Source organism: Syngnathus typhle, linkage group LG13, assembly GCF_033458585.1.
Source record: "Syngnathus typhle isolate RoL2023-S1 ecotype Sweden linkage group LG13, RoL_Styp_1.0, whole genome shotgun sequence".
Lineage (NCBI taxonomy): Eukaryota > Metazoa > Chordata > Actinopteri > Syngnathiformes > Syngnathidae > Syngnathus > Syngnathus typhle.
This window is the reverse complement of record NC_083750.1, coordinates 11,128,787-11,672,065: the sequence shown is the minus strand read 5'-3', so window position 1 is coordinate 11,672,065 and position 543,279 is coordinate 11,128,787. Positions and strand designations below refer to the sequence as shown.

Sequence of the window (543,279 nt, the reverse complement as noted above, 5' to 3'; positions counted from 1 at the left end):
AAAGCATCGGAGTCGCTGTTCAAATTCCCGCCGCTGCCATCACAAGTTTGCAGTCATATCTTCAAATTACCTTTGGTAAATTCTTCTGAAATGCTTGTAGACTTAGAATCAAGGGTGCAGCAAGAGTCCAGTTATAATATCTGCGTGTCGAGAACCAGTTGATTGCATGAAGTCGGTTGCATCGATTTCAGTAGAGAAAACAGAATCATGCTTACCTATTTCCTATCTTAACGACAAGGTTGGGGTTATCGATGATTGCTGGATTTTCAGCAAATTCGTGGTAGGTGATGATGTGCTCCATGAACTTTTCTGGAGAGACAAGAGAACATTTGCAGTGGTTCGAAAAAGCTTTGACAGCTGACTTTGGTCGTCCCCGCCCCGCCCCCCACCCACACACAATCTACTGCCGGAGCGTGTCTTTGGTTGCCATGACAACAAGTACCTTTGGATATCTCCGCGTTCTCCGTCAGGCCTCCGCACAGCGACAGCGTGACGTCCGGGAGGTCGCTCGCTGAGTCCGACAGACACTCGGTGCCGCTGTCGGCGGCGGCGCTGCCCACCGACTGCGGCGACTGCGAACCCGAGCAAATCTCAGTTTCCATCCAGTGCTTGCCGGCCGCCTCCGCCTCGCTGCAACGCGAGAAACGCCAGTTACGATCACGCTGAGCGACGTATTTTTAGCACTGTGGGCAGGCGTACCTTTTGGGAAAGTATCTGGCAGCTACATCGGGCTCAAGTGCGTTCAGGTCATCCAGGTAGATGTCCTCGGGACCCTGATGATGGCTCCTCTTCGGGACACCTGCATTCAACGAGCGGTCGACGCAAATGAATCAATCAACCCGATTATTTCCGAGCCAAACACTCAATCAAAGCAACCTTTCTTCTTGGAGGGGGAGTCGCTCTGCTGGCTGCTGCCGGGGGTGGAGGTGACCACGTCGTACGGCAGCAACTCCGCCGGCTGCGCGAGAGCGTCCGGACTCTCACGCGCGGTCACGGAAGCGCTCGTGAGCGTGCGCGGCTCGGGCTTGACGACGGCGCACACGTGGCGGTCGCCATCGTCCGTTTCGCTGTAGTCCTCCATGGCCTCGGAGCTGAGGATAACGCGGAAATGGGTGCTCTCGGAAGGGGTGATGGTCACGGTTTTAAGTAGCTCCGCTCTGTCTTTTTTGGTCACCTGGATATCGGGAGGACGGCCATTTTTTCCAACACTAAACATCACAGGTAAACGGTCATTTTGAAGATGGCTTTCTTACCTTCGCCGTTTCCGGAAACTCTCCCCAGGTCCACTGCATGTGCGACTCGGCTCGCAGCAGAGTCTCCGACGGTCTCACCATCAGTTCGGAATCACTCTTTGGAGAAAAGGCCTGGGATAAGCCTTGGCTGCAAGTACAAAGAAATACATACATAAGGAGACGTTTATTTCATTTTAAAATCACTGGCAGAAAAAAAATAACACCTGTCATTTGTTGCCCAGTCACCATCAGACAGTGCATAGCCATCCAAGCTATGTCTGGCCGCAGGTAGTCTGGGGTCAACATCTCGTATGGTGGACGTTGAAGGCGATCTGGACACGTGAGGCAGCGAGGCATCCTCATCGGAGCTTAGGTCCATCTCGAACATTTCCTCGGTGGTGGTAGCAGCAGGTGTGGTAGCAGCGGCGGGGGTGACCGACGTGGGGGGAGTCAGCTCTTCTCTGCGAGGGTCCCCTTTGTGCTTCTTCCTCCGTTTTTTCTTCTTTTTGGTGGAGACGGTCGCGGGCGTCGGCGGATCGGGGGGATACTCCCGGTCGGCCGGGTCGTCGTCTTGCAAGTCTTTCGAGGACCGGTGCTCCACTTCTGAGATCCAGAAAAGGTGACTCTCTGTTGGGATTGGGGATGTGGCCAGGTGGGCGGGAACAATCTGCTGGAGGACAGAGAAGGCACAAAAGGAGACGCATGCTTTTTTTTTTTTTTTAACTAACACGTCTGACATGCTTTCATCAAATGATGAGCTAAGGGGTTGGAGGTGGCTAGTTAATTATTTTAAGAATCGCTGAATCAGATAAAGAATAAAAATAGTTTCTATCCCATTTTCATAATTACTATTAAAAAATAATCACGTCATACGAACATTCTCCTGTTCGGTTTCCTGGACGAAAAAAGCCTCGCCATTGTCGCCGAGTTTCATTTGCAACTCCACAGGCTCCCCATTCACTTCAATGTCAATCTGGAAGAAAAAGAACAAAAAAAAGTAAGACATATATCATGATGCCCATAGAGCAACATGAAAGATAGACTTGAATTATTGTCATTTGGATTTTGTTTCGATGAAGCCTAGCCCCATTTTATTTGTCAAAGAACTACACATCTTTTTGGAAAGTGGGAGAAAAACCAGGATCGAAAGCCAGATCCTCTGGACTGTGAAGCAGACGTGCGAACCAAGACGTGCTGCGTTGAAAATGGGGCTCGCTTGGCAGTCACAAGATTTCATTTCCCACCCTCGGGGACCTTTTACGCAAGGCAAGGGATGACGACGACCGAGTTTCGTGCTGAATTAACTAACGAGGCAGAATAAATGAGGGCCCTCTTTAACCCTGTTAAGCTCCCAGGCAGCTCCACCACAGCAGGCTCAATATTGTACATTTAAAAATAACTGCAAAGATGATGTTTTATAATCACCCTTGGTTTTGGTGCAGTCGGAGGCTGGTTGCAAAACAGCCCTTAGCCGCAAGCCCCCTGCAGTTTCCTCTCCTGCCCACGCATTCAAGTTGTAGTGCTTGTTGCTATGGGAATGACTCATTCATTCATTCATTCCTCCCTCCGAGTCCATCAGCATTCTAGGGAGCGGGTGAGAAAGTACCAACCTCTCACTAATCCACCCCCCATCCCACCCCGCTGACCATTCATCAAGTGCAAAAAATACTACTGACAAAAGTCCAACAAGGGGAAAAAAAGAACATTTTTGGGGTTCTGGTTCTCGAACCATCAAGGGCACTCACCACTTTCTCTTTGGAACGCAGCACACCGAGCTTGCCGAAGCGCACGTGGAAAGGCGAACACTGGTAGGTGCCGTCCCGCTGGCGGACCACCACCACGTCGATGCATCCGGACAGCGTGGCCTGGTTGATGCCCTTGTACAGCTCCTTGACGGTGACCAGCACCTGCCCGGCCAGCTGACCAACGTAGTTCATGGTGTCCACCTGAGAACAAAATACAACGTCTAGTCAGCCGGGCAGGTTTACAAAGAATTTATAAAAAAAATAAATAAACACAGAGGAAGAGTTACAAGATGGCTACTTAACGGCAATGCAAGGGACGTAAACAAAAGGGAGTGAGTCAGGCCAGGGTCGAGTTTCATGGACCTTGTAAACTCCTCGCCTTTGTTGACATTACCCGAAATGTTTACATCTCATCCTGAACTTTAGTTCGGGCCATGGGAGAAAGGAGGTGCTTGAGGATGAAAAGCATGTGTGCACACAACGATCCGCGACCAGTTCAAAGTTCACGGGTAAACTTCCTGCCTTGGAGGAAAAAAAAAAAAACGACTCACCAAGTTCCAAGAGGATTTTAACGATGTTAAATCATCCAACTCACTGCTGTCAGTGTTATCCTTCGTGCTGGTGGTTCCTGAGGATCTTCATGGTGACCACAAGACCTCATGACACTCCACCGCGACCACGGCAAGCTTCTTGCATAATTTAACTCAACCATCCTGAACGTGTTCTTAATATATCCTCCGACTTATCACCTGCTCTTATGAAACGCTGTCATAAACTTTACAATTCATGCCTCCGCCAGCGGACAGCATCGTCAGTTGAGCCAATGAGATGCCAGCCGACGGCTGATAAGGTGACACTCGCCACGAGGTGTTTTTGCTGCTGATAATGAGGTGTTCTCTGCGGCGTGACGTTCGCACGCACTGGCGCGTGAACGATACGATCGTTGCTGCTTGTTATTGTGACTAATCATGGAAGCTTGTGGCATTCGGTCTTGCGCCAATAGGATCAATTAGCACAATGGCTGGTAGTTACCGCGGCGCAAGAACTAATCTACATTCAAAACATGTGACTACAAGTACAGAACAATGAGAGGACTGTAAAGTGTAATCCCCGAGGGATTATTCCATTTACAGACCGATAATGTAAACTAAAATGTGTATAGCATTTCACATTATTATTAGCATTTAAACTTATTAGTGTGGCCTGACTAAAAAAATATATACGATGGTGAGTAATACGAAATTGTCGGTCTACATATGATGCTGCACCATTAGTAAACGCCGTTAACAGCTTTTTGTTCACCATAAGCCAAAGTGGTATTTAGTGGGCTGCTTTGACGGGCATCATCCAGCACTCAAGTCTGCGTTCGCAAGTAGCAGAAAAACAAAAAAATGCCTCGAATGTTTTACGGCTAACACTTGAGCATCCTAACAATATTACTATTGTTTGTCCTGGGATGCCTGGCTGATTGAGGGACAACAACAATCTGTCCTAGCAGGCTAACAAGACCCAAGCCACAAGGATCATGTTTCACACATTTGAGCTCAAGGTTACGCCATCAACAAGCGTGCGGAGTGGAAATATCGAGAGACACAGGCGGACAACAGCGGTTCGCCAATCATTGACAGCGATCTGAAAAGCTCAATATTTGAACATGAAAAATCACAAAAAGTCACACAAATATGTTGGAACTCAATCATTAACAAACTGAACACAAAGGTTGGTCTGGAAATGTTTGCTACTATCAAGGGGAATTAAAAAAAAAAACAGGAAGCTGAAACCGACCAAAAGAAAACAAGAAGCAGCGTAAACAAAGTGGTCTGAGAAGCGCAGAGAGTCTCGTCAAGGCTTTGGGAATGAGAATCCATTAACACAGGAAGTAGAAACCTACCAAAATGAAACTGACAGCAGCACAAACTAATGGACTCAAATGCAAGAAATGCGAGTAAAAGTCCTTTGTTGACAAAACACTGGTCGATAGCAGAGTCCTCTCAGACCAATACAGGAACAGGAACAAAACATCAAGTGCCAAATTAAAGAACCAGGAGCAACACTGATACAGGAACAAAACATCACGTACCAAATTAAAGAACCAGGAGCAACACTGATACACTCGTTCTCACAAGACAAAAGTAAAGGGACACCAACATTGCCGCTCACCTCACGCTCACGTTAGTTCTGGCCGAAATGAAGTCCAGTGGCGTGCGAAGACATCATCGAAAGATTTGCAAATGTTGGCTAATACACGCTGACTAAGATATTTTGACTGGCCTCGGTCTTGTGTAACTTGCAGATTAGGAAAACACAAATGCTCATGTGACGCTTTACATGAAAAGCCCGAGGAAGAACGTCATTGTGCAAACGCCGACACCCCCGGGTCGTTGTTTTTCTTTTACCTCCTTCATAATTAATATTTCTTCCATGAAGATAGATGGTTGTACATATTTCAAGTTGGGTTTTACCAAAGTTTGGTTTACGCTAACAACCGAAAAACCCGTTGGTTAGGTCACCCGTATTTCAAGGCATCAGCGTGTTTGCATTTTTAGTCAAAAAAGGTTTTGTATACCGGCAGCTTCGTAGGACTAGTTAGTACATCTTCACCGTTGAGAGATCCTCCTCCAGAAGTTATGGAGCATTTTTTTTTTGTCAATTAAATGATCTGACGGCTATTTATTTTTTTACACTAATATAAAAGGCAGCAGGAAGTCATCTGGAAGTTTTGGTTGTGCTTTTGAACCGGGCAATTAGTTGGATAGAAGTCTCATGTTAGATGAATATTACAATGTTTTTGGATAGCAAGAGTGGGTGATCTTGTTATTGTCTCGATAACAGTTAGCAATATCGCATAGCATCAGAAAGTCTGACAACACGTGATCAAATCATTGCGCAATAATAGGTCCAAATTCCAAAATGGGAAGCACAACTACTGTTTATCCGGCCCTTTCCAGACTTCAGCTTCTTCGCATTGGCTCACAACACAAACGCGCCACATTTTGTACAAATGTTTTTTTTTCTAGATTCCAAAAATGTCATTCGGCGAATAAAGCTATGTGGGTCAATTAAAGCTAATATGACTCACGAACGTCACCCCGGCATTGGAACGTCACGGCAGACGTTTTGTGGGTTGGATAACAGCACTTATGTCGGGAGGAGAAAAAGAGCTTTTTACGGTGGCTAATGGTGGACGTTGGAGACACAAGTGTGCCAAGTTGAAATGGGAGAAGCCCAAAATGAATGAGCCGTGCTCGAGAGTCAGCTAACTGCTAGTGACTCAATAAACGGCTCTCTGATCAGTCCCGAAAACAAGCGTTTTTTATTCCTCTAAGTGGATTTATTTCACAAATCCATTCTCTGATTTGGAATAAAACTAAATGAATCATTCGAAGCTGGGGGAAAAAAATGTCAGCTAGCTTCGATGCTAAGTGCCGCTAGCTACCTTAGCGATGTGACAAGATGACAAACGTTGCTTTTAAAAGATATGTTCATCTTTTAAAATAAAATGAGATATAAATGTATATCTATTCTTTTGAATTTACCTTCTGTTGTCTTCGGTGGAGGTTTGTTGTTTTTGAATCAGCGAGTCCCCGTGTCCTCCATGTCTGATGTTGTCCCCGTGGGTAAAACTATGACTAGTACTACTACTTACTATTACTACTGCTACTTGTCCCGAGCCTCCCCGACCGAATGACGTGTACGCGGCCGGGACCACCAAGCTGGTCAGCGGAGGCGAGCGGAGGTGAAGTGCCGCTGTTGTGCGGCTCTCCGAGATGATGACGACGATGGCAGCAGCAGGACGCGCGCATGCGCACACTCATAGTTGGTTTTCACGTGTGTATATATTTACTAAATAATAATAAATTCCCAAAAATAAATATATTTTAAAATATTTATTTATCAAAAGGCGATCATTATTCCCCCAGCTCCCCCGTACTAAAACCAAAATATTATTTATTCAGTATATTTTAAGTCATATTTCTGGATATTTTCTAGGTTATATCTATTTTAGTATTTTTTTTCCCAGTAATGTCTTTGTATATTCTAATATTTCATCTAATATGTTGTGTATTATTTTCTTGCCCACCCCTAAATGCACATGTTAAATGACAAAACAAATGAAGATATCAGTTCTTTTATTGTTTCCTTTCTTCACAGAACCAACTTGTTCGAAAAAGTTACTTAAAATACTGACATGCTAAGAAAACTTTGCTTGCCTTTGCACTGCCGTCCATCACTCGTGAATTCACTCTTCCACCCTCAGTCCTACTTCTTCTCTTCCTCCACGGTTTCATCCTCCTCCGGGTTGTACACGCTGACCGTAAACTGGCCGGCCTCCGTCCCGTACTTGTTGCGCACCACTAGCGCGTACTTGCCCGAGTCGGCACGGGTGACTGTGTCGATGGCAATGCTGGCGTACTTGCCGTGCTCAAACTTGAGCACGTAGCGTTTGTCGGCCACCAGCTCCCGCTCGTTCTTGGTCCAGCTCACCTCGGGTGTGGGCTCGCCCCACACGTTGCCGGTCAGGTTAAGGGACTGAAGTAGGGGGGTAAAAAATGACATAGTGAGGAAAATAATTAGCGTACTATGAAAGAAGTCAGATGACTTTACCTTGCCCTCTTGGATAGCAACCACATCTGGCAGTCCTCCAATAACACGAGCGCGATCTAAACAGAACAGATTAATGGCATTTCCATTCATTTCAATGGGGAGAGATGATTTAAGATACTTTGGCTCAACTTACTTCTCTCTGCGATGGCTGCCGCCCTACAGGAGGAAGGAAAGAAGAGTCAGAATGTCAAAGAATGAAAAAGCATTCATTTTTTACTATTATTATTACTATTATTAGTCACATGAGTTTGTTTACTCACTTGAGCTTTTGGAATTCCTCAAATGCTTCTTCCCATGCTGCATGAAAGAATCACACGCACATATTATTAATATCTAGAAACAAATAACCCTAGAATTGAATTTGGAATCAGAAAAAAAAAACATCTCACCTTGCCCAGACAGTTCAAACATGCGCTTGACACCATCCTTGCCATCAAACAAGTTGACGGCGTATCTGCCCTTGTCCTTCTCTGTGGGCTCGTTGATCTTCAGCCACAACTGCTCGCCGGTCACTCCTGCCTTCACACGTTCTGAAGCGGTGATCTTGGCGTCCCTTAGTGGTGCAGGAAGAAAACCACCATTTTTTTTTAGCCTAATAAAGAATTGATCATTCCGGTACAGTGGCGCCTTGAGGTTTAATTTGACCACTGGCGTAACTCAAACTTTTAAATCTCCACGGACGTACTTGTGCAGCCAGTTGATGGACTGTTCCTCGTGATAGTACGTGACGTCGGAGGACAGGATGATGCCGTGCTCCGTGCTGGTGACTTGAATTTGAGTGGAAGAGTTGGCTGGAGGGAGAAAAATCAAACGACACATTTTAATACACACTTCTTTCGGTGTATGCGTCCATTATTAGGAGCTTGTGTGTGTGCGTGAGACTCACCAATCACTCGGAACAACTCGTTCATCACAGCGTGGTAGCCTGGAGAGGAACGGATGGATCGATTTGTAATGTCGGAAAGTAACGCGCAGAACGAACACGGCAAACTTACCTTCATTAGTCATATCGAACCTGCTCTTATCTTGGCCTCTGTCATCCCTCAGGTACACTTCGTAGATGCCGACGTCATTTTTGGAAATCTGAGGTGCGAAACGTTAACGTTAAAGAGACAAGAGTGACGTCCGCCGAGCCTTCCGGAATTGCACAGTCGGCTGAACAGACAACGCTGCGGACGAGACATGATGGCAAATAATGGAATGGTAGCATGGAGTAAATGCGAAAGATAAAATGCATGGTCCAGACTTTGGGTCTTGGAGGTAGCGGCGAAGCGTCCTCAGCGGGCGGCTCTATCGTGTCCTGCTTAATAACCCACTGCAAATTAAGACACATGAGCACATTAATAGCAACAGACAAGCAGCACATGATGGACGATGATGTGACTTTTTGGAAACAGTGTTAATGATGCGGAAATAAAAGAAGAAATGGACAAAAGTATTGGGACACCTAGCACCAAATGATGCTCATGAAAGAAAAATGATAGATGGGTCATGTTCCAATACTTATGGCCAAAGATTGCTTGTTATGAGTTTCACGAGAAGCAGTAAAGTATGGACAAAACAGAAGCACATTGCACTGTGATGGCCAACCTTTCCGATATTAAAGGTCAGCACGTCCCCCTCCTTCTCCAGCTTCTTGGCGGCTTCGTCACGCTCGCCGATCGAGAGGCTATCCTTGTACCAGATGATTTGCGTGTCCGCCTTCATGTTTCCTACCTGAGCAGAGAAATGCGTTTTCACCAAAAAAAAAAAAATCATCGCTTCATTCTTTGCTGCTTTTTATCTTTACCGTGCATCGCAGCAGGACGTCACACTGCGACGTGATGGTGAAGTCCAGGTACTTGACAAAGTGAGGACCTGTGGATGAAAAGATGTCACGCAAACACATACACTGATGTGTGAGGAAGCAAACATACCTTGTTTCCTGAGCCATTCTGCTCTTTCAAACTGGGACTTCTTCTGCAGCGCCGTGAACTCTGCAGAGGTAATAGCAAAGTTTCAGAAAGGAAATATGATCTTCTACTGCCCCTCAATGGACATAGACGTTCACTACAGAAGAAAAAAAAGGTGCCTGGTACCTTCTCCTATGAGCACCAGGCTGGTGGCACCCTTGGCTTTGCCGTCCACCAGATTGAAAGTGAACGTTCCCTGGTCTGTGACTTCCAGGGAATCCATGAACATTTCGATGATGCCGGTGGTCTTGTCAAACTTCATGTTGTATTTCTAGAGGCCGGCGGGGGGATTATAATTTGTTTGTGGGAGAAATGGAGGGGGAAATACACAAGCAGGTCTGGCTCTTACGTCTCCTTGTTGAAGGATGGTGTCGTTGAAAACATACTCGACTTGACAGTCCTTGCTGAACTTCTCCACCTGAGTCCAGAAGCGCACGCGGCCCTTCTCTTGCAACTCCATGGCCATTTCGTTCACAAAAGGAATAACTGAGGACAAAAAAAAAAAAAAAAAAGCAGCATGCTTGGATTTATGCTTTACACACTTGTATCTTGTTACTGCTTTTAATGGACTCATGTCAAATTGTAAAAATGAGCAAAAAAATTAAGTAGAGAAAGGATAAAAAGTGATTTATAGATGGAAAAAAATATAACTAAAAGGAATAAAATAAAATAATAAAATAAAAAAGAACTAAATAAACGACAAAATAATAAAAACTATATATATATATATGCGTGTGTATGTATATAATAAATATAGCGTATTACAGAAAATACAAATAAATGAATAGCAGATTTACAAGTACTAAATAACTAGAAAAAAACAACCAGTAAAATAAATAATAACTTAAAATGATAAGTAGATACACGTAGAAATAACTACTTAAATAAAGCAACATCAATGTACTGTTTTGATCATTGTCACGGAATGGATCGTGATGGAATTTTACGGTAGCACTCTGGTGAAAATGTATTACTGATGGTGCGGCGTATATTCACCAGGGAACTTGTGGTCGTGGCTAATGTCCAACAGACGCATCAGATCTGTCAACAACAAGAGCAGAATTAAAATGGCCATTGTCAGCACCTCAGAGTGCAACTTTCCATTTGCCTGGCAGCTGGGAATTGAGTGTATCACTTACAAAGCGTCTCTCCGCATACCCAGCAAAGCGCAATTGCATTAAGGAGACACGGCTCACCTTCCTCCGTGAGCTGGTAGCTGGATGAGACCCCTTCCATGTTGGTGACGACGCAGGAGAAAATGCCCAGATCCTCCAGGGACGGGTTGTTGAAGATAGCTCTGGACCTGGAAAATGGATCACACCGAATACAAAGCTGATGAGAGGTAACCCGCGTTTGATGGTCCATATTTCCACCATGGGACACTCCAGTCCATTAATGGGCCGAACCCTGCGGCGCACCTTTGAGAACTGGAAATGGATGCCTACCTGCCCTTCTCCTTGACGATGGTCAGTCTGGAGGTGTCTGTGATAGCCTGGTAGTTCTTAGACCAAACAAACTCGCAGCCTTCACTCATCTCGGGGCACTCGAAGACCATAGAGATCACGCCGTCGTCGTCCACGTCCACGTAGATCTCCTTGGTGCCTGACGGGACAGTAAATGCTACTTTACATATCCTTCATTCGAAATGATCAATATTTATAGTTATTGTGAAGCTGTATACTTTAGGGACATAATACTGGCGCTCACCGGGTCGACTCTCGGCCAGGATGGGACCCAAGACCTCCGAGGGATTCCCCACACCTGCGAGGTTTTGAGCACGCACGCGGAAGACATAGGATGTAGCAGCTTGTAGCCCGCTCACCTGAATCAATAACATCAGTCAAAAGGAGCTTCTCTCTTTTCATTTCCAAATGTGCTCCTCACTTTCATGAACGTGGACTCGTTGGTCTCCTCGTGGGCAGCCGTCCAGCCTTCGTCCCCGGCTGACACCTCCTTGAAGTCCAAATAGTAGCCGTTGACGGGAGAGCGGCCGTCGAACAAAGGCGGCTCCCACAGGATCACCATGGAGGAGTCCCGGATCTCCAGAACGTGAAGACCAACGGGACCACCTTGGATGAAAAAAAACAAACTTGGATGAGAAACCAGGGGTGAGCATTTTAAAGATACTTTTTTTTTTTTATCCATCTCAGGGGTCGGCCATTTTGCCACTGGATGTTGACACCGTGTTGGGCGTCACCTACCCGGCACCGTAAGAGTCCACTCATTGCACTTCAGAGCCACACTGGGCACCGAGCCATCGCTGACTCCCGCCATGTTCATGGCGCGTACCTGGAACTCGTAAACCACATTCTCCTTCAGGTTCTCCACCTGAGAGGAAACAGATCCAGTTGAGTTGAGCAGCAAAATCAGACAAGCGGAAGAAGTCACTGGACTCGAGCTCACCTTATAGGAGGTAGTGGTCAAGGCTTGGAGGTTGAGCTCATTCCACTTGCTAACCACGCGTCCCTTCACGGTCCTGTAGTCCACAAAGTATCCTCGGACGTCAGCTCCTCCGTTGTTGGTGGGCTCGCTCCAGCCCACCACCATGGTGTCCCTGTGAGCTTCCAGTAGGTGCACATCCGTCGGCGCGGTGGGGACGGCTGAGACGTATTACAGAATCACACGTTTGTTTCATTATGAGACGGATGGATGGGCCGGCAGAACTCACTGGCAGAACTTTCAACAATACACTTTTGGTCTACTACAGCATGGTTTGAGCACACACACACACATGCACGCCTTTGAAGAGTCCATCATGATGGATAAAGTACTTACACAGAAGCTTGACTCATAAGCTTCATGCTTTTTTTATGTTTTTGTCCATGCACCAACCAGGCCTCCTGAAGAGTTAGCTATGTCCACATCTAAGCCACACAGACATGGCCCAGAAAAAAAAAGACAAGATTTAGCGATGCGCATGCACATAACGTTAGTCTTCAAGGACGTATTGAGATCTTTTCATAATTTTATATAGCTTCCATGGCTGTAGCTTCTTTATGAAGAAACCAACACAAACTATTGAATACAAGCAATTAAAGAAACCATTTAAAATTCCCCTTAACGAGCAGAAGCAAGCAGAACAATCCATGGCAGACCATATTAAGTCAGAAGAAAGCAGTTAAAAATGATTTCTTTCCCAACCATGACCAAATAAATTGGAGGGCAGTCAAAGCACAAGAAGAACATGTTCTCAGGTTGATGAAGTCGGAGCGGAGGTGGTGAGAGAGAAAGAGCGAGAGCGGCGAAAGGTCAGTCAAATAACGGCGAGGAGACTCACAAACGGCCGCCCGCACCAGCTCTGGCAGCGAAGCCGTTGAACTCAAGCTGTAGCCGGCGGCGTTGACCGCCTTCACTCGGAACACGCAGGTGGTCTCGCTGGTGAGGGCGTGACACACGAACCTGAACGCAGATTCAGAAATGTTTCTTTTGCAATTCTAAAGTGTGACACAGTAGACCAACATCATCATCATTCTTTTGGACTTTTTGGGAAGTAATGTAATGAATGAGGGTCAGATGTCCCAATACTTTTGTCCAAATAACAAACAGCATGATTTCTACTAAAGTGTTTGACCTGGTTTGCTTGACAGGCTTGTTGTTGCACGGGATCCAGACGTCGGTGCCCACCACGCTGTAGTCGATGTAGTAGCCCACCAGGTTCTTGACATCCTTGGAGGCCGCCCAGGAGACCACCATGGAGGTGCTTGTGTTCCTGCTCGCCACGGGCATGCCCGGAGAAGAAGGCAGGTCTGTCGAGAAACACAGCGCCGATGTTCATTTCGATCATTGTGAAATGAATATGTAACGATATCGCCGCACCGAGAAGGTCTCCCACGGTGATGTCGCCGGTGGCTTCGGATGCTTCGCCCACACCCGCCGAGTTGCAGCAGCGCACGCGGAATCTGTAGGACTTCCCTTCGCACAGATCAAACAGGGCGAAGCGAGGAGACTTGACGGGCATGCTGGTGTTGACCCTCTGCCAAGTGTCCGAGCCTGAAACGCACTGAAACAGCCAGCAGCTATTTTTAAATCAATTTTAAAAATACCAGTAAGAAGAACTATTCTGACCTTCTCAATGTAATACATCACTCCTTCATGACCCCTTTGGACGGGGGGCTTCCAGGCGAGCACCACGTAGCTCTTGGTTGCCTCTGTAACCTCAACTTCAGTGGGTTCTCCAGGTACTACTCCAGCTGGGGGCACATCATAAAGATGATGATCAGAGAAGAGACTTGGACAATTGCACCATTCTTACTTTTTTCCACAGTTCATATTATAGCAATGTAGTGCTTTGCCGCCACCTTGTGGCATATGTTGGTACTGCACAATCATTTTTTAGGGCGGGGTTGGTAGATTTTCACTATTAGCAAATAAAATGTGGAAAAGCGTTGTGCAGACTTTCCAGATAAATACCGGTGTGGTCCTCCTCCGTGAACTTGATCATGCCAGTCCAAGGGGCGGAAGGTCCTGGTGAAAAAGAGCATCATTATTTTGGAGGTTCACTGTTTAGTTAGAACCGCCTAGATTGTTCCTCACCAAGGAGGCGGGCCCGGTCAAAGGGATCCATGGCGACCACCGTCTCGGAGATACGTGAGGCGCGGCTCACCCCCGCCTTGTTGAGGGCCGTCACCCTGAAGACGTACGAGCGGCCCTCCACCAGGCCCGTGACGGGGAAGCGGGCGTACCTGACCGGTGTGTCGTTGCACTGCGCCCAGTGTTGGGTTCCAACCTCACACCTAACAAAACACACCACTTGAGTTTGAATCCAGCGGTGCCACGTTTCTTCTCTACCTGTCCACGTAGTAGCCCAGGATGGGGCTGCTGCCTTCCACGGCGGGCTGCTTCCAGGTCACCACCACGTAATCTTTGTTGACATCATGGCAGCGTACATCCAGGGGGGCTACGGGGACCCCCTCCACCTCCACGTCAGCATCTGGCAAAATGAAAACACATATGTGAGTAGTTATGTTTCTCAATCTGTCCAGTATCTGACCTACTTTTTGGACAAAAGTCTTGGGACACAATCCCAGCTAACTTCCTTAATCATTCAGGTGGAGAAGAACATGACCTACCATTGACAAACACGTAGGCCGAGTAGGTGTCATAGCCCGACTTGGTGACGACACGCATGGTGTACATGCCCTCGTCTTCCTTGTTGAGGTGAGTCAGTGTTAGGGTGGCCCGCTGCCCGGCCCATTGTGTATGCACCCATGGAGATGCCTTCAGGGGCACACCTGATTGTGGGGAAAGTCAAAAGATTTCAGATTCAACATTCAGAACAGCATTGTCCCGCCAGTGGGTGGACTCACCGTTTCGGTACCACACCACGTCGGGCTTGTAGTTCTTGACGGTGGGATAAACGATGATGGTGCAACCGATGCTCACTGTCTCGCCCTCGCGACCGAACGCCACGTTGAATTTGTCCAGGATGGTCGTCTGGAACGTGACGCCGTGCTCAGAGCTGAAGCCGCCTGTGACACAGAAGACGCTTTTCACGGACATACGCAGAACCCTTTTCTCCTTTTAGATCAATATTTTGCATAACTGTAATTCCCCAAAATAATATTATTAAGCAGATGGACTCACGAGGTTGGCTCACTATCGTTTCTCTTTCCTCATCATGGAAACCTGCAGAAGGAAAAAAAATAGTTCATTAAAAGAAAAAAACACACTTGCATGGATGGAACTTTGACTTACGTTTTACAACCACCGTGGCCACGCAGGACATTTCTCCTTTCACGTTGAGCGCGGACACCCGATACGCGGCCGTGTCGAGGAAGTCGCAGCTGGGGTGCAAAAACGACGCAAATTCAGCTTCATCCGACGGGAATTTCCGGGGCCCGCGTCAACGAGGCTTGGTGATTACCTACTTCTTGATCTCCAGGTAATGCATGTTGTAAGTGCTCTCCACGGTGTATTTCTCGGAGTGCGCCTTGGCGTCGATCAGCACGTTGTTTTTGTACCTGGAATGCAGCACCAACACAATACCGTCAAATCGGAACCGACAACATTTCAGAGTAGCAACAATCCTGTAATCCAACTTGTATGATGACATTTTGAATGCTTCCAGTACCAGGCAATCCTTGGTCTGGGCCACCCCGCCACGGTGCAGTGCAGCCGGATGGTCTCGCCTTCCCACACGGTCAGTCCACGAGGCTTGGTGGTCATCTCCGGGGGATGCATCAGGCAATCTGGGTTCATTTTTTTGCGGAACTCTGTCCACTCATCCAACTGTAGCCACACAATTTGTATTAGGCTATTTAATGTGATAGATTTTCTTTTTTTTTAAGGATTCCTTACAGTCCTACTCAGTTGCACGCGCTCGGCGGACTCTCGGATTTCTGTAGTCCTGGATTTTTTCTCCACCCTGACCTCCATCGCCTCCCTGGCCTCCCGGACAAACAGGCTCCTCATGGCCACATAGTTGATACCCTCCTCGGTCACATCGTCCTCGCGGGCCTCCATCAACCCGCGCACCTCTTCGTGGCTTCACAATCAAAACGTCTTTTTCACACAAATCCAAAACGTCTAAATTACACTCGGGCGACTTTTCAGAAGGAATCATTACTTGGCTCTGAAGATCGGAATCACGTAGCCGATGACGTCCTTGTCCAAGTCAGTGGCCAGGTAGGTGCGCCTGGCTCGCTTGGGTAGTGGACTCAACGACTTCACCACCTGCTCCAGCTCCTTCTTCTCACTCTTCACGGTGGTTTTCACGCTTGAAAGGAAGGCAGAAATCAGTGGTGCCTTGACATACAAGTTGAATTCCTCACCTGAGCGCACTTGTAACTCAAAACATTTCGATCTCGAAATCATCTTTCTAAATTGAATGAATCCGCTTCAGCCTCCATACAAAAACAAAACATTGACGCTAAACATTAGCATGTCAAGTTAGCATTGTTAGCAATAAGTCAAGCAAACTTCCCTAAGGCAAATATAATTTCTAAATTCGGGGTTCGCTAGGATAGATGGATTCTATGCTTGTCCATGCTTGTCTCTTTATTACAATGACTGAAATGTGCATTGGTTTATTTTAGGGGCTCCGACATGCATGCAAGTATATTTTGTTGGCACTGCATGTAAAAATGAAATATGTATTTCAGTCCACCTAAGCCTGATCCTGAACACCATTTGGTTAGCCGTTTATAAATACAGAACAGGATAACACAAAGATTGAAAGATAATAGGAATCTGAAACCTTTATTTGGCTCTATCACAAAAATATTTTGGCTTACTGAAATGCATTGGAGGGGGAAAATAACAATAAAAGCCTCCAACCCGAGGGAGGTTCCCTTCAGTGTCATACAGTAAAGTGGCCTGCTCAGCTTTCATAAATAGCCCAGCTGGTCATGAATGTATCTGGCAGCACTCAACCAGCTCAAATTCCTTCCCTGGCCTCTTTATAGAGATAGTGACACACTTAGGACAAGACAATACATGTTGTCCTAAATTGACTTGTGTCATATGCGCTTTGACGCCTAACAATGAGGCAGCAGCTGCTAAGCTGGAGATTTTCCATCAGTCTTTTCTAATCAATACTTAGGGATGAAACGATTCCTGAAATTGAAGATAAAACAAGAGCACGTCAGAATGATGATGTAGTATTCACGGAGTTGACTGAAGTATAACGTTGAAGAGACTCCTTTTAGAATATGACATTGATGGTCTACATGTGTTGCAGCAGCTTTTGTGTTCAGATCTCCATTGCAACAACACCGCTATAGAAATGCTAATTGTTAGCATAGGCTCTCAATATTTTATTTCAGACTGTCTTACCGACGGGTGGTGGTCTTGGAAGTGGAGAAGGACTGTTTGCTAACGGAGGACTTGGCGCTCAAGTGACTGCTGCTCTCATAGTGATGCTGCTGCTGTTGCTGATGTCGTTGATGGTGACGAAGCTCCTTCTGATGCTGCTCCTTGCGATGCTGGAGCTGCTGCTCCTTCTGTGACACTTGGACTGATCCTGACATCTTGGGGGCCGCTCCGCAATGTCACACACTTAGTCTGGATCAGTTCTAGAAAGAAACAGTATTGTTACACCGTGGATATATTGATGACCATTGTAGATTGATTTACGAGCGCACGGGATGTTTGCAGGTCAATTGAAGTCCTAGGTTTGCCTGATATATATGTGTGAATTGATTTATTAACTTAAATTTGTATTTGTGATCTCCGCATGTAATCTTGCAGTGGAAGACAATAATAAAGGGAAAAAAAAGTTCAACCTTAAAAAAAGAAACTAAAATGTGCTTAAATATAAGGATATACATAAGTATACATATCTATATACCTGTGTAAGATAGAATTAATATATTAATATAATAATATAACTATATAAACATGAATAAAGTCCAAAGTTGAGGAGAAATAATATATAAATTGTATGTCATTTAAAAACAACGAAAAATACAGCATGTCATGTTAACATTCCCAATAAAAATGTTACATGACTAACCAGCCTTCTAATTTATAGATGACACAATTTAGCCCGCAAAGTTCTTGTTAATTTAAGAAATAAACAGGGCTTACCACAAAGAAGTCTCCAGGAATCTAACAATGAATAAATATGAGGTGTTCAAAATGTTAAGTCAAGCAAATCCAGGACGAGGGAAGGCAAGCAGGGGTGAAGGCCAGTGGACAAGAGAGTGGCCCACAGACCAAAAATAATGCTGCCACTCTGCAGAACGCACAAGACACCCTCAGGACCTTTTAAGGCTGGGACACATTTAAATTTAGATCCCAAGGAGAAAGAGAGGTGCTCCTTGGCTTACCCCACTACCTCTTTATAGTGGCTCGTAATTACTGTGTCATTACATTCAATTCATTTCACTCATGATCAAGTCGTTTTTTGAGATGTAATGGTGCATGTTCGTTACGAAATACATGAATTATTTACATGTTTAGATGTTTAACCATGTTTCTCTACCTAAAGTTGACACCGCCGCTTAGTGGCGAAAGTAATGTGATTACTTCTTCTCCCTTGTCCAATGCCATCTTATATGTGCAATAGCGCCCCCTAAAGCACTGGAGTGTAGAAGGGAGACCGCCTCTCTGATTGGTCCGTTAGGTAAACAGGAAGTAAAACACCACCGGCCAAGTTTATGATTGGTCCATTTAGTAAACAGGAAGTACACCACTAGTCCCGCCTTCTAAACATTCCCAGGACGCACTGGCACTTCTGCGTGACTAATAATTATTCGTCAATATTCCAAGGTGCGTGGGTTTATTTGCAAATATTTGACGCATTTAATCGAAAGCGTAATTGTGCGCCTTTTTTACCACCTCCATCGGCGGTTTAAATAGGTTATCGTAGCTAGCTAACGTACTGAGATGATGCTGTGCAGCGTCATGACACATGATTGAATGAACCATCGCTGTAATTGCGGTGCAAAACTGGAAGAACCCAATTAAATAAATTAAATGCATTGTGCATATTGTGAATTTGTGCGTTCCAGTAGGTGGAGAAGAGGACTTTGGATTCGCCAACATGTCGAGCAAAAGGGCCAAGGGCAAGAACACAAAGAAGCGCCCTCAACGGGCCACCTCCAACGTGTTTGCTATGTTTGATCAGTCCCAGATCCAGGAGTTTAAGGAGGCCTTCAACATGATTGACCAAAACAGGGATGGCTTCATCGACAAGGAGGACCTGCACGACATGTTGGCCTCTCTAGGTAGACGCTAAACACAAAAACAACTTATGACTAGTTAACTCACGGTCGTTTTTCTTCAGGTAAAAACCCCAATGACAACTACCTGGAGGCCATGATGAACGAAGCTCCGGGTCCCATCAACTTCACCATGTTCCTCACCATGTTCGGGGAGAAGCTGAACGGCACCGACCCCGAGGACGTCATCCGTAATGCCTTCGCCTGCTTTGACGAGGAAGGCACCGGTGAGTGCGTTTGAAGACTTTATTCCTTAATGGAGAGGAGCCACGGAACAGATCAGGTATTGACCCAAGTTGCATCTCCTTGGTCCTTGTCAGAAATCCCATTAATGAGACAAGGAGAATTACAGTAGATATACTTTTATTCGTCCCACAACAAATTAAAAGTAGGTAATTAATTTGTTGTTTGTGAAACTTTGTTTAGCTGTACAGGTGGTGAGTAACATTTCAAAGGATGAATACTGTATTTGTTACATTACGAGTAAAACATGATGATCCCTTTGCGGCTCCCGCAGGTATGATCCAGGAGGAACAGCTGCGTGAGCTGCTGACTACCATGGGCGACAGGTTCACGGACGAGGAAGTGGACGAGCTCTTCCGGGAGGCGCCCATCGACAAGAAGGGCAACTTCAACTATGTGGCGTTCACGCGTATCCTCAAACACGGTGCCAAGGACAAGGACGATTAGCCGCCCGACTCGACCCAACCAACAAGTGGAGGAGTTCTCCGTTCTGTGTTTTGTATAGCCCGCTGGAAGGTTGTCACGTAGCGGCTTCCTGCTCATTTGCACATCACTAAGACGCTGACCAAACTTGAACATGATGTCATGCACATGTCACAAAGGGCACATTACTGTGACTGGTTATTGTTATCGATCGATCACCCCTTGATGCAATAGGCCGGGTTTTTAATTAATGCAGCAGGAACATTTCAACTCGTACAAGAGTAAAAAAAAAAAATACGTTAACTGCTGCTTCTGAGGATTTGGATGTTTTAATAAAAAAAAAACGCCACTTTCTGTTGAGTATCACACACACGCTGTAAAGAAACTGATGAGAATCGTGAAGCACACTACAATCCAAAACGCTAAAGGACAGAGCACGCTTCAGTGGCGCTTTGAGATACGAGTGACATTTGTTCCATGGCTATGCTCAGGACTCAAATCATCTTTCTCCAATGAAATGAATGGAAATGCTATAAATCCATCCTTATGCTAGCTTACAGCATTCATATCTCAAAAAGTGCGCTCAAGTTTAATAAAAAAAAAAAATTCCAAATGAGTTTTCATATTTCCAACAACTTGTTTGCAGGGTCACTCGTGTCTCAAGGCGCTGTTGTAATAAATAGAACAGAGACTACAGAGGTGCTCTTTGTACACAGCACAGTAGTTGCTCACAGAGCAAGAACAAAAATATGAATATCTCTTCAGTCCGCTAGGGCCAGATTTTTAGACTGGATCTTTGTCAGGTGGTCTGATATGCAAGCCTCCATCTTGTCACACTGGGCCAAGAAATCCTGATGGGAGGACATCTTGTGTGAAACACTGGAAGATTTTCTTTCTGTTGTCTTAACGGAGGAAATGAAGTCGAGCACTCACCTGCACCATCTTCACAAGGCCCTTTTTCTTCTGCCGGCAGTCGTTGAAGTTTTCCGGGATGGTCTGATGGCAAATAAAACAGCTTTTTCACTTGGTTCATTTTGAGTTGTTAGCAAGAATTGAAGTTACGATCGCTAGCTATGCTGTTGGCTTAGTAAAAAACATATTAGAAAAACTTTGGTGCACTTTTGCATTCATTTTGGGGAAAGATGATTTGAGATTCCAAATGTGTTCAGTTGGGAATGTGCCCGAATTAAAACTCATGAGTCAAGGAAACGCTGTCCTACTTTTGTCATGGATTCAATTGCAAGTATGAAATAGCCTACCAGAGCATCGATCTGCTCCAGGATCTTCATGAACTGTTCGGACGCAACTTTCACTCTGTGGTCCAGTTTGCCCAGAGCATCAGCCTGAAGATCTTTGGCCAAGAATCCCTGTTTTTAAAAAAAAAAAAAAAAAAAGGCTATGCTGTGAAAAAATAATAGGGATTAAAGTCGAAATCTGACAAGGGGGGGGGGGGGGATTATTTGAGAGATGAAGTTTTTTTCCTTGAAATTACATTTTTTCTGGAAAGTTTCTTTCTTTAATGCAAAACCATTGCCCTAAAAAATGAGTAGACAAATGCACATACATTCTTGAGTCCGGTCAACTCCCCGTCGACCTTCTCCAGCTTTTTTGCCGTTTGCTCCACCGTTTTTTCGATATCTTTCAGCTTCCTCAGCTCAGCTTCTTCCTCAGGACTGTTCTGTTGACAGAATTCACCTTTATACACCATTGCATACTCATTCACAAAGAGTCGAGTCCTCACCCTCTTTCCAATCATCATGAGCTTGCATCCATTCTTTATCCCGAAGCTGGACAGTGTCTGCTCCATGTCCTTCAGCGACTTTCCTGCAAGGTCAGCAGAATGAGAAGCAATGGCACGGACATTGGTCCTAAAGTCAACTATACCCTTGAAGATGAGCTTCTGAGAGGCCGGAGGGATTCCGGTGATTTGATTGAGACAATCTGACAGGTCTTTGACAGTGGGACACATTCCATCCTCTTGACTGGTCACCGTGATGCTGTGCTTTGTAGAACCTGGAGTCGGGAATTGACAATAACAATAAACGCCTATCCTTTTGTTTCGGGTTTGTCCATATTAAAAGCCAGGAGGTCAACTTGAAGCTATCCCAGCCGACACACATTTCTATATCATTTAAAATACGAGAGGCGGGGCATGTGTTACGAGGCTATTTATGCCCTTTCAATTAAACATTTGCCCCGATAGCAAACACGCTAGCAAGCCATTTATTTCCGAGGACTGTTATTCACCCACAACATGAAGTATAATTATTTCTATGGAATATCTAATAAGAATTGGAATGTTATATTACCGTAAGCGACAATGACGGTGATATCTTGCGTCGACATGTTTAAATTTCGTCGTTTAAATTAAACGCCGCATGAATGACTGCTAAGCGCTAATAGTAAGATAACTACTTCCGGGTAACCAGAAGCACTTTGCCCCGCCCACTCTCTCCACGAAAGAGAGATATTATTTAAACGATATTAAATAGTATATATTATTGTGATATTAAATAATGTCACAATAAATCATAACATACAGTCACAAACAAAAATAAAATAAATGTAATGAATTAAAAATACTGTCTCACAGCAAACTTTCGTTGAATATCGCGAGAATATAATAGCTTTATTCACCACTTTTGCAACACAAACGTTGCTTTATTCGAAGCAATGGCAACCGTACAATAAGAGTCTGGAATATTTGAATTAGTGTGAGTCAAATCGCACCATCAATAGGCTCTGTAGCGCAATGGACAGCGCATTGGACTTCTAGCACGAATACTAGGGGAGTAATTCAAAGGTTGTGGGTTCGAGTCCCACCAGAGTCGTGTTTTGAGAGAGAACTGATATGTGGACATTGGTGGGCAATACCCGGAAGGTCCACATGACTAATAATGATTGTCTATGTAAATTATCTGATTTATTTTGATTTCTGATATGAGACTTTTTTTTTTTTTAAATTAACAAATCAATGTAATCTTTAAACCTCTTTGATGAATTAATTTGAAAAGACAATTTCTCATACCTAACTCCTCTAACTGAAAGAAATGACAGTTGAACTACAATAACCAACAAATTAAGATTTAATTCAAACAGTAAATCTCCAGAGGCTCTCAATCCCACTCACAAATCAGAAAAACAATACTGTCAATATCAATCAATGAATTAACTGTCGAACATGTGCTGAAATTATGTTTATCAGTGCGATAATGAGTATGTACGAAGTAGTAGCTATCAATTATGACATTAAAAATTAAATAAATAAATATTAAGTGCAGCAGACGCGTGCATTTAACTGGCGGGAATCTGCGGGAGGCCAAACTCGTCCACCAAGACGCCATCCTGCAAACACAAGAAACAAGTGACTATTGTATGTGCGTGTACATTATGTATGATCGAAGAATGAATCGCTCACATCTACCTTGTCTGTCTTGCTTTCTCCGGGAATGCCCTCAGGGATGGAAGGAGCGGTCGAAGCATCATCCAAGTAAGAAGTGTCTTCGTCCTGCAGCAGCTCATCACCCAGTGCGTCCAGCTCTGAAAACGCACATGCCAATCACGACTTTTAAATAAAATCACTTTCAGTCGGACTGCTCATTCTGATGTGGGCACTTTGGCAACCTGGAGGCAATAAAAAAAAGAGGCATCAAACTGCATTGCTAACTGCCGCTGAAGCATACCGGCTTCCAGATCCTCCTCATCAATATCAGGAGTGCCGTAGCTGCGACTCATGGCCTCCTGAACCTCGTTGGCGTCCTCCATGAGGTCCTCCAGTTGGTCTTGCAGGTCCTGGACAAGATAGATGGACAGGTAGATAAACAGGGTGCTAGATCGATAGAAATCAAAAGGGATGGATGGATGGATGGATGGATGGATGGATGGATGGATGGATGGATGGATGGATGGATGGATGGATGGATGGATGGATGGATGGATGGATGGAGATAAATAGACATACATCAATCTGGTCCAATTTGACTTCCTTGTAGGCTCTTTTCATCTCCTTGGCGCCCATCTTCATGGCGTCCACCTGTCCAAAAAAACAACAAAGGGTGATGTCGTCATGATTTGCAAAGAAGGAAGAGGAAAGATTGCCCCGGCACACATGCACAGAAAGAAGGCAGCAAGTCTTACGGTGGACTTGGTGTCCTTCAGTGTCTGGAGCGTGTAGTTGGCCTGCTCCATGTTGAAAGCCTGCTGAGCTAGCTGCTCTCGCTGACTCTCGTACCTGTGTGACAGAAATACAAATATCGGAAACTTTTCATGTGGCTCCATTGGTGCTGTTTTCGAATCAATTATAATAACTAATTCAGCCCGCCCTGTGCATTTATATGAGGGTGGTGTTGAAATTTCAGAGTGTGAGGGTGACTTTGTGTGTGTGTGTACTCACATCTTCTTTTGCTTCAGCACTCGCATGGCTTTCTGCTTCACCATGTTCTAAAAAGAAAGGAAAATAAAGACCACGTCTGGTTTATTCAGTTTCCATTGATGGCCGTTTAGTATCTTCCACCTTGGAGGGCCCATCCTTCAGCTTCTTCAACTGGTCCTTGTACTTGGCCAGCTCCGCATCCAGCATGCCTATCTTCTTCTCGATGGACTCACCTCTGGCGTCCACCTGAGAAATCATCAAAGCTTTAAATCTACCCACACCATTTTTACTACTCATACACCTTGATATATCTTTATATCTTGATATATTTTTATATCAGGGTGATCGGGGCACTTTTAAATAACTAAAACAACAGATAATTAACACTGTAGTTAGGTGTTCATTATAAATAGCCCGGCGCGTCACCCTATGAGAAAAAAATTAACGGAATAATGAATAATAAACTCCTCCCACTGTCACCTACTGATCATCAGTCTTTATAGCAGGATGATCGGAGCACGTTGAAATAACTCATAAATAACACTGTACTTAAGAGATTAATTACAAATAGCCCGGCGAGTCACAATGCGAGAAAATAAAGAGAAGCCATAATAAACTACTCACATTGCCGATACACTCGGAAAGATCCGGACCAGGTCCTCTTGATCTACTGCGTCCAAATATTCTGTTCATTTTTTGCGGGGAAAACAAGCGTTAATTTCGATTCAAAACACACAATATCGCCCGTCAAACGTGAACGGATTTATCCATTGAAGACACCCGGAAGTGGGAGGCGGCGGTGATCAATTGCAATTGGTCGCTGTGAGAGGAACAGCCAATGAGCGTTGAGGTAGCTTTCGCCTTCGCTTTTGTTCCCGTTCGCTTTGTTTGACATCATGAACAGCTCTTTACTTTTGCTACATTTGCCTCACATGAACGTCATAAAGTTGCATTTTTGACAAATGTTTTTTTGAACAACATAAATAGTAGGCCTAATTGAATTTTTCTATCTGAATTTTGGATCATTATTATGTAATACAAAAAAAAAAGAACAATCTCAATAAGGAATATTTTTTTGTTTTTAAGGAATTTAACAAATGTCATCCTGATCATCTTTATTAAAGCATTTATTTGCAGTTTCCTCTCCAAGGCTAAGTGTTTTTCACAGCGGCGTCGCCGTGGAAACACCGCGTCTTTGGTGAATAGCGTCGTTGCTCGGGAATTGACGATAAACTAGCCGCGTGGAAGTTCGCGTGGTGACCATGAAATGGATCAAACAGTCATAATGTTAAGATTTATTATGGCTAATATGGCACGGTGATATTGATACAGCAAAGAGCAATATAGTGGATACACTGACAATTCCTCTGGTAATATGTCACAATATGAAAGACATTATTTGTATTACATTTCACACTGATGGAAAAATGGTCTTAGAAGCTCATTTACAGTATGTATGAGACCAGAATGCAGCAGCCGTGAAGTTATTTAAAGCAGACTCCAAATGTGGAAATGAATTCATCATTTCAGGGTGCCTTATGATACAAGTTGAATTTTCCTATTGAAATGAAAGGAATTCTCATTTTTATCTTCTGACCCCCTAAAAAAAACAAGAATTGTTACAATGTGTATTTTGAGGAGGTCACTCCATAATATTGTACTCCATAAAAACATACAGTAATACAGCCCCATGATTAGAGATCATTACAATTTAGGAAATCGTTTTTGTCAGACTCCCAAAAAATGACATTGAAGCCACGCATACATTTTGTTCGATGGTTATATCATATTTTTGCATCATGTCGCATTTACATGTAAAAGAGTGGCAACTCTGTAAAAAATGATTCATGATGCTCTCAGTGCTGTTTTTTTTTTTTAATTAATATTTACACGCTAAAATAATACTGGTACCGCAATTTAGCATAAATGTCCGCTTTACAGCCAAGTCTGCTTTGTAGCTGCGGGAAAGAAATCAACTGGGACACGCCGTGCTACTAAGAGTTATTGTCAAGCTAATTACAGCCATGTCATTTTTCTCAGGTGAAACCATGGATACGTAGACCGCATCACAACTTGTGGACCACCATGACTTGTAGACCATGATTGCAGACCACTGTAGTGACATCACAAGTTTCTGGTAACCATGGTGACATCACAATGCACACACCATCAAGTTCTTGATCACCTTGGTCGATGACCATCGGCGTGGCATATGAGTGGACCACTACGATGTGTCGCAATGAGTGGACCACCATGGTGACATCATCAACACGGTTTGTATCACAAGTTTAGGACCACACTGGTGACACCACAATTAGCACGGTGACATTAGGACCATGGTGTCGTCACAAGCAGACCACCATGTCTTCACAGATGAGGTTCAGACAGCGGTGGTGACCTGCGTCAAGCACAAATCATTGGAGTCCTCTAGTTCCGGCACAGAGGACATGTCCATGGCTAGTCATACGGGCCTGGCCTGCCTGGGGCCGCCGCGGTTGTCCGGGGGACACGAGTGGTCCCTCAGAGTGCTCCTTACCCGGCTCACCCCCTGGCAGTCCCTCCGGGCGCCGCGGCAGCAGAAGTCCCGGAAGCATTTCTTAAAGTTCTCGTCCAGGAATGCGTAGAGGATGGGGTTGAGGCTGCTGTTGGTGTAGCCCAGCGCTACGCAGAAGAAGTAGGCGGCCATGACCGGCGTGGTCTCGGGCACGTGGGGCGACAGAGCCTTGACCAGGATGAAGATGTGGATGGGGGTCCAGCACACCACAAAAACGGCTACCACCACCAGGACCAGGCGAGCGATGCGTCGCAGGTTACGGTCCTTCTCGCGCGAGCCCGACAAGAGGCGGACGCTCTTGAGGCGCAGGATCATCAGCGTGTAACACACGCTGATGATGATGACGGGCACCACGAAGGCGAAGATGAACACGCAGATCTTCATCAGCGTGTCCCAGTAGCTGTACGGCTCTGGGAACTGGAGAGCACATTCCGTTGTCCCTGGTGGTCAGAAATATGAGACGTACAGCAGCTTCACTTTTCAGAGATACTGACCAATCCAAGGAAACGAATGCCTCACCGTATTTGGTGGAGATACTGAAAAGCATATTGCGGACCTACCATTGTTGGTCTTTGTGCTGCCCAGGATCATAGCGGGCACGCCGGCGGCGGATGACAGCACCCAGATGAGCACGTTGATGACTTTGGCCTTGACAGGCGTGCGGAAGTCCAGGGCCTTGACGGGGTGGCACACGGCCACGTAACGGTCCACGCTCATCATGGTGAGCGTGAAGATGCTAATGAACATGTTGTAGTAATCGATGGAGATGAACACCTTGCACGCCACCTCGCCGAAAGGCCAAGAGCTGAGAAGGTAGTCGGTGCTCTGGAAGGGCATTGTGCTGGTCACCAGCGCGTCCGCCACCGCCAGGTTTAGGATGTAGATGTTGGTGGCCGTCTTCATCTTGGTGTACCTGATGCATGTGCAAAATAAATATATCATTCTGCAGCACTTAAATGAAAAAATAAAAAAATAAAATGTTATTCCAGTTCAGATTTTTGCTGTTGAAAAGGATATTTTGTCTATTACACGTTACAAGAGTGCCATCTCGTGGCGAAGATGGAATTACACCCAATCTACTCAACTTTTATTTTGTCAACTTTTCTTCCAAAGTGATGGAAAGCATTTAATTTTTGCAAGAAAGCAGAAAAACCTTGTGTCATCGATTAGAACGACTGACCTGATGATGACGTACATGACCAAGCAGTTGCCCACCAGGCCCACCACGAACACCAGCGAGTACACGGCCACGATGACGGGGATGATGGGTGACATGGGCTCGCCGTCGTCGGCCTCGCCTTCCCATGTCCCGTTGAAGGCGTCCAAGGCCGAGGAGGAGGCGGTGGATGTGGGCAAGGTGCACCCCCCAGCCGTCGCCTCTCCTTTCCCCTCCCAGGGACACATTTCCTCCGGTGCAGCTCCTCGTTGGATGTGCACCACGCCGGTCTCCATGGAGATGCGTCCTTGATCACTGCCTTAAAAAAAAAGATAAAAACATCCAGGATGGCATTCTACACAACAAATGGATGCGACATTAATAACGACCAATACAGCAAACATATTTGGTTTATTTTAGAGATAGAAAGTCTCCAGAATGACTTGATGGACTTTTAGTGATACTAAAAACAGGGACATATTTGAAAAGACCATGCTTGTGTTTATTTTTGGAGCTACAGAAAAGAAATAGCAAGATTTGTAAACTACCACAATAAACGACTTTAGAAACATTTAGTGATTCTTGCCAAATATAAGAAAAAAAAATGTTTTAAAGATGTTTTTAAAATGTTCTAGAGACATGAAAGGTGTATGGAGACGTTGCGGCGGAAAAGGAAGAGTGCGCTTAATTGTTTTGCAGGTCGAATTGCGCTTTTTGAAAACATTTGCGACAGTGATGCGAGCAGAAGTGATTATTATATTTCGAGTCTTTCAAGACAGTATAGGGAGACTTCTAATGAGAATGCATGCCAAAAAGCCATTTTATACATTGTGGTGACAAATAAAGCAAATATATATATATATATATATATATATATATATATATATATATATATATATATATATATATATATATATATATATATATATATATATATATATATATATATATATATATATATATATATATATATATATATCAAAAAGACATCACACCATTGACATGCTGGACCAACACGAGCTTACCTTTGTCCCAGCTCCCCGCAAAGTTGATGCAAATATACTACAAAGCTGACAGAGTGATTGATAATATAATGTAATAATTCGCAATAATAATTTTGAGGCTTGCAGAAGGAGATGGAGCGGATGGAGTGAACGTAGCTCAGTGTGCCGCTTGCTTAAGCGCTGGTGCTCTAATGACGTCATCGGCAACGGCTTGACAACCAACTCACCTTTTTTCTTTTTTTCTTTTTTTTAAATACAGTCTTACTGTTAGAAATTGTTTGCATATTACAAACGCATGTTGCGGTCACAACAGGAATAAAAATTTCAATTTCACAATATAGTTATGGCTCAATTGCATTAAAATGTAAAAAATATATAATTTACGCTTTAATGCGATACATTTCATGTTTTAACGTGATAAGTTTCACGTTTGAACGTAATGAGTTAACGTGGTAAGTTTAGTTTCGATTCAACAAAAAGCAATTCCTATAGGAGTCTTAAAAAAAATAAAATAACAGATCCTGCTCTTTGTGAGAGAAGTAGTTTGTCACTTAGCACCGGTTGCTCGGAGACATATCACACTTATTGACGGTGGAAAGGAAAAAAAAAAAATAAGAAAAATCAACCAAGGCCGCATGGTATACACAATATTGCACAAAGTGAATTTACTCTGAATTTTGCCCACAAGGAGAGTGAAAGAGTGAAACCTTCACACAGTTATATAATAAAAGAATGATTATCACTGAGGTCCAAGTTTTGCCACCTTGTTACAGCAAAAACACTGGAAAAAAAAGAAAAAACTGACACACAAGTAATAAAGCGGTTTGCTTTTGGTTAGTGTGTTGCTAATTAGCATTGATCCAAATCAATCAATAGTTGTCTATTGCAGCCCATTTCTAATATTGTTGGGCAGTAGCATTTTATATTTTCCATTTCAATAATAATAAAAGATCCAGGTGCTTTCACCTGGCCCTGACCACTGGTACCATTAGAATAAAACCGCCTGGTTGCAAGAATGGGCTCCACCATCTGTTTGAGAGAGCAGAGTTCACCACTGTAAATAGCACTTGAAGAGCAGAGCGGCAGCCGGGATCTATCATTTCATTCTCTGGAACAATATTGACACTCTCTCGGTGTGCACGCATGTGGGCGGGCGGGCGGGCGTGTGCGTGGGCTCACCTTCCACACGTCAACGCATCAAGGACGAGCATTCCTTTTTTTTTTTTTGGAACGCTGAATGATGTTGAAATGTCCGCCATGTGTTTATTGACTCAAATGGGGAAGATGAGTTTGTGATCAAGATAATGATGCAGTGATCTACAAGTAAGATGATTTGGTTGAAAATCAAAACTCATCCGCAATTGTCTGCTGAGCATCATGTTGCATCATCAAAAGAATATTGAGCCCATTCTAGAAGCATAATGTTCCCTCTCTCCTGAGAAGTCCATATTGAGTCTTTTTTCCCCTCTGAAATGAAATGCGCGAGACGTTAAGACCTCCTCAGAGGTGACCTTCAAAATATGTGATGACTAAATTTGATTCTGATATTAGTTTTCCACACACACTTGTCTTGCATCTCCTCATCCTTGTCATTCAATGCCCACGCTAACCTTTCCCAAAGATATTCTTCAATACGGCTGGAGAAACTTTTTTTTCTTTGCGTTTGAAGTGACATTTTCAAGTTAGACTTTTAACAAAAGACGAATAAGGCCTCCGTCATTGTGTGCGTAATTAATCTCCCGTTCTTTTTTTTAGTCTTCTCGATCTTTTTCCAATTGTGGAGTTTTTTTTCGTACTCTTATTTCAAGACATAATGGAATTCCAAATACTGTATTGGAAAGAACATGACAAGCTCCATCTTGTCACCTCCTGCGCTCTCCACACAAAAAGCACTTAAAGCTAAGCTGATTGGGAAATTGATTCATTTTAAAAGTGGGCACCTCCCGTCGCTGTAGCAACACCTCAAGTGCGGACAACGGATGGACCGAGGCACACAGAAGTGGCGCACTTTTTTCTTTATTCGAGCTCGATTCTTTTTTCAACTTACGTAACCTTTTATACATTTAATCACAGACATCGCACGACACGACACGAGAGGCTATTGAGGAATGATGCCTTGCTTCATCTTGCGAGTCATTAAATAGAGAACACGCATACACGCACGGTTAACACACACAAACACACACACACGCACGAGAGCAATTCAGCTTCGAGCCACCACCGCCGGAGCTTGCTGCTGGTCGCCGGACTGCAGCTGTCTGCCCAGGTACTCCCTGAGAAACAAAGCCGGCTGGGAATGAGCACTTTCGTTATTTTCTCTTGGAAACTCATCGCTTTGAACGCTCGATATTTGAATGTATTCCACTTGAAAAGTGCGATGCGGTGTCATCAAGTAGTGAACTTTACGCTATGATTGGAAAGATCACTCCCGCTGGTGAGTAACATTTGCGCAAGCGGCTCGACGACGCTCGGGTAGAAATATCAAAATGTCTCTGACGACGCTGGAGGTTGGGCCAATGCGTTCGCTCCGGAAGATCTGGCATTTATCCACCTCCATCTTGCCACGTTACGGGATTTGATAATGATTGCGGCGTGAATATAAAAACGTTTTTTCCCATTGCAGTTATTTCTAAAATCATCCGTGTCAACTGGGGGTGCGGGTGTGCTCGTACCAGTTGTGGACCATCAGCTTCTGCACGGCCAGCAGGGCGTTGTAGCGCACAAGCTGGTCCTCGTGGTGCATGTGGTTCATCACGAGCTGCTTCCCGCCCAGCTGCTCAATCACCCTGAAAGGCAAGAAGAAGAGAATGAGGAGGATAAAAGGGGGCAGGGAGCAAAACAGAAGTCAGCGTCTCACCGTTTGCCACGTGGGTAGTGGCGCACGTACTCGCCGACATCGTGGGCCGCCACCGCTATGACTTGAGGATCGTCAGACACTTCCAGGAGCCTGGTTAAGATCCTGAAGAGGGAGAACTCTACCTTTGAACACTCATTGACATCGAGTATGGAGGAGTGCAATGATGCTACTTATGTTTCAAAGACTCCGAGAGAAAAAAAGCATCCGGGTCTTACTTGAGCAGCTCGTAATTCTTCTCGTTGAGGCGAACAGCGTTTTCCCGCCAGAACTTCTCAGACTTGTGCACCGGGCTCCATTCTAGGCGGCCTGATTTGAGTTCGGAGCTATATTCGTCGAACGAGCTGCGGCGCGTATAAAAGATGCGTGACCTTTCGAGTTGAACGGCTTATACGGAAGGTGGGAATTATGTGCTCGTCATAACTCGAGTCTTAACCTTCTCGTTTCCAAACAAGTTACTGCCGCCAAACGTCACTGTCAAGTCTCGCATAAATTAAAGCCGAGCAAGTCTAAAATTGACAAAAGCCACCTGAGATCCTGCACGCTCTCCCCCAGCCTCTCCAGCAGGAACTTGACGTCCTCCGTGATGTCCTCGTCGTCGTACTTCTGCTGCTCGAGGTTCTCCAGCTGCTTCAGCACTTTACACTGGATCATAGCCAGCGCGTACTCCTGGCGGGTCTCCCTGTCTGACGACTTCTCCAGGAGATTCTGGAATGGCATTGGGAATAAATACAGGTGCACCGTCCACCTTTTGTCTCATATTCATGTTTGGATGGGAAAGACCTCACGTAAAAATGGGCTTCGGTAAGGGGGCTGACCGAAGGCGCTCTGACAGAATCCCGAAAATGAATTGAGCCGGTGACCGGACAGCAGGACAGCTTTTGTGTGTCCAAGATGATGGACCTGACAGTCTCATCCGCTAATGAGCCCATTTGGGAGAAAACAGCGAGCTGAACATTTGGATGGAAAGAATTCAGAGACCCCTGCGGTCTCTTTGAAAATCAAATATTTATGTAAGGGAGAGACACAACGAAGCAGCGAGATGAACATCTGCTTGGTCACCGTTCGCCGCTCGCTGTCGTTTTTAATGAGGCGCGCGGCGGCGGCGCCGGTCATAATGCAAACGTCCCTCGTGGATGAATTGCTGAATGGCGAGGTGGGGGCGCTTCTCGTTCACGTTACACGGAGTTCGGTTCATGTAATCATCCGCTATTCAGCCCGGCTTTTGTGTGCCGCGCGACAGGGTCGTCTGGACAAAGCTCTCAAATAAGCAAGGACGCCCCCCCCACCCCCCCATTTTTTTTCTTTCCACATCTCAAAATGCAAGCCTTTCTATTTCCCCTGGTATTTGATGTAGCAAGCAATCAGTTTGCAGCAGACGTGATTCTTAAGCAGCCTTGTGATGCAGCCGACAAGAATTAATGAGAACAGAAAAAAAAAAATCGAAACTGATTTGGAACCGAGCGAGTTGTTGTTGAAGGTGAAGTACCCCCCCCTCCCCCCCATCATTACTGTGGGAATGAGGCAATGAGGTGAAGAAAGACAAAGAGATGCAATTTTAAAGCAGTACTTGCTTGCTTAGTGGAGTGCATCTGCCTCACAAGTTCTGGGTTTGAATCCCGAGTGGAATTTGCTTTCCTTTCGTCGGACCATGAAGGAATCCCTGATGGGTTTTTCAAAGTAGTGCGGTCAATAACTTGTGCGGTTTGTGATGTGCTGCCATTTCCATTAGCGACACAGTTCAAATGAACTCGCCCCCTTAATGTCCATGTGTGACAGGGTCTATAAACTGAGGTTATTAGATTTTTCTGAAGGGGAAAGGATTTTGCCATTATTAGAGGACATACATTAATGTTCCATTTTGATCCGAAAAGGCATTATTATGTGTAATAGTGCTCTTCGCGTTCAAGGCCATCACTGATTTAAAGCTAAATTGCATAGTTGCTAGGTAACAGTAAATCAAAGAACAAAATAATGACATAAAACATTTCTTAGATCCGGAAATGAACTGGTTAGGCATTTTGAACTCACATCTGCTTTTTGCGGCTCCACAATTGGAGGGCAGCACAGGGGAGTCGTTGAACCGTTTGACATTCACATATTCGGTCATTTCAAAACTTGGGGGTTGGGGGGGGGGGGCATTTCTGCTTTCCCAAAGCGTCTCGCCATGAAATATTCAGCAATGTCAGCAGGCAGCTGCTTGAGCAGCGTGTTGGTATAAATTGTATTAAGTATGTATCTTTTATGGATTTGAGTTTCTTTTATCGCCTTTCTCCTTTGTTTCATTGAGTCGTTTCGGTCAGGCTCCCCAGAGGCCATTAACCGCAAATCCCAATTACAAGTTGAAAGTGCTGTGCAAGACCTTCGGAATTATTTCGGTGCACTTTTGGCGGTACCGCCGCGCATTACCCTGAATGCGGCCAGGATGATCCGGGTGACCTTCTCCTTGACAGATTCCTGGAGGATGTCAGAGAGCGCGGGCACCACGTTGTAGCGCCGCAGCTGCTCGCACAGCTGCGGGCTAAAGGCCAGGAGCCAGACGCAGAAGATCATCTGGTACTGGAGCTGGAAGCCGCACTTGTTGCTCAGCACCGCCGTTATGCTGGGGAGAGAGGCGGAGGGGGGGGGGGGGGGGGGGGGTGAGCAACAACAACAAATGCTGATGAGCCGCTTCCCTGCGCCGCGCGGATGTGCTAATGGCCGAGGTCCGTGGCGGTGCGCCTCCATGCTGCTGTGCCATTACGCCTAATGACCGAGCGGGAATACGACACGCCGACTCAGCCACGAATGCAAATGTAACAGCGGGACTGCCAAAGGACTCCGAACTGAACTGGGACGGAGCCACGGCAACGATGGCCGGCCTATTTTACAAGCAAAGGTCTACGGATGATTCGATGGACTATAAATATTTGCGTGACTTTCCAAATCATGTTCGGTCCAGTGAATCGGCCGCAGACGGGCTCAAAAACAACCGATTCTCATTTGACACTTGTCAGAACGATCAGAATGTCAGAACGTCAGCAATCAAACGGGCAGGACTCACCAGTTCACCCCGTCGGCCTCCACCCAGGCGAACCTGTACTCGTTGATCCTCAGCATGAGTTGAAGGCATCCGGCCACGCACTGGACGTACTGAGAGCTCTGCAAAGAACAACGCAAATGTTTTTTCTCTACGCTCGGCATCGTGAGCTCGAGGAAAATATTTTGCTTAGAAGTCGGCAGACACAGTGCACTCGACAAGCAGAAGGAGGAAATGTTCTTGAGAATCCATTAAACATTTTTTTTTTTGCTCCCATCACACCGGAGTGACTATAGAGATTGGAAGAGGAGGAAGAAGAAGTTAATTGGGTGAGTAAAAGCAAAAGGAGTCCAGAACAGAAGGATGGAAGAGTGGAGGTTACCTGGCCGGAAAACATAGGTTAATATACACACCCTGAGTACGTTCCACGGTATAATTAGTGATTACTAAGAGGGAAGAGGGAGCAGTGAGTGACAGTAAATCCACTGATGGATGCCGCCGCCACGCTAAGTGCTTCTCCAATTGTCGTGCGCTTTTAACGTGAGGTGAAATGCAAGCAGCGGCAGCAAACAACATGTCGACCCCCCACCCCGGGTGCCGCACAGCACTGCAATCCGGAATCGTCCACGGAGAGAACAAAGAGGTGAAAATCCCAAGGCGTGCTGAGGGCTGATTTTTCCATGCAGCTCGCACATACTCACTTCACTGGGGGAAATGGTTCCCGCTCCCGAGCCTGTGTCTGGACCTGTACCGTGAAGGTTCTAATGAGAGATAAACAAAATCAACAAAGGAAGCAATCAATGCCTCGGAGCCCAGAGTGCTGCTGGGAGCACAAAGAAAGATCAAGAAGGGGATAGAAATTCAAATTCTGCTTCATCTGAATGAGAAATAATACGAGACATTGGTGTCCAATCTTCTGCCTTTGCCATTTTGCCTTATTCATCACAAATGAAACCTAGTCGTCGTACCTGTGAGCTGAGCTGGCTTTTGATCCAGTTGAAATAGTAGTTCAGATCACTTCCCTCCATCAGGTCACGGCCCCAAGCGGCCAACTTGGCGATGATCCTCGCCGCCTGCGTGTGGAGATTGTGGAATGGGAGAAGACACAAACGGCATATCGTATTTTTATCGATTAGTCCGTTGATTAATTGGATGCAAATTTATTTTGCATTATCAAACGCACTAACATGTGCATGTATTATTTTTGTCCACAAGGGGGTTAGGGCATCCTATCGTGTCTGCAATGAAGGATGAACAGCAATAAAAAAAAAAAACGCCTGCCTGGTGGGTGACGTGGGCGCCATTGAAAAAGAATGTCGAGCAATCTGTTTGTTTTACGTGATTATTTTAGACTTATTCAAGTTATTGTTCTGACTACTTTTCTTTCATGACCAGACGGACGGGTACCAATCATTCAGCGTCTGCCAAAGCTCGCCGAGATCTTCAGAAATGAAATGAAATCTGCCACTTGAAATAAAATAGGATATTAAATGGGACTCCTGCACATCCTGCCCAAATCATTCAATGGATGGCGCTTCTAATGACTATGCCGCCAGCGTCTTATTTTAGCGCAGGCTGGGATGGCGCCGGGTGGTCCTCAGCCATTTCTAAAGGTTGCCAGGGTAACATCACGTTAATTGCCTGTTTTTGACAAGAGGTTGTGTTTTGTGAGGAATTATTAATGACCGCATGATGAGGAAGCCTGGGTGGTTCGATTCGGGCGGCGGACAAAGGTTAATTTGCTGAAAATGGCCGATAAAGACGTTCAGGATGACGGCTGACCTAACGGGCTCTTGTTATCGAAGATAAACGACCAACTCACCATGTGGACGGTGAAGAGGTCCTGGCGATTCAGCATGGGGAGAAAATAGGACCAGGCTGTGTTCTTTGTCTTCTTTGCATAGTCAAAGAAGATGCTCACCCTCTGATGGTTCTCCTGCGGCACATTCAAGATTTTAATTAGCAGCCGTTCAATTCACTATCTGAAGATGATTGCTGCCGTATCGTTACTTTGAGACGTATTTGGACATAGGTACCAAGTTTAAATTAAATGACTGAGGAGATTTCACTGAATTATGGCATTACATTGCAGGACTGGCAGCTGTTTTACACAAAGTAGCCCACTTCAATTTGAAAGTTAGGGATATCATTAATGGACAAGAACAAAAAATACAGATATTTTCACAATGAACTGGTCGGAGCCAAATAAATTATTAGATAAAAAGCATTTAATTAAAAATGACGCAGCATATTGGCTGTATTATTATGAACAGGGCATCTGCAAAATACATATTTGACATTTTCCAGATTTGATGTTAAAAATGGTATTTTTATTTTTTCCCCCCAATAAAGAAATCTACAAAAAATACCCTGTAATAACAATGTGTGTTTTGATGGTAACAAAACAGAATGTGGAAAAAGTGAGGCACTATAAATACTTTCCAGATGCGCTGGAGATTGTACAAATACTTTTGTCCCTAGTCATTCACAATACCTGCAGAGTGTCATCAATGAGCGTCAAGATGTACTGGACAGTCTGCTCCTTGGAGATGTGAGCCATCAGGTTCAGAAATGTCTTTGCACACTGTATGGGGGGAAAAAAAGGTAGCATAGAATGATTCAAACAGCACATGTGTGTTATGTTGAGCAAACTCAAATACCTGATGTCCTTCATTGGTCAGGATGACCTGCTTCTCCTCAGAGTTGGCCACCTCAAACTTCTTGATGAACTCACAGTCCTCTGCTGAGATCATCTGACTCCTAAAAAAGGAAGTTGTCAAAAAACGAAAGTCAGTCAGATGAAATGTTCTATAGAACGTCCAACTCACTCACAAAAATTGTTTTCAAGCATGTTGAAGCCACCATAAAAGCCATTCATCACGCCAATTTCATAAATAGGAAGTTCCCCCTCAAGACTGTGACTCAGTTTCCTCACCATTTTGACGTGTGTTACTTACTGCAAGTACGACTGCCAGTTGACCAGATTGGCGCGGACCTCCGCCGCCTTGGCAGCGATGATGTTGGTGGGGACAGCGGCGTCCACGGCCCCGCGGATGTCCATCCTCTGTGGCTTCTGGATGCAATTCTTTGTTGAGACAGACTACGAGGTGGACACCATCTGGATCGGAAAAAAACCGAGGCATCACATATGAAGTCATTTTCCCCTTCTAGTCCTCTGTAACTTACAATGATCTTATTTAGGGCCCATGAATAACTGACACATGGCAGTTGGCACCAAAATGCCACAAGGTGGCAGTAAAGCACGACTTCAATCTAATTAAAGCTCCTCAATTTATTCCAACATAATTCAAAACCCAACATTGTAGGCAATAGCTGTTTTTTGTGGGGGGTTATTTTGCACTGAAATAGAACATATGATAGATTTGAAACCCTTAGAGATAACGTACGGCCTGTTTTTTTCCATAAAAGCGCATGTATGGACATGTCCCGACCTACGTACTTTTTCGGTTTCGTCATCACGTCGTATGGCGAGGACCATTTGTTCAGTGCAGTGTACATGGAGAAGGTCAAGACTAACAAACACCAGAAAGCTAGATACTCAATGTCAACGTATGTCAACGTGATTTGGCATTTGGTTATTGAAGAACCCAAAAAGCAATACTCCATAAAGATGTGGCTATGCACGGGAAAAAAAAAAAGGGTATTAGCATCTTGTCGAACCAGCTAGCAAAACAAGCAAAGGATGCTAAACCACAACATTCTCGTGCCAGGCAGGACTAATTTGCGATAACAACAAGAAACTAATCACATAACGCATAATAATGGTGCAAAACGGAGTGTAAATATGACCGTTTTTAAAGAAGATAGGGCTGAATCACTCACCCGACGAGCTCTTGAGCTCAGCTGACAGTGACGTCACGTTGAATCATGTGACTGCAAACGGCCAATGGTCACGTGCACGTCCGCGGAAAAAACAGACGGAACTCGTTTTTTTAACCGTTGTTGTTTTTTTACTATATTAATAATGGATTTTAGAAGACATGTTATTGTCGGAGTATTATTACAATATTATATATACATAATTCATTGAAGGATAAAACTGACAAACGTGAACCGTGACGTCATAAGTGTCACGTGAGTCTGTCTTCCTGCAGAGTTAATCTGTCCTAAGCACACAACATCGTCTTAATACCCATCTGCCCTCCCTCCACCCGCACCAAACACTTTCCTTCATCATTCCGCCTCTCTTCCATCATCGCTATGCACAACAGGACGCACCCGGCCACGAAGTGCCAGGGGCAGCGTGGATTTCCCATGATGCTGAGCGGCGGCGAGGCCTCGCCGTGGGACCATGACGCACCCTAGAAGGGCCAAAGGGTGGGAGATCAGGCCCACGTCGATCCTGAGGTGGATCCGCCGCCGCCGCGTCCTCATGTGGCAAAGTATCCAGAGGCTCACCCGGGCGTGCCACCGTGGCGTTGGTTGTTCCGTCAGCTACAATGAACACGACCACGATGAGCAGGATATGGTGTGCCTTGAGGTACGCATCCATGACACGCTCCCGAATTACCCACCCAACTACCTCCCATCTACAACCAAAAGCGACCCCACTGTTATTATCCGCCCACCACCAACCCACTCACCTTAATTTCCAATCCACCCAACCTGTCTAGGAACTTAGCAACCTACCCATCGATCCGCCCACCTCCTTAAATAGCTGCCTACAACTGTACAGCACAACCCAACAATCCGTAGCTCTACCACATACCCAACTGGCAAAAATGTACCCATACTAATATCTCCCCACCTTCTGTGAATCCCAACTTTAGCTACATTTTTGTTCTTGTTGGTGGCCTGGCTCGCTGGAGTGGCTTCCCGTCAAACATCTATTTGCGGCGACTAAAGCACGTCTGATTGGAGGCTTACGAAGATTAAAAGAGAAAGTGTTGTGTCTCCAAATGGCTTCCGGTTGATGTCATTTCTACAACACAAAGTGCATCTATACAATCGAATGGCAATAGTTAGACTCCTCTTTCCACTTCTCCCGTTACTGCCTGATTCAAACCGCTGTGACCTTCTTCCCGTGAGGCGCCGGGATCAAACACTTATCCCGAATCCGTCGTCATTCTCCGTAAGCCTCCAGCAAAACCTGGCAATCCTGCTTTAATCGCACGCCCCCGGTTTTCATTATTCTGCACTCGAACCCAAATCCGTCCCAACACACACACACTCACACAGTCCCAGGAGTCAGAGGGTATGGTGCACAGTCACGTGGCCATTTTGTGGGTCGGTGTTGCGTAACCCGGTGTAGGATAAAGTGTTAAATGAACTGTTGTCGAGCAGGTCACATGTCTACGTCTCTGGGGTGCCAATGCAACTATTGCATCTTGACAGAGGGGACTTTTCAGTTTTTATAGCAGTGGCAGTATGGTCGCATGCACGTCATTTCAAGTATTATAGATTAAATATTTTATATATATATATTTTAATATAATTAAAATATTTAAATATTATATATATATATATATATATATATATATATATATATATATATATATATATATATATATATATATATATATATATATATATATATATATATATATATATATATATACATGCTGTACGTCGAGATGCCTCTAGGTGCCAGTGTTGTTACGCACACAGTATTTCAGAATATATCAATATAATTATCCTAAATTTGCAAACGTTTTTACAACATGAAGTGAAACATGTGAAACAAAGCAGTACTTATTTTTGATATTTGAATCCAAGTAGATAGATATACATCTGTATATCCTGCAGCCCCATCTCGCAAAGCTCAATTTAAGAGGTGTCGCCATCTTTGATTGGGGCAATGTGTGCACACGAACTTCCACTTTCTGCACTGGGGGTCTTCGGCTACTACGAGAACGTGCGCATGCGCAGTGACTCGGAGCAGCCGGTCGGGGAGGAGGAGAAGGTGGAGGGGAGGAGAGGAGAGGGGGGGGGCAAAAGAAGCGCTTTGCCATCGGATGTAATCAAGAGAAGCGTGTCCTTTTCTACACATTATCTGATTTTTAACTGCTTGTCGCTGTGCATACATGGTGGAATTGTAAGTATGGCGCGTTTCGCGTGTGCGTGTGTCTGTGTGCGCGCGCGCGCGCGCGCTAAGAATGGAGGATGCTGGATTGAAGAAGAGAGGAGGAGTATGGGGGGCATTAAATTCACCCTTTTTTGTGTGTGTGTGCAACGATTTATGATTCAGAGAGGAATCATTTGATGATGAAGCCAGAGTGCAGTGCGGTGGATACCCCAAGCGCCCCCTCCTCTTTTTCTGCCCTCTCCACCATTCAATTGTATTTGGAGAAACGCACGCATCATTTTTGTTAAATAGAGAAAAGAAAAGATCCTGTATCAATTGCATACATCAATCAAATATCCTGTATCTATTGCATCCCTGCATAATAACATCCATTTATCTTTGCCGACGATACAGCAATTCACCCCCACCCCACCCCCTTGTGTCAGGTAGTGTGTGTGTGTGTGTTACATAAATCATATGACAGGATTTGTTAGTGTCTGACCTGATGATGACACCTTTTCTTGGCACGTTAGGGCCTTTCGCCGCATGCATCTGCTAAAAACACACAGAAATATTGGCATTAATATTCATAATATACAGCGAATACTTGACATAGCGTCGTCGGGCCGATTCTTTTGCTTTGATTCGGGTGCGCGGACTCGAGATTGGAGTGCTGCGAGGCGACAGCAAAGTCGCTTGACTTTCAGGCTTCATGCTAACGCTAATTTGCATCTTTGTTGCAGCACTATATTCTTTCAGCGTTGAACACAAACGATGCAGCAACACGTAAAGACAATATTGCAGTACTCGCATCTATTCTTTATCCTCTGCAATGAATGACACATATGGATAGAATTGGATCAATAGAAACGCATACAACACTTGCACGTTAGACGCACAACGTAGCGAAAAGCCCTTCAGCTTCTTTTTTCTATCCCCCACTCATTTAGCACATGAGCCAAAAGTAAAAAAAAAAAAAAACAGTCAATATTTGTGCTTACTGCAAAGCGTACTACTGTTCAACTCCCACAGCCCATGGGATCAGAGCCGATGGAGATGCGAAAGAGGCAGATGTCGGTGCAGCAGGAATCGGCAGCGGGCGGGACTGCACTGGCCCACCAGGGCCAGCCGGGCCAGGCCAACCCGCGGGGTTCCAACGCCTGCTGCTTCTGTTGGTGCTGCTGCTGTAGCTGCTCTTGGTAGGCTCCTGCAGCCCCTCACACCAATGATAAATAGCACATTTAGCACTATCGGCACCATACTTTTGCAATGAGTCCAAATGGGTTGCCATATTGTTAGGGTTGCCATATACAACAAATTTGCTAGCGAGCTATCTAGCTAGCTAATGCCATGATGCTGTCCGATTGTCAGGAACGAGGACAGAGACGAGAGGAATCGGAAGACCTCGTACGATGTCAAGGAAGGGACCGCGGACTGTGAAGACTGGTGGGTGGAGAGTCACCTCGTGGTTTGTCATGGGCGAGCGTGTGGCGTCTAATGGTTTTGTTTTGTCGCAGCCCCAAGCCCACGCTGGAGGAGGTGAGCTCTTGGGCCCAGTCCTTTGACAAGCTCATGAGCTGCCCGGCCGGACGCAACTCTTTCCGTCAATTCCTGCGCACCGAGTTCAGCGAGGAGAACATGTTATTCTGGCTCGCCTGCCAGGAGTTCGCCAAGGAGAGCAACAAGGGCTCAGTGGAGGAGAAGGCCCGTGCCATCTACGAGGACTACATCTCCATCCTCTCCCCGAAAGAGGTCATAATTTACCACGTCGCATCTTTCCAAGCTACGCTTGCTACCGTACGATTCCATCGAATCGACGTGGCGTGGTGTCTAGTGAATCGTATTTGTTTTGATCCCACTCCTCAGGTGAGTCTGGACTCCCGAGTGCGGGAATCCATCAATCGCAACATGCAGGAGCCCACGTCGCACACGTTCGACGACGCCCAGCTCCAGATCTACACGCTCATGCAAAGAGACTCGTACCCTCGCTACATGAACTCCCAGGCCTACAGAAACCTGCTCAACGCTCTGTCCGAGCAGTCACCTGAATCGTAGAAAAAAAAATAATAATCAAGACCTGTGATCCGCCATTTTTTTTTTGTATTGCCCCACCCTCTCGTGTCCAGTGCAGGATTTACACCGACCAAGCGGGCCGCCGCAAAACTGGGGGAATTCTCAGCAGTAGACACTCAGGTCTCAACATCTTGCGAGGGCTCCACATCAATAAGTACTCCAGCAGAGCAACCTAATACTCCAAAGGAACTTCTCTTACTTTGACTCCTTTCTTTTCAAAGATGTAATCTATTTTAGTTGACCTTTTTTTTTTAAATTCTTTTTTCTCAAGGGACAGGGAGGGGTGAACGATTCCTACTTGAGACGACATATATAAATATATATTTATGAGTTTGTAAATAATACAAATGGAATTGTGGGTATTTTACATGGAGATATTTAACTGCGAGACGAGAATCAAAGTTCAAAGGCAATGGCGACACGCTAGCTTGACCTTTGGTTTCACCTTAATTTTTTTTTTTTTTTAATCATCTCTTTTGTGTAACTTTAGTAATTGTGATGTATTTATTTGCCGCTACCGGTATTTTTTTTACTCATCCAAAGTGTAATATTGAAACATTTGCTTGCTTTGTACACCCCCAGCAAAAACAAAACACAAAAGCTGGGTTGTTTTCGTACAAAACAAGCTCCCCAAAATTTGGTGGGTTATTTATTTGATCCAACTTTTCCTAATTCTATTTAAAACCACTCGTGACCAATTTTGGACTGCACTAGAAGAGCGGCTAGCCAATTGGATGATCATTTGAAAATGCCAGTCTGCCCAAAATGTCACCACGTCCGTTTGTGCTGTCGCCACGACGGTGCGATGCTTTTGAGTGTTCCCTTTTGACTTTTGTTGCCTCACGAAAAGATGAGCTGCTCACATGGGGAGGGGAGGGGGGGGGTAGGGGAAGTGCCTTGACATTCCGTTTGGACGACTTTTCACGGGCAAACTCTCGCCATAAAGGTGCTTTTTTGGGGGGGGGGGGGCCGAGCACAACAGCCAGCTGTCCCTCGCATGGGCTGAACTCGATGTTTTTAGCGACGACTACCAAACTGGATGTCGAGGGAACGGGGCTGGCTGATTGACGTCTTTGCTGAGCGCAGAAGAACCTCAAACGCACCAAACTGCGGTTTTGGCGCGATGCCTATTCAATCTATTTTTTGTTTTTGTTTACACTATATGGGATGTGTTCATTTTTGCGCTGCGTTTTCTGAGAGAAAAAAGAAAAGAAGACATTTTTAAAATAATAACAATAAAAAGAATAATGTGAATGTTTACAGTGTATGGTATTAGAGTTTTTGGTTTTATGCTACTCTCCAAGAACATGATGACTTGTGGGCATTTTGAGTGAGAAAAAAATAAAATAAAGCACAATGATTTTAAAAGGCTCTGGAATGTTTCTTTTGCTAAATGAAGCGAATTGATTCAGTCTATTGGCGCTACGATGATGCCGTGGTTGAAATTGCCTCAGATACTGTTCACAACCAGGAGGGGTCATGTTTGCACAGTATTTGTGGCATCAACTTTTTACTGTGAGATAAGGAAGACAACAGAATGACTGGCTTATATAATAATAATTAAGATTATTTTTTTTAAAATCAAGTTTCTTGTATCCTCAGGGCACCACTGTATTAATAATTACTTGAGAAAAATTCAGATTAGGTTTCAATCTCATGCGATTAACTGGAATCCGTCAAGATGATCGTGATCAACTTTTTTTGTTTTTTTTAATCAAATGGATTACACTTTATTGGGTAATTAAATAAAACAATGTGGTGCTGTTGTGGAGGGGAAAGCATAGCGAAACTGTCAACGGTGTTAAATCTACAAATATAAAAAAAAAAAGAAAATGCTGATAAAAGAACGAGTCAAGCTTGATTGCATACATCTAATTATTTGGAAACGACTATTAACAATATTAAAAGATTGCATTTGTCGGCGGTGGGGTTGGTCGGCAGAGAGAACGGGGCTTACGATGATCTCAGGAGATTTTAGTCCAACTCAAAGCCACAAGGCATCCTTAACACAACGCCCGGTGTACAACGTATCCACCAGATGATAAAAAAAGAAACATAAAAAAAGAAAAAGCTCCAATCTGCCGCCCGTCGACAGGATCTGGTCCAGGAATTTTGCTACTCAAGGAAGATGCCTGCCCGCTCAACAGAACTACGACAAACACAGAAAAAGTCCGATTAGCTGATGTTTGTGGAAAAACGACCCGACGGGTGGTTAGTGAACAAAACAAACCTTCCATCTATTTCCGCACTCATTGCAGAAGACAAACGTGGTCATGGGCTCATCAGCGCTGCGAGTTTGAACCTGCGGCAGATGCAAAAGTTGAATGGCGACCCATTCAGGCGCCAGAAGCGGAGTGAAAGCCAGCTGGGGCACATGTACCTGCGTGTAGGTGCAGCATTTGCCCTTGCACTTGCCGCAAGTGAACAGATCTGTCTGCGTGCCCCCCGTGGTGGCCATCTGGTGGTCTCGGACAGCCTCTTTGGTCAAGTTCTTCCGCATCTCTTTCAGCTCGTCACTGGCCATTTCCTGCTCAGAGGAGGACAGAGATGACGTCAACCACTCGACCGTTCCAAAGTCAACCGAAAAATACACTCATGAATCAAAGTTGGTTTAATGTTCACCTTAACACTGCATATCAGTATTTCATTTTCATAGACAGTCATTTCAATATTTTTTTCCTTTATTAATTATAATAATCTCTATTTACCTGATAAAAGATTGCACAATACAGATTTTACCATGCGCTGGAATTTCGAGCTCCAGTAAAAAATTCCACCTGTTGCTGCCCTAACCCTCAGATATTAGGTATTAATAATAATAATTAATTAACATAATCATCAATTAAATTATTTAAACATTTGATTTAAAACAAATTGTGTAATATTACACATACGGTGTTTTTGCCTTGAGATTCAAATTTAATTTGTTCGGGGATCACGCTCACAACACAAAGTATTTGAAATCATCCGTCGCCATGGAGATGAACGGACATGTACCATTAAGTGGTTTGTGGCCCACTTCCAGAAAAGAAGGGAAAATTGCACTCCCACCACAGTTGAAAATCGGCGCTGGCTGCTGACAAATATGCTAAACACTAATCGGAGAACATTTTGGATCCTGCAGGCCACAATGTGCGCAAAGAGCACAAAGAGTTTTTCTGGTCAATGAACGCACCTCGGCGGTCATCTTGGCCATGCGCTCGGGGGTGACGCTCCCGCAGAGCACCGTCCTCCTCAAGTTGGGATTCTTCACGTCCTTGAGGTTGGAGATTCGGCTGCGCACGCGGTTCTTGTACTTCATGTCCGTGTTTTTGAACTCTTGGAATATGCGTGAGGAGCGGCGGTCAAGGCAATAAGGCAACTGGATTTGCTCAACAAAAAAAACCGAAACAAAACAAGACCCCAGGCCGGAACGTCGTCTGTCTGACAAGGATATATTCCTCAATCTGCGCTCCGAGCTCGTCGCAGTCGGCACCGATGGCGATGTGGTCGTCTGCAAGGGGAGGGAGAACCTACTGCGTGAATAGAATAAAAAAAAGCCCAACGCCCAGCGACTAGTACCGCTGCTACTGCTACTAATGATAATACTGCTAATATCGATTACCTCCAGTCTGTAAAGCGTTGGACAGCATCCCTCGACACTTAATGCGTATGGAGTCGCCGGTGCCGGGAGCACGAGGGAAAGTGTTGATTAGCGAGTTGCCGGAAACGTCTGCGTGCTCGCTCTTGCCGCTGGAGTTACTGCTGGAGCTGCTGATGGGAGGGAAGGAAGCAAGACGACAAACCTCAACACTCGAAAAGAACACGAGCGGAGAACAGGTTACCTTTCTTCTTTCGCCTCTGGACTTCCCTGGGCGGGAGATACAGGGGCCGTGTCTTTCCTCTTGTCATCTGAGGATTTGTCCCCGCTCGCGGGCTCGTCTGGAAATATCAAGATGGGGGATAAGCTGATGACAACTTCCTGGTGGCTTGACAGTGAACAGCAGCACGAGGAAGGATTTGGACGTACCCAAAAGCTTCTTCCATGATTTGATCAAAGACTTGGCTAGGGATGTCACTTCTTCATCTGTGCTCTGCTTGCGGATGGCGTTGACAGACATTCCGATTCTGGTCGACTGGCGGTGGCAAAACAATCGAATGGTGTATTTAAAAAGATACCTACATTCCTTCCACAGTCGTGCCTTGAGATATGAGTAATATGTCCTACGATTAAGCTCATAAATCAAAGCGCTAAAACGTCGTTTCCCACTGAAATGAGCGGGAGAAGATATGAATCTGTTCCTCTTTGGCAGAATAGAGTAGATGCCAGGAAGTATCAATGTTCTTACATCATCTACCTGCATGTGTTGCTCCACCGTTGATGTTTACATCTTTTGTTGCTTGAAGGCTTTGAAAACTGACTGGCATTGAACTTCTTAAAAAGTCTTTTTTGAAGAATTGTTCATGACTGAGCGACCAAACTTAGGGATGTCTGATGAGGTCATAAACGCCGAAACACCGTATGTGTGCTTTTTCAAGGTACCTGCAATAGTTCCAGGGTCATCGGTACGCTGCGTAGCTCCTTGAGCAGATCCAGAGCACCAGACTGTGGAGCATAAGACCGCAGTTAAACACAAGACTGCTCTTATCAAGGAAGTCCCGAATCTGATAAACACCCGAAACTCTATTTGGTCAATAGTTCACCCCGTTAGTGGAGTTCGGTGACGTTGTTGTTGCTAGCGGCTAACAGTTAGCTCAAGGCTAAGCGTTAAACCATAACAACAGGTACGTTCGCTCCCACCAAGGCGGCTTTTGGACCACCGTTGGACGTTTGTGGCTATGCAAACGGTCCAAACTATAACGAAAAAGTCGGCATGGAGAAGCGTTTTGTTGAAACGTTTTCTTCTTCATGTCTAACCGCTTCTATCGGTGGCCGTTTAGCCTGCCTGGCTGGCTGGCATTCATTCACATTGCAGCGCCGCTCACCCCGTTTTTCTTCTGCGCCATTTTGTCCATTTTCTTGGCGATTCTAATGATCTCCTCTTCCTCCCGCTTGCCCATGGCGACCGGGGAGACGAAAACGAAGCGCAGTGAGAATGGGGGTGAAAAGAAAAAGAGAAAAAAAGGCTATCCTCGATGGAGAGCACGCCACTCCGATGAAGGCAGCGGTGCTGGAGCTGCGAGGCGGCGGATCCCGGAGCCTCCACTGTGTAGCAGACCTTACTAATCGATTCACGATGGACGCAGGGAAAGATAATCGAGACAGATAAACAAACGACTCCGAAGTCCGAAACGACTGCGAAGTCCAAAACGACTTCATTTTCACGTATTCTCCTCTTGAAATGGATTGAAAAAGACTAAAGAATAAGAAAAACGTTTGATGATCGTTTGGTATTTTGTTAAAATTAATTAATTTACTCAGCATTTATCACCCCGTCTATAGAGGGCGCCAAATCACCAGATTTGACTCAAGTCATTGTAAGACATTTCCATAAATAGATTCGAGATTGATTAATTGATTGCACAAACATTTTTCAAATTTATTTTTATTTATTAGCTAAATTAAAAAAAAGACATGTGCATCAATGAAAACAGACAGTTAAAATGAAAGTAAAAAGAGGGAAGTATAAATACTTACAGGAAAAGAATTACGTTTCACATTCAAATTTCCCTTTTAGCGTCTCTATTCAAATAAATCACCAAAATCTCCTGAATGATTATCAACCTATTGTGCGGATCATTGTATTAATATTTTTATAATGATATATAAAACAATTTTAACAACAAAACAAAACAGATGAAAGAAATCCTTAGATATTGCTTATAAATATTGGTGACACAGTGCTTTCAGTCCGTGCCCTAACTTTACTCATGCTAGTGCGCAAAATCTCCCAGCTAATCCCTATTAGGCCCAAGAAATCTTCAATCTGATTATGCAACCTATTTGTGAATAGTAACTGTTCAAGTCACCTCTGCTGTCTCCTGTGCAAGAGAGTGACTTCCTTCAAAATATTGTTTGAGCTGAAAACAACATTCACATTGCAAAACTCTCCATGTTAATTTCACGACACCATTTTGTGGCCAATGAGATTAGAAATGAGTTTTCTTTTTTTTTTAATTGAGCTAGATAATTGGGTTCCTAAGTATTCACGCGCTTGCCGAAACAAGTATAAGCCAATTTTAATTTCCATTCTCTATTGTTTGTGTGTTGCCTTATGTTAAAATGCTGAGACAAGATTAAGCAAATTGGCCACAGTGCTGCCAGTCCTAAAATAGCCCTTGCACACAAGCACACACACACACACACACACACACACACGACTGAGAGGCTTTCCCTCGCTCGGACAAGGACGAATACACACTCTTTTAAATTGGGCGCAATGTGAGAAAATAGGTAAGACCCTTCAATTCATGCACCTTTTTCTCCCTGTAGTACCCCAGATCCTCTTTTATACCATTTGACTTTTTTTTTTTTTTCTTTTGAGGCTTGTTGTATTGGTCAATGTAGCGGAGGTGGTTATCATGTTACCTTCTCAGTAAGGTTATTCTTTTGGTATGTAGATCTTTATGAAAGTCTGTGTTGCGTCACAGCCAATAGGTTCTTCGTCTCAATCTAGGTCCTTCGTGGTGTGTTCTACCAGTACTTGTGTATATTTTCTGCGGGTACTCCAATACAGTAGTGTAGTAGGTAATGAGGATTCAAAATGGGGCAGAGGTTCTAAAAGATTGAATGCAACAATTTGCACAGGAATTTTGTGCACTCCTATTCACTTGATCAACCATAGTCCCACACTTTGTGTTTTCTCCAAAGCCACTCAACATGAGCAACACACCCACTCAGGAGAACCCCGTCCAGGCATGTTCCCCAGCCAGTGGGCCTACACAACCCTCCCGATCCATCCAGCCGATGTCCGACCCCTCAGTGCCAAAACGATTGTGCTTCTACAAAAGCGGCGATCATACATTCGGCGGGCACCGCTTGGTCATCAACGCCCGCACCTTCAAGACCTTTGACGCCCTGCTGGATGCCCTTTCCAAAAAAGTGCCTCTGCCTTTTGGGGTGCGAACTATCACTACACCCCGAGGGACCCACCAAGTGAAAGGGTTGGACGATTTACAGGACGGCGGGGCCTACCTGTGCTCCGACCAGAAGAGAGTAAAGCCGGTCAACTTGGAGGAGGTCCACCGGCGCCAGGTGCCCTGGAACATGGCCAGAGGCTTCACCGCGGGTCGGCGGAAGCGCCAGGGACTCCAGTTTGGTTCCCTGGGGAGGGGTGAGGATAACAGCGGCAGGCCGGCTAAGGTTCCGGAGCGAGTGGCTGTCAGGACGCCGAGGAGGCTGGTGGTCATCAAGAACAAGGATCCCGACATGAAGCGCACAATTGTGCTGCAGAAAAGGACGGCGCCCACCTTTGACGCTTTGCTGGATTACCTCTCGCAGATTCTGCAATTTCCAGTGCTCAAACTCTACTCTATCGACGGAAGAAGAGTGAGTACTTGACGAATTTAGATGTTGATGAATTCCAGGGCTCGTATTTTGACAGGAATTCGGAAGCAGCTCTCCTAGATCTGTGATTCCTGAGCAATCAATTTCCCCAAATAACTGTTGGTGCGGTCAAACATCTTTCCGTTCCTTGCAGATCGGAGGTCTTGCTGCTCTGATCTTGTGCTCTGGATTCCTCGTGGCGGCAGGCAATGAGCCCTTTCGGCTCAGCAACCACGCTCTCCAAAGGACAAGCCAGACAGTCCAGGCGTTGTTCATGGAAACGGGGCAACCGTCCATGCAGCGGCATCAAGCTCGTAAGTGGTCATCTCGGTCCGAAAAAAACTCAAGAGTTTAATAGCTAAGGTCAGAGCAGTGTTACGCAATCACCTCAAAGATAAGTCTCACTGGATGTCTTGCTGTTGCCGCAGGTTAATCTCATTCTCGACAAAACCTTGCGCTTCGCATTTGTAATGAAGATTATTTTCCCGATAATGAATCAATTAATTATGGAATTTCTGTCCCAAAAGACAGCCAAAGATCCAGTGGAAGATGCTCCAGGAATTTCTCTCTGTCATCCGAGCAGTATATCATCAAGCAGATAAACAATTCTCGGAAGGGAAGTGCGAACAGTCACCCCCGATCACCCAAAGTGGACCCGGCCTGCTTGAAGACGTGCGGATCCACCACAGTGGCTCGCCAGCGCAACGCTTGCATCTTACCTCAGGACGACGACATTGAGAAATCCTTCCGGGTGAACCAAGATGGCAGCATGACCGTGGAGATGAAAGTGCGTCTTACCATCAAGGAGGAGGAGATCCTTCACTGGAGTACCACAGTTAGCCGCTCCAGCCTTAGGAGGAGAAATGTTTGTGGCTCAGTCACAGAGACAAGCAACATCTCACCTGACTCAAACTTCTACGTTGCCAATGGACCTTCTGACTTATGTGAAGATGAGGCAAAAGAGGAAAACCAACCTCCAGCTACTGCAGAGGAGGTTGGATTTCAAAAAGTAAGGGAAGCAAAAAAAAGGTTCAGACGTGCCCAAACTCCAGGCCCTCATCGTGTAATGAGGGAAGAGTCTTTTGAGAGTGTGAAGATGCTGACAGAGTCCGCCATCCAAGGGAACACCCTGGGCCATTCCTCATATTTGGAGAGGATGACTGAAGGAGACACAATGGAGGGATACTGTAAGATCAGACATAGCAGCAGTTGCCAACTTCTCCCAAAGCATCGGGAAACTCTTCTGGAAGGTAACAACACCTCATTCCTGAGATCCTCAGGAGTAGCCGAAGTACTCAAGATAGAAAACGATGGGCTCGAGGTTCGAGAGACCGTGATGCGTATTTATGAGAGTCACAATTACCTTCCAAATGCGGATGCGGATCCTTCCTTGCATGGTTCCCCTCCAGTGCCACAAAGCCACCAGTCCACAGCCTCAGGGATTTGTTCATCCAGCACTGACATCGACTTCAGCTTGCAGCAGCCTACTGCTGACTCGCTCCAAAGACAGAAAGAGGAGATGTTGTCATTGTCATCGGAGCCAATGTCTCCAACGCTCCAGGTGACAAACAAACCGTCTTCAGTGTCAAAGAATGAAGGCAAAAAGATCGAGACGAAAAAGAGCTCCAAGTCAAGGTTCGTGGAGAGAAATCGTAAATCAGCAGATAACCACGGTGGCAATGCTAACGCTAGAAAAAAGAGCCTCGCTACCACAGAAAAAGAGAAACGTGGACTAAGCCCAAAGCGAGTTGAAAAATCGTACACAAATACCCGTGGAAGGGAATCGGAAACATTATTTCGAACCTCAACCAAGGACCAAAACATGAATAAAGCATCTGCTAGGTATAATGGCCACAATGTTGATACCCCATCTGTCAGGCCTCCTATGAAGAAGAACGTGTCAGATCTTTTAAAGCTCCAAAAGTTGTCAGGAAAAAAGACAAGCGGCAAGTCCATTCCCACGACTGACAACCGGCTGTTATCCTCACGTTTGGATCAACGGAACGTTTCAAAGATTTCTCTCAATCGGTCCCACTCTGAAATCCAACAGTATGTTGAGAACTGGTTGGAGGAGGTCATTTCAAATCCAGTGGTGTACATGGTAACCTCAGATGTTCCAGAACCGCCCCAAAAGGTTTTATTTCAGATTGGTGGTGATTCAGAAACGGAGGAAACGAAGGAAACCCAGACCCATGCAGATGAGCAGAAGACTCCTTCTGACACTTTGAGCGCGACGGGTTCTTGTCTCTCGGTCCCCCTCCGGTCCAAAGAACAGAAACCGACAGATGTTGAACCCGCCCACCAGCAGACTTGGCCAAGCAATGAATCTCAAATGGATATTTCAAGCCCCAAAGAAAAGCTGAAATCAGTCTCACAGGAACTTTGCTCGTTAATTCAATCAATGCGAATTACGTCTGACCAATCAAGGAGTCGACTTCATTTTTCATCTGAGGTGGCTTCAGTATTTGGCACCTCTTGCAGCGCCTTGCTTTCGTTTTTGTCGGTAATGGCTCTGAGAGACGGTCTAAGGGGTGAAAGCACTGATTCAGAAAAGGCCTCTGAAGCCATGCTCCTCTTGAAGTTCCTGCAGAACATTTCTGCCATTGAAGACCAGGACGAGCAACGGGCGAGTCTGATTGATTTGCACAGTGGAGTGTCTCCCAAGTTCATGAAAGATTGGATGGATTTCCAAACTTGTAAGGAAAAGCTGCAGACAGAATCACTCATTCCCAAATTTCAAGACACCCGAGATTCCGTTTGGGTCCAGGATGTTGATCAGCTAATAAAAGAGCTGCCCTACGACCTCAGGATGGAGATTTCCTCAGCGCTTCAGCAGCCTCCTGAAGAAGAGTGCACTGTTGTCGAGCCTAAGGGCGATTCCTCAGAATCAGCAGATGAGAAGGTTTTGCAAGACAGCGACTTAAAACAATGCTGTGATAATTCCTCCATTCATGTAAACACAAACGATAAGAACGATGGCTCATCATGGACTGGAGAGATGGAAGATCAACCTGATCAGGAAATAGGCCGTGACAGGAAAGAACCAATAGCAGGGGAGCACCAAGTTAATGAAGGAAATATAAAGGATACAGAAGATCACATGGAGGAATCAAAAGAGGCAATGGATGAAGGTGAGATGGAACGAAAAGGTAGTGAGGAGTATGTAGAGGAAGAGGCAGTATCTAAAGATGATGATGAAGATGACATTGAGGAAAAGAAGGAAGCAGAAGGGACAGAGGTCTTAGACGAGGACCACAATGAAAAGCTCAATGGAGACATACTTGGACCTATTATGGATGAGAAGAAACAGACAGAGAAGTTGGAAGAGGATGAGGATGATAGTCAAGAAACCTTTCCTGAGGAAAAAGACAGATTAGGATGTTCCTTAGAACCAAACCCATTGGTAGAAGGAACAACAAAAGAAGCAACAGAGGTCTTAAGTGAGGACCCGCACAATACGGCTCATGATAATATGGACACACCCGAACCTACTACAGATGAGGAAGAAGATGAAATACAACAGATGGAGGATGCAAGGGTAACAACTTCAGAAGAAGAATCTACAGACAAAGTGGAAAAGCCAAGTTGTACAACAAGGGAAGCAGAAAGTGAAGATGACTTGGGATGTTGGCAAGAACCAAACCCAGAGGTAGAAGGTCAAGCAAGTCTCCCTGACATTGATGATGAAGAAGAAGGAAACAAGGGGGAAAATGATGCTGTAGACATACCTGAATCTACTTCAGAAAACGTAGATCTACAGAAGCAGGAGGAGAATGAGGATACTCGAGAAACCAGTCCAGAGGAAACATTTATGGATCAAGTAGACGTGGCTGGCCAGACACCCGCTGAAGCACAGAGCGAAGACGACCTGGAGATAGAGGCGAGTCCCCATGACGAGGGAATTGAAGAAATTGAAGAAGATGAAAAGGACAATGATGAAATTGAAAGGATTGTTGAAAGTATCGTTACCAATCCAGAACCTACTCTAGAAAAGAAATCGGAAATTGAGCAGACAGTTGAGCCGGAGGAGATTGAAGAGGGCAATTTTCCCAAGGAAGAATCTGAAGAAGTGAAGTCAAGTGGGACACCAACTGAACAAGCGAGTGAAGATGACCTTAAATGCTTTCAAGAACCAAATCCAGAAGTCCAGGTTTCGGACGAGGAACAAGAACATTTACCAGAACAGACAGAGAAACTAGATGAAGACACGTGTCCTGAGGAAGAATCCGGAGAGGAAGTGGAGAAGACAAACCTTACAGCCAGTGAGACCTTTTGTACAAGCCCACAGATGGAAAAAGATCATTTCAACAAGGAACATGGCACTGAATCATCACTGGAGCATGAGCGCTTTGAGGAGAACACAGCTCTTGAAAATGAGGTAGAGATCTTTCCTCAGGGCCAAAGCAACAATCTCACCCACCCGGTGGAAATATCCCAAGACCTCCTGGACTTTGTTAACTCTGCCCTACAGTCCTCCTCACTCATATTTATGTACGACAATCACGGCAACATTAGAATCGAGCAGGATCGTACTCAAATCGGAAAAATGAAGAAAACACTCAACCCAACGAGCCAAAGACTTTCTAGCTATGGTTCCAGATGCCTCCAGAGCCCGATCACCTCAGATTTATCAGACTACAGACCCGAAAGTTTGGAAAGCGGTGGATATCAAAGCCAAGACTCTGTAGCCATCATTTCGGAGAGTAACGAAGATGAAGGCTCGATTAAAAGAGCTAATCTAGAGTTGACTACCTCCAAGATATCCACAAGTCATTCCGAAGGTGGCAATTCCTTTTCAGGTGACTCAAAAGGCTCAAAGGCAACTTTGTCTTGTCTCAGAAAGGAGGACAACGACCCAGCCCCGAAGACAGAACAGAATCCGGAACCCGGCAACGGGGTCTTGATTGACCAAGGTCGATGGTTGCTCAAGGAAAACCACCTGATCAGAAATTCACCACCTGTCTCTGAGGGCATGTACAGAGATTTGGACAGCACCTCCCAAGACACAAGGAACTCCAGCGAGGAGTCACAGAACCACCAAATAAACCAGACCACCCTCCTCGAAGCTATATCCTCCTCTGAACTGGAAGAACTTGCCAAGCCTCAACCCCCAAGATGCAACTACTTCACCATGCCACACGGAAGCGACTCAGACCCATTCCTGGACAACGATAGCGACCAAAGCCAGAGCAAAGAAACAAACCGGGCGAAAGGGAGCGGCTTCAGGGTGGCGCCGGTGGTTGACACCTCCAAAACGTGGGCCAGCAAGAATGGCAGCCTTTCATCTTTTGCATCGGTGGAGTTTAAAATAGCAGATAGAAAAGTGTATCCCGAGGGAGGGGAGTCCTCCACCGGGGTAGAAGCACGAGGAGGGAACTCAAGGCACCAATCACAAGACTCCACAGATGCAATGAGTTTGAGGTGCGGACAATATTGCCAAATTCTATAACTGGTCACACAAACTTATTTTTGAAAATGTAAGACTTTGATATTCATCTCAAGAATTGAAAATATTCTTTCTTGAACGATTTCATAACAAAACAAGAACCACTTTGTAAGTGAAGAAATGAAATGACCTCACATTATATGTTCTTTCAATTGACTGTCTGCCAATACAGGATATTTTATAGGCTGCTAATTTCATTGTACTGTACTGCCTTTTTCTCCACTGCACAATAGAGTGAAGAGTGGTTTATCAGAATTTTTTTAAAACAAACTGTGAAAGGAATCAATTATTTAAAAATAAAAATATTTTTTTATTTGTACCGACTGATATTTTTCAGTTTGTATTTATTTCTTATATTGGAATAAAAGATTATTATTATTATTATTATTATTATTATTATTATTATTATTATTATTATTATTATTATTATTATTATTATTATTATTATTATTATTATTATTATTATTATTATTATTATCCCGTACGACTCGCTGAAATTACTTCAGGAAAATGTAAAAACATGAAGTACATCTAAAAAAAAAAGTGCCTTCACGCTGAACTGAAAAGCACGTTGGGGATGTCAGCTGTTGTTGTCACCGGCTCAAGGTGGCCGATGCTCCCCGACGCTGTCCGACACATGCGATTGACATTTGACTCGAGCACCGATTGAGAGGGTTTGGTGCTAATGCTAATGCTAAGGTTGGGAAATGAGTCCACCCAGAGTGAGAGTGCGAAGCTCCGCCTCCGTCACCCACACACCCACAAAGAGAGTTGGGGTTCATTATAAAGTGACCATTTTGGATTCCTTCCAAGCTTTTAGTTTGTCACTATGGTGATTTAGTGAAAAGCCCTCATTCATCTATTGTTGTTATGACCCGAAAAGTAGAGCAAAGAAGCTCAAAATGAATACCGTTTTCATTCCAACATGGACGAAACTTCCTGTATGAAGATGAAAAAAAGGAATTCCGTGCCATAAAAGCGACACGGCTTTTGAATTGACATCCTTTTATATCCTCACATTTAGACTTCCTCTCATTTTAAAAGTGCTCAGGGCAAGCCCCTTCTTTCTATGTTTAAAACTATGTCGGGGGTGGTCGCTATGACGACCGTGCACAAGATTAGCCATCATGGGAGATGCAACAAAGAGCAGGCTTTTTGGAGGCCCTCAAGGATTGTGCTTTTTCAAGTCATATGGCAGAAGAGAAGTTTCATGAAGATTTGACATGAGGTAAGATCTGTGACAGGACAGAACGAGGCAGGACCAGATGGTATTGGACAGAAATCCAAATCCTGACACAAACGGAACAGATTGTCCATTGGGCGATGATTGAACAGTCCACAAAAACAAGCTCCTTGGCAGAGGTGAACCCGTGATCCATTCCCGCGCGGAATGAAAACTATTTGGCCCAAACAGTGACAACGGCAAACACCGGTGGGGGCCCGACAAACAATACTTAGCGCCGACTGTCTACATTCTGCTCGCTGACAAGTCAGCAATACACAATCCCTGCTTGGCTGCTTCATAAAGAGGCCTGGGAGCAGGATTTCTTTTTTTTTTACATCACCCCCCCCCCCCCCCCTCCCTCCTCGCTCACTCCCAGCCTCCAAGTGAGTTGATCATGTGAACGTTCATTGTCAAGGGCGCCACTGTTTACTCACATTGAGGCCTCTGGGTGCAAATGTTTGATTCTCTGTTGTTTATTTTTAACAACTTTTGCTACATCCACTCAAATAGGAGTAACAATTTTGTCTTTATATTTAAAAGATTAATGGTTCTTAATTGCTCACAATTTCCAATGATTGCAAAATGGTGACCCACTTTCATAGAAGACCAACAATGAACACGCTTTGCTAAAAAAAAAAAAAATGTGTCTGAAAATTCAAACTCGTAAACTGTAACTAATCAATGAGACTGTTTTCCAGCTTTGGTGCTGCTGTTTTGGCTAGCAACAGATTTGGAAATGGACTCAGGGGAGAAATTGGAAAGCATCTCAACCAGCAGCTGTCATTCACAATGATTCGAAGCTTTTCTTCCTTTGCACAAAAAAAAGCAAGTCTAGGTTATTGACTTAATAAATTGACCAAGGGTCGGGAGAAACACGCCTGGTCACGTTCTTGTTCATGTTGGACCTAAAACGTGATTGGACGCATCAACTGCCGCTCCATCCGCCTCGCTCATTTGCATAAAGAGCAGAGTATAAATGCGCACGCGCGAGTTGGGTGATGCTGTCAGGACTTGCACGCAGCTTCTACCCCGGGGACCGACCAGCAAGCATGTCTACTTTCAGAGCAGCACCTCCTCAGTCCTCCTACAGGAAGATGTTCGGCGGAGATAGAACCGTGAGAAGCAGCTACTCCAGCCGCCAGTATTCCGCTCCCATGCGCACCAACCGGGTGTTGTCTTATGGAGCAGCCGGGGGCGCCGGCGGCAGGGTCTTCGCCACCAAGACGCAGCGTCTGCGCAGCAGCAGCGCGGCCATGCCCCGGCTGGCGTCGGAGCAGCTGGACTTCTCGCTGTCCGACGCCATCAACAGCGAGTTCATCGCCAACCGCACCAGCGAGAAGGTCCAGATGCAGTCGCTCAACGACCGCTTCGCCAGCTACATCGAGAAGGTGCGCTTTCTGGAGCAGCAGAATAAGATCTTGCTCGCCGAGCTGGAGCAGCTCCGCGGCAAAGGCACGTCGCGAGTCGGCGATCTGTACGAGGACCAGATGAGGGAGCTGAGGCGCCAGGTGGACCAGCTGAGCAACGAGAAGGCTCGGGTGGAAGTGCATCGGGACAACTTGGCCGATGACATCGGGAGGCTCAGGGACAAGTAGGCTCACTTACACGGTCACTTCATTAGAGACACCTTATCATAGCCAGAACGCGAGATGTACTGAAACCTTTTTCACCTCAAAAATGTTCTTAGCATGTTCTTCTTGTGTTTTTTCCTCGTGCTAGTGATTTTCCTCCAAGTTCCAAAATGTTAAGTTTTAGACTAAAGACTAAATTATGCTTAGGTGTCAATGTGAGTGCCCTGGAATTATAAATAAATATTTAAATATAAATATTATAAATATAAATATTTGGATGAATAAATGCAAATTTGTGTACAATAAACACTGAACTATACATTAACGTAAGAGACTGGATTTAAAAAATATATATTAATGTATTATTTAGTGGTGTCAACATGACGCCCCAAAACTCTGTAGTCCGAGCAACTTGATCTTTTTTCCACATTTGTTTCCTCCTAAGCCCCAAAACCCATTTTAAGAAAACTTTGTGAGGTGTACCTAATGAAAGCGACTTGGACACGTTCCAGTTCCTTGCCTAATGTACCGTCTCTCATGCCAGGTTGCAGGATGAGATGTCCCTGAGGGAAGAGGCCGAGGCAAACATGCAGGGCTTCCGTCAGGTAAACGTAGAAACCGAACCATTGCACGACGGGTGATTTAAAAGTGAAACGGACTCGAGTCTATGGGTGTCTCCTTTCTCCCTGGCTAGACAGGAATGTGTCCCCTGTGGTGGCACAACAGCGGATTGTAGTCATGATCCCAAAAAGCCGGAGAGCAGGGTCCGCTAGGACAAGACACGGTTGGATGCTTGGTTGCTTGGCTGCGACTGTTATGTTCAATCAGGCCTGCAAGGAGAGACGCTCTTTTTAAGTCTGACTGGTCACGCTGAATGAGCCGGTCTGGGGCAACAACAGTGTGGGCCCAATGTGGTTATCAGAGCGAGAGGGCAAGCCACCGTGAGATCCGTCCGCCTGGCAATGGTAGTCATTACATGTAAGGGATTAATGTCAAGCCAACGACGCATCACGACAATGAGTCATGAAACTAGCAGCTGCGGTACAGGCACGTCTCTAGTGATAAGAGGGTGTGCACACTTATGCAACTATATCTTTTTTAACCTCCCTTTAAAAAAAAGTTTTTAGTTGAGTTGTTATGAAACTAATAGCTGCAAGACAGGCACATCTCCAGTGATAAGAGGGTGTGCACACTTATGCAACTATATTTTCTTTTGCTCTTCTTTAAAAAAAAAATTTCAGTTGAGTTGTACAGGTTGTAAGAAGAAGTTTGGAAATGATTTTGGTGTAGTTGATCCATATCAAACGCTGGCAAACATCTGCAGCGGCTGCTTGCGTGGGCAGCCCGTATACGATGTTGTATAAGAATGGCAGGAAGGAACTCGGTGTGGCATGCCAACGATGAGGCATTCGCCGTCTGCACGACGGCCCGCTCAGTCAGGCAGACAGTCACCCTCCCAGCCCCCGGCCCGTTTAGGATACCCGGGTTGAATAGTGCGCTTTGTTTGTGGTATTAGCGCCGGGCGGGCAAAGCTGCTCCATTTGCTGATACCTCATTTGACGACCTGCCAATGTTGGAAGGACAAAGCTTAGCAGTGTGGCGTCACCAAAACTCTGAAACAAACACTAATTTATAACGGACAATGTCATGTTTTTATTCTCAGGTGAGACACGCAGGGCTGCTAAATTAAGCGATCACAGGTTTGCCCGAATAAACAAACAAACAAGTGGGATTAAGGTCACCATAATTTTCGGGCATAGTAGGAGGCTGAAAAGCATCCAGTGTGGTATCCACAAGAGTTTACTAAGTTAGTTTGTGGGCGTCATGGTGCAGGATGTGGACAACGCTGCCCTTGCCAGACTGGACCTAGAGAGGAAGGTGGAATCCCTCCAGGAGGAAATCGACTTCCTCAAGAAGCTGCATGATGAGGTAAGCCTCTTTTTTCTGTGACTACTGAGGAAATGATGCTCATAAAGGGATCTATTGTGTATCTGCTGAGGGGTCAAATCAATACAAGATACTTTGAATGAGACATCTCTGGCTTTTTTGTGACAGGAAATAGTGGAGCTGCAGAACCAGATCCACATGCAGCAGCATGTGCAGGTGGACATGGACGTGGCCAAGCCGGACTTGACGGCCGCTCTGAGGGACGTCCGCCTGCAGTATGAGAACCTGGCTTCCAAAAACATCCAGGAGTCTGAGGAGTGGTACAAATCCAAGGTTTGGATTGAGCTGGAATATTCTTATGCCCAAAAATCAGCCTCCTCCATATTTTGTTTGAACTTTTTTGACATTTAAACATTTCTGATTTAATGTTATGCTTCTGGTGGTATCAATAATGGACAGAAATGATAGTTTACTGCCCCCTGTAGGAGAAAGAGAGTACTGCAGTTTGAACGACTCACTCTCACAAAGACCAAAGGCAAGTTTGTTTTAAGAAATTTTATGATTTTAGTTTGCTGACCTCACTGAAGCGGCCGTTCGCAACAATGAAGCTCTGAGGCTGGCCAAGCAGGAGGCCAACGACTACAGACGCCAGGTTCAGGCTGTCACCTGTGAGGCTGATGCTCTCAAGGGGACCGTGAGTAGCCTTCGATTGCTTACCGTCAGGCTTACGACGATGGCTGCAACGCTTGCCGGTTCCTCCCCAGAACGAGTCGCTGGAGCGGCAGATGCGAGAGATAGAAGACAATTTCTCAGCCGAGACGGCGGGCTATCAAGAGACGGTGGCTCGCCTGGAGGATGATATTCATAACATGAAGGATGAGATGGCTCGCCACCTGCGGGAGTACCAGGACCTCCTCAACGTCAAGATGGCCCTGGACATCGAGATCGCCACCTACAGGAAGCTGCTGGAAGGAGAGGAAAGCAGGTAACCATTGTGTGGGTTTTTTTTCTTCCCATTTTTATATCTGATGTTATTGTATATTTGTGTATTTTTGGCCAACAATTGAGTATTTTCTCATTTTCCTATTTTCCAGAATCTCCACCCCAATGCCGAACCTCTCCTCTCTCAACCTGAGAGGTAAGTTGACACATTTTTACACCACTAACACGACTTTGATTGATATTGCCATTTTCACAGAAACCATGATTGACTACAAACCTCAAGTGGAAACCTCAACCACCAAGAAGGTTTTCATCAAGACCATCGAGACCAGAGACGGTCAGGTACGAGACCCGTAATGCTTTTTAAAGGAAGCTTCACATTGATTCTGATGCGTCCTCCATGAAGGTGATCAACGAGTCCACCCAGAACCACGATGACATGGAGTAATAAGACCCTGGCTGAAAACAAAACGCACAAACAAATATGAAGATGTTCACTGGCTCTGCACTCATAGCTCTTAAAAGTGCCTTTTATATGTCATGATTTGGTAAGCTTAGTTTGAAACGATGTTTTTAGCCATTTCTGTTCTTTTTCTCGTCTCGGACACAATAAATTGCTACTGTCCACACATAATCACACAAAAGATCTCAGTTGTAGTCAACCTTTCGCTAGATTCAGTATGCACACGACCAAATGCTAAACACGCCACCGTTGCCTCGTATTCAGCAATAAACTAATGAGACCGTCAGTGACGTGTGATCATTCTGTGGTGCACTTTCATTCTCAAATGCTAATAATAAATGAACTAGTCATTAAACGCTGACACGTGATCCGAGGCAAGTGTTCCTAATGGACTCCTACCTCATTAACACCTGTATTTTCCCCACAGTCATGTCATGTTAAATAACTTCATGACAAGAGGCGTGAAATCCCGCTGGAAAGTGAGAAATATGATTACTGCGCTTCTATCCTTTTTTGGCTGCACCTAAAAGCAGCAAAAGATTAAAAGAAGAATGCCCTTTTTTCGTGACGCCGCGAGCTTGTACCACAAAAAACACTGGTATTATCTTTGCCCATTGAAATGAGTGGAAATGCCCAATAAATAAATAAATAAATAAATAAATAGTAAAAGAAAACACTGATGAACATTCAATATGGATATAATTTAATGGGAAAACCCAATTGACATGCTAACGTTTACCATCGGTAGTCACGAGATTTGCACCCTTTTTGGAGCTACAATATGTTTTTTAAACTATAATTTATATGATGCGTTTTTGTTGTAATTAGTCATCAAAATATTTTACTACTATTATCCACTGTGTACGCCACGTGACTACGAATGTTCCAATTTAAGACGAACCAAATCTCGCGATATCAACCGAAAACAACACTTGGGTTAATCCAGTGCTTCTCAATTATTTTCTGTTACGCCCCCCCCCCCCCTAGCAAGAAGAAAACTATTCGCGCCCCCCCTCCCCACCGTGACTATCCTAACTTGTCTTGTAAGTCGTAAAATGTTGCACTGTCGCAAACGTGACAGAAGTAACAATGAGAGCGCCACTGCCCCCTGCTGTAGTAAACGCGCAATTACACTTTATTCTAGTACTGCCAAAAAAAAAGCCTGTTCCCCAAGGTCACACGCGCCCCCCCAGGAATAGCACCGCGCCCCCCAAGGGGGGCGCGCCCCACTATTTGAGAAGCACTGGGTTAATCGATAAACGTCACTTATCCCCCCCCCCACCATCAGGAGATTGTTCTATATTTTTTATTTTAAAAAATATGTATATGTATCGATTGTAGAGCACTGTATCGTGAATGAATCACAGCAGGGTTTAAGATATCGGCAAATATTGTATCGTAGTTGTTTGTATCGATATGATATCGTGACAAAACCCGCGATTTACACCCCTAGTACATATATATATTTTTTAAATAAAAAATATAGAACAATATCCTGATTTATAACAATTCATACGCAAAATCAACAAGGTACTTCAAACTCTTTATTTAGGAAATTACAAGAGTATTGTAGTATACAAAGTGCTTATTTTAACACTGAACTTTGATGTCGTGTTTTGTCTTTAATCGGGATTTGTGGTCCCTGAATATTTGATCACCGCATGGCAGGGTTTACAAACTGCACGTGTTTTGTCCGTTGACTCGTCGAGTCATCTTTTCTTTGGAATCCAAAGTGCTTCCAAAGAATCACTTGAAGCCTAAAAGGGAGCCAATTTCCTCGTCTTTTTGGACACTAGCCATAGCACCAGCCCAGGAGCCGCGTACTACAAACTACTACAAAACATTCTAAAGTTTTTTTTTTTTTATTGTATACACAGCAATACAGAGGATACTCAAAAATACGTACACATTTAGTCAGGAATAGTTAAGGTTCGGAATTTTTGGGGTGTAGTATAAAAGGAATAGCAGTGAACGGTAAATGGTCTTTCACTATATACGCACTTTTCCGGTTGGACTGGTCCATTGAGCCATCTTTTCTTTGGAATCCAAAGTGCTTCCAAAGAATGACTTGAAGCCTAAAGGGGAGCCAATTTCCTCGTCTTTTTGGACACTAGCCATAGCACCAGCCCAGGAGCCGCGTACTAGTTGATTGATCGATATAAGGCTCCACGATTTATTGGCATCGATGCTAAACGTAAACATCGATTTATATCGCCGTGTTTGACCGCGGACATTAGACGTGACTTTATTTTGAAATCCAGTTCATTGTTGCTTGCTTCCTCATTCCGGGAGCAGTGAGCGGCGTGTTGTGTTGTGAGCAGAGCAGGCACGTGAAAGGGGAGTCGACAACTAGTACGCGGCACCTGGGCTGGTGCTATGGCTAGTGTCCAAAAAGATGAGGAAATCTCCTCCCCTTTAGGCTTCAAGTCATTCTTTGGAACCACTTTGGATTCCAAAGAAAAGATGGCTCAATGGACCAGTCCAACCGGAAAAGTGCGTATATAGTCCGCCTCGCTCATTTGCATAAAGAGCAGAGTATAAATGCGCACGCGCGAGTTGGGTGATGCTGTCAGGACTTGCACGCAGCTTATACCCCGGGGACCGACCAGCAAGCATGTCTACTTTCAGAGCAGCACCTCCTCAGCCCTTCTACAGGGAGATGTTCGGCGGAGATAGAACCGTGAGAAGCAGCTACTCCATCTGTCAGTATCCCGCTCCCACGCGCGCGTCTTATGGAGCAGCCGGGGGCGCCGGCGGCATGGTCTTCGCCACCAATATGGGGTGGCGTCGGCGCAGCAGCAGCGCGGCCTGGCCGTGTGGGATGGACGAGCCGGACATCTCGGTGTCCGACGGCATCAACATCGCCAACCGCACCAGCGAGAAGGTCCAGATGCAGTTGCTCAACGACCGCTTCGCCAGCTACATCGAGAAGGTGCGCATTCTGGAGCAGCAGAATACGAACTATCTCGCCGAGCTGGAGCAGCTCCGCGGCAAAGGCACGTCGCGAGTAGGTGATCTGTACGAGGACCAGATGAGGGAGCTGAGGCGCCAGGTGGACCAGCTGAGCAACGAGAATGCTCGGGTGGAAGTGCATCGGGACAACTTGCTCGATGACAACGGGAGGCTCAGGGACAAGTAGGCTCACTTACACGGTCACTTCATTAGAGACACCTTATCATAGCCAGAACGCGAGATGTACTGAAACTTTTTACACCTCAAAAATGTTCTTGGCATGTTCTTCTTGTGCTTTTTCCTCGTGCTAGTGATTTTCCTCCAAGTTCCAAAATGTTAAGTTTTAGACTAAAGACTAAATTATGCTTAGGTGTCAATGTGAGTGCCCTGGAATTGTACACAAATAAATATTTGGATGAATAAATGCAAATTTGTGTACAATAAACACTGAACTGTACATTAACGTAAGATACTGGATTTAAAAAACATATATTAATGTATTATTTAGTGGTGTCAACATGACGCCCCAAAACTCTGTAGTCCGAGCAACTTGATATTTTTTCCACATTTGTTTCCTCCTAAACCCCAAAACCCATTTCAAGAAAACTTTGTGAGATTTTGCAGGTGTACCTAATGAAAGCGACTTGGACACGTTCCAGTTCCTTGCCTAATGTACCGTTTCTCATGCCAGGTTGCAGTATGAGATATCCCAGAGGGAAGAGGCCGAGGCAAACTCGCAGGACCTCCGTAAGGTAAACGTAGAAACCGAACCATTGCACGACGGGTGATTTAAAAGTGATGCGGACCTATTAAACGGACTCGAGTCTATGCGTGTCTCCTTTCTCCCTGGCTAGACAGGAATGTGCCCCCTGTGGTGGCACAACAGCGGATTGTAGCCATGATCCCAAAAAGCCGGAGAGCAGGGTTCGCTAGGACAAGACACGGTTGGATGCTTGGTTGCGACTGTTATGTTCAATCAGGCCTGCAAGGAGAGACGCTCTTTTTAAGTCTGACTGGTCACGCTGAATGAGCCAGTCTGGGGCAACAACAGTGTGGGCCCAATGTGGTTATCAGAGTGAGAAGGCAAGCCACCGTGATATCCGTCATTACATGTAAGGGATTAATGTCAAGCCAACGACGCATCACGACAATGAGTCATGAAACTAGCAGCTGCGGTACATGCACGTTTCTAGTGATAAGAGGGTGTGCACACTTATGCAACTATATCTTTTTTAACCTCCCTTTAAAAAAAAAGTTTTTAGTTGAGTTGTTATGAAACTAATAGCTGCAAGACAGGCACATCTCAAGTGATAAGAGGGTGTGCACACTTATGCAACTATATTTTCTTTTACTCTTCTTTAAAATATTTTTTTTCAGTTGAGTTGTACAGGTTGTAAGAAGAAGTTTGGAAATGATTTTGGTGTAGTTGATCCATATCAAACGCTGGCAAACATCTGCAGCGGCTGCTTGCGTGGGCAGCCCGTATACGATGTTGTATAAGAATGGCAGGAAGGAACTCGGTGTGGCATGCCAACAATGAGGCATTCGCCGTCGGCACGATGGCCCGCTCAGTCAGGCAGACAGTCACCCTCCCAGCCCCCGGCCCGTTTAGGATACCCGGGCTGAATAGTGCGCTTTGTTTGTGGTATTAGCGCCGGGCGGGCAAAGCTGCTCCATTTGCTGATACCTCATTTGACGACCTGCCAATGTTGGAAGGACAAAGCTTAGCAGTGTGGCGTCACCAAAACTCTGAAACAAACACTAATTTATAATGGACAATGTCATGTTCTTATTCTCAGGTGAGACACGCAGGGCTGCTAAATTAAGCGATCACAGGTTTGCCCGAATAAACAAACAAACAAGTGGGATTAAGGTCACCACAATTTTCGGGCATAGTAGCGTAGAGGACGCTGAAAAGCATCCACAAGAGTTTTTTTTTTCACTAGTGTCAGCAAAAATGCAATTTATAATTCACGTCACCTTCAGAAGTCCGCTTACTAAGTTAGTTTGTGGGCGTCATGGTGCAGGAGGCGGACGAGGCTGCCCTTGCCAAAAAGTACCTAGAGAGGAAGGTGGAATCCCTCCAGGAGTACATCAACTCCCGCAAGAAGCTGCATGATGAGGTAAGCCTCTTTTTTCTGTGACTACTGAGGAAATGATGCTCATACACTATAAAGAGATCGATTGTGTATCTGCTGAGGGGACAAATCAATACAAGATACTTTGAATGAGACATCTCTGGCTTTTTTGTGACAGCAAATAGTGGAGCTGCAGAAGGTGATCCGCATGCCGAAGTATGGGGAGTCGCAAACGGACTCGGTCAAGGCAGAGCTGACGGCCGCTCTGAGGGACATCCGCCTGCAGTATGAGAACCTGGCTTCCAAAAACATCCACGAGTATGAGGAGTGGTACAAATCCGAGGTTTGGATTGAGCTGGAATATTTTGATGCCCAAAAATCAGCCTCCTCCATATTTTGTCTGAACTTTTTTGACATTTAAACATTTCTGATTTAATGTTATGCTTCTGCTGGTATCAATAATGGACAGAAATAATAGTTTACTGTCCCCTGTAGGAGAAAGAGAGTACTGCAGTTTAAACGACTCACTCTCACAAAGACCAAACGCAAGTTTGTTTCAAGAAATTTCATGATTTTAGTTTGCTGACCTCACTGAAGCGGCCGTTCGCAACAATGAAGCTCTGAGGCTGGCCAAGCAGGAGGCCAACGACTACAGATGCGAGGTTCAGGCTGTCACCTGTGAGGCTGAGGCTCTCAAGGGGATCGTGAGTAGCCTTTGATTGCTTACCGTCAAGCTTACAACGGAGGCTGCAACGCTTGCCGGTTCCTCCCCAGAAAGAGTTGCTGGAGCGGCAGAAGCAAGAGATAGAGGACAATTTCTCAGCCGAGAGGGCGGGCTATCAAGAGACGGTGGCTCGCCTGGAGATTGAGATTCATAACTTGAAGCATGACATGGCTCGCCGCCTGCGGGAGTACCAGGACCTCCTCAGCGTCAAGATTGCCCTGGACACCGAGATCGCCACCTACAGGAAGCTGCTGGAAGTAGAGGAAAGCAGGTAACCATTCACCCCATTGTGTGTGTTTTTTTTTTCTTCCCATTTTTATATCTGATGTTATTGAATATTTGTGTATTTTTGGCCAATAATTGAGTATTTTCTCATTTTCCTCATTTCCAGAATCTCCATCCCAATGCCGAACTCCCCTTGTCTCATCCTGAGTGGTAAGTAGACACATTTTTACACCACTAATACAACTTTGATTGATATTGCAATTTTCACAGGAACCACGATTGACTACAAACCTCAAGTGGAAACCTCAACCACCAAGACGGTTTCCTTCGAGACCAGAGACAGTCAGGTATGAGACCCGTAATGCTTTTTAAAGGAAGCTTCACATTGATTCTGATGCGTCCTCCATGAAGGTGATCATCGGGTCGACCCAGAACCACGATGACATGGAGTAATAAGACCCTGGCTGAAAACAAAACGCACAAACAAATATGAAGATGTTCACTGGCTCTGCACTCATAGCTCTTAAAAGTGCCTTTTATATGTCATGATTTGGTAAGCTAGTTAGTTTGAAACAATGTTTTTAGCTTCCATTTCTGTTCTTTTTCTCGTCTCGGACACAATAAATTGCTACTGTCCACACATAATCACACAAAAGATCTCAGTTGTAGTCAACCTTTCGCTAGATTCACTATGCACACAACCAAATGCTAAACACGCCACCGTTGCCTCGTATTCAGCAATAAACTAATGAGACCGTCAGTGACGTGTGATCCTTCTGTGGTGCACTTTCATTCTCAAATGCTAATAATAAATGAACTAGTCATTAAACGCTGACACGTGATCCGAGGCAAGTGTTCCTAATGGACTCCTACCTCATTAACACCTGTATTTTCCCCACAGTCATGTCATGTTAAGTAACTTCATGACAAGAGGCGTGAAATCCCGCTGGAAAGTGAGAAATATGATTACTGCGCTTCTATCCTTTTTTGGCTGCATCTAGAAGCAGCAAAAGATTAAAAGAAGAATGCACTTTTTTTTGTGACGCCGCGAGCTTGTACCACAAAAAACACTGGTATTATCTTTGAAATGAGTGGAAATGCCCAATAAATAAATAAATAAATAAATAAATAAATAAATAGTAAAAGAAAACACTGATGAACATTCAATATGGATATAATTTAATGGGAAAACCCAATTGACATGCTAACGTTTACCATCGGTAGTCACGAGATTTGCACCCTTTTTGGAGCTACAATATGTTTTTTAAACTATAATTTATATGATGCGTTTTTGTTGTAATTAGTAATCAAAATATTTTACTATTATTATCCACTGTGTACGCCACGTGACTACGAATGTTCCAATTTAAGATGAACCAAATCTCGCGATATCAACCGAAAACAACACTTGGGTTAATCGATAAACGTCACTTATCCCCCCCCCACCTGTGCGCAAATTAGGTCGTGTTTCATATTTATGTAAATAATAACGCTTAGCGCTCGATGAAAATGGTTCGCTTCCGGAACGGGTTTCCCTCTCGAGAGCGGGGTTCGTTGACGGGGCAACTTTCTCCTCGAGTGACGCGTCTGAGGCGGAAAGGCACACCGAGGGAGACGCCGCTGACATGACCCGACTGAACTCTGTTGTGTGCCTTGATTGAAATCACGCTTTGTCTCCATAAGAGGCTAAATTTCACGATTTGGCGAGTTGGACTCAAATCTCAGGTGAGAACCTGGACCCCGAGTATTTGAGCTAAAAAGTGGGCATCCCTCGCTCACCTCCGCCCTCCTCACGATGGGCTCTGTGACTTCCGCGCTGACGAGGACACGCCACGCGCTGGTCAAAGTGGGCACGGAACCGGAGAGTCACGACCCGGAGAGGAGCCACTCGTCGGCTCGGAAGAGGAGTCACAAGCCGCCCAGCCAAGTCGCTCGACAGACTTCCCGGCAGGTGCTCGTCTTGAACCGGGAGGACTCCAACGGAGCCAAGAAGGCAACCGAATTTCCACCGAACAAACTGTGCGGTGAGTACTTGGACCGAAGCTAACCTGTTGCCTTCAAAAGTTTGCCTCGTCGTTCTTGAACAAACTTTCTTCAAGTACAAACCATACATCATTAATTATCGCCCTATTATTTATATAAGCTATAATTAAGTGACCCGTAATTAATTAATTAACCGACTATTTCATTAAATGTGACATTTAGAAGTCAAACTGTTTTATTTTGAATAAATTAATTGGCTAAGTAATATAATGAATTAAAAATGTTAATAGTCCAGTGGTGCCTTGAGATATGCGTTGAATTTGTTCTGCGACCACGCTTATGAGGATGATTTTTCAAATCATAAAAGATTTTTATAAATCTGTGACCGAACCCCACACTTTTAGGAATTTAGAAAATGAGGAATTCGACACTTTTAGTTCTAATGTGTGTGGTGCGCTCGGAGAGTTCGGCACACATTAAGATTCTGTTCTTCCATTGCTTTTGAAATCTCATGTGATGTTACCCAAGTAGCTTGCTCGATGCACGGGCCCAATGGCTGTTTTTATTTTTTATTTTTAATGTCATCATTGTCTTTTTGTCTGGAGAGACAACATAAGTGATTTAAAAGGGTTGACATTTTCTCTCTCTTCAGAGGTAGAAAAAAATGCTCAAGTAGGAAGCAGCACTTGTGTTTTTGTTGTATACTCATCAGCTGAAGGTCATGCAAGAGGTTCATCTTCGAGTTAAAGCATCACAATTACAGTGCCAAAACTGGTATCATGGAAACAGAAAAAGGTGCCTCAGAGGAGACAAGCCCAAGGGCGCAGCTCTTTTGCACTCCGACTGTCACTTGGCAAATACAATAACAACCAAAAAAAATAGAATTTTCGAATTTTGCAAGGGCATCCAGTTCCTACCGAATACAGTCTGTTGTGTTATTTCCTGCGGCTGGCTGGCTGGTTGCGTGCTTGCATCTGTAGATAAGAGCAAGTGGTTACATCAGAGGGAGGGTTTTGCATATTCTCCTTGAAAGTAGCTATTCACCCAATGAACACCACACGGCTTTGAAGGCCAACCTTTCAGCATATCTCCACTAGTGCTCACTACAGGTGTCCTTGAGACGGGAATAAAAAGGACCACCGCCACTCGTATGCTTGTAAAGTTAAGTTGTGTTAACTTTAATAGCCTCAAAAAAAACAAAACGGTAAGTTGAAATTTAGTTTGGGAAGATCTTGCATTGTTATGGCGGCGCTGAACTCACCGCACCTAATAATCGAAGCGCAAATCGTAAACAGTTAATCAAACTATAGGCAGTTGAAGTTTACTGTCCACGTAAACATAAAACAAAGAGAAATAACACGTTTTTGCATTTAAAACAGCCAAAGGTTGCTAATTAGCATTTAGTTTCACCATTTAAGTCACGGCCTAAAACCAAATCACATGTCCATGCCAATATAATTAATGACATTCAAATATCCCTTTTTCGATGTGTAGAATCAATAATTAGTGCTGTACTGATGAGCCAAGAGAGGCGTTGAGGTGTTTGAATCCCACTATTGGAAGGACACACCCAACTGCAAGATGATTGGCTGCTGCATTCTACTTCCTGTTTACAACCCACTGGTGCCTCAAACGCCTTTACTCCCCCCCGAAGGGAAGGACCTTCCCCGGACGACTCCAAAAATATCATCTCCGCGGTGTCGTTTCCATGACTGTGTCAGACCGTAGACTCCCTTCGACTTTCAGTTGAACTTCCCCCTAGGCCGGTGATGATGCTCAGGCGTCTCCTACCTGAAGTCCCCAATTCCTGTTTGTTAAAATAAAAAGTTAGTAATAGTTGTTAATACATGTTGCAGGCTCATGCATTACGAATAAGAAGTGTTGCTATTGTTGATTTAGAAATATTCAAATGTCTAGTTAGCGGTTGAAGGCAGCCGCTCATCAGCTAGCCGGTTTTGGCGTCAATCAAACGTGACGGATTTACATGCAGCTTAAGTCCGTCGGGAGGGAAAGAAGTGACGCCGTGGGTTCTTATTTTTTGCTTCAGTTGACCCAACACTGCCAAATGCGTCTGCCTCATTTAGAACTGCAGCCATGCTTGTCCCCAAACAAAAAGTCATTAGCCACCCTTGACATTTGTTTGGCCATGTTTCCGTCAGGATGTCGATGCGGCTGGCGTCACACGCGGCGCCTTGTCAGCCAGTTCCCTCAGGTTCCCCATATTACCTTTTGAAAGGTGCCTCTAATGAGCATTTAGCAGGAGAAAACAAAGGTGCCCGGTCTCTGGGTGTCTTAATTACAAGACTTTGTCACTGGGGTGACAGCGGTGTGGGGAGTGAAAAGGCCCGCGTCATTCCACAGTTCTGCGGGGGAAACCTCTAATGAGCTTGTTTTTACGCTTTGATTGTTCTTGACATATTTACATTATGACGCTTTACAAATTTTCCGACAGACGAGGCGCTTCGAACTTGTGGGAGGACGAGCCCGCAGCGCAAAGAAAATAGCGAGTGGCAAAAATAGTCAACAAAAGCATCGCTCGTGTGGAGAAAGTATTTCCTCACCAAGCCGCAGGATTACACACTGTAGTGGATTTAATAGTTGGTTGTGTAATTTCACGCTTGATGGGTGGACAAACACTCTCAAAGCAATATAGAAGCAATTAAAGACTCCATTTTGAAGGGGAAAAAAAACAATGTTTATTGTCTTTATAGGAAAGCGAATCTGCGGCCTTTTAATTGTCAAAACACGCAATTCATTTAAATCATGCGTACCGTAATTTTCGGACTATAAGTCGCGTTTTTTTTCAGTTTGGGTGGGGTGGCGACTTATACTCAGGAGCGATTTATACACATGTTTTTTTTCACTTTTTTGGGCATTTTACGGCTGGTGCGACTTATACTCCGGTGCGACTTATAGTCCGAAAATTACGGTAATACCCAACCTTCCCATGTTGATCCTGTCTCCTTCCAATTGAGCGATTTGAAGATTTTTTTCATTTCAGTTCGTCGTTACCAGTGTCTGCATTTTCACAGTTGAGAGTGAAAACACATATTGCAGTTGACTGAAGAGTGACTGGGGGGTTGGGCACACAATGGCTTGGTTGAGTGCGTTATGCAATGTCCTCGGCAACTTGTAAAATGTATTGCGTAACGCCAAATGTATTGAATGTAAATAGAAAGGAAATGTATCCGAACAAAACTGCCGCATGTGATCGACAATCTCTGCACACTGCCTGAAGCTTTGATTGAAAGAATTTAATCGGGTTTTGTAAAAGTTCTTTTATGGGTGCTCCCGTCACATTCTTGGACCATACTTCCTGAGAACCACCCGTAACAATGTTTCGGAAATTCTTGTGGCCTAGTACTCTGTTTGGTAGGTCACCCTTGTGAACACTAGCTACTACGAACCGAGATGATTACCTACTATGTTTCTTGATAATTGTCTATTTTTAGGGAGGTGTTTATCTCAAGTGGATGACGCACCAGTGTCTATTCGAGGGACCACCATATAATCCAAGTCCTAGGTGGAAGACAAAAATGTGGTTCAGGCTAGATTACGAAACATGGATCCCTAGAAAGTGGAATGACATTAACGATATATCACGTGGCGCATCCCTTCTGAGAGAAAATAATAAGAGAAAATGAAAAAGCAGTGGCATTGATTCAGGGACTCGCCGGGACTCGACACATCTGTCACTCCTGTTCACTTTGCCGTGACGCTACACATGTCTTGATAGAATCTTTTTTTTTTTTCAGGGGAGGGGGCATTTTTGTTTAGCAAGCAAAACCGGAATAGATTTAGGCAGGATTTTATCACGTTGAAAATTCTTCCTAGTAGGAGGAGTCATGTGCTTTTAAAGATCTCCAGAGATGTCCTCCCCTCCCGACCGCCCACTATACACCTACCATACCGCTTAGGGGACGGAGCGAGAGAGAGAGAGAGCGCGAGAGAGAAAGAGATAGTCAAGAGCCACAAGTTGAAATGAGCTTGTGGAGCTGTGAGGAAACGTCAAGCGAGAGGGAGAAAATAAAGTCGGGGGGGTGGTGGCGATGGAGAGGAAGGAGGTCTGTCCCTGAAACGGTGACCAGTGTGAGAGTTCTCCGCCAGCAGTGGAGTCCGCCGACTGTTTTTTTATTATTTTTTTATATGTTGACAGTTAATGAACTGAGAAATAAAAGCGCAGACCAAAGGCGCTGAGCTTCTTGAGGTTATGGAGGCAAACTCCAAGAAGCATCGCTTCCGAAAGGGTCGGAGCGCCACTTTCAGCATTGACGGCTTCAACATCACCATAGGTAAGACTTAGTGTGCGTGTCACATTCGAGACCGTCCGCTCAACTCGGCGCATTAGTGCACTGGGCTGAAGTTGATGCTTGCCGCTGCGCTGCGAGCCCTCCATGGAAACAAGCGAGCTGACGTCACCTGGGATTCAGGCTATTGTCCTGACAACCCGAGTGTGGATGAACTTATGTGCTTAAAGGGGGGGCGGGAGGCAAAAAATAAATGAAAACAAATCCGGCATCAGTTCAAAAGAACGCTGTTTTGGCACACGTTTGTCAAATTACGACTTTTCCTGTCCGTTCAGTGAGGCAAGAGTTGCGGCAGGACAACTGGAGCTGCGAAGGATTCTGAGTTGGGGAAACTTTACTCCCACACTTTGTGCATTTGGGATCATCCTTGATGTCAAGAAATAATCATGGGTATTTGGTGTGCATCTTAAGATCAACCAATCAGAATGCTAAGCACATCTGAACCAATCAGGATGGAAAAATGCCAATGTCACTAGGCCACTGGTCACAATATTCTGAAGACTTTGGGAAAATGACAAAACACAAAGAAGCTGAAATCTGATTGGACAAAACAAAATCAATTCCACTCAGGAGTGACTACCCAGAGTGTTTATGATCTCATCGAATTGGTCTTTCTGTCGACATGCTAGTAGAGCTCCAAATCCACTCTTGTCACACGCGGCCTATATTACAATGCCGGCGCTCTCGGCAAGCATGGGCAGTTGCCAAGGCAACGCTGAAGAATCACAATCAATGGCTCGGCCGGGCCTGGGTTCTCGGGGGGCGCGCTTCGACAATCACCTCCTCTGGAGCGTGACCGTGAAGCACCGCTCCCTCATCGCCCCTCACGTCCCGCGCTCTATTAACGTGGAGACCCGGAGCTGATGTTTGGACTCCCGACTGGGGTGTGCTTATTAGTGCCGCAATGTCGGTATTGATACACTGCCGTGTAAACATATTTGAACTTCACAGTCAGTTTAAAGAGAAACTATTTCTTTTGTTGCTGTTTTTTTTAAGACCATTTATTGAGTCATTTTTATCTTGTTCAAACGAATGTAACAAGTGCGTTCAGGTGACACATTGGGGGATACAATTTTGGGGGTGTAGGCATAGCTAGCTAGCTGGTGATGAGTGACTCGTGCCGGGCTTCATGAATGCAAAATTGAAACGTGATAAAACGCTGAATCAATTCTCGACAACATCATTCTGTGTTTTCAGCAATTGTCAAATCTCTGAATGACTTTACAAGGTCTATTTTCAAAATGTTCAAATAAAAACAATTAAAAAAAAATATATATATATATATAATTATAATATCTACCAGCTCGTTGTTAACCCCCTGCACTCTCCAAATATTGCCCCCCCTCACTCCCATTTAACATCAAAACAATACCTATTTTTCGCTTCTCTCAGGCTGTTTTCCTTCCTAGAATCATGACAAAAGAAAACACACCTCGCTGCCCCTTAGATCAATACTCTGCTTCCGAAATACACAAATCGCCAGGAGATATGTTGCGATAAACCTGGGAGTTCAAGGTGTGTGGTGTCTCTGTACAAAGCTGGCTCATTTTCCAGTGAGCCACATCGCCATGGTAACAAGCTTCTGTTCTGTGATGCTGCCGAGTGGCTTTTTTTTTTGGGAAAAATAACTTCAGCTCATTAGTTTTCCTCAATAACCAATCACCGTAAGGTCCTTTAAACAAAACTAAATGTATCACCGTTTTCGGCGATATTGCGCAGCTTTGTCAATTTCCTGACGTTTTTTTTTTTTTTTTTTTTAGTGCTCTCAACTGGGTTCCCTTTATCACTTTTTGTTTTTCTTCTTTCCAGTGGCAAACGAAGATGGAGAAAGCTCAAGTCGACCGCAGGCCAGTTTTGCACGTACGTTTATGAAGTGTAAAAGAGTTTTTATGATGGAGCTAATGTTTCCTGCTGCAACTTTTTGGCTGTTACATCACACCCCCACATGATGGCAGCATCAGAACGCTACTCCGCTCCCCTCAAGCATCTTGAGCTTCCGTCAACAAACCCAAGCTCCCCGTGTACAGCTACATACATATATAATGCATCTCTTATTATACTTGCAGGCTCCAAGTCCCAAAGTGCTTTATGGAACGCCATCACAGCAGGGATGGGCATCAAAGGCAGAGAGCAGAAGACCCCCCAGAATGACCTCAGGACACCTGAGGAGATTCTGGCAGATGAGCTCCCCCTGACGGACGAGGGGGATGTCACAGAGAAGACGGCCATCAGGTAGGATCTTTGTCGCGCTGACCACGCATACACTGGATATCAATTTCACATGATGATTGATTTAACCCCGAGAGTTGATAATTGTCATAATTCATCCTTTAATCGTCACCGCACACTAATTGCTACGTATGGACGCTGACCTCGAGGGATGCAGGCGAGATGATCCTATTTTGGGTCTCTGTTTTTTTTCTGCTATCTAAAAATGTTTTTAATTTTGATTGCCGATAATCGTGCCTCTGTGATACAAACGTTCATTTCGCTGAAGAGGAGAAAAAGTTAGTTTCTGACACTTGCTCCTATATATAAAAAAAAAAAAAGAGAAAAAACGAACTTGGATAGAATTTCAAGTTGGGCAATTCAACAAAATATTGAAGTTTTGCTAATTTTACCAAGGAAGGAGATTGGCGTCCCAGACTTCTAGTTCACACGACCCAACGTTTGACTTCAGAGGCCCGCATGGCTTTTGCGGTCAGCGCTGTGATTTTCCTGCCTGTTAATTGGACGGCGAGCAACGCAGTCGATTAAAACGCACGCCTCTGTTGTAGCCCCCGGTTTGGCCTGCCGACTCCTCCTTTGGCTACCGCTGCTTTCATCACAAGCCCCGCCGAGCGGCTAATGAGCCTCCACTGGTTTGTGAGTGTGCGTGAGCGAGAGTGCTTGCGCATCGACCGACTGCGGCGTCACCTCGCGGTCGGACGTTAAATTTGCCTGCCTGAGGCCCCGTCGTTTTGGTTTTGGCTTTTAATACATTTACGCTGCATCAACAGTTTGTGCCCAGGTCCCCGAAATCCAAATGCTTGCTATTGTTTTGCTTATTCTACATATATTTCATCAATGTTGCTCGAGAAAGGCTTTTAACCTTTGCTGGAATCAATATGTTTGTCCCCGTGTATGTTGGACCTCGAAGCCCTGCTAATTACATTTTGGGAACGGATTCAAAATATACTTCGGTAGAGCCTTTTTTTGATTATAGTAACAGTTGACCTGTTGATACTAGCCCATCAATTCTGGCCTTTCCAGAACATGTTGATGTCCTGTACAAAAATAATCAATAAGGACGGAACGGGATGTTCCGAGGAGAACCCGACCATCACTTCACCAATGCGTTTGTGTTGTACAATCGTCTTTTAACTCAAGTCAGTTTTTGCTCGGCCACTCTGGCATCCAGCGAGGGAGGCACTTTGGGTGAAGGTGTAAATCTGTAGGGATCTTTGGCACTTTTACATGTTCGAGTTACCGCCAGCCCGCCGCTTGCCAAAACCTTGACCCTGAAGTGAACTCTGGGGAAACAGAAAATGGCCGCCCGGAAGAGTGTTTACAAGAGAGAGATGAGCCGGGGTTGGGATGATGCCTTGTGTCTGGCTCGATATCATCGAGGCAATAAAGACACCTACTGAGTGATGCCATTTACAGGTTGCTCTCATCAACACCAGAGCGGCAGCTATTTATAACGTCAAAACTGCTATTGGACGATTTTGCGACAAACAAGAGTGCTTTTAAAACCTTTCAATTCATTTGGGGAAAAAAAACCCGGAGTGAAATGTCATAAGAGTGCAAATACAAAATAACAAATATCAAAAAACAAATAGCTTATCGTGTGCTAGCTTAATGCTAACATGAAATAGCGTCTGCTAGCTTAATGCTAACATTAAATAACATCTACGATGCTGTGCTATGAATCTTTTCGATGTACCGTAACAATGCAGCGGTATTTTGGCATATATTCTTTATCCTCTGCAAAGAATGACCACTATTAGCGCTGCACTGATGAGCTGGGATGTGCTGAGACACGTCGATGAACAATATGGCGCTATTTTTCTTCATTGAAACATACATTTTAACAATTGTTATCTTCTTTAGTCGGTGTCCAACTGTCCACGTTCAGTCTGTTGGAATTTGACGTCCCGTCAGTAGCCGGATGCCGCAACCTTGGACTCATCCAATGCCGAGATTGCAAGTTAGGTTTTATGACGGATAATGATACCAAAGTGCGACTATTACTGGCACCCGCAATTTCTATTTCAATGCCTAGATAGCCTTATCGACTTGCTTGGGAATTTTAATGAGATCTGAATTTTTTATGTGCCTCCGAATGGCCGGTGACGTTGACGTCGTGATTGCGATACGTGAGCTTTAAGGAGCTCGGGTGATGTGACGTCAATAGCTTAGCCGAGTGGAATTATCACAATGACCAGCAGTGTCATTCTACACCCGGGTCAGAGTCATTCTAGCGCAGCTGAATTGTTGAGGCCTTTTCATGAAGCAAAAGAAAAAAAATGATTCGTGTGAATTTTGTGTTTCACTTTCTGCCAGTACACACTTTTCATTTTTTAACTACCACCGTCTTCGGGATGATTGTGGATCCTTGTAAGGCACGGCTTTTAATTTTCCGTATGAACTGCAGTGGCAAAAAAACCAACCCCAAAAAACAATCATAATTTTCTCTTTTTCCATCAGCAAGGATATTTGCTATCATTATTCTCCGACCTTGGCAGAGGTCTGGGCTCAGCTGATTGCCTTTGTTCCACTCTGTCTGCTCTTGTGCGATATCGAATCTTGCTGCATTTTGCACAACTAATGTGGTGCGCCATTCACTAAAGATAAACCAACAGCTTTCTTGAATACAAGGCAGCTTTTTTTTTTTTTTTTTTTTTTGGAAGCAAAATAGCAGTATGTGGCAATCATCTGACATGCTGCAAAATGCTTCTTCATTCGCAGCTAACACTCAAGTCAGAGTGCTGACCTTTCGGGACCTTCCAAGCTTTTTTTTGACATAGCCGTTGTCAAATTTACACTTCTCGGGTGTGCAAAAAGGTGAAATTGCCAAGCGGTGGCTGTCGACGCTCTTCCCCTCTCGCCGACCCGTAGTCACCCGCCGGCCGCCGCGGGTCCCCGGAGAGGGCGTCACAGTTCTGCGAAAAAAGCCGCAATGAAGAGTGCATTTCGGCGAGCCGAAAAATAAGACGCCGGCGCGCCTTTGAAGAGAGCATCAGCGGGTTTCTCGATGCCCGGGGTGAACCTCTTGCACCAGAGCCATCACGGAAGATGAAAGGGAGATGCGTGCTTGAGGTGGAGACCAGGCTTTATCCCGGCATCAAGTAATTGAAAGACCGCAGAGTGTGGCGGGCGGGGAGGGGGGCGCCGAGTAAACCCGGGCTGAGTCATTCTTGCGAGATTCACAGCAAAGAATTTGAAGCTCGATGGTCTTGTCATCTTATTTGTCGTCAGAGAAAAGAAGAAGCTATACTGTCACCGGTCCCAAATAAGAAAAAGATCCATTCAAGACGAAACGATTGTTGTCGATTCATCGTCTTTGTTGTTTTTATACTCGGTCACCAGCAAGAGCAGGCGGGATTGACATGATTACTCGCCACAATGCCGCTTGTGTTTGCGGGCTGCCCCTGCGGGATGCAGAGATGCTCCCGTTGGATCAGCGTAATCTCGTTCGGCCTTGAATATTCAACCCAGTAGATGTATAATCTGCATGTTCAGATGACAACAGGCTGTGTTGCCTGACATTTCAATCAGATCACGTCATGGCTGGCAACTGAACTGTAGATTATTGTAGTTTCAGTCACGTTAATCTGTGGGATTGTCTACACACAAAAAAATACAAAGAAACCTATTGAGCATTTTCCTCCCAAAAACTAATACAAAAGCTTTCAGATCTTCATTCAAATCTTCAAAATATCCCTTTGATATCTTTCTGTCATTTTTTAGTTGTCGTTATCCTGTGAACATTTTGTAATCCTGCTCATTCAAGACCATCATCCGCTCCCCCCCCCCCTCCATTGCCAGAAACAGAACACGGGTTTGTCATTATGAGCCGTGACTCCTCCCACTTCCACTGCCACTGTTCCTCCTCTCCCTCCCCGGTGTGTGTGAAGAGCTCGGCCGGCGGTAGTGCGCGTTAATCCCGGATTGCGCTGCCCTGCCGTCTCCATCCCGTCATTGCTAAGCGAGCATGGCACGGCTCCAGGACCCCCGTACCCCCGCAGGAGCCTCCTGAAGAGTTGGCAAATCGCCCAACTACCTCAGCTTTTAAGACTCTCTCGTGGAATCAAACAAGGGACAGAAGAGATTAACAAGGGGGGGTGGAGATGGAAACATGCCGGCCGGCGCATCGCAGTCTTGGGCGGCGGTGTGAATGAAGAGGCGACCTCCGGTCACACGTTGCCATCTCGCTCTCTCTCGTACGTGAGGGATTAAAGTTTTCCTTCTTCGCCGCCGCTGATCTCCCCGTTGGCACGAGTGTCGTCACTCTTGAGTTGCGAGTGTGTGACATGGAGTCTCCCACCAAAGAGATCGAGGAGTTTGAAAGCACGGCCCTTCAGTACCTCCAGCCGGAACAAATTGAGAAGATTTGGCTCAGGCTCCGAGGACTGTGAGTAGAACCACTTTTGCTTTTGTCTACAAGTGTGTGTGCGTGTGTGCGTGAGAATAATACCAGACGGAGCTCACAAATCATAACAATTGGGATGACTATTGTAATGTGGGTGATTTATGATCAGGAAAAGCGAGGTTGATTTGTAAAAGTACAATTTGCGAACCGAAGAATGACCTCAACGAGCCGATAAAGGAGGTTGAGGCGTCCACGTTCCCCGATAACCTCTTAATCCCCGTAACAAATGGAAAGCCCTCTCTTGGTTTCCCGACATTACAAATGGACGTTTCTCTTTTGGATTTCACATAAGGAGATTTTTACGAGCTATTTTCAAACCGCTGCCTGTTTGGCAAGCAATCAACACCTTCCCTGACCTTTCCTGGCACCCAGAACTCAGCGTTGTTCTCTACGCTCAAGATGGAGTGGCAATTAGCTTTCATGCACTCCGAGTTCTTGTCATTGCGACCCAGACAGCAACGGGGGATGTTAAGAGTTATCAGAAAGGTTCCTTATTGTCCTTTATTCCCTTTCCCTCTCTCTTCTGCTGCCCTCGAGCGACCATCATCCCCTGCCACATTGAGTTTCCTCGGCCCACTTCCATTTTGTCACCGTCCTAAATTTGCCGTCACAAGGCTCTGTCCCGTCCCGATATTTGACATTTGACGTGTCAGGCCGTCCACGCCGTTCCTCAGACGTCACATTAGTCACCGTTTGAAGCAAGGGAGCTTGCCACAGATGTTGACAAGGCGTCAATGGCCAGCCGTGTTGCATCGTTCGAGTCCAGACGAGTTGAGACCAGAACCGGCCACAGCCTCACTTGCTCAATTTGATCACAGCTGCTTTTAACTAACGTCTGTAGCCGTCAATGGCAGTGAATGAGTTTCATTTAGAAGAAGATCATTGATTTTGAGACCTATTATGCAATTTCCCTATGTTTAAAACTACGTCCTCACTAAATTTCTCAACCCCACTCAAGTTTAAAGGCTCAGTCTCGTTTAACGATGCCGCACTCGATTGCGGGGCCTTTGCCAACATCGGCTTTCACCAATCACGCGTATATAGAAGGTCAGCGTGTTGCCTTCCGACACTCCTTGTCCTTGCTTTGTAGTCAATTATGCAGCATGTTGGGCTTAACTAACCCCCGACCCCCCCCCCCCCCCCCACCACCACCTCCCCCCTCCCTTCTTGACAAATTCTCCCTTTTCTGCTTTGGCATTGTTTCCAAAGGATTTTCATAAATAAATCACATGTCCGCCCCGGGCTGACCTCCCTGTCGCCTTCCCCGATTAAAGGAAATCAATGAATTATTTCATCGCTTTATCAAGAGTTCATCTTCGAAGGCTCCCTTTAGAGATAGGTGACTTTGGCTCAAGGTGGCGCCATAGACGTCACAGGTCCTTTACTCGCTGGACGTAGGCCAGATGGTAGATAATTTTCTATCGATGGAGTTTCTCAACTCAAGGATGGAGCAAATCAAACTAAGTGCCCGCAATTGTGTCCGAGCGGCATTTCCGATCCAAGCCTACGTGTTGTGAAGTGGGACCCCCTTCGACTCGCCGATGACAAGCGCCCGTGCGTACGGATTCGGCTTTTAGAGGTACGCCGGCGGAGGCGTGGGTGTTTGTTGTATTAAAGTAGGCGGGATGGAGTGGATGTGTGTGTGCGTTTGTGTACGCGGATGCTCATGTTTTATTCATGCCGTCCCCCTAAATGATCTGCCTAAGTAATTGCACTCTTGTTGATTTTACTGTCTACTTGACAGCTCATGCTATTTCTGTGATATAAATAAATTAATCTCATTCCCGAATTGCTTCTGTAGTCTTAACGTTCACCTCCTTTTGAAGTCTGTAATTCTTAGTTACTATCTTGTAGCTATTTTTCTTTTACTTTTCAGTCAATCCGAATGTAACTTGGTGTTTATCTCTGACAGGCGCAAGTACAAGAAGACGTCGCAGAGGTAAGACTTGGAATTTTGGAATGCCGTCATCACATCCCGGATGATTTTTCCCCCTCCATCAATGACATTCCTCTAAATGGATGCTCTCTCCGCAGGTTAGGCGTCAATTCTTTGAGTCCAATTCATCTGCTCAAATTCTGAAGCACTCTATCTTATCCGCTTGTCTTCTTTCAATTGTCCCGGTGATGGATGGCTGCTTGTCGGGCAGGCATTAAGAGAGTGTATTTATCTGTGAAGGCGCAAACAACCTCACCCACGCTTGACAAATAACTCTGGTGCCACGTTGTCGACGCCCGGATGAAACTTTCATTTATTTGGCCCCTGTTGGAGATGCCCGAGGGAAATCGGGCCCTCTATTAACTTGACTTCAATGCATCGTGTTACAAGCGCATTCATTAATGCCACGGAACGAGTAGGTAATGGATATTTAAGTATCATTTATAAAGGCCGCGTCTTTATTGATCTCAAGCATGCTGTCGGCGGCCATTTTTCCTTTCACATCGTTCAAGTGATTATTTGCTCAGAACAAATTGCCTAGAGCCAAGCGGGCGGATTTTAATTAGGACGTTTTAATTCTTTCTAAACTCTTGTGTTGAAGTAGCAGCAGACGATGGATTTAAAAAAATATACTCTTTCCCCACTTGAATGAACTTCATAATAAATTTCCACGGATCTGATCAGTAAAATGTTTTTTGGAACACATTAATGACACTTGCATTCATTTTAGTGGCAAACAGTGATTTGAAACATGAATGTTTTGATTTCCAAGCATGGTCACGGAAGAGATGAAACTCGCATCCCAAGCCACGTATGCTCTTTCGTCGCAAATTGAATTCGCTGCTGGCTGCCATCTGCGGCGTGCGTTGGCGCAAAGTGCATTAAGCTAGTAAACGGAACATCGCAAAGCTAGCAGCAAACAAATAAAGCTTCGCCGGGCGCCGCTCGGTTGTCGTTTCCCACGCGAGCCGTGGGATTGTTCACGCAGTCGAGCGTAATTGAGCGACTTGCTACTGGTCGGCACAGTCTGTGGTCTCGCTCTCTCGCTTGGTGGCGGGTGGGAGAGTTCCTGTGTGGAGGAGCGCCGTGACTGACAGCGCCACATGTGTCCGTGTAATTACGGCCGGGCTAATTGTCAGAGAGGAACATTGTCATTACTGACACACCAGGACAGCCTCTCATGGAGATGGAGAGAGAGCTGTTCTTGCCGTGACGAAACGAAAGAGATGATTTGTGCGGGTCTCTTATGTGGGTTGGCCGTTGGTGGAACACAAACTGGTTAGCGGTTGCTATTTTAAATGGTACTGGTGGTCATGCCAACGCCAGATCAAAAATATTTAAAAAATAAATATAAAAATATAAAATATAAAAAATATTTATTCAAAGCGTTGCGGCCTCGAGATCACATGGCCATGCGTCTGGTTGCTACGCTAACACGTAGCTTTGAGAGTGAGTCATTTTTAATTTGTTGTAGTTGTGCGAGTGAAAAAAGAACGAAATTCCCAAAGAGTGTCAATTTTTGTCCGATTTTGTTCATTTGCAATCATTCAAATATCAGTAATACAGTATTTATATCTTATTGTGCCTTTTTGGCTCAATGGGATTGTTTTGACAGCCACGTTAGCGCGGCCTCCATTGCACTGCTGCTGTTTGTTCACATGGTGACGACTTTTTTTTTCTTTTTTCAGAGGCGGTCGTGACTCTGCTCTCTGGCATTTTCAGTCGACTTCACTCAATCTTTGTAATTATGAGTTTGAGCGGGCAGCGTTATATTGAGAATCGGAGGAGTGCGTTTCAGTGCGCGCGATTCGTCTTTGACATTTGAGTCGACGCGGTTGCGTCCGTGTCAAATGGCGTCGGAACAAATGAAGTCAAATAACCTTCAGACAAAGTCAAATTGCAAAGCTATTATTGTCTTCCACGATTGTAAAAAAAAAAATACTTCAATTTAACGGATAATGAGTGAAGTACAGTAATCCATCCGTCTTCTTTTTTGCCAACTTTTTTTTTTTTTTTTAAATCCCACCAAGGAGCATTTCAGTCTTCGCCATACGATTAGCATACATAAAAATAGCAACAAGAGGGCACAATGAATAAATGAAGACGTTGACAAAGACGAGTGTGATGGGGGAGCAGGAAAGCGGAGAATTGAACTCTGGCTAATGTCAGTAATCGAGGAGAAAATCTTGCAGGCATTGGCTGCCTTCAAGAGCAAGCCATTAGACGCTATTAGCCAATGCCTCTTGTGTCTCCTCGCCATTCCTCGGTCAGTCACCGCAGCTACCGGGGCTATTTACTGGAGAGCGTTCGTTACCCATGCCACGCTGTCCTGATTTCGTTCTCGCGTTCCGATTAGCTGGCAGCTCCGGCCAAACGCTGCGATTGTCGTAAAGCAAATAATTGCTTGGCATGAATTACTTTGGCGTTAAAGACGATGATGTCGTTCAATAATGAGGGAATTTATATGATGTGTTTTTTTTTTTTATCAAAAAATAATCAGTCTGGCTTGACATGCGAATTTAATTTGTTCCGTGATCACGCTCGTAACTCAAAAGCTCATCCAGTATTTCAAATCATTTTCTCCCATTGAAATCAATGTCAACGCCATTAATCCGTTCCAACATCGATATTTTATATTTCAACTGGGAAGAAGTCGTCACAAACTCGGCAAAGTTCAGCGTGCAAAACTCAATGTATGAAAGATGACCTTTTTGGATGGCGTGAGTAGGAAAAGTTGGCAATGCCGTCAAACGGTATCCCATTAGAAATCAGTAAATATTAAAGAAGCCAATGTGTCATTTCTTCGAAAGATTGAAGATCAACTCAGGAAGCTCAAGACCTCAATTTCAGCCATGACTGACGTTGTCCTTTCTGCAATCGTCCTAATAAATAATGCATGTGTTAGGGTCTTGCGCTGGTTCCACATTATTTCCTATTTTACCCCGTGCGTACAGTCTTACACCACTAACATTTTTGTTTTTTTTCCCCCCTTTGGACTCCTGAATGCTCCATTGTGGTGAAAATGTGTTTTCCCATAGCTCACAGCACTGATTAGGACTCCTGGCTGTTGTTTCTTTCGTCGCCTTTGTCTTTCTCCATTTATTTCTTCCTCCTGTTGCCACATCTCCTCCTCTCTCCTACCACCTGATGATTACTGGGGTAATTGCCCTGTTCACACCAATCTCAGAGCTCCTACTAATTATAGAGGTTATTTTTTCCCCTGCTTAGTCTCCATTTATCCTTCTTCCCCCTTCATTTTATTTTTGGTATTGCCATCAGTGATGAACTCTTTTGATTCGAATTTACTTCTGACATAGATATTGGACCGCAACAATATTGACACAGTGTGATATGTTGAAATATCAATATTTTTTCCCCCCACCCCAACTTGGACTGTACTGCGACAATATCAATATTTCGATGTGGCGTATTTAACATAGTACGTTGAGAGCCAATGATGCGATTATATTGAAATAGACATATCGATACTTCGCCATTAGAATGAATGATTCCAGTTGGCGGCGTCACTATTTAGTGCACCATAATCACACATTCAAGTGCATGTCTAAGTATGCACAAGTATTTGCATCCCCCCCCCATGCTGATTACTTCCATGCTGATGATTTTCAACTCTTTAGCAAGACTCGGAAAGTGTTATTGAGCCAAGTGCACGCCGCCGTTCCCGTGATTGATTCCGAGGCTTTCAAGTGTTCATCTCCGGGTTTAGGCTACGGCCGGCGATAATAAAACATCACAGGGCGCTCCTGGTGTCAGTCCAGCTCTCCTGAGCTTCGCCTTCCTGCCGCCCACAGCAGATAATATTGCAGATTTATGGTGGAGATTGTCTCCTTAATCTGGTTGTTTATATCCACCAAGCCCTGCTTCTGCTTTACCACTGTGGCTTCCCGCTGGCTGTTGGTCCACAAACTGCAGGTAGACGAAGGCGGAGGAATTAGGAGCAGGAATGATTTTTTTTTTTTTTTTTTCCTGTGCCATAACAAGAAGTATCTGTCACAGTTTGAGATATCATGGGGCGAGGGGGGGGTTCTTGCTTAGTATGCAGAATGTGTGTGCGTGATAACCGTCAGCCATCTGCTTGCATGTGCGTTTCCATTCCGCTCACCTCATTCATCTCCAGCGAACTCGGTCCTCGTCGAAGTCGCAGCTTCTCATATAGTGTATTCAAATAAATTGCCTTCTGTGACTTCAGAATTGAATGAATACACTCAAGTAGAACACTCCAGAAGCCATTTTTATGCAACACCCGGAGTAATTGTCGGAAGTCTCGGCTGCCTTTATTCCTTCGTTTCTGTGTGAGTTTATCAGAAACAAATCCCACAACTGATAAATTCATAAAGCTCTCCCCTCTTAATCCTAATCCCAGTCTCTTAACCCTTGACCCTAAACACAGGACCATGTAGCACAGTTGATTAGCTCAGTCTCCCACCAATCGGACGAAAAGATTCAATTGGAGGTCTGCAGTGGTCTCCAAAGAGCTTAATGACGCGGACTCGAGACATACTTGCATCGTTCATTTTCGAGTCCCCTCTCGGGGACTCGGCGTTACAAGCTAGCCTATCTCGCTCGTGATTTGAGGAGAGTTCCTCTACTTTCCGACAAAGCAATTACACTCAGTCGGATGGAAATATCTTGGAGAGGAACATGACAAATGGGGCCCACTTGGCTCCGGCTCATTAGCAGAGTTTAATTTAGTAGCAGTTTTGCAATTTCTGGAGTGCAATGATCTTTCTTTTGCTGAATATATGAAGCTCGGAGCAATCGGCATTGTAACTAACGCTCGTTTTCATTAGCGGCATTAACTGAATTGTTGACGATGATTAAAAATGATTCCCATTGTTCTTCTCAGCTCCTGCAAGATCTTTTCACGGAGTAGCTGTAGCCGTAACAAAAAAGTCAAGTTGCGTTTTTGCCTTCACCGTTTATTACAGGTTGAGGGACGGACGACTGGTGAGGTCAGCTGCCTCCTCCCCATTTGTTGCTTTTACAATTAGCCACCTGAACCATTTTCCCCCTGTGCCGTTTTGAACGGACGGCTATATCCGCCATCGCCGTTGCTCAGCCCAGGAGGATCGGCCTCGACTGTATTCGTACATGTCAAGACCTGATGCACCAGCTGTTTTATCACTGGCAGATGCCCGCTACCTGGATTACCGTTGTAATAATCCGACCGAACGATCTACTATCTTTCATTACATCTCCAGGATTAGCATCAACCCGATAATCTCATTGATTGCGACGGTTTTAGCTCACTGGTCCACACATGAGCGGCTGCCATCCTTCACGAGTTTTCTTTTAATAGCCTTCCAGGTTCTGCAGCCATTTTGTTTCACAAACCAGGGAATTTGAAAGGTTTCTTTTGTTCTGCGAAGTATTTTCTCCCCATTGAAATACATGGAAGTGCTGTTAATCCGTTCCAGCCCCACAAAAAACGACAACAAACCATCGGACGGATTCGTAACAAATGAGTTCATAATAATGCCCATTTCTGTTGAAATTGTTTTCGTGGTCAGAAAAGTTCAGTTGGTTAAAACTAATTATAGGAATAAGAAAAAAAAAAGATTTTCTCCGATGCCACCGTGTTTGTTCCCTATCATCTCATTGATTTAGGTTTTTTTTAAAAAATCTTTTTTAGCTTTGTGGCAGTTCGAGCTTGCCGTGCCTGACAGATTGTGATGGCAGGGAGTGAGAAGAGGGAAAAAAAAAAAAAAAGAATCAATGTTGAAATCATTATTCCAGCATCAGATTTTGGCAGCGACGACACCTGTTGTTGGCAACCAGCGTGGCGCTTGCAAATCAACATCCCGCAGCTACCATGTTTTGAATGGACTAAATGCTCTTCTCAAAATCATTACTTGGATGGCATGTTTTATTGTCGATGAATTGAGACGAGATTTTGTTTTTCTTCTTCCAAGCATATACTGAGGTGCCTTGAAATACGAGTGACCCGATTTGCTCGCTTTTTGAGATATTATTTATTTGTTTGTTTCAATGTGTGAAAAACTGATTTCGAATGACGGGCGAGGTCACGGAACACCGCCGTTCCGACAATCGACAATCATGACACCTTCTTGACTTTGGATAACCGCCTCGCCTCCGTTCCACCTGTTTTCTTGGCCTCTTATTTCTAAGGCTCCACTTCATATACTTACCTTGGATCATATATTTTTGGCAGTACATTGACCCCCCCCCCTCCCTCTGCGTATTTGTAGTTTGGCACTGAATTTTTGGAACTTTTCTGTTCGTATTTGGGATTATACTTTAAAGCGTGGGCAAATATCATCGGCGAATGCATGTTTGACAGGACAGGACAGCTTGCGTCGCTGGACGCACATCAAGAGGCGGGATTTGTGAGATTATGGATGATGTGCTGCTTTTAAACGATCCCCTCATAAGCATCCATTTGACGTGCCGTTCTGTTAAAGAACAAAACATACGGTCTACGTTCCAGGTTGTTTTATTTTATTGACAGCTGATGTTCTGTATAGAACATGTTGAAAAACTAAAAAAAAAAGTGCGTGTTGATCTTGTCCCAGTTGAAGGGACAGAAAATATGTTGCTAGGTCAATTCATGCAGTCGGTTTGTTTTGTATCAGGCCACTGAACTGAACCGAGCTAGTCTCTCAATGTGACTATTTATCGTTTCCCGTAATTTGACAGTCTGTTGCGTTTGAATGGACTCCAGTTTCCTCTCTGCTGGCTTTGCTAATCAGGTAAAGATGCCAGCGAAAATGAAATGTGAAATTATTTTTCTTTATCCGCTGCGAAAACCATCTAATATTGCTGCAGCTTACCGCCGAGTTGACATCATCAGCATTGTTTTCCCTCATGACATTTTGACCCCTGCCCCACCATTGTGACTTTGCCAGACCATGAAACAGTACTCTATTAAATTCTGTTTTTTTTTTTTTTTTAATATCCCTTGTCGAACAAATGACTTTTTTTTTTCTTCTTCTCAGAACTGTCAAATTGCTCACAGGGATTAAAGGAAAAACATAGTTGAGAATCTGGACACAAATGCATGCAGACGAAGAGGCAAAACAAAACATTGAACAAAAAAAACCTTTGCCATATTTCAGGGCCTGATGGCCGTTTGATTTTTTTTTTTTTTTAGCTCTCTGGATATTAAACCCAAACACCGTGGCGTCGTTATGACAATTTATGGTGCTTTCTTGGCTGCAGAGCTGTGCAGCTTCATATGTCAGATGAATGCAGTTGCTTTTCATCCATTTGTTAGTTTTATTGCAACTTTCAAGCTTTGCCCGGCAGATGTTTGTCAAACTCAATACGGTCATCATACCACTTTGCATTCATTTGGCTTTTTTTTACATTTTTTTTAAATTAAGTTGGAATCTCAGCCTTGGTCTTTTAACTTTTTTAGGTGCGTTTGCTTGAGACGTTGACACGAGTGGGCTGCGTTCAGCCTCCCACTGATCTTTTTTAAGGATTCTTCTGTCGTTCGCTGCTCTCATCACATCTGTCACGCGGCGCCCGCCTCCCACGGGAAAGGCTTTGTTTAGCAACGCGTATCGGAGATTTTCAAGGAGTCGCCACTGTTGTTCAATGAAGCGGCCACCACAAAAAAAAACTTCATTTAATTAGAGCGGTGGAAGCATTTTAGTCCGCACAGCAGCTGGTCCTCCATCATGTTTATTTACGTAACACAACACGGAATGAGTTCCTTGGTTCCATTAGGCCTGCTTTTATTTTTCTGATGATCACGCAGCAGGTCGACATCTCTGCTGGTTCTCCGCATTCACAATCGTGATGCAGCATCGGAACCTCAGCTCGGTGATGTTTTTACAGTCCGCTTATCTTATCGCAAAACACCTCTGCGTGTTCTCCCGAGCGCACACGCTAATCTCCACGGCTGATTACATTGACCCCGGGCCATTGATTAGACACCGTTGCGGCCGGAATGTCCTTGGAAAATGCAAGCGGTGACCAATTGCTAGATCAAGGGGAGGGATTTAACCACAATAATATCGTTAGCCTGACTATGGAGTATTGAATTATGTCGGCAATAAGCTGGCAAACTTTCCCAAGTTTTGTGGTGGATGGATTACGGGTTCTTTTTATTTCACAAAGTTTGTAAATAATCATGAAGAACTCGCCTTCTCTTTGAAAAATCGGTTCCTCTCCGTTGCTTGTAGAATTCTCCGCCACCATTACGCGACGCAAATCTTTGCTATCAACTCAAGGCGATCGAGCGACGTGTTGTTTCGGGAGAAACTCAAGTGTCAGCTCACTCCTAAATTCAGGTACCTCTGTATCAACAAAATGTAATTAGTGAAATAACACTTTCACCGTGAGGTACACTGCGTTCTCGTGAGACATCTGCCATACGTGTGCTTGTGAGCATCTGGCGTGTGACGCGTGATTAAAGCACATCTACAGAGGGTCAAGTGCTTCCAGGCCAGTGTGCCTGATCTCAGCTGTCAGAGCAATATTAAACACACACACACTGCACAAATATGAAATACCTTATAGTCATGTAGACGTTGGGTTAGACCAGTTGTCTCAAATCATCTTTTCCTATTGAAATGGATGAAAATGCCTGTAATCCGTTCCAGCCTCTGTAATAAAATTAGATTTTAATGAGTTAGATCAATTTGTCAATTTAGGAGCAGTGTAAGATAGACGTATGGGATTCATTGAAACGTAGGAACTCAACTCATCAGTATTGTAATTTTGCCTGCTCAAAAGACACTTTGAAGCACATAATAGCCCCATGCCTACAAACAAAGGGAAAAGAAAATTGGGCTGGGGACGGTGCCTTGCTCAAGGGCACCTCAACAGTAGACTAAATACTAGTTGACATTTCTGCTTTTTAATTCTTGCTTTTTTGTTTTTGGTTCGCTGTGTGACTCCCCTTTATCTCCCGCCACTCTCATTTTCTCCCTTGGCTCTGAGCCCAGCAGTTACTTTAGGCCATTGTAGCTATATTTCTCTATCCAGGCCTATTAAGCCCCCTGACAGTAGGTAGAATGAGGCCGTTTTGTTTCCTTTGGTGATTGCGTCAATTACTTAGACATCCTGGCACTAATGTTGTGTAATACAGATAAAATGTTATACCCTAACATAGGTAATATTTTAGCCTCACATATATATACACTATATATCCTGATGTTATGGTTTTTCCCTAAAATGACTTGAAACGAGTGGCAATTTTCTTCTTTCTTTTTTTCTTGATTGCATGAGGGAACACATTTCAAAGAGTAAAAGCGATAAAATGCATAAATATGAATGAAATGTATTTCGTGCGCCGTATTTTCCGGACTATAAGGCGCACGTAAAACGTAACATTTTCTCATAAACCGACAGTGCACCTTATATATGGACCACATTCCTAAATTTAAACTGTCCTGAAGCATTGTGTCATGAAATCAATCATAAGTGACCCGCTGAAGACTATGAATCAAAAAGACTATGGATCATTATTTTGTGATTACAAAGTCATTTGTTGCGTCTGAAGTTAAAATAAAATAAAATGGAGAATGATTTGATTTGGATTAAAAATCTGACATGATGCATTAAATTGTGCGCCTTATAGTCCGGTGCACCTTATATAAGGACAAAGTTTTAAAATGAGCCATTCATTGAAGGTGCGCCTTATAGTCCGGTGCGCCTTATAGTCCGGAAAACACGGTATATTTTTTAAAACATACACTCAAAATGACACATTTGAATCTTTTTCGAATCGGTGATACGGTGTTTATGATTTTTGCTTATCGTCAATATGAGCGGGAAAGCTCTGTGGCATACAGCTGCTCTTAATAACCATCATTAGCTTCCCCAAATCACATGTAGTGACGCTCCAAACTCTTAAAATAGCCGTATAGCACAACACGGGAAGAAGCAGCTGTGAACAGACATGTAGCTTATTAGAAGTTAGACGTTTGCTGGCAAACATGATTCACTACAAAGTATCACAACTTGACAATGAAATTGTTCATTCCGAGCACTTCCTTACATCACACATGTGAACTGACTTCAAAAGATCTTTTATTAGTCACTCCGTTTTCTCTAGCCATCCCCCTTCGTCAGCCTGAAGCTCGGCATGATGGATTTGCGACACGATAAACCGGAATCGTCAGGGGTCCATCTGCTTTTCAAGGTTAATTTGCCCACCCACTTGAGCCGGCCGGGTAAAACAATAAACGGATAAGAATCAGCTGCCGACGTTGGATAAATGTTGCCCCTAGCTTTCGGCGTTGGCGGTCGACTGCTATTTCAGATCTTTATCCAATTGGTGCAACTACATGAATCCGGCGACATTCGAGTGGTGCATGCCGAAGCCTTCGGTTAGGAGGGAAAAGACGGCCACTGTCAGGGTACCGAATCAATGAGAGCATCTGAAACCTTCCCTCTTAATAATTCAACAACACCCGTAGCCAGCATGGGCTTTCACGATGACTGATCACATGACCCTCCAGCTAGCAGCAGGTGGCATCCTGCAAGAGGCAACTGTGCACAACACCAATAAAGTTGATTCACTTCTGTTTGTGTGCTGGCATTTTTATCAATCGATAGAATCCTTGATAGAAATATTCAGTCGTGAAAAACAAAAAAATGAGGCAACCACGAGAAAAAGAATGCCCGAAACTTCCAGCGCTCAATAAAAGAGCAATGAGATGAACTTCAACTGCCGTTGACAGATGCGGAAAGGCAAGTACACGCTCGAGGTTAACGACGGCCGATCCCATCAAGCGTGACTGTCAAAGTCGTCTTCCTGGATAGAACATTCGCAGATGGAAGGAAGGCAGCTATATTTAATGTTTTTAATTACCCCGTGTTTGACCCTCGGAGTGTCCCTGGAGTCGCTAAATGACACTGACTGACTTTGACTTAGCCTGAACCATTTTACAAACAAGCAGCCAAAGTAAAGCAGATGACTCTGATATTAGCCAGTGAATGGATCATGTCAACATGGCCGAGGAGTTAATCCAGTTTGTTGACTGGCTTGTTGAATGTCTGTTTTAGATTAAGATGTCTGGTCAAACAACTGGAGAGAGGCGAAGCTTCCCTCGCCGACCTCAAGAAGAACCTCGAGTATGCCGCGTCTGTGCTGGAATCGGTCTACATCGAGGAGACCAGGTGAGCTTTGATATACCTGTCGGTGCTTTTTATTCATACACGGATTTGGACGAGATGTTGTGTGAGAGTTTTTGAGAGAATTTTGTTGGCCGGAGTACGAGATATGTCCAGGATTATGGAATTATGTAAACCTCTCCGTCATGTGGGTCCAAGCAGATTAGTGGCGGCGATAGCACGAGCACCCGAATTGTGCTGGCTTTGACGGTACATGGCAAGAAAAACACTGGCGAGAATATTGTCACACATCAGGGCATTTTAAGAAGCCAACTTATGTAAGATGTGATGAAATTCGATGGATGTAGCTCGCTAGGATTTGGCTTTCATCCCCTTGTCAGACCGCCGCTAGCCGAATTTGAAATTCTCATTTCAGGCGCTTGGTGGACACGGAGGATGAGCTCAGCGACATCCAGTCCGAGTCGGTACCGTCGGAAGTGCGTGACTGGCTGGCCTCCACCTTCACGCGCCAGATGGGCCTGATGCTGCGACGCAATGAGGAGAAACCTCGTTTTCGAAGCATCGTCCATGCCGTCCAGGCGGGAATATTTGTTGAGAGGTAAAATGAAGGACAGTGTTCCTCAACTCAGCTGCTTGCTGGGGGGAAAAAAAAAGAAAAAAAAATCACCCACCCAAACCATGTCTAATATAAAAGTATTGCTTTGACGTCATATTGTGACATCATTTGTCCCAATTCATATTTTATTACATTTTTTTGACCTTCAAGCTATTTAATGCCACTCCCAGTTGAAGTTTCCTGTCAAACTAAACATCCAAAAAAGAGAAGCAAATGTCAAGTATTTCAAACTACTACTATTTGCCTTGAGAAGTTCTGCTTAGTGTGAATGCTAACACACAAGTCAAAACACCATTGACATGCTAACAGCTAGCTTCGGCGGTTGTCGTTTTAGAAGCAACACATTATTTATACGTTCATAATAATATAATATAACAAGACTCACGGGCACATATTCTGTATACTACTTCACATATGTAGTGTCATTGTGTTTTATCTCCTCCAAACAGGATGTACCGACGCACCTCCAATTTGGTGGGACTCAGCTACCCCCCTACCGTTATATCCGTGCTGAAGGTATTAACGCATGCCCTGCAAAAACAAACCTAAGCAAATAAGGAATAACATTTTGCACACAGTATGGGATCACTCGAATTCGGGCGGAAAATACGCTTAATATTTTGTCACACTAGGCTTGATCCGCACCTCTGTTATTTTATTTGAGCAATTTCAATATTTGAACAACGCTTGAGAAAAGATCAATTAACACCCTTGGGGGGGGAGCAGAGTGACACATTTTTTCTTCTTCTCCCACAGAATGTTGACAAGTGGTCATTTGACGTGTTTGCTCTGAACGAGGCCAGTGGCGAGCACGCGCTTAAATTCATTTTCTACGAGTTGCTCACCAGATACGACCTCATCAGCCGTTTTAAGGTACAGCGCTGCCCTTATCGCCGTATTTTAAAAAAAGAAATCAAGAATACTGTACTACTGAAATGATTCACGTATACAAAAGGAATAGCAAACAAGCAAAGAAAGATTTGTTGTCATTTTACACACGACGCTATCTTTTTTACTCTAATAGCTCAGGACACTCCATGTAGTGACAGTACGCGAGTGTAAATGATGAAGGCAATGAAGCTTGCATAAATGTGTAATCACACTCCAAATGGTGCACAATCCATTTTACGAGTTGCTGTGGGGCAATGGTCTATAACACCATGCGTGTGTACCAGTCAGATGAATCGGAAAATCCGTTTATCAGTGTCACCCAGCAACACAACATTGCGTCTGCCCGTCTTGTCATGAGATGCAAATCGACACAATTGCCATTTGGACCATTTCTGGGCATCCTTCAAAAGCGTTTCCTCATATTGCCACATGTTTCAAGATGTGGGCGGAGCATGTCATGGAATCAAATGCATTCGGATTCGCCGCGATGAAAGTTCGACTCCAACAGCAGTTTCAGCGATCCATCCAAATTCCATTTCATCGCTACTCCCAGCATAAGCTAACTTAATTTTCTCTGCTCACCAGATCCCCATTTCTGCGGTTGTGTCGTTTGTCGAGGCCTTGGAAGTGGGATACAGCAAGCATAAAAACCCCTACCACAACTTGATGCATGCTGCTGATGTCACGCAGACTGTTCATTATTTATTACTCAAGACCGGCATGGTGGTGAGTATGTCGGACTTTTATTGATCAGGCCTCAGCGCAAAGCCAATAACCAAAGAAGAAAAGAAAAGCAATGAACAGGCCTCATAAAAAGAATCCATCCAAATTTGCAAATGCTAGACCACAATTATGTTTTTCCTCCACGCAAAAAAACGGCACTAGAGTCCATTGAGGCACCCCTCGCTTTTCTTTCATCACCCTAATAAGATGGCCGTGACAGCCAGCCAGCAGGCCGGCCGGCGACGTGCTGCTTTTTCTGCGGGCTGTGACCGGCGCAGGAAAACCGCATTAGCGCCGTGACCACAGGGCTCCCGGGAGAGCCGCAATGCAAGAGCATTTGTCATTCCGCACGCCCTCCAGACTCCATTAAATCAACAATCAACAGGTCATTCATAAAGCAGGCAGGCCTACGTGCAAATACACAAGGGGCACCTTTTGGCTCCCTCTTATTCTTGTTACGCTATTCGGATTAATAAGTCATAATAATCGTAAAAGATGGTGTTGCATACCCAGATGACAAACCTGATTTTGTTTAAAAAAAAAAAAAAAAAAAAAGGTTAAAAGTGTGGCATTCTCCTCCAGGGGCTAGTCATTCAACTAAATGCAAAAATGTCACGTTTAGTATCTAACTTGTCTTCTCTAAACTCTCTTGTGACCTTCCCCCCTTGTCTTCTCCATCACCCGTTTGTTTCCATCCATCCATCCCAACCCGTAATGTATTCCCGCCTCCTCCGCCTCTTCAAAATGGAACCTTCCATTCACTGCCTCCCCCATTTCTCATCGCTTCATTGCTGTCTATTATTCCCTCCTCTGCGCATTCTTTTTTCATTCACGACTGCCCTTTCCATCCATCGTATCAACCCTCACTTGCCCGCCACCCCAAGCATTGGTTAACTGAGCTGGAGATCTTTGCCATGATCTTCGCAGCGGCCGTGCACGACTACGAGCACACGGGGACTACAAACAACTTCCACATTCAGACAAGGTAATGGATCATAAAATCAAAAGCGCCCGGCTCTTGACGCCGAGATCGATGCCCTCATTTACCAAGGCGAGAAGGGCCCGGCTGCTGGTGCAGCAATAACATAAGAGGAAGGACCAGAACCCAAATCGAGCTGCACGCCTTGTAAAATAAAGAATTATTTTAATCTGTGAGGGAAGGGCATTCAAAGAAATGTTCTTGCTACTTTAACATGAATGCTTTTTTTTTTCTTTTTCGATGGAATCGTTCATCCCGCCGAGTGATTAATGAAACCCCCTACCTTGCTTAATAAAAAAAAATAAGACTTGAAATTAGTGTCAAACACAGGAATATTATATTACTGCAATGTGGTATGGTGACGTCTTATAAATTATGCAATTGTCCTGAGGGTTATTAATGATAACTAAAAAGTTGAAATGAGTCAAATCAACTCAAAGTCAGGCAAGTTCCAGTCACGTTGAAGTGATAATTGTCACGTAATATCTTATCGAGTAGCGCCTCGTTTAAGGAGCCAAAGAAATGAACAAAGTCGTATAAAATCACAAATTTACACATTTAACAATAGTACAGCTTGGCATTGCGCAATAGAAATGAGCCGCAAAGATGTGTCGAATCGTGACGTGATTTCCATTCAGGCAGCAAAGTAGTTAGGCCGCCATTGCAGTCCGTTAAGTCTTCACGCCATTTAACCTCATTGATATCAACATTCGACTGATCTAATTCCATGAGGACCATTCAAATTCCCGAACGATTCAAAAATCCTGAGATGAGTTTCAAATATTATCAAAGCTATCTCTCTAATTAAAAGGAGAATGGGTGAGTCGGGTCATAAAGATGATAATGGACTATTTGCTTGGCGTCCTCCCCCAGGTCCGACACGGCTATCTTGTACAACGACCGCTCGGTGTTGGAGAGCCACCACGTGAGCGCCGCCTACCGCCTGCTGCAGGACGACGACGAGATGAACATCTTGTACAATCTCTCCAAGGATGACTGGAGGTCAGAACGAACGAACGAGAGGGAGCCGGGGAAATAAAAAAAAGAGTAAATACAATTAAGAGAATAAATAATAGGAAGCGGCGATACAAAAGTCCAGGGGCAGGAACTCCGCGTGCACATTTTGCATTCATCGCGAACTCGCTTTTTGTTCCGCGGCAACTGACAAGCGCTTTCAAGGTCCAACAGTTTTGCACTCGCTGAAACTGTGATCATATATTAAAGCGGACAGCAGCAATCCAATTTTCGTAGTATGAGCTTGGACCTGTCAAAGGAAGACATTTATAAATAGCTCGCAAAGTCTGCGCCGGTTGCCGGCTTTTTGCTCCAGCAGTTCTTTTTTAATTTTTTTTTTAACCCCTACCCAGGTTTGTATAACACTTTTTTCATTTGGTGTTTTTCTGGCAGGGAGCTGCGTGCTTTGGTGGTGGAGATGGTGCTGGCCACTGACATGTCCTGCCACTTCCAGCAGGTGAAGGCCATGAAGAACTTCCTGCAACAGCCTGAGGGGTCAGTTGACTTTATCCTGCAGTTTCAATCCACAAGCTCCACTTGGGGGAAGATAGAATAATCGTGAGTGAGTGAAGAGTGCTGACTGGATGGTATCCTCCCATCTCACACACACACACACACACGCATGAGAGATTGCACTTTGTAATGCTGAATGGACTGTAAAGTAATTCGAGGCCGGCTGCTGCAGGCCTGACGCAAATGGGATGAGGTGGAGAAATGCGAGCTGGTCTTTTTAGCACCCCCCTTCTTCCTTCCCTTGATGTTTAACCTTCCATGTGTGTTTTTCTTCTGTCTCCTTTCCATTTTTGCGCGGAATCCATTTGTCACGCATGACCAGTTTTTAATACTATCAGAGGCAGCAGTCATGGCCGATAATGTGAAATGATCTTCACAGCGTATTGCAGTGAAACAGACGATTAGTCTTGAGCGGTTTTTGTTGTTGTTGACCACATCGTGGATTGAAGAACTGTCAAGGCAATATTTTGGTGCAGGTGTTGTGTGTTCCGCCAACTGTCTTCCTAATTTCTCCCGAGTCTTGCCTTATGTTGGCCCACCTGTCTCTTTTTGCTTTTATTCATTGTACGCTCTGAAATGCCCATTTGGATTTAAGTGACGTTTCATTTATTGCCGTCTGCAGCATCGATAAGCCCAAAGCCCTGTCCTTACTGCTGCACACCGCCGACATCAGCCACCCGGCCAAAAGTTGGGACCTTCACCACCGCTGGACCACCTCTTTGCTGGAGGAGTTCTTCAGACAGGTGAGCACCTTCTTTTGGAGTAAATGTTGTGTGTGAAATGTATTTCAGAGGGCCACCGCCATTTGCTCTGGCAATGGTAACAAGAAAAGATGATGGCTGGGGAGGTCAAATGAACAATGTGCCCTCATTTCACTCTCCTCCATTATCTAACACTCCTGTTGTCAATATGGCTCCTTTTGTTATTGCGGTTTGGGTTGCTATCGCAAGATTTTTTTTTTTTCTTGCCTCGAGGGACACGTTTTGTAAATAAACAGCTTCTGCGCACAAGGCCAACTCCCACCTCTATTTCTTGTGTGTTCAAAAAGGGAAAATGAAGCAATTTTTTTCCCCCAAAGGCGGTCGGCGTGCCGAGCAGGTCATCAAGCCTGTTGAACGGCGTAGCGAGAGCAGGGCCGCCCCCTCCCTTAAGAACATGGGGCTTCGTACACTGCGAGGCTGGCACATTTTGGACCAGGCGGGACGCATTTGCAGAGTCGTAAAATGTCGCCCTGAGCAAGAGCGTGCTTTTCACAAATGATGCTTGTGCCACCCAGGGGGACAAAGAAGCCGAGCTCGGCATTTCCTTCTCGCCGCTCTGCGACCGAAAGTCCACAATGGTGGCCCAGTCCCAGATCGGTGAGTCACAACAGCATCTGTGTAACAATCGGGATGAAAAGTTCACCAGCAATTCATCCCAAAATGAATGCCCCACCTCTAATCGATGTGATAACTTCCGGCGCAGGTTTCATCGACTTCATCGTGGTGCCCACTTTCACCGTACTGAGCGACATGATGGAGCGCATTGTCACGCCGCTCATCGACGAGGCCTCGCACTCGGGTCTGGCGGGCTTCCGGCGCTCCAGGTGGGCACCATTTTAAGAGGGTCTTCTTTCAAAAGTTCCACTTGTTCACAACTTGTTTCTGGAATTGCCCTCATCTTTCATTCAGCGCAAGCACGCGTCTCAAAAGTCATTATAGTTTTGATTTTTCTGGGATTGAAATGGCAATGTGGAAAGCTGCATCGAGTCCGTGACCACCCCCCTCCCCAAAAATCCATCTAATGACTAACTACTAACTAGAGTGTCCTAATGAAAAAAAATGATCTGTGTAAAAGTCCGCATTAAGCCTCCCTTCAGCTTTCACATCAATATCGGCCTGCTTATCCGTGCGCTCAGCAGCCGCCTTAACTGAGCATAAATCTCACATGGCCGTGGCCATTTCTGCTCACCTGATGGGCTGAAAGGCGTCAAGTCTCTTCATCTTCCATCATGCCGCTTATTGCCGCTTTCGGTTATCTGTAACTGTCTGGCCGTTATTGCTCGGCGCTCAGACGCTGGCGTCAAGACCAAAGTGAATCATCTCGACGCACGCCGGATGGATTGCTTTGCCTCGCTCGCGCGTCTTGGCACGTTCCCCTCGCCCGAAGGATGAACGCTGCCGATTTCAGGGACGTCCCGTCTTCTCTAATCCCATCACAGAGCTGTCACATGATAGGATGCCGCTTTTACTAATCTATTCTATTGATGTCGGGGTGGGGAGGCCTACGAAAGCGATTTAATCTAATCACAAGTTAACAGGAAATGATACAAGTTAGGCACTCGACTGGACTACACACGCCCACGCACGTCTGGCCCAAATTGCGTCGCGCTTTCCGAGCATGAACATTCACTTCTTCAGTGGGATTGAGGTCTGGGCTTTGTGTCGTCCAATGACCGATGTGTGCTTTGGGTCATTGTGTAGTCAGAAGACCCAGCCATGAGGTCTAGCTAGGATGGACCACGAGCTGATTTCGGCATATTATCTATCCCTCAAAATGTCAACTTGATTTTCTATTTTGACTGGTGTCATGTGAAAAATGTGCCTGGTTCGTGGTCCGAGTTCCTCTGCTTTGTCTGAACAGTCTGAACAGTATTAGCTCGGAGGAGGCCAAAAGGCACAGCGTCAAGAGCTTGGCCTGCGACAGCTGCTCGTCGGGTCAGAGCCCCCTGCTGGCCGTGGACATGAAGAACTTCAAAGCGCTGTGGAACGAGGAGGTCACCCAGAACAGGGAGCGATGGAAAGCGCAGGCCACCAAAGGTGCAGCTTTTTCTATATTTTAAATATTTTGAGTTTCAGTCCATCACGAAGAACTGCTCGAGTTTTTTGTTTTTTTATTTGCCCTTTGTGTTTAGTATTTACAGTAGTAGATTTAACATCTTGCATATGTTGACCTTGCCAAAGTCGCTCCCTAACCTGTCAGCAATGTCTATCTGACCTCAGAGGCGGAGGAACGAGCCAAAAGGGAGGCGGAGGAGCGAGCCCAGCAGGATAACGCCATGGAACCTCAGGAGGACAGCGCCGACTCGACCGAGTCCAAAGACGACCAACAAGAAGCGGGAGACCAGGAGGCGGAGTCAAAGCCAGACGCCGATGAAGCGACATCGCCGCCTGGGGGCGCCGCACATAAGAGTCCCTCGCTGCAGAACGGTAAGCTTGGGCTTGGTGAAGCAGCGTGTGGCTCACTAAATATTGTCATGATATCATTTTGTGTTTGGACTCACCATGTTGAGTTCAAGTGGGACAGCAGCTGCCATATTAGTCTGAGGACCTTGTTTACTGCACTCGAACTACTTGGCGTAAAATCTTTGCTTTCTTGCCAGGAATACACTAACCGACGGATTTTCATGCATTTGAAATTTAATCCAAAATCCAAGTGTTTGGATTTATGAACATTGGTCAGCCAACGTATAAAAGTTGTATTTCAATGCATCGCTTGCTTTTGATGGCTTAGGAGAGTTGTCTGAAGGCGCAGACTCTCCGGGAAGGGAAGAGACCAAAAACATGGCGATTGATGGTGAGTGGATGAAAATATTTGATGATGTCCAAACACACACACACTGGGAAAAAACAAACCTATTCAGGGGTGAGCTGGAATGTGTCCACATGCGGGAAATGTTTATACGCAGGTTCCAGTACACTGCCAAAATTTAGATTATTTGCTGCATATCATAATTCAATTCCTCGTGTTTTCCATTGTGTTTGACACAGCGGAGGTGGCTATGGAATGAGAACACCGACCTGGACCACGGAGGGTGGGAAAAGCCAATTACTTGGACTTTGTCGCCCTCTAGAGGATCACGCGACTGACGGCTTCACTTTAGGAGTTTTTGTTTTGTACATATTCCACCACGATTTTGTCCCCTGGACATCTTAGCAACTTTTACTTTGTAGTTCTCCATAGTTTCAAGCTTGGTGAAATGTTACATTTAAACTGCAAAGAGGGAAAAATGTTTGTTCTTTTTTTTGTGTGTGCATCCTATTCATTCTTTTTTTTTTTTAAGTAAATGGCTCCTATTGCTAACGCAACCTGTCACGTAAAACACTTTTTTCTTTCCAAAACAACATATCGCACATTTGTTTTTGAACTTATTTGTTCTTCTGAATGCCTTGTCTTGTTTTTTTTAAATGTGCTGCTTTTCCCCTGCTCTGCAACTCTAAGATGCAAATATTGCTGACTGTGCATATGTAAAATAATATTTCTCTGCTTTAGCTGTTATTGTAAATGCATACTTGTAGTTAAGCGCAAGAACAATGGGCAGTATTTGCATTCCCTATTTAACATAATTGTGCACTTGTGCAATATTATTTGGGTATAAATCCATAGTGCCAAGATGTTGGCATGCGGTATGCTTCTTTTTGGAGAATAGACACAAAAAGGGAGAATTGAACTGACACATTTCTAGGAATGAGAGTAAAACAATTCTTTTTTAACCTTAATTTTCCTTTTTGACATGTTTTTTTTATGATAGGGCGACGTCACGTGCTGTGAAAAGTTACTTTTCTCTCGATCTACCTGTGTGCCTCTTACTGTTACATGTAACTGCACCTGTCGGAAGCAGCCGTCATTGTTCCTGCAACTCGCTGATAATGTTTTATGTGCTCTTTTCGTGCTGTAACAGTTCCCTTTCTCTTTGCCTTCCGTTTTGCCATTGGTTTTAATTTATTTTACTTTTATTTTTGCGTGGCTTGTTTTTTGATGTGTTTTTTTCCCCCTTCCTCATTATTCTTTTGAATGTTTTTTTCGCATTTAACTTGTGTATTTTCATATTTAAAATTTCATATTTTCTTTCATTGACTTCACTTTCAATTTGTTTTGTTTGTGCTTCACAGTTTTTCCAATGTGTTTTTCATTCTTATTGTTTATTTACTAATAATAATATATTGGGTTGCTTTGTTAATTTATATTTTATGTATTCATTGTTTTCATTTATTGTATAGTGGGTTTCATTTTTTTTTTTTTTTTTTTTTTTTTTTTTTTACTCTGCCCCCCATATTTTTTCATTCACTTAAAACATTTTATTTCTTTTGTCTAGTACCTGTTGACACTTTTCTCGTTCTGTACCAATGTGTTTATTTTTTTACAAGTGTATTGTGTGTACGTGTGTGTGCTCTATAATTTCCTCCTCGTGTTTAGAGCAAACGCTTGTGACATTGTCAAGTAATCTGTTTGTTGTGCTTTTCCATGCTCTTGCTGTATTTAGCAGGCGTCGTCGACATCATTGTTGGATTTCTTCTCCACGTGGTGTTGTTTTAGTAACAATCTGTTCCCCACGCTCGCACCCCAGCTTAGATGATTGATCTCAAAAGTCTCGAGGTCAGGTGGGTGCGTGAGGTTTAAGAAGAAAACAATGCCGGTAAATACTTAATGTGTATTTCTGATCTCCTCACTGTGACCTGCTCAGATTATGACCTGTGTGCGTGTCGAGAGAGATGTGGTGGACTGCTTCGCTTTTCAGGTATTTGTAAGAGACCTTTTTGTGTCATTCCGTTTTTATTTGCTCCTCATTTTGATTGTTCATTAATGGTTGAATATTCATTTGTAACATGGTTGTCAGCAGTGTGGCCTAAAATAGCAACACAAAATCCAACGGATAATTGTGCCTTCAGATAAGAGTGTCTCCACTTAGGAGTTTTTCAATGCAAGTCCATCACTTAAACTATTTTTTGATTTTTTTTTGCATTGATTTGCGAGCACAAACAAGTGTTGTTGGCGCCAGTGAATTGTCCAACTAAACCTAAAAAAAGCAAGATGTAAACATCTTGTGTGTTGAAAACAACCACAAAAACTCCCTCTAGGAAAATCTTAGCTTCATGCTAGCATATATTGAGAAATTCCATTGATGGGCTAGCACATAGCATCGATAGTTGTAGTTTTAGAACCATTGAATGTTTTCACACAAATGGTGGAGCAACACGTGCACGCAAATAATCTAAAAGTACTCATAGGTACTTTATATATTTATCCTCTATGAAAAGATATCACTTTTTTGAAGTGGTAGGCACAAATAAGTTTAGGGCCTTTTAAAATAGCGGGAATGTTTGTTGCTCGATTACACAATCACAAGATGGATGCCAAACAGTCCGCCAAATCTCTCGGGTGAGTGGGTGGGTGGGTGAGTGGGTGAGTGGGTGAGTGGGTGAGTGAGTGAGTGAGTGAGTGAGTGAGTGAGTGAGTGAGTGAGTGAGTGAGTGAGTGAGTGAGTGAGTGAGTGAGTGAGTGAGTGAGTGAGTGAGTGAGTGAGTGAGTGCAGGTGTGTGTGTCACTGTTTCATCGCGGGTGTGTGCCACCATGCTATGTGACTGCACAGCTGTATCAATAAAGTGGACTCAAAGGGCTCAGATCCTGTCGGTATGTCTTTATTCGAAACGTCTCACTCAGGTGGACATGCGAGGAGGTAAGATGTGCCTTATATGGATATCGCACAGGTGTCAAACTCAAGGCCCCGGGGCCGCCACATCATTTTATGTGGCCCGCAAAAACAAATCGTGCATCAAATTCCTGTCATTACTAGAATTGCAAATTGTCTTCACTTTTAATATCTTTTTAAAAAAAATATTTGACCAGTTTTTACTTGCCTGATTTGAAAACGTGTTATTTGTTTGTCTAGTAGCTTTTACTGTATATACATAATATGAGGTGCTCATATATTTATTTGGATTGGCAGTCATAAATGCCCTCCGAAAGAAGCTATGACTACAGTGCGGCCCGCAAAAAAAAAAATTAGGTATATCGGATCTGAAACGTAAAGGCAGTGGTTGTTTTTTGCTCCCCCGCTAGAGGGAGCCAACGCACCACCGTTGCTACCAAGTCACGCTCCGCAACAATCCATAGTGGTCGGCATGCATATTCATGTTGATGTGCGGAGATGGCGGAGGGCGACAAGCAGAAGGCCAATGTTAATTCAATTACACGCCAGCTGTTCCCCTAAAAGCTCGTGTTTGCACTGGAACACACGTCTTCTATTAGGCCAGGAGCCCCTGCAGCAGTAGACTGCCAGGATGCCACCACTCCTTCTTCTCCTTCTTCTTCTTCTTTGGGCTTGCGGCTGATTTACGGAGCCTTTGTTTTGCACCATTACTCTATTTAATAGTCAATCTGCTCGCAAGTGAGATGTGCAAATGAGCTTGTACTCTTCTTTCCAAACATGCTGTGTGTGTACGTGTGATAGGAAATAAAAGCGTGCACGCGCGCACACACACGTACACTTAGCTTCTATGGATGTGAGTTCACTGGCTTTATCCGTTGCACGCTTAATAAAGCAAACACATATTTCACACTCGACGTTGCTGCTTTACATGTGCAATTGCGCTCCAACCATCCATCCGTGCCAGTATGGGGGGGGGGGGGGGGGTCCTTTGTGCTCCACCCTACCTCCTGTCCCGTGCAAGAGGAAGATCAGGGATGGCGAGAAGGTGTCCTCCACCAGTCTGTCCTTCTCTTGCACTTATGTGTTCTGCTCTTCCTATATATCTTTGCAGCACCGGCTTTGCCTTTTCTATTCCAAACTTTATTATGTGTTTAGATTAGATAGAACTTTATTTATCCCACAGTGGGAAATAATGTTTATTCCCACTTTTCAGGCCCAGTTGCCTTTTTCATGTGTGCATCAAAGACAAAATAAGGCGAGTGAATTCAGTCCACATGTCCAGCGTGTAAAGGAGTGTAGATGAATTCAATTTGCAATGAGTGATGGACGCTGAGTGTGCATGTGTGTGTGTCATTGTGAATTGGCTGCAGTGTTTAAGAGGCGAGTGAGTGGGGAGGAACGAGGAAGTGCTTCTGTTGGCAGCCCAGCTTTTACTTCCTGGAAGCTTTTCAGGTTGCAAACGGGGCTTGCTTGCCAACTCTTCTCCATCCGCCATTCCGACAGTAGGGAGGGAAGACCCCCAACTTGTTCTCATGCAGACGTCAGATGTCGCCTGCCAATCCATGTAAGATCTCACTTCATGTTTGTTGGAGTGCACTATTTGATGTGATCATATTGATTAATCGATCCGTGGCCTTTGCACACTTCTCCTGTCCTTAGAAGGACCGAGCTCGTCCCGCTTTTTCAACGTCCTTCGAATTCCTGTTTTGTAGTTAGATTGATTTCAATTAAGTGTTTCCTATGCGACTGGTGACAGATGCTAAGGTTAGAAGTCTGTCACGTGACTTCGTTAGTGGCCTCTAAAGTGAAAGTGTGCCTCACATTAAAAGATCACTTGATGTCACACTTTTTTTTTTCAGACGAAGAGGAGGAAGACGAGGACACTTGATGAGAAGCGTGGAGGAAGTAGGGGATTCGCACATCAACGCCTAGAGTGTCGATTAGGTGAGAAGACGCCTGTCAGTCATCTCAGCATCAGGTCAAAAAAAAGAATTTCCATAAAAAATGTAAAGTTAGTGGAGTGCTTTTTGTCCTTATGAGGGAAACTTCAACTTTCCATGTCACTGCACTATAGTTTATCCCCGCACACTTTAAGCAGTTCAAGTTGTTATGACGCACCTTTTAAAGCATTTCTTAGTTTCATTCAAACCAACCCTAACCCTCCCTATTTCTAAATAAGTTCCAAATTAATGGTAATTAACATCTATTTTGCAGTGCTCAACTCTTTTGCAACGGATTGGTGCAACAAGATGTAGACATATAATCTAGTACTCACAGGTATCCTTTATCCCCTGTATAGAACAACTAATATTAGTGCCGTACTGATAAGCACAGAGTTGAGACATTTCTATGATTGCCTCCAGAGTTGTAAATAAAACACGCCCGCCCCCGCTGCAATATGATTGGCTGCTGCATGAAAGTTAGGCCTAAAACTCAAAAAAGTGATCTGAGATACAAATACGATGACGCAATGAATTAACGACGTATCTCAGGGCTTCACTGTTTTTGCACACAAGCTATTAAAAACTTAATCTTGCGCAATTTGTCTCCCAGATCTGCATGTTTATCGCACGTTTACGTTGTCACTGCAATTCATCATCGACTTTATGGAAACCCTACATAAAACTCATTAGCAAAAACTCACTTAAATAGGAGAAGCTGACACATTTTAGCCCAAAAAAAAACAACCAAAAAGTATTTATCTTGTCGCTCGGTGAAGCGACAGATTGAGCGTGTGTGAACAGATTGCTTTCGCTTTGAGGGAGGAAAAAAAAAAAAAAGGGTGGCGCGCCCCCGGCAACATCTCGCACGTCTTGCGACAAACATCTTTACATTCTACATTTTCAACAACACATCCATTATGCATGACACCAGCCTGCACACCCACGCAAATACCTGACTGCCATCTACTCCATTGTCATATAGAAATTGTGTGTGTGTGTGTGTGTGTTTGTGAGTGGGAGGTGTGGCCGGCCCGAGTTCCACAGCATATGGAGCTTCTAATTGGCTAGAACAGCACAGCTGGACGACACCGGTGCAGTGCAAGGCCTGACCCTCTGCTAATCATTCCCACAATCCTCGGAGCTCCTCCTCCTCCTCGCCAGCGGGTGGGCAGGTGTGTGTCAGAGTGTAGCAAAGCGACGGCCGCCAAAAACCTCTCCGGTGCTTCACAACTGGAATTGTTCTTTTTCCCTCTCTCTTTGATTAGGTTGAAATTCAAGCGACAGTATATAATATGACTTGGCTAGCCAGGTTAGCAATAGCATTGATGCTAACGATACCGCTGTTAAACCGCCCGCCAATAATTCGTCCTACCTGTTGGCGAACGTGACAGAATAGAAATTGAGTAGAAAAATCTGACATAATCTGTGTTTTTGATTCGATTTATATTTGGTTTTATGTTATGTCTTGTCTTTTTGTAGTGTCTCTTTAATCAGGTCCATCTCATATGATTTTTGGGTCGGGCCTGAGTCACATCAGTTTGCTTGTATTCCCTGATTTGATGTCTTTTTCTTTTTTGACTTTTCCCACGACCATAACTGTCCCAATGCTTACTCTTGCATGCTTGTCCTCTTTTTTTAAAAACATCTTTTTTTTTATCGTCTTGTCATTTTCGCTGACTCGATCGCGCCGCTTCACGCCTCGCTCCCGCCCGCCCGCCTCCCCTCGGCGTTGACATCCATTGAGTAAAATGCGGCGTAAAAGCTGATAATGTGATAATTAAAAGCGCTGACAGGCGGGAACGCATCTCCACCCTCTCCCCACGAGTGACATCTCCTTAAAGCGGCGCCGTCACTTTTTGGGTGATTGACGGCCGTCGACCTGGCACTTACCAACCTGGCCCAGGCGGAAAAAAAAAATCGGTCTCTCACGCTTTCTTCCCCCTCTTCTCGAGCACACAGTGATTTATTACCTGAACAGACAAGAGAACTAATTAGCGGAGTAATTAATTAATATAAATTTGCATATTTGCATTTGCAATTAGTGCAGTCGACTGATTAGTCTGAAATGGGGAGTTGGACTCATCAGATGCTGCTGAAACACACACGCACGCACACACACACACACATTGTATTTGTATGACGGTATATCTTTTGTCCTCATGTCTTGTAATGTCCAATACAGAAAGATTGATACTGGGCTTTAATTGATTCTCCTTGTAACAAGGTCATTGGCTGGCATACGCGTGCGTGTGCGCGTGTGTGTGTTCCGCATAGCTGAGGAGCGCATGCAACCATATCGAGTGGCAGCTGTGCCCCCGGTGTGATGTTGGCAGCGTGCCACAGAGCGTTCTTTTTTCTTTTCTTTTATATATTTCTATCTTCGGGGTGCACTTAATGTTTGGAGTCCCGAGGAGCTCCGGTCATCATGCACAAATGTGACTCTCAATGTAAAACTTGAAGAAACGTGCATAGTTTAGCCTATAGCGTAAAGCTAATGCTAACACATCATGTAAAAGGCTTTTGTAATCCCCTTTAAGCAACTGACATTTGAACCCCACACTCAATAGGATTGTCATATATTCTTTATCCTATCCAAGGAGCTGAAAGGTCAATCATATACTGACCCCAAGTGGCTAAGGCCGGCAACAGCACAATGGTCATTGATTTAAAGCGTGTCCAAATTGTTTTATTGTATGTATTTCTATCGATGTGGGTCATTGCCGTCACAAAAAGATGGAGTTTGATCTCAAGCCACTCGCCGGCCACAATTTTAGGTACACCTGCACCCAAATATTCTGCCACGGGAGCAGGCAACAAATATATTGCATCTGCTCGCTTCCTTTTATGATTGCACCTTGCTCACGGTAGAGTATGTAAGGATTTACAAGGTCTATCAAAGGCTCCATTGGAATCATTTATGTGGAAGCAACAAGGAGTGAACAGAAGGACCACCTTCACGCCATCCTTCTTTTGGTTTTATTTTCCCTCGTAAACGTGCCTTCATATGACTTGATATAAACGTAAGGCCGTGTGTTTATCACCCCGCATTGACTACCGAGTGACGTGTGAGCATTTGGATTTCGTGTAAAAGTTGATTTCTCACATGTACACAGATGTGCAAACGTACCTGTTGACAATGCAGACGTGGACTCCTAAAATCCCTTTTGCACGCGTCTTGCTTGTTATCTTCTCGCTGCCGCTCTGCACCATGCAGGACGGTCCCCAGGGACCCGGCGAGCACGTGGTCCGGGCTGCCATGAGACGTCAGCGGCAGATGGCACCAGCAGCCCCATGCATACCGGCTGCTGGCACCAGTGGCAGACAGTCCTGAAGAAGACAGCGAAGAGGAGGAGGAGGAGGAGCAGAGAGGAAGCCTGGGTGTGCTCTTGTCATTATTGCTGTCATCTTTTTGGGGGGCGCATGAGCGACAGGAGGTTTGGGAACATGCAGGCTGCACGCTGACCCCCCCTCCCTGCATGGTGAGTGTCTTTTGGTGTTAAACTCGGGCTTTTTGTCATCTAAAAAAAAAAAAGAGAGAGTTTGAATGCAGTGCCTTTGGGATTGCAAAGGTGCCTGCATGCTGGAAAGTTTTTTTTTCGGGAGTGGAATTGCAAAGTAGTTCAGAAGAAACGTTCAAGCCACTTAAAATGTTTGTTTTTTTGGTGTTATTTCTTTTTTTCTTTTTTTTGCAGGAATTATGTTGACTCTGCCATTCGACGACGCGCACACGATGTGTGAGCCACGCTTCGGCGCCAGTTACCCCCGCGGAGGTGCCCCCGAAGAGCGAGCTTCCCCTCGCCCTCCTCACCATCTCCACGATGACGACGAAGACGACGACGACGAGCCGTGCAGGTCCACCGGAGACGACGGCGCCTCCTCGGATCGGGACTACGAGCAAGAGGACGGCGGCCTCCTGCTGCACAAGAAGCGCGGGCCCCGGAAGAAGAAAGCCAATAAGGAGCCGCACGATCGCTCCAGGATGCGGCGGCAGGAGGCCAACGCCCGGGAGAGGAGCCGCATGCACGGCCTCAACGCCGCCTTGGAGAGCCTCCGCAAAGTGGTGCCCTGCTACTCCAAAACGCAAAAGCTGTCCAAAATCGAGACCCTGCGCCTGGCTAAGAACTACATCTGGGCTTTGTCCGAGACCCTAAGCGCCGGCAAGAGACCCGACCTGCTGGCGTTTGTGCAGACCCTCTGCAAAGGATTATCGCAGCCCACCACCAACCTGGTGGCGGGCTGCCTGCAGCTCAACGCCCGGAACTTCCTCACCGACCACAACGGGGAAGTGGTGTTCTCCGGGCGCTCTCCGTACGACCCGCTCTACTCCTCGTCCGCCTACCCGGGTTCCGAGGTGAGCGCTCCCACCGCCGGGCACGGCAGCTCCGGCCCGTCGGACCCGGCAGGCAAGCCGTTCCGCCACTACGGCTACTCGGGCGCCTACGAGCCGTCCTACGCGTCCCCGGAGGCCGGCAGCCCGCACTTTGAGAGCCAGCTGAGTCCTCCCGTGAACCTGAACGGCATTTTCGCTTTCAAGCATGACGAGCCGCCGGACTACGTCAAAGGGGGTCACCACTACGGGGTGCGCTACTGCGGCGCGAGCGGACGCGCGGCCCTGGCGCACGGCTCCATGTACCGGGTGGCCCCGGAGGCCCGCTACCCGTACGACCTGCACGTCCGCGGCCAGTCCTTCCAAGCGCAGGGGGAGCTCAACGCCTCGTACCACAATTAATTCTGAACAAAGTTCTTCGTCTTTTCCCCTCAGATCAAAAGTCTGTACTTTGGACGCCGAAGCACAACAAACTTTGACCGTCCGCCACAAGTCAATGAAAATGTCCAAATCCACATCACAATTCGTTGTATGATTTACGTGTCATTTGGGGGGTCGTATTAGGTTATTATCAATTTACAATTGAGCAATAACATAGCAATGAAGCTATGCAAATGGCGGTTAAACATCTAAATTGTTCCAGGACAATTCAAAATACATGTGCGTGAGTGTGGAGTCAATTGTGTTTTAATAGAGTGACTGTAAATTATGAGTACTTATTTATTGGTTGATTTATTTATTTATTTGAGCCTATTTATTGACAGTGGATTATATATGATAGAATTATTGTACATTTCAAAACAGTGTTATGTGAAGGATTTTATGTTGTTGTTGTCATCCATTGGCTTGAGAAGGGGTTTAATATTCCCACGTGTCACATTCCTTAAAAAGGCACCACCGTTAATATGCAATGACATTCATTTTGTCATTTGTTAACAAATTATGGCATTTTGGGGGCGGGGAAATGGCCAAACCTTTACTCGTTATGAATCCAAGTAATGTTCATGTTGTGATGCGCTTGTATCATTGACCACAATTGAATGAATAAATGAATTATAGGGGGAAATCAAAAGGTATTAATTTATTGATTTGTTTGGAAGGGAATCCAAATGTTGGTTGTTTTTTTAATCCTCTTTTGGGCGAATTGTGCATTTGCAGGTAAACTCAATCCCCGCGCTTGGATGAGTTATTGGAGTTGCTGGATTCGGGCCAGACTGCACAGACTGTGCTCTCCCAGTCTTCCCAGTCTGCAGTTTGCATCCCAACAAAAAGGTAAAAATTGTGTTGTTACATTTTTAAACTTCTCGAATGGCCATTTGAATGCAGAAGTCTAAAATGCTAAAATTCGCGACGCGCAAATTTAGCTGAACGTCTTTTGGCAGCCTTACAAGAGTGATCTTGATTTTTAAAACTAGACAGTCTAATAAAAAAAAGAACCCAATAATAAAATAGTAATTGTTTAGGGTGAGATAAACGAAGAAAAACAGCACCCTCCCAAAAGTTTTTGCTAGTTTTAACGAGAATTGATAGGGCATCTACTATTCCAATGTTTTTATTTAATATTTAATTTAAGTGTAACATACATAACGTAACATGACACACATTTTTATTCCTCTTTTTTTCGGTCATAGCTTTATTTATGCCACCATTTAAAAATTAAAACCAAATTACGTATTAGCTCTTGACACTGCTAAATAAATTTTAAGTAAAAAGAAAAGTTATATAAATATAATAATATAATATAATAATATATATAATATAATATAATATAAATGTTATTTATACAAGGTCATATTTCCGCTTAATAACTTTTGAATAATAAACAACGTCATTTTTTATTATTGTAAAGCAAATTGAGAAACTTCAAAAACGATATCTGAACTATTTTCTTCCTCATAAATTGAATAAAGCATCCACATCAACTAACACAATTGCCGTGCGTTTTTTCGGGACCTACTCATTGTGTTTCGTGTATTTTTTTGTGTGCGTGTACAAACACAAGTGGGAAAATGGTTTAAAATATTCTTAAAAGAACAACATATTTCATAGAATGGCTAATTTGGGAGACACGACGTGATGAGAAAAGCTGTTATTTTCTCCTGTCTCATCATTAAAAGCGGTGGTCCCTCGAGGGACCTGCAAGCACCTCTTTAGCCCCCCCCCCCCCCCCCCCCCCCCCCCCCACACACACACACACACACCTCAAACTCCACATTTGTCCCACTCAGTGTCACTCCCTCCGGCTTGTTACTGTGCATGTGTTTGGACAGGATCGGGGAAGTAGGTGGGTGCGTCTGCCCACGTGCTTCATGGGCAAGCAAGCGATAGTTTAACACGGGGTCAAACGTGTACGTGTCCCCAACCTCCCCCCCACCCTACCCCCTCTCCCCGCCAATGCGTTCACATGCTCGTTATACACGCAGCATCTGTCCCACTTGTGTGGGTGCCGCACGAAGACGAACGCACTCGATCTATTGTTTGTGTACACTATTTATATAGTGGGGGAATGAAGCAGTTGGACACTTTAAATCAACTAATTGATGAATGGAAGCAGAGCTGAAAGCATGGAAGGACAATGGGAGGGAGGGAGGTAAGGGAGGGAGGGAGGGAGGGAGGGAGGGAGGGAGGCAGGGATGGATGGATGGATGGATGGAAGGAAGGAAGGAGGGAAGGAAGGAGGGAAGGAGGGAAGGAAGGAGGGAAGGAAGGAAGGAAAGAAGGGAAAAGATTTGGCACACATAGACGGCGTAAAGTGTTTTAAGAATGTGGGAGGAAGGTGAAGAAAGATGAAATTTGACCCTGGCGCATTTTAGTTCAACACCAAGGTGGCTTTTTCCTGAGACAAACTATGTCGCCAAACTTTAAAGTTGGTGGCGACATATCCAAAATAAGAGTTGATTTTCTGTTTTTGTTGCATTCTTGAGCTTCCATAGCCTCAAATGTTGACCAATGGCGCCCCTCACTCATCCCGTCAACAAGGGTCTTCAAAATTCCATGCCATTCCCAAGCCCCAGATGGCGATGGTGGCGGGACAGGGACACGTTTTCCCCATTAAATTCCTAATAATCATTTGGAATTGCGGATGGGAGGGGGTGGTGTCTGGTGTGTGTGTGTGTGTGTGTGTGTGTGTGTGTGTGTGTGTGTGTGTGTGTGTGTTTGTGTGCATGCGTGCGGTGGATGTCTTGCAAATGAGGATGGGGCTGGTGGGTGAGGGGAGTAGAGGGATTTGGTGGTTTAATTAGACAGATTTAAGGAGATGAACCCCCCATGCTACCAGCCCCCTCCTCCCAATGTGCGGATGCATGTGTGAAAGAATTAAACACATGCATGTGTGTGTGTCATCCGTCAGGTCATAGTGGCGCAGTGTCGAGGAGCTCCGACGCCAGGCCGGGATCTCATTAAGGTGTCAGATTGGTGGATCAGCCCTTCTGGCATCCGACCCGAAGCCCATTCAGCAAGCACCTTCTCTGGCTTGGCGACGCCGGCGTGGGCCCGCTTGGATGGTGGTGAGCATTTATTAGCAGATTTGAGAATTGAACCACAACTACGATGTAGCCTGCCACAAAAATGAGTTTGACAGCCCTGATATGGAACCGTTGAACGAATTTGGACTCACTTAGGAAGCAAAACAAACCCAGGCCGTGAGTTTTGGATTCCGGATTAGGCACTCGGCCTTTGCGCGTTCCTTGAAGAAGGCAGAAAAAGTTTTCAAGTTGTTGAGCAATGTGATAAAGAGATAGGATGAGGAATGAGAAGAACTGTCAAAAATGAAATCAAAGTAAGTGAGAAAAAACTCCCGTGTCACAGATAGATCCATTTCCATTTTGGAAATGAGGAATGGCCGACATTAAACATGTAAGAACAAGTATAGGAACTTTCCTGGACTAATCACACCGGAGTCATTAGCTCCATAATTAACTCCGTATTAGCACGGAGAAAGAATCCATTCGTAACATCCACTCTTCTTTTGTGCCCCGCTGACGTATTGTTCCATAATCACGCCGTCCTCGAGAAATGAAGGATCTCCTTAGCCCCTCCACAATATCAATTGTATATCGATCACATGCTTGGCGTGTCGGCGTTGCGGCACAGGCAGTGGCGTGGAGCGCACCGAGCGTGCAAGATGTCTCCTCCGCTATCTCCTTTTAGTATTCATCTCCACTGTGCGCCATCGCCAATCTGTCCCATACTGCCTTTCAAGCATTTCCTGTGGGACTCATGCTGTGTTCACACACACGCAACACACACACACACAGAGCGCAGAGGGAAAAGTGAGCTGTCTGCCGAGGGTTGGATTGTTGGTGCCGGTCCAAAAATGTGTCACCGGGGACACGCGTGGCCTGCTGGAGGCTGGGATTCTGCCGCTAATGGGCCCCGCAGCCGTCACCACCACCTGGGGATACATGCATGCGAGACGCCATGCGTGGATGGATGGATGGATGGATGGAGAGATGGAGGGGAGATGGAGGAGGGAGAGAAAGACACAACAAACAGGATCTCTCTATCTCTCTCTATCTCTCTCTATTTCTCTCTATCTCTCTCTATCTCTCTCTATCTCTCTCTATCTCTCTCTATCTCTCTCTATCTCTCTCTATCTCTCTCTATCTCTCTCTATCTCTCTCTATCTCTATCTATCTATCTATCTATCTATCTATCTATCTATCTATCTATCTATCTATCTATCTATCTATCTATCTATCTATCTATCTATCTAGCCATCTGTTGATAGCGTCAGTCCGTCTCTCCCTCTGTCCATTCGTTCGTCCTTCTGTCAGTCGTATCTTGAGACAGTTCCATCAATCTGTCCGTCCATCCATCACTCCATGGGTTCATCACTCCATCCATTCATCAGTAGAGTCCATCTAAGGTTAAGAAGTACAACGGTTGTTGTCAGTTGATTGAAACGAGCACCCGCGTTAAGAAAGACTTTCAAAAGTCCATTTGCGACATTAAAGCCGTCGTTTGCATGCAATGCGTTGTTTGAAGTTGTGGAACTAATGCGTTTAGCGGGAAAAGTCGACGTTGCTTCCTGGCTGCCATGAAAGGCGGCTTATAAAAACAAGAAAAAAAGAAGAAGAAGTGAAGGCATAAACAGGCGGGGCAGGTGTTGACGATGCAAATGAAACGGATGACAGATGGCGAGCCTCCCGATTGCTCACTGTGCAGATAATGGATGGAGGTAATCAAATTCCTCCGAGGCTTCGGGACTTTTTCTTCGCAACTTGCCCATCAATTGCGCCATCAAACGCTAGCATCGTCAAACGAAGACCCCCCACCGAACCCCCCCCCCCCCACACACGCACACACACAATCCAAAAGATGCCTTACAAAGAACTTACAAGATGTTTTCTCATCAATAATTTAGTCACAAATTCGACAAAAATGTAACATCACTGCTCATCTTTGAGCTTTGTGTACATCCCAAACATGCCAGCACTTGCATCAAAATAAAGGAACGCCATATAAAATACAGGATGACATCGTGTGTATTGAAAATAACCACAGCTTGGCCTTTTGGTATGCTAGTTTGATGCTAACGCTAAAGAGCATGGTTGTCGCGGTGCTACACAATAACCGTTGAAGGTTGAAAACAAAAAAGTGCAGCAACACATGTAGACAGACAATATACCAATGATCATGGTTTTCTTTTCTTAGGCTTATCCTATAAAATAATGGCTCCGTGTTTTGGTGTCGATGTTGTTCATACGTGTAAACAAGCATGGGTGTTATTAATAATGTGCCACAGCTGCTGACGGGAAGCGGCGCTCCCACGGCGGATCTGCGGGGGAAGCGTCTGCTCCCCCTCCCCAAACAAACTTTTTCATGTTCTCTGATCTGATGCAATTTGATGAATTCTTTTATTCGCGCCACACAAAATGTGAGATTGATTCATGCACTATACTTTTCATTCATGTATTCATCTTCATGTTTGTTTTATTTCACTCAGGAATACATTGGTTGCTCTGATTTGAAACCACGGCCGTCCGTCCTCATCATCAGCCGCTTGAGGTTCAGTTGTCGTCTGAAGGTCAGTTTAATGGGCCGTTTGCGCGGAAGCCTCCAAACAAACGAGTCACGGTCGGCGCCATAAACGGGTCGTTAAAAACTTCCACCGAGCGTGAAATCTGTGACGTTCCGTGGCCATCCCGTGCGCAACGGACGGCGTTCACACTTTTTTTCGCAGCCGCGCTCACAGCTTACGGCGCGGCGTCACGCCGAGTGTCGCAGGGGCAAAGCGAGGAAAGGAAAGTTGTCAGCTGAAGCTATTTTCTTCTGAAAATATGTCTACATTTTGCCTGCATCGACGTGTTAATTGCAAGTGCCAAATCTCAGGACGGCCTTGCACCATATTGCTCGTGTTCAAGGTGCAAAAAAAAAAAAAAGAGTGCCGGCGTTCCTTTTGTTTTTCCTGCATCTCGGATGGCGTTAATGGAGGCCTGGCGGCTTGTCGGTTGGCAGTGAAGCTTGCCAAGCTGCTGTGTAGCAACGATACGCAATAAGAACGCATCGACCATGATGTGGTCTTTCCATATGCTCCTGCCGACGCAACTCTCAACATAAACTTACACTCTGGAGGCGTTTCTAGACTGTTTTGAGTTTGCTGGGATATTTTTTTCTTGGCACAATCGAGAAGGACCAATAATATTTCAGGGGGTCGGAAAAGCTACCCTAAATTCTTCAGAAAACGCTCCTATTTACTAAATGTCAACTGCAGGTATAAATGTTACCCATAAAAATCAGCAATCCTATAAAATCAAGCATTTTGGGGTGTCCAATCATTTTTCAGGGGGTCAGTGCCCCTGCAGCCCACCCTTAGCTCTGCCAGTTATAGCCACGTTTAGTGTGGAACACCCCCCCCAAAAAAATTCCACTTCATCAAAACAAAAGCCTTGCGCCTGTAATGCACGCTTCTGTGAGCGTGGCATAGATGAGGCATGAGAAAGGCACACGGAGGCCGAGCGCGGGCGGGGCCCCTCGCCGTGGTGCCCGCTCACGGCTGACGGAGCGTTGCTGTCCTTGGGCGGCGGCTGCCAGGCTGCCAGTCTGTTCCGTCACACCTTGCCGCCTTTAAAGATTGCCCTGCAGAGACACGGAGGAGCAGAGGAGTGGGGGTGTGCCCACGGGTACCCAGGGGGTGGCGGGGAGGGGCTCAGGTTTTTAACAGGCTGGCAGCCCTGGGAGAGTTTACGAGGCAGGATGGGTGCCAAGAAGGACGTGGCGAAGGTGCGGGGGTCAGCGTGTGTCACATTGAGCTTCGTGGGCATGAATATGTAGGCGGGGGGGGGGGGGTATGGTTGTCAGCTGGGCCTCCGATTTGGGTGCGCGGGCGGCCAACAAACGGCCACGTCAAATCAATTCATTCGGCTCACGTGTTAAGAAAACGAGCGGCGCGTGCACGCCGTTCCACGCCAAGCGCGCCGCTCTCTCAGTAATGCGCGTAAATGGCGCTGGATGGCAGAATGTAAATGAGCTGGTTATTACGCAGCAACCAACGTTCATCAAGCTGAGCTGGAAAGACTTCAATGGCCCTGATGAATATGCATGCAAATTTGTTAATTAAGTTAATTATTCCGCTGAAAATTCATTTGTCTTCCCAAGGACGTTTCCGCGATGATTTTTTAACACGCTGCCATTAGTTATGCACGCCGCGGTGGAAAATCGCTCGGTGGCTCACCTTTCGCAAAGTTACGACCAAGCCCAACCCCCCAAAAAGGGAGGAGAAGAAGGAAAGCAAGTACGCTACGCCAGGCAGAGCCGGTGGAACGTGCGGGTCGCAAGTAGACAGCAGCTGGTGCAGCCTGAGGACAAGGAGGGCAAAGCCAAAAAAAAAGGCCCAGTCTGCAGAATGGTGAGCTGGGGAAGGGGGTCGGTGCCAGTGCCTGGAAAATGTTTGTACATACATAAACACGTAATTGCACACAAAGAACAGTAAAATATGCACAGACGCGCATCTGAGGTTCTTGCGGTGCAATACGCGGTTTTACGTCATCCAAGCGGAGGACACGCCGGGCTATGGTTGTATGATGACGTCAGCATCCAATACAAGATTGTGTTACACAGCACGGTAAGTTCATTAGGACTCATGACATCATTGTGTTTATTCCCTGACATATTATCTGGTTGTTGAAATGAAAAGTTAAGGCAGGGAATAGTTAAATCGGGAACATTATTTACAATTAAAATAAATAAATAAAATCAAACAACTGAAATAATGATTTGAAAAAAAAAAAGAAAAGAAAAACAATGGCCAGATGGGGACATTTTCTATGGAGGATGCCGTGTTTGAGGCATCACATAACCAATCTTACTAGAGGCGTCTAAGCCTACCGGCCATGTCCAGATGTTTGATTCGATAATTAACTCTCCATGGTAGTTAATCGCTGTAGTTTTTTGTTGTTGTTGTTTTTTTACAAGGACCGTGTCTTGATCATTGGATATGACGTTTAGAAGCAGTTATTATATAGCCGTTATGGAAATTGAAACGACGACTGTGTTTCTCATTTGTTCTTCGTGCGTTTTTTTTTTTTTTTTCAGAGGGTGCAGGGGGGGGGGGCGCTCGGAAAATGTCTCGCTCATTCAGTGCACATCCGCCAGGATACAAAAACAATGGCGCGTACAATTGTTTTGGACTCCCGGAAGTTATCATTAGCAGCGTGTATCACACTGACCATCACTTCCTAAAGTGATTGGTTCTTTTTTCAGTTCATATGACTCCAACCAGTAGGTGTCAGTAATGCGCATGGAAGCTGGTGCCACCTCGTCGTAGAACAAAACGAAGAAGAAAATGACGTACTTCCTGTTCATGAACAAGTCTTGAATTGCATTTCCTGTTCCTTCACTGAACGAACGGATTTGTGAGTGAACGAGTCAGTGAGTGGGAGTGATTTGCATTTCCAGTTCATTGCGAGAACGAACCAGTGAGGGAATGAATCCCGAGTTTCCCGTTCGCGAACGAGTTAATGGCTCAACTGCCTTCCTTCCCATGCGTGCATCAACGGATCAGTTAGCGAACGTGTTGCGTCGTCTCCCTCCTGGCGTGAACTATGTAAGCCAGAATGTCGATTGACGATTTACCAAGGAAAGAAAGAACCGCTCACTGAAACACAGCTTCTTTTATGCACGTTTCTCCAAGCTAACGGCTAACTTTATTTCAGGAAGGGATGCGCCGTTATGCAACAACGGGGAGAGTATGCTTCTCTTTGGTTATCTCCACTTCTTTTATGCACGTTTTCTCCAAGCTAACGGCTAACTTTATTGCATGAAGGGATGCACCGTTATGCAACAACGGGGAAATTATGCTTCTCTTTGGGTCATCTTGATTTTATAACACTTAAAATAACGTGTATGCATATATACGCCTAAATATTGTCATCCAATATATCGACTGCAATTTCACATTAGATTGCTGGTTTGAAATCTACTGTTATTTTAATAAACATATATGTTCAAACTTGTCTGGTGTATTATTCCTTGCTTTTATGTTCGCCAATTAAAACATAAAAATCAGACATTTGCTTAACTGTATAATACTGTAATATGACGTTGTGTTTTACGCTTTTGAGTGAACAGATTCTAAAGATTCAATTCATCTAAGAGCTGGAATGCACATCGCTAGGACAAAACAATACACACGGCCATGATTTACCAGGTTGAAATAGCCGACTGGTCAGTGACATGGGCTCTTGCTCGGTAGGGTCTGGTTCGATCCCAGGCGTGAGCATATCCTTATGCTTTTAGAATTGAAACCTCGCTTTGTATGCATATGCAAACAAATGCAAGTATTTATGTGTAAATACATAAGGTGGCCCCGCCCCCAAGTAGGCAGAGCAAACTTACTTGCTAACTTGCAAAACACATTGGAACGTGGCCCCGAGGACTACAGCTTGACACCTGTGACCTTTGACCATATGTCCCTAATAAAGTGGGCTGTTATTAGGTACACTTGAAAATGGCGGTGTACCTAATGGAGTGTCCGTGTGTTTCCCTCGTTAAGTGCACCTGCGGGAAAACTTTTAGCTCCTGCGGAACGTGAAAGTGGCTAAAAGTTTTCACGCAGGTGCACTTAACGAGGGTAACTTGCAAAACATATTGGAACGCGGCCCCGAGGATTAGAGCTTGACACCTGTGACCTTTGACCATGATATGTCCCTAATAAAGTGGCCTGTTATGAGGTACACTTGAAAATGGCGGTGTACCTAATGGAGTGTCCGTGTGATTCCCTCGTTAAGTGCACCTGCGGGAAAACTTGTCCCGCACTGTCGACCTCCAGTCGTTCATTTGTCTTGGATTATTCCCAGAAGTTATCATTGACAGCATTTCTAATACTGGCCAGGAGATGGCGACAGTGTGGCGTCTTGAGACAACACAACATAGTGTTCTGTAATAAGTACACACACTGATGTCATTCTATTCGTCATCAAGAAGGTAGTTACATTTACTTGAATGCACATAGTACAGTGGCTTAGCACATCTGAATGACAGGGCTCAAGTTTCTGGTTCTTTTTGCACACGTTTTCTCCAGATGCTCCCACATTCTCAAAAGATATTGAGCTCATCCATATGTTAGGATGTCAATGCCTGTGTTTGTCAAGGTCCTCTGGCTGACTGACAACCAGTCCAGGACGGAAACACTTCAGCTAAGGCAGTGCTTCTCAATTATTTTCTGGTACGCCCCCCCCTAGCAAGAAGAAAACTATTCGCGCCCCCCCTCCCCACCGTGACTATCCTAACTTGTCTTGTAAATCGTAAAAGGGGGGCGCGCCCCACTATTTGAGAAGCACTGGCCTAGGTGACTGATTCACAATTTGGGTTTGTCTGATATCAGAGATTAAATAAAGAAAACCAACTGGCTGATTGATTTGTTTTAATTGAGAGGGAAAAAAAACAGCAAAAGTATTTCACTAGATGACCAGGAGATGGCGACAGCGTGGCATCTGAAGACCATGGATTGTTTGTTCTGCTATAGCCTAGGATGGAAGTAAGATGGCGGCGCGTGCACACGCAGCGGCCTCTCTCTGTCCCGAACGGTGTTTTGTTTTGTCGTTTAATGTGGGTTTGTCCGACAGTTTTGTGTGTTCGTCTCGTCGCACCGGGTTGTGCTACAAGTACAGCGGGCTGGTTCAGCTCGACATCGGCGGAAGCGAGTTTTGTGGCGATCTGGACTTTGAAGCAGGGACATTAAAGGCGCTCGGTCTGCTCCGTCCTGAAGCGAGAGCGGGGGCGTCCGGGCCAGGCTGGCGGCCAACCCAGCTCGACCGGCCGTGCCTTCCTTTCTTCGGGCGAACGTTCGATCGCTGGGCATCAACATGCCTGCTGAGATCTATGAAACGGACAGTGCGTAACTGCTGTGCATCTGGAGCGGCTAGCGTGCTATCGGGCGGACCGGGCCATTGTACGAGGGGGAACATCGCGAGGAGGTGGAATGCGTGTCTACATCCGTGACGAATGGTGCCGGGACTCTGTGGTGGGATGCAAGCACTGCTCGCCTCTGGCGAAGTTTGTGATCTTCAGGCTTTTGGCGTCCTGAACTCTCTCCCCCGTTGTTTACTTGTATGTTACTCGTGTACTGTGTCTCGTCACCGTGGGATGGAGGAAACGTAAATTCGATTTCTTTGTGTGTCTTGGCATGAAGGAATTGACAATAAAGCTGACTCTGACTCTCTGACTCTCTAGGTGACTGATTCACAATTTGGTTTTGTCTGATATCAAATATTAAATATAGAAAACCAACTGGCTGATTGATTTGTTTTAATTGAGAGGGGAAAAAAACAGCAAAAGCATTTCACTAGCTGACCAGGAGATGGCGACAGCGTGGCATCTGAAGACCATGGATTGTTTGTTCTGCTATAGCCTAGGTGACTGATTCACAATTTGGTTTTGTCTGATATCAGATATTAAATAAAGAAAGCCAACTGGCTGATTGATTTGTTTTAATTGAGAGGGAAAAAAAACAGCAAAAGCATTTCACTAGCTGACCAGGAGATGGCGACAGCGTGGCATCTGAAGACCATGGATTGTTTGTTCTGCTATAGCCTAGGTGACTGATTCACAATTTGGTTTTGTCTGATAATAGATATTAAATAAAGAAAACCAACTGGCTAATTGATTTGTTTTAATTGAGAGAAAAAAAAACATCAGCAAAAGCATTTCACTAACTGACCAGGAGATGGCGACAGCGCGGCATCTGAAGACCATGGATCGTTCTGCTATGCCGGTTTAAAAAAAAAAAAAAAAAACGTAATTAGCTAGGGGTCAAAGGTCAAAGTTTACGGTTCAAAGTTCACCCAGGGGTCAAAGGTCGGTTCAAAGTTCACCCAGGGGTCAAAGGTCGGTTCAAAGTTCACGGGGTCATGTGCACATTTTCGATTTATAACTAGAGTTGAAAGTTCAGGGTTCAAAGGTCACCCAGGGGTCACCACGGGGTCACCACGGGGTCACCGCGGGGTCACCGCGGTCACCACGGGGTCACCGCGGGTTCAAAGTTCAGGGTTCAGGTTTTTTTTTTTTTTTTTTTTTTAGGTTAACCTTTATTTAACCCAGTGCTTCTCAATTATTTTCTGTTACGCCCCCCCCTAGCAAGAAGAAAACTATTCGCGCCCCCCCTCCCCACCGTGACTATCCTAACTTGTCTTGTAAGTCGTAAAATGTTGCACTGTCGCAAACGTGACAGAAGTAACAATGAGAGCGCCACTGCCCCCTGCTGTAGTAAACCCGCAATTACACTTTATTCTAGTACTGCCAAAGAAAAGCCTGTTCCCCAGGGTCACACGCGCCCCCCCAGGAATAGCACCGCGCCCCCCTTGCCCCACTATTTGAGAAGCACTGAGCTAAGGTGTGACACTCCAGAGGACAAACACTGTAGAAAATGAATCGATGCACGTAGTTAAGTAAAAGCACTTTTATTTAAATTACAATAAAAAACAAAAAAATATGACATTTAATCAGACTACTGGCAACATCTAAACTCTTAACATGATAGAGCTTGATACATATTTTTGAAGTTGGGAAACACTATAAAAAATAGGCTGTGATCTGTACATTTTCCCAAAGATAAAAAAAAAAATGTAATGACGTGTCACATGATTTACTTTGTATGGAAGAGATTAGTGACAGGTTATATGGCCATCACTATGAAATTATTAGAAGATAGAACATGAAGTCCAGCACAAAAAGAATAAATGTAACAATATGAACTTTCATGTACCCAACTTGGTGTCGAAAGAGCGCAACATTTAAAATCGTATAACACTATACAGCGAGTATGGAAATGTATCCAACGTGAAATGACTTGTCGACAATACTGCAGAGCAACAGGCCGCGGCTGGCGACTGAAAGGTTCATGCAAGGTGGCCAAGCACGGTTGGGTCAGGTTGCTCGGGTAACTTATGTACAACATGTCGGTGGGGAAAGGGGGCAGTTGGAACAGTAGGTAATAAAGGGTGGCTGTCAAAGATGATGCGGTGCTACTCTTGGGCTTCTTTTCCAGTCATCTTGTAGATCTCAGTGGGACCGTCGACGTGAGTGATGGTCGTAGTCAGCTGGATGTCTTCGCCGCTGCTTGCCGCAGTATCGCCTGCACAAACGGATACGGCCAAAGTTTTGGAGTCCAGGAAATACTTACAGGAGAGAGATTGGTACAAAAGTTTGCATTTTTTTTTGCAGCCGGTGACTCGACAGAACTAAAGTGAAGTAAATCAACACGGCGGTGTGAAAGACGCATCTCATCAGGCCGGTTGATGCATTTTTGGGAAAGCCTCCAAAAAATCTCAATGCTTCTGACACTGAATTGTGAGAGATGAATGCTTTTCATTACTCGCTAAACTTACTTTGAGAGGCTGGAAGGTAGCCACTGAATTGCTACTTTCCAAAAAAAGTCTCCGGGAATTCCCCCCCCACCAAATGATTCATTGTGTTAACACTTGCCGTGTTTCAAATACCCCAAACTAAATGGAGAGAGATTTCAGCCTTGAATTGACTATCCTGGACCACGTAAGCATTCTTATTCAAGAAACGTCGTTACCGGTGATGCTTTGTCCACTTGACTGGTCGTCTCCGTATCGCTTGTGAGAGGGGGCGTACAAGAACATGATGGCGAATACGTAGAGATTCCACATTCCGTAGATACCCGTGAAGAAGGCACTGTTCACCTCAACGGTGTGTTCCCCCCAGTGCCAGTGACCCTCATTCACCTGGACAAACATATCATCCGCTGTTGAGAAACACAACGGAAAGGGCAACTTGATCATCATACCACCCACCTGACTGATGATGAAGAAGATGACCGTCATGGCGGCACAGGCCAACGTGACCAACATGAGGAATTTGAAACGAAAAATCAAACCCTGAAAATGAGAGCGTGGTTATTATTTTCAGAGCACAAATGAAGAAAAAAACGACAATACCAACCTCGTAGTGCAGGCGTCTGGCCTTGGACATGGCAGGCAGTGAAGACCTCTTACCGCTGATGTTGCGGAAGACTTGGAAAACCATGAAGCAGAGGAAGAGGAAGTAGAGGCAAGCGCAGATCCCGGCTACTATTATGAAAGCCATCTGAGCAAGCGGCGGTCAAGGGAGGAACAGCTTCACTTCGCTAGCTAGCTAAACATTTCAAGGGTTTCCCATCATTTTAGCACTAGTATATATATATATATATATATTTTTAAATGATGTTAATTCTAGCAAGCACCAAAAATAAACAAGAAGAAAAACCATCCATTCCAGGCTAGTGCCAACATATGGCGTTAGTGAATTATTCCTCCTCTTATTAGTCAAGGGAACTCATCTGTGTGAAAACAACAAGAAACCATGAAAAATGCAGTGCACCTTCAAAAAGCAAAATGGTGTCCGTTTAATTATGTACATATATTTCGAAGCAGATGAGAGACTATCAAAGGCGAAATATGGTTTTGGATACAGCCAGCTCAGTTCCGACATCAGATGCCCAGATGCTGTAGAAGGGGTTTGTTAACTGGACACCTCTGGTCAAAAGGAACAAAACAGTGCATTTATTTCCGATATCACAAAGCAGATATTTCACCTTCATCCTTTTTAAAATAATACTTTCTCACCTCTCACACATGTCGAAGATGAAGAGACAGAAGGACCCAAACACGATGGGCCCGACTTGTTTCCAATACACCGAGAAACGATTCCTCTCCGTTTGGTCCTGAAAGAAGAAAGCAAAATGGATTTGTTCAACATGACACGTCAGCAAGCAAGGGTTGAGCCAAGCTTAATTAAAAAAAAAAAAAAAAAAGTAAAAAAAAAAGTTGAGAGCCAGGCACAGTACCATGAGGTGCTCTCCGCAGAAGATGATCCAGAAGGAAAGCAACATGGAGTAGAAAATGCCTTGTCGGATGTCTCCAAAAAGCAACATCCAGGTCCAGTTGAAGCCAATGGAGAACCACTCCACTGGGATGTTGATGAACGTCATGGAGATGCCCAGAGCAAAGATCACTCTGCAAGAGTAAAACATTTGTATTTGTCATTAAAAACAAATCAAAACTGAAACCATTCTACCTCCTCTCCCTGAAATCTTAAAATGAATGAATGTAGGTCAATTAAAGTTTCAACGAGACCAAACGGAGATTGCTTTTGTGGTCTCAGCACGTCCCAACATGCCACCAGCAGATGAAAGGTTATAAAATAAATAATTACAGCCTTTGTGGGAAGACTTCCAGCGTGAACGCATCTAGCTTAACCAGCTATCAGAAATCTTTCTATAATATGAAATTGAATCGACACACTGGAAATACTGAAGAAAGCTAACCATCAGGACATTCAGGGTCAGGTGGACACTTTGAAGTAATAGAACCTTTCTAACTCATTGGCCTCAGCAAGGCTTTATGAAGTGAACAAGTGAAACCTGACTCGGGTGGTATGCGAGGAATGTGCCCCGCGCAAAACCAACAGAGTGAAGAGCACGCTGCGGGGTTGTGTGTGTAGCCATGAAGGTTGGAAGAGTGTTTTGGACACATGAAATGCAGGAGGGAAAATCCCAGTGGAAGGAAATGAACTTGTCTGACACACATTTTAAGTGTAGGACTGCAAAAAGCTTTGGGTGCAAGTCCCACTTTCCAAAGAGCTCATTGGGGAAAACGAGCCGTGAGTCACCGCGAGCAAAAAAGAGACCCCGACTGACTGGCGAGTCCGTGTGTGTGTGTGTGTGTATAGTCTGTCAGTTGAGTCCCAGCAGATTTTTTTCTAACGTGTTTCACACTTCACTAGGCTCCATTGCTAGAGTGGCAGGATAACAGAACTGGCTTTTTTGGGGCATTCATTATGTGTGTTATCATAACATTCGGTTTTTAAAGTAACGTTTCTCCAGTTCATCAGCAAAAAAATAAAAAATAATTGATGTAAAAAGGAGGTGACTTTGTTTGCTCGTCACCCGACTGGTGAAGTTACGTAAACGCAATGCGCCTCAGACGTGACGCTCTTACTGACCTTAGTGAAGTGCGCAGACTTTGCATGACCCACTTGCAAAATTTCATTCATAGTTAATGTGAACGCGTCGGGCGCCTTGCGAGGAAACGATTCCGGCTGCAGCACAACGAAAAAAATAAAGCCGCCTTGATGATCATCGCCCTTACTTCTCCAGCAGCACAGGAGGTCTCGTCATGAGCGTGATGCGCCTCCAGTACCATATCATGATGATGAGGATGCTGGGTGTGAGGAACGTCTTCATGGCAAACCAAACCTTAGTGAAGCCGCCATTTTGGTGGATGCCCTTGGAACAGAAAACAAGGCGGGGAAAACTCTCACGTCCAAAGAATCCTTCTAGGAAGCGACGCGAAAAGAACCATGTGCGCTTTTGAGGCTCCTCACATTGAAGTGGCAATAAGAAGTCGACTTACAACCAAGCGAATGTCCTTGATTTCTCCGATGCCCACGTTGATCTTCTTGCGCTCATTGACCGGCAGACGAACGTTGAGAAGATAGTACTTGTGGGCCACGCTGCCGACCTCCATGAAGGGCAGGAGGTCACACTCGTAGTAACGGCCCTCGTTTTCAAAAGTCTGGAAAAGGCACAACACGCTGTCATGCATCTGAAAACCAAGTACAATCTGTAATAATATTAAAAACATCTATTAAAACTTACCTTGGCAGTGGTGAAGTTGCAGCTGAGCTTCCGTTGTTCAAATGAGTGCGCCATCTCGGTCCACTCGCTGACTGTATCATCTCTGTAGGCCAGGCCCACGTCAACGGTGACCATGGCTCCGTCCTCTGGACACAAAATAAATAGCTGCTTTGAACCCAACTTGGTCAACTGTTTAGTGGTCCAAACTCCAAAAACCAGTAAGGTCAGCCTGGGATGTGAGCTCACTTCACGCAACATTCCACTGGAGTCCAGTGGCCATCACCACGGAAACTAAGCCTCCTCAACAGCTGTGTTGTTGCTGGAGCTCGGCCAAAGGGTGCTGCAGGTGGGTGGAACTCATAATGAGGGTAAAGCTCTTCTTTGGCACGACACGGTGATCCAGACATGGTTGTTGACCAAGGCGATGGCTTGCCAAGCAGAATTTCCTAACCTCTCATTAATTGTGCTGAAGTTACCGTGGCATGACTGTTTAGACAAGCGAGGCCACAGAGGTTGGCTCGTAAATAATGACAAGCATTCAAACTTTTTTTTTTTTTTGCCCTCCAGAAATCCGATACTCGAGAGCAGCATGTGAATTTATGTGTCAAATCAGTGCATAGTCGATAAAAACGGGAGTTATTTAAAGCCTGCGTGCCCTGCTGGAGTGTTCCAAAGTGACGCGTCCTGAACTCCACCACCCTGATCAAGAGTGCTGACGTGGAGTTTACAATAAACACTCGGCTTGGAGGGTAATTAGAGCAAGTCAAATACAAAGAACTGCAATAGTCTGGCCTAATAAAAGTGAGAATGTCGAAATGAAATGACTCGTGTCATAAAAGTCGGTGGAGTGATGACATCATCAAGGAGGTGTTTGTCACCTATCTGGTTGTACATCTTGAAGGCGATGTCAAACTGCAAGATGACCAGCATGAACTGGAACCAGGGGCTCATCTCCTTGTTGGGCAGAGGAATGTGGACGGCAAACACAATGTTGTTGGCCTCAATCATCTTAGCCGGGGCCTCGTCGAAGGAGCGGATTTTGTCGCATTGATTGGGACCCCACGGCATGAACCATTTGGCTTCCTGCCGGTGCTTGGCGGTGTCCACGCATTTGGTGGCCAGGTAGTGGATTGCCGTGGTGGGGCTGGGAGCTGAGGAGACACAGGGAGCAGAGGTTAACATTGGTTTCAAATCTTTCTTGCGGACCATCATTTCTAATTTTGTCAGACGCCAAAGTGAGTCAAATCCAGTTATCTGAATCCCCTCGGAGTTCAATTATCTAGTGACCCCCGATCCCAGCGGTGGCTTCGGAGTCCACAACAGTGAATCCAGAATAATGGCCATCCCCGCAGCTCGCCAACCCCAAGCCTACTCTAGACGTTTGTTGGGAAACGAGGGTGCGGGGGGGCCCCTTTCTTCCTAATTGTCCCCGGTGCCCCGGGGCCACCGAGCAAACACAAAGGAATCCGGCGTCATTAAAACCATCTTAGCCAGACGGGAAGCAAACGGGCTAATTTGTCAGCAAGAGGGACGTTTGCAGATTAAACCGGTATGCAGGAAAGCTCTTCAACTGGGCTCAACTTGTGTGTGCATGAGCGTGGTTGGATTTGAAGAAATTTGACAGTGAACCTAACACAGCCCCCTGAAGACGGGGATGGAACTTCAGCAGCCGTGTGCGTGTCCCCGTGCTTCGATGCAGCTAAAAGTAGAGGCAAAACACGAAAGCGCTGCCTGGGAGGCCACTGGGATTTGGGGAGAGTGAGATCCACACAAGGTGGGGGTTAGCGGAAGGTGGAGATGCTGCCTGAGGCCTCGAACAGCACAGACATGGATGGCATGAGGGAGGAGGGGTAAAGAGGATTGCGAGAATTTGGATTAAAGAATTCAAAATAGCTGGCTGTAATTTATGATATGATGGCAAGCAGATGTTCGCTCCATTTTTTAATGTATGCTTGTTTTGCAACTAATACATATGAGAGTTTTGCATGAGTTTTTCTTTTCCTTAAATTTAACATGAGCACCAGCAAACAACTTGAGCCACCCAGGAATTACATCAATTGATTTCATCAGGAACTCAGGCTGGAGCTCCAAAGAGTATTCTGTTTGGATTCAAGGATTATTCATAAAATATAGAAAAAATGGAGAATGGCAACAACTCAAGCAGAAGGGACAACAATTTAGGACATCTAACAGGTAAGATAGTGGTATAGTGGACGAAATGACAAGACAACAAGTGAGAAGTGTCAATAATCAATATATTTCTTTCAAATTCAATTTCCAACCGTTCCACAAATCGACAGTGGAGAAAACGCAGTTATGATGCATTTACTAATTTGGTCCATTATTTATTTTTAATGAATGCAAAGATAAGACTACAGAAATCTGATCTTTTCTGCGGAAAAGCTCAAATTCTGAGCATTTGGACCATTTTCAATTCAAAAAAGTGATCTAAACGATTGAGAAATCATTGACTCATTTGATAATCGATTGGTTGTCGATGGATTTTTCTAGAATGTTTCAGTTATCATTCGCTAATTTGGGATTTCTTTGTCAGTTCACAATGTTAGAAAAGCTCTCTATACTTCTTACATGTACTTTCACTACATCTTCCCTGTTTTTATTTATTTTTTATTTCTTTTTAAGTTTTTAAATCACTAGTGGAGTGTAGAGAAGAACATAGCAGTGATTTAGCTAAAAGTTCTGTGCTGCGTTTAAAGGCCAGGCTAAAGAAGGGGAACGAACACTCAGCGCGTACAATCTTTTCTTTGTCAGAAAAAAAAAAAGCGTATTAACACTGCCATGGAGGCACAACTACCTAACTTTGCGCTTTCGTCATTTTGCATTCGACACTGAAAAGAGAATCATAAACGTGAGCGATAAGGAGGTAGGAGGAGGGGGCGACAAAAAAAACTTACCAATTAACCCACCGACCATGAAAGCGAACGCCTGGAACAAAAGCAGTATAACTCCCACGATCACCAACTTTTTGGTGCTCATGTTCTCGATAATTGCCCCCGCCATCGTGATGGAGGGTTAAAATGGACAATGTGGCTCCTCAAAAGAGACGAAGTCGTTGCATCCGCGACGAGTGGGAGAAGGTAGCAAAGTAGTGGCTCGCTTCCGCCGCTCCAGTTTTGCCTTTCAACTTCGAAGGAAGAAAAAGAGAGGGGGGGGGGGGGGTCACATGACCGCGCTCGGATTTATCCCCTGTGAGGAGCAGAGCGCGCCGCCGCATTACATTATCCAGGTTAGCATGTTTGTCATAGCGTGCTTGTTGTGTCGCTCCTATTTAAAGAGGCTTGGTCCAAGTCCCTTCTCATTTTGTTTTGTACTTGATGACCCGCGAGCCATCCACTAACAACTTCACCAAATTTGACAGCTGCTTCCTATCCATCACCATTTTTTTTTTTTTTTGCATTACAGTACAGTTATCCTACTATTTACAAAGTCACCTATTCACAGTCCCTTCCTTGGATCCTGTTTGGCTACTCTTTTTGAAATGCAGAAAGATGCCACAAGATGGCGCCAAAGTCATGCGTTAATGAGAACATAGTACAATTTGTGAATCTTGTGTTCTGGACTGCGATTATGTGCTGCATTTATAGATTGTAATTGGTATTAATTGTCCTGTCAGATCAGGGGCCAGTATAATCCAAACACAAATGGAAAGGCATTTCACAGTGACTCCATAAAATGCAGTAATGTTGTTTTTCGTCAACTACCAAAGAAAAAAATCTTTAGTCCTTCAGCTAACTAGTGGACGCCAGCACATTCTGTCTTCCTTGGATTAATAAAGTGTGGGCTTCTGATTTCCGCCATACACGTACCTGTGTTTTAACTCAAAAGAGTTTTATTTTAAAGCCACCCATGAGAGTATTTCATGGACACAGTGCTTAATGTGTGCATGCATATACTTCGACACGTTTTACAGCAGGATAAAAATGCAGCATGCAACTTCTAGTAAGCGCAACAATCCGGCATGAACTAAAGTGTGGAAACAATGGATCGAATGGTGTGTATGGTGGTAAAAAAGTAGGTTGATATTAACTAAGTGCACTGTCTAAAATTATTTTGCATAGCATAAAGTTTTTTTTTTTTAAAACAATAAAAAGTGGTCAAATGAGGATGACTCATTGTTGAATGCAAAAAATAAAAATAAAAAATCCAATTGTCAAAAGCATCATTTTCTAAAAAGCACTCCCCGCCTTTAAATCTGATTACATCTTTGCTTTTGGCACTTCGGGATTAGAGGTAAAACAACCAAAATGGCAAATGGAGCTAAATAAGTGCAAAGTTGGCGAAAGATTTTGCTGTTCAGAATCGAGCGCGGATTCTGTCCAAGGGATCCGTCTCCCACATCTTGGGGTCCCAGGCGTGGAACCAGCCGGTGAAAATTGGCGGCTCCGCTCCCTGCTTGATGGTGGTGATGGGCAGCCCCTTGCGGCCGGACGGGTCTGAATCCAGATATTCCCTTGCTGGAGGAGATGGGCGAAAAAATAGGCATTAAAAACAAACTAACATCATTTTCATTTATCCTCCTTGGCATACAGCATGGAGGGGGAAATCAGCAGAGCATTTACGTCATGAGCAATCTCTCGCTCTCCACTTAGGGGGCAAGACTGAAAAACAGCATTTGAAAGCCTGCGACCTTCAAATCCCCGAGGGAGGGAGCACTCCCATAATAAGCAAACATCTATGAAGGATAGCTGCTTGGACTCGGGAAGAAAAAATATTATACAATAGTGTCTGCCACACTGCAGAGACACAATGTTGACTTCTCTTGACAAGTGCGCTCATGGACATTGTTGGCCTCGAGCAAAAGTGCAAAAGGGCCATGGACATTTGCCGCTCAAAAGGCCATCATGTGACAATACTGCGTTTAGTGCCAAAGGCAAGATGGCTAACGTGCGAGTCGCAAAGGTTTTAAGAATCATTAGGCACGGTCGTCGTTGTTTTTTGGAAAAGTTAATAGCTAAGGGATAATTCAACTGGACATTTTTTGTACAACCAACCTAATTTGGGAGCTCCGGTCCTTTCCTGTGCGTTCGCTTCATTGCCGATCCAAAGGAAGAGCTGGACACAAACAACGGATGTCATCAAGGCTATTTGGTCAGGGCACAAATGAGAATTCTCCAAAGCCAACCAAAACAAAACAGTAGAGCCATCTTACTTGGGTCCAAGTATCTAGAATCATGACATCATCCGTGGCCAAGTCAGTCTGAGTGAAATCTCCAGGAACTTCTTCAACCTGCGAGAAGGCTGTCGTCATAATGTGCCCAAGCGCAATTCATTCATATCATGATGTCACACGTACAGTGAGTCGTCCGGTTTTGTTGGAGCAGCCAAACAGGCGTGGTGGCTTGATCATGTTCTGCAGAGTCTTGGATGTCTGGTATTCCTTTTTGCCACCCAGAGCGGTCCAGAATGCAGCTGAGAAGAAGAAGAATTGATATATAATCACAAGCTACTTTTTTGGGTGGAATCCACAGAGATGTTATTTGCTTAAAAATTCAGCATGTCTAATAAAAGGTGCTGGCATCTTGCATGGGGCCCAAGCAACTATGCTGAAATGAGGGGCGGGGCTTTATTTAGTCCGTCTTTGCTGTCATCTTCTGGTGACTAAAGGTGGGCATCAATGAATTTTTCTTCTATATTGTCAATGGATTAACAGAGGACACCCACCTGGCTCTTTTCCCTCGGCAACATGGCTGGCGCTTCCTCCGAGGAAGCCCACCACGTGCTTGGCGGCCTCCATCTCGTTGTCGCTGGCGCCCACGCCTCGCCACACAAACAGACCGCTCGGTGACTTCAGCACAAACACGTCATTGGTGTTCAGGTTGGAAGCGGAAACATCAACCTGAAGGATGAAATGAAGAGCGGTGAGAAGTGGGAGACTTTTCGGCGGGTTGAATAAAAGCGCTCGTCACCTCCACGGCCCGGGTAGCGTGGGAGGTGCTCTGGCGGATGTGGAAGAGGCGAGTGCTGCCAGATTGGGTCTGTCCACCTTTACGTGATGTTCCTCCGCTGTGGATGATCATGGGTCTGCCCTTGAACAGGCTCATCAAGTGAGGGGGCTCCTGGCCCTGAGTCACTCTCACCTGTAGAACACAACAGGACTCAATAATTAAGGCCAATTTCTAAATAAAATAAAAAAATCTTTTTACAGCAATTATCAAATTTAAAAATTAAAAAATTTTTTTTAGCGAGTTTATTCACGTATAATATATAATTTTCAGTATTTCTAATCAGTCATTTATCAGAAATCCGACTTGTAGCTACAGGGCCACGTTAGAATTAATAGAACAGCGCCCTCTGCTGGTTATTTGAAGGTGGTGTATTTTTTGATGAAGAAAGTTGCAGTTGACGTTCAATCTCTCACCAAATAGATGTTTTTTGAGCTCACAATTAACCTTGGCTATCTATTCCTGATATCATCCTGATTTTAAGAATACCGGCAGGTGGTTAAGTAGAAAAAAAGATATAAAGGCGTTGGTATCTGTCGACAAGCTCGAACCTGAACTGGTGATCCTCCCATTGAGTCATCCAACTTGACGGTGAGAAACGCTGAAGCAGTCAATTCATCCTGCGTCGCCTTCAGCCCCTGCCTGACAAAGTCACGTCGACATAGTCAGAATACGTTTGACGAGTTAAGCCGAAAGTCAAACGCCAATAACACACACCAAGTGTAAATCAGTTGTCCTGTCTTGTAGGTGTAGAGGATGATGTAACAGTCGCCGCCATAGAAGTGGCCGTACGATGCAGGATCTACAGGAACCATTTCACCGTTCTCCGCACGCCAAATCTAAAAGAGACAAAGTCATTGAAACTGTCAAGTAGGGGAGAAGAAGAGTTGGCCTTGCTCAACAACTGGTTGTCACTGATTTGCTGATGGGAAAGAGTTAAAGAGAAGGGGCCCCAGGATGGAACCTTGGGGCACACCTGTGGTGACCGGGGACAGCTAGGAGGTGAATGAGTCAAGTTGAAGGTAGTTTTACCTGGAACTTGCCCGTGCCATCGTCGACCATGCCATGCTGAGCTGCCATGGCCTTATTGGAGTGCAGGCTGGAGGCGTCAAAGGGCACCTGATCCACTTTAGCGATGCGGCCAATAGTGTAAGCCTGACTCGGCCCGGTGGTCTGGTCTTTGTCCTTCCAGTCACTGAAGAACTGCTTGAAGAGGATTGTCTCGGCTCCTGCGGGAAGCACTTGCAGCTGCAAGGAGCATGAAGAACGTTTTTTTTTTGTGCGGTTCGACTACAGAAGATCATCTCCAAAATGTACCTGGCACTTGTTGCTGTACCCTTTGTCTTTAATGAACTTCTGGCCTGCTGACATGGCGGCTTTGCGCTCTGACACGTTGGCCTTTGGACCTGATTGAAGGCAATGATAGGCAGATGAGACAAACGTATATCCAGTCCATTCACTGGACACTTCATTAGGTACACTTGCACAATCAAATCTGATTCAATCAAATATTGTAATATTACTTGTGTGAATTTGGATGACTTGATTACCTTTCCAAACAAATATGTTCTTGTCCACTCCGTTATCCAGAATGTAACACTCGTCGGATGACAACATGGCCTGTTTGAAGGGGCTGGATGCGGCCACCACAGTCAACTTCATGGAACCCGAAGCATCGGAGATCTGGAAAGCAAAAGGAAATTTCAAATACAATAGCTGTCATCACAATTAGCAGAAAACAAAAAAGCTTTCTCACCATGTAGAGGGCGCCCTTCTTCCTATTGGAGGCCTCCACCTTCTCATCATCAGGAGTGCTTGGTGCAATGGCAGGTTTGGGTCCCAGCACCTTGAACGATTGAGACAAGTCCATTGTAGTTTATCATTAAGACTACAAGGTTGTTGTTTTTTTAGACTTTGATGTCTGTACAAATCTATTTTTGGATAAAGAAATTAAATAAAGTAGACATTTTTAGAATTTCTCTAAACAGAAAGACAAAAAAAAATAATCTAGGGCTCTTGTATCATCTCATTAGTCTTCTGTGTCCTCCCTTCACGTGTTTACAAGGCAGAGAGTTGGCCCCAATTTGGCCCGCTAGCAGCTCATTACAAACGACAGCATTGTGCATGCTTGTTCCCACGCTGCCTATCTCACACGCATCATTACAGCTTACAGCTTCGGCTCACAGGAGACCTTTGGGCTCAAACATCAAGTGCCAGGCTGAGAAAACGAATTGCACCTCCGTGATGGCCTGCGGCTCTTGGCCCTCGTCCACCATGTGCAGCTTAGCTCGGCCGTTCCTCTCGTTGTCTCGGATGTGGATGGCCATGTGGGAGGCCTTCAGCCTCTCGTAGCGGTTGCACTCGCTGCCGCACCACTGGTAGATATCCTGGCGACAAACAACATTGTGACAGACATCTGAGGCGGGTGGAAGTACTCAAAAAAATGTGACCAATGAAGATAATTATAAATGATCTTGAGAGCAAGCAATCCAGTGTGACGCAAATCAAGGGCTCACCTTTCCCAGATCAATAATGAAGCAGTCCCCCTTGTTGAAGCTAGCCCAGGTCATCTCAACCTCGGTGGCTCTGATGGCCCGGCGACCTTTGATGTGAAGCAGTCGTTTCACGTTGGCGTCGTTGGTCACCACGTGTTGAAAGCCGGACGCCACACCACCTTTCTGTGAGAACACGGGGCGATTGTTAGTCATCTGACGTAGTGGATTCATTTGAATTGCATTTCTTGTCACAGTACTTCCCTGACACCAAATACTAATTTCCTATTAGGTGGGGCTTTGGCGCCATCTTGTGGCATTTAAGGGTATTACAGAAATACCACTTTGCGCTCATGTTGGATCTGCTCCTTCTCCTTGCTCTGCTCCTTCTTAATTGAGTTGCTCTTTGAACTAAGTGAGTTGAGGAGTTTCATTTAAAAAAAGTAGTACCGTAATTTTGGGACTATAAATCGCACCGGAGTATAAATCGCACCAGCCATAAAATGCCCGAAAAAGTGAAAAAAAACATATATGTATATAAGTCACTCCTGAGTATGAGTCGCCCCCCCACCCAAACTATGAAAATAAACGCGACTTATAGTCCGAAATTTACGGTAGTTTACCGCCCGTCATGGCATTTTGGCCTGTGACCAAATGAATTGGATGGATCATTTGGGGATTAACTAAACCATACATGGCAGGGTTGAAGGTTTGTTTCACAAGTGGGATGATTTCACAAGTTCACAACTGAGAATGATTTGAACTTTACACAGCAATGTGGACCAAGACAACTGCCAGATAAAAAAGATAACTGTCAATGATCAAATCGTGTCAAGGAGGAGGACCTTCGTTGTACCTTGGAAGTGGAATTGTCCCGTAAAGTGCCGTCCTTTGAGAAGCCGTCAAAGCAGAACAAATGAAACTTATAAATCATGCAAATTGGAATTACAACATATCGCCAAGACAGAATGCTCATTAGTGGGAGGATGGAGACAAATGAACGGGTTCTTGCGACAAACAACATTTCTTCTCGCTGAACAAAGTACCAGTATGCTGACAGGGTCTCGCCACAATCTGGAGGAGTGGCTTCGAAATGAAGACCACATTTAGCCTTCTCAAGAACCACTCTGTAAAATTTTCCGTGGTAACAATGTGTCCTGTGTTTGTTCTGATGGAAAGATTGCTTCCTGAAGGACTCGCCAAAGCTATGAGAGGACTGGAAGTTCTCCCGATGAAAATAGAAAAACAAAAAACAAAAACTAGCTTAAAAACAAAAAAAAGAGTAATAAAACAAGGATTATATTACGTAAATTTGGCAAGAATATTTTACGTTTTGTGAATTAGCCTGTAAGGATTTGCATATGTTAAACAAACATTATTATATAACATCATGTGCTTTTGGTCAAAGTCCTTGCAAAAAGAAAAGAATGTTTAGTGGGATAATTACAGGCAGACAAAATTAGAGGAGGAAATTTCGGCTCAAAACAACTCAAAACAGATGGGCAGCGGAAAGGCTGGACGCGCCCTGGCATGGAAATTTTGAAGAAGGCAATTTGTCGGTGAACTTCAGACTCATCTGAGGCTGACAATCATTAAACCACGCTCATATAGTTGAGTCACAGAAGTTACCCTTTTACAAAGTGCCGTTTAAAATCCAAGCGTGGCTCAGTTGCCATGGCGACAGCATGGTAGGAGAAGTTGCTCTCATTTCCTAACAAGTTCTTCATTCCAATTCATCCTCAACTTTAATTATTAGCATGACAACTAGCCATTGGGTCAGTTAAACGAAAAGTTAGGTCAAATATCCGCACCTTGTATGTGATGCCCGTCTTGAAGTAGCCGAGGAAGGTGTTGGATTCGCAGGCCTGAATCTCCCGGAACTGCACCGGCCCGCCACCCAGGAAGTCGTCCAGCTGAGTGGCGAAGATGGCGGCGGCGCCGCTCTCGTCCTGCGAGCACTCCTCGCCTGGAAGGGAGTCGCAAATCGTCGAAAATTTGCGATTGTTATCGCTGCCACAAGATGGCGGCAAAGCACTTTTCTGCAATTAGACAAGGTTATGGCCTGACTAAATTAAGCTCCTCCTCACACTTTTTTTGCTAAAGCCGTTTTTTGTTCTGGACCTGGCTTTTGGTTTGGAAAAAAAGGATGTGTGTCTTTAAGGGGCGTGGCCATACGTGTGACATCATGAGTCAGTGAGCGTTGAATGAAAATATGGCGCTTGTGAGTCAGGCACGGAGACACTGACTCACTTCAACCACAGCTGCTGGATGCATCCGACTTAATGAAACAAATCAAACTTTCCCTCAAATCCACAACATTCCAAATCCCTAAAACCCATTCGAGACGGAGTCAGCATTTTTTTTTCGCTCTTATGTAAGTACGGCAATCGATTCAGAACTTTTGGTTCTTTTACTCAATTATATAATTCTACTTTAGTGTTCTGGCAAAAGACTCTTGCAAGTCTAACATGTTGGTTGCAGAGGCCCGTCTGACTCCCAGCAAACAAGTACAAGCTGGTTCTTGTCCCCCGGCGGCCCGTGGAAGTTTTCCCGAAGTGACTCGTACTGATTTGGCCAAGATTTAAAGAGCGTGAGAAAAGCTCACCAGATGTCACCCGCGTGCCACAATGGTTTGAATGTGAAGAGACCTAAGACTAAGAGCACAGAAAAGAGAGAAGTGCGGATTCTCACAAACAGCTGCAACTTTTTGAGTTGTGCAGCTATATAGCGGTTGTGGTATGTGTTCCAGCGGTGACGCTGGCATGCACTCAGGAACCCACATGTGTTACGTGACATTCCGGACGCACACAAAGCTGTACTGCTCGGAGAAATCGAAATGAGATTGCGGGCGCTGTGTTTTACCGAGCCACATGTGGATGCTGTAGGAGGGGGCGGAAGTGGTGAAAAGCAACAAGTAGGCATCTCCGCTGTAGAAGTTTCCATGCAGAGCCTTGGGAACGGGCTTCAGGTCCAAGTTCTCGATGCGCCACACTTGCAGGCCAGGCTGCTTCCCTGCGTTTGCAAACTCCTTATGGGACACCATGATGGATCTAAAAGGGCGGGGGGACACAAAGAAAGATGTTAAATGAAGGATTTTGCATTGCAAAATTGGGGGGTGGCCATTTAACGATCACAAAAAAACATTTTTGAGGTGCTATGTTTTTCTTTCTCATTCACACAAACAAAAAATATATGAAACATGTTCATGAAAATCAAATTTTGCCAAGCAAGCATGACAAGAATTTAATTTGGCCCGTTCTACTTTTGCATAATCCATCTACCGCGCACATACGGGCAGAGTAGAGAAACTGTAATCTGTCATACCGCCGAAGATACCAAATCACTCGGATTATTTATTCACCCACCATGTTTACACGAGATCCAGATTACAAATTACTTTGAGGCAGTCGCATTATTATTGAGGGTTTCTTTTTTAATATCCTCACATACAAACTCTTTTTGAGAACAAACTCTTACTTGCATTTAGAAAGAACATTTCAAACAGTTGTGATGGTAAGGCACTCACTAATGTGTCTAAATCGCGGGTGGGTGGTTTTATTGCACTGATCGGGTTACAGATGCAGGAAAACGCTTGGTAGAGTAGCCGGAACAGGGCTGATCAATATAGTCTGAAGCAAACACTCATCTTGGCTTTGAGACGACTGCATTAAAAAGTTATTATTAAAGTGCGCCAGCCACTTCATCATATGTAGCTGCATCTAGGCAACAAGAACTACAAAAAATAATAATTTGGGAACAATGTAATTATTTCATATAAACTCATTTTTGTTGCAGGCCACATCGGAGTTATTGTTTCCCTCGTGTGGCCATTTATGACAATTTTCTAATTTATTTTGAAATTTGGATTTTAACAAAAATGTTACAACATTTCACTGTTGTTAAAAAAAAGACACTTTATAGAGTTTTGGTATTTTAACAAGAAACATTGAATTGACACTCATGATTTTGCGGGCCACATAAAATGATGTAACAACTATTTGCTAATTATTGGCCTCGAGGTGCGCAAGAGAGACTGACTTGTCCCAACACATCCGGACGTCTGGTAAAACAAATGAAGCGCACCTTCGCTGGGCACTCCGGTAAACCTTGAAATTGTTTCTATAAAAGGTGCCCTTCATTTGCGTACCTAGCTGTCCAAAGAGTACATAACATTATCGGCCAAAATGTAGCATTTCGTGCGTTAAATTCTCACTACATAGTAATAATGGATATTTAGTCAAATCAATTCTCGTGATATTGTGTGCACGGACATCATTGTTGTCGCTTCGATTTCAATGAAGAATCTCACAGTACTTTACGAGACCAACAAGACTCTGCAACATTAAAGCTTTTAATTATCACGGACGAACTGGTCCTATGTTACGTAACGTTGCTCTTTGATTAACACTCCCTTTGTTGTGTCTTTTTGAATCTTCTAATCTTAAAAGTAAAGGATTCAAAGAATATATCATAGTTTTATGTGGGGGGGAAAAAAACAATCGGATACTTTGCAATGGGTGAACCGGAGGAAAAAGAAAACAATGACAGAAATAAAGTGACTAATAAAATAATACTTACATGTATATGTGATGATGGGTGGAAGAAGAGAAGTGTTGTCGGCGGAGGCTGCAGATGTGGGAGTGATCCGATTCAGAGGCGCAAATGGGGAGTGCCAAGGGGGAGGGAGCCGCGGAGGTTGTCTGTCGGAAAATACCACGCTCTGATTGGTTGACAGCAGCAAGCCAAAACAAATACACATCCAGATGCTCTTCTAATCTAATATAACAACAGACACACACGCACCAAGTCATCAATTTACTCATGGCAGATGATGGCGACTTCCTGCTCTTTTCCGGATATAAAATGTGTTCAAACAGGGAGGGTACATAGTTCGCTGGGTTGACTTTAAACACAAAAGTAGCAAACGTGGGGTTGTTTGCTTTTGGGAATTAGATTGACAAGTCATATGCGTCCATCTTTTTAAAAAGTAAATCCAAAATCTTGCCTACCAATGATAGCTGGTACAGAAACAAATCCATACGGAGACTTACAATAAAAGGTTATTAGATGTACAGGGCGGGCCAAATAAAAAAAAAAACAGGTTGAAAGCCCAAATGAATAAACTGTATGGCAAGAACCTGAGATCATTTGTTTACGTTAGTCTAGCTAACCGGTGCTAGAGTGGTGAATGTTTTCATTGAACAGGGAGGCCCCACCAGCAGGCTGGAGACAGCTGATGGTGCACATCCTCAACCACAATGGATTACAATCTTATCATGTCGGGCTAATCTGGGACACAAAAGGAGAAAAGGGACATGAGGGAGAACTGGGACCCCACTTTGATACTGTTGGAAATATATACATTCAGATTTGTTACCATATACAATTTCATCTTTTTTTTCCCTTACATTTAATTTTCTTTCAATTCCTTCTCAAGGTTGCTTTCTGTATTGATTTGTACCTTATGCTTGTTTTATATTATTAGAAGCATCTAATTACAAACCAGGTCGTTGTTTGTTTATCCGCAAGTCACATGTTTAATTAAAGCACATCAACACGCTTTGCGTGTCTACGGCCGGCCGCACTTTCAACTAATGACTCCCTGCAGCCGTTTGAGCTTTGCATCTTTGAAGGCCTTTTCCAAACACGGCCAGCTGCGACACTCGTCCATCTCGTTCGTCCAGTCTCGAAAAATACATAATGACACTGTTATTATGACGGCCACATGTCAGCTCGTACATCCGCCACAATCGTAGTATATGCACATACTAGGCCGAGAACTATACTATAAAGTTGCACAGAGACAAAACAAGTCACATTTTCGCAAAATGGAGGGTAACATTGAAAATTAGGAGATAGATCATATGTAACTGGCAACTTAAAAATAAGACAAACATAGGAAGTTGAACAGAGGAACTAGAGCGCAAGAGTGACGCTATCGCAGCAGGCCACAAAACTAACCACATCCTCACTTTACAAAGAGCTTAACATGTAAACGTCAAGATACCCTTCCTGAAAATGTAAATGCTCTTAAGACATATGATTACTTCAGACAAACAGGGCACAGTATTAAAAGCAAAACATGTTTTGCAAGTTTCTGTTTTGTTGGTTCAACGAGGAAAAGCGACCGACGTCTGGCAATTTGCATGTCACAAAGTCGGAGTTGGAATTACTGAAAGGGAAGTTGTGCTGAAATTGACAAAAGGTTTGTATTTCAGTACACTGTACACACACTTTGTGAGATTTTTCTAATTGCGTCAATAAAAGTTTGGAAACAGTGTTAAAGTGGCTTTTTTTTTTTTTTTTAAAGAGACAGTACACGTTTCCACTAAGCTAGAAATAATTGGCTTAGAATGCAATTTTAAGCAGAGGCTTTCAAAAGTAACTCATGCATTGGTGGGCCCCTGACCTTACGACCCCATGAGGGGGGTACCACGCAGTTTACTCAGAGAACAGTTAAAACGACAGCCGTTTCTGTGGTTTTGTCAAAAATGACATTAATTGTGTTCTTGTTACGTAAGTCAGATCCCAAATCTTTTTCTCGGCTTTCTCGTTGACCGTCGCTGAGGCAAAAATCCCTTTCTTGGATTGGAAAGTGACAATTCTCATGCGACTGGTTGACCGAGGGATCTTGTTAGTTTGCAACCAAGATTGAAAGGTCTCTGGAGAATGACACTAGTAAAAATAAGAACATTTATTGAAGTATTAAAAATGAAAACTCAAATGTTTTAATCTATATAAACACCAGTCACAGGCTGTCAGACAAAAACCACTTCAACACAGCACTACTTGAATAACTTACATTATAAGAGATACGTTGACGATATAAACTGGAACGTTGTTCAAGCCTCCCCGGTGTCCATCTGAGGGCAGACAAAAATGCGACCAGATGAAATCGAATGGAATGTGCCAGCCTTGTCTTACATAAGGGCAATAAAACGTTTGTGCCAACTCGGTTTCTCTGTCACTGCTGGATTTAATTTCGATTTCATCAGTCACTTGGTGAATGAATGGTGAGCCTTAATTGAGGGTTGTGTAGCACAGAAGTCCAATAGTTTCCATTTCTCTTGCCTCTATTCGAGCCAACTTTCGGAATATTTGGTATTTTCATGAAAAAAGAAGTTGGCTCCACACAACAAAAGTTATATAATTTTAAGAATATTTGTTTATATAAAACGACTGGAAGTAAAAAAAAAAAAAAAATCCACTGGTACTCTATGAGCCTGTGAGTATTGTCTGTCTACATGTGTTGCTCCACACTTTGTGTTCAAATATCTAAATTACAATAATACCACTGATATAATAAGACCAAATGCAGCCTATGTTTGATTCGATTCCATCACTGTGCTGCTGTTACCTGAAGGTCCGGTCCACTCTGCGATGACCCCTCAGAGCTCCACAAGGACGGATCGTCCTGATTGGCTAAAGTCTGATTGACGAACCGCAACATTCCCTTCAATGAGTTCATGTGCTCGTTCGGGCTGCTCGCCCCTACTCGCTCGTTATCTCCTTCCTCCGTGATAGTAGGCTCGGAGCTGGAGCTGGTGTCTCCCGTCACGTAGGTGAGGGGGTCGAAGGAGAGCTCGCAGCTCGACGGCGGCTCGGTGCTGCTGAGTCCCTGCCAGCTGTGGTCTACGGAGTCCGAGTTGGACGACTCCCACGGCTGCTGACTCAGCGCCTCCCTCAGCGTGGCCTTGAGGCTCGGAGGAAGTTCTAAGGACAGGTCGTTGCTACAGCTCTGGAGAAGCATCTGGAGGCCCGCATCAGACGGAGGTGAGGTTCCAGTTGCGGAGGGAGGGGAAGTCCTGGGAGCGAGGGATGGAGAGATGGTGGTTGTTGGATACCTAGTGGGAGAGGAAGGAGGGCACGGCGAGGATGAGGAGTCCTCTTGGGGATGGACGGATGGCAAGGAGCCATTTGGATCGCACGCAGCTGGATGGTGACGTTCAGTTGCTCGCTCCAGACTGGAGATGAGACGAGTTACCTCACACTCCTGCTTAGAAGTTGCCAAAATGAGCAGATTGTTAACTTGCATCAAAAAATAATAATAATCACTGGACACTAACAAAATATGTGACCGTAACCATCGCTAACATTTCGGATGGTGAAATATAAAAAAGAAAAATAATAATAATAACTGAAAAATGTATTTAAACCCTTGAATGCAGAAATTAAGTCATCAGAAAATAAATATTCCAGTTCAGATAGCTTCAAAATCTTCTTCGGTACAGCAACAATAAGTGGTGACTTTAGCCTTGCATTAAAGTGCATTACCTCGAGCTCACTGGAGGTCTCGGCGGACCCCTGAGAGGATTCAAGCTGAGTGCAGCGCTGAGCAGATTTGTCCCTGGCTTCTTTCCACTGAGCACTAAGCTGCTCCAGCTGGACTTGGAGGTGCCTCTTCTGAGCCTTGACTTTCTCGTACAAATTCCGGCTCCTCTCCAGCTGAGTCTCAGTCTGCAGGAGCCCGTTCTGGCTCTGCTCTAGCCGAGTCTGGAGATGACTGGCTTCGGCCTTGGTGCGATCCAACTCCGTCTTTGCGTGTTCCAGCTCACTTTTAGCCTGGTCCAGCTGGATCTCCTGCTGCTGGAGTTTAGAGGTGAGCTTCTCCTGCGAGGATGACATGTGCGAGGACACTTTGAGGAGCTGACCTCGGGTCTCCTGCAGGGACTCCAGCTGACCAAGAAGAAAGAAAACACATCTTAGCATACACTGAATAAGTTTCAATACTTAATTTAATCCCCTCAGTGTTTCTTCAAGTGTGGTAGAGGAGGGCTCCCTCTAGTGGTACATAAAATAATCTATACATTTTAATTGATTTAATGTTGAGCAATGCAATCTACGTACGTACTGAATTGTTTAGAATTGTCGCTAGTACTTGCTAATAATATGGCGTACCTCCTTGTTATGTTGCTCCCGCTCCAGATCCAGCTCCCGCTCTAAAGAAGCCAGCGTGTTCTGCAAGGTGACCTCGGAGCGTTGCCAGCGTGTCTCTTTCAGAGCCAGCTCTTCCTTTGCGTGGCACAGCTTCTCAACCTACACGGCAGCCATGACAGTATAACCACGATCCGAGCAGCTAGCGTGTGAAAACATCTGAATGGTGCTTACCAAGTCCTTCTCCTGCAGCTTGATGGCGTCCAGTTGTGACGTGAGAACTTTACAGTGGCACTGAGCTTTTTCAAGTTCCTGCAGCAATGTCTCAAGTCTGTGCTGATGGGATTCCTGAAACACGAACCACAGGATATATTTTCTCTCCAAAAAAAAAATGTTCCTTGTGTTCACTGTTCTCTTTCCAGGATGTCACGTGTTGAACTTTTTCAATTTGACCTACAGGACATTGTGACCCGATTGGCTTTTGTCTTATTTGCATGACCTTGCTCACATTCCTTGATGCACCTCTCTCTACCTTTGTCTCCTCGAGCTCCTTCTGAGTGTCTCTCACTTCTTCCTCTCTGACCTCCAGACTTTGCTGCAGTGCCTTCACCTTGCTCTCCATCTCCTGCTTGTGCTCCCGGATGGCCACATCCAGCTGGCCCAGCTGAGGAACAAACGAAAGTGTGTCAAAGCGTTGCCTTCCAAACACACCCTGGAGGCTTCTTTCATACCAGCGTTGCTCTTTGCTGGAGCTCCCCCTGTCTTTCTTTCAATGCATCGTCCATGTCTAAAACTTCATGAGTCCTCTCTTCCAACTCCTTCTGGGTCTCGCTGTGAACACGCACATACACCTTATAAATAAATCATATTATGTAATGGATTCTGAACATTAAGAAAAGTTTATAAAAACATTTATTGATTTAATTATTATGCAGAAAGAATGCAAACTAGATTTATTATTATTTTTGTGTATAGAAAAATCAGTGCGGCATTTTTTAGAAACTTTTTTTTCACGTTATTTTTAGGGGAGGGCTCTGACAATAACGTGGATTGTGAAGACCAATGAACTCAAGTCTTGCGGTTGTACAGACAAATCTTTATATTGTTGGTGTGTGTGTGTTCCCTTGAGTGCTTTGTGTACAGTAGCTGCAGGCGATAATTACAAAAAAGCTTTTATAGCTCAGTGGCACAGAATGTACTATCTTAAAATAGCAAATGATGACATCACAAAAGAAATGATCCGTAAAATGGACACGTTTGTCACACAAAGATGATGCACAGACATAAGTATAAAAGTATCAAATTCTCATGACATGGTTTCAACCATGACACAATGACTCCATCACGTCCGTAGAAGAGTTCACGAAGCCTCACCTGAGACGTATACTCAGTTTTTCCACCTCCGCTTGCCGCTCGTCAGCAACGCTTTGGGTCCTCTGCAGGACGTCTTGAAGCAAGTGGAGCTGCGTCAAAGTCTCGGCCAGCTCCTCCTGCACCGTCTGCAGCTGGCCCTCCAGGAGCTGCACCTTCTGGATGCAGTTGTGCTTGTCTGCCTCGCAACGATGGAGCTTCTCTTCCAGGTCCGCCACTAAAGAAGAGCGAGGGAAAGTGTTGAAGGTGTCTAGCGTCAAAACGAATGTGGCTTGGGTGCATTTGCTTACCCAAGTCATTCTTGCTTTCAAGCGCGCTCCTTGTTTGCTGCAGGTTCTTGTCCATGACGCTGATCTGAGATGTCTTGACGGTGATGTCTTTCCGCAGACTCTGCAGCTCCGACTCTTTGGACACGAGCTCCACTTGGTATTTTTTTGCGTCTGTTGTCGCTTGGCTACAAAAACATGAAAAGTAACAAGCTTGTTATGATTATTATTTTTTTTTTTAGCAATAGCATGACATCCAAATATGAAACATTTACTCGCCTCACCTTATCGTGAGCATGGCACCCATTTCTGATATGGAGAGAACCTTCAGCAATTTTTAGGAATTTAGCAAAAAAAATGGGTCACATGAAGAAAATGAAGTAATTTAAGACGTCACGATCCGGCCGAAAGAAATGTCGGCAAACCGAAGCTAAGCCTCGCTTATATATTAACGGAGGCGAGAGGCGGAGCAAGAGGGACGGCGTCACGCTTACTGCTTGTTGTGGTGGAATCATAAGACACAATCTGATTATCTGATTTTCAAATGGGACAACATATGATGCAATTATCTCAATGGTAAAAAAAAAAAATGCGTGGGAAACAAGCTGTTGATGATTCTACTCATGCCACGGCACAGCTGCCCTTACTCGAGTGTCTCGGACAGTTTCGTGTTCTTTTCCTTCACGTCATGCAGGTCCTTGTCTTTCTCCACATTGTCTTCCCGTCTGCTCCTCAACTCATCCTGCAGAGACGCTCGAGCTCGCTCCAGCTGATGCTCGAGTGTGGACACCTACGTCAAAGACAAGAACGTCACCAATTATTTTTCCCCCCCAAGGTCACCAAGGTGGTAACATTAAATTCCAACACAATGAATTAGATCCATTTTTTTTGCTAAGTCTGTGCTCCATTCCGTAAAGCTCAGCGCACTGAATGGACAACATTGTCTTAAGAGTTGGGACACAAAGTTACAAGCTAAGAAGACATTCTGTGCTATTTATGCCATCACAAGATTAGACCGCTTATTCCCCGAAACCAATGCTTTGTTTTCTCGTGATGAACGAACCCTTCTCGGATTTCGTTACGTAAACAAATGGACGGCATCTTCTCTTTGCACTAGCCAACTCGGTCGCTCACCTGTTGCTGCAGCTGACTTTGGCTCTCCTCCAGTTCGGCGATGCGAGCCGTGCTCTCGCTCAGCATGGTCTGCTGCTGCTGCAAAGAAAGCTGAAGCTGCAGGTTTTGCTCACTGGAACTCTGAGCCACCCGAGTGACACCGTGAAGCTTTTCTTGCTGAGAACACACCTGAAGCGGGGAGAAGAAGAAAAAAAAAAACCAGGAGTATTTAGCGCTATTATTATCATTTTTGAAAATTGCTCAGTCTGACTGTCTACCCGGTGTTTGGATCTCTGCAGCTCGGACTCGTAGCTTTTTTTCATCTCCTCCATCTGCTGAAGATGCCACGTCAGCTGGTCCCGGCACGCTGACAGAGACGACTGGAGCTCACACACCTGACACACGCCCAGACAAAGAGTCAACACTCACACAAAGTGCCACTTTTACACTGGATGGACTGAAATATTTGGTTCTTCTAGTCATCCTTAAAGCAATGTCCCATGTTGTTCCACCGACCTTGGCTGCCTGCTCTTTTAAACTCTGGAGCAACTCCTTGCTGTGTCTCGCTTCAATCTGCTTCTCCTGAAGCCGGGACAAAATGCATCAAGTCCTCAACTAAGCTTGTTTTAAAAACAAGAGTCCTTCCTTACCTGCGTGAGCTGTTCCACGGAGGTCTGCAGCCGTAAAGTTGCAGCCTGAGCCTCATCTCTTTCTCTCTGGAGACAACTCAGTTCCTGCTCCATGTCTAAGACTCGAGAATGAGCCTCCTCCACTGACAGCTGTAGCTGAAAATGTGAGAAAATGCTCACTTTATATTTATAACTATTTTATATTTATAGTTATAATGAACGACTAAAATGACTGACACTGGTAAAAAAAAAAAAAAGAACAACCCTATCATGAATATTTAAAAAAAAAAAAAAAAGCACAGATGTCAATTCAAGTCACCATGTCTATTCTGTGTTGGTGCTCGGTGCATTGCTGACTTTGTGATTGTTTGGTCTTTTCCAAAGTTTGCTGGTACTCCCTTTGCTTTTTGCTCATCAGTGTTTGGTAGTGTTGAAGAGTGCCAATGGTCTCCTGCATTGAATACAAGAAGAACAAAAATAGCATCTTCAAAAAGTGCTGGATGACTGAGTAATGGAGACTGTTAGTATATATTATATTACGATGTATTATACACCCCCAGTGACCAAGTCATATGAGAAGGAGCGTACCTGCAGCTGATTCTCCAGCTCCGTATTCCTCAGTGCAGCCTGACTGTAGGCCGACGTTTTCTCCTGTAACTGTTTCTCCAGCGCAGCAGCTCGAGCGCTCTTTCGCTTTAACTGATTTGAAACCGAGAGCAAAGCCAAGCTTGTGAAACCACGTTGCAAAATCAAGTGTCACATTTGTTGGATGACCAACAGACGCAGAATAAGAGAAAATTGCTATACTTCTTTTTCTGAGGCCATGGCTTGGTTGGCTTTGTCCATCAGCTCCGTCTGGAGATTCTGGTAGTTGGAAGCTCTTTGGGCCAAGGAAGCTTGCAGGGCGGAAATTTCCTCCTGAGCTCGGTTCACGCGGTCCTGAAGCCTTTCGACCAGGCTGCATTGTTTAGTCCTTTCAGCCTCCTTCACCTGAAGAACTTGCAATAGATGCTGGTAACCTTCACCTGAGAAGATCCATAAATAATAAGACTGGAAAGGGTTGACATTGATGATGGGAATGTTACATTGGCGGGCTTTTCTTTTGTGCTTTTGTTTATATCAAAATGCAGATGAAAAAACGTGAACCTGGTTTCAGTTTCAGCATTTGTGCAGTTGTTGAATAGTCCGCCGGAGGCAGCATGCAGGGCCTGACGCACAATGGTCCTACGGCATCCTAAAAAAAATATTATATCATCTGAATCATCTGACATATGTCGGTTACATCACTTTGGCTTTGGGCACCATAAGGAAAATCATATGACGTGTAAATCTCCCCACCTCTCGAAGATGCAGCAGAGATAATATGGCCTCCAGGCTGGCTGCCTCGGCCTGGCTCTGCTGCGTTGCTCTGTTGCTGTGGGCCAGACACAGCTCCTGGTTCTTGGTCAGAGTGCGCAGATCTTCCAGTTCCTTGCGCAGAGTAATCAGCTCCCCGCATTCAGCGTTGCGTTCCGTCAGCTGCCTCTGGAGGTCTGAGCTCCGCCGCCCGGCATCCTCCAGCTTTGCCTGGAGATCTGAACACTCAGCGGCTAAAGTCTTTGCCTGCCTCACGTCTTCCTTTAGCTGGCTGCAAGGGCCCGTGAAGAGGTCATGGTAAGGATGAGGAAGCACTCATGATGGGAACGAAAGCGAGCCATGCTAACCTGATTGTACGACTCTGATCGGCCTTGTCTCTCTCCAGCGCAGTACACTGAAGTTCTAACGCTTCTTTATCTTGATCACACTCAATCAGACTGTCTTTTAATTTGATTTCATTTTCCATCACCTGGAATGCAGACACAGCAATTGTCTTACAATGACATCACTTTCAGCCTGGAACACTTTTGACAACCTTTGAGATTCCAAAGTTGAAAATGACCTTTTGAAATTTGATGGCAACGGTGGCCTTGTACTCTTTGAAAGCTTCTTTGAGTTTCTCAGCATTTTCGAGGGCTTGGTTTCTTTGTTGCTCCGCCCTGTTATGTAGAATATAGCACATTCAGTGTAGACTACATCATAAATGAATTGCAGAATTACATGGAACATAATGCCCAAACTGAAATATAATAAAACACTGTTCAATCCAGTCAATTTACCTTTTAGCCAAAGCGCTTTTGTTTGCCAGCTCTTCTCTGAGAGTGTTTAGTTTTTCCGTCAGAGTTGTGATCATGATGTCGCCGTGAGTTGCTTCCTCCTGACAACGTTCTGCTCTCAGCTCTGCCGCCCTAAGAAACACAAAGACAAACTGGCTTCCAGGATATCATGTACGTCGGCATGACTTACTTTAGTTCTTTAGCTTTGGTCTCCACTTCTGTTTCGAGGTGTACGATTTGCTCCTTCATGACTGAGATGTTACGAGATCTCCCACTGGAGCATCGCAGGTGGCCCTGAAAGTGAAAATGTCCTTCATTATGCATAAAGTTGTACGATATAACAATATGGCCAATATAAAACACCTATCGTTCCATGGAACCGTGTTTATAATGTCCTTTTTTTTTTTTTTATGGACAGTGTGCACATATAATATGTACGAGAAAAACCATGGAGATGTTTGCACCAGTACAAGCAGAAAAGACCATTTCCATATGCCTCAGGATGGCTCTTTCACCTGAGAGCTGGAGGAAAGGAGTTCATACGGTGTGGCATCCAGGTCAGTGATGAGTTCAACATCCTGCGTGGCAAGACGGGCATTTTCTTGGCGTGCGTAACCCATTTTTCGCTTCATAGGAACAGAATCCATTTCATGGATGACATGAAGTCAAGTGAACTGGATAAGAATGGAAACAAGCAAGATGTTTTTCTCTTGTTAGCATAATGGATTATTTGTTGTTCCATTTACCATTTTAAATGAATGTAATGATTCCTAACAGTGTGGAGTAAGAAATTATCTAAGCAAAAGTGCACCAGGTGAAATGAATAGGTCCAAAATGAATATTTATTAGAAAAAACAAAATTGTTCAATAACCAATAGCAGCGACATAATGTGCCAGACAGAACAATTAAATGTTCTTCCACTAGATGGCAGAAGATAGTACAAAGTCATTTAGTGGTTTGAAGAAGACAATTTTACAAACGTATTCTTGATTTATGCAGATTAATCGAACATAGATTGAAACATAGTTGAAGTCTCGAAAAATGGCATTAATGACTTAATTCACGAATAGAGCAGTGGATTAAAACAAGTTGTGGTGGACTCACCCAGTTGCAGTCTTGGCAGATTCATCAAGTGTCTAATCTTCGTCATTGACATTTGATTCTGAAGAGTACATACGACTAGTTAAGTAATCATAACTTTTTACAGTGGTCAACTGTCGGCTGCGGTGGTACTTGTCGATCACTTTCAAGAATAAACGACACATGACTGTCAATGAGGTAGTAGCATGTTAGCAGGGCAAATGTAAACAACTCTTGCTAATCAACAAGTGGCTAGCCGAGAGATGTAACGTCGCTGCGGTCTGGTAAAAGAAAGCCCCAAAAACAGCCTAAATTAGATATTAGCTTGGTGGTGGTAGTTGTTTTGTTTTTTAATACGCTGATTTCATCTTGTCATTCCGTTTTAGTCGATGTGTTAGCATTACCCACCAAAAACTTAACCAAGTTGTCTCCGCCCCTGTTTTTTTTAATCCGTTAGTGATTGGATGAAAGCAATCGACACTACACGACGATTGGTTGAAACGTCTGATACGCACACGAGCGCGAAGAGTGGCGGAAGGATGAAATAGCCAATGGCAAGCGTGGAAGTGATCTAAATAGCCAATCGCAATCGTGAAAAATAGCCCAAGCACCAGCTCAGTGGACTAGTGGTAGAGTGTCCGCCCTGAGACTGGAGGATTCTGGGTTCAAACCCCGGCCGCGTCATACCAAAAACTATATAAATGACCAATTTCTTCCCGGCTCGGAACTCAGTGTAACGGTTTGGAATTAGGTCTCCCCCCCACTCTGGATCAAACTCACATAGGGATGGGTTAAATGCAGAGGACATATGAGTTTTTTCACTTTTTATTTTTTGATTATCAAAACAAGAAAAAAACAAAAACGTTATAGGTCCTTAAGGATTTAAATCACACCACTTAAAATAAGTTGCCAAAAAGGTGGAGCCTGAAATTAAGCACAACGCACGCACGTGTCTTCTAGAATGGCCTAAACACAGCCCGCTGAAGAACCTTTGTTGTCAAGAATACAAGTATAGAGAGACATTAGAACTCTGCACTGTACAAAAATAAACCTTATCCAAGTGGACACAAAAGATTCACGGTGCAACATCAGTGGCAAAACAAAACTTCCCCCTTCTTCTTGACCCAGATTGGCAAGTTCAACGGGCTACATTCCGTGGGAAAAAAAAATGTAGTTTTATACTCGGCTGGTTTGAAATTGACAAGTAAATACAAACTGACCTTAAAAATAAAACATATCTTTGTAAGCCTAAGGAGCAGTGCATTGAACAGTTTTATGCATAACTGAGGGCTTGTTGTAAACATTCCAAGTAAAGCAATTAAAAAAAAAAAAAAACGGCTAAAGAGCAAAGAGATACAAATATGCCAAAGCCTCGTATATACCAACAAAGTTTTACATACCAACTGTAGATATGTTTGAACGTATTATTCACAGTGAGCTGCACTGAACCAGTAGGCTTTACAGAAAGCTTCATAACGCTGCAGTATAAACTGAAAAGGGACATATTTCGTTAGCCTATTAGCATAATTGCCAGAGTCATTTTTTTACCTAAAAAAAAAAAACCACAATATGTTTGCCAAATATAAATTCTTAATGTCTGGGTACATTCTCAGTCATCACAGTAATGTGGAATTTACGCAACCGAACTCTTTTCCCTTCCTTTCTGAAAAATGACACGTGGTAATTATGCTAGAAGGAGAACGTCAACTCTGATTACAAGATGGGTGTGCGGTCAAGACGCCAATCTAGGAGGCGGTGACCCCCTCCCACTGCACCAGATACTCCACCTTGCCGTCCAAGGTGACCCTTCGAGCGAGCACTTTGTACTTCTCCCCGCAAGCCAGCCTTCCCGCTGCACCAAAATAGGTGCTGATTGAGCTCTTGAGGTGGGACAGCTGGCTGTTGGGGTCCATGCCGTGAACTATGTCTGCAGAGTGCAGTCCCGGAAGCGGAGTTGCGACATCGGCGCCGGAAGGGATGGGGTGCGCTTGGCCAGGCGGAAGACTCTCGGGTTTGTGCGGCGGCGGGACCCGCCGCGGCCGCCCGCGTTTTCTTTTTAAGGGTGGAGGGGAAAGGGGCAGGGTGGAAGTCGTCGTCTGGGTCCTGTTGGAGCTGCACAGGCTACAGGGATAGGATCGCACGAGTTGAGTTTGAAAGCAGCGGTTATTATTATTCAAACACAAGTGGCCCCTCCCTCTCTATCATCTAAGCTGACGTCGCCGGCTCACCTGGACGGCCTCGAGAGGCTTGAGGTAGTTTCCGAGGTGCTCAGGGCGCCAATCGACTCTGCGTCTGAGGTTTGGGACGACAGTAAAGACCGCTCGCTCCTGGAGCACCGAGTGAGAGAGACGAAAAAGACAAAACGTTCAAATGGAAGAATTGGTCATCTCAAAGACCGTGATTGGCAGCATGTTCCCTTACTTGACGGACGAAAAGCGCTCCAGTGAGGGAGATTCTAGTGCTGTGGGCTTTCTTAGTTCCTGTCGGATGATAAAAACAAGTTGTCGTTTCTTGTACGACAAGTTTTTCTTCCGAAACAAACAATACAGTGATACTCGCCTTCGGTCAAACTATGTGCAGTTCCTGCCCACTACTAGATACGAATGTACACACCTGGGACAGGAGTTCACCGGAACATCTGCGTTTGGCCTGCCGCTCCAGTGAATGACTTGCTTGCTTCCTCTTCCTGGACTTCTTCTGTGCTCTGGTTAGCGAAGATGGTAAAAGTAACAGTTCACGCAGAGTAAAATAGTTTCATCATTAATGTGAGAAATAAGACGTAAACATGAGATCTATTTGTAGTATAAAGCATCTTACCTCAGGCCAGACAGCGATTTGTTTGAGTCGATGCCATGTGAGGGGCGCCCCATCAGTCTGCTTACCGGATGCTCTCCGCTGGGGGGAGTGGGAGGGAATCGAACCCTCAGCCCAAACAAGTGCTTCTTCTTCTTTACCTCCTTTCCTGACATGAACCTAGCAGAGGCAAAAAAAGGAATGGTTACTTTTAGGCCTTTTCTTTCAGTATCAGAAATGCAGGCCGAAATAAGAAGAACCTACTTGGTTGTGTTGCTGTTTAAAGCCTCAAGAACATACGCAAATCGCGTTGATCTTGGAGTGTCGGCAAGCTGTTGACGTGACAAAGGAGACAATGCAGGTTTTAAAAGGTGTGGAAGTCAGAACGTACATTCAAAAGAGCAAACATCAGACGGTTTCTGGACTTTGATGAAAATGCAACCTGTGATTACGGTCCTTACTTCACCAAGCTGCAGCAGCTCCCAGTTGTTGTTGATGTAGGCCATCAGGTCCAGCTCGGAATCAAAGTACTTCTTCTTGTGGATCATTGTCAGGTTGTACAGGCTCAGGTGGGTCACATCCTCCCTGCAGCATTTCCGTTAGTTATGTAGCCACATCCACCATTTCATTTTCGATTCCATTTTGCGAGTCAACTTTGAAGCTTTTCCCGTACAGTCAGTAGATGGCGACAAAGCACATTTTAACGTGTTTGATTTTGAAAACCTGGAAAGAGGATCTTACCATCCGAGAGGCAGTCGGCTCAGATACTCAGGTCCACTGTTGCAAACGGAGCAAATGAAGAGATAAAATCTGAAGGCAAAGGAAAAACAAATGCTGGGTTACATCTGGCTGAAAAAAAAAAACACTAAAGTATTGTGGCTCTGGAATTTGATGTCTGGCTAAGCAATTGGTTAATAAATCCTCTCACCTGTCTCCGTAAAGCATCGGCATGGGTAAGCAACGGAGGCAGGCTTCGTGGAACCACTGCTCACAACCATTGCACTGCAGCATCTTCAGGTACCAGCTATTTTCATACGGTACACGAGGAGACAAAGGAAAACGTCGATTGCGTGGAGGGGGCTCCTGCTGTGACAAATTTGATTTCATCTCGTCAGGCCACTCACTTTCCTGGCCCTCCACAGTAGCAGTAGCACTGTTGCAAGTTGGTCCGGTGGTCTTCATCCCACACCAGTTCCTCCGGTGCGTATGGGAAGGACAGATCCATGGTTTCTGTCTCCTCCTGCTTCAAAAAAAAAAAAAAATTAGTCAAAGAAATATAATAAATAAAGGGTGTTCCTTGTGATGAATGCGGTTTTTGGTGCCCTTAAATTCTAAACGGGCTGTACCTTTGGGAAAGAAGTGAGCTGACATGCACAGCAAAGCCATTTGTCGTCCGAGTCGATGACAGCAGCGTCAATGACGGGCGAGTGGCAGAGCTGATGGTAGCCTGAAGGACGACAAGCACATTAGAATTATTAAAGTGAAGCAAAAAAAAGAAAACTTACCGGTTCATCCCAATGTAAGGCATACCTTGCCCACACTTGTCACAAATGACTATCTCATTGGGCTCCTCGGAGGTTTCATGCCGACATATGGAGCACACGATGTCATCGTGCTCGTCATCGTCTTCATCTTCGTCTCCTGAATTGAACAACAATGAAAATAATCAATAAGTACTTGAAGCCAAAGAAATTGATGTTAAGATGTTTACATGTTAAGAGAAACAAAAGAGTGATTGAGAAGATGGGGACGTATTGAGTAAAGTTGAAATCAATGGAAAAATCAATTATTTGAGATATTTTGACTTTTATGGCCCATTTCAAAGTACACAACTAATTGGCTCCTGCTTACCTGTTTGAATATCTTTCCAGAGAACCCAAGATTTGGATCGATCCTCAAACACCACAAAGCATCGCTGCTTGTCTCGATCGATCTGCAAGAGTCGGGAAAAACGATCAGTTTTGTCTTCTTTTTTTTGTGTGGGAGAGAAAGAAAAAAAAATGAATTCGGACACTCGTAAGTCCGGGTGTCTCTGTTCGTCCTCGCACACCAACCTTAGCGATTGTTCCCAAGTAGATCAAGCCATCCGACCAGCGGGCCAAGACATCCTGTCCCTCGGTGAATCTGTCCTGCTCTCCATAAGCCACCCTTTCTTGCCTCGTGGGGGACAAGGGAACAGCCTGCTGCCGTGAGGGGTGGGATCCCTGATGGACGGACAGATGACTCAGAACGCCCGAGTCTCTGGGGACGGACAGGTGGAGGGGGGACATGGATTAGCAAAAAACATATTTGAAATGTTTCACTCCATAAAATAAGGTGATGCTCACTTACTCCATCTCTATATTAGTTAATAATTTGAGCGGTGCATTTCTCACATAACTATTTCATCCTGTTTTGCCATTTTTGTGGGTTACTGGTTTTTAACCATCAAGTGACTTCACAACCATTTGGTCCTAAGTATTTGATGTGTTGTAAATAAAAGATGATTTAGGGAGGGGGGGTGATTTAATCTCAAAGCGCCTTCTTGTCACACTGACCAATCAGTACAGACGTTACAGTACTTAGTTACTTGAATTTTTGTATTACACGTTTCGTAACGGCTATTAACACAACATAGGTTTGAAAAAGATTCGTTGTTTATTCGGATGTTCTTTCAGGACTGCCTCTTTGTTTGAATGGTTGTTAGTGTTCGGCCACATGTAAAATTTGAAAACCGCCCGGCTAAAGGCGACAACGAGGAAGCAAAATGCGGATTATTTCATGGTTGGAGCCGCAAATAGAGACGAAGTGTTTGCATAATTAATCTAATGAGCTACGTTTTAAAGTAAGACACAAGACGAGTGAGTCGGACCCACACCCCCACATTACAGGAAAACATGACAACAATACCTCATTCGGGCACCTCCGCTTCTACAGCTCACCAGAGTAGTAAACAAAGTCAGTATTCGCGTGTGGCTCTCGTGTTTCTTGGGTCACTTCGATTTGTTTGGTTTTGCAACAAACGAGAGCGACCCGAACGTCTGGACTTTGCTTCTTTCTCAGAAAATAACAAACGGCTCATTTAGCCCGAGCATGTTCGCCATTTTGGTTTCCCGCTGACGGCTAGGCTATTGCATTGTGGGAAGAGAAGAGTTGCAACACCCGCGTCGGTTCCTCATCCGTTTATTTGCATTCTAGAAATAATTTCATTTACCCCATCAAACTATTTTCGACCTGGGTTATGCAAAAGGGGTTGAGATCAAACAGTTGTTACTAAGAAAAAAACCACCATGTGAAATGTGGCTTTACTTTTAACGGAAGTACAAAAGGAACAATGATGCTTTTATTGTGAAAGACTACGGAAATTAACTCACGCTGAAACAGCTTGTAATTAACAGAAATATCAATTTTCACATATTGGAGCCGCAGATAAATGTACTCTAGCAAACATTTTAAATTGATTTCATGCAGACTAGAAATGACCTTTTTTTAAATAAAATAAAAAGAAGAAAAAACTGCTTCGTACTCACTGCGCCTGCGCACTGACCCAATCCTGCGCTGCTGTTTTTTTGCCTTTGGGTCGATCGGATTTGCTTGGGAAACTTGGGTTTGCTCGGGGAAAGCAACTACCGGAGCTGCCGTGACTGTGCCGACAGACAGAGCACCGCATGGCACAAAAAGCAACATTTGCTAAATGAACTAAGGTGCATTCATCATTTGTATTCGTTGTGCATGCGAGGCGAGACCATTGATCCTGCGGTGGCTGATGTTCTCCAGTTTTGAGATGATCTATTTTTGTGATGGCGAAGGCACTGTTTCCACGGGCCTGGGTAAAGAGGTCATTCTATTTCCAGGTATTTCCAGCTCTCTGTATATTTGGATGTGTGTGTGTGTTTTGTGTGTAATCTGTCACATCAGGGTTGACAGCTGGCAGGAGGTAAACGATCGAGTCGTTCCTCGATTAATGCTCTTGACCCAAAAGCTTCAATAATCACATCCGAGATATTTGTGCATTGTGAGTGGTGTCATGGCTGACGTCACTCAAGGTAGATTTCAAACCCAAAGGATTAGTTTCCCGTCAATCCAGGCCAGATGATCAAGTGTGTGAGAAGAACTTCACCATGACACCTCTCACACTGCAAAGGAAGAACAGTGAAGCGTTCAAGATGAAAGACACCAAGGAACGCAACTAAAACGGTTACAAAATGTCAAAAGGTAGGAGGAGAGGGAAGAATTTCGGTCGTTGGTGTTCAGTTCAATGTCGAAACCTCCTCGGGGTTCTGAACAACAGGTTGCTCGGCAACGCGCGGACATGATACCGATGGCCTTTTGTCTTTGCCGCCATAGTCCGCTGAACGCTCCTGAGGGTTGGTACCGAAAACAGAACAGCATGGTGAACTAGCGCTTAATGATACCTTGACTTATCCATTTTCAAGATGCGAGGGAAAATTGGAGTCATGTTCTCGCTCTTCTCTCTTTGCAGGCTCGTATTTCCTTCGTAAGGGTGAAGTACTTGTTCCTCACCTGGCTGACGGTGCTGGTGGGGAGCTGGGTACTATACGTGCAATACTCGGCCTACACGGAGCTGTGCAGAGGACACCAGTGCAAAAACGCCATTGTGAGTTATCGATTAGCTTCCGCTCGTTGCGACCGCGGTGTGGGATTCTTATTGATTAAACGGCACACGCCGCAATGTTGTGATCGCTCGGTGATGTTCTTACACAATACGTCGGGCTGGTCGTCAATATTGTTTTATAGGCCTTTAGAATGGTGATTGCAGTTTAACTCATTTATTAACTTTCAAGATGCTGGTTAAGGTTCACGAGGTAAACACACCTTAGACCTGATTGTTTTAAAATCCTTTTACAGTACCGTAATTTTTGGACTATAAGTCGCGGGTTTTTTTTCATAGTTAACCCTAACCCTAACCTATACTCAAGAGCGACTTATATACGCTTTTTGCGACTTATAGTCCGAAAATTACGGTATACGTTTTTTATTCTGGAAATGACGCATTTATTCTGAAACACAATTAAACAAATGCGCAGATAGGAAGCAGCAAATAAATATCTTAATCCAAATATTTGTTTAAGGTCGCAGGTGGTTAGTTGTGCTTACCAGACCTGTTTGTGACTAAGACAATTTGACTGATTCATTTGTGGTCTTTGGAATCCTGTTTGTGGATCAACTTGACAGACTGGAACGTGTGTGTGTGTGTGTGTGTGCTTTTTGCCCTCAAGTGTGACAAATACAAGCGAGGAATCATTGATGGCTCGGCCTGTAGCAGCCTGTGTGACAAAGACACATTCTACATGAGCAGATGTCTGTCAACGCTCCCGAACAACCAGGTGGGGAACCATCCGCAAAGTTGATCCTTATCACCCACATTGACAACTTGTTCCAAATCAACCCAAATATTTTGCCGTTTTTAAATCAGGTGTACACCGGAAGTTGGGGGGATCACGAAGGGATCATTCGCTGTCATTTGGGGAAAGTGGCGCACTATGAGATTGGCGAAGAGCCGCAGCCACACCGTGAGGTGCCTATCTTCGATACTCCTACCAAAGGCACGTCGGTGGAGAAGTTCCGGGAAATGGTTTTTAATCACATCAAGGTAGTATTTTCTTCAAATGCATACAATTGATCCCCGAGCGATGGGAAATGATTTCATTTAATTGGTTGAAAAATCATAACGATGTCATCGGCGGCGCTAATGACGTACGTGTGTGTGTGCGTGACCTTTCTAGTCCAAGCTTGGAGATCAGCCCAACCTCAGCGCCCTGGTGAACGTGATCTTGTCCGTGGCGGACGGCAACAAAGACGGAAAAGTGTCCCTGCCGGAAGCTCGCTCCATGTGGGCCCTCCTGCAGATTGATGAGGTCATTGTAGTAGTGTTGGGAACTAGCAAACAACAATTACTTGGCTACTTGTACTTGACTTGAATTTTCTCACAGGTGCTTCTGGGCCTGCTGCTTCAGGAACGCGGGCACACGCCGCGCCTCCTCGGCTACTGCGGCGACCTCTACATGACCGAAAGGGTTCCTCACAAGCCCCTGTACGGCTTCTCCGTCCCCTGGCCGCTGGTCTCCTGGGTCCCGGGTGGCTTACAGCGCACCATGGACCAGTGGTTTACCCCCTCGTGGCCTCGCAAAGCCAAGATCTCCATGGGTCTCCTGGAGCTGGTGGAGGACGTCTTCCACGGCACGTACGGCAGCTTCCTCATCTGCGACCTGGCGGCGGTCCGCTTCGGCTACACCGACGGTCACGAGCTGCGTCTCACCGACGCCCGGGCGGTGGTGCCGGAAAGCCAGTTCCGGCGGGGTATGCGGGCGCGGCGCTGCGAGACCGACGCCGACTGCGTGTACGGCGCAGACTGCCGGACGTCGTGCGACGGCGTCGTGAAACGCTGCAGGGAGGAGCCCGTCCGGCCCAATTTGGCCAAAGCGTGCAGTACGCTGAAGGACTACCTGCTGCACGGGGCGCCATCCACCCTGCGGGAGGAGCTGGAGAGGCAGCTGTACGCTTGCATGGCCCTCAAGGGCGACGCCGGCCAGTTGAACATGGAGCACTCGCTGCTCCTCAACAACTTGAAGGCTCTGCTGTGGAGGCAGATCTCGCACACCAAGGACTCGTGACCGCGTCTCATCTGACCATGCTGTGATACTAGAGCACATTGAATGAAGTGATTACACTACTCATCCAAAAATGTCGATTGAGTTCTCACCTTTTGCACCGACTTGTCCAACTGTTCAATAAGAGCTGAGCAAAAGGAATCACAATAGATTAACCACACACATACACACAATTGGGAAAACTGAAAACACTCCAATTCATGTGTCTTAATTTGTTTTAATTAATTTGGGTTTGTGTAGTATCAACTAAATGTAAGGTCCCCATTTAATGTGATGACTTTTGCATGTTTATTTTTGTCAACGTAGTCCTGCCTATGTTGAAAGTTAGCAGGTTAGGTACTCATGGAAAAATGTCTTGTGTATCCGTTCTAATTCTTTTTTGGAAGTGTCAAAACTAACAGTGATTCATGATGGTTTCGTTCCACATTTGGAAGCCAAATGCTTCTTCATTGTCACATTTTTATTGGATTTGGTACTCAGTGGGACTTTTTGGACTTTGCGAAGCAACTGGGCGGTCCATTTACAATATAGAAGCACAATGATTGCCTTGTGACACTAAAAAGTGTTTCCTTCTCGGTTTCGGGCCTTGAGTATTTGGACTACGCATTAACTCACAGATCTTTATAATCATTTGTGAATGTTAGCTGCTCGTTTTTTTCCTCGAGAAAAAGAACGAGCTCGTGATCATACTGCGTCCGTTTTAGCTTTCACCCATCACTGTGCCGTAAAACGTGAAGTAGTTGTCCGAACGTGCCGAGTGAAGATCCGCGGCTTCACTTGAAGGCGAAAAATGCACGAGGTCCTTTGAAGTAACTTTTGAAAATTCATCTGTGGAAAAAGCTGAAGGAGTGTTCAATGCTGCTGTGTTCAAACAGAATAATACATTGCATGATTTTGCACAACTGCGAATACAGTACACACTATTTTGCTGTCTTTAACCACACGCCTGTTTTTTTTTTTTTTTTTTTGAGTCACTAGATGGGAAAACTAAACAGGATGAAGCGGGACTAAAATAAACTTACGGCGCTCGTTCCACAAACTATCAAATGACAAACACCGAAGTTGATTTTGCACTGCTGTCGATTTATTTGTGATGCGCCAAAGCGCTACCCGTCCCCGGCCTCTAGCTCTTGCGCTCGTAAGAAGGTGGCTTTTTTCTGCCGGACGCGGTCCTTCCTTTGTGCCAGGGACATTTTGGGCCGGTTCCATCTGCCCCAGAGAAGAGCAAAGAGCGGCACCATTAATATTCAATCGTCGGATGAGAGCTCAGCGGGCGGTTAAAAATTAAATCACCAGGAGTATGATGGATTTTGCTTATCAAATAATAATAAAACCCCCACCTCTTTTTGTTCAAGACTTCTTTTTTGGGTTTCTTTTCGTGAACGGGATTGGCTCGGATGGCGGCGTGCGCTTTTTTGTACATTTCCTCGATCTGAAAAGTGTGCAAAAAAAACGCAATATCTGTTCAACAGTCGCTAAGGAAAACTTCCCACACAATTCACAATTTCGTGTTTTGGCTGAAAATTCGTACCGTGTCCGGTGCGACTCCGTTCTTGATGAAGCGCGAAAACTGTTTCTTGTAGGCATCCTCGTCCTCCTCCATCAGGTACGACATGTAGTCGGCCACGTTCATGCCCAGGATGTGCTTCCGATGCAGCTCGGCGTTAAACTCTTTGCTCTCGGCGTCGTAACCGGGGAAGCGTTTCAGACTGTGAATGACGGACGGACAGGCAGACGAGACCTCAGCGTAGATTTTCTAACCAAATACTGGATTATTAATAATCCAGGATCCAATTTGGATTATTTGCTCAAACATAGTTAGTACAAAGTATCCTTGTTGATCTACATGCAATAAGTGACGTGCATAACTATCGAACATAGATTTTACAATTCAAATTTCCAGTATCACATCCACCCTGACCCAAGACTGACTTAATCGATATTGATCAAATCAGCTCGGATGATTCTGTTGCCTCTCTCAGCCCCGTCTTGAAAGGACAATAAACATCAGCCAATGCAAACGAAGGACCAACTACGTTTTGCTCAGCGTGCTTGGGATCATCATCAAGATGCAAAGAACCACCTGATCAATCCGTCACCACAAGATTGGAAAGATCTCCAGAAATCCTCCACCACTGACCTGTGAGGAATGGCCAAGCCTCCGTCTACCGCCCCCTTCAGCGCTCCAAACACTTTGTTGCCCGTGCTGGTTCTGGCCAGCCCCGCATCCAGGTAGCAGGTGAAGGCTCCCGGCTGACCGTCTACGCTCTCCACGTTGAACTCATCGCCCGTCACCTCCACCTGACCCTCGTACACCTGATCCATGCCGAACTTGTGCAACAGCTAGGACAAAGAGAACGTTCCAACTCGTTTGCAATCAAATACGTCACATTCGTTTATTTTTAACACGAGTGTGAAACGATGCAACAATAGCTAGGAACATAAAAAGCACGATTAGAAATGCTTTCGTTCTTACCCGGCGGGCAAGCAGCAGTCCGGTGCAATAGGCGGCGGCATAGTTTGTGAGACCTACAGCGATGCCGTATTTAGGCAACTCGTGGGAATAAGCGGCGGACACAATGTGGTCTCCCTCGATCTTCGCGTAGGCAATCTGTTAAGAGACGGAATAGTTAAGAGAGTCATCAGAGTATTTGAGACCTACTCGCGGCAGACCTGGCAGCAGATATCCCTGTTGGACAAGCGGACGATCAATCGGTATTTGGGTGTGTTGTACTTATTCTTGTCCTGTACAACCAGCCGTTTGCGAGCGTAGTAGTCCGTTTTGCCCTCTGGAACACAAAATGGTTACTTTGACAGATGGTAATTACAACTGGGGTGCATTTATGTACACGTACACAAAGTCAATTTGATGTTTGAATTCTTCGCTTTGTTGTTTAAACATGGTCGTCATTATTTCAGCATATATACTTTTATTAAATGATAGAATACAAGAAGCAGAAAACCAACATGCATAATACTCAAGTACAAATAATAAGTAGATTTGACATATATCTGTACTTGATTGTTATTTTTATTGGGGGGGGGGGTTCCCTACATTTGAAAACCACCTGTACTTTCCATGCTGGACTTTAAATCAGCAAATACATTTGTAAAGTTGTAAATTCATTTATACCTCTCCTTCGCCTGAATTTGACTTCATATCTCTTGAAGTAAGCCTTGCTCTTCACCACTTTCACGAAACCCTGAAAAGAACCGAAGCGTTCAGATCCAAACACGGTTTGGCTAAAATCAGGTCAGCTCGTCCAGCGATGATGTTAATGCCACGCTGGAAGTAAACACTCGGGATCTATCAAACGCCATCCGACCACCAAACCACCGCAAACACCCGTTTAACATAAAAATCCCCACGTATACATACACAAGGGTTGAAAATCTTTCAAAATTATAAAGGTTAACTCACCATTTCAAAGGGTTTTTTAACTTTTTGCACTCCGATTCAATGACACTATATGGTACGGTGAAGCGGAAACTAGCCGTTGATTTAATCAAGGCCCGTTACGGTACAGGAGCGCCCCCTACAGCATTGGCGGTAACACGACAAACCAACAGAGGGCAGCACAATACAAACATACACGCCATTCCTGCGTTGTTCCGTTTTGTTTTAAATGATTGAGACAGAATTAAACAAAAAAAATCGATATATTACAGACTTTTGCATTTGCAAGGTCAGTTTGGGACCAGTGACAGAAAGGGTTTTATTCCTTCTGAGCTTCTGCTTCGACTTCAGTAGACCATTTAGAGATTTAAAAAATGACACATTTAAAAAAAAAAAGAAATCTAAAGTACACAGAGCACCAATGGAGGAAGGCCAGAATAATATTTATATGCTCTCTGCGTTCTACAAAAATCTTTCCTTCATCAAATGATGAAATATGAACGATGAATTGACAAAACCGAATTAAACCAAAAAGCAGAACAAAAATCTTCTGCTTTACAGTTGCAGTCCGATAAAGTACCTCCGTGTCATTCGCTGCCATTGTCATAGAGTGATAAGAAAAGTCAAAGTCACGCTTGCGGGCCGCTTTTTCAAAGATGTTCAACCTTGGTTTCTGCAGAACTGATTTCACAATCAGGAGAAAGCAAATTTCCAGTCATCTGACTGCTGAAGCAATTACACAGCAAACGGTACGACTTAAAATATACCAAAGTTTGTTGAGAGAAAATAAACACCTGTATAAACATATGAACGAGCCACAGTCATGACCTCTGACCTTTCAAACACCCCCGCAACGCTATCCAAAAGACACGCACAGAGACACACAATGACCAGGAAGTAGCGCGCAGCTTTCTTCACATCCACACCTCAACGTTCCCTGGATGAGGTCCGAAGCGGGGGTTGATTTACAACCAGAAACGGGCTGCTTGCAAACAAGGGGAGCTGCCGATCACAGTGATGGATGAGGGGGGGGGCTGATTTGTAGACTGTTTAAATCATAAATCCCAGCATCCAGTTTGGTGTGGAGTGTTTCTTCCGTTGTTCACACTTTCAAGGATCTGACCTATGCTGGGTCGACGAATCCAAGAGCAGAGGTGGGAAAAGTACTGATACAGATACTTGTGTGCATGCAAAAGAAATAAACGCAGCTCCCGTGTAAAAGAAGAAGAAGTGTCTGGTGGTCAGCGACATCCAGAAAATCATATTCACTGCGTTCACACTGCGGTTTGCAGTTGGGCCAACTGAAAGGTTGGCTGTGAAATTGTACTACCGTTTTTTTCCATGTATAATGCGCAAAATTTAACTAATTTATTGTCCTAAAATCTGAGCGCATTATACATGGGTACAGTTTTTTTTTTTTTTAATCCGGATATGATATGGAGGTCGCCATTACAGATGCGCTTTTATTATTCATGGGGGCGCATTATTCATGGAAAAACCGGTAATTCATTCCATTTCTGTTTTTCATGCTTACTGAAGTAAAATGCCCAACTTACCATTGCAGGTTGCTCACAGGGGGAAAGGAGTCAAATCAGAATGGAGTGTCGTGCAGAGATGGTGGTGGGGGGGGGGGGTGTTAAGGCGGTTGCCAGACTGCGGTTAGGCTGCAGCAGTCAAAGGAACCTGTGAGAGGATGAGATAGCGATTTGTGGTTTGCATTGAGATGCAGGACAAACGGACTACACAAAAACTCCGACCAGGGAGGATCAGTTTGACAGTTCAGGCTTTTGGTTCATAAATCCTGTGTGTGTTTATTAAAAAAAATCTGTTTCATGAAGGCTCTTGGTAGCTTATCAGGCAGAATAATTTCTTTATTTGCTTTAAAATGGCTTCCAGTGAGAGCATGGATTGCTGCCAGTTCTCGTTCAAATATTCCATCTCATGTAAGGCTACTAGCTTAATGCTAACACACTATGCAAAACACCACAGATGGGCTCATGAAACTAGCATTGAAGCTGAAATAATTCCAAACAGCGTTTATTGCAGCTTTGTTGTTAGCGTCTCCATCTATCACTATGTACCTGTTGTACCGCCACCTAGTGGCCAAGGTGTGCACACCAAGAGGAGAAGCACAATGTCTATTAAGATGCAGTTTAGTTTTTCACATTCCATTTTTTTATTACAAGTCTTTTTGGGTGATGTTTTATGGGGAACAGATTAATTGCATTATTCCCAATTTTAATGCAGTAAATGATTTTTTTTCTTTGCTTTGCACTTTAGCACCATCCCTTGAAAACAAGTCGGCATCTTTGGTGTGTGTGTGTGTGTGTGTGTGTCGGCTGCAGTATCAGTGCACTGTGAGTACGGGGCCATGTGTTGTATATCATGCTTGCGTCAGCTGCATCAAACAACCTCGCTTCCCACACGGAACACAAATCCACACCACTTTGACCTTGGCCGTACAGCCCAAATCTCTGATAGGATTTGAAACTGACAGATTTCTTAACAAATATTATGTTGTACTTCCATATTTGTGTCCCACTCCAATCGGCAAGGCAGGCTAATTGAAGGGGGGGGGGGGGGCTTTAATAGTGTAAAACAATCAGGCTGAAGTCAGTGCTGGTAAGATGAAGCAGAGCAACTGTAAAGTTACACCACAAGTCTCCACCGGCAGGCTGTTGCGCAAGGCTGCCGACCGGGCGACCGGCTCATTAACAGGATCGCCTTACGAGCAGCCAAACAACGAGGCCTCTATGGATCAACCTGCTTGGGTCATCCATGATACACACACAAGCTCATTTTAGGTCTGATTGTATTCATATGTCACTTACTCTCTATTTGTCTTAGCCTCATTTTAGCCTTTTTGGACTAGAACTGCAATGTACAGGAAGTGCATTTCACAACATTGTAAATATATGTTTTTCATTTGATTAGACTTAGATATTATTATTATATATATAGATATTATATATTCTATTGTAACGTGATGCAGTCATACATTACAGTAAAGTGCAACCCCGATAATAAATATCTACACACATAAACCATGTCGTGAAATACATCATAACTTATGACCACAATGTGTATTTCACAACGTGGTAGTTAGCGAATAAAATACTGAAGAAAAAAAAAATCAACCTGATTCTTTATCATAGTAACAGTAATCATAGGCTACTGCACACGTCAAAAATAATAATAAATAATATAGTGAGTATAAAATAACTGTTCCTAATGTGATGGCTCTGACCGAGTGTGTATATATATATATATATAAATATATATAAATATATATAAATATATATAAATATAAATATATATATATATATATAAATAAATCTATATATATCAATTGATTTTGATTTAGTCAACCATGAGTAAATGTACCTGTGTGTACATTCTAGGAGGGAGGAGATTTGGCCACCTGCCACGCAACACCTGGCAAGCACTGCGGTCTCTCTACGCATGCGTAATGGCCCCCCAAAAAAAAAAAAATCCCAAAGAGCTAAGACGCACTCCGGTCAAGTGAGAGGTAGTGACACAGTACACACAGAGTTGACTCACTGTAAGCAAGATGCCGAGGTCTTTCCTGGTGAAAAGTAAGCGGGCCCACAGCTACCACCAGCCCCGATATCTGGATGACGTCTGCGTCGGTTTGGATACGCTTCTGGCTCATATAAGCGCAGGTTGGTCATGCGTAATTACGCACGGAATGACGCACCAATTCGTATTCCACCTACAATCAACGAGATTTTTAAATTCAATATCAAAGGAATCGACAATGTCTTCTGTTCGTAACTTTAGAGACAAAATGTCAAGCGGACTCGAGTTTGGAGGCCGTGACTACGGGCAGGCTGTCCCCGGGGCCCCAGGTCCTGTCCCCGGGTTCACTGCCGTCCAGCTCGCCGCTGAGCTACGGAGCGAGCGACAGAGCCTCGGACTGTGATTTGTGGCGTCCCCCGTCGCCGTCCTACTCTCCAGGTCTCGTTCAAATTATGCCGTGTTTATTTAAAATTTTTACCGAAATTTACAGACAAGCTAAACTGGCATAATTACTAATCGTGAAAACTTTCAATTTGGACTTGGAGATGAGGGTAAACTGTTAAAATGTTGAGGCTTTACCAAATAAAATACTATATATAAATAGTATACATAATAACACTAAGAAATGTAGGTTATGTGCTCGAATATAAAAATTGCAAATAACACAAAGTCCAAAACTCTCATTTTTAGTTTTACATTGTTTTCCTATTATTTTTATTTACTCACTCTTTGACTGGCTGTAACGCATGATTTTATTTATGTATTTATTTTGTTTAGACTAATGCTGTCCTTTATGCTACCGAAACTTAAAGTTAAAGTTAACTTTAACTTTAATGCAGTGCTAATTATTTAACTTAAATCATTGAACTTGTATCGATTAGTATCAAATAAGCACCAAAATCAAAATGAAATATAATCGGCCGTATCACATTTTTGAGAATGTTTCAGTTCATGCCATTTCATTATATTTTATTTCTATTTTTTTCCCATTTAATTCATTGTAACATGTCACTATACACCTAAATCAAAATGGAATACATCGCCAGTTAAAGAGAAAGAATATGCTTGTGTTTAATATAAACATGATGAATCTAAAATATTGTATAATAGACAACTTTTAACAGTTGACCTTAACTTCCAGATCAAAACTTAATAAAAGGATGTTTAGTTTTGTCACTCCAGAATTGGAGGACAATTTAGGCAACAGTTTTATAAATAAAACTATTTCTCATAATGTGTTGCATTAGTTTGAGTCACACATTTCCTCAAACTATTGAAGAAAATAGAAGAGATGACTTACTTTGGTCAATAATCCAATGAACGATGATTCCATTTTTTTCTATTTCTCTAGATGGCTAAATCTTAGATTATTTGTGTCAAATCTTCTTTGGCTGTTGGAATGAAAGGAAAGCTTTTAATCTGTTTCACTCTCCATCCCCAAAACAAAACATTTTCTAATGTAATTTTGAATCAGGAAAATATCACTCTCCCTTATCATAAAAACATAACTTAATAACACAATTCAATGGAACACAAAGAATTATCCACTTTTTGCATCGTGTGGCTCCTTGTGGTGTATGCGACTTGGCCACCGGAGGGCAGTATCACAGTCATGATGAGTATTTCTTTGTAGAAGATGAAGAATATATGCGATTGAGTAGTTAATGTATAATGTTTACATGTGTTGCTGCACTATTTGTGATCAAATATCTGTTGCTTGAAGAGTCAGCAGCAGTAAATGCACCTCTCCACTCACATTTGACACCATTTCAGATTCTGAGGAAAGCTCAACACCCACCGTGAAGGACGGACACCACTTCAAAATGTCCCTCTTCCCCGCTTACCCCTGGTCCTCCTATCCCATGTCAGACCTGAGGGACACGGTCCCGGCTCCGTACCACCGGCGCTTGCACCAGCTGGAGCTGCAGCGCGGCCGCCCAGAACCTCAAACCAAAGGATGCTACGGGGACTGTTCAGCTCCGATCCAAATCCAACGGATGTGCGGGATGAGGAATGCTGACATGTTTGGGGATCTAAAAGAGAAGCAGCATGGGTCTGAAATCATCAAGAGTGAGGAGGAGTTTATGTGCATCAACCAGATCGATCCTGAAGGCTCCTATAAGTGCCTCAAGTGTTACAAGGTAATGTTACCTTACCTGCCATAATACAAAGATAGATACACTTGATGGCAGCAAGTCGGTTCTTTCCCTTGAGGTCAGTCATTTTTTTGCCAAAAGGTGTTCTCCACGCCTCACGGCCTGGAGGTACACGTCAGGCGGTCACACAGTGGGACGCGTCCCTTCGAGTGCGGGATTTGCGGTAAAACCTTCGGCCATGCGGTCAGCCTGGACCAACACAGGGCGGTACACTCGCAGGTGTGTGGCTAATACATTGGGAGTATCACGGGATTTTTATAGATAAGCATTATATTGCAGCACATGTACAGTTAATATAAAAAGTCTACACACCCCTGTTGATTTATCCTGATCTCATTCTTTATCACTAAAACTTGGCATTTGAAATGGGGGGGGGGGGGTGTAGACTTTCTATAACTACTGTACTTTTGTGGACATTTTCATAAGGTGGGGTGGTGTAAATCTTTTCTCATGTAAATGTGCTCTGACTCAAAGGTTGTGAAAGATCAACTTCCTTTTAAAAGTGAGGCTTGCATGTCTGCTTGTGTGAAAAACCGAAATATATCTCGCGTGCACAGGAAAGAAGCTTCAGCTGCAAAATCTGCGGCAAAAGCTTCAAGCGCTCATCCACCCTGTCCACGCACCTTCTCATCCACTCGGACACGCGGCCGTACCCGTGTCAGTACTGCGGGAAGAGGTTCCATCAGAAGTCCGACATGAAAAAGCACACGTTCATCCACACAGGTAAACACGGAAATGCTTTGTTCTTACGAGAAGCACAAAACATGTTCCAAAAATGGCGGCCAGCAAAGAGACGTGTGAAAGACGCCTTCCCTTTTGCGTGCAGGCGAGAAGCCGCACAAGTGCCAAGTGTGCGGCAAGGCCTTCAGCCAGAGTTCCAACTTGATCACGCACAGCCGAAAGCACACAGGATTCAAGCCTTTCGCCTGCGACCTCTGCACAAAAGGCTTCCAGAGGAAAGTGGACCTCAGGAGGCACAAGGAGACTCAGCACGGACTCAAATAACGCCGTCCTTTCAAAGCCTTAGTTGCACTTTTTGTTCTTTCACGTAGTTATTGCTAATCGATTGTGTTGTTGACTATTTATTATTATTATTTAGCCTGGCAATACTGCACGAGGTGTTATTATTCTTGTTTTATTAAGCTTGTATCCATTCATTAAATTATCTGTCAAAACAATTGACATTTTAAGATTAGAATGCATTTTTAGTTAAGTGTTGTTAAATTAAAAAAAAAAAGTGTTAAGCTATGTGACGCATCAATCACGTTCCCAGTCTCACTGACAAGTCATATCACCTGAACTAAAGGGTCCGACTGCCATCTGGTCAAAATCAAATAGCATACCCGTACAAATAAAGCAATTAGTGCCATAAAGCAGCCTGTGAAGGAAGTCAACTGGACTCGCCTCACTTTTACGACCATTGTTAAATATCCTCCATCGTCATTTTGTGCTGGGAAATCTCGGGTGTGATTTGTTTCGACACGCATGCGATATTCCAAGTTCTCAAAAGTTCCTAGGAAGTGATTTCCGAGCTAACGCTGCCCAATATTTTATCTAATGACATGGCAAAACACACACACAATAAATAACATACATCGGACTCACCAGGGATGCTGATTATTAAATGTATGGATTTTTTCCAGATCACTACAGAAATGTTTTTCTTGTCAAACTGGACTCTTGAGTTTTGCTCCTCCCGACCAATTAGAGGAAAGAAAAATTCTGCCCCTGTCAGGATGAATATGAACATTGATTAATAAAATATTCCTATTGCTAACAAAGTTTACATGGACCAGCAAAAATAATTCTGAAGGACCTGGGCAGATTCAAATAACATGGCAACACACAGAAACTGACATCTGATTGGATTAAAAATCTTACTACAAATGATGTAATACAAGAAAAAACACCAAATCATTTTGGAATAAACAAAAAAGATGGAAAATATTTTTATTTGGTTCAACGACAGAACCCGTTTTAGTCGTTCCCTGAATTGTTTTGTATTGTACGTCAGCGCGGCGGGGGTGTAAATGCCTGGAGTAGGTTCAAGAGGTCTCGCTGCTGGAGGCCCAATTCCTCCATGAGGGTGTTTACGTACGAGACTGACGACGGCGTCTTCAAGGCTTCGGCAACCACTGGAGACACACATGACAACCTGGATGGGGGTGGATTTTTTTCTATGATTAAAAATGATATTAACATGTAACAATATTTTGATGAATCATTTTGACCGTCTCTTCTGTATTAAATCTAAATGTAGCTAATTAGGAAGATGACAATGAGTCCACATAGCCAACTTGTTCGTTCCATCTCTAGTTGTCTATGTATCTGCTTGGAGTTCTGCGGTTCTCCTCAGGTTCCCGTGTTGCAAAGGGGGGGGGGGGGGGGTGCATCCATTATTCAACCGACTTGAACAATGGTGGCCAGACGAGCTCCGCAGCTGCCGAGCAGCAGATAGATAACCACACCGCGCCAAATTATTCATGGCGGAGAAATAGTAGCTTGGATTTGAATGGGGTCTGATGAAATCATGTGCTACCACTGGCACTGGTTCCTCTACTGTGCTACGTGGAATGAAAGAGAAGAGAGGAGTCCATCTAAATCGAGATGGAGAAATGATTGGCGAATTTTTAGCACGCCACGGAACGAATCCAACTCGTACGCCGAGGCGCTGCATTCGAAATAACAGCGTGTTGTTATGTAGGTCAGCTCGGACGTTGACGTGGGTTATTTGGGTCTCATAAATCAGAGCCAGTTGAAATCAGATGAACCTTTTCTCAAGTGCCAGTTTACCGTGTGTGTGTGTGTTTAACATGAGAGGTGAGTTGTGTGTTTTCCGTCCTCCATAGCGGATCTGGAGTGGGAAAATGTGGGTGAGATAAGGCCGCCGAGCTCGAGTGTGTACTCAGATGGGAGGAGCGCGGAACTGTTTGAGAATTGCCATCCCCGTGAGCGTACGCCCGTGCACCCCTCGCACGCCATATGGCGCGGGCCAGACGATACCACATACACCGTCATGCGGTAGAAACTGGATCATATGGTTTTAAAAAGATAGGGTTGCGGTTATTGAATATTTTGCGAATTTACAACTTATTTCCTTGACACTAGTTAAATGAGTTCTATTTCAATCCTTGCAGTTTGGGGAACTCGTTTAAGTAAAAGCCACACTTACAGATGAAGAAGCACGACAGCAATGAGGGTCCACTCTGGAGGTTTGTGGATAATGTTGGTGTTGGTAAACCTGTTGGTATCATAAAAACAGGTGGTCAGTCACCCAATGCTGGCTGTCTTTGCAAGTGCAAATTGTGAGGATGAATTGAATGCGTAAACAGTCGGAGCCAAGCGGCACAAACGTGGCTTCTGCTGTACAAGTTCTCCGGATGCATGTCTCTCTGGCAGCAACGCGTATCCTTTAGTTTTTCTTCAAGTGTGTCAGCGGGGCCTCTCGGTACGAAACAATAGAATTCCTGGACGCCGGACTTCTCTTAAATCACCTACACGGTGATTTAATCGCAAACTTGTTGAAAGCGACTTCACCGACGAAAGAGAACAAACTGATTTTTTTTTTGGGTGCAATTTCCATTCGTTAATTTCCCGCATCGACGTAATCATCTCTTTTTGACAGCACAGACTCGCTGCGTTTACAAATGACATGAATAATGTATGAATTGATTTCTTTAATCCCAATTATCCAAGAGTATAGTTGTATTGCTCGCATTTTGCAGCGCATCCCGTAACATGAGTAATGAGCTGGCATCGGTCGCCACTGTGAAACATGAATACGTCCCCGCGGAGGTGCGTCACGTGTGCCGTGCGTGTTGCACTGACCTGAACGTCCTCACCAGGTTGTTGAGGTCACTGGTGATGTCACTCAGGGTGAGACTCAGCGGGCCCACAATGTTTCTGAGACTGCACGTCAAAAATGGGCAGAAATGAAATACATCCAGTAAGTTGCCTTACCAATGTTTTTTTTTCTTTTTAACCTTTGTTGGTAACAATGTGGTAAAAAATATTTGCAATAACAATCAGTGTCTAACATGCGGAAGATTGTGGACACGAACCAGCTGGCCAGTTTCTCCACTGTGATTCGCTTCTGGATGAGGTGCTGTGCCTTGGAGTCGACCAGTGGCAGAGCTGGAGAGTCACCTGTGGTCTGGTCCTGGAAGGTCAACCAATGAGATAAACTAACATGAGTTTTTTTTTAAAACATAGTCTTTTAAAATGTGTTTCTGATGAATGTACTTGAAGCACAAAACCACGGAGGAGGGCGGGGAATAAATAAATAATCGCTGAAACATCAGTGGCCCTTACTTTCCTCTCTATACATAACCCCAAAGCGCGACCAATGTTTTTGTCTGGCGCCCCCTTGTGGTTTCTAACTTTCACGCATGTGTGTCCCATTGCTCACCTCGTTTCCATTCTTCTTCTCTGCCTCCCAGGTGCCTTTGTAAAACTCTCTGACTTTGAGCACCATCTGCTGGGTTTCCCTTTTGAGGGCCTCAAAGTCAGGAACCGGCGCCGTGGCTCTCCCCCGCTCCATTCTTTCGTTTCCCTCAGTGATGTCATCCTCAATGTCATCTTCATCCAGTTCCTCCTCCTCCTCTTCTACTTTCGTGTACGTAGAAGGAGAGTCGAGCGCACAATCAGCTCCGTGCAGGAATTGAAGGCTCTCAGCTGTGAGCCATTCGTTCAGTATCGCTCTTAAGGATTCCAGGAGATTCTGTCCAATCGAGCTGTGCTTTGCTTGGAGGGTGTGGTTCTTGAGAAGTAACCCTGTCGCCCCTCGCTTGCTCATCCCCACCTGGACGATGGTGAGGTTCGGCCGGCCGTCGGCATTTAACTCGGTTAGATCTCGGCTGTTTTGTGAATCTGTGTCGCTTGGGCGAGTTGATTCAGCGATAGGAGAGGTTGGAGGTGTCGGCGTGGTGCGGAGGCTGGATGAATTCAGTCGATCCGTCACCTCTTCCACATTGGCTTCTCCATGGTTGTTCTTAGGTGCAACGTCTGCTTTCTGCCTTCGTGGACATCGTCCGCTAGCTACCTTCCTACGCTCGGCCTCCACTCGTCCAACTCCCTCGCCTTCATTTTTACGTTTGGGCCGGTCACCCCAGTGCACCCTGGGTCTTTGTTCCCGGGAGACCACGCTGGAAACAAAGTCTTGCTCCCGTTCGTCGTCGCTGCTGCTGTCGCTGTGGCCGGTAGTGAAGCCACTCTCCTGATGGTCCTCAGATGGAGTACTCAGCGGTTGTTCAATGTCCTCCTCCAGGAGGCACTTTGCTGTCAGACACACCTCTTCACCAGAACTCCCGCTGGACACACCAGTACATATTTTTGATGGTTTTGTACACTGTACATTTTCACTGAAGCAAATACATACGTGTCCCCTTTCGTCGTCAGCTTGATTTCTGCCAGTCTGCAAGAGAATCCAGTGATTTTTCACTTCATTGTTGTGCACAAAATTCAGGCCACTAAAACTAAATCATAGAATCAAAAGAATAATGGGGAACCCCAGACATGCCATGGAAGGGAAAATAAAATGGTGGCCACAACCACAACAATTGAAAGAGGAAAAAAGTGTTCATACCCCTCATCCTGCCTGAGCCAAAGTGGTGTCTTTGATATCTGTAGCTCAAATTCTTTGGATGCTCGGTAGCAAAAGTGACTGCAAAAACACTACGCAGAGAGAAGGCACATTTTAAAACAGTGCAAAACATCCTGCATATCTCACAAACTATTCTTTTCTGCCGCATGTAGCAGCACTCACCTTGCGCTCTGTGATGTCATACACCTTATTGGTCTTTGTTGAAATTTTAAACTGTTGCTTTGGAATCTGTAAGGTAAACAATCTCCAGCATATGAACGTATAAACATGTATAAACGACGGGATGTAGATACCTTGTTCAGTTTATTTGAACATAAAGGATAACCACACAATTTGGTGATGAATCTTTCCTCCACAGCATCTTTGTAATTAGCACTGGTGATAAACTTGGCCTGTATTGGGAAAACATAGAGTTTAAAACACATTAGAAGTCGGAAGCATTGAATAGTTACTCATGAGTTGAAATGGGAGGTAAGGCACTTGTACGCACGCAGTCGAGCAAGAAGTCATCAGACACGCTGTCCTCTAGGAGACGCTCCACCACTTGCAAAGCTCTTTTCTCCAATTCCAGTCTGTCCCTCAGAGTCTCCCGGATCGCCTCTCGCCTGTCGAATAGACATTTCAAGTACAGTAGCAAAGCCAATTGAACAACAAACAACCCAATCCTTAAATAATCAACATCCCTTAATCGGTTTGAAAAGTAATGTATTTATTTGATCTAGATCAGCAAACTATAGTGACAGGCAAGCAATTGTACATTGTCTGTACTTTTTATTAATACTAAATATAGGATCGGTTATTGTACTTAGAGATACTTCTAACACACACAAATTTAAAGCCTTTATAAAAACCTTCTCGCTTCTGCTTCCGCAATCAACATCTTGGCGTGCTTTCCATCTGCAACGACAAATAGATATCACGTTGAATGAAAGGTAAGTTATCCGTCAAAAGAAATGGTTAAATGACCTTTTTTAGTCGCTTTCGAGGTAGTTGTTCTCGCTATCGACTCCATGTTGTTCCTGTTTTGGCACGATTTCAACTCTGACCCGTGACGTCACAGAGCTACGGGAAGTCAGATGAGTCGAATCGTATCAACGGATTTCCCCCGACCCGGTGTGGCTTTTATTTGGACCCTGAAGTTCAACTTTGTTTCGTCGTAGTTCTCACATATTCGGTACACAATTAGTAATTGATGTAAGTATTTAAAAATTTGCTTACAAAGTTAAGAGATTATGTATATTTGTCTTTTTATACCTAGTAGCTAAGCTAATGATGTGTCAACGCTAGCATTAACTCGTCTGTTAACGGTTACCAATGTCATTTTCTTTCTTTTCGTATGATGAGCATAAGCACAATATTCTTCCATGATTGTTCATCCTATTTATTTAAAGAGTGCCTCTGAAGACAAAGGGAATGGCTTTGGATCAATTCAGTGATGTGGTGCAGAGATGTGTGAGTCAACCTGGATGTTTTTTTTTTTAAACAAGATCAAAGTCACACATTTTCATTATGTTTTCTAATCTGACCAGTTAATTGAAATGGAATCGTTTTCAATTAATTGGTCATATGACATGTTTCTCATCCATTGTTGTCTCTTTCATCTAGCAAGCCCTGCCATGTGACAGCTACACCACCGAAGATCACTCCATCTTTCTGACCGCTGGTCGGTCATGCATCGAGGAGGGAAACTGTGCTCAAGTGCTCAGTATTGTCTTGGATGACACAAATCAGGTAAATAAACATCTGAATCGAAATAGAGCCATGGGGACCTTCTCTGCCTCTTCCACCTTGTTAAAATGTGCAACTCCAAATACCTGGTAAATGTCTTCTTCTTTGTAGGAGATTGTGAGATGTATGGGGTGGAACCTGCTGCCTCCTCTGATTCAAGTTCTATTGAAGAAGGACGACAAGAACCTTCTTCACTGTCTGGCCATTTTCAATCACCTAATTGAGGTTAAAATATGTGAAATATGTGCCTTTGTTTTTGAACACACGTCAATTTCATAGGTGTTGAATTTTAGACGTGCAGACCTAAAGAGTTGCTGATCGGCCTGTTGGAGCAGTTGGAGCAGGAGGAGCCCGTCGCCATCGCGGAGAGCCTCCATTTGCTGTTGAAACCTTTACAGAAAGGTGAGGAATTTCATCCGCTTTGGATCATTTTCCGTGGCACGCTGATCACTTTTGCTACGTCGTGTCTTGACGCCGTCAGTGCTGCTGCGCCTGGGCAATCGTAAGGCGTCGTCTTTGGGCATGGCCTTGTCCTCCGTTTTGGACCAGGTGGCCAAACTGCCCGTCCCTCAAAGCAAAGAGCAGGAGGACAACACTTTCCCGCTCTGTCGTTGCTGCTATGATCTGACTGCCTTTGTCAAGCCCTTTGTCCAAGAAGCCAAACGGGAGTTCTGCAACGGTGACGCCAAGCCAAGCGAAAGCTCCAAAAAGTTGACCGCGTTCGACCGAGCGGATCAAGAGGAGCTGAGGACAGAACTTGTCAAATTGTGAGTGATGAGGTCTCTCTTCCTTCGCCATGTTGACTCCTTATCTGTCCATCTTGCAGCTGCATGAGCTCTTTGAGCCGTCCTCTTCTGGAGGTGCAACTGAAAGATCCCGAGGCTTTGGCTTCGTCTCCTCTGAGGGATTTTGCAACAGAGATTCTGGTACGACGTTCTCCCACCTCACAATTGAAATTCCCAGCTGAGCGTTCTTGCACGTTTCTCGCAGAACAACCTGGCCGCTATCGGAGAGTTTAAGCCGAGCCTGGTGTATCGGCCTCTGTGCAAGAGGAAAGAGGTGGCAGGCCTTTTAGAGGAGGACGCGCGCTATCCCAAAGAGTCGCAAGCCAGCCTGGCTCACCTGGTGTTTGTTCACCACCTCGCCGCCGACATCTTCCCCTACGTCTTCAAGTAAGACCCGAACGTCAAACAGCAAGTCCGAGAAATTGTATTCATGCTTACGCCGTCTTGCAGTCCCATGTTCAGCCTTCGGTGTAATATGGATCATGTCGACCTCCTGCTGTCCAGGTGAGTTCGTTCCTCCGCTCCTTAAATATGGTCGGGCCATCTTGAAGTCTGCGGAAAAACGTTTGACCTTTGATGTTAGAAATCGACTTCATTCGAAATATGGCGCACAATTTGGAGCTTTGACTTCTGAAAGACAATATTAGATAAAAATCATTTGGATTGATGTTATTGTTTTTTTTAGAAGTGAAGAGTTCCGGATCCAGAAAGGACTAGTGAGTTATTTCTTTTGAATTTTTTATGAAACCCGATGTTGTTGAATATATATATTTATTTATTATTATTTAGTTATTTATTGTGCCTTCTTGTTTTTATTTTGGGTCGTCTACTTGTATGTTTATCGTGTACTGTGTCTCGTCACCGTGGAATGGAGGAAACGGAATTTCGGTTTCTTTGTGTTTTGACATATGAAGGGATTGACAATAAAGCTGACTTTGATCATGCAGGAGCTTTATGAAAATAGTCTCGTGCGTGTGGAGGATAACAGTTTGCCGACAGAACTACTGGAACTCAAAATCTTCCGCACCGTGCCTCAGGTAAACAGAAATAAAAGCAACTCGGATTTTTATTTGCCAAAAGTACTTGCTGTTAATTTCTTATCTTTGTTTATAGAACTTAACCAAGGTCATGACCATCTGTCCAAAACACGAGTTGGTAAGTGAATCGTTTCTCGGTCCCATCGTCCAACCACTTTTTTAACCGTAATAAGAGCCTGTATCAAATATTGGGAACGAGATGAATCCTAAATTTATACGTGGCGTGTTTCGGTTCATGTGCTCATGTTCAAATCAATCCCATGCTTACCATCTCAGAGATGCAAAGGTTTGAAGGTGTTCCAGCTAAGCCTTGACAAGTTTAATCTTGAAGCCAAGTACAATTTTTTCAAGTAAGTCAACCGTGAAGCGCTTTTCCAGATGCACTTTATATTCCAGTGGCAGATTTGAACCCGATGGCCTCATTTCAGGTACATGCTGAAAACGAGCAATCACTCCGGAGTAGAAGGCTACGTCATCAAAAACATCCGAAGTCAGATCCACGCGGCCTTGGAGGTGAGGCTGCACGTTTTAAAAACGTCACATCCTGGTATTTTATCGCTCATGACCGTTTGTCTTGTACGCAGCCCGGGAACAGTAACGTTTGGTTTGAGGGTTTTCGCTTGATGCCCCTGCTGTGGTTGGTCTTCACTCTCCCCGACGGCCCTGAGACCGACCTTCTGCAGTACCTGGACAGGCACGCTTGTTCTTCTCACTGTTAAGAAGATTTAGCTCACTAGAACAGCTAGAAGTAGAGTCGCTGTTTTTTTCCACTCATCTTTTTTTTAGACAGAGATGTTTTGGGTGGTCTAAATTCTAATCGCATAGTTTCCCTATTTTGGCCGTGTTGTTTTTTCCCCCCCAGACTCATGGAGGCTCTGAACTTGCTGCGTTACCTCGTCATAAGAGATAAAGTGACGGAGAACAAGGTGAGCGTCTGTTCCATCCTCACTACGTTAGTGTCTCAAACTACGTATCAACTTCACAGACTGGGATCTGGACAGCGCTGTCTAAAATAGAAGATGTGTTCTTGAAGCCCCTTCGTGTCGGAATTAACATGTCGAGAGCTCACTACGAGAGGGAGCTCAGCACCACCGTGGAGAACAAGAGAAATGTCAAAGGTCAGCCCCAACGGCCGCAACGGGTCGAAAGTGATAGTAATCATGCAGTACCTTCCTTTCCAGACACGTCTGTGGTTTCCTTGTCCGTCGGTGATGAGAAGCTGCCAAATATGTCCTTCGAGTCTCAGGTTGAGGTGAGTGGCTGTTATGTTTTTGGTGGAATTGAAGAGAACTGTGATGATGACATGATTGGAATTCATGTTCCCCCACCAGGCCCTCCGTTCGGCCCTGCACACCTTTGACATGATGGAGAGCGTACTGGTGCGAATAGAGGAGCTCACGGAGGTGAAGAGCTCCATCTAAACTTCACAATGAAACATTGACGTATAATTCAGTGCGCTTACACTTGTTTTCCACAAATAAATTATGGTTATTTGGAACAAAGCATCTGTGTCAAAATGTATGTCATCGCTGCACACACAGGATAACACATGGTTGTTGTTTTTTTCATTTTATGAGAAAAGTACATTAAGACAGACAAGTTTTTCTTAAATAAATTAGCTGAACTAGTCTCTTAAATGAGATTTGATGCAGAGTGGACTACACTGACCAGACATTTCTTTAGGCAAGGTTGCAAAAAAAGGAACAATTTGAAATTGATATGAACAGATGGGCCAGCTCATTTTGCAGATTACCTGAAAATGTGTTCATCCAAGCCAAACCTTGACGGGGGTGTTTTACAAGTCCTTAAAGAGCGGGTGCTCCAGGGCCTGTGCTGCTGTAATTCTGCTATTCGGGTTGAGATCCAGTAAAAGGTCCAATAGGTCGTAAGCCTCGTCGGGAACTGTGTCCCAGCCCCGTTCATCATGGACCAGACAGTCCCGCTGAGAGGAAGGTTTCAGGGTTTTTGGATGTGGACGAGGAGTCTCGCAAGCTTGCTTTTGAGCTCCTTCATCCGTAGTTTCAGGTTTGGTTTTGCTGATTGGCTTGGCGTCTTTATTGGGTCTCTGTCCTCTGAGCGTCTCGCAGAGGACCCTGAGATCTAGCTGAGGAACTTCTTGACTACACAGCACCACCTTGCCTAGACGAGTGATTGATGGCGGGTTAAGCCGCAATTCCATTTCACAATCATGTTGATACGCACCGAATGCCTTGGCTGCTTTTACGGTCTCCCTGGAGCCTCGTATAGTCATGATCTGAGCGAGAGCCACCAAATCGTCGCTGGCTTTGAAGAACGGGTAGCGTCCACTGAGCAGGGAGAGGAAGATGACTCCGGCTGACCACACATCAATGGCTGAGTACAGGACCAAACAATTCATGTTTAGTTCGACAGTAAACTCCCAACTGGTTGCTATGTGCTCACGACACCCACCTGTTCCTTGGTCTGGACACTTGGTGAGTATCTCCGGTGCTCGGAAACCTGGCGTTCCCGCTCTGGGAGCCACCTGCTGCTTCCTGTGGAAGCGCAAGGGGAGCAGGTCACGTTAACATTGTTAGAAAACAAAAAGCACGCTAAAACATTAAGACCTTCACCTGGACAGGCAGATATTGCAGACGCGCTCTGTCTGGAAGCAGTTACAAGTGAGAGGTTGATGAAGACCTCGATGAGTTTTCAGAGCTCTGACAGTTGCTGGTCCCCCTCGGCCTGAAAGGAACCTTCGGCTTGAGAGCTCCCCGGTTTTCGCGGGTTTTACCAGCTGAACAAAAGAGGACAAGAATAATATAAACATTTCCTAAACACGGCACAACTGCAAAGTGATTGACAACGGACGGATGGGTGTTGTAAATCTGACTTGGCAACAGGCTTACTTGTGTCTTTATTTCTCGTTTAGTGGCGGCGGCGGCGGTTGAATTGCTGCCGTTTAGGTTCTTCTCGCTAAACACGGGTCTTGGCGCTTTGCGTAAAGCCACTAAATCCTACAGACAGCAAATACTGATGGTGAACTCACGACTATATATATGCAGCACATGATAGTGGATAGGGAGTGAACACAGCCAGCTAGCCAGCCCGAGGAAATTAAGTGATCATTTCAGTGCAGACACCTTCGTGTGCTTTGTGCGAGACGTAGAGGCCCCCGCCGTGGTCGTGACAACGCGTGTTTTTTTCATCGGCGCTTTCCAAGTGGCTGAGGAGATGGTGGTGGTGGATGAGGAAAAAGGTGGGTGAGCCGTGGATGGCTGCGGAGGTAGTGAGGTGGGGGCTGTGTTGGTAATGACGAGTCTAGGTGGCGCGTTGTCTCGTGTATTTTTGGAGCTTTCAGCTTTTGCCGCTGACAACTTCTGTCTGACTACCTTGAGCAGCTCGATTTGAGTGTTGGACGTTCCCTGAGCCAAGCCGAAGTCCACCAGGGCAAACCTGCGCATAAGGACCAATTATTAGTATTATTATGAACAAGGATAAAAATAAAACGCTATACGTTGGTATGTGGTAAACAATTAATACACTGTAGTCTAATTTTAAGATTTTGATATTGTAGTTGACTAAATGATTTTTTTTTTACATTGTTACTACTCACGTCTTGGCCTTTCTGTTGTAGAGAAAGTTGTTTGGTTTGATGTCTCGATGGATTATGCCAAACTGATGAATGTGTCTGAGTGCCTTCAGCAGATGATACATGTACAGACGAACCTCTTCGAAGCTCAATGAGCCGATGATGTCCTGGTTGGAACATTTGGACCACACCAAATGAGTTGAAAGAAAAATGTGCTTCTGGTTTGTGACCCCAAACTTCTATTCTATTTCTTACCACTATTGCTTGATGTTCCATATAAGGCATGACAATCACAACATGATCCTCATTCCTGAAGCAATACTCCACACCCATCACATTTTCCCTGCCCCTGAAAAATTTGTTTTCAGATTCAAGCAACAAGTAGAATCCAGAATGTTCACATTGAAATCAACGAACCCAGCAACGGTGAGACATTGGAGCTCCGCAGCAATGCGAGTTGGATGACTGGTAGGAATGAGATGTTTGAGGGCAAACATCTCTCTGCTACCATCCCGCATCCGAGCCTCACCAAGGTAGACTGAACTGAATGTCCCTGGTGCGCAAGTTACAAAACACATCGACAACAAGTCAAATAAAAATGATAATCGCATGAGTGCAAACGGAAAGTGTAAAGTATATAAACCACCTTCGCCGATTTTCTCGATGATGCGAAAAGTCTTGGCAAGCTGAGGAACCGCCTTGCAGAGGGATTCGATTTCTGACTCCACATCCCCTGAAAGAAAACACCAAACAAGTTATCTTTTGTAACTCTTCAATATTATATTTTATAAACCCATATTATTTTGCCCAATCACTTCAGTCAGGGGTGTCAAACTTTTTTTTTCACAGGCTGCATTGCAGTCAGTTTTTTTTTGGAGGGCCATTATGTCAACCCAAATAGATGTCTGAGCACCTCATGTTATTTACAGTATAAGCTACAAAACTGACAAAAAACTCATTTTCAAATCAGACTAGTAAAAACTGGTCAAATACTTAAAAAAATTTTTTAAAGTGAAGACAATTTGCAATTCTAGTAATAACACACGAATTTGATGTACAATTTGTCTTCGCAGGCCCCTCAAAATGATGTGGCGGGCCGTATCTGGCCCCGGGGCCTTGTGTTTGACACCTGTGGGATAAAGCGACACACTTCAACTCACTTGAAATAGTTTTCTTGTTTGTAGACTTGACACTACCGTCTGTCGCAACATTATCAGTGCAGATGACCGAAGAATCCATCTAAAAAAATCAGGAAAAGAAAAATGGGATTCAACATAACACTGACATTATTTCAGCGCTATTTAGTAGGCTGCGGGAGGAACACCGAACAAAGGAAAACTCACCTCATGGGTTGGAAGTAAATGGCGGCGGTGTCCAAAGAAAACACAAAAGTATATTGTATTTCGAAACTCACTTCGAACTCGTCGGAATAAACAGAAACGTTTCACACTTTTGACGACCGACTGGACTTCTTTTCCGCCAACAAACTCCCCGCGAAAATGACGTCACAACAGTCAAATGTCGCGATAAGGCACGAGATGCCGTGGGAACAGTGAATTGCGTTATGGCTACGCTTTTAAAAAATAATTTACACAAACCAAAATCACGCTCATTCATATAAGAAATTCAACATTACATAGAATTATTACTTTTGCTTACTTGATTGGTTATTAAAAAACGCTAAGCAAAATATATGAATTGAAATTGAATTTATTGACACAAGTCTTATCTCGGTCATAAGTTTAATGCATAAATAACTAAGAAATATGATGAAATGGAAACAATGCCATTTCATTACCAGTGTTCTCTTCTTGAGAAGAAAAAATAAACACAAACTGCCACTGTACTGAAGAAACAACTGAACAATTAGATAATACACAAACTCGTACCTGGGAAATCAACAACGTCCCACAACATCCATGAATGCTAAAGAACATTTCTGGAATTTTGTCATCCAGAACTTTTAAAATATACCATCAAAAATTCCAAGAAAAGCTTCCTCTTCTTTGCTGTTGCCACTGAGAAGATGGGGAAATAGGCAGCTATTCAGTTAAATTTGAAATTTGCAAGGGAAAAAATGATCCTTTACCAGTCAGTTGCAACGGCATCAAGCAATACACCCATTGGTGAGAAGAATTTGAATATTTGAGGAGGTGGGGCGGCAATGTTTGAAGTTGTTTTTCTATCTGGTGACTTTGTTGCGATCCCAGCGCCGAACATTCCTGGATTCTGCACATGAAGGAAACAATGAATCATTTCCAGACACGCTCATTTTATTTATGGTGAGTAGAATTACGATTTCAGTGAAATGCATACAACTGTTTTGCTTACATTTATCGACAGATAATAGAGGTAGCACTCCTCAAATAAAACGTTACCATGAAGTGTAATAACAAAAACTATGACTGATTGTTACTACTAAAATACATACTACGATTCTCACATACATGTTGAGTAATTTATTTCTAAATTGATAGTTTACGCTCTTCAGTTATCAACATGTCATGTACTGTCTGTATATAGCATACACATACCTTTGTTTGATTTAGCTGTCCAGCAATAAAAGGAGAGGGCTCAGGAATGTTGAGTTTGTTTGGGAAAATTGATCTGAGGGGGAAAAAAAAAAAGAATCAAAATGTAAATTAAAAACAAATACAATTACAAACATAAACCAATCAATATAAAAGTAAATGTATTCAACTAAACTTTCCCCCCTGGGCTGAATTTCAGGTATGGATAATAGCATTTGCGACAAGATAAATACTCTGCAGCTGCAGTAAAGCTTCGTGAAAATTTTACTTGAAATAAAATTTGAAGGGACACAATTGCAGTGTATGTACCCTACCTCACTGCAATGGCAGAGGGGCGGCATGGTGATTTAGCCACATGAGCTGCATAAACAAACATGAATGTCATTGTGGTGCTTTAACAACGTTTAAAACACACACACAAACAACAACAACAGTACCTGATTTGTTGCATTTAGGTGACCGAGCTTGAGTCAGAAACGTGTCAACCGCAATGTCGTCGTCCAAGTCGCTCCAGTCATCCCAATCATTTCCGAGGTCAAAGCTGACACTTGGTATTTGGGACAATGTCTCATCGTTGCTGCGAGTGTTTCGATTCGACACTTGCCAGGGTCTCTGCGAAACAGGACATGCCAGGTAGAGTTGCCGGTGTTGGTTGAGCTCATGAGCGCTTTGAGGTTCGAACTCACAGCAACATGTGGTTCGGCGTTCCTCCACCCAACGGAAGCTGAACATCCATCAACACAGATGAGAGACGGTATTAGTTTTGCACAGAGGTTGGCCTAAAATGTGGACATTTACGATTGAGATTTAACATGTATGACCTTGCTGGGTACGGGGTGTGATATTAGCTCGGGCTGGCTTCTCCATTGTTTGGTGCATGTCCATAAATACGGCATCATCTAAAGAAGGAGGACCAGATACAAAAAAAGTATGGCTACACAACATACATGAAACACAAAAAGTAAGGAAAAGTGTAAATGTTTTTGTCAATACTCAACACTGCAATGACAGGAATGTGAAGAAATTTCAGGACTGATATCGGTACCATTGTCAAAGTCGTCCATATGGTGCTCATACTGGGAGGAACTGCCTGCGCTCGGATCCATCATTGCACTTTGCTGGTATCCGTCATCGCTTCAAGCAGGATATAACCGGTGAAATGAAACCTCTTAAATTTCATGAGTATTGATTATCGTCTCACAGGATCACCTGGTTTGTCGTTGCTTAGCATTGTATAAAAACTGCTGCATGTTGACACCCGAAAAGTTCTCCTTCATTTTCACCTAACAAGAAAACAAAATTCAAGCATCAAATACACCGTGAGGAGGATCCTCTTGCAAAAATGAATCTCTTTCTATTTCACCTTGAGTCGCTTGACTGGAGTGGGTGGAAGTGTGTCACATCTTCTTCTCAGATCGCTCAGATATGAAGAAAAACAATTGGCTTTGGCTGCCGGCTTCTTCCGGACCACAGTCACACCGCTTTTACCTTGGGGGCAGATGACGGATGCTCAGTAAAAAAAAAAAAAAAAAAACCCAGATAAATAATATTCAGACACATAGAATGATGAATGACTGTACTTACAACACTCATGGCCGCACTGCTCCTTATTCTTGCAGAGATGGTTGCACTGTCTTTTATTGCCTTCATTTGATCAACAATAAAAAGGAGGTTATTGTTTTAGATTTTCATCAATCCTGATGTTTTTCGTACCTTGCTCCCGAGATGTTACGTTTCCCTTTAGAGGCGCAGTCTCAGACCTGTCTTTTCCCGAGTAGAACACGTTGAACTTCTGCTGGATGTCTAGGCCAACTGTCAAAGCCAAAATTGAAAAGAAATCACATGATCGATTGTAGATACTTTTGAACGTGAAGTTCAAATGAAACACGAGGTCACCATATTCCGAACTGATGAGATTAACGCTGATCTCATCTCCCGTCGAGGCCTTTGTCACTTCGATCTTCTTTGACCAGCTGCTGCACTTCAACAGCAACAGGTCACTGGGTGGGGAAGATAAAGGTTTTTTTTTTTTTTTTGGAAATGATGTTCCAACGTGTCCAAAATCCCCTACGTGAATTTCTGCTGGAAGACGCAATTGTTGTCAGAGTCTCCAACGAGCAGAGAAACATAGTGACTGTCCGGAGCCGTTCTCTTGCTCAGCAGCACTTCTCGGTTTTTGAGGCCAACCTTGACGAGAATCTCTGCCGTACTGCAACTGTATCTTGGCAGCTGCCAAATGCAGCGGTGGCGTGAAAACAACTCATTGGGATCTTAAACTTGAAACGTTTTACCTGCTCCAAGGTGACCTCGTACTTGGGAAGGTGCAGGACAAATTCCTTGATTTGGTTTCCAAATGGTGGGTGTCTGTTGAGAATCTGAATATGATTCATAATTATTATTAAGAACTATCTTGTCCAAAGAAAAACATGTTCTATAAGGACTTGAAGCAGACTGACCATTTCAATCTCCCTCGGGTTGGTTTGCTCAATCTTGCTGAAGGTGGTGAGTCCGGCATTCACCATAGCAGTTGACAGCGTTTGGCCTGAAGCACATTTTGAAATATTCCACGTGGACCGTTTGCGCGAGTGTGTTTTCGCGGCGGACTCACCGATCTTGTCAACCTGTTTGGAGACATACGGAGAGTTCTCCCAAAGTTTTGCTCGGAAACATTTGGCCAGGATCAGAGAGTTGAGCAGAATACTGAAACCCATCTTGGAATGCTGACTCAGGTATTCGGAAAGGCCTGGTTGAAGTCGAAAGACATTTCAAGTTGGAGTTTGTTTTGAAAGAAGCGTCTCTCCTTTGTCTGACGTACACTTGCTGATGCGCATCCCGATCCGGAATATTCTGGCTGTATCCTGTGTGAGGCCGAACTCTTGAATTGAGATGGACCCCAGCTGAGCTTGAATCAAGCTGCAAGGCGAGAAAAGCACAAACTTGGAATACCGTTCAAAGTATGCTAAAGGGAGAGAAAGGACCCACCAGTTGACTTTCATATCATTGCTTTTGATCTTTCCTTCCATCGGAAACCTGAGAAACACAATATGGTCGGTGGCGAGAAGAACAGAAAATGTTTCTCTGTCTCGATATGTGAACCTGATGGTTGTTCTGTTCTTGTCCAGGTTCAAGGTATTCAAGGACCTCTTCTCAGTCACCCTCAGCTGAATGTCACTGAACTCTTTGCTCTTCGACACCAGCTTAATCTACACAAAGAGATATTTCCGATTGATATTTGGAACCCATGGGAATTCCGTCAAAGACAAAATTGTAATTGCCTACCACGTCCGAGAGGTTTTCCGTGCCAGATACTTTGCTGTACTGCAGCATGGTATTGAAGGCAACGCAGTACCTTGCCATCAACCTGCCGGCCTCTGAAAACACAAAGAATCAAAAGGAAACATTCGGGGCATGTTGAGCACACAGAACTTTGCAAATAATTCATCACCAGACACTACCTGTAGGTTTAATATTGATGTCTTCATCCATAGTGATCAGGTTGATCGAAGACAGAGAGTTGAGGTTCTTCAGACACAGTTCTAAAATTGAAGCGGAGTGACATCGTTTGACATGACAAAGTCCTCCAAAGTAACAAAGAGGAAGATTCTATGAAGCGGTTTGAATCATCTCCATTTATCCACACAATGGATCATTCATCCAAAAGTCCTAGCTAGTCTTCAATGAAACTCACATTATGGAATGTGGGAGGATGGCCATGAAGAATTCAGTCCAAGAAAAGAAAAAAAAAAGAGCCAAGGCCTACCTTGAAGTTTTGCTTCAATTCCACATCTGTCTATGTTAGCAGAGAATCCTGAAGGGGTGAGTTACAAATGGCTATTCGAGAACAACAACTTTAAAGATCCCCCCCCTTACGGTGAGAGAGCTAACCATAGTGTTTTGGGTTCTTCAGCGCTCGGATGTAGAGAAAGGTGGAACGTATCCAGTCCAGAGCCATGTTGACGTCGCTGATGGTTTGGAGAACGATCTCGGCGTTCAGGTGCTCTACTAGGTGAGTGTGCAAACTGTTCAAAACAAATTTCAAACTCTATTTTGTTGTTGCTCTCGCTTTATGGCTTATTTTCCATTTCCTATTTTGTCCAAAAAATGTATCCACAAAAAAAAAAAAAACGCTGTTTGACTTTAAGGCTGCCGTATCATCTTTCACTCAGAGAAAAATTCAATACCTGCTTTCGATAATCTCCATCCCATTCATGACTTTCATAAGCTTGTCTCTGGTTTGCATTTTGGTCATGATCACTGCTGTGGCAGATGTGTCAAACTAAGACAAGAAGATTGACAAGGTAGTAGAAGATCCAGCGACCATTCTATTTTTTGGGAAATATTCCAAGGAGTAAGCTTGACTAACTAATTCTGACTCTACCTGAGGTCTTCCAGCCCGGCCAATCATCTGCAGCAGGTCCGAATCACTGTACTCCTCACAGGAGCCTGCAACATACTGCATGGTGGACTTGATCACCACCAAGTGAGCAGGCAGGTTCACTCCCATGGCCAGAGTGCGCGTCGTAACTACAAGATGGAAGTATCGCATCATAAATGCTCCATCGAGACAAACGGGATCACGTGTGACGCGCGGTCGGTCTCACAAAGGACAGGCAGGTCTCCGAGAGCGAAGGCCTTCTCGATCAATTTTCTGTCTGATGCGTCGACTCCAGCGTGGTGGAAACCGACTCCCACTCTCACCAGCTCTGAAGGCCAAACATAATGTTAACATTCATCCGACTGCCCGGTGAATTGATAGATCACCTTTTAATTGTGAATCCAGAATGGACTGTGCGTATTCCATCAACCTGGAAGTCAAGGAGATGAAGATCTGACATCCTTCCAAAGGTTTTTTTTTTACCTAATATATACGTTTTTTTTTTTTTAAATGTACACCTTTGCTTGTGTTCCACGGTCATAATAAAGCGTGTATCCTTTGCCAGAACAGCAGCTGACTGCTGGGTTCCTTTTCTGGTGGAGCAAAACTATAGAAGAAGAACAACAAGAACTATACCAACCCAACCAGACTAAAGTGATGGCTTTACTTTCAGAGGACACGCACCACTAAAGCAGGCTTCTGGTCGGAGTAGGTCTGTATGATTTTGGCCATCTTGTAATTGAGAGACAAGTCGAACTTGAACTCTGTTTGGTTCGGGGTACAAGGGAATCCGAGCACCACTTTCTTCAGTTTCACCGGGCGGTGGATCTCACCCAACGCCAGATAGGTAGCCGGACCCTTCTCGCTGGACAACCAGTCGGCAATCTAAACCCAAGGAGTTGAGAAGAGCGGTCGTAAGCAAGCTCCACGGGAGTCACAAAAGAGAACGGAGAAGGCTGCCCTTACGTCGGAAACATTAGGTACGGTGGCCGACACAGCCACGAACCTCATCGAGACGCCCGCGTCGTGACTCTGGATTGTTCTGAAGGCGTGGATAGCCTTCATCCTGCTAACTACCACTTCGAGAGTGGCACCACGGGTTGCATCCTTCACTACATGAACCTGGGTGGACCAAAAGATCATCTTGAATGATGCTTGGTAGAATACTAAAAATGGACACACGGACCTCATCTATAAGGAAGAGTCTGACCAACTGCAGCAGAGAGTTGTGCTTCCACTTTCTTGTCATGCTGTCCCATTTTTCCTGGGTAAAAAAATAATCATCGTTATACGACATACTCTACTAAATCTTTTTTTTTTTTTCCTGCTGCACTGCTGTCACACACTGGAGTGGTCAAGATGATATGGGAGTTCATAATTTCAAATAAGTCGTCAATCTCGGTGTCGCCTGTCAGCTCCTTGCAGCTTATCCCCAGAGGACCAAACTTCTTGGTCCAGTTCTCAAAGCACTGACTGCAGAGAGCTTTGATGGGGGCCACTGGCAAGCAAAAACAAAACAAAGATATAAAATGACTTTTTGACATGAAGATATTCTACTGCTCTGAATTCTGCACATGTACACTTACTGTATACAGCTTTGACGCCTCTCCAAGGCGCTGAGGTCTCCATTAACATGTGGATGATGGCCAGTTCAAACAGCACAGTTTTACCAGATCCGGTAGGAGCGCATGCCACAAAGTTCTTGTCTGTGTAGAGAATCTGAGATGTCCACATTATCAAAAGCACTTCTCGACAAAGACTCGGTTGAAATAATGCTTACGTCATCTAGGGCCTTAGACTGGACGTAGTTAAAAACGGGGAACTCGCTGAAGACGGGTCTGAATTTTTCTGCTGTTAGCTTGGGTCAGGAATTTATGACAACCTCAAAGTAAAACGTTTCATTTAAAGGCCCTTGAAGGTTTTCCATCTCTTACATTTATTTTGGGCGGGGGGGGGGGTCATGGTTAGTGTGTTAAATGTAGGAGACTGACTGTGCTTTTAAAAAGCAAACGAAAAAAAGGATACGGATTTCGGAGACTGGGCGCAAAACGGCAGATCCTGAAGATCCTGCAATGCATACAATCCAGCCATTCAAATTTCATGTCAAAATGGATAGGACATTCAAATTTACTGTCAAATAAACAAACAGCCCTTTTCTACCACCTAGTGGTGAGCATGTTTACCTCCAACTAGACAGTTACTAGAGGAGCTCACTTGGGTTCACCTCATTTCAACCCAAGCACACTGTGCTAGTTGCGACCATGGCTGCACAATTCCATGGTCGTTAGCAATGACCTTATGTACAGTAATCAGCAGGGGTGATCTTTGGAGGTGTTTTTTTTTTTAAAAGGTGTTTTCGCAGTACAGCACCTTGGAGGTGGAGCGGCTGACGCACAGCGGGTGCAACCAAGGCTCTCGTTGTGCCCTTGTTCTGCCTGCTCGTTGCTGATGAGACCAGAGGAGGGGGTAGGAAGGGGGAAGGAGGAGCAGCCTGGCTAAATGTCGCCCTTAGTGACTGAAGAGGAGGATGAGGCGCTGTTGCCATGGAGACGGGACTGGGGAAAGTTTGAGGTCTAGATGCTGTGTGACTACTATAGAGGTCGTTTGGGTTTGACGAGTCACCTCCGCGCCTTGACACGGGAACCTTGAACAAGCTGTTTGGGGCGGGAGAAGAGCATAGCAAAAAGATGTAACTGCTATCCAGTGTGAGGGTTACTTATGTGCAGCGACAATAAATATGGACTGAAACTTGCCTTCTCTGCAGAGGTAGGCCTTTTCTGTCACCCACAGAAGAATACTTCAAGCTGGTGGTTCCTCCATCAGTATCTTGCAGACTGTCATCTTTTGCGTCTATGCTACTTTGACGGGGATCATGACAGAGATCCCGAAAACCTTGACATTCCCAAAGGTCATCGAGCGTACTGGTGCTGTCTTGAAACTCTTCATTCAGTCTTTGTTGGAAACCTGTGAATTCAAAAACTGATGTGAATTTCTCCTAAAATAACTTAGCCCAATTTGTTTACAAGGTAAAAAGTTTTTCAAGGCTGTTAAAGACCCAGTTAAATATAGTTGGACGTCAATTTCCCAGCTAGGAAGTAGTTTCCAGAAGTCAAGTGAAAATGAATTCAACTTAATCTAGAACAAAACCTACTGTGCTCGGTAGCGATAGACTCTGCCTCTTCCTGCATAACGTGAGTATCTGGAATCTGGAAAAGAGATTGTGGCGCTTCCAACTGCTGTGGACTCAGACTGACCTCATGGTTCAGCGGCTTTCTGTTGATTACGACCCAAAAGGGGCACAATATCCTTTTAAATAAATGAGATGGAAGCAAGTTTCAAGGCGTTCTTGTTGTACTCACACTTTGTGGACGATTGGCTTCTCAAAAAAAAGATTGTCCAAGGACAAGGTGCAGTCATTTGAGTCCAACATCTTGGTCATTTATGCAGTACTTTTCAACCTTTATTGAGTCAAGAAAGATTAGACATTAGGAAATTTGAATTGTAAATTACATTGTTATTTCTATCAATAGATAAGATGATAAATAATTAAATACTAACAACTAATAATAATAAACTAATAAGTAAATATAATCCTTTGGGGGGTGATAGGGCAGATAATTTTCAGAGCAGACTGAAAATTAGCGTTGCTAAATGCTAACAATAAACTAATATGCTAACAGTACGGAATGTCTATAGTTAGCATTTTAAATCAATTTTAGAAGCATTAGGGGAAAACATGTATTTAAACTTAACATTCAATGTATATATTTTCCTAAATTATCATTTTCTGATTACCTCCGCTCATAAATGGTTCCCTTTTTTGGATGCTACAATTATCCGAATCTGACGGAGATCTTAGTAGTCGTCAGTCTTGCCGGTTTGAATAAGATTAACTCAAAATCACCGTCCAACTGATTATTCGGTTGTTTAGTGTTTAGTGAGAAAGCAGTTGAATTTTATTAACTATATCATCTGTATATTAAATAATACAATGGATTTTTTTTAAATGAGGGTGTAAATCAGGCATGTTTAGGACTACTATTGAAAGGCCCCATAACTAAATTGTCCTAACAATAATAATGGAATTTCATTGATATCCAGCATTAAACGTGACCAAATAATAAGACTGTACATATAACCAATAAAATAATGAAGATAAAGTCCATATAGCAGTTTAATAAAATTAAAATATATATAGCTGGGTTGAACACACAACATAGATCATCCAGGGTTCATCATGAGAGAATAAAGTTTATTTACATAATCCAATGGTTTTATTTAATTGGAAGACACTGTTGAAAGCTAATATTTACGAAACTGTTGCAAACCAATGCCCCCCCCCCCCTCCGTTAAAATCAATTTATTAACCATTATCAAGCTCCTAAAAATCTGTCACCAAAAAGATTCATTAACTCATTTTTATGCCTCCTATTGGAACAAACCATTAGTACGTTTCGCGGGGGTGCATGCACCGATTCGTAGTATTGCGTGTCTAAATTAAACTCATCACTCTCTTTATCTGGAAATTCTTTGTCCACTTCTCACGGCTGGAAATGCTACTAATGGTCAGTTTGTTGCTTTTATCGCCGGGCAGATAGAAGTATTCACGTTTACCCAGTTTTTTGTAAAAAAAATGATCTGTGCCACACCAGACCACCACGGAAAATGGCGACTGTGAAGTAGATGGAAGACGAAAGTCAGAAATGATCATATGCACGATATTCTTCGCCTCCAGCCTCCATCTACTCCATTGAGGGGTAATGTGCGCTTGTTTTTCCCACCTCCCAGCATTTCGTTGCTATGCGTGTCGAGTAGGGTTTTGTCATTAGCTCTAGTTTAGCCTAGGTAATGAGGTTTTTCTTTTTTTGAGGGGGGGGGGGGGTAGCCTTGTTGGAAATGGTCTGCAGCTCATGCCAAGCAGCATCCAACAATACAAGCGAATGTTTGTGCTAAATATGAAGCTAAATATGAAGAAACAAAACAAAGGGAATCAGCAACGCTTCTCTGGAAACGGATGTCAATTACATTGTGAGCCGGTACTGTATATAAACTAGTACGACGTAAGTTTCGGGTTTTCACACTATTCACTGACGTTTGGCGATGCAAATGTATGTGATTTAACACAATTTTGGATGCTACGTGCTTGGTTGTGGCTTACTCAATTGTTATGACACATTTATTACTGTTCAGTTCAGATACCCCCCTGCTCCGACCTTTAGAAAATGATATTGCACTGCTTGGAAGTCCCTCCGAAAAAAGAAAAGAACTATTTTCCAGTTATTAAATTTGATTAATTTGATAATTGATAAGTTGTGGATTGATTTTGACAGCTTGATGCGTGACAAGACGGTTATTGATACCTTGACTTTTGAAATGGTGGCAAGTGATCTGAACCGTCCAAGGAATTTTATTGATGTGATCGAATAACGTCATAATGTTTTTTTTATTTATTTCCAGGTCATGGCAGCTGAAATGTCATGTCTGGCTGGTGTTGATGGAGATGACAAAGATGCCGATCCTGACATCAGTGCCCTCATCCTCCTGCAAGATTCTGTGAAAATGACCGAAGAATCAACCCCTTGCAATGATTCTTTTTACAAACCTTCCCAAAAGCAATCCAGTGTCCTGGATGTTCTGTCAAACGCCGATATGTTGTCTCCAATTGGCTTGGGAAACGGACTGTCTTCACGTGAGGCGATTCGGGTCGATGAGGTCAACAGCATGACCATCGAGAAAGATGAGGAAAAAAGCATCACTCAGTTAAAAACAGTGCAAGAAATCGACACGACTGGAATTTGGGGTTTTGATGTCGAATCACCTGAGAAATCATCCGATGATTTAAGTTGGTACCCCCGTAGTGAGTTCATGCACTTTGCGTGGGAGAATCACAACGATCGCTCTGGTGAAGAGCCTAAAAAGGAAGTGTATTCTCTAAATAGCCAGGGCAGAAGAAAACGCAAAATGGACATGGTCACAATGGTGGATCCCTCAGAAGACCTCCGCTCTGATTTATCTCACAAATTATCCGATTTTTTATCCGATAAAGAGGACCATGCCGACTCCATTTCTTTTAACGTCAGACAGTCAAGGACTGTCTCCAAGTTGCAGACATCCCAGGTGGAGAACGTCCCAAATTATCCCAACGGAACCTTGAAGGCTATCAAGCAAGTCCTCTGCAGTGCCCCTGAGAGACATTCGCAGGATGACCACCCAAGTGTCGCGCTCACACTGAATTCCCATCCCGATGAGGGAAAAGCGTCCCACCCGTGCATAAAATGCAAGATCGTTTTCAAAAAGAGATCGACTTGGCAGCGCCATATGAAAAGTCACGAAGACGGGCCCAATCATTTGCCAAAGATGTTTATCTGCAGAGAATGCGGCGAGTCTTTCAGTCACAGTAGCGTACTCATCGAGCACGCCAACACGCACCACGGCAAAAGATCGACGCTAACCGGCAAACTGAAGAAATGGACCGACGGGAAGAACGAGGATAACGGCGCCAAGCTTTTCTGCCCTCAGTGCCCGTTTGGAACGAGCTGCCCCAACACGTTTGTTCAACACGCAAAAAGTCACGCGAAAGAAAAGAAAAACTTCAAATGCGACAAATGTAACTTCCGGGCGACGAGTTGGCACGAACTTCGACGCCACATCATCCTGCACTCGCAACACGTCGTCAAAAAGCAAAGCCGGGTCAGTCAGTACGATACTTTCTCTTGTAATATTTGTACTTATAGAGCTCTTAGCAAAACCATTTTTAAAAATCACCTCTGGCGTCGCCACCAGCTCGAAATGAAGGAGTACGAAATGGAGCAGTACGGCAAGGAGGCGGCTCCGCCTCCCCCGGATCTTTACATTCCCCCTTTCTCAACCATGGAAGACGCAGAGTTGACGTCCAAAATCCTCATCGAGGACGAGGTCTCTTCTCCCACCGAGTCCAACGCCATTTCGGATTTATTCAAAAGTCATCACCTCAAGCGAGGTTTCAAGTCCAAACTCAGCGAATCCAAACTGGACAAATCCATTAACGTTCTGCTATCCCGACAAAAACAGGGACAGAAGAGCGCCCAGCAGAGGAAACCTTCTCACCATGCAGCCAATGGGAATAAAGATCCGGCGACATCCGGCAAGGACGATACGACGCAATCTCCAAACGGCCTCACGGGACCTAACAGAAGCAGCCCGCCCGTCAAGAAGTCGCCATCGAAACGAAAGATGTCAACACCGTACCGCAACACGTCTGACCAAGAGTCACGCTCGGTCTCGTCAAAAGCTCTTCCAAGCCCGACCGGACGAAACCAAGGAGAAGACAAAAGAGACATTTTCCAAGTGAAAGTGGAAGACCATCTCGACAACGGTGTCGGTCCAGAAAGTCATAATTTAATTTATTCCTATAGCAGGAGAATGTCGCTATGCGGCGCTCTGCAGGCATCAAAGAGGCTCTTTGAGAAAGTGAAGAACGAAGAGCGCGACAACGAGCCCGCCATCAAAGAAGAATGCGTCGAAACGCAAGTGTTCCAAGGAACCTTCGATCCGCGCCAGACGCCGTCGCTCGACTCCTTTGCCGACCAAATGCCCAAATTGGACTTGGACTGCAAGAACTGTCCGTACTGCCCGGCTGTCTTCCAGTCGGGAGTGGGCTTGTCCAATCACGTGAGAGGACATCTTCACAGGGTCGGACTGACCTACACGGCGCGCCACGTTCTGACTCCTGAGAAAGTGGCTTGTGAAGACAGGCCCAAAATCCGACGGAAGATCGCGGCGTTTCGCAAAATCAAAAAAGGTAATCCTCATGTCGTAAAAATGTATTTCCAAACAAATCCCTGACTTTCCATTGCCGTTTGTTGCAGTGCTGGAGTTGCCGCCCGAATCGGAGGACACCGAGACCGACATCCACTCCTGTCCGTTATGCGGGGACATGTTCGACAATAGGAAAGGACAGTCCAACCACGTACGCGGCCACCTCAAAAAAATCGGTCGAGCCCATTATTCGAAGAACAAGTCGCCGTTAAATGTCCTCAAGGAGTTGATGCGCAACAAGAAGGAGTACACCAGGGCCGTTCACATTCTGGGAAAGAGACGAAATCATTTCCACTACGGAGCAAATTATTTCATGCCATCCGCTTTTGAATTCGATGACTCGGACTCCAACGCGTGGGCCGACGTGAAACCGCCCGTGCCTCCGCTCTCGGAAACAGACTCGCCGCTGTCGGCGTTGGAACAAGATTCGCTCACCGACACGGCCGCATTGATCGGAATTCTAAAGAAGAGGAAATGCCAGGAAGACAGCAAACCCAAAACATCGGCGCCCGTCGCAAAGTACTCCGGGGCTCTTTTTACAAACGGAGAACAAAGTTCAGGGCCGAGAGTCGCGTCTTCGCTGCCGATCCCGATATCAGGTGAGCGGCCTTGGAAAATTTTGCCGAGCCACACTTATATTTTGGCCCGGAAATGTGAACGATCCCAATTGAGCGAACGCGCCTTTTACAGAGAAAGGTGAATTCAACCGAAAGGTGTGCGTCCACTGCAACGCAACGTTCCACAGCGGCGTTAGCCTCTCGAACCACCTGCGTGCGTGCGCAAAACGGAAAAGAAACGCCTTGCTCGAGGGAACGGGTAAGTGCAAAAATGAATTTATGGCTTTAGTTTACGTTTAGTTCATAAAAAAAAAAAAACATCTAGAACAACTCACCCTTGCATGAAGATTCCAGAAGTCTGAGTGACATCATGATGGCTTGAGATCCAGCTTTTTTTTTTTCCTGGTAATTCTAGATTTTGTTCCAAAAAAAGGCAGTTTATAATCAATCGAAACATTTTTTTTATATTATTATATATATTTTTTAAATTCTAATTTATTTCAGAGTTTGATTGTAAACCGAGAAGACAGCGTTTAAGGCCCAGCTCAAAGAAGAAGGTGCTTCCGTTAACACAAACTCCAGAAGAAACGTACAGACTTACATGCAGGTCAGCGTATTCCGGAAACACTCGGATTCAAAATAACGTGCGGCTTCTGAATTTTATTGATTGATTTTTTTGGGTTCCAGGTTCTGCGACTTGGTCTTTCAGGGTCCCTTGTCTGTCCAGGAGGACTGGATCAAGCATTTACAGAGACACATTATGAATACGAGTATCCCCCGTACCGGACTGGCCATGGTGGAGGTCTCTTCGCTCCCCACCGCCGATTTGGCGTCTTGCGTCAAGACGGACCCGGAAAGCTCGCAGCCGGCCGCCGCACTTGACACCTCCTGAAGACAAAAGGCACCTTTCTTTCGTTGTTAGACTTGGACAAAAACTCTATGTGTATGTACATTTTTCACTTTTTTTTTAGTCAAACAAGTACTTGGCAAAAGTACACACTCGTTGGTCTTCAAGAGCATCGGTTACGCCAATTCTTTTGGATCTTGCCCTCTTTCTGTTTTGACATCTTCCGCCTTTTTGGAGTACATTTCCAAACAGGACAGTTTAGGTTCATGCAGTAGACAACTTTTACCTCACCCTTTTTTCAAAATTTGGGAGCACTGCTACTGTATCGATTTTTAAAATATGAAGAGGAAAAAGAAAAAGCGTCGTTTTCTACTCCCTTAAAACACATTTTATGGCACAGAATTTGAGTACTTTAAGTATCTGGAAATTCGAAGAAAAAAAAAAAAAAACATGACAGGAACCTATGAACTTGAACCTCGTTTTGTTTTGTTAAAGCATTTCGGTAACTTTGTTACTAATTAAACGCATTTTTAAAAAACAAGAAAAACAAACTAACACTTAAAGCATTGTCTATACTATTTAATGATGAAATATACAGTTTCTAAATTAATTTTGAAATGTACAGTATCACAAATACAGGACTGAAAACATCTGTGGTCTAAATAAAAAAAATTTAAAAATGGACACGTTGCTTTTCCCTCCTCGCCGGTACTTTTACTCACGAAGTTTGGCTCGGGCAGACGAGAAGCGATGAGCAAAACGAATCTGTTGATTAATCTCTAAAGTTCTGTGGCACGGCTCGGCGATAGAGCGGTCGACGTTCCCCGGCCGGCCGGCCAAGTATCATTGAGCAAAATAATGAGCCCGAAGTTGCTCCTGATCCTGCATTGGGGGGCCTTAAAAGCCAGTAAAAGACCACATACGTGGTTCTGAAGTTCTGGTTTTGTTCACTTGTGGCAGATAGCACCAAGTTCATCTTTTGACGGCTGCTTTCAATCAAAGTGGCTGAAACCCTGAGCAAAAAAAAAAAAAAAAAATCATTAGTAAGAAAATGGCAGTCATGAAATGACTGCAGATGGTCCAAACATTTTCATTTTACCTTGATGAAATTTTCAAACTGAGGCTGCAACTCTTTCATGATGGTATCTGCTTTGTTGAGTGAAGCCTGTCTCCGCTGCGCGTCGAATTCCTTCGAGAAACGGCGGCATTTCCGGAGCAAACTTTTAACATCCGCCGACGGCCTCCAAAAAATGAAGACGGACGTTAGTTACTTTGGTGTTGGAGAGGTGTTCCATAGAGGTGATGTGACTCTGCACGGCCGCTTCTGCCGTGGACACCAGCACCTGGCACGCCGCGCAGTGGAACAATGCCACCTTTGTCATGTGGTCCTTCTCCTGGAGAACTGACAAAATAGCTTATTGCGAAACGATGGTCAGAAAAGCAGCTATTGACACGTTGGGCTTTGGAAGAACGTTTTTTTTTAGTCCTGCCAAGTCAATTCATACCTTGAAGAGCACAGTGTTCAATGGCTCGGCTGCATTTGATGCTTTTATACACCATGACGTCCTGCAAATATATACATTTAAAAAAAAAAAAGAAAATTGTGTGGGGGGGGGGGACGCTAACCTGCAGAAAGGCAATGGTCAGGTCATCGTAGTTATTCTGCTCCTGGATGTGCTCCATGGTGTCCCAGTGAATTTTACTTTGCAAATGTTTCTCCAGCTCCTGCCCGTTGCTTAGTTCAATGTCACACAGGTCACAGTTGATGGTTATCCTTCAAAGAGACAACATTTGTAATCTCCTTTGTCAAACGCAATTCTACAAGCAAAGCCACATCTTCGGCTTCACGCCATGGAGGAACATTTTTGTTACTCACTGATCCATTTTGACAGATTTTCTCATTTTCCTTTTTATCCTCGTCGTCGGTGGCCTGCGCTCCGGTTCTGCAAAGCAGTTAAAAACGTACATTGGGACTTAAAACACATGGCGATTTCTCGGGCAAATTTAAAACTGCTATTCACCTGCTTCATCGGGCTCCTTAATTTCATAGTCCCGCTCCAACCTGGGCGAGGATAACCGAACTCGTGGGATCATCTGCGAATGTGGAAACGAAGCAGTCGGTTTGGACAATGCTCAGTTTATAAACAGATTAATGCAGAAAAATCAGATGAGGCCATGTTTGGTCATAATTGTCTACTCCAGTCCTGTAGGTGGCAGTAATGAGCTTTTTTTTGGATGCAACAGTGATATTGAGTAATTACCAGAGTTTGTGTCCCTGACTTTACCGTACCGGGGTTCTGTACTCGGCCCTGGTCATCTCTTCCTTTCCGTTGATCCTCTCTTCCGCGTAAGGCCCAGAATACCGTTGACTAGATGAGCCATCCAAACGCCTGTCGGGGCTGAAAGATATTCGAGTCGATTCATAACTCCGACGCTCAATTGATTTCAAGTCTGGGCTGTAGGACTGTTGCTCAGACAGCCGAAGGTGACTTGGATTTTCGTCGCGTCTTCTCTCAAAGCTGAAGTCGTGTATGTCCAAGGCTCGGCCCAACATCCACGGGGGAACGTTGCGGCTTCTTCTATCCGGAGACATAGGTTGCCACTCATCCTGCTTGGGCGGGGAACGCTGCCACGCAAGATTGCCATCCTGCTCGGACGGGGAACGTTGCCACTCAAGGTTGTCATCCTGCTCGGGGGGGGAACGTTGCCACTCAAGGTTGTCATCTTGCTCGGACGGGGAACGTTGCCACTCAACGTTGTCGTCTTGCTCGGACGGGGAAGGTTGCCACTCAACGTTGTCATCTTCCTCGAACGGGGAACTTTGCCACTCAACGTTGTCATCCTTCTCGGGCGGGGAACTTTGCCACTCAACGTTGTCATCCTTCTCGGGCGAGTTTTCATCCCCAGGTGGGGAGTCGCAGCTAATGTCCCCTAAGGTGGCATTGGGCAAGTCTTCCATCGGTGGGTCAAAGGGGTCGTAGATGTCAGTCCTGAAAGCGACAGAGGATGACCGCTAGTGTTAGCTACATGGCATTGTGACTTTCAGTCATTTTAGGAAAACATTATTTTTCTTAATACACCATTGCCTTGAGGTTCGATCTAATTTCGAAACACAAACGCTTGATGGTGATAAGTATGATGTGGGACTTGCCTTTCTTCAGTGCTTTGCTTCTGTGATTCATCTTCAGGGTCTTCCCCATCGATCGGTTTGAATGAAGACTTCCATTTACCAGGAGTGGATTTCACTAAAAAGTCAAATAAAATGAGTGTTATCTTGAGTCGATGACTTCATAGATGGATGGATAGGTAGTGTTATATCAACCATTTAATTTCCCAATATTACAGCTGAATACATAACTTTTTAGTTTGAAATGGAAAGTTTTGTTACCTGGTCTAGTCTGAGAATGGGCTGCCATCATTTTAACACTTGCGCTTTTAGTATTGGACTCGGGTTTGGGTCTCATTGGCATGTGCACCACGTTTTCTCGGAAGTCTCCAGGTACTCTAATAATCATTTGGAGGGGGAATAAATTAGAAGCCGACATAACTGGTCAAACCTACGAGGCAAAACGCAGGTTATCGTTGTATCAAGGCTAAGTACAACTCTAGCTAGCATCTAAGCTTGTTTGCTTTAGCCACAAAGCTCCATACACAATCGAAATAAAACACCATTGTGGTTTTACCATGCTAGCTAAACAATAAATTGACATGTTATTAGATAAGTCATGTTTTTGTTCCATGAAATGTGGCCTAACAGGCTGCTGTTAATCGAGTATAAAATTACCTAGTCGGTGGATGGTCACTGAATCGGCTAACTCGTTCCCGAGTCCCCGTCACTGCTAACCGTGAAGTGTTGCTATAAGCAACATTTTGGTGGGGATTCATGGTTTGGTTTGCTTTTTTGCAGGAAAGATCCCGAAATGACCGAGTAGTATGTGCATATAGGCACTGAACAGTGAACGCTCCCTCAAGAGTTCCCTATGTGACCAGTAGGTGGTGCTACAGTACACGTTTAGGATTCGTGATAACGTACAGAGGGGTACTCGGGTTACGACGGTTTCCCGTTTCTACGGTTACAATGATACAAATAAAATTGAATTTTCACTGACGTTGGGCACTGTATGATGTCTTAAAAAGATTTTTTTTTCCACTAGGAAGAAAAAAGAACGATTTCTAGAATTAATTAAGAAACGGTATTAAAATTATATAAAGTTATAATCCGCATTTGTTTTTAGAGAATAAACTATGAAAGAAATAACACTCAAGTATCTTTTCGGTGATTTTTATTTAGTCATGAAAACTGTGAATATAGGACACTGAGGTGATACAGCAACTATGAATACATGAAACTAAAGTATACAAAAATACACTGGGGGGGGCAAACATGGAGAAAACATTTAAAAGGTCCAGCCCGTCAAGGAAAACAGGATCTGAGAACATTCATGGATTTTTTTTTATGCAAGTGAATTGCATACATTTATAACATTGTAGTTTAAAAGGTAATATCTAGTGATTTAGTCAATTCTGGAATTGCTATGTTCTTCATGACATTGCTAAACAAACACCACTAATAACCTGAATCACAGAAGATATCCTTCAAGTAGTGAGCACAACAAACACTGGAGAAGATAATGTGATTTTATTTTGGCCCGCAAGTGAAGAAAAAAGGTAAAGCCATTTGGATTAAAAAAAAAATAATTTTTTAAACCATTTAAATTTTCATCCACGCTTCTATTTGTTCCTGAGACAAAAATATCAAAGGTCTACATTACAAGTAATAATTTAAAAAAATGGTCTGACATGCTTGATGCAAAAAAAAAAAAAGAAAAGAATGAGCAATTGAGACTCGTCATTAATGTCATCATTCATTGGCCAGCCCTTGGCGTTTGGTGCTTTCTCCACTCATCAGTGGAATAAAAACAAACAATCAAAAGGTTTGGAACACCACCACTCAGGCACACCGTTACATTATTTGTGTCACAACAAGATTATCTTCGGCTGGTCGAGCGTCTGTAAAATTAACACTGTTTTAAAATGACTGTAATTTAAAAAAAAAAAAAATCAAATATGTTTTTATGAAAGATAATTTAATGCCACAATGGGTGGATGAATTTATTTTGTGCCCAAAAAAATCAAACAAAAACTGGAAATCCATTTTCCAGATTTGAGTTGCTACAAGATGGTAACAAAGAAATACTTTTAATACTTTGGCCACAACACCGACTTTTTAGGGGTTGATTGGGGGAAAAAAAAAATCTCCCTGTCCGGACCCAAAAAGTTTGAGCCCTGCTGCTACAAGACACTTGTACTGGCGATGTTGCTGTCTCGGGCGATGCTCTCCCTGACTTCCACGGGCAGGGTCATGTAGAGGTGATCCTCCACCAGGAACTCACTTCTGAGGAGCCGGCGGCAGTTTCCGAGCTGCGCGGGGAGCCTTTCCAGACTGTTGCCCTTCAGCTCCAGATGGTTGAGCAGAACCAGGTCTCCAACAGCCTCTGACAGTTCCCTCAGGTCGTTGTGGGCCAAGCAAAGCACTCTCAGCTTGGTGCACTTGAACAAATTCTTGGGCAAGGTCTCCAGCTTGTTGGAAGTCATGTCCAGGTCCAGCAGGTCCAGCAGAAGACCGACACCCTGAGGGAGCACCTGGATGAAGTTGTGGGCCAAATTCAAAGATTGCAGTTTAGGTAGTCTGAACAACGCCGGCGGCAGGGACTGCAACTTATTGTGCGAGAGGTGGAGAGCCTCCAGCGACTTGCCCTGGACGATGGAGGAGGGGATTGACGTGATTTTGTTGTGCCACAACTTGAGACACGTCAGTCTCTTGAGGTGCTGCAGGCTGACAATCTCCTCGATGGTCCGGATGTTGTTGGACTTCAGATCGAGCTCCTGCAGGTTGAGCAAGCTGAAGATAGCGTGAGGGATCTTCTCCAGCTCGCAACTGTGCAACTCCAGGTCGATGAGGTTGGTCATTTTTTTCAGAGTATTCAGCCCGAAGAGTCTGGTGCCGTCGTTGTGCACCATCAATTTCACCAGGTGCTGCGACACGTCGGTGATGTTGGTGGGCAATTTTGGGAGGTTGCTCTTCAGGTACAAAATCTTTAAATGCCTCAAGTCCCGCATGGACTCTAAACCGAAGATCCTGTTATTTTCCGAGCTCAGGTTGCCGACGATGTAGAGCTGTCGCAGATTCCTCAGCAGGAATATCCACGTCGGGATCTGGGCGACATCTGTGAAACTGATGTGAAGGCTGTGAAGATGATCGCGGAGGAAAGCGAAACCGGTCTGCTCCACTTTGGCGAGACACTCGTAGAGGTGCAGCTCCCTCAGACTGGTCATCTGGGACACGTTAGCGGTGAATCTGACTTCGGGAATCTTCTCCAGCTTGAGCACCTCCAAGTCGGTGAGGTCAAAGACCACGTTCGGAAGACCGAAGAGATTCTTCAGGTGCAGCTCTTGCTGATCCTGCGCGTTGCGAGTCACGCATTTCCGGGCTTTTTTGAAGTTCCACTCGTGATTGAGGCTGATCTCCCTCAGCTTGTTCTCGCTCACCTCGGACAGGAAGACGCCGAAGCGTTTGGAGTAGAGCTGGTCGTACTGGTCGACCATGTGTAGGAGGAAAGCAAAGTCGTTTTTGACATCCGGAATGTCACTAAAGCTGCTCTCTTCCCTGACTTTCTCAAAGGAATACTCTTTCAGAGGTCCTCGGAATACCCAGAAGAGCGAGTAGAGACACACCATCCCGTACAAGATCATCAGAGCTATGTAGCAGAAGAGCACCTTCTCTAACATGAAGGCCATGTTGTGCGTACAATAGAAGCGTCCGTAGCCCACCAGCGCTTTGACGTCAGTCTCGCAAATATGCTCGAAATGAATTTTCACCAAAAAGCTGGAGGTGTAGGAGAGCATTGAGATGAAGGTGGCCGTTTTGAAGATGGTCTGAGCCGCGTAGAACCTGTAGATGAAATCCTTGTCCTCCACGTGAGCTCGGAACTTGCGCACTTTCTCAAACAGGGCTTTGGCCTGCTCCCCGTCCTTTTTATCCAAGATGGGCATGGTGGCCGTCGGGGCTTCGGCGATGGGGTTATCGGCCGACACCACGCCTTCCAGCATGGGGGAGGTGGTCATGGAACCCGGGCCTTCCTCGTTGCCCTCTAAAGACGCGGTGTGACGGGCGAGAGAGGTGCCGCTCAACCTCTGCTTGTTCTTCTCCGACTCTTCGCAGGCTGTTTCCGACACGGCCTTGGTGGTCCACGGAGACTCGAAACAGCGACACAGAATGGAGACAAAGTGTTCTATTTTCGAGCTCGTCTTGGGAAATTTGAACCAGAAGTTGCTGCTGACCATCAGGATGACGGTGTTGATCAGGATGAGATAAGGGAAGAATTTGGAATACCAGGGCAACACAAGGTGATAACACATTTGGTTGATGAACACGTACTGCTGAAAGTCCAAATTGGTCTTGATCCCCGGTGCTTGATGCCCATCGCGACAATTCTCTTCTCTCTTATCGGTATCTTCATCATACTGGGGCTGAAGGTTTTGCACGCCACTCTTGATGTTTATCGCGGCAGCTACTTGCTGAGCATTCTGCGCCGGGTCGGAGTCATTTCGAGAGTCCTCCTGCGGTTCGTCCATGAAAGGAAGGCACGCTAGCTGGTCCTTGGTGATCTGCATGGTCATGGCGAATAGGGCCAACATGAGCATGACCAAGCTCAAATAGTCCATGAAGACATCCCACCATGGCTTCAAGATGCGGTACGTTGGATGGACGTCATTCAAGGACGCAAACTCCGTCACTGTGAACATCACTGAAACGAGAGGAAGGGCAATCGGTTTTGAGTATTTACATTTGGGTGTAGCGCGACAGCAATGCAGATAAAGCTCATTGATTACGTCAAGTTGGAACCTTCTGCTTTGAAAATGGATGTTCAATCAATCGCAGGCCTGCTTTCAATTGCCTTGTCAAATGCTCTTACTTGTTACTTCCTGTCCAATACGAATAGTCCTCCCCGTTCAGCATGTCGCTTTGTTTTTGTCAAGCCTAAAGCAAACCCGTCAAAGGGTTATACCAACAGGTGCATAAAAAAAAAATAATAAAAAGTTTAAAAACCAGGAGCTCCATTTAAAAAGTGTGAATGAGTAACTTTTCACATTGCCTAACAAATCTGTTTTAATCCAATTAAAGTTTGAGTCATAGTGGTACCGTGACCTTTGGGTTGAATCTGTTCCATGGCAATACTTTTAAGTTAATTGGATTTGAAATGGATTGAAGTGCCAGCTACCCAAAAACACTTTTATTTCATATTAACAGAGGAAAATGTTAATCAAACGGGAACAGAACGCGATAGAATCAATAAGTCACATACCCCCATTGGTTAGTTTAGTGACAATTGGTTGCAATGTTGTACACAACCGCGTTATAATGTGACGTCACCAAACTTTTATTAATGACGTGCGCTCTGACGTCATTCTTTGTTTAGCCCATTTGGGACGAAGAGATGCGGGATGGATGTTTGTATGTCGTCACATCACATTATATATTCTTATCATATGGAAAAACGGCACTTCATTTCTTACAGACTTTTAGACTTTTAGTGACGTCATTTTTAGCCCAAAAGTGATCGTTATTGGTGTCAATAAAGAGACCCGAGAAATTAATGATTTTTTTTTTTCCTCTGAAAGTAAACACAAGATGCGTGCGAATAAAATCCACGTATCCACCATTACGTATCCGCAGCCTTATTTATTAATAAATAAGAGGAACAATACATGCGAAGAATAGAACAGCTGGTCTTTTTTTCCTCTTGAGATCAGGGTAGACTTTGCAACGTTTACAGGATGAAGTGCAATTATGTTTTGAGGCAGGTTACTTGTTGACTTTGTAATGTATTGTAGTGTTTGCAGCAAAAAAAAGTCCTCCAAAAGCCATACTTGTTAACTAGCAAGGACTTAATGATTACAAGTATACTGTGATACATCACTTACTGACGGTGCGGCGTTAAAGGACCCCGGTTATTCCTTGCTCAACCGGCGTTCCACATTTCGCCGATTCCGCGGTTCACACATTTGTCGGTGAGAGTGGCGGCTACATCCATCAAGTGTTCGTTCCCCACTGAACAGAGCTCAGTTCAAGCCTGTTGGTCCCGGACAAAGTGCGCAGACGAACAACAGGAGAGAGGAGGCAGGTGAAGGAGAGACAAGAGGCTGAACCAACATGGAGCCGTTGTGCTTTGGTCGCCTCTGATTGGACGATGAAAGGACGGCTACTTCCTGAAGACTCCGCTTTGCCTACGAACTTTATCCCATGTTGCATTCAAGGGAAAACGGGAAAAAGAAAGTCACACAGACGCTGGTTAATTCGATTATCAGTAGTTTAGTTCATCTGTAAGGTTGAGTTGGATTTAACTTTTAATTACGATACATGCATTTTTTTATTTTTGGAACAATTTATTTTCAAACACTTAAGTTACAATTTGTTGTTTTGTTTCTTGAGCCAGTCAGTATTAAACTCGATGCTCTCCAGATGATGCACCCGACAGAGAAAGCGCTCCATTGTTGCTATCAATACAGGTTCTAACCGGTCTTGGGCTGCTGGTTGCTATTTACCAGCGCTCTGTTCTCACGATACTCATGTACAGTACTTTGATTTGGGGGGGGGGGGGGTGGGGGGCTGAAGAAGGGAAAAGAAAGCAAGCATTGCATTGTGTGATGCCCTGACTCTGTGGTACAAGATCAAATATAGACGTCATTAAAGATGGCAAATGCAATTCTTTTTTCCAATTTGTCTCTTTATGTATGATAAGCAATAAAAGGGATTTCCTCCTTTTAATTAGAGGAGCTCAGATGAAGCTAACAACTAGCTCTCTATTATTCACATGCTGTATTATGCTTGTACCTCACTCTCTGGTTGATGTGCATTTACATGGAGTTCCAAACGACTTGTAATTGCAGTTACCGTGTCCCATATTTAACATGTACATGCAACCAACTTCATGCTAACAATTTGAACAGTGTTTCCTAAACTGAGGTCCTAATTTGCTATAGATGATCATGTTGTTTCATTAAAGAAAAGAAAAAAAGACGAATTCCTTCCTTCCTGGCTTCCTTCCTTCTACCTTAGCTCAAAGAAGTTGGTAGAAATAGGAATGGTACGGTCATTTTAGTTTATATAAATAGGTGATTCGTGCTCTCTGACTTGCCGTACCCAAAAGGCCACGTGATCAAAAATCTATAAATAAGAGTACTTCAGCTCCAAGTGGTTTGTTTCTTTGACCGACTTACACTTGTGTCATGGCGTCAACAAGCCGGTGAGTAGGGCGCTCATTCTTCGTCACAAATAACTCAACGACGTGACTTTTGAGCTAAAGACACCGAAAACAAAGAGACGGCCCTCGCTCGATGAGGTAGCATATTTTTGGTTAGTGTAGCGTGCTAGCTTAGCGGTCGTTATGCCCACACGCTGTTGTTTTTTCGTAGACTTATGGAATAAGAGCTAATTCACTAAAAGTTGTCACTGATGTTAAAAAAAATATTGTTTCCCGTCCCAAATATAGAATATAATGCCGGGATCGCTAGCTGTGTGGCTAATGCAGTGGCTGCCCAGTTATCTAATAACAGGCTTGCGCAGCGTCATCACATTCATTGGAACATTTTTGTGTTTTTTAAAGGCAGGGTTGTCAAACTTGTTTTTTTTTAAATTCATTTACTCTGATTCCGGTTCACATTAAGTTTTTGTATAAATAATCACACGCGGTGTGAAATCACGGCTACGTACCTTACCCCCAGTTTGGTATGGTAACAAGACGGATCATATTTGTATCCATGATGATCATTTTGCTTCCACAGTGGAGATGGATCGACCTTGCCCAGGGTTCACTGTCCCAACCACCCCGATGCTATCCTGGTGGAAGACTACCGAGCAGGAGACATGATTTGCCCCGAGTGTGGTCTTGTTGTAGGTAAGCACAGCTGCACCCCTGAATTTTGCAAAGAGAAAGTGGACCATTAGCAGAAGGCTAAACTAACCTTAATTATTAGGAAAAGTATATTGTCTTGTTTCCATAGTCTGTGATGCATTAAAGCTCTGGTGGATCGGAGCGCTCTCTAATGAGCCTCCTGAGCACAGAGCTTTAACCAGGAGGGAGATGATGCATACCAGCTGGTACTGATGCAAGGGCCCAGTAGACGCGTGTCATCAAACAGGATTGCACCTCAAGGTTTTTTTTTTTGGTCCTGTTCAAAGTGTCCTTTTGTGGGGGCGTGGTTTTTCCTCAGGTGACCGTGTGATCGACGTTGGGTCAGAGTGGAGGACGTTTTCCAACGAGAAAGCCCTCAAAGATCCATCCAGAGTGGGCGACGCCCAGAACCCGCTGCTGAATGGAGGAGATCTCACCACCATGATTAGCAAGGTCAGCAAATACCTTCCCTGTAAGGTGTCCTTGGACCTGAAACGTTTGAGGACCTCCTCCACTCCAATTCTCTTACGCTGATATAGTGATGGTGACATTGAAGTTCTTTGTTTCCATCACAGGGAACGGGGGCGGCTAGTTTTGACGAGTTCGGCAACTCCAAGTACCAGAACCGCCGCACCATGAGCAGCTCGGACCGGGCCATGCTCAACGCCTTCAAAGAGATCACCACCATGGCTGATCGCATTAATTTGCCAAGGAACATTATAGTAAGGGAACGACTATGAGGATTTAGGGGGTTCTTCTGTGAGTGGTGGGCAGCCCGTTGGGTGGGTAGCGCTTCTTTTCACCTTGTCAATGTTGGCCCGGCAGGACAGAACCAACAACCTATTCAAGCAAGTTTACGAACAAAAGAGCCTGAAGGGCCGAGCCAACGACGCCATCGCTTCTGCCTGCCTCTACATTGCCTGCAGACAAGAAGGCGTCCCCAGAACGTTTAAAGGTCATACCACTAACATCCCCGTCGACTACCGAACGCAACGTACGGCGACCCGATTTCGTTTTGACGAGTAACACGGCGTCCGTGTTGATCCTCAGAAATCTGCGCAGTGTCCCGCATCTCCAAAAAGGAGATCGGCCGCTGCTTCAAGCTGATCCTGAAGGCCCTGGAGACCAGCGTGGACCTCATCACCACAGGGGACTTCATGTCCCGCTTCTGTTCCAATCTTGGCCTGCCCAAGCAGGTGCAGATGGCCGCCACGTACATCGCCATGAAGGCCGTGGAGCTGGACCTGGTGCCCGGCAGGAGCCCCATCTCCGTGGCCGCCGCCGCCATCTACATGGCCTCGCAGGCCTCTGCCGAGAAGAAGACACAGAAAGGTAAGATGAGGCAATTTGTCCAGAGATATTTAAGTAGATCTACAAATGTCTTCCATGCGCCACTAAAGAAATCGGAGACACCGCCGGTGTTGCGGACGTGACCATCCGACAGTCGTACCGGCTCATCTACCCTCGCGCCGCTGAACTTTTCCCTTTGGACTTCAAATTCGACACACCTGTCGACAAGCTGCCCCAACTGTGAAAAGATCCCCTTCGCCTCCAACCCCCAGCAGTACGACAGCGTCTGCTACTTTTTTTTTTTTTTTGTGGTTGGTTTCTCTTGTCCCTAAGATTTCAAGGCAGCCTCACAGCAGTAAGATGGACACACATTCCAGTGATCACTAAAGAACTCTCCCTACCAGACGGGTCATGTTCAAGTGAGGATGATGTTTTCAATTTTAGGCTGCTTTCATACTGTATACATGCATTTTTTGTAGGAAAATGATCTGCTTATATTTTGTTAGTTTGTTTGAACTGTAATTTAAAAAAATAAAAAACTTTTCATTGGAAACGAAACTACAGATTCAGGGGAATGGCTTTTCAACCTTATGTCGCTGATTTCTGGAAAATTAGCCAACTTCACTCAATAGCATCTAGGCCAGCAACATATAATGACAGGCAGAACAATTCAATGCAGGAAAACCAAATATTCTATGACATGGAGTAATCAGACAGAAAAAAATTCACATTATTCAGCAACATTATGAGGTTTCTCATCAAATAGATTTTACATTAATACAATAAAAGCAAGTGGCTAACATTGCGCCATGGCATTTTTCGATTTTAAAATACGTGCCTGCTCACGCACATTTACACGAGCGATAAGATGTACTACACGTAATTCAACTATTACATGTTTAATTTGTGGATGCATGATAGGCGACTCAATGACTGGGGAAAAATTACTTTTTTTTTTTTACACCAGGGTGAAGATCATCAGTCGTGACTTGAATTATATATTGCTGTACCATCCATTGAGTTTGTATCCATTATGGTCACATGCACAATGAGTAAAAAACAAAACTGTACAATCTATGTCCATTGAAATTATGACAATTATGTAAATCTATTGATAAAACGTAGTGCTTTCAGCTTCCTTGTGTACATTATGTATACTAAAAAATAATTCGCATTCATGAAGAGTTGTCTGTTACTTCAACTCCGATTTGGTGGCGTAGCTGAGAGTCACGTTAATTGAGGTAAGAGGAAAAAAGTCGCAACTCTGCTAACCCAGTATTACAAAACCAAACTAAACGATCCGCAAACTTGTTGGGCCAGGGGGATTCTGATTCCGAATCGGTAGTTTAAAAAATATATATTTTTTTCTTACAGTATTGTGTCCTAACACTGGATGGACAGCTGCTGAATTCATATGCGAGCTTGTATGAACAAGACGAAAATAAAATTTAAACTAGACACGAAAAAAAGAAAATAACAGTAGTAGTAGTCAAGATGTGTTGTTGGGCTTCAGTGATGCTTTTAGCAAAATTTTTGCCAGTTTTGAGAGGGATTATATTTCTTGAGCACAAAAACAATGCAATAAAATATCCCACCGAAGAAACTGTACATATTCAAAGCAAAATAAACATGAATAAATGTCAATGAGTGTTCGGGACTGCCGTCTCCAGTCTCGGAGTTCATATGAAAAACATTCTCAGTGGTCAGACAGCATTGCTCCATCCTCCATTAGTTTCTCCAACAAGTTTTTCCTCATAAAGAAATCTTCATGGTTTCTTTCTTTTTAATAAAAAAAAAAGTGGGATTCCTCAGGGAAGCGTCTTAGATCCCTCAAACCTTTGTACGGAAGAGTTCTGAGCGCTGCCGTTGCACCCGTGGCGCTAACACCAGTCGGCAATGTAATCAAAGTCGGAGAACATGTTCTGCTCGTCCGAGTTGAGCGCCCGCGGCTCCCTGGGCGGGGTCAGAATAGGCGCCTCGGAGGTGAATTCGTCGTCGAAATTGCTGACGTCGTTGGCGCCTTGGATGGTGGGCACAAACGGGGGCTTCACTTTCTTGGACAGGAGGCCGTTCCAGTCCATGTTCTGGACATACACATGGAGAATGGAACAGGATAATCAGATTTTTATTTCGTGGACCTTATATAGTTCTAAAACAGAATCCTCCAAAATATATCGATTCGAGAGTAGGGAATGAATGACAGATTTTTTAGCAGCCTCAGTAAGCCTTTGTGGATTTTAATTGAGCTCCTCACCCTAAAGAATAAGTGTTTCTTGACTTCCTCGGCATCCCTTTCTCCTGCTCCAAGACGACGCTCCGGGCTTCTCCTTAAAAGCTGAACACAGATAGACAATGAATGCTAAAAAAGTTACAGCATCTAGGGTGCATCTAAAAAAAAGAAAACTGTAGCAAATTTTATTGACTATACTTCAGAAACTAAATTGAAAAAGTGAACTTCTAAAATCCAGAAGGCCAACTTTGACCTAATTCTTTAAGTTAAATTGTTTTTGATGTCATATTACATTTCTTGAGCGGCAATTTCTCATTTTTGTGAAATGATTTCTCTCAGTCACACTGGTTTTAGCAACATACCCTCCTCATGATGGAGATGGCTTCAGTGGAGAGGAATCGTGGGTATCGCACCTCATCGTTCACGATACTGTCAAACACCTCCTCCTCATCATCGCCGGGGAACGGCGACTGAAAGAAATGACACGGAGATGCCGTTAGATGGCGCCGGGACAAAGCAAGCCAAACGCGCACTCACCTCCCCCACCAGCATCTCAAAAATGAGCACGCCCAGCCCCCACCAGTCCACGGCGCGGGTGTACGACGTTTCAGTCAAGACCTCGGGGGCCAAAAATTCTGGGGTTCCGCAGAAAGTGCTGGTTCTGTCCCTGAAGCCCATCCCTGACCACAACAAATACTATTGTAATATAATCAAAGACATAATTGACTATTGACACATTATTTTATTTAGCTTTGGTGCCATCTTATGGTAAGTTAGAACATTACACATGAGTTGTTGTTTTTTTTTACCCTTCATGTTTTAGCGTTTGTGATGGATTACATTGAGTTATATTCTAAACTTAAATGTGGCCCATCAGCGCACAAGTTCCCTTTCCGTTCATTTTACCTTCCTTGCAAAGGCCAAAGTCGGCAATCTTCACGTAACCCTCGGTGTCCAGGAGCAGGTTGTCTAGCTTCAAGTCTCTGCCAAACAAAAACGATTCGTGTTTTTCTTTTTTTTCTTTTAACAGCACAACTACATTTTCGAAATAAATGTCCCGCCGAATGGCTCACCTGTACACAATCTTGTGGTCATGTAAATACTGTAATCCCAACACGACACAGGCAGCATAAAATCTAAAAATAAATTTAAAAAAACACAGAAAAGGTCTCAATTGATTAATATGCTACAATGGGAAGAAAAAAAAATCCGTCTGTGAAATGCCTACCCACTGGCCTCGTGTCACACTTACATGGCCCGCGGCTCGGAGAAGACGTCGGCGTGAATGTGCATCATCAGATCGCCTCCCGCCGCGTACTCCATGACAAAACACACGTGCTCCTGCGTCTGGAAGCACGCAAACAAGTTGACCAGGAACGGGTGGCGCACACTGTTGACCGTCTCAAAAATTCGCTTTTCGCACATCAAACTGGAGAAAGAAGAAGAAGACGAGGTCAAGGCTTTGTGCGCTTGGCTAACATTTGGCACGGGCGGCGCTTCTTACCTGTCGACTTCATCGCGAGCCACAATGTCGCCTTTCTTCAGAGCTTTGATGGCGAACATTTCGCCCGTACTTTTGTACTCGGCTAACAACACCTGGGGAAAAGAATACAGAAAGGCCTCAGACGTCCTGGATGTGGAACACTCAAGCTACGGGGATGGGGACAAAACTTGTGTCGTCAAAGGAAATCAAATCAAGCGGACCTTTCCAAAGTGGCCGCGTCCAAGGACCGCAACGCACTTGAAGTCTTTGAGGCTGAAGTGAAACTGCTCTTCTTCCCTGAAAAACAATTTGAAGTAGACGTTACTCCACATTGTTGTGATTTGTGAAGTCCTTTCTTCACCACAAACATCAAAACAGCAGAGATTATGAATTCCTACGAGAAGTTCCAGGTCTACCTTATCTCGGTATCTTTTGGGAAGGCCGTGAGCTCCAGGTCCGGATGTTGAATCTCCGTCTCTGCCACCAGTTCCAGATCGGGCTTCACCGCCATGCTGTTCCTATTGTTCAGGAAGTCGAAGGAGGCCAACGCGTCCTGGAATGATGGACCCAAAGGCCGAACGTGAGGTGAAATGAATCCGTGGTCTTTCTTGCTAAATCATTCACAACCTCATCAAAACAAAACTTTTCAATACCTGCACTTCCTCCTTGTCAGGAAGAATGCTGTGTTGCTCCGGCGGTTCTCGTATGGTGTCGGGCGTCGGGTAGAACTTGGGTCCTGGCGTTGGCTCTCTGTCAAAGTCCAGCTTGGTCACCAGGGGGTCGCTGTGGAAAAGGATAGCGTTTAGAAGTGATAAAAGCACGTCAGGTTCCGTTGACGTTGCGGTGCCTCGGCTTGCCTGCTTGGTGTGGGGGAACCCGGGATACCGCTGGACCCGGTCTCAGCGGCCTGCGGACTGAAGGAGTTGGTGCTCACGGTCGGAATGGCTCTTCTCACCAGACGGCCCCACGTGGCGATGTTGATGTTCATCTGAGGGGCTCGCAGGAAAGTCTTACCTTGGGGGGGGGATAAAAAGAGGAATAAGGAGTCATTGTCTCTGATTGGGGGAAGAAAGAACAACTGTCGGGGAATGAGATGATCGGGCTCCCTTACCTTGCTGCTTTGAGAAAATCTTCTTTTGCCTTTGCAACTTTGGCCGTCTCTCGATGACGGGATTGAAGAAGGTTACCTGAACAAGAAAAGCAAGGATGGAATGGCAAGCTTCATCATTTGCATTTTTGAATTTCCAATGTATTTGAGAGTGACTATGAGCCCAAACCTCAGCAAAGAGCATGCCCTGCGGCTCCAGGTACAAACACATGCCGTGACGCTGGTTGTCCAGGAAGTCCTCAAGACGCAGGAACTTGACCGCGCAAAGTGAGCGCCAGTCTCGCCAGTACACCGAGATCTCCAGTTCGCGCGACTAGACGGGGGGACGGCCATTGGTAAGAAACACGTCGGAGCGTGTCGGCCGTACGCGAAGCGATCGTGTTGGTTACCCGGTCCAGCTCCAGCGTAAACTTGTGGTCCCAGGCCTGGTTGCCGACCGGCCTCCAGCTGGTTTGACCAACGACCGTGTTGTCCAACTTTAAAACTGCACTGATCTCATCTAAGAAAACACAGGCCCAACTTACAAATACTGCCCGCCTTGCATGACGTCATCAATTACAGCGGTACTTCGACGTGGGAGTCCACTTGATTCTTCAGGCCGTCGCGACCAATCGATCTGATCCCGAATCGATTTTGCGAGCAAGGTGCTGCATTTTTTTGTACGCAGCCCCAAGTCAAAGTACCGCCATTCATCATTAGCGTCACCCCCCCCGATGAGACGAACTTACTCGAGAGCTCCTCGCTTTTCGCCACGCTCCGTGAACTCACGCTGCGGTTCCGGTTGGCTCTGCTTATGAAGGACGAACGGGTTTCGCTGGGGCTCCAGCCGGGCAGGGGGACAGATGCGGCTTTGGAGCGCCCGGGAACATTTTCCAGCAGGTCTTGACACCCCATGAGCCTGACGTCTAAGGTGCCTGGTGGCGGAGGCCGACAAGTACGTTTATGAAGTACAGTTCAGTTGTCTTTAACTTTAAAGAATATATTTCATCCGTTACTACGGATTATTTGTTTCACGGTGGCACTTTCCCTAACGCCGATCCCATTTTCCCAAAGCTTGCCGTACCTGTCAGCGCGGCGGGCTTGGTGACCGTGCTGTATTGGTTCTGCGCCGAGATGATGCTGGATCGTGGGCTGAGGACTGGCGCGGACAGAAGTGACAGCTCTTCCACGATGCTGCTGTTGCGCGGGTGGTTCTTAGGCAGCTCGCTGAGGCGCTGCTCCAACGAGTAGCGAAGGAGGTCCAGCTTTTGGTTGGATTCGTTAAAGCGAGCCTGGGCCTAGATTGGAGGAGAGAAAGAGCAGATAGAAACGAATCGTTTCAGTGCAGTTATAAAACCGTGAGCGATTAAAAAAAAAAAAAAAAAAAGCAGAAAGCTTGTTTATCTTCGCCACGTCATTGAATTACTGCTGAGCTGCAGATGTAATCTTCTACCTCTAAATGTGCTCTCTTTTCAGTGACTTTCCCGGTGCCCAAGAGTCTCATAACATTCTTGGCGCCTTCTGCCACCGCAGACTCGATCCTGGCATGGTGACAAAGCTCCTCCACCCGAAGGTCCAAAGGGCTGATGATGGCCTTGTCTGGCAGACGATGAACAACTTGAATCTCTGACATCATTTTTTTTTTTTTTTTTTTATGGTGGCAACATGAATCTTTCGCCTTACCAATCACGTCATTGCTCTCAAAGCTCAACTCATTGGCCTGGCTTGCCTTGAGGATCTGCATCCTGATGAACTCGATCTTCATCTTGCTGTCCTGAAGCAACTGCTGCGCCGTCGCCAGCAGCTTGCGATCCTAGCGGCAAAAAATGGCCACATTCATCTCAGCTGGAAGATTACAAGAGGCCAAATTGAGCCAATGGGTTCAAATCGGCTCGATCTTTATTTGCCGAAACCGCAGACGTGTCATTGTGTGCGTAATAGCTGGCTTTTTTTGTTTTGTTTGTTTGTTTTGGAAAAACATACGCAGACAGACTTTTGAATTCCTCAGGTCACCGATGGCGGCAACCCGGAGGAAAAGGACCCTCTCCGACAGGAATTTCCTCTCATTCTGTATTTCAACACGTCCATTCATTTCACAACGTTTCGGTTCGGCGGCAGCCGTCTGGGCTTTCCCGCAAATCTGTCGAGAAATTGCTTCTTCGCCCAATTTCACATTTCTATCTCTCGTAAACGAAACCCACCCACGCAGGGCGGCCCAATTAAAGCTCATCGTGTCACTCCGAGCGTGACGGCCGGCGACAATACCCGTAAATGTTTTGTGAACAAACAGCTGTGAACATGACACACCATGTATCAGCACATGTTTCCTCCTCCCGCGGAGAAGCGGCTCAAAACAAAACCCGCTCTCATTCCGCCATCGGCAAAGCGGAGTCGTGCTGCTTCTGTAATCTCGGCAAACGGGCGGGTTGTCAAGACACTCAAGGTGTGTCTTGTTATTATTGTAAGACAAAACCAGTGCTGCTTTTAAAACGACTCGATAGGTTGTAGAGAACGGAAAGAAAATCCCGCCCGTCGAAACCATTTGCTCCATTTGAACCCCAAATACTCGATCCAGTTTGCGTAGCTACCTTTGAGGGCCCGTTGGAGTACATCTGAATCATGTTCTCCGCGCCCTGTTTGACCTTGAGCTCAATGTCGTTCTGTCTTTTCAGGGCGGCCAGCCGGCTGCTGCTTGCGCACGTTCGGCTCTCGCTGTTCGGGGTATCTGGGGTCAGGGGGCATTCTGAGGAGGAAGATAGAAAAAGGAAGCGTTACGTTCTCAGAGGGGTTGGTGGACAAGCGGTGCTACAGGATGTGACTTCTGCTGGAACTTGTCAGGAATAGACTTGAAACTGAACTCTGCTTGTACGCGCTATTTCTGGCATGCCGCCATGTTGAGGTTAGCTAAACAATCCCGCAGGCTCGCACCATTACTTCAAAGTTTGCTTACGGAAAAGCTGTCAGGTGGCAACGTCAGGGAGTTCGGAATTTGGTATTACAGGAGTACATTAGTTTGAAGAACAAAGAAGGGAGACGGGGAAATATAACATTTCACCATGCGGCGCAAAGAATATTTGGGGGCTGTAATGTTTGGAAGATTGTTTGAATCTCGACAGGAACTTTCTGGGAATCGGTGAGCTGAAAAATTTTCAAAATTCCACTGGTGTACTTGAAGCGTGGAAATCTTTTCCCAGGTAGAGCTGAACATTACACGTACGCACAGTCGACAAGAAAACCGGCCTGACTTCTCCCAAACACGATTTGCAAGTTCAGTTTCAGTTTCTGTGTGCTTTGAGTCATAGGAGTATTCCTCCTGAAGAAGAGAGAGAGGAAAAAAAAGAAAAAATAGCGCGCTAACTTCAAAACTGCTGTTTAACTGGTTTCGGCCAGTAAATAATAAATAAACCAGCCAGTAAGTCCACTCTCTAGTCACTCATAAAAACAACGCAAGTGTTTGGAATACTTCTCTCTAGTTGGTCAAAGTTGAATCAAATTGAGAATTTCCTCCTCCCTCTTAACGCGGTCCGGCCCCCGCCGGACAGGGAGGACAAGACACTGAGCTACCGAATGGCTACCAGGAGTGATGTCAACGCTGGACAGCTGACAAGGGCGGCCCTCCCCTCGCTTTCGGCGAAAGGGGAAGAGATGACATTGTAGCAAAAGCAGAGTGCTGGTCACCTCATGGCAGGTACATCACTTAGAATATTAAGCCTTATCTTGCCAGAACCTAAAATCCGACATGATTCATCGAAACACAGATGCTGCTGCTGTAGATTGTCAAAACACAAGACATGACAGGAACTGATTAACAGCATTTCCATTCATTTCAATGGGCAATGATGATTTGAGATGAGAGAGCGCCGTAATAAATTCAACTCGCAAGTCAAGGCGACACCACTGTCGAACGCTGTTTCGGATTAATTTGGGGCAACAAGCGTTGAGAGGTTGTCCCGTGACTGCCGGGTGGAGACGTGCTAAATTCCCAGCTCTCCTGTCATTTCGCCACGGTCAGCGACATTCCCCTGGGTGACGTGTCACACCCAAAGAAAGAAAGACCTTGTTCATCAGACAGAGGGGTCACGGAGTCGGGCCAAATTTGTTCCCACTCCAGATAACCATTTCCCAAGGCAACGCCGCTTCCCCTCCCCCAAAACACACGTCCAACTTCCCCGCTTCGCCTTTGGACGAGAGGCTCGCGGGTCCTCCGGTGTAAGGCCACCACGCTGAACAAACGCCCCCGACTCTTTGTTTGGGAGTTTAGGGAGCCAGCTCTCAACACCTCTGGAGGGAAACAATCGTCATCTCATTGTAACTGTCGGTGGAATGCGGAATGCAACAACGTCGGTCTCCGGAGAGTGAGTCACCTCCGAAGAGTGACTGAGGAGATGTACGTGCTGATGTTTAGACTAGCGTGTTCCGACACAACACTGTCAGAATGACTTAGCGAGTGCTACTTGGCATTCAAAGTGCCCAGTAAGGTAGCCTAAACACTTTGCTGCTAATGAAGTCGTCGAAGTGAGTCGAAGGAACGACAAAAAGAAAATGCAAGCGCTGCCTGGAGATATGAGCTTCCTTGGTTGCATGACAACGCTCGTATCTCAAAACGTCGTTCCCTGGTGAAATAAATGGAAAGGCCAACAATTCCACCCCCCTTTAAAAAAAAGACCTTGCAGTGTTTTTTAATAAGAAAACTCACACTATAATATTTTTGGATTATTTTAAAAAATCCTTGCTTTTTCTTGTCATCAAATCAATGATTCGTTTTTAATTTTGCTGAGGAACTTCTTGATAAAAAAAAAAAGCCCAACAACTATTTGCATAGAGAGGGAACACGGATTCCTTTTGTCACCTTGCAGCTCTTCAGGGTCTTTAACCACTATGTGGGCGTCGAGCTCCTGCAGCTCCTGGTGAAGCTCCTCGACCTTCTTGTTGGATTTTTTCAGCATGTTGTCCACATAAGCCAGGCTCTTCTTGTCTGTGGTGACCTGAAGAGAATCGGCGAGAGTCCAATCGTGACAAAGTCTCCGTCAGAATGGAGCTGAAAAGCGAAAATGCCGGTACTGGTTGTGCGGAACCCAGTCAGAGCGAGCGCGGCGTACCTTGCGCAGATTCTCTGCACCTTCTTTGATCTTAAGCTCCTTTCGGATCTCACGCCGAATCTGCTCCTTGATCTCTTCCAGTTTCTGTTGGACCATGGTGTCTGACAGGTCCAGATTGTTGCCAAGGCCCAGCCGCTCTGACACCAGGTGGCCCCTGGCATCCCCCTACAAGAGGAGAGAGGCAAGAAATACATAAATAACAGAGATTGCCCTGGGCCCCCGGTTTTGCAAGTCAAGACCGCAGCTCACGCTTCAACTGAACGGAGACATGCCGACAAACGACAACAACGAAGGAAAGAAAAATGGATCTTAGCATGAGGCTCAACAACGAAGCATTTACTCAAGCGAACTTGTTAAGGCGTTGGCGTGTTAGCCACCTCATGGGTGTAAATTTAACAATGAGATACCGGGGGATTAAGTACTTGGCGCTCTTTGCTAGACTGTGACGTCCAAGCGAAGCGGATCCACGTGGGCAGCGGACACCATACGAGCTGCCTTGTTGTTGTTTTTTCTCCCTCACTAGAACGAGTTCTGCCTGGCCGCGACAAGAATGGCATCAGAGCAAATGGGAGGGTCAGACTGTCAACATGAATATTCAGCAGTGTTTTCGGTCACTGCTGACGGGAGTTCTAGAAGCCTCTACGTTGGTGACTGAAGGATTAGGAAGCACTTCCTTTTCAGTGTCAGAGGTCATCGTGAAAGCAGCGGGGACACGCCACAAGCAGATGGCATTATACGGAGTCCATTTGCATCGCTGATTTTATGGCAAATCAAAGTAGTGTTTAAAATTGCAGAAGAGTTCAACAGGGTGCGTCCCAGAAATTTGGCTGCTTTCCAGGACCCAAATTTCCTGAATGATGTCATCAACTGCCGTCGTAAAAACGTACAGATCAAATGTAAGACTTTTGGGAAACTCTGCAGTATTTCTAAGCCTGATTTACTCAACTTAAACGGAATAATCCATTTAGAATGATGTTTTGAGATGCAAGCTTTCAAAATTTGAAACACGGGCGAGTGGACTCCACTTCACTTCTTCTATAGAGGCCGTTTCAAGTCACTCCAAGTTGCGCAAATGTTCCAATGTCTTTCCCTTACCGTGACATCATCAGCTTCAGCCAGTTCCATCTCAAAATCAGCTGACCAAACCATCCCACGCATGTTGTACTGACAAGTCAGATGTTCGTCCAAAGTGCCCCACTGAAGTTCTGCCATTGCGAAGCGCGACGAAGACGTTTGACTATCCAGTCAAAGCCACTCTCATTCATTCACTTTGGCGGATTTTCTCCTGCCGTCTCATTTTGTCTCCCTCAACCGCGGCGGTGACATAAACGGGGGAAGATAAACCGTCTGAGCGGCGACGGCCAAATCCCGATTAGCTTCTCGCTCTGTGAGGTCAGAGCGGCCCAGAATGGGTCCTAATCTCGCTGCGGTGGTCTAAAATTAACCCAAGTTAAAAACATAACATCCATCCTGACCTCCCGCAAACAAACAACCATTTAAGATAACAATTCAGCCTACTGATGAGAGCGCCGTTCAAATGGCGCCGCAAATGAAGGTGCTTCTTTAAAAAAAAAAAACTCCATCTGTGCAATCGCAGAAAATTGAGCGGCATAAACGAGAATTAGTTCCGAAGCTTAATACCGCGGCGGAGTGGGAACATTTTGGATTCGAGCCAATTGAACGCAGAGCTGCCCTGCTGACTTACAATTGAGAAACCTTCTGTTGCTCAATTTAAGGAAACTATACTTTGTATATTTCCTGGTCAAGACGCTGCCTGATGACTCATAGGTGAAAAAGAGGTCAAACGCCGGGAACTGAGAAGAGTGGCGATATGGAAAAAAAGCTTTGCTGCCCTGTGAAACTTATTTGCTCTGCACTATAGCCATATTTGCCCAGCTGGACAGCATGAGGACACCCAGAAAGGCCCATTTTACTGTGCCACAATGCTCGGAAAGCACAATCAGATAGGATGGAAATAAAAGGGCTAGTAAAACATGCAAAGATATTTAGTTTAATTTAACATTAAACAGAAATTACATTAAAAAAAAAGAGCTAGGACTGAACGTGTACAAGCTGCTGACCAGCTGGTGCATCTTTCGACTTTTCCACCATTACATAAAAAGTGTGTGAGCACTTCTCTTCTCTCCTACGAAGTGAGCAGGTTATGTGGATTATTTGAAATGACCCCAAAGGAAAAAAAAAAGCTTTGTAAGTGTTTATTTTTTATTTTTTTACAACTGGGAGTAGCAATAAACAGCCTCGGCTACTCATATCTCGGGAAATTCCAAAGTCGATTCATCTGTAAGTCGTGGCCCCACTATATGCTGATAAAATACATAACTCATGCATATATAATATTCCTAAACTAAAAGCGGTGAAGCAAACAGATTCAAACAATTCTGGGAAATACAAATATCAAAAAGAGTCTGGCTGTAAATGTGTGTATTTCAATGTATTCAATGATATAGAAGTACAATATGTATACAGCGTATAACAAAAGGTTCCTGTTGGGATTTAGGTCGAGAAGGCCACGCACACGGTGAAAACAATACCAGCCATATGCTGCAGCAGCTGTTAAAAATATACATCTATAAGTGACTTGCAGACAGCCACCAAGGGTACTGAACGATACCATTCTTGCAAAGGTCAACAACTGTTACCTGCGCATGTCCAACTCAATTTATCCTTAAATCCAATATTAATCTGGAAATCTGAAAAACAAGAGCTTCATTCAAACAATGGAAAAGTTGATGCAGTTCTTCAATGTAAACTCCAACCAAAAAAAAAAAAAAACTGTTTAAGTGTCCTCAAATATTCAATGTATCATCATTTATTGGTATGCCGACAGCTGCATTTTATTAGTCACCTCAGTGTGACGTCACTCAAGTGAAACCACATTCAATCATGACTCATGACTTTTTGCATTACTAAATAATACACAAGTGGTTGGGAATAAGTACGAAACACACCGCTGCACGGTGCAAAAGAGGCAACAACAACTTGTGTGTTGCTGTCACCGGTTTACAAGTGACATGTCTACAAAGTGTGTGCAATTTGCATTGCAAAAAAGGACAAGTGCACCACTTATACTAAATATAGCAAACATAAGTGGTCAAATGACGTTTAAACACCATTGGAGGAAACTCGTCCATGTGTTGTGTACAGTTTTCGTGGACAAGTTCACGATATGCTCATCAATGCAAGTATAAAGATGGTAAACCATGACTTGATGTTCGAAATATTCCTATAGGTTAAAGTTTAACCACCGTTGGAGGGAACTAAGTGACCTATTTGCAAGTGACGTGGTTTGTACAATTTGCGTGGCAATGACAAGTTGACCATATAGTCAATAATGCTAAATATAGCAAATATAAGACGAGGGGGGGAAAAGTCATTAAGCTTTGCAAGATCCCTGCAAGTTAACGTTTACCACCACTCGGGAGGTAACTAGTGACCCTTCAATTTATCGTGGTCGTAACGTGAATATAACGTCATTGCTGTAAAACGTGGGATATTTTATGGATAAGTTTGGATAATTGTTTCCCAGGCCTCAAATCCTAGGATGATTCCCCCCCACCAGACAAACTTTTCTGGGCGCACCTCATACACGTATATTGCTTGACTTCGTCGACAAAGCCCCAACAAAGTCAAAGCTTTCCCCTTGGCTTTCTGTTCCCATCCCCGAGTAACTTATTTCACTTTTTCGTCAACAGTTGTCAACTTTTCCTACCTGCACGGAGTCGGCGGCCATCTTGCTTGTCGCCTTTGAATCAAATCCTACTGGGAGAGAGGAGGGGAGTTGGAACTCCGAAAACAAGTTTTCTTTTTGGACGTTTCCCAGCACGAACGTCGATTTTCGGTCATCTCGGGTAAGATAAACTCCTCATGGTTGTCTTGCTCCGCGCTCGCCCGCCCGCGCTGCCGTGCTGGCTAGCTAAAAGTAAATGAAAAGTGAAAAGTAAAGGCTATCCCAGTCAAGTTGGAGAAAGAGGCGGCGGTTATGGGTGGAAGAGTCCGCCCAGAGAAGCCGAACTACCGCCAACAAGTACCGACCACCTCCAAACTACTTTTAAAAAAAAAGTAAAAAGAAAATAAAAAAAGTAAAAAGAAAATGTACAAAGTAGCTCCGTCCACAAACTTTACACTTAATACCAATATCGAGGGGGGAAAACCCCGTCGAAACAAATGTTTTGGTTTTTAAAATCAAATAATACAGCGATTCCCGCACATTCAACTTCAAATAATTGGTTCAATATTTATTATAATTGATGTAATCTAAAAACCAAGACGTACTTTCCATTAAAAAAAAAAAAGTCACGATACGACCACAAAACAAAATTGTCACAAAAAATACATAATGATGCCTTGAGACATGAATTTAATTCGTTTGACTACAGCAGATTCCTCCTCAGCTCCTTTAAACATTGAATTAAATAGAAATTAACACATTTTAGCCTATGGTCAGAACGGTGGTTACGTCCGCCTTACAGGTCAGAGGTTACGGGTTCGATTCCAAAGAACTCACAAACAAGGCCTCAAATTCTGCCAATGATGTCATTGGTTAATTCAACGTATTATAACTTCATAATGCCTCACCAGTTTTCTGAGTTTGGCTATTTTGAACATCCGCAAGCTGAGCCATCTTTATCTGACCCCTGAGAAACTGTGCTGTCATTTTCAGTCACAAAATGGCCACCCCCTGAGATGGATGACAATAGGTGGATTTTCTTGCTTAATTCCACAAATGCAATATTATTCAATATGCTGTGTTCAGGCTGGATAGAACATATTATTGTAAAAGAAAGTTTCTGACTTGACTTCACCTTTAAAACCCAAATCTACATATGGTGTTTTCAAATCAGAATGATGATTCACGGCACATCCTGTCCTGAGCACCTGTCCCCCTCCACCATCCTCTGAGGACGCTCACCATGGAGACATGGAAACAGGATGGATGGTTGCACAAGGTAAATACATTTACCCGACTAGATCTCTCTGGGTTTGTTTTTTTTTTTAGATGAAGAAGACCATTCATTTTATGAAACCAAAGTGTTGTTGGAGCTTCCAGTCCCAGACATATGAGGGCTGTTTGGTAGCGATTTCGATAATCCAGTCTTCCCAGCGAGGTGTGACATGTCACGCTGCGGCCCCAGAGGACACGACTCCAGAGCTTGTCCTTTGGTTTCGTCATCCAGCTGGCTTGGCAACTCCGACATCACGTTCGGGGCAACTGTCACATTGCAGACGCCGGCGGGTTAAGCAGCATCTGCAAGACTGCGCAATCATTCTCTCGGCAGCCACATTGGTCCCTGGCTGTTTGCCCGCGATAAAATGGATTATTTCTTTGCATAAGAGTAATATAATGATTGGTTAGTTTAATTGAGCTGGCAGGAAATTGCTGTTGTTCTGAATGTTCAGTCTTAAAAGTGAAAATGTGTGGTTTTCCAGCCAGTTGAAGGCAGCTTTTGGAATCTTCTCCGTGACATTGTGGCGTCCCTGGTTTTTCAGGAATTTCAACCATATGTCGCCACTCCAAATGCTGCCGAACATGTTTCGCAAAGGTGAAGATTCCCGCTATAGGTTCATTTGGCGCGGCGAGCATGCAAATGTAAAGGATTATAATCATAATCGTGTTTGAGGGTGACATTTCATTTCATCGCCACCGCATATTTGTCAGCTATAAAAATGGACGGAAAGCATCTCCATGATCGAAAACAGATGAGTGACTGTTGAAACCGAAGCATTTCGCTCTGAATGCGACCGACCGCTCACACATCCAGACTGAAAGTGAGGATGGGCGTACTACTTATGTGTCATAAGGCCAAAACTGGGAAGCTCTTACTGGACTACAATATGAGATTAAGCGGGATCAGTCCCACTATTGATGACTAGCCACGGATTATATGAGCCCAGATGAGTGGAAGGGCTTTAGCTCACATAAACTGTCACAGTCGCATCATTTTATTCTTCTCATCCTAAAACTTTTTTTTTTTTTGTGGCGTATCACTTCAAAACAATTCAAAATGATATTCAAACGAAAGCCTTAGTAATAAATCGTGTCAAAACAAATCAAGACATTAGTGAAATAGTGTGATTGGAACTTTACTGAAAACAAATACCAGCTCTCTGACGCCCTCTATTGGTCACCAGTTGTAAAACGTTCCCTGTTAAGACAAATCAGCGCACAAGTAGAGTGATTGTTTTACAATCCTAGTTTTTTTTTTTCTTCCCCTTCCCCACTGTTACTGCCACATTTGGTCCTCTAGTACAATCTTACACTGGATATCAAATAAATGCCCCCCCCCATGTTCCACATACGACTAAAGAACATCCAAGCAGCACTTCGTACTGACCCCCAGAAAAGCATTAAATAACACAGCCATGTTGTTTTATTTTGTATCAAACACAGCTGCAGCACTGTTTTGGGCACAAGGAAGGCACACCAAAATGACCATTCAAATTATGCAATGGGGTTGTGATAGCAACTGCAAAAAAAAAAAGTGTCCAGACTTCAGATGTCACATTGTTATTTTTCCAAAAGGTGGCAGTTAGTCCTCAGGCCATTGGGATTTTCAGCATCACAAATGAAATCAGTTATATACAGCAGGACAATTTACCGAGTAGTTACAAACACACAGACTCGCTGTCATGAAATATATGTATATAAATCAAGCTAATTTCCAGCAGGAACCAATCTCACCTTCGTGTACCGAAATGTATATTTACAGCAAGCAGCATCTTCATTGTGTTCCTTCATACACACTGTAATAAAAGCGCACGGAAAGAAATGGCCAGGCGATAAAGCTGCACACTTACCAGAGCGAACGAAAACACACGGTATAAAACATACACACTGATTTCTTTCTTTTAAGATTTCATAGAAAAAAAGAAAAAAAAATCCTTTGTTCAAGTCCAAATACTACAGCTCGGTAATTTTCCATGTTCACATCCAAAAGACAATACTGTAAAGCCCTACCTATTTGTGTTTTGCTATTCACGAAGTGTGTTTTGTCTTCTATTCAGTCATTCGCGGCGAAAATTATTCACTTTTTTTTTTTTATGCCGCCCGATGCCACAAGATAGGCCAAAGCAATAAAAGTATTGCTTTGCTGCCATCTTGTGGCATCTTTTGGCACCAATGAACTATGTTATAGTGACAGAAGGAGTTTGATTTAGACAAACATAGTGCTTTGCTGCCAACTTGGAGTATCTAGAGAAGCTGGATTAAAGGGCTCAGTTCTTAAACCCACAGCAAAGAGCGGGGTTTCACTAATACTTATATATTAAAAAAAAAATAAAGATGGAATTATAACAGTGTTGCGAATAATGGACCGCAATATTAAGGGGGAACTCTGTAGCTCAAATGGCTAAACACAACCAAACAGCACATAGCGGATGTAGATGTTTCGGCTCGGCCATTTGGGACTGAGCGTCTCCCGTCATAGCTCTCCGGGCCTTCTATAGATCGCTGACATGGAAGTGAAAGGAAGCCGCTGACCTGCAGGGACGGGGACCAAACGCCAGCTCGGCCATCCCCGCGTGTGAGCAATCCGGTGGCATGCGCTGTCCTATGTCCACAGCACGATCTCACTCAGCGGACACTTGGACATCTCGTCCTTGCGTCCTCCTTCAAACCTCTCTGTGTATCCATCTCCACCCAGGTTAGTTTTTGGGGTAGATCTTCTCATAGAAGAAGTTTTGCGGCAACATGTAGAGTTCGCCATCCTTTTCCCGCACGGCGTGGGCCCTGACAAACTGGAACTGCTCCAGGGCAAACTCATAGAACTCGTTCTCCATCTTCCAGATGGCCGACTGCTGCAGTTTGGCCGTGGACTCCCTGGTGGGCGGTTTCTTCTCGCTGGTCTTCCTCAAGTGGGATTTCTTCCCTGTGATCACAAGAAAGAGCGGGACTCAAGGCTAGCCGTGAAGATGACGGTGAGCTAAAAAAACATCACAATCTACACGTAGATAACGTATGTGGGCACGAGTCCTAAAAATAGAAAAATGCTGCTCGGTCTTGATTAAGTGAGGCTTATCGACCGCTTGCCAGGTTTCACCGAGCGATCGGTAATTGCTGGGATCTGCTCACTCACTAATTAAACATGATTAAACAAGGAGGCAAGAAGGTCACAAAGCAGAAAGCTGTCTTCACTTTCACCACCGTTTTTTTTTTCTTCTCTCTCTCTCGCTTCGTCCACTTCGCCAATGTCGCTTCTCTTCGATGATTACACCGACGAAGAAAAAAACGCCTATATTTGGAAAGTGCTTAACATTTATCGGCGCTGAGGTGATGCGAGGCCGGAGCGCTCCCGGTTATGACATCCATCACAAGACTCAAGTGAGGGGAATGCAGAAGAGAAGGTTATATGACCAGACAGGAAATTTGATCTTCCTAATGAGTCACGTTATTAACAAGACTTAACACCCTGACATGCAAATTTTTTAGAGGTGCGCCTCAGGTATCTCATCCAGATGGCTGTAAAACTGTTCGGCGATACCTTGATTTACAAGCTTCAACGGATCCGTGCCCAAGCTTGTAAGTCAATTTACATTTTCCAGCCGCTGTTAAGAATAAGCATCAGGGATGTTGCGAAAATGCGTAAAAGCAATGACAAACTAAATCGTCGATGTAGCCTCCCTGCTTTCGAATCATTTTTCAAAGGGGATTAAATCAATCCTCGTCTAATACGGTGATATTTTGGGGCTGCAAAATTGTCTTGACAATGGTTTGTTCGCAGCATATTTAATATCTTATCAGGATTTCATTCTTTAATCCTAAAACTAGCAGCTACCATTGTGCTTGTAAAATGTGTGTAACCCAGTTTGTGGTAATCCGTAAAGGTTGCTCGAAGGCAAATGGGGTCTTCCAAAAAAAAAAAAAAAAAGGGATCTTACAAAATGATGGTTAGCACTGCAGTTGGGACGCGCACCTGTTTTGTACAGTTCGGTGGCTCCTTTAAAGAAGCGTGGCAGAGCCGACTCCAGCATCATGACAAAGTCCTCCAGCTCTTCCGTCACTCCGACCAACATGTACTCATTCACCAGGTTGTATTTGGCCTGCTCCAGAGCCCACTGGCTACCCACGTTCCTGCAAAAAAGAGACAAACGTTTGCATTTTTAAATCCCGCTTGTGTGGAGGAGATAAGGGAATGGGGGAAAGATAACAGGGAAGACAAAAGGATAGAGACTAAATTAAAATTCCGTGTAGGTAGAACTCTTTGTAAAAAAGGAAAAAGGGGTTTTATACAAAAAAATAAATAAATGCAACAATCAAGAGCAGTTTAATTGTCTCTGCCGGAAATACTTGTCACACCGCTTAATGTAATCCACGTTTATTTGATACAAAATTTTGTTTCATTTTTGTCATTGTTACCAACTGACCAGCATTCAGAGTAGTGCCCGCAGAAAAAGGGAATCTGGAGCCAAAGCTTCTCAGGGGCGCAGTCGGAGCCGCCGGCCGATACGCATTCATCAAAGGTCTGAAAGGTTGGCACAAAGTTGAAATGAATAATTATCATTTTACATACATGACGAAGTGCCGGAGTGTCCTTGGACCTTTTTGTCTCCTTGTTTCCTGCGCCTCAAGCCGGGTCGGTAGTCATCTCCGAAACGCAAAAAGTAATAATAGGAAACCAGCCTTTCGATGGGGTCCCTGATGACGTTTATGTAGATCGGCTTCACCTTCACCCCAAACCTGAAAAAAAAACTCACTTGGGTTAGAAAAAAAAAGTCATTTAGAAAACGGAAAACGACAGTGATGTTTTGACCTGCGCGTTTCATTCATTAGAATTCTTTATTGTTTATTCAGTCAATATTTTACTTTTATCATTATATTACTAAATTAGTTGCTATTAAAATTAAATATTTGACAATTTTTTTACCTCATTAAATAATTTGTGGTAATTAGTAATTACAATTTTCATTAATTATTTATTTAGTTATTATTATATTACTAAATTAGTTGCTATTAAAACTAAATATTTTACATTGGTTTTTAAAATAATTAGTTGACTGATTTGTTAAAAATACTAACACACAAATATTCATAAAATAAACAATTTTACCCATGTGCACGTCTCGAGCACTTAATCACCACAAGGAGGAGTTAAATGCACACGTTCTTACTTGGTGAAGTCCAGGAAGGAGACATGGCCGTGGTAGAAAGCCGGCTTCATTTCCCGCCATTCAGTCACATTCTTTACAAACCGGACCTGAACCGCGCAAAAACGATTATTAGTGTGTTAGAATGCGGACAGCAAATCAGAATCAGATCGATTGTGACCTGGTCCTGTATGGACATGACGGGGTTGTTCTTTGTGGTGTTGATGTGCAGGACATGGTAACGGTTCCTCCCACACAGGTCGTAGGCGATGTTGGTGAAGGAAGTGCTGGCCGTCTTCGGCACGCGGTTATAAACGACGACCACCTCGTCGTCGCTCTCGGGAACGGACGGCCATGACGAGTCCCGCTCCCGCAGGCCGTCTCGTGCGTGCCGCTGCTCGATCTCCCGTACCTCGTGCCGGGCGATGGCTCGCTCTGGAAGCATGACAGGGAGTTTCATAGAGTTGCTCAAATTTATACCAAACTGCTCGGCTTGCCGTGTATTTCTATGAAAAAAAAATAGAAGGTAAAAAAAAAATAGGGAATGGATACTGTAATAATATATTTATGTTTATTGGTGAGTTGGCAGAATATTTAGGGTGTTTTCCTCAGCTCTCTGCCCACATGCTCCGTCTTTGTTTATTCTGGCAATCGGCGTGCTAAATGTCTCACAGGCCTGTTATTCGGCTAAAGCTATTATTTCCAGTCAGCTATTGAGCGATGTGGTAGTTTTAGTTTTAAATTTGTTTATACAATGCAAAAAAATCAAATAAAATTGTAGGTTACTGGAAACTGCCACAAATTGCAATTTTGGTCGGACTAACGCATTCGACCGGTTTAGGATAGCTCGACTTGATTGACTGCACCAAGATTTATCTCGACAGATAAAAAGGACGAAAAGCAGCGAGACGAGAGAGCCGGAGGTGACAGGCCGCGGGGGTGAGAGCTTTGACTGGAAGGTGACAGTTATTTGAAAGCTAGCGGACGTGAGACGGGACATCAATTCACTCCAAATGAGGAGGGCGGAAGGTTGGTGTGTGTAAACTGGACTTGTGTGAATAGATTGCGCACAAAAGCAGCCTCTCGCTTTTGTCGCCTGCGGGCTTTTCTTCATCTGAATTCACGGCGGACCGACTGCTGTTGACAACGCTCGGAGAAGCCGGCAGAAAGGTGTGTGTGTGTGAGCGTGTGTGTGTGAGAAGGAGAGGCAGCACATCACGGGAAGCGCTAATAATCGTGGGAGCTCGTAGTTGTCACTGCCTTGCCACCTTTATAGCAGGGGGGGGGGGGTGGTCTTCTTGAGTCCAGGAACAGGACTTGTGTGTGTGTGTGGGGGGGGGGGGTACTTAACTGTATTCCTCATTTCCTCCTTCCACCTGTCTATGCAGCTATAAATGCAAGCCTCTGATCAAAGTTCTATCTGGTTACAGATGGAGCCACGCTGCTCCCGGCGCACGCCTGGAATTGCACCAGGTGGCCACAAAATGGTGTCTGGCACGCAGCAACAATCGTAACGGAGATGTTTATTCACACGGCCGGTAGCAGTCGCCACGGTCAGATTTTACGGCCCCCGGGCTCCCGCGCGTCCTTTGCCGTATTGGTTTTTGCGAGCAAAGCTGGCTGCGATCTTCAAACGAACGGCGCTGCGACAATGCCAGGCCGTAAATATTACATGGCAGTCGAGCGGGCAGGCATCTCGAAAGGCTTTTAAGCGGAATAACACTCTGATAGCACGTCGGCTTGACATTCATCATCTTGTGGAGGAATGTTTGCACGTTTGTCTGGCTGGTTATGAAAGAATTGAAGAAAGTCCTTTTTTTTTTTTTTCATGGTAGGACATTGTCACATTCGATATTTTGTGGGTCCTTAAAGATTGGACAAAGTGTTTTAAAAGAGCTTGCAAGGAAGAAAAAAAAAACAATTAAAAATAAATGCTTTCCATTTTGTATTCAGAAATTTGTATCCAGCCTCATTGTATTATTCCACAAGGGCAATGCTCAAGTTCATCATTTGCATACTGAATAAGTCTTTCCTGTTTCCTTCTGACGGCTGGTCTTGAGTGACAAACGCATATTAACACTAACCTGGCCTTCTGGAAGGCTCCGGGGTGCTTCGAGGGCTCCTAGACTTTTCAGAAGAACAATGACAAAACCTTGAGAGCCGATCGTATCCCTACCAACAACGTTCAAACTATGCTAAGAGGCCCCACAAAAGCTCTCGCTAAAGACACACTGTGTTTTCTTTTTTTTTTCCAAACAGGCCACAAGGACAAAGCCAGCTTCTTGAGCTTTGTAGTAGACGCCCCATTCATTACCTTGGCACAAACTTCCATATCAGGGGGCAGCACACATAGGCACAAAACCAAGCTTAGCGCTCCCATCTGAGGTCATTTAATTAGAGGACAAAAGCCCGAATTACTCTGGCCACACAGCGGGCCGCCTTTCATTGGCCATTTCTGCCACTTCCTCCCCCTCGAGTCATCTGTGTGCATTAAAAGCCAATTATGAAGCGTGAATCCAACACGGGTCTTAAACACTGTGACAACTACAAGCCTATTACCCTGCCGCTTTTCATTCTCACCCACCGACAGCGGGGAGACGGAGCGCTTGTAGTCCGACGTATTTACCCAGGCAATTTCGCAGCCGATTAGAGACGACCGTTTGGAGTCATCATTCATATTTTGCCACCAGATCTGTTCAAAATGAGACGGCCCGTCATGTACCGGGATGGGATACTAAAAGTCAAGGAGATGGGATGACGCTTTGCCTAAGCAGATCATAAATCCATCATGGCCGGCCGGGGCTTCTCGCTCCAACCCGGGGGAGGGTTCGCCTTTTGAACCGAGGCCTTGGGTTAGGCGGGTAATCGAGATTGGCTATCGGCTCCCCCGGCTGGGGTGCGCAGCTTTCGCCGTTCTGCTCGGATGCCGCCCGATTGCAAAATCAATGACGGATGACAGAGCGGAGGGAGACCTGGCAGGCCAGCTCGCCGCTTTATCAAAAAAAACGCTGTTCATCGACCGCTGCTGCGACTCCCTCGGTACAGGCTTGGACGGTTATGCGACAAACATGACAAACGTGAAATAAAACTAAACGGAGCATGTCGGAAAATTACGTGTTTTCGCCATTGATCGCCGTTAGCCAATCACTGAAGCGTTGAAAAGCTTCAAGCAAATCATTTCTTTCATTCAGCAAATTTCTGCTAGCTTAATGCTACCCCATAATGCAAAACACACTATACAGGCTAAATAACAGAGCGTATAACAATCCTCACACTCTCCTACGCAAAGGTCATCTGGCTCACTTTTTCAAAAATGACTTTTTCCCTGTTGACAGGATGATGACGCAGCACGTGGAGAACGTTTTGGTGGGACGACGCATTCCTCCAACTTCGGTAAGACCAGAGACAAAGCCGGTTTTGTCGGTGCCAACAGACGAGTGTAATTTGAATGTTGCCTGTCCGCTATTAGTCAGACAGTCATAAAGGACAAAGACGCTACTGTGGCTATTTTGGTAATCGGCTGTTTTTAGTGAAAAGACTCCAAAGTCGGATGCTTGAACTGAGTTGCTATGCAGAGTTCATGAAGTACATCCCCAAAAAATCGGTGTAGTATCTGCATTCAACACGGGAGTAAATCGAGTCACGAGCGTGATTGCATTACGGGTTTAACTCGTGAATCGAGGTACCGTATTAAGATTGAACCACAAGATGCTTCGCCAAAGTAAGAGCCAGCCACAGGCGGCCCATCAATAATTGCTGGCGCGAATGCAAGACATGCTTCTTGACTAATGATAAGAATCCCGGCGAGGCAGGGATGATAATCGCGCTCACGCCCGTCGCTCTCCTCTCGAATCCATCTCGCGCGCCGTCCGAGCCAGCAGGCTGCAAACGCGAAACGAGGAGAGGAAAGCCTCGCTCACCAGCAACAAGCCGTCGGATGAGATTACGGCGCGATTTACACAGATGGCGGATTCGATGGCTCCCCCCGGGCTCGCTGAGTAAAGGCGGGCGGCTGTGGCACTTTGTACGGACGCAATGCAACCTTGCCGAAGATTCTTTTGTGACTTTTCAAATATTACAATTTAGAGCTGGAGGTCAGTGTTTAGGACAGAAGAGAAATAAAACACGCTTTCCCCAAACACTGATGCTCGCCGCCTCCCGGCCCAGTAAGAGATGATTAATAATGCATGCATAGGAGTCGGGGGAAAACGCGGCACTCTATTAGAATGAGCAGACAACGGTGAGCGGGGGACCAACGCGGCTGCGAATAGCACGCCGCCGAATCAGAAGCCACTCGTAGCAAACACGGCCACGACGATTAGCATCGCCGCGTCTCTCGCCCTTCTGTTTTTTTCTCATCTCCACTCGCCCTTTCTGATAAAGATGCTGAGGGATTGCGTGGAGCCGTAGTGCGATCCCGAATCCATTTGTACCTCCAAGACGCTCATTGCCCCCAAATAAGCCGTTTGCTTTTTGTGTCCCAATACTTTTGTCTGTAGAGTGCTCATTTTTCATATTTGATCCAAAAGACAATTCCTAGTTAATTCTCCGCATAGAGCACGAAATGGGGGTTGTCTTAATATCGATCCAGGCGCCCAGCCAAGAGATTGACAATCAGTCTATGGAACACACACACATATGTATACCGTAATTTTCGGACTATAAGTTGCACCGGAGTATAAGTTGCACCAGCCATAAAATGCCCAAACAAGTGAAAAAAAAACCCATATATGTATATAAGTCGCCCCCCCCACCCAAACTATGGAAAAAAACGCGACTTATAGTCCGAAAATTACGGTACACATGGCCATCTAAATTAGTAAAGGGAGACAAAACATTGAAGATGTGTTACAGGGGGGGGAGAGAAAAAAAAACGTAAGCACTTGGACGCACATTTCAACGGACGGCAAATTGCGTCCTGATTGACACATGAAGATGTTCACAACGACTGATCCTGCGGGAGCTGCGTGAGAGCGCTGGCATTAGAGGAAGTTTATATGAGATGTGACTTCATCTCCATTTGTTGGGGAGTTGATTGAGGTGGGAGTGGGGGGGGGGGGAAGAGTGGGAACCGACACCTGCTGTCGCGTGTTTACAACAGCTAGCTTCATCATCTGTCAAAAAGCCGCAGGCTTCGACAGCACGGCGTGAGACGCGCTGAGTTCAAAATTGATCCTACGGCTTTCGTCTTCATTAAAAAGGGGAGTGAGGAGAGTTGGGGGGTGTTTTGGGAACAACTTGGTAAAAATGGGAAAGTTTCCGTTTCAAAAATAGACTCAAAACTGCAGTACTATTTTTTTTTTTTTTTTGAAGAGAATAAAAATATATGAATATGAGTATTGTGATGTGTTGCCGCGCCGTTTGTGTTCAAATATAGCCGATCAGCCAGAATAAGGGGAAGGCCAAAAATTCACTTCAACAATCATCCTCCAGGCATCACTTTCTCCCATTATACGACAACTACCGTAATTTTTTTTTTTTTTCATAGTTTGGGTGGGGGGGCGACTTATACTCAGGAGCGACTTATAGTCCGAAAATTACGGTATATATTTCCAACTATCTGCTGCCACTCCAACTTCCTCCTACTCGTTTGACATAAATGCAAACTGGAGGAATTTTGGCGCAAGGCGAGAGCAGTCCATTCTCGTAGAGGAGCGCGAGCGAGCTCACCGAGCCGCCACCTCTGGCCGACATCAGCAAAATGATGGAGGAAAAGGGGGGTTGGGGAGATGCCAGCTAGGAGCAGCGACGGCAACATCAGAGTGATGGTGTCGCAGAAGGGTGGGGGGATGCAAGCTGTCCGTAACACTTTGATTAGCCTGTCTGTCATCCTCCAGCTAGAAGCCAGCCAATGCAGCATTGGTGGACTTGCTGCATTGTGCACGACGTGGCACAAAAGCAACTAGACAAAGAGCAGGCCAGTCCCCATAAATCACGGGTGTCAAACTTGTTTTCATCATGGGGCCACATCATAGGTAAGGGATACCCTCAGGGGGGTCGTGTTATTACGGTGAAGTCACATCCAGTGTTCCTCTGTCTGCAACATCGCAGTTCATCATTTGCACCCACGCAATCATCTTCTTTTTTTTTTTTTAGTTTACTGTTATTGCTTTTGGGCTGTTTACAGAACATCGGAAGAACAAATGGAAACAATTTACGAAGGATCTGCTGTTAGCCACAGCTCACGTCAAAACACTCACGCATACATTAGCTAATGTCGCCCAGCCCGCCACACACACAGACACTACAAGTCATTTTTTTGGCCAACACCTCTACTTCCATCGCCACAGTGCCCCCACCTCCCCTTTTTTTTTCATTAGCAGCTCCACTGGTATGTTGCAAAAGAGTGACAGAGCTAATCTGGGCGACTGGCTGCCTAAAGTAGCGGATGCCAACATGCAGCGTGGAAGCAAACGACTCGTGCAGGCTTTACAGCCCTCGGGGAAGACGTGTGGTGTCACGGAGAGGTCAAAGCAAACTGAAGAAACTGAGTCATGAGAGGAGAAGAACATTAGATTAACGACGACAGAATGCAATTTCGAGAGACAGGGAGGGCGAACTGAAATGTTGTCAAATGAACTGAACGTGTTGAAATTGAAGTTGGGAGTTTTTAGACGGTTGAGACATGCGCAAGGAGCTGGTAAATGTTCTAGAACATGCACCTTGGCTCAATAAATGTTGGGAAACACTTTTTTTCTTTAAAATCACAGGTCTCACTGAAGGCAGCAGTGCTTGACCAATTTTCTTTTCCAGAAAATTTCTGCCTCAGGTCCTTTGGATTGCTTGACTACAGCAGACAGCATAACTAAATCCAATTCCAAGCCGAGACCTTCTGAGGCAAAAAGAAACAAACAAAAAAAAAAAAACGTTCAAGTCTTGCACTGCACTGAATTTGATCACAATTTGCGTATCTCCACACAATAGATTAGAAATTGTTTCTCTGTTTCTGAATATCTGGAAGGAGATTTAATAAAATAAAATAAAAACTATGACGACAGTTTGACAAAAATTCTCCTTCTGGAAACCAAGCATCTCCTCCTTAGTTACTGCACTGCAGCACTTATCACCTGTATGAATTTGGTCTCAAAGCGAGCTTCAGGAAAAATAAATAAAAAAGGTGACTAAACTGAGTTTGTATCAAAGCGAACAAAAGTTGCCACCGAACGTTATTTTAGTCTTTGTCGGCGCAGAGGCGGCCGATAAGCAGCCGCGGAGAAGGAGTGTCAGAATAATGGACGACGCCCACAGCGGGACGCCTGCCTGCATGGCCGTGTCATTGGAATGCAGGAGACTCCTCGGTCAAACCTCCGAAGCGCAATTAGCTCCAAAGCAGATCGCAGCTTGTCCGCCCTGCGGGGAAGCCTCTAATGGGTGCAAATGGTGCAACCTGCGTGAGGCGCCGATGGGAGCGCATGCTGGGATCAATGGATACAGAGTCGGCACGTTTAACTCTCGCAATATGATTCTTCCCGTCCTAAATTAGACGCTATTCTCGTGAACTACACATAGGCGATTGTGAAGAAGACCTCATATGACTGCCAAACTGAGAGACAGATCACTATTACCGTTTTAGTGATGGACCAATAGAAGGTGTGCCAACAGGTGGTCACATGACCATCAAGCTGTTTTGCGGTCAGCACCGTGCCTCCAAAAATCCTTTGTCAAAATGACTTGCCAATGCAGCAAACAATTTGGAGTGCCAGTATGCAAACGTGTGCGCCGGCCTTCCTGACATTTTTTTTTTTGCAAGGTCGACAAATTCTTTTGGTGGTGGACAGTCAGAGAGAAGGCTGTTCCAATGCCGTTTGTGCTCGCCTGTGTGTGTGTGTATGTCCCAGGTTTAACAGCAGCAGTAAACCATGTCCCAAGTCAATATTTCGGACTCTCCAACTACTCAGCAGGGACTTCAAGAGAGTATTCAATTAAGAGGTGTGTTAATCGTTCTGTAAACTGGATACGGTTTAATTTTTTTTATTTATCTATTTTCTCCAATCATTCCTTTTGTCATGCAGTAGCACAAACCATGATTCTTGGAAAATCATCTTGCAACGTCAAAGAAAACTACCCAGGCTAAACTTAGCTCGTTCCTGAAATGCAAAGATCACAGTCTATCAGTTGAGACGTACCACTTCAGCATACATCCTAGACACCAATTACTACTTTCCTTCCAGCTAGTGATTCTTGCATTCCTTGGTGTTTCAAGTGCACATCGGAAAAGACCAGGAAATTAGCACACCTCTGCTTACCCTGCTATGACCTCGCCACTTCGGCATAAGTACAAAGTTATTGAAAACTGGCAAATGGAACCCTGAAGTGGCAGCCAAAGCTTTGGGGGTGTCTCTGCTGTTCCTTCAAATCCCCCACAGTGGAAGCATCAGAGAGATAATCCTGCAGTGTCCCAGATCTTTATTGGGACTGACTGGACCCCTAATGGGAGGTGGGAATGAAATTGGAAAGGAAAGCAGCGTCTGCTCCCTTTCAATTGGATGTGTGAGATGACGATGATGTTGATAGCTTCCCCATAAAAATAACTACTAATGAAAGTATTGCTGAAAATGGAATGGGAAATGTATTAATTATAGGTAAGTAATTAAGCGCTATGAAAAGGAGATATGGACACAAACAAAAAAATCTCTTCTTCCGCTCACGACCCCAGCTAAACTTAAAAAATCAATTGCACCGAATGTATTGCACACAAAAGTTAAAATGATCAACATGTTCCCACCATTATTGCAACTTATAAACTATAAACCTAAATTGAAGGGGAAAATTAATATTTTAGAGGGGTAAAGTAAAGAAGAAACAACTGGGATAATGTGGTTGCAGAAGTGCGTACACCCTGTTTAACTCGGGATGTGTTCAGAATTAACCAACTACGGGTTATAGGTCATATAGGTGGCTAAAGTTTGGAAATTATTTATCTTGGTGTCATCTTTATAGAGTCCAAATACCTGCGGTTGAACCCGCTGTATCGACTCTTATCTATCGATCTTAGGATAATACACAAATACTGAGCACGCCTCCTTGTGCTGCATGACCGCGTATTGCGCGGTTGCGCAAATTGCGCGCTCTTAAAGCATGGTCCGTGCATCCTTTTTTTTTCCTGATGGCTTTTATTTATATTATTGAGGGGTGGTAGTGGCGGGGATTTACCGAGTTTTCCGCGGGACTCCTCCAGCTTCTGAATCTGGTTCTCTAGGAAGAACATGGCCACGGCGAACGCCAGCAAAGCCAGCAGCTGCAACTTAGGCGGCATCATGACTCTGAGCAGCCCCATCAAATCATCCGGAGAAGGAGTCGGCGGTCAGTCCATACCCAAAAGAGGGGAGACGAGAGGGGGTGGGTAAGAAACACACCGCACAGACCACCGGTGAGCACAAAGCGTCTGCGTGCGTGGATATTTAAATCCGCCTCCAATGCAAAATGCCCATTCTTTTTGCTACTCCATCATTTGCATGCATGTAAAAGGTTTCCACGGTCGTTTGTACAAGTGCTCCTCGGTGTCCAGTCTTGCACGGTTCCACCGTTCATACTGTCAAATAGCACCCAGGCCACTGGACGGAATCAAGAGCCCACCATAGAGATCAAAATACACCGTTAGCCCCTCCTTCGCGTGGAAACGTACGTCAATGACGCCGCCGTATTAGATGTGTCCTGGAGTGAGCAATATGACACATGCATTATGGCGTGTGCGCTTAACGTATTGCAGGAAAGGGCTAACCTACGCAATGCGAAACATTTTAATTTCTATGGACTGGACCCGTGAAGCGGTCTCTTTCTATTCGTCAGCCACTGCTGTCTGTACACATCGGATTGGACAAACGTCACCGTCGAACGCGAACGCCGACCTGTAGGAGTGCTGTTTTCTTTCTCAGCCTCGTAAAGTACGAGATTAAATTCTAAGCGAAGAAGAAGTACCACGATTGTAATTGTTCGCTTGTGTGCCTATTCCACCAAAAAATTGTCCCTGTGAAATTCAAAAGTCTGAAGAAATTCTTTGACATTTTCTTGCTTTTCATGTGTGTATTTTATTTGGTGATGTTGTAGAATTAGTTGAGTTCAACCTCGTTATATATATGATTCCCATCAGGCATAATGTGGGACACTCCTTAATTTAAATCAAGGGTCCGACATTGTAGTTTTTCAATCACTCTCCAAAATGTCGGGGGAGGTGTACCTACTGTGGCTGCTTTCGCTTTTAAAAACGGTGAGTTAAACATATTAACGTTCAAAATTAGGTTATATCGTTGCGCTTATTCGATAAGTACTTTTACTGTGCGTGGACTGCCCAATTCTGTGTTAAATTTAAAGTTTTACATCGCATCCTTGCCTGGGCGCCGATATGACGTGGCTAACTCAAAGCTCGACAACTCGTTTTCATAAATTTAGGTGAATCTGGGAAAATATTGTGATTTAGGTTGAGAAATATGTCTACTTCTCGTGTTATTTAACCGAGAGACGCCAAACCAACTTCTTTTTAAAAGGTTGCCAAATTATGTTCGAAAAATCATTAGTCAGTGAGGAAATAAGATCAAAAACGTTCAGACGACCTAAAATTAAAAGAAAACGTTACGATGTAATCTCATTAGACGTAAATGTACTGCATTTGATTTATATCAAATTTACTAGTAAAATGAATAAAATGTCCATTAATCCAGTCCAACCCCTAAAACCCCCACCTTTATTTAGATAAGACGCTTTTAGAAAAGAAAATGCATTATACAAATACATAATACCATGAGGGCTGTAAAGAAGTGAACTGATTCTATAAAGTCAAGGTACACTGTTGCATGTTATTAATTTTGACCGTCATAACTTGAGGGTCAATTTGGCAATTTAGTCTTTTTTTTTTTTCTCCATACCTTCTTAAATATTCCATTTCATCTTATCTTTCCTCCCTCCAGCTGTCGGTGTTTGGCTCCGAGTTGGCGTCAGAAGCTTGCAGGGATCTGGGCTTCTCCAGCAATTTGCTGTGCAGTTCCTGTGACCTGCTTGGGGAGTTCAGCCTCACCAAGCTGCAGCCTGACTGCAGGCACTGCTGCCAGCAGGAAGCCCAGTTGGAAGCCCGCAAGGTAAAAAAGAAAAGTATCGACTGCAGCTCCCCCGATTAACAAACAAACAGGAAACGCCAACTCACTCCAATTTGAACTTTGCATCCTTGACCGAAATTTTTACATTCACTTACATGCAGATAACACCACCCTCCCAATATGTAAATATTACATCAATCAATGAATCAGGTCAAATGTGAATGTTCTATGGTTGACCGCATAACCACAAGTTCTTTTTAAAAGTTGATGGAAGTTAATGCTTGGGGGGGCTGATAATAAACTTTTCAAAGCTTGTTTGGCATCAGGAGAAATGAAGAGAATCCCAGAAGAGGTGAAGGGGGGAAAAAAAAAGCTCGCATGTTTTAAATAATTGATTTTTCTCCAAGCAAACGATGGAGGGAAATCTTTTGAGATTTTATTTAAAGAGCCATATCGCCCAAGTCTAAGACTGAATCATTTTGTCCCTGGCTGCTAGGCTGGCCGCCTACCTTTTTAATAGCTGCAAGGAGGATGTACTTGGCTGGCTTTAATGAGGAAGTAATACTCCTAATGTGTTTGACTATTAAAAGCGCTGAGGCACAGGGTGTGTAACGAGTCGTCTTTGGAAACGGGAGCGTTCTAAAATCCAGAAATGGTGTGTTCTTAGCTCTCTAGATCTTTTGCACGGATGCTGACGTGAAAGGCGTGCACATTTAGATTTGTACAATTTCACAGAAATACTTGAGCACCTAAACTGTACCGATGCATGTGAGCTGGCTGCCACACATTTACTCGATACAATGCTCTCCATTTCATATTTTTTATTATTATTATTATATAGCTAAATTTTACCGGATGGTTGAACGTCCACAGCTTTTGTGAGTGGCATCATTTTCCGCATGTGGCAAAACATAAAGTCTTATCCTTTGCAAAGCGGCAGCTGTGAGTCTCTATTTTCCTCCAACTTGCTTAACATCGCCTCCGGAGCTTCGATGACAAAGCGACCATCTGTTGACTCCGCTCCACGTTCACTCGCTCTGCTTAATGATGGCACGTGGTCGCCAGGAGACGCCTGCAGGCCAGCCGTGCTGTCACCAGCAGGGCCGTCTCGCCTCTTATCTCCGTGTGTGGGCAGTGTGTGGGCCTCGGAGGCCTTCTCCTCAGACACCACCATGTCTTTTCTTTGTCAACAGCTCTATGCTGGGGCCATCCTGGAGGTGTGCGGATGAAAATTGGGGAGGTTCCCCCAAGTCCAAGGTGAGTTCTCTTGAGAAATATTACCACGTCACATATCGATTATCCCGTTTTATATTTCAACCCTTATATTTAGCCTGCAAATGAAATCGACTGGGAAGCATTGTGTTAAAGGAAATAAGGTGTGGTCCAAATTCTTCCATCTGTAGGTTGCCTTAAGCACCTAAGGTTTGCTTTTCAAGCCCCCACTGGGAAGGTTTGGCCATTTGTTGTGGAAGAGGACCACCCGCCGTCTGCTCAACAACGTTGCGCCTCGTTCCGTTATCATTAACTGCATGCGATGTCGTGCCGGAGCGGCACGAGGGTTGACTCGTGCGCCATTTGGCCAGCCTTTGTTTACTTCAGCTGTAGCCGTTTCGCGTGCTCAACTGTCTCTTCCAGATGCGACCTTCTCGGAAGGGTTTGCAGCTGTCAATAATTAAATTCCGGGTGCGAAAATAGAGCCGCAAATGGACACGCGCGTGACCTGACCCTTGTGTTTTTTTTTAATCCATGCAGCTTTTGTCAAGGGTGACAAGCCAAAGATGTTCAAGGGTCTTCAGATCAAGGTGAGTGTTGACGCCCGCTAGTCACTTTTCACAACTAACAGATTTTTATTTCAACTTTGTGTTAGAGCACCATGTAAGGAAATGAAGCATTTTTTTAAATTTGCAATTATTCTTCAGAAGAAAAGTTCCTGTCTACTTTCTATTTTTTTTGGTTTGCTGACACTTGTCCTGTTCCTCTTTTTTTTTTTTTCTTCTTCTTCTTCCATCACCTCCTACACTTTCTCAGTACGTGCGAGGCTCCGATCCTGTGCTAAAGCTTTTGGACGATAACGGGAACATCACCGAGGAACTCAGCATCCTCAAGTGGAACACGGACAGCGTGGAAGAGTTCTTGAGTGAAAAATTAGAGCGGATATAAACACAAGTTTCAATTTGGTTTTCACAGTTAAAGGGACAGATCAAAAATTTATACAAAGTTGACTGATAGTTTACTTCACTCATTTTGCCAAAATGTTTTGGGAGGGTTCTGCCAGCCTCTATTTTTCGGTAAATAGAAACACATTTGGATTTGAAAATTAAACAAATTATGGACACAAATTCGGATGAGATAAAAATGATAGTGCGAAATGTAAAATTCTAATTATTTGAACTGAACTTAGCATTTATACATCGCTGCTAAAGTCTGTTCAAAGTCACAAATTCATGAACGTAACTGTTGGTTTTATGTTTTGATTTTCTCCTTACACTTATTTTTATAATGCTTGATGCGCAGGTATGTGGAAAAGAGAATGATTCCTAATTTCTGTCTAAGAAGTAGATGGTCTAGTCCCAGGACACGTTAGTGAAGAGCTCACCTTAAACCAGTTTTGGGAAGTGAGCCCTGATGGGTTTTGTGTTCCTGGGCTTCATCAACGGTTTGGCAGAAATTGGATTCGTTATGAATGCGCGTCTTTTGAATAGCATAGGTAAAATTTGAATATGCAACAATAAAAAAAAAATCTCAGTTGTGTTTTACGACTCATGTTGTTCAGACCACTGTTTGAAGTGGTGTGCTGGCTCCCTCTAGTGGTACACAAAAGAATGACACGGGTTTACAAATTGTCCGGTGAATTGCTGATTGGTCATTTTAAAAATGATATACGGCAAACTTTCCAATATATTCTTGTTTCCACCTGGTGGTTCTTTGCATAAAACCACATTTTGGTTAAATCTTACATCTTTCCGCAGGGGAATTTATTGAGACAATTTCAGAATGGCACACAGTCATTCAGATTCAGTATCAGGATTATCTTATTAATGGGATGAACATTCTGTCCGATTCTTTTTTTTATTTGACAGAGACAACAAAGACTCGAAACAATACCAAAGTCGTGGAGGGGGGCGTGTCCAGATTCTAACCATTTTAAAGCAGTCACTGCAAACCTTGGGAAATGATCCAATTTCACGGAATTGCTCTGAAAGGTTATTCACAACCAACTTCAGTCGTCTCTATAGCCAGCAACGATTTCTCAATGATGGTGTCCCCGCCTGCCCTCCATTGACGCACTGGTCATTTACGCACTGGCTCCGGGTGCTGCGTACGCGTCCACGCCGCTCTTGCTCATCCCTCCCGGGAGTAGAATGTAAGCCACTTGAGGCTGCACACCGGCCGCCGACCACGCTCCACAGTTGCACGGCACCACATAAGGGCTACCAGGCGACGCGTGGGTGTGCTGTCCGAGACAAGCCAAACCCCCGACCACCGCCCCGGAGTGGTACCCGAAGGCGGGCGCGCTGTAGCCGCTCAAAGGCGGCTGGAACTCGGCCATCCGATGGAGATGTCTCACGGGGGACGGCGCCAGGAGAGTGGGAGCTTTATCCCCGTGGATTAGAAAGGACGAGTCCACGGAGAATCCCTTCAAGGGCTCCACATGCGGGAAAACGAGGCGCTCCGCTTGAGGAAGAGTTTTGGGTTTGCGCCGAGGTCTGTACTTGTAGTCCGGGTGTTCTCGCATGTGTTGCGCCCGGAGCCTTTTGGCCTCGTCGATGTAAGGACGCTTCTCGGAGTCGCTGAGTTTTTTCCACTCGGCGCCCAGCCTCTTGCTTATTTCCGAATTGTGCATCTTTGGGTTGTCCTGGGCCATCTGGCGCCTCTGACCCCTGGACCACACCATGAACGCGTTCATGGGTCTCTTGATGTGCGCTAAAGGTTTGGGCATTTCCAAATCCGGCCACGCATTCATTTAAAACAATTCAGGAGGTCAACTTTTAAAAAAAAGGAGGAGAAAAAAACGTCATGTGCTTCTATTAGGGGGTAATAAATCCGCCATCAATGTTTTCTGTGCGCCTTAATTGCTTGAAGGACAAGTGCTGCTTGGAAGTTGGAAGCTTGTTATGGAAGAGACCAAGCATGTCAAGCGCTCATCTCTACTCCACTGTCACGGTGGGCCAAGCCAATGAGAAGAAGAGAGCACTGTAATCCCACTCAAGTAAAAAAAAAAAAGACTACAACATTTCTGAGGCGCCAGGCTTTACCCTCCCTTTTGACACTTAAACGCCTCACAAAATCTCTGATGAGACACATATTAAAGAAATGATTCATAGCAGTTAACATGGGCCATAATATTAGTACAAAAACTTTTCGAAATCTCCCTAAAAGAAGCATTTGCCATGTAATCCTTAATTTTTCCCATATTTCAAAACATTTGCATCTCAAATCATCTTTCCCCATTGAAATGAATGGAAATGCCATCAATCCGATTCTTGCCCTGACTTTACTATACTGGAAAGTGACCGTGTTGTCGTCTTCCAATCACGCTAGGTTCTTCTGCTCTAAACAAACCAATTTAAAGTCTTTCCCATCATGCATTGCAAGCTTCCTATTTTCAACGATGCTACAGCTCGCAAAGTAGCTTAACCCCCTTCAACCTCCTCTCCTCCAAGATCAATATTAATCACAGCCATAATTTACTGGTCCTTGGAGTAAATATTGATTTCTTTTAACCATTTTCATAATTATGATAGCTTATCTGATCAAACACTTTATAACCTCCTCGTATGTTATTGAAATGACATTGATGGATTAGTGAGTCAGGAATTCTTGCTATTTGAGAGGAAGTTGTCAAAAACATTTTAAAAATCGAGATCTGGGGGGGAAAAAAAAATAGAGTAAATATTCTGGCATCTGTCATACGCTGCTACTGCCATGAGATTTTTCTCATGTCAAATCCGATTGGCCTTGGCAGATAAGGTCAGGCAACACTGCAGTAGGGGGTCTTTATTCCATTTACTCCCCTCAATCAAAAGCCGATGTTTCTGAAACATCCAGCAGTGCAGACACACAGCGGCAGCACTCGTGATAAGACATTTTCAGCAGAAGGGCTGCAGGGATAAAGTGACGGACAGCAGGGGTCACCCATCTTCTCATAGGTGGGCTCTTATCGCCTGGCGCCGGAGGTTCCGCACATCCCATCATCACCGCATCCAAACACTGACCACTCCCACACTCTTCTTCGACCATCATAGAGATGAAATGTAGGCCAGTGCTTTCTTCTAATAGCGTTTAAGCCAGCAGAGAAGGTCTCGCTGCTGTCTCTACAACTTGGAGTGTGCGCTATTGTGTCTGTGTTTGGGCCGGGTGGGCCGGGGGTGTTGTTAGTCGGAACGGGTAATAAGAAAAAGTGCCAGCCGCACAAAATGACTGTGGTAATCCGGTTATCCATCCCCAGGCTCTGAAGATACTGTCCCTCTCCTTGGGAAGTCTATCTATCTTTACTTCTTATGTCAAAACTGTCGTTCATGCACTCAGGTGGATTATAGAATCACGGTGGAGAAAGAAATGGACAGGTGAACACAAAGACAAAAATGAACGGGAAGAAGAGTCTGAGCAAGAAGGACGTCTGGTGGTTAACTCGCAAACCGGTGCGGGCTAGTTAGCAACAATGCAAATATTTAATTCATTCCGTTTTTGTCTGTGTAGATTCAGTCAAGCTTTAAATTTGTTGCTTTCTGAAAACATTCACAAGTGACTTAGTAGCTTAGCATAGCTAGTAGGTTGCTCTTTTCAAAAAGTTTGATATCCCCTAGATTCATATTACACAGTAATAAAATGATATTGTCATAATGAACCAAAGCAGAAGTTTCGATAGAAGAAAAAGTTCCATCGCACTTCCACGTCACGATTTTGTTGTTTCCGCTCGGAATATAAACAGATCAAATCCCCAAAAGTGCATTCTTGGCTAACAAGGCTCTTTTTGACACTCCTGAGTCGTCCATTAGGCAATATTTCCGGAGGAAAATCCGAAAAGATTTTTCAGTGCGCTTAGGGAGGGATTTCACTAAACCATGTACTTATTCTCATGATACTTAAGAAAAGTCAAGCTTTTTAATAGCTTTCCTCCTGACATTTTGACAGTAGAATATGCTTTGCTTGACCCTGGGGGAGGTTGACAGAGATGAGGGGGGAGAGTGGAAAAGAGATCTTTGCCCAACAAATCATTTCATAAGACCTGGTGAAATTAATACACTTCTTGCGGGGCTGGGAGGATAAACCTGAGGTGGTCCCTATCAGCTAGTTTGTAATATAAACAAGTCAGCAGTCGATGAGGTACACCGACTGACTTTGGGGCACCACAGCATCGGGTTGAAAAGATCCCATCATGTAAATCAAGTTCTACCAGAAAAGTCACTCACCAAAAACCCTCAAACCCCCCTACAAGAGTGGGGACATTCTCGTAATATATTTAAAATCTGAAGTCATCACATGCAGCCACACCATACAAATGACAGAGCCCAGAGCAACTAAGAAGCTTATGGAAATAATGTTTTTTCGCCATGTGCTCAAGATATGCCTGCTGCAACAGCAAAGGGAATAGACTGCTATTTACCAACTTATCTCACGGCACTTATGGAGGCTAGAGGGAGAAAAACACAGATAGACAGGCAGAAAGGCTTTACGCAACATATTTTCCAGCCGACTCAGCCCCGGAGCTGGAATTAAGTATCGATGCTGATAGAAGAACAAGTCGGTCGGTCCTCCAAGCTGTTGTTCGCTGACATTCGTGTCAAACCGTATTTAATCAAGATACATATGAAAACTGCACATTGGAAAGAAAGCCAAGATCCAGAACTTCATAATTGTGAACTATAACTGCACAACAATAATAAAAAAAGCAAAACTACTGCTTTGATTAGATTTGTCCGGGACTTGAACCCAAGACACGTGCATCCTTAAAAAAATCATACCCCGAGATTAAAAGGCCATGTTGACCATATTGTAAACGTGTAAATTGACCAGCAGGGACTAACAAAGCATTTATTCAAATGATAGTGGAGCCATGATATAAGAAAAAAATGGATTTTTCCACATTCAACATGGCGGCGACGTTGACGTACATATCCAACGCTTTTAGCTCCCCATGCCGCGCGGTGCATTGTGGGTGTTTTCGGTGTGTTTGCTCGGAGGAAGCTGTGTACACCGGAATCTGAAGAATTCGAGGTGTCCGCCAAGCTAAACTCTTCTTCCCCGCCGCCGCTCTCTGCCTCCTCTTTGTCCTCTTCGTACTCAATTTTCCAGCGGACGCTGAAGGTAACGTTTAATTCAACCATCTCAGCATTTTTGTAAAAAAAAAAGTAACCACATAGGACATAACTGTTCGCTGTCGGGTAGTTGGCTAAAATTAGCATCGCGAGTTCAACAGGGAGCAGCTAATCAGCTAGTTAGGGAGTATTCGATTATGCTAAGAATTCTAAGTTAACCAGTCTGATTTTGACCTTTCTCCATCATCGATTTGGGATGTAACGTTGATTATTTGTTTTTAATTTTTGCGGATGTTACCCATGAGCTATGTTCCACACCCACTTGAGCGTTCACCGTTATAAAGAGCGGCTACGGTAATAAAACAGTCCACTTTTCTACGCGTCAAAATGTAGTACAAACTGAAATTTGTAGCCTGATCATGCATTCAAAATCTGGTGTTTTTTTTTTTTTGTCTTTTGTTGGATTTCCTGTTTGACTGCTACGCTTTAAAGTACAGTAGAATAAAACAGCAAGGCATCGTTTGGGGAAAACATTGATACCTCAAAAGTAGAAATGTTTTGTACCAGATTGCATCTTTGTTGCTGATTTGATGGCAGGTGAGAATGAAAAATTAAAAGTTGAAACGTTACTTACTGTCCACTACTCAGCATGTGAAAACATTGACTGTTTAAATTGGACCTGTTGCCACTTTATAATAATAGCCAAAGAAGCATATCACAAGTTGCAATAAAACTTAAAGGGAAAAAAAAAAAAAAAAAGCAGATCATGTGTTTTGTGTGTGTGTGTGTGTGTGTGGGGTGGGGGTGACATTCGAGCTCTCTCGCAAAGCAAACCAGACTTCCTGTCTCTCGCACTTCCAAGACTTGTAAGCAATCATGCATGAATCTATTTCTTCTGTTCCCATTCTAAAATGGATTTGCAAAGGCATTCCGTTTTTTTTGCTCTTCTGTCTTTGCAGGAACAGTGAAGAAAAACCATGTCGCAAGGTGACAAAATGAAGGTAAGCCTACAAAAGACATGTGCTGTACCCGCAGTCGTTTTGTGATGAAATGTTACTTTGTCTTCTCAATGAGATTCAAGTTATCTTTCTTTCTACAGCAGGGCCAGTTCACCAACCCCGAGACACCGGGGTATGTGGGATTTGCCAACCTGCCCAATCAGGTTCATCGCAAGTCCGTTAAAAAGGGCTTTGAGTTCACGCTTATGGTTGTAGGTAAGGCTACGACATCCGTATTAAACTTTGGGTGGGATTTGGTTTTGTCACGGGATTTTTTTTTTTTTTAGTAATTAAAAAAAAAAAAACGACACAACAAAACACCGCTGTGTTGAACTTTTGGACGGCAAGTGACATATTAGTCGAGTTGTTCAGCTGGAGTCTAAACTTCTGATGTGAAGGCTGTGACTCACCCGAGACCCCCGCCCCTCCCCCACTTGGGAAAGAGGGAGGGTGAAAGCTCCCTGCTCATCCTTTTTTCCTTTAAAATAAGCCCAGAGTGGAATGTGTCTTGCGCGCCTTCGGGGGATTGTTACAAACAGAGAACGAGGCTCGCTCGCTCACTCGCTCTTTTAATCACCTCACTAAATACTACTACTGTTATTACTGTTATTTCAAGTCAATTAAAACTTTTTTTTTGTAAGACTAGACAATCGCACATTTAGCAAAGATTGTTCTGTTGGAAATGCGCTGACATGATTCCTGCATCAAATGGTTGCTTGGGGCGAGAACGCCAGTTTGGCTGACAGGAAGTATGTTCAATGTACTATTATATTACGTTGAACAACATTCAGTTCTCACGCTGCTACTTTCTCTCAATAGGTGCGGTGAGGTCAAATTTCAGTTACTAAATCCGCTTCCTTGTCTGATTGTATCGGGCAACTTTTTGCATCATGATCCATTGAGCACTGAGCTGTTTTTTGTTCTTCTTCATTGTGGCAAAAGGTGAATCTGGACTTGGGAAATCGACCCTGATCAATAGCCTCTTCCTGACCGACCTCTACCCCGAGAGAATCATCCCAGGAGCGGCAGGTAGAACACCAGCGCTCGTGCGGTCACCTCGCCGAGCGTCACGCGCTTTCCTTCCCAAACAGAGAAAATCGAGAGGACGGTTCAGATCGAGGCGTCCACGGTGGAAATCGAGGAGCGCGGCGTCAAGTTGCGTCTGACGGTGGTGGACACGCCCGGATATGGAGACGCCATCAACAGCCAGGACTGGTATGGAAATTGGGAGCTCATGATGATTTGTGACAGCGCCAACATTTTACGGTCATCCAAGACTTTTGCTTTGACCAGTTTCAGCACCATTATCAGCTATATCGATGACCAATTTGAGCGCTACCTCCACGACGAGAGCGGTCTCAATCGGCGTCACATCGTCGACAACAGAGTTCACTGCTGCTTCTATTTCATTTCCCCGCTCGGCCACGGGTGAGCCCGCCCGCCCGCCGACCCAACACCACTCGCCGTCTTTGCGCTCAACTTGTCCCCCGCTCCTCCCAGCTTGAAGCCGCTGGACGTTCAGTTCATGAAGGCAATCCACAATAAGGTCAACGTGGTTCCCGTCATTGCCAAGGCGGACACGCTCACCCTCCGAGAGAGAGAGCGGCTCAAGCGCAGAGTGAGCAACACGCCATTTATCGTTGGGCTCGCCGGCTACTGGGATCACGTGCTGAATGTGTGACCCTGCTCAGATCCTGGACGAAATCGACGAACACGGTATCAAGATTTACCACCTGCCTGACGCCGAGTCGGACGAGGATGAAGACTTCAAAGAGCAGACCAGGATCCTCAAGGTAAACAAACGTGTCCTCGCTGAAAGCACAAAACTGTTCGTTAGCCAGCCACCCCGCTCATACGAGTCGCCGACCGTCCCCAGGCCAGCATCCCTTTCGCGGTGGTAGGCTCCAACCAGCAGATCGAGGCCAAGGGGAAGAAGGTGCGGGGTCGCCTGTACCCCTGGGGTGTGGTGGAGGTGGAGAACCCCGAGCACAATGACTTCCTCAAGCTGCGCACCATGCTGATGTGAGCACAAGTGCTATTTGCGAACCTCTGCCATATGAAAGCACAGACCACTCAATAGCTGGCCAAATGTTAGCGCTTTAAAAGATATTTCTGGCATCCACAGAACCCACATGCAGGATCTGCAGGAAGTGACCCAAGACCTGCACTACGAGAACTTCCGCTCGGATCGCCTGAAGCGCAGCGGCAGGTTGTCCTCCCATGGTTACATTCTGCCTCTGTCTCCTGCGTACGTACTACCTGTCTGTCTGCTTGCTTCTCTGCACCCCCCCCCCCCCCCGCCCCGCCCGGGGCCCTCAGAAAAACACCATCATTTGTATTTGTAAGACCTCGACACACACATGCGGGTCCAAATGGACAGCATTGTTTCTCTATCAAAGTAGATGACATCATTTCTAGATGTAGTTTGCATTTACGCCGAAATAACCTCCATTATATTTCTCCTAGTGTCAGTTGCACTGGAGTTCTAACTCATCAGTTTGCATGTCAACGACGCTGGCAAGCAGCTGGGCAAAGTAAAGCCGTTTTCGTTTCTCTCCTTAAACCGATTATAAATAAATAAAAATCAAGCGCTTAGAATACATGTTACAGGTTTAAATCAATTGGTTAATTATCACAGCTACGGTTCTTTTTTTTTTCTATTATAATATGGCAAATGTATTATAATTAAAGGAAATATATATATGAAGCATTTTAACAATAGAAATTGATTCTTTAAAAATGAGACCAAAAAGTACATTTGGTATATTTTAATCCATTTAAATGACTGTATTTTATGAAATCTTTGTTTAATTACACTGATGTCCCTGGCGGACTTGAGCACAATTGCCATTTGAACAAATCAATCATTGCCCTGACAATAGCTCCCAAAAAGTTGTTTTCAGTTTTCCCCTCGAAAGCCAATCCAGGATAAAGGACTGGTTTTACTTAGCCGCCCATCATGGAACATTGGAGGTACTGTTTTGTAGTTTGTCTTCAAGTGGGGGAGGTCTTGCTCTTCCCCCTGACGTTCACACCTGCTGCTGCTTCTGCTGCTGCTGCTGCTGCCTTTCTTCCAACTTGACTCCTCTGGTCTTTTGAGGCCCACTTTCCTTTAGCGGACGACTCCACTAACCCACTGTTCCTCTTTTCCCCACTTTTTGGCTTTTGTCATGTTTGCCTAATAGTTAGTAGCTGCACTCCTGCCATTTCAACCTCACCCAGAACCAACTTTTATAACCAGTGCACATCACTTAGACTTTGATTTTTTTTGGGGGGGGGGGGGGTTGTTTATTCACAGAATCACAAAATGTTCGGGATGCCTTTTGGAACTTGCCAGTGCTCAAACGCCTGATTTGAATTTTGCCAAAAGTTCAGACACAATTGACAACTCAAATAAATCAGACATGCCTTCAAACGTTTAAAAAAAGTTAAGTTCATCTGTAAAAATAAAAGTGGATTTGAGGGTCATCCTGCAATTCCACCCAGAGGCCAAATATCCCTATCGTTTTGTGACTAGTTAGAAGAAGAAGAAAAATCGCACACACGGGTTTAATTTGTCTTTAAAACTAGCATTTGAGTAATCTGTGCCACTATGTGACTGCTGCAGAAAGGGTCCGGAACCGGAGGAAATGGACAAGGATATGATTCTGCAGGAGAAGGAGGCTGAGGTGGGTGTTGCAACAGATGAATACAGCAATACCTCTGCCATTTGGAGGGGATAGGAGCAAACGATTTAAATGTGACTTTATGTGTCTTCCAGTTGAGACGAATGCAGGAGATGATTGCCAAGATGCAGGCCCAGATGCAGAAACAGGGCGATGGAGAGGGAGACGTTTGAAAAGATGATGAAGTGAGTAAGATCCTTCCAAATGTCGCCATGATTTAATTCACATCGAACACGCTGGCCAATCAAAAGCATCGGCACAGCACCGGCCCCTGGCAGATTGACAGGCTGCACTTATTGCCCTGCTTATTTTTTTAATTAGTTTTTTTTTTCTTATGACAGGTTATTCGTGGCACCACTTGAATTTGAAGCGAAGGACAGCTTGAGAACAGCAGCCCATCTGGTTCTTGACTTGTTCATTCAGTCCCACTTGGGATCTGAACTGCTGATAACTATAGTAAAGTATATTCAAACAGTGTTAAAATGACTTATAAATGTATATCCTCGCCGTTATATTCCTGACACTTTTAAACACATCATTTTCCAGTCACAATCAAATGACCCTTGAATCGAAAGTTTTTAAATACCAAATTGTCAGTTCCCCTTTCATTGCTTATATTGGCAAATTTGACATTGGGAGGACCTAAATGTTAAATTCTTGCCAATATTTTCCTCATCAAAGAGTTTGAGAGTTAAAAAAAACAACTCTTGTCAGTGTTCAAATATTTTTACGTGAGGGTGAAAAAGTATTTTGTTGCCCCCCCCCCCCCCCCCCCCCCCCCCAACGAGTAAAGATGTGCCATCAACTGTTACCGACGTTATTACTTTCTCGCATGCTACATTACATCCATGTCTGAGGCCATTTGAAGTTGCATGCACTCTTTTCTGTGAAGTCATTTTGAGTAGGACAAACTGAAGGCTATTATTCATGACAGGTTGTACTGCTCTGTGAAGTTCTGCCTCAGTGAGAGACAAATGTTTAATTCAAGGCAAAAAAAACAACAACGTTTTTTAACCTTTCCAATGTGGGTCCCATTGATGCCAATTATTCCCCTCACCAGCCAAACTGAGCATTCCTCTTTCAGCTATTTTTACCCAATAATAATGCACCAAATATTGTTCTTGATGTATAATGTTGTAATAAATGTTTTATTCTCAAATTGTAGGCTGGTGTTTTACATTTTATGCGTCCGTTGTCAATGGTAGAAATGTACACATAATGGATAAATAAAACGTCGAGCGTTTCAAATGCAACAATTACTTATGGAGGAGAATTGCGCCATCTAGTGGTGAAATAATAGAATACAGTGAGATGTTCAAACACGGACTCTATATAGATTCTAAAGTCTTTATTGGTCAATATACAGAAAGCAGTGGGATGACCACTACAAAGGGAGAAATATCGAACATTTGTTTAAAATAAGAAAACAATATATACAAAAGAACTGCTCATAACTTCCTTTACAAGGTTCGCTTAATGTATGTAAATGAGTTGCTTTGCACGACATGACGAATGGCTCACAATGATGACGTCACAACCAGCGTTAACAAGGAGAATGAGGGGTATGGTCATGTATTATGAAGTTATTCAAGTGGTCGATGGTTATTCAAGGAGTAGCTTAGTGACAAATTCTTTCGTGATGACAAGTCTTGTTGATATTTTGCAGGGAGTTAAAACAGCACTAAGTTTAAAACTCGTTTTTTCGAGTTTTCTTGGAGGCACTGGAGTGGAATTCAAAGTGAAGATGATCAGATACATCGGTGACCTCTGTCTTCAGCTAACAAGAGCAGACTACATTCGGAAACAGAGTGTCTGACCTTTTGACCTTCAGACATTTTTCTGATGGCAAGTACGTTTCTCTTTGATAGTAGTCATGCAATGTGATGTTTCTGAGCTAAGGGCACAAAACCTGAAGATGAAAACAAGGACACAGCAAAAGCCAAAGTTGAACTACTTCTCATCTCTTGTGTCACGTTGAAGGGGAATAAAGCGGTGTCAAGATCAACTCAAACAAGATGTGCGCAATAGTAAATAAACTCATTTGACATACAAACACAAGTCCAATCGCAATCTTAAAAAAAACAATCAGTGCTACAAAAGTAATCTGGAAAAAATGCATTTCATTTCAAAGTCACTACTCACAATAAGTTAGCCATATTCATAACTTAATGAAATGCCAAACAATCACTGCCCAAGTGCAGTTCCTTTTTCTTTCACTTTGATTTGAATAGAATCATTTCTTTAAATCCGAGCGCAGTGGTAATATTTAAATCGGGCTTCATTTTACAGTGCCTTATAATAATATTAAATTGGCCTTGCCAATGCCCGACAACATCATCATGAATACCATTTAGACTGCAGTTAAAATATTGTCCAGCAGGGGGAGATGTTTGATTGGAAATAACAGCAAGGGCTTGGGTCTGCGGGCGTGTGTGTTTGCAAGACAGAGAAAGGAGAGCGAGCGCTGTGTGTCCAGTACATGTGCAGACATATATTTGCTTGTGTGCGCGGTCAATATGTTAGGGAGGAATTGTGCCACTTGAGCTTCCTCTTCTTTTCCATTTGCATCGCCCCCTCATCTTCTTCGTCCTCCTCGTCGTCCTCTTCCTCCTCGTCGTCGTCATCGCTGTTATCCGACTCCACATTTGCCATTCCTCCCACATGTTCTTCATCCTCTTCTTCTTCCCCCCTACACAGCTCTTGGCTGGCTTCTTCACTGAGGGCATGAGCTCCTCTCACATTCTGAATTCCGAACAAAATCAGAACTGCTGTTTGCGTGCATGGAAGTTTTGTTGCTTCTGTTTTGTTTAACCACTGGTGGAAAGTAATGAAGTACACATACCGTATTTTCCGGACTATAAGGAGCACCGGACTACTATAAGGCGCACCATTAATGCATCGTGTCAGATTTTTAATCCAAATCAAATCATTCTCCATTTTATCTTTTATATTTCAACTTCAGACGCAACAAATTACTTTATAATCACAAAATAATGATCCATAGTCTTTTTGATTCATGATTCATAGTCTTCAGCGGGCCACCTATGATTGATTTCATGACACAATGCTACGGGCCAGTTTAAATTTAGGAATTTGGTCCATATATAAGGCGCACCGGACTATAAGGCGCACTGTCGGTTTTTAGGTGCGCCTTATAGTCTGGAAAATACGGTACATCAAAATGAGGTTCGCTAGTTACCTCCATAGGGTTTACAGTGATGTTGAGTGCAGACTTGTCCCAGTCCAGCTCAGGTTCTTTGGCTCCATCCTCTTCCTCTCGGTAGCTCTCCTGATGAGTAGCGTGGATTCTGTACACGCCAATTACCACAATGACCACCAGAGCGGCGATGCACACCACAATAACAACTGTGGCTGCTGGAGGTGCTGGTCCTGCACAAGAAAGTACAATTTAAACAGTAGAGTCGGACCATTTTGGGGTTGACCCATTTTTAAATACCATCATATATAAACGTCCTACCTGACATGTGGGAATTAGGAGCATGTATCATGAGTGGGTGATGAACGGCTCTCATGTACTGCGGCTGAGCGGGCATGTGATTGACATGCTCCACCGGCTTGACGTGGTGAAGAACACTGATCTGGAGTGGCACAAGAACACTTGAAGATTCAGAGATTGCAGCAAAAGACAATGCAAGGGAGTCAAGTGTGAGGAGGGGGAAGAAGACGGCAAGCCACTTGAACATGAGGAGGCTGGATAATCGTTTGGGATCGCGAGCAATGTGTCCTCAAAGTGGAGCTGGGTATAAAAAAGTAAAAAAAATAACCTCCAGGATGAATTCATTGCTGGTGTAACGGCCGTTAAGCTCCGAGCAGGTGAGTCGGAACCTTCTTTCAGTCAGGGTGGCAGGTCGCCAGTTCCTGTAGCGCACCTGACGCACTGCCTGCTCGTAGTGGGCCATGGAGTCCACCCCTGGCACATGCAAAAAGTCACGTTAACGCATTGCTTTGATGCAGCACCATATCAGGAAATGATTCCATTTCACTCAGAATATTTTTACAGTACAGTGACTATTGCAAGGGCTCTGGCACGGATCCCTGTGGTTCACCTATCTGTTGAAATATGATGAAAAAGTCTGCACAGCATATATGGGAAGATATTTTAAGGCGTAAATATTAGTATATATATAAAAAATGTGCAGTAAAACTGATTAGCGGCAAGCTTCTGGTATCTGGGGTCCTTTGAATGACTCAGAGGTCAGTTTAGTGATTTTTTTTTTTGGGCTGGCATAGCGTGCTAGTAGGCTCCCTTTGGAGATGCCTGAAGGCGTTAAAATGACCTCTGCAACTTTTTCAACATTTTGAACTGCCCTTTTTTTTTTTCATGCTCTAAAAAAACAAAACAAACAAACCAGAAAACAGTGCCTTTAGCAATAAAATAATTCTTGCACAAGACCCATGGTATCATCAATCCCTGACTGAGAGCACAAAACCAATCCACTACTTCAGTGACAAAAAGGTCACGAGCCATTGTCATAAAATCAACGTTGAACACAAAAATGAAAGCAGTGAACTTTCCAAAACACAATCTGGGATTCATCTGCAGGTGTTAAAACGTACCATATATTGATATTCCCGAGGTGGAGTTGGTGGCGTCGAGGTGTTTTCCCAGCAGAGCGCCGTGATGAATATGGAGGCTCTCTCTTTCAGGATTCAGCTCGTCCCCAATCACCAGGATATCACAGTAGTCCAAGTTATGCATCACCTCCATCACACCTGGCCTGCGGGCTGCACGCGGCGACAGAAAAAAGGATCCGACCATAAATCCCTCGCAGAGAGCACTGACGACGCATTTCCTGCAAACATCTCACATCCACTGAGGCCGTCTCCCTTCATTACTGTGCTGGTGATGTAGAGCTCCTTGAAAGGAGCCACGCCCAGCGGACCGCGAAGGTCACCGGCGGGTCTGACGAGTCGACCGGATCCCGTGATGGTGATTCTCGGTTCACTGGGCGGCTGCACCATGACCACCGCCTTGACGTCTGGGATGGAGAGACACGCGTCCTCCCCGAAACACCTGACACGTAAGCGATGGAACATGGCAACGGTGAATTGTGAGCGAGCGGGGTTGGTTTCATAAGATGGCCGTGATGGCTGAACGAATCCGGATTTAAAAAAATCTGCACTTACAGTACAGTGGTGCTGATGTGGAGCCGTCGCAGGCCCGGTGTTGGAAATTGCCGAGAGTTGATGTAGGACACCTTGGTCATGGCTGTGTTGATGCTGTCCAGATCCTCTCCTTCCACTACCAGCATTGACTGTGCAGGGTTGAAATGGAACTGCAAAAAGACGTGGCAAAAGATAAATAAATAAAATAGGAATTTGTAATTCCTACAGAATCCACCAGATGGCGCCAAACTTCTAATGAAACTCCTAAATTCACTTAGAGATAGTTCCTTGACAGCTAGCGGCCAAAATCTGGTATCAAAGTGATCCTATCGATCTATTTTAAAAAGAAATTGACATTGATGCCTAGATATTGATTATATCTAATAATTAATACACATCAAGAGGAGCTATGTGACTGCTTGTACGGCTATACAATAGCAGCAAGATGTGTGTGTGTGTATTTCTAACCCTTTCCCCCCAATAACCACACACCTTGATGTCCTTCGCTAGGCTTTCAAGGGAGTTAATATCGAGACCTTCTTTGCAGGCCTGCAAGCAGGAGATAACCTTCTGGGTTTCAATGCGGCCCGGGCGGATCGTCAAGCCCGACAAGCTGCCACGGAAATACTGGGTGAACCTCGGAGTCGCTACCTCGCCACCTAAGCGGGAATGAGGGAAAAGAATAGAGGAGATAAGGAACAAGAAGAGAAAGTAGAGAAGGGCGATAAGGGAGGTGAGGTTGAAAATAAGAAGTGGGTCAATAAAGGACAATTGGAAGGGAAGAGAAGAAAAAGTTCCATTTCAATGGGAGAAGCGTCATAGACAAAGTGTTCTAGTGATGTCATTAAGAATTAAACACTTAAGTTTCAATGTGCTGGTAACTTGAGAGGGGTACAACTATTTTTCAAAATGTACTTTTACAGCCTCTGTCTGTTTATATGGCGGTTTAGCGTGGGTGGGTCTGTCAAATATCCCCAACAAATGGGATGCAGGCAAAAAAATGTGTGCGACATGGCTCCGATTCACGTAATCATGTCAATGTGACGCGACAGGCGCTCAACATCTGGCACATCAGCGTCGATATTCTCTTGGGAATTTCGTGCACAAGTTTGACAGACGCAACGAATGCAACGCATGTTCATCCAAGATTGTTCCGCAAGTGTCACAGCAAGGGAATACGTCTTTTTCGAGCCAGCTGAATAAAGCTTCAAACTTGCAGAAAGTGTCACTTTGAATGAATATTCATGTCACCATTCTTGGACTCCTTTCATTTTCTGTGTTGCTCGTCAACTATTTATGCCACGTCAATGTTTGTTGACGGAGGAAATTCTTTTCTTTTAACTGTTGCCTCTGCTTTCTTTCTAAAGGAAAAGTCGAAGTGTTCTCCTGCCTCAGGAGACAGCATTTGGGTCACACTTAAGAGTGAGCGGCAGGACGTTTTTATCGCGCATTGCATTTGTAGTGTGAAACCAAGACGATAGAAAGCTGATATGAGAAAGAAAAAAATAGGGCAGATTTGGAATTAATGCAAATCAGTGCACAGTGTTATTATTTTTGTCCGTTTTTATAATATTATTTGATACGTCGAGAATTGAGATCCAATAATTGCAACGGTCCATGACGGGCGGAATGGAAAAATAAAACTAAATTATTCTTATATTATTTTTTTAAAATTTGCGTTTCACCGTTTTTTTTTTTATTGCATAGAATATTAAGAATCAAATATAGCCAACTACACAAAAATAAAAAACAACTTTTACGCGATGGAACTTTTCGACTCATAAGCGTCGCGACGCAGGAATGCTCTTGTGCTAATATCTCATCTTTGACCCTGACACCGGCCTGCCCATGCTGGTAATTAATCAGCGAACCTGGGACATGTTCAGGTTTTTCCTGGACTGGACGTTGCTATGCTGTGTGCCAAGATTTAAATCCCACAAGGAGACTGAAGACACGTCTTTCCAACATTGATGGAAATCCTGGACGGCTGGCCATCGGACATTTTTCCAAATCTGTGGATATTATAACCCTTGGACCACCTGCAGCGTTTCTCTGCAACAAACAGGATCCAGACACGCCTAAGGACGCCTCAACAATTTGACACTTTTGTCATTTGAAAAAGAAGTGATGGACAGCTCTGATCATCATGACCTAATCAATGCTTTGAACCTCAGAAGACTCCACCTTCTATAATGGTAAGTCAAGAATTTTTATTTTATTACGGCACAAACATGATTGTGGTTATCTCCACCTGTGGTTGTCTAGCGAGATTTGAATTTTATTCAGTTTTTATTTCAAAATGCAATGTGTCAGGGGGAGGAAAAAAAAATCAGGCCCACCTTGATTTTTTATTTATTTTTCCCAGGCCTACCTATTAGCCACACTCTGGCTCCGCCACTATGGACCCCATGGTGAGAATACCAAAAGGGCTTTTTTCAAACAGTGAGAAAAAGAAAACAGACACATTGTGCATGTTACATGCCAATATATTTCTCTTGCTGCCACGCGGTGGGTGGACAGAGTGTGCATGTCTGAGTCCAGACACTTGATTATTGTGATGTTGACTCCGGCCGGGTAAAAGGTTGGGGCTCGGCTAGTGAAATGGCAATCTTGCTCACTAATGGCCTGCAAAGTTATCAGTTGCAGCTTAGTGAAGCTTAAGGCAGCTTCATTGGGATGTAATAGCTGGCAAAGTTGTGGCCCATTCACTCTGCCTAATCCCTCCTTCAGGGCTTTCTCTCACAATCACAAATTCACAGAGAGAAGAATCAAGTCGGAAAAGGCAAAATGGCAGGACATGATGATGATGAAAAGGAAATTGCAATCAAGCTCAAGAGGGAAAGAATTTCAAATGAGCAGAGAAATGTTCTCTGGAAAGATGTTTTTTTCAAGATGGGCTTTGATTTAGGTGAGCTGCAGCGCCCATCACTGTTGTTGGTCTACCCCCCCCCCCCCCGCACATTTCTTTAAAATTTCTTTAAAATGAGCCGAATCATCGCACAGCAGCTCAAATCGACTCCAGCGCGATCATTGCCTCGTTCTTCTTCCCATTTGTTGCAACCTGTCGTTTGATCCCCGCTTTGCTCACGTCTCTCCGTTTCAAAAGAATTGTTCACAGCCCCAAGGCGTACATCTTAATCTCTTTATTTTTCTCTCCTACATTCTCCCGCATGTGTACTTCAAACGTGAATTTAATTCCAAATTGCTCGGCAGCGGCTTGACGTCCCGTTTCAATGTTTGTCGTGGGGTTTCAGTCCCAGTACAAATGACAGTAGTCAAAGTGACATAGTAATTGTGAAGGCGTTAGGCCGATGACATTGCCATGGCAACATAGAGGTGATCAAATTTGATTGGACAAATTCATCTGGCATCCAATTACACTTAGTGTAATTGTTTGGAATCCTTGAACCACGTGCAACATAGCAATTATAGTGAAATGTTAGGGAAAAGCGACTTCATATTTAATGTAACAAATTTTAAATCGTATTCTTACGTTAATACGGTAGCAAAGAATTGCCGCTTGTAGTTTATGAAGCACATCTTGCCCATTTGTGAGCGTGCCAATTTGAGATGGTCTGTTAGCGGGGAGGTCTTTAGTACAAACAACAGAGTAATTGCTTCCAGCGTGCGGTGGGATTCTCCACATTTGCGCGGGGGGCTTCGCTTTACATGCTGCTTTCCTTAGGCCATCAAATGGGCTCAGCGGTTCAACTCTTTCATTTGTGAAAGTGAACAAGACTGCAGCCAGGACCGTTACTCCATTTTATTGGTAGTGGAAAAATGGAGGCTTTTTTTCTGTTTGTTTTTTTGAGAGAGGCATTTATTTGTTCAAGTGAAGCTACCCGGTAACTAATTGGGACACTGTCTATTATTAGATTCAAAGGACAAACACTTTTTGCAGAAATATGATAACTCACCTGAGCTTTTCATTCAAATCTTTTTTCCAAACAATAATGTGAAGTAAAAACTGTGATCATGTGGTTGCACAAGTGTGCACACCCGCTTCAAATTGGGAATTCAGAATAAACCAATCACATTCAAATTCAAACAAATTGCAATTGTTCTAGTTGGCTTTTCTCTCCCTTTTTTTCCAGCCGAAGCCAAAAGCTTCTGTGCCGCACCGACTGCTACTTCGCATTGTTCATTTTAGCTTTTGCAGAGCAACGCATTAACAGTTAGAAAAAGTTATGAAAATATTCAAATCAGTCTATTTTTTTTTTTAACAGGGATCACACTTTTTATATATTCACTGTTAATATAACATCAAACTAGCAGAAACAGGAACGTAAGGTGTAAATGAAAAAGGTTCATCTGACACGCTAAAACAAACACACCAACCTTGCCAGCAGGCGCCCACTGTGAGCTGCGTATCGATCTGTGAGGCATGGATTGGCCAGTCATCTGTCACCAGGTAGGGTTCATAGGTCACTCCATCCACAAAGAGAGTCACAGCAGGAAATTCCACATTGATCACGTAATAGTGCCACTCTTTGTCACAGATCTGCAGAAGGGAATAAAAAGTAGACGAGTCAGTCACTAGGCAACAAGACATTATTTTTTTTTTTTACCTTACTACATCATATGTCAACCAAAGGGAAGGTAGTTACTAAAGTAGGATAGTTATGCATTGTTTAGAGAAAATGACTCATCTCAGTTTTGGATGGTTCTGCTCGTGCCTTTTTGCTGACAGCTAATGGGCTGTTCATTAAAATCCAAGAGGACATACGTTGAGTGACAATCCATTTAAAATGAGTGTTTCACCAGGTTTTTGATGGCTGCTGGATTTGACAGTCTCCGGCTTGAAAGGTGGCTGCTGATGCGTTGCTTTGCATGGATGTCTGAATCTCAAATTAGGAACACTCAGTTCAGTCAAGCGGCCGTTAGCATTTTTTTTTTCCCCTGCAATAATTTGGGAGTTCTTTTTAAAATATAGACCCAGTGGTGGCAGTTATATTCTTGAGGTATTATAACAACATCGGGAGGTGGCAGTCAACTCAATTTTCTGACAAGCAGCATTATGTTAGACAGTGAACAATTCTTTAAAAAATTAAAAGCTCCCACTTGTAGTTTACGATTACACATTGCATACTAAAAAAAAAAAAACACATTACCCACAGTCATATATTCTTTATCCTCTGCAGAAAAAAAAAATCACTCTCCTGCAGCTGACTAAGGAGCTGTTTCCATATTTGTATTTTTATATTAAACTGCCCCCTGCTGGCCAAAGCACACACACCAGAAGAACCTCAGCGGAACTGATTAACCTTCATGAAAAAAAATGTAGACACCCATTTGTATATTATGTGCTTTAGATATCTGCTTGAAGCATTGCATGGGGATCTGCCATGTTCATTCCAGAACACAAATATATGATCTCAATCAAAGAGCAGCATTACTTGAACGGCTTTGACTGTGAATCTGCTTTTGAGGCATCAGGGAGTATTGAGGCTACTTTGATATGCCGCACTTGGCGTGAAGGATTGAGTTGATTTATTTGCACTAAAGAGGGAAATATCTTTTCATTTGCCACGGAAAGATAGAAAAACAGCAGGAATGAATGTGTTTCTAATCGCTACACGCACCTCAAAACATTTGCTGTTTATTATGGCAGTGAAATAAACAGGAAGTGGGAATTTAAGATTTGATACTTATACTTTGTGCAGCATTTGCATGTATTTCTAGAATGATAGCGATACCATCTTATACTACAATCGATATATATTATTATTTTTACTTATTTGGAATAAACGTTCATTTGTATCGTCTCACATTTTGGATTTGGATATGCACTTGACTTGACAAGTGGAATTAATTGCTTTTTAAAGGATGTCTGGCTGAGTGCCTGTGGAAATGAGTGCTAAGTTGGCCAGGCCAAGTCGAATATCCGATCTGATTATTCTTTCCTCTGACTCGCCACTTGCTACTGTTTTGGATCTCATTCACATGATTTGATTTATTTATTTATTTTTAAATTTGTTATACTGATTACAACCCCTCAAGGGGAAATTCAGTTTAATCTTTTTTTTTTTTGTAAATCATACAGCACACACGAGGGGCCGTGCAAGGAGAGTGTGAAAACGATAATATATCAATAACTCAACGTTGCTCAAACGTTAATATCACACAACACACAAAATAAACACGTAAAGTTTACTTTAACAAATTAGTCCTCATCCACGAATCCATATTGGTCCATATCTAAGGCGCACTGGATTATAAGGCTTTTGAGAAAGTTGGAGCTTTTTCAGGTGCGCCTTATAGTGCGGAAAATACGGTAATCTTAGTCACTCGTTGACCAGTACTTTGGAAATTTGAATTCTTCCATTCAGCTTTAAATCTTTCCCACTGTTAAGGGAGAGATGGGATGAACTTCAATCTGCCTGAGTAGCGGCCCATTGAAGTCTTAACTTCAGCACCTCAGTGATCCATCCCATCTGCTCGGAAACAACGGGACGCTTCTAATCAGCCCAACGCAGTGAGGGAGTCGCGCCACAACAAGCACTTTGCAAGCAAGAAGATAAGTGAGGATGCGTCGCAGACGAGGGCCAGGACGTTCAATCGCGACCGCTTCCGCTATTCATTCGCAGTAATCGGACTCAAGACGTGTACCTTCATGATAAATGATGCTCCACAACCGTTTTCACGGCAGTGAAATTGGAACACTTATCTGCGATTCACAACACGCCATGGCGTCGCCCAGCGCTAATTGTGCTCCCTCCCAAACGGCTGCCGGCTCAAATAAATGTTGCTTTCTCTTTAGCTTAAATCTCAACCTGTAAATACAGCGTTCCCCCACTATATCATCATTCACAAATTCAGGGAATTTTCGGCAGGGTTACTTTCAAACGTTCTACATCACGTACAGTAGCTTGGCTAACCATATTAAGTCAAATTTAAAGGACTTGAACTCAGTCAGTGGCATTGACGGTTATAGACGTCAAAGATATTAACTGGGTTAGCAGTGAATGAGATCAAAACAAACTACCGTATTTTCCGGACTATAAGGCGCACCAGACCATAAGGCGCACCTTCAATGAATGGCCCATTTGAAAACTTTGTCCTTATATGAGGCGCACCGGACTATAAGGCGCACCATTAATGCATCCTGTCAGATTTTTAATCCAAATCAAATCATTCTCCATTTTATCTTTTTTATTTCAACTTCAGACGCAACAAATTACTTTATAATCACAAAATAATGATCCATAGTCTTTTTGATTCATGATTCATAGTCTTCAGCGGGCCACTTACGATTGATTTCATGACACAATGCTTCGGGCCAGTTTAAATGTAGGAATTTGGTCCATATATAAGGCGCACCGGACTATAAGGCACACTTTTGAGAAAATTTTAGGTTTTTAGGTGCGCCTTATAGTCCGGAAAATACGGTACTCTTTTTTTTTTTTTTTTTTTTCCATTCTGCTTTGTTATTATGCCCGCCAAGCAAACAGAAGCAAAGCTATAGTCTTAATTCACATTTGGTCAAGTGCCCGTGCATTGCTATGAGTCGTAAAACAGGAGAAAGCAAGTTTGCGCTGTAATGTGTTGCGTAGAAGGTTTCATTCAGAAGTCACATTCCTTCGCTTGTGTTCAATCCATTTGGCAAATGGAGGCCTCTTTCCCGCTCCCTGCCAACGGTCTTTCACGGCTCTCTGCCTCCCCCTCTCTAGGGTGACAATTGAAAAATCAATACAGCTAAATGGAGTTGCAGCGGAAGCCATTGAGTGTCCTTCCTAAGTGCAAGAGGAACGAGGAGGACAGTGAGCGGCAGTTCCGACGCGCCGTAGTCGCCTCCTCCCTCTTGCCCCGACAACGTTGCTCGCAAATCCCGCCGACCTTGTGCTTGGCTGCAGTCCAGCTCTCGACTGTACTACTCATCTATCCATCGGGACTGTTTAGGGCACATGTCAAACTCGAGGCCCGGGGGCCCGATACGGCCCGCCACATCATTTTACGTGACAAATTGTGCATCAAATTCGTGTCGTTACTCGAATTGCAAATTTCACTTTTAATAATATCTTTTATTAAAAAATTAGTTTGACACCCCTGGGTTAGGGCAACTAAAACAACACTGACTCAACAACATGTAATTCATTCATCCATCCGCTAAGAACCGTACCTGCAGAATATGTCTTATGAAATCGTTAAGTTATGACCAAAGGCGCCTTTTTACCTTGCAGCTATATTTTTGGAAAGAAATTGTGTTTTAGGTTTCTTTGACCTTACCTGTGTGGCTTTAGGGTATATCACTTTTTCATGACGTTAGCTCAGATCCAAAAAGCAGTGCTTTTGGCTTAGCAGTTTCCAGCCAGGCCGGACAATAACACAAACGGCAACTCGCTCATTTTCTAGCCGCTTCACGTTCCCGCGTGTCTGGAAACGTGGATTGTTATACTTCATGTTCCCTAAATATTTACTTTCACACGTCTGCCCCTCCCCTTTTTCTTTTCTTTTCATTTTGTACATAGCCTTGTAATGTGATTTCAAATCCAATTATTAAAACGTATAAGTTGATTCAGAATAGTCTCCATTTGGACCATGATGCATTTAAAAATCCACTTGAGAATGTTTTTTGCCGAGTCTGTTTTAAAACGGTTTAATAACTGGTTGCACCATCTTTAAGACGAAAATAACTGCAGTGTGAGGTTCGCCTTTTTGTATCTCGGGAGAAAAAAAAACGAGAACGAAAGATGAAACAATGCAGATAATAAAACAAAACATAAGAGAGTCTAAACAAACTAAGAGAAAAGACAACATGTTTATTTTCAAAAGACTAGAGCAAACCAAATTTACTTTTCGCCTCACTGGTTGGGAGGGAATTTATGGGAGCAGGGTTCGGTGACAAACAGCATCGAAATAGACCAGAAGAACTTTTGATTCAGTGAAGACCTTGAAAGTGGGGGGGAAATAAAAAGAAGTGCCGTATTGTACCAATTTCGGGCTAGCGGAGGGTGACAAGACAACAAAGCAGTATTATTTGTCATCCTGGGAAGGGTTGCCGCCATTGATCGAGCGATGGAGCTGAAAAGCAACTGAACTGTAGCGTAGTTTTTGAAGAAATCGGAAATTCTAATCGTTGTGAACGCTGTCCAAAATGCACTTTTTGAGCTTTAAATATTTCTTGCTTAAAATGGTTACATCTATGCTATTTTTAAAGTTTTAACATGGCAACATCAATGCTATTTATTAGCCTCTCTATGACATTTTGCATTGCGCGTTAGCATTAAGCTAGTGGTCTTCGTAAAAAAAAATGGCGTTCTTTTAAACGTCACGGTTTTGTTACACGCTGAATTCATTTGACGGTAAATTTGTTTGCTTAAACATTTGTTCATCAGACTCATGGAGAATAACGCTCGGAATACATCTGATGCTACAATTTTACATTAAAAATGAAACATGAATGGAGAAAACAATCACACACACACACACACACACACACACACACACACACACACACACACACACACACACACACACACACACACACACACACACACACACACACACACACACTCCTTACCTGCTCCAGCTTCCAGTGGAATTCAGCAGGTCTGAAAGTATCAAGTTGGCTGAAATCTCTTCTAAGCAGGAAGACCAGCCGGCAGTTGTGAATATATAGAGAATAATGATGGCGGTTCATTTCTGCAAAACCATCCACAAATACACATGCAGACAGCTGAGATTACTTTTTTTTTTTTTTTGGTCCCCCCTCAATGTGCCTCATATATTTCCAGCTGCGTGAAATGAAGTGCTTAGGCGAACTCAACATTTTTTGTCATTTGAACCGCCGCTGTTCAAATATAAATACAGCCATATTTTGGGAAAAACATATCTATCATAGCAAGTGTTGTTCTTTGGGTTTGAATAAAATAAACACAGTGATAACGTTCAAATCAGTGTGAGATGTTATCAATTTTCTGCCGCCTATCTGGAACTGTTTTTTGGTAGCACGTTGCGTTGTTTTGATCCCTCACTGTCTGGGTTCGGAGAAAAAAAATGAGATTGGGCATTACTATGCCAACACAGAGCCAATGTTATTTGATCAGGACATTTGCTATGTTATGTTAGCACTAGCTAACATTTTGCAGGTTTTCACAAGGTTTGGAATTGAAATGTGCTCACCAGTTTTATCAGAGTTGCACAGCAAAGTTTCCTTCTCAGCTCTGAGTCCCGGACTGGGGCCGTGTTTCATCCATGTCGCAACGGTGAACTGATCCGTCAGGTTTTGGGGCACCACGTGATCGGGAACGTTGGCTGCCTGCTGTCCGTCAAATCTGTAGATGAGGTCGCTGTCACGGCCACTGTCGCTCACGAGAGATGCGGTCCAGTTGGTGGATGGGCTCGGGGCGGGGAGAAGATCTGTACTGCCCGACGCTGCGCCTGTCGGAAACGTAATTTCAGAAAGACAGCTTGAGGGATCTTTGAGTGTCTGGGAAGTCACCCCAAAAAAATAACGAATAGTGAACCGCAAATAAGCGGGGGACAACTGTAAATACAATGCAAGCTGATTTTAGCTTAGCTGTCTTTGGCTAACAATGAGATCCAGAATATAAATGGAATGCAATAATGAACATGTCACACTTTGGAATGGCCTCGGAGACTTAATTAAGAATATTAAATGGAATTCCACGACTACAAAAGGCACACTGGAAATGTTAATAAAACGGAGCGAGACATCAAATGTAATTTCTTACGTTTAATTAAAATCTCATTGTCCCTCATCATGACAACCCTCTGCTGTTTAAGATGTTCCAAGCGGGCATTTCAAATCAATCCCTCTTTTTCTTTGATTCTATTATTCCAACAGTTGCTTCCACTGCAACCTAATTCTGCCCCCCCCCCCCCCCCCCCAGATGTTTCTACTCACCGCAGAGTTTTTGCAGAGACTTCTCAGAGTACGTTTCTCGATCGCAGCCCTTCCCGATGTGACTTGTCTGAAGCTCCACCGTGACTTTTATCCCAGACAAGGGTTCTCCGCATGTTTCCAAGTGCAACTTGGGAAAGAGACCCTTGCTGCCAGTGCCCGGCTCATAGTCCACACGTTTGTTCCAGCCTGGAGATTAAAAAAACAAGTTGTGTTATTGTTAGATTATCTATCTACCTGTGTTGCGCCAGCCATTGTTTTAAACATCACTTGCCTGAAACCTCTTTTTGAGAAGAGTTGGAACGTGCCAGTAAGTCAAATTTATTTATATAGCATATTTGCTCAATGTCTACGTTGCCATCTTTTAACACGCTTAGATCAATATGACATTTAAATAAATGTAACTGGTGCAGGATGTCGCCGTTTCCAGAATGTGACATTTGATTCATTAGCCTTGTGTATAAAAAAGACTGCTCCTGTCATTTTCACATAAAATGTAGGGGGGATTAGTACATAATGGGTGTTGAGACATGAATATGAAAGAAGAACTAGTTTTCTGTCTTGTTCCAATCCGTTAAGTGGGTGCAGCAAGAGTTGTTTTGAAGCTCTAAGGCGCTTCTTCGCTCTTGGCGTCAAACCGCATGACAGGTATATTTAGAAAATTCCCTGTATTTGTCATTTCTTGTTGTTTGGGAGTATTCACGTGTGAGCAAACCATAATGTCTTACATCCAAAAAAATGACCTTTCAACTGAGAACAGAGCTAACTGCATTTTGGCTAAATGCCGCACGGGCTGTAAAAGGTCGGAGATGTTTTAAGAATGGCAGGAAGGAGGAAGAAGAGTTCTTTCTGATTCGAAGTTTCTCACTTTTCTTCTTTGAGTTTTTTTTTTTTTTTTCTTTCTTTTTTTGATCTCCTCCTCACTTTTATTCCTGGCCTGAGCGAGTTGGACTTGTGAGATGCTGTCAGCGCTGACAGGTGAGGCAGCAGGAAAAAAGTCAGGCTCCAATTGCAGACTCCCATGTTGATGGAAACGCTCCCAGCCCATTTTTTCTCTCGAGAGCTTTTCTTTCATTATTATTATTATTTTTTTTTCCACCACAGGGTTTGATTTCCATGAGAGACATTTGGTCTAAAATGAAACTAAATTCCCTGGAGGAAACGGGTGCGCAGGCTTCAATTTCACACTCACCGGCTTCTAAATATTTCCACAAAAATAATAAACAGTCATTATTGAATTATACAAGGAATATTCCAAAATGCAGTTCCTTGGCTGGTCAAAAGAGATTTGTTCACGCTATTTTCAACACTTTATATTGGCTGATAAAAATAACAGATGGTGTGGTGACAGACCAATAACGTTGATTTATATATATATATATATATATATATATATATATTAAAAAAAAAAAAGACATAGGTTTCCGCCCGTCCCTTGGCTATTTCTGACCTTGCCACCCAGCTTTGCAGACAGGCTTGACATCAATATGCACGGCCACATCCTCCTTTGCCGTCTTCTGACCGCAGTCAAAGGCTGTCACCATAATCTTGTAGCTCTGCTCCTTGTCATAGCTCAGTCGCTCCGTGTTTCTGATATTACCTAAAGGCCACCAAAACAAAGTAGTAATGAGTCAACACTCTGTTTTTCCCTCATTTGGCAATTCCGGTTAGTTTGCAAATTGTCTTCTTAATTGCTTGTATACAAGGTTTCTGGAGTAAGATTAAACTACCGATTTATGAAAATGTGTCGGCGAGAGAGCCGTTCTTCGCTAAGGTGTCCCTTCATTGCTTTTCAAAAAGGAAATGTCACTACAGGGGTCTTGCTCCACCCCAGTCGTCATGGTAACAAAAGCCGTAGTCTGCATTTGCATCACACCAAAACAATGTGATATGAACCAGAGTGTGTAATAATTCGTCACCCTTTGTGTTGTTTGAGCAAAGAACGTCAAAGACTTTTAACTAACACAGCGGAGAACTTTTTTATTTATTTTTTTTTACGTGTCCATGAAAGAAATATCCAAACGCTCACTCGATTCCATCTCATCTCCTTTGTTACGCCGATTCACTCAACGAAAATATACAGCAAGAGAGAGTCCCATAAAGTACATGAAGGCCTCCGGCTGGCCCTTTTCTTTGAATCTTGCTGAATTCATCCAGATCAACACAGTGTGGAAATGGACGTTCATGGAGGAGCAAGCAAACAGCCCAAAGCTGAAACGTTAGACATGCGCTGAATAGAAAACGATTGAAAATCAATCCCAAAAATGTCCTCCAGCCATCAAAGAAGTGTGCAGAGACACCAGCCTAATAGATCTTGGTTCTAGTTTATTCATGCTTTATTTCCTGCCACTATTAACTATGAGAATTATTAGTAGCAGTATATTGATAATACGTTCTAACTAATGATGAGAATTTTATTTTGAGGTGAAAATAAACAGCCACCTGTCCTTTCCCTTGCATATTTTTAATATGTTGCATACACGCACACACACACAGACTCACCATTGCGGTCGATGGCAAATGGCGTGCCTGGAGTGACAATTTCATAGTTGCAGATCTGACTGTACTGTGGAGAACAGTCCTGGTCCCAAGCCTCCACCTGTGACAGCACAAAATACACTTCAGCTGCTGGCTACCGAGCAGTGGCGGAACTAGGATTTTTTTTTCTTTGGGGGGGGGCCATGGGGATATCACAAAATGTTTCCTACTGTAGATGGAGCGAAATGGAGAGGAAAACTCCTAAAAGTCAATTTACCGTATTTTCCGCACTATAAGGCGCACCTAAAAACTTCTAATTTTCTCGAAAGCCGACAGTGCGCATTATAATCAGGTGCGCCTTATATATGGACCAATATTGAGCCACTACAGCAAGCGTGTCCAAAGTCCGGCCCGTGGACCAAATGTATGTGTCTTATATATGGACAAAGTTTTAAAATGGGCCATTCATTGAAGGTGCGCCTTATAATCCGGTGCGCCTTATAGTGCGGAAAATACGGTATATATTGTAAATATGATCTGACCTGGCACCTGGTCCGATAATATTTGGAGGGGGGGCAGTTACCCCCCCCCCTTCTAGATTGTGTGTATATATTGATGACTTTTAAGTTCTAGCCATTGCAGTTCAACCACAGGCGTCGTATAGCGTGAGCAAAATACCTGCAAAATGCTGTCGTAGATCTTGCCTTCGGTTACTGCCGCTTTGTACAGAGGCTCCCGAAACACGGGGCAAAACTCATTGACGTCATCCACCTGGACGTGCACCACGGCCCTGGGAGAAAGCATGAAATGCATGGATGAGAAACATCGTGTCGTTTGGAAGTGATTGATGGAGAAAACGGGCAGCAGAGACAAGATGCAAAAAGATGGATGAAGGAAAACGGGAACCGAGGAATCCATTAGCGGTGATCAAACTTAATTAAAACCTTTTTTGTGGTCTATCTTAAGAATAGCCAATGAAGACAGAGGGGGCATTTATAGGAGAATACAGTCCTAAAAATAGAAAGCCGCCCATTTCTCTGGAGCACCTGCGATGAAATTTGCTTCGCGGAATTTCAAAGCGAAGCAATGATTCACTCAAGTTTGCTTTTTCCGTGACCTTCCCTGTAACTTGTGTCTGAGGACGCACATCTGGCAAATTAATGACATTAGCTTAATGAGGCCTATTTAGAATGTCATGCCGTGATAAGGACACGTACACACACACACAAACGGACATGGCGCGCCATTCATCTTCCAGCGGAGAAATTCATCCCAGAGCTCCCCGAGCTCATAAATTTCCCTTTACCTCGCCGTCTCTTCGTACCTTCAATAGCAAGCATTCAAATTTGCACTGCTTGTATGAGTGAAGCGGCAGCGGCTTTGATTTGCTACTGTCAATGCCAGACGCCATGGATGTCACTGTCAATCACAACCAACGCCTGCACGCTCTCCGACGTACACGCAATCCTGTCAACAGACGTCGTCAGCACGCCTGAAGTGACGGCGGTCGATGAAAAGGAGGGCTGCGCCGCCGCTGCCGCCGGTACAGGGAAATATTATCATCGCAAGCATAAGTACATATTGTTATCATCTATTGTGGCGGTATACATTCCAGAATAGATGATTTGAGTCAATCTATTAAGAGGAAAACATCAATTTAAAAAAAAAAAAAGACATCAAGAGGTTCACAAAATAACAAAACATTCTTCAGAAAATGCTTCGGGGAGGCAAAATTCAAGGAAAAAATCTGAAACTATCCAAAAGTCTGGTGTTATTAAATCAGTGCTTCTCAATTATTTTCTGTTACGCCCCCCCTTAGCAAGAAGAAAACTATTCGCGCCCCCCCCTCCCCACCGTGACTATCCTAACTTGTCTTGTAAGTCGTAAAATGTTGCACTGTCGCAAACGTCACAGAAGTAACAATGAGAGCGCCACTGCCCCCTGCTGGGAAGATGCGCAATTACACTTTATTCTAGTACTGCAAAAAAAAAAAGCCTGTTCCCCAGGGTCACACGCGCCCCCCCCAGGTATAGCACGGCGCCCCCCAAGGGGGGCGCGCCCCACTATTTGAGAAGCACTGTATTAAATGAATAAATATGACAAATAAAAAATAACAAAATGAAAATAAATAAAATATATATATATTTTAAATTAAAAATAAATTAAATTAATCTGGTATGGCTCTTGGGGCAGGGCAAAGCATATTTCAGGGTGCCCGTGCAACCCCCCTTCTAGCTCCGCCACTGCTGCTGGGAAACAAAGATTTGCAATAGAAGAAAAAAGGTAAGAAGATAGGCTAACTGTTAGTTTAACTGGTAACCACATTACGTTTTCAAAGCCATAGCACCAGGCTACTTCCAGAACGGGAGTGACGACTGCTGACCCGAACGAAAAATAATTTTAGTTCTACACCAGAAAGTTGCGGCTGTGTCTCACTCGTTTAAATCCGGATTTTTTTTTGTGTGAAAGCTTTTGTGCATTTGACAGGCTCTCCGGAAATCATTTGTGTCGCTGTCTTAGTAGAACTGATGCAAAAGTATTATTCATGTTCTAGTCAAGCTTTTCTTCTATCTCACCTCAGATGTTACACACGTGACTCATTCCAAGCGAGAGAGCATTAGCGCTACAAGACAGCTTGAATAATCGCCTTTGTTATAACTGCATTTCCATTGTGCGGCAAAATGAATCGGTGACGGCAAAACAAAGGCGCCCGCCAAGCCGTCATACACAAATGATTATTCCAACTAGAAAATTATACCATTTTCACATTCTCTCAATTCATGTCAAGTCGATCTTGTAAATTACATTTGCAATTATTTTGTCATGTAGGATTTTGTGGCTTTGAATCAGTGGGAAACAATTTGAAGTGTGAATAAAATTGCTAAAATACTTTGATGAAATAACACGAGGGCTGAAAAAAAATGTCGTGCATGCTCATGCCGCACTCACTTGTGGGATTTCTTCCAGTCGGCCCCACCGGGTCCAGCTCCGCAGTCATAGGCTTGGATAATGAATGTGTATTCCTTCTGGCTCTCGCAGTCCACAGGGCCACTGGCTCTCAGTACGCCTTCTCCTGAGGTGCGATTCAACACCTCTGCCTCGAAAGGAATGTCCTGGCCATAAATCTTAAAGGCACAAATTTCCCCTAAAAAGACAAGCAAAAACATGGAAGAGTGTTTTTCTTTTTTTTTTTAAGCCAGTAATTACTTGTCGACCATATCTAATCTGTTGGAGTCAATCGGTGAAAGCAGAACTGCCCTCCGAGCAAGGTTTAGATATCACAATGAAACGAGAAACTCCGGTCAAGGCCGTATCGACAAAATAAATGAAAGGGGTGGACTTGATGAGATATAAAAATATCAAAGTGAAGAGATGAATCAAGAACACATCAAATATGGAAATGTCGTTACAGCCTCCCCCCCAATTGTGTTGTTAGACACTCTGATGTCATTTTCAAAATGGCCGCCTCCCTGAGATGGAGAGAAACAAGTGGCCGTATTTTTCGCACTATAAGGCGCACCGGATTATAAGGTGCACCTTCAATGAATGGCCCGTTTTAAAACTTTGTCCATATATTTGGACATGCCTGCCGTAGTAGCTCAGTATTGGTCCATATATAAGGCGCACCGGATTATAAGGGGCACTGTTGGCGTTTGAGGAAATTGGAGGTTTTTAGGTGCGCCTTATAGTCCGGAAAATACGGTAATTCATCTTCCACAAACGCAGAATTAACAAGTGCTGGTGTATAACACTATTTCCTTACTGAATTTCTTTCAACCTGATTAGATTTAAAAAAAAAAACACCCCCAGCAGGTTAAAAGATAGCATTCTCTCGAGCTGAGGTTTTGCAGTGGCCATTTTGAAAGGATGTTTATTCCTCATTTGCTCCTCCGAGTTGAGTTGTAATGTTTACACGTGCGAGACGACCAATCAGCGAATTTAGGGGGAAAACATTTCTCTTAAAAAGACCGCCAACAACAACGTGACCAAGTTTGTGGATAGCAGTGAAAAGTTATTTCCAGGTCACACTTTGTGGATGGATGCAAATCCATTTTCCGCTCCATCCATTGTAGCAAATATTTCTGGATTCAATTTTACAGTGGAATGCAATTGAGTCAGGCAGAGGACTGAGGAAGTGGCAAACGCACGGCTGGATATGTAAATGGTCCAGATTTCGTCTCTTCTTATTTTGACTGTGTCAGCAAACATGTACATATGCATAACCCCCCCTTACGGATCCATTTCATTTCTTGCCACTTAGCTTGTTTCTCAGCACTCCACCCCTAAGGGAGCACTTCAAATTCACTCGCTCGTAATTTATGGATGAAAGCCAAGTCTAATCTTTGGGCCGGTATGGCGGAAGGTAAAGGCTGGCTTTTTAAAGTCAACATAATAACGCGATCGTTTGGGAACACGGCTTAAGGAAAGAGGCCGTGACAATAAGGCTAATGACGATAAATGTCGCAGTGAGAGAAAATGTCTAGCTGGCAATAAGCGAGTACGTATTTCAAATAAATGTGAACTGACCTTACAGCAAACAAGTTTCACTTGAACATTTTTAACAAAGCAGATGTGGGCAAAATTAATTAGTGTCTAAAAAAACTGTAAAATCTAAATGGAAAATTTAACAATGTCATTAAGTCCTTTTCCCCACTATAGTTTTTTCTTATAGAGTGCCTAGGGGTGTCTTCTCAAGTAGCTTTTATAAGCGTAAGGACAACACATTTGGATTCAATTAAAAAGAAAAAATCCACACATAAAAAGAGCCAAAGTGAAAATAAATATTTTGATATTTCACACATCACAGAGAAGACAACCTTGCCAAATCTGAATGACTAACATGTGACGACGAGGCACTCTAAAGCCGCTCGTCCGCGGAAGATTCAGTTTCGGAAGCTAGCTCGGAGTAAAGTGTATCATTAGCGCAAAATGAATATGACATCGCCTCCATGGAGAGGAAACCTTGTAACGTAATTGAAACAAATTGGTGGAGGAATGAAGCCTTGACTTTTTATTTGGAGTGACAAGTTACTTTCCCAATTAGCGCCTCGCCAGTGGGACACATCCACCTTAATCAGCTTTTAGTAATTTAACAATGTGAACTATCACTTCTAATCAGGATTGTGATTCTGTCATCAGGACTGACGACAGTGCTGACACCGAAGTGATGTTAGAGACAATTAAAAAAAAATATATATATATATATTTTATATATATATATATACGAACTTAGTGCGTAATAGTTTTTTTTAACAACGACCGAGGAAGGCAATGTTTTGAAAACAAAGTAAAGTTAATTGAAATGTTTGAGTCCTGGTGCCTCCGATACAAATTGCAATTTCTTTGTACTGCATCGAAATTTTTTTCCCAAGTCTTTCACATGATACTATAGTGCATTTCCATTGATTTTAAGCAAATACTTCAAAAGCTTTAAACTGATGAAGCCTGTGTGTTTCCCAAGCAGAGTATCAGACGGTCTTAAGCTTTGATTCCTTCATTCCCTCAACTAAGCTCACACTCGGCCCACATTTGATTAATGACAGACTGGCGCATCATCTCGCTCCTGACTGTCGAGATACGACCAAACTCCTACTGAACACGCATGCACATTTTTATCTCGGTTAAGAAGGTGACGTGGTTAATTGTCATTTGTTTTCTTGGTATAATCCTGATTAATTTTAAAAGCTTTTTTTTGGTTGTTTTTGTATTAGAGCGTATGTCGCAGTCTCAGATTATATGTAATTCTATCCGCCTACTCACATAATGAACATTTATTTAAATATCGAGTTTCTTTTGAGCACAACCATCCTCCACTAGCCTCCTTTTTTTTGGGGTGCGAGAAAAAAAGCTGAAAACAAATGAAGGCTTTCTGCTAAGCCATTCAACTGCAAGCTTAAACAGGATTTTCTCTCTCGTCTCAAGGTTTTCCCGAGGTCATGATGAGGACATTAAGTACACTGAAGGATAAGATAAAGTTATCTTAGCCGCAGCTCTGTATTTATTTTTGTTTTCCAAAGCCGGCCGGACTCGCGCTTTGATCTGTTTAGTTCTCGACAGCAAATGAAATTATAATTAATGACGCTGCCATGCAGCCAACACTTTCAAGACTTCCAAGATTTTCTCTAGCAAAAAAAAATGATGAATGGTACTGTTAAGGTCTAATGAACACATTTTTGGACCAATTAGTTGAATGATGAAAATGACAGGACTGTGAGCAGCCAATGTATCTATTTTAAAAATGACATATTGCAAGTACTCCTAAAATGTGTATCTATGTATGTATATATATATTCTATGTGGAAGGACAGTGCAACGGGTGTCTTGTCAGTGAACGAGTGAATTGCGGAGAGCAATTCATCAGTCCCAGCGGGCTCGCTCACATCATAGGTCACCTCTTAATTGCATTTGGGGAAGTAGTTACACCAACCGCTTGACCTCAGGGTGACAAACTGACACCTTGCACAGACGTGCACATGCCAGCACATTAAGATGCGTACTCAGGTTTGCCATTCCTCCACAATCACCATGATGCCACCATAAAATCAAAAGAGGCTGAAGTCTGCTGATATATATAATAATGTCCAGACCCCCCCACTCAAGAAATGAAATCAAACTCTAAAGTTCTCCAGTAAAAACAACGTATCATTACTTCCGTGGTTTTGTCCATTCGTGACGCTGTAATGGTAGAGTGAAGTTCCATCGAATGATTACTGTACTCTCGTTGCTAACGTTGACTCCAGAGATAACTAAACGGCACTGCACAGCTCTTCAATCATCTGGCATTATGTCCTCTCATTTCTTCTCTGGGGATTTTCACTACGATAAGCAAATGATTCACATCTTATCATGTGCGTGCCCTTCCTTTTAGCGCTGGTTGCTCCCTCCTTGACAGTTAAATGGCTTTTTGAGAAGCCGAGTTAAGATGCTGAAGGTACATTTCTAGACGATATTTCTGATTGTTATCTCCATTGAAGAAAAAACATTCCATTTGTGTTCAAATCCATCGCTTGGAAAATGGCATTGCGTGTCAGCCATTAGCAGTGCGATGTCGGCATGTAATTCTCCTTGACTAATGTTTAGCTTGGGAGCTGATAAAATATGACAGGTGGCATTTAAGAACCCCTTGGAGACTTGATGCATGCAAACACACTCTTAGTTAAATGTATAAAAGGAGAGCTTCAAGCCATCATGTGACACGGCTGGGTGCTGCCGTGCCGCTTTTTTGCATTCAGCCTTTATCAAAAAGATACGTTTGAAGAAGAGCTAATGAGCAAGACACTTTGGGTGTGCTGGCAAGGACAACTTAATAACCAATATGCCAGCTTTCATTGATCGCCGCATGCTAGTTAACGGTTGTCATCGTAGACCGTCCTGCAACGTCTCACCCATCATTCCCCGTCACGTTTAATCATCGGTGTCGGATGGAGACTTTTATTTTAATCGGGAAAAAAAAAAATTTGGCTTTTATTTCTTATATTAATAAGAAAGTCAAACAGCTCCTGCGATGCCATTGATTGGAGTTTGTGATAAAATTGGTCAACAGCAAATTTTCCTCAGAGATGGCTTTATTATGCTGCACATCATTTTGATGCCGATTTTTTTTTTTTTTTCCCAGCACATCATGTTTTTGATTTATTGTTTGGCCTATAACGCTTAGATTTTACCGTGTGCTGTATTTTTTTTAGCTTTTAAAAAAAAAAAAAAAAAGCCTGACTCCATAAATTCTTCTAAATATATTACGATGATAAATATTACGCTATTATGTTATCATTATCATCAATAGCTGCCGACTGACAAGAGGAAAAACACAGATTCAGTTTCCGCTATTTCCTATTAAAAAAAAAAAAAAAAAGAAACTTCTGTGAAAAGCACTTCAATCTGTCAATGTGTCATTTTCCAGAGCTGGAAGAGTGTGTGAAAGTATACATCAGTTCAACTCGGTTCTGTTTAGCCTCTGCCTCGCTGCCCTGGTCCATTACTCCGTCAATCATTTGAAATTTCCTTTCTGCCCGCTTTTTTGTATCCACCTTTAGGTTCAAACTCTTGGGCGGTGTGACAAACGTTATTTCACGTGAAATAAATGGACGGTGGAGAAAAAAGGTGATTAAATGGCACGCCATGGAAAATGGGGCTGTTGTCTTGGCCTCTCACCCTCCCTCCCCCCATCGGGGGTCTCTGCAACTCATTCCTACACCCAAGCGCTTTCCCGTTTCAGACCCTCGCTTCTATCTATCACCTCGAGGCAGGCAAGCCTTGACTCCTTCACTAAATTAGCGCCTAGCGAATGAGACATAAAGTGGGGTAATGTGCTGAAAATTAGCCAATTACAATCATTACACTCCCATAATTGACCCTGGAGACCCTCGTCCGGTAAAATATACTCGGCCTCTTGGGCCGAGCGTGTTAGTGTTTCAGACCAGTAATTAAGTAAAGATTGGACCTGGAGGATGGATTATAATTCATATCATAGCAACACTCCACCAGCTGCCTAGCAACCTTTTTGTAGACCCGGGTCTTTTTTTCGTAGTTAGTGGGGGCGAGGGGGAATAGCAGAGGGTATGGAATGTCATTAGGCAAAAAAAATAAAAATAAAATGAAGGCCAACCAAAGAACCTCTATTAAATATGTTTTGCACTAGTTGACCAATTTACAACCTCATACAAAATCGTATCGGTACTGATACCAGCCTTATTTTGATAAACAAAACATACCAACACACATACCTTCAAATATATTAATAGATATTATATAATTTCATACACATGAATGGAATAGAATAGACTAGAATGCCCTTTATTGTCATTTTACAACTTAGTTGTACAACGAAATTCGGATAGCTGCTCCCTTCCTCCTGCAAAGATACAAAATTAAAAAAAAAAAAAGAAAATCTCTCTATATAAATAAAACCTCATGATTCCCTCAACCAATTCCAGCTAAATAAAACACATGCATGCTATGAATTGTAGATGGACCTTTTGCTCTGTCCTCATTCATCTCGGCTCTCCCTCTCTATCTCTCCATCTCGTTTTCTGGTAAAAGCGATCTTAATCTCAAGGCCTCGCCATCTGAAGCATTACTGTTGTTTTTTTTCACCTTGAAAGGTAACACTGAGACATGAGTCAGAGGGGGAAATGGCCGTCCCCCTCCGAAAAATTAAATCACCATGTTTTATCATATTGACTCGACCGCTTCTATTCTGACATTGATCGCGTTGTTTGAAAATGCGGGTGGCTAACTCCGGATTATCCCGAGAGGGTGCCATTTTCCGCTTGCGACGCCCTCTACTGTCGACTGAAACGGACATCATAGTGCCCGAGGGCTCACGTCACAGCTCACCTGTTTTCCCTGCTGACGTTAGTGTGATGTGCTACAAAGGTTCAAAAGGCAGATTATCCTATTTCATGCTCACATGAACAAGGAAAATGGTACAAGGAAGATATGCAAATTGGCGTCTAATTAGCCTGTCAAGATACAGAGGCCCCCATCAAGTCTCCGCGAAACACTGGAGAATTCACAAAACGACTGGGTTAGCTTCAGCTACTTTTCACAGCGCAATTCATTAAGCATTTTCAATTTAAGGGGGGGGGGGGGGGGGGGGAGATTCATTTTGCGCCAAGAAAAGCACTTTCCCCAGCCAAATCGCTTCCGCTTCACCTTCCACTCCACACAATTTTCAAGTGCGAGTACATTTGTGCCCGCTCATCTAGAAAATATTTTATGAAGTCAGGGGTTCACGTCGGTGATGTTGAACCTGCCAGAGAGCGGCTTACATTTTCTGTCTGGCTCATCCCCAAGGTGCTTGTTGTTGTTGTTGTTGAGGTCAGAGGCTCTGACCTTCTTTCGCATCACAATCATCTAAATATAGACTAGCGGTGAAAGCTTTTTGCTAAGTAAAAAAAAAAAAATAAATTCAGGGAAAGAAGTAGCCTCGTTGTGATGCTCCCGATGACTCATCCGTATCTCAGGTCGTGTAAAAATGAGGATAAGCATAAATTGTGGTTTACCGTTGGTTGGGCTCCCGGAAAACCGTCGTTAGGTTAATGATGTGCGCGATGTGATGGTGAGGCAGTTAGGCGCCGCATGACATTTCAACAAATGAAGCTCACGTTGTTTGCAGGCAAACACTTGTGGCTCCAGGTTGGAGTCTTTTGTTATTGTGTGTTATCGCTTGTGATTTTGTTGACAGCAAGCGTAATCCTTCGATTGTACACTGAGAGGATTTAGAATCGTCTTGAATCAATTGATTTGTCAATGGAATGTTGAAATGGGAATATCACCTCTGAGGTAAATGTGCTTCTCGCTGACATTTCATTGGGGGGAGGTTTAAACTCAATTAACATTTAGAAGTAAAATGTTAGTTTCCCTCAAGTGAAACTTTTTTTTTTTTTTTACAATCTTATCTCCTGAGGTTTTTTTTTTTTTTTACATACAGTGATTCAGATATACACGAATAAGTGCAGAGTTAACAAAGTGATAAAAATAATGAGACCTGTGAAAAGATTCTGTCTGGAAATTTTTGTTTGAACTGAGGTTGATCCAACATGCTTATTCTTACAAATGAGAAAATCAAAATACCATTCTATAACAACAAACATGAACTGGGGACAAAGCACACAGTCTAAAGGAAGCTCCTCGCCTCATGTCAACAAAGTTCACCGGCTTCAAGCTACCACAAGAGGGCAGCATAGCACAACTTTCGTCTTCAAATGAAAGACGAAAGTGAAGTCCTCTTCTTTTGAACTTTGATGCTGTTTTATGCATATATCCTGAACCCCCCCCCCCCCTTTTGCAAAAATCCAATTGTCTCCCCTCGCTAACTTTAACACTTCATTTATTTTTCTTGCACATTTCATAGATTCAGTTTTGTCTAATTAGCACCGTCTGAAAAAGACTGACAAGTCTTGCTGTGAGGAAACAACACAATAAACGAATCCAAACTAAATCTATCATCAGTAGCAACACACAACTTAGCGAACGGCGACATTTGAACAGAAAATCAATTACGGTCACTCCATGAGCGCCATTTCCACCAACGTCCGACCCTTTGTCCGATTCGCAAGCTTTTCTCCTTGTTTCGAAACTCCCTTCGACTTGTGAACTTCCATCTTTTCCTCAAAGGCTTTTGCTGTGAGTTTGTAATGGCGTGCGAGCGTGCGGTCAGAACAGGCCTGCACTCGCGGCGCTGCGGCTGCAAAAGTATCCAGCGGAGACGTTAATGGAGCACTTCAGATGCCGTGCTGCTTTTATAATGTCACACGAGCCAGCGCCATGTTACAACGCCAAAAAATGAAGTTAGTTTAACCCTTCTTCTTTGTAATTTGTATTGCAATCATCTTCTGGAGGTGACCCTGGGGATAAATGATTTGAAGGTAAAAAAGACGCAACAAGCTCTCTGACCACAAGGGGCGATAGACATTATTCAATAATACACGAGACGTGGGCTTGAAACTAATGAAAGAAATCAATTCTTGGAGGCTTTAAGATGGAGCCATTATCACAAATGTGATATAGACAGAAGCTCCAGCTTTCTGCCCTTTGCTACCAGACTTCCATTATCGCTAATACTTGCTCTCGTCTTTCAGCGGTAGTGAATTCACCTGCGCCGCGCGTAGTGTTTTCCGATCGATTACTCCGGGCCGCCTATTTTTCCGAGACTAGAGCAAGTCTTTCTTTTTGCTGTTGTCTGTCAAAGCGATCAATGAGCAATACTACAGAGTTTTCTGTAGATTTTGAAAGCATAGACACAATCAGACACTGTTCGTTGAGGGAATCAAATCCAATTTTGGAGTCGATAAAAAGGTGGTTTTTATCTTTATCTACAAATATCCATAACGTGTATTTTTTTATAACACATTTGCCCTTTCAGTTTTGGGAGCAATGAAAAGTCACAACGAGATGAGACACTTGATTTCTTTTAATAGACCAACTGCAAAAAGGAAAAGGCAAAATCTTAATTACGGTGGTTAAAAAATCACATGGCTTAATTCAAGTATGAATTTTGCTGGCTTCATTAGAAAATGTCAAGCATTTAAATGATAACCCCGCACATTGCAATTTCTGTTTTTCATCTTTGAGAGGGAGATGGGGGAATAAAAAAACTAAAGTGAGCACATCATCTTGTAACTCGGCTGCGGTTGTGTTCCGAATGAGCCGATTCCCTTCAAACTCATGATTCAGCACACACCTGCCACCATTTAAAGTGCCGCTCATTCAAAAACATAAAAAAAACAACAACAACCTTCCATTGAGTTTATAGATCACATAAATAGCCCCAAATTTTTTTAAATGATTTATCTTGGTGTCATGTTTGATTGCAAAAACTCAGCATCTGTAAAGGGGTGTGTAGACTTTTTATATGGACTGTTATTTTTCATTAGCATTAAAAAACCACACAATTTACAGGAATGCATTTCCTAAAAAACACTTTGATACACTGGGTAACAGTTTTGATGCGGGCCAAAAAGAAAAATGGGGACTGGCCCAGAAAATTGCATTCTATGCATGGGAATGCCTGTCCGTGTTTTTTTTTCCTTTTGTGATGATGCTCACACAATTTCGTTATCCATCTGTCTATTCCACATTTTCCTCCCCAACGCGCTCTTGTTTCTCTCCAGCTGCATCAGTTCCATTCCCTCGCTCTGCAGAGGAAATACTGTCGTGCACACCGGCAGGCTATTCTGGTACCATGATGAATGGGGAGAATCTATGGCTGTTGACTGCGCTCCCGAGATAAAGAATGGGCAAAAGGAAACGGACTATTTGCTTCATGGTAACCTCGAGTCCACTGCAACCATCCCTCATACTAATTTGATTGAGAAGGCTTGCTCGATCCTCACACCTTTTGCTCAAAAGGTATGGAGGGGCCCGGGCATCACGGAGCAATTCCAATTTATCCCGACACATCATGTTTAAAGGGGGAGGCCACTGTGGGGAGCTTCAATGAAATGTGATGCCGCAGGGGAGGGAAGGACAAGACATGAGTCAAAAAGCAATGAGAAGAAAGAAAGAAAAGTGCGGAGGGTGTGGATTGGACGCACAAAAGAAAGGTTGCGCTGACAGAAGGCTGAGAGATGGCAAGTTGGTAACTGCTGTTGTCACTTGCTTCCATGCAATTAATGAGGAAGCAGAAGGACAGGCCACACACCTCTGCAGTAAAACTAAAACCAGGATTGACACCAAGTGCCGCGGAAATTCAAAATCCGATACCGTATTTTCCGGACTATAAGGTGCACCTTCAATGAATGGCCCATTTTAAAACTTTGTCCTTATAAAAGGCGCACCGGACTATAAGGCGCACCATTAATGGATGTCAGAGTTTTAATTCAAATCAAATAATTCTCCATTTTATCTTTTTTATTTCCACTTCAGACGCAAGAAATTACTTTATTTATTTATTCATGATTCGTAGTCTTTAGCGGGCCACTTATAATTGATTTCAATAAGACGCACTGTTGGCTTTTGAGAAAAGGTTTTTAGGTGCGCCTTATAGTCCGGAAAATACGGTAGTTAAACATGTTATTAGTGGGTCAAAACTATGCACTGCCGCAGCTGGAGGGGGGGGGGGGGGACCGCCCCCTCCACCCTGGAATAAAAGCATAGCCAGACAGTGAATCCATGAGGAGAAAAGCCCCGAGTGTTAGCATAGCTGTAGGCAATTGTTTAAAGAAGATAAATTGTGAAGGAGCTCCAGCATTTTTCTCAAGTCTCCTTGGTAGCTATTGTGAGACTTTCAGTTAGCGCACATTGAGGGAAAGAAATATAGTCAGTCAACAACGATGGCACAGAGCTGCAGCAACTCCTCTCGGGCAAAATAGCTCACCAGAGTTGACCTTTTGCGATTCGCCAAACAAAGTGTTAATCGTGGAGGCGAGGGGCGGGGGGGGCAAAAAAAAATCAAATCAAAGCTCGTTTACCTCTTGTCTGCTGCTTTCTTCACCTTTTCAACCCTATTGGCTTCTCATTTGCTATTCAGTCGCTAACTTAAGCTGTCTCGTCTAATGTTACTGTAAGTTTGACTTTATTGGCTCGCGAGGGGAATTTCTCACACTCATCAAGGTCATTGGCGTTCCAAAAAAAACCCCAACAAATATAAAGTTGAATATCCATTTTTCATGGTTGCCAGCGTCGGGATTAATAGAAACCATTTGTCCATAATGAGCAGTTAAGTGCTCGCTGCCAGAAAGGCTCTTTGTTTGCCTTGGAGTCTGCGAATAATTTATCAAATTATAACGGGCCGCTCGCCGTCTCGTTCCAGTCACTGTCAGCTCTGCAATAATCGCATGGCTGCCTCTTATAAGACAACCCAATCAACATCTGAAAGCCTCGTCGGCAGATGAGCTTCATAATTATGTTCTTCTGTCATCGTTACATGTCAACTCATTCGAGCTCTGTCACGTTGCCAGGCGGAAAAATTATTCTAATATTCATGTGTGTGTAGCTACCTGCGTAGGGAATTGGTGCATCCTTGTCAAGAGCAACAAGCGGAGGGTCCAGAAGCACAGTACCCATGTTTTCCGTGATCACGCCGTGGTAAGAAGCTTCTATCCACGGTTTGTGCTTGTTGACTGTGGAAGAGAGAAAGAAAAAAGATATTAATCTTGCTGTTCCTGTTTAATGTTTTACTTGAATGCACATTTCAATTTAAAGCAAGGCTTGCAAAGATTGTTTTTGTAATTCACAAGTTTCTTTCCACTGCACATCATGTCATCTGGACGTCCTGAGTGAATTCAAAAGATTTTGATATGAGGCAGTTGGAGGGAATGGAAGATGGAAAAAAAAAAATCGCTACGGTTCCATCTTTGTTATTGATCTGGGTGATAGCGGAAACAGTCAAACACAAAACAAGTCCGTTTTTTTTTTTTTTTAACAGATTTCTTTTGACTAAAACTGTCACATAAAAAAAACAATATCCTACTTTTCCAACCACAGAATAGAATGCTCAATATCTCAAACGGCAAAAATATTAGTCTTTATTTATTAAATATGGAGTAGTGTAAGAAAAAAAAAATACAAAAAAATACAAAAAATAATATGAGACATCACCAAAAAAATATCTTTTGACTAACACTGCCACAGAAAAAAACAATATCCTACTTTTCCAACCACAGAATAAAATGCTCAATATCTCAAATGGCAAAAGTATTAGTCATCATTTATTAAACATGGGGTCGTGGAAAAAAAATAAAATACAAAAAAATGCATCATAGAAAGCATTAAATCCTAATTTTTGCTAATATTTCATGTAATTGTATATTTGCCGCCACTTGAAAACATCACATTATCAGTGAGATTTGAGTAAGGTCATACAAATAACACAGAGCATTCCTTCACATATGACCTCCACTCACATGAACAGCACGTCTTAATTAGTTCAGAGATGGCGCCTCGTACTTTAGAAACACTCCTTCGTAAAACCGACATCGGCCAGTTGAGTAAATAAATGCCCCCCGGCCACTATTTGAGGAAATCCAGCACAGACCAGACAGCAGCGCCATCTATTATGTTAATAAAACCTTCACAAGATGTTTTCTCGCAAGTGAAAAACCTTGTAGCTCACGCGTGAGACTCAAAGTCAATGAATATTCTCTCATCGGATCCTTTTAATCCGAGTTCTCGCTTTGGGTGTGGAGAAGAAAGTAAAGCCCTGTGCACACCACACGACTTTAAGTACAGCAGATGAGCTGGAGATTAGCGCTGATCACATCACAAATAATTACTGACAGTGTGGATTAAAGTCCCTCCCACTTTCCATCTGCCCAATCCAATAAGTACATAGCAGCCTAAAAAAAAAAATACAGTGTTAATCTCAAGTGTGCAATTGTTTCGTGGGTTCTGCGTTCTGTTTTGCATTCCTCACAAAAAAAAAAGTGAGCGTTGATATTCTAATCTCGATTGAAAAGAGGATTTGAAATACATCTTGCATAACGTCAAGACTTCAGAGTCATCATCCATGCACGCAAAGGTGTTTGTCCTTGACGTTCTCGCTTTTGACTTTATAAAAGCGTCTGACGGCAAACAAAGCCGGACAGAACATCTGCGCTCGTCACAGCGCCGCCGTCCGTGTCCATTATGGAGGTCTAATTTACTTACTGGGACAGTTGAAAATGGACTCCACCAGGCCTGCTTCAAATCTATCATGAAAAGAAGAAGTAACAGGAATCCATAAACAAAAGGCTGGCCTGTCTTGTCCCAGTCATTGGAGCCATTCTGCTACTTCAATTCAGGATGTGTCAAATTCACCCCTGAGGCAAACTAGAATATTTCCGTCTGTTAACCCCAAGTGTGTTGCTACTCCTTCCCAAAATGGAAAAATAGGAGATATGACGTCGAAACTTTTCCATCCATCCATTTATTTTCCCTATCACTTGTTATAATCAGGCTTAACTGTACCTGCATAATAATAATAATTGAAGATGGATGGATAATAATAATAATAAATAATAATATTACCAACCACAGCAATACATTATCCATTCAGAGCCGACATTACATCAATACCGAGAGCATCAACGGTGACTTTTAAAGTCTCAACGCTGAAGTGTAAGATGCTTAATTACGCATATTGACTGCCGCATGAAGTCCTTGGTTAGAAACTGCCGGTGGCTCATTCTCAGGACGTTAATTCTTCCCACACGCTCTCTGAGGACGCTTCCTGTCGTTTGCCGTTGAGATTTATAGGATGTCCTTTTTTTTTTTTTTTTTTTTTTTAAATTTTGTGTTGTTATTTGGAAACAATGAACTTAAAAGGCTATTACTCTGATCTTGTCCCGTCACAAGTCAAGAAGCCACCCACGTGGAAAGATAATTATTTTCCAATTTTCCAGAGCATTTTGATGGGTAGGATATACAGCGCGCAAACCCGTTGTGGTGAATGTGCCCAGTCAGCAGAATTATTGGAAGACAAAAGGCTGAGGGGGGTTAGGCAGCTACAGGAAAAAGTCAACAACGTGGGGGCGGAAAACAACATCCAAAAGCGAGAATTGGGAAAAAAATCTAACTTACATGGGCGTTATGACACATTTTTTGCAGCTTCGGCATATTTTTCTACCAGCCGTAGATGTACACAACAAATAAGTGTGGATTAGGTCGACGTATACATTGAGTAAGTTTAACCTTCACGAATGATCTCGACCCCTCCGTGTCACATGGCTACAGAAAAAAAAAAAACCAAACTGTATTTATCGATTGCTGAGGCTAATCCAGGGGTGGGCAAACTACGGCCCGCGGGCCACATCCGGCCCACGGGACCGTTTAATCCGGCCCGCCAACCCTGAACAAATTGTATTATTAAACTTTTTTTTTTTGGTCATTTTGCCTGCAATGACTGCGTTTTCCCAGTAGATGGCGAAGCGCTCGCCTGCGCATTTACTACCGGAAGCCGTGTCAGAAAGCTCGGTGCACACTCACAAGTGCGTGTACGTACTCAGTAGTACGGACTTGGCGCACTCTCGCTCTATTCGTATCAGTCCCGAATTTAGAGCGTGAGCTTTGACGACAGCATTCTTATAATTCGCGCGCTGAGCTTTCAGATGCAGTTTTGCGCTAAAGCCACTCACAAACCTTCCCCTGGAATCCTTCCATTAAAATGAGTGGCCCGAAAAAAAGAAGTGAGTGCCGAATGTTAAAAAAGAGTGGACGATTTGGCTCGACGTACGCGACGTGACGTTCAGCCACATCAACATCAACCCGTCACAGATCAAGGTAAACGGACCAACACCTCGGATCTCGCCTAAGAATTGCCACAACAAATTTTACTCCAGACTATGACGCACTAGCAAAAAAGGGAGACCAACAACACTGTTCCCACTGAAAATGAACGGGAGGCTCTCAAGTTTATTGTAAAAAAATGCATTTTGAATATGATTTGTACACATAGCAGGGATTGAAACTAGCGACCATTCTCATTTTCAAACAATGCAGGATGCTCAAGGACATTGATGCACCACCTATTTGCGACTAATCTTAACCTGTAAAGTTCTCAAGGCTTACTTTAAGGAGGTGTTTCCCGTTTCCTCACCTCTGTTACCAGGTGTTTGCGAGTTAAAACTCTGCTCTGATTTTCAGATACCCCTCACCGTGTTGCTGTTTTGATTACTTTATTTGGATGTATGCTTTCACCGATTCTTCAAGATGATATATTTGGTCAGAATATTTGCCGTTTGATGTGATCTCATAAGATAAACATCTTTCATTAATCTGACCTGCAGGCACTGAAGTGATGGAGATTGTTATTCATAATAACAGTGTCGTATTTTATGAGAATCACTGATAGCAGTTTTTTAGTGAATTATTACTATTTTTTTAATGCTGTTAATAAATGCATTTGTTTTCAAAAAAATTGTTTGGAATATCCATGCTTTACTACCTACTAAAGGCCAAGATCTTTTATGCAATGACCTTTACAGGTCGCTTATATGACTTCACACAACGCCTACGTCCATCTGCTCCTTGTCCGGCCCTCCGGTCCAAATTTAGAACCCAGTTCGGCCCGCGAGTCCAAAAGTTTGCCCACCCCTGGGCTAATCGCTAAACAATACAGTGTGCTAAATGATCGGGATCGTATTATCATTTCAACCAAAAAATAATTGACTATTGCTTTACATATAAATGTGCATGAACTTTTTCAATATGCATATTTTTTTCTCCTTTTGTCCTCTCCCTGAAGGCCACAGCGCCCTCGGCATTTGCTTATATTACATAATGGACAAGCTACAGTAGCTCTGCAAAACAGCCACACAAAAGGATGACGGCAAAGAAGCGAAGTGAAAGTGCAGCGAAGGGAAATGACGATAAAGCGAGATCAGAGAATGGGACAGAAATGAAGATGGCGGCAGGGGTGATCTCCATGAACTGAGAGTAGCTGGCAATGAGAGGAGCTGACATGCATGCTGTGTGTGTGACCGCGTAGAATTAGAAACTGTTCCACTTGAATGACTTGTCACTATCTCTTTTGACTTGGGAGAGGGGCCCAAGGATATTTCAGGGTGTCCACAATATCTTTTTTATAAACCCCAAAAATCCTTCAGAAAATTCTGATAAAAATTCATTTTATGTTCCCTATGGGAAACAGGTGGAACTGTAGGGTAAAAAAATTGTCAGGAAAAAAAGAATCTTTTTAGAACAGCTTTATAGAATAGTGAAACTTACTATCGACCACATAGCCATATCCAAATGGCTAAACTCCTAGCATCAAAAGTGAGCACACCCCTTATTGAAAACCACTCACAGGAAATCTCCTGAAATTCCTAATGGTCTATATAGATGTAGATTAGGGAGGAATCAGAAATTCCAATTCTGTTCTGAGCTGATAAAATTATAAAATAATGTGCGTTTGCCACACCAGAAGTTGTAATACGAAACCCAGTTTCATCCTAATATGATTACTTCTAAAAGTGCATTGTCAGAAACACATTTTACAAATCTCATCAGATCAGGATGCAATTTGTTGTGCTTCTGTGGGATCTTATTACATTGCAGTCCTTTCTTGATTTGGTTATGAAACTCTTTAGGCTATTCAAGCATATGTCATTTTCGCACAATTCAAAACTATTCCCGTGTGTCAACTAGTAACAAATTCTGAGGGACTTCTGCAGACTGAGAGACTCTCCGAGAGGGGAGTCTGTATTTATTTTGCAGGTGTCAAGTCTTGGCAGAGGTCGACGCTTTCCGATTGCTCTTTTGGTTCTACCGAGACTCTCTTAAAAGAGCGCATTGTCACATTTATCCAACGCTAATCTCCCATTCTGAAAATGAAACATGAAATGCGCAACTTTATCTTTCTTAGTATAGAGATATGTTGGTAAGAGGCATTTGTTAGCGTCTAAATGGAAGTCGCCGGTGTGACAAAAATGTTGTTAGCGGCGTGCATCGCTGAAGAAGCAATCAATGCTTCCATTTAATACACTCAGCGTGATACAAGCTTGGGAAAAATGAATGCGCACTTGATTAACTTTGAGCCATTTACAACACATCTTCTGAGTTGGAATTGACTGTTTTCTCCCCCGCAGCTTGAGAGACACACACACACACACACACATGAGACTGGGGATAGGCTCCTATTACAAAGGCATTTCTATCTTCAGGGGTGTCAAACTCATTCTTTTGGCGGGCCGCATTGTAGTCAGAGCTTCTTTCAAAGGGCCATTAGACTGTCAACCCAAATAAATGTATGAGCACCTCATATTATATCCAGTCAAAGCTACAAAACAAACTTGACAAATAACCTGTTTTCAAATCAAACGAGTAAAAACTGGTCAAATATTGAACAAATTAAAAAAAGAGTGAAGAGAATTTGCGATTCTAGTAACGACACACGAACTTGATGCACAGTTTGTGTTCGCGGGCCACATCAAATGACGTGGCGGGCCGTATCTGGCCCCCGGGCCTTAAGTTTGACACCTGTGTCCTATATGTTCAAACCCAGGCCTATTTTTACAATTCGACTTCATTGTAATAAGAAAGTACGTCTTGATGCATGTTTATTGAAGATTAGCCCATCCGACTCACAGCTGCGTGATCCGCATAGCCCGAGGTTGTATCCAAACCACCGCGCAGGAGCCTGTTAGCAAGCAGCGGCCAACTATTGACTGGCAGAACTAAAAAAAAAAATAAAAAATGCTTGTTGCTTCGAGTCTAAGCCTTAGACAGTCACATTTGAGCAACAGCCTTGGGCAACTTGCTACTACCAACTATGAATGCATGTTTGGAGTGTGTGTGTGTGTGTGTGTGGATGCGTGTGGAATTCCCAGCAGCCCGTGAAAGTGACGAAGAGGATGTCTGACAGGTGAAGATAAACCGGAGCAACAGCATGGAGGCTGTCGCGCCTTCAACATAGTCACATGCCAAACGCGGCACAAATGTGGAGCGTGTACGGACGGCATCTGCTCGTCTGCATTTATGTATGCAGCCTGCTTAGCTGCGGAGGTGTTTTGCTTCGAAAACCAAGCATGTATAATTTTATTTTATATCATCCTAGTCAATGTGAGTGGATGGAATCAAAGAGATAGCAAATCAAGGGCAACATTATCGTGCTCCTATTTCCTCTTGAATGTTGTATGTATTTGCCTTGAAAATTTGAATTCTTCTTCAATTTGCCAAATAGTTACATCTAGTTTCAGCCTGGGCTTCATCTTGATAGTGAATTAGCATATGAAGTGATTGGAAATGTTAAATTAAGCAGAGCAGCGCAATAAACATGGCTTGGATTGATGCACCTCTTAAATCTAAGGTCTTTACTCGCTAACTGGAAATGCTCACAATGTTCAATGAAAGTTCTTTATGAAGGGTTGAAGATCGGCCTCCACACTTGAAGGCTTATTTGTGAGTCAATGAAGTGGAAATCCTTTGAAACTTCCACTTATATGCATAGAAAGGTTTCACAAAAAATATTATAAAAAAAGATATTAGAGACAACGAAAATATTGTATTTTAATAGTCATGGATAATTCAGTCATTTGCTTTGGTGGTGGTTGATTTACAAAAAATATAAACAAGTTTTTATTTTATTTGCACAGAAACTGAGCAGCATGTCTCTAGGTAGAAAAAAAAAAAAAAAAAGATTCAAAGGTGCATTTCCCGGTTGGATGACTGGAAAGGCAAGGTTGAGAAAGGGCTACCGAAAGATCTATGAGCTGTCACTAACACTAATCAGGCTTCACACAGAAGCATTCATCTAATTCGGAGTAGCACGACAAGTGGACATGACCAGCATCTTACCAGCTACCAACTAAGCATGGCGACAATCCTAACAGATTGGATTCAAGCAGCCATCCATTTTCTAGCGTGCTTTTCCTCAATAGGTGAGACGATCCAAGCCGCCCTTGAGCGAGAAATGTTCTATTCACCGGGCAATTGTCGGAAAGTTTATAACTACCGTAACATCCATTCTAATTTCCCTTATGAAATTTTGAATTGAACGTTAGTGTTTATTTTTACAATCGCTATCTCCACATTAAATTTCTACAATCTCTGCAGCCTTGTGCTTTGGACACACATTGTCCATGTGACTTTGTCAAACTTGCTCATATTGCTTTTGAAAGAATACACGACTAGAATAAATGGGTACATGGGAGGGAGGAAAGGTGGGGGTCAAAGTAATCAAGGGAGCAGAAAAGTCGGAAAGTACCATTACTCATAATGCCAAATACACCGAGCAAAGACAAATTACTCCTATCCAATGGCAACTCTCACATCAGAAACAATTAGGTGGATCGGAAAAAACCCTCATCCAGCCAATGATTTGATTATTGTAATAATAATAATAATAATAATAGTAAAGGGATAAGCGGTTTGGAAAATGGATGGATGGATAATAATGATGATAATGATAATAATAAATAATAGATTTGCATTACAAGCACGGTCATGGTTTAAATTTAACTTTTGTTTCAAGTCACCAATAAAATAATAAACAGTCAAGGTCAGTAACAACCTTGAACCAACCTTTTTCCCTAGACTACACTTATTTTTTATGAACTTTGTAAAAAGGTGTTTTGAGACCGCCATTTTGGAAAGTGCCAAAAACCCTAAAAAGGAAAACAAAACAAAGAGTACAAGCCAAGTTGAACCCGGAGGACCTTTTCAAAAAAAATGTTGGTAGCTTCACGGAAGCTGATTATCTCTGCCTCGGGCTACACGGTCTCCAAGGCGAGGTAGATTGCATTAGGATGAGCAGCTCCTTCTGATGGGACTGACTTGACCATGTGAAGGAAAACATAATGGGAATTACAATTCGTAACATTGCCTAAAGCAGGCCTCCGTTCAGGGAATGTTTCATCGCTTTTCAAACATAAGCCACCCAAGAGGGACATTACCGTGTCTAAAGTACACGTATCGCATAGCAGAAAATGCTTGCCCTATTAACATAATTAGGTGTGTGGAGACTTCAGCACTAGTCAACTTTAAAGATCACTCCTTTATACACACACACACACAAACGGGACAATGAGTCAGGATTTTAATCAGGTCAATTGCAAGGGAGACATCAAACCGGAACAAAAATACAGTCGACATATTTTTTAGATGACCAATTGACGCTCAACACAGAGTGGCTAACTGTTTCGCAATTTAGCAGCTAGCCAACTCTACGTTCTCATTCAGGCCTTTTAAAGAGACAGGCATACGTTCAATTTTTGTTTCCAGTCTTATTTAAGACGCCATTTTAGCTTACAGCACAATATTGGCGTTTGATAATCGGACCGAGATTCCAGTCTCTGAGAAAACATTTGGAAAAAATGTTAGCGACGATGTCAGTCACAGACAGGTGGTCCCGTGACACATTTACACAGCGATTGCTAGATTTGATTGTCGAATTCGATGGCTGGATGGTTTCCCGCGTCGATTAACTGCTCAGAGTGACAACCTTGGAAGACGGGTAACAATTCCCAGCGGCAAGGAATTAAAAGAAACCGAGACGTTAGCACGTTAACATGAGCAGCTTGCGTAACGCTGGAGGGCAAGCAAGAGTTAAGTCATGTTCTTGACAGTGAAATTTACAAGTGGTTCTGAAACGATCGTTATTAAATATATTGAGAGGAGAAGACAAACATCACAGAACTGACTATTCTTCACTGGATTTTATTTGATGATACTTTTACGCTCCCCTAAAGTTGGAGAGTCAATTAAATTTTTATGTCTCCTCGTCCCATCATTTTAACAAGGCCCTCATTCTTGCACTCATCCACCACTTTCAGCCCACTCCAATACTCAAGCGTCGTTATCATTTTTCTAGTCCCAACGACGCAGCATGGCGTCTGGACTCATTACCCAGCAATGATACGTTTACATTAGTCCAGGGTGAATCTCGATGAGGAACACTTAAGATATTTCTCTTCTATTTGATCAGTCGTAGAATACATAGTCCAGCATATCCGAGAAAGAAAAATAAATGAGTCTATCTTTAATCATGCGCCATCACGCACGACACCAAATGAAATAAATAGCCTTCAGCCAGAATGGAAGAGAGCCCAAAGTAAAAAAAAAAAAAAAATCAGAAGCTGATGAGGGAAAGAGAAGGAATTAGCTTCATTAGAAACCGACTTAGGTGGTCCAATGTGATCCATTCCGTTAGAGGGAGACCACCCAGCGTAAAGCGGCTCGGAGGAGGATGCCAGTGTGATGAGATCAAACGGTAATTGTCATTATTTCCGGTTCAAACCCTTTTGGCTGGCACCTCCCATGCTCCACCTGTTCTCCACCCAATACATTTTCCCTGCCGTTTGGCTCCTGATTAGAATTTGGACAGGGAGCTGTGAGCAGGCTACACGGATGAGGTTTGCACTGGGTGATTTGTCCTCGCTACCCTTGCAGCCAGCCTCAGGCTTTAAACAGTATTTTCCAGTCCAGTCAGGCTTGGCAAAAGACCGGAAAACTTGGAATGTTCAATTTACATCCAAAGTATCGACTTTTAGCTATCGCCGAGTCGTTTGGGGTAGAAATAAAACTGACCGTGGAGAGCGGGGTTTGTGTTGCTAACAAGACCGCAAGTTGTTTTTTTTCCTACCTGGTTTCATGAATTGATTAATTTGGGTCCAAAAACAAGAATACAGGGCACATTAGGAACATTTGATTTTTGAAACTGTTCCCATAAAATTGGAAGTATTCAATTGTTCAGTTACAAATTGACATCAATGGCACTGATTGAGTTAAGAAGGATGTGGAAGATTTTCACCGTATTAATCACCAGAAATGAAGCAAGGTCCTCTTTTTTTTTTTTTTTTTTTCCCAAAAGCAATTTATGAAGTGGAAATTTCTGTCCGCTTCAGTAGTTCTATCCAGATTTGTTCTGGTCCAACAAGACGGCACCTGTTCCACCACTCAAATCAGCAAGAGCTGTTGAAGGCTTGTCAAAGTTCATTGCACAGAGAAATGGAAAAACACCAGGCTTTCAAAAGGCTGACTCATACTTTGCAATTCATAAAAAATCAAAAAACTTGACCTGAGCTTTCAATAGATCTACTTATTAAAATTTTAAACAAAAGCTCAGATTGAAGCCTTAAATGCATCTATTTTTCTTTTTTGTGTGAGGCCTGAAAGTAGCACACTGTACCTTATTACCTAAAGCTCAACTAATGCATTCATTTTATTTGTCTACCTGCATTGCTCCACCAATTGTGTTCCAATATGTGTTGCTTCTAAACCTAAACAGACACAATACCGTATTTTCCGGACTATAAGGCGCACCTAAAAACCTCAAATTTTCTCAAAAGCCGACGGTGCGCCTTATATATGGACCAAATTCCAAAATTTAAACTTTCCCAAAGCATTGCGTCATGAAATCAATCATAAGTGGCCCGCTGAAGACTATGAATCATGAATCAAAAAGACTATGGATCGTTATTTTGTGATTACAAAGTAATTTGTTGCATCTGAAGTTGAAATAAAAAATAAAATAAAATAGAGAATGATTTGATTTGGATTAAAAATCTGACATGATGCATTAATGGTGCGCCTTATAGTCCGGTGCGCCTTATAGCCCGGAAAATACGGTAGGTTGATTTTCCAAACTTTACCCAAGTCAGTCCAAGAAACAAATCTTACACAAATTGAAGGAAAAATAAGGTGACAGGAGAAGACATCATATATTTTGTTGTCTGTTTGATAGATTACCATCTGTCCATTATTGCCTCAGCATGATTCTTCAATCAGACACAACCATAGATCTTTGGAGAGAAATCTCCCCCCCTAATAGTGTAAGGGGCAGGCAGGGGCTAAAGCAAACCGATCCAAAATCTAATTTAACTCACAAACAGTAGAATGTGTACATCAGATTACCATCAAATTGAATTTCCTTTCCCCATTTCCCAAGTGGCCTGTTTTCTATAGCCGCAGCCAAACATCTCTCAGTCTTTGTGTTTGCTTTGCTATCACTTGGTCACTTTGTCCGTCACTCCAATGGTTCCCATCCATGCTTTTGTTCCGCTCAATAATACCGCCACATCGTCGGTTTTTAGTACGTAATTATCTACCAACAAACTCTGCCGTGGATATTCCGAAGGTCTTTTTTAATTTGACTATGTGACTGCAGGATTTTGGACTTTTCGGGTTTTGTGAGCGAACCGTGGTGGTCGAATGTGTCCCTGGACGCATCTTATGCATCTGGAGCTTCAAACACAGAAGCACTTCTGACTATGTTGGCTGGCTTTTAACAGGATGTTTGCCAATGGGCACATTTTGGAACCGCCTCGGCATATCAACTAAGCAAAGCTCCCCCGGTCCATGCATTCATTTTCTGCCCCTTACCTAGCAAGTGGCTGAGCTAATATAATACAGGTCTCACTCCTCCAGCGACTCTTACGGGGTCATCAAGTGTTCCCGGGCAAATATGGACCCCCTGCAGAGCTATTCCATTCTACTCAGACAAGCCTGAGTCTGAGTTTGACATTTCCAAAGGGAGGCACTCGGAAGGAAGCCATCCTAATTGAATGCCTCCGAGATGTCATACGGGCGGAACGTGAAGGAGCAGCTCCACTAGAAGTTAGTTTGCCTTTAAGGTTAAATATCAGCCGAATGAATCTCTGTGGCAGTTCTCGTTTTTTTTGTTAGCAAAGCCGTGGGACCAAAACGTGCCGTTTTACCGCCAATTTGCATTGATCATCTCGTGGAAAGTTTAAGGGGCTATTGATACTAATCGCAGTAATCATTTCAAATTGAAATAGTGGCTCGGCAATTCAGGAAACAAATGCACAGAATCCTGAGTCTCAACAGTTTGGGCCATTTACCGTATTTTCCGCACTATAAGGCGCACCGGATTATAAGGCGCACCTTCAATGAATGGCCCATTTTAAAACTTTGTCCATATATAAGATATATACATTTGGCCCGCGGGCCGGACTTTGGACACGCCTGCTGTAGTGGCTCAATATTGGTCCATATATAAGGCGCACCTGATTATAAGGCACGCTGTCGGCTTTTGAGAAAAATTGGAGGTTTTTAGGTGCGCCTTATAGTGCGTACAATAGGGTAATACCCAATGTGTTTCATCTAGCTGCTATGATGTGTCTGCTGTTTATTGATCCTTGTATTCAGCATGTGTCTTTCTGCATTAATGGCTCGAAATGCAGAAGATCAACATCGGCTTCTCATCGGGTAGTGTTCATTGTCTTTGGCAAAACCATGAAAAAGATTGATTTGATCAAACACTTGGCCAGCAGTAACCGACTGGAAATCGATTCAAGTGTGTGCACATTCATATTCACCTACTGCGTAAATGGGCTCTGTTCAGCCCCGGCCGGCAGAGCATTCCGTTGGGAGGATGAGCATCTCCTGATAAATTGCAACTGAATTCCAAATTGGTGTGGTGAAGCTAGTTGGCTTGACTTTAAAAAAAAATGTATACTGCACAAATGTACTCAATGTACATGTGTATCCTGTATGGCTGCGCATTTGAACAAAATAGATTATTTTGGGATTTAATACACTGGAAAATAAATAAATAAATAAAGCTTGAAGCCTTTTTTTTAAAGAATTACCGTATTTTCCGGACTATAAGGCGCACCTTCAATGAATGGCCCATTTTAAAACTTTGTCCTTATATGAGGCGCACCGGACTATAAGGCGCACCATTAATGCATCGTGTCAGATTTTTAATCCAAATCAAATCATTCTCCATTTTATCTTTTTTATTTCAACTTCAGATGCAACAAATTACTTTATAATCACAAAACAATGATCCATAGTCTTTTTGATTCATGATTCATTGTCTTCAGCGGGCCACTCATGTTTGATTTCATGACACAACGCTTCGGGCCAGTTTAAATTTAGGAATTTGGTCCATATATAAGACGCACCGGACTATAAGGCGCACTGTCGGCTTTTGAGAAAATTTTAGGTTTTTAGGTGCGCCTTATAGTCCGGAAAATACGGTAATCTATTTATTGGATAATTGCTGAACAGCAAATTTTTGCTCCTGCGTCAGGACCTTTATCCTGACAAACACTTTAACTTAAACTTTAACTGTTTTTTTTTTCTTTCAGAAAAGACTACAAAGACCACGTTTCATAATTATTATCGTGCGAAAGTTTGTTTACATTGCGGAGACGGCGGCAAGGGTAAATTTCTCTCCAAGATGAATAAATCTCTTTTTCTCTCTTCGGGGATGTAGTTAAAAGGATTCTTCTGAAAAGGTAACATGGAAACAACTCGGCTTTGTTTTCAAAGACGGAGAGGCTGCAGCCGTATGCGCTGGCGGCTTTACAATGCCAGCGACACAAATATATCACATGACTCCTCGGCTCTACTAAAAAGATTATTAACCCAGTCCAATATGAAGAGAGAATTGTTTTACAAAGGACAGGGGAAATGTGTCACCTAAAATACAACTCCAAAGGGCTCTTGTATGTGCTCTGTCAAAGGTTTTGCATCAAGTGGTGGAGCTTATTTATAGGCCGATTGTCTGGCCATGAAGCTCATCAGACTTCCGAGTTGGTCTAATGGCTGAATAATTGTCCCAGTCTTGGCTGCAGTGTGATAAGGCTCTATCGAGGGCCCCGAGTCATCTTCTAGGCGGAGAGCGATGGAAGCTAATGCAATAGGGAGAGCGGGCAAATTTCATTAGAGCTAATAAAAATAGATTCATAAGTAAGGTTGAAAATAGCAAGAAAGGAGGGGAGGGGGGTGCTTATTGCTCTGAAGAATGGCTTCCGTCGTCTGACCTTTTTGATTGAGAAAGAAAATCGTGTGAGAAATGTTCTCATCCATAATGTTTACTAATGCAGACCGATACCGATTTAGTTCCGTTTGTGGGTCAAACTATGGGCATTCAAACCACTGATGTGACTGATCTGTGTAATTTGGTTCTTTTCGTAACGCCGTGGCCGGGGGAGGCATTGGCCTAGATAGGGAAGGTGTGTACAAGTAAAGCTGCATAGCTCAGTGAAAGTAAAAATGGAGCACTGGTTTCCGAGGGAAAACGATTTAAATTTTAATGAAGACAGAAAGTCTACTCGGCTCAAATGAATGTTGTTGCGCAACATGTTCAAGGAGCTCCTTGAAAACGTCACACATTTAGGAAACGAGGGGAGGAGCGGAGTTTTAACGAGGGGACGCGATAGTGTCGTCGAGCATGTTGACTCATTCACTGCCAACCCTCTTTGACGTCTCTAACCGTCCATGGCACTGAATGAGTCAATCGCAAATGAGTAAGCCTCCCTTATTCAACGGAGCCGTTATGGTGATTCTTGGCAATAGCGGCTGATGAAAATACGTCAATCTTTAATCATAAGCTGAAATATGTACCGTAATTTTCGGAATATAAGTCGCACCAGCCATAAAATGCCCAAAAAAGTGAAAAAAAAACATATATGTATATAAGTCGCTCCTGAGTATAAGTCCCCCCCCCCACCCAAACTATGAAAAAAACGCGACTTATAGTCAGAAAATTACGGTACAAAAAAGATTCAGTGTTAAAAAAAAAAACTGCTGGTTTGTGGCAAAACTCCGGGACTGACAACCCAGTCTTACAATTTTCATTCAGTGACAGCAATAAGTAGTGACACTGGTTTGAGCTCCAGTCTTGACAGACGCACCACAGCGGGGAATTATTAATCATTTAGAACTCTCAAGCACCACACTGTGCAGTCGAGCAGCACACACACACAACACTAGCGGTTGATTCCGATGAGCGTACACCTCCAAAACATTCATTACGAAACGGTACAAGTAAGCTGAACGAGGTCAAAATGACACTCAAGTCAAGAGAAAGAATCGCTGGAGGTGAAAGAAAAACAGATGGAGATACAAAGTGACAGCTGTCATTTAAGTCCGCTTTAATGAGAAGCCAACATCATGACAAATATAACCCGCGGGCGGCTCTTGGGACTAAAAATAAATACAAACATCCCTCAAGGAAAACAAAATGCTGTGTAGATGGTTTCAAGAAGGTGTGGTGAATTGACTTTTTCGAATAGTATATGAAGTAAACAGTTTCGCTGATGATTGTGCTGATAACAGCTAATGCGCAAAATGGCCGACAAATGATTTAAATCCCGTTTGAGCCATTTCAACACTTGCTATTTTGACCGTGTTGCGTTTCCTAATCCATTTGTCTACTATTACCGTAATTTTCGGACTATAAGTCGCGCTTTTTTTTTTCATAGTTTGGGGGGGGGGCCGACTTATACTCAGGAGCGTCTTATATACATATATATGTTTTTTTTTTTCACTTTTTTGGGCATTTTATGACTGGTGCGACTTATACTCCGGTGCGACTTATAGCCCGAAAATTACGGTAATTCTACACAACTTGGTATATTTCCGTAAATTCAAACACTGTTTCATTTTTCCCGTCATGACTTCTATTGTAAATTTGTTGACTGTGGCATGTAAATGTGAGGCTGGCAGCTTGGAAATAGCGTCAGCTTCCACCTCAGGTGTGCCCAGACCTGCCTACTGTGACATTTCCTGCCTACCGGCACATAATCATGATAAATGGCTTTGGACCACCGGCTGCTCCCATCGCCAGGCAATGAGTGGCAATGCAATAGAAACATCACCACACCACAAATATTTGTTTTATTCTTTTCTTATCTCAGTCCACACTGTCCTGTCCTCGACCCAGATATGATGATGATTCTTCTCTCTCTGTGGTTCGTCCTTGCCCCCCCCCCACCCCCACCCTTGCAGATTCAGGGCAGGTACTAAAGGAAGTTGGACTGAAGGGTGCATGATAAACCATAGTTGCAGAGAATTGCCAAGACATTTTAATCTGGTGCAGGGAGGAGTTGTGATGTTGTGTATGGGGAAAGGCCCATCACACTTCAGTGAAGCGTAATTCCAAAGCGGGATTAATGCCCAACTCCAGCGTTGCCAGTGTGCTTTCCTCAAAAACATGGATTAAGGAAGCAACATGGAAATTTTACACAAACTATTCCAGCTAGTATTTATTTTTACTTTGATGGCTTCAGCATAGAAAAGATTCATGCCTCCTAAACAATTACCAGCATTTTCTCCCCAGTGTTCTCCTCGAGACAACTATCTAAATAAAGACACGCTGCTCGGGAGGTCTAAACTGAAGCTCTTTAAATAATGTATCACTTTTCACTCTTTGAGCATTGCGACGACGAGCGGTCCAAGCGTAACGAGATGAGAGCAGATCAAGGTCGAGGGAGGTTAACAAAATAAGTAGGTTGGCCACAGCGGCCACTGATCTTTTGCCGAGGAGCCGTCTTGGCACACTTCACCCGCGGCTGATCCCCATTACTGGGAAGGACAGCGGCTTTATTACAGAAGCCGAGGAGCTCCTTAGCGGAATCCGTGTGGGTGGGTAGGTGGCTGGCTGAGTGTAATTGTGCAGGAGGGAACTCGGGAAGAAAGCAGGTGCCGGGGCCAAAGGCAACAGAGAACCAATAGATTGGTAAACACAGATTAAGAGACAGGAAAATTGATTTTGTGTGATTTGGTTGGTTTCTGCCAACAATGTGCATCTTAAAATAATATTTTTTTTAAAACACGTTGAAGCAACATGCAAATGCTGAGGCTATTTTAGTCGAGCTAAAAAAATGGTTGAAAACCAGAATTCTGGGAAAGATAAGGAAAATAATCTGGCTCCCAAAGCAATCGCCATCCTTTCAGTCAATCACATGATAACTTCACCAATTGTGCGCTCGACTCGGACGTAAATGATGTTTCACTTTCCATTGATTCGCAATAACGAGCTGGAAAAGCCAGGGTGAGCCTCCATTATTGGCACCGAAAGCAATGCTGAATCTGCAAAAAAACAGCCGTTGCCTTTTCTGCTGACAGAGATCTAATAGCCAAAGCTGTGGACCGTGACTAATATGATACCAAAAAAAAATGTCATTGCACCAGAGTAAGTAAAAATTAAAAGCAATCTGTTACGACAATGACTCGATGGGGGGGGACTTGCCCCGGGAGTTGGAGTCGCTACATTTATTTACTCTTTTGACTGCGATAATAAAGTGCGAGTAGCAGAAGAGGAAGCACAAACTAATCAGAGGCGCACAGCGTCCGCAAAACGACGACCCAACGACAACCCGAGTGACCTGAGCGTCTCAAATATTTGCTCATCCGCTACGCGGCTGCCACAAGATCAGAGTCATTGAGGTGATGGAGAGAAGAAAGTGGGGAAAACAGAGATAACTCTTTTTGACTGATGACTCCGAAGAAATTAGAGGCCTCCTTGTGGAGGACGTGCTTTCATTTTTCCTGGCTGCTCTAATCTTTTTTTTCCCTGCGCTTCAAATGCGACCGCTGCAGGCACCCAGGTGTGTGTGTGTGTGTGTGTTGCTAAAGTGAGAACAAAACCACACGTGATGACCAGATACACATTGACAACTGGATTTGTGTTTTGGGATTTGTATTTGCTTGACTGGTGACATCACCTCACCTCCCTTCCCTGAAAGCTTCCCACAAAGCCGCGCTTGTAAAACATTCCCGGGCATCAAATCTCACAAAAACAAATTTGCTCTTGGTCGCCGTTTCTATGGGAAGGCCGAGAAGACAAAATAGAAAGCCAGTTCAAAGCCTTTGACTGCTGCTTTGGACCGACTACAAAAGCCAACAGGACAACAAAAATACAGATGACTCAGTTCAGAGTAACATGAAAAGAGATTTCGGGGCTTCTGTGGATCTTCTAAAAACACATTTTCCAAGGCTTATGCGCCTGGACTGGAATTACAATTGGAATAAAAGGAGAATAGGAAAAGTCTTCCAGAAGAAACCAAGCGGCAATAAAAACTGGGAAGCGCTTTACGGGGTCTACCTGCCAAATTGCGATAACCTTTCAGCTTTTTTATTTTTATTACCGCCTATGAACAGTTACCGGCGAGAAAAAAAATCCACAGCCGCATATAGAAGAATCCAACTACTGATCAAAAGATTGAGGTGACCCTGAGCAAGGCAGCCAAACTGCCAATAATTGTCTGTTTGACAAGAAGTCACACTTGTTTTTTTCTCACAATTGAATTCTTTCGCCTATTACAAACGGCCAGATAAGATTGAAAATAGTCATCATTGAGCACAAAGAAAGGAAATTTTTTTTCACTGCAGGAACAGAAAGCTTCAAGGCTCAGGACTTTGATTTGATCAAACTCCTTTTTAGCTTATCTGCTAGTTTTATAGTAAACAAATACCTTGAAGTAAGCACGCTTGGCCTCTGTTCAGACTTTTGCTTTCCGATATTTGACTTTTTTTTTTTTATACATGAATCAGCCACGAATTAATAGAGAGAACTCTACTGCGCCCAAATTGCGTCCTAATCAACCCTCAGCGACTCAGTCATGCAGACGCGGCTCATTCCGTGACGCAGCTGGTGTCAATGTGGCATCGAGCAACAACCCGCACACCATTCCAAAATATTTCCGCTTAATAGCGAACAAACAGAGCGTTATGCTGTGGTGACTCCTTATATTTCACTCCTCCATTTTCCACCTCATCAGGCATCTTCTAATTAGCCTTGCGGGTTAATTAACATCCTAATTAGGGGTTGGATTTGCATACACACTCGTTTGCAATAGTGCGACACGCATTTGTGAATGCAAATGTTTCGACACAAGTCGGCGAGTGTTGCGATGGATTCGTGTACGTTAATATGCGCAATTTCAAAAGCAAGGATGAGTTTATATTTAATTCTACACAATGTGCCCGATGTTAGCGTTACATTTAGCATTTGATTGACATGAAACCTAAAAATCAACGTAAAGAAAAAAAAACTGACTTTCATTGTCTCGTTACATAAACCAAATTTGAGCAAGTGACGAAAAACTATCCATCCATCCATCCATTTTCTGTACCGCTTAATCCCCACTGGGGTCGCAGGCGTGCTGGAGCCTATCCCAGCCGTCATCGGGCAGTAGGCGGGGGACACCCTGAACCGGTTGCCAGCCAATCGCAGGGCACACAGAGACAAACAACCATTTGCACTCACACTCACACCTAGGGACAATTTGGAGTGCTCAATCGGCCTACCAAGCATGTTTTTGGGATGTGGGAGGAAACCGGAGTGCCCGGAGAAAACCCACGCGGGCCCGGGGAGAACATGCAAACTCCACACAGGGAGGGCCGGAGGTGGAATCGAACCCGCACCCTCCTAACTGTGAGGCGGACGTGCTACCCAAGTGCGCCACCGAGCCGCCCGAAAAACTATATATTTTTAAAATAAAAAAATGGAACGATTCGGGAACCTTGGGACAAATTCGTGAGAAGGCAAAGGCAGGCAGAGAGGGGCACGCCTTGTCATTTATACGTCTCACTTAAGTCCATAAATCTTTGAAATTGAACCGGGGCTGTGGAAGAAAAGACCTTGTGAGCGGCATGTCTGGAAATCAAAAGGAAGGCCATCCAAGCCCGAAGAACACGGCGAGGCTGACGAAACGTTTTCTTTCTCGATGACAATTTTGCCCTCTGAATGGCATCAGCTCAGCGGAGCAGATCAGTAAAGAGTGAGGGGAGAAACAAAGTGAAAGGGATGAGAGAAGACACGAGGGGAGTGAAGGACTGGAAAGACGAAAAAAAAAAAAGCTTCAAAGTAGGGCAGAGCAACTCCCAAGCACAGCCTGTCCGACCAAAGCACCTGAGTGATGCGTCTACGCTTCGTGTCACCGTCTGGATTTACGTTCCAGCGGGGATAAAGCAGCGAGATGACTCTGTTGAAAAGATGCCCATAAATCTGATCTGGTTTCAATTGCTTTCCTTCCCTTTATTCTTCCCTTCACAGCGTACAACCCCCCCCCCCCCTACCTTTGCATTCATGTTCTCCTGCTTGTGAAAGTCTTTGTCTCATGTAAACATTATTCCGCTGAGCTTGTCGAGTCGCCGAAGGCGGTGGCAGCGACACTCGTACGGAACGCACGCGGAACAATGTGGCCTTGACATCTTCATCTTTAAAGGGGAAAATGATTTGTGTTTACAGCAACACATCTTTGGGAACGTGTATTTATTTACCGAGTCACACGGGGTGAAAGCTAGACGGTCAATTCATAACAGGCTGAATAATGCGGCCTTCACGTCGGGGAATGGATCGCTACGACACATCTGCAGATGCATATCGTCTCCTTCATGAAATAGTGGCCTAAGTGTATTTTCAACATTTTTTTTAACATATTTTTTTGTCTCTGCGGCAAAAATGTCAGTGTGTGGTGTAGTCGGACGACTGAGCGCTACATGCATGTTTCGGTAACAGCGGCAACATAAGATGGCTGCCCTCTGGCTTCAGCAAACGAGGGGCGATTTTTAGTTCAGACAGAATTAAGTCCGCGTACAGGGGATCAATATGTCGGCCAAAATGACATCACAGTGGCCTCAAGTAACGATTGAACGTCACATGACCAAAATTGGAAATGAGGTGAGCTACGATTGGTCGGCAACTGTGATGTCATTTTCAGTTGACTGCGAGTGACAAAATGGATAGGGGGGGAAAAAAAGTGCAGATTTTGCTGCTTAATTCATTTTTATGAATGCAATAATAACCAAAATGCTGTTTTTAGACTAGTGGGGGTACATATAACAATGTTTTAAGACAATTCATAAATAATATAATCACTATTTGGTTCATTTTTTTCCCCCATTTTTTCATGACAACTAAAACGAATGAAAAAGAAGAAAAAAAAATGCCATAATTTCCAGTAAGTGTCTGAAAACTGGATGGGTGGTCTATCTCGAAAATGAGTTCTACCCCCAGCTTGCTATCCATCTGGCGATCAGCCATATTGAGGTCTTTCATAAACAAAGAAAATAATGATCGTGTTTGGCTTGGCAAATACAAACAGCCCCCACAATCTTACTCCAGAGACCCAATTAACACAATGTGCCCGCTTTTCAGGGGCACAGCAGTCAGTGCCACATGTGTGTGATACAAAGAGGAGAGAACAATTTGACAGTCGCGTTAAAGAGAGGATGTGATTGAATGTAATGCCCGGACCACGACTACCCTGCAGACATCACTAACACTCGCACTGTTTTTATTTGCATCACTAGGCAACCAGCTAATTTGGAACATTTGAACCCACAGTCAATTTTGATTGTTTTAGGCTAAATGTTAAAATGCAAATCTAGAATGTGTAAGTCTAAGTTGTGATGCTCACCCAAAGAAACATCTGAACAATCGTGAGATATTAATCAGCGTGTCATGATTGGGCTAATGTTTTTGACTTGAGGGTCCTTTTTAGTCATTTTTCATTTTCCTATGTTTTGTAGTGATCCATCCATCCAGTTCTTTATGACTTATCCTAACAAGATTCGCAGTGAGCTGGATCCTGTTCACAGCTGATTTTGGGCAAAATGTTACCGACCTGCTCTACTGGTCTCCCAGCAACTATAGGGCACATACAGAGAAAGAATATTTCACCCACGCTGCCTGCACCAAAGTCGAGCGGATCATTAGTGACATAAGTAGCTTACAATGATACTACATATACTTTTTAGGAAAGCAACTTTGGCTCATTTTTTGATGAACACTTAGTCCTACTATGTTACTGTATCATACTGTTGGTCAAGACAGTGGTGAGGAAAATTAGTTTTGGCATGGAGGGTGATACTTGATATTTCAAATAAGTTATTTTAAAAAAAAGTGGAGAAGTTTTTTTGCCAAGGAAAGCGATTTCCCGACTGAGCTGTTCCTACCTGGCCATCTCGTTAATTGTGATGTCTGCTCCATAAATAAAAAACACGCACTTCACATGATCATAGAAGTAGTAAAACAGCAATAACAAGATATGTGGCTGCAGTTGTCGCTTTGAGAACTTTGAGAAGCGTTTAAAAAAAAAAAATAAAGCAGAGTTTGCAATATTATTTTCGCACTCCCTACCTTTTCCACTGACAGCACAGCAAAGACCACATATGAGCCAAGGGAGTAAAAGAGACACGGCGACTTTCGCCATGCTGGGTGGTTGGTACGGCTGATGCCTCCGCGTCTTCTCCTCCTTGTTGGTGCTGGCGGGTCGTATGCAGAGCTGTGCTTCTTTCCCCACTGGCTGCTCAGTCTCATCCTGGGCGTGTAGAGACACTCACTGATAACTCGGAGAGAGAAAGCGACCAATAGTGTTGGTGAAATGTCATTTCCTTTGATTCCATTTCAAAATAAAACAGTAGCATAATAATAATGTCATTTTTTTAGCAACAAAAGAAATACTGAAACTATTCAGTAGTTACTAATATCATAAGGACGATGACTCAAATTGGCAAAACAGCTTATGAAATATAATATAATATTTAGATAAGCAAGTGTATGTTCCATTTCAAAATAAAACAGTAGCATAATGATAATAATAATAATGTCATTTTTTGTCGACAAAAAACATTTAAACTATTCAGTTGTTACCAATATCATAAACCATATAATAAAGAAATTGCCAAAACAGCTTCTGGAATTCAATATTGACAATATAATATTTAATAATATTTAGATTTTGGGGGATGGATGTTTATCAAAGTCAGAAAGATTAGTTGGCACCATTCGATGTGTTCAAACTGCATCTTCCTGAAAATAATTAGAACGGCACTTTTACGCTGTCAAAAATGTGTCTTTCGGCTTTCACGCCAGATGTTGTCCAATTATTCTTCCCTTTTCTTTTGCTCTCGGGTGTTTGTGTGCGCTTAGGGGATTACAGCAAGTGGCTACCCTCAAGTGAGTTAGAGGATAACAACACAAACACACATGCGAAACACAAAGTGTGCACGCCGTCATATTTTCCTTTATTATTGTTTCCCTGAACGGGCTCAGCTGGTTTAAAGCAGTCAAAGGGAGAGTCATCATCAAGTGTTCCGTTGCTTCTTATCCCTAATCATCCCAAAGGGAAATAAGAAGTAGGATTTGCTAAAGATTTCACTCTCATTAAAATAAAACATATTTTCCTTTAATTGGCGCATGTTTTTAAAATCCTGATACTAAGTATAAAAATAAACGGATGAGTTCTGGTGGTTGCTACTAATTTGTAATCAACATATGAACTGCAATTAAATGTTTTTATTCATTTTTCATTCATTTTTTTCCATTCCGATAACCCCCCTCCCTTCAGTCTTGCATTGTGCAGGCCAATCGGCTATTATTTCGCTGCAATTCAAATTGTATAAAGTACCATGGACAGCTCCATTAGAGCTATCTGTCCACGAGGTGTCGCACTTACGCCGTTTTAAAACAGTGCGACACAAAACGTAAGAAAAAAAAGAAACACACTCACTGCTAATTTTAGTATTTGGATGCATACGTGTATTTTTATTCAAGTTTTACGCGTTTCTATTGATTTTTGTTTAAATAAAATTAAATTAGATTTAATCGGAATCGCTGTGACGTCACATCCGCATTCTCAGCCATACGGAAAAGCAAGATGGACGCCTCCGAGCCAATGTTTGTTGAAGCTACAGCTACTCCGCCGTAAGAAACGTCCTCAAAATAAACATGAGGCTTGACTGTAAAACCTTTTCTCAAAGGATAAACTACAGTCAAGGTACGTTTTCCCCATCATTATATCTATCCTGTTTGTGATGAAGTGCTTGTTTTGAAATCTCAAACTTTTTTCACTGACTCTCCTTTAATATTTAAGATTAAATATTTCTGCGCGTTGCACGAAAAAAAGTACTCGAAACAACGATGATGGATGAACAATTTTGATGAATGAGAATGAATTCAGATTAAAACTGGAATAATTAGATGGAAGAAAAGTTTGAGGTTTTATAAGATGCTTGAAAACATGAGGTCAGGTCATGCAGCGCTGAGGTTTGAGACACATGTGTTCACTATGATATCATAAAAGCGTTGTTGTTTACATGGCTATTCATTTGATGCTATTTCTGCCCTTTTTCAGGTCCTTTTGCTTTCTTGAAAAGGACTTTAACCAAAATGCCCGTCCAGCGTGTTCCGCTTGTCTTGTTAGCCTGCGGATCCTTCAATCCTATCACCAACCAGCACATGAGGCTGTTTGAGCTTGCCAGAGACCACATGCACAGCACAGGTTGAATCTAAAAATTGGACTATTAAGTGTTTTGCCTTTGATACTTGTGTGTTAAACGTAGACAGACACTTTCATTTTGTTTCTCATCAGTGAGAAACAAAATGAACCAGAGTCGGAGTCAACTGCAAATATGTTCCATTTATTCACAAACAGTGTTAGTTATGCATGAAATGTATTCCTTTCTATCCCCTGACCTAGAAAAAGTGAATTCATATTCTCTTCCCCCCAGGCCAATACCAAGTGGTGGGTGGCATCGTTTCTCCTGTGAGTGACAACTATGGGAAGCAAGGCCTGGTGCTGGCAAAGCACAGAATTGCTATGGCAAAGCTGGCGCTCCAGAGCTCAAACTGGGTCAAAGTCGACGAATGGGAGAGCCAGCAGGCTGACTGGACTGAAACGGTGGTCACCATGAGGTGAGAGTTAAGGTTAAGCTTAGTTGAAAATCCCCCCCCCCTCAGCTCGCTTCATTCAACCACTCCCATTTTTTTCCCATTTCTCATGATTTCACACAAATCCCTTTTGAGTGTTACTCCTCCCCTTCCACATTGTTGTTTCTGATCCCCCGTTTGCGCAACGGATGATGATGACATAAAGCAGCCCGTTGTTTCCAGGCTCTGAGCACCACACCTCGTTTCTCTCACCAACCTTTGGAATGGAACTGCTTTAAGAAGCTTAACAGAGGCACGAGTGTGGAGTTTTTTTTTTTTTTCCCCTCATTTATTCCCCCTGTCACACATACTGATTTGATTAAACGTCATTCACTATCTGAATAATAAGTCCTCAAACAACCAATGGTTTAGATTTCACTTGAAGTGAACTAACCTCCCCATCTTTTTCCTTACAGGTATCATCACAGTCGTATTCTAAACGAGTTTGAACCGAAGATACATGAAGACTCCAGCAGTCACTCACAAAGTAAGAACTAAGAAATAATTTTTTTTGGTGTGTATTGACCGTTAAATAAATAAATAACTCGAGCTACCCGAATGCTACGTTTGCATTGTTTGAAAGTACAAAAGCACACCAAATCTTTTCTTTTGCATGTTCGGCGCTTTTACAAGCTTAGAATCAGCGTGACGGATTTGTATCCAGCAATGTGTCGGAACACGTGCGTAAGCGAAATCGCACGCCTGAGTATTAGGGATCGTTTTAAGACGCTGCTTTTAAGACTGTTCACGAGCACGCTTTTGCTTCGGATTGTTGCACAACATCTGTGATAGCGCAAATTTGCTCCAGTCATGAAAACAAAGAAACATCTGTGGGCTCCATTTGAAGCGTTCTTCAAGCCTTCTCACTTTGCCCATCAAATGCAGCTCCAATTCATTTGGACAACCGACTCACTTTCCACCTCTTCTTCCCTTCAGGCATGGCTCCTCAGCTCAAGCTTCTGTGTGGAGCTGATTTCTTGGAGAACTTCAGGATCCCTGGCTTGTGGCGGGATGACCACATGGAGGAGGTGGTGGGCCGCTTTGGCTTGGTGTGTGTCAGTCGAGGGGAGCTGCAGTGTGAACAGACGGTGCACGAATTAGATCCACTCTGGCGCCACAGACAAAACATCTTCCAGGTCAGTCCATGTTGAATTGTATGATGGGGAAAGAGCTCCCTCTGGTGGCGAAAATATTTGTGGTAAAACATGTTCCAGGTGAAAGAGTGGGTGAGGAACGAGATCAGCGCAACAGAGGTCCGCCGGTCTCTCAGACGGGGATTGAGCGTCAAATACCTGGTCCCAGACTCTGTCATTGAATACATTGAGCGGCACAGCCTCTACACCGAGGACAGCGAAAGGAGAAATGAGGGCACGGCTCTGAGGCCGCTCGCCAAACAAGCCCGGGAAGGTCTCCCTGACGTCGGTGCTTCTCTCAAATGATTTTGTTCCACCGGCTGATGACGCACCAGCATCTGAAGCATCTGGCCTCAGTGTGCTTCGATCCACTAGGAAAATAACACTTGAGTTGTTTTGCTGAGTGGTGGTGGTGGGGGGGGGGGTCTTTCAGGCAGGCCTAGCTGCCAGCCAGCAGAGAATGCGGATGACTGACAAGAGTGAGTTCAACACGGACATCTTTGAAGCTTGAATTCTATCACCATTCAGTGCTTCTTTTCAGTCATGGTCGGGTGGCTACTTCAAGATGTTTGTGCAAAATGCAGAAAACATCTTCACCAGCCTTTTCTCTATTGCACTTGATGGACTTGAAGTTTTAAATTTCTTATTTATGTATGCAGTGGTGCAAGTTTGGGGATAAAAATATTTATTTTGGAAACAGTGTCACCTGGCCGGTGCTGACATTTCCCCAGCCCCAGGCTTAAAATATATTTTGTCCTCATAAAAAAAACTACCACTGGCTACATATCATCCATATTTGAAATAAAATCGAGACAGGTTCCTCACGGGTTGAATAATACATGAGGACAAAATTTAAAACATTTTCAGACTTATTCAGATAAGCACTCACTTCAAAAAGAATGTTTTAGTTGCGGTCAGCACTGAACAGAGTTAAGAAAAAAAAGATTTAACCAGCCAGCCTATTGTGTTCCATGTCTTTTTTTTTTCCAGCTCAGATGATTGCGCTTGTGTAACCCGTCATTCAGCCGCCCGCCCGCGTTGCGCCGAGTTGCTCTATCTTCTATTTTTACTGAAAGAAACTCATTATAAGGATAAATCAGAGCTCAAGGCCTCACCACGTGGCGTGCGTTATATATGTGGAAGTTCATTTATCCTAATCCCGCACACTGCGAAATAAAGCACACACGGGCCGCATTGTATATCATGTGAACTGTGTCGTTCCAGCCAAGGATAAATCGTACTTGCGTGATTTTTAACATGAGCTGGGAAATGGGAGGTGTCAAGAAAAATGAAAAGCTGCCAAATCATCGGATTAGGTTTTGAGTTGGGTTCAAATGGGAGATTGTGACGGCCAGATTGGCACTCTGGCTGCAAACCTCCTTGACAACTGACCGTAAAGGAGAAGCTGACAAAATGCCTGTGGACCTGAACGGATACTGGAAAATGATTTCCAATGACAACTTTGAGGAGTATCTCAAGGCTCTTGGTGAGTTTGGAGGGAAGCTTGATGATCACTCGCTCCAAATCAAGCTCAAACAATTAACCTATTTTATTCCGTTTTGCAGATGTGAATGTTGCCATCAGAAAAATTGCCACTTTGCTCAAGCCGGACAAGGACATCGTCCACGAGGGGGATCACATTATCATCAAAACCCTCAGTACCTTCAAAAACTACAACATGGATTTCTATGTGGGCAAAGAGTTCGAGGAGGATCTGTCCGGGGTGGATGATAGGAAGTGTATGGTGAGTCATGAGTAATCTGCAAAATGGAAAGAATTATTTGAAGTTCTGAACAAAAGAATTCTGACTCAATTTAATTAAAAACTCAAAAGTTAAAAAAAAAAAAAAAAGTCCTGATTATTACATTTTAGAATGTCCAACCAATCAGAAGATGGCAAAATGCTGACAATATTGTGGGCCAGTTTGAAATCTACTACGAAACATGGGACGATACTACTGATTCTAAAGGCTCTGGGCAAATTAAATCTACATAGCAACACAATGAAGTTGAAATCTAACATTTATTCTAACAATTTTATGGAAAAGAGATGAGTGTAGTTTTGCACGTCTAATCGTGTTGCGGCCTTGGCCGCTGGCATTCAATATGCAGCGCTGCAATCTTGCAGCCACAATCCACCAAAGGTATCATAAATTAAGGAAGGGAGTCTTATTCATAAAAATAATCTCACTGTACTGTATGTAATCCAATTATGACATTCAATGCTGAAAGGGGTTCCTTATACCTTGGGAGATAAAACAGCATTTTTGTTTTTTCTCAAGGCTGATTACAGATCAACTCTAATCTTATTGCAAGACTGAGCATGAAGGTCACATGCATCATTTATGAGCTGATATTATCGGAATGTTGACAGGCAGCGTGTTTACATGTGTATGTTAACGACTGGTACTCTTCATTATTGATTACTCGGATTACGCTCCAGATATACTAATGTTGTAAATCTCTCATCTGGATTTGTACACTCAGACCACCATCACCTGGGATGGAGATAAACTGGTGTGTGTGCAGAAAGGAGAGATTGAAGGAAGAGGTTGGACCCACTGGGTGGAAGGAGACGAGCTTCATCTGGTAAGGACACATCCAGCTCCCGTCATGAATATCAATCGCACAATTTGGATGCTTTAATCCGAATCATTAAATGCCTCTCGCCGGATAACCCCACATTTTCTCGTCCAACTTCACTTGAGACGTGCTGAAAAAGAAAATGTCTTAATTTACAAGAGGTTCTTCATAAATCCGATGAAGCATGAGCTGAAGACGGTTTACAGCTGCAAATTTGAGACATTCAAGAACATCATTTTGAGGAGATGAAAAGACTCACTCGTTCTCCAACTAAGAAACAGGATGCTTGCTTCACGCTGTTTATTTGTCAGTTATTGTAAAAGGTATTTTACACACTTTTAAATCATTTAGACCAGTGCTTCTCAATTATTTTCTGTTACGCCCCCCCCTAGCAAGAAGAAAACTATTCGCGCCCCCCCTCCCCACCGTGACTATCCTAACTTGTCTTGTAAGTCGTAAAATGTTGCACTGTCGCAAACGTGACAGAAGTAACAATGAGAGCGCCACTGCCCCCTGCTGTAGTAAACGCGCAATTACACTTTATTCTAGTACTGCCAAAAAAAAAAGCCTGTTCCCCAGGGTCACACGCGCCCCCCCAGGAATAGCACCGCGCCCCCCAAGGGGGGCGCGCCCCACTATTTGAGAAGCACTGATTTAGACAGATTAGTGTTATATTAACCGACCATGATTTTCAAATAGCTGGAGAAAATTTATGAGAAATGGAACTCTGAATCAATTACCAGGTGAAAATACGTCCATGAAATCATGACCAATAGCACGAGCTCAGCTAATGAGATTTAGTATTATTGAGCCCAAATCTTGAGCGAAAAATAATCAATAAAAATAAACTTTTAATTGCTATGATGGCCCAAAATGATGTTTTCCGGAAGCAGCCATCCATCCGGGCGTCATTGAAGAGATGTTTAAATTTAAAGCAGCAGCGCTCTCTAGTGGACAAAAGGGGCATTGCAAGACATAAGCCAAATTGACAACCTTTCAATTTGATGGCAGAATGAAAATGCAGTTTTGTCTTTAGTTTGACAAAATATTGTGTGAGATTGCCTCTTATATTTGTGTTTTATTTGTTTACAGGAGCTTAGAGCTGCAGGAGTCGTCTCCAAGCAGGTCTTCAAGAAGTCCTAAAGTGGTTTCGACATCCAACGTCCGACATTCTAATTAGTCCATTCATGCACTCATCCTCCATTTCACCCACTGATATAATTTCCTGCCATGATATTGAGCCGCCAATCAAACGTTGACTGGATCTTCCACCCTCGATTGCACACTCCAAAATGTGACATTATGCATATTGTGTAGCATCCTCAATTGGCTCAGGACGGCCATTACTTAAATTAATTTATCTATTTGTATAGGAGCATGCAAATAAGAGTTGTTTATCAACTAGGTGGACCACATTGATGGAACTGGATGCAACCTAGTTTTAGAAGAAATGTCAGTTGAAAGGCATGTAAATAAATGATATCCCTCCCAATTCTTTTGGGACTGTGTCGCTGATAGTCAAATTAATTAATCAATCAATAAAATGAAATAAGCACTGTCTTGTCATCTGTCCTTTCTTGACAGACTAATGTCTGTCTAATTCAATCTTCAGTGCGAGTGATGTTGATCTCGAGATTAAAATGCAAAATGGAAGTTTGACTAAGGCTTGAAGTTAAAGTTTGATTGTTAGTGTTGGGGTTTAAAAAAAAAAAAAATTATGCACGTTTTCTCCAAGCTAACGGCTAACTCTATTGCATGAAGGGATGCGCCGTTATGCAACAACGATTTTATAACCCTTAAAATAACGTGGTTGCATATATACGCCTAAGTATTGATATCCAATATATCTACTGCAATTTCACATTAGATTGCTGGTTTGAAATGTACTTTTATTATTATTATTATTTTAATAAACATTCAAACCTGTTCAAACTTGTCTGGTGTTTTATTCCTTGTTTTTATTTTTTTGGGGATGAAAATAGAAATCTGACATTTGGTTAACTGCTTTATATGACAATATGTATATGTGTTTTACGTTCTGTAAATAAAGAGCAAGTAGTCAAATATACATTCTTGACACGTGCAAAAAATGCATAAAGGTATTAGGTACACTTGAAAATGGTGGTGTACCTAATGGAGTGTCCGAGTGACGTCACAGATCAACCAGCCAATCAGAAAGTGGGGGTGAGGGCGGGTGTGGCACTTTTCACTTTCAGTTAATCTTCAGCCATGATTTTTCCCTAATGAAATGGCCTGTTATTAGGTACACCTAAAAATGGCGGTGTACCTAATGGAGTGTCCGAGTGACGTCACATATCAGCCAGCCAATCAGAAAGTGGGGGTGAGGGCGGGTGTGGCACTTTTCACTTTCAGTTAAGCTTCAGCCATGATTTTTCCCTAATGAAATGGCCTGTTATTAGGTACACCTAAAAATGGCGGTGTACCTAATGGAGTGTCCGAGTGATGTCACAGATCAACCAGCCAATCAGAAAGTGGGGGTGAGGGCGGGTGTGGCACTTTTCACTTAAACCAGGGGTGTCGACCTCCAGTCCTCGAGGGGCCGCGTTCCAACATGTTTCCCAAGTGACCCTCGTTAAGCGCACCTGCGTGAAAAGTTTTAGCTCCTGCGGAACGTGAAAGTGGCTAAAACTTTTCACGCAGGTGCGCTTAACGAGGGCATGTTGGAAAACATGTTGGAATGGGGCCCCGAGGACCTGTGACCTTTGACCATGATATTTCCCTAATAAAGTGGCCTGTTATTAGGTACACTTGAAAATGGCGGTGTACCTAATGGAGTGTCCGTGTGATTCCCTCGTTAAGTGCACCTGCGGGAAAACTTTTAGCTCCTGCAGAACGTGAAAGTGGCTAAAAGTTTTCACGCAGGTGCGCTTAACGAGGGCAACTTGCAAAACATATTGGAACGCGGCCCCGAGGACTAGAGTTTGTCACCTGTGACCTTTGGAGTGTTCAAGTGACATCACAGACCAAACAGCCAATCAGGAGGTGGGGGTGAATGAATAAATAAATAAATGAATAAATAAATAAGAAAGTGTAGCGAACGATTCGGTGAACGATTCTTTTGAACGAATCTTTTGAGTGAACAGACTCTAAAGATTCAGTTCACTTGGCAATAAAAATGACTGTTGGACATTTAAAACAAAATTAAATTATTCACAATGGGTCTTATTTGAAAGCTGAGGTAGGATAGACTGTGGGGAAGTTGAGAAACTCCACGCATTTTTATTTTAGAAATTAAAAACCGTGTTTGTAAACATTTAAGGCAGTGCTTCTCAATTATTTTCTGTTACGCCCCCCCCTAGCAAGAAGAAAACTATTCGCGCCCCCCCTCCCCACCGTGACTATCCTAACTTGTCTTGTAAGTCGTAAAAGGGGGGCGCGCCCCACTATTTGAGAAGCACTGGCCTAGGTGACTGATTCACAATTTGGGTTTGTCTGATATCAGAGATTAAATAAAGAAAACCAACTGGCTGATTGATTTGTTTTAATTGAGAGGGAAAAAAAACAGCAAAAGCATTTCACTAGCTGACCAGGAGATGGCGACAGCGTGGCATCTGAAGACCATGGATTGTTTGTTCTGCTATAGCCTAGGATGGAAGTAAGATGGCGGCGCGTGAACACGCAGCGGCCTCTCTCTGTCCCGAACGGTGTTTTGTTTTGTCGTTTAATGTGGGTTTGTCCGACAGTTTTGTGTGTTCGTCTCGTCGCACCGGGTTGTGCTACAAGTACAGCGGGCTGGTTCAGCTCGACATCGGCGGAAGCGAGTTTTGTGGCGATCTGGACTTTGAAGCAGGGACATTAAAGGCGCTCGGTCTGCTCCGTCCTGAAGCGAGAGCGGGGGCGTCCTGGCCAGGCTGGCGGCCAACCCAGCTCGACCGGCCGTGCCTTCCTTTCTTCGGGCGAACGTTCGATCGCTGGGCATCAACATGCCTGCTGAGATCTATGAAACGGACAGTGCGTAACTGCTGTGCATCTGGAGCGGCTAGCGTGCTATCGGGCGGACCGGGCCATTGTACGAGGGGGAACATCGCGAGGAGGTGGAATGCGTGTCTACATCCGTGACGAATGGTGCCGGGACTCTGTGGTGGGATGCAAGCACTGCTCGCCTCTGGCGAAGTTTGTGATCTTCAGGCTTTTGGCGTCCTGAACTCTCTCCCCCGTTGTTTACTTGTATGTTACTCGTGTACTGTGTCTCGTCACCGTGGGATGGAGGAAACGGAATTTCGATTTCTTTGTGTGTCTTGTGCATGAAGGAATTGACAATAAAGCTGACTCTGACTCTCTGACTCTCTAGGTGACTGATTCACAATTTGGTTTTGTCTGATATCAGATATTAAATATAGAAAACCAACTGGCTGATTGATTTGTTTTAATTGAGAGGGGAAAAAAACAGCAAAAGCATTTCACTAGCTGACCAGGAGATGGCGACAGCGTGGCATCTGAAGACCATGGATTGTTTGTTCTGCTATAGCCTAGGTGACTGATTCCCAATTTGGTTTTGTCTGATATCAGATATTAAATAAAGAAAGCCAACTGGCTGATTGATTTGTTTTAATTGAGAGGGGAAAAAAACAGCAAAAGCATTTCACTAGCTGACCAGGAGATGGCGACAGCGTGGCATCTGAAGACCATGGATTGTTTGTTCTGCTATAGCCTAGGTGACTGATTCACAATTTGGTTTTGTCTGATATCAGATATTAAATAAAGAAAGCCAACTGGCTGATTGATTTGTTTTAATTGAGAGGGAAAAAAAACAGCAAAAGCATTTCACTAGCTGACCAGGAGATGGCGACAGCGTGGCATCTGAAGACCATGGATTGTTTGTTCTGCTATAGCCTAGGTGACTGATTCACAATTTGGTTTTGTCTGATAATAGATATTAAATAAAGAAAACCAACTGGCTAATTGATTTGTTTTAATTGAGAGAAAAAAAAACATCAGCAAAAGCATTTCACTAACTGACCAGGAGATGGCGACAGCGCGGCATCTGAAGACCATGGATCGTTCTGCTATGCCGGTTTAAAAAAAAAAAAAAAAAATGTAATTAGCTAGGGGTCAAAGGTCAAAGTTTACGGTTCAAAGTTCACCCAGGGGTCAAAGGTCGGTTCAAAGTTCACGGGGTCATGTGCACATTTTCGATTTTTAACTAGAGTTGAAAGTTCCGGGTTCAAAGGTCACCCAGGGGTCACCGCGGGGTCACCGCGGGGTCACCGCGGGGTCACCGCGGTCACCACGGGGTCACCGCGGGTTCAAAGTTCAGGGTTCACTTTTTTTTTTTTTTTTTTTTTTTTTAGGTTAACCTTTATTTAACCCAGTGCTTCTCAATTATTTTCTGTTACGCCCCCCCCTAGCAAGAAGAAAACTATTCGCGCCCCCCCTCCCCACCGTGACTATCCTAACTTGTCTTGTAAGTCGTAAAATGTTGCACTGTCGCAAACGTGACAGAAGTAACAATGAGAGCGCCACTGCCCCCTGCTGTAGTAAACGCGCAATTACACTTTATTCTAGTACTGCCAAAAAAAAAGCCTGTTCCCCAGGGTCACACGCGCCCCCCCAGGAATAGCACCGCGCCCCCCAAGGGGGGCGCGCCCCACTATTTGAGAAGCACTGATTTAAGGAAACCACTTCTTTACATATGCAACATTGGGAAACATCGCCATCTACAGGCCATAAAGCTCATGGATCCTGCTCATGAGCTTTGCATTACGTTCGATGGGACGGGAGAAACGGACCAAAAAAAAAATAGACAGAAGACACAGACACTTGGTCAGCTCAGTTTATTGACCGTTATGAAATGAGGATTGATGACGTCACCATGTAAAAGTCTTTCAAGTATTATCCAGTGGCATTATTCAGCATAATTGGATCATAAAAAATAAATATAGAATAGGGAAGGGGGGGAAAAAAAACGGATTGTTTCATTGTAATCTGAAGTCCAACTAAGTGACGTGGATACTTGATGTGCATATTAACCTGAGGCAACTTCATGGAGGCATTGTGGTGGATTTCAGTAGCTTGCAGCCACGTGAGCTATTGCTGCTGCATCAATTACCCTTTTAGTAACCTGAGCATGCTCTGCCTGCAATATCATTTTGCAAAAAAAACAACCACCAAGCTTTATTTTGCAACACGTTATTCTTGTTCCTATTGCAGCCAATTAAAGTTGTCCAATTATGTAACAGCCCTGCCATAGCAAGCTATCACCCTGAATCTTGGCACCATCGATGAGGTATGAACTCAGCCTTCGCTAAGGTCGTCGTTTCTGCTGCGGCAAAAGAATGTAACAGGGCAGCGTAAACAAATGCTGTGGATTTTACACATCACACTTCACAAGACAGGGGAACACTGAAAAGAAACAATACTAAGATTGTCATACAAATACAAAGTGCAATTTGAGTTTAGCCAACCTCGTTTTGGAGCCCACATCCAAACATTGATCAGGTTCAAGTTTTATCAGAAATTAAAATAAAAAAAAAAATCTTCTCCCCTCTTTTATTCATAATCAGCATGAACTTTCATAAAGCCACAGGGGGGACACATGGAAACCATAGTTAAACCTGCAAGAAAAAAAAAAAAATAACGTGGGTCCATACAAGTTCAAGGTCTTCATGAGACTAAGCGCTTCTTCTTGACCCTCCCGCCATAAACGTGAATGCCAAACTTCAAATCATTAGAATGAATGGAACTCATAGCAAGGAGGAGTCATGATAATAAAAAGGCCTTTTGATTCTTGGCGCAAATCTTTTCTGCTTTCACTCGTCTTAAATACAGTGGCGCCAAAAGGCATCGTTATTATTCGTAGTATTTACAGCGCTGGCCCGTCACCCCTCTTCGCTTTGAGAAGAGAGGTGCGGCGAGGTCAATGCGGCCGACTGCTGGACTCGGACGTCCGTCGTTGCCGCGGGGGGCCGTGGCCGTTGGCGCAGCCGTTGTGCCGCTTGTTTGGGCCGCCGTTGAGAATGTCTTGGATGTGCTGTACTATCAAGTTGATGGCCACTGCGGACACAAAGGAAAAGGATGAGCGGTCCAAAACCCTCAGGGGGAACACTTACGGTTCAGCGAGCGGGAGAAGCCACTAGCGGAGCTTTACCGAGGTTATCTGCTCCGCGGGGTATGATCACGTCGGCGTACTTCTTCGTCTAGTTGAGGCAAAGAAAACGTCAAGTGTGTCAACCCGTGAATCTGCGCAGCTGCCACGTCGACTCGGCCAAGTCACATACCGGTAAGCAGAACTCCTCGAAGGCTGGTTTCACAAAGGTTATGTACTGACTCAGCACTTGTTCCAACTCCCGCCCACGCTCACCGATGTCTCTCAAAACTGGAAAAGGAAATGAATAAGCGCTGTGCAATAACAGCCATGGTGAAATATGATAGATCAATGTGGCAGCCATTTTAGGCAAAGGAGAAAAAAAAAACAGACAATGGAAGCAAACACACACACACTCCGCTCCACAAATATAGATGCCCCGCCCCTCACCTCTACGAGACAAGCGCGTGTCCGGGTCCGTGTCGACAAACAGCTTCATCTGGAATAGGTCTCGGATCTCCTGAGAGTAGAACATCAGGATGCCCTCAAAGAGAACCACGTCGGCCGGATACACTGTGACAAACTCGTCCTTCCTGAAACGCACACAAAGGTTTCCCCAAGTGAGCCGACACGAGTGGTGGGAAACCGGCGCGGGTGACTTCAGCATGCTGAAGTGCACAGAGGATAAGGAACACACCTTGGTCATGTGTGCTCACCTGGAATGAGTGACAAAGTCATAAACTGGGATCTGGACCGTTTTCCCTTCCAGGATCTCCCTGAGTGTTTGCATGATCAGCTCATTGTCAAAGGCATCTACAAGCAAGGAAAGGACGGGGACATTTGGTCAGATGTAGTTCGAGGCATGTCTTTTTTTTCCTAGAGGGTGGCATGGCTGCCGCGACACGTTTGCTAACCGTCAGCCAGCAGCTGTTTGCTTCAATCTCCGAGCTGGCATTTGAAACCGGAATTACGGTGAGCTCAAGACAATCCTAAAATGGAGCTCATGCTTCGGCATACGTATTTTTATCTTTGATGGACCGAAGCATTTGATTTTCGACGGCAATGCGACAAGGGAACCAAGCTTTGTGTACCTGGATGGTCAAAGTTGAACTGGCCCTTGAGCGCCTTGGTTTGCTGCTCAGGGGTCAGCACCTTGTAAAAACTGTCCTGGCTCAGGATGGCCACCTGCCTCTGGTGATGGTCAATCTTGTTTTGGCCCAGCAGCTCCATTATCTTGCCGCATACGGACGACTGCGAGCACAAAGCGAGGCAAAAATAAAATTTGCACCTGCAATTGGTGCCACAACTCCCCCCAAAAATTCTACAAATTGCTACCAATTTTCTTTTGCACCAGAATTAGTAAGAAAGCATAGCTTTGAGACGGAATAATTTCTTTTCGAAGTAAAATAATCCGCACAATTCCTTTGAATAAATTTGCACTCGTTGCCTACCCTGCAGTGTCCCCATTGACCCTGGACAACTAAACGCGTCTCCCGGTAAATGCTGACAGTGCATTCGGACTGCCCGAGGCTGGGTTGCTGTTGTGTTCATCGAATTGAGCCGCACTAATGTCAAACATTTCCCGTCGGGCCTACTCCAATGTTGATTGGCAGGCAATTCATTATTTAATTATGATTATAAAATTCATACATTTTCAACCATATTAGGGGACAACGGTCAACCTGGGTGCTTAGACTTGATGGCAATTAATCACTTATTGGCATTCTGAATCTCTGATGTGAATCGAAAAACGACGCTAGTGCTGCTTCCATACAAATAGGTTAAGATTACATCATGCCATCCACGCATATCTAAAACAATGCACTGCCGTGATGCAGGGCTGCTTTGGTCCAAGCAGAGATTACATCATGCGAGCCACGCAGCTACTGAACGGGAACCGGACTGCAAGATTCTAAGGGCCATATTAGACTAGTGCCGCTGACAGGTGACAGAAAATATACAAACTATAATATTAGTGCATATTTCACTACTGAAGCAGGCAGTGTACTGATTTTGTTTTTTAAATAAAAAAACAAGACGATCTGCTCGACCTGTTTCTTAGGTGGTGCATTTGAAATTTGTATCTCAAATATACAGGGATGAAATGAAGCGATGTAATCATACTGGTTTTGCCAGTGTTTCTGCACAAGACTCACTTGTAAGCAACCAACAATTGAAAATATAAAGCTGAGGCATCATATGAAATGTGCTTTACAAGCAAAAACCTCATCACATGTGCTAATTTCTGTATAATTTTACTTTTCAATGGTAGCACATTGAAGTTTTCTTTTTTTAACAGTCCTTTATTGTAGTTATTCCATAGTGCCAATGTTCTCAAGATAAAAGGTGACTATTCCACAAAATTATCTCATTTGGTTTGCTCTGCCATTTCACTGAAATTGTCTTTAGTGATATGTAATCTTTGATTAGGGAAAAAAAAAAAGTTTCAACACGGTACTCATTTCTATCGGTTTGCATTAAATTAACTATTTCAGTTTTCATAAAACGTAATGTTACTGAAAAATCAATCAATCAATGCGTGAGATTTTATTCGTTACAAGAGAGGGATGGCAGGTTGATTTCGCACATGTTGCAAAATGGATGGTTCCGTATAAGCAGGCACTGCGTTCACCTTTGATCGAACAAAGAGCCGTCGGAAATCTTTAAAACGCTGCTGTCAAATATGGGTCATTCTCGTTTAAGACCGAAGTCGCCTTTATTTCGATCTACAAACGTAAACGCGCATCTTACTATGTTTTATTCCAGTTTAATGCACATTTGTTTGAAGCTTGGGACTGTTTACAAACTGGCTAAGATGTAGGCTAGCACTGGCTATTGTCTTCCATAGAGAGTTAAGTTAGCGTGTGATGGAATTTAGCCTGGCAGCTAAGCTAAGGTAGAATCGTGGCTTGTCACCTACGATGATGAATATTTTAGATTTGAAAAAATAGAGAAAGAGAGGGAAACTGAAATCACTAAAAAAGCTTTTTTCTTTCGCGTTAGAATTAAACCAGGTCAATGTGTGGGGGGGGGGGGGCATGATGCAGCTGTCAATCAAGCGGCACCGAAGCCACGCGGTCAGCCGGTAGACACACGAGATGGGATACGTCATTAAACGCGTGGCGAAAAGTGACAATCGTATAAAGACATCCAAGTCGCTAGCTACAAGGCTAACCTTTCCGCTGGCGGTGCCCCCGGAGACACCGATGAGAAAAGGTTGTCGTATTACGTCGGTATGGTCGCCCTGGTCCCGGAGGTGTGTTTCGGAGTCGCCGGCCATACTTGCAATGTGCTGCCGAGAGCGCTGGGCTGGAAGATCACGCACTGAGCTCCTCCCATATCGCCACACGTTGCTTTATGCACTCGTGAAAGTTGAGTCTTAATATTTTAGATGTGCTTATTCTGCTTTTAAATCTACTCAAGCCTCATAAAATCGGCATTTAAGGTTTTTGTTTTTTTAAATCGAATTTCCGGATGAAAATAATATCGAATCGTCCAGTGACGTTTTTCGTAAGTCCCGCCTCCAAGTTGAAGCTGCAGAAGAAGCTAACGTAAACTATAATGATCAAAGTTGCACTGTTTTTAAGCCTCGAGTTAGCGTCGTGTTAAGTTCATCTCAAGACAGCGAAATATTTTAACAAATGACAGTAAGTGCAAATGGGTCTATTTTGCAGTACTACTTGCTCCTATCGTGTCAGCTTGTGTCGTGTTGAAATGTGATATATGAAGACTAGTTTTTTCTTCTTATTATTTTCAGTCTGTAAAAATATTGTATGCTTTGCAATTGTCGGTGCATCAGAAAGCCACGGAATCAACAAGATAAATATGCTCCGGAGACTCACTGTGCTCCCGCGGGCGACTGCGTTGTTGGCTGCGGTACGAAGCCTCTCCTCGGGCTCTGCAAAAATCACGGCCCCGTTGAACTTCTGGGGTGGAAAAAGAAGGGCGAGCAAAGAAAGAAACAATGGGGAGAACGTCTTCGAGCCAGCAACAGGTAATGACATCCATCCGCCTTTTTATATTTCCTTTAAAATGAGTAATAACATTCCCTGCACCATATGACTTGATCGCCCCATGCGGATGAAGACAAGCAACGCATTCCATGTGAATTAAAAATGTACTATTTTGGTTATTATCTGATCATTGAGCAATCTGGTGTTCATTAACTCAATACTAAGGAAAATCTGGGAAGTGTTATGAGATCATTTTAAAAGAATTTAGAGTTCATTGTTCCACAGTTAAAAACATTTTGGAAAATATTCCAAGAACACGTGCACAATAGAACCCCGAAAAACACTGGGTTCATCATTACAGAGATGTTAGAAAAACGACAAACTGTCGAGCTCGGTGATGACGTGTTTTGAGGACCTTAGCACCTTGAGTTGAGTCAACCATTAACTTCTCAGTAGACCAAAATAGACTCAAATGTGAGTCAGTCTGACAACTAAAAGCTGAGTCATAATTGGCTCATGGAAAAGGGCAGTGATCGCACCACTAGCAAATATACAACAGAATGGCTGAAAAAAGAAGGGGCGGGTGTCAATGTGTCGCAATGGCGCAGTCAAAGTCCAAATTTAAATCTGATCAAATGCTGTGGCCGCATCAGAAATGAGCTGTGCAAATGTAGTTTAAAAAAAAAAAGCACGTCAAGATCCATCCAGAGTACGAGACGAATGACCTCAAGTTATTGAACCACGGGGTGCGCTGTCTCATCTGAGGGGTTAAATAAAGTCATGCGTGTGTGTGTGTTGTTCATCAGAGGTTCTCTTTTCTGATTATAAAATGGAGATGGGTTGCACTGACCTCCGAATTGAACTTTGTCTACAAAGGCGACCTGACTTTTCTTGTTTGTTGAGTCTTCAACAAACAAGAAAAGTCTCTCTTACCATGCATGACCGAATCTTTTTTTTTTTTTTTTTGCAGGGCGCATCCTGTGCACGCTGGAGCCATGTGGTTCCTCAGAGGTCAACCAAGCTGTAGAGGCAGCCAAGTCAGCCTTTGGTCCTTGGAGTAAAATGTCTGGAATGGAAAGAGCAAGGGTGATGATAGAAGCTGCGCACACCATTGAGGTGTGTTTCAGTTTTGTTCCTTACCTCTACTGTAGTCTGGACATCTTCAAATGACAGATGAACTGATAATAGAACAATATAAATTGTCTTTCTATCATCATAGTATTCCGTTGGGTTGTTTGCAGCACCTGGTGGGTATCGAGTGGTTTGGATCCGAGACTTTTGTGTTAGCCTTGGTGCCCCAGTGTCGTATATGGTGTTCCACAGGGTTCCATTTTAGGGCCACTGCTGCTTTTTGTTATTTTTGCTGCCTTTGGGTTCCACCTCAAGAATAAGGAAGCCTGGTGTTTGCTTTCACAGCTTTGCGGATGACTCACCTTTTTTTTTTTTTTTCAGATTTATATAGCACTGTAGTACACAGCTGTGGTTGGTTCCGCTCTCTAAGCTGTGTTTGACCTTTTATTTTGTTTGTCATGCACAGAAAAGGCGAGAGGAGATTGCTGAAATGGAAGTAGTCAACAACGGGAAGTCCATCACGGAGGCCCGTCTGGATGTGGACTCTGGCCGGTTGTGTATAGAGTACTATGCGGCACTGTCCAGCACTCTTGCGGGTTAGCACACAACAACGTGGAAACATGACATATGACACGTTTCCATTGCTAATCATAGAATACAAACTTGATTTTTTTTTTTTATTTGCCCAGGCCAGCATGTGCAATTGCCAGGGGGCTCTTTTGCCTACACACGCAGGGAGCCTTTGGGCGTATGCGTTGGCATCGGTGCTTGGAATTACCCTTTCCAGATTGCTGCCTGGAAATCAGCCCCAGCGCTGGCCTGTGGTATGGAATTCGTCCAAAACACGCCCCAGAAAATGTTATCTGCCCTCTAGATGTCACTGCAGCAAGGTCAGGCGCATTTTGTTTTCTCCACCAATCAGGCAACAGCATGGTGTTCAAGCCATCCCCAGTCACGCCTGTGACGGCGGTGATGTTGGCGGAGATATTTACCGAAGTAGGAGCTCCAGAGGGACTCTTCAATGTGGTCCAGGGGGGGCAGGAGACCGGCAGCTTACTCTGCCACCACCCTGACGTGGCAAAGGTGTCCTTCACCGGGAGTGTGCAAACTGGACAGAAAGTGAGTACGGAGTTCCTGGAGGACTCGTTAGTGAGGATAGAATCGATTTTTTTTTAAAAACAATGGCTATTTTTCTTCCGTGGGATCCCGCAGATTATGGAAATGGCATCCAAAGGGGTGAAACCGGTGACGTTAGAGCTTGGCGGCAAATCTCCGCTGCTCATATTTGAGGACAGTGACATGGAGAACGCAGTGCGGGGAGCCCTCATGGCAAACTTCCTTTCTCAAGGCCAGGTACAAAGTGCTTCTCTTCAAGCCGCATCACTAAACCAGTAACCTCCTGTCAGTGTGTGCTTGTTTCCTGGTCTCACAGGTTTGTAGCAACGGCACGCGGGTTTTTGTCCAAAGGCCGATTCTGGAGGAATTTGTGGATCAAGTTGTGAAGAGGACCCAGGCCATTGAGATTGGCGACCCGTTATTAGAGAATACCAAGATGGGAGCTTTAGTCAGCCGGCCACATCTAGACAAAGTGCTCGCCTTTGTGGATCAGGCGAGGAAGGAGGTACGGGCTCAAATTCATTCATGCCAGTTGTCAACTTTGTTGTGCTGTGGGTTCAACTCAAAACTTTTCTAGGGGGCCACTGTATTGTGCGGGGGTGAACCTTTTGTCCCTTCAGACCCAAAACTCAGACAGGGATACTACATGACGCCATGCGTACTCGGTACTCAACAGACACGACGTATTATTGCTCGTTTGGTTCTGTCCGGATTCTCATCTGTGTATTTTTCCCTCTAGCCAATTGCAGAGACGACATGACCTGTGTCAGAGAGGAAATCTTTGGTCCCGTCATGTCCGTGTTGTCCTTCGACACAGAAGAGGAGGCGCTGCGGCGAGCCAACGACACCACCATGGGATTAGCCGCGGGAGTTTTCACCAGGTTGGTGCAGCACATTGACGTTGGGGGAAAATGGCTGACAGAGGAGATAGATCTCATCGCCATCGAGTAAACTGCTCAAATTTCAAAAAGAGATCAAGTTCAGTCCTCAAGACAAGTCAACCACACATACTTTTAGTATATATGTATTCTTTGTATCTTTTGACTGTTCAGGGATGTGAAGCGTGCCCACCGTGTGGTTGAACACCTCAAGGCCGGTTCCTGCTTCATCAACAACTATAACATCACTCCTGTGGAGGTTCCATTTGGAGGCTTCAAAATGTCAGGTACGGCCACGTTTAGGTCTTTGAGAAAAAAAAAAAAAAAATTAAGTTTTGCCCCTGTTGACCAGGCATAGGGCGGGAGAATGGCCAGGTGACAATCGAACATTACTCGCAACTGAAGACGGTGTTTGTGGAGATGGGAGATGTCGACAGTCTCTTCTAGGAAACGTCAGCCCAGAGCAAAATGGAAGTAGCCGGAAAGCAAAACGGCCCATCCGCCTCCTTCATGCTTTGCTTCAAGCGATCAAGCCAGCCATCGAAATGTTCTGCACTCCCTGTCATATTGACGCGAGGAAACGTCTTCTGAACTATTGAACGGGCGACAAATCTTCTCGCCAACAGCGTAAAGTGAATGAAGTTCGCTGTTTGACATTAAGATTAGATTTCTTTTCTTCCCAATGTTAATTTGTTCCCATAGTTTGCACTGTGCCGTTCCGCGTATCGGCTATGACGATTTTAAGCACAAGAAAAGCCAATGTGTGTTGCTGCTTAGAAACGATTTATTGAACACTAACTGAAAAGGTCCCACAACAATTTGCATGACACCAAATGTGCACCACTTCAAGTACACGTGGGCCGCCTGTTGACAAGCGAGTAAAAAGAACGAGGAAAACGTCTTGAAATGAAATACTGGCGTGTTGTTCGCTTGCAATTCAGTCTTGTAAGAAGACAAACGAGGAATCGGACATTCGTAACAACTGTGCTGGTGGACCTTCTGCTAAAGGTAACACTTGACGTTTTCTTCTCATTCTTGTCTCCTGTTTGGCTGTTGCCTTTCTCTAAAATGGACATAGAGTCAAAGAAGGCATCCTTTGCGCCAGCGTGCTTGGAACGTGGCATACCTTGATTTCGGGATCTTTGAACGGCGCCGACTCTGTATGAGTTTGGAGTGAGCGGCTTTTTATAGATGTCACTTGTCGAATGACTGCAGCGGATCAACTTACCGTCTCCGAAGGGCTTCTCATCGTCGACGCACACGATCTCGCCGGGGCCCTGCGATCAAAGATGGAGTCAAAGCGTGTGCATCTCAGTTTATAAATAGGTTTTAAAGCGCAGTATTAATGCGTTACACGTTGTATATTTTTCTCTGAGGCATACCAATGACGTGCTACCTCGATGTTTTCTTTCCCGGAGGCGTCGGTCGGCTTGGTATCGATCGGCTTCTTTCTGTCTCTAAGATTCGTGATCCGACTTGTGTCAGCGGAAATTCGCACGTGAAAGGCGTGCAAGGCCGTCTGGACGTCGCCCACTTCGAAGTGCACGGCCGTGCCTTCGAACCACAGGCTGTCGCACCTACCCTCCTTGAAGCCGGGCGGCTCGTAGATTGCCGGTGTGACTTGGGGAGTACAAGAGGACAGGACGTTTGCGGCAGAAACACGTGATACGCGTTGGGTTCGGCCGTTTGCCACAGCTCACCGTTGTCGTAGTAGTAGAGCTTCATGCTCATGTGGATGTGGTCAGGAAGGACATTGAGGTTCTGCATGAGCAGGGAGAGCTGCCTGATAAGTACCACAGTGGCTCTCTTGGTGTCTTCCAATGTCACCTTCAATTTGACACCATTGGTCCTGTGATTCCACAATGCTTATGTCACAACCAACTCGCTCAAATTTCAACAATGCTGGCAAAAACAACAAAATGTCCTTCCACACCTCAGTATATCCATTTCTGGACCTGTCTCTCTGTACTTGAACTTGAAACTGTAGGACTCAATGATGCACTGGAAAATAGATTTGATTTTTTCCCAATTCCAGGCTATCCTTGACAAGCTTGAAATAAATATTTCAGTACTGAGAGAACTTACATTTGGTTTGTCGGGATCGGTGTATACCTAGACGGCACAACAAAGCTCAGGTCGGCGGCCGCTGTTTCGTTCTTAAGCTGTACTTTCCACTGTCACTTAACTGAATTAATTACTTACCCCAATGAACACAACCTCAAGCTGTTGAGAGGACAACAGAAAAAAAAAATCAAGCAAGATAGATTTTATTAGCAAAGTGAAATATTATACTACTTATATTATATTGTAATATTATAATACTTACATATTGTTTCTCCAGTGCATCAAAACAGCCAAACAACCTGGACACAAATATTAGAGTATCACTGAAGCTGTGAAAAAAATCATTATTGAGAGGACCACTTGACAGGAGCAGCGTGTCAGTTTTAAACAGGCCGATAATTCACTATTTGTTAGCAAATTGACGGAGTCATCATGAATTCTGTGTTTTTGCTTGATTCTCTGCCATTATTTTTTCCATAAATCATTACCACGAAATAATCTAAAAACTTGCTGTGTCGGTTCACGAGATGCATTGTTATAAAAAGGGAAAGAAATCATGAAATCTGCGGTGTGTTCTGCATCAAAAAGGTGGAAATATTCTGAGTACCATTTGACAACATTTCTGGCTCTAGGAATGCTGCTGTCCTTTCGCAAAATCTTGAAGCACACATCTGTTGAACACAGAAAAGTTGTTAGAATGTACAGTTCATCATCTATTACATTTCTATTTCATTTGAGAATTCACTGATATGCCCAAAGTTGGTGGTTACCGTCCAAGTATCTGGTACAGTAGGCATTTTCAGGTAAAATGCCTCTGAGGTAGGTGATGGTTGACACGGCCACAGCCAGCATCCTCTTGAGGTAGACAAGGGACCCCTCCTTGCTATTGACGTCGTTCGGAAATAATCCAGTCCACTTAAAAAGTTTACAGAAGACGTTTAATTACGAGGAAGGAACGAGTCATATAATAGAAGATGGCGGAGTACAAGCCACAAGATGGCGGAGTTAGCCCAAATTCTACGTATTTAATGGTGTAGTTAGCTTCTACTTCTTACATGGTATGGCTATTAAAATGTGAATAAAACCAAACATTGAGTCATTTTTACTAACCTCAATAAGATCCTTTTCCTTCTCGTTAGCCATTATAGCTGCCGTCATCTTCGTTCTTCAGTAAAATTTCAGCCGAGTGTTGCTAATGCTAATTAACCGTAGGCTAAGGTTTTTCTTTTTCTTGTTGTTAAACGAGACCAATATTTGGAACTGTATATATTACAAATTCACGATATACTATCAGCTTTTGCTAAAAAAAAAAATACCGTCAGCGGTCAATGTGAGCCACGTTTAACGGAACTTTGCGCAAGCTGAAATGGCTGACTGCTGCTGCCGCGTTCACCTACCTGCCTTGGCCGTCCGTCAATGAGCTCATTGAAGACAACCAGTTACGTGAAGCGTCCACTGGATTATTTTATTTCCACATAATGTAAGGCACAGTAAATTGGTTTCACGAATAGGAATAACATACAAAGACGTTTATCTATATGAAACCCTCACAACAATACACTTTGGTCTTCGGTACATACAAGACAAATGCTGAATAAAACTGAGCAACACTTCCATAAACAAAACATAAAAATCTATTTTCTGAAAATATTATCTAAATGAAATCTATTGGAGCCGGCAGCGGATTCTGGCCTTGGTCTTATTACTGCTTGGAGAAGAAGTCTTTGCTCTTCTGGACGTCAGGTTTGATGGTATCACTTCCCGGTTTCCAGCCGGCTGGGCACACTGAAAAGAAAGACCCATACAATGGTGCCTTCAGATACGGTTCAAACTCCAAAAATATTTTAAAACATATCTGTGGGTGTAATTTGGTATTATGGGGAACAGATATTCTGTTGTGCAAAAAAATAAGTATAATAGAGAAAAGTTTACTTGCATCTCTGATTTAGAAAAATAAAGTCAAATTTTCGGATGATCGATTAAAAGTGCAGATGCCGTAAATATTGACGTACCTTCTCCGTATTTGTCGGTGAACTGAAAAGCCTGAACCAGACGCAAAGTCTCGTCAACAGAACGTCCGACGGGAAGGTCGTTGATGGTGATCTGTCTCAAGATCCCCTTGTCATCGATGATGAACAGACCCCTGAGGTACGACATTCAATTTCATTATTTTCCTGTAAATTCAATGTAAATATTTACAGTAATAATAATAAGACGGGTTGTAGAGGCAATTGAGCCAAAGTGGTCTGACCCGAAAAGGTAACAGTTTTATTGTGGGAAGATCCCCACTATGTCCAGCAGGTGGTGCTATTGGTTATATTTTGTTTTTTGGAAGCTCCCCATTAATTCCAGCAGATGGTGCTATTGCCTTTAATTATAATTTCCTTAGTCTCCAATTTATCTGTTGTGTCTGCCGCTCAGGTAAATGTTAATTCAGATTTACCCGTTTTCATGGTCTTGTTTGCCTACAAACTTTAGGAGTCATCAATGTATTATGTATATGTCTTATTACTCTTATAGTTACAATTGATGGTGTTAGTTTCAGCCTTATATGTATAGTATTTATTTATTAATGTACACTTGGTTATTACAATGCTCCACATGCATTGTCCACTTACCTGTAAGCGATGCCTTCATCCTCCTTTAGAACACCATAATCAGCGGAAATGGTGTGACGTGTGTCGGACACCATTGGGATCTTCATGGTGCCCAAACCGCCCTCCTTACGTGGAGTGTTGGTCCTTACGAAAGCAGAAGATGTAACAAACGTGTGACAAACACACACACAAAGCCTGCGGGTGCTAAAATACCATGCAAAGTGGGAGAAGTGAGAGTCAACAGAGGCAGCGATGACCTCGCAGCCAATCTTCTTGAATTCGTCGGCCGCGTCGCTGAATGCGATGATCTCCGTCGGGCACACGAAGGTGAAATCCAGCGGATAAAAGAAGAAGACGACATACTTCCCTGCATCAACATGACGACAAGAGATTCAGGCGGCATGCAGAAACAATAACCGCATTAATATTCATCAAGTATTTTGCAGAGCAAAGCGGCTTCAAAGCGACGCTGCCCGTGAGCGAACGTTGAATGAAGGATCACCTTTGTAGTCGGACAGTTTGAGGTCCTTGAACTGGCCATCTGGCATCACCGCTTTGGCTGTGAAATCGGGAGCCATCTTTCCAATTTGAGCTTTGCCAGCAGCCATCTTTTGCTACCTGAACAACAGAACAAATCAATCATCAATAGCACGCTTCATCTTGGGCAAAGGGGATGGAGCCGGAGTATGCACATTTAGAGAAACGTAGAGTTTGCGTATGGACATATTTGTACGATAAATTGCACCTGTCAGATTTTGAGAGGATTATATACAAATAAAAATCCATCATTACATTATCGCCCATTTTTATTTTCAACATTACCTGAAATATGGCAAATAGTTTGTGATACTTTCAACATTGAAAAATAACATGCGCACTTGATACTCTAAATATTTATATGGCCAGGAAAAAGGCTTGCAGTAACTTTTTTATTTGAATGTCATTGTGAAGGTGAAAGCAAAATAAAGAACTCAACAATAGAAAATGAAACAGTACCACGCCTTCTCCGTGTTCCGTTAATGAAATCTATATAATAGAACATAACAGATAACTAGGATGACATGGATGTTTTTTTCTTGTGCTTGATTAATTTTGTATTTTACAAAAAGTATTCGATACATTTATTTCCCCTCATCCTGACTACTTTCATTGGGTATATCAAGCACGAACGATATCAATGAAACTTTGTTTAAAATAAGAGGTACACAACTATAAAAATGAAAATAACGTGTTCCTCAAGTTAAACAGGCTCTTCCTGAAACTCGCTTGTTGAACTTTATACTATACACAACTGTGTTGAGACTGAAGTCAATGGTCACCTTCGAATCCGAACTACTGTGGTAATAAAGTACTAAAACAGTTAAACGTACTGTTCAAATCAATTCGAAGAATAAAACGCAAAGTTTGTTCATTTTATTTAGCAGTACATACCTTGTTGCAGCCGAATAAGCGTGACTTGCTAAGACGTTTACAAAGAAGAACTGCTGGAAATGAGATGGAGCGCTGTATATAGCAAACGACTTCTCGCGTGATTTCGGCTCACAAACGGGATCTCACTTTCTGCACTTCCTTATAGACTCTAGCGGGCACATGCAGCATGACTTTGCACATTTCCAAGCATTTATTAATGCTCTTCCTGCTATTTCTACAAATATTAGATAGTTGGGAAAAGTAGCACAATGCAAACAAACACGCGCCTTCCAAAATAAAGTCATCATTCTTTTTTTTTTCTACCGTCATTGACACAAGTATGAATCAAAACGATCAAAATGTTCTTGTAAAATGATTTCAACTTTTTTTCCGGCTTTGAGAATGAAACTATTAGGTGAAAAAAAGACTAACCCTGTTCAAACAGTATTAAACCTTTTGACCCCACCATGCTCGGCCCCTCCCCAAGATAATAAAAAAAATCAGCTGATTAAAGTCAAGCACAATGCTTTTGATTGAAGAACCCTTCAAGGAAATAGAACATTTAAAAAGGTCTTGAAGTGAACTTGCCAAGCAAACATTTCTCCCATGTATTCCACATGAGCCACTAGAAAAATGTGCATGACATTGTTAGGATTAATACGGTACATCAGTAAACCATGTCTACATAACAGTGTAAAGAATGTAGATGTTTAAAAAATATATATACATATACAATGAATTGGCTGCCGGTTTGCCAGCATAGCCAATTACATTTGTCACGTGCTTTCTTGCATCACTCTGTACTTAAAGCTGTCCAGCTCAGTTCCTGCTTGTGGCATTTCTTTTGTACGACAGGAATGCTTTCCACTAACTGTGACTTGTATAAACTAAGGAAACAGGTTTTGCACATTATCTAATTGAATAAACTATTAACTTTGTGAATCATTAAAAAAAAAGTCCCTCTAGCTAGCCATATATTTTCTATACATGATCTTCCAGTAATTTTGCAGAATTTATTTTGTGATTTTTCCCAAGAGCAACTGGCGAGAGAGAGTACTCCACAGCACAGCCTCCAAATCCCGGAGAAAAATATTAAAATTTCCGCAAAAATATGATTTGGCTGTAAAACGGAACGTATGCCAAGTCTCAAACTCAAAGGAGGATGTTTAACCAAATGACTGTGGCCCTCCACCACATCCCATCTTTCTGTTGTCACCGAGCGGTGTCCTTGCATGCTGTTGCCATGGACATCGCATCAAGAGCCAGACAAGAGGGTACACACACACACACAATAATCTCTTATGAGAGGCGTCCCATTGATCAAATGGTGTTGTCATCTGCTATTTCACAACAGGCGTGTAAATTGCTGCACCCGGATGTTTGAAGGGCATTCACGTCCTTCATTCTGGTCCTGATGCCCTAGAAAAACACATTAAGATCTTTATATATGTGTCCAAAACATCCAGAGCCATTTTAACCCTACCACCACCGTTGTCTATATGGGCAATGTTTGGTGTGAGACAACTGAGGGAGGTTGCAGGAGGAATTAAGTCGGTTTGTCTCAGCGTGACACCGATGGGATGCCGGGTCCAGACATGTATAACGAGGCATGGAAGCGGCGGGAGGGTTGTAAACATGCTTTCTACCACAGCAGGCTGTGACACAAGCACTCATGCATGCTTACACACACATGCACGGTTACATGCACACATGTCCCGTACATAAAGTTTAAAATAAAGAGAACCCTAGCATTTTTATTTTTTATTTCTGTGGGTATTGCAATAGACCAGGGGTGTCAAACTTTTTTGTAGTCATAGCTTCTTTCGGAGGGGCCATTATGACTGTCAACCCAAATAAATGTATGAGCACCTCATATTATATACAGTCAAAGCTACAAAACAAACCGACAAATAACTTGTTGTCAAATCAGACGAGTAAAAAGTGGTCAAATATTAAAAAAATATATTAAAAGTGAAGTCAATTTGCAATTCTAGTAATGACACACAAATTTGATGCACAATTTCTCTTCGAGGGGCCACATAAAATGATGTGGCGGGCCGTATCCGGCCCCGGGGCCTTGAGTTTGACACCTGTGCAATAGACTGGTAGGAATGAATTAAGATATCCATTTCACGGCTGTAAATATTCTACAGTGAAAACCTCACTGGGCCTGACGATTTAGCAGTGATGTTGTCATGACGTCATAATTCATTCAAGTCATAAAAGGGACCTGTGCCTTTAAGAAGTCGAATCCGGAAGTGGTCCTAAAGGAATAATTGGCGCCAAATCCGACCGAACGGACAAGCTGCACGACGTCACGCTTGCGAGCATCTTACGTCTCTTTTTCAACGCGTGCAAGATCAGATTTTTTACGCAGCTCTCGATAGCGTGAGCCGTTTTAAAAAAAAACTTTACAGGGAACATGGAAGAGGCCTACAAACTAATCGGAGCGGGGAAGAAGCAGTTGGTTCTGGGCAAAGCGGTGGAGGCGGTGAGCAGTCTACAGGAGGCCTGCGGAATACTGTGAGCTGCTTTATTTGCAAACGTTCTCAATTACTAACTTTGAAAGTGAAATGAGCCACCGACAGAAAAAAGTATTGTGTACTCGCGCTACTCAAAAAGGTTGCTAACCACTTCAAATAAAAATCAAATAAACTTCCTCAACAAACGACTTAGTTCATGTCCGTTCATATATGGTTTTCGAAGCTGAATTAAAAAAAAATGGGGATGCAACAAAAAGATTGAACGATAAATAAAGGTTTAACCTTGGTAAACATGGTTAGCACCTCTAGCTTAGTCCCACTTTTGTAAAAAGATGCACGGTAGGTGAGCAGGAGCCTAAAAAGCAACCAGTCCGGATAGGTTCCAGTTCGTGACCCAAAATGTGGGCAAGTGCAATGACCATGTTTTTATTTTCAGAGCCAAAGCATATGGAGACACCGCAGATGAGTGCGCAGAAGCATTCTTTTGGTGCGGGAGAGCCCTGTTGGATTTGGCACGGTATGAAGTCTACTTTTAGAATTTACTTCAATTACAATTAAATTATCAAACAAGGTGAATGTTGAGTGTTCTGATGCAGAATGGAGAACTCTGTACTCGGTAACGCTTTGGAAGGAGTCCCGGAGGATGACGAAGATGAGACTCCTCAAGATTCCAATGTGGAGGGCACGGAAAAAGTTGATGGTGAGTGAATCATGCATCAAATCATTTTTGGGGGTCAAATTAAATTCACCAGTACGTTCCACTGTATTTTAGATGAATACTAAGATGATTCTTCAACATTTCTGTCTTCTTTTCATAACAGAAAAGACCAGAGATGAGTTGAGGGTTCAAGTTTACGACGCCATGGCGGAGAAATCCGACAATGCACAGGAGAAGGAAACTGCGGCCGACAAGAAGGTTGAGGATAAAACAGAGGACAGTGTAGCTGAGGAACCTCTATCAGATAAAATGGAAGAAGGAAAAGCAGTCAAGAAGGAAGACCTGAGTGATGAGAAGTTAGAAAAGACAGTAGACAAAATAGCTGACGAGAAGGTTGACGCGTCTGACAAAATGGAAAACGGTGACGCGAGCAAAATGGCTGACGAGAAGGTCGAAGCGTCTGACAAAATGGAGAATGGTGAAACGGACAAAATGGCTGACGAGAAAGTCGAAGAAGTGGCCGAGAAGATGGAGGAAGAAGAAGACTCTGAAGGTGAGTCTACCTCCTGGACCACTTGAAATTCTGCATCCTGAAATATGACAACTCTTTTTGTTTTCAGATGACGCTGAGGAGGAACAAAGCGAAGACAACAATTCTGGAGAAAAGGTAAGAAGAAGAAAAACTTTTGAGATGAGCATGCGTGCAAGGTTGAACGTGATTGTTTGGCAGGAGGGCGATGAATCAGAGGAGGAAGAGGAGGAGGTGGGAAACCTTCAGCTGGCCTGGGAGATGCTGGAATTAGCCAAGGTCATCTATAAGAGGTCAGTGTAGAACAGGGCTAGAAGACTTTGGGATTTTTGGGAAAATTTGCTAAAATGTTGAACTTAAAATAAAATTGCATGCCCTAACCTGACTTTTTTTTGTCCTGAACATAGAAAAGAGTCCAAGGACGACCAGCTTATGGCAGCTCAGGCCCATTTAAGACTGAGTGAAGTTTCTGCTGAGTCTGGTAGGTTCAAGAAGCCCAAGGCTGGACCGAACGCTCGGCTCTGGCCGCTTAGCTTCCTGAGAACCGAACGCTCGCTTACAACCCTGCAGGGAACTACGTCCAAGCCTTGGAAGACCTCCGGGAGTGTCTTTCACTTCAGCGGAAACACTTGGACGCCGACAGCCGACTGGTCGCCGAGACGTACTACCAGCTGGGTCTGACCTTCAGCTTGAACCAACAGTACGGAGAGTCCGTGGACCACCTCAACCGTTCCATCTCTGTCATCAAAAGCAGGCTGGGTGAGATTTTGATTTCCAAACCGCCACCAAGGAAGGCTTGCCTGCTTGCTTTTTGTTCAGACGTGTTTTGTTCGGCAGCAAACCTGACAGAGCTGATCGCAAAGGCTGCCGGCCCTGAGGAGCTTCCTGAGGAGAGGCAGGAGATGGAGGAACTGAAGGCGCTGCTGCCCGAGATCCAGGAGAAGGTGGAGGACGCCACCGATAGCCTGAAATGTCGCAACACTGAGTCCACCGAGCCTGCGCCGGTGGGTCCCTCACGACGAAGTAGATTTAACGGCAGGCGAGCTTACGTGTTGAAATGTGCTTGTCAGGACGGCGCCTCCACTTCGTCCGCATCTCCGGTTGTCGCCGCTCAGAGTGGTGACACTTCACCAGCGAGCGCTGCAGGCAGTCAGAGCCAGCCGCCACTTTACTCCTCAAGCACCAAAGTCAGTTCTGCCAACGGGTCCGCTCCCGACACTCGGGTTTCTGACATCAGCCACTTGGTCCGAAAGAAGGTGGGGACGAGGTTGAGGCCCAACAAAAAGGCCCACAAGCGGTGCTCTAACAGGAATGTGTGTCTTTCAGAGGAAGCCAGAGGAGAGTCCTTCAAAAGAGGGTATGAAGAAGAAGGCCAAGCAGGATGTTGCTCAGGACACGCTCGTCGTGCAAAAAACCAACGGTGACACGAGGTGAGGCCTCGACACTCCCAAGCAATTTATCGCTTGCTCGGCTCTAAACTTTTTCTTTCCTTCTCTTGCAGTATGTGAAAAAGGGGACCCTCTCTTTGTTCTTAACGTTACCTCAACAAGGACGCATCTTCGTTCCCAAGATGGTGTTGATCTTTTTGTACTTGCCCTGGGTTTTGTACCATTGAATAAATGTGTTGCTTTTGTACATCTGTGAAGTTGTGTGCGGTGAAACAACGCCAACATGGATTTATTGTCGTTTCCGATGTGCCAGCCGTCCCGGTGACACTTTTTGCACCGGTTTAAAATATGTAAGCAGTCATGTTAGCATTGTTCCGCTGCTCTGTTCTGATATTGTGACTTGTTTAATAAAAGACTTGAAGCATGACATTTTTAACTGAGAAACTGACCTTGGGTGAGGGGCAGGCTTACATGCTGGACTTGAATGCACGCAAAGGCTCCATCTGTCTAACATATACGGGAACACCATTAGAAGTTTCACTCCAAAAGATTTTGCTACACTTTAATCCACAGTAGTATTGTGATATTTCTTTGTGGGTGGTGCTTTAACGGTTAAACTACATTGAACTTCACTCTGCACCGGTATGAATGAACAAAAGAGTGGGTTCATTTTTCAGTCATTGAGGATGAGGAACTTGGACTCAATCCGTCGGAATCGAGGCATCGCAATCAGCTGCTTGAAAGATCAGCTTGTCAGGAACCAATTTTATTAATGTCATTAATAATGTGTCATCAGCATCATCAATGAAATGAGTTAGTCTGTTTAAAGCAGAATCAAGTGTGCATTCATTGCCCTTTTTCTTGATGAACACTTCCGTTCCACAAAGCGAGGAAGAAAAAGGAGGCGGGTTCAGGGTCAGAGCAGGACTGCAGTGAAGGAGGAAACGCAGGGAAAACAACGTCTGGCAGCGCAGAAACCTCCCCCTTCACTGGGACTTGATTGGTTTTTCCCTTGTGCAAGAACAACAAAAATAATCAAAAATTCAAAACGGTGCTCTTAAAAAAAAAAAAAGAGAGAGAAAGGAGGGCGGGTGGCTTGCTGAGATGTGTTGGCTGTTGCGTCGTTTCTCTATTTTGTTTTGTTCCGTAAAGCCCCGTTAGGATTTGATGCGGTCATTGTCGTCGTCGTCGTCCGACGTCTGGCTGCTGCTACTGGTTTCGGACTCGGAGCCCTCCTCCACGTGCGCCTCCGCCACACTCCTCCAGGGGGTGAAGTGGAGGGTGACGCCGCGCGGCCTGGGGAGAACGCCGTTCTTCTGCAGGCCGTTCCGCTTCAGCTGCTCGGGCCAGATCCACGCGTGAGCTTTTCGCGTGGTGGCAATCGAGCGCGGAGCGTGGCTCACCTGCTCGGTTTTTGTCTGGAACTCCCTCAGCTCGTCTTCGGTCAGAGGCAGGAAGTTGTCGTCGTTTTCGGGGTACTCCTGCCATCCCATGGCCTTCAGCAATCTGCGCAAACATGTGGCTTGAATGAAGCTCATCACGCTCGACGGCGTAAAACGAGCAACGTTTCTTTTGGGTTGGACACTACCCCCTGAAATAAAACAGACTAAGCGGGCGGTGTCTTTTTTTGCCGTACCTGTGCTCAGCCTCCAGCGAGCTAGACAGGTGTTCCGTGTCAGAGTCGCTGAGGGAGTAGGACAGCCCGTTCTCGTGGCAGACGTCCTCGCTGTAGGCTTTGGGCTCTGGGGTGCTGCTTTCGCCCTGAAAACAGTCGCGCGACGGTAAGACGCAGAAGGGGGTGGGGGGGGAGGGGCTTGCATCGGAGGCGGAACCGACCTCTCCCGAAGTTCCCGGGCTGCTGCTTGTCGTCAGCTCGCCGGTGCCCTCGTCCTTCAGAGCTCGCAGGAACTCGCTCTTGCGGTCGGGGCCGCGGCGCATCAGCTTCAGCCTCGACGGGGCAATGTCTATGGGAGGAGTGGTGCTGGGAGGATGCTGCGGAGATGACACAGAGGCCAGCCATTGTTGTTTGAAAAATAACCCTCATTGCCCTTCTTTCTGATTCTTTCAAAAGGGCTCACCTCTTTAGGTGTGTTGTGCTGTGGTGCACTGACCGGGGGGCTGGGTTTGACGGCGGGGTTGGGAAAGACGGAATCTCGGCCAGACTTGGACATCTCTCTAGCGCCGGCTTTCCACTGGGTGCTCTTGGAAAAAAATACACCAAACGCGTTAGCCGGGAAACCTTCCGGAGGGATCGTGACGGCCGGCAGTCATTGGTACTTTGGTGGGGGCTAGCGCAGGCTTTGGGACCAGATTCTTGTAGACGCTGGAGGCTGCGATGGGAGCTTTCGCGCCGTTGGCTGGCAAGGCGCCGGCGCTGGCGAAGGCGGCGCTGGGTTCCTCCTTGGAAACCTTCTTGATCACCAACATTTTGGATACCATCTGCTTGCCACTGGGAGGATTTTCTGGAGGCGAAAGCAAACCGGGGCAACTGTGAGTCAACAGGGTGCACGCACGTGAGCAGAAAAGTGTCTTGGGAGCTCTTACCCCACACTCCGGCGTGGGGAGCCACCGGCCTCATGGGAGCGCCCGGCTTTCCAGTTGTTTCAGGGTTGAGGGAAGGCTACAAAAAGCACAACAATTGACTGTTGTGGAGACAATTCGGCCATTCTAATCGAAGAGGGGTGACTTCCCCGTGTGAGAATTCTCAGCATATTGATCATGCCAGCTCGGGCTGGTGACAGAAACATCCGTAAACATCTAAATGGTATCTGTCCTCGCCCGTTTGTCCCGTATAACCACTCTCTCATCAAATTGTAAGGAAACTTGAGAAATATTTGATAAAAACAATTCCAATGAAGCTACTCACAAAGTCCTCTTCCACAAACTTCAGCTTGTCGTCCTTATTGTCTTTGCGTTCTTCATTGGGAAACTTGTCCTGGTAAGAGGTGCCCTTACGGGGGTGGAAGTTACCATTGCGCTGCCGGTGCCCTCCCTGCCTGTTGTCCCTGTCGCCCCCTCCCCGTTTGGGGTGGTGATGGTGGTGGCGGGCGTCCTGGGCACCCCGCGGGGCTCCATGCCAGCTGGGTGTGTCCTTCCAACACGAGCCCCCTGCTAAGCCACTGTGCCCTCCTTTGGCCACCCCGGAATCCACAGAGTCATGTCTCAGAAGTAGCGAGGGCTGCTGCCACCCATCACCTACACACAGACACACAAAAAAGAGGGCAGTCATACCGCTTGGCAACTTTAGGTTTTTCCATTTCAAAAATGTAAACATTTGGCGTGATCAAAAAGATCTGCGGGCGGGCGGGCTTGTCTCCATGACAACAATACACCAACATGCAGCAGCGCCACAATGACCCAAATGATAGCGCAGGACTCTCATCTCCCCCGTCCACAGCAATGCTCATCCGAGACAATTATCATGCATTAGCACAGTAACTGATCTGCCCACTGAGTGCCAACGTGGCTTTCTTCACGACCGGTACCTGCTGGAGCGCGCAAGGAGCCGTTGTTGAAGAAGCCGTCGGAAGAGTTGTGGCGGCGGCGGCTCACAGCATTTCTGCCTTCCCTGTGGTGGTGGTGGGGCTCGCCTTGTTTATCGAGGGTGGCAGCAGGGGACTGGGGGAGGCAGCGGGAAAGACAGTGGTCAATGAGGGCAAAGGCAATTCTCAAGTCAGTCAACAGTTGGGAACGTGCGACTGCAATCCTGCAGCCGGCAAAAATGAGACCTCGCCGCAACAGCTTAAACATTTGTGAGCCAGTTAAGAGCCAAAGAATTTTTTTTTTTTCCCAGACACATGAAACAAAAGGCAAAAAAGATCCACCGTAGGCGCAAAAATGATCAATAATCGAACCATTTTCGACGAGACGTGGGCCAAGTATTGCTTTTTTTTTTCTTCTTCAAACAATGGCAATTTTATTGCAATGCTAACTTTACGCATGGATCAATAACAAAATGCATTAACAAAAAAAAGAAACTATTTAATAGGGTGGAGGTTTGACTAAGAATTGGTTCCAAAGCATCCCAATTTTGCTATGAGCCACAAAAACCCTCGGCGGCGCCAAGTCTTGGTGGCGCACACAAACCTTGGCAGGCTGGGGTGTGGAGAAGTTAAGCCAGGCAGGGACAAAGTCATGCTGCGCCATTTAGGTCCAGTGTTTCTGGTCAGTGGATTGAGGCATCAAACCTCATGGCCAGGATCTGACAAAAGGCAGGGAGGGCCGTTAATAACAGACAGAATCAAGAGTTGGATCACGTCGGGCACAAGAGTTACCCCAGAGTCGATGGCTCTGAAGTCCTCGGCCTCCTCCCTTGCTCCGTCTAGCCTGTTCTCTTCAGGCCCGCCGGCACTGACAAGTCAGACGAGGAGCGGCGCGCACACGACCCCTGTAAACCTCTGCCAGGACAGTGCAGCCCCTTTCCCAAGAGGCAGCAGCGCGCTTCGTCCAGGCTGGGTTGCGGGAACGAGCTGCAATCGCCGATCCGGAACACTGGCCCAAACGAGGAAGGAGACGGATTTCCAAACGAGCGGGCCCGCTCGTCTCCGAGGAAGCTTTCCGAGCCGCTCCGGAGCAAATCCCGTCACTGTTCAACGATTTAGTTGGGACGTGTGAAAGATGAGCAGCGGGATCGCAAAAGATCGGATTGAAGAGGGGTCATTTGTCCCACGGGTTGCAGAAGAACTCGGTCGTCAAAGTGAAGAAGGCGTTTGCCCGCGTACCAGGACAGCGCTTTGTGTAGCGGTTCCACCGCCACGCCAAGCCGGGGAGAACGAAAGTCGCCTTTTCCTGCCGCGCTGTGGGCCAGTAGCAATTGGCATCAACGTTTACCCAATCATTTTAGAATCTACTCAAACGCACGCAGCAAAGAAAAGCAGTCGAGGGGGCAGGCAGTCTTTTGCAGGAAACCCACTCACTGCTCACCTCATTCAAGACTGCCGGAGTTGGAAGGAAACGATACTCGCTAATTCAAAGTCACATGACAATGAAGAAAAACTAAAGCTGCGTTAGCTACATTGCCGTCATTGGCCTTTCCGGTTAATGAAAGGGAGAGCCTGACGGGCCGTGCGTTATAAAGACGGCATTATTGTCGCGTGACTTGCTTTCACATTTGCAAAATGCCCATTTAACTATGTGTACGTTTGGGGAAGATACAAGTTGGGGAAACTCGGACTTCATAGATATGCAAACTCCAAAAATTGGTAAAAAGCTTCCAGCCTTGTCAAAATGTTGGAGTAAAAAACAAACAAATGCCCAAACGTGCACAAAACGATTGTCTTGTTTGAGGAGTTTGTATTCCTGATTACTTCCTGGTACTCCACTTGATTCTGCAAAGGAACTGCACCTGCAAATCAAAGACTACAGTCAGAAAACAATTCACAAATTCACCATGCATGCAAAGTCAAGTTGTCCATAACTGGCTGCAAAACGACTCTCTCCCTCGCTACTCTTGCAGCCATCGCACAACGAGAGCTGAAATGTGTGGCGACTTTGAATGAAATATTAATAGCGATGCAAAAAATACCCGCGGCCCTTTCTCACTTCGACCACAACACGGCAGTATTAGTATCAAATATCAAACTGGAATTGTTAAAGCATCTTTCAGTTTCGTTCATAGGTTCATTATTACTCAGTTTAACATTACAATAAAACAAGGTCGGTGCAAACAGCGTTTGCACTCGCACTGAACTGTTACATAATAGCTTAACATCAATGAGTTGGAGACGCACACAAGCTACTACGGACAAACCGCGACGAACCACTGCAGGGTCAAGAATATAAATGTTCATTTAAACGTTACCAGTGAGAGGGAGAGGAAAAAAAACAAAAACAAACGTTGCCCCTCTTACTCGACGCGAGACCAATTCAACACGCAGCGCACACGTTTCACCGCGCTCGCAAGTTGCTAAATGTTCAAAGGTGCAGTTCTACCAAAAGGCCATTTGAACGTCTTAACTTATCAAAGCCAACCACTAGCGCACGGTGCTAGTCCAACCCACAATCACTCGGTTGCTAACTCATCTGTGTACTTACCTACGGCGAACATTCGCCTAGCAAGTGTTAGCTAATAGCTGCTGTTACTTAGCCTAACTGAACCCGAAAACCGAGGTGGAATGCAATGAGCTAGTCTGGCTCCAGAGCCTAACTAGCCGCACGACTAACACGTTAAGACGTTACGTATCACCTAAAGCGTGTCAAGAGACCATTTTAGCAAGTGTCACAAACGTACAGAAAAGGTAAATAGACCTTGCATCGTTGGAACAACACACTTTCAAAATGGCTACCTTAGCAGCGGCAGCACACATTCATCAGCAGCTTGCTAAGCTAGCGAGCGAGCTAACTTGAAATGTTTCCTTGACAATTCCGCGTACCTTCTCCAAAGCCAGATAGCCTTTTATAGACTCCAGGGGAGGCTAGGTGGTCTGATGACTACCAAATGACACTCCGGAGTGAAAATAATGCCGTGTTTGAGCAGCTATTTGGGGTTTGTTTGGGTTTTCTTCTGTGCGCTTACCACTGGCGCTGGCACCTGGGGGTGGGGGGGAGAATTCGAACACTCAATAAGGCTGCGTTCAAGAAGTCACGTCATTATGCAACTGGATGAAGTTCCACTCTGCGAGGTACGCTTTTAACCGCTTGGAATGGAAACAAAAACACTAAAGTTGAGATTTTGGAAACTCGAAACGTGCTTAAAAAAACAATGATTATTTCATGTAGCGCGATTGACATTTAATTTCCAACATTTCTAGGCTACGCTGGCGATGTTTGAATAACCTTTGAATTCTTGAATGCCCCTTAAAACCTCCCCCGCCATGGACAGACAAAATAGTCGATAGCAGAACTTATCTCGTTTTGTGGAAGAAAAACGGCACGATTTCGTAGCGAGGACGCTTTCGACTAAGTTTAAAATGATCAGACGCGATTTCATAAGAAGGTAAGACATCGTAAGCACAAACGATCTTTGTCTTTATAAAATGCAGAGAAAGAAAAATCCCCGATGTAATAATCATGGTAACAACGACCCCAGTTGTTAACGCTAATCAAAATGTCAACATCGACATGTTAGTGTGCAATTTATCAGTAACACGCATTATTTCCAAAATAACTTTTCGGTACTTCATCATATAAGCAGATTGTTGCCGAACAATTGCTTGACCTTGCAATGTTTTCTTGTTTTTTTTTAGAATCAAAATGTTTGGATTTGCACCTCGTGGAAATCTCAGTAAGGTAAGTCAGTATTGGAAGAAATAAAAGTTTTTTTAAGTAAAGACAGTGGTATGGAAAGTCGATTTTGTTTTAATTAAGGTTAGGGCGATTAGAATAGCCAATTATGCCAATTATAATTCAATAATTTTCTGCATTGTCAAGTCTCCAAATGATAATTGTCCGATTAAAGATTATTTTTTTCCCCTGCAACAAGATAGCATTGACTTTAAAACATTCATATTGGTCCCTAATTTTTTATTCCTGGTAGTATAAAAATGCATATATTTACAGTTTTGGACATGGAATCCTCGATGGATAGACAGCTCATCATACCCAACACGCATTCAACCGTTCTCGTCGTTGGCGATTCCATCCAAACAGACGTCGTCCAACAGGCTCCCGTGCATCAAACCGATCAACTGGGCTGGCTGGCGTCTCTGCCACTCAGACAAAAGCGACACCAAAGAAGCTTTCAGTTTGAAGGCCATGAGTCAAGCTCCCAAACCAGCGCTGTACCTCGGTTTGTCTGGGCTCATCCCATTTGTGAGCGCCCCTGTCGTCATGGCGACCACTCAGTCCTTCTACCCAGAAGTAGCATATGCTCAAATGCTGTACGGCGCTTGTATCGTATCCTTCCTCGGAGGTGCTCGCTGGGGCTTTGCCATTCCTGACGGGAGTCCCGCTCAACCCGACTGGATGAACTTGGGCAACAGCGTCGTTCCGTCACTTCTGGCCTGGCTGGCTTTGCTGTGCAGGGACAATCTCGTCGAGGGCGTCACGGTGGTCGTTGCGGGACTGGGACTGTCTTTACACTACGACCTGACCCTGCTACCTGGATACCCAGCCTGGTTCAAAGCTATGAGAACTTTCCTTACTCTGGTTGCTACCTTCTCACTGGTGGCAACACTGATCTTGAAGAATATCTGCGCTGAGAAGAAGCTAAAGACGTTGACCGATAAAAAGTCTTAAATGTACAGCAGTTGGAGTGTGTATCGGAACGTTTGAAACACTGCTAAAGAAGTTATTTTCAGAATGCACAGACTGACCATCACTGGCAATACAAGTTTATTTCATTATTTGACAGCAATGCTGCATTTGTATGATAAAGGATATTTGTTGGATTATAGGTAAAAAGTATGACATCACTTCTGTCCATCGGTATGAAAGCAATCCAGTAGTAACAGCACGGGCTTTCACTTCAAAAGCCCGTTTGTGTCATTCTCTTTCATCGACAAACAGACTCAAGTGGTTTGATCGGACTTTCAAGTAGCACCGCGCACACGCTGTTGACATATTTCAAGAAGGATTAACAGAACAGTGCTTCCATATCTAATTTTAAAACGATGCAAAGGGAAGAGCAATTTAAAAGGGAACCGAGAATAGAGACTTTTGCCTCAATGAAAGAACACCAGTTATACGGATCAATAAATAATAGGCAGAGATGTCTTAAGGTGCACTTTTTCCAAAAAGAGAAAGCGCCGCAGTGCTCAGAGCACAGCCAAGCCGCCATCGCAGCGACTGGCGATCATGTTGCCAACTTGGGTCCACGTGTCCAGGTGGGGGTCGTAGATCTCCACAGAGTCGATGGTCACGGGGGCTGAGAAGGTTCTGCTGGCGGCCCTTCCTCCCACGGCGTACAACAAACCGTTGACCGCCGACACTGAGGGCCCGGCGCGCGCCGTGGACATGGGGGCCACTTCGAACCACTTCTCCTGGACAGACAGACAGCAGGTGGTCATTCGCAAAGGTTGAATTGAGGCGGCTGGACTGTTCTTGCGTGCTGAAAACGTTTTCATCCAAAAGTGTCCACAGCTAAAATGTGCAACAAAGTGAAACGCCTTCCACAAGAAAAGTCCAGTGGGCACTTTTCACGGATATGCTACAGTTTGTCTTCGGTTACCTGCTCCGGACAATATTTTTCCACCGTCTCCAAGGCACCCACGGCCTCGTTGCGGCCACCCACCGCGTAAATACAGTTGTTGAGGCAGGCCACGCCCACATACGCTCGCCGCGTGAGCATCACCGGCAAGGCGCTCCAGCGCCGGCTGATGGGATCGTAGACCTCGGATGAGCATAGCTCCGCCCCTTCGTCGCTGATCCCTCCGATCACGTAAATAAAGCCTGGACGGAAATGGTAGTGGTCTGGTGAATTGACTTTAAGGCCTTCAGGTTGAACAGATACCCACCTTGTAGCTCGCAGCAGCCAAAATAATAGCGGGGAACTGCCATGTCACCTATGACCTCCCACTTGTTTTCCTCTGGGTCGTAACGTTCCATTGTCCTCCCGATCTCGGAGCCGATCCATCCGCCTAAATGGGAATTATATAATTCAATATCATTTGACACGTCCCGACAACATAGTCGTGGTACTTACCAAGCGCATAGAGCGCTCCGTGGCAGGCGCAGACGCCGACTCCACAGCGAGGGAAATTCAGAGAGGCTACAGCGGCCCACTGTTTGGTCACCGGGTCGTATCTCTCCGTGCAGTCAAAAATCATGGAATCTTTCTCTCCTGGTGAAGACAAAAAGTGAAAGTTGTCATCAAAGCCACCTTGTGACATAGCTCAGCTCGCTCACCTCCCACCACATAAATCATGCCCTCGAGCACGGCCACGCCCAACCCGCTACGGGCCTGATGGAGCGATGACACCGTGGTCCAGTACTGGTTGAAGGTGTCAAAGCGCTCCACGCAACTCAAGGCCCTGCTGTCGCTCCAGCGACCGCCCTGAAGTCGAGTGTAGCCTCCTGCAATGGCCAAAAAGAAAAAAAGTCCCATCGTTCCAAATTGTCTCACGAGATAGAAAAAGACTCGAAAACAGTACCTATGGCATAAACATATTTGCGGGCTTTTCTTCTCGGTCTCATCTTGACTTGGTGCAGTTGGCTGTGCGACTTGTCTTTTGGAGACTTTGCTACTTCAATGTACTCCTTCAAAAGGGTCTGAAGTGCCACTCTCAGACTGAAGTCAGTCATGCCTTGGTTACGTAAAAGAAAATGAGCCTCTGAAATGTGACGTCGCGTGAATATCGAAAGTCGCCTCACCCTCGATGTACTTGAACAGCCTCTGCGGGGAAAGTAAAGGGAAGCGCACCGGTTCCAACACCTCAACCACGTATTTTTTCCGCTTCGCCACGTCTTGGAGAACCCACTCCATGGCTGCGGTGAACACCTGGTACTCGTCCTCAATTCTCAGCTCTTCACTTCTTAGAAGCTTTACAATCTGATCCTTTGAGAGGTCCTTGAACTCATCACCGATGCAAACCTGATTGATGGAAGAGGCGTATAAAATCAGGAGGATTTAAATGAGTCTTTGGAAATAAAACTATTATAAATAAACCAAAATGATCAAGCGCTTCTTACCTCCAGGAAGTGAACATGGATATAGTTCTCGGAGAACTCCAGCAATTCCATGCAGGCAATCTGCTCCAGGAACTGAAAGATGCCCACACAGTTGGATGGATCCATGTGGCCCTTAAGAAACTCACCGCAGATGGAGACCACCTCATTCAACTGCAGCATATCTGCCGCCAACATCAGTTCTTGAACATTCTCTATTGTCACATTGATTGTGCCTAACGAGAAAGAGAGCCCATTTTCATGAAATCAACGGCTGGGATTTCGTTTTTTTTTGCAGAACATAATGATATCGACAAATACCTGTATAAACAAAGTCCAACAAAACCTCAAAGACTCCAGCATCCACTCCCAGAATCTCCACCTCTTCTTTATCGGCCTCACTCATCCCTCCCGAGAAAAGAGCGGAAAAGTATTGGCTGCTGGCAGCAAGCACCAGTCGGTGAACTTTGAAGACTCTGCGGCCGACCCTCAGCCGAACATCACAGAAGTCTGTGCGCAGCCTCATTTTATTCAACTGGGCCAGGATGAGCCTTGCGTAGCGGTCTGAGCTCAACAGAGCCTGTTCAGGAGCCTGGGTTGCCATGACAGTAGCAGCATCACAAGTTGACACACAGTCGGTGGAAGACATGACAGCTCAGACACTTTACCAGGAGGGCCATTATTCCCAAACCTTTGTCTCTATATCACGCAAAACAGATAGAAAAACATATGAGTTGAACACGAAAACAAATAACTGTGCTTTTATCAAGATTCTCTCATGTTTGAATATAATAACAATGCACTTGGCATCTATTTGCAATCGCTACATCAACTAAGACACAGCTGTTAGCATGCTAGTAAATCGCTCGCCATGATCAAACTACAACACGCAACTCTGATGCAACTACTAACCTACAAGCACGCTCTAAAACTCAATCTATAATGCTCAATTCACGCTCAACCGCACTCACCCGTAAATTTGTTTATGACGTGCAGATAACTTCCTATACTTTGTTGTTGTCGCTCAGAATTGATTACTTTGGTCTGGAAGTCAATCCCCAGTCACAACTAATCAATCGTAGGCACAAAAGAGGTGTAATGGTGCTATTTGTCCCTTGTGTGGAGTTTGAAATGTCTATTTTTTTTTAGTAAATTACTAATACTAACTAATTTTAGGATTCTTTATCTGAAAATCCGTGTTCTCATTGTTCCTTTGTGCTTTTTCACTCGATTGGTCTATACAGAATTTAACGCCAGGTGGCAGTGTTGCGCGTAAACAAACGTAAGGATTTAATAAATGGCGAAACGTCACATAAACAACCAAAAAAAACGTCTTTATGTTTGATGGTGTGGCATTTTCAGCTCAATGATTATTTTGGAAGCTGCTGACGTTCAATCTAACTATAATAAGAACTGCTGTCGTAGTCTGTTTGATTGATTATTAGATGATCTGTATGTTTATTTTTTTATTATTATTACCACCTATTTCATAGTGACGTTCACAAAACATGTTCATCCATTTAAAATATCAATCCATTTTTTTTTTTTTTTTTACTATAAACTCATTAGGGTTGCAGGTGAGCTGGAGCCCAGTGCTGCTGACACCCTGAATTTGTTGCCAGCCAACCGTGGGCCACATAACAACAAGACAAAGAACCACACTTCACCGCAATGACAAAAAGTCTTTGAACAGAGGAGAAAGATGTAAACGTGATAAAATGCAAACATAATGAACTTGAATTGATAAACACATTGGTTTGTTTATGTCTCCCATCCAACCACATCTAACAGAATATTTAAATTCAAAAATGCCTTTTTTAAGATGACTGAAGTATTTCACTTTGAAACTTATTTTTGCTTTTTAATGTGGCAATCATTATTTCCGCTGATGTTCATGTCATCATGTGATGGCTAATGTGATGCCAGGGGAAAGAAAGACGGACTTGCTTGCAGAATCTCATGAGGTTGGAGGAAAAACCTAAATCGTGTGAGGGCCATTCTATGGAAAGTAATCACTATAATTATCGTTCTTTATAAAAATGCAGTGTCTGGCTTTCTGTTGGATCTCTGGCCTCTGTTGAGAGTTTGTCTACCCCAGAAATGAAAACATCATAGGATTTGGTTTTATTGGAATAGATAATAGATTAGAGTTTTGTGAAAAGTAATTATATCCTGCGAGGTTTTAGTACAACCATTAGGCTCATAGACTGTGTTGTAGGGATTGATTGTTGCTCCAATAAAGCCCCAATTACAAAAGAGTTCTCCGTGCAAAAAAAACAACAAACGTACTGACAGTCCTATGATACGGGACCATGAACACTTGATCGTTTTTCTAATTCATTTCAAAACTGAACTTTAACAAATTGGTTGACAGATTAGCAGTACAGATAATAATGGAGGGATGGATTGATGGATTATTGCATGCTTACAACTTTCATTTGTAGGAGGGTAGTTGAGTCTTTTGGGTGGGGGAGTTATTTAATGTTGAAAAGCTGTGCATGTGATCTGTAAATGCACAATACATTTTGGGGAAAATTGAGGTAAATGAAGTTCGTCCCGCGGGGACAGTTGTAACAGCTTCTAGTCAGAGGATAATTATGTAGTGGGTGTGAAATTTTGTTCATTCATTCAAAAGGTCAAAGGTCACCGAAGTTGGACAAGAGGGCCTGCTGGCCTGATCATCTGAACATTTTAACACGTCAAAATATTAAGAGAAATCAACTATTGCATAGTTTTGATATTTATCTGTTTCCTGTCTTGAGTAATCATTGATCATTATTTTTGAAAAATCATTAACATGATCAGTTTCTTCACATTTATGAATACTGCATAATAGGTTTTAAATCATACTATGCATAATTAAAGGTCATTTGATTATTATTTCACACAAATGTGTATTCAACTTTTAACTCTTCATATTAATCAGCATACCCAAGAAGTAGCAATGTTTCAACAGGTTGGCAATATGTGAAGATGTTTGAGGACTTGGTTCTTTTCTTTTACATGCAAAACATTTATTTTTGAATCATTTGCAAGCCTGCATAATATAACTGAAAAGAAGAGGGATTGTTATTGAAACATTTCTGCATAGGATGCTGTTTTTATTCTGAAGCTATTTTCTTTCAAACATAACTGTGAAGTGTATAACTATGCCATGTGCAGGAGTAGATTTAAAGCAACGTGAAGCTTTAGTTTACAAGTTGCTTGGACAGGTAAGCAACAAGGTTTCTCGCTCCCAGCCTATGAGCGAGCAATATCGCCAGCTATAAAAATGGGGAGGTTTAAAAAAAAAAAAAAAAGAAATTCCACTTTATTGATTCTCCCTTCGACATAGCAACTGGATCTGGATTGGTTGACACGCTTCACGTTCTCGGCTTACCATTGGCTGAGAGTCTGGGCTAAAGCGGAGGAATCGGACGGAGACAGAGAGGAGGAGTGACATGATTGGACGTGGCCGGCGCAGAATGCCTAAAGTTAAACCTATTTTCTTGAAAGCCTGTAAGTCATTTAATGGTCCCTCCACTCTACATCTGAATTGTGACAACAAAACAAATTCGTCTTACCGCTCCCCTTTCACTTCGAACTTGTTTAAATGGAGAACTTCAGAGCTTGGGCGAGTTGACGTGTGAGTGTGCTAACAAAAATGAAAATGGGGAATGAAAATGAAGGACGAAGGAAATGGAGGCGTGAGTGTGTGTATTATTTTTGAGGAAAAGGGCGTGGGGGTGGCTTTTTACTTCGAGAAGGAGCTTGGGGAAGAAAAGCAGATTTAGTTGTGTTAGTTTAACTGCTGCGTAGGCAAGTTAGTCTGGGAAGGAGCCAAGTTTGGGGAATATTTCAGGTTACGGGAAATGTTCAAGAGCATATCTTGAAGTAGAACAAAACTTATGATTCTTTGCGTTAAACAAGTTCCTCCTTTCTACCCCACACACGGTGTCTCCATTTTCTCATTTTGTTTTACAGTGAGGGAGTCGGGGGGGCCCATCTGAGTGGTCCTCGTCATGGGACCTTTTCACCAGCTCTTTGCTGACACAGGTAATCCATGGCCTGGAACCGAGGCTCTCCTGGAGTACATCCCTGCCCTCTTCACCTTAATAATCCCTGCCTAATGTGGACCTTATGTGAAGGCTGAAAGAGGCCACATGTTCTTGGTCACAGTGGTGTCAACTGGGTCCATTGGCCTACCAGTGCTTCTCAAATAGCGTGTATGTGTGTGTGTCAACCCGGAGTAAATGTTCATTTGGATAAAATAGTATTATGATTTAATAGACAAATGATACTATTTATAGTCACTGAGGACAATTCTGTGGGTGTGAAATGATTTCTTCTTCCTGGGGGGCATACCGGAAAATAACTGTGAAGCACAGCCAGTGGTCTGTCTCTATATATTGTTTGGACAAGTGTTTCTGATTTGTAGCACTTTTTTTGTTTATGACTATATTTGGTGTGCAATGTTTTTGACATTACAATGGTGAATGAAATTGCTGATTCTCTTTCTAATGTTCACAGACTGTTCCATTGAAATAACCTTTCTGAAATGATATGATTGCATGTTCAAAATGATCCAGATTTTTTTCAGGTGAGATAATGCGGACATACCGGGCAGGGCGACAAGTTCCACAGCATATCCTGCTATTGTCTTTGTCACTTCCTTTCTCTTCCATCTGTCCGCAGTATGTCCTCCGGTGCCTTCCGTGTCTGCCGAACCAACCCGGGGCAGAGCTTGTTGGAATACAATGGACACCGCTACATAAAAGGTACAAATGGCCGAAACCCCGCATGTCCAAATTTGGTCAATTTCATATTTTTACAAATCTGTACTGCTGATTCGATCCGATGCTAAGTCAATTTTAATGACAGACTACCATGGTTTGATTCTATATATTCTAATGTAACAAAGATATGCCTTCTATGAGCAATGAAAAACACAAAATGGCATAAAATGACAAAACCCTCATCAGTTTATTGTCTTTCAGCAAGAAAAAATTCATGATCTTACATTGTTCAGCTTCACCAAAGGCATTTTTTTGTGAACTATATGAGGCCAAACAGGCCTAATCCCAAGTAGGAACCTCAGATATAATTTTAATTTCTCAATACAGAGTTTTGTTGTTCACGAACCTGGAAAAAAATGTGCCATGTCAAACAGATCCCTCGCGCCATTAGTTATGTAGGCCGCATGTCATGATGAAACACATTCATAGCTCCGGCAATGCCACAATTCAAGTCATGGAGGCAGGATACTTCCGGAACCGTTTCCCGTTCAAATGAACACGAGAGGCCGTATCTTACCGACAGCACCAAAGAGTGCATTTGGCGCCTGTCAACGATTCGTAACAGCAAAACCTTCACCCCGCCGTCACACATTTGCAACAATAGAAATACTGTTGGATTGCACTTTCTTCAAGCTTTCATCTTGTGGCATGTTTGTAGAAAAAATATAGAATACAAAAAGCTTATACTTCTTTGAGTAACAGAATATAACATACAGTACTTCAGATTATGTTTTCATCAGCACATCAATCAGCAGGTGTAGATATTTACCCGAAGCTTGCCCAAAAGCATCCATTGGGCAAAACGGGTCGTGTGTTCTTGCTCTCTATCAAGTGCTTTGGTCAACGGGTATAACATTGAGTAATAGTTTTCTATAGGTTGTTAATGCTACATAATATCCACTGTATGAACGGGGCAAATTGTCAAGATGCACCACAATTTTTCACATATTCACAAGTGGTATTTACCCAGAAAACGGTTTGGTCCACCAAACCAGGATGACAGAAACAGCCTGTGTACAGCACCATTTTCTCCGCACCAATGCGCTAAGTAGTAGTAATCTAATATGTTCACGCAACCTATTGATCGCTTTTAATAGCCGATTCGGTTTTAGGCAAAAACATCCGCTCGGATTGTACAAACCGGTGGTTCTTAACCTTGTTGGAGGTACCCACCAGTTTCATTTGCGCATACACCGAAGTAAGTGAAATTCTTTTTTTTTTTTTTTTAATTCTACACAAATGTTTTTTACTGGTGCACAAAATGAGCCATGCATGAACATCACCTTGTTCAAAGAACAAAACCAACACAATGCATGAACTCACAACAAATTACATACTCGTAAATCAGAATTTACACAATAAATCAGGTATGTTCGGACCTCCTCAGTGGAGGCTCTGTCGAACCCATAGGGTTCCCAGGTTAAGAACCACTGGTACAAGCCAAACCAAGACGCGGCATCCGCCGTCGGTTAGAGAGCAATTTCGCGGTTGTCAACATCTCCGCCCCCCCCTAAAAAAACATCCAACAAACAACAATATATGAAGTACAGTTTCTTTTCAGAAATATTTAACAGTCTCTGGTAAAACCAAAATAATAAAAGCTGACATTCAAGTTCCGGTCCCACTTCAAATCTGTGAATTTGCCTTCACAAAAACGGATGGAATCACTTTAGTGCAACGTTTACCACAATGCACCTCGACGCAGTCGTCCTCGCACGGTACAGTAAACATGTCCTCGGTATAATCTCGCTGGGTTTACATCTCCGGAGCGGCTGGCGGCAGCCTCACTATCTGCTTGGGAGTCTGTAAGAGTTTGTGCTCCTCTGCGTGTTGCGAAGAAGGCATGGCGGTCGCTTCGGCGTGTACGGGATGCGACAGCCTAACATCCAGGGCGTCGTTGTGTTGCGCTAACGAGTGCAAGCGGTAGTGCAGGACAAGGTCTTTCAGTGAACAGTGGACGTCGTAGGGCTCGGCGAAGCCGTAACCGTGCGGCGTGCTGTAGATCATGCAGTGCTTCACCTCGTCGTTTACTCTGGAATTGAAAGACAACAAAGCGTCAACGGGCGCCGCTCATGATCGGCCTCCTTTTATTGCGCAGATACTCACACGACGGAGCAGGCGTAGCAGCCTTGCCTGCTGCTCTCGCGGATGAGGAACGTTCCGGGATCTTTCCCCTGAAGCATCTCCTCGGCCTGCGTCCTGCTCAGTTCGCCGACAAACCAACTCGTCTCGTCCTGATGGGGTAAGTTCTTCTCGTCTCCTTTCAACACGTACGTGCTGAGGAAGCAAAAGTCACCGTTGTATTCCACTGCATTTGACTTTCCGACGCTTGGGTTCGTTCATACGTACTCGTCAAGGCTGTCTTTTAGTATCCCGAGCCAGTCGTCGATGCGTTTCTGCCGCACGCCTTTGTGATTGAGCCAGCTGCATGTCGAAAAGCCATCAAAGAAATTAAACATCGTGTTTTTGGTTTTTTTTGGCGGTCATCTACCTCGGCATACTCACTTGAGATACTGATCTCGGATATTGCGCAGCTGGATCAGATCCGGCCGCAAACTGTTCATCTTTCTGTCGGTCTCTCTGTAGTTCTCCACCTGGCTCCGCAAGTCTTCTTCCAGATGAATCTTGCTGTCGTAGATATCGCTGAGACGGCACTTCAGCTTCTCGTAGTTGATCAGAAAGCTAAAGCGGGCAAGTCAAAAAGGTCTGAATGAAATTTCGGGACGAGGATGATGAGAATGCAAAGCGTGTGAAAACTAATATCTGTTATGTCATCGCCTTGAAAAGGGCTCATTTTGGATAAGTACCTCTCGAGATCTTTGTCGGCTCCCTCGGAGAGACTGTTCCTCTCGAATTCTTCGCCGTAGCGCTCCTGTTCACGACATTGTTCCTCAAAGATCATCATCGTCTCGTTGAATGCCTCGATCGCGGTTTGTTTCATCTGGATCTCCTGTTTTCAGAGAACGAATCCATTCGAGTCTGATTTGCACTCAAATGTTTAGGAGCACCAGAAGTCATTGCACCGCAGTAGTCACCTGCGAAGTCTTGGTGAAGGCTTCGTAAAGACGATCAAACTCCTTCGACTTCTCTTCATACTGACAATGGACCTCTTTGAGCTTTCTTCCGGCCACATCGACAGTGTTCTCCTTCACCTGATGCTAAAACAAACCCAATCGCTTAAGGTTAGTGAAAAGGCAAGCTCGACAGAAATACGGTCGGCTCGGAAATCCACAACAAGTCCTCGATTATTGTCCAATTTGCAGATTCCTGACCATTGCGAAACTGAAATGCGGAACGCACTGACCTGCTGGAAGCGAGACACCGGGTGTGTGAGCATCAGGTCCAACGAGGCGTTGTATTCCACTAACGGGTGGTGCCGATAGTGCCAAATGAGCTCCACCACCGAAGTGAAGGTGAGCGGGTCCGAGAAGCCGTACTTGCCGTCGCGGTGGTAGATCTTGATCAATTTATTGTGGCCGTCTTTCCTGTCAATCGCAATTTGCCCGATGAGTGTCGAGCGGGGAAACAAAAGCGCTTTGCTGTTATTTCCTTCAAGCCGTTTCACCTTAATGTCAGCGTAAATTCTCCCTGCAGCTTGGTGGACGCGTCGCGTACTAGGAAGGAGCCGTCAGGTGTGTCACGGAGCTTCTCGTTGACCTCGTCCCTGAGGGGGAAATCGGTTAACAGATTAAACACCGCGCGCCGCATTTCAACAGACAAGCGATGGAAGGGGAGAGATGTTCGAATTAGCCGCCCTGCTCTTTTACCTGGTTACGTCGCCCCAGTACCATTCGGCATCCTGTAGCGAGTCGGACTGCGGGGAAAGGCAGTTATTGTTCATGGCGGAAGACGTTGGCTTGGTTGACCTGGGAGGGAGAGCTGTTGGGGATGGAAACGAGACAACGTCATTGGAAAAAGCGCGCCGCAATCACATCGATCTAAATACTAGCTCCAAGATTACAGTCGTGTGTGCCTCGCCACGGTGAAAGTTTTCGATAAGTAGATGGCGAAACAACCAACAACGCTATTGTCCTGCATCTAGATTGCCCGCATTGCAACCATGCGAGATCCAGCAGGCGTCTTACTCAACAAAAACGGTATCAATCCAATCGCCCAATGTGCCGACACGCTTCGCGAGGCCTCTTCGAGCCAGAGACCCCCCCCACACACACACACACCTCCTACTCATGCAAGTCTGTCGCGCCCTTGCCTGGTGGCTTGACGGGGACAAGCCCAGGCATGTTTCCAAAAGATGTCACTTGCCAAACCATGACTGACACACCCACGGGGTGGGGTGGGGGACTGTGTTGCACGAGCGCGTGTTATGACTAATCCCCAATTTCAGTATTATTTGGCACTATTGTGGTCTGCAGTCTATTTTTGGACGAGAATACTTCAAAAACAAAATTGTTGCGGTTGCAATCAAATATCTCAGACTAATCTGCAAATATGCGACCGTCGCAACAAGTTTGTCACGTGACGTCATCGGCAAGGTCCTGCCTTAACCGCATAATATCCTACAGCTTTTTCAATATTTTATCGACAATTATTCTTAAGTCGTTACATTTTTTTTTGAAAATCATGACCCCATCTTACTACAATTACTGCAGTCTTGCAAATCCTCCAGTTCATCAGAGTTGGCGGCAAAGTCGAAGCGTTTTCCTAAGGATGAAAAAGGAGCGCTAACCGCATCAAGAGAAGCTGAGGGCCGGGGCGATATATTTCACGTCAGGACAAAAGTGCCTTTCATGGGGCAGTTGGGTAGACGACAAGAGCTGCCTATGCCAGGAGAAAATGTGGCTTTCACCCACCATCCGCTCTCCTTTGACCTTAAAATAAACAAAAGTCAGGTGCAGCAGCAGCAGTTTTTTTGGCAGACTAAAAACCAAAAACTGCTGCTCCTGGCCCCATCAAAATTAAACCTGCATACTCCCCCCTTTTTTTTTTTCCCTGTTTCCTGCCAAGATATTTGTGTGGACACCAAAGCCTCCGTACCAGCCAGCGGTATAGAACAGAGCCAGAGCCAAGTCATTAACCCTGAACTCAGGAAATGAATTCATCACGATAAAGCCCGGTTTCACCCCATTGTAAATGGACTCTTTGAAAGGAACGGTCGTTTCATGGATCGTTTCGATCCCGTGTCATTAAGTCTTAATAGCATTCGAGGCCAATGTGTTTAGAGCAATTGTGGTGCTGCAGCAACAGCAGGCATTCGTGTTCAAGTTTTGCAAGTTGTCACCAAACAAAAGGTCCAACTGTGCAGATGGGGACGCGGTCCGCTCGCCCCGTGGCAATGACGGCACGAGATGGGTCGGCTCGCTCGCCTCTAGCCTACTTTGCGAGCTAGCACTAATTAAGCACGGCTGGCTGCAGAGCCGAGAACAAAGCGCTCGTTTCATGCGGTGCCCGTTGACGCACCATATTTCCTTCGAAAATCTTCCCCGTGCCTTGTCATGGGTGTCTAACTGGGTCGTCGCACGGTTCGCGAGAGTTCGGCGAGACTCTGCTTCGCTGCTCGTCGTGAATTAGCCAGACGTGCTGGGACAAAAGAAAAGAGGCGAACGAACCACTGCGCCTGGTCCGCTGGGGTATTACGTAATCGGCAAGCGAATTGCGCTATGCATGCCTGGGCAAGAGCACAGAGGAGGCGCAGCGCCCACGACCGAACCATTCCAACGTTTTAATCACAACTACGTACATTTTGCCACATGTCAACCTGAGCATTTTTATCCCAAGACACCACGAAAGCTAAAAATCAAGCGAACGCGAGCTGACAGGCGATTTTTAACCTCCCTCAAAACAGACAATGGCTGCAGTAGTTAGTATTACCTGGTGGTGCTGGATCCATCTCGATGTAGAATAAACCTTCAGGAGGATAAATCATTCCCGTTTCACAGGAGTAGTCCAGTTTGCTGACGTTGTCTCAAAGTAAAAATAAAGAAAAGAAAAAGGCAAAATAGGCACCTTTGTTCCTGCGCAACTGAGCCTATTTTCGGCTACTTTAAATCAGCCTAGACGTCCTAAATTTGGGCAAAAAAAAAAATGAACCACCCCCGCCTCAAAAATTCGGGTCGCAAAGTCCCTGCAATGTGTTGTTGGTAGACTTTATAGAGATGCGGATTGTCAGGCTGTACCTTCCTTCTCCCAGTGCTATGCATTCATTCTGTCTTTACTTGGTCTAGGAAGTCGAGCGACTTTAAAGGGCAGTTCCAACATCATCTTGGAGGGATCCAACTCGCTGTCAAGGTAGGGGAGTTATTTTCCATGCATGCTTCACAACCACACGCAACACTCATTGTTATGCTTTGATTTAGTTGTCGGGATTAATCAGAAGATTTCCAATTCAAATGTGTCGAGGTTCATTTTATTTCTCCAACGGCAATGTCGTTTTGGAATTCATCTACCCCCTACACTTGAATGGTACGTTCCAGAGCGTTTCATTCACATCCTCGCAACTTGCTGCAACCCGTGACAGCTGAAAATGGCTTGCACAGCATGAATGAAAGATAAAAATGTAATAGACGGGGAGGAATCTTCAAATATAAACACATCTTTCATTTTCTGTTTAACATTACAACCAATTGTATGTTTTCTGTCATTTTCAAGTGCCTCCAAATGACTGTAAAGCGAGAATCAAAATGACATGTCATGCATGTTATTATAACTCAGTGCTTCTCAATTATTTTCTGTTACGCCCCCCCCTAGCAAGAAGAAAACTATTCGCGCCCCCCCTCCCCACCGTGACTATCCTAACTTGTCTTGTAAGTCGTAAAATGTTGCACTGTCGCAAACGTGACAGAAGTAACAATGAGAGCGCCACTGCCCCCTGCTGTAGTAAACGCGCAATTACACTTTATTCTAGTACTGCCAAAAAAAAAGCCTGTTCCCCAGGGTCACACGCGCCCCCCCAGGAATAGCACCGCGCCCCCCAAGGGGGGCGCGCCCCACTATTTGAGAAGCACTGTTATAACTGAACAATTTATTGTTTCAGCTTTTCTTAAAACATCCCGGAAGCTTTTTTTGGTTTAGCTCTTTTGTCTCAGTGGTGTCGTCTACGTAGTTCTGGTGCGTGTTATATTCTTGTTGAGCTTGTCAAACACGTTCAGCAGCAAAATTGTCAACGTTTGCGCATGTGTGTGTGTGTGTGTGTGTGTGTGAGACGCTGCTTGTAATTATCACTCAGGTGAACAAACAAGTGGCTTTACAGAGTGATCAAGAGTACCTGGAAACATTTTATTTTGCCAGCATATTAGCATTCACGTCCACGGAACACGAGCGTTGTCGTTCCTTCATGAAACACAATGACACGGTGCTGTAAATCTAAACAACCAGGGCCTCTTCCCCCAGCTGATGTTTGTGGCTTCAGGGAGAGTGAAACAAGGTCTGCTTGGTCTCCGTGCGTTTATGGCTGCTCCCCTTTTGACCCAAAGACAGAAAGTCAGGGAGGTAATTGCCTCCAGCATTCCTTTTTCCCACCAGTCAGATGATTCTTCCTTGCGTCTACTGCCCGTGAAACCTTCGAAACCAACTGGGCCTGAATAGAGAGTATTTGTGGCGTAAGCTAGCTGACAATGACTCTCAGTCACAGTTGGTTCAAAGGCATATTAAATGAAATCTTGAGAAAACCCTTATGTTGGGCGCCTTGAGTTACTAGACGTATGCTTATTTGTTCTTCGCTACGCAGCAGGTGTTACCGCGTGTCGGACGGCTGCGCTCACGTGTGAACGTTTGCGTGCAAATACAATGCGCTAGTGTTTGCTTTTGTGCCGTTCCCACTTTGAGGAGCCTGTCACAGCATGTCATTTGGCAGCTCCCCCCCTCCTGTGTCAGGAGGGCACGCCGCTTGCCCCCTTAACTCCTGGGTCTGACCCGTGTGATACATTTCTCTACCACCGCACTCTTTAACCCACAACAGCGCCGGTGCTGCTCCAGATATGTGGGGCGAGGACAGGCGATGATCTCTGGAGGCATGTCACCCCTACAAACAGTATTGGAAGCAGCCGGGATATTCTCGGTGCGCCTCGCATTCCGCTTGGGTGCTTCGTTTGCGCATGCTGTGGTTAGCGTTAGCGACGGATCACTTTTGGGATAAACCTATAGGCTCTTCACCACAGATCTCGGCAGTCCTGATGGGATCACTGCGAGCTAATCGTAAGATTAACACGAGAGGCCTGCCGGCAGCTGTGACTCATCTCCATGCCCACAACTGCAATACGCCAATGAGCCTTGAAAACTAAGAGTTTAACCATCGTCGACAACTAGTTAGAAGATGGAGGTCATTTGTCAACAAGGCAAAAGGAAAAGATCTAGCTGTATGGAAAAACGAGCTCGTTGGAAGTCCTCCATTCTGCGATATTGTTTGTTAACGCTGTCGGGAAATTATGAACATTAATCCCGACATAAGAGTGTTAAATGCGCACGTGATAGGCTTCCTGCTGCCACCAAATTTTGATAGTACGTAATCTCCTGGCTCTTTGGAGTAATGCTTGAGCTCACTAACTGTGTCAAGGAACGCTATTCATTAACTGTTTTCCCATTTGTCTATGTAGGGCGCATTTTATCTGGATTTGCTTTTGTTTGTTGTCCATCATGAAAAGACACAACACAGAGGAAGCATATCGGGGATTAGTGTAGTTCACCAGTGTTTATATATGTGTCATGGTCTCCCAATGTAGCCCAGGGTGAATTGCCCGTCTTAACAATCCGCCGTACTGTAGTGTGCCGCTCGCTATTCACGGCGGCCATTGAAGGGCTGCATAATGGTCTTGGCAGAGTGTTCGGCATTCACCGCGGAAAGACTGCGGGGTTTCCCTGGTTGGTGGCCAGAACCAGCACACAAAGCATGCAGTAGTCCTGCCAGAGGCAACTCAACTGTGGCCAGAGTGGAGGACGCTTATGGTCTGGCCCCCAGGATCTTGTCATTGTGGAAATGTAAGCGGGGCCAGTGTCTGAATGGACTTGAAAATCTTAGATGACCAAAACTATGAGCTTCAAATAGCTGGGGCCTGGGAAGAAACATAGCTTGTTCTTTTAACCAGGTCATAGAGAAGCCAACGAGTAAGAAAATCAAATCAACAGAAAACCAATGTTTGCTGTAGGGAATGTCAAATTGGAAAAAAGGGATTTTTTTTTTTTCCAAATGTTTCCGTGTCAGCCCGTCTGAGCCTGTTGGCCAAATCCAGCCCCTTCCGTCCTCGGAGTTAGTTTAGCCTGCCGCCGCTCATCATTTGTCACTCCTTTTCTGCCACAACCTAAACTTAACACACGGAGGTGACAACCCAGGAATTCGTGGCAGGCCACCACGTTACCAAGGACAGTAAATGTCAGAGTTATGTCGTGGTGCCAGGGTCCACGGTTCCTCCCGACGAATTTGTCGTGGTTGACTTCACTGACGTCGGGCAATTTGAAGGCGGGTCTGTCTCCTTGCCTTCTGCCCAAAATCAGATGGGCTGGTTTTCTATGAACTTGCACAGGATAAGTTTTAGAAAATGGAAGGATGGCAGTACCAAAAAGGAGAGACAATTCCCAAAGATGTGCTGAAATAAAAGTGAGTCATGTGCTGTGCCCCCCCCCCCCCACGCCCCAACGAAGAACCGAGAAGCTGAGACCTCTTTTCAAGCTCCTAGGCGGTTGGCTCCTTCATAGAAAAGGACACTATAGTCTCCTCGCTACGCAGCTATCAGCACTATAACTCTATTAGGCTCAGATCCAGGACACACTAAGCGAGCAACAGCCCACAATGGCATCATTGTCAGCAGGGATTGCATCCATTGTTGCTCATCATACAGGATTTATTCCCCTCCTCCCATATCGTGCCCTTCACCTCTGACCCGCGCCGCCATCTCGCATGCTCCACGACCGAGCTTGGAAAGCTTTCTCCCTTCTGGCTCTTCAACGCCTCCGCGCAATGACACAAGATTGCTAAGTGTCTTCTCTCCACGGATGATTCAGGTCGGCCAGGAGAGAACGAGAGGTGTGTGTCAGGAGGTGGGGAGAAGGTCAGAGGGGGCCGTGGTTCTACCGAATGACCCTTCTAAAAGGTCACTTGCAAGGCATGAGAGGAGTGGAGCTGCCTAAATGGCTCTTTTCTCCCCCTAGCCAGGGCAGAGAGCCCGTATGGTTATTTATGAGCGTGTGGGAGAGTGAGAGGGAGGCTCTGCAATGAAACCCAGCCGCCTCTTTGTTGCCACGAGCGCGCTGGGCTAAGGTTCCTGTCATTGCTTCACTCCCATCATGTATACGTGCGTACTGCACACTCATGTGGCTCGCCCGCTATGAAGGAGCCTTCCCTGAGCCACAAGGACAGGAGAGAGGACTCTGTTGCCAGGGAGATTTCAAGAGTGAGGTGTGCTTGACACAATAGCTGTCAGCAGTTTGATAGATGCCACGACTGCAATAACAAGTAGAAACTTTCAGAAAATTGCCAGCCCCCAGAAAATCTTCCCACTTTTCTCCCAGATCCTTTCCCATGCGTTCCTGTAACTGAAAAACATAGTCCTATTATAAACGTATAAATATGATGCTGTTTTGAATGAACTCCATTTTACTTTGTCAAGTGGTTCCGGAAAATAAAATGATTCGGGTCCAGAAGCATTTTGAAGTCGAAGCATATCTGATGATTTTGTTTGGTGCAACCCACTTGATAGGATCAAATTGAGTCAATTCAACTTTTTTTTATGTCTTTGGACACACAAACAGAAGGCCGAAAAAAAAAAAGCCACTTTTTAGTGTTGTCCTTGAAACGTAGACATGTCTGTTCACACCACGGCTGCGTTCCGCCACGGTAACACGCGGCACTTTTTTTTCCCCCCCCTTTCTCGACAAAAGTTAAATTAAGCTTGAATTTCTCGCCGGAGTTAAACGCTCATGATGTCATGCTTTGAGGACAGAATGACTCGTTTTGTCTGTTGACTGAGAAGGCCTATTCTTGCATGTTTGGGTGGGAGCATGCGTATAATTGCAGTGCGGGGTAGCGTGAGGGGATGGGGGGAGGGAAGGAGCCAGTTAGCACGCAACATGAGTTTTGGTCTACAGTCGCTGGCGTGCGTGCCAGCCCAACGTGTCCGTATCGTTTCGCCGGCCGGGCTCGCCACGCACTTCTTGCCCGAGGCCATAGCCAGATTGAGCTTTTGCTCCATTCTCAGGGATGCTGGGAACGGGCCAGGCGATGTGAGTGCGTGTGCTGGCAAAAAATTCAACCCAATGTCCGTTTCCACCAAGATTTGTCACATTGTTTGTTTCTCAAGTTAGTCGTTAGGGAGCAAGCGAACCGCGGTGCACGTGTTGCTGCCATACCAGGATTACACTGATCCAAAAATTTGACAGTAAAGGAAGAGAATGGAAAGCTTTGTCTGCTTTTTCATATATCCTCTCAGTGGGAGGTAGAAAGGCAAGACCTCCGGACCAGGGTGGCGGGGGAGCGGAGGGGGGGGATTTTTTGGGAGGGGGAGCTCTTGACTGCCAAGCAGATGGGCTACCAAGCCATGTGCATTTAGGGAGATCATATGGGATAACCTCACAAAGACAGATTGACATTTTGCTGACAAAACAAACCACCCACCGCTGTCCTGCACGCAAGTCGCGCCCTTGCTACGCATGCAAGTGCTATTTGCTTACAGAGGTCTTAAGGAAGTTTTTGGCGTTAAGCTCTCTCCGCACAATGGCAGCATCCCAGCACAAACCCGAGCGTGCGTTGGCGCTTAAACGCCACCAACGTCCCAGAAGGTTAAGGAGGCATTCTCTGTCGGACTTGACTTTGTCCCTGAGTTGTCGGGGACTCCGGACAAGATTGTGCATCAGCGAGCCAAGAGCAACCTTTGCACATTTGTCATTTTCATGTGGGATTTGCTCGACCAAGTCCAATAGCGTGCCTGCCATTCACTCCAAATGCCCCAACTATAGAAAATTTTCCATATCTCCAAGTTTTTTTTTTTTGGTTAACCCTCACTCTTGTCCACCCGCCGTATTCACATGCTGCTGTTTGTACCAGAATATGTTTTGTTCCAAAATACCGATTAGGCTTGTTGTCGTAACTTTGGACTGACTTTTGGCCCAATACCACGAAGACGCCGGAGTCAAGACAAAGGCGAGTTTAGTGCTTGGCTTGGATCTTTGTCATCAAACGAGGATGTCACCTGAAGGTTGAAGGCCTCTTAAGCTTCTCTTCTACTTTTGATAATGACGCCTGTCGGAGGGGATTCGTTTTTGTAAAGCAAATGCGATAATGCAATACTCAACCGCAAGTCGTCAAGAAAATCGCTCGGGTGGCACAGTTGCGCCCCTCGTCGTATTTCAGTACAGCTTTGGCCGTTTGGCGCTCTCAGGCTTAGTCTCCCCCACCTTACGTACGCACGAGGTCGTTTCTTTGTCTTCCCCTTCCTTTCCGAGCCCTTCGTTTTCCGTGGCCTCTCGTTCCAGAGAAGCGTGCAAGCTAAATAAATGAACGACGTGATCCAAAAATAGGCCCGAAACGGCGGGCCGGGCGATCCCTCAGTGAGCGTGGGCCGATCATGTAATACTGCAGCCGTTTGCATTTTCAGACACCCGTTGTAAAATAATTTCCAACATTTGAGCCTCACATGCCGCGCACGTGTGCTAAAAGGAGACGGCGTGGTTGAAAAGGTTAACTTATCTTTAGCCCGCGAGGTTAAAGTGCAGCATTAAAGAGGGGCAGATGTCTGGCTGACGTGGAAGAGAGGCGTGCCCGTCAGCAGCGTTGTCAAACGCGACCGAGGCGTTGTCACGATAAGACTGGTGCCAGCGGCTTCAAAGCTTCAGCCGCTTCTTCCAATCGCATCGTACCGATGTCGCTAACGTGCTAGAGAAACCACACCGTAATGTTCTCGTCAATTGAGCTACGAGTAATCTCGAAATGCCGATTGCGCTTGGCTCGGGACCTAGCAAACGTCCGACAGAATGCCCTGCCGACTTTTTACAAGGGGAGGCGAGCCTGCGTGAGCGCATCTCGCCATTACAGTCGGTAACATGAGATGGCGAACCGCAACGCCGCTAAATCAGTCAAATGGGAGCCCAGCGTCACTGTAATTTGGGAGGGAGCCGGTTAACCACGCTTCATAATGGATGGTGTTTCTGTTTAGCCCGAGGCGTCGGAGCTGAGGTCATATGCAAACAAGGCAGATCCAGAGTCTCCCCTTTTCATGCCCATCAAATTGCTTTGTTTGATCAGGTCCGTGTTATCCAAGAGGCCCAATGTGGAAATAAATAAGATAGGGGGCCTCCCGACACATTTGCCTTTAATAATGTTATGTTTTGATTAAGAATGAATCCTATTCATCTATGTGATTCCCCACAAATAAATATCAATTTATAACACCTCTTTAAATTAAATCTCTTCCAGTGTTCAAATGATCACTTTTATGACATTCCTAGGAAATCACTAGTGAGCTATTTTTAGCACAGCCCGTGGTGCTTGGCCGTTACCTTCTGCCCACCCCGATGCCCACAGGCGCCTCCACGTTGGTGAGCCCTGACCCCTATTAAGTCCTAAAGGTGCTGTGTATTGTTGTTATTTGCAAAAATGAAGTCTACCATGATGATCTATCGTACCAAGATTTTCACTATAGTCATGATAACTAAGTGAGTGGCAAAAGCTCACTTTGCGCTCGTCCTCGTGCCATCCAAGTGATCCCCCCCCCCCCACCGCTGCATTCCAAAGACTCAGCCGAGGAGTGTAGCACCACTTGTGCGCACCATCATTTTGACATCTCTCCATGTGTGTACATGTGTGTGTGCGTGATTGTAAATGTGTGTGTGTGTGTGTGTGGTCTGATTCTCTGTGCAACAAAAATATACAGCAGAGTAAACTGCATTTCTGCTGAAGGGACTCAAATTGACATGATAATTCTTTAGTAACCCTAAACTAATAATTTGCATTTCGAGAAAGAAACCGAAACATCAAAATGACTTTTACATAACTCTATTTGAGCTCGTGGTTAACATCTGCGTCACCTAATAGAGGTTGCATGTTCTTCCTGTTCTTGTGGGGATTTCCTCCGAGTACTGCAGCTTGCTCCTGCATTCCAAAATCGAGATTGTACTTAGGTGTGAAGTAAAGTGTGAATGGTTGCTTGTCTACATATGACCTGCCAATTGGCTGGACAGTGGCTTGACTCTTGCTTGAATGTGGCTTGAGTCTCGCCCACAGTCAGCTGGGACACGGCCTTTTGCTTATGACCCTAAAAAGGTGGAGTGATCAAGAAGATGGATGGATGGAAGGATCCACAGTTTTCACCAGTCTGGATCAATGTTTTTTTTTTTTTAACCCAGCGCTTGATCAAATATAAATATCGCTCTATAAAGAGCACAAATGATGTCATTTTTCTCCCTCCCTATGGGCATTTGACATTCCAAATGTTTGCCCGTAGAAATGAAAACAAGCATTTTTAAGAATCAGTAACCCCAAGATCCTGTTGCATCCTTGAATTGCCGTCTGCATTGGGTTTTTTTATCGACAACAACCTTGTGTCGTCTATGGCGTTTTTTTTTTGTTTTTTTTGTGGGTGTGAATGTCGCTTTAATGGATTACATCATCTTTTTGAGCTCAGCTTTCTCCTCACCACTGTTCTCCTCGTTCCGCCTTTTCTACCCAGAGACAATTGGTTAATTCACTGGTGACAAACACTGCCACCTCCTGATCCACCTGCAAACCTCGAGCACCTTTTGACGCACATTGGATCCAAATCAAAATTGCCCTAAATATATATATCAAATATATACGTATACGCGCAGGGTAACCTATCATACACGAAATTTGGACAGGTTCTGAGCAAATATGTGGGAAATGTGAATGACGACACGATTGAGACGCCCGGAGGCTGGCGTTACTGATTAAATAGTATTTTTGCGCCGTCTAGTGGCGAAAAGCAGACTTACGTCTTACGTCATAATTTGCTTTGCAAGATTTAGTTATGATTCAGGGAAAATAGGCCAGTTTGCTACCGAAATATCTTCAGTTTTCTTTAAAATGACCTTGTATAGCCTTTTTATATCTGTATTAATTAATATAGTCTTACTCCCTTCCCAATACACAAAATGGAGGGTTTATTTGATTTCATTCAATTATTTCATTTCATTCATATGGTTGTTTCATTCTTTAAAAGACACAAAAGAGGTCAGAAGGAAACTCTGCTGAGCCCTTGGTGTTAGATTTAAACATCTTGACTGAACTCAACATGGACTCAATACAATTTGCAATGTACGTAGTCACACAAGCAATTTGAGAGTCACTGTTTTCCTGCCATCTGTCCATCCATCCATCCAATCATCTCCACCACTTGTCCTGTGTATCAAAGTTCAGCAGTCGTTGGTGCCCTCTCTGCTTCTGGAGTTCATTTGGTTATACTCTCCTTTGCTAAATCCATGCTGGCATGACTTCTGACCCTGTCCTGACATCTTACGTAAGTAAGGAGCTTGTTCAGGAAAGCACACGGGGGGGGGGGGGGGGGGCGTGCCTTTGCTCTGTTACTGCAGGTTCGCTAAGCTCATTGACTTAGCTTCACAAATGACCTTACATAGCGCATGCCTCACGTGACCATCTCGAGTGTCCCTCAACTGTATTTCATTCTGATTGCTGGCAATATACAGTTGTGTTCTTGGGGTGGAAGAGAATGGATTTTTGTAACCCCCAGCTTTGATGATGAGGCAAATTAGTCAAAGAAATGAACCAACTTTCATTTTAAATATGTACGCACATTGTTTGCTCCACGCTTGTTGTGTCAGGCATTCTCAAAGTCGGTTTACTTGAGTTTTGTCTAGACAGTGATTTACTTACAATTATATCAACATGAGTAAGTCAATTTATTTTTCCAAAGAAGAAGTCAGTGGTTGAATCCATGTGTAATCTGCATGCATTTGGCTGATGTTTCTGTCAGATGGTAGCCGAAGGCATCGGGGGACAGCGGCCATGTGACCACGGCTGCCAGGATTGGTTTAGTGCAGCTGTGACATCAGCAAAGCAGCCATTCCCTCCCACCTCCCTCCGTCTTAGTCTTCCTCGCTCTCCTGAGCGCTCCGTGTTCCCCCTCTTCCTATCCTCAGCATCTCTCCACCGAGCCAGCTTTTGCGTGCCTTGGCGCTTGGGGCGTCCAGGACCGATCGGGCCCCTTATTCCAGGATTATCCCCACGGCTTTCTCTTCCTCTCTCTTGCTGTCCTCCACAGCTGCTGTCATTCACCCTCTCCCTTGCCCTCCCCTCCTCTCATCTCTGTATACGGGAGTTGGGCCTCTGAGGGAGTCAACCTCCGCGTTTGGCCGGGGGAACCGCGCGCAATTAGCCATGCCCTGCCCGGGCATCCTTTGACCATCTGGAATCATTTCCCACTCGTGTCCATCTGCACACCAGCGGCGGTGTAGGATGAAAATCTGCAACCATGATGCAAGGTAACGTGTGCAGCGCCCGTCTCGCACCCCTTGCGTCCGTCCGTCCGTCCTCCCCTTGCCCCCTCGCTGGGCCATCAAGGACCCAATTCATCGACGCACTCTGTCATGCGGCGCGGACGACTCGGGACGCCCGGACTGTGCGTTGCGAAGCACGCTGGCGGCTTTGTTGAGCATTGGCAAGCTATGAACGAGGGACGCCAAGGCTAGTGAGGTGCGGTGAAAGGAAAAGGGGAGGAAAAAAAAAAACATGGTGCCCTGGTGCAATGTTATCCTGCTCATGTCACTGCACAGTCCTATCCGAGTACTGTAAATGTTTTTACAAACAGTAACCTGCACCTACTTGTGTTGGGCTAACTGTAGCCACACATTGAAATGCTAAACTATGGCCATGGCTAAATGGTATGCTTAATGACAGTTGCCCCTCTTCATACCACGCCAGTGCTGACATGCAAATGGTTGGTAGCTAAAATTAGCAAATGACCTGCAATTAGTCTCTCGTGGTGTTCCGTGTACTTCCCGAGCTTGAAGACACTCTCGTGTTCTAAGCCCGTTTTGACGTCGCAACAATCCGCCATTTGATGTTTCCACTTTCTCAATCGTCTTGAAGTTCCCATGCTGATGATTAGTTTTACACGAGTAGTGAAGAGTTTGAAAGTTATCCCGGCCTCCTGCTGGTTTCCTACAAGTCCACCAAGATGCCCAATGTGAAAGCTGTCAAAGTGACTCCTTTTATAGAGCAGCAGGTGGAGGTCGTGCCACATGCCATAGTTGCCATATTACGCTAATGAAGTGAGCACATTGATCAGCGTTTCCTTTCCGGCTCATAAGTGGATTGTGGAGTCTGCACAGCTTCATTTGCGATAGAAGCCGTTTGTCCATGTCTGGCATCTCGGCGCTGAAGCAATAAACTAATTCATAATTGCGTAAAGCTTCTTCTCAAAATGTCTTTCTTTCACAAGGACTGAAAAAACGAACTAGGAAGGTGTTGGGCTTACAAAAAAAAGACAAGGATGCAGAGACCACGTAAGTTACCTGGTATGGATGTGCGGAATACTCAACTGCAAAAATATGGCCAGCGTTTATAGTGGTGCTATTTCTGTCTCTCTTGTCATTTCAAACAGGAACTCACCTGACAAAGAAGCAAGTGCGAGTGGAAAGAAAAGAAACGTGTGTATATGTTGCGACTTGCTCCCCCTTCTGTCTGGCTATATGTCTGTCCAGCATGGCAAACTCCAAAGTGCTTGTTATTTTCACTTCCAATTCACTTTGATTGCATTTAGTGTCCAAAAAAAAAAAAAAAAGAGCTGTCACATTTGCTGGGTGTCTCCTGCATGTTTTTCCTTTGCTTTATTCTTTGAGACACTTGTGTGATGTCTGCCTTCCCTGTTGTCATTTTGTACAGAAAAAGACTAACGGAGCACCCAATGGTTTCTATGGAGAGTTTGACTGGGACAGATACGTGAGTGTTCAATGCCTCCCTTTTTTTTTTTTTTGTCTTGCTGCTCCCTCTTTCACTTTTGCTTCCCAGCGCACGTATGAAGCGAGCCTTCACAAGCATTCTAATATCAAGGCTTTTTTTTTATTATTTTTAAATCTGCCGAGAATTTTTGTTCTTAGCAACTTTGTCGCTGTCATTCCAGGCATCGCCCGATGTGGACGAGGAAGGTTTTAGCCAACGTCCTGGCGATGAAGGTGATGATATCCTTTTTGCCCACTTTTTATACGACTTATCCATCCCTGAGCGGGAAGGGAACCAGCATGACTTGTCTCGTAGCCCTTTTTCTTGTGTCCTTGACAAATGTTGACCAGCGTCCACAGGAAAGCAGTTTTTCTCCTCCAGCGACTCAGAGGACGAGGAAGAAAGCAAGAGAAAGTTCCAAATCAGGATCAAGCCCCTGGTGACTGAGAGTGCCAAATGCATCCCTCCATCGGTGGATGAGCTCAAAGCCTCAGTGGGAGGTTTGGCGCTTTCTCCATCTCTGGTGAGTCAACTCGGGAACAAATCTCTTATTTCATTAAAAAAATGATGTGACTGACTTTTGTTGCCATTTTTCTTATTTTTGCATTCATGTCTGTTATCTCATCTCGCAGAAGAGAAGTCCGGTAAGGCCTTACTTTTTTTTTTTTGAACTACAATTCATTTTGCATGAGATCTCCTTGAGAGTCTCCCCCTAGTGGTGCTCGCCACAAATGACCTTTTTAACCGCACTTCATTTTGCATGATTTCATACCTTGTCGGTGAATAAACCCGGGCAGCTTGACATAATGCATACAAACATAACCAACACACAAGTCTTCATGATGAGTCCTTCTCATCTCTTGTGTGTCACGTTGCATTATAAAAAGGAACAGTGTGTGGCGTTTTCGCTTGACGTACGTTTGACTGATTTGTCACTCACTTTCTGACCCAGGTGTGTTCTCTCTTCCTTTTTGCTGGTCTCAGAGACGCAGCCCGGTGAGTTTGTGGCATCGTGCGCTCACCCTTTGACCTCCCCAAACGTCTCGTCTCTTCCGCGGTGCAGAATGTAACACGACTGACAGCCAGATAGTCTTAAAGTCACACACTTTGTTTTTTTTTTGTTTGTTTTTTTACAGGGACAGATAAAGAGGCACCTGTCATGTAAGTACATCCATTTTGCATCGGTTTGCTTTTTGATGCCCAATCTCATTTGCCAGTTTATGTCGCTTCCAGGTGAAGAGATCGCTCGACCCAGACGCTCGACCCCCACGCCAAGTCCTGCCCCTGACACCTCAAGGTCATTTTTGATTTTTGTCTCTTCTCAAGGAAGCAACTTGATTACATTGAATATCAGAGCAGCTTTTCTACTCTGACGTGTTCATCCAACTTTGACCTTTCTGTTGTGCTAACATGAAGAAATCACTTCATCCCAACGAATCCGACTTAAAGACTTGTCTACTTTTGCAGTGACAGACTATCGCAGAACAGCCCCGCCTTCTTCAGACTGCCCACACTGAGCCAATATGCCAGATATGATGGTATCGTACAGTATCACATGCTTACATAAAAAAGTTACTACAGAGGCAACATTGGTCATCATCTCTTCAGTGGTTCCTGCTGATGTCTGGGGAGGATCTCAGCCAAGGTCGGAGTCGCCTTTGAGCAAAAGTTTCCCGACGGGAGGTAAGCTGGTGTGGAAATATTCACAATTACCGAAATGTTAACAGGCGTGTTGAATTGTCATTGCAGCTCCTCCTCCGCTCCCTCCCAAGAACATATCGCGGAGTCAAGGCTATCCTTCGCAATCTGCAGGTAAACAATTTGGGATGGAATTGAAAAATGCTTGTCCATGTTTGCCGTCATTTCTTTCTTTTTTTTCTGCAGTCGATTTACCCAACAGAAGAGCAACTTGCAGTTCCGCCCCCATCTACCTAAGCGTCTTGTCGCCCTCATCCCACCAAGGCTCGGCGGCGCCCGACCTGGACGATGTGTTTGGTAGCCCGCGCGCTGTTGAAGACACCCCGTCCGCCAGATGGGTTACTTTCACAAATGACAGACCTCCGCCACCAGATGAGCCCGCTCCGCCCCCTCCACCAGATTCTCCCGCCCCGGACACCCCCTCGTCCACACCCTCCACCCCGCGTCTCTCGCCGGGACCCCCTCCCAACGAGCCTCCGCCTTCACCTCCGGCCGTCTCTCCTGACTCTCTGCCTCCTTTCACGCCACCGGACTCACCCACTTCCATCATGTTGGGACCTCCTCCTCCGGATGAACCGGCCCCTCCCCTGCCCCCTTACTTCTCGCCCAGTAGTTCGCCAGCTGTCTGCCTTGACGAGGAGGCCATTGATGAGGAGGTGCTGCAGTTTGCGCATTACTCGCCCTCCCCAGTATCAAGAAGTCCCGTGCCTCCTCTGCCAGCGGAGAGACGGTCTCCTCGAACAGGAGTTACATCGCCGCTGCTTTTGGGGGGAGTAGGGGGGAAAAGGACGCCCGAGGCGCTGCACCTGAGAGACGACATCCCAGACTTGACGGGTTCACCAAGAGAGCTAACGGCGAGCTTCCGCGGAACGCCGCCTCCTCTTCATCCCACCGCGTACCGATCCATTGTGTCTTCCCCTGGGCCTCATTCAGGTAGGCTTGAGGATTCAAGTGGTGGACCGACCTAACAGTTCCGAAAATACTCCCATCTAGCGCTTTGATAGCCAAAGTGTGGTTAAAAGATGACGGGAATACTGTTTTCTAAAATGACTTTGCTGAGACAAGCATCTCAGGTAGCTCAAGCTAAGGTGCTATGTGCTTCAGGAGCATCTTCACCAGCCCGCTGCGCTACCCCCCAGTCTCGCGGCAGTCCGGTCCCTCCTCCTCCTCCTCCGCGGCCTTCTTCGCGGCCAAAGTTGCCCCCTGGAAAACCCACCCCAGACCTGGTATGTGTTGCGCCCAGGTTTGACCTTTGACCTTGCATTCATACATTTTGTAAAAAATACACTCCCTATGAAATAGAATCACAACATATCCTTTACCGGGTAAATCAAACTATTGCAGACTCCGCCCTTCAGTCCTTCTGTGTCTGGAAGCCCTCCACCTTTTGCCCCACTGGCTCGGGCAGAGAGCTCCTCTTCCATCTCTTCCATAACGTCGCAGAGCGCGGCGTCCACACCCACTTTAGGGCGGGACCTCAATCTGTCCAACACAGGTACGCTCTGTTTGCTCCGACAAATCCGCTATGTCGAAATGTATTTCTACCTTAGGTGTGTTTGTGCCATTTAGGGTGTTCAAGAGGGCCCAGCCCGCTTACCATGGGACCTCAGGACACTCTGCCAGTGGCAGCGGCCTTCACAGAAACCATCAACGCTTACTTCAAAGGCGCCGACCCCACCAAGTAGGCCCGCACTTCATCCGGTGGCCAAATCTGATTGTTTAGAATCAGTTTCTTGAATTGCACGTTTTCTGTCTCGTTCTTGCCCGCTGTTTCAGATGTGTGGTGAAGATTACCGGGGAACTGGTGCTCTCCTTCCCGGCAGGCATCACCAGGCATTTCGCCAGCCACCCGACTCAACCCGTCCTCATCTTTAGTATCGGCAACTACACCCGACTGGAGCAGGTCCTACCCAATCCACAGCTGCTGTGCTGGTAGGAATGAACCTACAGCAACGGAGAATGCTCCCTACATTGAAAAAAAAAACTCAATGGTGTCTATTCTTCTGATCCTTTCAGTGATTCCCCAACAGACAGCGTAGAGACCAAGCAGTTCTGGGTGAACATGCAAAACTTGATGAGTCATCTTAAAAAAGTGGCTGAGCAGAAGCCCCAGGCGACATACTATAATGTGGATATGATCAAATATCAGGTATCTATACGTCCTTCCATGCATCCAACAAATAAAGCCTTGGTTGAAACATCCATCCGTGCGTTCTAGGTGTCAGCAGATGGAATCCAGTCCACTCCTCTTAATCTCGCCGTGAGTTGGCGCGGCGATGCCGACACCACGGACCTGAGGATAGACTACAAATACAACGCAGAGGCCATGGTGACCCCGGCGCCGCTTCACAACGTCCACTTTCTGGTTCCTGTGGATGGAGGCGTAGCTAAACTCCAAGCTATGGTCCCACCTGCCACCTGGTGAGGACTTTCACCATCAGTCGTATTTATTCACTCCACGTAACGTCGCTGTAAAAATTCCTCTGCAGTACAGTTGAACAGAATAACGGAACGGATTAATGGCACTTCCGTTCATTTCAATAGGGAACGATGATTTGTTTCTTTTGAAGGCATCCAGAGCAGCAGATGATACAGTGGAAGATTCCCAGCCTTTCCAGTAGGTCTGAAAATGGAGGTAAGTTACCTTTGAAATCCTTTCGAGTTTCTTTCACGTGATCATTTGATGTTGAAATCTGTTCTCGCTGCATTGGTGTCCTGTAGGAGTCGGGGCTCTGCTGGGCCGCTTCCAGATGACAGAGGGTCCGTGGAAACCCTCCCAGCTGACAGTTCACTTCACCAGTGAGGGCAGCACTATGTCCGGTTGCGATATCCAACTGCTCGGCACTGGCTACAGGCTCTCCCTAATTAAGAAGAGATTCGCTGCAGGTCAGACGATGAACGCATGGCTTTTTTTTTCAAATCGCTTTCAACCATTGTGCTTGACTAAAAACATTTCTTACTCCACAGGGAAATATTTGGCAGATAATTAGTGGACCCGCCTATGCACACAAGCAGGGGAATCCGTGGTTTGTTTGTTTTTCTTGCCTCTGACGACAATGACTCCCTTTTAAACTTTACAGAATCCATCAGTAGAAAGATGGCTGCTGAGTGTATGCAAATCACGTAGTTTGTTACTTGAAACACTTTTGGGCCCTAAAGGAGTGAAATCCTAATTGACTCCTGGAAGCTTAATAGTGGATCCATACAGTGATTCAGCCAAACCTCCCTAACTTTGTCCAACTTGTCATTGTAAATTTATTGTAAAAGATAATAGAGGATATATTATGACCACAGGGTGGAAAATGTACAAAAATTGTATGATAAGGAGGGTTATTTTCCAATGGAAATTTATTCATTTAGAGATTATTTAAAAAAAGAAGAAATATTGCGACGCATGGTTGATGAAAGACCCGCCCCCACACACACACACCGTTTTTGTTGAATGTCTGCGTGAGCCTTAAGATCGACAAGGGTTGTGCCATATGTTGGAAAAAGGGAGGTTGTAATCCTCGATTAGCAAAATTGATTGCCGCTTCATAATATCTTGTACTCAAGGACATCAAGAAGTGATGAATGTGTTGTAGGGGAAAAAAAACAAAAACAGATACTGCACACGTATTATGTACCTGCTGTGACGGCTTTTATTTTGATTTCATGTTTCAAAAAAAATAATTCTAATAGCAATATTGAAATATTTAAGTGTCAAAAGTGTAGACGGAGAAGTATGTTTGAAATATTTCTCCCAGCAAATGGATGGATATGCGTTTGTGCTTGTTTGTTGACGTCATAAGGATCTTAGGTTATCTGGAACGAAAGCGTTTCTCCTCATCTATTGTTTATCTTGTGTGCTCCCTGTACAAAAGTACGTGTTACTGTTCACGAATAAGTCCGGCGCCGCATGAAGTCTGCATCGCCCCTCCCCACTTCTCTCATTGCGATGCTTCTCCATGTCCATAAGGTCACGATGCAATCTGTGTACTATTGTGTAATCATGCTATTACTTCAAGTTTGCTACCTATTCAGTGAATCTGGCATGTCGTCATTCATGTCCCCCTGTTTGAACTCCACACAAAACATCTGGTATTATCCATCTTCTATGTTGCCTCACATTTAAGGCCTCGCTGTAATAACAGCTCGTTCAAATTCTCTTTTCTTTGCCTGGATTTTCGCGCAGAACATGATGTCCGTCTTTAAATACACAGAATATGCAAACATTTGATGTACATTTCCCATCCAAAGATTTGAAAAGTAAATACATGTGGAAAAAGTCAATATAATGTAAGACTTGTTTGACTTGGATAATAAAGAAAAGAAAATAGCACCGATCTATCCCTCTCATTTGTACATTTTTTTTTTTTTTACATTTTTAAATGTACAATTCTGCCCCTCAAAATAATTTACTGTTGTAATTTACACTTTTAACAGTGCAGAATGGATGTTTTAATGTCATGTAAACGAATAAGCACATGAATATTAATGTCATTTTCAACTTGCTCCATTTTCATGTCAGGCCTGTCAACCGTGATACTGTTTGTTGTGATTCGAGGTACGCGGCGTCACTGAGCGTTACGGTAATGACGCAAGCGTGACGCTTTCACGTCGTTGCAAGAAGAAAAGCATGCAAATCAAGCATAAAAGCTGATGATGATATTTGTTGGGTTGCTCTCTGTGTGTGCCCTGCAATTGCCTGGCATCCAGTGGAGGAGGCAGTCCGCCATTCGGCTTTCGTGAGCAGCATAAATGCAACCGACGTTGAAAATGGATGGATGGAAGAAGTTAATGATATTATGTATGTTTTGTATTATGTACTAAACTTGTAAGATTAATACGCTTAGACCATCAAGACCATGTTTTATTTTGCTAATAGGATTTTTTTTTTATCGGGGAAAAAAAGAATAAACCCGATTTCCGTGAGTGACGAAAGCCCGCCCCGAGTTACGGTTGTCATGACGACGCAAAACAGGAAAACGCCTGTTGGATTACTAACGCGTTTTTTTTTGTTTTTGTTTTTTTTACAAAAGTACAGCTTTACAAGATGATCGCAAACGTGCTGATTTGAAACGTGACTTTTGCTGTTTATTTTTGCAATTTTGTTTTTCATTCTATGTTTGCTATTTGTGCTCTGTTTTGAGAAAATGTCTGATGTGCTTAAAGATAAAGCGATCAAGAGACCAGACAAGAAGATCAGCAAGGGGCTTTCAGAGGGAAGTCATGGAATGAGAATCACGGGTGGCAGGACCAAGGAGTGAGTAGACCCTCTTGCGTTCCAACTTGAGACTAGATCTTTTTCTGATCTCTCTCAGTAAGGTCAACAGAACCTGCAGAAGTGTGATCTGTTGTCTCTTTCAGTTCTTTGAGCAATGTGTCCTGCTTAGATGACCACCACGATGAACGATTGACTGTCAAATTTGAGAACACCTATCGGCTAGGTACGATGGCATTGTTGCCCCCCAAATTCGATCTGTTTACTATCGTCAAAACAAAAAATCATCTGAACGTCGGCTCGCATCTCAGAACAGCTAAAAGCACCACAAGACAACACTTAATTCTCCGTGTGCTTTGATAACAGAACCTCAGACACGTTTCCCAGCCCCTGCACTTCAGCAAATACTTAAGGACGTACTCAAAAGCTACTTGGAAGAAGAGCAATATGAAGTGGAATGGTCCCGGCAAATGACGAAAACCATATGTGAGGTGAGTCCTAAAGACGAATCGCAAAGCGAGGCTTTATGCTGAGCGTACGGAATCATTCCTCTCGATGTCATCCTTCAGGTGGTACGAGCCCGTGTGAAGGAACTGATGATCCGCAGATACAAGGTGGTTGTCATGGTCCACATCGGCCAGCTGGCCGGGCAGAGCATGGAGGTCAGCAGCCGCTGTTTGTGGGACCCATCAAGTGACACCTTTGCGTCGTGGTCTTTAAAGAACACGTCTCTGTACGGCGTGGCCAGTGTCTATGCCGTTTATCATGAGTGAAGCAAGCAGTGTTCCCCGGCTTCTTTTGAAAAGGTAACTAGGTTACTGATTACTTCATTTTAAAAGTAACTCACTTTGATTGCTAACGACTTAACCAGCAGATGGAGACAACTGCGTTGAAAATAAAATTTGGTTATGCCAATACTTTTTTGGTACATTTTTAACAGTGATGTTTAGAAAGACGGGTTGTTTTGTTCATGTTGAGCTGTAGAAATTATCACGTCAAACATTTGGAATGTATATTGTTTATGAATATGATGATTAAATTTGGGTACACAGCTCTGTTTTTTTTTTTTGTGGCTTCTGAATTCAAACACAATTTGTAATGAAATTCAGGGGCATAAGTAAATTAGTTTTACCTAACCTTTAGAGTAAATTAACTTGTGTTTTGTGACAAGAAATTTACTCGTGGTCAGTCCACACAACAGCAGAGTAGTGGCTCCGTGATTCGTACAACGAACGAACGAACGAACGAACGACGGAGTTCAGGTGGGCGGGGTTTTCCATCCGGGTACTCGCGTGACCCTGCAGGATAGCAAACATGGCGGAGGTAAGAAAGTGAAGTAAATAATCGGAAAATACAAAACTATGTCGAGCCAAAGCGGATGATTTCCACCGCGTATACGCGTCGTGTACTTTGTACATTTTAGTACATGGAACCATCAGCGCGCCGCTCCCTCTCTTAGTTATCAATTGTTCTTACATTAGCATCCTTGTAAACTTCGGCTTTGGCTAGCATTAGCTGCGGCGTTAGCGACTTTGCGGTTTTGTTCTGAAACGAATAATTTCCCCCTATTGGATATTTGTACTAAATTCATTACGTCCAGTGAATGGTCATTTTAGCTGCAATTTCGTTGTTTTTTTTTTTTTGTGCTCGCGGGTGTTCCTATGCGTAACTTGAAAGCGTTAGCTTGCTATTTCAATCGAATTAGCGCACAACTTGCACGGTCGTTGAGCTGAGGAAACGCACTGGGCTAGTTTAACCAAGGCGCTAAAGTCCTGCGACAAGTGCGATTGTGTATTTTGGCGTCTATAAAGAGCAATTGAAATTCCCAGCTGGACGTAGTGACAGTCATTGTTGACCGCTCGGTGGCAGGCGCGCTTTTTGCGGACGACCCTTTTCTGTCGTTTGCAAAAAGGCTGCGGCTTTTGCTATTTCCTTTGATGCATAGTACTTTTTTTCCTTGCAGTCCTCCCTTGGGAATCCAAGCCCAGGTATGTAGCATCAAATTTGCTGCACCAGAGAATGTGTGTGTTTTTTATTATTATTAATTATTGCTAACTAAATGTGTCTTCATCTTGCCTCTGTAGGGGGCTCAGCGACTTGCGTTGACCATGACTTCGACCCATCAGCGGACATGCTCGTCCATGACTTTGACGATGAACGCACATTGGAAGAGGAGGAAATGTTGGAAGCATCTGACGAGGCGAACGGCACTGAGATTGAGGATCTGGCACGCGTATGTTTATCAAGTCTTTGTTGTTCTGGTTTTAAGTTTACGGACTTATTTCCCCTCCGTCATTAGGAAGGAGAAATGCCCATTCATGAGCTCCTGAGTCTTTACGGTTACGGGGGTGCTTCACCGGCAGAGGAGGATGAGGAGGAGGATGAAGAACAGGAAGAAGAGGATGAAGACGAGGATGAGGATGATGAGCTGGACAATGACGAAAGCAGCAGAGGCACCGGCGAGCTCAAAAGGAATGAGGTGTGACTTTTCACGATTGGCATAAACGGCTTGACAAAGACGTTTGCGTGTCAAGAAGTGCGATTTGATGCGTCTTTCTAGGACGAAGGCGTAAAGAGCTCGACGGCACAGGAGGACGAGGCCCCGCCGACCACGGAGGGCCGCACGCGGTCCGTCCGGGGCTTCGGCACATCCGAGCTTATCCGTCCGCAGAAGCACAAGTACTTTGAAAGTAGGTCGCCTCTCATCTCTCGCTCTTGGCACAAATGGCTTGCCCTGGTGCATTTAAAACGTGACGTTGTGTCAGGTAATAACGATGCAGAGGAGGAGTCAGAGGAAGATGAGGATTATGTTCCGTCCGAAGACTGGAAGAAGGTAGTTTGTCATTTTGATAAGCAGCGGCTGGGCACCACATTGGTGCCGACATCTCTCGGGCCCATCCCTATTTTGTTTCCAACTCTTCTTGTCTCGAAACCCAACAGGAGATTATGGTGGGCTCTATGTATCAGGCAGAAACGCCCACCGGCTTATGTCAATACAAAGAAAATGAAAAAGGTAAGGCTGTCAAAATGCAAAAAAAAATAAAATAAATTGTAGCACAGCCAGTTTGAAATCTGCCTTCTTCTAATTTTTCCGAGCAGTCTATGAGAATGATGACCAGCTGTTATGGAACCCCGAGTGCATCCCCGAAAACAAAGTGGTGGCATTTTTAATGGAGGCGTCAAGACGCACGGGCGACGAGAAGGGCGTGGACGCCATCCCAGAAGGATCCCACATCAAGGACAACGAACAGGTGAGAGCACAGGCGGGGGCCCGCTTCCGCGCGCCAAACACGGCGTTAATTAAAAACGGACTTCTTGCCAGGCATTATACGAACTAGTCAAATGTGACTTTGACACCGAGGAAGCTTTAAGAAGACTTCGCTTTAACGTGAAAGCGGCCAGAGGTAAGGCCCGCCTTTTGCTGACAAGTTGTTGATGCGAGCGTTAACTCCGGCGTCCTCACAGAGGAGCTTTCCGTCTGGACCGAAGAGGAGTGTCGAAATTTTGAACAAGGACTCAAATCCTATGGAAAAGACTTTCATTTAATACAGGCCAACAAGGTGAGGCGATTGACAAATGATCGCGCAAATATGTCGTGACGTTGGAAATCTTAACGATTCTATGAAAACAAACGGGAAGGACCGAGTCACGGTTGACAGTTTCATTACGAAATAAAAGTGCTAAATAAATTTGATAAGCATGACATCAATTTCACAATTAGGGCATTTGTTGTTTTTTTTCTTCCTGTCCATGTTGTGCTATTTTGCGCACGTGTTCATTGATGGCAAGGCTTTTTTTTTTGTTTGTTTGATTGTCTCCTTTGTGTTGACGATGGTAATAATGTTGATTTCATGTCCGCTGCATTAAATCTTTCAGGTGAGAACTAGGTCTGTAGGAGAATGTGTGGCCTTTTATTACATGTGGAAGAAGTCTGAGCGTTATGATTTCTTTGCACAGCAAACCAGACTTGGAAAAAGGAAATACAACCTTCATCCCGGTGTCACGTAAGTTCTTGTTTGCTTCTCGCTTCTTCTAAATTGACTCACGCAGTGGATGTTGATGAACAGGTTCCAGGCCCGAGCGACCCCGAAACTGTGCATCCGCAAAGTATTCACAGTACTTTTTTTTTTTTTGATCAGCAAAACTCCATCCGATTGGTTGGGAATACTTTCCGGATGCGTCTTAAAGCAAACCCGAGTTTTCAAGGCCGTGCGTAACGTGCCCGTACGCTTCCGTGTGCCTTCAGAGACTACATGGACAGGTTGTTGGACGAGACGGAGAGCGTGGCCTCCAGCAGGGCGGCGTCGCCCCCTCCCACCACGTCCAGCAGCAGCGCCAGCCAATCGGAAAGGGAGGACAGCAGCGGGCACAATGGTGAGTCAAGTCTCGCCATGTCATCCAAAAGAGCCGCCGTCTTTTCACGGCAACGCTGCTCAAGAGTCAAAGGTGATCTTTTATTTCTTTTTGGTTTCTTGCCAGGTCTTGCAGGCCACAGTTCCGGTCATGTCGGAGACGGCGGCGCCCACGTTGTGCCGGAAAGCCAAGTGAAAGCGGAGCCGGCCGGCTGCAACGGCCCCTTTCCCACCTCAGACAACAACTCCAACGGATGCAGCCGTCCCGGCTCACCGAGTCACCAGCGGAACGGCTCGCCGGAGCCTCCCGCCGACCAAAGAGACACGGCCGGACCGCACGACGGGCCGGCCAAGAGGATCAAGATAGAGACGGAGCCTTTGGCCCAAAGCCAAGCGGAAGCCACCGCAACGCAGGAGAACTGAGCAGCCCAAATGATTTCCCCACTGGGGAGGGCGTCAGCGAGGACTCCATGAGCGGCTGCGCGGCCCAAAATGGCGTCGATCCTCCCTCCAGCGGGGGAACGATTGTGACCCCTGCCAGTCTCTCGAGCCCATCCAGGTAGCTCCCAACTTGTTCCCGGCCGGCGTCTCTCATGACTTGACTGACAGGCTGACAGCGTTTTGCCAAGAATCTCTCCTTTTCTATTTGTTCTCAAAGGAAAACAAACCAACGAATGATTCCCATTGCTATTTTTTTTACACCAGATATTTATATTTTTTAACAAAAAGTCTATGATGGGGATTTTGCTCATTTGAACATGTGAAGAGCAGAGCGTTGAAAAGGACCTTACGCCCAAGCCGAGGGAGGGCGGGCGGGCCATCGTAGGCAAGCGGCTCACGTTGACTTGAGTTGCACTTTGATTTTCGCGGCAGAAGCGAAGGGACTTTTTTCCTCTCGCAGAAATAAACCGGCCGAGGTTTGTTTGTGTCAAGCCGCTGACATCAGTGATGTCCTGTATTGACGCCGGCTGCATTTTTGGCAACGGCCGCCTTTGCTTGGCCTTTCCTTTCGACTCGTCCGAATGTCGGCCCTTTGTAAGCTTTGTATAGATTTTCCTACATCCATTGGTACATTTTGAAAAATTCTCCTGTCGCTCTTCTTTCTACGCTTTTTGGTCAAAAGCGGTTGTGAAATATACCACCGTATGCCATCCCATTTTTTTCTTGCTTTGACTTTTTAGTCAAAGCGTTTTAGCTTCACCTTTGCTTCTTAAGGTTATCCGACACGTTGGAAAGTCACTTTGATTGGAGTGAGGCAAATCCGCCAGCACCCCCAGACATTTGATGAAGTCGCCTCTGAATCGTTTTACTCTCCATTGCGACCGTTTTGCCCTAAAACACATTTGCCCCGGTTAGTTGTTTGCAATGTTTTGCTGCCCCCCCCCTCCCCTCTGTAAATGACACCTAAATAAAAACAACTGCAACATATAAAACACTAGGTTATATTTGATCCAAAATAAAAACAATGCCGAGTTAATATAACCCCAGGGAAAATAGGTCCAAAGTATGATCCTAAATTGGCGGCGCTTTGTAATAAAGTTGACAAACTGCTGGGTGTCTTTCTTCAAGGCGGACCTCTTGAGCATCACCGCGCCTTTTCTAGGAAAGTAAACAGCCAGGTAGAGTAGCGAACCAAAGGAACGACTTTGAACGATCTTACTTGCGTGTTCTTGAGCGAAGGTGCTGAAGGAATACACGAGGCTCCCCGTGATGCTTTGGGGACATAAATGGGACACCAAATAGTGGCTCAGCCTACTTATTGATTTGATCCGTTTTGGAAAATGTCGCACGGCTTTCATTTGAACGTGGAATAATAATAATCTCACCTGATGTTCAAACCGATAAAATTTGTCCAGGAGAAAACGTAATCGCCACCCAAGAGCATTCCCACGTAGGTCACCACAATATTCTGCCACAAGCGGCAACGGTCAGATTGCAACGCTGACACTCGGCGACGGTTGCTTTACCTTAACGCAGCCCACGATGGAGGTGGTGAGTGCCGAGTTGTACTGCGTGCACAGCATGATGGAGTACATCAAGACCAATCTGGAAAAAGAGAAAAGACGCCTTAGACATGTTTTGGAGGTGCGCTCCGCTCATTTTGCAAAAGTTACCCCAGAACGCAGGAAAGCAAAAACTGCGTAAGGAAGAGCCGCTCCGACCAGCCGTCGTACGCCAAACTCTAAAACGGCCAAATAATGTGTCAGCTCTTGACTCCTGATGTGTGTCCATTAACATATTTTTGGCACTAATTTCAAAAATCTCCTTTTTTCAGGTTTTGAGCTAGTTCGTTTTTTACCATGCATTATAATTTATAGCTGCAACCAACATAGACTCCGTCGCCAGGTCATGAATTAGCTTCAGCGTGCCAAATAGTGATCTTTATATTATCGAAAATGGCTTCAAGTCAAGGACTTCTAAACTGATAAAGATATTGATAAAGCATTAATCCGAACAGTCCCCTTGTCACAAAGTGCAAAAATCAGAAAGCAGCGGCCGACCCGTTTTAAGTCTCCGGTGTAGTACGCGTACGCTACGGTGGGTACAATCATGATTAGAGCGTTGTAGTAGAGAAGTCCAAATTTGCCCAGATCCTAAAAGAACAGCAGAAAAGAATCTTACGTTAATAACACTCGAGTCAAAAGGTGATGTGAGCAGCTCTGCTTACCTCGGCATCCAGTTTCTGCTTCATGTAAGCACCACTGGCAGCTGTGAGCACGTTGTTAAGCATGATGAAGACGTAGCCCGCCAGGTCAAACGCTAAGTCGGCGCTACCACATAAAAAAGACACGTCTAACGTGTCATTCTTTTTGTCGTGGGAGCAGCAACTCACCTGGCGGCGATCAATGCGCCGAAGATCATCAAAAAGACGGCGCTTTTGATAAGCCTCGAGTACGTCTTTCTGATGAGAGAAAGCAGATGTTGCAGCAGGCCGACGTTGTTTGTTGGCGAGCGAGTGGCGCTTGCCTGAGCAGGAGGACTTCACACAGCATGGTCAAGAGAATGCTGAACCTTCTCAGAACTGTGAACATGGGCAAACTAAAGACGGGAGAAAGAGAGAGACCATTAGATGTTAGCCAATCCGCTCTTGCTAACCCTTGGTGACCTGTCCAGGTGTTCCTGTCTCATCCGTTTGTATTTACTGGCCTGCTTTCTTGCACTCCTAGACAAATGGTTCTTGTTGGTTCATCTCTCTCTGTCCAAGTTAAGCTGTTTGCCTGGTTTAGGTTGAGCTACTTTCATCCTGGTCCTATTTTTGCACCTTGTTTTGCATTTTTGTTTTCCTTTATGTTAAATGACTGCACTCCTGCAGTGCTCCCCTGAGTTTGGGTCCTCAAGACAAAAGCAATACAGCAACCGAGTCCAATTCTTAGAAACCAACTTGAGTCGCTGAGTCCCAAACAGTCCGGAGATCTGATTGCCGGCATGGAGTAGGGGCAGTGGAAAAAGCTGGCGGAGCAAAAAAGGGTTGGCTTCATGAAGAGACGTTTGTGTCGATACAAAACAGCGCAATTGGATAGTTCCGCCTGACCTTGCGTGGTATGCTTGAGTTCATATCGGGAAAGGAAATGACGCCCAACATTTTGCCAACCCGCAGAAGCACCACCGTCGCCAGCATCTGCCAAACACGACACAAGCAGGGCATTTGATACACGACATGACTAGAAGGTTAGTGAAGCACGGGAACTACTCACTTGACCAATTCCAACACATGTTGATGAGGGAAATCTGGAATGAATATTACAAATTTCATCTTATCAACAGTATTTATTTTTTATTATGTAGTATTTTTTATTATTTTTTTTACAAATCAGAGATGCATGTAAAGTTTTTTCATCTTAATATTTCTTTTAATACTCAAAGAAATTTGACTGCTTACAATGGTCAATTTTTTTTCACAAATCAGAGATGCATGTAAAGTTTGGTTGATGACGTTTTTTGCGCTGATTCTGACTGTGCCCTCATTTTCTCGTTTTCGTAATAATAATGTAATAATTGTATCCATCTGCATTGAAGTGGAGAGGCACAGGAAGTGCTCTAGTTATCCAGAACGCCCGTTTTCTGTTGTCCCTCTCGCAAAAATGTTATGATTGGAAGCAAATGCACGTCCAGGCCGAGGCAATGATTGACTCTCGTACTTTGTACTTTACCTGTAGCCGCTGAGGACACTTTTGTTCACAACGACGATGAGAAAAGAACTGACTCCGTAAAAACATGCAGCAAGCAGCTTTGGAAGCGCCGCGATGGGGTCACCCAGAGTGTCGTTGTTGGCTGGTGGGGATGCTCCTCCGTCAGCCTCCAATTTTCGTCGACGTTTGCGCGTGTGCGACTCTGTCATTTTTATTTCACATGCAAAGCCCGAAGGCAAGCTGTCGGAGTTGAGTCGAAACGGAAAGCTGCGCTCTCTAGTGGGCATGCGCAGTTGACAGCCGCACGAAGGTTGTTTGCGACCAAAGCGGAAATGAAGGGCCGGTTACTATCTTGGCGGAATGTCTCATATCAGACCGTAAACTTTCCCCCAAATCGAAGCAATCTATATTTTTTAAACAAATATTAAAACATTTGACAAGCAAACCCATTAACCAAAACACTATCTCTGATTAAAATTTCTTCACACTATAACATTTTTACACTAGTTGTCATTTAAAAGTGCTTTTGAAAACAAAAGGTGTGAGTGACAATAATGAATGTACTTTTTTTATTTATATATATATATATCATTACAGCTGTGGTACAAGAAGTTGTCGCCAGAGATGTTCCCGGTGGTACCACTAGATGTCACGCAAACAAACAACATCCACTCCTGCTGGATGAAGCCACTTAGCTCCTCTCTTCCACCCACTTTCAAGGATGAGATGCACTCGCTGCCTGTCACCGTTGAGCATTTAAAGCGCTTGATGCAGAGCTTCACGCAAACAAGACTCATGTGTTGAGTCATCTGCAGAAAGACACCAGCGGGCGCGCAAATCCTCGGTCGTGCCTCGGAGCAAGGACGCATCATTTGGGGTTTAGTGGGGGCTCGGCTACCGCGCACATCGATCAGCGATCGTCAAGCCCAACTCTTCGATCCGCCTCGACCCGGATGACCTCCAGGGAGTAAGAGTGCGCCGAAAGATGCGCATCCGTGCTCGTCTGACGCCAAACAAGTGTCGAGTCCGCAATTATTCGCTGGATGAGCGATGCCAGGGGTGACCAAGTATAATTTGGTGGATGACTCCCTCGATTTGAGGATCCCTATGCATAACGAGGAGGTGTTCCAGCATGGAGTCTGCTTCGAGGCAAAGGTAAAGTCCCCCGTCGTTTGGCCATAAATGCTGCCTTTCTGAACCATTCAGCACCTTGTTTATTGCCATGATGCAGAATTATGCACCAATTTGACCTGTATTTAATCGGACCAAACCTTTCCCATCATTTCTGTCCATCAATTCTTCTTGAAGTGTGTCATTAGGACTTTGCAATATGACAGTAGCGTAACAAGTGGCGGTCTCTGCCTCTGACACAAATTTCCTTTTACAGTACATTGGCAGCTTGGAAGTGGGTCGGCCTGGCAGCCGCATGGAAATAGTTGCTGCCATGAGAAGAATCAGAGTAAGACACAATCGCCTATTTCATCTCCGCAAATGGTTCAAGCCAAGCAACCCATGGAGTGTGCTTCCTGGCGCTCGAGTTGAACGTCTTATGCACAGTGATGAGAGGAGCCCTCCGACATTCACCAATTTATAGGAGTTGTAAAATAATATCCAGATTGCGACCTTCCGCCTGAGGTTTACACGGCAGACCATTTGAAAAATCAACATCTCTCGAGGCTCGGACAAGGCAAGCAGCCAGCCAGCAAGCCGGCGACTGCAGCGCAATTACTCCTCACTGCAGTGAGACGCGCCCGAGGAAAGAATTTACGATCTGGTGGTCAGCGCCGAGATCTAATCTAACATCCAACTTATCGAGTCACACAGAGGTCGGCCGTATCCTCGGTGACACGCGACGAGGACTTAATCCTCATCTGGGATAGCCATGCCTTATTGGCATAGGAAATGTTCTCGTCTTCGATACCAATTTCACCTGTTTGTTTTTTCCCTAAAACCCATGATGTCTGCGAATTCATGTATTCATCTGACATTTTAGAGCCTAAAAACCAAGCCCGCATTTGTGCTGCATGAACGTATTTCCCGATTCATGCTCACCAACTGTCGATAAGACTTTATTACAAATACAATATTGGCCGCACGCCATTCCTGTCAAGTGCAAATGTTCCCAAAATGAGTCCTCCAACATGCCACTGGACAGAGAAAGGAAAATATTTGAATGAATCCGACACGTGTCCATATGAAGACACAGTTGCTTTTGGTTCTCTTATTTGGTGCCATCTGACACTTTTGTGTCTTGCCACGGCGCTTGGCATTGTTTGCATGTAGACGGCATGGAAATGGCGTATAAAAGCCAGCTCCTCGTCAACGCACACACTTCTCTCAGTCCCCTGAGCCGCCGCTGTTCGGAATGTCAGAAATATTCCCACAGCCGGATGAGATGGATGAGTGGCGAGTAAGAGCGTGTGACAAGATGCGTTATTGAATTTAGCAAACGACGAGCGGCGAGGCCAGTCCATTGAGCGCTCGCGTTGACGTCATGGCCGCTCGCCAGCGGGCTATAAATACCGAGAGGCTTCATTTGAAATCCAGACGGATAGGTCGAATGTGTCGGCGGGGACGAACGAAAGGACGAGTGAAAGACTCGTCAACACGAGGACAGAGAAAATATCACGTCTCCTCGATTGACCGAGTGCGTCAAACAAGTCTCGATTTGAACTCTTGGGAGACCTTCGACGGCTAACGCCGTCGTTTTTGCTTTCGCAGTACGAATTCAAACTGAAGAACATCAAGAAGAAGAAGGTCAACATTGTTGTTTCCACCGATTTTGTCAAAGTGATATTAAGGAAAAAGAAGGTGAGTCCCGCAATGTGTCGACTAGCGTTCGAAGGCTGACTCGCCGTCTCACTTTTTCGACCTTCTGACAGCGAAAAGGTTGGTCGTGGGACGAGAGTACCATCTTGGTCTCGCAGGATCCCATTTTCAGGTGTGAAGATTTTTTGGGGGTTTGGTTTCTTACTAAAACTGACACACTGTGCCCTGCCGGCAGGATTTTTTACGTCTCACATGACGCGCAAGACCTCAAGATCTTCAGTTACATAGCGAGGGACGGGGAAAGCAACAGCTTCCGCTGCAATGTTTTCAAGTCCAAGAGGAAGGTACGCACACACACACGCACACGCACACACACACATTGTGGTCTCCTTCCCTCGCCACGCAGTCTCAGGCCATGCGGATCGTGCGGACAGTAGGCCAGGCGTTTGACGTGTGTCACCAGCTGACCTTGCAGAAGAAAACGGACGACCGGGATGACGAGGAAGCGGAGGAGAAGGATCCCGACGACCTGCCAGGTGATCCATTTCACAAATGTGTCACACCAAGTTCCCTGTCTTGCACCTGCTGGGGGGGGAAAAAAAAAAGCTGAGTGAAAACACGATGGTTTTTATGAGCTCGGAGTGCCGCGGCGGCACTTTAGCGCCAGCGAGTTGTTTGAGTCATTGATTGAATCATTCGCACCTTTGTCGATGAGCTCCGAATAAAAACACGCCTCCAAATGTGCCTGGCGCGTGTCTACTTTCTTTTCTCCGCAGCCCACGAGAGGTTTGCGTTGTCAGAGGAGACCGACCTTGAAGCCACCACGGAGGAGAGCATCGAGTGCAACACTTCATCGGACCTGGGGAGGAACAAAAAGGTCATCGCTAATAATGGCAAGGTAGCCCACGGAAATTGCACTTCATCATTTTACCGGCCCTCATTGTTATTCCGTCAGAACAGCAGGTGGATGTTAGCGCACGCCCCCTCCCTACCTCCCTCCCCCCCCCTTCCAAGTGACATTTATGGATGCTTCTAGACAATTTACATGCAGCAGACTTTTTATTTGCTACGCCTGGAGAATCTAATGAGATCCTCAAAATAAGCTTGGGTTGGACGGATGGATCAGTTTCTAACGGCGGTTCCTTTACCGCCGTCCTCAGAGCTCCGACGACGGCTCGCTTCTGCTGAGCTCCCCGGCCGGCAAAGGCGCGGAGGCCCCCCCCCGCGCTTCCGAGCACCAGCTCCAACTCCTGCACAAGCAGTTACAGCAGCAGGAGCAGCAGGCGCAGGCGGCATCAGCTCAGGTGCTTAAGACATTGCCCTTCACTTTTGACAAAGCAAAAAAATGTTCTGCATGCACTGGATTCACTCAGGTGCACGTGCTGAGGGGCCAGCTGTCCGTGGAGGTTTGCGCTCGAAGCGAGGCCCAGACCCGAGTTCAGAGGCTGCTGCAGCAGAACACGGACTTGCTGCAGCACATTTCCCTGCTGGTCAAACAGATCCAGGAGCTGGAGCTCAAAGCCGGCGCCCATTTGTCATCCGGTGAGTGGCGCACGGGTGGTCTGCTGTGCACGTGGAGTCCAATTTGTCCAACTTCAGCGTGTGTGTCCTTAGTGGGCTCCCAGGACAGTCTTCTGGAGATCACGTTCCGTGCACGACCCCCCAGCACGCCCAGCGAAGCACTCGCGCCATCTGGGTCGACGGTAGCCTCCGTCTCCCAGCACCAGATCAGCGACGGGGCCTGGGTCTCCTTCGTCCCGGGGTCGGGCTCGTCAAGCGCGGGGACACCCGAAAGCGGCCTCGGCGCCGACGCCGTACGTCTGGAGTGCTTTCGGTTCTCCTCGGACAGCCGGGAGCAAAGCGACGGAGCGGGCGAGACGCCCGGCGACGGAGATCTGCCTGACACTTCACCCACGGGTGAGCGGGTGCTGGGTGCTCTGGAGCTGCTCTGCTTTAGAGAATCGGGAATCGGATCAGAGTACGAGTCCAACACGGATGAGAGCGACGACCGAGACAGCTGGGGCCACAGCGAGGGAGCCGGGCCGGACGGCGGCGCTCGACTCGCCCACGTGTTGAATACGGAGACTTTGGCGGACTGCTTAGGGGACGAGATGGCCGTGTAGAGGTAGAGGCACCGACAGCGCACTCAAGATGCTCGCACATTTTTCCAAACGAGTCAGTCCGGCCCGCTTAGCACTTGTTGCTTTTGACAGGAACGTCAAGTTCCGACTTTGTCGCGCTTTTCGTGACTTCCAAAGGATGGAAAATTCCAAACGTTTTGGCAAAGCGGGCTCGAAGTCGCATGCATGTTGAATCGTAAATGTCGTATCAGTAGCAAAAATGAAAACTGTCCAAACCTCCGCAGATGCAAATGCAAAAAACGAATGTTACGCTTCTAGTTGGCCGTTGTTCGGCACATTTGCTAAGAATGTCAAAGGCTTGTCTTTGTTGCCAGTTCAATACAACCAAGGTACTGTAAAAGAGGAGGCGTGTCCATGCACACTCCTTTACCGGTACTGTAATTCTTCTTTTTTTCTTGTTTGGCTTTCGACCGACTCGCGACTGTTACTGTTCTTCTACCGTGTCTTCATTTGTGTTTCAATTTTCCAGTTTGACCGTCTTTGTGCTTGTCCCGTATGTGAAGCGCTTTCTTACAGCTGCTGCTTTAAGTTGTGTTGCTTTGAATGGCATCTTGGCCGGGCTTTCTATTTGGGCTTTTTCTATTCTATTTGGGATTTTTTTCCTATTTGGATGGTCGTCATAGCGCAGGTATTTGCTGTTTCCTCGTGCACGGCTCCATCGGTTTGATTGATTTGTTTTGGAAGGGAGGCCAAGTGATTAATTGAGGCCTGGTGGAATGGAGGTTTCTGATTGGATGCAGCAAGATTTTGTTTTTTTTGATAAGACAGAGAGATGGTCGTTACAAAGCTTGTGCATCACCTGCGCAAATAATACAAGTCCGGCATCAGCATGCCTTGCAAAGTGTGTTCAATGAAGTGTGTGTAATCTTCATGATTTGTGAACAGGTTGGCTTCCCTGCCTTGCCACAACACAGCGCTCCATGCTTGTTGCCATACCAACCATACTGCGGGAATAATACGCGTGACGCATCCAGCAAGGATGTGACCATCTTTGTCTCTTATAAGCTGCCGACTGACATCTTTTGGCATGCAAAACTGGGCACCCCCCCCCCCCTCTCTCATTGTTTGTCTTATAATGCTACTGCACTGTTTATTTCCAACTCTCGTGTTAAGCATTGTGTATTGCCAGCATATTGCAGTCGGGCTTCTGTTGCGCCCCACTTTTGGAGAGGCGAATAAAACAAATCTGTGCCTTCCAATACCTCCGGCCAAGTGTCAGCCCAGTTTTGGCAAGCCGCCTTTCAATGACTAAATGGTGGACGCGCAGTCTCCAAATGTGTCCTTCATTGCCATCTTTTCCTGACTCGCTCGTACTAACTTAAGTCAAGGGCACTCAAAAATGAAAGTGCACTTACAAACACTTCGTCGATGTATCGCCTTGTGAAATTAAACATCTTTTTTTCACGTGTTCGCTCGTCTTCCGTGTGCTCGTGTGTCCCGCAAATACATAGAAGGCGCTAAAAGGGAAGAAATTGCGCCCGCTCGCTCGTTCGTTAACGCCCTGGGTGGTTCCTTGACACGCGATAATGATGGTGGGCTTAGACCCCCTGGGGTCGACGAAGATGACTTTCATTTTATGTTCCGACAAGCCCACTTGACCCCTCCCGCAGGTTATGTGACTCTTTGGCCGTCCACAAAAGTTAAGCTGGTTGGTTCATGGCTTCTTCGTTCGTTTCGGGTGAGCAGCTGGATAAGCCCGTGTCGAATCATCCACTCCCGATCGTGCTTACGGCATTAGAGGGTGGGAGGAACTTCTCAAAAACATCCAGCTGAACTGGAGATGGATTTACACAAAGTGCTCCATGCAAAGAGGAAATCTTTTAATACCACGATTTTTTTTTTTAGCGTGCGTAATCCTTTATTAGATGGACTTGAATGGAAATATTGGAAATATGACATGTATGGCCTGGAGCAAGCAGCGTGTGAAAAATCTCCAGATTGTTCTGAAGAAGTTCTGAAATAAGATGCGCCTGACGACAGTCAGCGTTCTCTCCCTCTCCAGAGCAAAATTCAAGCATCAGGTGGAATAGTGGGAGGTTGACTGGCCTCCCCCTCCAAAAGCCAAAGTGTTATTTTCTCACTTTCCTTCCACCAGCCTCCGTCCACCCCCCTCCTCTTTCCACTCCCATAAAGTCCAGAAGAGTCCAGCGAGTCGAAGATGAAGATCGTTTGCAGAGACTGATGGCTTCCTAGTCGCAAACTCAAGTAAGACTGATCCATTTTTTCGCAGCTCGTAACCTTTTCGGAAAGCGATTCTTTCCTTTTTGCTTTTCGATGTTTTGAAATCTTTTGTTTAAAGGTTCTCAGCATTTCTTCTCTCAGTAATTCGAATCAGCTACCTTTGTAATCTTTGCTTGTTTGTGCCTTGTGTATGAAATGTGCTCCACAAAAAAAAAGTACCGAGCGAGCAAAGCATTGCATCCCACCAGAACGAACGGGACTGTAATGTCATTGCAGGCATTTGCAGGCCCTCAAACGTCATGGCGCGGAAAGAGGCTGCCCGCCATGTCGTCTTTCTCCTGCTGCTCGCCGCCGTACGCTGTCAAGTTAACCCAGGTTAGATATCCATCTTGCTCTCTTTGGTGTTTGTATCTTCAGCACAAGTTCCACAAAGACCAGCTCGCTTTCTTATGTGACACGTGTGGTCTTAAACTAACCTTGGCATATATAGACGGAGAAGGAAAGTGACATCAGGTCGGGCTCGGAGTGCAGAACCATGTGTGTGTGTGTGTGGTTTACCCAAAGTAAGACAGCAAATATGGTGCGAACAGGCAGACCTTTCACGAGCGGTTTTTAGGCGTAGTCGTGGGCAGCGCACACAGCTACACACACTGCCCACTTTGAACATTTTCACAGACGGATTTCAATGTAACGGACATTTTATTAGGAACGTCGACAGGAGCCAGGTGGAGCAAGTCGTGGTGGATGTGACTTTTGCATGGTTGAAATTAGCACGGAGGTGGAAAGCTGATATGAGCGAGCCAAACGTGTCTCACGTGGATGTGGTGGAACTTTGCAAAAAAAAAAAAGGAAGCAAAGTGGACTAGCTCTGAGACTGGCACTCACACAGTCACGCCTCTGTTTGGCTGTGGAGCTTCAGGAAGGGGACTGGCAAAACACACACACACGTATGAAGGATGCCTTGTGTCTTTGTAGAAATGTGTCGCTATCCTCTGGGTATGACCGGTGGGCAGATTCAGGATGAGGACATCTCCGCTTCCAGTCAGTGGTCTGAGTCGACTGCTGCAAAATTTGGGAGGCATGTTCTTATTTATTTCCTTTTGTTATTTCGCCTTCTAAACGCGAGCAACCAAACGGATTGTTTCGATCCCGCGCAGGCTCGATTCGGACAACGGCGACGGCGACGGGGCCTGGTGTCCTGACGTTTTAGCCGAATCCGACGGCCTTAAAGAATACCTCCAGGTGGACCTCCGCTCGCTGCATTTCGTCACGCTGGTGGGCACGCAAGGGCGCCACGCTGACGGCATGGGGAATGAATTTGCCCAGCGATATAGGATCAAGTACAGTCGCGATGGCATTGATTGGCTGGGATGGAGTGATCGGAAGGGGCGACAGGTGAGCGAGCGCCTCGGGGGGGGGGGGCACCTGTAATAATCCTGGTCGCCTCCATCTTCAGTGACAGTCAATAATGTACAGAGAGCCAACGCCCTCATCCACCACAAGGGGGCAGCACTCACTTAGGTCTTTGTTGCGTTGAAATCTTCCTCCACTTTCCTCCACTAGGTCATTGAGGGCAACAGGAACGCATACGATGTGGTGCTGAAGGATCTGGAACCTCCCATCATCGCTCGATACGTGCGCTTCATGCCAGTGACCGACCACTCTTTGATAGCGTGCATGAGAGTCGAGCTCTACGGTTGCCAATGGCTCGGTCGGTCCAAAGTTGAAACTCAATCGGTCACTTTGACTTTTGGATTTTTACCACGGTTTCTGCTTTTAGATGGTCTGATGTCTTACACCATCCCAGAGGGGCACCAAATGCTTTATCGAGGCCTGGACGTCTACTTCAATGACTCGGCGTATGACGGAGCAGCAGCGGAAAAGTGAGGACATTCTACGCACGCTACGTGGAGCTCATTCCAACCATTTTTTTTGTCGCTTCTAGAACGAGCAAGGGTCTGGGCCAGCTGACGGACGGAACTTGGGGTCTGGACGATTTTCTCCACAGTCACATCCACGGCATGTGGCCGGGGTACGACTACGTGGGCTGGAGCAACAGGAGCTGGCCCAAAGGTTACGTGGAAATGACTTTTCAGTTCGACCGCATCCGGAACTTCACTTCCGTCAAGGTGATGAGACAAAGTGTAGAAATGAACGAAAGAAAAAGGCGCTTTAGCCGCAGTTGTCGTCCGCAGGTTCACTGCAATAACATGTTCAGCCGAGGGGTCCGGACGTTCAGACAGGCCACCTGTTATTTCCGCTCGGGCTCCGACTGGGAGTCCGAGCCGATGACCTTCAGGCCGCCCGTCGACTATGTGAGCCAAAGCGCCCGTTTTGTCACCGTGCCCCTCGGGGACCGCACCGCCGTGGCCATCAAATGCCGTTTTCACTTCAGTGACCTCTGGATGCTGTTCAGCGAAGTGGCCTTCCAGTCAGGTGCCACGACATCATGTCTTTCTGTCCATTTTTTTTTTTTTTTGCGGCTGGTGATGCTGTCGCCTCCATCTTCATCTTCTCCCCCGACAGGCTCGGCGGTGTACAACACATCTCTGACTCCCCGGAAGCATGGGCATCCAACTAACACACTACCGGGTTAGCTTTGCTCATCTCACTCACTGACTTGTAAAAGCAGAATTTGATGTTAGCAAAAGCGCTAATCTGTGTACCATTGCTTGAATCGAGCGGATGCTAAGCATGCCCCCTCCATTCAGTCCACAAGGGCAGCTAATTGCATAAAGAACCCGAAACGGCTCATTTTGTAAGCAGACAACGCCCCCTGCTGGTTGCAAATCAGACAATTAAATGGGACCCTTGCGCAAGAGTCCTTTTAGTTACTCTCCATCTTGTTTAGGGGACGACCCAACTCACAAATTGGATGACAGCAATACAAGGATCCTGATTGGCTGCTTGGTGGCCATTATCGCGATCCTTTTGACCATCATCGTTATCATCTTGTGGCGGCAGGTGTGGAAAAACATGCTTGAGAAGGTGCGCCAAGGTCATTTGAGCGTGATCTTTTTCCTCGTCTGCGTTGCCGGTAACTCAAAGTCCGTTTTACAGGCATCGCGGCGAATCCTCGACGAGGAACTCACGGCACGTCTGGCGGTTCAGACCAGGGCCTTTTCCTTCCAGGACTCATCCATGTCCTCTTCTGTCTCCACCTCCAACTCCACCTATGAGAGGATCTTCCCCCTTTGCTCCGACTACCAGGAACCTTCCCGTCTCATCCGGAGACTGCCCGAGTTTGCGCATTTCGCCGAGCACCTGGGTGAGCTCACATATGGCAGATGAATGCTAAATGGAGGAAATCAATCCAATTTGCAATCAATCCAGGTTGCGTTGATTCCTTGCACGCGTCAGGACCGAGCAGCTCCTACGGGGTTCTCGCCGGCGCTTCGGACGCCGCCCCCCACTATGCAGAGGCGGACATTATCAGTCTGCAGGGGTCCGGCGGGAACAGCCGATCCATCACGGCTGTCAGCCTCCATCTCCTCGCCGGCGGTGGCGGGGACGCGGCGGCGTCCGTGAGAGAGTTCCCCCGGGACAAGCTCACATTCAAAGAGAAACTGGGAGAGGGGCAGTTTGGAGAGGTGCGTGCTTTGAATTTTGAGGTTTGGATGTCTGAAAATGACGTTCCAAATTTTTTTAGGTGCACTTGTGCGAAGCAGAACGTTCCAAATGTTTTTTTAGGTGCACTTGTGCGAAGCAGAAGGCATGCGGGCCTTTTTAGACGGCGAGTCGTCCGGAGAAGGGTCAAACCAAGCACCCCTGCTTGTAGCGGTTAAAACGCTGCGAGAAGATGCCAACAGGAACGCAAGGTAACTTGCTAGCTGCTTCTCTTATCACTTGAGCACAAAATGGATGTTTCCATCTACAAGCATCAGAAAAATGATTACAGACAACGATTTCTGCGTTTATTGATGGGGTGAACATTTTTCTGTGGCACACCTAAGGAACGATTTCCTGGAGGAGATCCGAATCATGTCTCGCCTGATGGACCCCAACATTGTCCGCCTGCTGGCCGTATGCGTGGACACCGAGCCTCTTTGTATGATCACCGAGTACATGGAGAACGGAGACCTCAACCAGTTCCTCCGACTAAAAGAGGAAGGACGGGAGGAGAAAGCAGACGAGAGGATGGTCAGGTAGATTCGACGATCACATCGAATGCGCCTTCGGGTGCGCGTCCGTCACCGCTATCGTCTCGCTGACCTTTGCCCTTTAGCTACAGCAAACTGATAGACATGGCCGTGCAGATAGCCTCCGGTATGAAGTACTTGAACTCTCTCAACTTTGTCCATCGTGACCTGGCCACACGAAACTGTTTGGTGGGGAAGAACTACACCATCAAGATTGCCGATTTCGGCATGAGTCGCAACCTCTACCGCGGGGACTACTACCGGATCCAGGGCCGAGCTGTACTGCCAATCCGCTGGATGTCTTGGGAGAGCATTCTGCTGGTGAGTCCTCTGAGGGAGCGATCCAGTCCAACTCCAGACGGTCCTAAAAGAATTTCTGACCTGATTTCAGGGCAAATTCACCATGGCTAGCGACGTGTGGGCTTTCGGGGTGACTTTGTGGGAAATCTTGACTCTTTGCAAGAAGCAGCCTTACGCCCACCTCTCTGATGAGCAGGTGATTGAGAACACGGGCGAGTTCTTCAGGGACCACGGAAAACAGGTGAGGGGCACACCTTTGGCCACCTTATACAATCTTCATTTTCGGACTTAGATGCAGGAAATACTGTATATTTGCATTTTTTGTTTTAAAGTGACAATATCTTTTTTGTCCAGGTCTATCTGCCACAGCCACCTTGTTGTCCCGACGGCCTGTATCATGACCTGATGTTGACTTGCTGGAGGAGAAATGCCAAACAGAGGCCGAGCTTTCAGGACATACACAGTCAGTTGGTGGAGCACTTGGCGTAAAAGATGTCCGTTTTGTCTGCGAAGCACAACTCGCAGGGTTTGCTTTGTGCAAATGTTGAGTGACAATCAACCCTGGAAATGTTAACCAGTTGTTTTGAGCTAGTGACCATGGGACTGTGTATTTTATAAATTGGCAACTGAATATACCTTTCGATATACTGTTTTCATATTAAATTACTCAATGTATTTATTATTTTGTACTTTGGTGTCTTTATAGGTTAGTGTTATTATGATGGGGGTTGGAAGTATTTGTTGAGCTTTTATAATGTATTTTCATGAATCATATTCTGTATAATCTTTTACTCATTTGAATATTTGTTGCTGTATAGCAATAAATGAAGGTGTAAAATATAAATTGTCTAATAATGAAGCGACATTTTGACCTGCTTGATAAAATAGCTCTTTGACTATATTAGATAGAAACAAAGATTCATAAAAGGTGTGGATTTAAACATTTTAAATAAAGTGCTTTTCAGAAAATGCATTGTCTTTAATTATTTTGTCAAGTTATTGTATACAGAAATGTTATGGGATTTTTTAATGGCCACTAACGGTAATACAGAATACATGCTGTATATTTTTATCGTTTATTGCGCAATACTTTTTGCTTTGGCTCTCGTCGCTCGCCGTAGTTCTAAGCTGATTGGCTAGCCTTCGTACCACGTTATCGCCTAGTCCACGTGGATTGGCTCGTTTGTTTACACCGGAATCGAACCATGGCACCATGGGAATTGGACCGCCCTCGAACGGGTTCTGTCTGGTTTATTCATTCGTAAAGTATTGTCGGTCGAACGGGAACAACTACCAGTCAGACATGGAGAAAGTTGTCATTGTAACCGGCGCGAACAGGTAATTCACACGTAATTTTCATATTGTCATCATAACTCATCATGATCACAAGTGAGCTAACCCACCTCAGATTGCATAAACCTCAGTAATTGATTTCGGAACCTAATCTAATTGAAAGGGTGGTTGGTTACATTTAACCTAAATTCAAATATTTATTCCATGAAATGAATGTACAATGGCCCTGGTACCAAAAGCACTGTCATCAACAGTATCTTTGTCTTCTTCTTGTAGTGGCATCGGTTTTGCTTTATGCGAAAGGCTTCTGAGCGAGCACATCCAGCTCCGTTTGTGTCTGGCGTGCAGAAACATGAACCGGGCCGAGGCTGCCCGCTCTGTCCTCTTGGCGTCTCACGCCAAGGCCCGAGTGGATCTACTGCAGCTGGATGTGGGTTCTGTGCAGTCGGTGCTCGCTGCTGCCGGAGAACTCAAATCCAGGTCAGATACATTCCAATCGTGACACACTTGACACGCTCAATGGATTAATTTTTATCGTTTTTTCTGCAGGTACAAAAGAATTGACTTTTTGTATCTAAATGCAGGAATAATGCCCAATCCACAGGTGGATGTAAAAGCTTTTTTCAAAGGTTTGTTCTCAAGGTAAAAGTCCAATTTATTTCAAATCTCATTTGGGCCACTTTTGACAGTCTCTGCATTGATGTCCCGTGTTTTCTCCCCTCAACAGTAAGGCCATCAACATGTTTGCCACAGCGGAGGGTCTCTTAACACAGCAGGACCGCCTCAACTCTGACGGTCTCCAGGAGGTTTTCGCCACAAACCTATTTGGTCATTTCCTCCTGGTACTGACCCAACCAAACAGTCAGATATTTTGTTAATATCGCTTCATTAGCGACACCAAGCACTTTGACAGTCCTGTTCTTGTGCAAGGTCAGAGAGCTGGAGCCTCTATTGTGCGAGGCGGGTCGCACGTCACATGTGGTGTGGACCTCTTCGAGTAACGCCCGTCGCACTGCCTTCAGCATTGAGGACATCCAGCACAAAAATGGGACGGAGCCCTACAGCTCGTCCAAGTATGCCTCTGACATGCTCAGTGTGGCCCTGAACAGACGCAAGAACAGCCAGGTTTGTTTCTTGCACGAGAACGTCATGGCAAACACCGCACTTGTAGGTAGCTAGTTCTTAATTCTTTTTTTTGCTTTTAAATTTCTGACCGCAAGATGCAAATAGCTCTGTGTGTAAAAGATTTGTTCCTCATTTCCACCAGGGGCTTTTCTCCTCCGTCATATGTCCTGGACTGGTGATGACCAATCTCACTTACGGTATCCTGCCCTCCTTCTTCTGGACTTTAATCATGCCATTCATGTGGCTGGTGAGTGCTATGTGATGTTTGCTGTTCTTTCTGGCTTTTTCTGAAGTGTCACCTGCTGTTTTCTTTATTGAGCAGATCAGGATCTTCACCAATACTTTTACTCTCACGCCATATAACGGAGCGGGGTCACTGGTATGTCACAAATAAGCCATCATAAGGGTTAATAAGAAATAACATACTTCAGCGTAACTCGAAATGGACTTCCACAGCATTGGCTGTTCCTTCAAGCGCCAGAGGCTCTGGACCCACGAGCAAAATATCACAGCTTAACATCAGGACTTGGCGCAAATTACACGGAGCCACGGCAAGTAAGTGTCTGGCAGAATTCCATCACACAAATAGAACACTTGACATTTGGGCACCGTGCCCAAACTATTGTTTGTGTTCTATCAGATGGACATTGACGACAGTATGTGCGAGGCGCTTTATGAGAAACTACTTGAATTGGAGAAAGACATCAGGAAAAGACTCAGTTGCTGACAAGCAAAACAGTTTACTCCTTACATTTGGATAATATTGTCCTATATTCAAAATAAAAGACGTAATATTGTGAAAATTAGGTTGGATTTTTTAAATTCTCTGGTTAGATTATGACTCAATAAACTGACTTGTTCCTACAGTCTTATTTTAATGAGTATGTGATATTGTGGTACATGGGCTCCCTCTAGTGGTGCGTAAAAAATCAAAGCCATGACTTCAACTTTGAAAGTGCATTCTGATAACATCCGCAAGAGAGCTCAGGAAAGAAAAGACAAATCCTGAATATATTTGCCCATGTTAGGGCAATGCTGTTTTCTAATCACATGACTCCCCGTGGGAAATTAAAACGCAAATGACTCTCTGAGGACATGAGTACGTCACTTCGTGACGTCAATAAAAACATAGCAGGCGTGTGTGCGCGCGCATCTCAGCGTACACCCCCCCCCCCCCTCCACTGTGTCCCGGATGTTGTCTCGCACCGGAAGAGAAGGGGCAGCTTTCCCAGCCATCTTGTGTCAGCATCCAGCGACTCGCTCGCATCAAGCCTCTTCAAATCGGCGGTAAATCCAGCTGAAGGGGCGCCATCATGCCCGGGCACCTGCAGGAAGGCTTCGGCTGCGTCGTAACCAACCGCTTCGATCAGCTACCGGACGACGAGTCGGACCCGTCGGAGATCTTGAAAGCTGCCGAGAACAAGAAGAAGGAGGCGGCCGCCGCTGCCTCCGCTAAGAGCGCCGCTCAAGCCTCCAAGCCGCCCAAGAAGGAGTCACAGAAGGATAGGAAGAACCTGCTCGCGGATAAGAAGGACGAGCCCCAACCGCCGGTGCCGCTGAAAAAAGAAGGTAAACAAACACCTCTCCGTGTGTGTTTGGGTGTGATGCTCAACTGTCCTTCTAGCATGCTAGCTGTTGCTGGACAGCGTCACTCGGCGGGAGGTCAACACGGAGCCCCCACGCCTGCCTGCTTGATTGTTGTCCGACACACTGAGATGACTTTCGGGTCACAGGCAGCGTCTCGTGCGTGCAAGTCCGGCTGTGACCGACGCATCCCGTTAGAATGTGTGCGCTGCTCCGGATGATGCTCGGCGCGCGTCTCGAAATAAACACCGGCGAGGACGCACGTTTATTAACGTTTGGCGAATGGACGAATTGATGAGATGTGTAAATTCAGCAGTGGCTTGCACAAAGGTGAAGTGAACAAGAATGGCGTTTTTTATAATAGTGAGGGTGCATTGAATGTATTTGAGATCTAAATCTTTTATAAATGAGACAAACCCCCAAAACCTCCCAACTGTCAAAGCATCTTAAAAGCCTGTGTTGTCAAGGCACCAAGTAACTTTGAAGTTACGACCCATCAAAACACATAACGTGACTTTAAACCAACATCACAAAAAGGAAGGATGTCATCAAAGCTTACACCCGCTTGTGCGCTTCACAGGCATGAGGCGAGTGGCTCGACGGCCAGAACAGCAGCAGGGTCACCAGGGCTCGCAGCAGCAGGGGGGCCAAGGTGAAGGGCGACCCGGAGACAAACGGCCAGACCGCAGACCCCCTCGAGAGCGACGCTTTGAGAAACCGGCCGAGGGAGACGGCGCCGACTTCCCTGCGGAGAAGTGAGAAGCACCCCACGTGGACCGATCGATTGCTAGAGCATGTTCGAGCTTCTCTTGTTGCTTGTCTTCAGGCCCTCCGGAGACCGACCACCAAGAGGGCGAGGCGGCGGCCGAGGTGGCCGCGGAGGCCGAGGGCGGGGCATGGGCAGAGGGGACGCTTTCGACTCTCGCGGGAAACGAGACTTTGACAGACACAGCGGCGCTGACAAATTGTGAGTCTTGATGGTTGAATTTCCCTTTGAGAGACACAAATGAGTATAATAAATTCTATTTTAATTCCAAACTTCCACTTATGTTGCAGTTATGAACGCAACACACGCACACACACACTGATTGTTATTTGTCTTGCCTCAGGAATCAGAAAAGCGAGAAGCGCAGTGGCAGCGGCTCACACAACTGGGGGAATGTGAAGGAGCAAGTCAGGTGAGATATCTCACACACGCGAGCACATTGTGATAATTCAATTTTTGTTTTACCCGTCAAATCTGGGACTCGGTTCACCGACGGTCGGGCAAGACAAACTGGATGCTCTCATGTCTTTCAGCGAGGCCGAACCGAGCCCCGCCCCCGCTGCCGAGACCACCACGGAGGGTGAGGAGCAGGCGCCCGCCGGCTCGGAGAATAAGTGAGTGCTCACTTCCTGTCGTTTCCCGGCCATGTTTTTCCCACATTGTCCTTGACCTTTTCCTCGACCATGTTCCTAACTAAGAGCCGTGTCCGTTTTGACGTCTTCCCACTTGTCGCACCGACCGACCGGCTGGGCAGGGAGAACGAGGCGGAAGACGTGAAACCCGAAGGCCCCCGAGAGATGACGCTGGACGAGTGGAAGGCCATGCAGGACAAGGAGCGCACCAAGGTGGAGTTCAACATCCGCAAGGCCAACGAGGGTACCGACAGCCAGTGGAAGAAAGGATACGTGCTGCACAAGTCCAAAAGCGAAGATGTGAGTTGAGATGAGATGGGCGCGCCTGCTTTAAGTGTACATGTTCCCCTAACGGATGAAAAAAAAAAAAAAGCAAGCCCAAGTCAAGTGTTTCAAAGTCCTCCACGTGTGACTTCACTTAAACTGAATAGAAACCCCACCGCTCTGTCTTGCTCAAAAAAACTCCAGGTTGACATTGCCTCTCTTTGAATTTTCAGAGGCCTGTCGGAACTTTGATTGACGCCCCGGAAACAGAAGTCGACGCACAAAGCCTGTACCAAAAGGTGCCCCCGCGACTTCACATTGGCTGTAAAATCAAATAAAAGGCACGTGAACTCGAGCTCTTCTGCCCACAGGGCACTGCGGACGAATCCACCGAGCACCACTTCCGCAAGCCGGCCAACGACATCACCTCTCAGCTGGAGATCAACTTTGGAGACCTGGGCCGCCCCGGCCGCGGGCGCGGGGGCCCTCGCGGTGGCAGGGGGGCCCGCGGCGGGGGAGGCGGCAGGCCAGTGCGCAGCGGCCCAGCCCGCTCTGAAAAGGTAACAAAGGTGAAAATGTGCTCGCTACGGCACCGAGGAGCACCCATGTGGAAAAGCTGCTGGGGCCAGGGGAGGGTTAGGAGACAATGGGGCTCTTCCACAAATGCTTTTTCCTCTACAGTTCATGTTTTATCTGAAATGACCCCCAAGCTCATGCCTTGTTTTCTTCCTGCCAGGCAAGTGGTGTGTCGGTCCCCAACGTGGATGACCCCGAGGCCTTCCCCGCCCTGGCCTGAAGGCTCCTTTGTTTCCCCCGGCCGACTCCTCCATCAGCCCCCTATTCTGCCCTGACCCCCCACCCACACACACACACATTTACAAGGCTTGCATGCTTACACCATTCTCAAATATTTAAGTAACCCAAATGACAAAAAAAAAGACAGTCATCCCCGACTCGATTTTACCAGCGAACACGACAAAAACGTTGGAAAAAGGACCTCTTGCTACACGGACATTTTGTATTTCGAAACATGAAGGCAGGGATGTTTTTATTGGTTTTCACTCGGCCATTATGCCTCATCCATCGAGTTTGGTTTGTGCCGCTTGAAAAGATGAATATCTGCAATTTGGGGCTTTCAGCAGTGAGGGTGCCTCGTTCAGCTCAGTATTATGGAGGCCTACAGTCGAAGACTTTGGAGAACTTCTCCCCCCCCGCCCCCGTCTCCCTCCCTCCCCCCCACTGTAACGATACACACTGACGTGGTAGCACTACACTACATATGAAACGTGTACTAGATAGCTGAAGTGTGACTTTTTCAAAATTGTTATCATCCTGACGATCTCTTTTTGAGAGGCACAAAGTGAGGCAACGGTGACAACCTACTCAAAAAAAAAAAACCTGCTTGGAATTTCTTCGCTTGTTGTGCAGTGAAAGTTAATGCCTCTTTTTCGTGGGGGGCATAGTTTTTTTTGGGGGGGGGGGGGGTGGACCAGTGCTTAGTAATGCTTTGTATCCCCCCCCCCCCCCCGATCCAGATGTGCCGCCTGTTTGCAACAAGTGTGTATCTTTAGGCTGGTCCTCTTAGCTCATACAGACTGTACGACTTGTAAATTCAGGACCACTACACAAATGCTTTTATTTTTTATTTCTTCTGTTCAAAAGTGTGAGCGTGCGATTGAATGTGCAACTGTGACTGCTGGTTTCTTAAAAAGTATCGGTCCCTTTCATCCGGTGCCCGGCCGGGCGAGGCGACCGCACAGGTCCAACGCATCTCAAAAAAAAAGCTCTCGGTCTTCGTTTCTGAAGAGTCCACTCGTTTCTGCAGACCACATTTTGCTGCGTGTTTTATTCTTGTTATTTTATGAGTGCAGTGGCACAATGTCTGCTGTTGCGGAACAATTAGGATCTACAGAACATTAACTCCTGTGAAAGAAGAAGCTCTGAGGGGCTAAAGCGTAGCAAGAATGTTGATTGGACAGTGCCGAAGGTTTTGTCGCTGCCCCCCCCCCCCCCTTTATACGACTGTTTGAGCCACATGACTATAAAACTTTGTGTAAACATCCCTGTTCTAATAAATTGCTTTAGAAGTGTAAAATATAGTCTCCAAATGGAATGCCAAGTCTTCATTTTAAGAACAAAGTGGCAGTGGGGGATGTCGGGTAAAAGTTGCAAGGCAGAAATTCATCATGGCACTGCTTCTACATTTTGTAACTTGCCTCCTTTATTGTTAGCTAAAATGAAGACCGCATGACATCTTGAAATGTGGTCATGTAAATGATAAAAAAAAAAAAAAAACACTGGTGCAGGTTTTAATGCTTGCAGTCATTTAGCAGCTTTTGTGTTTGCAGCTATTGTGTACAATATTTGTTGGTGCCATTTCATGTTTTCATTCCAGTCCTGGCTGCTCTTTGGGAAATGTGTATCTGGCCTAGTAAGGTTAATCTGTTTAGAAGAAGACAAAGTTATGCTATAGAATTGGCCATTAGTGTAAAATGTTTTTGGAAATAAAGGGTGAAGTCAAGCCTTTACAAGGGGAAGTCCGAAATGTTCTGTACAATATGTTCTGTGCACCCACACTTATGTTTTGCTGAATATGAATGAAGCAGAACAATCCACCTGGGCTGATCCCTCTCAGCAGGGTGGCCATTTTGCTTCGCGACACAAATTGAAGCTCCATCGTCAGGTAATGCTCAGACAACCAAGATGGTAGATCTATCTTTGATTTGATTCTGATTTAGAATTTACTTTGTTTTCCATATGTCCAATTGTCTGGCTGTAATGTTTGGGTCACCTGTTGTTCTCATCTAGTTGTGCTTGACCAATCAGCTCCCTCGGCCACTTGTGATTTATCCAGGTGTTCCTCTTTGTGACTTGTCTTGTATTTAAATTCCTGCTTTCGTCCGGTTCTTGTTGTCCTGCTGAGGTCATGTCATGTTTTTTTTTTTGCTCCCATGAGTTGTGTTGGCCTTTTTTTGTTTTTACTTTGGTTCTCATTTTGGTCATTCATCTAGTTGATTTGTCCCTGCACCTTGTTCGTAATCTGTTCTCAATCATTGCATTGGGTAACGAGTTTTTTTTTGTGGAAATTTCCGTCTCCTTCAATACAATGGACAAATAGTGAATCAAATGAAATGAGGGAAATACCATTTCTACAAGAGCAAAGAATCCACCCAAGTTATCCAAATGTTTTGTTTTTTAATTTTGATTTCACACCCATTGTGGTGGTTCACTAGTCATTGCTTTGAGGAGTAACAATGGAATACAAGCCATATTTGAGGAGGATTATTCAAGACAAGGAATGCCAGAAGTCACACGAAGCAACATGCATAGTAAGTGGAAAAAATATAAATTATAAATTATATTTTTGTTTGTGGACTTTGTTGAACTGAGTTTGTGCGTGTGATGTTAATTGTTGAAAATGACTGGCCTGAGTCCATTTCTGTCATTATCATGTTCTTGTGTGACATCACACAATCAATTTGGAGATCCAAATCTCAGCTTCCTTTGTGGAGTTGGCATGTCAACTGGCCAGCAGAGGGCAGCAGAACTCTTTATCCAATCGAACCAAGCAGAAAAGTGCTGGTCAACCTTATGAGTCTTCTTGCAGTCTTCGCTTCTTCACCACCTGTGTCATGTGGCCTTCTTTATGACATCTAATTTCAAGTTCAAAAAGAGCAGAAGGCCCCGTCACCTTCCTAGGGAACAAAATGTCCTGGAGACATTACGTGGCGAGAACTCAAACGGGTTCACGAGGAGGCCTTCGCACTTGAATGACTCAATGGAGTATTAAGGTGCATGACGTTCGTTCCTAAATAATAGAAGATATACTTACTGTCTTGGATGCCGACACTTTGGCTGACTGCCACCTGGCACAAGCTCCGCCCATCACGCTATATCATTGGAGTAAACAGTTTTCCTCTGGTGTTATAGTAGAGCCGGATGCTTTGGCTTTTCTAATTTTCTAGTTTCATCATGCAACAACAATGGGTTGGAAAAGTAAGACGCTTCAGCTCCTTGGAGAAAACGCATTTATCTTCCGAGATGTTATTTTGATACTTTATGTACGTCACGGGGCATTTCGGCCACTCTCACGCACGTTTACTAAGTGCTCCCGGGATCCAAATCAAACAAAGTGATCCATTCAATTAAAGCCACTGCTCGAAAGCTTCCTGGATACCCGAAATCTTATTGACCAAGCTTGCATGTGGGTCAAAGTTCAACAGTGAACAGCAAATGAGGCAGTAATGTTTGGAGCGGATCTAAAAAAGTTGGATAAACAACATGGCATGAAGATTTACCTATCCGGGTCACAGCAGTCATGGGAAACTCAAAACATTCCGAGTTTGCGTTTTGAACCGGGGAGGCTATTTAATTACCGATTCTTGAGCACGCTGACGATTTTTCCACCGATTTCTCAAAATATTTACGGGATGCTTGCGTGTGAGTCGCTATTACAAACTGATGTTTGTAAACTCATTCGAGATCTACTAAAGCACACTCAGTGGTTCTTTGATTTATTTCCCGCATTCCCCCCCCCCAAAGATTTTTTATTTTTTATTATTTTTTTTTTTTACTAACCCAATGCAAGGGTGGAAATTGTCATTTTCCCAAAATGGCAGCCAAGTTTTACTTGCACTAATACTACAACGTGAGTCAGGATATTTTTTTTGTACGTCAACAGTAGCAGTAAAACTCAGTGAATTGATTTTTTTTTGGGGGGGGGGGGGAATACAAAATGACATAATGCTGCTTTCTTGTTCAGCGGTTTTGTGCCATCCTTGAATGGATGTTTTTATGCAAGCACACACAAAATCTGCCCTGACTTATATCACGCTAACCTTGCCATTATGTTTCCTGTAGGCCTACACAGCACGTTGCCTTAAAGAATGAGTCACCCGATGTGCCGTCTTACGTGACAATTTGACGTGGCAACATCACCAAATAAGGAACAATAGCAGCGAGTCTTGTTTACACTACTTTTTAAAACGGCATCATCCTCAGGGGAGTCTTCACGACGCCTGCCGGTAAAATATTTTCAAGCGACAAACAAAGAAGCAGCTGAAATGGGAAAAAAAAAGGTCACGAGGCAGGTCATCTGTTGAGCGATGCTGGGTTGCCTTGGCAACCTACCAACCGTTGTGACTTAAATATTCAGGGTATTAATCGGCAGCCACGTGCAAGATAGGTTTATCGAAATGAGGATGCCGCCTCATCTCGGCGTGCGTCCACGTGGAGCAGATGTCGAAGTCGGGCTTCAGCCAATGTGGGCGACAACATGTCCGCCCCAGTAACACTTCTATATGGTTGCTTATGAAACATGTGAGCACATCGTTTAGGGCAGCTCCAGCTCACGTGTGTTTTTTCTAATTCTTACCATGGTAAAAAAAATGTTTCTTTTGTTCGTCAGTACAGAACGTTGCAAAGCTGCGGCATTGCAAGAGTACTTGTGTTTTTTTTTTTTTTTTTTTACGCAATGTTCTGTACTTATTGTAAGTACTTCAGCCACCTCGGGTGAAATAATTTCAAAGCAAATTAAAGCAGCGTGTCAACTCGTCCTTGACAGACTTTAAACGCAAGCGGGTCGGTCGAGCCACGTGTAAAAAAAAAAAAAAAAAAAGAGAATCCTCCTTGGATCCTATAATTGGGCCTTTTATTAAATACGTGACTAAAAAGACTACCTGCTTCGAGACACACCAAATTTTGAAGTGATTATTTAAAGTCATTATTGTGTGTGTGAGATGACTAAGAGGTTATAGAAGGGAGTCAGGGGGGTTAATGAGTGCCCCCGCATCTCCTCGATCATTCGACGAGGATTCCACCTCGGCGGTCTGCACGTGTGGGAGCCGAGTGGAGGCGGCCCGACGAAATAAAGCACAATGCAAGAAAAAAGCTCGGCGCTGACTCAGCGAGGGGCTTTTAAGCGGTCCGTGCGAGGCTCACTAGGTGACTCATTGTCTTGCTGGTGACGGCCCTTCCCCTCCGCTGACACCTTAAATGAATGAGATGAATCAAAAGTAATTTGGAAATACTTTATTAAGTGCAAACAGACCTGACGGTCAGGTGTCAAATCTCTTTGAAGGGCTTAAAAAAAAGATTTCATTTCAGTAAAATTGACCTGAATGTATTTATTCAAATGACTAAACCCAAAAATAAGTCAATTTTTCAGACTTTCACTGCCTTTAATTTGTGTTTTTGTGTGGCAATAGTTGCAAAAGTGTAATTGTAAGGAGAAAAAAAGATTTTTGTATTTGTGCAAACACAAATTCTGTATTTTATTGTGTTATTTGTTTATTATTTATTCATCACTCATATTATTTATTTATTAGCTATTATTTATTGTTTGTGCCTTCTTGTTTTTATTTTGTGACGTCTACTTGTATGTCTATCGTGTACTATGTCTATGAGGAAACGGAATTTCGGTTTCTTTCTGTGTCTTGATATATGAAGGGATTGACAATGAAGCAGACTTTGACTTTGACTCAACGTAGTTATTTATGTAGTCCTGACGTGAACATTTAAGGGTCTTCTCGTGAGAACTTCCACGCTACTCTTTCGGTCAAGTGCAACCAAAGAGGCCACACATGCCAGTAGCCCATTTCAGACATTTGTGTCTTCCTTTATTTGGTGGATTTCATTTCGCCATGCGCAATAAAAAAAAAGATTCTTTCACAAAACACTTATGATATTTCCAATATAAATATGATTAAAGACAATAAATAAATTAGCATTTGTTGTGCAAAGTCAAGACGACGTCCGTTTCTTTCGTATGTCTCTGTGGTCTTGTTCACATGTCTCTCTCAAGCAGCTCAGGTCGCGTCCTCGCACCTTCACGTCCTTCGGCTCAGACTCCGGTCGGCCGAATCTTGGTCACGAGTCCTCAGCTCGGATATTTGACGTCTGCCTTTCGGCTAGGCGTCGTCGTTGTTAGCGTTTTCACATCTGGTGAAGGGTCACATCTGCCGGGTGCCGGCCGCGAAGTTCTTGATCAAGTTGCTTAGCCGTTCTTGTTCGCTCTGCTGGCTCAAGGACTTGAGGAAACGAGGGTAGCAGTCCTTCTCCATCAGCGTGTAAATTTTGGCTTGGGCCAGATCGAAACATGAGCTGGTGGGATGCTCAATGTTCTCCTTGGTGATGGCTTTGGTCAAGTGATCCAGGTTGACCTGGCGAAGGAACCATCAATGAGTCATTTTTTCCCCACATCGCCGCAAAACCCCGTTCCCACTTGGATCTCTTACCTCTCGGGGCGCGTCGGCGCTGATGAACTCCTCAAAGATTTGCTTGGCCTTGACGGACATTTTTGAGGGCTTTGCCGTTCTGTAGTCTTCGCACGCCAAGTAGAAGGCGATATTTTCCTCGCTGAATTCCGACATCAGGAAAGCTCTGAATAGACACAAACCATCTAAAAGGAGGAGAGGAGAAACGTTAGCATGACCTTTTAATCAACGAGCACAATCCAATCACATCGGAAACAATCGAATGCTCTGCGTCACGCTATTTTCCACGTCTGAGGAAGGACGGCGAAATATTTCAAAGCAGCTCTCGCAATAATAAGCATAACGACCCCGCCGGCCGGTCGGAGTTGATTAGCTATCTGAGTGCCTCGCTAGAAATAGAACAGCTATTGTTTTGTATTGCAGAGTCCCCTCCAACGTTGGGGGGGGTCACCTTAATATCACCTAATAATTGGGGTTAAAATACCAAAATGTAAATGAGAGCAATGAATCGTCTTATATTTTGGCTGATATTTGAATAATAGTAACAGTTTGTCTTTTTCCCTGCTCATTTTACAACGATGATTATTACTACTAATACACGGTTTAGCATTTTTGTTCTTCATTTTTAATCCTGTCTTTTTGTTATCATGCGCTTACTTTGACTGGACAGCAGTTTTTCAAACGAGTCCGTCCATTTCAGTTGCTCGTCAGCACTGCAAGAAAAAGGAGGAACATCCCAATAAATACAAAACAATACTTCAGTCCAAAAAAAATTCCTCTTCTGTCGTATCATCTCCCTTTACCTGTGATTTTTTTTGGGCTGCACGGGGATGCTGTGATCCGACTTGTGCAGCAAACTTCCAAACAGAGCTTTCAGCTCCTTGGCCCTGCGATGATGACAAAGACAAAAGAAGGAAGCGTTATGAGCCGGGCTGTCGTTTCTCATCCGAACGGGAAGAAAAATGTCTTACCTCTCCAGGCAGGTGGCTGGCAATAGTTCAAGTCCTCGGCACATGTTGAGATGGGTTGCTGGGGGATATTTCCAGTGGGCTTGGCCTGGTTGTGTGTTTGCGTGGGGGCTAGCTCTCGGTCTGTCTGACGCTTGCACGGGAGAGGGCCTTTTTTATAGCGTGGTCCACTCCGTGACATCACAGCTCTCAGCCAATGCGGAGCAAGAGCGATGGGATGATGAGGAGACTTGAGAGCAGACTACACCCGCACAGAGCAGATTGTTGCAAGTTCAGTGTGCTCCCCCTGAAACTTGACTCTGAGTCCAGATAACCTTTGCCCTCTTACGCTCTCATTTTTGTCCGTGTCATCTATTCCTCTATGTTATGCGTAACAAAAATTTCCAGCAGAGTGTAAATTGAATTTGCGGACAAAAGTGTTAAAATTCAATATAATTAACATATTTGTTTGGTATGAGATTATTTGTGTTATTATTTGATTTGATTCTGATGAATTAGAAAAGTTCAAGTCGTCTTCAAGTCACCCTCATGCTGGCTGCATCGATACCAAATGATGAATGAGCAATTCTTTTTTACTTCCTTTCTTTCCTCGGTAGAACGTCGATAAATATAGACTTATGTTTGAGCAAGCCGATTGTTTTGAAAAATCTATTTTGAGCAAAAAGAGGAAGTATGTCATTGAGTCTGAGGAAAGGAAAACGTAAGGTGACGGATAAAAGCGATTCAGTGAATGTGTGGGCGCCAATTTCCTTCGCGGAAGAATACGCTGAATTTCTTTCGTATGTAATCTGCTACCGCTGGCTAACAAACACCAAGTCGGTCCAAAGTGCTCATGAGGAAGCTTGAAACACTAACTCGGTTATTTTACCGATGACTTGCTTTAAAAAGTAGCTTTTCTGGTTAGTGGACTTTTCCACAATGATGTTTTTTTATGTACCGTAATTTTCGGACTATAAGTCGCGTTTTTTTTCATAGTTTGGGTGGGGGGGCGACTTATACTCAGGAGCGACTTATATACATATATGTTTTTTTTTTTTTTGGGCATTTTATGGCTGGTGCGATTTATAGTCCGAAAATTACGGTATTAAAAAAAACACTGGGTCTTTTCTGGATTTCACTTCGCATAAATTGTTTTGACTTCCATCCAGTTCAGGGTAGAGCTCACTGTTTGTTCGGCCATTTCTACTCCGAAACGATTACCCAACGGAACATTTTTGCATCCTTTGGTCTTATTGTGTCCAGTGACACAGTTGCATTGAATGGCTCTCCAAGATTTTCTTCCATGATGGAAATGTAGGTTAAGGACAATTCATATCACACAACGTCCAACAAAGTGAGGAGTGATTGCTGTGTTTGTCGAATGATGCATCACAGTACGACTGACCCAGAAATTAAATTGTACAATATACAAAAGGGTGTTGGATTACATCACGCTGACCTAAAATTGAGCTTCATTCGCAATCGAGATTGTATTTGTAGGATCGAAACTGCTTTTGAAGTTTTTTTTTTAGGACAGGGTAACTCAGTATCGGGGCTCGAAATGTTGCGCAATCTTTGTTGCTGTTAAAATCTTGATCCTCCTGGGATAGTCACCACTTCCTGCGAGAAGTATTTGAATGAATTGCCTCCGCCACATTTCTGGAAGAGCGGGGAGGGGTCGTACTGCGGAATTCCCAAATAGTCACTCCATTTCCCAGCTGACATGAGCCAAGATTTCATCTGAAAGGCGTCCAAAAGCCCAAACACAGTTTCCGCCTTCTGTTTCCACCTCCTCCAACTCTCATCATGTCTTTATTGTTCTACACTGGAAAGTCAAAAATAAGTTGGTCTGCTCCACGGCAGCTTTCAACAAGAGCCATCTGGAGCTGGCCAGGGAATCCATCATCTGCATATTTAGCCAGTGAGCAGTTGGAGGGAGGCTCATCTGATGCATCTCAATGCTCAGCGCAGGCCCACCGCTAGCTGATGCACATGATGCTATCTGTGTATTATCAAATGTCAAGTGGATATGGAACATGCGGACTTGCCGCAGCGAAGTTGACCAATCCATGTTAAGCAGCCTCAACATTAACCACGGCGCACGAAAAGAAAACGCCGCTTCAGGCATCTCCTTCTGGAGATCTCCGCACCTGCCGGCTCCCCAACGCAAGATGTATTTTTAATGTTACTGACTTTTAGAAACGCACGCCTGACTTGTTTTTTAACGAGCTGCGCTCGTTTTCTCTCCTAATGATGACCGCCCGCCCGCCCGCCGTCATGTCAATATGTTTGCTACGTTCTTCTATGAATTATGAGTCAGGGGGGGGAAAAAAATAAACGTTTTCCAAAGAATACACCGCAGGAGGCTAACACGTTTGGATTCGCTAGCACAGAAACAAAAGGCGCCGGCGGGGAGGCAACAGCAGGATGTGCGACACCAAAGCTAATTGGGTACATTGCTGCAAATGGAAGAGAAAGATGAGTTAGAGGAAAGGCATAGCGCTAATGTGCTCACTTTTATTCTGAAATATAGCTGCTGGCTAACACAATAGGTTGAGCGGGAGCAGAAGGTGTCAGTAAACAAGGCACAGATGTCACCTCAGAGCGAGGAGGGCGCCGCAACCTCGTCCATATTTATTGCCGGGTTGATTAGATTGACTTTGTTGCGCAACATGGCCGCTGCCAACCGCAGACGGATAGGAAATACCAAGATGGTCCAAACACGGTTATGTGTTGCTTAAGTGATGTAAGGGAATAGTGGTGAGGGAAATGGAGAGCGATGCCAGGACGTTAGCTTGTTAGCAATTCATTCTTAGTCTTGCCCATTACTGTTGTTCTGGTTCATGACATTGGCATCATGTGAGAGTGAAACATTTGTTTACTTATATTTTCAACATAAGTATTTTGAGTGAAACAAATGCACAAGGCTACGTTTTGCCTTAACCTGTTTTTCTTTTCGGCCTTGCACCTTGAGAGCCCATTCTCTGAGAGCCTCCTTGGCAACATGCAAGTGGAGAAATGGTGGCTGTGCTTCTCAGAAAATCAACCTGTGCATGCTGCTCATTAGACTGCCGAGTCATGCTCGCCGCGTGCTCTGAAAGCACACAAAGCGTTGGCCGCCGTTTTGTCAAATGGACACGTCTTGTGTGCCGAGCGGTGGCTTCATTAGCTTCACGTCTCATTTAGCTAAGCAAGGTAAATTCAAGGAAAGACTAAATGGAAACACCGCTTTGCTAGTTGTTGTCTTTGTCCAAATTGGCACCAACGACAGACATTATCTGAACATGTTTAAAGAACACCCGTGGTAATGTCGTAGAGTAATTTAGTTTCATACTATAATGAATCACTCTGCCTGTATATAGTAGTTATATGTAGTACCGTATTTTCCGCACTATAAGGCGCACCGGATTATAAGGCGCACCTTCAATGAATGGCCCATTTTAAAACTTTGTCCATATATAAGATATAAACATTTGGCCCGCGGGCCGGACTTTGGACACGCCTGCTGTAGTGGCTCAATAAATATAAGTCGCACCTGATTATAAGGCGCACTGTCAATTGGAGGTTTTTAGGTCCGCCTTATAGTGCGGAAAATACGGCATATGTATAAATGCGGATATGTATTTATATATGAATAATTATTGTATAATTATTTGCACATGTATACGTATATACATGTGTTTATGAATACGTATATGTATCTGTATATGAATATGTGTATGTATAGAATATCTCTCAAAGAAAAATACTTCTAAAACTATTTCTATAATCTCTGCCTATGGTGATACTTTAACCAGATCTTCTTGTTTGATGGGTTGCACTTCCAAAACAAGACATGTTCCACTGCAGTGTCGAATACAGCCCATGAAGAATGAAAGGAAATTTTGACACAGCACGCCATTTGTACTGCGACAGCGTGACACTTTTAAACCCTCTCGACAAAGTCGAATACCAGCAGTTTGCGTCTGCTCAACGCACCATAACAAGCAATTCATTTGTGAAATATTGCCAAGCATTCATTTCCCTAAACACTTATTTGCCTTTCATTAGGGCTTTTAGGAGGATTATAAATTTCTGATTGTTAACATTCAAGCTTTAAAGGCTGACAGCTGTTTGTGACTTTATTGTCCTAAGTGAGTGTGACACTAATGACCAATAACTTTCCCATGTTGCCAAATTCTAGTCATGTGACTGCAAGCCACAGTCATGTGTGGGAATTTCTCTCACCCCATGGGATGGAATCACCGCATGGCCGAGCGAGATGCGAGCCGGCGGGAAATTTCTTGCACCGATCACTCGAGGTGAAATGTCTCCTGAATGATTGTGGGACTATTTAGGGCTCCAGAAATTCTGAGGAAATTTCAGTGAGAAAACAAGTGCGAGAGCCAAAGGTCAAAGGTACAGATGATAGAGAATTAATCAGGACTGTAGCTACGGATGTGAAGAGCAGAAGGTGAAATAGATCTGAAGCAATGAAGATTCTCTGTTCCCCAATTGCTGCTTTAAAATGAGTTGTTTTAGCCACGCCCACCCATAATCAGGACAATTGGATTTATTTTTTTTATTTATTTTTTTAAACCTGTCTGCGAGACTGTGGTGGTGGTGAGCTGATGATGAAATGTAAAGATTTATTCTTTGCACAGACTCACGGCTCACTCTTGTGTTGAATGTGGACAATAGCAGCCATGTTGGTGTACTGGAGTGCTTGCGTTTGCCTTTGTAGCCAGCTGGTGACAGCAGAGTCACATCTATCTATGCAAGGAGCAACTCACCCAGCCACCATTCCGTCCTTAACATCTACAAAAAAAAAAATGTTTGTCACAGGCATGCTGTAAATGAAAAAGCACACTGAATTAATTCCTAACGGAGAAATACTTGAGGGTGCACATTCTTAAGATGACGCCGTGCACTCGGCACAGGCGTGAATTCCGAGCCTTAGAAATATTTAGCAGGCTTTTGTGTCACATAATAGGATTGTGTCAGCATGTATGCCTGCGAGCTACTGAATTAACACTATGGATGGAACTTGCATCACACGCACACGCTAGAATGTGTATTCGGTCTTTATGATCACATTTCTGAGCCTGCAGAGTGTTTTTCTCGCAATCTCCATCCCAAAGGACAACGTTATCATACATCTTTTCCCTCGTCGACGAAAGTGGCAAAGTCTACGACGCTTTTGTGAACGTGCGGAATTATGCGCACGTTTGATCATGTGTGCCTACCTTCCGCTTGAATAGCAAACATTTCAGCAACGTAATGTTTGTGTTCCTTGAACAAAAATGAGGCCTAAACATTAGCAAGCCGTCAGAGTTTTTTGGGTTTGAATCCGGTCTCACGCTTGCCGACTTTGAATGTGCTTGCGTGGGTTTTCTTTGCATACTTCCTCACGTTCCCAAAATGTGCATGTTATGGAAATTGAAGATTGTAAATTTCCCATAGGTGCGAACGTTAGGGTTTGAATCGAGCCTTTTGTGACGGGTTGCTGGCTACAGTCCAGGGTCAGCCAGAGTCAGCAGGGAAATGTTCCAGCTCACAGCTAAAAAAAAAAACCTTCTAACTGGAGATTGCATCTTACCCCTAATTCACACTGACTGCAGAACAGATGTGTTTTACAAAGCGCTATTCTGACCTCAACCTGAATATTGACTGGAATGGAGTCTCAGTAAGTTCTACCGTTTTTTTCCATGTATAATGCGCCCCCATGTATAATACGCACCCTAAAATTGGCATGTTGATGCTGGAAAAAAGCCTGTACCCATGTATAATACGCACCCAAATTTTGACTCCTACTTAAGTCCGTAAACGTAAAATTATTTCAGAAAAAGATCATCTTTGGGAACAACCGGATGATATTCTGCTGGTCAGTATCACTGCGCATGCGCTAGCAAACTCGATAGCGAAGAAATGTTTCGGATTTGTGTAGGGTACATTGTGACAGCAAACGAGGAGGTGATCGAGCAAGCGTCTGATACGAGAGCATTGTGTTCGTATGGAGCGTGTTTGAAGTGAACAGCAGAGAAGAAAGCGCATCTGTAATGGCGGCCTCCGTATCATATCCAGATAAAAAAAAATAAATGTACCATGTATAATGCGCACCCCTGATTTTAGGACAATAAATTAGTTAAATTTTGCGCATTATACATGGAAAAAAATGGTAATTTCAATTGCCTGGGAATGATGGCGAGCCTTGTGAGTTAGCTGGCCGACAGTAACAACAGTAAGAAAATGAGCAGCTGGTTCCAGGCAGAGGTGGGCCTGCTTAGCATATCCCTTCTCTTTGGGTTTTGTTGCGCTGCTGTTCTGCAGTAGCGCCGGCGCGGGGTGGCCGAGTCGTAAATGCACAGCTGCTGCTCTGAATGAAAAAGGTCTCCTCTTGAGCTACTTGAGCCAGCGTCACACAGCGAAGACGTATTTGCAAGCTTTTTGTGTCGAGTGGCCTCCGCTCCGCCTTTCGTGTAACAACAGGATGTAGTCTGAAATGACGACGTGTAGTCCATGTACTGTAGTGACAAACAGTAAGTGACGGTGTCTTTTGTTTTTTTCAAACGGAAATGACCTCCGTGAATAAAAATCCCAACATTTTTCAGATTCACTCATCGCTTGGGACGCTTAATAAGGTTCAAGCATGACTCACAATTCAAAGATTTGGGTCCATGTGGACTTCCGCTGTGACTCAAGCCGCCGTCTCAGCATCATTCAGCTCAAAATGAAACTGGTGGGCGTGGAAATAAACAAAAAACAGGAAGCCATTCTCCTGGTTTATTAAAAATAACACCATCCAAGTAAATTCCATTCACTAGAAATTGCGTCTTGCCTGCTCGTATAAACAGTGTCCAGAGTGACCTCCAAGTTTATGATACGCTCGCTATTATTATTTTAAACTAGCATTTGGGGCAGGATGCCAAGTCATTTTCTGTCATATTAGTGGAGAATTACGGCTGCAGGAAAAAAAAAAAAAAAGAGGCAAACTTCAGCCTCACAATGTTCCGTTTCGGAACATATTCATCAGAGCACTTAAGCTAAAAGGGTAATTTCATAAATGGAGATAAAATCCATTAAGGTGATTTGTCTACCTTCCAAAGAGAATTTCATCGTGTTTTTAGTCACAAGGAGCAACACGCGGGCGACAAAGAAAAAGGCTCCATCAATGATTGGAGGCAGATGTGTGGCCCGAGGATGCCGCAGGTGCCGGCCGGCCGGCTGGCCGTGCGAGCTAGCTTCAAATCGATGAGGTCATCCCGAGCGGTGGCCGTAATACGCTCCAAATGGGAGAATTCACTTGCAAGAAGGCCATTTCCGTTCCTCCGAGGTCACAGATGCCCACGCCACGATGATGTAATTTGGAAGCATATGGAGTGAAGTTGAATCTTTTACTTCCAAACTAATATTTTCATTTTGTAGTTTGGTTTTGGTAGGTCTTTACCTGTTATTGTCAACCAATCAGCTCCCTCGGCCACTTGGCTTGTATATTTCTGCGCTGGTCATATCTTGCCCCGCTCCTCCGAGTCATTGCAAATGTAGTTTATTTATGCCAGTGCCTTGATTGCTTTTTGTTCTGTCTAAATTAAAATATGAAGTGAGATGCTTCACCTCCTTGCGACCCAGAATTTGCGTCCTGCATGAAATAGATCAAATCTCTTGTGAGACATCACACCATTTGATGAGTGTGAGATTGCGGGGGATGAAAGTCATTGAAATGGATGAAACCAAAAGATTCTTTGAAAGAACGCAAAGTCAGCTTGAGCAGGCTCAGGCCCACTTTTGACCCAAATGAGGACAGAATTTGGATTATAAGACCCCCCCCCCCCCCCCAAAATTATGACTAACTTCGGAAATGCTGAAATAAAATAGCCTTGCTTTTCTCTATGACTAAAAGCAATCACAAAATAAGCGTAAGCTGCATGACATCAATCTTTAAATGTTTCTGGACTGTTATTTTGTTTCTTTTCACCATCTCTCTCCCAGCAGTCCTCCCTGGAGCTGTCCAAATTTGATAATTATAAAGTAGTCTATCAATTTAAGCGTTATTATCCATCTGCCATAGCAGTAATAAAACATACCCCCCCCCCCCCCTACCAACACACATTTAAGACTTTGAATACCAAATTTGAATATTTTCCCAGTGCTCTTGCAGGAGCAACACGGAATGGAGTCAGTCGATTGCAACGGGGCTTCAAATGTCAGTCGCAGAGGCTGCAACTTGGGAGTTCTTTAACGACCACGGGACAAAAAATAAAATAAATCCACACTAAGGAAAGTCACTGGGGTGTCGAGGACGAACAAGGACAGACGGCGGGAGAAAAACACGCCGAGGCTGGAGCTCATGCTAATCGGCCCACATGCGTGTTGGGGCTCACTTTACCCAGGAGAGCTCTTATGGCTTATCCAGACACAAATGCAGACTAAGCCAGCACTGATTATGTTTAATTAAGAATCACTTGTGAATGCTCTCGGTGGATGTAACATCTCACTAACAGAGGATAACATGTCTTCCGGGTCACTTTGAAGCTTCCCTTCAGAGTGTGGTAGTGATGAGTCAGTGATGAGTACTGAGCTCATGCCAAAAAGAACAAGTGGCAGTAACCAGTGGATACATGAAATGGACTTTTTGTAATCTTTTGTTTGGATACGGGCGTTTGCGCCATTGTGGGAGCGAACACAGCTGACGGGCCTATTCCCTTTAAGATTGGTGCAGGAGAGGGACACCATCGACATGGCGGAAGTGCAAGAAAATGGGGAAAATGCATCCAAATAATTCTTCGCACAAAATGGCCACACCACAGGTGTCAAAGTCAAGGCCCGGGGGCCAGATACGGCCCGCTACACTATTTTAGACAAATTGTGCCTCGAATTTCAAATTGTTTTAACTTTAAAAAAAAAAATAGAAATGCTGTTAGCAATTTTTATTACCATTCATTTTCGAAATATTTTTTATTTTTAAATATTTGAATTCGATATTCTATTTTTAAATCTTCAAACCGTTTTATTATTTTAAAATTGACCATTTGAATGTCCCTTTGAGGCAAACTATGACTATGATGTCATCAAATGTCATCTTGAGACTTGCCATCTATCGACTCTGTTAGTGTGTTGGGTGTTCATTTACATTTGGGTGGTAAAAGGAAGCCTGTCGCTCAGTGAAAAAGTAACGAGCGTCTCTGAAACTCAGCCAATTTGTCTCCATTTGAGCATCCCTGTGATCCACTGGGTTGACGTCTCTGTGTGAAGATGACTTCAGTGAGCCACAAAGAGGGATGGTGACACATGAGCGGGGCGGGGGGGCTTTGCGTCCAAGTGCCAAAGCGAGGCTGCGATGGCCGCACTGTGTAAAAGTCACCTGCATTGAGAGTAATGAATCCTGCGAGAGGAGCAGACATCTCTTTCATCTTCACGAGGACTTGAGACACTCTTTCTTCATCATCTAAAAAAAAAAAGTGCACTCTCACGATACAGATGCGTTTGGCTGGAGACGTGTCTTACTTTCCGAGATCTTTCATCACTTTACTTCTTGTTAGTAGTCGTCGCTGGCTTCCATTGTTTTCAAGCTGATTGAAACATAAAACGCACACGCCCGCCGAACGACAGGGGCAGGTAACAATTATTCCTTTTATTGGCCTTGATTAATGAGAGGTAAAATTAAAGAGGAAATGGCAAAATCGGGAGACTGCGTACTGCATGGAGGTTGCCAAGGTAACGGAATTGAATCAACCCGAGCCGTTCCGCTATTTTCTTCATCTGGAAAGATGATGAGTGTAATTGCTATATTGCAAAGGGGTCACCATTCTTGGTCCTCTGGGTCCTCCGTGTCCATTTTGGACGTCTCCATGGTGCCCGATTTGAAATGATCAAATAGCGAGGTCTGCGGAAGTTGGATAAGCATCATCTCAATCGGGTGCGTTGCAGCAGGGAGACGTCGCCAAGCCAAGCAAGCGTAGATGAATGTTCCAGATGCGCTGGGTGAAGGCGTGGAAAAATGAATTAAGCAGAGGGGAAGGGTGGCAAGAGCAAAATTGAGTGTGACGGCCACCTGTAAAAACGTTCTTTATTAGCGCTCGTCTTGCTAATGATTTCTCTTTTGCACCTGCCTCATTTGCATAATGACGCAAAAAGGATTCCTCATTGTTATTGCTTCCCAACTGGACGATCATTGACTTGGGTTAACAGGGTGATGATTAGGCTTTCCTTTTATTTATTGATCCATCTACCGTAATTTTCGGACTATAAGTCGCACCGGAGTATAAGTCGCACCAGCCATAAAATTCCCCAAAAAATGAAAAAAACCCCCATATATATGTATATAAGTCGCTCCTGAGTATAAGTTGCCCCCCCACCCAAACTATGAAAAAAAACGTGATTTATAGTCCAAAAATTACGGTATCTATTTTAATTTGGGGAAGTGTATTTTATCTATAGAGCAATAAACGAGAACCAAATTACGCCCGAGTTGATATCACAATATTTTGGAATAAATTTGTTTTAGAAGTTTTAATAAAAATATGTCTTATGTTTATTTCAAAGAACATGTAATAAAACAAACTGTAATAAAAAAAATCTATTGGAAGCCCACCCGCTAAATCTCCAAGGCCTCGTGGTGAGCGAAAGGCAAATAATGGACATAAGCTAGCGCCGACGTGGCATTAATAATGAAATCATTGTAAAGTAAATTGAAATGCTGCCCAGCCATGGGAGAACGGCGGCGGCGGTCTCTCAGCAACAGTGAGCCGAGCCGCCAAAGCCGTTGCATTTACAAGAAGCTGCAGGCGCTTGACGGAATCCTCCAGAGAGAAACCCAACCGTTGTCACCGTCAAACTTGTAACAATAACTTGAAATCAAATGTTGACAGAGATTCTTACAGAGTTCACCGTCACCGAAAGTATTTGTCGCTGCTTTTATTCTGTTTAGCTGCAAGATGATTTCTCCGCAACCATTTCATGTCCCCCGATTGAGCTCATTGCAAGAGCAGATAGTCGAGTCATGTGCATCTGATGATTCCTGAACGGTATTGGAATCGTTGAAGGCCATCCCTCCCGGAAAAAATGCTCAAGGTGGTCTAAAACAGTTCAGGGTATGTCAAAGGCTGATGGGAAATGTGAACGAATGAGGCGCTTCCCCCGTTCTCAAACAACCGTTGAATCATTTGTCACCCTGAGGAGATGAGAGATGCTGCCACAGGGCTGCAGAATGACTCACTAACTTGCCACCACGAGTTCAGGAAGGAGAGAAACAACTCTGGCGGCAACTGTAACTCCAAGAGCAGAAAGTTAATCCAAAAGTTCTCTGAGTTGATTTACCAGACGTGCAAGTGTGCTGTTCAGTCCGGACACCTCGGAACACGGCAAGCACACAAAATCGATCCCGGTCAATTAACTCTGTATCACAATAATACATAAAATAATCCAATAATAATAATATTAAAAACATATTTAAACAAATTATAAAAGAAATATAAATTCTTTATATTTGAATATATATGAAATAAATAAATAAAATCAATTAACTCTGTATCACAATAACATAGCAAATAGTCCAACAATAATAATAATAATAATAAAAAAAACAACCCCAAAATAAATAAAATAGTTAAAGGAAATTAGATAAATAATATATATAAAATAAATAATGAAAAGAAATGATAATCCAGTAAATAATCCAGCACCCCAAATTTCCATTCCGCTTGTCAATGAATCTTTGTGTGCACACTTTTAAATCCCTGCAACAATCCGTCACCTCTGTGACAATTGCAGCAAGGGTGATATCCCACGTCGTATGTATCGCACCCCAAATGATACAACACGTCCGGATTGGCCGGCGCAAACATCAAACCTGTTGAAAACATCAACCGAGTCAAATTTCCAATCTCCTAACGCTGGCCGCGTTTGACAGTGAAGTGATGTTGTGTCAAATTGAAGATACTTTGCAAGGCTGTTGTGGGCTTATCTCCAAAGCATTCTTTGAGCTGCTCATTTCTGTCACTGGCGTGTCACTTTGCTGGTTTGTCAAGTTGTATCTGTTTAGTTTATTCCTTTGCTGTCTCGGGGGGCAAAGAGACAGCGCGTCTTGCGGGATGAATCCCTCAGATCGGACTTTAACATCCAACCTCCTAAAAAGCTTTTTGTAGCTTCAGTAACTTGACAGTCTGATGGCGTAACGGTTCACTTGCCTGACTCGTGCGCGGGGACCGTCGGGCTCAATTCCCACTGGGTGACAGTGAACGGTTGTCCGTTTCTCTGTGATTGACGGGCAATTTTGTTTTTTGTCCAATTGAGCTGGGGATCTGGGCGGGACTCCACGTACCTTGGAGAGGATTAGCGTGGTGAGAACATTGTCACGGATCACTTCAACGTGGGGAAGGAAAGCTACCGACCGAGGCAGGAGTCGATTTAAGATTCCGCCGCATGCTGTTCAGACATGAGAGGGAGCCGGCATTGACGACATTGAAAAGGTCAGAAGGTGAATGTACAGTATGATGCGCAAACCTTTCAAATTCTCGACAAGTCAGGTTGGATTTGCCGAAGCTTGCGGCAGATCCTTTGGTGCGTTTTAACCTTTGCGACTCCTCCAGCGAGCTTTCCCGTTGTGAAAGTGCATTTTTATTTTCCACATTTGGAAAAAAATATAAATTGCAGGCAAACTGTGGCAAGAGAATTCAACTGTCCCGGTCTGGGACTGTGCTGTTAAGAATAGAAAGAGGATGTGCAAACCCACCCACGGCCAGAAATTGCATTCAAACCTAAGAAAAAAAAAAACCCAACCTTATCCCAACATTTGTCCTTCTACTGAGCGGCAATGGTCCCCGGGCGGGCTACTTCTTTGTCAGGTCCGTGGCTCCAAATGTCTTGAAAAGCCTTTCCCACCAAGTGAACTGAGTGACGTATCATTTTGTCATGATGTTTTTTGACTCAAAGTATATCTGCATGTATTTTTCCCAGTTTAGAAAACAATCACTTATCATCTTCCAAATCCATTTTGAATCCAACAAGAAAGCACCTCCTACGAATTCTTAGCACCGCTGCAGCCGACGTAATTTGTCCATTCCGCCGAGTTCCGAAATGACTCATTCGCACTCGGCAAAAAGGTTTGCAAGTTAACAGCGGCGATGCGCTAATGCTCGGCTGCTTGCCGAGAGCAGATTGGAGCTGCAGAATGTTAAGAGACCAAAAGTCAATGCTTGCGTCTCTCTGCCCTTCCTCAGGTTATCTGAACCTGACTTGGCCTGCTTCTGTGTACGTGTGTGTGTGTGTGTGTGTGTGTGACTCAGTGTGTGCGGCTGATTTAAAGCTCAGTGGCATTAGCCGCTCCACCAGCAAAAGACACGATGTGCCTGGACCATATGACTGGATTTAGTGTGACCCAGTTAAAATGAAGTCTTTTGCCGCTTGGCTGTAGTGAATTCTCTCTTAATTGAAGAGACAGCGAGCGAGCGGGCAGAAACTTCCGAAGGGCATTCAGGTAGTAGATTTTTACCGGAGGTGAGATTTGTCAGCCGTCTATGATTAGTAACTGGACTTGAGCGCCGGCGCATCGGCGTCACGCGGCACGGCGCCGCGAAACAATCTTCCGTCGGCTCATTTATTCCGCCGGCCGGCCGACAACACATTTGGAGAGATCAATGGCTTGTGATTTTGAGACGTAATTACGAATTCCAGCTCAGGTTTTCTCAGCTACGTGCGGATATAGTGCTTCCTTCCAAATAATTGGCCACCAGGTCCCCTGCTGTGAGATTAGAGTCCGTCCAGATATGGCAGCTTCTGCTTTCTAGCAGTCCCCATGGACTCCAAGTGCTGATTCCAATGGCTTTTATTAAACAGCTTATTCCCACCTAAAATGCTCTTCGGATGTTTTTTTCTTTTCTTACTAGCACGGCACAGTTTGATTAATGTGATCAGGGAGTGCAGAAAGTGCTGCCGGGCTCCAGGCAGCCAACAATGCTGAACAAATGAACCGTACTAATTGTTTGTTTGAGAATTGGCACATTAATACCATTAAAAATACAGAGCACGCTATATGGAGCCATTGCCTGCTCACGGCGCGTGGGACAAATATGGAGCCGCTGTGCTAACACGTGACTACTGCGCCAGCGTCGACCGTTTGGACAAACCTCAGAAGCATTAGAAACTGTAATGATGTTATTTCCCAAAGAAAAAAAAAAAAAGTCCTTTTGAAACTTAAGCAGCTTCTAATGTGTTTGGGGGGGTAAACATTCTAAAGCTGCAGCGGCGAAGATCTTAATGAGATGATGAAATGTCCTCCAATGGTTGCTACACATTGCACACCGTATGTCGTTCTCTCGGGAGTGACATGGTAGCCGTGAGTCATACACACAAAGTAATGGAACGCCGCAATTATCTGGTTAAATAATCAAATTGTTAACATGACAAGCACTCTCCAGATCTTGATGATCGTACTGTAATTTTCGGACCATAAGTCGCGTTTTTTTTCATAGTTTGGGTGGAGGGGGGGCGACTTATATACATATATATGTTTTTTTTCTCACTTTTTTGGCCATTTTATGGCTGGTGCGACTTATACTCCGGTGCGACTTATAGTCCGAAAATTACGGTAATTGTGCCGAGAAGCCACTTAGATGGACCGTCGGGCTTTGCGGAGATAATCAAAGTGGAGAGCATGTACTTCCTGCGCCCAAGCTTGGCAAAATCAAACCCAAGTGCCTTTTAAATGTATTTGTTTTAAATGTATTCTTAGATGTTGCAGGTTAGAGCTCTGGTGGGATTTCTGCTCTCTCCTTCTCTAATGTTGAGAGTTAAAAGAGGCTGATGCAGAATCAGGAGACTAAATCCCAAATCCCTGTTGGCACAAACCCCGGGCAGGCAGGCAGGCAGGCAGGCACACTGGAGTTGACGCCGTGCCTATCAGTGATCTGCCAAGCATTGTAAATCCTCTCCATCTGCATACAGCTCCTTGATCCTCACTGTGTCATTAGCACTTTGGCGATAATGAGCGGGTGGGCTAAAGAACGGCAACCTTTGCTTTGCATTATTTCGTGTGCGCGCGCGTCCACGTGCATCACAATCACCCGTCATGAAAAGACTTTATGTAAATCCGAAAAGCTGGTGTTGTTGTTAATCATGAACCTCGCCATTTGATTGTGCAGCTTGAAATGAGATGATGCTGTTGATTATGGCTGATAGTGAGGAAATGGCAAATGGTCGTGGCCAATTATTCTTAAGCATCTAATCAGTAACTTCATTTGGTTTTATGGTGCAAAGGTCCATCCTTGAAGGCATCAATCCATATTTTGCTTTCTCGACGCAGAAAGTAAGGGCTTTCGGTTATATGGGAATGAATTGATTGGAACGTGCCGATTGCTTTTGGATTGATTGCAGAGCGCCTTTCAGAAGCCCCCCCCCATGCATAAGGGTGGGGTCTCATAATGTGCTCCTTTTGCTAACATTTTTATGCAAGTCACCCTAGATGTGCATCATGTTAAAAAAGAAGACGTCTCTTGCCGATAAAAAGATCTGCAGAGAAAAATTAAATCACTTGACATTTCAAGAAAACCGTCATAATGGTCATTAAATCTGAGTCGCTTGACTAACTCACCTACGCTTGAAAGCATTAAGTTTTTGTTGGGCAAATGTATCACATAAATGAGAGAGCGGCTGATAAAAGGCAATAATAAGCAGCATTTTAAAACACAGTACGTGGAGACGTCTCCCTGACCTTTTGCTGTTATAATAATGCAGTCGAATAATTCTCACATACACACATACGTGTTAACGTGTAGGCGTGCGTGACGTATCATCTGCTATTATTCCCGATGCCTCCCATGGGCTGATCCTCTCCACAAAGTATGCCCCCTCCATTGAGCCCCTGCCAACCCCCAGCAGCATGCTTGTTAAACAGACACTCACATTAGTGGAGCTCATGTTTCCTCCGAGACCCACACAACTGCCAAGCCAAAGTAGCCGCTTATCACTCACGCTCTGCTCCGTGCTCGGGTGCATGTGTGCATAGCACGCATTTAGAACTCCTGCCCTCAAATCACCCGCCCCTGCGCTTGTCCACCTTTTGCCAAATGGCATCATTTTTCTTCTCCAACGTATTGCACCTTTGAAGCAGTTACGCTCTGAATCCATTACTTCTTGCAGACACATGTAAATTGTTCAGGTGATCGATGTTTTTTTTTTTTGGTGCATACGGTATATGTGGACTTCATCACAGCAAGGGTGGTTTTTAATGCAGACTTCTCAACCATCAGTCCATGTTCAGCTCTTTTCCCAACAGGGTTGAGAATCGCCACTTGGAAATCCAAAGTAGGAATGGAAGCAGTCCACCAAAGTGCCCCGAGTACATACTAGCAGGACCTGAGCTATTATGTGACACTTAGTAAAGAAACAAACCGTTCTGTTCCAATTAAAGCTTTGGTGGTTGGACTAACGATTAAATCTTTACGGTCTCGTTTCTGTCCAGTTGTAACGGAAAGTGTGCAGTCCGGCTGTTATTTAAACGTAACTTTAATTGCTTTGCAGCTGTTGCTTGCCCATTTGTTCAAACAAAAATGTACGTATAAAGAAACAATTTACACGACGTAGGTTGGGAATATATGGAATGGGATCGGTTAAACATCGGCGAGTTACACCGTTTGAGAGCTCGACCGACACAAATCAACGAACGCTACGTGGAGGCGTCTCCAAACGGTCACAGAAAAACGTTCGAATTTTCCTCGACCCCATGGCGACGTTGTGGAAATGTCTCGGCAACCAGCGATCTGTTAGCCAACTAGTCTCAAGTGGATGGACGGATTGATATTTGAAATGGCAATCATTGCCTGCGCTGGCCAAAAAGCCACAGTAGAATTTCAAAATCTCGAGCATGGTAGCCAATACTTATGTTTATAACCAGGGGGTTTAGGTTTCAAGACGACTATCGTTCAACTGCATCTCCTCTGTGAAGTCATTCCATGAACTTTTTGGCTCCTCTGAAATCGGAATGCATACAAACCTCTTTGTATTCCGTGCGAGTAATACCACACGAGCTTTAATCTGCGGCGTAGCATGTTGGGGGAATCTTGATGAAGCGTCGACTTTGTCTTCAGATTTGAATCAAAGCCGCGCTGGATGCCGGCGGCTCCTGTACCGACATCCCCCGGGGCGCTGAAGCGAATTTCCCTTTTGGTCCGAGAGGTTCTCGTCCCTCGGATGGGTCTTTTCCTCGTCACCGATGGCTGAGTGCTGCTGTTTGATGCCGGTCATGTCTCACTGCCGAGCGAGCTCATCTATCACGCTAAGTGTGAATGGCAGTCAGGGACGGCGGTGGATCAGAGGAGAGGAGGGCTAATTCCAAGCAAGCCTTCCTCTCTCCAACTATATACTCAGCCATCTGTGCCAAGGCGAGTCCCTAAAAGCAGAATGGAGACCTTGTGTTTTGAGGCTCCAGATGGGCTAGAACAACAACAACGGCCCACACACACCTGCGGCGTTCCGGCGGGGGGGTGGGGGGGTCTGCTCATCCCGTGATGTTACGTAAGAAACGGTCAGAGCTTCTCTCAACGTTAGCCCTGTCTGTTTTAATTGCCGTTCAAGGTAGCATTTCAATTCAACAGCAAGAAAGTAAATGGCAGAAGTTTCTTTGTCATTCCCATGGCAACTGCGGATCACTTTCTTCACCGGTCTTCACGGTCCCGGGCAGTCCTCGTTTGTGCGCAACGTGTCCGTCGAATTGGATCGAATCCCTCCCGTGTGCTATGCGTGGAATCGATTGAGTCGCGCTTGTTGTCCGTGGCTAGTTAATACCAACGAGAAGCATAGCAGTTGAAACAGAAGATTTCAACATCTTTTATTCATAAAACTACATTGACATTAGCGGTGATTTGAATCGCAGAACAGCTTATGTACAACAAAGCCTCCGAGAATGGACCATTCACTTGACAACAAATGGACCCGGCTGAAAGAGGATGCAAGCCCGGAGTGTATGCGGCAAGAAGATAGAAAACCAAAGCGCCATTAGCTACAGAGTTTGGTGGCCTCGTACTCCACGTAGCTCGGTTGCCTGGCGCTGAACGTCTGCAGGGCGGTGAGGATCCTGCTCACGTCCGCACCGGAGAGTTTAAGTCGGTGGCGGAGCAGACAGGCGAAAAGGTCCACGTGGGGGGCCCCGGGAGGCGAGAGCCGGTTGACCCTGTAGCGCAGCTCCACCAGCTGCAACAGAGCCGAGTCCTGCGATCCCTGAGTGTACGGGTAGTCGATCTGCAGGATCAAGTCCTGGATCGCCTCAGGGTCAAAGTGCATGCTGTAGCCAAACAGCTGCATGCTGTTCACTTTCATATAACCCACGCTGTTGGGCGGCTCGGTCGCCTCCACCGGGTCGTAGTCCGCCGAAGCGTTCTTGGGTCCCGTTGACGTGCCCTCCTTGATACGGCTTCTCAAGTAAAAATGCACCGTCTCAAAAAAGCTCTTTTGCCTGTTCCCGAGAGACAAGGTCCAGTTATAGCAGTCCAAGGGAATGTCCAATTTGGTCCGCTCCCAGTCGGGATAGCCGTGTTGTCCTATAGGCATGGTCCAGCTCTCCGAATGGCTGCCCCCGAAAGGGTTGACAAAGAGCGAAAAAGCCGGCTCCAGGCTGCTGTTCCTGCTCAGACAAAACTGCAAGGCCAGTCCAAGGAGCATGTGAACTCGGCTGGATTTAACCCGGTTGCTCTTCAGGGTCAGCAGCATTCGCTTCCTCCACGACGGGTCGAACCAAGTGTTTATCCGCACGTCGTTGCTTACGAACACGGCGTGCAGAGTGATACGCGGATCGCGTCTCTGGAGGAGGTAGCGAAGCTCCACGTCGTGGAAGTCCCGATCGCTCTCCAAACCCAAATAAGGGTCCGTAGGGTCTGGCACGGCGTGCCTGCAGACTCCCTGGTTGAGGGTGAAGCCGGGATTGCAACCGGAGCAGCGCGTGCGGTTCTCGGCCGAGCAAGACGAACAGCGGGCTCCGTCACCCGTGGAGCACGGGATGAGCCCTTGGCACGGCGGCTGGCTATAAGGGCAGGAACATCGAGCGCTCTCGTCGTTGTAGACGCCCACTTGGTTGTTCTCGCTGCAGTACAGGATGGAGAGGGTGTAGCTCAGCCAGAAGTGAAGAGACCTAGGAGACAATCACAGCCACTTTTACATCAACTCGCCATTGAGGATTTTTCTTTTTCAAGAGAACCATGAGGACACCTCACTTAAATTACAAGGACCATCGTCTCTGCTCTTATATCTCGTAAACATGGATATGAGACAGAGTAATGGGTGTGCCTTTGATTTATTTTTTTATTTCTCCTGATTACAATCATACAGTTCACCATTTGATGAATAAAGGCAATCATTTTGATTGAATTCCAAAAGATTGAATTCAAGGGAGACAACAGTTGGGCACCTCCAATTACCCTTAATGCGTTTACTATATTACGACATGATGCATACTTCACATAAGAAAAAAAAACATCTATTTACAATATAATTTGTAAGCACATGGGGAAATTTAATAAAGCCGTAAATGTTTCACAGAGACACAAACAATAAAAGAAACAGCTGTACCTACTGACCCGAAACCAATATGGTCTTATTTTATTTTACCAGCAGTGAGTGTGTAATAAACAAGTCTAATTGGATTTCAGACTGAGGAGGCAGTGTCTAAATTTGACTAGTGAGCTAGCGGGCCAAGGTTGTGTAATTTTACGAATGTCCCTCCTACAAGTAGCAGCCAACGGTGGCTGTGACAATCTGCTATAGTCCAACATCCGGGTGGATCTATGCTGAAACAGCAGCTGAAGCAAAAAAAAAAAGCGGTAATGGATAGCAACGGCCAAAACTGCGATTCTTGAAAAAACGCAGTAAACAGTAAATGGACTCCTTTTATAGAGCACCTTTCAAACTTGAACCTACTCGGAGTGCTTTTACAGCGTTGACGAGCTTGCAGATAATGACGAATGGTGGCTGGCACGGAAAGAAAGTATACGGCGCGTTTGGACAGCTGATGCTGCAAGTGTCGCCATTAGTTTTGGGCTTCGGACAAAATTTGGGGAGGTCCCCGGAAATCTACTCTTGAGCTTCCGGGATTTGGCAGGTTTGCCAAATCAGGAAGCTCAACGCGATAGTCATTAGAAGCAAGTATGAAGTACCGTATTCTCCACACTATAAAGCGCACCTAAAAAAAAGGCGTGTCCAGAGTCCGGCCCGCAGGCCAAATGTATATACATATCTTATATATGGCCAAAGTTTTAAAATGGGCCATTCATTGCGCTTTATAATCCGGTGCGCCTTATAATCCGGTGCGCCTTATAGTGCAGGAAATACGGTATGTCAGAGGCAGAAATTGAAAGTTTCCATCCTGATTGAAACATTGAATATTGGCAGACGGAAGACAAAGCCTCCCCATTCCATGTCAGTGGCCCAAATGTTGAAAAATGACGATTCAGAAAGCAAATGGCTTCTGACAACGGCATGTTTTTCATCGTTAGCAGCATTAAGCGGGTGAAAAAATGTCAGTGATGAGCAGCAAGCAGGCACTTGAAGCTTCTGTGGAGTCCCAAGGAGCTCTCACTGCAGGAGCTTCCAATTAGAAGATATTTTTGCAGCGGATATACACGCACAAGGTTAAACCTTTTCGAAAATGCAATTAATCAAAACAAACAGATTTTTTTCTATGGCTTGCGGTTGCCACTTATTTCATTATGCATCTCACCTCGGCCTCTGCAGGACGATTTCGGGCTGTTTACTGCACCTCTTGCTGAGGCTGAAGAGCTTGTTGATGGTGCGACGAGCTTTGGTGAAGAGCCGCTGGTTGATGGTCTCGAGTTGCCTGTAGCGTTGGAGCAGGCTGGCATCTGTCCTCCATAAGTGCTCCACAACAGATGTGTTTACAGCGTAATGCGTCGGCAGCTTTCCAACAAAGCTTTGGAATTCCTCTGGAAGGACAGAAGAGCACCAAGGGGCAAAATTTGCTGCTTGGGTATTATCCAGAAAATAACAATCTGAACGAAAATACCCTATACGCTCCTCATTGAAAAGCAAATAGCTCGAGGAATTTTTCGGTATTAGTCGGACGAGCGGGACTATTTATTTACAAGTCTGTTATTCTGAATTGTTAGGGAACAAAAAGAGACTTTCGAACCCGTATACAGTGAATGAACGTCACCCAAGCAAGAAAATGGCGACTTGTGAGCTGCATTTGCAAAGCAGCATTCTGCCTAAAATCCCAAGCAATCCTTTAAAGTGTTTTTCCTTCCTACTCAAGGGATGGGATAACCTTGATTTTTAGTGGAGGCCATTTTATTCATGCCCCAGAACAGATTAAATCAGATTTTGTGCAAACCTCTGGGTATTTTGCTCACTAAATGCCAGTTGAGGCCGCTAATCCAATCAGGCACGGTAATGTTGTGTTTATAGTCACGATAGCTTTGTTTCAAAATGATACAATATTACATTATTAGGTCCTAGGACGCCAGGCGTGCTTTGTTTGATCGCTGGACCGTTTATTTGTGCGCCAGCCAATTTGCCGCGTGCAAAGCGGTGGGGAGTTACACGTGGGAAAATGAGGACAAGCTAGCTTCTTAGTAGAGGTCACACAATCAATTAGCGAGTGGGACACTGTTACAGGTACGTTTACAACACCTGCTGACAAGTCACGTTTTAGCTGCAGTGGTCATGAATTACCGTATTTTCCCGACTATAAGGCGCACTGGATAACAAGGCGGGCTCTCACGAGAACATGTATTGATTTGATTTGATGAAAATGTATTTTTTATTTTCTTAGAGTCCGAAAAATACGGTGGTCCATTATTGAAGTCATTACTCAAATCAACCCTAGATTAAAACGATCTTTGAGTGACCTTCTTTTCCACTCCATCTTGGCCCAAGAGCCGCACGCTGAGATCTGACACTTTGAGTGACAGATCATTTGATTTAAAGTGGCAACACTTGACAGCCAGGCAAAAATTTTGAACGAGAACAAGACGCGGCTGTTCTGTTCGTGTTAGCCTTCAAACGCGACGGCAGAGTCTTTCCGAGAACAAGGGCCCAAAGTTCAGAAGCATTTCAAGCGGCGCTACTCCCGCCGGAGCTTGTTGATTGCGCGAGTCACGCTCGCTGACATTTCCAAATGACTTCTAAGGGCAACGATAAATCACGACCTCCGACTCACCGGATGCTTCAAACTCCAAGTTGCTCCGCCTCCAGGCCTCTCTAATGCGCACAAGGTTGTTTTCCAGAGTGTCCAGGTCAGCGTGAGGGCAGTTGCACTGTGGGAATTCCACCCTGCACTCACACCAGCATTCGTTGTTTCGGCACATAAAACGACCCTGGGATTTACAGCCGATGTAGTCGAGAGCCGCCTGGATGAAGTGGCTCCGCAAGTAGCCGGGGAGGACGACCTGCAGCCCTGCCGAGCGTGAAAGGCAGCAGGACCAAGGCAATTATTAGAGTGCCCTTGCCAAAGATGAGAGAATCAGGCCACTGCTTTATAATTATCGTCAACAAATGGCAGGACAGCGGTGACAAACTAATTGCACAGCGGACTTGATGGATTTGACTCGATTTAAGTCCAATATCGACCTGGCTGTTCAGTTCGTTAAATGGCTACAGCAGTTGATTTTGACGCCAAGAGATTCTTGCAAAAATGTCCTGCTATGACTAATGACCTACACTTATGTTCCTCTTTTTAAAAGGCAGACATTAAGGCACCTTTGAAAACATTTGCTTTCAGTTGAGTTCTCTGAATCTCTTCAATACACAACAATGAGAACGAGTTGACCTGTAAAATTCCGACGGTCCGATTCGTATACAATGAATAAAATTGCTTCTTTTTCAGTTTTACCATGACTTGAACAGGAAGATGAACATCAGCCAGTGGGCGTTGAGAATGTACTTATTATTTCACGCACGCAATGTTCTTTCCACTTAGCTCTGAAAAACAATGTCGAACAAAATCATTGCGGTCTACTGGCAGCCGAACGGTACAACGCCGCCAGCTTACAAAAGTAGCATCGGGCCAAACGGCTTGCGAGGAAGTCGCTGTATGCCTAAGTTGTTTACTGCTAACGAGGCAACTGGAACGCTGATAGTTGGACAAGTTGCAACGGGCCACCTAACGCACTATTGTTTCTGACGCAGGACACGAAATAATCACTTGTGAATGATTTCCCAGCTAGACTCCCGAGAGCTAGGATAAGCCAATTAGTGTTGCTTCCAGTCCGCGGGTAGCATATTTACTGCGGAATTACTGAGACATGCTGCCATTTACGACGCATTTCCAATCCTCCATTCGGTTTTGTCTTTGCGGGCGATTCTGCTTCGATTTTTCACTTTTCTCATCATGTCTGACGGGTTACTGCAGGAACAATAAAAAATATTCCATTCAACAACCCAATCCTCTAATAAGTTTTTTCTATTAGATTTTACTGGACCTTTATTTACTCAGGTAACAACAAGGGAAATGAAAAATAAATACACAACAAACGCTACAATATAACCTCATAAATAAATAGAACATATATTTATACAATAGGTCCAATGGACTCGTTTCTTACCTTGTAGCTGAACCTTATTTTCTGGACTGTGAACCAGAACCGAGCTGACCGTGTCCAGATTGTCATAGTTGCTGCATCCAAGTGGCCCGGTCCTGGTTTCTGTGACCTGCATCCAAATAGAAAAAAAATATATATCTACGTGCTTAAAGAAACTTGTCTTATGTCACTTGATCTTTCAACAGTCCCTTTTTCTACCTCAAATCACATTTGAATGCAAGTAGTACACTGTTAAGGAAGGTCTTGCACTTACAAGCCTCCTCAGAGAGGCATTAGCGAAGGGAAATCTACTTTGCTCCGACCACCTAACATCAAACGCTCCTAACTTCATTCCTCGAGTAATTGACCCCGCTGCTGAGTCTAGAAATGTTCATTTTGCAGATGCTCGACTTGCAAATCCTTCCTGACATTTCCAACATTATACCTTTTTGAATGAAAGGACGTCAATAGAGGCTTCTGTTAAACCCGACCCCCCACCCACCCCCTCCTCTCATCTGCTACTCTCCATTGAATGGAAAACAGTCTAGTCGGGAATTAACGGGATGATATTGCAAATCGATCAAACCGACAGATAACCGCAAGATGTTTGTGGGGTGGCACTCGTCTTCATCAGCAGCTATTCACTTTAGCATCTAACGTTTTAGCCTCGGGCTGATGTATGCCTTCTCTCTGATAGCTACTTTCGATGTTAAAACGGATGATTGGTGTTTCCGTCGTGAGGTCTTGAAACGGCTGCGCTCGTCCACTCCTCTTAAACTCTCCTTTGGGGCTACCATTTATAATCCTTTGAATTATACTACAATGAAGTATCGCCTTCAGTATTACAGTGAGGTATTTTGCGAGAAATGGATGGCAAGGATCGAACGACTTTGAAATGCAGAATAAATGGCTTCCTCGTGTCAGGCGCACTCTATAAACGTACCGTATTTTCCGCACTATAAGGCGCACTTAAAAACCTCCAATTTTCTCAAAAGCCGACAGCGCGCCTTATAATCAGGTGCGCCTTATAATCAGGTGCGCCTTATATATGGACCAATATCAAGCCACTACAGCAGGCGTGTCCAAAGTCCAGCCCGCGGGCCAAATGTATATATCCTATATATGGACAAAGTTTTAAAATGGGCCATTCATTGAAGGCGCACCTTATAATCCAGTGCGCCTTATAGTGCGGAAAATACGGTAGATGTCGATTCTATTTAACAGTGCACACGCATTTATCATCTTTTTTGAACGCACCCGTATAGCAGTAGAGGCGATCTGGAGGTGGTGAAGTCTACGTAGGGTGCTTTCTCTGTCGGTGAAGTAGGACGCCGCCAGCTGATGGAGCGCCTCTAGCGTAATTACCCCGCTGGCGTTGTCGCTTTTATTGCCCTCGGTCGCCACTGGCGGAGATTCCTGACCCAGCTTCCTTTTGTCCACAAATATGGTTAGGGATTCTTCTCCTGGTGACGAGAATACGAGCTTCATTAGCGTCGACGGAGGGAGCGACACTAATCACCCTTCGTTAGCATCTCTTCATATTAGATTGAAAAGTAGTAATTAAGCGCTGTGGAGGAAGTGACACTTTGGATGAATGGAGGGAAAGTCAGAGAAAAGGAACACATTATTTATTCATCATCATTAATCACAGCCATTTCATTGTTATCATTATATCAAATTTGGCGGTGCCGATGGAAATGGAAAATCGGATGTAGCCCAAATTATAATGTGTCTTTACAAAATGTAATTAAAATGAAGAAAATTCTTTTTCTCTCTCTCCATCCTCATGGACCATTGCAGGGCACGTCAAGATAAACGACTATGTACACACCTTCGGGAAGAAACCTAAAAATCAACGACCATTACTCCGCACAGTATATAAATATATGTCCGAAATGCTTGCCCGTGCGTTGCACCGTACCTCCCAATGTGGCGGCGAGGAGGAGATGGGTGCCATATTTTTTTATTAGACTCTGGGTAATTGCGTGCAGGGTCGGCCGTCTTCCCAGCTGGCGGACGGTGTTCATGAATTCGGGGTCGAGGGGCACGGTCAGACCACGACCTCCACCGAGACTGTCTCGTTTCTCCACCGCCAGGCTGTTGACCTTCCATCGACCAAACTCCCTGGAGACACACACACACACACACACGTAGTTGGCTGCAGCCTATTGTGATATTTGTCACCTAGTCACTGGGTGAAGTCAATGTTACAGAGGTCACAGTGGCTGGCTGATACTTTTCTATGATATTGGTCCTCTTATTATTCTGAGCCACTATCATTCTAACCCAATTAAAATCGAATTGAAAGGTTTGGATGGGAGTCTTAACTCACTCACTCACCACTCACTAATTGATTTTTCTGTGAGATAATACCTTTATTTAGAGCCTAAATAAATTTTAGACAATTCAGTTTCCTCCAGAAACAAGAAGGACCTCACAACAGTCGGTGCTCGGAGCACCAAAAACAAATGGTCATGACTTTTAAAAAGGAAAACACCACGTGGACTGCAGCTCACTATATATTTCGTTACTTTAGTTCAAAGAAAAAGTCAACTTTTAACTCCTTTCATAGCCGGTGTGCAATTTTCAATAACGTTCCGATTCCATTTGCGTCAACTATGGCTTCAAAGTTTTAATAACCCAAAGTAAAATACTGCTTACTTGAAGACGAGATAATTGTGTCGAGTTTCTCAAGCAACAGATCTCGGACTTATTTTCCAAACCTGAATCCTTTCAACTCCTTTGAATGAAAAATGATTGATTTTCTTGGGGTTTTACTTCTCCGCAGTCAAGCATGGGCTGGTAAATTAGCACGTAGGCATCCTTCAGCATCAAAAGTGAGACCCTGCCTCCATTTTCCAGCTCAACACTGATTCCAACGTGCAGCTGCCATTGTGAGAACGCGGCGTCACAACTCAACCCAGTCAAATTGTTAGTCTGTCTCATGGACAAATCACGGCTGAACATCTCTAATGGAGTGCCGCGGACCACTCTTTGAAAGCTTGCAAGAAAATCGATTGGCCGTGAAAGGACATGTTCCAAAATGATCATTAGATCATGGTTTGTTCGCTCGGAGATATATAAAAGCCACTTCGATCCGGATAAAGAGTCCAATTAGTTAAAGTGTCATTCGAAGAACATGTCATGATCGTGTTCTCAGAGGACAATTATATCTTCGGGGGGGGGGGGAAACAAGGCCAAAGCGTTAGCTTGGATTTATTGACAAATCCGACTTTGGCATTTCTGGAATCCGAAAGAAGGTGTCCCCCGCACAGAATGAGCAAAATACCAATTAGAGACAAGTACTGCAGAGGCACTTGTTTACTTCTTCCACTCGGATCCTTCGGCACGTACCTCCGAGCGAGAGCAAAATCGAAAAAAGTCCCATAAAAACCTCAAGCCAAACCCCTCCACCCTATCTTTAGGATACTCATATTGTGCACATAAAACGGTTTGTTAAATTCAGCTAAAGAGCACTTAAGTGAACTAAATCCAGGACAAACGTTCGGAGAGAGTCAAAATGAAGAATGCTGGCGTTCAACTCCAAAGACGTATTCGTTTACTGTGTGTCATAATGACACCGCAATCCCACAATTGTTATTGTCAATCCAAATAAATGCTGATTCAGGTCGAAAAGAAGCGCAATTTTACCGGGAGGACAGGCATTGAGTCGTTCCTGCCTCTCTGTCAAAGTGAAATTGCTTCGGCGATGTCGTCGTCCATACATTAAACTCGAACGACACCATTTTTACAAGATTGTGTCCAAACATCCCGCCAGTCAGTGTTTCTCTATCAACCGACCTCATTGAGTCGAATCAGCGAACATGCCATGTTGGATGTAATTGGGGATTACGCGAGTCCCCCCTCCCCCTCCCACCCCGGGGATACAAACATCCCAGTAGGCAATCTCTCATCCTCCATCGCTGCATTCACCCCGGGATTGCCACTTGTGTGATGATGAGCATTCTTTGAAAACGTTGGAATGCTGCAAGTAAACAAGTCTCATTATGCACTTTGCAGACACCGACGTCAGCGAATCCAACCTGTTCTTGTCCATTATTGCAATCCCGCAATGCTGCTGGCTCTGACTCCTTCTGGGAGGCAATCATTGTCAGGAAAGCTGCTCAGCACACAAATAATTGGGGAACCGGGACAACGTGCGGGGTACGCCATTACGGCCAATCATCCTAAAGAACGGACAGGCTCTTTGTCCACTTCTGATGGACACGAGGAAAGATTGCTAATACAATGTAGTCCATCCAGACGGATGATCACATGCACTGTGCACAATCAATTGTGGTGAAAGCATCTCATTGGCCAGAGAAAAGGTGAGAACATCCAAAGAGCAAATAGACAACGTAATCACACGCTGCTGGATGCACAACACGTCGGGCTCAGTAAATTATAGGTGGGAAGAGCGGCAAGGCAATGTTGGCCCCAAGGCAGCTTCATATTGGACACTCGGTCACTCCAAATCCATATCTATCCCTTTGGGTCAAATATACACTGAAGGAGTGAGTCCATAAGGATAATTTGGACTCTGAGGTACCGGTTCCAGGTATAACTGTAAAAGTGAAGTGCCAATAGAACCAAAACAGTACCTTTGAGGAGACCACACAATCATAATTCCAGACAGTGCTTCTCTCTCTGTCTCTCTCTCTCAAATGATTTGAAGTGTTTTTACAATGCAGCAAACTACCCAAGTCCGGTTCTGGAGAGCTACTATCCAGCCTGATTTACATGCAACATCCCGGATTGAAATAATCAGAATCGTTATGAGGCGTTTGCAAATCTTGCTGAGGAGACGGTCATTTCAATCAGGCATGCAACGGGCTGGACCACAGTGCATTTGCGGAATATGAAAGAAAATTGTGGTGAAGAAAATGATTGCACTGTTAAATAATTTGCGTGTGGCTCAGAAAGCATACTCAGGACATTTTGAAAAGCACCATATAATGAGAGCAGCACTTAAAAATCCGCCGATGATTGCCAAGCGGGTATTCAAAAGCTGTGTGTCATCTGAGACGCTCTGAATGCATCATATTCCATAGACATAAATCTGGATTTCGGCCACCTCTAATCCCTAATTTACAAGGGAAAACATTTGCAGGGCTCTGGGATGTATGATGACTAGTTTTCAAACATGTATATATATAATTTAATAGATGAATAAATAAAAATAAATAATAATAAATAAATTATAATATATTATAATAGTAAATTAATGAATACATGATTTATATTGTATATACATAATATAAATTAAATACAATATATATATATATATATATATATATATATATATATATATATATATATTTAGATACATACACACACACAAAAAGTGGTCAAGAAGTGACTTTTTTTTGGTGCTGGCAAACTGGGGATTGATATGGACGGTTATGTGTTGAAACGATTTTGGCAAAATGCATGCGATTTGTAGCAGGCCAGTTGGTGTCGTAGCGGAATAAAGACGAAAGAACAGAGCCTTCCGCCGTCAAGTCATTCTCATGCAAGACAACACATCATCCCCCCCAGCGCACAAATTACCACTGACGCTTTTTGCTACTTCGGCTAGGAAGGAAGAAAAACTGTTGGTCATTTGCAAGAACTCATGACTATCATGGAGAACCTGCCGTGCAGCCTCAAATGTTCTGAATGATCTTTTTGTCAGGATGGAGCTACTACAGACTTTTTGGGAGAGGATACTGTGGGTTTTTTTTTCTAATGCATTAGAAAATATAGTGTATAATGCAATATCATTGTTTACAATTCACTGGCTAATTGAGCCCTCTGTCCACAGACTCCAAACTGTATCCATGCAGTCTCTTCTCACTTGTCAATGATTTCATATCTACTCTAGCTAATTATGGAAGACAGTCAGGAAGGAACCTAAAGATACAAATGAGCTGCCACGAGTCCATTCGAAGGAAGCAAAATGGTCAAATCGCAGAAGACTTGGTTTGGGCAGGCTGGAGATTTGCCAGCAACAACCAAAAAAGTCCGGACATTGCCCCTAACCCGTCCTGAATGCATTTCCACCACTTTGTCGCAAGCAAGCTGAGCACAGCGTGGAGCCCGAGTGAAGATTTCTCCTTGCTCTTTTTCAGTCTGAATATGTCGAGACTGCATTTCACAAATCTCAGCGTTGGCAGGTGCGATACCTGCCAGGGCGAGCCCGAGAGCGGGCAGCCTTTCAGCACGTCTCCACGGCAGCAGCTGCCGTCACTGATTCATTCCACCCTGCATTTCAAGCGGCGTGTTAGGTGAGATGAGAAATGCATCTCACCTGTAGATCTTATATCGGGTGCTGAAGCCTTGCTGGTGCCTCTCCGCAGCCTCGGTGAACTCCAACGACTGCTGGAAGGGTCCTTTATCCGACAGAAGCCATGCGAGCGAGCCGCCCGACGGGACGGCGGCTCCCTCGGCCCGCGAGGTCCGGCAGCAGCAGCAGAAGAGCCAGAGGCCGAGAGCGGCGCCGCTCCACAGCGGAAACAGCCGCTTACGACGGATTCCCTGACGGCTCATGCTTCGCCCAACGACACCTCATTCTCTCCGGGCTGGGAAGGTCCAACAGAATACTTTGCTGACAATTGCGCCTTTCCAAAAGAATCAATCAAAGTGTCTTTGCGATGACTCACCTGACTTTGCAAAAGAAGACCAAATGATGGACTCGTTAGGAAGTGAAAGCTGGCATTTGGAAAAGACGTCCAAAGGGCTTTCTTTCAACTTGATTCCCGCTCTGGCTCAACTTTGTCACAACGGATGGACCCCCCCTTCCCTCCCCCTGAGTATCGGCGCATCCCTCCAGCGCAAGTCACTTGATTCCAAAAAGTCAATGGACGGGTTCATCCCCACGCCAGGCATGGCAGGAACGAAGCGAAGCTCCTGTTTTTGTTTACTTTGACCTCCCCTCCTATTTTCATGCAAAATTCTACGTACGCACTGCTGCAGCAGCTGTTCTCCTCCTCCTCCTCTTCCTCCTCCTCTTCCTCCCTCTGCTGTATGAATGAGCGGCTGCTCCGACCGACACAGAGAGCTTTTTCTCTCTTCCCCCCCCCCCCCCCCACTTTTCCCCCAACGCCACCCTCTCTCTCTCTTTTTCTCGGAGCCAGTGAGGAGGGGGGGGGGGATGTGTACAGTCTCAGTGGATTGCGGTTGTAAGGACAGCCGGATGAGGATCATCAGGAATGCTTTCGATACGTCGACAGCACCTTGGCATGATTGCTCCTCATTATTTGGGATAACAGCAAGTTCCGCCGGCGTTGAAATGTGTTGAAACCAGTCTTATAATAGGCTCATTATCACCCCTATCTTTTCATTTTATTGTCCTGTGCCGCAGCTTTACAGCCGAGGGCGCCTCATGTGAAGATGGCATGCTGCAAAAGAGCGGCGGGGGTAATTACTGGTCATCATCACACGGCAGCTTTCTTGACACATTCGAATTAATTAACACTTTCCAGACTCAGAAATCTCCATCTTTTAAAAAAAAAAAAAAAAGGCAAGGATTGGAAAAAAAAAAAAAAAAAGTCCATCTGTAAAAAGGCTATTATCAAGTCTCTGCTGCTTATCAAGTGTTCGCCAACCCCCCCGCTCTCCAAGATGGTGATGCGGGAGACAGCTGTAGGAGCAGGTGTGCATGCAGATATTTTCCACCGTCCTTACAGCAGCATCGCTTGACAAATCCTTTTGACGTGTGAAAGCTAAAAGATATTATATAGCTAAGTCATTTGCTGTACACTTGCAAAAAAAGGTGGAAGTGGAAAAAAAAAAGGATTGGACCAGCTTTACGTGACAATGATTTTATGAATACTTGATTTAAAAAAATAAAGTTGCTTAGTTTGTGGAAATGAAGCTCCTCAACTCAGTGACTTGGCCTGGGAATGGCAACCAGGAGAAATTCAAATTTGCCAATGCTTCATTTGCCAGAACCAGCTGTCTCGGAATTCTTCTGCAGATTTTTCTTTTTTAGTAATGCTGGTTGTGTTCCGTGGGCACTTTTACGGCATAGCTTTTGTTGATTGGGCTGTACTTGTCTTCTAATGCCTCCTATAGATGCTTAGTACGTTTTAATCAAAGTGCAATTTATTTTCCTCCTCGGTGCAGTTGTTTGATCAGGTGTAAACAGAGTAATCAAACTCTGGCGAGAATCAAATCAACTGCCGCCTTCCAGGGGGTCCCTGTGGCATTCCAAAAAAAAACCCCTCTACAACGGTTCGGTTGTGGTGAGGAGTGCGATCGGCAAACAGACGGAGTACCGGAAATCCCAAACTTTTTTTAATTTAGCGTCTGCTAGCCATATAGGCACCATGTCATGTTATACCTGCAAATGTTATTCTAATTGTGTTATACTTTACATAATTATATCCATTTTTTATTATATTATAATCACATGCGTGTTTGCGTGCACCTCAGCAAATCAATCTCAAATTAGCGTCCCGTGTTTTGCTCCGCAGTGTTGATAAGAATAGGAAAGGTGATATTTGCCGCTCCGATTGGATGTGATGTTTGCCAGGAGACTCCTCTGTCTGCTTCCTTCCATCGTGCATGTCATCTTCATCGAAAAACAGTGTTAAATGGGCTGCGAGAAGCGCGCCTGTTATCCATGACGAGGTGCGATCGATAGTCTGCTTCCATCGATCGGCTTTCGCGTTATTTGGCAGCAACCCTTCAGGATGACGAGGAATCATTCCCCCCTTCCAGGTGGAGAGAACGTTGACGGATTTGCAAAGTGGATTATGTTCCGACCGGTCTGCCAGTGGAGAATATTTAGGAGCATTTTGGCAGTTGCACGCTTACGGAACACCAATTTTTGTTTTTCTAGTTGCGGCAATCGTAAAAACAGGCAAGCCTGCTTGTACACTCGAAAAGCAGCACTTTAAATATTCCAACTTGTAAATTGTGTAGAGAAGAGATGGAAGAAACGAAGGAGGATAAATGAGCTTCTCCCTCTGGGCAGCCGACTGTTATAGTCTCTTGAAATCTGGGTCTTTGTTGTCTGCGAGTGCTGTAATTGAAAAGTTCCAGCCCCCCCCCCAGTTTCTTTCTTCTCGCCTCACTCTTTTGCTTCCTCTATTTCCTGATCTCCTTGTCTGGCATCCCTGACTTCCTCTCACCACCATGTTTATTTGAATTTTCTGTCATCTCTCATTTGACTCAACCTCCTCCCCGCCGAGCTTTACGTTGGCTCTACGGCAGTTTGATCACATGTGGCCCAACCGTGATACGAGATGGACTTTGGCCGGCAGAGTTGAATCCGGAAACATGACGAGATCTGACACGGCAGCAGTGTTGCCTGAACGCTAATACGCCGAGCCGGCTAACATGCAATGTGCCAAAGTAATGACAAGCCAGGAATGGCATTGTAATTTCAAGAAAGAAAAGATCTTGGGTGGGTGGGAAACGCTGACAGATTCAAGTGCCCCTCATATGATGTGAACATTTTTGGCAGGACGCACACGTCTCTATTTGTGGCTGTGACTTTTCTGACTCGGCGTCAACTGGGTTTGTTTTGCTTCCGGAGTTGTGTTTCTGTTGGCGCCGCGTGGCTGTTTGGCCCACACTAAGAGTGATTTAGCGAGTAATTGCCTCCTGGAAACCTTGTAGGATTGTGAAAGGATAAATTGTCAGCGATAAGCACGCCGCTGTAAAGCAGATCCATGGCCACCTCTTTTCCATTCCGAGATGGAAATGGCACATTTGCTGGCAGGCTGTGAATATGACGGGACGGGCCGGGGAGGCGTTGCTTTTAAAAGACCGAATCTGACTCACGGCTGGAGTCAAAACACTCATTAGTTGAGGAAAAGTCGAAATAAATCGCAAATGGGCGTCTAAACTTCACGTGTCGCATTAACAGCACATTAAATATGCACTTGCAGTGCGTCAAATCTATTCATGATGCTTTTGTTCCCCTCTTGCGTTGAGTATTTATTTTTTGACGTGCTAAACAATCTTCCAGATAATGTTTCCAGCTGAAAAACAAAGTGAGTAATTTAGCAAGCGCAAATGGCTGAAAGCAGAAAAGTCATTCTGCGACATGTACGGAGTCGGCGCCGCCCGCCCGCCCGCCCGCCCTCTTGCTTATTCAGGTCAGGAAACACATATGTCCGAGGCTTTGTCAAATCTTTGGCTTTTGTGGCCCAGCTGCTATTTTTGCACCATCCCTGTGCATGCCCTTTCATTCTCGAGTCACACTGGGGGCATTGCGAGCGGCGACCTAGAATACTAAAAGGCACAACGAGACGCCGACATCAGGAAAGGAAAGGTAATTTGGGAGGGAAGACAAACTGCTTTCCCAGCTATTAAATTATCTTAGCGCAGCATTAGCGGGAGGGTATTTTGTATTCAACGACAATGCATATATTTATGCAAATCAATCCGGCTAAGTAATTAGGGTACATTTTCCACACATTTTTTTTTTTTTTATAAACTGCACAAATAGCGAAGGAGGGAAATATGCCTTCCATTAGCTCACATGTTGATTTACATCCTACATTAGAGCAAATCCTCATTAGCATCCAATTACAAGAGGAAAAGTATTTGTTCGTTCACAAAGTTTCATCAGTCAAAGAAAATACGGCATCACGAAATGGAATTAGTACAAAAAAGTACAATTGTAGGAACATTATTAAACCTCGCTACAGTCGGTTACGCAACTCAAGATCATTCCTTATTGAGATGCATCCAGGGGGAAGTTGGACTCGCTTTGTTTCCCGAGATTTAAATTTCATTTCATATGTTTAAATAATGTCACTGTGCGCTGGAATTGATTTTCAAATTCCGCTCCTGGCCTATAAATCACTAAGTAGTTTGGGGCCCTGAATACATTCAAGAAATACTGATTGAATATGAAGCCGGTAGCGCTCAGCTGTTAAAGTCTGATTCAAGTCTGGGTTCAGGTTTTCAGGTGTCAAATTTATCGCTCCCTCAATTCAGACTTGTCAGAATTCTGACCAGAAGTTCTCGTATGACCAAAAAAAAAAAATCTGACACGCACACCTTAGAAGTGCAACCTTGCACACTGGATGCAAAGCACCACACGAGTCTGGAAAAACGGAAAAACTCCAGCAGTGCTTTGAAGACCGTCTGAAGCTAAACGTAACAAAATGTTGCCGCTGTTTTCATCACGGCCCGGCCCGCTTTGCTAACGAGCGCCTCGGTGATGGAGCGTGACCTTTAAAAGCAAATGGTGCAAATTTTCACCCCCGCTGGGAAAATCGCAATTTAATATCCACCATTGTTTTTTGTCCATCTGCTCCAGCGGGAGTCAAATATCCACTCGGTAGAAGTTCGGTCCATGTACGTTAATCTGCCGAAAGCTCTGCCGTGTTTACTGGACGATTGCTGACGCTTTCTGCTCGCTGTTCGCCGCCGCCGAGCCAAGCTTGTGCACAAAAAGCCTTCATCGAGAATTCTCTGGGAAAAGAGCAGCCTGCCATATCTGCAAATCGATAGATTGGCCACAAGTCTTGTTTTATCATGGCAATTATCGGAAAACCTTCCACAATTCGATGCTTTTGACGTTTACATGTCTCTGCTTTCCCGTCAATTCGTAAGTATTACAATGGAACACATCGTCATCTTCAATGTGTCTGTTGTCATGACGACTAATTTGGATCCAGGACAGAAGTCTTTTCTCACGTTGTACTAAGCAGTATGAGCAAGCATTGGAAATTTGGACGTTGCGGGATAAATGCTCCCGATTTGTTTTGTTTTTCCTCTAAATCTGATGAAATTGTTGATAGGAGGCCGCATTTGGTTGTGGCCCCGGCACTGTCGGGTTAATCTCCGCCGTCAGCCTTTCAAAACAACCAAAGGACACTAAAAATAGTTTTTGACTCAACCCTAAGCCTCTTACTTGAATTTTAAGTTTTGGTCTGTTTCATGTGCTCGGTTTGCGTGCCGCGTGGAGTTATCTGTTAATCTGTGGCACGGCTTTTTCTTCTTCTGACTTCAGTGTGTGTGTGTGTGTGTGTGTGTGTGTGTGTGTGTGTGTGTGTGTGTGTGTGTGTGTGTGTGAAGCGTGGCTGAGGAGGAACGCTGTAAACACCGTTTTGCTTGCCGGCAGATTGTTAAGAATCAGCGTCAGTCTGCTCGTCAACAACGTTTTTTTTTATTTCTTTTTTCTGTCTCTCATTATGTTATTATGTGACAACAATTTCAAAACAAAATGATTTCATTCATGATCTCCAGAGAAGGAAGTCTATCCGATCAGCGGGGACTCAGTGTACACTTTTTGTTTTGTCCGAGTCATTTTGAATCGAAGACTATTTTTGGGCAATGCGGTCATTTGAGCCCCGTCATTGTGGCGCACCGCTGAGTCAGCAGATGAGGATTAGGATTTAGGATTAGGAGTTCATTTTGACTTTTTAAATTTGCCCAGGCTAAGAGTTGAACTTGAAGACATGTCACTTTTAAGATGACAACCAATTCCACAAGCCTTGAAAATGAACAAAGTGTTGATTTGGGTTCAAGAAATGTTTGACTTCGATTTCCAAGTGAGTCATATCTGATACGGTGGTTCTGGAAGGATCCATATAGATTTGTATCCTGATGACATTTTGTTGATGCTCAAGCCTCACGTGTACATCCTGATCGCATGGCGGCGGCCATTGATGCTATTGATTAGTCAGTCGCCCAACATCCAGGAGGCCAGGCCAACAGAGCGGCTGAACGCCAAAGAGGAGGAGGAGGAGGAGGAAGAAGAAAATTGGCTTGAAATTGCTTTTCCCGCGACAGTGATAAGACTGAATGAGACGTTATAGTCTGTCAGCATTTCAATGTTAACAGTAAAAAGCTGCGAGCATGTCGTGGCTGCAATAGCGACCAGCAATTATTTCGTTCATTTGGCAAAACGTGACAACATTTGAACTATCTGTTGTGTAATACGTGGAACCCAAATGGGGCAATGATTATAATAGACGTGTTGAATGAACCTCAATGGTTTCAACCGTTTTGCTTTTTAGCAAAAAATAAATAAAACAATCTCACCATAACAAAAGCTTCTAAATCTGCCAAATCCAAGCACACGTCTTGAGAATGAGGGGAGAACACATTCCAAACATAATTTAATTTGAAATGAAATAACACCCCAACCAATAAGGCAATGTGCTCCTGAGAGAATTGCGCCTCATTTTACACGGGAGATGAAAGATTTTGAAGATTTAATCAAGCAACATGGGCATGGTGTGAAAATAAATCCTGTAATAGATGACTGGATGTTCTATGTAAATTCTATGAGAATCTAAAAAAAATACATCACTTAATAGAATTGGTAATTGCTAATATTTTGCATTTTTAAATCAGCTTTTCATGTTAGCGTATGGATATTTCTATTTTTTCGTGACATGATTTATTTACGAATGGGACCAAAGAACTTCCAGATCAGAGCCTCTCTGATCTGATTTTTGTGCATATAACAAATTAAGTATATAGGTAATTTTGTAGCATGTGAAAAAGCTGCAGACATTTTTCAGACTGAGTATCTCTTTTCACCCCCTCCCTTTTTTTTTTGCTCTACAGCCGCAAAAAAAAAAAAAGAAGTGTAGGTGGAAGAGAGTCTAAGTGCATTCAGGAGAGGTGAATAACTATCATCGATCGTTCTCATCTCAATCCGTGGGGGTTGCGGAAAGGGGGCATCTGAGAGTGCACATATGTGAGTGTACATGGCTCACGGAGTGTTGGCCCCGCAGGGAGCCCCTTCATTTGCCCTGCTAGAAAATAGCCCCGTAATGGAAAGAAATCATCGGAAGGACGAGGAGGATTTTTTTCTCCTCATGGTGACACACACAACATGAAAAAAATCTATACTTCACATCCTCTTCACACCTAATGAGAGTTTTATTTTCACATCTAAAATGAAAAGTCTTGGGACAAGTCTTTAAGCTCCCGATCCATTCCGGCGGAACCGTTTAGTGATTTCTCATTAGGACAAAGCCAAACATCAAGTTGCCAGCGTGAAACTCATCTGCATTCCGAATGTGCAATCCAAATGGGAGGATGACATGAATGAAGGAAGGCAGATGCAAGGCGTACGTCCCCGTGCTTGGCTAAGCTCAATTAAAGAAATGTTTTGTGTCGACAAACAATTGCAACCCCCCCTGGACACGAAGCATACGGACTCTGGCAAGCTTCTTCTCTGCACAATAGAAAGGAAAGCATCAAATGATGCAACCGGCTTCTTCGGTAAACAAAGACACAAAAGCTCAGACTGTCGTCGAGGTAAATACCGCCTTCAAATTTCCATTTATTGCTGCGCTGTGTATCATTAAAACATATAGCTCATTCGTTCATTTAATTTGGCTGCCAACAATTTTATAAATATTTGATATTTTTTATTTTCTCCCGCCTGAATTTCACAAAAAGAGGATCTTTTTGTCTGCAGCTTCTCCTGACAGGATCAAATTTGCATGCAAAAACATCGACACCCGACGGATCGATGGCTTCCTGTAATGTTTGAAGAAGCGACCCAAATCGGCCATTGTGTCCCCTTGCATGCGCCGAGTCATTTCCTGTATTTATTTATCGTGTCTTTGATTTGACACTTGGCGGGATTCAAAGTGCAATTTGTCCATTAGGGAGCAATGGGGGAGGAATGCAATAATAAAGCCACATGGAATTAGGTTCAAGCGCTTTCCATTGAACCAGACGGCAAATGCCGCCACGCACTGTTGCTTTTAAGATAGCATGCTAGCTCCTGTATGTTGTTGCCAAATACCGTATTTTCCAGACTATAAGGCGCACTGGATTATAAGGCGCACCTTCAATGAATGGGCCGTTTTAAAACGTTGTCCATATATAAAGCGCACCGGATTATAAGGTGCACCTTCAATGAATGGCCCATTTTAAAACTTTGTTCATATATAAGATATATACATTTGTCCCGCGGGCCGGACTTTGGACACGCCTGCTGTAGTGGCTCAATACTGATCCATATATAAGGCGCACCTGATTATAAGGCGCATTTGAGAAAATTGGAGGTTTTTTGGTGCGCCTTATAGTGCGGAAAATACGGTATTTACCATGGCTTTTATTTGTAATTGGGGAGGATACTGAGGGACAATATTCTTCATCCAAAAGGAAAACATTAAAAAATGGGACGCAGGTTGCAATCGAGGCCAACTAACGTCGTTTGTGAAGCCTTCAAAAGTGGCTGACGCGGTGAATACAATCTCTCGCTGGGCACCTTTTGTAAAGCGAAACATTTCTAAAGGTTTAATTAATGGCTGAGTTTTCTTCTTTTGCCTCCACACTGGGATTAATCAATGTTTTTCGCAACGGGTAATGAAATTGCTTTGAGAACCAATTAGAAAATAACTCCCCGGGGTCAAAGTTCAATCCAAATAGTTAACGTTCCTTTTCCGTTGGAATTTGTTGTGTTTGTGTTCTTTGGACTGTGAAGACATATTTTGGCTAACTACTGGCAAATATTCATGATGGCTTAAATAGAGTATGGCTTTGCTCCAATTGTAATTATTTTGCCTTTCAGAGTTGGCTGATTACTAAAATAATTCCAAAATAAATAATTTGTGCAGTTTGGAAAATGAAACACGTTGCTTTCACCCTAGGCGTAAGATGAGAAAAAATCATTATGGCTCCAATCCAGGAGTGGATAAAATCGATTCTCCTTGCATGATTTTAGATTAAAACCAATTAGATATTTCTCATACATGAGAGTCGAGCCTGGGTGTTGAAATGAAATCAGCCAAATGGTTATGAAATGCATCCGAAAATGTTGAAGCTCCCACTGCGGATGCTCTCCAGTCTTTTTGTGCTCCAACCCGAATGGTTATTGTCCGAGCCGCGGGGTTATATCCCACTTGTGTCCAATTATGGCTCACCAATGTGTTTGCGTGTCAGGAGGTCTAAGACCAAGCGTGATCATTTTAATGACATTTTTTTATTCGACTCATTAGAATCCCTCAAGGACAACTTCAATTTAAATTCTTTGTTGAACAGCGAACCGGATTACATGCGAATGAGGTAAATGGGTTCAAGGGTGCCTCGGCAGGAAGCAACAAGCAGAAGGACAGTTGCCATTTATTCGTCTACGCAGATTGCCGCGTATATAAAATGCAAGAGCCGTTTTCTCTCGGTACGTAGCAGACTGGATCAGACCATTGCGAATTGAAAAACATTTCGGAAAAGATCGGCTGAACCTAACATCTCCACCCCATCTATTTTTCGTTACTTGCCACGACACCCCGAGTTGTATTTAAATGCATGATCATTTTTCTTTTTCGGACTCACGCAAACCACAAAGTCAATCAGGAAACATTAACACGTAGAATCCGGCAATTTTACTAGCATCTGCTACTTCATTTCATGGCAGCGGCAGCAGCAAGCCTCATCCATAAAAACATGTCCTCATCAGGTATGCCAAGCTGCCGGATTGTGTGTTAACGTTCTCGACCCTGAGGTGAATTCTACCTTTGCTGTTTGCGCTGCTGGGGCCACGTGGAGTGTATAGAGCTAATTTAGTTAGTATTAGTTTCAGGGCTGCTCCTATTCGTCATGGCGGGGGGAGCCGAAACTGAGCTTAAAACGCTCTTGTATGTTAAATCGGGTCCAGTGGCGCTCAAGTTTGCTTTCTTTGACCTACTTTCCCCCCAGTTGTTACGCAATGGCTTTTGAATTATGACAGCAAAGTAATGAATGCAGCAATCACTCACAAACTGACACTCGTGTAACGGCGGCTGCGCGTTCCTCTGGAACTGCCGATTGTCAGGGTGAAATGAGGTGAAGGTTCACCCTTGTGTATGTGTGTTTGAGATGCTGAAGAAGGAGCATTGATGGATGGATACGGGAAGAAAAAAAAAAATAAAGGTTCGACGTGGAGTATCCACGGCAACATTGGCACGTTTTGATGCCCGTGTTGTGACAGCGAAATCAGGCCATGAATGACAGATGACACAGTTGAAGGGCAAAATTGTCCCAAAAATCGTTGTGCTAATTTATCAGCTTGACAATGACATTCATCACGGACACCTGGAATTTGCGCCCTTACAGTAAAAGACGCATTCATCGTCTCAAGTCAGATGATTTTTTTGAAAAAATGACTAATGCATGCTCATATTTTGCATGATGATAATATTCAGGTAGCCCTTATGTATATTAAGGAGGGATGAAGGCTGAATCTCAGTGCCATCATCAACTTCCACAAAAAGAATTGACCTGATCATAAGAAAAACCATGTTGGAGCCATGAGGCGAAGGTGCTGTCATGGAAGTACGCCTGATTCAATTTGATCCCAAACGTTGAAAAGTTGTCAAATGTTTCCACAATTACCGTATTTTCCGGACTATAAGGCGCACCTAAACACCTAAAATTTTCTCAGTGCGCCTTATAGTCCGGTGCGCCTTATATATGGCCTAAATTCCTAAATCTAAACTGGCCCGAAGCATTGTGTCATGAAATCAATCATAAGTGGCCCGCTGAAGACTATCATGAATCAAAATGACTATGGATCATTATTTTGTGATTATAAATTAATTTGTTGCGTCTGAAGTTGAAATAGAAATGATAAATAGGGAATGATTTGATTTGGATTAAAAATCTGACATGATGCATTAATGGTGCGCCTTATAGTCCGGTGCGCCTTATAGTCCGGAAAATACGGTAGGTCAATGCAAAACTCAAAGAATCGTAAAACCAGGACACCCTTCATGTGAATTTTGCATTTCCCGATTTTCTCTCTGTCAGTGATCCTGATTGAAAGAAGAAATACATTTCTCCCACACATATGTCTTTCCATTTCCAGCACAGCTGACATGGTCACAGTCGGTTGAAGGCAGAGCGCCGTCATCCAGGCAAACATTTTTAATGAGACCAACTCAGCCTGCCGATGCATATATGCTGCCTTTTCTGTGGATTTTTGTGAGAAAAAAATAAAATAGCCGATCATCGAGCCTACGCTTGACCACGTGCAGCGGCCTCAAACGCTGAAATTCAAAGTTCGTTTTAAAATCCATTCACGAGGGGAGAAGCAAGTGATAATTTGACGTGTGTGACATTTGCAAATAAATCTGGGGGGTGGTGGTGAGGAAGCACATTTCCCTCGTTGGCAGATGAAAGCCAAGAGAAGGAGGCTGATTTTCTCCCAACACCCGTGAGAGTGAATCTCAGTCATTTTGCCACATTTCGCTCAACTTGACTGATTTGCGTCCAAACGAGAAAGATCGTCACCACCCCGCTTCACCTCCTTCCACTTTTTTGTCTTACAAATCTTGCCGTTAAAATGACGCGAGGGTCTAAAAGTTCCGAACATTAATGAATTCTCGCTAAGCCGTTGGCACGTGAAGCTTCGCCACATTGGGCGTAATAACGACAGCGGCGGGAACGCTTTGAAACGCCTCATCGGCCATGCATCAAATTCATGAGCTGAAAAATGACTGCGGTTATTACCAGCCTTGTAATATTTCATTTTACACGTCCGACTTAAGCGTTCCCCAAACATCAGATTGGGTTCATTGCTTATTTGTTCTTTATTTGGACAAGCTCCGGAAATCTGTCAGCGCCGACAGAGAGCGTCCTCTCATCTTCCTTGCAGCGAGAAGTTCACACAAAGCTGCGGTCATGCGGGCCGGCCCCCGTACGGGTGGGTCGGCTGCCATCTGGAGATACTGTCACATCCAGACTGATGTCTGGGATTAGAGATAGATCAGTAGCCACAAAACCACATTTAGATAGACTATTTTCTTCTACATCATCCCAATGGAGTAAAAAGGCAATCTGCTGCTGGTTGCACAGCATTGCCTCGCTTGCTCTGGACACCTTTTCTTTTTTTTTCTTTTTTTTAAGCTATAGCCTGACAGAAAGTCTCCTGCAAAATGTATTTTTGGATCTGGAATGAGAAATGAGTGTACCATTGTGGTTTTGGAATCAGCTCATTCCACGATGTCAAATTAAAAAGATTGCACAAGAGCATCTTGTTCTTGTTCCTGTCATAAATGCGCTAGTCATTAAGAGTGAATTGCAAACGTCAAACTAAAATGATTGTGCCGCAATTTGCATTCCGTCTGAAAAGCTCGTTTGAACCTTCTTTTATTTTGGGTACGGCGGATATTTTTAACCATCTCGGTCGGCCTGCGCTGTCTGAGTGTCAACGTGTCCCGCTGCCACGGTGATTTTGCACCAATTCATCTCCGAGTCCACCGACAGCAGCGCTAATGGTCATAAAAGAAGAGAAATGTGTCTTTATGGAGAGGAGGATGCAAACAAGGGAAGATGATTGGCATTCTATCATTTCTCTCGGCTTCATTTAATAGCCCGGCTGCCGCCGGAATGGACACGGCGGGAGGACCGGGTGTCTCGTGTAAAATTAGCGGCATATTAAGCATGACAAAGCATTGTTGCCTTTTTTTCAAATTCCGCGTAAAAGCAACAATATGGACGTCTGGAAACGAAGCGCGTGCAAATCTTTTTAATGGCACGTTAGGCAGAATTGCCTTGTTAAATTCTCAAGAATAAATTCGGCGGGTTTATTCACCGTTGTTTGGGAGAAGTTTGGCGAGACCTGAAGTGCTTTATAACCCAGTAAAAAGAACAAAAACAAACGGGCTAGCCCGCATTTATCTCAGTTAGTCGTTGATTGATTTTCCATCTTCTTATCTTTTTGACGGCGCTCGTTTTTTTTCGGGTTAGTTACTCGGTAGACGAGTAGAAATGTTGCGAAACCCAATCCAGACCTCAAAGATTATTTTTGGTAGATGAGTAGAAATGTTGCGAAACCCAATCCAGACCTCAAAGATTATTTTTGGTTTTGCACGTGAAACCTGTCTGCTCAAATAATTCATGCTTGAGTTCAGGTGTGATTTGAGAAGAATTTACAGATCCACTATCAATACGCTTTATTGATCTGATTTTTCTAGCAATTTCAGTTTTTTATTTTATGATTATTATTATTAACTTCACAGTCAAGAATGCAACAAAATAAAACGGGCGCAACAGATTACCGTATTTTCCGGACTATAAGGCGCACCGGACTATAAGGGGCACCTTCAAAGAATGGCCCATTTGAAAACTTTGTCCTTATATAAGGCGCACCGGACTATAAGGCGCACCATTAATGCATCATGTCAGATTACTTTATAATCACAAAAGAATGATCCATAGTCTTTTTGATTCATGATTCATAGCCTTCAGCGGGCCACTTATGATTGATTTCATGACACAATACTTTGGGCCGGTTTAAATTTAGGAATTTGTTCCATATATAAGGCGCACTGTCGACTTTTGAGAAAATTTGATGTTTTTAGATGCGCCTTATAGTCCGGAAAATACGGTAGCTATATCGGTCGCCATCATTTTCATTTGATCAAAACATTCGAGGTCAACCATCAGTTGTACATCTAAATGTCAACCTTACAACGCTACGCCGAGGCAGATGACGATAAAAACCACGCTCGTGCACACAGACTTTGACTTCTTTCGCCGGTTTTATGTTGTGATTTTTATAGAAACGAAGCGTTTATATGAGGAAGGGATTTGAAGTCCTCTTAACAGTTGTTAGTTTTTATGAGTCAACAGGACTTAGCTTTAGGTGGCCATCTGCACTGTGAAAACGAGCCATTTGCTTAAAGGAGACATCATCCGGGTAAGAATAAATATTTGATGCATTTGTCTGCTTGTGAATATTAGGCCCTTTGAGTCAAAACAGCACAAATGTGTTTACCCCACAGAGGAAAGGGTCTATCAGAAGAGAGGGAGCCGAGCCTTCTGTTTATCATTTCCCCAGGCATAATCTCCCTGTCACTCTGCCATTTGATTATAGCTTATCTATTCTGCACAACATAGCGGAAATCATATTGGATCGTGGCGGGCTTTATTGTTTGCGCGAGTCCACCTGCTACACAAACCAACAAGCGGATGATTTGGCACAGACATATGATCCCCTTTCCCCGTACGATTGAGAGAACATCTGAGCCCTCGTTTCTCTGCTGCCTTCCAGCGAGAAACATTTGCCACCATTGTTTTCACTCGTGGAAGAAAACACGCTTTCAACATTTGATCCTTTTGAAGAAAGTTCGTCGTCGGGAGGACGACCGTCGTGAAAGAGAATAACCGAGTTGGAATCGTGCGACTGGATTATAAATGGATATTGAATTCTTGTAAAGCAAAGTCTTGTTTGAATCAGTTGACATGACTTTTGTAAAGTTTTACACTGAAAGGAAAACAGCTGGACTGAATGATTGGCATACAATGACTCCATTGAGAGTCACGTATGTGGAGGCACGTTGCTATGCTATGCTATGCTATGCTACGGGGAATGGTCCGGCTCAAGCAAGACAGGCTGGCCGCATTACTTTGACAGATAGTCGGGAGTTTACACTCCAGGCCTTATGTGACTTCCCAGGGCTGGCAACTTGTAACCGTAAATTATCACGATACGGTTTGGAAAAATCGGAAATAGCCGGGAACAAAACATCCATCCGTTATTCTGTAACACTTACAGCGTCTGTTTCAGTATCAATTAAAGTATAAAGAGAAGGAGCTATGATGTGTATTTATTGTTTTTGCCTATTGTTTTTGTAGAAATTCTCATTATTGGAGTGTTTTGTTTTTCGTATTATTAGTGTTCCCTGCACGGGCCTTAAAAAAAATAATTAAAAAAAATTATTTGCTATGCACGATATCCAATCAGCGGCGCTGCTGTAATGACCGTGTAGACTTCATTCTCATTTGAATTGAAGATCCCAGTGGGACACTTTTTGGTGGTCCCAGCTACAAACAAAACAAAAGCAATCTGGACCGGGTTTCTCTTTACCAAGCCTTGTCTTAACTAAAGGCAGAATAACCGGTGCGATTGAGCCCGACAAGCGCTGGTGATCATGCAGAATGAGTTGCCGCTTAAATCAACAAAACATTTAACTGCGATTTAATCCCGAGGTAAAAAAAAAAAATGGACAGCCTTAATTACGTTTTGGGCCTTGCTGTTGTAATTGTTCAGTGTTTTGTCCCGAGGTTTGCGTGAGACTCGTCCACGTTTTTATTTGACAGCAGTCTAGTCCGCTCGAGACGATGATGTGCCGCCGCGGGGCGGCCATTCAACAAGATGATAACTTGTACTTTTGAACTCACTCGGCGCTGCCATCGTTCGCGACGGGCAAAGCGGCGACGCCTTATCCGATAATGGCGGTCGTGTAGCGCTAGCGGCGCTTTTAATGGATTTATAATCTATGCTTTTATGTTATTGATGGCTGAGTGCACGGCATGGTCATATCCTGAACTATAAAGTCATTTTAGAGCAGAATGGGGAGGGGCGTACAATTTGCGCCCGCCCGACGTACATTTTGATTCCGAAAAGAGGCCTGAGAGCTATTTGTGCCTCCACTCTCACCTCTCCATCTTGTTCCCGGTCCTAATTGGGTCATTGGAGGTCCATTAGAGGTTATTAAATTCCTCTCACCTTAAGAACAAGGTGACATGTTTTTGAAGCCAGGGATTCATAACGGGGCAAGAAGAAATGTAATCCAATAAAAAAAAAAGAACCCTAAACTTTAACCCCGATAAAACTCCCCCATCTCCCCCCCCCCCCCCCCTCCTCCTCTCGCTTCTAAGACAAGGGAGGCTGTGTATTGAGGAATGGAGTTGTCTTTTGGGTTTTCTTTTTTAAAAGGATTTTTTTTTAATGAGCATAGATAAAAGGCAGGCAAATAAAGAGAAGAGGAGCTTTTTTTTGGCTTCCTGGGGTTGCGGCACGGTGTGCAGAGGCAGTCTAGAGAGACCTGCACGTATTTTCTATCCAGTTGTTAGATGTTAGTTGTTGTGTAGCAAATTTAAATCAAGCTTACAAGGAAAGAGATCTTGGTTGGAGTTCTTTACATTTGCAATTACGGGATTGACAAAAGGTTTAGTATTGTAAGATTTATATTTGCCCGAGTGCGAAGAGTGACGTAAATGTAGAATTTGAAAAATAAAAAATGATAAGAGACAGTTTGTATTGATGAAAAAATAAAATCAGACCACTATTGTTGTATGGAAATCTTCACTTACGAGACGTCGGCTGTTTCGCTCGAGCGCTTTTGTGCTAGAGAAAATCCAAGGTTGACAAAAGAATGAAACTCCTTCAAAATGGAATTCTTTTGTCCACATTGGCAGATAAAAAAAAAGAATGAAAACTGCGCATCTTAGTTAGCATCCGCCGTCCGGGTGGCGTTCCCATTCCGCCAACAACTGAAATTTTGGAATCAACAAAGAAACTTTGAGGTGAACTTCAGCCTGACTGCTGTCCTAGAATTTTTGCATAATGTCTGACTGCTCTACTCCCCATCTAAAAGGCTCTTTCACATCACCATCTGTTGTTGATCTCGCTCACTAAGTCAACTTTGAGGTGACTTTTAGGTGATCTGAAACTTTCCCCCATTTTTTGGTGCTATCAGATTCTCAAAATGGTGTGCAAGCTTTTGAAACAATTGTTGGCCACACTTTGGAAGTAAAGTGAACATGCAAATTAGAAAGCTTATTTTTGCCGATTAAGATCGAAAAGTTCAAGGTAGGTTCACCAAATCCATTTTTGCACTTTTTTGGGAGACCTGATGTATTTTTCTTTGCGTCTTTGCGCTTCAAAAACTTTCTTCGGTGTTTCACCCGAAGAACAGTGAGCTCTGATGTTTTTCATCTTTCGTTTTAATTGATGTGCTCACTTTGCAGTTTCTATATAAACATCATAAGTAGCAACAAACCGTTTTTTTTCCCCGATCACAAGTTTGTACTGCCTCAGCGGACGGACGGACGGACGGGCGGGTTGTTGAAATTCCCGCGACCCGAACCCGCCCAAGCTTGTCTGAATGTTTCTTTCAGTTGCACGACTTTTCGCATAACAAGGAGCAGTTGCATCATTTAACTTCATCACTTGGTGCCAAGAAGATGGCAGCACCAAGTGTGACAATGAGCCAGCGTAAAATGAAATTGGATTGCATTAACGGATGGGACGAGGCTTCCATGATGGACGTGAGCGGCCGGAACCGGCATTATTGTCCTGGCCCATATTTTTCCCGTGACAGTTCTTTGAATCACCGCCATCTCACCTCCAGGCACCCAAGCGTCCGCCCGATGTTATCTACTTGCGATATTGTGTTCCAGCGTGAGGCGCTCACCACGGTCCCGGTGGAAATCCTTTCTAGGCCGCACTCCCTTTCCAAGATCAAAAAGACTCCGGCAACCACTTGGCCCGATAGCAAACACGGCGAAAACTTTTCATTCGACTCTTCCCCTTGGAGGGGAAAAGCATCAAACGAACTGGGTCTGGTTTTACCAGACGCCTTGGTGACGATTTGTTTTCTATAGTTGCAGTAAGATGTCGTTAATTGAAGTGTACAGCTCACTTTTACTAGTTAGGGATGGAGACAATTGGAAAAGCACAAAGCACCTTCAGTTGGTAGACGTCTGACTTACATCGTAATTCCCAGCGCCCTCGCTTTTATTTGGGGAGTAGCAATTTTGTGACAAAGTAGCCTCTGGAATAATCAAATGAATATTAGAGAGCTTTTTTTGCCTGCTAATTATAGCAGAGATGTGTGAAAGCAAGTGTGTCCTTTATCATAGCCAGCGCTAATCCCCTTGAATATTTGAAGGTATTAAATTGATTTTTTTTTTTTAAAAGACAATGAATGAATTAACAATTTCTTGCTTTTTTTTTCATTTTTGTAACCTTTTCACATAGAGAGCTAATCATGACACCACTCAAGTTTCTCCCTCTCCATACGGACAAATGAAAAATGAAAAGCTGCCCTGGCTTGTGATGCTTAAGTTATTAATTCAGAAGAATATGCTGACCTGGTTCACCCTTTTAGGTTCAATTCAAGTTGGTAAACCATCCAGAGATTTGCACTTTCACTCTTTTAACCCACACACAATAAAAAATTCAAAATGCATGTTAAGTCCCCGAAACTACCATCTGGGTGGAAGGATATTTTTGGGCTCAGATGCTTTCTATGTCTTTTTTTTTTTTGGTAATACTGTGCTGAAAAATCTTGACATGCTTGTTCTTTTTCTCTGCCAGATGTGAACAGACGACTGGTTTGGAGGAAAGGAAAAAGTCCGCACAGCCTCAAATTCCTTGTGCTTCCTTATTAAGGGCTTGACGTAAGCTAGGGATGCTTGGAGATGTTCAAGCTCAGAGTAAAAATAAGAAAATTACAAGTACACTGTCAAGGTGCCCTCGCCTAAGGTAACAGGCCCACCCAATCCGATTTTGCAGTCGGTAGAATCTAGTGGGAATCTAAATTGCATCTGTGAGTGTGTAGCATATGAAAATAAGGAGATCATCTCTCCTGTGGTGATTAAAGTTGAGTAAAAGTCAGGGAATGGCCTAACGCTAGACTGTGGACACATGAGCTGTCGTCTTTAATCATCTGTTTGTGGTTTGTTTTGATTATATTAGCCTCTATTTTCACAAAAACTTAATGTGCCAAGAAGCGCTAGTTTACCTTTTTGGCGGATTTGGCAGAGCGTGAGGCGCCCTGCTGGTCATTCAGGCGGATCAAGGGCGTTTTCCATTAAATACCCCTGGCGCACTTGACAGTTTGGTGTCACAAAGTCGACTTTAGTTTAGACCAGATAAAGTAGGTCTAAGTTGTGGCGCAGGAGCTGTAACGTGGTGGACCAAAGCTGAAAAAAATGCCGGATTTTCTTTATTTATGTCTGTCACAGATGTAAAAATACAAATAGAAAAAAAAACTTGAGTACCTGAGTCAAAAGGGCTTGTTGAAAATTAAATAACTTTGCATATTTTGAGGGGAGGACTTTGTTAATTTAGTATGTTGATAAGTCCATGTGTCATTTTTTTTCTTTTGGGTGAATACCAAAACCTGTGTACAACCTCCGGGATGTTTTTACATCCGTTTGGTACAATAAAATTTCAAATTTTAATTTATGAAGCTTTAACTTTGGTTCATGAGCCATCAATCATTGGCCTTGCCCTCGCGGGCTCCCACCTTCAACGTAATGGAGTGTTATTAAGACACCATAAATGTTATTGATTTTCAAAGTTGTATTTTCTTATGACCTTGCGAGTCACACCTGTCTCTGATTGGTTGTCTTTCCTCAGGCGTTGTAGTTGTTTTTTGGTATAAACTGGGGCCCACAAGATATATATTTTATATTTTGCAGCCCATATTTATCATGTACTACTGTAAAAGCATCATATGATTTAGAAGATATGACATTGATTTTTTTTTTTATTATTGTTGCAAGTCAGCACCTTTTTGTTGCTGGCTGTGAAAGGTTATTTTGGTGAGGCAAAGAAAAAAATTTCTGTCTGTATTTATGTTCCTAAAAGCACATTTGGACCAATCTCTACCATCATTGAAAATGTAAGGAGAAGGGAGAGAGCCAAGCATAGAGATTTGCATTTGCCACATCTGTAATCATACTGGATATTCACATTAGCATTGCAAATGAATGTATACGACACCTCTTTTGTAAACGGAGCGTTTCGTAAGATTAAGTGCGAGACTGTATTGCCTGTGTACGCATCAATATTTATCGTGGTTGCTAGCCATTACCACGACAGCGTGAGCGCATCTTTGTTTGGCTTGCTCCAGGGGGGCTCCGAGCAAGAGTATGTTAAGATTTTATCATATTGTGCTTTGATAGCTTGATACTTTTGCAGAGTGTTGACTGGACTTGAAAAGGAAAACTTTCCAAATTGTTGAAGTGCTTCTGCTTTACCTTTTGTCAACTACCGTTTTTTTTCATGTATAATGCGCCCCCATGTATAATACGCACCCTAAAAATGGCATGTTGATGCTGGACAAAAGCCTGTACCCATGTATAATACGCACCCAAATTTGGACTCCTACTTAAGTCCGTAAACGTAAAATTATTTCAGAAAAAAGATCATCTTTGGGAACAACCGGATGTTATTCTGCCGGTCAGTATCGCTGCGCATGCGCTAGCAAACTCGATAGCGAAGAAATGTTTCGGATTTGTGTAGGGTACATTGTGACAGCAAACGAGCAGGTGATCGAGCAAGCGTCTGATACGAGAGCATTGTGTTTGAAGTGAACAGCAGAGAAGAAAGCGCATCTGTAATGGCGGCCTCCGTATCATATCCGGATTAAAAAAATGTTTTACCCATGTATAATGCGCACCCCAGATTTTAGGACAATAAATTAGTTAAATTTTGCGCATTATACATGGAGAAAAACGGTAATTTGAAGTTTGACTGTGAGCATACCAATGGAAAAGCAGCTTTTCTCTCAAACACACACGCTCATTACTCATTTGGATGTTATTTCCACGGAGTCAACACAATTCGTGTTGTATGAGCTGTAGAATCAAAACAAACTGTAAACAAGCCGTGTTTAGTGGAAATGTTTTTTAAAAACTGCTTTGTCGGCGTTTCTCGTCATCAACAAAGATCATCCTACGCTTTGATGGCAGGTTATTCTAATGATGTTGAAAATCATTACAGGGCAATTGTTGATCTCATTAACTCAGTGCCACATTCATTAAAAAGCCTTTTAATGAGACTCCAATGTATTACGCTAACTGGAGCGAGCGTATTCTCTTCGAAGAAGGAATAACGGGGCAACAGTACATTTTGTCAACATTCACTTAGGAAATGCGAGAGATCTCCTTTAACTTTTAAAGCGCTTCCATTAGAAATGGGAAATTCATCCCAGTCTTCATCCATCCATCCATTTTATGAAAATACATCTTCAACGCTTTCTGATCTCGTTCCTCGTTTTCAGTCCTGGCTGAATAAATGCGGAAAATTCGTCAAAAATAAAAATCAGAAACATTATTGAATATTTGTCCCTCATGTGTCATCTGCTTGCCGACATTAAGGAATTGTCAGATGTGTCTCATATCACCGTCCGCCAAATAATTCCCTCTAATTAGACTTGACCGAGCGGGAGAACGACCGAGCGATTGCGCCGGGTTGTTAGAGAAACAGGAATGGAATCCTCCAGGTGATGAGTTGTGCAAAACTCAGGTCGTCCTGTTATTACAGCCCACGAGCAGAAGGTCAAGGAGCAGATGCATGAACCCCGAGTAATTCGAGATAGAAAAACACACAATCTGACTTTCTCCAGGGACCTTTTCAAAAACATCTCTCTCGAAAAAAAAAGGGTAGCAACAAATTAGCCCGTGTCCGATGTACCTTCATGTAAGTCACATTAGCACCACATGACAACCAGCATGTGGGCAAAAGCTTTTCCGCTGGCATGGCCACTTCAGAGCGCATCATCACAGTGTGGAAAAGTCCTGCTGGGTGAGATTCCAGCCGACAAAGGCTTGAAGCCGATTTATTTTTACGGCTCAAACGTGTAATTGTGCCTTCTCCGTGTTTCCGTTTGTCTTTTACTGGGTGGCAAAAAAATGAGGTATAATTAACCTGTGCATCTGGAGGAATTGTTGTCAATCACACAACGGAATAGTCGCTTTGTGCAAAATAAACAGACGCTAATTCGTTAAATTCGAGAGGATGTAGATTGATATGAGGTCGTCAAGGCTAATAGTGGAACACAATCAATTAGTTCCCAAGCTCACCGACATGATTTTTCTAATTAAAATAGAATTACTCGGTTTGAGCGCTGGAAGGAAATGATAGACTTTGGTTTCTTTGACATAGCCCAACTAACACTGACCAGCACGCTTGTTTTTATTTATCCACAACGTACCATTGTTTGTGTTTCTCATTTTGAATATGATCCATGCCAGAGTTTAGCAGGCATTTTCTCGTGTTTGTTACGGAGAAAACAAAATAGATCAAAATTACCACGCAGAATTTGGATGTTTTCTCATCAGCTCTTTGATTAAAATTGTCTTGTCTGCGCTATTATTCTGCCAGCCGCGCATGACTGTGTGTCTCGGCCTCCGTTCGGGAAGTTTGAGTATCTGATTTCACGACTTGCCTGCTCTGGTATGACATTGGATGAAATGCAAGTGCTGCCAGGTTTTGGAAAGCACATCTAACAAGCCTGAGAGTCAACCCCAACTCTGGGCTGATTCTTTAAACAAAAGATTTCAGAATAGTTGAGTCAATTAACTCGGAGAATATAACACATATAGGAAATTGTCATCAGTAGAAAGCCGATAACGAGGTTCATCACAGCGACTGTGGAGAACAAGGTCCTCCCCCGCCTCCGAGTAAATTATTCATAAATGGATGTGCAGGTAATGAGCATATATTTTAGAAAGCAAGTCATCAAGTAGAACCACGAGCGAGTGTAAAAATGCTAGGTGGCAGCGACTGCAAATTCAATCTAAAAAAAAAAAAAAAAACTGTTTTCTATCCATTTAAAGCATAGAAAGTGCATTGTCCATCCACAGTTGCATCTTAATGCTGCTGAGATGTTCCTTGCTCATCTTTATTCACCAAAGGAACCTGAGGAAATGGAAATGGGCTCTTTTGAAGAGAAATTGCGCAACAACACGAGACGCTCGAATGAAAAATATAAATCGAACACAGTTGTCGGGAAAGGGGGGGGGGGCATCCAAGTGTTTAGTCGGATCGGAATTTGTGAGAGGATTTGCATGCTTCACTATGCAGACATCACCATTTGTGTCATGTGCAGCTGAAGCACAAACAGTTGAGAAAACAACAGTGACTTAAGAAAGCAAGCGATTCACTAAGCTGCTTTCACAAACACCGAGCAAAATATTTCCCTCATGGATGGGAAACACATTCGCTAGTATAAAACATACATTGATAAAGATCTAATTATTGGTCGTTGAACAAAAGAAGTCACAGACTACTGATACATTCCACTAGGTGGCAGCACTATGAAGCAGGTCGCAAATACCGGAGGCAGAGAGTGAAAATAAAATCTTCAAGGCGGGTTAGCTGAGCTTAAATTTGACAGGAAACGTGCAAGCCGCTAAAACTTTTTTTTCAAGACCTTCACACTTGGTGCTAATATGAAACGTGCATTGCTAAAAAAAAAAAAAAAAACATTGAGCATAATAATTTGCTTTTGTGTGGGTGTTGTCGGGTCATGTGCTTGCCCAATGGAATCCATCACGATCGGCATGTGGACCTGATGACCCGAGTGTCTCAAAGAGCCATGATAAAGAATTCTGCCCAGGCCTCTTAACTAGAACATCACGTCACCGTGGCTCAATGCCGCGGCTGAGATACCAACGTCTGAAAGCTTTGAGATGAAACTTGTTTGGAAGAAGCTTCGCTAGCACGGCCGAATGCGATAACAATAGCAGATAGGGTGCTTTGTTTTGATTTCAAATATTATTCCGGCAGCAAACGCAAATAAAATGTGAAAAATTACCTTTCCTGCAACGGCTATGGTAATCAAGAATCCCTTAGCATTTTTGCAGCAGTAGGCAGAAAAGCCGAAAAGCCGCGACTCAAGGAGCAAGTAGACGCAAACAAAAGATCCATCCTATTTACAGTCTTGTCATCAAAGGCAAAATAATCCAATTCTTCAAGGCTAAATTACAATTTCACATTTTCATCAAAGGCAGCATCATGCACTTAGGTGGACCAAGTGCACGTTTTGTCTCCTCGCCGGAGGTAATGAGGCTAAAAAGAGACGTCGGGACGCGAGCGAGGCGAACTTTAAAGTGATAAAGTGCGTTTTCTTGCCACTTGTGTCTTCCTTATTTGCTACGTGCGGACACAGCAACTCAAACGGGGTCTGCTTTTCGCTTTAGGGGTTAAATCTCGGAAAGTTCTGTGTCATAAAATCGATATATTAAAGTTAGCTAGCTACTAGTTTGAACACAAAGTGAATATTCAATATTTTCCCCCGCCGCATTCTTTCCATGCGTTTGTGGGTTTATTGTCGTGATGTCTTCTGCGCGTGATAAAATGCAAAAGGCCAAGCGACAGTCTGGACACCCCAGACAGGAAGCCCCCGCCCCTCCCTTCCTGCTTCGGTTTCACTTCCATCACTTCCCCTTTCTGCTTAATGCTCACTCATCGACTTGCCTTTGTTTGCCCTTTGCCGGGTTTCATTTTATGGGTGAGCAAGTGCAAAAAACAACAGGGTCGGTGAAATAGTGACTGAATTAAAAGTGCAATTGGGAATATTTTTTTTTTTTTTTTTTGCAGAATGATAAAAGGGAACATCCGTAATCTTTGCACCCAGCCGGTGGGCGCTCGCTCGCACCTTGGGGGCAAAGCTGCACGTATTGATTCTGTTGCTTTTCTCATCTGCCATGTTGACAGCAGGCAAATACATACAGCTAAAGCAAATGACTGCTATTCAATTTGCTTTTAGTGATTCAGCTGTCTGCTGTTTACCTGAAGGGAAAGGAGAGCGCACTTTCACTTTAGTGGATCATTGGGCCGAAGCCGCATACATTTACAGCGCAGCGCGTGTGTTTGCTGTAATCAATGTGTTGCTTTTAATGTGACTTTGAGAGAGATTTTGATTAGGCCTCAAGTCACACAGGTGTCTTTTGCGGCGCCCGTACAAATGTTTGCGCTCCGGGCCTTTATATTCCCCACGCCATAAATGGAAATTTGCTTGGCTCTACCCTGCAATTTCGGGAATTTCAAATCAATCTGTTGTCAAGACGACATTCGCGCCACATTTCCTGCTCCGGGTGCGTGCAGATAAAAGGAGGCTTCGGTAATGACACCATGGGATCGGTGTTCTCCCATCAAACAAAAGAGAGAGGGGAAAAGTGGCTTTGGCCTTTTTGGAGTGGAAATAATGCATTCATGTCAATCAAATTCTGATTTTACAAATGTTTTCACCACTGTGTGAGTGTCAATTTGGGTTATTTTGATCCAATTACATGACTTTATTTGACATCAAATCAAACTACCGTATTTTCCCGACTATAAGGCACACCGGACTATAAGGCACACCTTCAATGAATGGCCCATTTTAAAACCTTGTCCTTATATAAGGCGCACCGGAGTATAAGGCGCACCATTAATGCATCATGTCAGATTTTTAATCCAAATCATTCTCCATTTTATCTTTTTTATTTCAACTTCGCACGCAACAGATTATAATCACAAAATACTGATGCATAGTCTTTTTGAGTCATGATTCATAGTCTTCAGCGGGCCACTTATGTTTGATTTCATGACACAATGCTTCGGGCCAGTTTAAATTTAGGAATTTGGTCCATATATTAGGCGTACTGGACTATAAGGCACACTTTTGGGAAAATGTTAGATTTTTAGGTGCGCCTTATAGTCCGGAAAATACGGTAGCTATTTCTAGCTCTGCAACCAATTCTGGTACTACAATATACAATTTCTGGGCAAAATGTACTGAAACACATGAAAGAAAACACCGGACATTTTTTGAAATTGCCTCGCATACAAACTCTTAACAGGACGCCAAACACAAGTGGGGGGGAGGGTGTCTCTAAAAAGACGACAGCCATCTAAGTGTTGACAGGAAGTCTCGGGCCGAGAAATGAAATGCAAACGTGGTTTACAGAGCGACGGCGATGGGTTCGACAATTGCCTCTGAGTTATTTGTGGCAGATGAAGATAGAACAGCATGGAAACGCTTGTTTTCTTATTTCCTCAATTTAACTTGATGGGCAAGAAGGAGGAAGCGTATTTCAAAGGGCCACAACACGGGCGAGAATCAACAATGAAGGCTGATAGCAGCAGGTTGGTGGATGATTTTTAAACTATTCTTTCCAAAAAAAAAAATCCAATCAATTGTGCAGTCATAGCAGACAAATATACCAGAGAGGAGTCATTCTGATTTTGGGGACACAGCTGGCTGCAAGTTTGGTTTTTTTTTTTCTGTTTTTTGTACGCAGACAGCAAGACAAAGAGAAGAAAAGTCTCACCAGATTTGGCTCTCAAGAAAATGTCAATTGCCAGAGAAAGGCCACGTCCAGCAAGTGAGACCAATATTTTTAAAAAAATTCCCATTTGACCTTGCTGCAAAATCACGCAAGGCGCCGAAGCTTTGCTAAAACGGCCATCTCGTCTTTTCTCAGCATCGCAGCAGAAACGGCGCTGCGATGGAGTGACTCGTTTGAAGACCTGATGGAGGACGCAGGTCAGAGTTCTACTCGTGAGACGATACGAAGGAAATCTTACAATAAGGGCCCGATTACAATCCAAATAAAAGTCATGAATGCATAAGATATTGTTGAGGACATATTAGCGACCTTTAAATGAAGAAGTGGTGGAATGTTTCTTCTTCCCCATTCTCACACGTTTCCACCGATCTCCAACTGTTGTTTGTTTCTCCACCTCAGATGGCGTGGAAACTTTCTTTCAGTTCCTCCGCACAGAATTCAGCGAGGAAAATTTAGAGTTCTGGCAGGCGTGTGAAGAATTCAAGACTTATGACTCTGAGAAGAAGCTTCTGTCCAAGGCCAAGAATATTTATGCTGTTTTCATCGGGTCGGATGCGCCCAAAGAGGTATTTACCCATAGAAACAAATGTGTTTTTCTTTGGCCTGTCACCGAGTGAATGCTGCTGGAGGTTGAGAATATTCATGATATGCTGATAAAAGTATGCCGGATGAATTCTGAGTCATTATGGGGTCAAGAGCGAGTGGACCTTTGTGGCGGAAGCGCAGGTTGGTTCCGCATCTCAACATAGCACAACGAGTGCAAAGAAGCCGGCGCCGAGAGCCGCGCTTGATACGATTTCCATTTTGCGGCCTGGGTGAGGATTTGACCGCATCTGTGCAGGCGGGCGCTTTGTGCCTGTGCAAAAAGTGAAGAGAGCAGAACCCACCCACAGACTTTTGTGGTTCTTAGCCTAAATATTTATTGATGCCGCTTCTGCTCGCACCCGCTTGAACGGTTTCGACCGGCGATGAATGCGACTGCAATACTCAACAAGGTTGCTATAGTAATATTTCTCATTACAAAATACTTTTTAGAGAATTTTTTTTAACAATTGAAAACAATAAGACATATATGTAAGAAGTGTAGTCATATAGATGTGTTTGTGTGTATATGTATGTGTATATATGTACATGCAGTATGTAAATGTGTAGTATGTATATGTTTATATAGTATGTATCTGTATATCTGTATTTGTGTATGTGTATATATGTATATTCTATGTAGTATGTGTATAAGTGTATATGAGTATACATGTATATATGTGTATACGTGCATGTATCTGTATATATGTATTTGTATATGTGTATATATGTATATTCTATGTAGTATGTGTATAAGTGTATATATGCATATACATGTATATATGTGTATAGGTGTTTGTGTGTGTATACGTGTGTGTGTATACATGTGTGTACGTGTGTATACGTATATACATGTGTATTTGTGTATACGTGTGTATATGTGTAGACAAGTATATGCATATATATCTTAAGGCCACGTGTATATTTATTTATTAGGGTATTATATCTTATAGGAATATATACGTATGTATATGAATATGCAAATATTAGTAGAGTTGTTAGTTGACTAAGTTGGAAGGCCAAGTGTACTTTTTTTTTTTATCACATGTGATATGTGAGGAAATGCACTTGCAGCAGTTGCAGTTTCCACCTCTGTTTTTATGTTTCTCAGGTCAATATTGACTACGGCACCAAGATGGCCATCCAGAACAATATAGCACATCCCACAAGGAGCTGTTTCGATGCGGCCCAAATGAAAGTCTACAACCTGATGAAAAAAGACTCCTATCCCAGATTCCTGCACTCCGACCTTTATTTGCGCCTGGCCAGGAGGAGAGGGCCAGGAGGCTTGATGTCTCGCAGAAGGTCACGTTCCTGCGTGTTCTACGAGCGAGGCGGCGGCGGCGGCTCGGCCGAGCCCTCGCCCCGGTAGCCATAAGATTTCAGACGCGCTCGCTCGCTCGTAAAAACGACGGTGATAATCGGTGGCGAGCTGTGGAATTTTAATTGTGTCATTTGTGTCGGAGATTGTATGTATGTGTGTGCGAAATGAATCATTTGCTTTTACAATCGCACTGGATTATTCGAGCTATCTCGGAGCTTGGCGACAAGCCCCGGAGACGGGCAAATAGGAGAGATTTGGAGGAATCTGCCATTTTAATTAGGTCCTAAGACTATGCATTTGTGTATTCATGTGGCTCCAGCCCTTCCCTCATCTACTCAGCAAATTAATCCCCAGCAAGAACATCGCTGGATGATAGTTCACCTCCTGAATGCAAGTGGGATCATTTGTGCTCATTTTGGGAAGCCGGCTGCTGTGCAGAACCCACACATTTCCACGAGTGCCAGGATATGTACACTTAATTAGCGCAAGCAATTATCTGCTTGATTGAAGACAAATACGAGCACTCGAGTCCATTCGTCAATAACTTCTAACGTTGGGGTGTCAAACTCATTTTTTGGGCGGGCCGCATTGTAGTCATAGCTTCTTTCGGGCGGCCATTATGACTGTCAACCCAGATAAATGGATGAGCACCTCATATTATATACAGTCAAAGCTACAAAACAAACTGACAAATAACCTGTTTTCAAATCAGACGAGTAAAAATTGGTCAAATATTTAAAAAAGATATTATTCAAAGTGAAATTTGCAATTCGAGTAATGACACAAATTTGTCTTCGAGGGGCCACATAAAATGATGGGGCGGGCCGAATCTGGCCCCCGGGCCTTGAGTTTGACACCTATGTTCTAAAGTTTCGGGATATTGTTGAAATGACATATTTGTGTCAATGCAGAATTGTTTTGGTAAGAAAATTATTTAGCCATTATTATACCAGACAAGTTAATCACTCCATTTCAATAAAATATACCAAATTGTGGAATGAGCCAATATCTAAACTATCATTTATTTATTTATTTCATTTATTTATCTGTCCATCTGTTCGTCTCTTCTGCAGCATTGCTAGTGATTTGTCTTCTGCTGGCAATCGTGCCTTATGCAACTTTAACGCACTTGATATGAGTTACAAGCTCCTTTGACCGTCCGTGTCTTAACCGTAATAATCTAAAATGAAAAAGATGAATTATTTTCTCCCCCCCCCCGGTATCCAACCATCTCCAAAACTAACCTGAAGTGAGAAGTTTGCATATATGGGAAGCTCCTAACGAGACTTAGCTGAATTGACAGCTCATCACTCACAGATTGTGTCTGGTGTCTCATACTCATTTATTTTTTGTTTTTCTATTTGGACCCGGCCCATTTCTGACGGAAGGTAAGACGCTCTCAATTAAAAGCAGCTTTAATGAGGCGCGTCAGCGATCTTAATCGTCCCAATGACCAAATTGAAAGGAGACGTTGTCCACGTGATAGCGAGCAAAGTTGAAGTAGCTCCCTTTTTCCACATCGCTGAAAAATTAATAGACCTTATCAACTCGCAGCACAAGCGCGGAATAATTGATGTCGGTGTATCGCCGCGCTTTTTCTCCCAGACAAATACGTCTTGGTTCCAAACTATCCGCGAGCCAATCGGATTCTCCATCCAGCCTCGTGAATATCCATATTTGGAGAATATATGTACAACTGGATTCAGAACACAAGACCGGTGCACACCCACACACGCAACTCATTAACTGGAGAAGCTCAAGGCTCCTACGGGGCCCATCTCAACTTAAGTTCCTTGCAAAGATCTGTGTGGTATACCTCACAGTTCCGATTAATTATGCATCAATTGAGACGTTACAGGCACAGTGCCGATACTGCATTTCTTAGCTTGTTAGTTTTCTCTGAAGTCTGAGAACAAGGGGAGGAAATAATAAATGATACGGGAACAAAGGTGGGGGGGCTCCGCTGGTGTGCCGAATTCATCACCGCTTAAGATTAGTTGCCTGCTGAGGCGTTGCGAGAAGATTTCTCTTTTCTTCTCCTCGTTTTTTTCCCCCAGTCGGTGACTCACGCCGCACGGCAACCCTTGGAAATCATCCTCAAATTGTGAGGAGAAACAAACGAACCTCACGTAGCTACATGGAAAAGCTTCAAGCGGATCCGAGTGTATCGGCAAGCACAGCTTGCGTGTAAGATTGCGATCGGTGTTTCTTATCAAAGAGATTAGTAATGTTGTCATGGCAACCGTTTTGTCAGAAGTGGATGACTGGAGGAAAGTAAGCGTTGCGTCGTGCGTGCCCTCACGCAAACTTCTTCGTGACCTTCCTTCTGCCTTGTTTCACTCTTAGCGGAAACGAGAGAAAGACAAGAAAAAGCGTTTGAGGTCTTTGACCACTCATGACGATACCCCAAATTCAAGAGCGGTCGGGCGGTATTCATGTGAGACCCCCCCCAAGGGTCCAAGGGCAAGACACTGAAGTTTGGTTCCTCCCTGTAGGAGCAAATTAGAATACCCCGCACCCACCCTCAAGAAAAGTTACAGGGTGTACTAATTCTAACAGCAGCTCTATTAGACTAAGTCAACCCTGGAGAATAACTACTTCCCCTCCCTAGGAGGCCAAATTTGGCTTTGTTCCTCAATCCAAGCAAACTCGAGTACCCAAGCCGCAGATGCTGCCTCCTTCTACCCAGGGTTAAAAAAAAAAGGCAGAATTTGACGAGAAAAGATGAGGGCAGGGTAATGAGCCATGGCCCACCACCTGCAAAAATCAGCCCACGAGAGGCTTTTTCTTGTTCTTTCTTTTCATGATCTCATGTCCTCCTGTCTCCTGCTTGTCCCATTTGCACAAAACAGCATGTGCTTTGATTCACACCATTAATGCTCGCAAACTGGACAGGTTGATCTGTCTTATTTTTGGGAGCCCGAGCAGGTTCACTCCTCTAAGCGTTCATTTGATTGCTCCTTAATGGCCGCATCGGACGGAACATTCGTCCAAATGGTTGACGGCTTTTACGAGAGCCGGCCGCTGTCTTTCATGAGATGAAACATCACTTTGTTTGCCAGGCCCTTCAGCAAATTCACATTTTAGGAACCAATCGTTGATCCAGATGTCCATGAGGTGGTGCCGACTCACAGGCCGGACGTGAAGCTTGACCCAAACAAATATATTTGCACTATTTCGGAATCTACAATCCGTGAAATTTGTTACACCGCCCTGTGGGCTTTATGATTGGGCTGAGGGCTTTAAATCCACAATGCTCTCAGGGTTGTTCCCAGAGAGAAAACTTTCATGAAAATGGCCACAGCTGAGGAACTTAATCAATAAATATGTCGGGATATTGCCGCAAGCTCCAAGCAAAACAAAACTCGACTTGCTTGGACAAGCCAGCCTGACTTCTGACGTCACATTGTTTACTAATTCCTTCTTGGACATGAAATGGTAGTGAAAGTCATCGGGGTGACTCGCTGTCAAGGATTCGATATCCTAGTGACCCCACAAGGTGGACAACCGTGGAAAAACAAACAAAAAGGATACAGCAAGTAGATAAATGCTTCGGGAGTTGGAGAGAACCACACTGCCTCCTTGTGTGGGCTTTGTGAATTGCAGCCTGTTTATGCAGTTATACAACAATGCTTTGCATATGTAAGAAAACAAAAATCCCGATTCATGAATTAATCGTTGTTTCCATTCTTTCTCTTCATTGCTGCAGCTGTCGTGTTTGCAGGCTGGGCCTTTTTTGAAAATCAAATTCCCCGACCCGGTGAGTGTACGTACGGCCATGCAAATAAGAACCCTTGTGGTGTTTTTCCATCACCTCTTCAGGTTTTCATCCTTGGTCATGGAAAATGATGGAGTTTGTCTTGGACTGTGACAGGAGGGTCACCTGGCAATTAATTGCAATGTGGCCGTGTAGGACTTACGCACCCAGAAAGTTCGCAGAAATGGGATTTCTGAGGTACCAGTCGGAGCTCCTGAGCCCGATCGTCCTCGAAGAGAAGCAGACAAGGAGGGATAACCCGTCGTCACCAACCAAAACTTTGCATCGGCATTTGCATAACTTCCATTCACGCTGCCAAGGAGAATTTGGGCTTTGCTCAACCACCTGTCTCGACGTTGTCCAGACAATCACAGGTGGATGGCCATTAAGTGACTTTCCCCACGTTTACGGCGGCCATGTGGAAAACGAGACGCATTTCACTCCCCGTAAGTGTTCTTCTTTTTTTTTTTTAAATAAAAAGGCTCAAGCGGAACATTTGCAGTGTGACTATCGGTCAGAAGAATTGTTCGATAACTGGGCTGTTCTTTTCAAGGGTGGATTATGTTGCTTCCTCAAGGACCCGCTGGAGGACGTGGATTCTTGGAGCGAGTCGGTGGACAATGTCCTCACTTGTAAAAGTGAGTGCCTCTCTCCGTTCTAGATGAAGGCCTTCTCCCGCTCATTTAAGTTCTCCCTTTCCAGCCGCTCTGTTAGCTTTCCGAGAGTTCTTACGCTCAGAACACAGCGAGGAGAACATCTTGTTCTGGATGGCGTGTGAGGAGTATAAAAGAATTAAGAACGTGCCAGAGATGATCTCCTCGGCCAACAGGATCTACTCGGAGTTTGTTCAAACGGAAGCACCTAAGCAGGTACCCGGCGTGGAATCATGCGAGATGTCTCCCGCTTCACGAGAAGAACCCAAAGCGTGGCTTTAAGATACCTCGCTCTAATTTCAGATCAACATCGACGGCGGGACCCGGGAAAAAATCACATCCAACATCTCGCAACCGACGTCGACTTCATTCGACTCGGCCCAGAAGCTCATCTACTCGCTGATGGCCAGAGATTGCTACCCACGCTTCCTCAAGTCGGACATCTACCGAGGACTCCAAAGGAGAGCTGACGTAAGGTGACCGATTTCGAGCAAAAATGGCCTTCTTCTCGCTGTGGGTGTCTGAAATGTTCCTGAGGTTTTCTTCCTGTAGACGGTTTTCAGCTTGCATAACACACACCGAATTCTTTGTTACATAACACGGAGGAAGGAATTTTACCTCCTCTCGGATCGACAAGGTAATTTGTTGATACCACAAAGGGGAACTTTTATTTTACAGCCGGTTCTGCTTTCTTTTTTTGTTCTCTTTTGATGAGTCCAATAAGAAAAATTGGACACAATGCATATGAAGGCCATATTTGATTTCAACAATGTCTTAGCATGAGCAAGTGTGACAATCAGCACATACAAATAAAGACGCCTGAAAGTTTTTGCCGTGTATGTGATTGTCCGAAAAGAACGTCACCGTCGAGACGTGTTGTCGCTTTATCTCCACCAGCTGGATCTGAATCCTTCTCGTTTCAGTTTTAAGACGTGACACGAGTCATGTGACCTCAATTAGACATTTTCCAAAACAGGCCCATCAAATATGTTCTCTGTGCAGCAAACATTTGCCTATTTGCTTTCCACCGCCAGATTTGCATCTCCAGACGTGACATCAAACATCTCAGTCACGACGTAGCGTCCTAGTTGCATTTGCGTAATTCTCAACTTCCTCTTTTACTTGCGGTCGGCGCAAAATGACACCGTGACGCTCGCAGCTGACTTCTGCTGCCCGTATAAAAAGTGGACAGATGAACGAAAAAGTGTGAAACTTATTTGGAGCTGCTCGACGCCGGCCCGTACATGCGTTCCTCATCAAGTACATGCCACATGTCGAGTCCGGTCACCTCATCGACGAGAGGGCACAGCATGGACACGGACAAAAAAAAACAAGCAGCTAAGAGGTGAGTTGATGCAACTTTTTTTATGTGTTAGCGACATTAGCATTTAGCATGAGCTTCAGTCAAATAAGCGCTGATGTTTGCACGGACAGGGAAGAAAGCCTCAAGTCTCGACTGCAGCGCAAATCATTTCAAAGGTCAAGCACTCGAGGGTAAGCCTGCAAAAAGCCATCTGAGAACTAAAGGTAACGAGTCACTTCTTCTCCATTTGAAGGCTGTGCTTCGAAGAACTGACCCAGTGGTCTCACTCCCTCGACAAACTGATGGCGTCCAAATGTAAGTTCGTCTTTTGGTTCCGCCGGTTCTCACCGCTGTTCTTCAACTGCTGACATTTCTCTCGGATTAGACGGAACCAAAATATTCCAAGCCTTCCTCAAATCCGAGTTCAGCGACGAAAACTTGGAATTCTGGTTGGTGTGCGAGGAATATAAGAAGATCAAGTCCTCTTTCAGGATGACGTGCAAGGCCCAAAAGATCTTCAAACATTACATCCAGGCTGAGGCCCCGAAAGAGGTGCGAGAACCTTCGGCGCCGCGTAACACCGGCGCTGACTGATGTTGACGTTTCACACGTGGTGTGTTCCTCCAGATTAACATCGATCACAAGACCAGAGAGCTGATCAGGCGAAACATGAAGACGGGCGGCGCCGGGTGCTTTGATGAGGCCCAGGGGATCGTCTTCGGGCTGATGGAAAGAGATTCATACCCTCGCTTCCTCAGGTCTGACATCTATCGGGCTTTTCTGGACTCCATCTGAAGCTGTGAAGATGCTTGACTACCGACGTGGAGGTGAGCATCCTCGCCATGGCAACGCTTCTGAAACCTAAACCAAACGTGAAGTTTTGTTGAGAATACTTCCAGGACGGCACATCCATAGTCTTCGTGAGATAAATGTGCAGTGAAACTGAATGAACGGCGTTAATTTTGGCATCAACCACTAAGTTATTTTATTTTGTTCCATTCAGCTTGTCATTTTACTCAATTCATCATACTGTATCCTAATTTGGTTGCACTGACCGTTCGCTAAATGACATTAAGGCCAGTCTATGTTTCACTACTTAAATGACTTGGTGGTTTGTTTGTTTGAAATTGTAAAAACTGTACTTTTGCTTTCTTAAATTTGTCTTCTGTGATTGTTATTGTGTGATTGTTTTTCAATAAACCAAATACTGGCTGTAAGATGTCTTCCTCATATGCTAAACTTCAAAAGCCCAAATGAGGACAACAAGGTCTCTTTGGAATCCATAAATACACGCGAGTGTGTAAAAGTGCACGCGAGCAAGCTTTTCACCATTCGTGAAACGTTGAGAATATGCACGACTCATCGAGCCTTTTCCACCGTGTCATTGGACCTTCATGGCGTTAAAAACGTTTCAAAAGCTTTTTACATCGAGGTTCGTAATTTACCGTTTTAATTGCAGCTCATCTGACAAGCATTTGTATCGTGAAAAGTGTGAAAAGAAAAGCTCATCCTCTAACAGATATGAGGAGGAAGTGTGAAGGCCCACATCCGTATTTCATATCACTTGTCATCCTTGTGACATGCACATATGTCTGTTTTATGGAGAGCAAAATGAAACGAGAATCATTTGAGGACCATTCTGAGGACATGAATCTGACAACTGCCTTGCTTAATTCATGTGAATTTATGCTGTTTATCCGTCTGACCTATGACCCCAATGATTAGATTTTGACACGAAAGACGTCATCATGCAAAATCTCCACCAGCCAGCTCCAAACAAAATCTCCCACTGTCTCATGGAAAACGGATTCTTCCGGTATATTTCAATTTAAAAAATGACATTTAAATTCTATACACATTCACTAAGTATGTTGCCACATTGCTTAAGATTGTGAATTTTGGATTTTCGTACAATCAACACAATTATAAACGAGAAATGATGTGTCTTGCCGTTCTACCCCAGTCCGCTAGGTGGCGGTACTGCACCATGTTGTTCTTTTTTTATTATCTCCGATTGAACTACATTTCCCACCGTGCAATGCGGCCCAGCCTCCAGTTCTCGCTCACTTAGAAACAAGGGGGAGGCCTCCTGGTACATAAGTAAACAAGTTCAACCCAGTGCTCATAAATTGCGGTAAGTTCGTAATTTGTCATTTTACGGGCGATGTCACGGACCGGTTATTTTATTGTCAACCGAACGCAAGTCGAGCTTGTTTAGCTTGCAGCTTTGACTGGCTCGGCGGGGATCCAGTTAAGGAAAATTCGGACCTGGGATTTTCATCTGCGGTTGAATTCCTTCGCTTGATCTCTATTACCGCTTAATCGACATTTTGAACATCGATCCATCGTGGTGTTCCTTCCGAGAGCTAACTTTGCTCGAATGAATTAAACTGCTGCTGTCGTGAACTGGTTACTAAACTTAAGATTTAAATAAATAAAAACATAGCGTCATGATGAGCAATAAATAAAGGGTCACATTGGTTAGGTTTACTGTCTGTTCGTTGTTGTCGCCGCATCGTTGTTGTTGTTTTTTTTTGTGTCATCACGTCTGCTAATCGGCTTTCATCTATTTTTGTCAATGCATGGATGGAGGCAATCTGTTGATGTTGACGTTCAAGTCTGGAGGCATCAGATTCGAGCAAGGCTTGCAGAATCCTCCGCTGGGATGCTCCTCCGTTATCCCCCTTTCGATATAATATGAATTTCATGTCAAGATAATTAGAAAAAACTATCAATTTATATTGATTTAACATGTCCACTTTAACCTTTTGATTTCCCGCTTTAATCCACTTTACTAATACCACCACTCGCAATCACAAAAGTGAATAGCAACCAAAACCTCCAATATAGCATCACTCAAATTAGCATTTTATATTATCGGCCAGCCTGATCGAATCTGCTGTTTGTCCATTGATTCACTTTATTTCATTCACTTTTTTCAGGGTTGTCCTCCTGCGTGGCAATGGAACCATCGGGATGCTCTCCGTCTTGTCCGAGCAATCGTTCGTCCAAGGCAGCAGGTGATGATTGTCTCTGGGAGGTCAGCGACAAGGTCAGACTGCGCCGCCTTCTGTGCTACGGCTTCGAGGGAGACGTATACACCGCCGCAAAAGAGGCTCGTCTGAGCACAGCGCAAGCGGGAGCCCTGATTTCCATGCTGCGAGAGGGCCGAGGTGTTGAAGCGGTGAACGAAATCAAAAGCTTCGCTCAAGACGGCCGAGCTGTCACACTTGACCCCGTCGTATTCGCGTTGGCCCTTTGCTCCCAACACTCTGAAGTGACGACCAAACGGGCGACGTTTAAAGCCGTCAAGGACGTTTGTCAAGATCCTGCCCATCTCTTTTCTTTTCTCCAATATAAAAAAGAGTTGAAGGAGGACATGAAGTGTGGAATTTGGGGACGTGGCCTGAGGAAAGCCGTGTCCGACTGGTACAACGGGCAGGACGCCCTGAGTCTAGCTGCACTTGTGACCGGATGTAAACAGAGAGAGGGATGGTCACACAAGGATGTACTCAGGCTATCTCACACCAAACCAACCGATGAAGGTAAAGTCGCGCAAAATGTACCATGACAGGCAGCGCGTAAATTTACGGGTTCTTTCCGTGTCTCTTCCAGCAATTGCCTTGATCAGCAAATACGTGGCAAAAGGATGGAAAGAGGTCCAAGTTGCCTATGGCGATAAAGAGAACCCGGAGGAAGTTGTCAAAGTGCTTTCATATCTCGACGTGGTGGAGAAAGTCAAGCACAGCTGTGATGAAACGGAGGTCATCAATTTGATTGAGGAGCACAAATTAGAGAGGGAGCAGCTGCTGACCGCCCACCTCAAATCCAAATTTGTGAGTGGAAGGACCAATTATTTTGAGTAATGTGGACATCTTTGGGTGCGGCTTTGCTGCATTGTTTATCCTCCTTTCCTCTGAAGGTTTGGAGGGCTCTGTTGAAGGAAATGCCGCTTGAGTCAGTTCTACGGATTCTAGGAAAGATGACAGCCAAAAAGGTTCTTCAACCCGGGGCGTCTGAAACCCAAGCACTGTGTGAGAGAATCCAGAATGAGGCGGCGCTAAAGAAGGTCGGAGGAACGACGCAGCTCCTCTCATACGCGACTTTGTCGTTTCTCAAGTGCTTTGTTTGCTTCAGGCCAAGATGCACCCTTTCAGTATACTTTGGGCTTCAGAACGCTACAAACAAGGTCAAGGCTACCGGGGTAAAACCAAATGGGCAACGGATGGCAGCATCCTCAAAGCGCTGGACGTTGCCTTTTATAAGAGTTTCCTGGTAGGGCCAAGGAATCATCAGCAACGTCCGTCGGCTCGCAATAAATCGTTTTGTTGTTGTTTTCCCAGAATGTCCAGCCGGTCGGTAAAAGCTTTGTTGTGGCCGTGGACGTGAGTACGTCACTGAGCAGTGTCGTCCCGGGAACAGCAATCAGCGATGCAGTGGCTGCTGCACTCATTACTATGGTAGGCTAGTGATGTTTTATTTTTATTTTTTAAGTCAACTTGAACCTTTTGGTGTCCATCACAGGTGTTTGCAAGAACAGAGCCAGACACCCATGTCTTGGCCTACTCCGAAGGCGCTTTGGTGCCTTGCTCCATATCTGCTGACATGACTCTTGCGCAAACAACCAATGAGCTCGTCAAGGTAACATCACAGGGAAGACACAACAGTTGGTCGCAAAGTCGCGCAGCAGCTAATCTTTTGAGCTTTGCGCTTCATTACGTGTCGCAGATCCCCGGAGGAAGCACAGACTGCACCCTTCCCATCGCGTGGGCCACGGAGAATGGGAAAGCTGTTGACGTGTTTGTCATTTTAACCAACAGCCCATTGTGGACGTTGACTGCGAGCCCGGTGGCGTCACTTAAGAAACACAGACAAGTAGGCGTTGGCTGCATATACGTACATGTCATTTTTATTTCTTTCTCTAATTTCATTTGCATTGTCTGGACAGAAAACAGGAAGCCCTTCCAAGTTGGTGATGTGCGGGCTGACCTCTATTGGACACACCACGGCGGACAGCGAGGACCGAGGTGTCCTGAGTATCTGCGGCTTTGACCTCGGAGCTTTTTGCGTCATTCGTAATTTGGCGCAGGACCTCATATGAACGTGCTCAGCTTCTGACTGTAACATGAAGGAACACGGTCACACAAAATGTGGTCTTCTTTTTTTTTTTACAATGTGTATTGTATTTTGCTGACAAAAGTGTCCAGCAGGCTGGACAGCAATGTTTCATTCTAATATTCATTTGTTTGTCTTCACTGAAAAGGACTCGATTGCATATTGTGCTGTAAAACTGTAAAGCACCGCCACTCATCCGTTTGTTTGCTGTAAATATTCGAGGGCTGTCCGCATGGAGACAGACGATAGTTTGCGGGCGTCTCCCGGGCATCTCGTGCAACTCAATGGCTTTTGATTGGCTGTTAGAAGCGTCGTTTGTACTGATTGCACAACGTTTCCATCATTGCGTCCTAACCTTGATGAAAATTTCACGCTGCCACCGTTCTCCCTTTATTTCATTTTGTGTAGCAAAATATTGCTGTTTAAGACGGTTTCACTGGTGGAATGAAAAGGGACATGTTATCACAATGTCAAAATTATTGTTATAATTTGTTCGACATGGTTATCGGTGCTCTTAAGTGCACTGTTGCATTTTGAAGAATGGTTTTCCATGCGCCATATTTGTATGTCTGAATAAGTTTGATGCAACTCAAATGTACGGGCTGCGTCGTATTTGTGGTTTAATTGTAATTTATCCAGCAAAAGCAAATGGTAGTTATTTAACACTGCTTTATCTCAGTGTAACTTGTTACAATGTGCGAGAAGATGCTAACATAATATGCATATATAAGGAAAAAAGGAACTGAATGTACTTTAATACAAGTTAACTTAATATTAAGGCTTGGATAAGTGACATGACAAAAAGATGTCACCTTGCCACATCTACATTATGTTTTGATCATAAACATCCTGTCAAGTTTTCATCCAACACTTATAATTCGCCATTGTGTTTCATGGAATTGTCACAAAATGTTGATGTTATATAAACGTTGAAGATGAGTATTTGAAATAACTAGCTGTCAATGACTGATATTAAACGCTATTTTTACTATTGTATGACCTACTTTTCCTAATGTGTACATTTGAATAGTATTTGACTGGTGCCAATGTACAAGCCTAATAAATCTTCGTATTCTAAAAGCTCTATGTATGTAGTACCTTATTATATCTCGTTTGAACTACACAAAGTTTACCCAAACATCTTTATACAACACACGAAGAGTTTTACAAAATATAAACAAATTAACGCGTGCACTTTTTTTTCATTCAGGCATGCTGCGAGGACACCTGATGTTGATAAATGGGGGCCTTCCAAACACACTTCTACACTTACGAGTGAAGATGGCGGATGTGTTGAGTGTTCTTCGCCAGTATAATATCCAGAAAAAGGAAATCGTCGCAAAGGGAGATGAAGTTATATTCGGAGAGTTCTCCTGGCCGAAAAATGTCAAGACCAACTATATTATCTGGGGGTACGCCAGCGTTCGTTTGCTTTCTGGATGTGTTTTACAGGCCCGCAGTTTATGCATCGTTTGTGCTATGTGGAAGGTAGCCACAGATGCTAAGCTAACTCTTAAAGTCCTCTACTTCATACATTTTGTGATAAGTTAATTGCTTTGTGTTATATGAGTGCGCGATACACAAATGGCTTGTGCGCGTGTATATTTAGAGCGCACAAGCTTGTCAAACGACATCTAAACTTGGCGGCGTGTTGTCAAATATTGTGGCAGATATTTCTGTTCATGTGGGGGGGGACATGTTTTAAAAGCCAAGTGTTTGTGTATAGAAGCCTAACTAGCCAAAGATTTGTCGATTACCCAGCAGGTAATCTGTACTGTACAATTTCGTGGGTCTTGAAAGCCAATCTACATTTATTGTAGATTAAAGTTGCACCAATCTTGCGTTGCGTACTGAACCACGTCTGTGTTGTATCCCTTCAGAACTGGTAAAGAGGGCCAGCCCAAAGAATATTATACATTGGACTCTATTTTGTTCCTGCTCAACAATGTACATCTGCCACATCCGTCCTATGTGCGAAGAGCTGCAGTAAGTATTTAAGAACACGGATGGTTTGGGATTACGTGTTAAAGTAGCATCCCATCTATAGATGCTAATCCTGTTGGTTGTTAATGTTTTTTTTTTCCCTGTCCTTGCTCTCATAGACTGAGAACATCCCTGTTGTTCGAAGGCCCGATCGAAAGGGCTTGCTTTCTTACCTCAATGGCGAGAGTTGTAAGTAGCACCTGGGAAACGATTTGTCCAACTTGTTTCACACTGCCACAAATATCAACTCACTTTAATATATTCTGTTGGAAGAAATGTTCATCAAGTGTTTCAATTTTGTCTGTTCACAGCGACATCGACCAGTATCGACAGAAGTGCGCCTATAGAAATTGGCCTTCAAAGGCCAACTCAAGGTACTTTTAAAATGGGCCATTCATTGAAAGTGCGCTTTATAGTCCGTAAAGTACGGTACTTTCTATTTCTCGCCCTCGGCTCAGTGCTTTATTGTCAAAAAGCAATGTTGTTCAAGTGTGTGGTTTGAAATCGTACTTTGTGCAGGACCAACTCCAAAGAGCCGAATTGATATTGTTTTGATTTGTCTCAGTGAAAAGAGCTGCCGACGAGGTATCTTCGGAAGCCAAAAAACCTCGGGTTGAGGTGACTATTTTTCACTCATCCGTCATCCAGACGAGTCAGCTCGCACGGCACACTTTAATTTGCGTGACGGTGCTCTCACTTTCAGGATGAAGAGCGGGTGCGTCTGGACAAGGAGCGTTTGGCCGCTCGTTTGGAGGGCCACAAGGAGGGCATCGTGCAGACGGACCAGATCAGGTACCGAGCGACCAACCGTGCTTACGCGGAGCCAACGACAAACCGCTTTGTGCTCCTCCCGCAGATCGCTGTCTGAGGCCATGTCGGTGGAGAAGATCGCAGCCATCAAAGCGAAGATTATGGCCAAAAAGCGCTCCACCATCAAGACGGACCTGGATGACGACATAACGGTGAAGCAGAGAAGTTTTGTGGATGCCGAAGTGGATGTCACCCGAGACATCGTCAGCAGGGAGAGGGTGTGGAGGACACGGACGACCATCCTCCAGAGCACCGGAAAGGTTGACAGCGTTGAGTCAATTTGACGTTCCTGTCGTTCTCTTTTTGCGCTTTTGTCGAAAACATGCCGCCGCTCCTCTTTTGCAGAACTTCTCCAAGAACATCTTTGCCATTCTTCAGTCGGTGAAAGCCAGAGAAGAAGGGCGAGCCCCGGAGCAACGGCCGGCGCAAAACACAACTCAAGTGGTGAGAAGGATCTTCTCAACCAAGATGTTTTGACAGCAGCTCAAAGTCATCTTTCTTAATATGTGTGGACTTTTCCAGGACCCTTCGCTCAGGACCAAGCAGCCTGTGCCGGCAGCCTACAATCGATACGATCAGGAGCGCTTCAAAGGAAAAGAGGGTGAGTTGGCCCTTGCGCTCGTTTCAATCTCAAGGAGCGCCCGGCCAGTGACGCCGTTTGGAATGGTTTGTTGCAGAAACGGAGGGTTTCAAGATCGATACCATGGGCACCTACCACGGAATGACTCTGAAATCAGTGACGGTAAGACCGCTTTGAGAAGAGGCGAGCAAATATTGCCCTCATCGGGTTGGCAGGTGACGCCGTGCTCGATTGGCGGCGTGTTCGGTTTGAAGGGAGAAAGCGCTCGGTCGGACGATGCGGCTTTGTTGACATTTTATCCGCATCCCTGCGAACGTGGCTTTCAAATCGACAACGCGAGTCTCGACTTTATGCGTTTTTGCCACGCGCACGCCCTTTTTGATTTGAGGCGTCAAGAATGTCGATGGCACAAAATCGTCAAGTCATCATAAGCAACTTTTTTTTATTCTTTGCACACAAAAAGATCTGCCAAGTGGCATGACGAGGTTCTCCTTGGATTGGATCAGAACCCCATGGTCGTACATTTTGCCTTGTTCCTCTGCTGCATCATCCAGTACTGTACAATTTCGTGGGGCTTGAAACCGTGAGACGTGATCAGTCGGTTGTACTCGCATCCTCGGGCGGGCACGCGATGCAAGTTGAACAGAAAGTTCTCGGGCGGGTCGCTGGGCTCCAAGCCGAGCTTGGCCAAGCACAGCCCCACGTACACGTCCTCTAGGTGTATCAGGCGCACGCTCCGGGACGTCTCGTAGATTTTGCGAGCCAAGTCTCCAGAGAACACGTAGCCCGTCCCGGAGCAGAAGAGAGGATAGGTCCGTTCTGGGTACTCCTCCGTGGAAATGTACCACTTGTTCCTATTGTCGCGGAAAGGCGCCACATTGCGTAAGACGGATCCCGTGAAGTAGTTCATCTTGGGCTCTCGCTCCGGTCTCAGCAGCTTCCAAACGAGGTACTCCGTGTTGATGAACATGTCGCTGTCGGTCTTCATGACGTAGCTGGCCCCTGAGCAGTAGCGGGCAACCCAGTGCAGGCCCATCAAGGTCTTAAGGGTCAGATTGTTGTAGGAATCCAAAAAGTCCTGCTGGATCAGGTCGTGATATTGTTGACTCTCCCACCGGAGCCGCTTTTGCAGGCGGGTCGGCATCTGGCCCTCGCCCGGTCTTCCCAGCAAGAAGAGGCGAACCACCGACACGCCCGGGATCAAAGTCTCGTTGGCCCACGTCCGTCGGATGGCCTCCCTCGCGTGCACCTGCCAAGCTTCCGTCGTGATTAGAAACACGAGAAACGGAGGGGCGAGGCGCTCTCGACATTTGTCCGTCTGCTTGATGATGTAAGGGAAAAGAGTTTGGATGGCGGTGTCGTTGCAGTCCTCTGCCGCACTTTGCTCACCGTGAGCTAGCTTGGGATTTTCCAAACCGCTGGGGCTCTGAATAGACGAGTGGTTTTGCTTCCCACCACAGGTGCCCGTGGAAACGCTTGCGCTCACTCTTGTTTTGGCGCTAAGTAGGAAGATCAGCAGCGCAGCCGCCAGGCAGAGGCCAAGGGCCAATTTGGCCAAGAGCACGCAACAGTGGCGTCTTTTCATCTGCATGCTTCTGCCCAAATTCCTCCCTAAAAACTTCGGTTTTGGATTGAGACAGACCTCCGGCAACCGTGCTGGGGAACCTAGGAAACAAACCAGAGCGTGAGAATGGACTATATCGAAGCATTTTGCTTCCACGGAAAGTCGAATCATACGTTGTTGGTTTATTTTTATTTTTTTACTGAGGAAGAATACAAATTGTTTTGAGAAAATTTGGAGGGGGGGGGTATTTATTTGATTTTCCTTTTTTGATTCAATTTCCAATCGCCCAATCGATGAGGCGACCAATTACGCCTATGGACTTTTTCTGCTGTTGTTTTTCAGGAAGGGGCGTCGGCTCGCAAGGCCCAGACGCCTGCGCTCCAGCCCGTCCCGCGCCCAGGTCAGTTCAACCGTGCGGAGGCATGAGTTGAAAAGTCGACACGTGTTGAGAAGTGTCGACTCTCAGCACGAGTTGAGGTTTCACCAAAAATATGAACGTTGGGTTCTGTGTTTGCCTTCCAGTTTCACAAGCCAGACCGCCTCCGAATCAGAAAAAAGGTAAGACTTCGCTCGGCATTCTCGCCGCGCGACCGTCATCTACTCTTCCAATTTTCTCTTTGTTTTGTTTCCACGTTGACTAAAACGATGCCATTGCGCCCACAGGGTCGCGCACGCCCATCATCATCATCCCGGCCGCCACCACCTCGCTCATCACAATGCTGAACGCCAAGGATCTAATGCAGGACCTCAAGTAGGTTTGGCGCTCACATTGGCAGCTCACGGAGGAGCAGCAGCCGGGAATCAGTCGGATGTCGGCCTCCCTCCCGCCCGCCAGGTTTGTCACGTCTGACGAGAAGAAGAAGCAAGGCATCCCGCGCGACAACGAGGTTCTTCTTCAGCGGCGCAAAGACCAGATCCAACCCGGAGGCAGCACGCTCTCCGTCACCGTCCCCTACAGAGTCATCGACCAGCCGCTCAAACTCGCACCGCAGGACTGGTAAGATGTTGAGGACCCACGCTTGAAAACTTCCAAGTTTGCCAAGTAGCTGACGTAACGTCCTTTTGACCTCCACGAACGACAGGGACCGAGTGGTGGCCGTGTTTGTGCAGGGTCCCGCCTGGCAATTTAAGGGCTGGCCTTGGCTATTGCCCGACGGCTCCCCCGTCGACATCTTCGCCAAGAGTAAGTGATTGGCCGTCTCACCCGCGGCGAGCTTACGAAAGCCGCCCGTCCTCAAACCACCGTCTCGACTTCAGTAAGAGCCTTTCACCTCAAATACGACGAGGCCAAAACGGATCCCAACGTGCAGAAGTGGGACGTGACGGTCCTGGAACTCAGCCGCCACCGGCGCCATTTGGACCGGCCCGTCTTCCTGCGCTTCTGGGAAACTCTGGACAGGTATGCTAACAATTATTATTTTGGGATCCTCCAAACGCTTGTCGACAGTAACCCGGAGACACAAACTCAAGCATTTTTTTTTTTGTCCTCCAGATACATGGTGAAACACAAATCTCATCTCAGGTTTTGAACCCGGATCGCAACAGAAATCTCCAACAGACGTCTGGACCTGTTACTCAACTTGGCTCGACTCCCCCCCCCCCCCCCCCCCCCCCATCTTGGGCCCTACTTTATGCCAATCGCATAGGATTCCCTGACAATTCTCTTGACATGCAAATCATAAAAGGGGGCTCTTTTGGAATTCTTTATTCTTTATGTTCCAAATAACTCTTCTATCAAAGAGAGGACATTAAAAAAAAATATCGCAATTCCCATGGCGTTAATGAGTTTAATGTAAATACACGCTGAAATTTCACTGAGCCGCCAAACCAGAGATGGGCAGATTTGCTACTTACCCTTTGTTGGCTTTTGTGGCTTTTGAGATACACGGGGCATTTAATGACCCTTTTCCAAGCTTCATTTTCCTTTGTTGATGTCATCAGAGCTCCAAATGAAATATGCTTTCTGACGTAAGAAAGACAATAAAAGCCTTTCAAATGAACCTGTGACGGTTTTTTTTCCCCCTCTAAGATGACGCCTAGTGGCCGTCATCTCCAAAAGCTCTGTTTTTTCTCATTTGTGTTTTTTTTTTTTTTTTACGTGGTGTGGTTTTGTTTTTGTTGTTTTTTTATCCCTTGTGGACATTTCCAGCGTTTTAACCGTGACATTCATTCTTCGAAGGAGCAAGATGCGTGCAGTTTGCGACTTCTTGGCCGCATACGTGTGGCAGCGTTAATTTTCACGGAGGGAATTTTTTTTTTTTTTTGCGCTTGTTATTGCCAGCATTTTTCCACGGCTCAGTTCTATTTAGCGGACATATTAGCGTTGTTGGAAAGTCTACATTAGTTAGTGTGCCTCGACGCTTGTTTGTCAATGCTAATTGTTTACTTTTAGCTATTGTGACGTCATTCGTACTGTGGTAGATTGGAATCGAGCACTCGGTGCTCGACTGTGTGGTCTGTCTGTATTGAGAGTTGGGGAGATGTTGACTGAGCGGGCAGTAAAAGATCGACTTGTACTGCATCCTTGCCTCCGTGTATTATTGGTGAAACAACCAGTAAGCAACCCACGGTTAGTGACAACACTACAACAGTGTATCAGAGCATAAAGCCACAACATGGTGTCAGAAGACGGAGTTACGGAGTAAGTCAAGGACAGTATTCAACGCGTGTTGACCGAAGATAAGCGGCAAGCTAACGGGAGCTAACACAGCCGACATGGAGCAGTTCAGGCCACCGTCTCCGCTGATAATCACGGGGAACCTCGCTGAAAACTGGCGCAGGTGGGAGCAGCGTTTCCAGCTCTATATGGTTGCTTCTGGCGCGGTGGATAAAAATGAGGGGGTTAAAATTGCCATCCTGCTCCACACTGTCGGCGAAGAGGCGCTGGAAGTGTATAATACACTTGCCATTACCCCAGAAGGGGAGGAAGCAACGATGGAGGAAGTTTTGGAAGCATTCAGAGGCTACTGCAGTCCACAAAAGAACGTTGTTTTTGAACGCCATCAGTTTTGGTCACACACAATGTCATCAGGAATATCGGTGGACAGATTCATCACAGAACTACGTCAGAAGAGCAAGAACTGTGAGTTTGGAAGACATGAAGATGACATGATAAGGGATAAATTGGTGTTCAGCATTAGTGATACCCATCTGAAAGAGAGACTGTTACGTGATAATGCACTTACTTTACGCAGAGCAATGGAAACATGTAGATCAGCAGAACTCGCCAAGTCACAAATACAAGCGATGCAAGCGTCACCTGTTGTCCATGATGCCTCAGTGGATGCGTTAAATAGAGCAAGAGTGCAAACACGCAGCTGGGACAAGAACAAACCAAGCTACAAGAAGCAGGTAATGACTGTGTGCCGTAAATGCGGAAACAAGCACGAGCCTCGTCAATGCCCAGCTTACGGCGCTGTGTGTCATAAATGTGGAAAAAATAACCACTTTTCAAAGGTGTGTAGGGGTGGCTATGAGAAAAATAGCCATTGTAAGACAAAGACTGTAAACAATTTAGGAAAAGAAATGGACTGTTTATACATAGGCATGATTGGAAATGGAACCAAGAAAACAGCACACCAAACAAAAGACACTGTATGGCGCGAAACAGCCACGATCAGAGGTGTTGCAATTGACTTCAAGCTGGACACTGGTGCTGACGCTAATGTGCTGCCCAGGCAGCTATACCAGCAGCTACCAGGTCCCGTTCGGCTGCGTCCAACAAAGACTATGTTGATAGCTTTTGGAGGGGCACGCCTGACAGCAGATGGTGTTGCATCTTTAGAATGCAGAACGTCTAAACGCAAGGCTGTGCTGGACTTCCACGTGAGTAGCCAAGCAGACAAGCCAATTCTAGGAGGGGAGGCTTGTGAAGAGCTGCAACTGGTGAAGAGGATGGGGTCGCTCGCGGCAAAGGCTCCACAACAACAACAACCGCCAGCCACCAAAGAGGAGCTACTACTAAGATATGCTGATGTATTCACAGGATTGGGGGAATTTCCTGGAGTTCATCACATACACGTCGACCCCAGCGTCACTCCTGTGATTCACGCATGCAGGAATGTACCCCTCTCCATCATGGATGCGCTGAAAGTGACAATCAAAGACTTACAAAACAGAAAAGTGATAACACCGGTGAATGAACCAACAGAATGGGTGAACAGTCTTGTTGCCACTAAGAAAAAGAACGGGTCGCTGAGGGTGTGTTTGGATCCTTGCAACCTGAATGAGGCAGTCAAGCGCCAGCATTACTCCATTCCTACTCCTGAAGATGTGCGCAGCAGACTGGCTGGAAAATCCATCTTCTCCATCTTGGATGAGAAGGATGGGTACTGGCAGATCAAGCTAGATGAGCCATCATCTAAGCTCTGCACCTTCAACACGCCGTGGGGACGCTTTCGCTTCCTCAGGCTACCATTTGGGATTAAGTCGGCCAGTGAAGTCTTTCAACAAAAGAATTGTGAGACCTTCGGCGACATTCCAGGTGTGTACGTCATAGCAGACGACATGATTATAGCAGCATCGTCAGAGCAAGAACATGATGAAATCCTGCAGAAAGTAATGGAGAGAGCAAAGTCTGCCAATGTGAAATTTAACAAAGACAAAATCCAGTTCAAAGTGAACACAGTAAAATATATGGGACACATCATCACGGCAGCAGGACAGAGGGCTGATGACGCCAAGATCAAAGCGATTGTCGACATGCCGACCCCGGACGACAAACAAAGTCTCCAACGCCTGCTGGGAATGACAAAATTCCTGGCGCAGTACATACCAAATGAAGCCTCACTCACGGCACCCCTCAGACAGCTGCTAAAGAAGGACGTAGCATGGCAGTGGTGCCCACACCACAGCGCAGCACTACAGACGCTGAAGTCTACCCTCACACAAGCGCCTGTTCTGAGGTACTACGATCACAAGCAGCCGCTGACTCTGCAAGCAGATTCCTCAAAGGATGGGCTGGGAGCCTGTCTGCTGCAGGATGGCCACCCGGTGTGCTATGCATCAAGAGCGCTCACGGACACTGAAAAAAGATATGCGCAAATCGAGAAAGAGTTACTTGCCATAGTGTTTGCTGCTAAAAGGTTTCACCAGTATGTTTACGGAAGAACAGTAACAGTGCAGTCTGATCACAAACCTTTGGAGGTCATTGTGCGCAAACCACTGAGCAAAGCGCCAGCACGGCTGCAAGGGATGCTTCTACAACTACAGAGGTATGATTTGAATGTGACATATACACCAGGCAAACACATGTACATCGCGGACACGCTCTCACGCGCCACAGCGTGCAATGACAGTGGCAATCTCAATGAGAACCCTTGTGATGAGAGAGTTGTGTATGCCTTGGAAGCCACAGACGCGTTGAGTAACGAAACACTTAGCCAGCTGAAATCAGCAACGGCAGCAGATGGCGTGTTACAAGCTGTATGTGAGAGACACTTGAAGGGTTGGCCCATGAAAAAGAAAAGTCTGGACAGTAAACTACACAGTTACTGGCCAATGAGGGACAATATCAGCATCGTGAATGACATTGTGATGGTCGGAGACAAAATCATAATACCCGAGTGCTTCAAGAGAGTGATTTTGGAGAAGCTGCACCTTGCACACCAAGGCGTGCAGCGTACTAAAGCTAAAGCGAGAAAAGTCCTGTACTGGCCTGGCATGACACGAGACATAGAGACAATGGTGGAAAAATGTGTGCAGTGCCAGCAGCTACAGCCCAGACACCAGGCTGAGCCACTCATTCCACACCAGGTTCCTGAACTGCCATGGATGAAAGTTGGAGCTGACATCTTCGAGCTGCATGGTCAGTCATACCTGCTGTTGGTGGATTACCTGACAAAATATCCAGAAGTGCTCAACCTGACTGATAAAACAGCTCGCACGGTGATTCAGAAGATGAAGTCTGTCTTTGCCAGACATGGGATACCTAAGGAGGTAGTGAGTGATCATGTCCCATTCGCCAGCTATGAGATGCAGTCATTTGCAGCTTCATGGGAGTTCAAGCTCACACACTCCAGCCCAGGTTTTCCCTCTTCAAATGGAATGGCGGAGCGGGCCATAAAGACGGTAAAACACGCGCTGAAGAAAGCAGTGCAGACTGGCACTGACCCACATCTAGTGTTGCTGTCGCTGAGAAACACACCGGTGACAGGACTAAACCTGACGCCTGCACAAATGTTGGTGGGTAGAGTCCTGCGCAGCACACTTCCATGTTCCAGTGCTGTGCTGAAACAGTCATCCCCACAGCATATTCTCGAAAGAATACAGGACTTGCAGTCCCGGCAAAAGCAACACTACGACCAGCGTGCAAAGCAACTGCCAGTGCTGACCCCAGGAGACACGGTGCACATGCAGACGCGACGCGGCTGGGAGCCAGCGGTTGTCATCAGGCAGCGAGATGAACCACGCTCCTACACTGTACAGACACCGGCAGGGAGGACACGCAGGAGGAACAGGCGACATCTGAGAAAGATACACCCAAGCCTGTTCAAAGACTCTCACCCTGATGAACATTTGGACTCTGAGTTTCAACATACTCAGGCTACTGCAACAGTGGACTCACCACCACTGGAACCGGTACCACGCAACCCTTGTCCTGTGCCTGTGGACAGCATGCCCACATGCTATACCAGGAGTGGCAGAGCAGTTAGGCGCCCTGCCAGGTACACTGAATGACAAAGTGATGTTGTTACTCAATGTTAAGAAAGAAAGTGATGGAGAAATTAAAGTGTGGATGTTTTGTGTTTATCGTGAAGTGTTATAAAATGTTATAGGTTCGGAAGAAAAAAAAAAAAAAAAGATTGTTGAAAGCCATTTGGGTTGTTGAAACATGATTTGTTTGTAATTGATATATGCATGTCGAAATTGTGATCAATGTTGATACCAAAGAGTTAAGGTAACCGATACTAGATAAGCTACTTCTCAGTTGGAAAAGAGGGATGTGGTAGATTGGAATCGAGCACTCGGTGCTCGACTGTGTGGTCTGTCTGTATTGAGAGTTGGGGAGATGTTGACTGAGCGGGCAGTAAAAGATCGACTTGTACTGCATCCTTGCCTCCGTGTATTATTGGTGAAACAACCAGTAAGCAACCCACGGTTAGTGACAACACTACAACAGTGTATCAGAGCATAAAGCCACAACACGTACTTTTAGCTATTGTGACGTCATTCACGCTATGCTCATACTCTCCTCCGAGATCATTTCTCGGGCATATGTCGAAAAAGTCGTTTGTAACATAGTGTTCCAGCTGTTACCTAAACATGCTTTGTTGGTTCGTTCATTACTGATTTTGTGGGTTGCAACAGTGCGGACTTGCCCAAAGGAACCAAACAAACAGCCCACACTTGTTTTGTTAGAAGGTCAAGGTTGCCAAAGTACGGGAATCATGGGCAGGGAAGAGAAAAAAAACGCTTGGCAGGATTGTCATTTATACCTCAGAATTCTGACTTTAAAGTGAGAATTTTGAGATTTCAGGCCATGAGCAGAAATGCAGTATTTCCCCTTCTCTATCGCAAGTTCCAGTTTTGTGTTATTTTTACACAGTTTTGTTCAGCTGCCTGTTTATTTTAAGTGTAGAACCACTGTTGACCACTAGGTGGTGATATACTATTTTGTATGTGACTGTAAATTTGAAAGAAGAATGAAAACACCAAATTGTACCACTTCTTATAGTCGTTCATCTTCGGAGCGTCTACAGTATGTTCAGATAAATTCAAAGTTAAAATGAAATGTTGAAAAGTGACCTTCTTTACACTTGGCAGCCTGTCTTTATTTTCAAAGCAAACATGAAGATGGGGAGGTTTGTATTTGCCTTTTGAGTAAGCGATGGCGCAACTGAACAATTATTAACCGCTCCTGATCTGATCGAGAGGATTTGCTCAACTTTGTCACATAACATTACATTTCCTAACAAAATGTTTCTCAGGTGTCTTGGATTTATCCTCGTCCTGTCTTATCCAGGACAACTTCATGGTTTGTCAAGTTCATTGTGATGTTTTTTTTTTTTTGCTGAAAAAAAGGTCATGACCGCCAGCCAGCCTTTCTCACTTTTTAAGGGTTTCTTTTTGTTTTTCAGCCCAAAGCCCAGCAGAGTCATGTGCTGCTCCCCTTCTTGAGGGAGGTTTTATAGGGCCTGAACTCAGAACCTATTCGCATGGAAGCACTCTCGCGTACGCTTGCAGCGCTGGACAGAAACCGGCAGTGGAGGAGGGTTGGTGGGCTACCAGTGTCTGCCTCAATGGTTTGTGGTCACATACACCACAATGCATTGGTGAGTAGAATCTAGACGGTAATTTCGCATCAACTAATTTGATCTCTGCCAGCAGTTTTGGCATTTTCATCATAAGAACAATCTTGCATTGAATTTTGACTTACCTGTTCGCGCTTTGGTCGCCTCTTCTTTACAATCCAAACCTCAGCATGGAATCAAAAAGTGACGAGGTCAACCGCTTGTATTAGCAGAAACCTTATCTCATAGGACACCGGATTGATGACATCAAATTTTGTGGCGGGGAGGAGAGCGGATTACAATACAGGCACATTATGATTCATATCAAGTTTTTACAACAGTATATTGCCAATACGGATTGGACCGTGTGTTATGATTTATAGCTGTGACATTCAAGGAAGCGAAAGAATTATTATCCTTCCTATCGATTAAAAATATCTGTTCTTTGTACACTTATTGATCTATTCACCCATGACCTTTTTGCTCTGGTTCAGATGAAAACACCTGCTTCACACCAGATATTCCAAACGCAAAGTACGATGAAAGTCCCGACGGCTTGTGGTACAAAGAAGGTTCTGTCATTTGGATCAAATGCCACGAAGGATATGAACACAAAACCGTGAGAGCGACGGCCACCTGTAGAAAGGGAGTTTGGTCAGCTTTGCCGAGTTGTGAGCGTACGTCCCGTGGCATTCGCGTTTAAGTAGGTCCATTCACACCCGATTGGCTAATTTTTTATGACTTGTATTGACAGGAAGTGACACATCTTGTAATGAGCCGCCTCGCATCCCGCACGCCGTTATCCTTGGCAAATACCAGGACGTATTTGCCGCCGACGTTGAAGTTCGCTATGAATGTGAAGACGGATACAGCGTTGAGGTTGCAACCACCAAGAAGTCCATCTTTTGTGTTGCTGGGGCTTGGACACGAGCTGCAAGCTGCAGTAAGTTTGAAAACAAAACATACCAATAATCTTCAAGATTTCCCAACTTTTTTTTTTTTTTTTGAAGCAGTGGTCAAACCAGGTCCTGGAGATGATGGAGACACATCTGGTGGCAGTACGAAACCTGTTGATGGAAGTCGGTTCTTGACACGATAATCAATATAGGCATCAAATTTTATTTCTAGAATGAAAATAAATTAATAATTCTTTCCTGTCAGACATAGGAAGGGGACGGGGTGGTGGTGCTACTGGTCCCGATACTGGTGATTCTACTGATACCGCCACTGCTGGTGCCAGAACTGATGGATCCTCAGCGACCGGAACACGTGGGCAACCCAAAACATTCTCCAGCATCAAATCTCTCTGGCCCATTCAATTGTACCCTAAGCTATTATTTAGGTTGTTTGAATGGCAACAGGTGGATACACAAATTGATTTTATTGATGGCCAATGACCGCAAGAATTTTAAAAGCCGGTCAGGTGAACCCAGAGATTAAGTTAAAAAAAAAAAGTTAAAAAGCACGGGGCCTAAAATCGAACCCTGGGGCACACCACATGTAATTGTACGGGCCTTAGAGAGGCAGATTGGTCGATGTGTTTGGTTAGTTAGTTAGTTCACTTCAATTTATTCAGGCTATAGTCATTTATTCTTTACAAGTCCAGCAAAATCCATCTACCATATAACGTCATTGTAGAAAGTTGTCCATGGTCATGTTCGTTGAAAGATGATCTTCCAAGCTATATGTTGGCCCACGATATATAGAGCCATTGGGATATTAACTGCAACATTTTCTTTTTTCTCTGTTCCAGGACCTGTAACCACTTCTGACAAGACTGGGACCCCCAGCTCACCCCTGCTCACAGACGGTAAATCATTTACAGATCATTTGGCGTCTCTATCAAGACATAGTCGTTATTCAACGTAGACTCTTCATTTAGAAACACATCTCTGAATTCAGTACAAACGTTGGCTGATGATGACTTGCCAGTCAGTATTTTTTGTTGATTTTGCTTTAACCATTATAGTCGGAGGGGAATTATTTGATCTTTGAGACAACTTAAATGTTCTTAATAAAATATTTGTTTCCTATTATTTCAGTTGTCAACTGTGGATCATACCCAAAAGTTCCAAATGGTGATGTTGTGCGGACAAAAAAAAGGTCGTTAAGATATGCGTGTAATGGTTTTTACAAAAGGGTCGGTCCAGAGACCGTGGTGTGCTACGCTAATGGCACTTGGTCGCAACCACCTACATGCAAAGGTAAGCCCACCAACATCTAGGTCGTACTAAAAAGTAAAAAAAAAAATATATATATATATATAATAATAAATTCAACTGAGTCTGTGTTTACCTTGTTTAGAAGCATTTTGTCAAATCAACTTGGATGAGTACACCAGCTACAACTTCCAAGAATCTGGAACGCTAATTCTAAAAGAACAAGAAACCAAGAGCGTTCGGTGCACCGGGTATTATTACACGTCACAAATCACGTGCATACGAGGACAAATTCGAGTGACCCCGTGTGAGTAGACAGTACACACAATGTTCCTTCATTAGCGTACGTCACAATTCTCATGTGTATTGTCTTATCGCTTAGGCTGCCATGACTGGAGCCACCATTACGTAAGTGTCGTTCTCAGACTTTTCATTATTTTTTTATCATTAATTATTAACTGATGCCAAGCCTATTTCCATCCATGAGATGCATCTGTTAACTTATTTTCTATATTACATGTTGGAAACAGCAAAGGTGCAACTAACTCATGGTCATCCCTGGGCAACCTGCCCACGTGATGGCAACAACAGTAGCTTTACATGATTATGTCATTAAAAAAATAGGAACATTTCCTTTCGATTGTCTGCAAGCTTTTGGTCTTTTTTTTTTTTTTTTAATTAATAAAACCAATATAGGCAGCCCCTTTTTTCAGTACCTGAGAAATGCTCATCTCAGTTACTGTGGGGTTGTAGTGCTTAGCCTCTTGTCTCCTCTGTTGCCATGGATACGCTATTCCTATGGCAACTTTGATGGCTCAAGTGGCATTGTAAAAGAATTCATCAAGAGGAAGTTCATTTTTCTACTGCAGCTATTTTAGGCGATTTATTTTGGAAGAAAAAAAGGAATCCAAATTATAAAATCACAACAATTACAAAGAAACCATTTAGATTAAATTTTATAAACATTGGTGTAATTTTAAACAAATGTTTTTTTTTAACACTAAATACCATGTGGCATAATGGAAAAAAATGTATTTTTACTCCACATTGCCAGCTTTACGTTTCCGTAGGATTTAAGTGTTTTGAGGTCCATTTAAATTTCCTCCACACCTCCGGCTATCTCCTCAAAAGCATTCTATTTCATAATTGAGTCACTTGTGTATAAATAATTTTGCCAAAATGTCAGATTAAGAAAAGGATCATCTGTGACCTCTTTTGGTGGAACATTAAAAAAAAAAACACCATGTGATCCCTTGATAAGACTAACAGGAGCCATCTGACGGCATAAAGAAGTCCGTTCAGGGCTTGACTGGAACGTCGCTGGGGTTTTCCGTCTCATCCTCATGAGACGACTTTGAATGCTTAATTTATCTACATTTCAATGCGGCACATGATGGCCGATTGAAAAAGCAGTTTTGTGACAAGACAAGACGCTAACGTCATGGCTTAATGATGTGTTTTTGGGGCCTTGGTGCGTTACGCCGCCGCCGCCGCCGCCGCCGCCGCCGTCCGACACACAAGCTGACTAATGAGCACGAACGGAGTGTTCTTGGCAGAATGGTTTCGCTCCTTCACTACTTTCATGACATTGTGAACAGACGCAAGCTTCGCAGCCACCCCCAGGACCCGCCAGGGTTTAGCGCCAGCTCGCAAGGAGGAATCAATAAGTGTTAAATCGGAGGAAAGTGCCACTGAGAGGGCCGAGGGCCCTACGCTTCCGCCATTTTCTTCTGCTCCGACTTGATTGGAGAGAAGAGAAGGGAATTGGAACGTGTCACGTAGGCACCACTTGTGTGACCTGAGTGGAAAAAACAAATGGCTGTAGGACAGTAACATGTCTGCACACTCCATCTGCACACGTAACGTCTGAGAAGATGGCTCGCTCGATTGTGTGCACGATTCAAACAACAAAACCTTTTTTTTTTTCATTGTCCGTTTCTGAAATTTCGCGTCGTTGATAATAGGTTGAATTATTACGCCACAAGGTAACGACCGGCACAATCGTCTTTTTGTTGCTTGCCCCAACCCAATTAGAGTAGAAATGGAGACTTTTTCTATCAGGTACAATGGACGATCTCGTTGAATGTTGTCGCCATGGTAACCCCGGATTTAGGCATCGTTTGCGACTAGTGTGAAACATCCGTTGTACGTCACTCTTTAAACAAACATATCGAGCGGTTACAAAGATGTCTTTCGGTGTCAGTCGACATTTTATAGCTTTATACAAGTGTTGCCGCATCTTTGTCATGCATCATTTTGTTCCCTCCTGATTTTGCCGTCATATCTATGTCATTTCATAAACATATCCTGAATCGAACTCAAACTCTCGTGTCAAATTAAGAATCCTAGTGCAGTGCCTCTCGACTTCCTGACACTGATTAAAACAAATTAAACCCAGTGGTTCCATTTCTATGCAGCTCATCTCATCACATTGTGTTCTCATCCCGCAATTAAAGACCCATTTAGGTTATTATACGAAGAAGAGCTCAGTTCATGATGCAATATATTTACACGGCCTGCTTCATGTTTGATACGCACACACCGGCTGAGTGTACAGACACAAGCGGCACAAGGAATAAAAGAGTGACATCCATTGTATGCACCCTGCAGAGAAATATAATACAACTGATAGGCAGGACATGACATCCAGATAAACGGCATATTGTGGCCTGACAAAAATGGTGGCACGCTGAGCCAATAATCAACGCCTGGTTACTCTGGTAGTGTCACTAGTGTGTGTTGTGCTCCGAGGAGGGTCTGCACTTTTCGTTATCAGCCCTTACACAATGACCATCCTCCAAACAAAGGGTCAGATTTGCACTGCATGGTTCAAGTGACCAAACTGAATCTTGGGGCTGAGTTGGAACAATTTGAAAAACATTTTTTTTTCTCTTTTATGCTTTTCAGTATACGACAACCAAGTAAGCATAAACGCCCTTATTTGATTTGCCCATCATTGATAGGATGGATGGATGGATGGATGGATGGATGGATGGATGGATGGATGGATGGATGGATGGATGGCAAAAATGTCACAGCAAAAACCAACATTTTAGAGTACTGTTGGAACTGCAAAAAAAAAAAATGCTTCACACACTACACATTCGAATGACAAATTTCCTATTTGTGGAATATACTGTTCAAGTTCCGGGTTCGTACCTCTTTAAGAGGGGGGGGGGGGGGGGTGCACGTCATTCACACGCACTTCCACACATCCAGAGGTTGACAGAAGGAGGAAATATGTCGTGCATGTTCCGTATTACTTAATGAGGTCCATATTTGTGCGAGGTGCTCCAGTGATCGGGTTGCATGTTGCGCATCACTTGCCGGTCCTGGCTCGCCTCATGGCCGCTGATTGAACGCGTGTCATGACTTGCGCCCTCGGGGACGGCACACTTGCAAGCAAAAGACAGCAGCACTCGGAACCAAAACCCTATTTTTGCTTTTATTTTGTTTTGACCCCCCGTCCCCTCCAACATTGTGTGAGGAGAACCCCCCTCACTTAAGAATGGGACCTCAATGGACATAAAAGGTAAGCAGATGTTTGCTCTGATGTTCAAACCAAGGCAGCAAAGAAAGAAAGAAATTTACAAATATGTCACTATTGGATATTTTCTACAGCATGTATGTTTACTTTGCCATGTGTAATTGAAGCGCTGGTTTGACATAATATTGAATGTAAAAAAAAAAACAAGCCACTGCAGATAAAATTATGGAGTGGAGAAGAAAGAGCAGCAGCGTTTTTTGTGTCTAATGATGCTTGTCCACATTTAAAGAACAGGCATTTAAGTTCCATCAATTTGACTACAAAATTCTAATTCACTTGCTGTATATAAGCATATAGTATATATAACATAGTATATAAGTATAAGTAGTAAGGTCATAGAATATTACTTGAATCGCACTGACCCCCCCCCCCCCCCCTCCCCCAATGTTTTATGACACTATGTGCCATAAAGATTGCTTCAAGAAAGCAAAGGGTTCTTATAAAAAGATCCATTTGAATGACCACAAAAATGTAACTTTTGATACAGTAGATATTTTTAGTTTTTCCTTGCCTTCCGGGAAGATAGGATCTGGTGATGTCGTTAATATTTGCCAACTGTGGGCATGTGCTTAAGGGTTATAATTTTTATTTTTTTTTTAAAGTAGATAATGACATACAATCGAACAGGTTGGAAAACGTGAAGTCCTAAAATGATTCAGGTCCTACTTGGGGGAACATTGGAAGTTTTGAATCTGATCGATTGGCCATGACATTTGGCGTCCCTCAGGGGTCAATCATTGGACCCCTTCCATTTAGTCTGTATATGCTTACCCCTCCCCTTCAGACAAATTCTCCAGGACGCCAATGTTGGCTATCAAAGCTTTGCAGATGACATGCAGCTATTTGCCAACATCCTCAAATGACATTTTGATGAAGGTGTCGTGTCACTACATGAAGCAAAACACATGAGCCAATATTTGATCCTGGTCATGTATTGTCATTTTCAGACAAAGGTGTTTCTGCACCCTGAACTGGACTCACTCAGAGTAGATTTGTTTGTGAAAGAGGATAATGGTGAAGATATTTCTGTGAAGGGCCGAGTACAAGCCCAGAGGTAATAGCCAGAGGTGACGCCATGGTAATCGCTGATGGAAACGCAGGCAGCGCCATGTCCAAGAAGGAGCCAGCCAAGCAAAAAAAGCGGCGAGCGTCTCGTCCCCACAGCCTGCCCTCCCCGGCCCTATGCTGCGCCTGCGGCCTGTGCATCATGCTGGCCGGACTCAACATCACCTTGGTGGGCGTGTTCGCTTTCCGGACCCTGATGCCTTCTGCCAACCCTTCCATCGTCATCGGACCCATCCTGCTGCTCGTGGCCGTCTGCTTTTTCGGGGCCTGTTGCGTGTGCAGTCGCCTCCCTCCTCCTCACAGCTCGCGGGGGGGCAAGACGGGCGGGCGGGGCATCAACCTGATCGGGAACGGCGGGCTGGCGGGCGGGGCGGCCTTCGAGATAGAGACCAGCGAGCACACGCTGCAGGACACCACGGCCGTGCAGCTCAGCCCCACATCCTCGCCCGCGTCGTCCCGAGGATCCAGTCCCGACAAAGAGGCTCCGGATGCGTCCCTGCCTGGCACCTGCAAGCTCTTCACCATGGACACCGACGGTTCGTCCCGTTCTCTCGGCGCTGTCTACTCAGCATCCACCGCCTCTGGGGAACAGGTGAGGCTCAACCTGCCAAGAGAAGAAGCGGCCACCTTGCAAGATTTCCAGCAGTCTACTTAACCTTCTCGTTAAGAGCTTACTGAGTGAGACCGACCTCTGCACGGTTTACGAGCGTGACCAATTTTTAAAAAGAAATGTGAATTTTGGACCAATTTTAAAAAAGAACCCGTACGAGGGAAATCAAATGGGCAAGTGTGTTCTAACTGCTCTTACCGTAATACCAAATGGGCCTCGGACCGGTACAAAATGGCTACCGGGCTGCGTTTTGTTTGAAAGGGGGTGCTCAACATGTGTCTGTGTTGCTGCAAATGTCAAAAATTGTAAGTCAAAGGTTTGGAGTGACCTCATTGACTTGATGATGTGCATCCGCAGTGACATTTGCCATTTGAGTACCATAAAAATGATATTAAAGTCTCAGAAATGAATTGTAATTATTTGAAGGGCACACGGTATATTGTGCAATGTTGCCGTCCGGTGTCTTTTGATCTTATCTGTGGTAAGCCCGCTGAATTTTTAATTCCTTGCTTCTATTTTTTAAAAAAAAAGATCTTATGAGGACTCGCCTTAATACCGACCGCATTAAATTTTGGGGCTGATTTGATGATCTCAGACTTTTCGAGTAAGCCAAACGATGTTGGCCTTGCTTAGACGTGGGATGTCTCGTCGCTGCCCAGAGACTTTGCAAAACCCGAATTGCTGTGAAAGCGACGTTGCCTTAGATTGAACTACGAGAGGGCTACATTACAGCAAAAGGGCACGCTGACCGTTTTGTTTCAGAAAGTCTTTGCTTGCACGCCATGAAGTTTGCCCTCATGTACGTAAATATGATAATCGAGCATCATTCGTCATTTTTGCTAGGATTGTGCAAGTGTGCCTAATCAAATTTCCAGATGCAGTCTCGCCCTTGTACATAGCAGCATTCCCACATTTATGAACCACTATTAGTGATTCTAATTAAAAGCTGCTGCCAGTGGTAACTAATGTTCTTGCATGTTCACCCAAGCAGCCTGTTTTTGTGATCTATACTTGCTCGTGTGTGTCTTTCAATTTTGGAAACTCCTAATAACAAGCTATGTGTTTCAGTGGTTGTACGTTTGTAAATAAAAAAAATATCTGAAGGCATATTCATGAAAACGGATTAATTACATGTTAAATAAAACTATTATTGAATATCTAAATTTGTCCTAAAATCTGCTTTGTTGATGAAAACATTTCATCTGGTAGGATTCATCTCTACCACAAGTGGGCGCCAGAGCTGCATCTATAACGCTAAAACACGGATGCTATTTTAGGTCAGACCGCTAGATGTCAGCAGACAAACATTGCCCTAGTGGGAATGTCAGTTCAATAGCGTGTTGCGTTAAAAAAAAAAACACACACAAATACATCTGTCATAGATTATGTGAAGCATGAGGCTGAAACAAAATGTTCTTTATGGAAGAGTTTCACTTCAAATATTCCAGATGACGCCTGTCTCTTTTGTTTTGGATTTTTGTCATTCTTTTTCTCGAGGTCCCGGCATCAAATCTTAGTATGGGGCCTTCCTGTGGAGACTGCATGCTCACCCTGACCTTGTTTGGGTTACATTCCATTGTTTTAGGACCTCAATCATTCACATGTGTGAACGTGTTTGTTTTGTGTGTGCGTGTGTGTGGGCGTTGAGAGTCTTTTAAGGACAAGCTCAATAGAAAATGAATGGATGGATCATGTTACTATTGACTAACAGTTGGGCGAGTACCAATAGCAGGTATCAGTATCAGTATGAAGTGATAATCCGCCTAATTTCAAGGTATTGGGTACTCATGAAGACTGCCGATACCAACCATATCCTTGGGGCTCCGTATCGGAAAAATATCACTATTTAGCATCACGGTGACTTACTGGAAATGTCATAAACACAAGATAAGCCAAACTAGTTGGATGGAGCAGATGGTAGCTTGAGGCTGCTGACTGGCTTAGCCATGTTGGACAACTCGGCCAAGATTTAGTCACATAGTAGCGGAATATAATTGGATTGAGCATCAGAGGAACAATGCAGATTAAAACAACGCCAACATAACTCCTCCCAGTGCCCCTCTCCATGGACTACATCATCACCCTCCATGTTGATCCGGATGGCCTTGACCGAACCATAAAAAAACTCATAAAGGATATTAAATGTTTAGTCAGCTGCAAGCCCCCAGCCCAGAAAAGATTTACTGCCTTTAGATGAGCAGGTTAGTAGGTAAGGTGAGGTGTATATTTATGATGACATGTTGATTGTTCTGCTGATTAAAGTGTAGTGACAGAGAGGTCAGCATGTTCCACTGTGGTTTCGGAACAAAAAATAAGATCAAGCAGCGCCCAGCTGTTGACCTTTGAACCACGCGTGTCACTGCCTTGCTTTCAAAGTGCATTTTTGCATCCATTTGACGTGAGGCTTCAATGTCATCTTTACTGTCTCAGCAGTCACTCTTGCAAAAAAAAAAAAAAATCTGATTGCCATTATGTCATAAAACCAGTGCTGGAAAGTATCTGGGTCGACATGACACACTAAGGTAGTAATTATTGACACCTTTATATGCTTCTTATGTAATCACTGATGCATTCTGGTGATTTGGGTCACCCCTCCCAAAAAAAACCCAACTGATAAGACCGAGGTGCCACCAAGTATCCATCTCTGACTCGTCTTCAAACGACAATCAAAAGATACAACGTGAATAGCTCAGCTTTGATGGATCCGCTCCACATCGGTCGCTGACCCCGCCCCCAAAGCAACCAGCATCGCCTTCCGCTCCGAACTGGATCCTCGGTCCCTGTGTGGTGCTCGCCGGATTGTTCCTGTGTGTGAGAACACGCGAGGGGCGGAGGGATGGCGAGTGTAATCAAGCTGAAAAGATTAGGGGAAGACGAGTGGCTGAGGGTCTTTTATGAGACCGCTTACATAAGACTAACCCAGTTCACGCCGCTTCTGCAGCCAGACTGAGCGGGAAGGAGCCGGCGAATCCGTCAAAAGAATCGTAGATACCAAATGATGAAGTGCGCATCTTCCGAATGTAAATTCATCCTTACTCAATGAGACAAATTTGTTTTTTCTGATTTGAGGACTTTGTTTCGGAGTCGGCCAGTCTTCCCTCAAGAGTCCAAAATGCTGCAGCTCACCTCTTAAGTGGAGCTCGTAGGAGGGAGCCGGTAAAATCCAATTCTGGCCTCCGGTCGAAGCTTCGATTAATCGTACGCATTTATTCGGATGCAAATCCTGAGAGGGATGGAAATGCTTGCCAGTCGCAATATTCCGATGGGACCGATCAAGATTTTATTCCAAACTGTCTTGACCTCTGCACATATCTGTGATGTCAGTTTAGGCATTTCCGTTATTCCCATAACAAAGCCTTTGAGCACTCGCCATGGCTCAGTTAATGGAGAGTCACCCGGATCGATCAGCATTGACGAGCATTTATCAAATCAATGCTTTCCACCGATAGACAACTGCGCACGCTTCTCCGTAGCCTACGTCAATGCCTTTGACCCGTTCTTTGAATGTTACCGGCCATCATATTTGTGTCGGGCCTGTTTATCCAATCGACACGCAGAATATATATATATATATATATATATATATATAGATCAGCCCAAGGGTCATTGAAGTAGAAGTTGTGTAACTTCTGGGGAGTGTAAACATTTGTGGAACATGTTTTGCACATGGCGATATAAATTACAAAACAGAACAGAACAAGCCCTCTGAATTCTGAATTGGACCCCCTCATGGTGTTGATGGCTTGGTAAACAACATGTTGTACCGGTAATCACCAGCAGAGGGCTCTGCTTCGTCATAGAAGCCCCATTTGACGATGAATGACTGCAAAGCCCCAGCTATCTCTGCAGACTGCTTCAGACTGGTTTCCTGCTCCACATCGAGGTGGTGAAATGCTGCAAGAATGCGTTTGGAGGGAGTATTCCGTCATGACGATGCAGCTCAAATGGGTCACTTCTGCTCTTTGTAGGTGGCCTTTCATGCCATCTGAGTTATTTTGTTTCGACGGTGCACCATCTAGTGTCGTGGTCCTCTAACCTGGGTCCAGAGAAACAATGACATTTTTATGGCTGGCTAATTTGGAATCTATTTTGATTTCAAAATGATGCAACTCTGAATCCATTTCCATGTAAAGAATGTTTTTGTTGTATGAATTGAATTTGGTTTCGCTTCATGCTCTTCGTGCGTTCCATGTTCCTCAGCCCCGTTCCTTGTGTCAGCTACATCAGCCACCCATGTCTTGTCCAGGTGTTCCCCGTTGGCTTGCTTCAAACTTTTTCCGTTTTTTGTTGCTGTCACTTGTTACGTACCCTTGTCATGTTCCCGGTATTTGAATCTTTGAGTCTTTTGTGGACTTATTTGGTATTTTTCTTACTTTTGGGTTCTGTGGGTTCTGTGTTCATAATAGCTACCGTAATTTCTGCACTATAAGCCGCTAAAAGTAGGGGGGGAATCCTGTTTTGTTCAGACATAAATCGCACTGGAATATAAACTGTAGGTGTGTTAATGTTTCATTCCCATAATCTAAGAGAATATGCACAAATTATACAATATCATGAAAAATCCATAGGTAAGCCACGCTGGACTGACTATAAGGCGCAGGGTTCAAAGCTTGTGCATAAAGTAGCGGCTAATAGTCCGGTACTTTTGCCACGGTTATGTGAGGTGCCTCGGCAACATGCATTGAAAAAGAGAGACAACCTTGAGTCTCGCCCAACGCTTGGCTTCTTTCTCCTCCTGGACATAGAGCACCTGTAGAAACGAGGAAACATCGTGCCGCCGACCATCTCGGAGTTGGTTTTGTCACTCTGACACTTTGCCGTGGCAACGGCTACGGGCATTTAGCATCCATTGCCTCTTTCCAGGACTCCCGTAGAAATAAATAAAAGAAGCCAGGCTATACATTTTAATGACTTTCCCACAGTGGCCCGCCAATGCCGCAGCGCCATTTTAAAATGCTGAGACTCCAGGAGAGTCCCTGCTGCTCAACAGAAGACAGGAAAGACTGCAAGTACTCTCTGTCCACTCTGCCAGGCCAGGGCAGGCCAGGCCAGCCAACAGGAGAGACAAAGAGCGGGGATAGGAAGAGAGGAGGGAGGGAGAATCAGGTCTTTATGTGGCATGGGGCCGACGGGGGGGGACAGCCTGAGCATTGTCCCCTGGGCCCCCTTCTCCCTCACGCTGCTTTGATTGTTCCTGTGTAGCCAGTATGACAAAAACCAACCGATGGGTTGTGCGTCTGCTTCCACCGACAACTACGGGTGCCCATGTTTGCTTCTCCTAAAGTTCGTCAATGTCCAACTCATACACGTAAGCGGTAAGTAAAGTGCGAGTCGACCTAAGGGTTCTCAAGAAGCGGTGTTGGTGGCAGCGCAATCCACGGGACATCCAAAAATCTAAACGTTGGTCTCTCTTGTTCTCCGACTTTAATCAGCAGGGGCCTAAAGAGGTCAACCTTTATTTTGAAACACATCAAATGGTGGAAGGTTTCTTTGTATTTGGTGATTTGCAATGTATACAGAGTACTTGTTGGTGGTCTTGTCAATACACATCAATTTAGCAGTGCTGTGAATGTTTTCTTGACTCCGAAGAAAATCTAATAGAGAACCGAGCTTATCTTGAGTCAGTTGGTTACATCACCTGCTTTTTATTGACTGTTAGGCAAAAATTTGGACACCAAATAAGGAAGTGATCCAGAACATGAACACAATTAGCATACTATGGACTGATGACTAAAACCTGAAAGAGTTTTACTAGCTTCATAGCATATCTTACGTTAATATTATACATAAGCTCATCCAAAACTGATGAGGCGGTAGTTTTTTAAGGCTCTTTTCCAAATCTTCCCATACAGTCAGGTAGCTCAAGGCTCATTTGGATTTTCTGCTGTTCATTGTAACATCCTGTTATTCAATAGCTCCTGGCCTTTATAAAGGGCTCTAAATTCAATTCCTCTTTTCTTTCTGATCTAATTACAAGTGTTCCATTGTTGTTTCGGTGCTTGGAGACTAATAGAAAGCAGCAAGGCTGGCATGTAACCGGAGACAAGGACACTGTATGGGACGTGTTATTGAGAACAAAAATTAGAAGAAAGAATCACACATGGTCTACCATCGAGTAGTCCAACAAATAAATGAATAAAAATCTGCCAAACCACATTTACGAATAGAAAAACTTTTTCCAGTACATACCTTGGCTTTAAGTCAAGGCTCAGTTCGCATTCGTTCCAGTAAAGGAAAAAAATCTTTCTTGCTTTGGTTCCTTCTGGATATCCAAAGAGAACACGTTCTAAAGCTGTCATTGGATCTGATTGGGTCTATTCTAAATCATGCCGTACCTACCTACTGTTGAGGTCATGAGGGTCAGGGCACAGGTCGTTTTACAACTGAGTTTACTAAAGGCGTCGAGACTGAAGGAAACATCTGTTTCCTCCACTATGGCTGACACATGAAATGGCTGCAGCTGACTCTTAAGAAACAAGTCCCTGGCATTAAATGCTCGCTTACTACAAAGTCATGGAGACGCTCGAGGATGGCGCTTTTGTCACGTCATCATCGTAGAACCACAGAGCAGGCAACTTTGCACTTTCCACTGTTGCTTTTAAATATGGGAGTAATGAGGAAGCAAACATTGCAAAGCAGAAACTGCAAGGCGTAGTCCTTTGGGGCTCAATAAAAATTGCCCTGCTCGGACAAAGGTTGGCCCTATAATGCACCAGGAAATGCTGCTAAAAAGAAAATTGTATTTATACCAATTGGATTTGGAATTTAATCATTAGATTTTTTTAAAGACCCATTCTAAAATAATTGCATGCCACTATTTGTTTTGTGTGGTGTTCCATGTTCATATCAATTCCTCCTTTATCTGCACGATCGTTTGCCAAATATTTGTCACGTCATTCCACCAGCCCGGAGAGATCGGTGTCGGCGGCGCTCATGGTGTGACGGACCCGTGGTGAGCCGTGTGACCCGGCCGGTGGGACGGTTACATCAGCTTAATCAAGAAGCCATCAAAAGACACTCCATTCAAAACAGGACACAATCAAAGACTCTTACTCTCTCGAACGCCATTCATTTTGTCATGACACTGCTTATTGTGTTTGTGGTGAGAGACAAGTATTTGCACTCCTATTTGATTATTTCCCATCCATTAATCGGCCATACTGCCTATCCAAGATGACTTTGAGGAGCCTGGGGAGAACATGCTGAGATTAGAATTTGGGAGCTCTGTAATTTGAGGAAGATTTTAGGAGCATGGCGGGAGCATTTTAATTTAGCAACAGCTAGATTCTGCATTCAGATGATTGTTTTAATTGTTCAATTTGAGGTGATATAAGATAATCAAACATTGGTCCGTGGGTCACTTGGTACCGGGCCGCCAAGCCGCACAGAAAAAAAACTTTTTTTTAAAATCGACGATCAATTAATTCACGTGTTTCCCCAGTCGCGCCCGCAAAGCTATCAAAAATAAATAAAAAATTATTTAGAAAAATGTAAAAAAAATTACATAGTCGGCTCAGATCAAGAAAGTCATAATGGCCCTCCGAAAGAATGCGGCCCGCCAAAAAAATGAGTTTGACACCCCTGATATCAATGTATTATTTAATTATATAAAGGCCGGTCTGCGAAAATATTTCTGACACGTTAATTGGTCCGTGGCGCAAAAAAGGTTGGGGACCACTGGTTTAGAGCAGCACAAAAGAGGAGGATTTAAACACGTAACATTTCTGCTCGGCCCGTCCGAGCTCTACCTGGCCCGGTTCTGAGCGAACATATCAAAGAAGCTTAAAGCTATCCGCTCGTAATGAGGCTTTGCACAATAAGCTAGCTCTGTGTTCTTTACACTAAAATGCAACCGAGCTCGGTTGGCTGCTCTTTGAACGGGTCAGCTGGAATGGAAGAACTTTGACGTTGACTCAAATGTCGATGAAACATGTTATTATAGAATGCACGCTGAGCCAGGTGCTCACCAGAAAGAGCAAATTGCGTAACAGGGCGACAGAATCAGAACCTCACACACTGATGCTCACTTTGCCGCATATACTGCGATTCCGTGCCAATTTTTTTTTTCCGAGCTCACCATGCAGCAACGCCGTGGCCACGGAGTGGGAGGTGTCTTACGTTTGAAGTTTGAAAGAGGCTTTCAAGCGCTGGCGCAATAATGGAGCCATTGAGATCCGAAGCGGGCTTTGGCGCAAAGCAAACTCGCTATGAATAAACAAGTCCCTCTTACATAAACGGCATGCGAGCTCGCCTCTAATTATCCTACGGCCACTAACAATGGGCTTCCGACTTGAATTTCATGGTGTCAGAATTGGTTTGGACTTTGCCTTATGATGGGCCCGGACGGCACTCGGCCTTTCACCGCAGCATGAAAGGCTGCGGCAGCTACAGTTGACTTCCCGTCCCATTTACTGTACTCAGTTTGGCCATGACGGTGCACTTCAAAGTTTATAGTAAGGTGAATGAACGGCTAAACTTGACCTTTTGGAATCAGACTCAAATGACGACAGTTGAAAATCATTTTGCAGAAGTAATGTGGTTGGAATAGTGACGCGTAAGAAACGCCATCTTCCTTGTCAGGTTGGTTTAGGAATAAGATGTCAGATTAAGGTACCGTATTTTCCGGATTACAAGGCGCACCTAAAAACCTCAAATCTTCTCAAAAGCCGACAGTGCACCTTATAGTCCAGTGCGCCTTATATATGGACTAAATTCCTCAATTCAAACTGGCCCGAAGCATTGTGTCATGAAATCAAGCATAAGTGGCCTGCCGAAGACTATGAATCATGAATCAAAAAGACTATGGATCATTATTTTGTGATTATAAAGTCATTTGTTGCATCTGAAGTCGAAAGAAAAAAGATAAAATGGAGAATGATTAAAAATCTCTCCTAATAGCTAATAGGCTATCGTGGCTTCACGGATCTCTCGACATATCCGTTTTGCCTTTGAAAGGCGCTCAACTGTCCAAACAACGGCGTCGCGGGGGCCTGCCGGACCCCGACCGTGTCCCGACCTTTGCCCTGCGCCAGCAGTGGTCCCACTTTGCAGACGGACAAGAAGAAGGCATCCCGATGGTCGATTGCGTCATTGCTGCTCTCGGTTCACGCCAGTCATTAGTGGAGGCGGATTAGACGGGAATTGACAACGCGGCGTTTTTTTTTTCCCTCGTGTTTCCCGCGACATCGCTCGTGGAAGCCGCTCCCCGTTGTGCCTCGTTCAAAGCTCAAGTGTTGAATGCTCCAAGGAAAATAAAGGATTTGTCAGGATTAGGCCTGGCAAACAGACTGCTCGTCGAAGGCACCTCACCCGAGCAATGTCACATATACGTTCAGCTTTTAATCTGGCAAGAGCTGACGGGAGTGTGTGTGTGTTTTCTTGTAATCGCTTCTAAATCTCTCCGAATTGTTTTGTCGAGTGACTTATCAGTTGTCTGGCGTCATCGTTGCATTCCCGCAGAACGATGACGTCGGTGACTAATCACTTGACGTGAAGACAACGCGAGAATCGGGCTTAATACGCAAAGTTGCAGCACCGCTTCAACGCGTGTTAGCTTTTGTCTGTCCGAGATGGCGCCCTCATTCTGACCTGCTTTTTTAGAAAAGTCATCTCTTGTGTCGTTTCAATCCTGTCTGCATTTATAAGCCACCCAGAGGAAGGAATAAAAAACATTACTGTTTTAATTATGAAGCTTTTATTTTTATTTTAGGCTGATTCAAATATTTGGCAGAGTAAAATTCTGCAACGATTAAGTGGCCAAATTCAACTAAAATCTGCCATTTTTGAATGTTTGAACATCATTAAGTTTGTCTTTTATGTATTCTTAAAGAGAAATTCAAAACAGCTATATCAGCCAATGAAATTAGCCAGCCAATAGCTAATGGCTCGCCAGTCAGGCCTTAGCTTAAACCACAACTATTCTGCGTGGTTAGCCATTAGACTCTATATTAATGATGGTTCTGCGTTGCCAGCTAGCTCCAGGGCAAGTCAGCTACTGTAGGTGTGTTTATGCACGTCGGGTTGAAGTTAGGTGAAGAACAGACCAATGACACGGATGCTGGAAAAATAAGCAATCTCTTTGTTCCACCTTTGGACAATGGGCGTTGTCCAAGGGACAATTGACTAACAGGCTTCGCCTGTCTTACTGGTCACCACTAGAAGCACATGGATGCCGAAACACAGAAAGAGCAGTTGTGCTTTTATTGTCTTTCCACCCCTGACATTCTCTAGGCCTTAGGACCAGGCGTGTTTACCTTTTCAAATCTTTCTTGAAACCTTGGATGGCTGGCTGGCTGGCTGGCCAATCGCCAACAGTCGCTAAACTAGGTTCCTTGGAAACTTGCGTTTGCGTGCTTGCCAACATCCATAAAAGCTATATCTTGATGGTGGAAGGAGGAGAGTGCAGGTTATCAGATGATCGCTATCAGTCTGAATACACGTCTACTTACTTTACTTCCTCGGAATCCCACTGCGGCATGTCGTGCTCGACTGGGGGACCTAAACTTGACCCACATTGGGCCAAGCAATAAGGAAGTTGCGCTAATAATTGTCATCATCCATTTACACGTTTTGAAAATATATTTCAGCGCTAAACCCTCAGAAGTGAAATGAAGGCCAAAATAATGTAAAAAAAAAAAAATCAATGTTGATTGTTGCAGGAACTCCACGAAGGGAGGTCAACGTTCATTGTTAGTCCCTAGATTTGATCAATTTGTTTTCACTTCTCTTCCCTCTAATTTGTTTGCAGCTCGTCTAAGTGTTAAAACAAAACCCGCGGGCCAACTTGGGAGTGGACCTTTATCCGTTACTATACAAACATTAAGTGTGTGCCGAGCGCGTCTTTGCTTCCTTGACGTCAGACAAACTTGACTTTCTGAAAGGGCGTGGGCGGCGCCGACTTGTGCAACAAGTGTGGTTCCGGAGGCTGAGTCATCCGGCGGTGGTGGTGTCACCCTCTAACAAGAATCATATGGGCAGAAGCAAAATTCATCTGCTTTCAGTCTTAATTTTGAAAATAATCATTTGCATGAGTCACTTATTTGCGACAGTGACAATTTTGATTTCATAACATGTTCAACCTTCTCCAAGTAATCAAGTTTAGTTTATGAGAAAGCCTTATTGATGCAGAAATGCACATACCAAACCAGTATGTGCTGGGTCGATGTCACGGGTCAAAGTTTACGAGGAGGAAAGCATGTCACAGTTATGTCTTCAAAACACTCAAGTTGGACTTGTGAGCATGTGACAGTGTGCAGAAGCTCCGTCAGCTTAAGGTTGGGGAGGGGGAAGGGGTTGGTCGCCGCCTGCTTGAGATTTAGCAGCTGTCCTTTGACCCCACCACCGTTTGTCTCAGTCAAATTTGAACTTTGCTGAAGTTGACCAGGAGGCCTTGTGACTTCATCAGTTCCATGTGAATCCATTGCTTGGCTCCCCGCCCCCCCCTCAAGGAGTCCATAACATGACAAAGTCAAACCATTTAGTAGAATAAACAGGCGGAGCGTGACTGTGAAGGTACCCGGCTTGTGGCGGACATTTATCGAAATACAGAGGATGAATAATTTACAGCACGTAACGTCCACTTTGGACATTCACATTTTGGTTCAAATCGTTCCGATTTGTGGAGTGCTTCACCATGACGACCGGGGTGGAGCTTGGGCTTTGTTACAAAGTAAGGCCGTCTTAGTAGCTATATTTAGCCACTTTAGCCACCATCTGTTTTTGTACTGCAATTTATCTTATTAGTGTTGAAAACATTGGCCAAAAATATTCCCACCAAAACGTCAGTGTGTACGGAAATGCGCCTTGAGTGTTTCATTTGTATCCACTCTGCTAAAATAACATTTGCTCATGCAAAAGAATCCCGTACTATTTAGCAAAGCCAACAGGCAACAATGTTCCGTTATTCAAATATCTGATGTTTTCCTAATTGTTTATGAATCTATGAATCCCATTGAGCACCCGGTGAACCCAGTTCAGCCGACTTGCTTCCTTATAAATTGAAACCTCTCACTTAACAAACGTTTGCTGACTCTCGGCTAACGGCCGGAAAACCAGTAAAACTATTCTGGGCGCATCTCAATGCTGCAAAAAGTGTGTTACTGTGTCATATATTAATTTCACGTCCCGTTCATGTGCGTGTAAAAATTTCACGTGTGCTTAGTGCTCTAGTGAATGTATGCATGTGCGAGCAGGAATAGGACAGTCGAGTCACGGTTAAGCACAGCTGCAAAAGTATTTGGACACTGTCATGGTATAGCGATCACATTTTCAGTGTCTGTGCCAGAATAGAACATTTTGTTCTTGTTAGTCTGTAGATTCCGGATGTAGCAAAGCAGCCCCAGAACATAAACGAGGCCAATCTTTATCGCTTGGTGCGGTGTATTTCTGTCCCAAAATGGAAAATTGTTGCCCAATGTGTATTGGTTCCTTAATAAGAAACATTTTGTTGAATCAATAGCAATGCGTTTGGATTAGTCTCGTGTTTTTGCAGACAAGATGTTTTATCGGCCACAAATGTTTCCCTCCATCTCTGGTTTCTCATGACACGCCAGTTCAGTATGGCGAGCAAGACCGGTTGGAACCAGTGGGAGGTGTTACACAACAACGACGCACTCGACTGCAAATGCAGCAAGGCTTCAAACTCTGTTTTGAGTCTCTTGTCAAATGCTAAATAAGATGACACAATTCATGAAACGCACACACACGTGAGCAACGTTTCACCTTGCGTGTTCATGCTAGCTTATTAGCATGGTCACCATTGTTTGACCAGAGGGGCTGCTGTGCCGCTTCCATTTGTGAGACCCCTTTTTTTTCCCCTCTCCTCGCTCCTTACATAACATGGATCCCCCCCTCCTTTCTTCCCTCCCACCATCAGGATCAAGCCTGTACATTCTGGTGGTCGTCATAGCAACAGAGCAGCATCCTTCTTCATCCTTTATGCAGCGTCTCCCTGTCGCTTTCCCAGGCCGGCCGTGGTGTCGATTCCGCATACAAATGGAAAGAGCAAGAAACCTAATGTAAAGAATCAAGCCAATCCTGTTTTATGATTTTATAATATTTTTTTTCTATTATTTATTTATTTTTTTTAAAGCAATTTAACCCACAACAAAACAGGAGATTTAGTCATAATAAGGCTGCGATGCGCTTCTAGATTTGCAGCATCTGTTTGTGCACTTCTCGAGAGACTTAAATATATCAAGTGTAAAAAAAAAAAGTGAATTATATGATATACAAGATTTCTTTCCAGGAAATGAAAACTGCACAGTAAATTCAAACAATTTTCTTCCTCCCTTCTCTTCCAAACCTATAATTTAATGACACAGGGTCTGTGGGTTTACATTCCGATATTTGCGGGTGTCCCACTTTGCGTCCGGCTGTGGAGGCGTAGGACCGAGTCGAACTTGGCACTGGCTCTTGTGCAACTGTTGCGTGCCAAATGAAGCCACGTGAGCGGTCAACAAGTTCACGGACCATCCGCGTTCCTCAATTGCGACGACAGTTTGCTGCAAACAACGTGTCTTTTATGATACCCACACAACCTTCCTATGTGAAAAGGTGCTTAACTCTTCCGGTGTTATCATACTGAGCAGTTGTTAAGACTCATTTTCTTATCTGCTGAACAGTTTCCAAAGTATTGTCTGAATGAATTGCAAACTTTGTGTCCTGTTCCAAATTTTCCTAGAACAACCCCTCCCAGAGGAAAAAGCTCACAGCAACAAGTTTCACTGACCGGAAACTTAAAAGAACAAAGCAAAGTGTGGCACGTGTTAGCGCCATTCAAAGCAGAAGCTCCCAGAGATGATTGGTCTTCCTTGCTTCTGGCAGACCAGCGAGCCAGCCGCTTGTTGCCCAGTCGGGATGTGGAGGAAAGGTCTTAAAAGTAAACTTTGCTGGCCGTCCCCCACAAAGTGCATTCTAGGGAAAGTTCGGAGATGCTGTTCTCCTCGTGTGTAAGTTGCCATGAATTTTTCGGCACCGTGTTGTGTTGTCCTGACCTCAACAAAGATTCTTATCTCGGAAAACTCAAAAGCTGCTGAGCTGTCGAATGACGACTGGACATAGAAATGCTGATGCATGTTTACATTTAAGTCGGCGGCAGCCGCATGCACGAGTCAACCAAAGTTGTTGACTATTACTCTTGCGCTAGCTAGTCCCAGCATCTACTCGGGAGTGCAAAAATGAATGACAAAAAAATTGCAATTTTAGAAGCACGTACCCAACTGGGATCTAGTCCCATTTATTGACTTAACATTCCCACAATGAGCAACAGTGTGTAGTAGTACACTTATCTAATGTCACGTGATTGAAAGAAGAGAGTCTGCGGTCTCCCTTGGTATTTAGGATCCTGCCTTACCCCGGCCAACAGAACAACCTAAGATGTCCCACCCCTCCTTTGTTCTCATTTTAAATCCATCCCTGTTGTGCTAGCGCTAAGCTAGTTAACTTCTCAGGTCTGACATCCAAACCTCCCCCCCCAGACAATATGCGAGGACTCGTCGTGACTCAAATGTGAAAATCTTGATTTGTCGTTTGTTCATAAGCACTTCTACTCAAGTCAAAGAACAACACAAGTCATCAAGGTTGTGATAAAAATAAGTTTTAAATGTATCAAGAGAAAAATAACCCAGGTTCAGTAAACTTGACAAATTTACCAAATGGGGCGCATTAAAGAAAGGATAAAACTCCTTGAGGAAACTACAAATGGCATTATGGACAGATCCACCACAGTTGAACGTCATCTGGGCACAAACATCTACACAGTGTATCGACACGGGTGACTCAGTGTGTCAGAAATCTGAAGACAAACGTTGCCATTAAAATTACACTTCATCTTAAAACTCAAAGCGTTAGTACCGTGGGAAAGGGAAGGTCAGCAACAATGGAAACGAGCACTAAATATTTCTTACGTCGTACATGCGCCGTGTCCTGCCTTAGCAGCTCTACGCTTCAGTGTCCATGGGCTTTAGTTCATTTAGGGGGTGGACGGGTGAGGAACGGCATCGACATGGCTAGAAAATCTGTTACAAAAACCAATCCCTTCTAACAATGAGGGGAAGGTACCCTGCCATGACCAGAGGGGAGCTACCAAAGATATCAATTGACCGTTTGAAGTTGACCAGCCAACTCGACAAGCCTATTAAATGGAGGTTAAGACAGTTCTAAGGGAGAAGTGGGGAAAGGGAATACAGTACTAGTTAAAAGAAAAGATCAATGTAGGAGGGGCGGGGTGGGGGGTTGGCAGTGGGAGTCAATCCACGATTTGTGGATTCAGTAATCCGCGGGCTCGTCACCCTCCTCGCTCAGCAAACAGGTGCGAATGAGCGCCTCGGTGACGCTGTACGGGTCGCAGTTGGCCGACGGGCGGCGGTCCTCGAAGTAACCTTTCTTCTCATGGCCCACATTGCGCGGGATGCGGATGCTGGCGCCGCGGTTGGCCACGCCCGCAGAGAACTCGTTGATGTTGGAGGTCTCGTGGTGGCCGGTGAGGCGGCGGACGTTGTCCAGCCCCCCTTTGGGATCGTAGGCACGGATGTGATAGCTGTGCCTCCTGCCCAGCTTCTCGATGGAGTCCTCGATGGCTCTGGAAGGAGACGGCACAGATCTTTGAGGACCGAGATGAGATAGATCTTTGAAGATACATTTGGGACAGCGTGAAATGTCAAAACAACCATTCGGAGGTGACATTTAGATTTGTCAGGCCAGCTGCACACAAAGTAGAAGCAGCTTCGTGTGACATTGACTTAGTCAGCCCATGTCAGAGGACTGGTTATCTGCAGAGTTCCTCACGGAATGATAAGAGTAGCGTGATTTCCCAGTTTTCTGGAATCCTCATCGCAAATGAACCAGAGCGCTCTCCGACACTCACTTTAGTCCATCGTCCTCTCTCATCTCCTTTGTGCTGAAGTTTGTGTGGCAGCCGGCGCCATTCCAGTTGCCGGGGATCGGCTTGGGGTCAAAAGAGGCGATCACCCCAAAGTCTTCGCAAACGCGGTGCAGGATGAAGCGCGCCACCCAAAGGTGGTCGCCCATGTCGATCCCTTCGCACGGGCCAACTTGGAACTCCCACTGGACACACACAACATTAAAACGTGATTTCCATCATTCAAAACTAAATAGTTGAAGTTGCAATATGAGCACTAAGACCAAGTCGCTCATCCCTGGTCTCACCTGGGCCGGCATGACTTCCGCATTTGTTCCACAGATCTGAACCCCAGCATAGAGGCAAGCTCTGTAATGGGCCTCCACGATATCTCTCCCGTAGGCTTTGTCTGATCCCACACCGCAGTAGTATGGCCCTGAAAACACATCACGCATTGGATTTGTCATCAAAGCCCAATGGTGACATTTTCCGCTGGTGACATCTGCCAAGCTCACCCACCTTGAGGTCCCGGGAATCCGTTGGATGGCCAGCCAAAGGGGTGACCGTCCGTGCCCAGGATGGTGTACTCTTGCTCCATGCCAAACCAGGGAACCTGATCCGCTACCATCTTCATCACCTTATTACACGTCAGTCGCAGGTTGGTTTCTGCACAGACGGGAAAGGAAAGCCGTTTCAATTAGAAGCCCGAAAATTGCTGTTTGTGCGTCGGCTATTTTACCCTCATGTGAGACTCATTTCAGTGAAATAGATGAAGGGATACCTTGTGCAATTTCTAAGCCTAAATTAGCGTCAAATGGTGCGACTTATTGCATTAGTCCAACCATGTGCCTCCTAATGTGAAGTAGGCCACTCCGGGATGGAACGTAACACAAAAGCCTAGTTTGAGTGTGCACATGCAGACAGAGACGTTGACCATCTGCTCCACACCAAGGAGGGTTCACGCACAGGTCAGGTCAGCTGACGTGTAGATATCGGAGAGAATGAGGTTTCCTCACGACCGGTTTCTCACCTGAAGGCATGCGGTTGTACTTGAACACCTCGCAGAGCACCAACTTGTTTGGATCTTTGCGAAAGGGGTCGCGGAACATGGCGGCGGGGATGAGATACATGTCGCTGTTGGAACCTTCGGCCTGGTACGTGCTGGACCCGTCAAAGTTCCATTCGGGTAGGTCTGAAGGAGACGAGACGAAAGGTCGCGTGGGTCCAATCTTATAACGATTATTAACGTGCGTCATGAAAGAACACTTGAAGCCCAACGCATTTGCCAGTCAAAATATTCGTATCCGTCATTCTAGAATATGATCTCAAATGTATTTATTTATTACAGAAGCTGGCACATTGTAATTACGTGGCAGCAATGACAATGAAATGGCACGCCCAACTAGACTGACTACAGAATTGATCTATTTTGTATCAAATAAATAAATAATAAAATTAGCTGGAGTAGAGAATTTGTGAAGGCAACAAAAATAGCAGTTGTTATGCGTATTGTGCAGCGTGGAGGATCTTGAGGAAATCACATGCTGTAAGAGCACTACAGTACCCAGCCATTGTTGTCTCATTGTGTGTGTGTGTGTGTGTGTGTGTGGGGGGGGGGTCTTGAAATGAATAATAGTTCTCTGAAACTTTCAATGGCAATCAACAAAAGTACTAGGAATGAACTCAGGAATGTACGAAATTGAAGGCTGGCTGCTAGCAAGGAACCGGTTTAGGAATATTCGAGCAATGTTCTTGCAATTAGCGTTAAATACAAAAAGCCAATTTGCCTGAAACATTTCAGCAAAATGATGCATAGAGCCTTGACTTGAGAAGCTTCAAGGGAAAAATAATCATTTGCATATTACTGAGCCTTTTTGGAGAGGGTTGCGCTCTTTTCATTTAACATTTTGACTTTTCCAGTAAAATATGTTCCGTTTTTTTAAGTTGTAATTAAAAAAAAGTCTGTCTACTATTATGCTTTTTTTACTGAGCACGGATCTTTCGTGCTTGAGTACCTTTCCATTCATCCCCCACTTTGAATAGTGCATTGGCCAAATCCCACTGCTCAACTGCTCATGGAAATTTACCGGAAACTTTCCGGAAATTTACCCGAAATCTTACACCCGTTTGGAGCCCAAGTTAAAATGGCACCAAATTGACATGCGGTCGCAAGGCCAATAAAAAAAAAAATTAAAAAAAGAGCTTCTTACCTTCAACACTTTTGGGCTCAAAATCCAAAGTTCTGGTTTTACACCGCAGGCCTTCCCCAGTCCCGTCCACCCAGATGTACATGGCCTGGACTTTATCCCCTTGAGGCAGCTCCATGTACTGCTGCTTGATGACTTTGCTCAAGCTTGCGCTGGACGACGTGGCCATCTTTTCTATTGTTTTTTTTAAATTCCTGCTATAACAAACCTGCATACCAGACAGCAGGATGAGGAGGAAAGAGAGAGAGAAACAGTATAAATATGAGACCGCAGTGTGCCTAATACGTGACGCTAGGGGGCCAAAAAATACACCCCCAAACGACCACCACCATTGTTCACGTTTCTAGAAAAAAAAAAAAGACAACAGCTCAAAACTACAGCGGAAATGATGAAAACTCGCCGCCATCGTGTTCATTCTTAGAACCTAATCGACGGTAAATTCGGTAATCGGGTGGAATAAACGTCTCCATGCTCGTCATTTGCCTTTCGATCGAGGCTGGCTTCGAAATGTCAGCACGAGGAAAGCGAAGCGATTCAGCGAAAAGTGAAGAGTACAAGCACCGCACATCCTGTTGGCACGAGTGCCTTGTAGCCATGGTTACACCTCGAGTGAAGAAATATTACATCATCAACGGCAGCGACGGCGAGGTGACACTCGAATAACGCAACACTCATATCCACTACAATGACACACAAAAAAAGCTACGACTACACATTAAAGTATTTAAATTTACAGATCAAATATGTCCGGTGTGGGGGCGGGAATACAAGTCCAGTCGGTAGAATTAGCGGTCATACTAGTATCAAAGACAATTTACCTGGAGAAACGAGAAATTTTAAAAATGAACGAAAGGACTTGCGGGTCCAATGTTTCGTCTTGAGATGTTCCTTCTGTGTTTCTACCATTCTCCGGTGCCGAAGCGCGATTCGGACCTTTTTTATAAGGAAACGACTGGCGTTGGGGGATCTGATTGGACGGAAGCGTGGCCTCGCGTCAGCTCCACTGTGACAGAGGACTGAGCTGGCTGCTCATTGGTCAGACCACAATTTAGAACCGCCCACTTTTCTTTCCGCAGAGTCGCCGCGTGGTAGCAACTTGTGCTCGGACTCAACCACGCGAGCTTTTTTCTCACACGCAGACCCCATCCTAGTGCTTGCACGTACACGGACACGGTGTCACGACTGTGGACAAAGCTTGGTCAAGCTCGTTTGTTGTTTTTTGTGTCATCTTCCAAGAAACGAATTCCGTTGGAAAAGAGAGCGAGCCCTTAGTCCGTTAAACAGGATGTTAGCTTGTCCTCGACGCCACCTTGCGTTATAAATAGGTTACTGCAGCTATTCTGGTTTGAATTATGTAATTCCATCATGCACAACCATTCGACGTTGGATCCACACGTGAGTGGATCGTGGCCATGAGGCGAGCACACAGCAGCGGAAAGTGAAATGTTGCTTTTTCTGTTTGCAAATAATGCAGTTAATCAAAGTTGCAGTCAGCCCCTAAACAGTCTCACGTGAGTAGTCATGCTAGTTTCTGATTTAATGTACCTCATTGAATATATCTTTCCAACTCCAGGCGGGTGGCCCATGAATGCATTCCCCAATTTGGCCTTGACTAATTCAAAGCTAGTTTTTAGAAAAAGTTAGAAGATCCTGCAAAGTCAAATGTGTTCGGTAAATGAGAGAAAATGTTTTCAGCATTTAGCATGTTTTAAATCATCATTAGCAACCATTCTAATTTGTTTCACCACAGAGGTTAAATATTCTAAACACCGACCAGGCCGACATTATTCAGGTGTTCTCATCCAAAAGGCCAATGAGGGTGCGATATACGTAATGCAGGATTAAAATGGCCATTTTGCAATCATGGAGGAAACTGGAGCGAGCACCTTCCCGTATGGATTTCCGAATCTCTCAGCACAAATTTGCCCTAGAATCCTTACATGACATTGCGTGCTTGTGCACGCTTGGGAAGACCTCTGCAAAATGACGTGTGAAATTTGAAGATGTAATCGCCCTGGTTGAATTGAGACCTGCAGGAACATATGACAATGGTGTCATTTGAAATCTTTAGCAAGTGCGTGTGTTTATCCCCTGATTTGTTTTTGTTCCCACGGCAGATTTTGTCCCACGAGGCGGCGGCAGGTGCTCTCCTTGTTTGTGTTGATCTTCTTGCTGGATAGAGTGTTCACAAAAATAGTGAAAGCTACACCAGCTGGCTGCTGAACATCTTGTTCATTTGCTTGCACGGGTTGCTTCCATGATAATGTTAATGGTTAGAGCATGTATGACCACAAATGTCGAATTTATCCATTCGTTTATTTCCTCCTCCATGACCACCAAAAAAAAAAAAAAGCTTGCTTTTCTGTAGTTACAAAAAATACTCTATACTGGTGCACAGCGCCATCTGGTGACAAAATGAAAATGACACGTATAAACCCCTAAACGTCTTAATTTTTTTGTGTTGCTTGGAATGACAAAAATGGGCAAAAAATGATTTAAATTCACTCACTGTTCGATATCAGTACAATAATCATGCTTACAATACATGAACACATTGATTAGAATGTTCTTGGAAAAGTCCAAACATTTCATTAAATAATGTTTCATTCTAATAATTAAACATATGGATGGATGAACTCCCTGGACGCATTGCAACAGCCAAACACGGTTGAATTCATGTACTTTAGTAATTGCAAGGTACGGCGTGCTCAACATTCTGATCGGAGTGTGGGCCGGACACTCATAAACCACCGATTAAATTTACCTTCCGTGTTCCTTATTAGTCCCGCGTGGGGAATTTTCCTTCAACGACACAGAGGTTATGTCCCAGTTTGAAGATAAAATTACAGCCTGTCTTTTTTTTCTCCATTGTCATGTTGGGCTGGAGGGCATGACCTGCTCTGCTGCTCTAGCCTGAATGTTCTCTCCAGTAATTAAAGACATGTGCTCACATGCAATCTCAAATCCTTGCGAGGTCAACTTGTGCCACATTGGTCAGTATGCGTCATCGTTCAGGTACAGGATCTTCTGTCATTCTCATCATGTACATGTTCTCATTAATTAGTTGGGTGTATCGTTCTGAATGTTCTTAATGTCTGGCGTATCAATGAGAAAGGAGTTAGCATAGTGTAGCTGAAGCGCAACTATTTGTAGTAGTTGTACTCGATTTTATAACCGATTTTTAAAATGTAATAAACAGCTCATCACTTTAGCAGTTAGCGAGAAGAGTAGTACGGTTAAATACTATCTTATGTTATTAGGAGTGGTAGGCCCAACTGTAAAATGTGAAACATCTCATTTCACAACATGACACCTATGGACAAAATATCAATGTAAGGAAGAAAAAAAATATATCATAGACAAGACTGTGTTCTGATTTGAAATAAATGCAAGACAGCACTATTATAACGTGTTTTTTCCATTCCAACAAGCATTTGATTAGATTGCATTTAAATTATAAAGTGCAGTATCCTCAAGACACCAAGAGAGGGCAGCAGTTAGCCATCTAGGATTTCCTTTGGCAGTGAACTAGTGAAAAGCACAGGCCGTAATCATAAATGCAAAGTCTTTCATAAAGGAATGCGTTCCCCCCCTATAGCTATAAAACCTAAATCAACATTAGCCATCGGCTTTCATACCAGTTATTACATGTCAAACGTGTATTATGTGTAATGAACCGGCCTGTCCAAATGTAATTAAAAGGCCTTTTGCAGAACGTGACAGGCACCGGACAAAATGGAAAGACGTTTTTGTGTGTATGCGAAAGGCTTAAATGAGAAAGTGTGTGGGTGTGAGAGAAGAGGGGGGGGGGGGGGCAATCCACCTTCATCATCATGCTTTCAATTAATAATTGCATGTCATTTATTCATCTATGAAATGGGATGCACAAAGGGCCTTTTTATACATTTGGGTGTGCTTGGGAGCCATGCAAATATGGCAACCATCCGCCATTGGTGCGCCGAATCCGACTTGCGGGCCTTGATTTTGACACCCGATGAAGCCCATACGGCGTTGTCGCTTGTGTTTTGCATTCCAAGCTGTCCGCATATTTGACCGACATTTTCGACGATACGAAAACGATCCCCTCCGAGGACACATTTGCACCACAGGACAGTGGTCCGTTTTAAAAACGAATAAGGCTGACAACACAATGGTGGCTGTGGCCTGTAAATCAGGCGAGGAAGAGCCTCCGGGGATTGCGTTGCTCCTAAGCTCTTTCAAAGCGCTTTTATATGGAGCGTCAATAGGCAAACGCTTTGCAATAACGCTTATTGGCACCACGGCGGCGGAATAAGATGGATTGTTCACATGAAAATCAACAGGCGAGCCACTGCAGCCGGGATTGTTGTGATTTTTGCCGTCTCCGTCGTCCCGCCTGTGTGCACGTTTTTGTCAGAGAGCTGCGTGAGCCGTCATGGGTTACATTTAATCCAGCCTTCTTGCTCTTCTTTGGGATAATAACTTTTTTTTTTTTTTCTTGAGCTCCATTCCAGGGCTTGTCTGTCATCTTGACACGGCAATATCTTCCAACTCCACTGTTTCATAGTCACTTTCATTTATTTCCAAATACCATTTCACAGCCTGCTGCCTTTAACTAGGTATCACACTGGGAGTGGGCTGCAGATTCAATTGAGACAACAACATTGCTGCCACGACACCCCCAAATAAGTGAATATGGTAAGTGGCAGACTTTATAAAAATGAATTTCTTTTGCACCATTTTCTTGTCTCGAATTTGTGTTTGTCATGCCCTCTTGAATTCAAATAGGGTGTCTACACTTGAGCCTTTCTTTCTGGTTATCGCAGCTTCTCGGGTTTTTTTTGTGAATATGTCAGCCCAAGAACGTTTTCAGACAGTAATGTTGGTTATTGTCAATTTTATTTTCGCCCAACACTTTGCTTCAGTCATGATAAATAATTTGCCCGCCACATATTAAGTCAGTTTCCATTTTGATTTCTGTCGAAGGAATTCCCAATAAAAGCCTGCTATTTATATTTTTTAGTTGAGCAAAATAAAATACAGGACGGTAAACAAATGAAGTCTGCATTTGAAAAGTTCTACTTTGCTGTTTGTACTCATCCTTCCGTTTTGCTGCTGAGTTTTGTCTTTTGTTTTGCTGTTAACACTTAAATGCTCTAATATAAGGCTTAATTCAGCATGGAGACGTACAGCTCTATTTCAAGGTAATAAAATGTGCCACAACAACATTCTTTCAGTGGGTTGCCAGCCAACCCCCGCAGCCCATTCTCTCACACAGTTCCCAAAATGTCAAGTATCTCCCTCAACAACACTTAGGGAGCCTTTTAGCTCCTCTTAATAATATATGTGGGTGTTTTTGTCACAATGCTTATGAGGAAGTTGTTTATATATTTGAGAATTTCTGCTTTGCTTATTTCGAACTCGGATTCATGTCGATCAAGATTCCTTCCTCTGCTCCGAGCGCTCTGTACGAACGAGCTGGCTAACGGCAAACAGCCGAGCCCCGAATGTGAAAAAATATCCGATTGTATTTTCCCCGGCGAAAGCAGCACTTTATCACAGAGCTGCTGAATTACACTTTTGTCAATTAGCGTGTAGCACTAATGCTCCCAGGGCCGCATACCAAAACAATCGAAAGATGCAAGGGCAAGACCAATTTCTCTTTGGAGCTAAAGATATGCTCAGTGTAGTTAGCAGCGTTTCCGGGCTAAGCTAAAGAGACTTGCATGCGACGTTGTTAATAAAACCTAAAAAAGCCCCGTTGCGGCAAAATTAAGAAAAACAGTTGTGCGGCGTTTGCGTCGTACAAGATGGCCGTACATACGATTGCATTTCCTCAGTGCCTTTATTGAGGCGCTATCATATGAAAAATGTTTCCTCAGAAAGTAATAAGAAGAGAAACAGTTCTGGTTGTGGCATTTTTACTTCTAGTATAGCAAAAATGTACTTCACTTAGCGTGCTAGCAGTATAGAACCCTGAAAACGCTGTAAGCTAAAGCTAATCTCTGCTAACCCTACTTCAGTTTTGAAGCAGCCAGAGCAAAAGTACCGTTTGCTTTCCATATATAATGCGCAAAATTTAACTAATTTATTGTCCTAAAATCTGGGGTGCGCATTATACATGGGTACAAAAATAATTATTTTAAAAATTATTTTTATTTTTTTATCCGGATATGATACGGAGGCCGCCATTACGGATGCGCTTTCTTCTCTGCTGTTCACTTCAAACACAATGCTCTCGTATCAGACGCTTGCTCGATCACCTGCTCGTTTGCTGTCAATGTACCCTACACAAATCCGAAACATTTCTTCGCTATCGAGTTTGCTAGCGCATGCGCAGTGATACTGACTGGCAGAATAACATCCGTTTGTTCCCAAAGATGATCTTTTTTCTGAAATAATTTTACGTTCACGGACTTAAGTAGGAGTCAAAATTTGGGTGCGTATTATACATGGGTACAGGCTTTTTTCCAGCATCAACATGCCATTTTTAGGGTGCGTATTATACATGGGGGCGCATTATACATGGAAAAAAACGGTAGAATATTGTCAAGCTTATTGGTATGGTACTCGCACTTGAGATCCCCTTATATGAAAAGCTGCACATCATTTCATCTGTCCCGCAGCTGACATTCTTCCCCAGATCTTAATAACGGTGCCACTTGCTCCAAGTGGGATGAATTTAAAGTTTCATGAGAGTTCCAGTGCAATTTTGCTTCGAGTCGCTCACACTGCGGCAAAAGTCAACAAAACATTTTGTCGTGTATTTATTCCTCTCTAGTAATTGCCACTCGGGAGGGCGGGGCTCCATATGCCTACATGCCAGTAGGCGATCCCGCCCGTGGCTCGGTGGGCGAGCGCGGGCGGCGTCCCCCGTCGCCTCGGCGGTTGACATATCCGAGCTGTTTATTAAGAGGATGACAACTCTATCAAGCTCCATAAGCGGGCCCTCGTGCACAGGAGTTCTTTTGTTACTTTCAGGGAGGGTGTCATCAATCTTGCTGCCATGCTGCTCTCTTGAGCTGTTGATGGCAAACACGATTCCTCTCTTTCTGCCTGGCCTCTCTCGCCTGCCTGCCGAGGCTGGGATCGGGGAGATAGGCGTCCTTTCCCCGAGAGCGCCTTTCCTTGACAGGCGACGGAGCGGACCGCTCGGACACCGGCGCTGCATATAGGGGCCCCCGTGTAATGAAAAGACGCTGACAGGACCTGCTTGCTGTATAATGAAAGTAGCTGGGAATGGATGCGCGCGTCCTTTCACGCCTTTTGTCTCACCCTTCCCACAGCATCCGTCCCAAAAGGTGTGAAAAGACACATTCCGGGGCAATAACGTTTGAACATTTCCATGCGAGGGCACGCGGTGTGACTTTTTAATGAAACAGCTACACTGACGTTGCACCTGCAATTTGGAAACGAGTCTCTCTCTCTCCCTCCCCGCCGCCGTGCCACTCAACATTCAGCCCGGCTCACGGAGATGGACCCACGATGATGTATGTACTCGCTTGGACTGAGGTCACACACTCTATAAACGTCCAAGACAAGCCTGATATTTTAATCTCTTTTTAGCGAGGGGCTGTTGGGCCTTTGCCCAATCGATACGGGCCGATGGCTTTGCCAAGATAGCTCACTGGTCCTCGTCGTGGTTTGCTCTGAGAGCCCAGGCTTGCATTAGGCAAGTCCGTCATCAAATCGGGCTACATTAAGAATCGGTGTGTGTCCCACAACTCCAAACAGAGGGCTAATTATTGCAAATAATCGAGGTGCGTTCCCAGACGTAACTAGGACGCCACTATGATGACAAATTGTTCATCTTAACCTCCACGGACGCCACGGATCAAATGTCTGGTCGCCGTCCATAAGTACTGAAGCAGGGAGGAAATGTGGAGTTATTCCGACGACCTCAGAAGCTTTTACTCTTCTGGGAAGAATTGTTACAAGATTGTCAAGTGTCTCTTTGGGAATTTGCTATGTCACAGGTCACTGACGTTGAACCTGCGGTTAGGGTTTCATTGCTCTCAATCGCCATTCTAAATGCCTTTGACGGGGTTGGCCTGAGGTGACTCGCTCAAGCAGATTTTTTTAGGCAGCTTTCCTGTAAATGATTCTCATAGTCTCCCACCAATTTCTTGTAGTACCCAAACTGACCTAAGCTGGGCAGAATAGTGCCGGACTACCAGAAAGGTCAATGTGGGCTAGTAGAAGAATAGAAGCCGGGCTAATTGGTTGCTTCGTCGCAAACTCTTCTTTTAGCGAATGAAATATTTTGAACAAAATCAAATTAATTAAGAAAAACGTTGTTTCCCCTCAAAAACATCAAAAGTGACTACAGTCAAACACATTTTGATAGATGCCGGTGGGAACAAAGAGCGCTAATTAGCGTTGAGAAATCACGTTAATAGAAAATGCGTCTGAAAAGGTCTCGCCAACTCGTCAAGTCGGTTCAATTCAGCGGCGAAAACGTTTCGCGGCGAGCTTTGTAAGCGCACCCGGGTAAAAATACCACCACACTGTGTTGGCGCTAATTTGTTTTCCAAGCCTTTCCAAGGTTCGGGATAATTATCTGCGCGATATTGTTTGTTCAGGTGTTCTGCATAATTGAATTTTACATTGAAAGGGCTTCGGATGAATGCGGGCGGGCGCAAAAGCGCCATGTACTTTATTCATGTATTTCCTTTTAGAAACGGACCGAGCGGCCCAGAATCATTTCCCTCTCAATAGCGTCCGGCGATGATTGCAGAGTATTAATTGTACAGCCGGCGAATAAAGCATCCTCATTTTTTTTTTGTCATCTGCAGACAACTCAACTGGTGTTGACCCATTTTAAATGAAAGTCCCGCTGTTTTGTGCGGATCGGAACCCCTTTCACAGATTCTTTGGCTTCCTCTTGTTCCTCCAGGAGCTGTCACTGTGCACATGATGACCTTTTGAAACTCTCAGATTGATTTCACGCATCCATTATTCTGGCAAAAGCCGCCTTTTGTCAGCCGCTGCGGCGGGCGGGCGGGCGGGCAAGCGCCGCGTGCTGATAAGCCCGTTAATGTGTGTTGCGCCGCAGCTCGCTCTGAGTGCACATGTGGAAGTCATATAGCGTCCGGTGGGACGCACGTGTTGATGGAGGGAGGGAGGGAGGGAGGCCCGTGGTGCATTTGATCATAGTTAGTCCTGAGGAGGCTCTTTGCCGGCCGGGTTTGATTCAGCAGCCTGACTCTGACCTAATGCCTTGGCTCAATCAGTCACCTTGTCCTCCCCTTGACTCCTCACCCCGTGATCCCTCATTCCCTCCCCGACAGACTCAAGAAAAACAAGCCGAGCGCTTAAGACCCCTCTCTTTTGCCGCCTCCCACTCGGAATCCTTTCCGCAGACAAATAAACTAGCGGCCATCTGTGGTTGTTAACAAAGGTGGGAAAAAAAGAGATATTGCCGAGACCCGTACTTGTGTTTGTCCCCCCACTTTGTGGTGAGAAGTGTCACCGTAATTAGTCACTTTGTAATTTGACTTACTTCATTCCGAGTAATGACCGTAATTTTCGGACTATAAGTCGCACCGGAGTATAAATCGCACCAGCCATAAAATGCCCAAAAAAGTGAAAAAAAAACATATATATGTATATAAGTCGCTCCTGAGTATAAGCCGCCCCCCCCACCCAAACTATGAAAAAAAACGCGACTTATAGTCCAAAAATTACGGTATACATACAAAAAGTTTCGAATCCACCGTCACAATCCCATTTCTTTAATGACTCAAACAATGTCTCAATACAATAATAATGGGTGTGTGCGTCTGCAGCGATGAGTGTTCAACTCTTCGCTCGGGTAAACAGCGACAAAGATGTTATAGGGCAGTGTGACAGACATCTATTTGCCATAACTAATATCTTCATCCCATCACTTTGCATGCATTGTGTGTGTGTGTGTGAGGGTGTGTGTGCACGAGCACGCTCAAAAGTGGCAGCATCTGTGGAGTTTCCGGGCGGATACACCGCAGTGGATTGGGAAGATTCCGACAAGGCCGTGGCAACGCAGGCAGGTGGAGAGAAGAGTCGCGCGGGGAGAAAAAGGAAGAGTCAGGGAGAATTCTAGTTAAAAGAAAAAAATAAAAATAAAAACAGCTTGCCTCCCGGTTTTGCAGACCAGCTGTCAGATTGCGTACAGACTAGCTTGAGGTGCACACCTGTAGAATTATTGCGGAAACCTCTATGCATTTAATGGGTGTCGCATCGGGACGAAGGAAGAAAATAGCCGGTTCCATCGTGTAGTTGATCGTTAGTCGTTTTTCTTTAAAGCATCAATTTGCACGCGGAGCACATAGACATCCATCATAGGAAACCAAAGCACTTTTGTTAAACGTCTCTTTTCCCGACTTTTCAACTCTTTCTCACAGATGTTCCGATTCCAAAAGAACCCGTCACGAAATAATCCGTCGCACATACAAAGGAGGATCGATCGAAACATCTGCACGCATGTTTCAGGCTTTCCATCACGCGGAGCCGCTGTCCTGCTCCAAATTAAATGCATATGTGATTGCTTGTTTTTGTAGGCCTGCGCCAATTAGAACAAAATGAACGTGTGAATTCGATTAGCGGCCATTGAGTGATGGTTAAAGCAAACAGCGAAGGCGTGTCAAAAGTTAACCACCGCTGTGCCTTTGTTTACTCAACTGCTGCGAGTTTACAAAGTAGAGTAGTTCATTGAAACCAAAACAAAACAAGCTAAGTATTTTTCATACCAATAAATATACACCGAATCACTCTCGGTGATTCATTGGGTCAAGAGCAGAGTGAGCCGAGGAAATTTCTCATGCAGGTCCGGCCGGCTGTTGGTGTCGCGAATGAAAACATCTCCATGTCAGTGAATGGGATGCTTTACAGTCTTGCTGACACAAAGTAAAAAAAAAAAAGGAGCTATTTTTCAAAAAGGGACTTTTCACTGACCTCCCTCCCTTTCTTTGTTTCCTCCTATCGCCGTGGCAACCACCACCGCACACCATTGTGCGTCCATGTTTGTCCACAGCTCAAGGTGTCGCCTATGCGTTTTAATGGACCTCCCAGTTGAGGCGGGAGAGCCGAAAGGATGCGATAGGAGCGATAATGGCCGCTTTGTTCTTTTTTTTGTGTGTGTGTGTGCGAGACGCTGCTCCTGCGGACCGGGAGACGCCGCCTGGTCAAACAGAGACACACACAAAGGCCACGGAGGCGTCTGGCTCTTTTGCTCACAGCGCGTTGCCAGCTCCCTCCATCAGCGACTCTGAATTAAAAAGCCCTCGCAACCTTTCACACGTGTGTAAAAGCACTCTTTCACCCAGTGGCAACGCTGACATTTGCCTTTTGATGAATACAAAGGATTTTTCTTTTTTTGGGGGAATTCCAATTTATTCTCAGGGGTCACGTAGAACGTTGCAATCAGTACCCGGGAGCTCGTCTCAAGGGCGTTGAAGTTATTCACTCGTAAAAAGCAAGACGGGCATTACTTGACTCAGTCGAGCTTGGGATGCAGCTTTCCCCGTGTGCAAATGGGGCGTTTTGCTTTTAGGCCATTTTTGTCACTCGACCGATGGACAAGGAAGACACAGAAGAGGCTTGACGTCCTTGCGACTTTTGGGAAACGAGGACAACTTGCAGTCCATTACTTGGCTTTTAAATGGAAGGATTTGTGGTGGCTCCTCAAAGATAATTAGCGAGACGTCGGAATGCATTGAAATAATCTCCCGAGATGATGCGCCGCATATTCTCCTGCACCGGCCGGTGTTTTAACCTCTTTAACACGGTCCCTCGAGGAAGGGGGGGAGATGATTAGGAATTCGTTAGCAGGCTTCTATTTTTATGCTGATGACACACTTTCCCCTCGGAGGCTCTCAGTGTTGCTGGCTCGTGACTTTCTCACTGTCTTTTCCAAACTAGATCAGCTGTTTCCAACCATGCAGGGACGTGACATGAAGTTCACCGACTTAAGCGAGTCCCCTCTCATCATCGCAAATCTAGTTACGGGCCCTCGTGAGCTGCTTTAAAGTCACATTGCGACTACGGACAAATATAAAGCGTCACCAAAAAAAAAGAAAAACTGGGCCAAGGTTGGCTTCGTGATTTTCGACACAGCAGATTGCCTTGAAGATTGCATTCGGGCAGATGGTTACACTTTTCAAGTTTTGACGTTGAAGTCGATTTAATGCAACATTCTTAATACTGGCTGACTTTGGTCACGGGGATTGGGTTTCAAATCCCGGTCAGGGTGGACAGTAAAAATCCCGTTGGATGGATCATATGCAGATTCCAAGCCTGGATTTGGGCACACCGGGCTCACAGTCCCGCCAACTTCCCCCGACTATTGATCAGACGATACAAAGCGGCGGGCGCACAAAAGCAACCAATTGTGCTTTACAATTGAGTCGAAATGACGTCTGTTTGTCCAGACCATCATGTCGGGAGCAGATTACAGCGTGCTGCTCCTCGGGGTGGGCTCCTGCGGGCTCCGGGTATTGTGACCGGGCTGGCGGGCCGGCGGCCCCGGGCCTCCGAGCGGCGTGCGGGAGCGAGGACAGTGGCCGCATTTGTTTCCCATTGAAAAGAATTACAGGTCCTGACGGCCGTGATTAATCACCCAGAGGCAGGCTTGTGAATACAGCCGGGGAAAGGTTCAACTTTTTAATTCATCCCACACACAATCTATTCAAAGCAGCTGTTGGCGCCGCGTTCCCTCATCTCCCCGCTCTTTCTTCTCGCTGACCATCGGCTTCCACTGTCGTTTTTATGGCACACGTAATTACCTGGGGACGTTGGAATTGTGCGGGGGCTTGGACTCGCCTTGGTTCTGTATATATATATATTTTATTTTATGATTGGAGATGGTTTCCTTTTCATCTTTGCTGTAGAATAGTTAATTGACTTTTGTTAATGCATTTGGGGGATCAGTGATTTCTCAACAAATGACCTTTATGGAGCCCGGCGTGTCACATTGTTTATGGTACGAGTGTGTTCCCATGCAGCCTTTCTTAGCCTTTGTGTGCGTGTTGATCCATCGTGACCTTTTCCCGTCTCAGGTGTGTTTTGCGCGGAAAAAAATATTCCCCTCAAATCTCCCCTCCTCGAAACACTTCAAATTCATAAGCGCCTGCCCGCTGCGGCGGTCGCTGACAGACAGCCGAATTCTTTGACGCTTTGAATAAATTTCCCATCTCCTCCATGTTCTTATGCACTCCTATGAGCAGGCCTTCTCATTAAGACCCAGCAGGTTATATGACGGTATTGGCGGAATCCCTGGAGCAAAATGAACAGGGACAGCTACACTGCTTAATGCAAGGTAGCCTAGCAACAGATAGCGGGATGACGCTGGAAACATAGCCACATATTTATGTTTACATGAAAGAATGATTTGTGTGTCAGGCTGATGGATCCTAATGTTCCCCCTCTCCCCGGGGCTTTTCTTGTGCCGCACGCAGGCCTGACACTTACCCTGAAGGACAGGCACCACCTTCCCCGACGTGCATGAATACTTAATACTGTTAGACTGCATTTATGCAAAGAATGAAAATGGCACCAGACAAGATGAAGGAGGAGTGGGTGGGGACCCGAGTGTGTGTGTGTGGGGGGGGGCGGTTAAAATGCATCAAACGCGTGACACACTTTGCACGCCGAACAAGCAGCAAAATGACGCTCCACACACGGGAAGCCCCGGCGAGCGTCATGTTCATTTTAGGGAGGACGACTGTGCGAGCGTGCTAACAATTGGGTACAATTTGAGTAATTGATGACATCACAGCGGCGTAGGGCTCAGCTTGCTAATATCACGCGACCAAATCTACGACGCAATTGTGTCAGATATCACGATAGTCTGCCGCCACGTCGTAACTCGATAACTAAGCTAACGGTTAAGCTAGCTGTTAGTCTTCTTTTCACTTTTACACTTACAATTACCGTAATTTTCGGACTATAAGTCGCGTTTTTTTTTCTCATAGTTTGGGTGGGGGGGGCGACGTATACTCAGGAGCGACTTATATACATATATATGTTTTTTTTTTCACTTTTTTGGGCATTTTATGGCTGGTGCGACTTATACTCCGGTGCGACTTAGAGTCCGAAAATTACGGTAAACGGACTTTCAGCTCAGCTCGCTACTTGTTGTCCTCTCCACATCTATAAGGAAGAATAGGTGTCCACGACGGCTCACGTTTTGAAAAGTCACCAAGTCGTCGTTCAAGATGGTGGCGCGCGGCCCGCTTTGTTCCTCGCCAGCCCGTAATCGCATTGCAGTGCGATGAAAAAGCGGCAGACACAAGTGACTTCCAGTAAGCGCAGTACACAAGCTATACGACTTGATTGAGTCTGTCTTTACAGTATGTCCATCTCCTCCAGGGATATCAACTCAATTAGCCTGGCACAGCCTGAAAATCAGCACCATAGATTCAATTTCTCCCTGCCTTGTTTACCAGAGAGCAACCGGCAGAATAATATCTATACAATTTGTCCTTTCAGACAAATGATGATGGTATCGTAGTGGGAAGCGGCAGATAGAACAAGTCTCTCCCGTTGTTGTGCTATAGGCTAAGCGGCTGGACAAGCTATAAAAAGGCCTTTTGACAGGAGATGGGCATATCTGCGTTCATCTTGGCCAGCTTGTTTCCATAGTTACATCAATGTTGTTGAAGTGAGAAGATCAGGTATTCCAGTGAGTGATCCCATACATGCGCTTTGCTCCGCTTCTATTGATTTTCAGCCCACGTCGGGGGGGGGGGCAACAGCCTCTTGCCGACTGTCTCCGAGAAATTGCGGAAATAATGAAAGGGCAGAATGTGTTGGACACGGAAAGAAGCAAAACAATTTAGGCTGGATTTACAGTGCAGGGCCGAGTGACCGATTTCGAAAGGCAGTGTTTTTGATCATCTACTTGTATCTTTCAAGGGACAGCTATGTTCTTCCATACGTCTTTCTCTTGGACACACCTCTGGCGTAGCAATGTGGTGGAGATAAAATGGCAGTCCATATGTTCTCTATGCTTTCTTTATAATCCAAGCAATGTAGATGGACGCCACGCGGGCCATCCCGAGCAGCCAGCAGTCGATCATGGCCGGGTTGTCAGTCGCATGCTTTGGCGTTCATGAGAGATCTCCTCGACGGTGCTCCGCTTGCAGTATGCTAATGGGTCTGAAAGGGGAGCTAATCACTGCTGCGCGCTTAGCCACATGCTCGCGTTTTGCAGCCGTGTGTGTGTGCGTGTGTGTGTTGCTACGAAAACACCGGCGCAACACATGATGGCTCTTTATGAGGCTGGGGCCTGCACGGGAGAGTGGGGGCCCGCAGACGATGCTAAAAAGACGGTAATGACAGCCATTCACCGCAATCCAATTATGCAAAAGGGAGTCTAAACAATTCCATCATCCCCTAAATTAGATTGTCCTAACGAGATAAAGGCACCAATTAATCCTGAATTAATTTCTACAGCTCATTTTCCCCCAGAAAACACTCTAATATGCAAATGCAAATGAGAGGCGGAGAGGCATCCTTCGCCAGGCACTTTGCCGCTTGGTTATATTTTTTCCGATGTCGTTGACAATCTACGAAGACGACTGAATGTTTTTTTTTTTACGCGTATTTTTACCTCCGTGCAAGGTGCTGATGTTGGACTATAAACACGCACGCTCAGAAGACAAAGCAGCAAAAAGTGTCGTCACGATGATCATCTTCACACTCTTAATGATCTCGCTGCCAGCTGTCTCGCATCGGCATCATCGAGTAATCGGATACATTTTTCCTCACCTCTGGAGCAAATAAAAACAGTGCCTTACTTCTTCTTGCAGTTCCTTTCAAATGTACTTTGCATAAAGCAACCTGCCGCATGAAGGCAGACGCTTTTATTGGCTGGGAGTCGCTCGGCCGTGTTGGCTCCCTCTACGGCGCATACGCCCTTTTCAACCTGCGCTAGTCCGCCAAACAAAAGCAGACTGCACTTTGCACTGGGCGCAAAAATCGGGCTCAATATTTCTCCTTCAAAACAAATGACTGGGTCCTTCCTTTTTTTTGCAGAAATTCTTTTGCGGCATCCGGCTAACACGCATGATTGAGAATATTACTTCCCGGGTAGAGGTAACTCATTTTGAGGGCAATCTTTAAAAAAAAAACTCAACTTGCCATGTAATAATGGATGTCTCTATGAAGCGGCTTTGGGCCTCGAAGCGTTGCATTTCATTGATCCTCAGTCAGTCAGCGGCTAGCACCTGGGTAACCCCCCCCCCCCCCCCCTCCCCACGTTGTTGACAGAAACAACCAGGCTGTCAGTTGCCAGGCAATATTCCCAACCACTGGCCCACATCAGCTAATTACCAGCAGAAATCACGTATTGGCAGATGGGCCCATGCATATTGATCGGCCGCAACTGCCACGTTCTAAATCACCTAGCTCTAATGAATCATTTCCCATTTGGGAGGGAGAAGCCAGGGATGAAAAAGCAAAGCAAAGTCACGAAGGCGCTCGATGTCACACGAGCGCGGCGGGCGCCATCGTAAGACGAGCGCGTGCACAAACGGCAGCTGCTGTGAGCTCTCCAAACATTGAAGCTGCCTCCTCGCTCTTTTATTTTTCTTCCGCTCCCTGGTTATTTTCCATCACGGGCGAACCGGCTCGGGCAGTAAATACGGCGCCGCTCACGCCGCCGACTCGGCCTGACCCCCTCAACCCGGCGTGTCTCTGATGCTTCTCCCAAGGTCCCTGGTTCCAAGGCCCCCGTTGATGCGGCGCGCGCCCTGTAATTCACCGGCCTGCTAGATCGCCTGCCAGCAGCTATTGATTTTTGTTTCCCCAATCTCCAGGAGAGAGGGAAAGAAAAGATTAAAAACACTTTGTCAGTTTGCTGGGGTATTAGAATTCCGCGCAGGGGGATACCTAGCAGGGCGCAGGGTCAGGGCTGAGCTACTGTATGTCTTTATGGCTTTAACTATTTCCACACTGACGACGTCTCTGTCCGCCATCCTTTTGGCCGCCGAGGCAAGTCAGCGGTGAATAAAGGGAAGAAGAAGAAGAAGCAGCAGCCTCGGGCGGGAGAGGTCATTTCGCGGGAACGTCACCTCGCTCGTCTCGGTTTTTCGTTCCAAATCGTTTTTCTATCAATACTTCGGACCCATGAAAAAGGTTCAAGCTGAACATTCCTGCTCACTTAGCTTGTTAAAGCACTTTTTCAGAAATGTTATTGGTCCTCACCCCCTGAACGAGATGATAAATTGAAAAGCTCTGCACTCCAAAGCTTCCTTAGTTTGTCATTTGGGGAAAAGCAACGCACCTAGCGTACGCTGCCCTCCATGCAGTCCCATTTACTAATTCTTATGCGATGCCAATACTTTAACGTCACGCCCGGGCGGCTCAGGCTAACTTTCATGGATATGCGGAGAATGTTTCCCCCCTCCACATTAGGCTTTGGCAAGAGTGCCTTTCAGGGCCACTCCATGTTCAGAAATGAAATATTCATACATTGGCGAGGACAGTCTTAGAAGGGAGTCTGTTTGAAATGGGAATTCATGGTTCCAGCAGACATTTCTTCAATATTTGATAGACCATCAGAGCTCCGTGTCTAATACCCCTTCCAAATATTCTCCTCCTGCTCTGCTTCTATAGCCTCATGTTTGATGCCAGCCTTGAAAACGCTAACCCCAAAAAGAGCCTCTAGGTTATTTGCGCCTCCGTGTTTTTCGAGCCGTCCCCCGAAAACAAGTTTGGCTCGACTCCGTTGAATAGAACGCTAAATGGAGTGTCAGACTTTTGGCGTCGAGGCGATCCATATTGTAATACTGAATATCCATCATATGTAAGATAAAGGGGCGGCGTTTTGTTTTGGCGAGGCTCTCCGGCTGAAAGCAGGAGGCGTGTTTGTTTGTCTCCCCCGCCGCCGCCGCCGCCGCTAACTACACCTTGAATATCTCTTCCGTCCAATCTCTTTGGCGCCAAAGCCGGTGCCGAGCGTGCTAAATCAGCTTGATTGCACGCCGCCGTTGAGATGAAAGCCTCGGAGGTGGCTCCGGTAATCCAAAGAGAGCGAGCGAGCAAGCGGGTGGTCTGCTCGGAGGCATATCGTTTTATTCTCTCATGCATATTCACTTCTAAGCCTCCGAGTATGCAGATTAGTCATGTCTGAACAGCGGACCCTCCAATCGCATCCCCCCCCCTTTTTTCCCCCTCTAACCGCATCCTGCTGGGCATAATGTGCGTGTGTTTGTTTTGTAAGTTTGGAGGCATGCACGGTTTCAATGTGCATGCATGAATAAATGTTTGTGTGTCTTTTGGATAAGTGTGTAGGTATGTGTTTGCCAGACACATGGCTTTGTCTTGTCCTGGCAGCGCGCTCCACTCACCAGATGTTCTCCTTTTTTATCATCCTCCACTTGCGCTGCCTTCTTTGAGGTTTAGGGAATCTGTGTCACTCACGTTCTACTTGTTCTATTGTCTTTCCCTCTGTTTTAGAGGGGGGGGTGAAGGGAGGGGTGGGGGGCATGCCTTGTGTATCATAGAAATGATGGTTTTGTGAAATCCAACCAACAAACAAAAAGGTATTTTTTATTTAGTCTTTGAATTTTTTATGCTATACTAGGTGTTGTTTAGTTGTTAGCAAGACACGGCTCGGTGTTCTACGACATACTACATTAAAACTGCTCTTACGCAAAATATCAGCAGGGGCTGGAAATTATTAATAACCACCCCCCCCCGCCCCAAAGTTTGGAAAGAACCAGATGCTGTGACAGAAGTGCAAAATGACAAACACGCGCACTCATGAATATGCTGCCAAGGTTTAAACAGAAATGAAGGAAATGTGCAGATGTGCACAATCTAGGCAAAATATTGACGCTAGGCTAACTGCTAGCTTGTTTCGTGACATTGTATGTTGTGATAGCTCATTCTTTGACCATTTCATTTTCTATTCTAGTGAATGACCTTTTAAGATACAAAAGGTCGACACGACCAGTTGCTCATCTATTTGTGTCCGGCAACGGCGCAAGCGCTAGCTCGCTTGCTTACTAGCTAACGTTCCGTTTCCGTCGCGGTCAAAGAGTTGCTATTGTAAATATTGAACAAGTCAAAGATTCATAAATTGTCTGCCCTGATTGTTTTGCGGGGGGGGTAAAATAAAACGTATCATCGGACCGTTTTCGGTTTAGGAATAAAATGCTCATCATGGACTTTATCGTCGATATGCGCGTGGTACGTTTTTAGTTGAGGCGCCGCTTCCAGCTCAAGGACACTTGAGCAGAGCGAATGAGCGACGGGGCGGGCAAGGTTGCAAATAAAGCCTCGCATTTAATCACAAGTATACGAGCGGCCCGCCGTTTGTTGTGCACCTCAGCAGGCCGGATGCAAACGGTTGCCCGCCCGCCGCTCGGCAGTCACGCCCCTGGGAGATTAAATCAAGCTGTCACCTGGTCAGCGCCTCAACGCTGTCAAATAAAGGAACATTTATAATTACGAGGGGGATGAAATTCAGATTTATTCCTTCCAAGGCGAAGGCTGCCGATCGACAGGAGGGACAGCTCTCCTCCATCTGTCGCTGTCGACGCCACGCACGTCTGACACAGGGATTCATTTGTCTTGTCGTCTTTGACAGTCGGATTTTCCCGCCGCACTCCCACAAGGAGCCGCGCGGGATTTTCGGAGGCAGACGAAAAAGGAAGAAAAAAAAAAAACCACCCTGTGACAAGGAGTAGGCTCCTTATGAATGCAAATGAGTCTGGGAAAAAATGCAGAGAGCAGCTAGCGGGCTCCGCGGCTCCGGCATCCGTCACATCTCCCCCTAGCAGGCGCAACCCACGCCTTGCCAAGAGGGCTGAGGGCTTACAGCGGCCCTGCAGCCAAACTCATGGAATTTCGTCGGCTGGCTTGCTGGCTGGCACACGCCGCCGCTGCCACCGGTGACTTTTATTTCTAGAAAAGAAAAAAAAAAAAGAAGGCGTTTACATGCCATCTGCAGAATGTCTGTTGGGTTTCTAAGTTTAATCATAAAACATTCATCTACTCAACCTTTGTGCGTGTGAGGGAGGGAGGATGCGTCACTTGTATCACTTGACATTTGGCTCCCCTTTTATCCGCTTTCAAGGATACTAAGTCAAATGCAATGTGACAGGTCAAGCCCTTCATATCAGTCATCCTTCACCCTGACCCAGTCTCAGCTGCACCAAGACACATGCGGCTCGTCCTCACTAAAAATAAGCTTGAGCAACCAGATACGGGACCGCTTGTGCACACACGGGGATCTGCTTACTCAAACAAACAAAACAAGGCGGCATAAAATCCCCATCCCACCGGCCGGGTAGCTAGCTTCTTTTTGAACCGCTTGCGTAGCTGCTCACAAAAATCCCTTTCACGAAGGTCAGT

At 44.6% G+C, this 543,279-nt stretch overlaps 65 protein-coding genes, 3 long non-coding RNA genes and 1 other non-coding gene across 129 annotated transcripts in view; 38 read left to right on the top strand and 31 right to left on the bottom strand.

The window, feature by feature from the left end:
- Positions 1–6,761, bottom strand: part of lpin2 (lipin 2) — a 12,350-nt gene extending 5,589 nt beyond the window's left edge. Inside the window, exons 1-10 of one of the 7 annotated variants that reach the window (XM_061295183.1) lie at positions 6,514–6,761; positions 2,978–3,178; positions 2,110–2,205; positions 1,457–1,902; positions 1,254–1,380; positions 877–1,174; positions 700–799; positions 443–630; positions 216–309; positions 71–140 (exon numbers count right to left, since the gene is read on the bottom strand). In XM_061295183.1, the coding sequence (XP_061151167.1) occupies positions 71–140; positions 216–309; positions 443–630; positions 700–799; positions 877–1,174; positions 1,254–1,380; positions 1,457–1,902; positions 2,110–2,205; positions 2,978–3,169 (1,611 nt within the window). In that variant the 5' untranslated portion in view covers positions 3,170–3,178; positions 6,514–6,761. Of the gene's footprint in view, positions 1–70; positions 141–215; positions 310–442; positions 631–699; positions 800–876; positions 1,175–1,253; positions 1,381–1,456; positions 1,903–2,109; positions 2,206–2,657; positions 2,862–2,977; positions 3,179–3,528; positions 3,805–4,868; positions 4,998–5,137; positions 5,291–6,513 lie in introns of those variants that run through there. The other 6 variants (XM_061295186.1, XM_061295184.1, XM_061295189.1 and 3 more) reach the window with 6 other exon arrangements.
- Positions 6,762–7,090: 329 nt separating this feature from the next.
- myom1a (myomesin 1a (skelemin)) lies at positions 7,091–18,222 on the bottom strand. Of its 2 annotated transcripts, XM_061295150.1 has the most exons (38): positions 18,061–18,222; positions 17,308–17,546; positions 16,100–16,249; positions 15,832–16,018; positions 15,605–15,762; positions 15,402–15,494; positions 15,229–15,317; positions 15,118–15,159; positions 14,841–15,002; positions 14,604–14,765; positions 14,323–14,464; positions 14,068–14,267; positions 13,945–13,998; positions 13,600–13,724; positions 13,351–13,534; positions 13,106–13,280; positions 12,812–12,933; positions 11,938–12,134; positions 11,736–11,862; positions 11,419–11,603; positions 11,242–11,356; positions 10,980–11,136; positions 10,731–10,837; positions 10,531–10,575; positions 9,884–10,020; positions 9,661–9,805; positions 9,499–9,558; positions 9,372–9,439; positions 9,173–9,298; positions 8,829–8,897; positions 8,578–8,665; positions 8,469–8,507; positions 8,268–8,373; positions 7,972–8,135; positions 7,843–7,879; positions 7,716–7,738; positions 7,583–7,638; positions 7,091–7,507 (listed from the first exon to the last, which is right to left on the bottom strand). In XM_061295150.1, exons 2-38 carry the CDS (start codon positions 17,499–17,501, stop codon positions 7,238–7,240), a joined length of 4,560 nt encoding a protein of 1,519 aa, XP_061151134.1. In that variant the 5' UTR covers positions 17,502–17,546; positions 18,061–18,222; the 3' UTR covers positions 7,091–7,237. The 2 variants fall into 2 exon arrangements, with proteins under 2 accessions (XP_061151134.1, XP_061151135.1); XM_061295151.1 differs by lacking the exon at positions 8,829–8,897.
- Positions 18,223–18,638: 416 nt separating this feature from the next.
- myl12.2 (myosin, light chain 12, genome duplicate 2) lies at positions 18,639–21,071 on the top strand. Of its 2 annotated transcripts, none has more exons than XM_061295153.1 (4): positions 18,639–18,744; positions 18,987–19,202; positions 19,262–19,423; positions 19,714–21,071. In XM_061295153.1, the coding sequence occupies exons 2-4, from the start codon at positions 19,019–19,021 to the stop codon at positions 19,884–19,886; spliced, it is 519 nt and encodes a 172-aa protein (XP_061151137.1). In that variant the 5' UTR covers positions 18,639–18,744; positions 18,987–19,018; the 3' UTR covers positions 19,887–21,071. The 2 variants fall into 2 exon arrangements, with proteins under 2 accessions (XP_061151137.1, XP_061151138.1); XM_061295154.1 differs by having other exon boundaries at positions 18,644–18,744; positions 18,990–19,202.
- On the bottom strand, positions 19,543–22,311 carry bag1 (BCL2 associated athanogene 1). The gene is made up of 7 exons (XM_061295152.1): positions 22,172–22,311; positions 21,747–21,875; positions 21,604–21,686; positions 21,427–21,540; positions 21,122–21,229; positions 20,796–20,858; positions 19,543–20,713 (listed from the first exon to the last, which is right to left on the bottom strand). Exons 1-7 carry the CDS (start codon positions 22,206–22,208, stop codon positions 20,624–20,626), a joined length of 624 nt encoding a protein of 207 aa, XP_061151136.1. The 5' UTR covers positions 22,209–22,311; the 3' UTR covers positions 19,543–20,623.
- Positions 22,312–22,600: 289 nt separating this feature from the next.
- Positions 22,601–22,693, top strand: trnar-ucu (transfer RNA arginine (anticodon UCU)). The gene is made up of 2 exons: positions 22,601–22,637; positions 22,658–22,693. It is a non-coding gene; the product is annotated as a tRNA-Arg (tRNA).
- A 235-nt stretch (positions 22,694–22,928) lies between these two features.
- chmp5a (charged multivesicular body protein 5a) lies at positions 22,929–25,004 on the bottom strand. Its single transcript, XM_061295688.1, has 8 exons — positions 24,859–25,004; positions 24,376–24,480; positions 24,256–24,302; positions 24,000–24,093; positions 23,824–23,895; positions 23,546–23,654; positions 23,287–23,402; positions 22,929–23,207 (listed from the first exon to the last, which is right to left on the bottom strand). Exons 1-8 carry the CDS (start codon positions 24,925–24,927, stop codon positions 23,157–23,159), a joined length of 663 nt encoding a protein of 220 aa, XP_061151672.1. The 5' UTR covers positions 24,928–25,004; the 3' UTR covers positions 22,929–23,156.
- A 1,453-nt stretch (positions 25,005–26,457) lies between these two features.
- oprk1 (opioid receptor, kappa 1) lies at positions 26,458–28,240 on the bottom strand. The gene is made up of 3 exons (XM_061295546.1): positions 27,969–28,240; positions 27,349–27,701; positions 26,458–27,228 (listed from the first exon to the last, which is right to left on the bottom strand). Exons 1-3 carry the CDS (start codon positions 28,238–28,240, stop codon positions 26,696–26,698), a joined length of 1,158 nt encoding a protein of 385 aa, XP_061151530.1. The 3' UTR covers positions 26,458–26,695.
- A 2,704-nt stretch (positions 28,241–30,944) lies between these two features.
- On the bottom strand, positions 30,945–38,728 carry atp6v1h (ATPase H+ transporting V1 subunit H). Of its 2 annotated transcripts, XM_061295898.1 has the most exons (14): positions 38,665–38,728; positions 37,779–37,939; positions 37,482–37,581; positions 37,316–37,405; positions 36,644–36,757; positions 35,790–35,894; positions 35,523–35,582; positions 34,846–34,943; positions 34,212–34,404; positions 32,332–32,510; positions 32,021–32,146; positions 31,806–31,907; positions 31,621–31,734; positions 30,945–31,221 (listed from the first exon to the last, which is right to left on the bottom strand). In XM_061295898.1, the coding sequence occupies exons 2-14, from the start codon at positions 37,880–37,882 to the stop codon at positions 31,152–31,154; spliced, it is 1,455 nt and encodes a 484-aa protein (XP_061151882.1). In that variant the 5' UTR covers positions 37,883–37,939; positions 38,665–38,728; the 3' UTR covers positions 30,945–31,151. The 2 variants fall into 2 exon arrangements, with proteins under 2 accessions (XP_061151882.1, XP_061151883.1); XM_061295899.1 differs by lacking the exon at positions 35,523–35,582.
- Positions 38,729–41,881: 3,153 nt separating this feature from the next.
- Positions 41,882–42,901, top strand: rgs20 (regulator of G protein signaling 20). Its single transcript, XM_061295918.1, has 4 exons — positions 41,882–42,045; positions 42,218–42,292; positions 42,364–42,598; positions 42,713–42,901. Exons 1-4 carry the CDS (start codon positions 41,882–41,884, stop codon positions 42,899–42,901), a joined length of 663 nt encoding a protein of 220 aa, XP_061151902.1.
- Positions 42,902–44,604: 1,703 nt separating this feature from the next.
- Positions 44,605–48,118, bottom strand: tcea1 (transcription elongation factor A (SII), 1). 2 transcript variants are annotated; one of them, XM_061296056.1, is made up of 10 exons: positions 47,885–48,118; positions 47,442–47,504; positions 46,929–47,034; positions 46,744–46,840; positions 46,524–46,672; positions 46,356–46,412; positions 46,095–46,249; positions 45,300–45,446; positions 45,150–45,221; positions 44,605–45,068 (listed from the first exon to the last, which is right to left on the bottom strand). In XM_061296056.1, exons 1-10 carry the CDS (start codon positions 47,957–47,959, stop codon positions 45,060–45,062), a joined length of 930 nt encoding a protein of 309 aa, XP_061152040.1. In that variant the 5' UTR covers positions 47,960–48,118; the 3' UTR covers positions 44,605–45,059. The 2 variants fall into 2 exon arrangements, with proteins under 2 accessions (XP_061152040.1, XP_061152041.1); XM_061296057.1 differs by having other exon boundaries at positions 46,524–46,669.
- Positions 48,119–49,718: 1,600 nt separating this feature from the next.
- LOC133165841 (oxygen-regulated protein 1-like) lies at positions 49,719–51,397 on the top strand. Its single transcript, XM_061295734.1, has 5 exons — positions 49,719–50,152; positions 50,186–50,387; positions 50,539–50,698; positions 51,035–51,219; positions 51,335–51,397. The coding sequence occupies exons 1-5, from the start codon at positions 49,719–49,721 to the stop codon at positions 51,395–51,397; spliced, it is 1,044 nt and encodes a 347-aa protein (XP_061151718.1).
- Positions 51,398–51,927: 530 nt separating this feature from the next.
- Positions 51,928–55,997, top strand: LOC133165839 (uncharacterized). The gene has a single exon (XM_061295733.1). The coding sequence runs from the start codon at positions 51,928–51,930 to the stop codon at positions 55,831–55,833; it is 3,906 nt and encodes a 1,301-aa protein (XP_061151717.1). The 3' UTR covers positions 55,834–55,997.
- Positions 55,998–58,044: 2,047 nt separating this feature from the next.
- On the top strand, positions 58,045–62,204 carry LOC133166035 (vimentin A2-like). The gene is made up of 9 exons (XM_061296015.1): positions 58,045–58,646; positions 59,171–59,231; positions 60,460–60,555; positions 60,682–60,846; positions 61,082–61,207; positions 61,278–61,498; positions 61,608–61,651; positions 61,712–61,797; positions 61,862–62,204. Exons 1-9 carry the CDS (start codon positions 58,054–58,056, stop codon positions 61,901–61,903), a joined length of 1,434 nt encoding a protein of 477 aa, XP_061151999.1. The 5' UTR covers positions 58,045–58,053; the 3' UTR covers positions 61,904–62,204.
- Positions 62,205–64,463: 2,259 nt separating this feature from the next.
- Positions 64,464–68,657, top strand: LOC133165980 (vimentin A2-like). Its single transcript, XM_061295917.1, has 9 exons — positions 64,464–65,053; positions 65,562–65,622; positions 66,898–66,993; positions 67,127–67,291; positions 67,527–67,652; positions 67,723–67,943; positions 68,064–68,107; positions 68,168–68,244; positions 68,309–68,657. Exons 1-9 carry the CDS (start codon positions 64,482–64,484, stop codon positions 68,348–68,350), a joined length of 1,404 nt encoding a protein of 467 aa, XP_061151901.1. The 5' UTR covers positions 64,464–64,481; the 3' UTR covers positions 68,351–68,657.
- A 554-nt stretch (positions 68,658–69,211) lies between these two features.
- On the top strand, positions 69,212–103,260 carry pde1cb (phosphodiesterase 1C, calmodulin-dependent b). 3 transcript variants are annotated; one of them, XM_061296107.1, is made up of 18 exons: positions 69,212–69,921; positions 75,997–76,047; positions 76,254–76,419; positions 93,759–93,872; positions 94,243–94,425; positions 94,893–94,959; positions 95,200–95,316; positions 95,920–96,060; positions 96,942–97,042; positions 97,910–98,038; positions 98,444–98,545; positions 99,186–99,306; positions 99,840–99,921; positions 100,028–100,148; positions 101,186–101,361; positions 101,545–101,751; positions 102,056–102,118; positions 102,313–103,260. In XM_061296107.1, the coding sequence occupies exons 1-18, from the start codon at positions 69,693–69,695 to the stop codon at positions 102,330–102,332; spliced, it is 2,190 nt and encodes a 729-aa protein (XP_061152091.1). In that variant the 5' UTR covers positions 69,212–69,692; the 3' UTR covers positions 102,333–103,260. The 3 variants fall into 3 exon arrangements, with proteins under 3 accessions (XP_061152091.1, XP_061152092.1, XP_061152093.1); XM_061296108.1 differs by lacking the exon at positions 102,056–102,118 and having other exon boundaries at positions 69,213–69,921; XM_061296109.1 differs by lacking the exons at positions 69,212–69,921; positions 75,997–76,047; positions 76,254–76,419 and adding exons at positions 79,145–80,803; positions 82,734–82,760.
- A 77-nt stretch (positions 103,261–103,337) lies between these two features.
- Positions 103,338–112,297, top strand: neurod6b (neuronal differentiation 6b). Of its 4 annotated transcripts, none has more exons than XM_061296229.1 (7): positions 103,338–103,918; positions 104,007–104,060; positions 106,343–106,536; positions 106,832–106,916; positions 107,930–108,087; positions 110,130–110,394; positions 110,608–112,297. In XM_061296229.1, exon 7 carries the CDS (start codon positions 110,613–110,615, stop codon positions 111,642–111,644), a length of 1,032 nt encoding a protein of 343 aa, XP_061152213.1. In that variant the 5' UTR covers positions 103,338–103,918; positions 104,007–104,060; positions 106,343–106,536; positions 106,832–106,916; positions 107,930–108,087; positions 110,130–110,394; positions 110,608–110,612; the 3' UTR covers positions 111,645–112,297. The 4 variants fall into 4 exon arrangements, with proteins under 4 accessions (XP_061152213.1, XP_061152210.1, XP_061152212.1 ...); XM_061296226.1 differs by having other exon boundaries at positions 103,338–103,923; XM_061296228.1 differs by lacking the exon at positions 107,930–108,087 and having other exon boundaries at positions 103,338–103,923.
- An 11,828-nt stretch (positions 112,298–124,125) lies between these two features.
- wls (Wnt ligand secretion mediator) lies at positions 124,126–131,485 on the bottom strand. Its single transcript, XM_061294929.1, has 12 exons — positions 131,238–131,485; positions 129,201–129,473; positions 128,344–128,468; positions 128,099–128,260; positions 127,835–127,971; positions 126,532–126,700; positions 126,311–126,408; positions 126,157–126,220; positions 125,649–125,792; positions 125,501–125,584; positions 125,263–125,431; positions 124,126–124,815 (listed from the first exon to the last, which is right to left on the bottom strand). The coding sequence occupies exons 1-12, from the start codon at positions 131,341–131,343 to the stop codon at positions 124,706–124,708; spliced, it is 1,641 nt and encodes a 546-aa protein (XP_061150913.1). The 5' UTR covers positions 131,344–131,485; the 3' UTR covers positions 124,126–124,705.
- Positions 131,486–132,150: 665 nt separating this feature from the next.
- scinlb (scinderin like b) lies at positions 132,151–141,477 on the bottom strand. The gene is made up of 17 exons (XM_061294928.1): positions 141,356–141,477; positions 139,640–139,827; positions 138,589–138,743; positions 136,802–136,963; positions 136,523–136,672; positions 136,042–136,131; positions 135,836–135,968; positions 135,603–135,691; positions 135,318–135,533; positions 135,003–135,124; positions 134,837–134,927; positions 134,250–134,420; positions 134,005–134,179; positions 133,637–133,752; positions 133,493–133,570; positions 133,335–133,395; positions 132,151–132,797 (listed from the first exon to the last, which is right to left on the bottom strand). Exons 2-17 carry the CDS (start codon positions 139,818–139,820, stop codon positions 132,637–132,639), a joined length of 2,151 nt encoding a protein of 716 aa, XP_061150912.1. The 5' UTR covers positions 139,821–139,827; positions 141,356–141,477; the 3' UTR covers positions 132,151–132,636.
- A 1,975-nt stretch (positions 141,478–143,452) lies between these two features.
- Positions 143,453–152,693, bottom strand: ccdc18 (coiled-coil domain containing 18). Its single transcript, XM_061294927.1, has 25 exons — positions 152,268–152,693; positions 151,678–151,836; positions 151,353–151,456; positions 151,166–151,294; positions 150,949–151,045; positions 150,734–150,855; positions 150,369–150,657; positions 150,177–150,264; positions 149,838–150,055; positions 149,619–149,729; positions 149,350–149,481; positions 149,052–149,186; positions 148,918–148,983; positions 148,680–148,796; positions 148,423–148,590; positions 147,936–148,078; positions 147,313–147,476; positions 147,026–147,239; positions 146,383–146,482; positions 146,184–146,315; positions 145,886–145,999; positions 145,676–145,813; positions 145,052–145,453; positions 144,135–144,773; positions 143,453–143,640 (listed from the first exon to the last, which is right to left on the bottom strand). The coding sequence occupies exons 2-25, from the start codon at positions 151,807–151,809 to the stop codon at positions 143,620–143,622; spliced, it is 3,975 nt and encodes a 1,324-aa protein (XP_061150911.1). The 5' UTR covers positions 151,810–151,836; positions 152,268–152,693; the 3' UTR covers positions 143,453–143,619.
- A 361-nt stretch (positions 152,694–153,054) lies between these two features.
- On the bottom strand, positions 153,055–158,200 carry mtf2 (metal response element binding transcription factor 2). 2 transcript variants are annotated; one of them, XM_061295329.1, is made up of 15 exons: positions 157,926–158,200; positions 157,091–157,277; positions 156,888–156,969; positions 156,567–156,677; positions 156,383–156,483; positions 156,161–156,276; positions 155,965–156,060; positions 155,778–155,846; positions 155,498–155,621; positions 155,301–155,368; positions 155,061–155,216; positions 154,857–154,947; positions 154,665–154,723; positions 154,472–154,570; positions 153,055–154,364 (listed from the first exon to the last, which is right to left on the bottom strand). In XM_061295329.1, exons 1-15 carry the CDS (start codon positions 157,928–157,930, stop codon positions 153,989–153,991), a joined length of 1,740 nt encoding a protein of 579 aa, XP_061151313.1. In that variant the 5' UTR covers positions 157,931–158,200; the 3' UTR covers positions 153,055–153,988. The 2 variants fall into 2 exon arrangements, with proteins under 2 accessions (XP_061151313.1, XP_061151312.1); XM_061295328.1 differs by having other exon boundaries at positions 156,161–156,279; positions 157,926–158,191.
- Positions 158,201–158,543: 343 nt separating this feature from the next.
- dipk1aa (divergent protein kinase domain 1Aa) lies at positions 158,544–162,585 on the top strand. 5 transcript variants are annotated; one of them, XM_061295331.1, is made up of 8 exons: positions 158,544–158,869; positions 159,081–159,230; positions 159,307–159,408; positions 159,499–159,633; positions 160,256–160,363; positions 160,453–160,629; positions 160,763–160,894; positions 160,970–162,585. In XM_061295331.1, the coding sequence occupies exons 3-8, from the start codon at positions 159,328–159,330 to the stop codon at positions 161,648–161,650; spliced, it is 1,314 nt and encodes a 437-aa protein (XP_061151315.1). In that variant the 5' UTR covers positions 158,544–158,869; positions 159,081–159,230; positions 159,307–159,327; the 3' UTR covers positions 161,651–162,585. The 5 variants fall into 5 exon arrangements, with proteins under 5 accessions (XP_061151315.1, XP_061151314.1, XP_061151318.1 ...); XM_061295334.1 differs by having other exon boundaries at positions 158,545–158,869; positions 159,363–159,408; XM_061295330.1 differs by having other exon boundaries at positions 159,081–159,408.
- Positions 162,586–162,709: 124 nt separating this feature from the next.
- Positions 162,710–165,197, bottom strand: rpl5a (ribosomal protein L5a). Its single transcript, XM_061295335.1, has 8 exons — positions 165,069–165,197; positions 164,781–164,850; positions 164,321–164,436; positions 164,124–164,258; positions 163,788–163,990; positions 163,179–163,356; positions 162,988–163,079; positions 162,710–162,856 (listed from the first exon to the last, which is right to left on the bottom strand). The coding sequence occupies exons 1-8, from the start codon at positions 165,069–165,071 to the stop codon at positions 162,754–162,756; spliced, it is 900 nt and encodes a 299-aa protein (XP_061151319.1). The 5' UTR covers positions 165,072–165,197; the 3' UTR covers positions 162,710–162,753.
- Positions 165,198–168,564: 3,367 nt separating this feature from the next.
- gfi1aa (growth factor independent 1A transcription repressor a) lies at positions 168,565–171,997 on the top strand. 2 transcript variants are annotated; one of them, XM_061295288.1, is made up of 6 exons: positions 168,565–168,727; positions 168,846–169,022; positions 170,358–170,725; positions 170,822–170,959; positions 171,298–171,463; positions 171,567–171,997. In XM_061295288.1, exons 1-6 carry the CDS (start codon positions 168,616–168,618, stop codon positions 171,743–171,745), a joined length of 1,140 nt encoding a protein of 379 aa, XP_061151272.1. In that variant the 5' UTR covers positions 168,565–168,615; the 3' UTR covers positions 171,746–171,997. The 2 variants fall into 2 exon arrangements, with proteins under 2 accessions (XP_061151272.1, XP_061151273.1); XM_061295289.1 differs by lacking the exon at positions 168,846–169,022.
- A 660-nt stretch (positions 171,998–172,657) lies between these two features.
- rpap2 (RNA polymerase II associated protein 2) lies at positions 172,658–177,423 on the bottom strand. The gene is made up of 12 exons (XM_061295287.1): positions 177,309–177,423; positions 177,194–177,239; positions 176,833–176,947; positions 176,636–176,734; positions 176,505–176,570; positions 176,325–176,413; positions 176,118–176,153; positions 175,149–176,049; positions 174,802–174,899; positions 174,569–174,649; positions 173,913–173,981; positions 172,658–172,895 (listed from the first exon to the last, which is right to left on the bottom strand). Exons 1-12 carry the CDS (start codon positions 177,352–177,354, stop codon positions 172,751–172,753), a joined length of 1,791 nt encoding a protein of 596 aa, XP_061151271.1. The 5' UTR covers positions 177,355–177,423; the 3' UTR covers positions 172,658–172,750.
- Positions 177,403–181,394, top strand: glmna (glomulin, FKBP associated protein a). Of its 3 annotated transcripts, none has more exons than XM_061295285.1 (19): positions 177,403–177,536; positions 177,734–177,794; positions 177,948–178,073; positions 178,182–178,295; positions 178,364–178,472; positions 178,552–178,837; positions 178,897–178,996; positions 179,061–179,242; positions 179,306–179,359; positions 179,544–179,571; positions 179,803–179,892; positions 179,969–180,010; positions 180,169–180,242; positions 180,321–180,405; positions 180,477–180,586; positions 180,755–180,818; positions 180,878–181,010; positions 181,074–181,144; positions 181,224–181,394. In XM_061295285.1, exons 2-19 carry the CDS (start codon positions 177,756–177,758, stop codon positions 181,311–181,313), a joined length of 1,797 nt encoding a protein of 598 aa, XP_061151269.1. In that variant the 5' UTR covers positions 177,403–177,536; positions 177,734–177,755; the 3' UTR covers positions 181,314–181,394. The 3 variants fall into 3 exon arrangements, with proteins under 3 accessions (XP_061151269.1, XP_061151268.1, XP_061151270.1); XM_061295284.1 differs by having other exon boundaries at positions 179,541–179,571; XM_061295286.1 differs by having other exon boundaries at positions 177,455–177,536; positions 177,952–178,073; positions 179,541–179,571.
- Positions 181,395–184,642: 3,248 nt separating this feature from the next.
- On the bottom strand, positions 184,643–193,809 carry hfm1 (helicase for meiosis 1). 3 transcript variants are annotated; one of them, XM_061295282.1, is made up of 41 exons: positions 193,708–193,809; positions 193,500–193,621; positions 193,102–193,312; positions 192,719–193,002; positions 192,374–192,415; positions 192,129–192,199; positions 191,935–192,067; positions 191,695–191,846; positions 191,535–191,612; positions 191,315–191,470; positions 191,033–191,233; positions 190,867–190,955; positions 190,735–190,778; positions 190,575–190,676; positions 190,352–190,497; positions 190,155–190,249; positions 189,859–189,992; positions 189,734–189,781; positions 189,429–189,509; positions 189,253–189,344; positions 189,070–189,176; positions 188,956–189,003; positions 188,789–188,886; positions 188,582–188,716; positions 188,430–188,515; positions 188,265–188,348; positions 188,045–188,202; positions 187,870–187,973; positions 187,687–187,785; positions 187,558–187,617; positions 187,337–187,461; positions 187,183–187,256; positions 187,019–187,107; positions 186,795–186,872; positions 186,660–186,697; positions 186,411–186,585; positions 186,288–186,333; positions 185,977–186,049; positions 185,532–185,671; positions 185,332–185,460; positions 184,643–184,681 (listed from the first exon to the last, which is right to left on the bottom strand). In XM_061295282.1, the coding sequence occupies exons 1-40, from the start codon at positions 193,785–193,787 to the stop codon at positions 185,406–185,408; spliced, it is 4,233 nt and encodes a 1,410-aa protein (XP_061151266.1). In that variant the 5' UTR covers positions 193,788–193,809; the 3' UTR covers positions 184,643–184,681; positions 185,332–185,405. The 3 variants fall into 3 exon arrangements, with proteins under 3 accessions (XP_061151266.1, XP_061151265.1, XP_061151267.1); XM_061295281.1 differs by having other exon boundaries at positions 188,789–189,003; XM_061295283.1 differs by lacking the exons at positions 192,719–193,002; positions 193,102–193,312; positions 193,500–193,621; positions 193,708–193,809 and having other exon boundaries at positions 188,789–189,003; positions 191,935–192,054; positions 192,374–192,409.
- Positions 185,477–191,719, top strand: LOC133165537 (uncharacterized). Of its 2 annotated transcripts, XR_009717614.1 has the most exons (5): positions 185,477–185,724; positions 189,096–189,789; positions 189,881–190,818; positions 190,914–191,060; positions 191,134–191,719. It is a non-coding gene; the product is annotated as an uncharacterized LOC133165537 (long non-coding RNA). The 2 variants fall into 2 exon arrangements; XR_009717613.1 differs by having other exon boundaries at positions 190,914–191,719.
- Positions 193,810–194,794: 985 nt separating the features above from the next.
- znf644a (zinc finger protein 644a) lies at positions 194,795–200,233 on the top strand. The gene is made up of 7 exons (XM_061295463.1): positions 194,795–194,913; positions 195,001–195,105; positions 195,806–198,128; positions 198,196–198,744; positions 198,836–198,961; positions 199,207–199,309; positions 199,390–200,233. The coding sequence occupies exons 3-7, from the start codon at positions 195,809–195,811 to the stop codon at positions 199,592–199,594; spliced, it is 3,303 nt and encodes a 1,100-aa protein (XP_061151447.1). The 5' UTR covers positions 194,795–194,913; positions 195,001–195,105; positions 195,806–195,808; the 3' UTR covers positions 199,595–200,233.
- Positions 200,114–203,539, bottom strand: LOC133165643 (histone-lysine N-methyltransferase 2D-like). Of its 3 annotated transcripts, none has more exons than XM_061295464.1 (11): positions 203,334–203,539; positions 202,938–203,053; positions 202,701–202,794; positions 201,840–202,539; positions 201,571–201,643; positions 201,426–201,492; positions 201,176–201,323; positions 201,055–201,115; positions 200,821–200,951; positions 200,649–200,738; positions 200,114–200,562 (listed from the first exon to the last, which is right to left on the bottom strand). In XM_061295464.1, exons 1-11 carry the CDS (start codon positions 203,432–203,434, stop codon positions 200,542–200,544), a joined length of 1,602 nt encoding a protein of 533 aa, XP_061151448.1. In that variant the 5' UTR covers positions 203,435–203,539; the 3' UTR covers positions 200,114–200,541. The 3 variants fall into 3 exon arrangements, with proteins under 3 accessions (XP_061151448.1, XP_061151449.1, XP_061151450.1); XM_061295465.1 differs by having other exon boundaries at positions 200,821–200,943; XM_061295466.1 differs by lacking the exon at positions 202,938–203,053 and having other exon boundaries at positions 203,334–203,475.
- A 276-nt stretch (positions 203,540–203,815) lies between these two features.
- On the bottom strand, positions 203,816–209,167 carry lrrc8da (leucine rich repeat containing 8 VRAC subunit Da). Of its 2 annotated transcripts, none has more exons than XM_061294826.1 (2): positions 208,535–209,167; positions 203,816–207,357 (listed from the first exon to the last, which is right to left on the bottom strand). In XM_061294826.1, coding segments are annotated over exons 1-2 (2,517 nt in total). In that variant the 5' UTR covers positions 208,536–209,167; the 3' UTR covers positions 203,816–204,841. The 2 variants fall into 2 exon arrangements, with proteins under 2 accessions (XP_061150810.1, XP_061150811.1); XM_061294827.1 differs by lacking the exon at positions 208,535–209,167 and adding an exon at positions 207,526–208,520.
- A 539-nt stretch (positions 209,168–209,706) lies between these two features.
- gtf2b (general transcription factor IIB) lies at positions 209,707–212,352 on the top strand. The gene is made up of 7 exons (XM_061294830.1): positions 209,707–209,856; positions 210,395–210,507; positions 210,824–210,957; positions 211,080–211,226; positions 211,330–211,459; positions 211,555–211,836; positions 211,905–212,352. Exons 1-7 carry the CDS (start codon positions 209,840–209,842, stop codon positions 212,036–212,038), a joined length of 957 nt encoding a protein of 318 aa, XP_061150814.1. The 5' UTR covers positions 209,707–209,839; the 3' UTR covers positions 212,039–212,352.
- Positions 212,353–212,677: 325 nt separating this feature from the next.
- Positions 212,678–225,559, bottom strand: pkn2a (protein kinase N2a). The gene is made up of 23 exons (XM_061294825.1): positions 225,424–225,559; positions 221,694–221,858; positions 221,444–221,579; positions 219,183–219,337; positions 218,278–218,407; positions 218,048–218,193; positions 217,679–217,892; positions 217,344–217,529; positions 217,005–217,114; positions 216,785–216,928; positions 216,619–216,694; positions 216,365–216,521; positions 216,161–216,290; positions 215,924–216,060; positions 215,729–215,804; positions 215,529–215,620; positions 215,277–215,453; positions 215,098–215,160; positions 214,931–215,007; positions 214,562–214,704; positions 214,387–214,494; positions 214,049–214,129; positions 212,678–213,878 (listed from the first exon to the last, which is right to left on the bottom strand). The coding sequence occupies exons 1-23, from the start codon at positions 225,442–225,444 to the stop codon at positions 213,675–213,677; spliced, it is 2,928 nt and encodes a 975-aa protein (XP_061150809.1). The 5' UTR covers positions 225,445–225,559; the 3' UTR covers positions 212,678–213,674.
- On the top strand, positions 219,409–233,950 carry LOC133165295 (uncharacterized). 2 transcript variants are annotated; one of them, XR_009717557.1, is made up of 7 exons: positions 219,409–219,727; positions 225,407–225,562; positions 226,556–226,660; positions 229,158–229,354; positions 229,498–229,628; positions 231,078–232,964; positions 233,225–233,950. It is a non-coding gene; the product is annotated as an uncharacterized LOC133165295 (long non-coding RNA). The 2 variants fall into 2 exon arrangements; XR_009717558.1 differs by lacking the exon at positions 233,225–233,950 and having other exon boundaries at positions 219,531–219,727; positions 232,679–233,058.
- hs2st1a (heparan sulfate 2-O-sulfotransferase 1a) lies at positions 228,065–241,567 on the bottom strand. The gene is made up of 7 exons (XM_061294829.1): positions 240,948–241,567; positions 231,976–232,229; positions 231,819–231,904; positions 231,249–231,387; positions 231,075–231,172; positions 230,624–230,781; positions 228,065–229,579 (listed from the first exon to the last, which is right to left on the bottom strand). Exons 1-7 carry the CDS (start codon positions 241,069–241,071, stop codon positions 229,356–229,358), a joined length of 1,083 nt encoding a protein of 360 aa, XP_061150813.1. The 5' UTR covers positions 241,072–241,567; the 3' UTR covers positions 228,065–229,355.
- Positions 241,568–241,839: 272 nt separating this feature from the next.
- selenof (selenoprotein F) lies at positions 241,840–245,569 on the top strand. Its single transcript, XM_061295815.1, has 5 exons — positions 241,840–242,001; positions 242,699–242,866; positions 244,018–244,081; positions 244,577–244,626; positions 244,853–245,569. The coding sequence occupies exons 1-5, from the start codon at positions 241,954–241,956 to the stop codon at positions 244,982–244,984; spliced, it is 462 nt and encodes a 153-aa protein (XP_061151799.1). The 5' UTR covers positions 241,840–241,953; the 3' UTR covers positions 244,985–245,569.
- A 515-nt stretch (positions 245,570–246,084) lies between these two features.
- On the bottom strand, positions 246,085–246,946 carry LOC133165912 (transcription factor Sox-14). Its single transcript, XM_061295814.1, has one exon. The coding sequence runs from the start codon at positions 246,786–246,788 to the stop codon at positions 246,120–246,122; it is 669 nt and encodes a 222-aa protein (XP_061151798.1). The 5' UTR covers positions 246,789–246,946; the 3' UTR covers positions 246,085–246,119.
- A 3,038-nt stretch (positions 246,947–249,984) lies between these two features.
- On the top strand, positions 249,985–255,905 carry septin2 (septin 2). Its single transcript, XM_061295522.1, has 13 exons — positions 249,985–250,132; positions 251,043–251,084; positions 251,183–251,297; positions 252,024–252,110; positions 252,173–252,296; positions 252,375–252,509; positions 252,582–252,699; positions 252,773–252,874; positions 252,958–253,103; positions 253,207–253,290; positions 254,689–254,749; positions 254,842–254,931; positions 255,088–255,905. The coding sequence occupies exons 2-12, from the start codon at positions 251,061–251,063 to the stop codon at positions 254,917–254,919; spliced, it is 1,074 nt and encodes a 357-aa protein (XP_061151506.1). The 5' UTR covers positions 249,985–250,132; positions 251,043–251,060; the 3' UTR covers positions 254,920–254,931; positions 255,088–255,905.
- Positions 255,906–256,079: 174 nt separating this feature from the next.
- Positions 256,080–310,135, bottom strand: clstn2a (calsyntenin 2a). The gene is made up of 18 exons (XM_061295521.1): positions 309,973–310,135; positions 287,657–287,779; positions 276,165–276,360; positions 273,894–274,005; positions 273,240–273,336; positions 272,188–272,337; positions 270,741–270,926; positions 269,996–270,253; positions 269,394–269,515; positions 264,212–264,374; positions 260,366–260,532; positions 259,895–260,043; positions 259,576–259,781; positions 259,325–259,492; positions 258,532–258,677; positions 258,225–258,345; positions 257,946–258,136; positions 256,080–257,488 (listed from the first exon to the last, which is right to left on the bottom strand). The coding sequence occupies exons 1-18, from the start codon at positions 310,043–310,045 to the stop codon at positions 257,258–257,260; spliced, it is 2,859 nt and encodes a 952-aa protein (XP_061151505.1). The 5' UTR covers positions 310,046–310,135; the 3' UTR covers positions 256,080–257,257.
- Positions 310,136–311,468: 1,333 nt separating this feature from the next.
- On the top strand, positions 311,469–314,633 carry nmnat3 (nicotinamide nucleotide adenylyltransferase 3). Its single transcript, XM_061295896.1, has 6 exons — positions 311,469–311,611; positions 311,969–312,115; positions 312,345–312,528; positions 312,960–313,030; positions 313,480–313,679; positions 313,758–314,633. Exons 1-6 carry the CDS (start codon positions 311,563–311,565, stop codon positions 313,980–313,982), a joined length of 876 nt encoding a protein of 291 aa, XP_061151880.1. The 5' UTR covers positions 311,469–311,562; the 3' UTR covers positions 313,983–314,633.
- Positions 314,634–314,872: 239 nt separating this feature from the next.
- On the top strand, positions 314,873–317,815 carry rbp1.1 (retinol binding protein 1, cellular, tandem duplicate 1). The gene is made up of 4 exons (XM_061295897.1): positions 314,873–315,162; positions 315,242–315,420; positions 316,163–316,264; positions 317,351–317,815. Exons 1-4 carry the CDS (start codon positions 315,090–315,092, stop codon positions 317,399–317,401), a joined length of 405 nt encoding a protein of 134 aa, XP_061151881.1. The 5' UTR covers positions 314,873–315,089; the 3' UTR covers positions 317,402–317,815.
- Positions 317,816–322,038: 4,223 nt separating this feature from the next.
- uck2b (uridine-cytidine kinase 2b) lies at positions 322,039–326,640 on the bottom strand. Its single transcript, XM_061295666.1, has 7 exons — positions 326,479–326,640; positions 324,395–324,554; positions 324,020–324,116; positions 323,754–323,896; positions 323,497–323,594; positions 323,367–323,415; positions 322,039–323,272 (listed from the first exon to the last, which is right to left on the bottom strand). Exons 1-7 carry the CDS (start codon positions 326,581–326,583, stop codon positions 323,136–323,138), a joined length of 789 nt encoding a protein of 262 aa, XP_061151650.1. The 5' UTR covers positions 326,584–326,640; the 3' UTR covers positions 322,039–323,135.
- Positions 326,641–326,674: 34 nt separating this feature from the next.
- aldh9a1b (aldehyde dehydrogenase 9 family, member A1b) lies at positions 326,675–331,233 on the top strand. 2 transcript variants are annotated; one of them, XM_061295656.1, is made up of 12 exons: positions 326,675–326,950; positions 327,061–327,297; positions 328,227–328,372; positions 328,794–328,923; positions 329,017–329,151; positions 329,250–329,446; positions 329,540–329,680; positions 329,760–329,948; positions 330,021–330,108; positions 330,183–330,324; positions 330,496–330,608; positions 330,674–331,233. In XM_061295656.1, the coding sequence occupies exons 2-12, from the start codon at positions 327,129–327,131 to the stop codon at positions 330,766–330,768; spliced, it is 1,545 nt and encodes a 514-aa protein (XP_061151640.1). In that variant the 5' UTR covers positions 326,675–326,950; positions 327,061–327,128; the 3' UTR covers positions 330,769–331,233. The 2 variants fall into 2 exon arrangements, with proteins under 2 accessions (XP_061151640.1, XP_061151639.1); XM_061295655.1 differs by having other exon boundaries at positions 326,678–326,950; positions 327,103–327,297.
- Positions 331,084–333,057, bottom strand: LOC133165779 (HORMA domain-containing protein 1-like). Its single transcript, XM_061295670.1, has 9 exons — positions 332,993–333,057; positions 332,648–332,684; positions 332,407–332,544; positions 332,255–332,322; positions 332,022–332,170; positions 331,718–331,941; positions 331,550–331,598; positions 331,448–331,479; positions 331,084–331,384 (listed from the first exon to the last, which is right to left on the bottom strand). The coding sequence occupies exons 4-9, from the start codon at positions 332,266–332,268 to the stop codon at positions 331,259–331,261; spliced, it is 594 nt and encodes a 197-aa protein (XP_061151654.1). The 5' UTR covers positions 332,269–332,322; positions 332,407–332,544; positions 332,648–332,684; positions 332,993–333,057; the 3' UTR covers positions 331,084–331,258.
- Positions 333,058–333,824: 767 nt separating this feature from the next.
- On the bottom strand, positions 333,825–336,567 carry prdx1 (peroxiredoxin 1). The gene is made up of 6 exons (XM_061295669.1): positions 336,414–336,567; positions 335,485–335,600; positions 335,196–335,349; positions 335,004–335,126; positions 334,398–334,528; positions 333,825–334,170 (listed from the first exon to the last, which is right to left on the bottom strand). The coding sequence occupies exons 2-6, from the start codon at positions 335,588–335,590 to the stop codon at positions 334,088–334,090; spliced, it is 597 nt and encodes a 198-aa protein (XP_061151653.1). The 5' UTR covers positions 335,591–335,600; positions 336,414–336,567; the 3' UTR covers positions 333,825–334,087.
- Positions 336,568–338,650: 2,083 nt separating this feature from the next.
- On the top strand, positions 338,651–341,877 carry LOC133165770 (histone-binding protein N1/N2-like). 2 transcript variants are annotated; one of them, XM_061295654.1, is made up of 12 exons: positions 338,651–338,915; positions 339,312–339,392; positions 339,472–339,575; positions 339,697–340,086; positions 340,154–340,200; positions 340,264–340,355; positions 340,470–340,543; positions 340,633–340,821; positions 340,900–341,066; positions 341,133–341,318; positions 341,389–341,492; positions 341,564–341,877. In XM_061295654.1, the coding sequence occupies exons 1-12, from the start codon at positions 338,815–338,817 to the stop codon at positions 341,568–341,570; spliced, it is 1,542 nt and encodes a 513-aa protein (XP_061151638.1). In that variant the 5' UTR covers positions 338,651–338,814; the 3' UTR covers positions 341,571–341,877. The 2 variants fall into 2 exon arrangements, with proteins under 2 accessions (XP_061151638.1, XP_061151637.1); XM_061295653.1 differs by having other exon boundaries at positions 340,154–340,355.
- A 318-nt stretch (positions 341,878–342,195) lies between these two features.
- gpbp1l1 (GC-rich promoter binding protein 1-like 1) lies at positions 342,196–347,962 on the bottom strand. Of its 7 annotated transcripts, none has more exons than XM_061295657.1 (12): positions 347,822–347,962; positions 345,725–346,794; positions 345,537–345,651; positions 344,936–345,068; positions 344,317–344,645; positions 343,995–344,070; positions 343,728–343,912; positions 343,529–343,651; positions 343,287–343,442; positions 343,087–343,211; positions 342,854–342,956; positions 342,196–342,787 (listed from the first exon to the last, which is right to left on the bottom strand). In XM_061295657.1, exons 3-12 carry the CDS (start codon positions 345,594–345,596, stop codon positions 342,608–342,610), a joined length of 1,470 nt encoding a protein of 489 aa, XP_061151641.1. In that variant the 5' UTR covers positions 345,597–345,651; positions 345,725–346,794; positions 347,822–347,962; the 3' UTR covers positions 342,196–342,607. The 7 variants fall into 7 exon arrangements, with proteins under 7 accessions (XP_061151641.1, XP_061151647.1, XP_061151642.1 ...); XM_061295663.1 differs by having other exon boundaries at positions 343,562–343,651; XM_061295658.1 differs by having other exon boundaries at positions 347,735–347,874.
- A 23-nt stretch (positions 347,963–347,985) lies between these two features.
- On the top strand, positions 347,986–349,732 carry LOC133165777 (transmembrane protein 69-like). 2 transcript variants are annotated; one of them, XM_061295668.1, is made up of 3 exons: positions 347,986–348,070; positions 348,635–348,677; positions 348,948–349,732. In XM_061295668.1, exons 1-3 carry the CDS (start codon positions 348,051–348,053, stop codon positions 349,623–349,625), a joined length of 741 nt encoding a protein of 246 aa, XP_061151652.1. In that variant the 5' UTR covers positions 347,986–348,050; the 3' UTR covers positions 349,626–349,732. The 2 variants fall into 2 exon arrangements, with proteins under 2 accessions (XP_061151652.1, XP_061151651.1); XM_061295667.1 differs by lacking the exon at positions 347,986–348,070 and adding an exon at positions 348,229–348,384.
- ipp (intracisternal A particle-promoted polypeptide) lies at positions 349,705–355,695 on the bottom strand. Of its 2 annotated transcripts, none has more exons than XM_061295652.1 (10): positions 355,556–355,695; positions 352,314–352,691; positions 352,017–352,228; positions 351,699–351,918; positions 351,479–351,631; positions 351,234–351,401; positions 351,031–351,168; positions 350,843–350,965; positions 350,557–350,777; positions 349,705–350,368 (listed from the first exon to the last, which is right to left on the bottom strand). In XM_061295652.1, exons 2-10 carry the CDS (start codon positions 352,639–352,641, stop codon positions 350,144–350,146), a joined length of 1,788 nt encoding a protein of 595 aa, XP_061151636.1. In that variant the 5' UTR covers positions 352,642–352,691; positions 355,556–355,695; the 3' UTR covers positions 349,705–350,143. The 2 variants fall into 2 exon arrangements, with proteins under 2 accessions (XP_061151636.1, XP_061151635.1); XM_061295651.1 differs by lacking the exon at positions 355,556–355,695 and adding an exon at positions 352,964–353,104.
- Positions 355,360–361,158, top strand: LOC133165780 (uncharacterized). Of its 4 annotated transcripts, XR_009717662.1 has the most exons (7): positions 355,480–355,617; positions 355,956–356,027; positions 356,502–356,571; positions 356,667–356,749; positions 358,866–359,009; positions 359,770–359,949; positions 360,031–361,158. It is a non-coding gene; the product is annotated as an uncharacterized LOC133165780 (long non-coding RNA). The 4 variants fall into 4 exon arrangements; XR_009717659.1 differs by lacking the exon at positions 356,502–356,571 and having other exon boundaries at positions 355,360–355,490; XR_009717660.1 differs by lacking the exon at positions 356,502–356,571.
- LOC133165774 (phosphatidylinositol 3-kinase regulatory subunit gamma-like) lies at positions 356,931–362,960 on the bottom strand. 2 transcript variants are annotated; one of them, XM_061295664.1, is made up of 10 exons: positions 362,597–362,960; positions 360,535–360,646; positions 360,333–360,431; positions 360,072–360,252; positions 359,803–359,925; positions 359,575–359,717; positions 359,273–359,449; positions 359,117–359,191; positions 358,874–359,044; positions 356,931–358,799 (listed from the first exon to the last, which is right to left on the bottom strand). In XM_061295664.1, the coding sequence occupies exons 1-10, from the start codon at positions 362,649–362,651 to the stop codon at positions 358,523–358,525; spliced, it is 1,413 nt and encodes a 470-aa protein (XP_061151648.1). In that variant the 5' UTR covers positions 362,652–362,960; the 3' UTR covers positions 356,931–358,522. The 2 variants fall into 2 exon arrangements, with proteins under 2 accessions (XP_061151648.1, XP_061151649.1); XM_061295665.1 differs by lacking the exon at positions 362,597–362,960 and adding an exon at positions 362,186–362,342.
- An 82-nt stretch (positions 362,961–363,042) lies between these two features.
- Positions 363,043–380,641, top strand: sgip1b (SH3GL interacting endocytic adaptor 1b). Its single transcript, XM_061295650.1, has 22 exons — positions 363,043–363,187; positions 374,125–374,188; positions 374,287–374,332; positions 374,568–374,624; positions 374,806–374,863; positions 374,972–375,147; positions 375,257–375,268; positions 375,761–375,785; positions 375,858–375,921; positions 376,092–376,162; positions 376,233–376,307; positions 376,374–376,436; positions 376,509–377,255; positions 377,427–377,548; positions 377,667–377,817; positions 377,892–378,003; positions 378,099–378,254; positions 378,339–378,471; positions 378,541–378,743; positions 378,893–378,957; positions 379,044–379,208; positions 379,290–380,641. Exons 1-22 carry the CDS (start codon positions 363,115–363,117, stop codon positions 379,310–379,312), a joined length of 2,661 nt encoding a protein of 886 aa, XP_061151634.1. The 5' UTR covers positions 363,043–363,114; the 3' UTR covers positions 379,313–380,641.
- Positions 380,642–380,954: 313 nt separating this feature from the next.
- dynlt5 (dynein light chain Tctex-type family member 5) lies at positions 380,955–382,576 on the top strand. 3 transcript variants are annotated; one of them, XM_061295441.1, is made up of 5 exons: positions 380,955–381,111; positions 381,477–381,567; positions 381,672–381,751; positions 381,892–382,016; positions 382,095–382,576. In XM_061295441.1, exons 1-5 carry the CDS (start codon positions 381,063–381,065, stop codon positions 382,296–382,298), a joined length of 549 nt encoding a protein of 182 aa, XP_061151425.1. In that variant the 5' UTR covers positions 380,955–381,062; the 3' UTR covers positions 382,299–382,576. The 3 variants fall into 3 exon arrangements, with proteins under 3 accessions (XP_061151425.1, XP_061151426.1, XP_061151427.1); XM_061295443.1 differs by lacking the exon at positions 380,955–381,111 and adding an exon at positions 381,268–381,384; XM_061295442.1 differs by lacking the exon at positions 380,955–381,111 and having other exon boundaries at positions 381,260–381,567.
- A 182-nt stretch (positions 382,577–382,758) lies between these two features.
- mier1b (mesoderm induction early response 1b, transcriptional regulator) lies at positions 382,759–387,310 on the top strand. 2 transcript variants are annotated; one of them, XM_061295438.1, is made up of 13 exons: positions 382,759–382,848; positions 383,489–383,513; positions 383,610–383,758; positions 383,825–384,004; positions 384,086–384,215; positions 384,291–384,358; positions 384,466–384,538; positions 384,625–384,776; positions 384,848–384,929; positions 384,991–385,085; positions 385,483–385,529; positions 385,772–385,899; positions 386,005–387,310. In XM_061295438.1, exons 1-13 carry the CDS (start codon positions 382,840–382,842, stop codon positions 386,298–386,300), a joined length of 1,434 nt encoding a protein of 477 aa, XP_061151422.1. In that variant the 5' UTR covers positions 382,759–382,839; the 3' UTR covers positions 386,301–387,310. The 2 variants fall into 2 exon arrangements, with proteins under 2 accessions (XP_061151422.1, XP_061151421.1); XM_061295437.1 differs by having other exon boundaries at positions 385,402–385,529.
- On the bottom strand, positions 387,304–390,308 carry LOC133165628 (nucleotide sugar transporter SLC35D2-like). 3 transcript variants are annotated; one of them, XM_061295439.1, is made up of 13 exons: positions 390,029–390,307; positions 389,573–389,606; positions 389,410–389,496; positions 389,260–389,327; positions 388,845–388,916; positions 388,711–388,779; positions 388,546–388,648; positions 388,379–388,471; positions 387,992–388,059; positions 387,845–387,923; positions 387,704–387,786; positions 387,538–387,590; positions 387,304–387,476 (listed from the first exon to the last, which is right to left on the bottom strand). In XM_061295439.1, exons 1-13 carry the CDS (start codon positions 390,292–390,294, stop codon positions 387,463–387,465), a joined length of 1,089 nt encoding a protein of 362 aa, XP_061151423.1. In that variant the 5' UTR covers positions 390,295–390,307; the 3' UTR covers positions 387,304–387,462. The 3 variants fall into 3 exon arrangements, 2 of the variants coding, with proteins under 2 accessions (XP_061151423.1, XP_061151424.1); XM_061295440.1 differs by lacking the exon at positions 389,573–389,606 and having other exon boundaries at positions 390,029–390,308; XR_009717636.1 differs by lacking the exon at positions 387,304–387,476 and having other exon boundaries at positions 387,533–387,590; positions 388,546–388,586; positions 390,029–390,308.
- On the top strand, positions 389,422–396,291 carry LOC133165626 (carboxyl-terminal PDZ ligand of neuronal nitric oxide synthase protein-like). Of its 2 annotated transcripts, XM_061295436.1 has the most exons (11): positions 389,422–389,546; positions 390,605–391,162; positions 391,395–391,466; positions 392,729–392,818; positions 392,890–392,948; positions 393,012–393,120; positions 393,183–393,312; positions 393,553–393,674; positions 393,937–394,080; positions 394,150–394,318; positions 394,391–396,291. In XM_061295436.1, the coding sequence occupies exons 2-11, from the start codon at positions 391,058–391,060 to the stop codon at positions 394,897–394,899; spliced, it is 1,509 nt and encodes a 502-aa protein (XP_061151420.1). In that variant the 5' UTR covers positions 389,422–389,546; positions 390,605–391,057; the 3' UTR covers positions 394,900–396,291. The 2 variants fall into 2 exon arrangements, with proteins under 2 accessions (XP_061151420.1, XP_061151419.1); XM_061295435.1 differs by having other exon boundaries at positions 393,937–394,318.
- A 768-nt stretch (positions 396,292–397,059) lies between these two features.
- On the top strand, positions 397,060–402,506 carry LOC133165690 (discoidin domain-containing receptor 2-like). The gene is made up of 17 exons (XM_061295528.1): positions 397,060–397,122; positions 397,375–397,473; positions 398,074–398,176; positions 398,256–398,493; positions 398,662–398,809; positions 398,879–398,981; positions 399,044–399,227; positions 399,294–399,534; positions 399,625–399,690; positions 399,950–400,086; positions 400,159–400,366; positions 400,432–400,688; positions 400,789–400,916; positions 401,052–401,243; positions 401,324–401,558; positions 401,629–401,778; positions 401,892–402,506. Exons 2-17 carry the CDS (start codon positions 397,398–397,400, stop codon positions 402,024–402,026), a joined length of 2,601 nt encoding a protein of 866 aa, XP_061151512.1. The 5' UTR covers positions 397,060–397,122; positions 397,375–397,397; the 3' UTR covers positions 402,027–402,506.
- A 190-nt stretch (positions 402,507–402,696) lies between these two features.
- On the top strand, positions 402,697–404,821 carry LOC133165689 (3-keto-steroid reductase/17-beta-hydroxysteroid dehydrogenase 7-like). The gene is made up of 9 exons (XM_061295527.1): positions 402,697–402,875; positions 403,107–403,310; positions 403,380–403,472; positions 403,558–403,672; positions 403,761–403,955; positions 404,098–404,202; positions 404,278–404,334; positions 404,412–404,510; positions 404,596–404,821. Exons 1-9 carry the CDS (start codon positions 402,751–402,753, stop codon positions 404,680–404,682), a joined length of 1,080 nt encoding a protein of 359 aa, XP_061151511.1. The 5' UTR covers positions 402,697–402,750; the 3' UTR covers positions 404,683–404,821.
- Positions 404,822–405,142: 321 nt separating this feature from the next.
- Positions 405,143–409,732, top strand: LOC133165687 (SERPINE1 mRNA-binding protein 1-like). The gene is made up of 9 exons (XM_061295526.1): positions 405,143–405,524; positions 406,120–406,294; positions 406,366–406,506; positions 406,649–406,717; positions 406,839–406,919; positions 407,060–407,237; positions 407,435–407,500; positions 407,573–407,761; positions 407,938–409,732. Exons 1-9 carry the CDS (start codon positions 405,269–405,271, stop codon positions 407,995–407,997), a joined length of 1,215 nt encoding a protein of 404 aa, XP_061151510.1. The 5' UTR covers positions 405,143–405,268; the 3' UTR covers positions 407,998–409,732.
- A 4,061-nt stretch (positions 409,733–413,793) lies between these two features.
- Positions 413,794–422,065, bottom strand: LOC133166167 (regulator of G-protein signaling 5-like). Its single transcript, XM_061296212.1, has 6 exons — positions 422,000–422,065; positions 415,387–420,159; positions 415,219–415,302; positions 415,073–415,128; positions 414,437–414,600; positions 413,794–414,361 (listed from the first exon to the last, which is right to left on the bottom strand). The coding sequence occupies exons 2-6, from the start codon at positions 415,428–415,430 to the stop codon at positions 414,152–414,154; spliced, it is 558 nt and encodes a 185-aa protein (XP_061152196.1). The 5' UTR covers positions 415,431–420,159; positions 422,000–422,065; the 3' UTR covers positions 413,794–414,151.
- An 11,108-nt stretch (positions 422,066–433,173) lies between these two features.
- Positions 433,174–445,877, bottom strand: LOC133166191 (BMP/retinoic acid-inducible neural-specific protein 3-like). Its single transcript, XM_061296235.1, has 8 exons — positions 445,502–445,877; positions 445,150–445,420; positions 440,782–440,984; positions 440,118–440,323; positions 438,885–438,990; positions 437,501–437,737; positions 436,043–436,265; positions 433,174–434,458 (listed from the first exon to the last, which is right to left on the bottom strand). The coding sequence occupies exons 2-8, from the start codon at positions 445,386–445,388 to the stop codon at positions 433,330–433,332; spliced, it is 2,343 nt and encodes a 780-aa protein (XP_061152219.1). The 5' UTR covers positions 445,389–445,420; positions 445,502–445,877; the 3' UTR covers positions 433,174–433,329.
- Positions 445,878–471,152: 25,275 nt separating this feature from the next.
- On the top strand, positions 471,153–474,523 carry rgs18 (regulator of G protein signaling 18). The gene is made up of 5 exons (XM_061295810.1): positions 471,153–471,408; positions 471,564–471,647; positions 471,747–471,808; positions 472,011–472,177; positions 473,305–474,523. The coding sequence occupies exons 1-5, from the start codon at positions 471,293–471,295 to the stop codon at positions 473,563–473,565; spliced, it is 690 nt and encodes a 229-aa protein (XP_061151794.1). The 5' UTR covers positions 471,153–471,292; the 3' UTR covers positions 473,566–474,523.
- A 1,897-nt stretch (positions 474,524–476,420) lies between these two features.
- On the top strand, positions 476,421–479,406 carry LOC133166044 (regulator of G-protein signaling 21-like). The gene is made up of 5 exons (XM_061296024.1): positions 476,421–477,720; positions 477,828–477,912; positions 477,977–478,143; positions 478,231–479,272; positions 479,362–479,406. Exons 1-4 carry the CDS (start codon positions 477,691–477,693, stop codon positions 478,405–478,407), a joined length of 459 nt encoding a protein of 152 aa, XP_061152008.1. The 5' UTR covers positions 476,421–477,690; the 3' UTR covers positions 478,408–479,272; positions 479,362–479,406.
- Positions 479,138–480,447, top strand: LOC133166043 (regulator of G-protein signaling 8-like). Its single transcript, XM_061296023.1, has 5 exons — positions 479,138–479,272; positions 479,362–479,421; positions 479,484–479,545; positions 479,616–479,782; positions 479,858–480,447. Exons 1-5 carry the CDS (start codon positions 479,172–479,174, stop codon positions 480,023–480,025), a joined length of 558 nt encoding a protein of 185 aa, XP_061152007.1. The 5' UTR covers positions 479,138–479,171; the 3' UTR covers positions 480,026–480,447.
- An 812-nt stretch (positions 480,448–481,259) lies between these two features.
- On the top strand, positions 481,260–485,425 carry ro60 (Ro60, Y RNA binding protein). Of its 2 annotated transcripts, XM_061295912.1 has the most exons (10): positions 481,347–481,364; positions 482,173–482,282; positions 482,596–482,775; positions 482,846–483,066; positions 483,153–483,299; positions 483,368–483,505; positions 483,574–483,690; positions 483,755–483,871; positions 483,959–484,105; positions 484,179–485,425. In XM_061295912.1, exons 3-10 carry the CDS (start codon positions 482,610–482,612, stop codon positions 484,329–484,331), a joined length of 1,206 nt encoding a protein of 401 aa, XP_061151896.1. In that variant the 5' UTR covers positions 481,347–481,364; positions 482,173–482,282; positions 482,596–482,609; the 3' UTR covers positions 484,332–485,425. The 2 variants fall into 2 exon arrangements, with proteins under 2 accessions (XP_061151895.1, XP_061151896.1); XM_061295911.1 differs by having other exon boundaries at positions 481,260–481,364; positions 482,173–482,775.
- Positions 485,426–485,590: 165 nt separating this feature from the next.
- cdc73 (cell division cycle 73, Paf1/RNA polymerase II complex component, homolog (S. cerevisiae)) lies at positions 485,591–491,282 on the top strand. The gene is made up of 17 exons (XM_061294707.1): positions 485,591–485,757; positions 486,226–486,331; positions 486,448–486,517; positions 486,640–486,702; positions 486,894–486,946; positions 487,032–487,120; positions 487,185–487,398; positions 487,484–487,582; positions 487,661–487,739; positions 487,816–487,880; positions 489,625–489,682; positions 489,805–489,840; positions 489,946–490,033; positions 490,118–490,279; positions 490,365–490,465; positions 490,540–490,681; positions 490,775–491,282. Exons 1-17 carry the CDS (start codon positions 485,627–485,629, stop codon positions 490,809–490,811), a joined length of 1,593 nt encoding a protein of 530 aa, XP_061150691.1. The 5' UTR covers positions 485,591–485,626; the 3' UTR covers positions 490,812–491,282.
- LOC133165227 (beta-1,3-galactosyltransferase 2-like) lies at positions 488,176–497,745 on the bottom strand. Its single transcript, XM_061294708.1, has 2 exons — positions 497,660–497,745; positions 488,176–489,383 (listed from the first exon to the last, which is right to left on the bottom strand). The coding sequence occupies exon 2, from the start codon at positions 489,307–489,309 to the stop codon at positions 488,221–488,223; it is 1,089 nt and encodes a 362-aa protein (XP_061150692.1). The 5' UTR covers positions 489,310–489,383; positions 497,660–497,745; the 3' UTR covers positions 488,176–488,220.
- LOC133165224 (complement factor H-like) lies at positions 491,733–500,317 on the top strand. Of its 10 annotated transcripts, none has more exons than XR_009717538.1 (12): positions 491,733–496,380; positions 497,211–497,257; positions 497,361–497,555; positions 498,008–498,190; positions 498,268–498,456; positions 498,527–498,592; positions 498,681–498,782; positions 499,267–499,323; positions 499,556–499,717; positions 499,818–499,979; positions 500,055–500,080; positions 500,203–500,317. XR_009717538.1 is itself a non-coding variant. In XM_061294705.1 (12 exons), the coding sequence occupies exons 1-12, from the start codon at positions 496,292–496,294 to the stop codon at positions 500,215–500,217; spliced, it is 1,293 nt and encodes a 430-aa protein (XP_061150689.1). In that variant the 5' UTR covers positions 495,975–496,291; the 3' UTR covers positions 500,218–500,317. The 10 variants fall into 10 exon arrangements, 5 of the variants coding, with proteins under 5 accessions (XP_061150689.1, XP_061150686.1, XP_061150687.1 ...); XR_009717535.1 differs by having other exon boundaries at positions 498,675–498,782; XR_009717537.1 differs by having other exon boundaries at positions 498,524–498,592.
- Positions 500,318–502,863: 2,546 nt separating this feature from the next.
- Positions 502,864–506,057, top strand: tmem275a (transmembrane protein 275a). The gene is made up of 2 exons (XM_061294709.1): positions 502,864–503,204; positions 504,167–506,057. The coding sequence occupies exon 2, from the start codon at positions 504,295–504,297 to the stop codon at positions 504,937–504,939; it is 645 nt and encodes a 214-aa protein (XP_061150693.1). The 5' UTR covers positions 502,864–503,204; positions 504,167–504,294; the 3' UTR covers positions 504,940–506,057.
- A 13,417-nt stretch (positions 506,058–519,474) lies between these two features.
- LOC133165714 (glutamine synthetase) lies at positions 519,475–523,937 on the bottom strand. The gene is made up of 7 exons (XM_061295557.1): positions 523,779–523,937; positions 522,964–523,168; positions 521,784–521,945; positions 521,273–521,419; positions 521,062–521,189; positions 520,760–520,959; positions 519,475–520,474 (listed from the first exon to the last, which is right to left on the bottom strand). The coding sequence occupies exons 2-7, from the start codon at positions 523,127–523,129 to the stop codon at positions 520,162–520,164; spliced, it is 1,116 nt and encodes a 371-aa protein (XP_061151541.1). The 5' UTR covers positions 523,130–523,168; positions 523,779–523,937; the 3' UTR covers positions 519,475–520,161.
- Between the last annotated feature and the right edge of the window lie 19,342 nt (positions 523,938–543,279).

Excerpts from the sequence above, each read along its gene's own strand:
- rgs18 (XM_061295810.1), top strand. The coding sequence starts at position 471,293 with ATGGAAACGCTTGTTTTCTTATTTCCTCAATTTAACTTGATGGGCAAG. Across the intron at positions 471,409-471,563 it reads ATGAAGGCTGATAGCAGCAG|ACAGCAAGACAAAGAGAAGA; the intron begins GTTGGTGGATGA and ends TTTTGTACGCAG. Across the intron at positions 471,809-472,010 it reads AGACCTGATGGAGGACGCAG|ATGGCGTGGAAACTTTCTTT; the intron begins GTCAGAGTTCTA and ends TCTCCACCTCAG.
- neurod6b (XM_061296229.1), top strand. The coding sequence starts at position 110,613 with ATGTTGACTCTGCCATTCGACGACGCGCACACGATGTGTGAGCCACGC.
- LOC133165689 (XM_061295527.1), top strand. The coding sequence starts at position 402,751 with ATGGGAATTGGACCGCCCTCGAACGGGTTCTGTCTGGTTTATTCATTC. Across the intron at positions 403,956-404,097 it reads ACAGACGCAAGAACAGCCAG|GGGCTTTTCTCCTCCGTCAT; the intron begins GTTTGTTTCTTG and ends CATTTCCACCAG. Across the intron at positions 404,511-404,595 it reads ATTACACGGAGCCACGGCAA|ATGGACATTGACGACAGTAT; the intron begins GTAAGTGTCTGG and ends GTGTTCTATCAG.
- cdc73 (XM_061294707.1), top strand. The coding sequence starts at position 485,627 with ATGGCGGATGTGTTGAGTGTTCTTCGCCAGTATAATATCCAGAAAAAG. Across the intron at positions 486,332-486,447 it reads CCTATGTGCGAAGAGCTGCA|ACTGAGAACATCCCTGTTGT; the intron begins GTAAGTATTTAA and ends TTGCTCTCATAG. Across the intron at positions 490,034-490,117 it reads GATCTAATGCAGGACCTCAA|GTTTGTCACGTCTGACGAGA; the intron begins GTAGGTTTGGCG and ends CCCGCCCGCCAG.
- tmem275a (XM_061294709.1), top strand. The coding sequence starts at position 504,295 with ATGGTAATCGCTGATGGAAACGCAGGCAGCGCCATGTCCAAGAAGGAG.
- LOC133165770 (XM_061295653.1), top strand. The coding sequence starts at position 338,815 with ATGGAAGAGGCCTACAAACTAATCGGAGCGGGGAAGAAGCAGTTGGTT. Across the intron at positions 339,393-339,471 it reads GCCCTGTTGGATTTGGCACG|AATGGAGAACTCTGTACTCG; the intron begins GTATGAAGTCTA and ends GTTCTGATGCAG. Across the intron at positions 340,544-340,632 it reads TGAAGTTTCTGCTGAGTCTG|GGAACTACGTCCAAGCCTTG; the intron begins GTAGGTTCAAGA and ends ACAACCCTGCAG.
- oprk1 (XM_061295546.1), bottom strand. The coding sequence starts at position 28,240 with ATGGAGACCGGCGTGGTGCACATCCAACGAGGAGCTGCACCGGAGGAA. Across the intron at positions 27,702-27,968 it reads GTCATGTACGTCATCATCAG|GTACACCAAGATGAAGACGG; the intron begins GTCAGTCGTTCT and ends CACATGCATCAG. Across the intron at positions 27,229-27,348 it reads CAGCACAAAGACCAACAATG|GGACAACGGAATGTGCTCTC; the intron begins GTAGGTCCGCAA and ends TCTGACCACCAG.
- LOC133166044 (XM_061296024.1), top strand. The coding sequence starts at position 477,691 with ATGTGGAAAACGAGACGCATTTCACTCCCC. Across the intron at positions 477,913-477,976 it reads CAATGTCCTCACTTGTAAAA|CCGCTCTGTTAGCTTTCCGA; the intron begins GTGAGTGCCTCT and ends CTCCCTTTCCAG. Across the intron at positions 478,144-478,230 it reads AAACGGAAGCACCTAAGCAG|ATCAACATCGACGGCGGGAC; the intron begins GTACCCGGCGTG and ends CTCTAATTTCAG.
- LOC133166167 (XM_061296212.1), bottom strand. The coding sequence starts at position 415,430 with ATGTGCCGAGGACTTGAACTATTGCCAGCCACCTGCCTGGAGAG. Across the intron at positions 415,129-415,218 it reads CAGCCCAAAAAAAATCACAG|TGCTGACGAGCAACTGAAAT; the intron begins GTAAAGGGAGAT and ends TTTTTCTTGCAG. Across the intron at positions 414,362-414,436 it reads GCGCCGACGCGCCCCGAGAG|GTCAACCTGGATCACTTGAC; the intron begins GTAAGAGATCCA and ends TTCCTTCGCCAG.
- LOC133165224 (XM_061294701.1), top strand. The coding sequence starts at position 496,292 with ATGTTGACTGAGCGGGCAGTAAAAGATCGACTTGTACTGCATCCTTGC. Across the intron at positions 498,593-498,674 it reads TACGAAACCTGTTGATGGAA|ACATAGGAAGGGGACGGGGT; the intron begins GTCGGTTCTTGA and ends CTTTCCTGTCAG. Across the intron at positions 499,718-499,817 it reads GCAACCACCTACATGCAAAG|AAGCATTTTGTCAAATCAAC; the intron begins GTAAGCCCACCA and ends TACCTTGTTTAG.
- bag1 (XM_061295152.1), bottom strand. The coding sequence starts at position 22,208 with ATGTCGACGCAAGATATCACCGTCATTGTCGCTTACG. Across the intron at positions 21,876-22,171 it reads CACCGTCATTGTCGCTTACG|GTTCTACAAAGCACAGCATC; the intron begins GTAATATAACAT and ends TCCCGACTCCAG. Across the intron at positions 21,687-21,746 it reads TCAGAAGCTCATCTTCAAGG|GAAAGTCGCTGAAGGACATG; the intron begins GTATAGTTGACT and ends CTGACCTTGCAG.
- LOC133166035 (XM_061296015.1), top strand. The coding sequence starts at position 58,054 with ATGCTGTCAGGACTTGCACGCAGCTTCTACCCCGGGGACCGACCAGCA. Across the intron at positions 59,232-60,459 it reads ACATGCAGGGCTTCCGTCAG|GATGTGGACAACGCTGCCCT; the intron begins GTAAACGTAGAA and ends GTCATGGTGCAG. Across the intron at positions 61,208-61,277 it reads CTGATGCTCTCAAGGGGACC|AACGAGTCGCTGGAGCGGCA; the intron begins GTGAGTAGCCTT and ends GTTCCTCCCCAG.
- pde1cb (XM_061296107.1), top strand. The coding sequence starts at position 69,693 with ATGGGCTCTGTGACTTCCGCGCTGACGAGGACACGCCACGCGCTGGTC. Across the intron at positions 99,307-99,839 it reads TGGAGGAGTTCTTCAGACAG|GGGGACAAAGAAGCCGAGCT; the intron begins GTGAGCACCTTC and ends TGTGCCACCCAG. Across the intron at positions 100,149-101,185 it reads GCGGGCTTCCGGCGCTCCAG|TCTGAACAGTATTAGCTCGG; the intron begins GTGGGCACCATT and ends TTGTCTGAACAG.
- LOC133165643 (XM_061295464.1), bottom strand. The coding sequence starts at position 203,434 with ATGAATCCCCACCAAAATGTTGCTTATAGCAACACTTCACGGTTAGCA. Across the intron at positions 203,054-203,333 it reads AGTGACCATCCACCGACTAG|AGTACCTGGAGACTTCCGAG; the intron begins GTAATTTTATAC and ends AATGATTATTAG. Across the intron at positions 201,493-201,570 it reads TAAGGAGCCCGATGAAGCAG|AACCGGAGCGCAGGCCACCG; the intron begins GTGAATAGCAGT and ends ACTGCTTTGCAG.
- scinlb (XM_061294928.1), bottom strand. The coding sequence starts at position 139,820 with ATGGTGTCCCATAAGGAGTTTGCAAACGCAGGGAAGCAGCCTGGCCTG. Across the intron at positions 136,132-136,522 it reads AGCCGCAGGCCATCACGGAG|GTGCTGGGACCCAAACCTGC; the intron begins GTGCAATTCGTT and ends CAATCGTTCAAG. Across the intron at positions 133,396-133,492 it reads TTCTAGATACTTGGACCCAA|CTCTTCCTTTGGATCGGCAA; the intron begins GTAAGATGGCTC and ends GTTTGTGTCCAG.
- clstn2a (XM_061295521.1), bottom strand. The coding sequence starts at position 310,045 with ATGGCGAAAGTCGCCGTGTCTCTTTTACTCCCTTGGCTCATATGTGGT. Across the intron at positions 276,361-287,656 it reads TGCACCAATTCCCTACGCAG|GGGAAATTTGTGCCTTTAAG; the intron begins GTAGCTACACAC and ends TTGTCTTTTTAG. Across the intron at positions 264,375-269,393 it reads TCCACTGGAAGCTGGAGCAG|ATCTGTGACAAAGAGTGGCA; the intron begins GTAAGGAGTGTG and ends TCCCTTCTGCAG.
- uck2b (XM_061295666.1), bottom strand. The coding sequence starts at position 326,583 with ATGGCCGGCGACTCCGAAACACACCTCCGGGACCAGGGCGACCATACC. Across the intron at positions 323,897-324,019 it reads GACTTTGTCACTCATTCCAG|GAAGGACGAGTTTGTCACAG; the intron begins GTGAGCACACAT and ends TGTGCGTTTCAG. Across the intron at positions 323,416-323,496 it reads TCGAGGAGTTCTGCTTACCG|ACGAAGAAGTACGCCGACGT; the intron begins GTATGTGACTTG and ends TGCCTCAACTAG.
- LOC133165980 (XM_061295917.1), top strand. The coding sequence starts at position 64,482 with ATGCTGTCAGGACTTGCACGCAGCTTATACCCCGGGGACCGACCAGCA. Across the intron at positions 65,623-66,897 it reads ACTCGCAGGACCTCCGTAAG|GAGGCGGACGAGGCTGCCCT; the intron begins GTAAACGTAGAA and ends GTCATGGTGCAG. Across the intron at positions 68,245-68,308 it reads TCGAGACCAGAGACAGTCAG|GTGATCATCGGGTCGACCCA; the intron begins GTATGAGACCCG and ends TCCTCCATGAAG.
- septin2 (XM_061295522.1), top strand. The coding sequence starts at position 251,061 with ATGTCGCAAGGTGACAAAATGAAG. Across the intron at positions 252,297-252,374 it reads GCCATCAACAGCCAGGACTG|TTTCAGCACCATTATCAGCT; the intron begins GTATGGAAATTG and ends TGCTTTGACCAG. Across the intron at positions 254,750-254,841 it reads TGCAGGAGAAGGAGGCTGAG|TTGAGACGAATGCAGGAGAT; the intron begins GTGGGTGTTGCA and ends TGTGTCTTCCAG.
- rpl5a (XM_061295335.1), bottom strand. Across the intron at positions 164,259-164,320 it reads ACAGGGATATCTGCTGCCAG|ATTGCCTACGCGAAGATCGA; the intron begins GTCTGCCGCGAG and ends GTCTCTTAACAG. Across the intron at positions 163,357-163,787 it reads GGCTTGGCCATTCCTCACAG|TCTGAAACGCTTCCCCGGTT; the intron begins GTCAGTGGTGGA and ends CGTCATTCACAG.
- glmna (XM_061295284.1), top strand. The coding sequence starts at position 177,756 with ATGGCTTTGGATCAATTCAGTGATGTGGTGCAGAGATGT. Across the intron at positions 180,587-180,754 it reads CTTCTGCAGTACCTGGACAG|ACTCATGGAGGCTCTGAACT; the intron begins GCACGCTTGTTC and ends TTTCCCCCCCAG. Across the intron at positions 180,819-180,877 it reads ATAAAGTGACGGAGAACAAG|ACTGGGATCTGGACAGCGCT; the intron begins GTGAGCGTCTGT and ends TCAACTTCACAG.
- hs2st1a (XM_061294829.1), bottom strand. The coding sequence starts at position 241,071 with ATGGGGCTGCTCAGAGTCATGATGCCGCCTAAGTTGCAGCTGCTGGCT. Across the intron at positions 231,388-231,818 it reads TCCTTCCTGGACTTCACCAA|GTTTGGGGTGAAGGTGAAGC; the intron begins GTAAGAACGTGT and ends TTTTTTTTTCAG. Across the intron at positions 231,173-231,248 it reads GGAAACAAGGAGACAAAAAG|ACCTTTGATGAATGCGTATC; the intron begins GTCCAAGGACAC and ends CCAACCTTTCAG.
- LOC133166191 (XM_061296235.1), bottom strand. The coding sequence starts at position 445,388 with ATGAGCCGTCAGGGAATCCGTCGTAAGCGGCTGTTTCCGCTGTGGAGC. Across the intron at positions 440,324-440,781 it reads CCTCGCCGCCACATTGGGAG|GAGAAGAATCCCTAACCATA; the intron begins GTACGGTGCAAC and ends TCTCGTCACCAG. Across the intron at positions 436,266-437,500 it reads CTTGGAGTTTGAAGCATCCG|AGGAATTCCAAAGCTTTGTT; the intron begins GTGAGTCGGAGG and ends CTGTCCTTCCAG.
- rpap2 (XM_061295287.1), bottom strand. The coding sequence starts at position 177,354 with ATGGAGTCGATAGCGAGAACAACTACCTCGAAAGCGACTAAAAAAG. Across the intron at positions 177,240-177,308 it reads CTCGAAAGCGACTAAAAAAG|ATGGAAAGCACGCCAAGATG; the intron begins GTCATTTAACCA and ends TTGTCGTTGCAG. Across the intron at positions 176,414-176,504 it reads ATGACATCACAGAGCGCAAG|TGTTTTTGCAGTCACTTTTG; the intron begins GTGAGTGCTGCT and ends CTCTCTGCGTAG.
- rgs20 (XM_061295918.1), top strand. The coding sequence starts at position 41,882 with ATGGGATCAGAGCCGATGGAGATGCGAAAGAGGCAGATGTCGGTGCAG. Across the intron at positions 42,293-42,363 it reads ACCGCGGACTGTGAAGACTG|CCCCAAGCCCACGCTGGAGG; the intron begins GTGGGTGGAGAG and ends GTTTTGTCGCAG. Across the intron at positions 42,599-42,712 it reads CCATCCTCTCCCCGAAAGAG|GTGAGTCTGGACTCCCGAGT; the intron begins GTCATAATTTAC and ends CCCACTCCTCAG.
- LOC133166043 (XM_061296023.1), top strand. The coding sequence starts at position 479,172 with ATGCGTTCCTCATCAAGTACATGCCACATGTCGAGTCCGGTCACCTCA. Across the intron at positions 479,273-479,361 it reads AAAAAACAAGCAGCTAAGAG|GGAAGAAAGCCTCAAGTCTC; the intron begins GTGAGTTGATGC and ends TTGCACGGACAG. Across the intron at positions 479,422-479,483 it reads CAAAGGTCAAGCACTCGAGG|GCTGTGCTTCGAAGAACTGA; the intron begins GTAAGCCTGCAA and ends CTCCATTTGAAG.
- tcea1 (XM_061296056.1), bottom strand. The coding sequence starts at position 47,959 with ATGGGCAAGCGGGAGGAAGAGGAGATCATTAGAATCGCCAAGAAAATG. Across the intron at positions 46,250-46,355 it reads CGGAGCGCAGATTGAGGAAT|GCATATTCCAAGAGTTCAAA; the intron begins ATATCCTTGTCA and ends GCCGCTCCTCAC. Across the intron at positions 45,447-46,094 it reads TGGCCAAGATGACCGCCGAG|GAAATGGCCAGTGACGAGCT; the intron begins GTGCGTTCATTG and ends TCCTCTGAGCAG.
- hfm1 (XM_061295281.1), bottom strand. The coding sequence starts at position 193,787 with ATGACCAAGATGTTGGACTCAAATGACTGCACCTTGTCCTTGGACAAT. Across the intron at positions 192,200-192,373 it reads GCGCCCAGTCTCCGAAATCC|CAGAAAAATTCAGACCCGTC; the intron begins GTATCCTTTTTT and ends CCAAGCTAACAG. Across the intron at positions 189,177-189,252 it reads CGGAAAACCTCTCGGACGTG|ATTAAGCTGGTGTCGAAGAG; the intron begins GTAGGCAATTAC and ends CTCTTTGTGTAG.
- LOC133165626 (XM_061295435.1), top strand. The coding sequence starts at position 391,058 with ATGCCAGGGGTGACCAAGTATAATTTGGTGGATGACTCCCTCGATTTG. Across the intron at positions 393,121-393,182 it reads TTTTCAAGTCCAAGAGGAAG|TCTCAGGCCATGCGGATCGT; the intron begins GTACGCACACAC and ends CTCGCCACGCAG. Across the intron at positions 393,313-393,552 it reads GGATCCCGACGACCTGCCAG|CCCACGAGAGGTTTGCGTTG; the intron begins GTGATCCATTTC and ends TTTTCTCCGCAG.
- nmnat3 (XM_061295896.1), top strand. The coding sequence starts at position 311,563 with ATGAGGCTTGACTGTAAAACCTTTTCTCAAAGGATAAACTACAGTCAA. Across the intron at positions 311,612-311,968 it reads AAGGATAAACTACAGTCAAG|GTCCTTTTGCTTTCTTGAAA; the intron begins GTACGTTTTCCC and ends GCCCTTTTTCAG. Across the intron at positions 313,031-313,479 it reads CTCCAGCAGTCACTCACAAA|GCATGGCTCCTCAGCTCAAG; the intron begins GTAAGAACTAAG and ends TCTTCCCTTCAG.
- pkn2a (XM_061294825.1), bottom strand. The coding sequence starts at position 225,444 with ATGGCCGCCGACTCCGTGCAG. Across the intron at positions 215,621-215,728 it reads GACGCGGCCACTTTGGAAAG|GTGTTGTTAGCCGAGTACAA; the intron begins GTCCGCTTGATT and ends TCTTTTCCCCAG. Across the intron at positions 215,008-215,097 it reads GACCACAAGATTGTGTACAG|AGACTTGAAGCTAGACAACC; the intron begins GTGAGCCATTCG and ends TTTGTTTGGCAG.
- myom1a (XM_061295150.1), bottom strand. The coding sequence starts at position 17,501 with ATGTCAGGATCAGTCCAAGTGTCACAGAAGGAGCAGCAGCTCCAGCAT. Across the intron at positions 15,318-15,401 it reads CATTACCTGGAGATCAAGAA|CTGCGACTTCCTCGACACGG; the intron begins GTAGGTAATCAC and ends TTTGCACCCCAG. Across the intron at positions 12,135-12,811 it reads GCTGGTGCGGGCGGCCGTTT|CCGTCCCCACCGCGCCGACG; the intron begins GTGAGTCTCCTC and ends AATACGTCTCAG.
- ipp (XM_061295652.1), bottom strand. The coding sequence starts at position 352,641 with ATGTCTTCCACCGACTGTGTGTCAACTTGTGATGCTGCTACTGTCATG. Across the intron at positions 351,402-351,478 it reads CAAATATGTTTATGCCATAG|GAGGCTACACTCGACTTCAG; the intron begins GTACTGTTTTCG and ends TGGCCATTGCAG. Across the intron at positions 351,169-351,233 it reads CATGATTTATGTGGTGGGAG|GAGAGAAAGATTCCATGATT; the intron begins GTGAGCGAGCTG and ends TGTCTTCACCAG.
- gtf2b (XM_061294830.1), top strand. Across the intron at positions 210,508-210,823 it reads CGAGTGTGGTCTTGTTGTAG|GTGACCGTGTGATCGACGTT; the intron begins GTAAGCACAGCT and ends GTTTTTCCTCAG. Across the intron at positions 211,227-211,329 it reads ATTTGCCAAGGAACATTATA|GACAGAACCAACAACCTATT; the intron begins GTAAGGGAACGA and ends TTGGCCCGGCAG.
- LOC133165912 (XM_061295814.1), bottom strand. The coding sequence starts at position 246,788 with ATGAATGCGTGGCCGGATTTGGAAATGCCCAAACCTTTAGCGCACATC.
- gpbp1l1 (XM_061295657.1), bottom strand. The coding sequence starts at position 345,596 with ATGGCGCAGCATGACTTTGTCCCTGCCTGGCTTAACTTCTCCACACCC. Across the intron at positions 343,652-343,727 it reads CTGCGCTAGCCCCCACCAAA|AGCACCCAGTGGAAAGCCGG; the intron begins GTACCAATGACT and ends TTTTTTTCCAAG. Across the intron at positions 342,788-342,853 it reads TCCAGACAAAAACCGAGCAG|CTGAAGCGGAACGGCCTGCA; the intron begins GTGAGCCACGCT and ends TGGCCCGAGCAG.
- LOC133165839 (XM_061295733.1), top strand. The coding sequence starts at position 51,928 with ATGTCTCCAACGCTCCAGGTGACAAACAAACCGTCTTCAGTGTCAAAG.
- LOC133165777 (XM_061295667.1), top strand. The coding sequence starts at position 348,359 with ATGATCAGACGCGATTTCATAAGAAG. Across the intron at positions 348,385-348,634 it reads AGACGCGATTTCATAAGAAG|AATCAAAATGTTTGGATTTG; the intron begins GTAAGACATCGT and ends GTTTTTTTTTAG. Across the intron at positions 348,678-348,947 it reads CTCGTGGAAATCTCAGTAAG|TTTTGGACATGGAATCCTCG; the intron begins GTAAGTCAGTAT and ends ATATATTTACAG.
- wls (XM_061294929.1), bottom strand. The coding sequence starts at position 131,343 with ATGGCGGGGGCAATTATCGAGAACATGAGCACCAAAAAGTTGGTGATC. Across the intron at positions 128,261-128,343 it reads GCAACTTCACCACTGCCAAG|ACTTTTGAAAACGAGGGCCG; the intron begins GTAAGTTTTAAT and ends TGCCTTTTCCAG. Across the intron at positions 125,585-125,648 it reads CCAGACGCCTGCACTACGAG|GGTTTGATTTTTCGTTTCAA; the intron begins GTTGGTATTGTC and ends TCTCATTTTCAG.
- LOC133165779 (XM_061295670.1), bottom strand. Across the intron at positions 331,599-331,717 it reads CCGGGAAAGAAAACATCGAG|GGCCCCGGCGAGATCGTGTG; the intron begins GTAGCACGTCAT and ends CTTTGATCGCAG. Across the intron at positions 331,480-331,549 it reads TGAGAAGCCCTTCGGAGACG|AGTCGGCGCCGTTCAAAGAT; the intron begins GTAAGTTGATCC and ends AAACTCATACAG.
- LOC133165841 (XM_061295734.1), top strand. The coding sequence starts at position 49,719 with ATGAGCAACACACCCACTCAGGAGAACCCCGTCCAGGCATGTTCCCCA. Across the intron at positions 50,153-50,185 it reads CGGAAGCGCCAGGGACTCCA|CGGCAGGCCGGCTAAGGTTC; the intron begins GTTTGGTTCCCT and ends TGAGGATAACAG. Across the intron at positions 50,699-51,034 it reads CATGCAGCGGCATCAAGCTC|TGGACCCGGCCTGCTTGAAG; the intron begins GTAAGTGGTCAT and ends GATCACCCAAAG.
- dipk1aa (XM_061295330.1), top strand. The coding sequence starts at position 159,274 with ATGTCGAAACCTCCTCGGGGTTCTGAACAACAGGTTGCTCGGCAACGC. Across the intron at positions 159,409-159,498 it reads ACCGAAAACAGAACAGCATG|GCTCGTATTTCCTTCGTAAG; the intron begins GTGAACTAGCGC and ends CTCTCTTTGCAG. Across the intron at positions 160,364-160,452 it reads CAACGCTCCCGAACAACCAG|GTGTACACCGGAAGTTGGGG; the intron begins GTGGGGAACCAT and ends TTTTTAAATCAG.
- atp6v1h (XM_061295898.1), bottom strand. The coding sequence starts at position 37,882 with ATGGACATCCGCGGGGCCGTGGACGCCGCTGTCCCCACCAACATCATC. Across the intron at positions 37,582-37,778 it reads AACTGGCAGTCGTACTTGCA|GAGTCAGATGATCTCAGCAG; the intron begins GTAAGTAACACA and ends TTCCTTTTTTAG. Across the intron at positions 34,944-35,522 it reads GAACCATTTCCCCCAGTGAA|AGCTCTCAGTACGTCCAGTG; the intron begins GTGAGTATGTGC and ends TGTTCTTTGCAG.
- gfi1aa (XM_061295288.1), top strand. The coding sequence starts at position 168,616 with ATGCCGAGGTCTTTCCTGGTGAAAAGTAAGCGGGCCCACAGCTACCAC. Across the intron at positions 169,023-170,357 it reads GTCGCCGTCCTACTCTCCAG|ATTCTGAGGAAAGCTCAACA; the intron begins GTCTCGTTCAAA and ends ACACCATTTCAG. Across the intron at positions 170,726-170,821 it reads AGTGCCTCAAGTGTTACAAG|GTGTTCTCCACGCCTCACGG; the intron begins GTAATGTTACCT and ends TTTTGCCAAAAG.
- LOC133165774 (XM_061295664.1), bottom strand. The coding sequence starts at position 362,651 with ATGATTTATCCTCCTGAAGGTTTATTCTACATCGAGATGGATCCAGCA. Across the intron at positions 360,647-362,596 it reads GATGGATCCAGCACCACCAG|CTCTCCCTCCCAGGTCAACC; the intron begins GTAATACTAACT and ends CATCCCCAACAG. Across the intron at positions 360,432-360,534 it reads TACTGGGGCGACGTAACCAG|GGACGAGGTCAACGAGAAGC; the intron begins GTAAAAGAGCAG and ends TTTCCCCCTCAG.
- prdx1 (XM_061295669.1), bottom strand. The coding sequence starts at position 335,590 with ATGGCTGCTGGCAAAGCTCAAATTGGAAAGATGGCTCCCGATTTCACA. Across the intron at positions 335,350-335,484 it reads CAAACTGTCCGACTACAAAG|GGAAGTATGTCGTCTTCTTC; the intron begins GTGATCCTTCAT and ends ATGTTGATGCAG. Across the intron at positions 334,171-334,397 it reads CACCGACAAATACGGAGAAG|TGTGCCCAGCCGGCTGGAAA; the intron begins GTACGTCAATAT and ends CTTTCTTTTCAG.
- mier1b (XM_061295437.1), top strand. Across the intron at positions 385,086-385,401 it reads ATTTAATACAGGCCAACAAG|GTGAGAACTAGGTCTGTAGG; the intron begins GTGAGGCGATTG and ends TAAATCTTTCAG. Across the intron at positions 385,900-386,004 it reads GGACAGCAGCGGGCACAATG|GTCTTGCAGGCCACAGTTCC; the intron begins GTGAGTCAAGTC and ends GTTTCTTGCCAG.
- ccdc18 (XM_061294927.1), bottom strand. The coding sequence starts at position 151,809 with ATGGATTCTGTTCCTATGAAGCGAAAAATGGGTTACGCACGCCAAGAA. Across the intron at positions 150,658-150,733 it reads GATCAGAGTCGTACAATCAG|CCAGCTAAAGGAAGACGTGA; the intron begins GTTAGCATGGCT and ends GGGCCCTTGCAG. Across the intron at positions 147,477-147,935 it reads AAACTGTCCGAGACACTCGA|CCAAGCGACAACAGACGCAA; the intron begins GTAAGGGCAGCT and ends ATGTTTTTGTAG.
- znf644a (XM_061295463.1), top strand. The coding sequence starts at position 195,809 with ATGGCAGCTGAAATGTCATGTCTGGCTGGTGTTGATGGAGATGACAAA. Across the intron at positions 198,745-198,835 it reads GCTGCCGATCCCGATATCAG|AGAAAGGTGAATTCAACCGA; the intron begins GTGAGCGGCCTT and ends CGCCTTTTACAG. Across the intron at positions 198,962-199,206 it reads CGCCTTGCTCGAGGGAACGG|AGTTTGATTGTAAACCGAGA; the intron begins GTAAGTGCAAAA and ends AATTTATTTCAG.
- aldh9a1b (XM_061295656.1), top strand. The coding sequence starts at position 327,129 with ATGCTCCGGAGACTCACTGTGCTCCCGCGGGCGACTGCGTTGTTGGCT. Across the intron at positions 329,447-329,539 it reads GTGTGCAAACTGGACAGAAA|ATTATGGAAATGGCATCCAA; the intron begins GTGAGTACGGAG and ends GGGATCCCGCAG. Across the intron at positions 329,949-330,020 it reads TGGATCAGGCGAGGAAGGAG|GGGGCCACTGTATTGTGCGG; the intron begins GTACGGGCTCAA and ends AAACTTTTCTAG.
- chmp5a (XM_061295688.1), bottom strand. The coding sequence starts at position 24,927 with ATGAACAGAATATTTGGACGCAGTAGATCAAGAGGACCTGGTCCGGAT. Across the intron at positions 24,481-24,858 it reads TTTCCGAGTGTATCGGCAAT|GTGGACGCCAGAGGTGAGTC; the intron begins GTGAGTAGTTTA and ends ATGATTTCTCAG. Across the intron at positions 24,303-24,375 it reads TGAAGGATGGGCCCTCCAAG|AACATGGTGAAGCAGAAAGC; the intron begins GTGGAAGATACT and ends CTTTCTTTTTAG.
- sgip1b (XM_061295650.1), top strand. The coding sequence starts at position 363,115 with ATGTGTCGAGGTTCATTTTATTTCTCCAACGGCAATGTCGTTTTGGAA. Across the intron at positions 378,472-378,540 it reads TGGATATGATCAAATATCAG|GTGTCAGCAGATGGAATCCA; the intron begins GTATCTATACGT and ends CGTGCGTTCTAG. Across the intron at positions 379,209-379,289 it reads TAAGAAGAGATTCGCTGCAG|GGAAATATTTGGCAGATAAT; the intron begins GTCAGACGATGA and ends CTTACTCCACAG.
- dynlt5 (XM_061295441.1), top strand. The coding sequence starts at position 381,063 with ATGCAACCGACGTTGAAAATGGATGGATGGAAGAAGTTAATGATATTA. Across the intron at positions 381,568-381,671 it reads ACGGGTGGCAGGACCAAGGA|TTCTTTGAGCAATGTGTCCT; the intron begins GTGAGTAGACCC and ends TGTCTCTTTCAG. Across the intron at positions 381,752-381,891 it reads TGAGAACACCTATCGGCTAG|AACCTCAGACACGTTTCCCA; the intron begins GTACGATGGCAT and ends CTTTGATAACAG.
- myl12.2 (XM_061295153.1), top strand. The coding sequence starts at position 19,019 with ATGTCGAGCAAAAGGGCCAAGGGCAAGAACACAAAGAAGCGCCCTCAA. Across the intron at positions 19,203-19,261 it reads CGACATGTTGGCCTCTCTAG|GTAAAAACCCCAATGACAAC; the intron begins GTAGACGCTAAA and ends GTTTTTCTTCAG. Across the intron at positions 19,424-19,713 it reads CTTTGACGAGGAAGGCACCG|GTATGATCCAGGAGGAACAG; the intron begins GTGAGTGCGTTT and ends CGGCTCCCGCAG.
- LOC133165227 (XM_061294708.1), bottom strand. The coding sequence starts at position 489,309 with ATGCAGATGAAAAGACGCCACTGTTGCGTGCTCTTGGCCAAATTGGCC.
- ro60 (XM_061295911.1), top strand. The coding sequence starts at position 482,193 with ATGGAACCATCGGGATGCTCTCCGTCTTGTCCGAGCAATCGTTCGTCC. Across the intron at positions 483,506-483,573 it reads CCTTTTATAAGAGTTTCCTG|AATGTCCAGCCGGTCGGTAA; the intron begins GTAGGGCCAAGG and ends TTGTTTTCCCAG. Across the intron at positions 483,691-483,754 it reads CTGCTGCACTCATTACTATG|GTGTTTGCAAGAACAGAGCC; the intron begins GTAGGCTAGTGA and ends TGTCCATCACAG.
- LOC133165690 (XM_061295528.1), top strand. The coding sequence starts at position 397,398 with ATGGCGCGGAAAGAGGCTGCCCGCCATGTCGTCTTTCTCCTGCTGCTC. Across the intron at positions 397,474-398,073 it reads ACGCTGTCAAGTTAACCCAG|AAATGTGTCGCTATCCTCTG; the intron begins GTTAGATATCCA and ends GTGTCTTTGTAG. Across the intron at positions 401,779-401,891 it reads TCAGGGACCACGGAAAACAG|GTCTATCTGCCACAGCCACC; the intron begins GTGAGGGGCACA and ends TTTTTTGTCCAG.
- LOC133165628 (XM_061295439.1), bottom strand. The coding sequence starts at position 390,294 with ATGCCCACTAGAGAGCGCAGCTTTCCGTTTCGACTCAACTCCGACAGC. Across the intron at positions 389,497-389,572 it reads CATGTGTTGGAATTGGTCAA|ATGCTGGCGACGGTGGTGCT; the intron begins GTGAGTAGTTCC and ends CGTGTTTGGCAG. Across the intron at positions 388,060-388,378 it reads ACACCGGAGACTTAAAACGG|AGTTTGGCGTACGACGGCTG; the intron begins GTCGGCCGCTGC and ends TGGCCGTTTTAG.
- LOC133165687 (XM_061295526.1), top strand. The coding sequence starts at position 405,269 with ATGCCCGGGCACCTGCAGGAAGGCTTCGGCTGCGTCGTAACCAACCGC. Across the intron at positions 406,920-407,059 it reads CCCGCCGGCTCGGAGAATAA|GGAGAACGAGGCGGAAGACG; the intron begins GTGAGTGCTCAC and ends CCGGCTGGGCAG. Across the intron at positions 407,762-407,937 it reads GCCCAGCCCGCTCTGAAAAG|GCAAGTGGTGTGTCGGTCCC; the intron begins GTAACAAAGGTG and ends TCTTCCTGCCAG.
- LOC133165714 (XM_061295557.1), bottom strand. The coding sequence starts at position 523,129 with ATGGCCACGTCGTCCAGCGCAAGCTTGAGCAAAGTCATCAAGCAGCAG. Across the intron at positions 521,420-521,783 it reads GTACAACCGCATGCCTTCAG|AAACCAACCTGCGACTGACG; the intron begins GTGAGAAACCGG and ends CCGTCTGTGCAG. Across the intron at positions 521,190-521,272 it reads CGGATTCCCGGGACCTCAAG|GGCCATACTACTGCGGTGTG; the intron begins GTGGGTGAGCTT and ends ATGTGTTTTCAG.
- rbp1.1 (XM_061295897.1), top strand. The coding sequence starts at position 315,090 with ATGCCTGTGGACCTGAACGGATACTGGAAAATGATTTCCAATGACAAC. Across the intron at positions 315,421-316,162 it reads TGGATGATAGGAAGTGTATG|ACCACCATCACCTGGGATGG; the intron begins GTGAGTCATGAG and ends TTGTACACTCAG. Across the intron at positions 316,265-317,350 it reads AAGGAGACGAGCTTCATCTG|GAGCTTAGAGCTGCAGGAGT; the intron begins GTAAGGACACAT and ends ATTTGTTTACAG.
- mtf2 (XM_061295328.1), bottom strand. Across the intron at positions 156,061-156,160 it reads TACTGTGGAGGGCCAGGAAA|CTGGTACCTGAAGATGCTGC; the intron begins GTGAGTGGCCTG and ends GTATGAAAATAG. Across the intron at positions 154,724-154,856 it reads CCGGTGAACTCCTGTCCCAG|GAACTAAGAAAGCCCACAGC; the intron begins GTGTGTACATTC and ends ATCATCCGACAG.